Consider the following 482270-nt stretch of genomic DNA (forward strand, 5'->3'; position numbering starts at 1 on the left):
TTGGGTGTAACGCCTGTCAGGCCCCCAGGGTTCACGTCACATTTCTTTGTGGCTCCGCCATGACTGTGAGAGCCCTGATGATGTTCTTAATTATTGTTCAGTTTCTGGTGGTCTCCTAGGGCTCTTGTGGTGGCTGTTGCTACATCTGCAGTTTGATTTAAGCCTTTCTGAGGGTTCCAGTGTGCCACACAAAACTAACAGAAATTTCCTTTTTTTGTTGTTTTTTTAGGAGGGTGCGGACTGTTACTGACTTCAGGAACTCCATCCCCATCATGTTCAATTCATGCCAGTAAGAGGTAGGAGACATACAACCAGTAAGCAAATGGAGGCTGGCACATTGACAGTGGTGGTGCAGCTGCTTTGAATCTCCATGAATTTGTGTTCATTTCCCACCCCAGTCACGGCCTGTGTGAAGTGTGCATGGTCTCCCCGTCTCCATATGCCTTTTCATGGTCTCCATTGTAAATGCCAAGGGGAATGGACTGGCATCCTGTACTGGGATGGATAATGAACTGATATCTGAGCAGGATGGTTGGCGATCCCTACCCCAGTCGTGGTAACATACTAATAGATGAACAGGGCAAATGTGGAAGCCAGAGGTAGTTCATCCCAAACACGATAGGTGGCAGTGTCCCTCCAGGTTGGTCCCAGTTAGGACTTCTGCAAAGATGCACAGGAATCAGAGTTTAGAAGAGCAGCCCCATTGAGGTAACGCAGGAGGGTCCTGTTGGGGTCAGACTGCCCCGGTTTCCATATGACCTGGATGTGCTCTGGATGACCGCTGCTGCAGTCCAAGGTCTGGTTTAAAAAGAACCCAGTCGGAGTCGGGAGGCAGTGGGTGACACTCATCAGGAGGACGGAAGGGCAGAATCTGGGATTAGACTTGTGTGCTATGGCTGGTGCTCATTGGGAAATTCAGTCAGTCAGTCATTCACTAATTATTTTCTGTAATTAAATGTATCTTTATATTTTATAGTATCTATCTATCTATCTATCTATCTATCTATCTATCTATCTATCTATCTATCTATCTATCTATCTATCTATCTTTTATATAGTGCCTTTCATTATATCTATCTATATCTATATATAGTGCCTTTAATTATATGTATCTATACACAGTGCATCCAGAAAGTATTCACAGCACATCACTTTTTCCACATTTTGTTATATTACAGCCTTATTCCAAAATGGATTAAATTCATTTTTTTCCTCAGAATTCTACACACAACACCCCATAATGACAACGTAAAAAAGTTTACTTGAGATTTTTGCAAATTTATTAAAAATAAAAAACTGAGAAAGCACATGTCCATAAGTCGATGCACCTTTGGCAGCAATTCCAGCCTCAAGTCTTTCTGAATATGATGCCACAAGCTTGGCACACCTATCCTTGGCCAGTTTCGCCCATTCCTCTTTGCAGCACCTCTCAAGCTCCATCAGGTTGGCGTCGGTGCACAGCCATTTTAAGATCTCTCCAGAGATGTTCAATCAGATTCAAGTCTGGGCCACTCAAGACATTCACAGAGTTGTCCTGAAGCCACTCCTTTGATATCTTGGCTGTGTCCTTAGGGTCGTTGTCCTGCTGAAAGATGAACCGTCGCCCCAGTCTGAGGTCAAGAGCGCTCTGGAGCAGGTTTTCATCCAGGATGTCTCTGTACATTGCTGCAGTCATCTTTCCCTTTATCCTGACTAGTCTCCCAGTTCCTGATGCTGCCACCACCATGCTTCACTGTAGGGATGGTATTGGCCTGGTGATGAACGGTGCCTGGTTTCCTCCAAACGTGACGCCTGGCATTCACACCAAAGAGTTCAATCTTTGTCTCATCAGACCAGAGAATTTTGTTTCTCATGGTCTGAGAGTCCTTCAGGTGCCTTTTGACAAACTCCAGGCAGGCTGCCATGTGCCTTTTACTAAGGAGTGGCTTCCGTCAGGCCACTCTACCATACAGGCCTGATTGGTGGATTGCTGCAGAGATGGTCGTCCTTCTGGAAGGTTCTCCTCTCTCCACAGAGGACCTCTGGAGCTCTGACAGAGTGACCATCGGGTTCTTGGTCACCTCCCTGACTAAGGCCCTTCTCTCCCGATCGCTCAGTTTAGATGGCCGGCCAGCTCTAGGAAGAGTCCTGGTGGTTTTGAACTTCTTCCACTTACGGATGATGGAGGCCACTGTGCTCGTTGGGACCTTCAAAGCAGCAGAAATTTTTCTGTAACCTTCCCCAGATTTGTGCCTTGAGACAATCCTGTCTCAGAGGTCTACAGACAATTCCTTTGACTTCATGCTTGGTTTGTGCTCTGACATGAACTGTCAACTGTGGGACCTTCTATAGACAGGTGTGTGCCTTTCAAATCATGTCACATCAACTGAATTGACCACAGGTGGACTCCAATTAAACATCTCAAGGATGAACAGGGGAAACAGGATGCACCTGAACTCAATTTGGAGCTTCATGGCAAAGGCTGTGAATACTTATGGACATGGGATTTCTCAGATTTTTATTTTTAATAAATTTGCAAAAATCTCAAGTAAACTTTTTTTATGGGGTGTTGTGTGTAGAATTCTGAGGAAAAAAGTGAATTTAATCCATTTTGGAATAAGGCTGTGACATAACACAATGTGGAGAAAGTGATGAAGCGCTGGGAATACTTTCTGGATGCACTGTATATAGATACATATAATACATCTTTATATTTTATAATGCCTATCTATCTATCTATCTATCTATCTATCTATCTATCTATCTATCTATCTATCTATCTATCTATCTATCTATCTATCTATTATATGGTGCCTTTCACAGCTATCTATCTGAAAAAAAAATGAAATTGTGACACCATAGCTGGTGATGACTGTGGGTGAACAGCTGGGCTCCTTTAATTTCCATGTTTGCATCTTTAACCTTCTGTGTGGACTTTGCATCTTCTCCCCATTGGGTTTCACGTGCACTCTGAAGTTCTGCATATTTATGGAGGAATATTTCTTACAAAATGAAATGATCGTAGAAATAAGTATGACATGTATTGTAAAATGTCCACCAGGACTGCTCTGAATTCCCCACCATCATCATCTCACTTGGGGGGGTTTGCATCTGAAGGGTCTGCTTGTAAACGTGTTGGCTTGGGATTTACGCCCACTCTGCCAACAATCCACCAATCAAGGAGCAGAATTTGATCAAGCCCCCATGACCGTTTCCATTTCCAGTTGCATTTCATGTTGCGTGCCATGTACAGTCAGCACCTTAACGCATGTAATTGATTTTTTTAAAGGTATAAAAAGTCATTTTGCTTTACTTGTGTTTCTCGACACCCCTTGCTACCCAAACTAATAGTTTTCAAATGGGGGACCACGATGAGTAAATCTGTTCCAATTCTTCATATTGCCTAATTTTTAAATAAGCAGGTAACTGAAAATGTTCGTTAATTACTATTTAAACATATTTGAATATCAGTGTAGGTGTACACGAGAGTAGCGCGGTGCACAAATGACTTTCTGGTGGTCCATGAAGACCCAAAATAAAATAAGAGTCAAAAGAGCGTTGGTTACACAGCGGCACGTCCGACCCCCCCAGGTATCCACACTCTGCTGAGCTTCACTTCCATCACTCCTGCTGTGAGGCTCCACTCCTGTATATCCCACCGTCATCCCCAATTCTATGTCCGTGCTCTGTGTAGACCTCACACCATGTTAGAGACTGAAAACCAGGGCATTACCATCAGAGGCAGAGATGGGTCTCTTCCAAATTAAACGCTGTGCATGTTCACGGTAAGTACAGAACAATTGCTGACTCTCAGATCTGCACCTCGCTATGTGCCTTACAATGAGGGGCCGTTTCTTGTGTGCCTTGAAAAATTTCCCATCAGTCAGTTTCTCCTCACTAATCTCATTTTCTGCCTCATTTTAGATGAATAACCTGAGAAAGATCACAAAGATGACGAGCACATTTTGTTTCCTCTTCTTCACATGTCTGGTCACTTGTTGGGCGCAGAGACAAGGTAGGTGGGCTCGAAGGAAACTCATAAGGCACGGGGGCGTCGTTTGAGTTACGATCAATCACGTTTGCAAATGACACAATGCACAGCCACGCCTGGGACTCCTACAAGTTTATGTTCTCAGGCATCCCGTCCACTGCGAATTTTGGGAATTTTATACGGGTAAATTTATGTCTTGTAAATGTCTTTTAATTTGTAAGGCTCAAGTTTTTTATTTACTGTAGTCGTGTGTTTGAATTTTGTACGCTGCAGTGAACTAAAACAAATCAGAAACCGAATAAAGAAGATAAGAAATAAAAACAAATGGGAAACACAACGACAAATCTGGAACGACAAATGTGAATGGAGCAGTGAGAAAAGAAAATGGTGACTGAGCAAACAAATTGGGAAGTGAGAAAAGAAAACAAGAAGTGCAAAACTGAAATTGAAGCTCAAAACAGTGAGGGCTGAAAGTACATCATAATTCAGTCCTGGGCTTTCAACAAGGAGTGCTGTAGTACTGGGGTGTTGTACTGTGTTAGCCATTATGAAGGTAATGAGAAGTCAAGCAAAATGGCACATTTTATTGGCTAACTAAAAAGATTACAAGGCAACTCAGGCCCCTTCTTCAGGCAGAGATGTAATATGGAGACTGGAGTTCCCTGTGTTTATATAGACACCAGGACAAATAACATTGGAAAACCTTTAAGTGAGACATCTTAGATGTAAAAAATGAATATACAGTACCTCTCCAGGCTAAGATTCATTAAGCAAAAGATGAGAACAATGTCTAGTCAAGATCTTTGGATAAAATAACTGTCCAACAAAGTCTTTTGAAGTTTCTGATGTGGGTCTGTAGGCAAGTTGATTGTGTCATTTTGAGAAATGCAAACAATCTTCATATCTGGCCATAAGACCCATGTCTCTATTTAAACCATGTTGTAATGTGTTAAATTTTAGCATGAGTTTCACTTCCCATTCTTAATAATAATAATAATAATAATAATAATAATACATTTTATTTATTTGTAGGCGCCTTTCTAAACACTCAAGGACACCAAACAATAGACAAAACACAGATTATAAACCAAAGTAAAATACAGGCAGAGCAATTGTAATCAAAGATAAAAAGTTGTCTTAAACAAATGAGTTTTAAGTTTAGATTTGAAAAGTGAAAGTGATTCAATATGTCTAAGCTCAGGTGGTGGTGAGTTCCAGAGCCCCCGATGGTGGTAAGATGGACGAAGGGGCCAGTGAAGTGGATGGAGGTAGAGGATCAAAGGGTACGGGAGGGAATGGCAACATGGAGGAGATCAGACAGATATGGAGGGGAGAGGGTGTGGAGAGTCTTAGGAGAATTTTGAATTGAATTCGGAAATGAATTTGAAGCCAATGAAGCTGCTTCAAAATGGGAGTGATATGGTGAACAGAGGGAGTGAATTTCCCCTTGGGATTAATAAAGTATCTATCTATCTATCTATCTATCTATCTATCTATCTATCTATCTATCTATCTATCTATCTATCTATCTATCTAGTTCTAGTAATGATGCGGGTGGGCAGCTGAATTCTGAACCAGCTGAAGCTTAGAAAGAGATTTGCTGTGTTCTGAAGTTCCCTCTCATAGTGCCCATGGCTGCTACAGGCGAGATATGTGGTGTGAGAACTGGTCCAAACACCATCAGACAGACAGCAGCACAAGTACAAAACACACGCCTATTTACAAGTAACCCCACACAACACACAGTGCTTCCAGCACCAAACAACCCCAACCACGGGCCTCTCCAACGTCCGTCGGCCACCTTTCTTCTCCCTGTCACTGGAGCGTCATCCACCTCCAGCTCCCGACTCTCTCTCCTCAACTATAGGAAGACGGCCCCTTTTATATTCACCTGGATGTGCTCCAGGTGCTTGCTGATGACCTTCCAGCGGCACTTCCTGGTGTGTCAGAAGTGCCACGTGAGCACTCCGGGTGTCCCTGGAAGGTTCTTCCTCCACCTGCCCATGTGTGGCGGAAGTACAGATTTCCCTGGCTCCATGATACTCGAGGCGCCCCCTGGCGATGGCCACAGACCCCAATAATAATAATAATAATAATAATGATGCATTTTATTTATATAGCGCCTTTCCCATGCTCAAGGGACTTCACAGAGTTTAAGGAAGAACGGCAGGGTAGACAGTATATAACATTGTACTAAACCAGATAAATAAATAAAGAAGATTAAGATAGTACATTGAGAGAAAAAGCCTAACAGACAACAGAATTGATGGTCTCGCACACACACACACACACACACACACACACAGGTTACATGAGCATCTTGACATGGAGGTAAACTGAGAGAAGGGTAATAAAGTGAGGCAGAGCTAAAAGCCTTCCTGAACAGATGAGTTTTGAGTTGGAGTCAGCTGACCTGATTAATTTCGGTAGGTCATTCCAGAGTCTGGCCACTCGCTGTACAGCTGAAGGCCCTGCTGTCACCCATGGAGTGTAGATTAGTGTGGGGCACAACACAATTACCAGAATCAGAGGACCTTAGTGGGCAGGCAGGCACATAGTGATGGAGAAGGTCCCTGATGTAGTTTGACGCAAGGTCGTTTAAGGCCTTGTAGGTTATTAGTAGGATTTTATATTCGATTCTGTAAGACACAGGGAGCCAGTGATGGCGGAGCAGGATGGGTGTGATGTGCTCGCTGCTGCTGGTCCATGTCAGGACTCTTACAGCTGAGTTTTGAATAAGCTGGAGCTGTGATATGATAAGATTAGAAGGGGAACCTGCCAGTAGGAAATTACAATATTCGATGCGGGATGTGATAAAAGCAGGACAAGTGAAAAGGAGAGGAAGGAGCGAACACGGGGTACATGATGGAGGTGAAAGTAAGAAAGCTTCTCAATGTGATTTACGTGGTCGGAATAAGAAAGGAAGGAATCAAAAATGACACCAAGATTCTTTGCAGTAGAGGCAGGTCTGATTAGATCACCACCAACATGGACTGGGAAGGAGCTCATTTTATTAAGTTTCACTTTAGTCCCAATTTGTAGGAGTTCAGTTTTGTTTTAGTGTCATTTGAAAGAGTTCTGCTCCATCCATGTTTTAATTTCACTTAGGCAGGTTGTGAGCTGAGAAAGCTCTGAAGAAGTTCCACTTTTAACATTGAAATAAAGTTGAGCATCATCTGTATAAAAATGATAATCCAGTCCAAAGCTACGAATAATATGGCCAAGGGGAAGCATATAAATACAGAAGAGAGAGGGCGAGGACAGAGCCCTGATGAGCTCCTTGTGTGACTGGCGCCGAGCTGGATCTGCTGTCACCAAGACTAACAAACTCTTGCCTATCAGTCAGATAGGACTTGAACCACTGGAGGGCAGTGCCAGAGATACCCAGCATGTTCTCCATTCTGGACAGTAGAATGTCATGTCTGACCTGAGTGTTAAATTCTGCATTGACGTCTAACAGAATTGATATGCTGGTTTGTCCAGAGTCTGCTGCCATAAGCAAATCAGTGGTTACCCATAGCAGAGCAGTTTCACAGCTGTGCTGCGCCCTGAAACCCGACTGAAAGGGTTCCATCAAATTATTAGAGGTTAAGTAGTTGGTGAGTTGGGTGGCTACAACACGCTGAAGAACTTTTGACAGAAAAGGTAAATGGGAAATACGCCGAAAATTGTTAAGATCGTCAGTATCAATACCATTGGGGTTACAGAAGCGGTTTTAAAAGTGAAGGGTGTCAAGGGATGAGTTTATTATTGTTGTAACAGTCGGGATTATGGCATGAGGGCAGGATTGAAGAAGTGTGCTGGAGATGAGGTCCAGTATACAAGTAGTCACCCTCATCTTACAAAGCAGATGTGACTGGTGAGAACTTAGAGAAGGAGCTGGATGGAGTGGGAGAACAGGGAGAGATAGAAACAGATGATGTATTTATGTTAGTTGAATTATTTAGGTCTTTAATGTTGTTACGGAAAAAGTGGAGGAGTTCCTCACAGACTTCAGTAGAGGAGGTAGTTGGGCCAGATGCGGGTTCGAGCAGTTTATTAACTACAGAGAACAAAACCCTTGGGTAGTCGTGGCCACTTTCTATTATTCTGCCATAGTGGGTTTTTTTAGCAGCAGTTAGTGCTTCTCTGTAAGCTCGTTGGTGGTCACAGAAAGCCTGGATGTTCAGGGTGAGGCCAGACTTACGTGACATTCTCTCAAGGCGTCGGCCAGCAGCTTTCATAGATCGCAATTCTGAGTTTTACCAAGGAGCCGAACGTTTAAAGGAAACCTCCACATGTTTTAAAGGAGCTGTTTTATCTAATGCTGAATGAAGGGCTGAGTCAACAAGACTATCTAGTGTTAATGGAATATGTGAAGACAGTAAAAGATCAGAAATGGATCCAGAAAGGATAGCGGGACAGATACAGCGTGAGGCAGGAAGGACGGACATTTTTTACAAAATCACAAAATTGTTAATTTTTTCTTACAAAAAAATGTATTAAAAGATTCGAGTTCATATTGAAATAGCATTTGACAATTTGTAGGGATGGAAATGTAGGTCTAAATGCAAAATACGCCTTACCAAACGATTACTGAGGCCAAGTTCAGAAAAATGCTTCCGAGCAGATCAACTTGAACTGCGCAGCAGGGCTACTCGTGCGCTTTCCACATTTTCAGGGTACGTGCCATTCGTGTAGCCCCCGCGGACTTTTTGTTCATTAGTGTACCTCGTGTACGAAGTGCTTGTAACCCAACGTAGGATAGCGTTACGAGCTGGAGCGCTTTATATCTGTGGATATTGAAATGGCAACAAAACTCACGCTGAACTGCGGTAATAGATTGGTTGTTCTTGACAAAACAGTCGCACGCAAAAATGCGGTGTTCTATCATCCACGGCTCCATGGCTTCAACTATAAAGAAAATAAAAAAAATGATAAGGCTTCTCGAACCTAACGCCACCTACCGCACATCTGTCACTCCACCTAGTGGTGAGTTCTAGCCATTTCAAAGACGTCCGTCCTTTCTGCCTCACCCTGTATTTTTAAAGTTTCTGTAAGAAGTTTGTTGTTTACAGGAAATAGGAAGAAGAGATAATGAGACAGCGAAAAGTCCTACTTTATGGTCAGAGAGTCAAATCAGTGCTGTAAATGTTGTCAACAGATAGTCCATATGTGCAGATCAGGTCCAGTATATGACCACCAGAGTGGGTGGGAAAATCGACAAGTTGTGTCAAGTCAGAACAGTCCAGTAAAGATGGGAATTCATTTCTCAGTTTCGATGTGGGGATGTCAATATGGATGTTGAAATCTCCAAGAAGAACGACTCTCTGGGAAAAGGAACTTGAGTGGGTTAAAAGTCAATCAGATCAGATAAGAAGGATGCATTGTATTTTGGAGGAGAATAAAGAACAATGAGTGAGATGAGACCTGATTCCGTTATTAGTTTCAGAGCCAGGCACTCGAAAGACAATCAATTTGATGTGTAAATCCATTCTGATAATTACTGCAAGTCCTCCACTTTGTAGAAAGTGAATCCAGGCAGCGTCGCCTCCGTGAGAGATGTAAATTCGTTCGGTTTTTGCCAAGTCTCCATTAAACACAGGATATTCAGTTTGGTGTCACTGATGAATTCTGACAGCACCAATGCTTTGCCATTGAGAGATCTGGAATTAAACAATGCAATGCTAGTTGATGAGGCTTCTTTTCGCACAGAGCCGTGATCGGAGTTTATTTTCACATACTGTAAATTCGGCACACTGACACTTCTGTTTCCAGGGCTATGAGTAGGACGGCGTATTCCCGAGCAAATGCCAGCTGGTGGTCTTTTCACTTGCAGCCTGGCAGTGGTGGCGACCTGACCCACGATGTACATATTTTGGGCACCTCAAAATACCATTGTCTTTAAGGATATTCCAGTCAGTTTGTCATGAGAGTATTTTAGCAAGATACCGAGCAATACTTATCTGATAGCAGTGGAGAAGCAGCACAGCACAGCGGAGCCGGTAGGACAGGCGGGTCGGTAAAGTAGATGAGCGGTGATAGCAAAGCACCAGAAAGCGTAGCAGGAGGAGGTAGCAGGATTTGGAGGTTCCAACAAACAGCCACAAACAAGTAACGCTGGGTATTACAGGTGTGATCACCCAAGAGCTACAAGCCAGGTGGGTATGAACATCAGATCAGTTCTTAGACCAGCATAGCAAATATAATCAAGGAGACAAACATCCCAGGCTTCCAGATCACCAGGTACAAAGAAATCTTCATAAGTCTTGTCCCATGATCCACAGATTCAGTTGTTCCCAGTCAAAGTAAAGTCCATAAAATCTGCAAAAATTAAACCAAATCCATACAATTCGAGTCAACTGCATCCACGAACTATACGTACAATAAAAGAAATAAAACAAGCATAAGAAAGTGTAGAATTAAAGGCAAATTTTGTGAAAAGTGTTGTTAACAAGGTGGAGCGCCAACAGCATGCATGCACCAGCATCCCCTCCCTATTTCTTCTGATTAGGGTTAGGGTTTGAACCTCCCGGCTCCACCCCCGTGGTTCCCTCATTATCCAAGGCGGTTGCCCCTTTTATTTATATTTTGGTATTTTTTGATATACTGTACTTTGCCAGAAAAAAATAACGTTTGCATAAATTCAAGAAGGGCAGCGCAGTGGCGCAGTGGTAGCGCTGCTGCCTCGCAGTTAGGAGACCCGTCTGGGTTCGCTTCCCGGGTCTTCCCTGAGTGGAGTTTGCATGTTCTCCCCGTGTCTGCATGGGTTTCCTCCCACAGTCCAAAGACATGCAGGTGAGGTGCATTGGCGATCCTATGCTTGGTGTGTGGGTGTGTGTGTGCCCTGTGGTGGGTTGGCGCTCTGCCCGGGGTTTGTTTCCTGCCTTGTGCCCTGTGTTGGCTGGGATTGGCTCCAGCAGACCCCCGTGGCCCTGTCGTTAGGATATAGCAGGTTGGATAATGGATGGATAAATTCAAGAAACTGCCCCACTTGTTTTGCGTGCCGCTCCGTTTCTATGTGTTGCTTCTGATTTGGATTGAAAAAACAATTCTTCTTAGTGACTCGAGTTCAGTTCACTAAAATGATTCAAAACTTTGTATCACTGATTGGTTCACTTCAAAAGCAACAATATTCAGTTTTTTATATCTTTTATTGAATTAATTAAATGCATGTAATGTTCCATACAATCAAGTCAAACTGAACAAAACTAAATTCAATTCAACCCTCGTCCAAGAGAAAGAGAGGAAGGCCAACAGCCTGAGCCTGAAACTTTGAGAGCAGGAAAAGAGGGAAAGAATATTCCAGCTTAAAATCTAGAAAAATGACATCATAACAGTGTAACAACACAAACAATACAAATAGTATAAAAAGCAAGCATCAACATAAGTAACTCACACATCCATTATCCAACCCGCTATAGGGTCACGGGGGTCTGCCGGAGCCAATCCCAGCCAACACAGGGCGCAAGGCAGGAAACAAACTCTGGCCAGGGCGCCAGTCCACCGAAGTAACTCACACATTATAATGATAATAATAATAATAATAATAATAATATTCTTCATTGAAATCTATACTAATAAAAGGCAAAACCCTCACTCACTGACTGACTCACTGACTCACTCATCACTAATTCTCCAACTTCCCGTTTAGGTAGAAGGCTGAAATTTGGCAGGATTATTCCTTACAGCTTATTTACAAACGTTAGGCAGGTTTCATTTGAAAATTCTACACGTAATGATCATAACTGGAAGCTATTTTTCTCCATATACTGTAATGGACGTTAGTTCGATGGCCGTGGGGGACAGAGCTGTGTGTGACATCATCACGCCTCCCACGTAATCACGTGAACTGACTGTGACCGCAGTACGTAGAAAAGAAGGAAGAGCTCCCATGGCGCTGAAGAAAAACGCCGAATACTTTATTCGCGAGATACAAGTTTAATGAGAAGACACGAGGTATAAACGAGACTTTGGATCACTTTGTAACAGAGTTAAAATTACTGTAGCGAGAAACTTTTAAGTGCCGGGTCTTAGCTAACATTAACATCTCAACATCACACAAGAGAGCAGCTCACATGAACTGACTGACCACAGTACGAGTGATCACTTCCATGCATCAAACCTGTTCACAAAACACATTACACAATTGACAAGGTAGAAAAAGAATATGCTCCGAGTTGAGCTCCACAGCTAACGCGGTCTTGTGGAAGCAACTTCGTCACTCTGCCACCAAATACTCACAGAAAAGTTAATGCACACGCTGTCTCCAGAGTTTCTCCACACTCAACTTATTCCTCGCATCCTCTTTACTCCCTCTGATCTCCCATTTCAATTCAGATGCCTCCAATTTCCAGTAAGGCTCTGCTGCGTGATGACAAGTAATAAGTCTCACGGACAGACCCTACAAAATGTTGTCATTTATTTCAGGCAAGATTGCTTTTCTCCTGGACAACTATACGTTGCATTCTCAAGAGTGAGCTCGTGCAGCTTCGTCATATTGCAACCAGAGTGCTAAACTGACAACGTGCTATATAAAGAGAACTATAATAATCGTAATAAATGAACAACAAAACAGCGGAGAACCCGTGGATTAAATAAAAAGGCAGCTTCCTTGGCAAGCAAGGAAAAAGGATAGCTTTATATGTCGTTCATTTATAAAAGAGTGGAGAAGCTGTGTAAAGGCTGCTTCACAAAAAACCAGCGGAGCGCCTTATATGAGCAGGCAGTCAGCTAAAGAAGGGAATCAATAAATATCTATAATCGTAATAAACAAACAAAAAATAGCGTACAAGCTGCAGATTAAATAAAGGAAATGGGTACCTGAACAGTAAAGTAAGTCTCGAATAGCTACACAATAACTATAAGAATCGCAATAAACGAACAATAAAACAGTACAGAACGGTGAAGCAAGGAGAAACGACGGCCTTATATGGCGGTCGTTTATAAAGCAGCGGAGAAGCCGTGTGAAGGCAGCTACACAAAAAAACAGCAGAGCGCCACACTCTGAATGTATTCCTCATTTCATTTATCACCGTTATACCCTCTGATCTCCCATTTCAATTGAAATGCCTCCAATTTCCAGTAAGGCTCTGCTGCGCGATGACAAGTAATAAGTCTCAGGGACACACACTACAAAAGGTTGCCATTGATTTGAGGCATCATTGCTTTCCTCCTGGACAAAACTATACGTTGGATTCTCAAAAGTAATCTCAGTGCACAGCTTGGTCATATTACAACCGGAGTGCTGAACTGACAACGTGGTATACAAAGAGATCCTTAACAGATAATTATTGATAATTTTTCCCTCAGTTTTAAAAGGTTTTCTTTTCTTCTTAGTAAAAATTTAAAAGCATTTCTTCGTCGCTGCGAAGCGCAGGGATTTTGCTATATACAGTATATATATATGTAGATATGTATATATATGTGTATATATATATGTGTGGATATGTATATATATATATATATATGTATGTGTGTGTATATATATGTATATTTATCTGTATGTGTGTATGTATGTATATGTATATGTATATATATGTTGATATGTGTATATATATATGTAGATGTGTATATATATATATATAGATATGTGTAGAAATATGTATATGTAGATATGTTTATATGTGTGTGTGTATATATATATATATATATATATATATATATGACAGCAACACTCATAACAGTGACAAAACAATGACTTTGACAATCATGTTACGTTATTTTTAAAATGTTTCCTTTTCTTTTTCATAACTTCTTTAACACACTACTTCTCCGCTGCGAAGAGCGCGTATTTTGCTAGTTTGACAATAAATAAACTTTCAGCAATAAAAAAGAACAATTGTGCACACATCACAATCAAAGTATGAGAACATTGAAATATACCGCATGTACTCACGTATAAGTCGGGTCTTGAAACCAGAAAAATCGATCATAAAATCAGACCCCGACTTATACGCTCATTCAAAAATGCGACCCTTCATTTACTTTTTACATCTTCTTGCCTCCTCCAATCTCACACCAGTTTCTCAGACCCATTGAATTTTCTTGCAGCAGCGACCTTACCAATTTCTTTTGCCATTTCAGCAATGTTTATTTTCTTCTGATTAGATGCTCCATCGTAGGTAACGGGATGCTTTTACGATAAAGATGTATGAGGGGGTGAGATACCAAAAACACAAAACAGTGCAAACGTCACTTCGGAATAGTTTGGATATTACCGTGTGGTCACGTGGGCACAATACATAGAAAGAAAAAGGCCGTGTGCTCCGTGGTGACTCTCTCAGGTGGGTGTCAGCATATCATAATCCCTTGTACCAAGAGCGGAATTTTTCCACATTTGACTTATACGACCGACATTATAAAATATCAGAAATTATGCGGTCAAATCAAGCCCCGACTTATCCGCAGGAGAAATTAAACGCAAGTATATACGGTAACTAAATAAAATGATTTTCAGTTTTGGATTTCCTTCTTTGATACCCCATCCTTTCTGATGCTGTACTCTAATGACATACTTAAAGTAAATGTGGACATGTGGTGAGGAGAGACAATGAAGAGTGATGGGAATGGAAGAGAAAGTGAAGGAGGCCAAAGGAGAGGTGGATGGATGGATGAAGTTAAAGAAGATCTGAAGAAAAGGGGCTTGACTGGGGAGGACTGAAGTGTTTAGAGAAGATTGATCCAGGACATTGAACCGACATAGAAGTGAGAAATGATGATGATGATGATGATGATGAAGCTCCACGGAGTTTCATTTCTATTAGAAGAGTGTTCTGTAAATCTTTTATCCCATAAAGATTCTCCCAGGCCAGTCTGAACTCGTGATTTTGATCGTTTCCCCCCCTAGTGGGCGTTATTGGAAGTGCTTTTGAAACTTTTCAGACAGATGTGCTTTGAGACTCCATGTTTACAATAGATGTAGGAAGGCAGCTGATCATCTGCCACAGTTCTGTTTGTGCTGCAATCTAATTGATGTTATCTTGGAGTGACTCCATCTCCGTCCTCAGGATGTTTTCACCAAGTGTTCAAAGCATGGCATTGGAATGGAAATCATTTTTGCATTAATTATCAACTGTCCACTCTGACAGTCAAAAAAAAATGTTATTAAAGTCACACTTGAGAACAAAAATAAATCCAAACATTCTCCACTAAGATCTAATCAAAGAGACTAAATAAAATCCATATACATATGATGGAATGAACAAAAAGGAAATAAGCACAATCACGGCACTCCAAAATGACGTTCTGAAGCCCCCTGAAGTCCTGCTCCCCACCACTCTACTTGGTCATTTTGTTTCATGTCTCTGGCTCTTTGGGTGAAGAAAAGCATTCTACTGTCTATACATACAGTAGTAAATGACAAAATGGGATTCAAACCCAGGACTCTGGATCTGTGCCCTAACTGCTGTGCCACTTTGCACCCCCCCAATTGAATATAAACAAAAAAAAATCTGAAATGCCCCCGTATTCTGAGCACTCCAGTGCAGTCCTTCTCTGCTTGCTGTGCTCAGTGGTTACGTTTTGCTTTTTTGTTACTTACTGCCATCAATCTGCATGGTGTGTCAGTGCTGCCCTCTGCTGGAAGCCCCTCTTGTGTTTTATGGGGGTTCCACTAACACACTCGACATCATTTACTGTACACCGATCAGACACAACATTAAAAGCACCTGCCAAGTATTACTTAGGTCCCCCTCATGCCACCATGCCACTATAACAGCTCTGACGCATCGAGGCATGGAATCCACAAGACCAGTGTAGGTGCCCCCTGTGGTATCAGTCACCAAGACGTTAAGTCCTGTAAGTTGCAAAGTCGGACCTCCATGGATCGACTTGTTTATCCAGCACATCCCACACATGCTCGGTCAGACTGAGATTTGGGCATTTTGGAGGCCAAGTCAACACCCTGAACTCTTTGTCATGTTCCTCGGACCGTTTCTGAATCATTTTTGCAGTGTGGCAGGACGGATTACCTGCCTGAGAGAGGCCAGTGCCATCACAGGGAGTACCGTTGGCATGAAGGGATGGGTGTATGTGGTCTGCAAAAATCTTTAGGCAGGTGGTATGTGTACGTAATTTCATTGTGACAATGACAATAACTCTAAATGAGTTTGATTTTTTTGCTCTGTCCAAGTGACATCCACATGAATGCCAAAACCAGTGGTCTCCCAGCAGAACATTACCCAGATCATCACTCTGCCTCCATCGGCTTGCATCCTGCTGCCATTTCCTCCCCAGGTAAACGACACACACACAACCCGCTGTCCACATGATCTAAAACACAATGTCTTTCATTAGACCAGGCCACCTTCTTCCTTTGCTCTGTGGTCAAATTTGGATGCTCACATGTCCACTGTAAGGTTAGGTTTAAGATTCAGGAGATTGAAGCCCAAAAGCAGGCTCTGGCACACTGATCCCGTAAATAAATTTTTATTTAAAATTGTATACACCCAAACCAGTTATCACCTCAAAATACTCTAAAAAGAGTTTCCATTTCTCACTAAAAATAATCTAAAATCTGTCTAAAAAAATCTGTTCATCTGCAATATTAATTCAGGTATAAAGTCAAGGGGGGGTTTCAAAAACAATGCCCCCGAGTGTCCAATATTAAAATTGCAATAAAAACTGATTACTTTAAACTTAAACATTTGCCACATATAAGATCCATCCATTATCCAACCCGCTATATCCTAAGTACAGGGTCACGGGGGTCTGCTGGAGCCAATCCCAGCCAACACAGGGCGCAAGGCAGGAAACAAACCCCGGGCAGGGTGCCAGCGCGCCGCAGCATATGTAAGATGTAAAAGTAATTGAATCAAAATAAATTAGAGTATAAAATTAAAATTATTTTTAAATAAGGTATTTTTACGAAAGAACAAGTTAACAGGGAAGGTAGAAGGGTTAAGATTAGGGCCCCAAAAAAGTATTTTTAAGATAAGGGTCCCAAAAAAGTCATTTTAAAGATCAGGGCCCCAAAACAAATTTTTAAGATTAGGGCTGAAAATTATCGATTTATGGTTCACTGGTGGTCCTCCTTTGGACCACTTGTGGTAGATACTAAATGTTGCACATGACCTGCCACTCTGGAGGTGCTCTGACTCTGCCATTCTGGCATTCCCAATTTGGCCGTTGTCAAAGTCGCTCAGATCCTTATGTCTGCGCACTTTTCCTACTTCCAACACATCATCTTCAAGAACTGACAGTTCACTTGCTGCCAAAGATATGCCACCCCTTGGCAGGCACTGCTGTAACGAGATCACCGATGTTGTTCCCATCACCCGGTAGTGATTTGAATGCTGGGGCTGATTGGTGGGCATGCATAATCTGCTCTGTAGACTGTCGATTGGTGGGCATGCATAATCTGCTCTGTAGACCGTTGATTGGTGGGCATGTATAATCTGCTCTGTAGATCGTCGATTGGTGGGCATGCATAATCTGCTCTGTACATCTCCCAGATGTAGTTGTCATCTGACAGATTTGGTGATCTAACTCATAAAATGCCACAATAAACAGGAGGAGCGCGGCTACAGGCTCTGATGACTGGCAACCAAGTTTTGATCTGTTTATGTCTGAGCTAACTGAGATAATTGAGAGTCAAATGGCTGCACATCTGTCAAAGGGAAAGGACTGGGAAAAAGAAAAGCACATCTGGTTTGTGTTGCAGTTCACAATGTGTTAGATTTCCATTGAAATGGGATGTGAGTTATTCCTGGATTGGCAACGTGGCTCCGTTTAAGGTTCTGACCCTGGAAAATATTTCGCCCCCGGATATATGTTTTTAAATCTATACAGTTGGCTTCATTTCTTGTTGGCCTGGACAACAGATGAAAACCTGGGAATCTTTCCAAAAGGATTAATATGAACATCCTTGGGGATAAAGGCCTTGATTTTAATCTTGTGGCTGTAAACATTTGGTCAGGGGGTTGCAGTGTCGGGGTACTCTTAAAACACAAGGAGAATGAAGTTGACTTATTCCAAAAAAGATCAAATTAGCACCGGTTAAGTTACAGGATTCATCATTTCATTGGCAGATGCTGTGCAGGGACACATTTGGAAGTAAAAGGAGACAACTTGAAATGGCCTGATGGCACAGTGGTTAGCCCTTTTTCCCCCTCAACTTCAGAGTGCTGGGTTCAATTATTAGCCCTGTAATTAAAAACGCAAACAAGCATAAAACGTTGGTGCACCTGCAGGCAAACCTGAATAATTAAAAGCAAATGTGAAGGACTGGGGCAAAGAAAAAAAAAAACATCTTTACAGACACAAGTCTCAAGAGTGACTGCGCGAGATGGCAACACTTCCGGGCCAGGCAGGAAGAGGCGGGTCTAGGAGGACAGACACCGGAATTGAAGTCAGAGCTGGTTAGGCTGTCAATCATCCAGTCTGTAGATAGAAAATGAAGATGCGTTAGTAAACAGCGCCACCCTGTAGATCAATGAGGAATTACCACCGCCAGAGCCTTGAAGCTGTCCCCAAGGCACAAGTGTGTGACAGCCTGTTCCCTGTGTGTAATTTTCCTCTTTGTGTTTTATTCCCAGGTGTTGGGATTTCTGCCTAATTCCAAAGATGCCCAGGTTGCATTTATTGGTGACTCTGCTTAGCCCAGAATGAAGGAACGGAAGTAGCACGGCAATGAATTGACACCAAGGGGTTGGTTCCTGCCTTGTGGCCAGTGCTGCCCTTACAGGCTCCATTCAGTAGGCCCACAGGTCTGCAATGGAATAGGCAGGTTCAGAAAACAAAAGAATTACTTCAAACACTGTCATTAGCCCGATTCGGATCAGATTAGTTTTACCCCAGGTCAGTGCTTGAAGTGTGCCCGTACAAACTGGTATTCTGCAGCAGCATTTCACCGTTTCCCATAATTAGTGCAGGCGCATTGTTGGTATAAGTAGATATCATGGATGTCAGATCAAAGAACGGGTTGCCCTTTATGGTTTCACTAAATTGAACACGTATGTCAAATCGAAGACCGTGTTTCACCCTAATGGCTGGTTTATAGTTCTTCATCAAGCATCACGCATGGGATATCTCCTAAAAAAAAGGTAACTATATGTCACATCAACGTAAATCCTTTGAAGATCTTTATGGCTCTGATTGGCCAGTTTGGTAATTATGTATTTCCTGAAACATGATTCCGTTGGTCTACCAATTTGAAAGTCAGTGAATGCATGAAAACGTGGATAAATCTGAGGGATGAATATGTTTGCCTATGGAAGAAAATGTGTAGTAAGAGGAGCTGTATAATATGTAAAGAAACTCAGAATGCAGTAGCCCAAGTCCGGGGCTGCTGAGATTTGTAATTCATAGCAACATCTTCAAATGCAGTAGCCCAAGTCCAGGGCTGATGGGGTTTGTAGTTCAAAGCAACAACTGAGAATGCAGTAGCCAAGTAGTAGCCCAAGTCCGGGGCTGCTGGGATTGGTAGTTCATAGCAACATGTCAGAATGCAGTAGCCCAAGTATGGAGCTGTTGGAATTTGGAGTTCATAGTAACAGTTTGAACCCAATAGTAGTCCAAGCTCTGGCCCCTGGATATGCAGTCTATAAAAAAGCCGTCTTAAAATGAGAGATGAGACATAGTCATAAAACCAAGCCGAGGTCATAACAGAATCTCTAACCCAGTGGTTCTTAAACTTTCTTTTCTTGCAACTCTTTTCTTCCGCTGTCCCTCATCCCTTTCCCCTTTGGAGAACTCCAACTGCTGTCCCCCTTAAAGACTCGCTATTGAATGGCAACCCAAGGTAAGGCTTCCCTCAAAACGTTCATGACCCTGTCACATTCAATAGGGGTATCAACCCAGTTTTGCCTATTGTATGTCTTTGCAACCCGCTATTGTTGCAGAACAGCCACCAAAGAATCGTGACAATCCCCTATGCCAATCTCTTGTGTGTTTCGAATGGCAACCCATAATAAGGTTTCCCAAAAACCATTTGAGACCCTTTGTCCTTCAATATGGGTCACATCCCATAATTTAAGAAACACTGTTCTGCCCGATTGCACGTCAAGTTTAAAACACGATTCAAAAAGTCAGAAGTCTTGAAAACCAAAGCAAGATGGAATACCAGACGAGAATTAGACACACAGAGAATCGCACACCAACGCTGTTAATATTCTAATCTTAGACACTAAAGTGTAGCAATTGCAAGACACATAAAATGGTGATTTTGGGGACTTCAGGAACCCAACAAGCCTACACCCGACTCGCACACTCATACACAGAGACATGTAAAACAGAAGCACAAATGAACTGATGGTAACAAATACATTAAACAAATAAAGAGGGCAAAAAGCAATTAACAAACAACACTTATGAAAATGCCAACCCCCCAATAACTCCTAACAGTGATAGTTAATTAACTAACACAGAACAAGACCCAACAAAACGCTAAGTCAGGGGCTGCTGGAATTTGTAGTCCATTTAAGTAGCAGTGCTGAAAAAGGGATGTGTGCGTTGAACTTTAAGTGGTGACTCTGGTGACATCACACATGGTGTTCTCCTGGTGCCTTCTGGGAATGATGATCGTCATGGCTAAATAAAAAAAATAAATAAAAAAAAAAAAAACACTTTTCCCAGCAGGCTTTGGCAGATGTCTCTACAATGTCTACAAAAAACTCTTGTTCATAATAGTCACTGCTATAATTATACAATACAATACAATACAGTTTATTTTTGTATAGCCCAAAATCACACAGGAAGTGCCGCAATGGGCTTTAACAGGCCCTGCCTCTTGACAGCCCCCCAGCCTTGACTCTCTGAGAAGACAAGGAAAAACTCCCAATAAAAACCTTGTAGGGAAAAATGGAAGAAACCTCGGGAAAGGCAGTTCAAAGAGAGACCCCTTTCCAGGTAGGTTGGGCGTGCATTAGGTGTCAAGAGAAGGGGGTCAATACAATACAATACACAGAACAGAACAAATCCTTAATACAGCATAAAATAAAATTTTAGAAGTATGGAGCAGAATTTAAACAGTTGATGATATCCCATAATAAGATTTGGATATTTTTAGAGTCCTGGAGACCTCATCCATCAAGCTGCCTCCCCATTTGGCCATTCCACGGCTGTAACATTTCTCGCCAGCCAATCCGATGAAAGGACCCCTCTTTCCCATGATTCCTGTGATCCTCCATCAGGGATGACTTTACCATAGGCAGGCAAACAACTTGGCAGGTGGGCGTGGCACCAATGCCACATTTGAGTACCAGAAGAGAAACAGAATAGGTGAGGGTTAGTATTCAAATTAACTATCATGTTACTTATGTTTTAGTGCTAATGACTAACAACAGAGATGCAGTCTGTACAGTTAATCAGCAGCTCTAGTCAGGATATGCTAAACTGAAGTAGTGAGGATTTAAAGGCTGAGACTGAAGGGGCATCTCTTATAGAAGCAGGAGACCATTCCACAGTTTAGGGGCCCTGTAACTAAAAGCTCGACCTCCCACTGTTATTTTATTAATCCTTGGAATCCTAAGCAGACCGGCATCTTGAGATCTTAATGTGCGCTCAGGTTTGTAAGTCATGATAAGTTCAGACAAGTAAGCGGACCTTGGCCATTTAATGCTTTATATGTTAAAAGGAGGATTTTGAAATCTGCCCTAAACTTAACTGGGAGCCAGTGTAAGGATTTAAGAACTAGAGTTATGTGTTCATATTTTCTTGTTCTTGTAATAATTCTAGCAGTGGCATTTTGGATTAACTGGAGGCTGTATAGAGAACAGTTTGACCAGCCAGTGAACACCGCATTGCAGTAGTCAATCCTACTAGAGATAAATGCATGAATTAATTTCTCAGAATCCTGTTTATTTAGAAAGCGCCTTAATTTCCTAACATTTTTAAGATGGAAGAAACATGTTTTGGACGACTTTGTAATATGCTTTAAATGACATGCTAGAGTCAAAGATAACTCCTAGATTGCGGGCTGATTCAGTAAAATTAATTGGGATTCCAACTGAGTTAAATGATGACAAAATATTGCTGTGATCAGCGTCATTCCCTCAACAATTAACATCTCTGTTTTATCTGTATTTAAAGACAAGTAGTTCTCATTCATCCATTCCTTTAATTCACTAACACAACTAATTAAAGACAACATCGGAGAAACTTCATTTGATTTAAATGAAAGGTATAACTGGGTGTCATCTGCATACAGTGAAAATTAACATTATGTTTCCTAATGAGAGATCCCAGTGGAAGCATGTAAAGTGAAAACAGTAAAGGTCTGAGTACTGAGCCCTGTGGGACACCATATTGAACTTCTGTGTATAATGATGGAGTACTGTCAGCACATTTCTGTACATACTGGAATCGATTTGATAAATAAGAACTGAACCAAGCGAGCACGGGCCTGTAAGCCCAACGTCATTTTCTAGCCTGTGCAGTAAAATCGAATGGTCAATGGTGTCAAATGCTGCACTTAAGTCCAACAACATAATTACAGTGGAGTTTCCTTCATCAGAGGATATCAGAATGTCATTTACAACCCGTGTTAGTGCCGTTTCTGTACTATGACCAGTCGAAACCAGACTGGAATTTCTCAAATAAATTGTATGCATAAGGTGTGACTGAAGCTGACTGGCGACTACTTTTCTAGTATTTTAGAGAGAAATGGTAAATTTGAAATAGGCCTATAATTATTTAGTATGTGTGGGTCTAGGTCTGACTTTTTAAGTAAAGGTTTAATGACTGACACTTTTAGTGCATCAGGTACGGTGCCATGCAGTAATGAACTATTGATAATGGTTAGAATAGGCTGCAAGAACATCCATTGCACTTTTTACTAGTTTTGATGGCACCGGATCAGGGAACAAGTAGTGGGCTTCATTTTAGTAATTAAAGTTAAGACTTCCTGCTCAGTTACAGGATTAAAATTACTAAAGTGCTGAATGCAGTGTGAGACAGGGCCTGCTAAGCTATGTGGCAGTAGGGGGCGCTAGTGCTCCCTTGAACCCTCAGGTATAACTCCAGACAGTAGGTAAAAGTCCAAGACTTTTTATTTTCTTTCACAGTGCACCAAGCACCCTCCACACTACTCATATATTAAATACAATAACAATACTCTTTAACAATCCTCCTCCTCACCCAGACACTTGCTCCTCTACCTCCCAGCTCAGCTCAGTGTCTGGACTGAGGCACCGTCCTTTTATAGCCCCTGACCTGGAGGTGTTCCTGTCCCAGCTGTCCACAGTTCCTTATTCCTTCCGGGTCAGGGAAATCAGTCTTTTACTTCACCCCGGGAACATTCCATTCCTTCCCGTCACATGACCATGACGTACTCCTCAGAGCCCATAAGTCCCCCCACAGCGACTCCTGGTGGTCCCCAAGGTATCCAGCAGGGCTGTGTATAAACACTACAGAGTCCATAAGGCCCTGCTGGACCTCGGGGCACGATCCTGCTGTCGGGAGAGCTCCTCCTGGTGGCCTGGGGGTGTGTACCAGCCTGGGAAGCCGGCAGTCCTCCACAGCTAGTACAGTGGAACCTCGGTTTGCGAGCATAATTCATTCCGGAAACGTGCTCGCAGTCCAAAGCACTCGTATATCAAAGTGACTTTCCCTATAAGAAATAATGGAAACTCTGATGATTCATTCCACAACTCAAAACTATTCATATAAAAATGATTAATACAAAATATAAAGTAAAAATACATAAAACAAATTAACCTGCACTTTACCTTTAAAAAGAATTATGGTTGGTGTGAGTGAGTTTCAAAACTCTTGTGGGATTCCACCCAACGGGACGACACACGGAAGAGCATCCCAAAGTCTCCCAGCGCTGTAGCAGTTCGCCGTATAAGCGCATCCAAAAAATTGCAGACATGCTATAAGCGCCTGCCGTCGATGGGTGATACAAGGAACATTATAAAGATCCTGCTACAATAAATAACAACGCAGTTGCTCTTTCAAGCTGAATAAAGCTGGTGTTGTTAAAGTACTGAGACTCAGCTTCGTGTTTTGGGGAGCAAGATGGGGACTCGCACTTCACAGCACACACACACACACAGTCACACACACACAGTCACAATGCTGTAGTAAGCAGTATACGCTCGTACGGATGTTGACTATATGAGTGAGGCACACAGATTCAGACGGAGAATAGGAAATGATTGCCCTCAAGAGAAGAGAGAGAGGAAGAGAGAGAGAGAGATAAGGAGAGAGAGAGATAAGGAGAGAGAGAGACGTGAGCGAGAGAGAGAGACGCGAGCGAGAGAGAGAGTAGAACCATCATCTCAGTTGTGATCACATGACACTCAGCAAAGTGTATTCATACTACTCGTATTGCAAGACATCGCTCATTTATCAAGTCAAAATGTATTAAAACATTTAGCTCGTCTTGCAAAACACTCGTAAACCAAGTTACTCGTAAACCGAGGTTCCACTGTATTTGGTTTGTACTGTGATGCAGAGATCTAGGATCTCATATTTTTAATTTTCTCATTGAAGAAGTCTGTACTGCTAATATCTGTTGGTATTTTGCGCTGTTGATCTGAATTCCCATTTGTTAATTTAGCCACTGTTCTAAGCAGTACCCGAGGATTTTTATTATTGCTATCTAACCCAGTAACTGAACTGAAAGGCATAGATGATAAGTGGAAATGAAATACACACCACCAAATTTTTTCTTCTGCCAATGCACTTCAGCGTTCTACATTTTTCAAACAGAGCTCATTTTTTGAATATTTTTTTTTTCTTTGTTTCACAACTGACTACTCATTTTGTCCACCGTGATTGTTTTAGTGCGTCACATGGTACACAACAATAACAAAACGAAGCAACATCTTTGAGTGAAAATTGTGATCTGACTGTTTAAACTCGGATCTGATATCCATTTTCTACCGATTACCTGGTCCAGGACGTGGGAGAAGCAATCTAAGAAAAGATACCCAGACGTCATTTGTTTCCATCACTTCTGTGAACTCCTCTGGGGGATACCAAGTTAGTCCCAGGCCAGCTGGGAGATAAAATCTGTCCAAAGTGTCCTAGGTCTGCTTCATGGTTGGACATCCCTGAAACATCTCTGTAGTAGGCGGCCAGGAGCTATCCTAATCACATGCTCAAACTACCTACATTAACTCCTTTCGATATGAAGTGGCAGCAGATCTACCTCTGAGCTCCTCACCATATTGTTAAGGCTGATCCCACACACCCCGCGATGGAAGCTCTTTTCCGCTGTTAGAATCCACAATTGAGTTCTTTCTCTAGTGTAGATCAACCGGAAATTCGAGAGCTTTGCATTTCAACTCCTCAGTAATGCCATGTGGTTTTTGGTTTCTACACGAAAATCTGATATGCAGAAAAATTGGAATCAAGTCATATCAGAGTGGCAGGGGAAAACACAACCAATAAAGTGTATAGTAGGACTCTAAGTCTAAGGTAATGACGCGGTAGGTGCAAGGTGATTGTGTATGGTGTGTGCTGATGATTTCTTCTTATATCTTCCAGATACCAAAGAATGGTTTGGCGATGTGGTGTTCTTGGTGGACGACACCGACAGTATGGGGAGAAGCGATTTCAGCAGAGTGAAGAATTTCCTACAAAATGTGATAAAACAGTTTGATGTTGGGATGGAGAAATACCGAATCGGTGTCTCACAGTTCAGCAGTAAAGCCAAGACAATGATCTTCCTCAACTCTACTAAGACTGTTGAGACCTTAACCAACCAGATCGATAAAGAAATCACTTACAAAGGCGGGGAGGCCAAAACAAGTTTGGCTCTCAAGAATGCCTTTGATGTTCATTTCAACAAGTCCTCGGGAAGCAGGAGGAAAGAAGGAATCCCTCAGCTTCTCGTCGTCATTTCGTCGGAGAACTCTACCGATGAGCTGCAGAAAACGGTCAGGACCATGAAAGATTATGGCGTCAAAATCGTTTCAATTGGACTTAAAAATGCTGACACCATGAAAAATGCTGACACGCATCACTTCTTCAGCTATTCTTTCAACGACTTAAGAGCATCAATCAGAAATGTTTCCAGTTTAATAAAAGATGAAGTTAACAGTCAATTTAGGACCAAACAGCAACCAAGAGGTAAGGACTTTCCTTTCTTAAATTGCTTGAAATGAAGTGGCTACAATGGACGGAAGATTTTCAAGTGAAACTCTGAATCCAATAAAGTAGAGTATAGGTGGTGGATTTGGAAATCCTTCAGTGCCCTTCATTTTTTACCACATTTTGTTATGTTGCATCTTCCTGTCCTCGTCATCTTGCTCTGTTACACCCATCACCTGCATGTCCTCTCTCACCATTAATACCCCAAAATGACAAAGTGAAAAAAATGGAAACCTCCCATTGACAGGTATTCAGATCCTGGATTCAGCTGAAGCCCCATTTGATTCCAGCCTGGAGCTTAAAGTGACAAGCTTCTCACACATGAATTTGAGGGTTTTCTGCCATTCATCTCTGTAGATCTTCTCAAACCCTGTCAGGTTAGATGGAGGCCATCGGTGGACAGCTGTGGTGTGTTCAGGTCTCTCCAGAGATGTTTGTTTGGGTTCCAGTCTGAGCTGTGACCAGGCCACTCAGGAACTTTCACAGAGTTGTCCCTAAGCCACCCTTGTGGTGTCTTCCTGTTGGAAGGGAAACATTTGGTCTAGTCTGAGGTCCAGAGCACTTTTTCATTGAGGGTATTGCTGTTCTTTGCTCTGTTTAGCTTTCCAACAACCTTATATAGTCTCCCAGTCTCTGATGCTGCCACCTCTTGAATGGTATCATGCAGGTGATGAGAGATGACTGGTTTCCTCCAGACATGAGATTAAATTTGGTTTCATCAGACCAGAGAAACCTTTTGGTGCCTCAAAGCAAACTCCTAATGGACTTTAATGTGTCTTTTACTGAGGACAGGCTTCTTTCTGGTCACTCTGTTGTAAAGCTCAGATTAGTGGAGTGTTGCAGTAGTGGTTGCCCTTCTGGAGGTTTCTCCCATCTCCACACAGGTTCTCTGGAGCTCAGCCAAAGTGACCATTGGGTTCTTGGATATCTCTCTTACAAAGGCCCATCTCCCCTAATTGCTCAGTTTGGTCAGTCAGCCAACTCTAGGAAGACTCATGGTTGTCCCAAATGTCTTCTTTCTAAGAAGTATGAAGGCCAAAGTACTATTGGGAACCTTTAACGTTACAGAAGTTTTTTTTTGTAGTCCTGTCTGTAGACAGTTCCTTTGACCTGATACCTTGGTCATTGCCAACTGTTCACCTTCTATAGACAGGTTTGTACCTTTCCTAATCAGTTCAATCAATTGAATTGACCACAGGTGGACTCCAAAACATCTCAATGATGATTAATAGAAGGGGATGCCCCTGAGGCAAATATCATGTGTCATAGCAATGGGTCTGAATGTTTGTGTCAATGTGATATTTCTCTTTTTATTTTTAATAACTTTGTAAAAATTCCTAAAATCCTGTTTTCACTTTCATATGATTCTGAGGTATTGAGTGCTGCTCGATGAAAGAAGGAATGAATTGAAATGAATGTACAGTACAGTAGCAGAAGGCTGTAACTCCACAAAATGTGGAAAAAGTGAAGGGGTCTGAATGTGCATTGAAGGGTCTAGCTTTGTATTTGGCAAATTTAGATAAGCAAGCTAAAAAAAGTGATGTAGTCAGCTGTCCCCAGTTAGATTGCCTTCTATGTTTGGTTCTCATTTATTTTTAGGTTGACTGCAGACTATAAATTGACCCACTGTGTGTAAGTGTGAGAGTGTGCCCTATGATAAACATTCATCCCATCCAATGTTTGGGTGTGCATTGTGCCCTGTAATGTAGCGACAGACTGCACATACTAAGGAAATTTCACTGGAGAACGTGCCTGTGATGGTAATGACAGTGGCACTGTCACCACGTACACAGGGCACTGATGAAATCTTATGAATGGAACCCAAAAGATTTTCATCAGATTCTATAATCAGAGGTGATACAACTCTGTGATGGGCTGTTCAGTTTTCTACACTGTGGTATGCTGGGTTAATAAAATCACTTCAAGAGAGGACCACCAAATCAACAAGCTAATTAAAAGGGGCAGGTTTAGCTATGGGATACACTCTGGACCTGCTGGAGGTTGTAGTGAATCGAAACAGAACTGAGTGCTATTATGAACACATACATTTATATAGTGCCTCACTGGGACTGTCAAGTCAGGGGGGTTTTTTGTTTTCTTTATAATTCTCTATTATATAGTGCCTTTCATATCTATCTATCTATCTATCTATCTATCTATCTATCTATCTATCTATCTATCTATCTATCTATCTATCTATCTATTATATAGTGCCTTTCATATCTATCTATCTATCTATCTATCTATCTATCTATCTATCTATCTATCTATCTATCTATCTATCTATTATATAGTGCCTTTCATATCTATCTATCTATCTATCTATCTATCTATCTATCTATCTATCTATCTATCTATCTATCTAAAGTTCAACACTTATGCACAGCACATGGGAGTGAGATTTAAAATGAGAGAGCAACACCTGTTTTATTTTATTATGGATCTCCCTTGCCAGTTTTTGGGTGATACAGGTCATGTTTTTTTTTTCTTCAAACAGAACTATTTAGACCAGGGCTCTCCAACCCATTTATAAAGCTTGCATGTGCACAAAAAAGAGGCTTGAAATCTACGTAAGGCACTTTCCATGCAAACACCTGGATTTATAAAAGAAAACTTGACAGCTCGTTTGTATATTTATGGCAACTCTGAATTATGTGTATGCAATGCTTCGGAGAAACCGGAAAATAACGTTACCCCCTGATCATGCCAGCCAAGCCAGGTGACTAGAATATAATAATTCATATCACAGCACAGAGCAGTTATTATTATATGACATATTATGACACATTATAATAAGCACATTATAATAAACATATAAAACATTATAATAAACAAACATGTAAAACCTCAGAAGTGATGAATATGATGTACAGTCCATATATAATAATTCCTGTCACTGTGCCATTACTGTAATGTGCGTTGACAGTCATACCTGAAAAGTGATCACTATGACGCACAGCCTGTATTTTAGTTACTTTATAAGAGGACCAATGCTGCGTATTTGCATTCACATTTTTGTAGTTTTTGTCAGTTTATATCAGCTACCTGTTGTCACTTCTCAGCAAACTGGCTGACAGGTCAAGAACATCTTCAGCTAAGTTTCATTCCTTCATGGCCACTGTGGTAGAAGCCTTTGGCTTTACTGGTGAGGCACTACGTTCATTTTTTATATGGTGTGGGTGTACTTATATAAAACCTGACATATTTTTGCCAACATAAAAAGTCAATTTACAGCTGTGTCTGGTTCTCCTAATGTAATCGCAGCAGTTTACTTGACTCACATTGCAATTAGGACGCCTAACAAGAATGATGCTGCTTTTGTTAACCATAGACAGAGACATTCCATTAATGCACTAGTACAATACAATACAATACAATTTAATACAATTTATTTTTGTATAGCCCAAAATCACACAAGAAGTACCGCAATGGGCTTTAACAGGCCCTGCCTTTTGACAGCCCCCCAACCTTGACTCTCTAAGAAGACAAGAAAAAAAAATCCTTGTAGGGAAAAAATGAAAGAAACCTCAGTAAAGGCAGTTCAAAGAGAGACCCCTTTCCAGGTAGGTTGGTCATGCAGTGGGTGTCAAAAAGAAGGGGGTCAATACAATACAATACAATACACAGAACAGAACAAATCCTCAATACAGTATAAAAATAAAAAATTTACAAGAATGGAGCAGAATTTAACAGTAGATGATATCCCATAATATGATTTGGATTTGTTTTGAGTCCTGGAGAACTATTGGCCATTCCACAGCTGAAACAGTGCTGGACCAGCCAAACCGATGAAAAGACCCCTCTACCCCATGATTCCTGGGGGAATATGTGATGCTAAGTTGAGACTGACAAACTCGCGTCTCCATGGCCTGGTCAACCTGAGATTCATTTATTTTTAGGCAAACTCCAGTTTTTCGTATTTTCTATACTATTTTTTGTATGAGTATGTGGCAGGGAATAGTGGCTACCCACTCAGACGCTGGCACCTCATGCCTTTTCCCAGACCCCCAGAACACAGAAGAGAGGCGCTGTAGGTTGACAGATGATCTTGTGTACTCATTTGCGCCGTGCACTTGAACGCAGGTGGGAGGGTCTGGACGTGTCCAGCCAATGAACAAACGTCTGCAGCATTGTGATTGCGAATATATGAAGCTGATTTGCATCGAGTTGCATTCACGTACACACATTTACAAGGTGATTGTCATTTATGAAGGGTAAGTCGCGTAGAAATGTGTATGCCATGTTTTATAAAGCTGATGATTTTTTCTGCATTTTCTTGAATCCACGTGAAGTTTTATAAAAGAGGCCACCCTGACTGGAACTGAAGATGCCTGATTTAGACCAACAGGTGAAGATTTTTACATGAAAGTAGGAGAGTTATGAGATCAGGGTATCATGTTTTACTGTCATCCTAGATATTGATCTCTTTTCCCAAGTGCCTGTTTGTCCCTCCATGTGAAACTGAATCTCAGAGCTCCTCAGGTTTTGGTCCTAAAACACGACTTGACAACATGCAGAGTGATAAATGAGAATCACGTTTGTAATCATCCCATACTCTGAGTAGAACAAAGTAAAAATGATTTGACTTCCTGCCAATCTCTGCCTAACCGTATGTTTTCTCTTTACTTTACAGTGTGTGAGGCCATAACCATGGCGGACATCTTGTTACTTGTCAGCAGCCCAGCCAACATTAAGCAGCTTAACTTCAACCATCTGAAGGCCTTCCTCTACAACGTTGTCGGTGCTTTCAATAACGTTAATGCTACCATCAGGATCGGCATGGTGACCTTCAACGACACACAGAAAGTGGAGTTTTCCCTTCGAGATCACAAAGACATAAGTCATATCCAGGACTACATCAAGAACATTGCGCACTATGAGGGAACACCAGACATAAACACCGGAGCAGCCCTGCGATTTGTGAAAGATCAGTTTACAAGGAGTCATAATGGTCAGACAGGAGTCCAGCAAGTGGCCATTGTGATCACCGACAGGGTCTCCAACGACAGCGTGACCGAGGCTGCGTCTGCTCTCCATAAAGACGGCGTGGCGGTGTTTGCCGTGGGAATCAAGGAAGCCAACGAGGCCCACCTGAATGAAATCGTTTCAGACACTGATGAACATCGGGTATTTGTGGACACTTTTGTGCAGCTGTCGGCGATTGAAGATAAACTGCTGACAACGATCTGCAATGACATCCGCAGAAAAGTCTATCAAATCCCAGAAATAACAAACATCCTGAAAAAAGGTAATCTTCATACTGGGAGAACCAGCAGAGAACCAGTGCTTACACGTAGTGGTGCATGTGGAACGTGGGGGGAAGAAAAATGGTTTAGTGTTAATGTAAGTGCTTATAAAGGTTTAGCTTCTCTTCACAAATTGAGCCATCAGTGAAACATTATAAATATCTCAGTTCTACTGTCAATCGACAACATGGTCTTAATTGTATGAGTCAGTGGAATTATTCGTGTGTGACTGGATTTGTCTTTGAGCGATTAGTAAATGTCAAGTTATACATGCGATTGGACAATTTGACGTCTTTATTAAAAGATGGAACGTGTCCTCTTCTTATTTGCAATGGTGATGGACAGGTTGGCAGATGAGATTAGACAGGAGTATGTATGTGAGAGTGGTACAGAATATGTACGAGAGAAGTGTGACCGTGGTGAGGTCTGCGGTGGGAGTGACGGAGGTGGGATTACATCAGGGATCGGCTCTGAGCCCTTTCTTATTGGCAATGGTGATGGACAGGCTGACAGACGAGATAAGACAGGAGTCCCTGTAGACTATAATGTCTGCTGATGACCTTGTGATCTGTGGAGAGAGTAGGGAGCAGGTCGAGGAGACCCTGCAGAGATGGATATACAGTATGAGAGGAGAGGAGAGGAATGAAGGTCAGTAGGACCACCACATCAGAATACATGTGTGTGAATGAAAGGGAGGTTAGTGGAGTGGTGAGGATGAGGGGAGTAGAGTTGATGAAGGTGGAGGAGTTTAAATACTTGGGATCAGCAGTACAGAGTAACGGGGATTGTGGAAGAGAAGTGAAGAAGAGAGTGCAGGCAGGTTGGAGTGGGTGGAGAAGAGTGTGAGGAGTGATTTGTGACAGACGTGTATCATCAAGAGTGAAAGGGAAGGTCTACAGGATGGTAGTGAGACCAGTTATGGTATATGGGCTGGAGACGGTGGCACAGGAGACAGAGCTGGAGGTGGCAGAGTTAAAGATGTTAAGATTTGCATTGGGTGTGACAAGGATGGACCGGATTAGAAATGAGGACATCAGAGGAACAGCTCAAGTTGGACGGTTGGGAGACAAAGTCAGAGAGGCGAGATTGCGTTGGTTTCGACATGTGCAGAGGAGACATGAGGGGTATAATGAGAGGAGGATAGAAAGGATAGAGCTGCTAGGAAAGAGGAGAAGAGGAAGGCCTAAGAGAAGGTTTATGGATATGGTGAGAGAGGACATGAAGGAAGGTGATGGGTGAGAAAGAACAAGATGACGAGGACAGGAAGAGATGGAAAAAGGTGATTCGCTTTGGCGTCCCCTAACAGGAGCAGCTGGAAGAAGAAGAAGAATTAAAAGATGAAATGTGTATGTGAGATTAGAGTCCATCTTGATGCGAATGAAGTGATGGTCTTTTGAATTCACTCAAACCCAATTATTGGGCGATTTTGGAACATGTTATGGACACAATGGAGGGCCCAAGTATTGTTGTTGTTCTGGCTCTGAAAGAGACAGTAAGAATTTTTGTAAAAGGCTCAGATGAGGAAGGCGAGGTATAAAAGAGAAGCAGAAGTTGTAACTGAAATGCCAGACCGCATTGTTGTTGTTATATTAGCAGCAGCAGCAAAAAAGTGCTGAGATATACGATTCGAAGGAGAGACATAGTCAGAAATCCAAAAAAGGTCAATACCGGAAAGACAGACAAATGGTTAATAAAATAAAAATGCGAGACAAAAATAAAAGTCAAATACCAGGGACTAATCAAATACTCAGAGATTCCAACTGGTATGCTAGTAACACTACAAAAAAAGTTTTGTGACACGATCAGAAGGAGAGAGGTAGTCAGAGAGCCAGAAAAGATCAATATTGGAAAAAACAGACACACAATTACCAAAACCAAAACGTGAGACGAAAACCAAAGTCAAAATACCAGGCACTAATCAAACACTCGGAGAGTCAGATTGTTATGCTAGTCACACCATTAAAAAGAGTTTTGAGGCAAATGGAAGAAGAGACGTAGTCAGAAATCCAGAAAGGGTCAATACCGGAAAGGCAGACGCACAGTTACCAGACTCCAAAAATCAAAAAAAGTCAAATATCAGGGACTGAACAAAAAATCGAAACATTGTATTGTTATGCTATTAACATTACAAAAGAGTTTTGAGACGTGATTGGAAGAAGAGACGGTGACCACCAGGGGGCACCACTAAGCCCCAAACTTCAGACACAATATCACCCAACACAGTCCCACATTCAAATGAAGTATTTTATTACAAATAAATCACCGAATGTGCAAAAGCAACCAAACCACATATGTAAGAGACAAGTACATCTTCTCTTTTCTCTTCTTCTGCTCCTCCAGTTCAGTGTCACCCACTGCCTCCGGACTCCAGGTGAGACAGTGGGCTCCTTTTAAGCTGGACTCGGGTACACTTCCAAAGCCATAGCATGTCCTCTTGGAAGCACTTCCGGGTCATACGGAAATCATGGAGGTTCTCCCCCAACAGCATCCTCCAATGGAACCTAGGGACCCCGACAGGACTGCAGTTCCCATGTACCCCTGCAGATGTCCATACTGGGACACCTCAGTGTGGTGTAGTGAGTCCACAGCTCAAGTCAACAGGGCCACTTTTTAAATAAATAATCGGGACATTCGCAGCTTAGACAGGGGGCATGGTAGTGTGGCCAAAGAGCTTACCAGGTGATTCGTGATGCAGACAGTCCTCGCTTAAGTGCACAGGTGAGGAGTCGTCCACGTCCGTAATTGTTGCCGGGAGCTGCTGATTGCCACACCTGATCCACGTCCCTGTGATATTTAATAGAAGCGCGAGGCGGATGAAAGGAGGAAAAAGAAAAGAAAGAAAATAGAAATGGAGGCGGCAGGAAGGAGAAAGCAGGTGGGTGTGAGAGAAAACGAGTGCTGAGTCGTTGATGTATGCAGGCAGCTGGGAGAGACGAGCCCTAGCTGGGTGTTTGGCCGACACCCAGGTGCCGACGGTAGTGGTCGCTCCTGCTGTCCAGGAGTGACTGGGAGAAGGATGGCTCGCGGCAGCGAAGGCAGCGGGAGTCGATCCATAGTGTGAGCGTCCTGGCCGTTGGGGGAAGCCAAGTCTCAGTCTGGCAGGGGCTGAACGAAATCAGGGATCGGGAGGCCACCAGACCAGTCAAGTGAAGAAGGTCAGCTGCAGGTTGGGTGACTCTCCTGGTGCATAGCCTGGATGGGAGAAGCCGGGGAGTCACCAGTAAAAGAAGGCACCGGGCTTTGTTTTAAAAAACTGCTTCAAGCTATTGTTTTAACCTTGTTGTTTTTAAAGGATTTTTTTTAGGGTGTTTTTAACCTCTCACAATTCACCGTTTTTTTATAGATTATTTATTTATTTATTTATTTATTTATTTTTATTATTCATTAATTTTATTACAATCAATACATAGCAATCAAGTTTTTACAAAAAAAAATTATGCTAAGAACAGATCGATCCCCACCCCTGAGAGAGAGAGCAAGCCAAACGGTGTAAAATTTAAGGCTTGTAAAAATACCTAAATCAACAAATTCTCTGTGCTTTATAAAATCATTTCAAAATATTACTGATTAGATCCTGCCATGTTTTGAAAAAAGTCTGAACGGATCCTCTAACTGAGTATTTGATTTTTTCCAATTTTAAATAATATAACACATCAGTTTCCCACTGACTTAAAAGAGGAGAGTTTGGGTTCTTCCAGTTTATCAGAATGAGTCTGCGTGCCAACATTGTAGTGAATGCCATCACAGTTTGTTTGTCCTTCTCCACTTTAAGACCCTCTGGAAGACCACCAGACACAGCTGTTAATGGGTTAGGAGGGATTGTGAGTCCAAGACTGTCTGAGAGGTAATTAAAAATTTTTGTCCAGAATAATGTTAATTTGGAGCAGGCCCAGAACATGTGACCCAGTGAGGCTGGGGCTTGGTTGCAACGTTCGCAGGTTGGCTCTCGCCCTGGAAACATTTTGGAGAGTTTTAGTCGAGACAGATGTGCTCGATATATAATTTTGAGTTGTATAATTGTATGCTTTGCGCATATGGAGCTCGAGTGAATTCTCTGCATTGCTACTTTCCACTCCTTTTCTGATATATTAATTGAGAGGTCATTTTCCCAGTGTCCTCTTGGATCTTTGAAAGGAAGGGATTAGATTATTTATTTATTAACTTTGAAGCACTGCACTATTTGGACGCTGTTTTTGGTTTGTTGATTTGAATAAAAGCACTTTGCAGTTTTGCACCATCCCCTTTCCTTCATTTTTGTGCCTCACTGTCCAGCTCATCGGTGACATTACCGACGGTGTCCAGAACCAAGATGACAGCGTGAAACAGAACCCACATCGTCACACTCGGGAGGAGCACTGCCACCTGTCATATGGGGGATGGAACTGCACCTGGCCTGGTACTTCTGCTGGTCCATCCTTTATATGCCTCTGGCCAGTCAAGAAGCACTTTCCTCATCCTGCTAACGTGTCCAACTGTCCTCCATGGTAATTACAAGACATAGTCAGAAAGGCAGAAAAAGGTCAATATCGGCGAGACAGCCACACAGTTGCCAGAATCAAAGTGAAAATACCAGCTGCAAATCAAAAAGCAGGAGAGCTGATGAAATGAATAGTTTTGAAAATCAAGAAGGGTGTTTGGAATCCATTAGCTCAGGTGCAGTGAGTGTGCAATCTGATCGGAAAAAGAATTATTGGGATACAGCATCAAGGACACGCTGCCTCAGCCATGCTGTCTGTTGAACTGCTTCTCATACGAGACGCTTCAGAGCCTTTCCTGTTCGGACCTCGCGGTTCACAAACAGTTTCACCTGAAGAACTCTAAACGCACTCAATCAGTCCATCAAGTGCTCCTGGTAGAACTTATAAGTCCAATCACCTCACTGTAAACTTGAGATACAGTTATAATATTGCACAACCTGCGCCACTTTATAAAGCGCATATTTACATATGATGATGATATCATTTTTAAGATAAAATGCAGCAAAATATGTTTATTATACAGATAAAACTTTAATTTCATTTAAATAATCTATATTGTTAATAATTAAACATGTGAGGACACAGTGCTGCAGCACTAGTGAGCTGCTGGCGCCCCATTCAGGGATTGTTCCTGCCTCACGCTGTATTTTTGCTGGTGGTGGCACGACACTGGAAGGACAGATAGATAGAATAATTAAACATGTACTATGAAGATATTTCAATGTTCCTTAAAAGTTTAGAAGAATCGTCGTTCTAAGCTTACAGATGGCTTAACGTCTATTACATAGCATCTTGCGTGAGGCAGGAACAATCACTGGACAGGGTGCCAGCTCATCACTACCACTGCGCCACCATGTCCTCATGTTTAATAATGTGCTTTAATTCCTATCATCATGAAAATGATATCACGTATACATCTCAGTGTTTTAATTATTCAGAGAGCTGTAATATCACGAATGTAATGGATTCTGTGTCCAGTCGGAGGAAGAGAAAGCCGGTTTAAAAAGCACGTAGTGATTCACACACATAGAGCACATAGAAGATCAAATACAAAACAAAGCATTTAACGTGCTGCTTTAGTTACGATGGGATTTGAGAAACTAGTAAATTAAACAACTTTAAGATGAAGTTTATGATGTTCTACTTTAATGACAAATACGTGATTAAAGTGGAAATTTAGAGATTAAAGTTGACATTTCGTGCCTTCTTCCCACTGTGTCCCTATTTTTTTTTTCTTTTCTCTGTACCCTAATAATCTTTCATATGACACTCAAACGGTGGGCTACAATTCGCCTTTTCACGGCGACTTTGATATCTGACAACTTCTTTTTTATTTCGGGCACTGTGCAACTTTGTGAACTTGAGCTTTCCAGTTTCTCCGACACTCTATGTCACTCAATCAACTTCCTTTTGTTGTTTAAACCAACAAATAGTACATTTTTTCTTTGCCACTACTTGGTATTCACTGAAATTCTTCTATTTCCCCCTGTGCTTTTGCTATTGCCTTTTCACTGAACGCTGAGCTTACTGGCTATTTATATTGATTTGCATATTGAAGAGGTGTAATTCTGGGAGAAGTTTGGGTGGGACAGCAGGCGAGTGCACGTGCGTTACTTTACACGTTGACCGGAATTTATGGAGTGAAAGAACGTGGAAGTTGACGAACGCACAGATTTATGCATCTGGATTTTTTTGTGCATACACACATTTCTGCTTTTGTCCGTACGCAGTGTTATAGTGTGAATTCTATGCACGGCGTTATGCATGAGGGCCCTGATCTTCTTAAACGATGGAGAAAAAGAACATAAAAATTAAAAAGTCCAAATTATATGAGAACACTAAGCAAAAGTCAAATACCCAAATACCATTAAAAATGGTTTGTTAACCAAGAAAAGTTTAAATTGGAAAGGAATAATTCAAGAAATACATGTGAAGTACGACGGTTCTTACTCATGTTGTTCCTTCAATGTATTTACAATGTAAACGTATGTGACTATTGGCACAGGCCTAAATGTGACTTTTAGAAAGTAAGAAATTTATTAACTGTATCCACCTTTTCAATTAAAACTTTTTTAATTGTGTTTATTATTTACTCTTTGCTTTTAGGCTGCGTCGAAACAGAAGAAGCAGACATTTTTTTTGTGGTTGACGGCTCATTCAGCATCGACAAGAGTCACTTTACTGAAATTAAGGATTTCCTTGTCGACGTAGTGCAAATGTTTGAAATAGGGCAGAGTAAAGTTCGGGTCGGACTGGTCCAGTATGCAGGGGATCCATCAATCGAGTTTAATATCGATGTTCATAAGACGAAAAACGATGTGCAGAAGGCCATCCAGAACATTCGGCAGAAAACACACACAAGTAATACTGGGAAAGCTTTAAATTACACTATGGAGCTCATCGCAAAAGCAAAGAACATTCGCAGTGTGCCGACATACCTGCTGACACTGACAGATGGAAGGTCGAAGGACGACGTAACCCAAGTAGCAATGGCTTTAAGGAGCAGCAAGGTCAAAACCTTTGCCATTGGTGTGAAAGGTGCGAATGAGACTCAGCTGCAGGAAATTGCAGGATCGAAAGAGGAAGTTTTTTACCTTAACCAATCCACCCAATTTAAGGAAATCAAAAATAAAATTTTCCGTGAAATTTGCACAACGACAGGTAAGATGATGTCATTCTTGGTGTCTCTAACGCACTGTGTCTAAACACTCTAAGCTCAACTCAGGCTTTGTTTCTTCTCCTCTTACCTTTACATCCAAGATGGAGGGCTTTATGAAAGGTGAGAGGTCATGGTAGTTTTCAAAAGGAGGGGGAATTAGGGAGGATTATTTTTTAAGGATTATTTTAACCTCTGGAAGTGGAGCCATGGTTAGAAACAGGCGTAATCAAGATTTCTTCACTCAGGCAGTGCTTCACAACTGGGCTCCCAAGACACAAATTCGGGTCCACACCTTGTGCAGCAACAACTGTTTTGGCCATTCGTGTCGAAGGAGAACTCAATTAGCTCCAGTGACCAGTTGGACTACTAGCTACAAAGATGTCTCTTCTTCACAGCTGATGTGAAGTGCAGGCCTATAAAACGTAAAACAGGCCTGAGTTCTGAAAATTAATCTTTAAAACTCCGACTCGTTCTGGTTTACCTGCCTATCCAAAATCAAAGCAGGCTTCTGTGCCAGTGGTGGACCTTGAGGCTCTGAGCGTGGCAAGAATTACGCCGTACTGACCGCACTGTAGCGGCAGTTTGAGGGAAGAATGAAATCGAAAGAAGGGAAGGGGATGTCTGAACTAGCCAAGGTCAAAAACGGACAATGAAGAATCAAGAAAAACAGGTTTGGGGTGTGAAACCGAAAATTATATTTGGGGAATATAGCAAGAAAAAACTATTAAAGATGCACAAGCTGAGTGTCAGGATGAGGTTGTATTGTTTATGCTACAATTACTAGTAGGAGAGAACAGCGGGACCAGAGGAAGAGACAGAAACAAAATGAGAGCTGAGGTCAAAACCGAGAAACCTAGAGATCTGTTATCGAAACAAAAGCAAAAACTAAGAGTCGTAGTCGAGAAACCAAAAAAACAAAAAGAGTTGTTTATATGCAAGAGTGAAAAAGGGTCTTGGAATCGGGATGTTGGACAAGGAAACACATCCAAAAGTTGGCCTTTTAACCAATGACGTTATGACATCTGAAGGCACACCCCTTCACACAGGATCACACTTTCAAATTGAAGACCTGCCTCTTCAACTCATTTATTGGTCAAGAGTTCTGTCTTCAATTCAAAACTGCGATTCCATGTGAAGGGACTTCCTGTCCACGGACTTCTTTCATTTATATACTGTCTACAGCATATGTGTTTGTATGTGTGTATATTTATTTATTTAACCAGGGGGCTCCGACCCCTCCTCACTTTGCTCACCAATCCCCGGGGGTGGGCACTGGGCACCCATTCTCTTGTGGCTGAGAAACCGTAAAGGCATTAGGGCTCCCCTCTGTTAGAGAAAGCGATTGTTTTTAAAGAGATGGCATACAGAGGAGTTTGAGGGGCGCAGGAGGAAGACGGTTTGGACCTTAGTTATTATAGAGAGAGAATCAGTTACTTGAATATTTCACTAAAACTGTCTATTTTAAATACCAATGAATAATAAAATATAGTAAAAAGTAAAAGTAGAGATAAAAAGTAAAATATAATAAAGCATAATTAAAATTAAATTACATTAACGCCTTGTCAAAAACAATATTGTGAATTACTTTATCCTCTAACTTAACATTCAAGGAATGTTGTTTTTTTGCATTTCTGTTCACATATTGTTTGGGATATTTTTTTCTTTTATGGTTTATTGGACAATTCTCTTTGTTCTTAATTTTATATATACGGAGCTCATTTTTGTTCATTTTCTTTTTTTTGACATTCATTATCGGCTCTTGCCGCTCTTTTTGTATCACAATCTAAAATTTGACGTTCTTGAATAGATAATTTGCTTTTCCATCTTGCCATTATAACTGACTGTGTGGAAGGGCGAGTTAGCAGCACTGAGACTGGCACGGGCTGGTATGGAGAGAGGATGTGTGTAGTAGGAGTAATGATTGGATAAGCAGCGTGGAGGGGCATGGTCAGGGCTGAATAACATGGGCATGACGGAAACCATTTCTAATGTAATAGAGAGAAGAGCATCTATCTATTAATTATATAGTGCCTTTCACATCTATCTATCTATCTATCTATCTATCTATCTATCTATCTATCTATCTATCTATCTATCTATCTATCTATCTATCTATCTAATGTTAAAGAATTCAAAACAGACATATAAAGTGTTGAATATCCCTGAGGAATGTCTGAAATAACCATAAGACAAAAGTAAAATAAAACATGAAAACAGACATGACATGCCAGGTTGAATGTAGTATAGCTTCTCATGCGAGTCCTGAGCTAGACTGACTCCATGATGGTGGCAGCTCTGGTTATGAGGTATGAGACGCAGAATAGACGGGTCCAGGTGTGTGAGAACTGGAAGTGATGTCACTCAGCAGCCCACTCTCAATAACTGGAGATGCATGTAGAATGAGAGGAGAGGCATTAGGTGATGGTGCCAACTCCTGGGAAGGGGTGGTATTATAGGTCGAGAAGCCCTGAAGTTGTCTTCCAAATGTATGTGTGTAATATTATCTATCTATCTATCTATCTATCTATCTATCTATCTATCTATTATATAGTGCCTTTCATGTCTATCTATCTCTCTGTTTATCTGTCTATCTATTATATAGTGCCTTTCATGTCTATCTATCCATCCATCAATTTTCGAACCCGTTGAATCCGAACACAGGGTCACGGAGGTCTGCTGGAGCCAATCCCAGCCAACACAGGGCACAAGGCAGGATGTGTATCTATCTATCTATTATATAGTGCCTTTCACATCTATCTATCTATCTATCTATCTATCTATCTATCTATCTATCTATCTATCTATCTGTCTATCTATTATATAGTGCCTTTCATGTCTATCTATCCATCCATCAATTTTCGAACCCGCTGAATCCGAACACAGGATCACGGAGGTCTGCTGGAGCCAATCCCAGCCAACACAGGGCACAAGGCAGGATGTGTATCTATCTATCTATTATATACTGCCTTTCACATATCTATCTATCTATCTATCTATCTATCTATCTATCTATCTATCTATCTATCTATCTATCTATCTATCTATCTATCTATCTATTATATAGTGCCTTTCAAATCTATCTATCTATCTATCTATCTATCTATCTATCCTGGCATCACTATGGTATGGTATGGTGACAAATCATTGTTGTTACTTCAGTGCCGATTTTGTGTTTCTTTTTCTTTCCTTTGTTTCTTTTAGATTGCACTTCAATGAGAAAAGCTGACGTTTATTTTTTGGCTGACAACTCTGGAAGAATTAGCAAAGATAGTTTTAAGTTGATGCAAGCCTTTCTTCGTGACACCATACAAGCATTTCCACTGGGAGCGAATCAAGTTCAGGTTACAATCGTGATGTACACCGAAAATCCTGTCCTGTTAAGAAGAAGTTCTGAGAAGGATGATGTGCTGAAGCTCATTCAGGGAATGGGACAGCATTTAGGAACAACCAACACTGGAAAAGCATTAAGTTACACCCTTCAACTCGTTGATAAAGCAAAACAAGTCCGGAACGTTCCCACATTCGTGCTGACCCTAACAGATGGAAAATCCATGGATGATGTAGACGTGTCATCTAAGGCCCTAAGAAGTAAAAATGTCAAAACCTTTGCCATTGGAGTGAGTCGCGCCAATGACACTGAACTTCAGGTGATCGCAGGCTCCAATGACACGAGGTTCCACGTCAGCGACTTTAGCAAACTGAAGGATATCAAAAACAACGTTGTCCAAAAAATGTGTCTGCCTGAGGGTAAGAGATTTTACTCCTTTGAATGTGCCTTATCAAGGAATTGTTTGACAATGCATGGTTTAAATTTGTTAATAATTCTTATTTTATGAAACCATGAAATTATTAAATGGTAAGGGTTGTTATTTCAAATATTAAAAATGTTTTTTGTAATCATTCAGAATGACAAGCACAGATAAAATGTTGGGGTCTTTGGCAGAGTCCCCATTTAATTCTTAGTGATTGTATATGGTACAAATGACTGTGTGGTCTGTTTTAAGGATTCTTCAGCCAAGAAGAGTGGCTTCAGGGGACAGAGCTCCATCTCCTTCAGAGGCAGGTTTATAAATGAATGCCAAATGGTGGTGGGCGACACTCTTTCTGATCAATTCTTTTTTATGAATTAATTCATGAGCAGCGACAAATCAATTTAGTGGAGGTCAACGGGAGTGCTAAAGCATAGAGCAGAAATCTTTATCAGGAGGATTAACTAAATAAGCACACACCATTCTTTTGTTATTTTTCTGCAAACTCAGATACAAAAATGGCCATTGAGATGACCTTTGAACCTTTCACCAATTGACATCTCAAAGTCATAACCCCTAAGGCCACACCCCTGGCAACCGGGGCCTGTGTCATGACAATGGGATTCACAAAATGGTGGCACCCAAAGAAAAACAAAACGAGTCCATTGCAGTGTACCTGAAATAATACGCTACTGAAGGGCTGAGGCCCTGAAAGGTGATCCCCAGATACTGGCGTACAAAAAAAAAATAAAATAGCAAGTTGATCACGGAAATACGTCTTCACAGACGGGAGACTCCAAACAGACTCGGGGAAAGATGGCAGTGGCATTGATTCTGAAGTCGATGAGGCGAAGGGGTAGGTCGAGGCACCCCAAACCCAGAAGTGACGTCAGGCACCGTCAGAACGTAATTCTCTGGATCTGCACAGGGAAGGAGAGGAGAAGAGTTTTATTTATATATACAAGCTGATTACTGAGTGCAAGGGAAAAAGTAAAATGTAGTATTTATAAAATAAGTTATTAAGTAGTAAAACATTTTGATAAAAGAATTTGAAGAACATATAAGAAGTGTATAAATTATTAAACAGTAAAACATTAACATTTAAGAAGTAAAGATACATTGAGTACTACTGCAGTGGTTTCGGGTAAACTACCTGCTTGACAACCTTGCACTACGTGCCTGTGATTTAAGAGAAAAATTATTCTGAGAAATGTGGACGCTGCCCTTCCATGCTTAGCGGGCAGAAGGTCCAAACAATTCCCAAGTCCAATACTTCACATGAAGAGGTCGGTACATCTTCTTAGATGTCAACCCTCCATCTTCCTAAAAGAATTCATCACAAAAGCAACCTTGAATGTTGTGGGGTTTTAGTGACCTGAACTCACCTTAAGGGACAGTAAGTAGTCGTGCAGCACAATTTACAAAGAGAGTCACGCATTGATGGCGCCGATCACACTCATTCGCAAAGATTTCCACTCTCCCATGAGCCAATGGGGCACTCGAAGTGTGCGAGAAGAGAGGACGCCGCCCGAAACTGCGAAGCTGTCGACCCGGCAGAGCAGCCCAACATTCCATGCCTTCCAGCATCCACTTTGTTGTCACGACCCCTCGCCGCTGAAGGTGGTCTTCTACAGCTTGGCGCAGTTAAAAAGTAGAAAGACATAAAGTGTTTTACTCATGTCTTCTATTATCAAGTACTGCCAATTAAAAAAAAAAGTTAGAATGTGGCAGTTTTCGCGACAGTCACGTGGATGAATTAATAAAACTTCTCTGTCAGAACGTGCCTGGCAGCGGACAGCTCAGCGCTGGAGTCCAGAGAGGTGGGCTGGGAGAGGGCAACACGGGGTGCACTTCTATGGGATAGATCTGCGTGTTTGTGTTTACTTCTTTTCAATATCAGTAAAATAACTCTCACACAATTTGTAAAGACGATATAAAAATGGCGTCCACAAACGAAGTGATTAGTTCCTGTATTATAATATGTTCTGCGGTCATACGTAATTTCTGTTTCAAACGCGAAAAGAATTATATATATATATAGATATGTATACCAGTAATGGTGCACTGCTGTAATGATAACGTGCAGTGACTCCACTTGACTTGAGCGTTCCTAGTTTTCATCCTCTTTCTCTGTACGTTTATCATTCATTTGCTCAGAGGTTGATGCGCGTCCCGTTTCCTGAGCAGCTCTTCTTTTCTCCACCCTAGCGGCCCGCTTCTTTTCTTCTTTCGTTGGCATCTTTTCTCGTTAAAACTGATTAAGTCAGTGTTTGTGTTGCAATTGCTTAGTACGTTTTCTTTCATTTTTCAATTAAGCTGGCACTTAATTCTGAATGATTTAAGATATGAAGAGGGAGGGGAAGTGACGAGGAAGGTGGTAGGGATGAGAAAGGCGCCCGTATGCATGCACCACATGGCCACCCTGCTGCACACTGCCGAGAGTTGATTCTACAATAAAATAAAATAAAAATAAAAGGAGGAGTAACCTTGGAGGTCAATCATCACCTCGAAAGTGGATAGTAGACGTCACGTAGTATCTGCGTACCAAATTTCAGGTCAAACGGTTTGCGAGCAACAGGTGATTTCAAATCCTGGACAGACAAACAAAACGGCCATGGCAGCGTGTTATAGAAGAAGATAAAGTTTGAAAACCATGTTTTATTAAATGGCAAATGAGTGTTTTTTCATGTCTGTACAGTAATAGTTTGTCTAATCCATGTGGAATTCATCTTGAAACGTGACACACGTACAAAGCCTGGTAGCCTCCTTAGCATTAGCATGTTTTCTCGAAAAAACACGTAAAAAGCATTGCATTTATTGGTTTAAAAAGTGACATATTTATTAAATCCGATCTTTCTTGTGTAAATCATGCAAAACGCTAAAAGTATAAAGTCAGAAGTGTAGAAAGCATAATAATGATACAAATAATAATAATAAATAATAAAAGTAATGCCAATACAGTATATGCTGTTTGTGTGGTATATCGTAAAGCGCGGTGAAATAATAATAATTAATAAATTAGTAATTTTCTCACTACTCAAAGCGCTCAGCAATTGCAGGTTAAGGGCTTTGCTCAATGGCGCAAAAGAGCAGAGTCACTTTTTTGGCATTGACGGGATTCGAACTTGCCAGTGCAGATCCCAAGCCTCAGAGCCACCACTCTGAAATACCCAATCCATCGTCACAGTCGGGACAATAATAGTTTAGTTCCTTGCGGATTTTCTTTTCACACCGATCAGCTTTTGAACAGCACACTGCACACGTGCGATTGACACGAGCATCACTTTCAGATCCTTCAGAATCTCTTCAGATTTTGCTGTCCGTTTCATTTTCACTGCCTGAAGTCACATTCACTTTGTCATCACTGCTCGTTTCTTACAAGACGCCATTATGAGGCTAGACGAAGACGTGCCTGCACTGTTGCCCGGGTATCACTTGATCCTGTCCTTATATCGTTTCCCAAGCAGCGCTCAGCACTTACACAGTTAACACTTTTACAGCCCGAGTAATCCTGAGTTCTAACGCTTACGTGAGACATGTCTATATAGTTGCCTGAGTGACGCCCAGGACTAACGCTTCTAGCTCTGATTTTACAGCCCGAGTGACGATCAGGAAGCTAAGGAAGTTAAAGCTGTTCACTAGGTGGTCTAAGCTGGCATTCCACTTTGTTCCTTTTCTCCAACTCCCAGAAGCCCCCTGCAACCACACTTATTTGCTTGTCCACAGCACTGGGACACACTGCAATGGCAGTGAGCCTGAAAATTTGTCACCTTACAGTAAATACGTTTTAATACCAGATCAACACGTAATCATCCCAAACTCATAGCACACTGCAACTAACATATTGATGTCACGGTGTAGCGGGGCTACATAGTAGTAATAGTGTTTGTGTTCGTACCACGTGCGTCTTGTTTCCATCGTCCCGTTTACTGTTTGTGTATGTCAGTGAATGGATGATGGAAGGAGATCGCAGCCCCATACCTGGAAAACACCGGTTTTCAATTAATCAATTACATTCGTCACAGGACTATAAAAACAATCAAGAGGAGAGGAAGAGGAGAGGAGAGAAGGAGATTTTCGATATACGACCTGCACGAACCACCTGTACCTGCTGTATTTCACATCGCGCATTTCCATCCAGTTTGTTTTTCATTCTGCCGGACTCACTCCAACACCCTCATCATCGAGAGACCCCGGGGTCGGATCATTTTCCACCACCGCCGAGGATACACGGTGAGGCTGTTCCATTTTTTCCGGGAATTACAATCACTTCATATATTGGTTAACCAGTCATCTGCATTCAGGACAATTGTTACTCGGACTCCAGTTCACGACCGTTCATTACCGTATTTCATTCATTCTTTTTTGGTATTTGTGTTGTTTGTTATATGTTACCAGGGCAAGGGAGGGGTAGTTGTATTCATCTAGGGATTTGTCACGGTGTTGCTTTGGTGGAGGGATATTTATAATTTGTTTAGCTTGTCTGTTTCATTTAATACAATTTATTAGTTTTTAAGTTTACATATCTGCTTTTCTTTTGTGCTTTTTTACACCGTCGATTGTGGGGGAAAGGTTTAATTTGTTAAAGGTACGGCTTGATTAAGATTTAACCTCCGCGATTAATCCAGGCCACAGGTCTTGGAGGTGTAGCTGCCGGCCGGGTAAGGGGCGGCCGTTACAACGGAAAATAATGCTAATAAATCACAAGAACCTCAATTTTACTTTACAATTCAGAATTCCTTGAACATTAAAACCCCAGAAAAGACACATAAATCACCAGGATCCATTCAGGAGGAGGTGCAAAAATGAACAAGAGCTGGAAGTCGTAACAACCACCACCTTTATGCTTCACTTCGTTGTATTCTAACGTTGTTATGCATTTTCTGTGAATATTCCTCTTGCGCTAGCGTACGTTTTTTTTACGTTTATTTATTTTTTTTTTCTTTTCCAGTTTGCAAGAAGGCTGAAGCTGATATCATGTTCTTGCTTGATGGCTCTGGAAGCATCGAACCGGAGGATTTCCAAAAAATGCTCAGTTTTGTGGAAAGACTCATGAAGAAGATAAGCGTTAAGAATGGCCACACGAGATTTGGGGCTGTGCAGTACAGTGACGTCCAAAGAGAGCAGTTTCCGTTATCCAAAGACGTGAACAGCCACGTCGCGAGTCTGAAGAACATGCACCAGCTCGGCGGGGGAACCCTGATTGGCAAAGCGCTGACTTCTATAGACTCATATTTTCAAAAATCAAAGAAGGAACGACCCTTCATCGGCAGGTACCTGGTCGTAATCACTGATGGGGAGTCTCAGGATGAAGTCGCCGCTCCAGCGTTGGCTTTGCGGAATATTGACGTTCAGATCTCCTCCATTGGCATTGGCAAGGTTAATTTTAATCAGCTGGTGAATATAAGCGGCTCTCAACACCGAGCATTTTACATCCACAATTTTGATGACCTAAGTAAGACCTTTGAAAACATTCTTTCAACTCTTTGCACAAGTCAAGGGGGTAAGTCCAAGTTAGTGGCATAACATTTTCAGTAAACTATGAAATATGACCTGTAAGTTGCATGAGCGTTTACACAAAACGTCTGTGTTGTGGGTTGTCATGCTTAGAAGAGCTTTTATTTACTCCTTGAGCTTTCAGCATCTAGTATATTTTTGATGGAATAGTTTCAATATGAACTGTATGTGTACATTTATCCAGAAGGCACAATATGGATGGCTCCTTATCTTATAATGGAAGGTCTAGGATGGATTAGCTGCCCGACTGGGTTGAAAGGACCGAGGGGGACTGTCCTCTGTAGAGAGATAAACCCCTGATATACGGGGTGGCTGGTGTTGCTGCCAGTGAGCAACCTGGGGGCTTGTAGTCCTGGTGAGAAACCCTGCTGGAGTACTTGGGGGACCACAAGGTGGCACTGCAGAGGGAGGTCATCTCCTGTTTAAAGAGATCACTCTGTCTATCGACATTGGGGAGATGTTGGGGCACTGGAAGTACTCCCGGGTCCGACACAAATGGAGCCACTCTGCATTCCCCCTTTGATTGGTGTCAGGAGGATGCGGGTGATGGTTGTTGGGTGGGGATGAGAAGAAGAATAAAGGGAGACAAAGAACAGAAGCTTCGTATCTATCTATTGTGTAGAGGCTGTGTAGAGAAGCCCACTCAGAGATCCCTCATTACAAATAAATCCTTATTTGAATCAGGGACTTGGTTCTGTGCAATCGTATCTGGCATCCGGTGTGCTATTACACCCCCTACAGGTCACTACATCTATTTCCTTAGCAGAATCCCTTATCCAAGTAAGCATTAGTCTGGTGGACTATTTGGGAACAAGTGTGACAGGACAAGGTAACAAAAACGGACCATCACAAGTGAAGAGATGAGAACAAAACACAAGCGAGTTGCACTTCCGTGGCTTAGATAGGAAGATGTTTTGCCAAACAAGAGGGTCTTCAAAAGCCTCTTAAACACTTTGAGGAAGTCCACATATCATATAGAAGCGGGCAGCTCATTCCACCAGACAGGAGCAACACATGAAGAGTGTCTGGATTGAGATTTGATGCCTCTGTGGAGGTGACACCACCAGATGCCGTTCAACAGCAGACCTGATTGGGTGAGAAGGAGTAGAGGACCTCACGAGTGTTTCTATATAATCTGTATATATGTAGTACTTACTCTGTAGACAAGGATCTGAACTTGATATGTGCTGCCACAGAGAGTCAATGTGCTGATCTGAAGAGAGGAGTGACATGAGCCCACCTTGACTACTTGAACACCAGACGTGCTGCTGTCCCTTTGACTGTAGTCCAAGACAAGACCAAAGCCTGGACCAGGAGTGGAGCTACATACTCTGTCTGACCTTGTTGATGTCGTATAGCATGGGTCTCCATCTCTGGTCCTGAAGGGCTACAGTGGCTGCAGGTTTTCATTCTAACTATCTTCTTAATTAGTCGCCATTTTTCACTGCTATTTCACTTTTTTCCCCTTCATTTTAACGGACTTGTTTTTTAGGACTCAATCCTCTGAATTGCTTTTTTTTTCCTTACGCGACACCTGAACAGAAATGAGACGTGACGTCAGTGAGCCAACAGATGCCCAGCCAAGTCGGGGCCCCAAACTCCAACCAGTTTCTTATTGAGAAGACGATTCTTGTTGTTAATTTAACCTGTTATTTAAATCCATTACTTGTTGCTGAGCTCATTCCGTCCCAGTAGATGTTTCCAAAACTGTGGATTTTCTTGAAATGAAATTGAAATGTTTTTAGAACCTGAGGAGGTTAACATTATGGAGTCCTTCACCCCTCTTTATCTTTGATACTATGGACACAGGCCAGCTCGTCGTGGGTTGTCTCGTTTTTTTATCTCGTTATTGTTTGATAGTGAGACCAGCTATGTTATATAAGCTGGAGACGATGGCACAGGAGACGGAGCTGAAGGTGGCAGAGTTAAAGATGTTGAAATTTGCATTGGGTGTGACGAGGATGGACAGGATTAGAAATGAGGACATTAGAGGGTCCGCTCAGGTGAGATGGCACTGGTTTGGACATATGCAGAGGAGAGATACTGGGTATATTGGGAGAAGGATGTGTGAAGAAACAAACAAGAGGACCACTGTAAAGTGTTGGGGACTCCAGCAAAACAGAGTGGAGTCTTAATTTGCTTTTCCTTCCGGTGGTCTGTGGAAGAGGGAAAAATAGTGTTAGTGCCGTTCATCAACCCCTGGCTCTGTGCGTTTCTCCCAGTTAAGCCCTTAGACTGCCTCCCAAGCGTACGTGTATGACAGATGCTAAGGATGGAGTTTCCAGCTAAGACGAAAAGAGAAAGATCTAAGAGGAGGTTTATGGATGTGGTGAGAGAAGTCACGCAAGTGGTGGGTGCAATGGATCAAGATGACGAGGACAGGAAGATATGGGGACAGATGATCTGCTGTGATGACCCCTAACAGGAGCAACTGAAAGAAGAAGAAGAAAGGGTCTAAGTCTTAAATAGAAAATCGGTTAAAATGAAGGTGACTAAATAAGAAGATGGTTAGAATGAAAACCTGCAGCCACAGTAGCCCTTCAGGACCAGAGTCGGACACTCCTGATGTAGAGTGTGAGTTCGAAAGTCCAACAGACAGTTGCAGTGTGGTCAGTGGAGGATCTCAAATTGCAAATCCACTGACTCATTCCATTTGGACTTGGACAGCATACAGGCTTGAGCAGATATGTGTCAGATGAAATTTAATGGTAATAAAAGTAAGCTATTACACGGAGGGAATAAAATTGTGAGGCTTGAATGCTCTGAATTAAGGGGGAGGATGAATGCAGACACTGCGTTGGGCTGGCACCCTGCCCAGGGTTTGTTTCCTGCCTTGCTCCCTGTGTTGGCTGGGATTGGCGTGTAGTTAGGATATAGTGGGTTGGAGGATGGATGGATGGATGGATGGATGGATGGATGGATGAATGCAGACAGATGCAGAAATGTCCTTGAAGAAAACCTGCCCCAGAGTGCACGTCACCTCAGATTGGAGTGATGGTTCAAGGACCCAATGCACACATGGAAGGTCTGAAAACTGAAAGTTCACCTCATGAGAAGGGCTTAGGAGTCTTAGTGGATTTGACACGATCATCTGGCAAGACAGTGTTCAGAAGCCATTAAGAAGGCTAACAGAATGCCAGGTTATATAGCGCCTTGTTGTTTGGAGTACAAGTCACAGGAGGTTCTGATCAAGCTTTATAACACACTGGTGAGGCCTCATCTTGGAGTCCCGGGTGCAGTTTTGGGTCCAGCAGACATAGCAGCACTAGAGAAAGTCCAGAGAAAAGCGACTAGGCTGATTCAGGGCTACAGAGGATGAGTTATGAGAAAAGATAAAAGAGCTGAGCCTAATGCTTGCATTTGGTTTAGGTCTTGTTAGGTTTTAATTCACAATTGGAGGTCTGAAAACTGAAATTCCACCTTATAAGCACCTTGACGTGTGGCGTACAAATCACAGGAGGTTCTGCTCAAGCTTTATAACACACTGGTGAGGCCTCATCTGGAGTCCTCGGTGCAGTTTTGGTCACCAGGCTACAAAAGGGACATAACAGCACTAGAGAAAGTCAAGAGAAGAGCGACTAGGCTGATTCCAGGGCTACGGGGGATGAATTATGAGGAAAAATGAAAAGAGCTGAGCCTTTGCAGGAGATGAAGAGGAGACCTGACTGAAGTGTTTAAAATTATGAAGGGAATTAGTCCAGTGGATCGAGACGGTAACTTTTGTGGAAGAAAATTTTAACGGACGCCGCCCACTGGAATGCCCCGGTTTAAACAATGAAACAGGAGAAAGCGTCGGTCATTATTGTTTATCTAAACCTTGCAAGAGGCAACCGCATATCTTAATAGCAAGTTTAACAAAGGAAAAGAGCATCCTCTGCGCTATATTGATACAATTCTTCGATTACCTCACAATTCTATTGAATTCATTATATAATCAGATTGGTTACGCCCAGTTGCTAACGGGACATGACAAACGTTGATACCTTAAATAACCATAATTAACTCGTCCACTGGGTTGATTTGGGAGTTTGCAACTTCTCAAGAGAATTAAAAGTACACTCCGTGCACAGGATGCACGTTCATTTTTATGTTTCCTAAGTTTGCCATCAACAGGAAACTTAACAGATGACAATAGAACAATGATTAGACCTTAAAATATAACATTGTCCTTTTAAGCTTTATATAAAAATAACTAAAATGCATTTATCATCGCGAATAATAAAATAACAACTTCAGCCTTTAAGCGTAAGCTCTGAAGGATATGAGACTCGGCTCATGTTAGGTGCACATTGGACCAGGGTTCAAAATTCAACTCTTACACTTTAAAGTGAGTTCATCAAGACCACGGGGACACAGTTGGAAACTTGTTAAGGGCAAATTTCACACAAACATTAGGAAGAGAACCATAGACACTTGGAATAAGTGACCACATAGTGTGGTGGATGGTAGGATTTTAAGAACATTCAAAACTCAACTTGATGTTGTTTTGGTGGAATTAGGCAGCAGATCGGATTGGCAGACTGCGGTGGGCTGAATGGCCTGTCCACATCAAACATTTTTCTGACATTTCAATTTAACTTGGGTAGTGTTTTCAATTCATTGTTGAGTGACCCTAACTCTTCTGTCTGTTTCTCTCCTAGAATGTTCAAGGCTTGGCATGGCCGACGTCATGTTTGTAGTCGACTCCTCAGGGAGCATCGGGGATGCTAATTATCTTTTGATGAAGAATTTTATGATTTCCTTAGTTAATCACTCAGATATTGGCAGAGATAAGGTGCAGATTGGAGCCATGATATATAGTGCTGAACCTGAGAAAGGCTTCTTATTGAACGAGTATCTGAGTAAGAGTTCTGTCACTAATGCAATCCTCAGTCTGAGACACTTGAAAGATACCACATACACAGCCAAAGCCCTCAACTTCTCCAAAGATTTCCTGGAAGAGTCATTTGGGGGCCGCAGAAATCAAAATGTGAAACAACTTCTCATTACCATCACCGACGGCGAGTCCCACGACAAAGAAAAACTGGAGGACACAGCCAAGTACATCAGAGACCAAGGAATTGACACCTACGCGGTTGGAATAAAGGAGGCAAAGACAGAAGAGCTTAAGATCATCGGAGGCAAAGACGAAAACTGGTTTTATGTGGACAATTTTGATAAGCTGCAAGACCTGCAACAAAAATTTTCTGAAATAGTATGCGGTAACACTCCAACAAGTGAGTATCATGCTGGCTTCAGACGTCATAAGTGACAGCAGGTTATTGCAATACAGTAGAAAGAGAATCTCTGTCATTGTAACAATTTACTTAAAGAATTCAGTCAGCCTTCTTCTTCTTCCTTTTCATTTGTTCCCACTTCTTTGTGAGTTCAATGTGTTTCATCAACCGTCTGTTCGGTCCTGCACCTCATCCCCAGTCAGACTCTTTTCCTTCACATCTTCTTTCACTTTATCCATCCACCTCCACTTTGGCCTCCTTCACTTTCTCTTCCATTCCCATCATCACTCTTTTGACCACATCTACATTCTCTCTCCTCATCACACGTCCACACCACTTCACCCTACGTTCCTGGACTTTCTTACATGCCTCTCCCACTTTTGTTGTATCTATGATTGTCTCATTTCTTATTCTGTCCTTCTTTGTGACTCCACACATCCATCTCCAACTTCTCATTTCTCTCATATCCACCTTCTTCTCCTGCTGTGCCCCCCTGACTGCTCAGGTCTCAGCTCCATCCATTATTGCTGGTCTTACCACTCATTACCTTTAACCAGTCGCCTTAATTCTTCGATCACTCAGTACTCCTGATCCCTTGTTCCATCTAGACTGCACTCTTTGATTTATCTCTGCATCTACTTCATCATCTTGGTCCACCAATGATCCTATATATTTAAACTTCTCAAGTCTTTTCAAGAGCTTCCCCTGCAGGCTAACTTCTGAATCATGACCATCATTAAACCTCAGATTTTCTGTCTTCTTCTTTCTATTTAACTTCCAGAGCTCCTCTCCATTCATCCAACCTCCTCTCCACTTTCACTTTTCTGGTGCTACACAACACAAACCCTGCACCGGGGGATTGGACTTTTATCCCAACACTTACATAATCAGATCAAAGAAATATGGACTTCATGAAGACACCTGTTGCAGACCTCCTCTAACTGGGGTCTTGTATGTTACCCCAACACTGCCTTAAACCCAAGTCCTCACTCCCTCATACGTATCCTGGACAATCCTTTTACACTTTTCTGGTCCTACTTTCTCTCTCATGCACCTCCAGACCCCTTGACATGGCACCTTCTCCAAATCAGTAACCGCCATATGCAGACCTCTGTTTCGCTCGATGCTTCTTTATGAGTTGTCCCAATGCAAAGACTGTATCAGTTGTTCATCTCCCTGGCATTAAACCAAACTGCTCCTCCCATATAGTGGTCTCTTCCCTAAGCCTTCTCTCTATAACCCTTTCCCAAATGTTCATTGTGTGTGACATCAGCTTTATCCCCCTATAGTTTCCACAGTTCTATAAACGTCACCTTTCTCCTTATCAATGGGTCCAATCCCAGTGTTCCTCCACTCCTGTGGTATTCTCTCCTGTTCATAGATCTTCTGTACAACACATCTGCTCCCTCTTCTCCTAAACTCTTGCACAATTCTGCTGGTATTCCATCCAGTCCTGTTGTCTTTCCATTTTTCATTCTTGTCACTGATTCTTTGACTTCCTTCAGTTCATGTTTATTCTGAATAGAAGTCCTAAAACTTCAACTCCCATAGGAGACAACAGTGCCATTCAGTTGTTATGTATTAGGACTTCAGCAGCAGCTGCCAAATTTAAGATAATAAGAAGCAGATCATTAAACACTTGGTAAGTTACAACTGTGCCGTCATGCTTTATTGTTTTATTATCCAATACTTTGAACCACTCTGAAACCGATTAAAGAGACACTTAATATCGAAGACTTGTTTGGCAGGCTCCATGATTTTTTATTTTTTGCTTTTTTTCTTTCAGCTTGCAAAACTGAAGTCGACATCGTGTTTCTTCTTGATGGCTCAGGAAGCATTGCGGAAACTGATTTTAAAAGAATGCAAAATTTCACTAAGGACATCTTGGAAAATTTCCTCTCGGGAAGTAATCAGGTCGGTGTGGCGCAGTTCAGCAGCTCTTATTCCGAGGAGTTTCCACTGACATTTCTGAAAGGCAGAGAAGCCTTCACTAAAATCGATTCGATACATAAGCATGGCGGTGGCACCTTAATAGGCAACGCTCTTCATTCCATCAAACCTCTATTCACCACTGAGAAGGGCAGTCGGAAGAATAAAGGAGTTCAGCAGATTCTGATCGTCATCACAGACGGAGATTCCCAAGATTCGGTGGAGGAACCGGCGAGAGATTTGAGAAATGACAACATTTTCATGTACGCAATAGGAATAGGAGCCGTTAAACAAAAGCAGTTGGACCTCATATCCAGCACACGTGAAACAACGTACAAACTGAACAATTTTATGGAGCTGTCGAATATCAAGAAACGAGTAACTCGTGACATTTGTGACCAGCCAGCCAAACCTTCAAGTGAGTAAAGCCATTTCATTTTAAACGAGTAGTGTGATGTGTAGCGCTGCTGCCTCGCACTTAGGAGACCCGGGTTCACTTCCCGGGTCCTCCCTGCGTGGAGTTTGCATGTTCTCCCCGTGTCTGTGCGGGTCTCCTCCGGGTGCTCCAGTTTCCTCCCACAGTCTAAAGACATGCAGGTTAGGTGCATTGGTGATCCTAAATTGTCCCTAGTATGTGCTTGGTATGTGTGCGTGTGTGCCCTGCGGTGGACTGGCACCCTGCCTGGGGTTTGTCTCCTTGTGCCCTGTGTTGGTTGGGATTGGTTCCAGCAGACCCCCATGACCCTGTAGTTAGGATATAGCGGGTTGGATAATGGATGGATGGGATAGTGTGATGTGTAGATAAAGAACAAATAGGAAGGCGACTTTTTTTTAAATGGAATCAGTAATCCAACTGGAAATAACGAAAATGGAGGATGTGATTAACCAGAGCATTGGACTGACTTACCAAAGAGACCACAGACAGTCTGGCTTTGGCTGAAAGTGGCTCTGTTTCAATTTTTTGTCATATTTGTTTTTTCTGTACTTTATCCAAATCCAGTTCTGTAAGGGTGTTCATGCACAGCAGATTCACAAAGTCTTCAGACCCTTCACTTTCAGCGCACTTCATTCAGGTGTAGATTTAATTTTCAATGGAGACGTTCATCATTTTTGTCCATCAGTCTACACCCAGTGACTCATAATGACAAAGTGAACTCACGTTTATGGAAAGCTTTGCCAATTTATTCAAAATCAAAAATGGAAATCTCTCCTTCTTAGAAGTATTCAGACCCTTCTCTGTAGCTCTCTGGACTGTGGTCAGGTCCATCCAGTTTGCTTTAATTCTGCTTGAGATGTTTCCAGAACTTGCCTGTAGTCCACCTGTGGGAAACCGAAATGACTGGACATCATTTAGAGAAGCATCTGTGGACCTGTGTAGAGCAGGTCCCATAATTCACAGTGATGGTCATGACAAAAACCAGGCCATGAAGTCCAAGGATCTCTCTGTAGTGAGGCAAAGCTCAGGGCAAGGGGGCAAAGCTATTTTAAAATTTCCAGGAGCACAGTGGCCATAACAATTGTGAAATGGAAGAAGTTTACAACCACCAGGATTCTTCCTAGAGTTGGCCAAACTAAGTAAGCTGGTAAGAATGGCCTGGTCAGGGTTAGGGGTAGGGTTAGCTGTAACCAAGAATTTAATGGTGTTATGGCCTACCAAAAGGCCTAGGGATATATAAGTAGGCCACACACAAGTGAGAAAGAGAGGGAGACAAACCATAGAAATAATACTAAACCAGCTAAATGAAAACAGACTCCATTTATTGTGAAAAAGGAAAAAACTCACAATAATGGAGAAAGTTACACAAAACAAAAACAAGGCAGGAGAACAACACTAACTTAGCTATCTAGCTACACAAAGTTTGCACAGCTAGATACACACTGTCAATATTTATCACATAGATGGCTAGCTTACAACATTTACATTTCTTTAATGAGTAACAAGAAACAAAAACCCAAGACCACCCAACCCTAACTCTCCATACCTTGTTCTGTCCTTCTCCTCTAACACTTTCTCTCTCTCTCTCTCTCTCTCTAAACTAAAACCCAAAGAAACTTCTTTTACAAATCTACACCCCACCCACAACCCAGGTGATTTCTTAACAATGGGCAACACAATAGGTGGGTAATTAGGGCAGGACTCAATTACGTCATCCGCACCAAATTAGAGGAGAGTTTAACAAAAAGATCTAAAGTAGGTCGTAACAAATGGTCACTCTAACAGAGCTTCAGGAACCATCTGCAGAGAAGAAAGAACCTGTCAGAAGGAAAACCATCTCAGCAGCACTCCATCAATTAGGCGTTTATGATAGAGGGGGCAGATGGAAGCCATTCTTGAGTTAAAGGCTTGTGACTGCACACTTGGACTCTCAGGGCCTGAGGTAAAAGATTCGCTGGTTTGAAGAGACTCTTTGGGCAGAACTTCATGTTTGGTGAAGACCAGGTACTGATCATCAACCGCCTGATACTGTCCCTACAGTGAAGTATGATGGTGGTAGCATCTTGCCATGAAGTTGCAGGGAGACTGGTCACTAAACCTTCCCAAGAGTGCACGCCACCTTCGACTGGCACAACAGTTCAGTGACCCAAAGCAAACAGCCAAGACAACACTGGAGTGGCTCTGGGACAAGTCACTGACTGTCCATGAGTTACCCAGCTAAAGCCCAAACTTAAACCACAAAGAACATGAGTGGAGAGACCCTAAGATGGCAGATTACCGACACATCACATCCAATCTAATGGAGCTTGAGATGATCTGCTGGGAAGAATGGGATAAAATGAACAAATTCAGGTCTACAAACCTTGAATACTTCTAGGAATGAGAGATTTCAGTTTTTGATTTTCAATAAATTTGCAAACCTTTCTGAATACATTCTCTGCTTGTCATGTTGGGTTATTGAGTGTAGCTCGATGGGCAAAGATGGTGAATTTAACCATTTAAAATGGAATCTATATCATAATAAAGTGTGCAGAAAGTGATGCGATGTGAAGACCTTCTGAACTCTCAGGTCAGGGTGGTAAAAATCCTGAAAAGCAAACCAAGAGCTTTATGTGCTGTGCAACAGGTACACATCCTGGTCTTGTTCTTGATACGTAGACTATTGGAAGTTTGAAGTTCTCACCAGGTATCTGTGTCCATACAGTGTAACATCTCAGCGGAGTCTCACATTCATTTACACATGCTATGAAATTCTCTTTCAGATTGCACTATGGATATCGTAGTTGGCTTTGACCTTACACGCAATGTACAACAAACTTCCCTGTTTGCCAACCAAGATAATCTGAAGGCTCTTCTACCTGAGATTTTAAGAACTATCTCCTCCATTAAAAATCTCAGTTGTATTCCAGGATCTCAGCCAAGAATCAGTTTTGGATTTCAGGTTCCAGATGCACAGCAGGAATACGAGTTTTCATTCAAACTTTATAACGAAGACATGTTTCCAGAATTAGAGAAAATGGTAATCAGTGGCGGAGCCAAATTAAACGTACAGTTCTTAAACACGCTATGGGACAGGTTTGACGAACAAACGGAGACGGTGTCCAAGGTGGGTATGTCAACGAGATCGGGATGGCACATCTATATTTGTGTGTACACATGTCACCACCTAGATGAACCAGGTGGGCTCCTAATATGGCAGAAATTGGAGGGTGGCATTGTTATGAACAATACAACGTTCACTTATGAACACTCAGACTCAATACCACTGTCCGATTACGTTGGCTTATATTATTTCCTTGTATTACTGATGTTTGGTCTTAATGTTTGACAACCTAGATGTGGTCTTCAAAGATCCAAGTTTGCACCATACTCAGCTTCTCTGTGCTTATTAATTTCTAATTTTGTTTTCATGGGCGCCAACATGCCACAAATGTGGGGATGGGGTTTACAACATTGTTAATAATCCAACAATAATACAAACAACAACAACAGGATTAATAATAATAATACGAGGGACATTCAAAACATTTCTGCACTTTTATATTTCCGTTGAAAATGGTGAAGGTGAGAAGAGTAGTGATTGGTCGTGTCTGAGAGTGTCATGTGACTAGTTCTGTCTGACAAGCCGGCTGCCTGTGTGTTTTAGTTATAAGAGTTGTCACCCTGTGGTGAAGATGGCTGGCAAACTTATTAATTGTACCAAAGAGGAAAGACGTTCTCTTGTATGCTTTTTCGTGGGTAGAAGGTGTGCCGGGAGCACAAATTCATCTCTGCATGTGTGCTCAGTATGTGGATAAAGTTCCTTCTCGTAAAGTCGTCTACAAGTGGATTGAAATGGCCATACTAGTGTGAGGGTTGCAGAGCGCTCCGGACGTCCAGCTACAGCCACAACCACGAGGAATACATCCTTTGCATCAGTGGCTACACACTCAACCAAAAACATTTTTTGCTGATGGCATTAAAAAGTTGGAATGACGCTAGGAAAATTGCATCGCAAAGGAAGGTGACGATGTAGAAAAGTAATGTCATTTGTTTTTCAAATTCTCAATACCGTATTTACTCATGTACCACGTGCCCTCGTCTAAGACGTGCACCCTAATGTTTACAAAGAAAATCACGAAAATCATTTTGCCCCGTGTACGACACGCATTGTGATTGTATAGGAAGTGTTTAGAGAGAGAGCGCGAGAGCGAGAAAGAGTGTAAGAGCGTGAGCGAGAGGCGGAGAGAGAGAGCGAGTGGGCGAGCACGTGAGCAAGAGAGAGAGAGAGCGCGAGTGTGCGAGCAAGCGAGAGTGTGAGTACGTGAGCAAGCGAGCGAGAGAGAGCAAGCGAGCCCAAGCAGAAGAAGTAAACATTACAGAATTACATCTCATCGTGTATGACGCACACCTGATTTTCTAATGCTAATTTTTGGGCAAAAATGTGTGCGTGGTACACGCATAAATACGGTAAATATCGTTAATAAATAAAAAGTGTGGAAAGTTTTTGAACATCCCTTGTAATAATAATAATAATAATAATAATAATAATCCTCAAACTGTTGTAGCATAGAAGACACAGACACAGCATAAAGACAAAAACACAATCGAAATGGCCATAGGACTGGAGCTCTTGAGCGCGTTGCTAAAGGCTGATTTAATTCAAGCTTCTCTCATGTAGACTTATAATAAAACTTGGCAAATATCGCTCTCCATTCTCCACCACCATCAATGAGATTTGTACTTGGTACGCTAACAAGGGTTCTTCATAGTGCATGGGTCCCTGAAAAAAACTCTTTGAAGTCGTGCACTGATTGGGTAATTATAGTCTGTTATTTGCATACGTGAGGATTCAGTGAATAAGAATTAAGGGCAAATGTTTATACTTTATCAAACAATGCAAAAACAACTATGCACTAAAACGTTCCCCTTATATTCCCTGGCTCCTGGGTGCCCGCTGACTGCTGCGCTGCTAAAAAGAATTAAATTGTGCGCACTGTGCACTGGCACAGGCTAAAAATGAATTGTGTTAAAGTCAACAAAGCCAGTAAGAGACTAAACAGTTAAAATACCCTCTGGTGGGGTAAGGCAGATGGGGAGAGAAACAAATTGGAATCGCTAAACACACATTTGCTGTTCACTGCTAAGTCGAAACCCCTAAATACTCTCATATCAAAACCCAATATGCTAGCTATAAATCCAGAGTTAAATAAACAGAGCAGACATTCCAGTTCTAAAAACCCAAACTGAAGAATGTGAGAAGTCCCAATACAGAATCCAAAGACAAGACATTTTTCAAAAGGAAAAAGGCAGAAGGTCACAAAAAAAATTCACAAAAAGCACAGCCAAACACAAGTAGCCTCACCACTCCCAGGCATGGTGGAGCCGAACCACCAGGAATTGTGGGAAACCCTCCAGATTTATAGGGCAATGGAGTGTTTCCTGTGGAAGAATGTCAGGTGGCCACAACCCTTGGAGGACCACCCACAAATCAGCCAGCTTATATACATAAAAAAAACATCAAAAACAGAGAAATGCACATAATCAATAAAAACCTAAGATTCTACATCAGTCTGCTCAGATGAGGCTCACCGTAACTCAGCAGAGGCCCAAATACTATCTGCTGGCTTTTAGCAAAACAACTCCAAATGTCCATAAATCTGTCAAAAATCTCCATAAGAGGGAGGATAACTATCAACCTCTGGCTTGTGTACAAAAGATATTTTAGACCATTAGAACACTCTGGACGAGGACAGGCCATTAAGCCCAACAAAGCTCGCCAGTCCTATCCTCTTATTTCTTCCAAGAAAACATCAAGTCGAGTTTTGAAAGTCCCTAACGTCTTACTGTCTACCACACTACTTGGTCGCTTATTCCAAGTGTCTATCATTCTTTGTGTAAAGAAAAACTTCCTAATATTTGTGCGAAATTTACCCTTCACAAGTTTCCAACTGTGTCCCCAGGTTCTTGATGAACTCATTTTAAGATCAACAAGGAATCTTTATAAACCAAATTTAGAAAGTTAGGACACAATAAATAAAAAAAGGCAAAAGGATTTTCCTGAAAGGCAGATCTCAGCAAAAAGAAAGAGAAATGCGTATAATCAACAAAACCTAAGATTCTTCACCAGCCTGCTCAGATGAGGCTCGTCGTAACTCAGCAGAGGCCCAAATACTATCCGCTGGCTTTTAGCAAAACAACTCCAAATGTCCATAAATCTGTCAAAAATCTCCATAAGAGGGAGGATAACTATCAACCCCTGGCTCACGTACAAAAGATCAACAAGGAATCTTAATAAACCGAATTTAGAAAATTAGGACAAAATTAAATGTAAAGAAATGCAAAAGGATATTCCTGAAGGCAGCCCTCAGCAAAAACATCCAAATACACAATCCATAGGCAGAATCCAAGAGAACAAAAAGGCAAGGACTTCACCAAACCCAGTGAGTCCAAGCATAAACGGCAATGTCCATGGGAACTCCACAATAACTGAAATGATCTCCTGCTCCTGAGCCTTCTCCGCCAACTTAAATAGTGAGACGGTGGGCTCAGGAGTGACGACATTAGGGTGGCCCTGCTTCCTGGGGCTCCATCTACAAAAATACAAGAAATATAAAAGGACACGATTTATATATAGAAATGTAATAATATGTAAATAGATTAGTATTACCTTACCAGCACAAAGACATAAAAAGGAACATTAGCAGAGTCCAGGGAACACACCCAGGCTGACATATTCTGTAACACTCGCGACATCACACCTGAGCAACAAGAGACTTTGCAAACAATGGAAGTCCACTCTAAGTTCCAAAGTGACGGCTTCCAAGAAAAACAAAATGGCGGAGTGGGGGAAAAAAAAGAAGTAAAAATATATCAAAACATCAAAATTGAAACAAAGAAGAGAAGAATTAAACATTTCAATTCTGCACATTCCCACACCCCCAGATACTTTGAAAATGACTCAGAAAGATGCAAGACTAAACGTGACACAAAATGAAAATCTTGCGTAGAGTTCCTCGCACCGTAAACGTTTTGGATTTTTGTGCTTCAGTCAGTTTTTCACCCCAACACGCACATCACGTGTTGAACTCCTGTGTGGTTTAGTTGGATCGTTAGCTTCTCTCTTAGAAAGCTTTGTGAAAATCCAGGTAAGTAACGTCGTCTGCATCTCTCTGATCCTACTGTACGTCTTTAGTGCTTCTTCCGGGAGTTCCAGCGTGTTAGTGAAACGCTGCTTTCTTGTGACACACTCACATCTTCTTAATTATTTTTCAGGTGCTCCTGCTTTTCACAGATGGATTGGATGAAGAAATTGAAGCCCTTGAAGATAAAGTCGAGCAGCTCAAGAACAAAGGTACTTGGGGGTTTGGGAGAGGGCTTGGTTGTAGATCAGGGGTGTTGAACTCCGGTCCTGGATGGCCGCATTGGCTGCAGGTTTTCATTCTAACCATCTTCTTCATTGGTGATCAGTTTTTGGCTGCTAATTCACTTAGTTTTAATGAACTTGACTCAGGCCCCTTAGTTGCTTCGTTTTCCTTAATTAGCAGCCAAACAATAATTAGACACAAAACGAGAGCCACACGACCAGCTCACCTGAAAATAGAGAAAGGTGAAGGTCTCAGTAAGGCTGATCTCTCAGGTCACCAAAACTTTTTGATGATGTTCTAAGAAAAAAGGAGAATCAACAGTTTTTGAAATGTCTGCTGTAACAGAATGAGAGCGGCAGCAAGCCATGGAATTACAGTAATCCCTCGCTATATCGTGCTTCGACTTTCGCAGCTTCACACTATCGTGGATTTTATATGTAAGCATATCTAAATAAATATTGCAGAGTTTTCGCTGGCTCATGGATTTCTGTGGACAATGGGTCTTTTTATTTATGGTACATGCTTCCTCAGTCGGTTTGCCTAGTCGACTTCATACAAGGGACGCTATTGACGGATGGCTGAAAAGCTACACAATCAGAGCACGTGGTTAAGTTCCTGAGTACTGATTGACTCAGCGACGGACAGCAGCATTCGATTCCGCTTTGTGTTTGCCAGGAAGATAAGGAATAAGAGGACCCAGCACAGGAAGAAGACGCCAGTCTAACTCTCAAGTGTCTCGCGACCATTCTGCAAATAGCAAAAGATCTCCAGACATCGGTTGAAGAATGAGACCCACAAATGATTCGTTCTTTGCAATTTAGAAATGCTGTTGATGACACCACGGAAGTGTATAAAAACCTCCTTACACAAATGAAAAAGCAGCGCCAGAAACTGCCCATCACGATGTTCCTTACCCGCAAAACACCGCCAAGCACGTCTTCAGTGGAAGAAGAAAATCCAGACAGCGATGGCAGTGCTACACAGTCGCCCGAAGAAGCTCCTTTAGAAGAGCTGTAACGCTTTCCTTTGTTGTGCAGTAACACTTATCTCATCGTTATCGGACAAGTCGTCGTGTCATTGTTGGTGAGTACCCATAAGTAATTTTCTACGCACTTAGTACATATACAGTACAGACCAAAAGTTTGGACACATCTCCTCATTCGATGTGTTTTCTTTATTTTCATGACCATTTTCATTGGTAGATTCTCACTGAAGGCATTAAAACTACAAATGAACACATGTGGAGTTATGTACTTAACAAAAAAAGGGTGAAATAACTGAAAACATGTTTTATATTCTAGTTTCTTCAAAACTCTGATTACTGCTTTGCACACTCTTGGCATTCTCTCGATGAGCTTCAACAGGTAGTCACCTGAAATGGTTTTCACTTCACAGGTGTGCCTTATCAGGGTTATTTAGTGGAATTTCTTGCTTTATCAATGGGGTTGGGACCAGCAGTTGTGTTGTGCAGAAGTCAGGTTACTACACAGCTGACAGCCCTATTGGACAACTGTTAAAATTCATATTATGGCAAGAACCAAGCAGCTATCTAAAGAAAAACGAGTGGCCATTATTACTTTAAGAAATGAAGGTCAGTCAGTCCGGAAAAATGCAAAAACTTTAATTGTGTCCCCAAATGGAGTCGCAAAAACCATCAAGCGCTACAACGAAACTGGCACACATGTGGTCCAACCCAGGAAAGGAAGACCAAGAGTAACCTCTGCTTCTGAAGACAAGTTCATCCGAGTCACCAGCCTCAGAAATCACAAGTTATCAGCAGCTCAGATCAGAGACCAGAAACTGAAGGCACACTGAACCAGCATGGCTACCACAGCATCCTGCAGCGACATGCCATCCCATCCGGTTTGCGTTTAGTTGGACGATCATTTGTTTTTCAACAGGACAGCACCTCCAGGCTTGACCAAGAAGGAGAGTGATGGAGTGCTGCGGCAGATGAGCTGGCCTCCACAGTCACCGGATCTGAACCCAATCGAGATGGTTTGGGGTGAGCTGGACCGCAGAGTGAAGGCAAAGGGGCCAACAAGTGCTAAACACCTCTGGGAACTCCTTCAAGACTGTTGGAAAACCATTTCAGGTGACTTCCTGTTGAAGCTCATCGAGAGAATGCCAAGAGTGTGCAAAGCAGTAATCAGAGTTTTGAAGAAACTAGAATATAAAACACGTTTTCAGTTATTTCACCTTTTTTTGTGAAGTACACAACTCCACATGTGTTCATTCGTAGTTTTGATGCCTTCAGTGAGAGTCTACCAATGGAAATGGTCATAAAAAATAAAGAAAACCCATTGAATGAGGAGGTGTGTCCAAACTTTTGGCCTGTACTGTACGTACATTAAGTGTAACTGTACACACGTTTTATACAATTTTTCTTGCACTGCACGTATTTATTGCTGGTGGCCTGTCTATCGTAATGGCTGTAACATACGTGATATCGGAGACGCTCGATATCTTTAAAATAACATTTCGGTTTTATTTATATTTACATGTTTTTAATTTATTTTTATATTACCTAATCAATTACAATGTGTTTAAAACTGTATTACGTATTAAATAAAACTCCTCAATGATATACGATACGTATGTTTGTGTGCAGTATATAAACAGTGTGTTTACATACATAATTTCAGCGAATCTTACCTAATATCTAAGAGAATACAAAGGGTTTATGCTGTATATCTGTGCGGGAAACGTTTATAAGAGTGTGGGAGAGTTTATAAGGGCTTCAAATATCTAAAAATAACATATAAACATATGGATTTTATTTCACGGATATTCACCTTTCGCAGGGTGGGGGGGTTCCCCGCGATCGAGTAGGGATCACTATAAATGAAGTGGCTTCTCATTATGAGACTGGTTGGAGTGAAATTGGTTGGAACTTGAAGCCCTAATTTACCTGGTCACCTGTCAGCTCATTTCACATTTCATTTCTGTTTGGCTGCCATTTGAAGAAAACGCAAATCAATTCAGAGGACTGAACCCTTAAAAACAGGGCGATTAATCTGAAGGGAAAAGAAGCTAATTAGCAGTGAAACCTGGCTAGGGTTAGAATGAAAACCTGCAGCCACTGCGGCCCTCCAGGCCCGGAGTTTGACGTCCGTGTTGTGAAGTGAAGTACTGCAGTATGACGTATCAGCAGGAGGGCCACCAGGCTGATTAGACAGGTCCATGAGCTACGAGGAGAGACTGACGGAGTTGAACCTTTTCAGTTTAAGCAAATGGAGACTAAGAGTTCAATTCATTGACATTTTAAAATAAGTAAAGGAATTTAGTGCAGCGGGTCTCAGCTGTTACTTCAAAATGAGTTCAAGAAGATCACAGGGACGTATAGTTGGAGACTTGCGAAGGGTGGATTTCACACAAACATTAGGAAACAGAGAACCACAGACACAAGTGTGGTGGTCAGCAGGACTTTAGGGGGTCTTGAAATCTCTCAACGCTTTAGATTTCAAACAGTCTAAGTGTTGTGTGCAGGAGTCAGGAACATGGCAAAAGGGCACGAGACCCCCAAAAAGTACCAGAAGAAGAAGCCCGGGTCCTTCACTGGCCAACCCAGAACAAGCTCACTCAACAAAATGGGGGAAACTAGTTTTCTAAGTTCAAAATGTTCCAGACACTTTTGAAATATCTAAAATGTCAAACAAGAGGGAGAAACTGTGAGAAACTCTGGCTTGTAAAGACAAACGGGTCTCTCTTGAAAGAGACAGAGGAAAGGTTTTAAGTGAAGGACTGGCAGAAAGAGACATGGTCAAAAGTTAATACCTGGGTCTTGACCGATCTGTCGTAAACGCCTAATGCTATCCAAACAATGAAATCGAGGAACAAAGCCGAGAGTCAAAATAACCAGAAAGCACCAAACCAAAATGAAATGTTTCAATCCAACGTTAGAAAAATCGTCCCAAAAGCACACAAGTCTCATAAACACTTCCAGTAATGGCCACTAGAGGGGGGATATACTGTGCTAGATAAACAGACAAACATAAAATCCTTATAAACATAAAGGGCTGCATTCCTTACACAAAGTCTTCCAACCAATATGGAGCTCCGTGGAACACAAAGGCAAAATTGGAATTGCCTAAAACAAAAAAGCAATCCATGCAAACGAGGTCTCAGTACAGAAGTGGGGTCAACAGACAGCGCAAAAGGGGTCAACATCCAATAAGTCATAAAAAGCACAAGTAACACTCACCAACTCCTTAGTGCATTCGAAAAGAACCACCAGGAACTGTGGGAGACCCTCCATATTTAGAGGGCGGAGGGCAGGTCCTCACAGTGATTTTCAGGGGGTCCAATCTGTTGGGGAAACCACCCCCAAAACACAAGGCACATAACACAAAACAGTAACAGCAACACAGATAAATAACAAAAAGAGAAACAGGAAACACGACATGGCTGAAACATGATAAACCGATGATGAAGATTTAAGTACCGTCACACTGATGACACTCCTGGAGGATTATGGGAACATTGCCATAACAACGGAGCACGCTGAAGCTCAAGAACAGAGGCACCCAATGTTAAAGAAAGATTTAGTCCCATAGCAAAGGGAAACATCATCCATCCATCCATCCATTATCCAAACGGCTGTATCCTAACTGCATGGTCACGGGGGTCTGCTGGAGCCAATCCCAAACAACATTGGGCGCAAGGCAGGAACAAATCCCGGGCAGGGTGCCAGCCCACCACAGGGCACACACTAGAGACAATTTAGAATCACCAATGCACCTAACCTGCATGTCTTAATAATTTATTTTATTTATTGGTGCCTTCCAAGGACACCTTACAGAACACATTAATAACAACAGTCACAATATTAAATTAATAAAATATTACAGTACAATAAAACCAGAATAAATACAATAATATGATTACATTTACATTTTTCAACTAAAATTTATATCAAACAGAATAGGTCCGCTTAAAAGGATATGTTTTAATAGATTTATTTTGATTTATTTTTTTTTTTTAATTTATTAATTTTATTACAATCAATACATAGCAATCAAGTTTTTACAAAAAAAAAGAATTATGTTAAGCACAGATCGATCCCCACCCTTGAGAGAGAGAGAGCAAGCCAAACGGTGTAAAATTTAAGGCTTGTAAAAATACCTAAATCAACAAATTCTCTGTGCTTTATAAACTCATTTCAAAATATTACTGATTAGATCCTGCCATGTTTTGAAAAAAGTCTGCACAGATCCTCTAACTGAGTATTTGATTTTTTCCAATTTCAAATAGTATAACACATCAGTTTCCCACTGACTTAAAAGAGGAGAGTTTGGGTTCTTCCAGTTTATCAGAATAAGTCTGCGTGCCAAGAGTGTAGTGAATGCAATCACAATTTGTTTGTCCTTCTCCACTTTAAGACCCTCTGGAAGACCACCAGACACAGCTGTTAATGGGTTAGGAGGGATTGTGAGTCCAAGGCTGTCTGAGAGGTAATATGTTTTAATAGATTTAAAGGTAGGAAGAGAGTTGATATTACAAATACCATATATATTCGCGTATAAGTCGGGTCTTGAAACCCGAAAAATTGGTCATAAAATCAGACGCAGACTTAGACGCATGTTCAAAAATGCAATACATTTTTTTTATCTTGCCTCACATCAGTTTCTCAGACACCTCGAATTTGGTTGCAGCAGCGCAGTTTCCAATTTCTTTCGCCACTACAGGGTCATGGGGGTCTGCTGGAGCCAATCCCAAACAACACAGGGTGCAAGGAAGGAAACAAACCCCGGACAGGGTGCCAGACCACAGCAGCATTTTAAACTAGCTTCATATTTCATTCTGATCAAACACTCCATCGTAGATAAGGGATGCTCTTACGATAAAGGAGTATGAGGGTGTGAGATACAAAAAACACAAGACTTTGGAATAGTTTGGGTATTACCGTCTGGTCATGTAGGCACAAAACAAAGGCTGCATGCTCCATGGTGATTCTCTCAGGTGGAGATTAGCCATGTCATAATCTCTTGGACAAATAGCATGAGTTTTCTACATTCGATTTATACAACCGACATTATAAAATACCAGAAATTATACGGTAAAATCAAGCCTGTGGGAGAACTTAAACGCAAGTATATACGGTATCTTGTGGGAGAGAGTTCCCAAGGCACAGGGCCGCTCAGCTGAAAGTTCTAATCCCTATGGTAGTTAAGCAAGCAGGAGGTATAATATGATTAACTTGGTTAGCGTTAGTCCTGAGCATCACTCGGGGAAACTGTATAGATGCGTCTCGCGTACGCGTTAGACCCAAGGATTACTCGGGCAGTAAAAGTGTTAGTGCCGAGTGTTGCTGGGCAACGGTATAGCCATGTCTTGCATAAATGACAGGCCCAAGTATCACTTGGGCAACGATGCAGACATGTCTTCTCCGAGCCTCATAATGGCGTCTCATAAGAAACATTTTTCAGCAGCACAGGGGCCTCATGCATAACACTGTGCGTAGAATTCACACTAAAACATGGCGTATGGACAAAAGCGGAAATGTGCGTACACACAAAAAAATCAAGATCCAAAAATGTGTGCATACACCAACTTCCATGTTCATCCACTCCATAAATCCTGGTCAGCATGAAAAGTAACGCACGTGCACGCGCCTGCCGCCACTCCCAAACTCCTCCCAGAATTACACCTCTTTGAATATGCAAGTCAATATAAATAGCCCTTAAGCTCAGTGAAAAGCGTTCTGTGAAAAGGCAATGGCAAAAGCACGGGGGGAAATATAAGAATGTCAGCAAATACTAAGTGAAGGCAAAGGAAAACATACTATTTGTTGGTTTAAACAGTGGGATAAACAACTAAAGGAAGTTGATCAAATGACATAGAGTGTCGGAGAAACTCGAAAGCTCACGTTCATAAAGTCGCACAGTGCCCGAAATAAAAAAGAAGTCAGATATCAAAGTCACTGGGAAAAGTCGAGTCGTAGTCCACCGTCTGAGAGTCACATGGAAGCTTATTAGGGTTATTATAAGCTTACTCGCAAAATACCCGCGCTTCGCAGCAGAGAAGTAGTGTGTTAAAGAAGTTATGAAAAAGAAAAGGAAACATTTTGAAAATAACGTAACATGATTGTCAATGTAATTGTGTTGTCATTGTCATGAGTGCTGCTGTCATATATATACACTGTGTGCACAATTATTAGGCAAGTGAGTATTTTGACCATATCATCATTTTTAATGCGTATATTCCAACTCCAAGCTGTATTAACTTGAATGCTTATTGGATTTAAGCACGTCAGGTGATGTGTATTTGTGTAATGAGGGAGGGTGTGGCCTAAGGAGATCAACACCCTATATCAAGGTGTGCAGAATTATTAGGCAGCTAGTTTTCCTCGGGCAAAATGGGCCAAAAAAGAGATTTAACTGACTCTGAAAAGTCAAAAATTGTAAAAAGTCTTTCAGAGGGATGCAGCACTTTTGGAATTGCTAAGATATTGGTGTGTGATCACAGAACCATCAAACATTTTGTTGCAAATAGTCAACAGGGTCGCAAGAAACGTGTTGAGAACAAAAGACGCAAATTAGCTGCCAAAGATTTGAGAAGAATCAAACGTGAAGCTACCAGGAACCCATTATCCTCCAGTACTTTCATATTCCAGAGCTGCAACCTACCTGGAGTGCCCAGAAGTACAAGGTGTTCAGTGCTCAAAGACATGGCCAAGGTAAGGAGGGCTGAAACCCAACCACCACTGAACAAGAAACATAAGTTGAAACGTCAAAACTGGGCCAAGAAATATCTGAAGACAGATTTTTTTCAAAGGTTTTATGAACCGATGAGATGAGAGTGACTCTTGATGGACCAGATGGATGGACCTGTGGATCAGTAATGGGCACAGAGCTCCACTCCAACGTGGAGGTGGGGTACTGGTATGAGCTGGTATTTTTAAAGATGAGCTAGTTGGACCTTTTTGCATTGAAGATGAACTCAAAATCAACTCCCAAACCTACTGCCAGTTTTTCAAGACACTTTCTTCAAACAGTGATACAGGAAGAAGACCATGATTTTTATGCAGGCCAATGCTCCATCACTTGCATCGAAGTTTTCCACTGCGTGGCCAGCCAGTAAAGGCCTTAAAGATGAAGGAATAATGACATGGCCCCTTCCTCATCTGACCTAAACCCTATCGAGAACTTGTGGGCACTTCTTAAACGCTAGATTTACGGGGGAGAAAAACAATACACCTCTCTGAAGAGTGTCTGGGAGGCTGTAGTCACTGCTCCACAAAAGCTGATCATCAACAGATCAAGAAACTGACAGACTCCATGAATGGAAAGGCTTATGACTGTTATTGGAAAGAAGGGGGGCTATATTGGTCATTGATTGATTGATTGATTTGTTTTGAAATGTCAGAGATGTTTATTTGTAAATTTTGAGGTGTTTGTTTATTATTCTCACTATAACAGATGAAAATAAACAAGTGAGATGGGAAAATTTTCATTTTTCCTTTAGTTGCATAATAAATCTGCACACTAATAGTTGCCTAATAATTGTGCGCACATATGTATTCCCCTGATGATGTTCACACTCACATTTCCGTTGTGAAACATTCAGGTTTATTAACATTTTGGATTGACTGATAGCACTGTGTTTGTTCCATATTAAAATTAATCCTCAAAAATACAACTTGCCTAATAATTGTGCACACAGTGTATATATATATATATATATATATACATACACACATACACATATATTGTATATAGATATATATATACGTATATATATACATATACATATATATATACACACACACACACACACATATATATATATATACACATATATATTAAAAAAATTAATCTAATTAATTAGAGGCTGTGTAATAATTAATCTTGATTAATCGTATGTAATCACACATGAAAATTTGCCCCAAATCGCAAATGTTTTTTTTTTAATTTAAAATGGTTTTAGTGGGCGACAGAATCAAATAATAGACATGGACATGAATATTGTAAACTGAAGCTCTTTTAATTTCTGAAAAAAAAATGCATTTAAACTGCATTTCAATTCAAAACAGAAACAAAAATATCATCCCTGGCTGAAATTGGGCAGACTTAAAAATAAAGTGGTATTCTAAGTACTTTAAGTACATTTTCAGAACGGTATTGTCTTTAAATAATAATAACCAAAATTTCAACATAAAGTGCAGTTTTTCTTCTTAAAAAAATAAGTCAGAAACATAAAAGGTAATTTGACCAGCTTCATCTTTAAACTCTGAGTAACCTTAGCCAAAATTATTTTGTACATTAGGCTAAAACAGTGTGATCATTGAACATTTTGTAATTAGATGTAATTAGAATTACTGACGGTCACGGAAGTCCAATGATCCCCAGTAAGAGCCACAAAGTCCGCTTTCTGTAATGCATCTAATTTTGCTTGCTTTTCAATGTCATAAAGCTGTTGAATTTTACTTGAAATACGCTAACTGTAGCACATTTTCTAACCCCCTATCTGCCACCACTGTTAGTGGTCTACAGTCCCAAGCAATCTATTTTGCGAGAGAATTTGTATGTTTGACCGATGTTGACTTCCTAATTTTGGTCCTGAAGCCAGTCATTTCATGAGGTTTGGGCTGCCGACACCTTTTGTTGGTACTCAAACTCGTACTGCTAGTGCTAACAGCATACACAGTTTCTGTGTTCGCTGTAACATGTTTTGCATTTGGATGGAACCGTAAGGTTGAAGTGCCTCGGTGGTATGTAAACTCATTTTTGCACAATTTGCACCAAACCACTATTTTATCAAGGCTTCTGTCGGGTAGTCTTTTGAAATGAAATTTGTAGCTCTGATGTGTGCATCAATGTAATCGATGTACCAGGAAATCATGCACTGACAAAAGTTCCCCTTTGCTTGGAATGCAAAGTGTGATTAAATGCGTTATTTTTTTAACGCGTTATGGAGTACATGCATCGAAGCTTCTCAGCTGTGCTTGTGCTAAGAAAAGGAAACATTTTAAAAATAATGTAACATGATTGTCAATGTAATCAGGTTCGTATTTGGAGGATGTGTTGTGTTCAAGTTATATTCCGTGTTTGTCAACCATTGTAAAGATGACAGGTTTCATTCATCGAAGTATTCACCACCCAAATCGGAACTCGTGAATGTAAGATGTTCAACAGGCATTCCCGGTAGTAAGTTGTGGAAATTGCCTGCAAATATTTAGCGGTAGCGTGTGTATGAACTTAATTTAATCTTTTCCAGTCCTGCAAAGTCAGTTGATGAGAGCCGCTCGGAGTACATGCATCGAAGCATCTCCGCTGTGCTCGTGCATTCTCGTGATGTCCACGGCTTTATTTAATGTTAGCTAAGACCCGGCACTTAAAAGTTTCTTGCCACAGCAATTTTAACTCCGTTACAAAGTGATCCAAAGTCTCATTTATACCTCCTGTCTTCTCATTAAACTTGTATCTCGCGAATACCATATTCGTCGTAGGCATGACAAACGGCAGTGGGAGTGTGTCTATAAACTTAATTTAAACTTACGGTTCACACCGTGTGCTTTGTTTCCGCAGTAGCTGCACTTATTAATATACTTATATTCATCACTCGCTTCCTAATCTTTTGCTGCCTTCTCAATTGTGAAATGGCATTTTTTGTTCAGCACTCTTTAGAGCTCTTCCTTGTTCTTTACGTACTTACGTAGGAGGTGTGATGATGTCAAATGAAACTCCGCCCCCCCACGGCCATCGAGCTCAACTCCATTACAGTATATGGAGAAAAATATGTTCCAGTTATGACCATTACGCTTAGAATTTCGAAATGAAACCTGCCCAGCTTTTGTAAGTAAGCTGTAAGGAATGAGCCTGCCAAATTTCAGCCTTCCACCTACACGGGAACTTGGAGAATTAGTGAGTGAGTCAGTGAGGGCTTTGCCTTTAATTAGTATAGATTATAAAAACAAATCTCAGAATTTCCACTTTAATCACGTATTTGTCCTTAAAGTAGAAAGTCATAAACTTCATCTTTAAATCGTTTAATTTACTAGTTTCTCAAATCCCATCGTAACTAAAGTAGCACGTTAAATGCTTTGTTTTGTATGTGTTCTTCTATGTGCTCTATGTGTGTGAATCACTACTTGCTTCTTAAACCGGCTCTCTTCCTCCAACTGGACACAGAGTCCATTACATTCGTGATATTACAGCTCTCTGAATAATTAAAATACTGAGATGTATACATGATATCATTTTCATGATGACAGGAGTTAAAGTATGTTATTAAACATGGGGACACGGTGGTGCAGTGATTGTTCATGTTTCACGTAAGATGCTTGCTGCGCCATGCGCGACCTTCGATGAAATAATTTATTGCAGCAGTACTGTCTCTTTCAAACGTACTAACCTCCAATTCCTGTCCTTCCTTATCTTTCTCCAAGTAACAAATCACCACACAATCGGCTCTGTAATAGACGTTAAGCCATCTGTAGTCTTAGAACGCCGATTCTTCAAAACTTTTAAGGAACATTGAAATATCTTTGTAGTACATTTTTAATTATTCTATCCATCTATCCTTCCAGTGTCACGCCAGCCCCAGTAAGAATACAGCGCGAGGCAGGAACAATCTGTGAACGGGGCACCAGCTCCTTGCTAGCGCTGCGCCACCGTTTCCTCACATGTTTATTTATTAACGATATAGATTATTTAAATGATGTTAAAATTTTCTCTGTATAATATAATAAACATATTTTGCTGCATTTCATCTTAAAAATGATATTAACTGTAGTGCAAGTTTACAGTGAGGTGATTGGACTAATAAGTACAAACGGTTCTACTGGAGCACTTGATGGACTGATGGAGTGCGTTTAAAGTTCTTGGGATGAAACTCTTTGTCGTATGAGAGCAGTTCAATAGACAGCATGGCTGAGGCAGCGTGTGTTTGATGCCGTATCCTGATAATTCTCTTTCCGATCAGCTGCTCAACTACTGTGATTCACACTCGGATACAGTGATATAAATACTCTGAGTGGTGCAGTGAGAGTAATATGGAAAAAGATGATCCGCTGTGGCAACTACTAATTGGAGCAGCTGAAAGAAGAAGAAGGTGCAGTGAGAGTAACAACGCTAAAGCAGATATGGTATTTATAATAGTTTGACCATTCCATGCACCATTATATTGTTACTGGTTAATTACAATCAGATGCCTTAAGCTAATAAACGATATGCGGTTAATTTCAGTGTATTTATAAAGCCGCGTCAGGAATGTGGATCTAAAAAAGAAAGGGAAACCACAATGGAATAGTAGCACTGCTTTGACGCTGGGTGCTGCCAGTTTGCAAAAACAAGCAGAGAACTTGCGTACACCAGGGATTGAGCTGGCATGAAAATGTGCATAGCTTTATGCCAAGTTTAGATTTTATACATCGCAATGTGAGCGTGGAAATGGGAGTACGCAACATTTTTGTGCGTACGCAGCGTTTATACATGAGGCCCCAGGTGCTTCCTGCTCTTCACGGCGATATGAGTAGTGATGTCAAAGTGAATGTGTCTTCAGGCAGTGAAATTGAAAGGGACATTGAAATCAAAAGTGATTCTGTTGAATTCAAAAGTGACGCTCGTGTCAGTCGCACATGTGCAGTGTGATGTTCAAAAGCCGATCACTCTGGAAAGGAAATCCGCAAAGAATCTCGTTAGCATTGTCTCGACTTTGACGTTGGTTTGTGTATTTCATTGTGATTCAAGATGTACCACACAAACGACACATCCAGACAGAGGAGTAGCTTCAGTGACAGACTTTTGTCACTGTCCTGTTCCACTGACAGACTAAAGAGATCGTTCCTCCCCCACACTATGCGACTCTTCAATTCCACCCAGGGGAGTAAATGCGAACATTAATTTTATTTTAATTCTTTTCATTTTTATTACTATTTAATTTAATATTGTTTCTTTGTATCAGTATACTGCTACTGGATTATGTGAATTTCCCCTTGGGATTAATAAAGTATCTATCTATCTATCTATCTATCTATCTATCTATCTATCTATCTATCTATCTATCTATCTATCTATCTATCTATCTATCTTTCTATTTGGATAGCGTATATGCTATTAGCATTATATTTTTATTATTCTTCATTATTATTATTTGTATCATTATTATATTTCCTACACTTCTGACTTTGTACTTTTAGCGTTTTGCACGTTTTACAGTAGTAAGATCAGATTTAATAAATATGTAGGTTTCCAAGCCAAAAAGTGCAACGCTTTTCCCGTTTTTTCTAGATAAAATGTAATGCTAAGGACTTTAATAGAAGAAAAAGATCTAAGGATAAGGGAAGGAACATAACCGACTTTCACACAGAGAGATCTGAAAATGAAATGATGTCATAAAGAAGCCCCCAAAATCAATCTGAACATCGCCCCAAAAAAATGAGTACAAAACTAACAAAAACTTTTAAATCTTTATAAACTGAAGATTTATTTAACTAGTGTGATGGGACGGCATCGGCTATTACCCGGCCGGGATGCCACCTGGATGGATGGACCAGGGGAGAGAGCATCTGTGAGGCACTACCTCCCCAGGGACGCTAGAAGGCCATGGCACCAAGGATTCCTGCAGGGCACCCCTAGTTTGGTACAGCCCTGTTGGGTTCCATGGGGGCCGTCGGAAGGGCTGCAGAGCCATATGATGGATTTCCACCACACCTGGGAGTGATTCCAGGTAATCCTGATGAACCACCTGACACACTCCCAGGGGCTGAATAAAAGGAGTCACCTCAGTCCATTCAGGGAGCCAGAGTCGAGAGGAGGTGGAAGACAAAGCTTGCTGGGAGAGGAGTAGAGGCAGCAGAGAAAAAGAAGAAGAAGATGATGACAAAGAAGAAAGAAGGAACTGAGCTTTGTGCGCTTGTCTGTATTGAGGTGGGGAGCGAGGGAAAACCGCTGCCCCACGGGAAAAAAAACATGTGTGACTTTGGACTCTGTGCCTGTCTGTGTCCGGGTTTGGGGAGGTACGCCCCCAGTACTCCTCACTAGATAAGAAAAAGAACAAATAATGTTCAAAAGAGCAAAAAGGGAGTTACCTACAAAGCCATCCAAAGGCAAATCCACAGAACAGCCACTAATAAATCACAAAAAAACAGGAAATCCAAAGAAGTGATAATGCTCAATAAACAGATTCCAACTAAACGCAGAGCACCAGGGCCGGAGATGGACTTGAATAGCCAAAGGAGGGGATCTCAAGGGCTCCCTTGAAGAACACGGAGCGCCAAAGCATTGGAAGTGCTCTGAAATTTGGCCACTTTTAAAAAAAAAAAAAGGCAACAGTCCAGTTGAATTAAATGATTATCGTCCGGTGGTCCTTACATCACTCTTGGCCAAATGTGTGCAGCGGCTGCTTCCTGCTCGTCGCACTGTTCAGGTCAGCTCCTCTTTGTGATTGACAGACAGACCGAACGGTTGGTTCAGTGGATGATGCACACCAATTCTACACACTTGGAGGAGCCGCACTCCTTGGTGAGAGTGCTGCTCCTGGACTTTAACTACATGAAGCCTGATATCCTATACAGTTAATTACAGGACTTACAGGTGGACCTCATCTCACTCTCTGGATTATGGACCTTCTCCTTAACAGGGTGCCATTTGTCTATTTCTGCACTCCATCATACATCAATACGAGCTCCACAAGGCATGGCGGTCACCCCTGTACTCTTCTCTAGCTGTACTGACAGCCTGAGAGGATCTGACAGCCATTGTTTAGCTGTTAGGTTTGTAGATAACAGGGCACTGATTGACACCGCGAACAATGGGGCACGTTTTGAAGAAGATGCTGCAGAGGATGAAGATGAGAGGTTGAGCGGCCAGGTACTGCTCATCAACCGCCTAATACCGTCCCTACGATGACGCATGAAGGTTGAGAGAGGATGCCAGGAGCAGAGCCTTCAAATCAATGAGAGGAAGACAAGAGACCTGCTCATTGATTGTAGGAAGAATGCTGAACGAGCACAAGCATTGGTCGTCAGTCGAGGAAAAGCCACGAGTAAAAAGAAGACACCGGGCTTTGTGTTGTGTTTCGGTTTTTAAAGGAGACCGTTTTCCTGCAGTATTTTAACCTCGTTGTTTTTAAGACTTTTTCTATTTATTGGTTTTAACCTCCACTTCACATCTGTTTTAATGGATTATTTATTTAATGACTTTTGAAGCACTGCACTTTAATCGGACACTTTGGTTTTGTTTTAATAAAAGCACTTGACACTTTTGCACCATCCCCTTGCTATGTTGTTGCCTCACCGCTAAGCTCATCAGTAACATTACTGACGGTGACGGGTTCAAGGGCTCCGCAGACAGAAGATGGGAGCATGTAATGAACTCGCATCGTCACAGAGACCGTCAGGATTTATAGGGTGGTGGGCAGTTGGCCTCTTGGGGGACCACCCAAAAAACACGCAGAACGAAACACAGGCAGCTTACGTACATAAACAAAGTCAGAAACAAAGAAAAGTGCAAATAATCAAGAAAAGGAACATTTAACATATTTATGAAATAAAAGGTTTGTTTCTCACAAAATAGTATTCCAATTACACAGAAGCTCCGATCAGGCAAAATGGAGTTGACACTCAAGGCAAACCAAAGAAGACAAATCCAGTGATCCTGAAAACTAGTCATACACTGAGCATGAAAGTCAAAATCCGAATAATTAAAAAAAGCACAAAAAAGGCACAAGAATTCACCAAACTCCCGGAGCGCATCCACAATGAACCGCCTCAGGATTTATAAGGTGGAGAGCGGACCCGGGCGCTGACCGGCAATTCAGAGGCCACCCATAAAACACACAAGACATTAGCTGAGGCAGTGAGACATAAACACAAGTAATGATAAATAAAAACAAAAGAATCCAAAATGAATAAAAGGGACATAAAATATCAATATGATGGATGGAAGGATGGAAGGAACCCTGGCTGAGACATGACAATATGTGAACAAAATGTCAACAGTGCAGCTATTTATTAAGGAGGATGAGGAAGGTGAAGATCCTACAGAGCTATAAAACACGTCGCCTTGAGAGCATACTGACTTTTTCATTGCTGGTCTGCTTTGGGGGTCTGTCTGTGACTAATAAATGCAAATAAATCAAACTGAAAGAAGTGGAGTTCAGGGTGTGGTGCAGAATTTGCTCAGACACAGGAAGCAGAGCCTGATGGTGCAATGAACCTCATCAGAATAGGCTGATATTAAGAGTGGTGTCCAGCAGGGGGCAGTGATAGAGGCCACTGCTATTTGTAGTATAAATATAAATGATTTAGATAGGAATATAAGTAACAAGCTGGTTAACTTTGCAGATGATACCAAGACAGGTGGATTAGCAAATAATCGAGAATCTGTTAAATCATCACAGATGAACTTGGACAGCAGACAGGCTTGGGCAGATTTATGGCAGATGAAATGTAAAGAATTATACATAGGAAGGAAAAATGTGAGGTTTGAATACACAATGGGAGGTCTGAAAATCAAGATTACAACTTAGGAGAAGGATTTAGGAGTCATAGTGGACTCTAAGCTAACAGCTTCCAGACAGAATGTCAGGTTATATAGCGCCTTGATGTGTGGAGTACAAGTCACAGGTTTTTAACACACTGGTGACGCCTCATCTGGAGTCCTGAGTGCAGTTTTGGGCCCACCAGACACATCAGCACTAGAGAAAGTCCAGAGAAGAGCAACTGGGCTGATTCAGGGCTACAGAGGATGAGTTATGAGGAAAGATAAAAAGAGCTGAGCCTTTACAGGAGATGAAGAGGAGACCTGAGTGAAGTGTTTAAAATTATGAAGGGAATCAGTCCAGTGGATCGAGGCGGTGACCAGTGTGATCGCTGTCCAGTTTTGGGACCATCTGTCCGATTTGAATCTTCGGTACCGTTCATAACATTGAGTGCAGACACAAAACACAAGTGTCATAACCAAGGTATAAAAGAAACATAAATACCAACAAATGGAACAAAATTAGTCAAACAAACAAGAAATATAACTTTGAACCCCAGCCAGGGGAGACATGCTGGCTGAAACATGACAGAATGTTCTTTTAATACTAAAATCCTGAAAGAGTCTCTTTGGGTCGTCTTTCGCCTTATCTGCTATATTCCTCTCTGTCTTTTAGCCTCCCTACTGTCCTTTTTATTGGTTGCCGTCATCTTCTCATACATCCAATGATTCACTGTTTGGATTCAGCGGGTTGGAAAATGGATGGATGGATAGTCCTATATGTCTTATTGTCTGTTTCTTCCTTTGCAGCTTCTTTTTTAACTCTTCATCAACCCACTGCAGATTTTTTTAAATTTCCTATTAATTCCAGATGTAGGTGTGTACCTGCCCTTCATTACATGTAAATCATTTTCAAACCTGTTCTACTGCCCCTCGACTGTCTCCACACTTACAAGCTTATCCCAGTCTATCCTTCTTAGACTTTGCCACCTCTGCTCAAAATTTACCCTACCAAAGTTAAACTTAGCAATTTTAGTCTTTGCATCCGCAATCTTACAAAACTCTGAGAACTGTATTATATTATGGTCATGTGACCCTAAGGGTCTTACCATCTCTAAACACTCAATTCTATTCCGATTAATAGAAAATACTACATCCAGACAGGCTTCACCCCACGTTGGTGCTTTAATATATTGAGTTAAAACAGTTAGTGATTACCAGGATCCTGAGCTGTTTCATCGTGCAGGCTCCCCAAACTGACCTGACTCATTACTTCTAAAAACACCTGCTCTTGTGCTTCGCTATTTCCAAGGTTATCCCAGTTAAAATTCAATTAGTTAAAATTCACCATGACTATAATATCCCCATGTAAACTTTCCTTTTTAATATTACCAAAAAGATGTGCATTGAAAATATTGGGTGGCCTATAACACACTCCTAAAATAAGTCCCCTTTCCCTAACGTTTTCTAGTTGAAGCCAGACGTCCTCACTAAGTTGGAACTCGTCGTTCAATTGAAGAAAAATTGAATTTAAATTCTGTCTGACATAAATAGCAACCCCACCTCCTTTTGTGTTCTGTCTATCCTTCCTAATATGTACTCTTCTATGTTATACTCATCCTCATGTTTTTATTTTTATTTTTAACTAGCTTTCCGTTAGTGCCACAATATCATAAGTATCCTCAGCTACATACAACACCAACTCATTGTTTTATTTTTGATACTTCTAGCATTAAGGTTAACTGTTTTGAATGTGCTGCTCATTTTACTTTGGCCCTTAAACTTGAGTTCAATTGACATTACTGTGCATATTTATCTTTACACTTGTGTTTGTTCCTCCATGTGCCATTCTAAACCTGGCCTGTCCTAAACTCCCTGACCCATTCTCTAATTTAAACAATCCTCGACTAGCCTACTCCTACGCCTCTCCAGCACATTGGTGCTCTTCCAGTTAAAACGTAACCCAGCGCGGTGGTCCCATCTCTTCCAAAAGGAGTCCCAAGGCCCCATAAACTGATACCCTTTTACCCTACGCCATGATTTGAGCCACACGTCACCCGTTCTAATCTCCTCAATCTTACCTGGAGTGCCATGTGGTAGAACTTCGGAGATGGCTACCTTGTCAGTTCTGCTCCTCAGCCTGGCACTGAACTCTTTAAATTTGGATTGCAGAACAGACAGACTACCCTTATGTATGGCACTGGTATAACCAGGGGATACTCGCTATAACTTTATCAAATATTTACAAAGTATAACTTCTACTGGGGAAGGACTCTGTCTTTGTCTTGGACTCTCTTTCTTACAATTTCATCACCTCCGTTGTCATCTGTCTGCAGTTATACAATTAATTAATGGACTGATGTTGCTGGGTTCCATTTGCAGTTTCTACTTTGTTTATGCGTGTTTTAACAAATCAGTATCTTTATACAGTATGTGCTAGCTCTGTATTTAGTAATTGGTAATAATCTATTCTTCCATTTTGCCTTTGGAGATGTCGCAGCAGTCTGTGTCGGTAGTTGGTGACAAAAAACACATTCTATCGTATTATTGTATTGTAGTTCTGAGGTGGCCATGACAGATTGACAATCGAGCTCTGAGAAGAGGACTCCATGTTACTTCCTTGTATGCAAAGTAGAGGGAAAGTATTGTAACCATCCAAAAATTCCATTTTGAGATTTTGATGAATCTCGACATTTTAGACCTCCCTGAGTGCGAAAATATCATTTTTGGAATTATGTCTGTGTGTAAACACGATAACTTGACTTTGCTTTCACTTTGGTCAACCAAATTTTGCATACAAGTATTAGGTACAAAACATAGACTTTGGTCAACTATTAGGCTATTTCCATTAACTGGAAATGGTACTTTACCTTTTATTCATGCAGCTGCAGAGTTTGATTTATTCAACTTTACTTTTAAAATAATGGTTGAAAATATTATTCATTTGATTTGATTGTTTGTTGATGGTTCTTTAATGTACATAATATAAAAATCATTGTCTTGTGGTTTACTCCTCGATTATCCATCTGCATATCTGAGTATACGAGAAAGTCGAGGAGAGACCACTCCTAATTTTGTTCTTTTTGATATTTGCTCTGTTTTTTAAGACATTCATTGCACACCCGCACCAGGGCCGTCTCTCTTTGACTTCTTAGAGTCCAGGCGGAGGGGCTGCTGCTTAAACTCGCCTGTTAAGGTCTACTGAGGTGTCCTTTTTGTCATTTTGGGCTATACAAACAATTGTTGTTAAAAGTTGCCCAGGTTTTCTTGAGCCGTGTCTATTTCTTTCACAGTTCTTATGCGTTTTCGTTTGCTTCCACAGGACTCAGTGCTCTTGTTACTGTTGCTCTGGAAGGAGCTTCAAGGATCGACGATATTCATCACCTTGATTTTGGAGGAAGATTTCCATACGTGCCTCAATTAACCATCGACAATCCTTCGATAAGCATCTTATTGAACCGAATACTCGTAAGTATTCCAGGTGTTACGTTTCCGCAAAGTGTATAGGCATATGCGTTTGGCATTTGATTCATAAATTACTACAAATTTCTATTTGATCAAACATTATAATCCTGGCTTTAGTGTTTAACAAAAACAACAACATTTATTTCTATAGAGTGGTCCAGATCTAATAAAGCAATTTTCATTACACTATAACTTATTAAGTTTATTACATAGAAAATCAACCGAAAACTCCTGGACCATCGAAAAGTGTGCGAACTGACGACGTGAAGAATGGTCTTTGCGCCGAACTGGAATCGTCCCCACGTAAATCAAAGTCATCCAGACGATCTGGATCTGCATAATTAGATCTGGGCCACCCTGTATAGCACATCTTCATACAAACAATGGAGCTCAAAGTGCTTTACAGGATGAAGAAAGAGAAACAAGACAAAATAAATAAGAGTTAAAATTATTGAACACTAATTAACATAGAATAAAAGTGAGGTCCGATGGCTAGGGTGGACAGAAAAACCAAAAACAAAAAAATCTACAGGGGGCCATGAGACCACCCAGCCAGCCCCCTCTAGGCATTCTACCTCAAATAAATGACCTCAATCAGTCCTCATTGTGTTCAGGGTTCTCATGGAAGAACTTGATGATGACGGTCATGTGGACTTCTGGCCTTTAATCCATCAATGGAGGGACATCACGGTGCTTTGATCAGGTGGTGGTGGCGCAGGTTATCACCTCAGAAAACCGGAAGAAGGACAACAGAGAAAGTAGGGGTTAGTACAGTTTGTGGAGCCACCATGAATAATCATGATAATTAACTGAATATACAGAGCATCAGGATTTAACTAAGATGAAGCTCTGAGAAAGCCATGTTACAATAATGAATTTTTAGCATTTTTTTAAAGTGCTCTACTGTATCAGCCTGGTGAATTTCTAACAGTAAACTCGTATTCTGGATTTGAGGCTCATAACAGCAGAAGGCCTCCCGCCTCACCACTTCTTTTAAGTTTAGCTCTTGGAATTCTAAGCAGACCCTCATTTGAAGATCTATGATTTGAGTGCAAGATGACAGGCATTCCAAAATATAAGAAGGAGCCGATTATTTAAGGCTTTATAAACTCTAAGCAGTATTTTAAAATCAATTCTAAATGGCACAGGTAACCAGTGTAGTGATGCTAAGACTGGTGTGATGTGCTCGGATTTTCTTTTCCTAGTTAAACCCAGTTTTACCATAATTTTGAGTGGTAATTATTTCTGGATGAGCAGTCATAGTAAATGTGGTGTTTATGAATATAAGCTTCATCTGACAGAGTTGGGGGGAATCACCATCTTTACTGATCGCTGTTAATAAATGAATTAAATAATTTAACACTTATACAGCAAAGAGTCAGGAACTAAGGGATTCTTTTCCATCATTGTTTGCCAGCAGTGTTGACCAAAATAGGCAGGTTTCATTTTGCATTCAGGTGAGATTGGGCAGCCTGCACTGGTACAGCGCCATTGCCACACCCACCACACCATGAAACAGCTCGGGGTCCCGGTTGGTAGCCCACCCCATGCAGACACACAGTCCACTCCCACCCTCGGGAAATGACCCACTATCTGCCACAGCTTGGTGTTACGTGGGCATCCCCTTAGCCTGGTCTAGCCTCTCGGGTCCTCAACAATGAGGATCACCCTCGGGTAATCGTGCCACATGGCCGTAGTGCCGTAACTGACGCTCCTTCAGGTCATGTATCTCATTCAGGACTCCATGAGAAACACAAAGTCAATCCAGTGGCACCCAAGGATTCTCCAAAGAGACACACATGAAGGAGTCCAGTCTTCATCTCAGTAATAGATATGTGGGTTTTTAAAGAAACTGAGTGCATTACCAATTGATTGAACCTTTTACAAAAATGTCTCCCGTTTTGTTTTTTTTAATTGTGGTTACTGTCGTCAAGATGACCGTTTCAAGTCATATAACTTATTTATGCTCAAAGCTATCCTGCAGTCTCATAGTTAACAGACTAGACATAAACTTTCCAGCTTTGATAAGGTTATATTTCAATATGGGGGCAGCTGTTTTTATTAATTTTATTTATGTCTAAGCTACAGGAGACAGCAGGCTAAGTCTGGACAAAAAAAAAAACACATTTTTAAAGGTCATTGGAAACGGCCCGTCGGAGCTTGAAAGTGGAGCCACAGTGAAGAAAAAAATAATCGTTAGCGCTTCAGCTGAATAGACCCCTTAACCCTTCACTCTCAGATATGAAGGTGTCCCCCCAAAGTCCAAAGACATTGGAACAGTTAAACCAGCCCCTAATATGTGTGTGTGTGTGTTCACAATGAAGTGACATGGCGTCCTCTCCAGGTGGTGCTCCTGCTTTGTGCCTGACGCTTGCCAGTATTGGCACCAGCTGCCCTGCAACCCTGCTGGGGATAAGATGGATGGAGGGGTGGATGGTTGGCTTTGCATTACTTTGTGTTATATGGCAGGATATGCACTCCTGCTTCAGAAATAATTGGATGAAGGGCTTCCAAATCCATTACATTGCCTACAGATCAAAAAATAATGCATGAATCAGAGTGTGCGTGAGGTGCATGCTGGTCTAACACAGTGAAACTGGCAACCCCTCGGCAACAGCAGCACTCTTATGCAACAGGCATTAGTCAGGGCCACGGCTTACTGAGACAAACTAAACTAAAATAATTGAGAATATTAAACTAGAGCTAACAAGCACAACACAAGAGCGGATCGACGACTTCTAGTTCAGCACCCTTTTGTTTGTCTGGCACCTCCCAACAAGTGACTGGAGTAGAAATAATGCTGTATAACAGCAGATGGGTATTGAAGGGGCAAAAATACTGGCAGAAGGACGACCTAAGCGAAGTGCTCGATATAAGCAAAAAAGAAGGGCCAAGGGTGGAGCCCAATGAAGACAAAATGAGTGGCTGAGGGTGGAGCACAATGCAGATGAAAGGCGGAGCTAAGAGTGGAGCACAATGCAGGAAAAAAGGAGGGGTTAAGGGCACAACCTACTACAGGAAAAATGGAGGTGGAGCCCAGTTCAAGCAAAAGGAAAGGCTATGGGTGGAACCTGATTTAAACAAAATGTGTGACTGAGGGTGGCGTCCAATGCCAAGCAACGGAGGGAATAAGAGTGGAGCACAATGCAGGAAAAAAGGTGGGGCTAAGGGCAAAACTGAGGGTGGAGCACAATGCAGATGAAAGGCGGGGCTAAGAATGAAGCTCAATGCTAAAAAAATGAGGAGCTAAGGGCACAACCTACTACAGGAAAAATGGAGGTGGAGCCCAGTTCAAGCAAAAGAAAAGGCTATGGGTGGAGCCTGCTTTAGGCAAAAGGAGTGGCTAAGGGTGGAGTCCAATGCCAGCCAATGAAAGTAAAAGGAAGGGCTAAGGGCAGAGCTGAGGGTGGAGCACAATACAGAATTAAAGCAGGGCTGAGTGGCGCTCACTGTTAAACAAAGGAGGGGCTATGGGCACAGCCTACTACAGGGAAATGGAGGTGGAGCCTGATTTAAGCAAAATGAGTGACTAATTGTGGGGTTCAGTGCCGGCCAAAGGAGGGAATAAGGGTGTAGCACAATGCAGGTAGAAGTAGGGGTTATGGACGGAACTTAATGCAGGTAAAAAGAGGGGCAAAGGGCACAGCCTATTGCAGGGACTATGGGATGAGCCCAATTTAGGCAAAATAAGTGGCTAAGGGTCCAATGCCAGCCACAGGAGGGAATGAGTTGGAGCACAATGTAGGCAAATAGGAGGGGCTGAGGGTGGATCAAAATATAGACAAAAGGATGGGCTAAGGGTAGAGCTAATGGTGGAACACAATGCAGGTGAAAGGATGAATAGAGTGGAGCTTAATGTAGAAAAAAAGGTGCTAAGGACACAGCATAATGCAGGGAAAAGAAGAGGCTATGGGTGGAGTCCAGTTTAGGGAAAAGGAGTGGCCTAAGGGTGGAGTCCAATGCCAGCCAAAGTTGGGGATAAGGGTGGAATACAATGCAGGCAAAAGGGCTCAATTCAGGTAAAAGAAGGAGGTAAGGGTGGAGCTAAATATAGAAAAGAGGAAGAAATAAGGGTAGAGCTATATGCAGAAAACAGGCGGGGCTAAGGAATGACCTCAATACAGGTAAAATGAGGGGTTAAGGGCAAAGCACACAAATGGCAGTAGGAGGAGATTAATGGTGGAGCTCAATGTAAAAAAAAGGAGGGATGAATAGTGGAGCTCAAAGCAGACTAAAGGAGGGGCTAAGTGTGGAGCACACTGCAGGCAGTAGGAGAGGCTAAAGGTGGAAACTCGGTACAGGTTAAAGGAGGGGCTAAGGGTAGAGTCCAATGCCAGCCAAAGGGTGTGGTTAAAGGTGGAGCCAAAGGTGGGGCTAAGGGCAGAGCTAAGAGTGTAGCACAAAGCAGGTGAAAGGAGGGGCTAAGGGTGGAGCCCATTGCTAGCCAAAGCTGCGGTTAATGACAGGGAGCGGGCACTGATACAGCGCATTGCCTCACCCACCACATGACAAACCAACTCAGGATCCAGATTAGGACCCGAGTGCAGCCATGCAACGGGCGATACCTCAGCACCACACCAGTTCAGATGGAGTGGAACAGTGTGAGGTTTTATATGGTGACTGGAGTGCCAATTCTGCCACCAACCCCCAAGTTTTTCCCTGCAGGTTGGAGGGCCCATATGTAGGGACGGATGCAGATTAACGTCATCTCCAGGACGATGATAGGCGTCACTTTTATTATCAATTTTTGCTAAAATATAACAGATGTATAAATGATGTGTAATACAAACGGCAAGGAGTTCAAGTCTCAGAGGTGCATGGCTTCAGTCTATTTCACCCATTCTGGTTAACCCCACCTCCATGAAACAGGAGCCATCCTAAAATGAGAAAAGCCATACCATAATTTTACCTTTCGTTTGCCCAAGTATCCCAACATTTGTTTTTAAGTTTCTGCTTTTTTTTTCCACTTTCAGAAATTCCTTGTTCAGGTGGATGTTAATCCATAAATGGTATACGCAGTGATCGGCTTTCATATAATATTTTAGAAATTGTACTAACTGTGCTAGGACTTTAACCCCATCTCTTCCTCAGTGTAACCAGAATGATTTCTCTTTTTAATTCAGCACATTTTCCGGAGCTGATCAATGAGAATTTAACCATCTGCACTGAATTGTCTTCCAGGACACCGTTGCCGAAAGGGCCTGCTGCTGTGCTTTCTGCAAATGTATGGGCACCAGAGGACCCATCGGCCCATACGGACAAGTTGGAGAAAAGGTAAGGGCCGCGAATCTCGTGTAACAGTTCAAAATGAAAAAGTCAAAGCCAAGAGTTGTTTTTCAGAGCTATCTAGGGTCGCGCGTTTCCATTTTATGTGCTCAAGTAGAAAAGAATTCTGCTTGTTTAATCCTTGCTTTTCAGCTTTAATTTCCTGAACATGTGCTTAGTCTTCAATTTAGAAAAGAGGGGAGGCCATGAGAAGATTAACGGTTTGCATAAATTATAAAGGCTCCCTTCAGCCCCTGCGTTTGGGGTCAGCGTGTTGGCACCTTTTTGAGGACTACTTACACGTTTTCTTTTTCTGCTCATGATGGTCCTCTTCCTTGTCTACTCGCTAACGTTGGCAGACTTCAAATGTTATCGCAGATGGTCACCTGTGGCCTGTGAAGTCATGAGACAGAACGCACGAGACTCTCACGTGTCCTAAAATGCACAAAATGTTTCTGAAAATTAAACATATATTATTGTGACTGGTCCAGTGGAGATCTGTGGAGGGAACCCTTTGAGTCCCTTGGAAGGGGCGGCTCCTATGCCAGTGGTGAAGGACAATTTTTACATGATGGCGACCCTAACTGAACAATGCGAGGTGTGTTTCCTGAAAACAATCGATCTTTGTGAATAACGAACAAGATGGCCAACAACATAAAGAATGCAGCAAGTATGTTTTTGTGAAAAGAAAAGGTTTTGTTACTCGACAGTTAATGAACGAGATCAAAGTACTTTGTTGTCCGCCACATTACAAAAAAACAGACTGTCGATAAGGGGATCATCAATCCTACCTTTTTCATTGGTCAAATATGCATTATATGGTCACGGCAGACATGTGCAAATGTTCAAAAAATCAGGTCAGGTTGGGGAACCTGCGCTGCTACAGCACCTACCGCACGACAAAACAGCTCAGGATCTCAGTTGGCAGCCCCCCCGGGTTCAGCCTATCTATCTGCCCACCCATCTATCTGCTGCAGCCAGGTGTTACATGGGCATCCCCTTGGCCTGGTCCAGCCACTCGGGTCCTCAAAAATCAGCCAGATCTCCCTCAGGTAATCGCGCCACATGACCGTAGTGCCATAACCGACACTCCCTCGGGTCATGTGCCTCATTTGGGACTCCGTGAGCAACACAAAGTCAAACCAGCGGCACCCAAGGATTCTCCGAAGAGACACACATGAAGGAGTCCAGTCTTCATCGCAGGTCACTGGATAGCATCCATGCCTCACAAACGTCCTTTTGCTACATGTGACTTGCTGGCTTTCTTGGTAAGGTGACTGGCTGAACCCTCAATGTTTCTTATGGACTGTATTGTCATTTTAACAGCAATCGTGTCATGATATGGGCCAGGTGATAGTGGCTACCCGCTCAAGCACTGGCACGTTACACTCCACACCTTACCCTAGCATGCAGAGGAGAGGCGCTATAAGGCTGCACATGGTGTCATGCCCTCAGTTGTGGAGTACGGCCAGATACTCCAAAAAAATCCTTTATAAAGGCATGAATGAGCTAGGAAGAGAGCATGGTGAATTGAGTGATCCTTTAACCCCAACACTGCATAATGCCAGGGGTCACCCCCACAAACCCCCAGTGACGAGAGAAGCTGCCGTGACAACAGAATTCAACATGGCACCCAGAAATGAGACGAAATTCAAAACAGGCAACAGTTTCTCTCTGAATGACAGTGGGCACCGATCTCTACTGGGCACTCCTGCTGAACTGCAGTCCTCTGGGTAGCAATGCCATACGTTCAGCAGCAGACCAATGGTTTCGCTTTCCCAAAACAGAAAACAGAATAAAAGACACAAACCCTAAAACTGAACAGAATGAATGATTACACTAAGAGACTGTACTTAACAGAGCCAAGATGTCAGTCCAAAAAACGGAAAGTAGGAAGACGAGCTTCATTTCTAAAGCTTGTGTATGCACAAAAAGGGTCTCGATTGTCGGGTGGATACAACTCCCCACGCAAACATCAGGATTTATGGAAGAAAACTTGACGTTTGAACATTCTAGGGTGCAAATGCTGACCTTCCATTTCGTCGTATCGATGAAGTTGACATCTCGACCCTGGTGGCCACGCTCCTAGGAATGTGAAACGTGACCCCAACGATGGATGGTTACACAAAATGCTGCCTAATGTAGAAAAAGTCATAAGACCCTGTGGAACCCAGGGGTGTGTACAGCCGCCCAAACCCCGACACAGATGGGCAGAGACACAAGTGCAACACTCTTTATTTCCAGCTGGGCGGTGCTCTTCCTCGCTCCCCAGAGCACAGCACAATAGACGCACCAAAGTTCAGCTCACAGTCCTTTTCTTCTCTCTTTCTCTCAGCAAGCTGTCATCCACCTCCTCCCGACTCCGGCTCCCCGAGTACTGGAAACTGGCTCCTCTTATAGGACGTCCCGAAGCACTCCAGGTTCCCAATGAGCTTCTTTCAGCAGCGGCAGCACTTCCAGCTGTGGTGGGAGTGCTGCCAAACAGAGTCTTGGCGTGGTGAAACGACGCCTGGTGCCGAAAGAGAAAATAAATCAAAATGGATTAAACACATTTATTGTATTCACAGAGAGAATAAAAAAACATTATTTTGAATTTTATTTATTTACATAAATTACAATATTTGCGATCAAATTAACACAATATATAAAAACAATAAAGATTCAGGACAGATCAAGATTCGGCCTCATCCTTAGCCTCAAAGCCACCACTCCGCCCCGTTTTTATCTGCTAGAACACGATTACCTCACCTATTTCACCTGTTTGAACCCCCTGAACAGAAGAGACGCTCACAAGTCTGATGTTGTGTGTTTTATGTACCACAATAGAATGAAAAAATAAAAAAGGGCGGAGATGGTGGCTGAACCTGCCATACCTGGAAACCCTTCACACAGCACCTGCTCTGTCAGGCAGCACGTCATTGGTGGTCAGAAGAAGTTCAAGCTGGCGGTAGCTTTGTGGATGGGATGCTTTCACGGAGTTGTGTGATTTGTCACGTTGTACTGCTTCTCGTTAACCCGAGTTTAATTCCTTCTTTTTGTAAAGTTTTAGAGCTTGGGGGGGGGGCGCAGACGCAACGTTGATTTGTCAACCGCCTTCCATGAATACTTGAATCCATGGGTTACAGATCTTGTGTAATAGCAATTGTTTTTTAAAAAAAAGCACAAAGTCTGTGACATTGACCAGAGAATTATGGGTGTGTCTGTGTGCTTTCCCCATTACAGAAGAGCACTAAGCGTCTGACTGTGAATGTTTTTTACAGGGACACATAGGACGTGTGGGAAATCAAGGCCACCCTGGTGAAGAAGGCTCTCCGGTAAGAAGGCTCTGCTGATGATTCATTAAGCTCACATTCCACAGATGTGCCTCAATTCTCTTTTGAATGGCGGGAGAGGAGGAAGATGAGGGCCAACATACACAGAAAAGCTCACTTAATATGTGTGGGCACAGTGGCCAGAAATGCTGCTCTATTGGCATAATTAAAGAGACACTTTTCAAAAATCCAAATGTTCTTTTACTTTCAAAAATGAAAGTAATTCAAATGCAGAATATTAATTTCAGTCCTGAACAGACAGCACTTGTTATGTTTGGAAGAACTCGGTCACATAACTCATGGAGTTGAGGGTAAAAATGTAAGACTTACTTTGATTACATTTTTACACCAAACATGATTGAGGAAAAAGTATTGCTTAGTATTTCACATTTCTTCTAGCTATGCCACCTGTTTAAGAATGGGTTGAAATCTAAGTAATCAACGCCAACTTCTGCATATTCAGCATTAACATTTGCTGTGCACCATCCATTGGAATGTATTTCATAATGCACATAGTAATAAAATGCATTGCATTTTTCATTCCAGCAGATGGTGCATCACAAACATTTGTATTAATACAATGCATTGCACATTTCATTCCTACAGATGGTACAAACATTTAAAGTAGCAAAATTAATTGAATTTTTCATTCCAACAGATGGCGCATCACAAACATTTACAGCAATAAAACGCATTCCATTTTTTATAGTAATAGATTATGCATCACAAACATTTGTAATAATAAAGCGCATTGTGTTTTTTTGTTCCAACAGATGGCACATCACAAACATTTGTAGTAATAAAATGCATTGTATTCTTCATTCCAACAGATGGTGCATTAGAAACATTTCTAGTAGTAAAATGAACTTCATAAATGCATTGCATTTTTTCGTTCCAATAGATGGCACATCACAAATAATAACACTACTTTTATGAAACCCATACCAAATGGCACAAAACATAGCAACCGGCCAAACAGTCAGATACGTATTCACACAATATTTATTATGTGGGTTGTTTATTAATTTCACTACCTGACTATGAAAATAAATTCGGATGGTCCAACTCACCTTGATGCAATCCCCTTGACTTTCACACACTTGGTCCAATTTGCCTTTAGTGATTTAACACATTTAGAATAGAAGGATTCATCCTGGTCCTCCAGCCAACCTGGCACCGCCTCCTTGAGGTCATTATCATCGGGAAAATCGCCATACACATAGGATAGTATTAAAAATTGTTTGTGATGTGGCATATGTTGGAATGGCAAATACAATGCACCTTATTAGTATAAATTGTTTGTGATGCACCATCTGTTGGAATGGAAAATGCAACACACTTTATTACTACAGATGTCTGTGATCCGCCATCTGTTGAAATGACAGATGCAATTCATTTTATTACTGCAAGGTACTGCACTAAAACATCTACAGTGAATATAAGGTGGTCTGTGATGATTATTTCGATTTCATCCCATCTTGAATGGGTAGCACAGCTAGTGAAGCGATATTACTGTACTTGAAATCACAAGACACCTAGAATTTAAACTAAAATGACCCACAGGTATGTCCAGTATGCTTAAACACAGGATATCATGGAGGCACCACTAACTGATACGTATTGATCCGTGTCAAAACTAGTTTGTATTTTTTGTAAGTAAAACATGAGATGGATGAAAATTAATTTGAATTCATTTATTGGGGGTTCATCTGATTGTTCATTTCTATGACGATTCTTTAAATTTTTGAATTTTGAAATGACCTCCAGCTTTTTTTTTATCACAAGTTCCTGGTTAAACAGACGTTAGACTCCCACTGTAGTACTCAGAATGTTCCTGCTGATCATATTTGAACGTCTGTCAGATCTTTTATTTTTCTTCTTTTTTTTTTTTGTTTTCCCCCCTGTGCCCACCTTAAATAAAGGGCACAATACAAGGTTGTATTGTTGAATTATAAGCTGCATGTTGTATGATTTAAAGCTAATTTACATATCTTATTCGTGCAGGGAGGAAGGGGTCCGCCTGGTGTGACTGGACTTGCAGGATCTCAAGGATGTAACGGAAGAATTGGACAGAAGGTACGTCAGGCCTCGGCTTCTGATGAATAACTGAAACTTCTTGTGTCTGCTGTGTTTGGCCAGAATATCAAAGTGTCGGAAATGCAAAGAGAGCAAATCGAGAAAGCATTGAAAACGCAAAGAAGTGATATGAATTACACAGCAACAGCCTTAAACTCGGTGACAGTGCGGAGACCAGTTTAATCTCTCCATCAAAAGACGGATCTCAAGAGCCGTTCTTATAAGGGGATGAGGCGGATGAGGCTGTCGTGAACTTGGAGTCCCAAAACACAGACATCCTGTGGCCACGTGCAGCAATGATATGGCACAAAGTGGATGAATAGCTGGGACACCAATTAGGTTGTCCAATTTAATAAGTCCAACAAAAAATATGCGTCTTGGCTTCAATAAGCAGCCCACTTGATGAAAATAAATAATAAAAGCAATTTGTCTCTTTCCCGTGGAAATCAGGGGTCCTGCGCTTTTCTGCGTATTGCAACTGATGCCTCCTTCTGCACAGCCGGGCGCCTTATATGACAAAACCAGAAGGGGCGGGGCCATGTGCCCTCAATGGGCGGTGTCTCGGTGCTGTGGGGAGAGAAGGGGAGGCGAATGTTAGCGACAGCGCCCCCTCTCGCCCTGGCGGGTTTTCACATACCTCGATCGAGACTGTGAGGCGCTCCTCTGATGCGCGTGCGTGACAATCTCAGTAACTTCCAAAGGTGCCCACTGGAGGGCAGCATACTGCTAAACCCCGACTAGATACGAGAAGGGCTTTGTAGAATCTTTATAAAATTAAAAGGTTCATTCTTAGTGAAAATACTCAGACATAATGTGAAACTCCATTGAACGCAAAGACATAAAGGAACTGCAGACAGCAGTAAGGCGATCCTAAGCAAAACAGAATCCAAGCCGTAGTCAAAAATCGGAGCACAGGGTCAAAAATTCAGGAAATCCAATAAATCCAAGAAACGAGAGACAAAGTCAGTAAGTAAACTCACCAACTCCCAAGTGCATTCAAAATGAACCGTCAGGAACTGTGAGAGAGAGAGAGAGAGAGAGAGACCCTCCGGACTGGTAGGGGGAGGGCAGTTCTGGGTGGTGATTGGCATGTGATTGGCAGGTGATTGGCGGGGACCAACCAGCAAACACATGGAACACAACACAGGCAGCTTATAGGCAAGACCAAAAATAAAGAGCAACGCACAGAACCAAGAAAGCAACATGAGCATAAATAAGTGGCACAAAAAAAGACATGAAACAGGACGACAGAGAAATGTCATTTAATAATGGAGTGTATTTAATCAAATGGGCTAGTCAGAGTGGAAGCGAGGATAATAACAATAATGATGCATTTTAATTATATAACGCCTTTACCATACTCAAGGCACTTTAAAACACAAACAAGAACCTCCAAAAGAAATTCTGTCCTTATTTGATAGAACAAAATGGGGACGTTTTCCTCCGAGGACATGGCTCTCGTTTTTATAGAAAAAAAAAAAATTCAACTTAAAATTAAATTAACGAAAATCAAACGGGAAGCACAAGCCTCAGTCAGATGAAACTTTTCAGAATACTCTCAAGTCTGAGCTAACAGTAAATTTGAACTCTGGTCCAAACTTCAAATGAAGTTATCCTCAGCAACTATAAAATAGTGGGGGGATCAGGGAAAAGTACCAGAAATAAGACCGAGACCCCATTAAAACGTGACGGTGACATTCCGGGTTGGCTCCACGTCCTTTGGCAGCCTGCCGATAGTCAGAACTGAGATGAGTCAGGGCAGATGAGGCAGGTGAAAGTGCAGGGGGTCCTCAATCACGGTCCTGCGGGTTTTCATTTAAAAAAATTCTCAGTTAGACCCCATTTATTTACTACTAAGGTAATACACTTCTTGGGATTTTAGCTATCTGGCCTGTTACAATTCAAAACCCTTAATTGCCTATTTTAGTTTTTAGCAGCTGCTTTTAAGTTTTAATTGTTGCCCGTTTAATTACATCGGTCAAAAAGCATTTTGCTACTGGGATTCTTTCACTTGTTCTTTAACAAATTTCACGTGCTGACTGCAAATCTGAAAACTGTTTTCGTCCCGCAGCACGTCTCATTTTTTTAATTATGATGTTCTAGATCTTGGACAACTAGGGTGACTGGACAGTAAAGATGGATAACCATTTTGATTCATACCAGTAATTCTACTAGGGATGCCACACGCTACTAGCAGCTGTGAGTTGTTTACCAGTGGCGTAGCCAGCGTTAGTGCCGCCCGGGGCGGGGCGGGGCTTCAATTTGCCTCCATCCAACATATCTGAATATGTTAACCTATTTAATTAGAAAATTAAAATGATGTATAGAGAAAAATTAAGATACATTTTCTACAGATTTATTCCTATATATAGAGAAACAGCAATGCATTTTCACATATAATAATTTATAAGCATCAACTAGACAAGAATATAGTATAGATGCCCTAATAAGCCGTGTGCAAATTATTAGTTTAATATAATTATGCGGCGAAAACCAGAAACAGTGTAGTGTACAAGTGATAGGAGGGGATGATTTCTGAGCAGAGCAAGAACACATTCGGATTGATAACGAAATGAAATTATAAATTATAAATTAGTCGTTTATCTTCCTAGAAATTCTTAGCGGTGTAATGTTTCTGTTTATTTTTGTGATTGCCTCATAAATTTCAACTGCTGTATCTGATGCCGTCACAGGACAGTCTGAAAATTATTTTAGAAGTATTTGTGGGTAAAAATCTGAGAATTTTAGTTTTTTTCATTTATGATTGATATTTTTTTGAACCCTGCTGCTTACACACGAATTGTACTGAGCCTTTTGGCCAATAATGGCGCCCCCAAAATGTGCCGCCCAGAGCGGACCGCCCCCTCCGCCCGCCCTAGCTTTGCCACTGTTGTTTACCTTGTCATTATTAATTTTATTTAAAAATTATTCATTTTTAATTAGCAGAAAAAATATTTGTTACTGAAGTCCCCCCATGACCCCGTAGTTAGGATATAGCGGGTTGGATAATGGATGGATTACCAAGTCTTATATGACTCTTAAGCATAATGACACAACTCAGACTTGACGCTGCAGTAGGCAGTCAGTTTTACTGTCTCTTTAACATAACACTGCTGTAAGAGGCATTTTCCTAACCCTAACCCTAATTCATGAATATTTTGCTAGATGACAATGCATAATCTATGGGAGGTTCCTATAACCCCTGTAAGTAGAATTGTGTTGGTATATTCCTGCCATTTCTAACAGCTTTGAGTAAATATTATAGTTCAGTTAGTGACAGCCTTGCCATAAGTAAGGTGTGGAAGGCATAAGGTTTTAAACCGTGCCAACCGGCCTACGGGCCTTTTGATTGTGTGTGAAGTAAATATGTAAGACAACAGCACTTCATTTATGCGCTGTGCTGTATGTTTAAAGCATACAGAAGAAGACGCTAAGAATCTTTAAGTGTATAAGAAGTTAAGAATCTTTAAGCAAAGAAGAAGTAAAGAATTTTTAAGTACAGAAATAACTAAAGTTTCTCAAGAAAAGCTACATTTAGAGAAGATATATTTTTCCCTTTTTTTTGCCTTTTATTCTACGTGTGTAACTATTTTTTTTTTTTTATTCTTGTGCGGATTATTTGCTTTTAACTTTCACTAAATATTTTAAAACAAACTTTTGGACTGTGAGATTTCTTTCGACACGCGTTTTACCCGTGCTTGACAACACCTTACGCCTCGGCGGCTACAGCTGCTTTTCAGGACATTTTGTTCGTTAGATTCACCATTACTTTGAAAACTTTGTCAAGGAGATGGACAGAAACGGCGATGCATTTAAGAAATAAGTCTGGTCTCGAGAAAAGTGAAGCCAAAACTAAGGAAGGTGTTTTTGTTGGCCCTGATATCCATGAACTGATGCTTGACGATGAGTTCAAAAGGGAACTGAAGCCCACTGAATCAGCAGCAGTTGTCCAGAATTTTCTTGGCAGTCACAGAGCTTGCGGAGAACCTGCTGGTATCGTCTTCTGGTTTGTTTTCAGAATAAACACATCAAAAAAAGGTTGGTGGGACAGAGTCCAAACTCTAGATATCGTCCTGATATACAGTGGACCCTTGACTTACGAACTCACATCATTCGCGAGGGCTGGTTGTAACTCAAGTTGGTTGTAAGTCAAGACTATTTTTCCCATAAGAAATTATGGAAATACCCATAATGCGCTCCGAACCTCCCACAGCAACACTTACTTAAACTTTTCATAATAAAAAAGGGTTGAATAATGCGCATAATTTACCAAAACACCAATCATTTTTCTAATGTACTAACCAAAAAGTTATAGAAAGTGCCTAGCCTACCAGAAACAACACTTTCATACTGTACTCACCATTTAATTTGACATCTTTGGGCTGCAGGAAGGGAGGAGGAGGAGAAGAATGAAACAGAAGGTGGTTATTGTTTAGAAGGAGCCTCCTTATGCAAATCTTTTCTTTATAAAATTGTCAAGATGGTGGATTTCGACATGCTGTACATATTAACGAGATCGGTCATGAACACCACTCTCATATTTCCGCACAATTTCCTTCTTCGTTTCGATTGTGATCGCTGTTTCTCAAGTTAATAATGACAATAGTCGAGCACTCAGTTCAAAGCTGGTCGTGTTGTGAACTGCTGTAATAATACACTCCAAAGCAAGTCGGTGCTGACTCAGCCTAATGACATCATCATGTGCCGCGCCAGCCCGCTAGCTAACATCCCTTAACAATCGCTTTCTTTACCTTCGTTACCTTCTCTTCCTTCCTTAGCAGTTATGAGTCTTGCTTGCCATGGTCTTAGTGAATTATATATATAGATAAATCACTGCACTGACTGAAATTGCGTCCACAAACACATGTATCTGGGCTCGACTGACGCGCATACAACGCTCTCGGCTGTTTGTTTACAATCGCATTAGCGGGTACACGTGACCGCATTCGGGTCGTAACGCAAGATGTTGGTCGTAAATCAAAACACAAATTTTGGTCATATGTCAAGTTGTTCGGCATGTCAGGCCGGTCGTATGTCAAGGGTCGACTATTAATATTCAAAAGTATCAGAACATCAATGATGTGTATCTCAAAAACCTGACGTGCAGCTTCATTCCAATTTCAAATATGAAATCAGTGTAAAAAAATCTTAATAAAGAGCTGGTCGGAAGTTCCCAGTAGCACACAAAAAATATTTTTTTGTAGACCAGTGTTAACCAGACATTACTTATTAATGAAATTTTATAACCAATAAACCAGCAGCTCTGCAGATAAAGGGCAACCTTTTAAACCACCATCTGGTATCTGAGTTAAAAAAATAAATAAATAAACGAGAGGGGATTTGGAAGGACCGTTAAGTTTAAATCTATTCTAACATTCTCAGAGAAAGAAACACTACGGTGCAATTCAAATTTCCCTTGGATGAACGAACGCACTAACAAGCCAAATAGTTAAATGCCAAGTTTCATTATCAGCAAGGACCGTCTTCTAATTAGGAAATTGGCTGGAAGGAAAAGCTGCAGCCACTGCGGCCCTCCAGGGCCATGATAGGGGACCCCTGGCATAGAACCATCAAACCAGACAGCGTTCAAAAAGTGCAGGGCCTCCTTCTGAATAAATAAATAAATAAATAAATAATCTGTGATAAAACAGGTGATGTGGAGGTTAAAATATCAATAAATAATTAAACCAATAAATATTCCTTTAAAAAGAGGTGAAACACCCAATGTAAACCCCTGGTGCCACCTTCTGTTCTCAGGTCTTCTCAGCAAGAGGCGATGTCCTCCAATATGCACAGTCAGCATCTAAGACCCCCCACCCCCCCTCTGCCTGGCTGCCCCCAAGAAGGGAGCGGCCATACCCCTCCAGTGCCGTACGCCTTCTCCTCTTGGGGCCATGCCATTCCTGACCGCCCGCCTGCCCTCTATGGCGCCAGCCCCACCACTGTCCTGCCTATGCTTTCTTTTCATTGTCTCTTAACCTGCGTGATGTTCTGCTCCACTCCTTTCTCTCAGCTCAAGTCGCACTTATAGTTCTTGGGATGCCGGTTTGCTGGCGCTAATTACGGACCACCAGAGCATTAACGCGGCAATCAACTGAACTGCATGTATCTGCACATGAATGCACGCTCAGCTGATCCCACCAATTCAACCTTGGAGTCTCTCTGCTACACCACCACCACACACACACACACATAATAAGCTCGCCTTTATTTATTTATATATTTACTTCTTAAGTTAAAATATCCAAAACCATGGACTCCTTTCATGACATTTGACCCTTTTGTAAAGGCCTGGGGTCCTTTCAAACGCCCCATATAATGAGAGCGAAGTCAAAAGCAAAGTCCAACAGCAAACACTGGGCACGTGTCACCCACTCACAGGACGCGTTTGCCGGCTTCTCCTCCTGGAGTTGCGTCCTTCTGCGACACGCGTTTGCTTAAAGATAAGAACATCGACGGATGAATACCTGGAAAGATGAAATCACGTTTACAAAGAAAATCTGTAAAGGTATAATTTTCTGAAAATTGTTTGCTTTTTATTTTTCAGGGATCCCGAGGCATCTCAGGTGAAAAGGTAAACTTTTTCTTTGCCGTCTGCTAAGCAGGCTGATGTTATTGGGCTCTTTATTCTCTAGGGACGTGGACTGATATTAATTTGTGTATTCCAGGGACAAAATGGCGAAGATGGCTTGGACGGTATTTCAGGACAGGAGGTTTGGTTAACGTTATTCTCTATTTTTGTTGGTATTTGAACTAGAATTCATAGTAATGATTTCGTCTTCTTCTTATTATTATTTTATTTATTTTTTTCAACTTGTTTTAGGGAGACCAAGGGCATTCTGGGCAAAAAGGAGAAATCGGCCACTTTGGAAAAACGGTAAGTGTCACGATCTACTTGGATCTCCGTCCATTAGGCTTTTCTCCCTTGATTGGTTAGGGATCCCTCACACTCCGTTTATTTCTGAATTATTTCCCTTTATGTAAATGTTGGCACTGAGGAGGCGGAGCCTCTGCTGATCCCTCGCCTCTCAGGTGAGATGCCAAGCGGTTAACACAAGAGGCCGCTGCTCCATCCTCACTTCTGTTTGGTTTGTTTCCATCACAAAACCTGCCTAACACAATACCTTTTCTTTTATTATTTTTACATTATTAAAAAACAACATTATAAATGAAAATGTTAACAGCAAAATATCTAATAATTACAATAACAGTTGAATGAAGTTAGAAACAAATTACCAGAATAGTCCATCATCATGGGGAAAGGCAGCCAAGGCTGAAAGAGAGCAAGAGCTGGAGATGGACTGACACGGGACAGGGACGGGTCAATGAGCTACGAATTACCAAACGAATTCATCCAAAGATCAACACACACAAGAGATCTACAACCCACACTGCACTGCCATCTACAGAAATGTTCAGGTGACTCGTCCATCATAGGCTGCATGATGTGAAATGAGTCGACTCGACACACTTATAAAGATTCGGGGCAGCCACCCGTATGTTATTCCCGGCTGCAGTGGGTTGATTTCAATAGACAAGTGTCTTAGTTGGAGTCCAGACATGAACTGACTCAGGTTTTGAAAGCTGGAGGATTTAAGGAGAAAGACCAGAAGTCAACTTCTTCTGGCGTCATCTCTGGGGCTGGAACCGGAAGTGACCTCGGCTTAGGCACCAGAACCAGAAGTGACGTCGTTCCGGCTGGGTCAGACAGGTTTTCCCATGGCTGGTCTGCTAAGACAAAAGGAGAAGGTTTAGTGGATCCCACCACCCCCTGGCCTGGCGTGGAATTACCTTCACTTGGTCCATACAACATCCTCCAACTTGCACGTGCATGACAATAAATAACGGAGATGAGTCAAAGTACAGGAAGGTTATGGGGGACTGCGTCTTGCAGTGCAGGGAAGACGACCTGCAACTCAACATCAGCAAGACAAAAGAGCTGGAGGTGGACCTTCTGAGGGTCCCCAGAGGGAGGACGTGTAAATGGTGCAGAGCTACAAGGACCAACAAACTTGACTGGTCTGACAACACAAGAAGGCCCAGAACAGATGGGACTTCCTACCAGTCCATATTAGCCAGTGTGGTGGTCTCTGCTGCAGTCTCCTGGGGAAGCAACCTGAGCACAACACCATCACGGGGCGAAACCCCAGACACACTGGAAACCGTTGTGGAAAAAAAGATGGTGGCAAAATTGGATGCCATCATGAAAAATCACCTCCAGGAGGCGCTCTCTCTCTCTCTCTCAATTTTAGCCAGAGGCTCATTCCACCACGGTGTACTAAGAAGTGCTTCTGGGGGTCTTTTCTACCCACCTGTATCAGGCAATTCACCCAAACTACTTGCTAAGTTGATTAATTGATTGATTGATTGGTTGTATTATTTCTCCTGTCAGTCTGTATTCTTGCTTTTTATGCTTCTGCTGCTGTATGCAATTGAATCCCCCAGGAATAATAAAGTCAATCTAATAATCCAAAGCTAATGTCACATTATGTGACTTATGGTTAGAGGGTATGTCACATTTGCCCCCTGCTGTTGTTGATCTCATCGCCGGACCATTTTAATTTAAATAACAAAAAAACATTGGTCATGTCAAATTTAGCAACCGTGAGACGACTTTCCAACGCAGTCGTGCTTGCCCCTTTTTCTGACACCCAATAGCGCGCTGCCTGAGAATATCAAAGGTTAACGGCCACAGCAAATTCAGCTGCAATCTTCTTTTCTTTTCTGCTGTGGTGTGTAAAACATGAGACATCAGACAGACGAGCTTCTCTTCTATTTATGGGGTCCAAAAGAGCCACGTTTCTTATTCCTTGTCACTGCTTGTTATAAGTGGGACTTACCGCTGAGTACTCATTGATTGTCAGCTCTTACAACAACAACAACATTTATTTCTAGAGCGCATTTTCATACAAATTTACAAAATGAAGAAAGACAAACGAAAAACATAAATATAAGACTCGGTAATACTAAGTAACAAAGAATAAAGTAATGTCTGATGGCCGGGAGGACAGAAGAAACAAAACAAAAAAACTTCAGGGGGCTGGAGGAAAAAAAAAAAAAAATCTACAGGGGGGTCCCATGGCCACAAGACCACCCAGCCCCCCCTAACATTAATGATCTCAATCAGTCCTCATGCTTTTCAGGCTTCACATTGAAGAATTAGATGATGTTGGTCATGTGGACCTTCAGTCCCTCAATGTGGGGACAGCATGGTGCCTGATCAGGTGGTGGGGTGAACTGGAAAGAAAACAGCAGAGAAAGTAGGGGATAGTATGGATTGTGGAGCCGTGATAGAAATGATCATTCAATGCATATACAGAATTTCAGGGTTACACTAAAATGAAGCTCTGAAAAAGCCAGTTTATTAAAGTGCTCCACCGTATTAGCCTGGTGAAATTCTGTCAATAAACCCATATTTACGATTTTAAGAGCATAACAGCAGAAAGCTGCTCTTGGAATTCTAAGCAGACCCTCATCTGAAGATCTAAGTTTATGATTTGGCGTGTAAGGTGAGAGGCCTTCTGAGATATATGATGGAGCAGATTATGTAAGGCTTTGTAATCCATCAGCAGGATTTTAAAGTCAATTCTAAACGGCGCAGGTAACCAGTGTAGTGGGTGATGTGCTCGGGTTTACTGTTCCTAGTTAAGATTCTGGCCGCTCAATTCTGCACTCGTTGTAATCGGTTGATGTCTTTTTTGGGTGGTCCTGAGAGAAGTGCGTTACAGTAATCTAGCCAGCTAAAAACAAAAGCGTCAACTCATTATTTAGCATTCAGTATTGACTTCCAAATCCATAAAGAAATATCTGAGGACTGTTACAGTGGGATGCAAAAGTTTGGGCAACCTTGTTAATAGTCATTATTTTCCTGTATAAATCGTTGGTTGTTACGATAAAAAATGTCAGTTAAATATATCATATAGGAGACACACACAGTGATATTTGAGAAGTGAAATGAAGTTTATTGGATTTACAGAAAGTGTGCAATAATTGTTCAAACAAAATCAGGCAGGTGCAGAAATGTGGGCACCACAAAAAAGAAATGAAATTGATATTTAGTAGATCCGCCTTTTGCAGAAATTCCAGCCTCTAAACGCTTCCTGTAGGTTCCAATGAGAGTCTGGATTGTGGTTGAAGGTATTTTGGACCATTCCTCTTTACAAAACATCTCGAGTTCATTCAGGTTTGATGGCTTCCAAGCATGGACAGCTCTCTTTAACTCACACCACAGATTTTCAATTCTATTCAGGTCTGGGGACTGAGATGGCCATTCCAGAACGTTGTACTTGTTCCTCTGCATGAATGCCTTAGTGGATTTTGAGCAGTGTTTCGGTCGTTGTCTTGTTGAAAGATCCAGCCCCAGTGCAGCTTCAGCTTTGTCACTGATTCCTGGACATTGGTCTCCAGAATCTGCTGATACTGAGTGGAATCCATGCGTCCCTCAACTTTGACAAGATTCCCAGTCCCTGCACTGGCCACATAGCCCCACAGCATGATGGAACCACCACCATATTTTAGTGTAGGTAGCAGGTGTTTGTCTTGGAATGCTGTGTTCTTTTTCCTCCATGCATAACGCCCCTTGTTATGCCCAAATAACTCCATTTTAGTTTCATCAGTCCACAGCACCTTATTCCAAAATGAAGCTGGCTTGTCCAAATGTGCTTGAGCAGACCTCAAGCGGCTCTGTTTGTGCTTCCTCTTCATCACTCTCGCATACAGCATCTCCTTGTGTAAAGTGCGCCCAATGGTTGAGCGATGCCCAGTGACTCCATCTGCTGCAAGATGATGTTGTAGGTCTTTGGTGCTGCTCTGTGGGTTGACTCTGACTGTTCTCACCATTCATCACTTCTGTCTGTCTGAAATCTTTCTTGGTCTGCCACTTGGAGCCTTAACTTGAACTGAGCCTGTGGTCTTCCATTTCCTCAATATGTTCCTAACTGTGGAGACAGACAGCTTCAATCTCTGGGACAGCTTTCTGTATCCTTCCCCTAAACCATGATGGTGAACAATCTTTGTCTTCAGGTCATTTGAGAGTTGTTTTGTGACCCCCATGTTGCTACTCTTCAGAGAAAATTAAAGGAGGAGGGAAACTTACAATGGACCCCCTGAAATACTCGGATTCACCTGTGTATGTAGGTCAGGGGTCACTGAGCTTACCAAGCCAATTGGAGTTCCAATAATTAGTTCTAAAAGTCAATAAAATGACAACGGTGCCCACATTTCTGCACCTGCCTGATTTTGTTTGAACAATTATTGCACACGTTCTGTAAATCCAATAAACTTCATTTCACTTCTCAAATATCACTGTGTGTGTCTCCTATATGATATATTTAACTGACATTTTTTATCGTAACAACCAACGATTTATACAGGAAAATAATGACTATTAACAAGGTTGTCCAAACTTTTGCATACCACTGTACACTTGCAATGTACGTTTATCAAAATAAATATGTAATCATGTTGTCTTTTTCTGAATTTTTAGGGAAGTCCTGGTTCAAGAGGAACACCAGGAACTCGAGGAGAACCTGGCCTACGTGGGAATCCAGTAAGTAACAATTCAACCTTCAGTACAGTGAAATATCACACAGTCCACAAAATAAGAGCAGTCCAGTAATGCTGGCAAAGAAGCAAAAATCTCAATAATACAAGGTGTGGTCATCCGAGAGAATGACAGGCTGATACTGCAGTGAATTTTTGGGTGCCAACCCAGCTGTCCCCATTTACTTGTATAATTTAACAAAAATAATGCACAATGGTGTTCAACAAGAAATAAAAAAGGCAGCCCCTTAACATTCAGGCTAGCTCAGTCAACATGGTGACAGCAATTACAAACAGGCTATGGAGCTCCGCGCCTCTCCTCAGGTCACTTCAACCAGAAGTGATGTCTCCTCCTGGGTGGTCTCACTTTCATGGTCAAGAGACCAGAAGGGATGGAGTCAGTTGTCCTCACTGGGTGGTTTCTCTGCACTGTAGAGGAAGAAAGAAGACAAGATAGATAGTGGCAGCACCCCTTTGGGGTGAAGAACTCGACTGGTGACTCTCTGAAGTGCATATGTGACAAGTGACACAGCCTCGTTGATTCATGGAAATGCCTGTTGGGTTTGGTGAAGTGGCTGTTACATTCCAGAACTCGACAGATAGATAAATAGATAAGAAAGGCACTATAAAATGATAGATAGATAGATAGATAGATAGATAGATAGATAGATAGATAGATAGATAGATAAGAAAGGCACTATAAAATGATAGATAGATAGATAGATAGATAGATAGATAGATAGATAGATAGATAGATAGATAGATAGGAAAGGCACTATAAAATGATAGATAGATAGATAGATAGATAGATAGATAGATAGATATATAGATATGAAAGGCACTATATAATAGATAGATAGATAGATAGGAAAGGCACTATAAAATGATAGATAGATAGATAAGAAAGGCACTATAAAATAGATAGATAGATATGAAAGGCACTATATAATAGATAGATAGATAGGAAAGGCACTATAAAATGATAGATAGATAGATAGATAGATAGATAGATAGATAGATAGATAGATAGATAGATAGATATGAAAGGCACTATATAATATATAGATAGATGTGAAGGACACTCTATAATAGATGATAGTTAGGTAGATCCTGCTTTATCTTCATGTATGTCTCAGATCTAAGGGGTCACTTATTTTATGTACTATGTGTGTTTTTTGCTGAATGGACATTTTCAGACATATTCTAATTAAATCGCAGATTCTGCTCTGGTTCACAAACGTTGCAGCGTGTCTGTATACATACAGTATGTCTGGTAATTAGTTACTGAGACAGTAGTAAAGGTCTGGTTTGTTTTATACACACATTAGTGACTCACACACACACACACTTAAAGCTCTTCTGCTTATTTCTGCCGGAGTGTTAATGATTTTTTCTTCCAGTATATCAAGTTACCTAGCAGTGTATTTGAGGGCAGCACCTCAGAGAGCCACAAATCTCAGCCTGACATTATTTTGGACACATTAGATGAAAAGGAAGTGATGATCCGGGCTCGTGGGGGCTGCCTGCTCTTATCAGACCTCTGCGTTGTTTGTGTAAGCGTTCTGGAGATGTTAAGTCCCATCTGGCATGTCAGGAGATGTTCACAGTGGAATGTCACTTGGCCTGAGCAGACAGGACAGCACGTTAGGTTAGAAGATGCAGAGCAGTGCAGATCTTCAGTTATTGTTACGGTGGGTTGTTTCGTTGATTGATGGATGGGTGGGTTTGAAAACAGATGGATGGTGTAAGATGAGTCAGGCTTAGACATGACATGCTTATTGAATGCCACCATTTTAAAGTGACTGAATATTGTATCTATTTGATGTTGCTTCATTCCATAAGCTGTATCAAAGTTCATGCTATACAGCCCACTAATGGAGTCTGCTGTTGTCAAGTCTTTATCTTGCATTACTAACCCTAACCCTGCATATTTATCATGTGTGTTGATCAGTTCCACCCTAATTTTTGTAGTCAATGTATTTCCGCCACTTGCTATGCTTGTCAGGTCACACCACTGTCATATCACATGGGCAGGTGGGATGTCATCATCTTCTGAATCTTTTTCACAAGGCCATCTTTGTGATGTCATTCCTCCCTCTGCATGTCATCGATTTCCAAGTTGTATTGACCTGCACCTCCTGCTTATTCATCAGCGTTATAAAAAGACGGGGGGCAAAAATAGAAGAACAGGAGAACAGAAGAAACTGGAAAGAATATTTGAACACATTGGCTGCCGCAGTTCTTCTTCTTCTTCTTCTTTCACATTGGATTTCCATGCCCGTGTTTCGGTGTCTTCTAGGAAGTCCGCTGTCTGATGTGATTCACCACAATGCCCCCCAGAGCCTTATAAAAAGGGGGGCACCCTCTGGCCAAAGATGGTTTCTCATTGTCCGCAGATGAGGGCAGGTTTGGAGTCGGCACTCAGGGGTCTGATTCTCTGAGCCAATAACGAAAACTGCCAGAGTGTCGATAAAGTGAATGTAAAATCAGGGTGTTAATCAAATATTCTAATTTTGTTCTTGTTATTGAGAAAATCTTATAATAAAAATGATTTTCTCTAATAAAAATCGAATGAGGTGCGTAGAACCAAAAATTCTCACAGTTGTCAGTCAATGCGTTAATTAAATTTAAATGCAAAATCCTTCATTTGGTGAAACTTAGCACGTCAAATTGTTTAAACGCTAGCAAAGAACGCAAACATGTCCTGAAGGAATACTGTAACAATTCGGCCCACCACGCTGACACGAGACGCCCGTTACCCCTAACCTGTCCTGATTGGTGGCAGATAATAAAAAGGACAGGCCAATGTCACACCCTGTAGAGCCAATACACACCTTATTTTAAAATGTTCAGTCACCCCTGATGCCAGGGCATTTATAGTCCAAGTGGTCAATCTCCATAAACACACGAGGTCAACATTACATCACAGAAAAGAAAACCAATCCCTTCCATATGCCCCCCAACCCAAAATAACCCAAAAATATATATCTCTATAGAATACGAATATCACTCCCCAGTCCCCCTTCTGGAGTTCACAAGTAAGTCCACAGTTCCAGCCCCCGTGGGCAGCAGGTGAGATGAAGACTACTAGCAGATGTGGACTTCTAGCAGTGAAAACTCTTCACGGTAAAAGCTATACAGTCAGTCTGTGCCATGATACAGAACAGTAAGGTCATTGAGAAGCTCACACGAGTCCATAGGAAACAGCGGAATGATCAGTTCAACAGTCAAAAAAGAATTCCCGCCTTCCTCCTACCCATCGGGACTTTAGAAGTTGCTGGACTTCATCTCATGGCCCAGGCAGTTGCTAATCTGCTTTGTTCGATTTTCCCCGTCTTCTTCTTGGCTCTCTTCTCTCCCTTTAAATGGCGGGCTTTATGCAAATTGCTCCCCGAAAATGAAAAAAAAAAAAGGAAACAGGAAGTCCCACCTCTGGGCACCGCTGTCAGTCTCAGTCTGTACGTGCGATCCCCACAACACCCAATGGACAGCAGAAAAACTAATTATTTTTACTTTTATGTGGCTTTCTTGTTCTTTATTTTATCTGTTCCTTTTCTTCTGTTCTTGGTATGATGTGAGTACAGAACTCATTTGGTGTTGGAGTCATAAAAGCAGTTTTATCTGCAGTTCAATAAGTGACTGCAAATGTTTGTAATGCGCCATCTGTTGGAATGACAGAGACACAGCATCTGGATGGACACACACATACACAGATATATAGACCATTGGTTCTCAAACTATGGGGCGGGACCCCCTAGGGGGGCACAAAGTAACAAAAAGGGGGGCACGAAGATGTGAAAAAAAGAAAACAAGAATCGAAAATATGAAAAATAGATTTATTGAATCCAAAACAAATTAACTTAAACTACATTCTGATACTAGAAAAATAAATATAGAGTTAGATAAATGTCGATAAAAGTTAAGTAGGTATTATAAAATATGCATCTCTGATATATCATTAATTAAAAAAGAACAAATTGGTATTAGTAGACTCCTTTCAAAAAAACATTAGGAGAGCGCGATTAAAACTGTTATGAAAACTCAGGTTGCAAATACTTAAAGGTTGAGAAACGCTGCTCTAACATTTCAGTAATTGTTTACCGCTCTGATGCTGACCTTTCTGATCTTAAAATAGGTTGAGAAAGATGTCCAAAGACATGCAGCTTAGGTGTGTGGGTGTGTGTGCCCTGTGGGGGGTTGGCGCCCTGCCCAGGGTTTGTTTCCTGCCTTGCGCCCTGTGTTGGTTGGGTTTGGCTCCAGCAGGACCCTGTGACCCTGTAGTTAGGATATAGCGGGTTGGATAATGGATGGATAAAAAGGCGATACCCCTCCCTTAGTGATATGGCAGTAAGAAATCCATCCATCCATCCATCCATTGTCTAACCCGCTGAATCCGAATACAGGGTCACGGGGGTCTGCTGGAGCCAATCCCAGCCAACACAGGGCACAAGGCAGGAACCAATCCTGGGCAGGGTGCCAACCCACCACAGGACACACACAAACACACCAAGCACACACTAGGGCCAAGTTAGAATCGCCAATCCACCTAACCAGCATGTCTCTAGACTGTGGGAGGAAACCGGAGCGCCCGGAGGAAACCCACGCAGACACGGGGAGAACATGCAGACTCCACGCAGGGAAGACCCAGGAAGCGAACCCAGGTCCCCTAACTGCGAGGCAGCAGTGCTACCACTGCGCCACTGTGCTGCCCCAGTAAGAAATCATATAGGAGAAATAACTTTCTTTAATGACGACTTATGCTGCATAACAGACAAAGGAAGCCAATGGCAAGAACCCAGTTTGGGAGTGGGGACCCGATGTGTAGAGTCTGCCATTTTCGCTGTTGCAGTGGAAGGATTTTCAGGATCGGATGACATTATCTCCCATCATTCCATTGGCTTCAAAGGTGAGCCGGGCAATGTTCCAAGGCTTTATTCGCTTTCTTTACATGCAGGCCCCCCACTTTGGTGAATCATGCCATTCCAAACAAGGCACAGAGAGGATACAGTTTCATGCTGAGTTTGACACACAGACATAACATACGATGGTCCTCAGTCTGACTGCTCGGTTCCCAGTTGTCTATCTATAACACTTGCCTAGCTGTTAACCCTTGTGCTACATCTGGCTATGTGTCAACTGTGCACGTGAGCAGTAAAAGGTAAATTTATAAAATATACTTGCACAGAGCACAGTGCCATATTACAAGTATACACTTATTACAGGTGGATAGATAGATTTATCAGTGCCATCTCTCTGCCCACCACTAATATGTTTCTTCTAGGGGGAACACGGGTTGGACTCTATCAGTGACTCATAAGCCCCCTTGCATAAGGGCATCACCCAAATATACAATAATGAATTAATTTATGGCACGGTGGCACAGTGGGTAGCACTGCTGCCTCACAGTTAGGAGAGCTGAGTTTGCTTCCTGGGTCCTACCTGCGTGGAGTTTGCATGTTCTCCCCATGTCTGCGTGGGTTTCCCCCCACAGTCCAAAGACATGCAAGTGAGGTGCATTGGTGATCCTAAATTGTCCCTAATGTGTGCCCTGCAGTGGGCTGGCACCCTGCCCAGGGTTTGTTTCCTGCCTTGCACCCTGTGTTGGCTGGGATTGGCTCCAGCAGACCCCCTGTGACCCTGTAGTTAGGATATAGCGGGTTGGATAATGGATGGATGGATGGATCTGTGAGATGCTCACTACCTGTCCAGGTTTCCGGACCTCCTATGGGGCTTGCCACTTATCGGTACCTTAATTACAAAAATAATAATACAATTTTTCTGTCTCTTTTGTGTTTAATTTTTGATTATTTTCTGTTATTCACTGAGCACTTGACTTCCATTGAAACCATTTCAGTCTGGCATCAGACGTGACTGTACATGGGCTCTTGGCAGCAGACTCAGCAGATTTATTCTGTTAGTGTAACCTTTGATGAAGTTCATCCCAAAATTCCACTGCCCAGAATGGAAAATCTCAGCGTCTTTGCTCTTTCCAGTGGTTCAAATTCTAGCGTGCAGAAATTTGCCAGTCTTGGCATCAGCTGGTCCAGCTCAGTGCCAGTCACCCAGCGATCTGTTCCTTGGCCCTTTGCTGTGCGGGTTTTTACTTTTTGTATCCACGTGCTTTCAATATTGTCTTTCTTCTTTTGTTGGCTCAAGTTGCTCTTCTTATTTAACAGCCAAAGCGTTCATATAATTTTATAACGTCTGCAACGGTTCATCCTCATAAACCAAGAATTTTAATGGAATCCTCCAGCCAAGAATGAGAGTTTTTCTATCTCTCACTCTCCCCTTCTTGTTTGAAGTGATGGCCAAGAAATATTTTTCATCTCATGTTTTAATGGAGAATGGAGATAATTTTTTTTAAACAAATCCTGATATAATGGGGATCCATCCACAAAAAACAGTCTCAGGTTTCCCAAACCAGGTAGTGAGTCCAGTCCAATGGAGTCGTCCCATCTGATTCCTTAGCACCCTCCCTGAGGCATCAGGATCAAATAGAAGTTTGACAGAAAGCTGGTCATCCATAAGACGAAGATAACTGTGACCAAGATGCCAATTATTGACTTCCAGCATGCAGATAATAATCATTCTTTACACTTATATAGCGCCTTTCTCACCACTCAAAGTGCTCTCCACACAGGGAGGACCAGGAAGTGAACCCACATTCTCCTTTCTGCAAAGCACCAGTGTTATCACTGCTCCACCTGCATGACTCTTCCTTTGTCGTCTACTCCATGGACGAACCCCAAACTGTGAAGCTCTTCACCGAGGCTGACAACATCAGGAAAATAAAAGTCTTCTACCGAGATGGCTTTGGCCAAAACACCCCATCTGAAGAAGCTCTGGAAGTCGTTGACCAATGCTACAGTTCTCCGGGTTGTCTTTGCTGTTATTTCCGTTTTGTTTCTTTAATGATAGTTATGATATTTTTGTTTCCCACAGTGCCACTTTGAATTTTCTTGGGCTCAATCATACCAAAATAAGGATTTTTGGTATTTGTGATTCTACGTGTATCACTGAGACACTTTGACAGAACTCAAGGTATGGCCAACATGTCTGATTTTAATCCAAACTACACACGTCTTTACAGGCCCACATCAGTTCATGTCAGTTCATGTTACACGGCGGCCCTTTTTAGTGAAATGTAATCAAATTCCTGCTGAGCCGTTAAACATTGAACTTTATACAGCTGCGTTTACCCTGCTGTCTGTTTATTCAGCTTAACCCAGAAACAGAACAGATTTAACCCGAAGAAAGATTTTAACAAACATATGACAATTTAAGATTTATACTGACATGAAGATCGTACTCTTCAACACCATCACTGGTGACCCGAAGTGGGCACAGCACATTTCAACTTTTGTCACCGACTCCTTACTCTAAGGAAATCTCTGAATTCTCCATTTGTTCTCCCAAACTTGTACGGTTCACATCCTCACTCTCTACATAACATCCTGGTATGGCACCTACACAGCCCAGGGTGGCAGGGCACTACAGAGAGTGGTTGCTGTCTAATGGAGTCATAAACATAGCGAAAGGGTGAGAGGTGCCATGAGAGATCCACAGAGCAGGCCAGGACCTTTTGTGACCTGTCTAGAAATGGCCTTACCCCAGACAGCCAGACCCCAACTACAACAGGCAATCTGTGGCCTACACAGGCCCAAAACACGTGGCACTGGTTTTAAAAGCTTTTTATAAATTAAGAATTTGCTTAAATAAAAGTGAAAACACACAAAAAGTAGCAAAGGCAAATTAAGGGCAAGCAGGATTTGCCTTGAAAGGGCAACCTGAGACAATCAGGTCCTAATACGCAATCCAGAAACTGCAATTGTAAAAACAGAGGCAAAAATACCAAGAAATAGAAAAATCAAAAGAAAGCAATACTTACAAAACTCTCTAAGCAAAACTCAATGACCCACTGCTGGGACCTTCTTTGTGACCTCAATATAAAGACAGAGGGAGGACCAGCAGCAGTGACATCAGAGTGGCTCCACCTACAGAACCCAAGGACTGATGAAACATTTAAAGACATCATTCATAGATAAAAAAAAATTATAAGCAAACATAACCTAACCTAAAAGAAATTACGCAGAAACAAAAAAAGTAACAAATCGAAAATAACAAAAAAAAAATTAAAAAAAATTAAACAGCAGATACACACACAGAAAGCCTTCAGACCCCTTCACTTTATGGACACTTTATTGTGATTAAAATTAAATTGGGTAAACCTGCACTCAATAACCCATCATGACAAGCTGAAGACACGTTTTCAAAAAGGTTTCAAAAGTGTGACCCCAATTTTGAGTGTCTTCACTGAGGTAAAGATGGCCAGCTTGAAATCCTGATCCGGCAGAACCCGCTCTGCTGGTGGAACCACTGAATCAGAATGTTATGATTTGGTGTCATTTCCAATAGTTTTATCACATTTTCTGCATCCCTTATGCTTATTTTGGGTTCTGCTTTTGTTTTCTGTACATTGGAGAAACCAAATCTAACATTCAATTTACTTCTTACCACAACACCATTATTGTTTCCCTAAATCTGTGTCGATTGTGGGACGTGTTTTGTGTCCCATTGTCAGTGTGTGGCTGTGAGGAGATACCCAGCAGTGTACGGCCTGAAAAAACAACAGTCACTTCAGAAAATGGGAGTGAGCCACAGGAGAAAGAACAGAGTCAAGGCAAAGTGAGGGTCAAAATCAAAAGTCAAAAAGAGAGAACACCAGAGCCAAATCATCAACCAAAAATCAGAGCTATTGGCAGAGCTTTGGTTTGAATAAGCAGTAATCAAAAGTAGAGTGAGTCTCTAGGTTTGGTCCAATGTCGGATACAAAATGGCTGTTGAGACAAACTTTTAACTCCTCACTGATTACCCGATGTCATGACTCTAGAGACAATGCCTCTAGCAACCAGGAACAACACCAGGACAACTGATACCACAAAATGGCCGCCGCATAGTTCAAACAAAATGGCATCCAGAAAGATGTTACATCAAAGTCATTTTCAAAACAAAGGCTCCAGACAAGAAAATACCAACAGACTTCAGTTCCCTAAGTGCATAAACCCCAGAAATGACACCTAAATTATATTTATAGCATCAGAAAAGCTATTTTTAAAGAAACTTGATCATAACCAGGAGTGCATGATACATAACGTCTGTATTTTGATGGTATGAAGATCTCCTAGTTATCCAAGATTACGGATTGTACTATTGTACTACTCCTTGGCCTGGATTTTCAGTTCTGACTTTCTGTTAAAGAATATTATGTTACAATTTAACGACTACAATTTCTGTGTACTCTTTACGATCCTGGCAAAAGATAGGCTTGACTTTCAGGTATTGAACCTGGTATCGGTTTTTAGCAACATTTCATCTTCTGCTCTCCTCCTTTTAAAAATCCATCTCTATTTCTGACAATGCCTGACTCATGTCGCCACACAAAAATCCTCTATGTCTGTGAAATTGGGATGGTCAGAGGAAGTCCTTCCAAAAACACCCTGTAGGGCTACCTTACTGTTGTGGCACCACAGGAATATGAAGAGAATTTGCACAAACTCCAGGAAAGGGATATTGGAGACACATCCAGTAGGAATTCTTAAAGCTAACCTATAGTTCTAGCAACCAAAAACAAGGGGAGAATCGGTAAAAAAATCAAACAAACAAAGCAAGGTTGAAGCCAAAAATAAACTTGAGATAACACGCACAGAATTAAAGCTTTTGAGGAATTCATAAGTTGGACAATGTAAATCTCTGGCCTTCATGACAACATAGGGACTTCCAGGGGTCCACCCCTAGCAAAGTCGGATGTGTGTTGCAAACAATTCATAAAATAGTGATGCCCATCCAAAAACAAAATGATCTTTGGTAAATTTGAAAATGAAAGTGTGATTCACTTCAATATTTTGAAAAAAAGGCTCACAACACTTATTTTCAACATGCAAAATGATTCTGCATGTTAGAAAACACAATAGGGAAGCTTTCTTTTTAGATGAAAAAACATATTTCCTTCAGAAAAAAATGAAATAACACTGACATAACTAACATAAATCTAGAGGACATTACTAACAAGTAGATTTATGCCACAGATTTTCTTACATTGTTTTTCACGGTTTTTTAAACAGCTGTTCAGAGACCAATTGTCTTTCTGGCTAGAACATAGAAGGGCACACATTTTTAGGAAGGATAGATGAAGTAAAAAAGGAAGAGGGGTTACCATTTATGTTTAGTAGAATTCAAATGTAGGTCTTCTTCAGTTGAATGATGCTCCCCATCTTAGTGAGGACGTCTGGATTCATCTAAAAAGCTTTAGGGAAAGAGACCTTATTTTAGGAGTATGCTATAGAACCCCCAATGCAGACAGTCATTTCAACACCTATCTTTTTAGAAATATTAAAAAAGCAAGTTTACAGTAGGATATTCTAGTCTTGGGAGACTTTAACTTCCTGAATATTAAAGGGGATAACTATTCAAATAGCAGAGCACAAGAACAGGAGTTTTGAGAAATAATCAGTGACTGTTTTTAACACACCAACACACAGTGAAGCCTGTCTAGATTTAGTATTTTGCAATAATTAGGATGGTATTGAGGGTGTAGAGCTGATTGGACCACTATGGTCACGTGACCCTAATTTAATACAATTCTCAGTGTTTTTGGAGGAGTGGGAATTCTAAGACTCAAACTATTCAGCTTTGGTAGGGCAGATTTTGAGCAGATGTGGCAAAGTCTAAGGAGGATAGACTGGGATAAACTTTTAAGTGGGGAGACAGTCGAGGAGTAATGGAAGAGGTTTAAAAATGTTTTAATATTTTACAACTAGTACATACCTAAATTTGGAAAATTTTAGGAATTTTAAAAAAACTCCACAGTGGGTAAGTAAGGAGTTAAAAAGAAGCTGCAAAGGTAACAAAAATGAATAAGACATAAGACTAATAACTCCAAGGTGAATTGTAGGGCATATGAGGACATGAGGGCAACCATTAAGAAGGATATTAGGGAGGCTAAAAGATAGTTGGAGAGGAAAATAGCAGGTAAGGTGAAAGACGACCCAAAGAGATTCTTTCAGTATCTTAGTAGTAAAAGAACAGTCAAGGAGGAGGTGAAGTGTATCAGGGGAATCAAAAGATAGAGACAGTGAAACAGAAGATGCTCTAAACTTGACATTTTCTGAGGTCTTCTCATGTGAGGAAGTAGATAACCTCCCAGAAGTAACAGGGACTACTCAGGAGAACCTGAAGGATTTGGAAATTGTAGAGGGAGAAGTGCTACTCAGATTAAATAGGCTGAAATCAAACAAATCACCAGGACCAGATGATATTTATCCTCGGGATCTTAAAGTGGTTAGCAAGTACAAATATATATCCTTGATGAATATTTTTAGGAAGTCACTACGTACCGGGGACATTCTGAAGCAATGGAAAATGGAAAATATTATCTCATTATATTAACTGGTCAGATCCAAGCAATTATAGGCCAGTAAGCTTAACATGCATCACAGAAAAATTAATGGATGGAATTATTAAGGATAAGATTGAGCAACACCTGGCAAGGACAGGAGTTATTAGGAACAGTCAGCGTGGGCTCAGAAGAGGGAAGTCCTGTTTTACTAACAGGCTGGAATTCTATGAGGAGAAAACAAAAGGATACGAACAAAGTGGAGCAGATGAGATTATTTATCTGGACTTTCAGAAAACATTTGATGAGGTGCCACATGAGAGGCTGATTGGCTGATCTTAAGAGTGGTGTCCAGCAGGGGACAGTGCTGGGTCCACTGCTATTTATAATATATCCATCCATCCATCCATCATCTTCCGCTTATCCGAGGTCGGGTCGCGGGGGCAGCAGCTTAAGCAGAGAGGCCCAGACTTCCCTCTCCCCGGCCACTTCTTCTAGCTCTTCCGGGAGAATCCCAGAGGGGCTCCCAGGCCAGCCGGGAGACATAGTCCCTCCAGCTGTCCTGGGTCTTCCCTGGGCCTCCTCCCGTTGGACGTGCCCGAACACCTCACCAGGGAGGCGTCCAGAAGGCATCTTGATTAGATGCCGAGCCACCTCATCTGACTCTTCTCGATGCTCTACTCTGAGCCCCTCACGGATGACTTAGCTCCTCACCCTATCTTTAAGGGAAAGCCCAGACACCCTGCGGAGGAAACTCATTTCAGCCGCTTGTATTCGCGATTTCGTTCTTTCGGTCACTACCAATAGCTCATGACCACAGGTGAGGGTAGGAACGTAGATCGACTGGTAAATTGAGAGCTTTGCCTTACGGCTCAGCTCTTTTTTCACCACGACAGACCGATGCAGAGCTAACATCACTGTGGACGCCGCACTGATCCGCCTGTCGATCTCACGCCCATTCTTCCCTCACTCGTGAACAAGACCCGAGATACTTGAACTCCTCCACTTGGGGCAGGATCTCTCCCCAACCCTGAGAGGGCACTCCACCCTTTTCCGCTGAGGACCATGTCTCGGATTTGGAGGTGCTGATTCTCATCCCAGCCGCTTCACACTCAGCTGAACCGATCCAGAGAGAGCTGAAGATCACGGCCTGATGAAGCAAACAGGACAACATCATCTGCAAAAGCAGTGACCCAATCCTGAGTCCACCAAACCGACCCCTTCAACACCCTGGCTGCGCCTAGAAATTCTGTCCATTAAAGTTATGAACAGAATCGGTGACAAAGGGCAGCCCTGGCGGAGTCCAACTCTCACTGGAAACGGGCTCGACTTACTGCCGCAATGCGGACCAAGCTCTGACACCGGTTGTACAGAGACCGAACAGCTCTTATCAGGGGTCCGTACCCCATACTCCCGAGCACCCCCACAGGATTCCCGAGGGACACGGTCAATGCCTTTTCCAAGTCCACAAACACATGTAGACCGGTCGGGCAAACTCCCATGCACCCTCCAGGACCTGCTAAGGGTGAAGAGCTGGTCCACTGTCCACTGTTCCGACCAGGATAAAACCACACTGTTCCTCCTGAATCCGAGGTTCACTATCCGACGGACCCTCCTCTCCAGAACCCCGAATAGACTTTTCCAGGGAGGCTGAGGAGTGTGATCCCTCTATAGTTGGAACACACCCTCCGTCCCCTTTTAAAGAGGGGACCACCACCCCGTCTGCCAATCCAGAGGCACTGTCCCGATGTCCATGCGATGTTGCAGAGACGTGTCAACCAAGACAGTCCTACAACATCCAGAGCCTTAAGGAACTCCGGCGATCTCATCCACCCCGGGCCCTGCCACCAAGGAGTTTTTGACCACCTTCAGTCCCAGAGATGGGAGAGCCCACCTCAGAGTCCCCAGGCTCTGCTTCCTCATTGGAAGGCATGTTAGTGGGATTGAGGAGGTCTTCTAAGTACTCCCCCACCGACCCACAACGCCCGAAGTCGAGGTCAGCAGCGCACCATCCCCACCATATACGGTGTTGACACTGCACTGCTTCCCTCCTGAGACGCCGGACGGTGGACCAGAATCTCCTCGAAGCCGTCCAAAGTCGCTCTCCATGGCCTCTCCAAACTCCTCCCATGCCCGAAGTTTTGCCTCAGCAACAACCGGCCGCATTCCGCTTGGCCTGCCGGTACCTATCAGCTGCCTCCAGAGACCCACAGGACAAAAAGTCCTATAGGACTCTTCTTCAGCTTGACGGCATCCCTCACCGCCGGTGTCCACCAACGGGTTTGGGGATTGCCGCCACGACAGGCACCAACCACCTTACGGCCACAGCTCCGTCAGCCGCCTCAACAATAGAGGCACGGAACATGGCCCATTCGACTCAATGTCCCCACCTCCCTCGGGATGTGGTTGAAGTTCTGCCGAAGGTGGGAGTTGAAGCTACTTCTGACAGGGGACTCTGCCAGCCGTTCCCAGCAGACCCTCACAACACGTTTGGGCCTACCAGGTCTGACCGCATCTTCCCCACCATCGAAGCCAACTCACCACCAGGTGGTGATCAGTTGACAGCTCCGTCCCTCTCTTCACCCGAGTGTCCAAGACATATGGCCGCAAGTCCACGACACACCACAAAGTCGATCATCGACCTGAGGCCTAGGGTGTCCTGGTGCCAAGTGCACATATGAACACCCTTATGCTTGAACATGGTGTTGTTATGGACAATCCGACGAGCACAGAAGTCCAATAACAAAACACCGCTTGGGTTCAGATCAGGGAGGCCATTCCTCCCAATCACGCCCTTCCAGGTCTCACTGTCATTGACCACATGGAGCATTGAAGTCTCCCAGCAAAACGAGGGAATCCCCAGAAGGTATGCTCTCTAGCACCCCCTCTAGAGACTCCAAAAAGGGTGGATACTCCAAACTGCTGCTCAGCGCATACGAGAGGCCACCCTCTCGTCCACCGGGGTAAACCCCAATGCACAGGCTCTAAGTCGGGGGGCAATAAGTATGCCCACACCTGCTTGGCACCTCTCATCGGGGGCAACTCCAGATAGGTAGAGAGTCCAGCCCCTCTCAAGGAGATTGGTTCCAGAGTCCAAGCTGTGCGTCGAGGTGAGTCCGACTATATCTAGCCGAAACCTCTCGATCTCGCACACTAGCTCAGGCTCCTTCCCCTTCAGAGAGGTGACATTCCACATCCCAAGAGCCAGTTTCTGTAGCCGAGGATCAGACCACCAAGGTCCCCGCCTCCGGCCACCACCCAACTCACACTGCACCCGATCTCCTTGGCCCCTCCCATAGGTGGTGAGCCCAATGGGAAGGAGGACCCACGTTACCTCTTCGGGCTGTGCCCGGCCGAGCCCCATGGGTGCTGGCCCGGCCACCAGGTGCTCGCCATCGAGCCCCACCCCAGGTCTGGCTCCAGAGGGGGGCCCCGGTGACCCAGGTCTAGTCAAGGGAAAACGTCGTCCACAGTTTTTATTCTTCATTGGAGGTGTTGAACCGTTGTCTCATCCCTCACCTAGGACCAGTTTGCCTTGGGTGGCCCTACCTGGGGCATAAAGCCCCGGACAACATAGCTCCTAGGATCATTGGGACACACAAACCTGTCCAACACAATAAGGTGACGGCTCAAGGAGGGGTATTTGTAATATATAGAAATGATTTAAATAGGAATATAAGTAACAAGCTGGTGAAGTTTGCAGATGATACCAAGATAGGTGGATTGCCAGATAATTTGGAACCGTTATATCATCACAGAAGGACTTGGATAGCAGACAGGCTTGGGCAGACTTGTAGCAGAGGAAATTTAATGTCAGTAAATGTAAAGAATTACACATAGGAAGGAAATATGTGAGGTTTGAATACACAATGGGCGGTCGGAAAATCGAGAGTACACCTTATGAGAAGGATTTAGGAGTTGACTCTACGCTATCAACTTCCAAACAGTGTTCAGAAGCCATGAAGAAGGCTAACAGAATGTCAGGTTATATAGCGCCTTGATGTGTGCAGTGCAAGTCACAGGAGGTTCTGCTCTAACTTTATAACACACTGGTGAGGCCTCACCTGGAGTCCTGAGTGTAGTTTTGGTCTCCAGACTACAAAAAGCTAAAGCAGCACAAGAAAAAGATCCAGAGAAGAGCAACTAGGATGATTCCAGGGCTACGGGGGGGAGTTCTGAGGAAAGATTAAAAGAGCTGATCCTTTACAGTTTAAACAAAAGAAGATTAAGAGGAGACCTGACTGAAGTGTTTAAAATTATGAAGTGAATTAGTACAGCGGATCGAGACGGTGACTTTAAAATGAGTTCTCAAAAACACGGGGACACAGTTGGAAACTTGTGAAGGGTAAATATCACACCAACATCAGGAAGTTTTTCTTCAGACAGAGAACCACAGACACTTGGAATAAACGGCCAAGTAGTGTGGTGGACAGTAGGACTTTAGGGACTTTCAAAACTCGACTTGATGTTATTTCGGACAAATTAGGTGGATAGGACTGGAGAGCTTTATTGGGCTGAATGGCCTGTTCGTATGTAGATATTTCTAATGTTCTAATGAGGGGGGCTGGCCTAGGTCCTCTCATTCTTTATAGATTAGACTCCTTGGACACCTAAGGCCTAAAGGTTGGACTCCTCAGACATCTACAGTCACCTGTATACCCTTGTTGAGCAGATGTGTTGTTTTGAGCGTTCCCTGAGAGGTGAAAGGTTAAATGGTGACTCAAGGTCACCCTGGTATGAGTGAGGTTCAGTATAAGTCATATGGTGTGCTGGCATTTCCTTAAGACTCAGTCCTCCTGGGATATCCGTGGTTCTCTACAAACCTATGATGGAGTAAGAAAAATGGAAAAATGGAAGGACACATTGATGACTGAGTGAAGGGGCTGAAAAACAGTCACAAGTTGTGTAACCTGTCACGGCGTAACAAAGAGGAGGGCAGCATGGGAGCTGAACGTTTACGAGAAACAGACATAAATATTTCAGAACCACACCAGACATTTGAGTCCTAGCGTAAAGTGAAAATAAGGAGCCAATCCTCAGAAAAGCAAATGAAATAAAAGCTTCTTCAGAAATCTTTTGAAATCCTAGACAGATATAGATCTGTCAATGTGAGTGGACCGGTTCATCGTTCCAAATTTTAGGTGCCTTGAAATCAAAGTATGTTACGACTGGCATTCTATATAACAACACTGGCAAGCACTTTGGTCCAACATCATCTGTCCGATGAATCAGGGATTAGGCCTGTGTTGAAATGGTCATTTGATCTGACGTTCAGTCTAATTCATGTTATTCGTGTACTGCATTCTTGAGTCAATACGCCCTTAGATTTACATTTACAATAGCATAACAGCTCATGACGTTAATACCCATAATCACTCGGATCAAAGAAAGCAAACTATAAGACTGGAATCAATTAAATACTGAGCTCTCCATCTAACATCTGAGACAAAGACATTTTTCATGAATTTGCCCTTCTGCTCCTCAGTTTAAGATTACAAATCAAACAATTCAGACGCAATTAAAGTGCACATGGCAGACTCTCATTTAAGGGGATTTGCAGACATTTCAGTCACAACACGCTTTCTCTACACAGTCTCCCCATTTCAGGGCACCAATTGGCATCACAGGTGCTTGTGATTCCACAGGTGGGTTTCATGGCTTTATAAGTTACCTTAGCCTGCTTCTACCCTTTGGAGTCTGTAGCTGCCATTGTTCAACATGAGGACAAGAGCTGTGCCAATTTAAGTCAAAGAAGCCATTATGAGGCTGAAAAACAAGGATGAAACCATTGGAGACATCATTGACACCTTAGGATGACTGAAATCAACTGTCTGGAATAACATGAAGAAGAAAGAACACACTGGTGAGGGACTGGTAGGCCAAGGAAGACCTCCACTGCTGAGTACAGAAGAATCCTCACTATGGTCAAGACAAAGCCCCAAACGTCTGGGCGACAGACCAGAAACAGTCTTCAGGAGGCAGATGTGTGTGTGTCAGAGACGACTATCAGCAGAAGACTTCATGAACAGAAACACAGAGGACACACTGCAAGATGGAGACCACAAACACAGGCTGGCCAGATTACAGTTTGTGAAAAAGGACGTCAAAGAGCCTGCAGAATTCTGGGTAAACGTTTTGTGGACAGACAAGACAAAGATGAACCTCATCAGAGTGATGGCAAGAGCAAAGTGTCGAGATGACAAGAAACTGCCCAAGATCCAAAGAAGACCACCTCATCTGTTAAACTTGGGAGTGTTATGACTTGGGCATGTATGGCTGCTACAGGTCCTGGCACACTTCTCTTCATTGATGATGGAACTGCTGACAGCCGTGGCACAGTGAATTCTGAGATGTGTAGAAACATCTGATCTGCTTGAGTTCCAGTAAACATCTCCAAACTCACTGGATGGCACTTCATCCTACACAAGATGACGAGCCAAAAACAGACTGCTGAGGACACACAGGAGTTTATCAAAGTTACAAAATGGAAAATTCTTGAATGGCCGAGCCAGTTACCAGATTTCAATCTAACTGGGCATGCCTTCCATATGCTGAATAGAAAACAAGCCCCCTGAAAGAAGCAGTAGCTGAAGATGGCTGCATGAGAGGCTTGGCAGAGCATCACCAGAGAAGACCCTCAGCACCTGCTGATGTCCATGAATGGCAGACTTCAAGCAGTCACTGCATGTGAGGGACATGCGACAAAGAGCTAAATATGACAACGGCTTTAATAGACCTGCCATTGCTGTGTGGAAAAAGGGTTGTGTGACCGAAATGTCTGCAAATCCCCATCAATGAAAGTCTGAAATGTGCACTTGAATCACAAGGTCTGAATTGTTTGATTTGTCATTTTAAACTAGATACATAGATAGATTATTAATCCCAAGGGGAAATTCACAATATGTGAGGTTTAAAGCTCACAAACTGTGGAGCAGAGGGGGAATCAAGGAAAAAATGCGTCTTTGTACTAAAAAATATGGAGGGCGCTGCATACAGAAATTCATCCATCCATCCATCCATTTTCTAACCCGCTGAATCCAAATACAGGGTCACGGGGGTCTGCTGGAGCCAATCCCAGCCAACACAGGGCACAAGAAGCTAATTTAAATTCTCCTTACCAAAGAACTGAGGTCTAGCTCTGTGAACAGAGAACAGGATAACCAGACCTCCATTAACATCACTCTCATGAGTTTTTTAATTGACTTCCTCACTCCTGTGCTGTAACCCGCTTACCTATAAAATATCAGTCACAGATTCTACCAACTGCACAATGCACTGCAACAAAAGAAAATACAAAGACACGTTAGAGCAGCTGGGACGAGGCGCGATCGTTCAGCCCAACAAGCTCGCCAGTCCTGCTTCACTAGATTCTCCAAAGCCTCAGGTGGAGATTTGAAGGTCCTTCTTTCCACCATACGACTTGGTTTTATATTCCATGTGCCTGTGATTCATGAAGAAAAACTTTCTAACATTTATGTGAAATCTTCCCTTTACTTTCCAACCATGTCTCCATGAACTCATCTGAATGTAACAGCCATGATCTACCATACTAACACCCTGCTTGATTTCAAGGTGTTGGGGTCCCCAAGTGGCTGCCCCATTTATTAGCTGATAAAAAAAAACCCAATACGAATGGGTGAATTTTGGTTAAATAGCAGAGCGCTCGTCATTCTGCGGAGCCTGGTGTTGCTGACTTTACTAGTTGGACTGGAAGAGATTGTTTTGGGTCAGTTTTGATCTTCATATTACAAACAAAAGACATAGCAGCACAAGAGACAATCCGACGAGAGCGGGCCAGGCTGAGGCTACGTCCGCAGTCATACATCTTCATGGGAAAACTGCATTTTAAATGAAAACAACATTCATCCACACACATGCATTTTCAAAGCATTTACAAAGGATCTCCATCCACACTAAAATGACCCAAAACACGGATGTGGTTGCTCACCAGAAAAATCCTTGAAGGGATGTCAATGCCACCAGGCACTGGATTTAGTGCAAAAAAATACAAATTCAGGCAAAAATCATATAGTGCCTTTCATATCTATCTATCTATCTATCTATCTATCTATCTATCTATCTATCTATCTATCTATCTATCTATCTATCTAATAGTTATATAGTGCCTTTTAGTATCTATCTATCATATAGTGCCTTTCATATCTATCTACCTATCATGTCTTCCATGACTATCTATTTATTGATTGTTTTTTTGATTTCTCTCCCAGGGTGACCCTGGATCTCATAATGATGTTCCTGGACCAAAAGGGGCGCAAGGCAAACGTGGTCTGCAGGTAAATCCAAACATACAGAGCCATATTATTTCTCGTCCAGGGCTAAATTCACATTTCCTTCAAAGCACTCTGATAATCCTGGGACAATATCTTTGAGCAACCATGAAATCTTCTTTTTTGTCTTTATTTCAGGGACTTATGGTTTTCCTTTTTGGTTTAAAAAGAACTGATGACATATAAATGAGAGGAAATGAGAAAAAAGGCAGAATGTCAGGATGAAAAGAGAGGATAAGCAGCTCAGCTGAAAACTTTTTTTTGGAAGAGCTTTGCATGCTGAGGGATTTGTTGTGGTCATCAGCTTCACATATAGGGAGATGATGATGGAGTGTAAAGAGCTTTAAAAAGACACTCGAGTTTTCTGTGTGACTGAGATGGGAAGAGCTGTGAAGAATCTACCATTTCATTGTCATGCATTGCTGTAATGCTGGGATCTCGATGTACGATCTTAATGTTCCAGTCCAAAATCTGGAGTTGATATATATATTAATATACAGTATATATAGAGAGAAAGAGAGAGATAGGAAAGGCGATAGATAGATAGAAAGATAGATAGATAGATAGATAAAGAAAGGCACTATAAAATGACAGATAGATAGATAGATAGATAAAGAAAGGCACTATAAAATGACAGATAGATAGATAGATAGATAGATAGATAGATAGATAGATAGATAGATAGATAGATAGATAGATAGATAAAGAAAGGCACTATAAAATGATAGATAGATAGATAGATAGATAGATAGATAGATAGATAGATAGATAAAGAAAGGCACTATAAAATGACAGTCTGAAGTTGACGTGATATTCATTAAAATAACTACATGTAGATCTTCGTGTGTATGTCCCTTTTACTTGTACCACCAACCTAAAGATTGCTGCAGATCACGTATACCCTTTCATTCATTGGCGTGGTATTATTCCCTAATGGCCGTGGACTCTTACAGCAGGATACTGTGACCTTCCCCACTGAAGAAAACTGCTCAGGAATGGTTTGAGGAACATGACAAAGAGTTCAAGGTATTGGCTTGGACTCAAAATTCCCAACTGAGCATCTGTGGGGTGTTCTGTGCTGTGGGATGTCGATGGGTAGGAGCTGTGTTGGTGGCATGAGGGAGACCGCCACAGCATTAGGCAGGTGGCTTTAATTTTGTGGCTGGCCGCTGCACTTCTAGCCAGGTGTCCATTGTCAACAGTTGTGAGTGCACTGGTGTGGAGTGTGGAGCCGTCCAGTATAAAGAGCTCTAGTGGCAGAAGGACACGCAGTAGGTGAGGTTCACTCGGGTCGCATGTGTTATGTGGAGCCTCTGAGCATCTCCAGGACACACACACACACACACACACACAAACGTGAAACACCCGTTCAGACACTAGAGATCGTCTAGTGGTCTTTTGCCTTTTGTTCAACTCTTAGGGGAGAAGAGAGCGCAGCGTGGGACAGACCACTGAGTTACTGAGCTTGGTGGGGATGCATTGAAAGAAGTCTTGGGGGACTTTTGAGTGTTGCTTTCATTCTTTTGGAGATGCTAATTTATTACTGTTTATTTTTGATTTTTTCTTTTACTGTGTTGTGTTTTTTGGGATGCTGTTTCTAAATATGTTACAGTTTTATTTTTTTTTTTTTACTTTTATTGTGTCATTGTTTGTGTTAAACTTTTTCTTTTTGGCTCTTGAAGCAATAAAAAATGCAACTGTTTTTGCAGCTTGTTTCACTCATCCCTGTCACTGGACACGTTCGGTCATTAACTACAAGATGACAAGGGCACAATCAGTGCAGGCGCTCCAAAGCACAGGGCATCACCATAGGTGTGAGCCCACTGATGGACTGGCATCCCCTAGAGACGGCCTGTCATTCATGCAGAAGGCGCTGCCCCCCCCCCATGATCCTGTTGTATAGAAATGTGATGAAGTGATAAGTGCTTAAAAGAAGCACTTTTCAATTTAAAACATTTTATGAAGAAAGATTTCACTTTCAATTTTGTAAAACTGAAATGCAACTCCGAGAAGGTAATTGTGACTGAAAAAACAAAACCTTCAGGATAAAGAGGACAGCAAAACGTAATAAATTATGCTCAGTCCAGCAGACGGCATTAAAGCTAACACGATCAATCTTCTGTATTTCCAATAATGTCCAACCTCAGACGGTTACCTCCACGCTCCCCCATTATTAACGATTCATTTGTTCTTATGTTGTGCCTTTAAAAACATTTAAATGCCGCCCTTCTACTGGAAAATAAAAAGCTGTGCGGAAAAAAATACAAAAAAACAAGAATGTGTTATTCAGCTTGGGCGCCAGCTTTGTTCCTCTTCATTGAAAATATAAATTCACATGTCAGCCGAGGGTGTCCAGAACTGGACGGATACTCAGAGCTTTCCTTTTCATTTCTTCAAGGGCGAGTCTGGTATCGATGGGAAGCCTGGTCCGAATGGAGAACCGGGACAGCAGGTAAGGTTTCTATGAATTCTAAGGAGACGGGGACACCCAGTAGCCAGAATAGGCACCAGAGGAGAATGTCATGAGAAGTCAAGCAAAATGACCCCTTTTATTGGTTAAGTAAAAAGGATGACAATAGGCAAGCTTTCAAGTCAACTCAGGCATCTTCTTCTTCTTCATTCCTGTATTGTTCTGGTACTGTATATCCCTCTAATTACTCTTTACCCAGGGGTTAGTGTACTCATCAGGGGCCTCATGTATAAACGGTGCGTACGCACAGAAATGTTGCGTAAGAACTTTTCCACGTTCAAATCGCGATGTATAAAACCTACACTTGGCGTAAAGCCACGCACTTTTCCACAGTACCTCATGCCTTGTCGTACGCAAGTTCTCCGCTCGGTTTTGCAGACTAGCGGCACCCAGCGTCAAAGCAGTGCTACTGTTCCTGTGTGGTTACACCTTATTTTCATGATGCGGCTTTATAAATACACCGAAACTAACCGCATATTGTTTATTAGTGTAATGCATCTGATTGTAATTAACTTGTAACAATAGAATGGTCCAGGGAACAGCCAAAGTATTCCAAATGCCATAACTGCTTTAGCGTTGTTACTCTCACTTCTTCTTCTTCTTCTTCTTCTTCTTTCAGCTGCTCCCGTTAGGAGTTGCCACAGCGGATCATCTTTTTCCATATTCCTCTCACTGCACGACTCGGAGTATTTATATCACTGTATCTGAGTGTGAATCACAGCAGCAGCTGATCGGAAAGAGAATTATCGATATACAGCTTCAAGGACACGCTGTCTCAGCCACTGCAAAATGTTTTAAAGCCTTTCCTGTACGGACCTCGCGGTTCAAAAACAGTTTAATCCCAAGAACTTTAAATGCATTCAATCAAGTGCTCCTTGTAGAACTGTTTGTACTTATAAGTACAATCACCTCACTGTAAACTTATAGCACTACACTTATAATATCTCACAACCTGAGCCACTTTATAAAGCGCGTATTTACATATGATGACGATATCATTTTTAAGGTGAAATGCAGTAAAATATGTTTATTAAATTATACAGATAAAACTTTAACTTCATTTAAATAATCTATATTCTTCACTGGGAGTGTCGTAAAGGACACTTGGGGAAAGAAAAGCACTGACTGCAGTGACGGCTACGCCAATATATATTGAATATAAAACAGAAAGAGAAAATAACAACACAGCAGGAAACGCAGCGACAAATTTCAGCAAAAGTTAAATGCTTGTGTCATGAGCACAAGGCGGCTATGCAGTGTCTGCAACGGACGTGGCCATCCACCGTGCATGACATTGGCGGGCAAAGGAGCCACCGATTCTTCCTCTGCCCAGTGCCACCACAAGCCTAGAGCCACCCCTGAGTACTGCTGCAATAAATTATTTCATCGAAGTGAAACACATGTTTAATAACGTGCTTTAACTCCTTTCATCATGAAAATGACATCACGTATACATCTCAGTATTTTAGTTATTCAGAGAGCTGTAATATCACGAATGTCATGGATTCTGTGTCCAGTTGGAGGAAGAGAGCCGGTTTAAGAAGCAAGTAGTGATTCACACACACAGAGCACATAGAAGATCAAATACAAAACAAAGCATTTAACGTGCTACTTTAATTACGATGTGATTTGAGAAACTGGTTAATTAAACGATTTTAAGATGAAGTTTATGATGTTCTACTAAATGACAAAATAAACTACGTGATTAAAGTGGAAATGTCGAGATTGAAGTTGACATTTCGTGCTTTTTCCCCACCGTGTGCCTTTTTTCTCTGTACCCTAATAAGCTTTCATGTGACACTCAGACAGTGGGCTACAACTCGGCTTTTCACGGCGACTTTGATATGTGACTTCTTTTTATTTCCGGCACTGTGCGATTTTGTGAACGTGAGCTTTCAAGTTTCTCCAACACGCTATGTCACTCGATCAACTTCATTTTGTTGATTATAACACGGTTTATTTGAACAAATAGTATGTTTTTCCTTTGCCTCCACTTGGTATTCGCTGAAATTCTTATATTTTCCCCGTGCTTTTCCCATTGTCTTTTCACAGAAGGCTGAGTTTAAGGGCGATTTATATTATTTTGCATATTCAAAGGGGCGTAATTCTGGGAGGAGTTGGGGCGTTAAATAAAGCGCGTGCACGAGCGTTAGTTTTCACGCTGATCGGGATTTATGTAGCGGAAGAACGTGGAAGTTGGAGTGCGCACAGATTCCTGCATCTGGATTTTTCTGTGCGTAAGCACATTTCGGCTTTTGTGCTTACACCATGTTATAGTGCGAGTTCTACGCAATGTGTTATACGTGAGGCCCCAGATTCGTTACCGGATTACTCTACGATCACGCCCTAAGATTAACACACGCATACATAGCGATATGCATATACACAGAAACTCAACAGTGCCCTACGAATGACAAACACACAGCTGGTTCATCTCTAGCACTTTAAATCACTCAAGTGTCTTGTGAATAACACAACTTGTCACTCTCCTAGGACTTCATGAGATTTACATACTGTATGATATGGCCAGCCATGTACCCCGGCCAATTCCTCTAGGCCACCAGATGGAGCCATCCTTGCAGCGTAGAGGTGCCCCAAATGCCAGCAGGGAATTATGGACAATGGTCTTTAAATGCACAGCCCTACTGGATACCATGGGGGCCACCAGGAGTCACTGCAGGGAGGCCCAGGGACTATTTTCCCTACACTCCAGAAGTACGTCCCACTCACATGGACAGAAGAAATGACGTGCTTCGGGATGAAGAAAAGAGAAGTTTTACCTGACCCGGAAGTGATAGAAAGTCACATGGACTGAGGGACAAACACTTCCGGGTCAAGGAGTATAAAGGACTGTGGGAGATCTCAGACAGACGAGCTGAGTTGGGAGGCAGGGTGGCTAAGCGTCTGGGAGGTTGGAGGATTTGTTATTTGTGATTGTTTATTGTTATTGGAGTATTTGGGAGTGGAGGGTGCTTTGTGCACATTATTATTGTAATAAATATCATTATTGAACTTTTACCTGGTGTCTGACGTGTAGTCTGAGGATACAAGAGTGCGAGCAAGCCCTTAATCTGTCACAATACACACAGACCCTAACCACAACAGTGCCCTATAAATGACAAATACACAGCTGGTTAACCTCCGGCACTTTAAACCACACAAGTGCCTTAAGAATAACACAGCCTGTCACTCTCTCAGCACTTCAAGAGACTTACTTATTATCAGCACGAACAACATAGGATGTTTTAATGATATCCCAGACCTAAGTATTATTTTTGGTCTCCAAGAATACATTTAAACATACAAAGGCTCAGCATCTTTGACTATCGGCTATCTATCAGCCAAGAATGCTTTACTTGACGTCCTGGTCCCTACTATTGGGTGGAGTTCTCACCCTCAGGCTTAATAAACCTCCTAGCACAGAGCGTATGGAAAACCTCCGGCTGCACCAGGTGCTCAAAGAAATCTACCTTATTACTTCAATCACACTAGACATTAAGACAAAGAATAGAAAGTTAAAAGCGGCACAGTATTTATTACAGAAATAATAATACCAGTCAAACAAAGAATAATAGAAAATAGGACTGATAGTAAAGTCTGGATATATATAATCTTTAGAAAAAGCTTACGAAAAGTTAAAGATTACAAGGATGAATGTCACAGGTGGTTTGTGATCTTAGCACTCATAGTTGTTCATGAGATGCTTTTCTGATGATTAGATGGAAACGGCTGCACATTGCTGGCACCATTTTCTGACATCACTCTGTTCCCTTCTACTGTCATCTTCATTCCTCCTTCTTCCTCGCTCTTATATCGCTCCTCAGACAAGGTATATTTATTATAAAATTCTACCCAGGGGGCTTTTGCAAGATGTGATTGTTAGATATTCTGATTGGCTGGCTGTCAATATGATGAATTAATTCACTGTCCGTTTTCGCAAACAATGAAACTGTTTTAATGTTGCCTGAGGTATCGGCATGTCTTCCTTTCCCAGGCTGTAAAATAATTTAGCTACTTTTGTTCCAGATGCCCAGGTTATAAACTAATCAATAGCCTTAGGCACTAGCATGTCTTCCTTTCTTTGTTGGAACAGCTGTTTTAAAAGTGAGGTACAACTGGGAAGAGGATATGCTTTGATGTGTCCTGAATTTTGTTTGTCTGTTGTTTTGTCTTGAACAAAATATAATGGAAATATAAACCAAAGTGTACAGATTTTGTACCCCACAATAATCCCCTTCTTCTACATCTTTCCTGAAGTTGCCTTGAAAGCTTGCATATTGTAATCTCTTCAGTTAGCCAATTAAAGGGGTCCCTTTGCTTGACTTCTCATTACATCCAAAATGGTTAACATGATGCAACACCCTAGTACTACAGGAGAATGCCAGAAAGAGTAACACAGGAGAAATCGAATAAAAGACTAAGCCACCAGGCCTCGATATCCAAAGTAAGGCCATCCGAAGTGACACTTAGGGTGTCCCATGTTCCTTTCTCACTCCTCATCGTGTTTTTCTAATGGCAAATTGCTCTTACTTCTACTTTGTACTACCCTGTATAACCTGACCTGGAAGTACTTTCAGTGCCACGCCTGCACTTGTGGGTTGTCAAGAAGCCCTTAAAGGACCTGAGGCCACCTTACTAGAGTCCACTCCCAGGCTAACCCTTTCACTCTTAAGCTTTACTTTACTGTCACTTGTTTGTCTGGAGGACTGATAGCTGCTTTATCAAATTCCTTCGATGTTCCTTTAATTCAGAAGCGGTGATCCACCTCGAGATAAGCACGTTTGAGTCCAGCCAGTACTTACTTAAATGGAAGACCAACTAGGAAAAGTTGGCCAACAGGGGGTGTTTACCCTATGGCCTGAATGTGGAACCCAATACTCCAAGGCGATGATGGGGGACAACCGTGCTCTAAGTATGGCGGCGTCCTTCAGATGAGACCTAAAACTGAAGTCCTGACTCTCTGTGGTCATAAAAGATCCCTGGGCATCCTCTATAAAGAGAACCATGTTTCCTGATGCCCACCACAGTTTAATCATTCTGTCGCCCTAATCGTCCCCTGTCCCTAAATGGCTGACTATTTCTCTCTATCTTTCTTCATGACCTAATAGCTAATGTGTGGTAAGCATACTGGGAGGAAATGGCTGCCATCACATCATCCAGGTGGATGCTACACGCTGGTGGTGCTTGACATGGTTTCCCACTTTTTACACGATGCTCTTTGAGTAGTGAGAAAAGCACCATACAAATGTAATGTCTTCTCCTCCTCTTCCTCCTCCTACTTCTTCTTCTTCCTTTATTGTGGTGCCCCATTCTAAGAGGTAATGACCCATCTCTTGAACAAGTTTTTTAGAACCACACCCCATGGAATGTCAAGCTAATTTCAATTTCCCACCCTGTCCCACTGTTGTCTGCGATAAGCCTACAGATTAATGGCTACTTCACTTTCACTCATCCCGAAGAGGGTCTTAATGGCAACATGCTGAGCTGGACACACCAGGCCATCTTGTGCATATTGACCTTTACCAGATCATCCTGAGGAATTCCCAAACTGTCCCATGCCATTCGAGAGATACTTTGCTTCAGTGTATCCTGGGTCTCTCCCTCAGTCTTCTGCCCACTGGCCTTGCTTGCTATGCCCTCCTATTGGACACTCATGGACGGCCTATCCAGATACCCAAACCACTTTCGTTGTAGTTTTTGGCATAGTATTTCGTTTTGGTGGCTGTCGTGTCTGCTTTTGAGAGCGCCAAAGTTTTGGTCCCTTTACCTGGGTAGCTTTTCCCATTCTTAGGGGTTGTGTCTCCCGGGGTCATAACCTGTAGGTAACTGCAGTGATTGGTGTAAGAGGTTGCCCATTTCACTACGTTTTTATCTGAGCTGCGGATAATAAAACCTTTGTTAAACTCTCCTTGAAAATTGTTTGCTTCTGAACTGATCTTTTAGTCATCTGCCTTTCACCTCGTTGTTCTGACCTCAGTTTTTTAATCCAGTACTTTGTGTTTGCTGTTAATGTTCTTTGCAATCTCCCGGTTTTGACCTTTTTCTGTCTCACATTTCTCTCCCAGTCTGCCCTTTAAATCTTTTGTCAATTTGCTGGCATTACATTTTCAACTGCCCACTCTTACTATGGAGAATCAGCAGTCTTATTCCGGGTTCCTTCATTCCCCACTTAGGCTGATTGCAGAGAGGACTTGTAGCTTCACTAGACTGAGCCTCACCTATCTGATAAAGAACAACATGGCGGGTTTTACAATTCACATATGCATGTAATATGAATGTACCTTATAATCAACTGATTTATCAATGTCACAAATTTATAGTTATGTCCACCAATTGTAACAATCCTATATTTGATTTTCAGGGGCCGGATGGTCGCAGAGGTCAGCTTGGAATTAAGGTAATGTCTATGGATCCATAAGATTTTCAGACCAACCTCCTTGTTTGTAATGTTTGCTTTCATTTTTGCCCAAATATTCAACAAAATGCACCTTTATAGATACAAATAATGCATCGTAGTGGGAAAACTAAAATTGAAGAGTGGGGTGACAGTAAATCGCAATAGAAGGAGGTAACAATGTAATTGTATGCTGATGTTAAAGATGCAGTATCAAGATTGCATTTCACTGCAGTTATGGAGAAAACCAAGGAGGAATTGAGCAAATAACAAATGAATATTAGAACAATCGGGATGAGAACAGCCCACTCAGCCCAACAAAGCTTGCTGGTTCTCTCCACTTAATTCTTCTAAAAAAAAGCCAAGTTGAGTTTTGAAAGTCCCTAAAGTCTTACTGTCTACCACACTACTTGATGACTTAGTCCAAGTGTCTGTCATTCTCTGTATTAATAAAAACCTCCTTATGTTTGTGTGAAATTTGCGCTTAACAAGCTTCCAACTGTGTCCCTGCGTTCTTGATGAACTTATTTTAAAGTCACAAAGTTCTCGATCACTGGACTAATTTACTTCATGATTTTAAACACTTCAGTCAGGTCTCCTCTTCATCTCCTGTAAAGGCTCAACTCATTGAATCTTTCTTCATCACTCATCCCCTGTAGCCCTGGAATCATCCTAGTCGCTCTTCTCTGGACTTTTCCTGGTGCTGCTATGTCCTTTTTGTAGCCTGGAGACCAAAACTGCACACAGGACTCCAGATGAGGCCTCACCAGTGTGTTATAAAGCCTGAGCAGAACCTCCTGTGACTTGTACTCCACACATCAAGGCGCTATATAACCTGACACTCTGTTAGCCTTCTTCATGGCATCTGAACACTGTCTGGCAGTTGATAGCTTAGAGTCCACAATGATTCTGAAATACTTCTCTTGATTTTCAGCCCCAATTGTGTATTCAAACCTTACATTTTTATTTCCTATGTGTAATTCTTTACATTCAATGACATTAAATTTCATCGTCCACAAATCTGCCTAAGCCTGTCTGCTGTCCAAGTCCCTCTGTGATAATTCAATGGATTCCAAATTATCTCCCAATCCAGCTATTTTAGTATCATCTGCAAACTTAACCAACTTGTTACTTATATTCCTATCCAAATCAGTTTTATATATTAAAAATATTAATGGCCCCAGCACTGACCCCTGCTGGACACCACTCTTAATATCAGCCAGTTCTGATGAGGTTCCTGACACCATCACTCTCTGAGTCTGAGCCAAGTCTGTCCACATCTACACACCACACCCTGAACTGCCACTTCTTTTAGTTTGATGCCCACCCTCTCATTTGGCACCTTATTAAATGCTTTCTGAAAGTCCAGATAAATAATATCATCTGCTCCTCTCTGGTCATATCCTTTTGTTGCCTCCTCGTATAATTCCAGCATGTTAGTAAAACACAACCTCCCTCTTCTGACCCCATGCTGACTATTCAGTTAAACTCCTGTTCTTGCCATGTGCTGCTCAATCTTATCCTTAATAATTCCTTCCATTATTTTTCCTGTGATGCTTACTGGTATATAGTTGCTCAGATTTTACAGGTCCTTCTATTTAATCTAACATTTTCCAGTCCTTCAGAATTCCCTCAGTGTGCAGTGACTTCCTAAAAATATGTGTCAAGGATTTATATCTGTACTCGCTATCTTCCTTAAGAACTTGAGGGTCAATATCATCAGGTTCTGCTGATTTGTTTGATTTCAGCCTATTTAATCTGAGCAGCTCTTCTCCCGCTACAATTTCTAATCCTTTAGTATCACCTTAGTAGTCCCTGTTACTACAGGAGGTTATTCACTTCCTCACTTGTGAAAACTTCAGAAAAAATACAAGTTTTCACTGTCTGTGTTTTTTAATTTCCCTTTTCTATTTTTTCTTCACTTCACCTCCTCCTTGGCTGGTCTTTTACTACTAAAGTACAAACGATTGGTGCAAAATTAGACTAAACAAACCAGAACTATAACTTTCAACCACAGCCAGAGGAGACATGCTGGCTCAAACATGACAGACTCTTTTACCACTAAAATACTGAAAGAATCTCTTAGGGTCATCTCTCGCCTTCTCTGCTCTATTCCTCTCCAACTGTCTCTCTGATATCCTTCTTATTGGTTGCCCTCTTGTTCTCCTACGCCCTACGATTCACAATAGAGTTATTAGTCTTATACAGTATGCCTTATTTGGCTGTTTTTTCCTTTGCAGCTTTTTCTCTAACTGTTTATTAGCCCACTGCGGAGTTTTTCTTTTAATTCCCTACTAATTCCTAATGTAGGTGTGTACCTGCCCTGCATTACATGTTAAACACTTCTAAACCTGTTCCACTGCTCCTCAACTGTCTCCACACTTAAAAGTTTATCCCAATCTATCCTCCTTAAACTTTGCCGCATCTGCTCAAAATTTGCCCTACCAAAGTTGAACAGTTTTAGTCTTAAAATCCGCACTCTTACTAAAACAATGAGAATTGTATTATTTTATGGTCACGTGACCCTAGTGGTCCATCCAATCACCTCAACACCCTCAATTCTATCCTGATTATTACAAAACACTAAATCCAGACAGGCTTCACCCCATGTTGGTGCTTTAACATACTGTGTTAAAAAAACAGTCACTGATTACTTCTAAAACCTCCTGCTCTTGTGCTCCTCCATCTGTAAGGTTATCCCAGTTAATATTTGGTTTGTTAAAGTCCCCCATGACTCTAATATCCCACTGTAAACTTGCCTTTTTAATGTTACTAAAAAGATGTATGTTGAAATTGCAGTCTGTATCGGGGGTCTATAAGACACTCCTAAAATAAGACCTCTTTCATCAACGCTTTCCAGACAACGTCAGACGTCCTCACTAAGATGGGGCTCATCGTCCAATTGAAGAGGACTTGCATTTAAATCCTGTTTGACATGAACAGTAAAATCAGTGAATATGCAGGGATAGTTGAATTGTAGAAGATGAATCATTTACACACTACAGCACAAATCGTAGAAAGCATTGTTGATTTCTACAACATGTTTTCATGTTAAAAGTGCGAATACGTAAGCGTCAATAGAAACTCGGGATAGTCTCTAATAGTCATACAGTAGTCAATGTCCGATTTGACAACTCTCAGATGACCAGGGAGGAGAGGAAAGCAAACACTCCAGTCGACCCCCCTGTTCAACAGTGTAGACCTTCAAATGCTGACAGTCCCATCTGGGCATTCTACAATACTGAAATTTCAAAATTTGTTCATCAATATCAAGAAACTTCTTGTGTCCCAAAACACATAAATCTGAATAAGATCAAAAAAGTCTACTAGAGGAGAATCACACCATGAAACCCCAGCTAGTAATAATCTTTCTAAAATAAAAAATATATATATATATATTTACACTAAATGCTCTTCAATGACAGTTAAGCTCCATGGGGCTCAGGAATCAAGGAAATTTCCCAAAACTACTTAAATAATTCAATGCAGGCAAAGCCCCAAATATTGAAATGTAGTCAAACACGGAGCAATAAGATTCAAAAATCTGAGAGGTTAAAGAAACACAATAAACTCAGCACCCCGAAGGACATTCAAAATGAACTGCCAGGAACTGTTGGAGACCCTCTAGATTTAAAGGGCAGACGCTGGTGATGATTGACGGGGTGTCTACAAACTTTAGACCATACGGTGCATGAAGCAAGTCTGGCAGGAGTATTAGTGGCAGTGTCACAGGTGCAGAGCACAGCGAAATTCTTACTTGCTTGTTCTTCATATTCAAAGTGCTTGAATGACACATGCCTGTCAGATTTTTAAATGATGAAAGCCATCATCAGAATTCTAACATAGAAATGGACAGGAACTTTTGCTTTTAATAAGCTAACTAAATTACTTTCTTTTTTTTGCATTCAGGGTAACAGTGGAAATGTTGGCTTGCAAGGTCCAAAAGGAGAGCAAGGAATGAGAGGCTCCCAGGTACAGTATGAGGCTAATTTTAATATGATTGGCATTCACTGATTTTTCTGTTCACAAATGTTGATTGTGAAGTCACAGCTCAACAATAAAATAAAAAGCAGAACAGACGCTTATTATCTAAGGAGACTGAGCTGCTTTAACGTAAGTAGTGACGTCCTTTACATCTTCTACAACTCCGTGATGGCCAGTGTGGTGTCCTGGGCCGGTGACATCACATCAAGACAGACCCACCAAATCAACAAACTAAGTCAAAGGGCAGGTTCACTTATGGGACACACACCGGACCCCTTGGAGGTTGCAAAGGAGAGAATGAAGTCAAAAGTGTGTGCCATTATGAGCAACACTGCACATCCTCTCGCTGACACAGCAACACTGAGTACTTTCAGCTGACAAATTATTCAGCAGAAGTGAGTCAAGAAACACGGCTGGGGGTCCTTTACAGTTACAGCAATATGTCTGGACAGACCCTTACTGGAACCACTCTCTTATCATTAGCTAAGTTTTATCTATCTATCTATCTATCTATCTATCTATCTATCTATCTATCTATCTATCTATCTATCTATCTATCTGTTATATAGTGCCTTTCATATCTATCTATCTATCTATCTATCTATCTATCTATCTATCTATCTATCTATCTATCTATCTATTTTATAGTGCCTTTCATATCTATCTATCTATCTATCTATCTATCTATCTATCTATCTATCTATCTATCTATCTATCTATCTATCTATCTATCTATTATATAGTGCCTTTCATATCTATCTATCTATCTATCTATCTATCTATCTATCTATCTATCTATCTATCTATCTATCTATCTCTGACTTTGGATCAGAACATTCAGACCATGCATAACTTTTCTGTTGAATGGAGACTTTCCACATCTCATGCTCTTGTCTGAAGCTGGGCGGTGAGTCTGATTTGAGATTTCTTTGAAAGTTAGCTTGTGGCTCACTTCACGTTCACACTGATTAGATATGAAGTACACAAGTTTCCCTCCTTTCACTCCTTTAAACCTCTCACTTGTTCATAGTGTTTCCTAAATGCTAAGGCTCAAATTTAAATTTCATGGTTCACATGGAGGAAAAAGGCAAGTTTGGTGTGTCTGGTGATTTCCATGAACCCAGCTGGTCCAAACCAAGTAAAGGCAGATGATGACGCAGGGTGCTTGCATTTCTCATTCATGTAATTCAGGTAATGTTATTACTTGGAGCATCTTGAATATTTCTAACTTTTCGTTTTTTGCCCCTGGTTTATCATTTCTAAAACTTACTTCAGTTGCTTGTCACCTTTCGTTGGGTAATATTGATGCTGATTGTATGCTTGTATTGCTCATTTTGTATTCATAGATATTTTTCAATTGCTAATTATTAGCTATGACTCTGTTGGGTAGGATTTCAGAAATGTTGTTTAAGACCCTCCAGCGCTAACGCACATCAGTCGATGTCATTGTCACATCACTTGAATCGCAGTCTGCTGTGTATGAAGGCCATTGAGCCACCACAAGCCTCTTTGTGCTCTGTCTTGAACTCCATTGTAAAGCACTGCTATTTAGCAGTTTGAATGTCACCTGCTAACACATTCTGTTATCATTATTACTTCTGACTGCGACTGATTGTTACAAAACTATTTAATAAACAAAAATGTAATCACAGACTTTTGGATGAAGTAAATAAAATCTGAAATGTGTCAACTTTCCTCTCAGTTAACGTAGTGCACCTGAATGTCTCGCCATGCCGACATCATTGTAATGACAAATACTTAATCTAAGAAGTAGCCAACAACTGCATAACTACAAAATAAAGTCAGATAAGAGTAATTAATGGATGACAAAACATCTGCTGAAGGGAACATTATGAAAATTGAGGCCCAACCCAACCCAACGACTGCATGCAGTCAGAATAGTAAACTGGCATACACTCCATAATGCACAAAACTTCAGACGTGAGCATCAGTAGTCTTTGTGCCCCAGGAACTAAGTTAGCCGGACTCTTCTCTAACACAGTGGTTCTCAAACTGTGGGCACGAAGATGTGAAAAAAAGAAAACAAGAATCGAAAATATGAAAAATCCATCTATTGAAACCAAAACAAATGAACATAAACTACATTCTGATACAAGAAAAATAAATAGATTTAGATAAATGTCGATAAAAGTTAAGTAGGTATAATAAAATATGCATCTATGACATATCATTAATTAAAAAAGAACAAATTGGTATTAGTGGGCTCCTTTCAAAAAAACGTTAGGGGGCGCGATTAAAACTGTTATGAAAACTCGGGTCGCAGATACGTAAAGTTTGAGAAACGCTGTTCTAACATTTGAGTAATTGTTTACCGCTCTGATGCTGCCCTTTCTGATCATAAAACAGGTCATTACGATAGCAACTGATGAGAAGAACCCATAATTCTTTGCAGAATTACAGTATATGAGGGTTCCTCTCGAGGGCCCTTTTTCTCTTGGACGATTTGGCTCAAAAAACGAATCCGCACATCGTCATCTCACAGCAGTCTGAAGTTGGGATTTTTCTGTCCCGCACTTTTAGCTCCAGAGCATCCTCAAGAAACTGCAACACACAGACAGACGCACCCATCACTGAGATATCAATGTTTTCGGTATCAGGGGATCCTAAAACATCAAGATCCATTGGAAACTACAGATCGAAATTTTGATAAATCTAAAGCTTTTGCTCCTCCCATATGGACGATAGATAGATTACGGTGAAGGAGGGCACAAAGCCAAAAATCAAAGTCCTTTGTAAAATATGATGTGAACAGGCCAATCAGCCCAGAAAAGCTCATCCTACCCATTCATGTGAATTGTCCAAAATAACAGCAAGTTGAGATTTGAAGGTCCCGGACGTCCTGCTCTCTACCACACTACTTGGTCACTTATTCCATGGGTCTGTGCTTCTTTGCATAAAGAAAAACTTTGTAACGTTTGTGTGAAATCTACCCTTAACAAATCACCAGCTGTGTCCTCCTTTTGCAGAATTTATTGTAATGTAATAACCATGTTATGAACACTAGAAAATCGCAAGAAAACAAGAATACTCATAATGCCTGATAGAGGGAGAAGTTACAGTCAAACCCTGGCTAGTGATGAGGAGGGCCAATGCGGAATCTTTATAAACAAAAGGACAATGCTCTGTCAGAAAAACACGCTTTGAGGAGCTCAAAAGGCTAAGAAGGCAATCCTAGAAAGTCTCAAATAATGAAATTAAAAGCAAGAAAACTGAAGAAACAGATCACAGGTTCAAATCAATCCAGTAAATCACAATAAGCACAGCAGCGATAATCACAAGAAACAACTCGGCACCTCCACGATGAGCGAATACAGAATGAACCACCAGGGCCTGTGGGTTGCCCCGCCTTTATAGGAATGAGGGCAGTCCCTTGACAGCGATGGACTGGTGGCCCCGCCTCTTGGGGGACCACCCACAAAACACATGACACAGAATAAAAGACGCTTCAACATAAAGAAATTAAATAACCATAATGTTAACATAAACAATGAACAAGAGAGACAGAAAGACATCATTTTGAATGTGCTAGCTGGGAGTTTTAGTAAATTCTGCCTTGTGCTCATTGTGATTTATTGGATTTTTTGACCGTCTTTTCACAGAACAGAAAACCAAAAAAGGAGAATTCCATTGGCATGTTGATGTCGGTCAGCAGAAGGGTCAGCACTAGGGTTTTAGTACAAGCCCCTCATTGTGGGCTGGCTTGTGACGACCACAGCTCAGGTTATAATATTACCTGTCAGTGAGTGAGTCAGTCATTTTCTAACCTACTTAGGTCGTGGGGGTCTGCTGGAGCCTATCAAAGCCAAAATAGGGCACAAGGCAGGCACAAATCCTGGGCAGGGCGCCAGTCCATAGTAGGCCACACACACACACACACACACAACACACACGAGCCAATTTAGTCTTTGGGCTGTGGTAGGAAACATGCAAACTTCACACAGACACGACCCACGACGTGAACCCTTACTGTGAGGCAGCAGCACTGTCACTGTGCCACCCTGTTCTAATATTGTGAGATTATTGTCAGTCAGTCAGTCATTATCCAACCTGACATATCCTAACACAGGGTCACGGGGTTCTGCTGGAGCCAATCCCAGCCAGCACAGAGCGCAAGGCAGGACCAAACCTTGAATATCATCGACAATCTATGGGATCATCTGAAGCAGGCTGTCCATCAAATTGAACTGAACTGGAGAGATTTTGTATGAAGAATGGTCAGAAATACCTCCATCAGAGTCCAGACACTCATCACAGGCTATAGGAGGACAGCGTCGAGAGGCTCAAAGGAGCAAAAGGAGGCTCAGCTAAGTATTGACGTCATATCTCTGTTGTGGTGCCCACATTTATGCACCTGTCTAATTTTGTTATGATGCATATTGCATATTTTCTGTTAATCCAATAAACTTCATGTCACTGCTGAAATCCTACTGTGTTCATAAGGCATGTCGTATATTAAAAGGAAGTTCAGCCAATGAGAATCAAAAATCCAAAGAATTAAGAGGGCTTCCCAAACTTTCTCATATGACTGTAAACCCAGCTGTTCTTTCTGTGACTCTGTGAAGCACCTTGAGCATGGGAAAGGCACTATATAAATAAATTGAATTATTATTATTGCACTCCTTGAACAGTCCTTAAGAGCGATGCCATGGAGGAATAATTTTTGGTTCCCAAAAGACCCCTCCACGTGAAGTTTCCAGAAAGAACCTTCATTTAGTTAGACCTGCAACAGGCTTCCTAAATAGCCATGGAGAGAAGGTAACAGATTTGTGAAGTCCCTGATTTTAAAAGGACCCTCGCTGCACACAGAAACTCAGGCTACATTCAGGTTTCAGCGTCCTTCCAGGTAGCCCACCATACATTCAAGTTTTCAGTTTTTTTCCAACACATTAGGAAGTTTTTCAAAGCACAAAGAACCAACTTCATATTCAGGGAACCCTTCCCAGAATGCAATGGCTCGATGAGGAACCACACTGCCCAGCGAAGAACCATAAAGTGCCATTAGAGAAGATTGAACAGTGTAATTGTAAAAGAAACACAAATATACAAGATAAAGCTTTGGGGCTCCAGCCCGTATTTCTGAAGCGTAGTGGCCTTGTCACTGAGTGGTCTATAGAGACGGAGTCGACGCATGACTGTTAGGGAAAGGCAGGTGGTTGTCTTTATAGTTGATGGTGAGGAAGAGGAGGGTCCAATGGGGAAGAGGCGGAAATGAGGTCAGAGGTGGTCTGGAGGTGGAAGTGGGCTTCAGGTGGTTTTCCCCATCAGATGATCTGCAGAGGAGGGAGAGAAGCCATTAGTGCTCTTCATCGGCCCCCCGCCCCTGTGTTTCCCCTTCAAGTTAAGCTCCTTGTGTGACAGACTGAATGTCCTGTTCACCTTCTGTTACGTTTTTGCCTTAATGGTCTGCTCTACAGCACAGCAGCTTTATTTCGTCTACCATCCTAGAGATGAGTAGGCTGCTCTTACGTGTTACTGGCAAGTTCAGGGTTACAGGCCCAGCTGCGCGGTCAGACACCACGTTGGCGTCCCATCACTCGATAAACATCTTAAAAACACACCCATAAGTCAGGTTCTGTCACCAAAGAGTTTGACATTCAAGTTAAGTGATGGTAAATTTATTTTTATTTATTGTTCCCTATAGCTTCAGCTTTTGAATAAATCAGCAATGTACATCAACAGCCACGTCCAAGAAAAATCCGCTTCCTCGAGTTAAAGGTTTTCTGAAAGCCAAACCCGCTGCGTGTTTATCTAAAGGCGCAAGATGCTTTCTGACATGTTTGGCCCTTCCTGCTTGATGGTGTTAGCCTTCCAGTACCGTTCATAGCCGCTCCGTTTTTTCCGTTTATCTCCTAATTGAACAAAAGCATCCGTTTAATTTACAGTGCTTCAGCATGTAAGGGCCGACCCCTTACCCAGACCGGCCACCACACCACCAAGACTATAACTTGGAATACCTCAGGTTTCTTGCTCTAATATCAAGCCGTACTCCTTACAAGATGTCTTATTTTCCTGACATGATGAAAACACAAGAGACAGTAAACGGATATGTCAAATTAAACACAGATATATTGTAAAATGAAAGACAGAAAAACATTCAATAATAAATAAATATGTATAAGTGTAGCTGCCAATGCATAAGGTGAAGTCAGGCAAGGGTAAAATGTGTGTCAAAAAAATCTCAAAGTCCAAAAGTTTGATTTAAAATATTTAGTGAAAGTTAAAAGCAAATAATCCACACAAGAATAAAAGGAAAAATAGTTACACACGTAAAATAAAGGCAAAAAAAAGGAAAAATGTATCTTCTATAAACTTAGCTTTTCTTGAGAAACTTTAGTTATTTCTGTAATTAAACATTTTTTACTTCTTCTTTCTATACTTGAATGTTCTTAATTTCTTCTTCTGTATGCCTTAAGCATTAAGGTTCAACACTTAAATAAGTGCTGTTTTATGAGTTACTTCACACTCAAAAGGCCCGTAGGCCGGTTGGCACATAGGCATGTGCCCAGGCATGGTAACGTGTGCAAGCACGATCACGAACACGGTTAAGAACCATATGCCCGTACACCTCAGTCTGTCAGTGGAGCAGGATGGTGACAGCAGTCCGTCACTGAAGCTACTCCTCTGCCTGGAGGTGAAACTGTTAAGTGGATATAGTGGATTCTCCATGATTGACAGGCGCCTGCTCAGCGCCCGTCGCTCTGCCACAGATGTCAAACTGTCTTCCTAACAAATTTGTCTAGGTGTGAGGCGTCCTTCTTCTTTATGCTGCCTTCCCAGCAGACCACCGTGTAGAAGAGGGCGCTCACCACAACTGTCTGATAGAACATCTACAGCATCTTATTGCAGATGTTGAAGGACGCCAGCCGACTCCTCAGTTCCCCCCCGGGGGGTAAACACTAACATTATTCAAAGTTATTGTCTGTTTTTACCTGCATTTTTATTACTCTTTAATTTAATATTGTTTTTTGTATCAGTATACTGCAGCTGGATTATGTGAATTTCCCCTTGGGATTAATAAAGTATCTATCTATCTATCTATCTATCTATCTATCTATCTATCTATCTATCTATCTATCTATCTATCTATCTATCTATCTATCTATCTATCTATTATATAGTGCCTTTCAAATCTATCTATCTATCTTTCTATCTATCTATCTATCTATCTATCTATCTATCTATCTATCTATCTATCTATCTATCCATTATATAGTGCCTTTCACATATCTATCTATCTATCTATCTATCTATCTATCTATCTATCTATCTATCTATCTATCTATCTATCTATTATATAGTGCCTTTCATTATCTATCTATCTATCTATCTATCTATCTATCTATCTATCTATTATATAGTGCCTTTCATTATCTATCTATCTTTTATATAGTGCCTTTCATTATCTATCTATCTATCTATCTATCTATCTATCTATCTATCTTTTATATAGTGCCTTTCATTATCTATCTATCTATCTATCTATTATATAGTGCCTTTCATTATCTATCTATCTATCTATCTATCTATCTATCTATCTACAGTATCTATCTATCTATCTATTATATCTAGTGCCTTTCTATCTATCTATCTATCTATCTATCTATCTATCTATCTATCTATCTATCTATCTATCTATTATATAGTGCCTTTCATTATCTATCTATCTATCTATCTATCTATCTATCTATCTATCTATCTATCTATTATATAGTGCCTTTCACATATCTATCTATCTATCTATCTATCTATCTATCTATCTATCTATCTATCTATCTATCTATCTATCTATCTATCTATTATATAGTGCCTTTCATTATCTATCTATCTATCTATCTATCTATCTATCTATCTATCTATCTATCTATCTAGTGCCTTTCATTATCTATCTATCTATCTATCTATCTATCTATCTATCTATCTATCTATCTATCTATCTATCTATATAGTGCCTTTCATCTATCTATCTATCTATCTATCTATCTATCTATCTATCTATCTATCTATCTATCTATCTATCTATCTATCTATCTATTTTCATATAGTGCCTTTCATTATCTATCTATCTATCTATCTATCTATCTATCTATCTATCTATCTATTATATAGTGCCTTTCATATCTATCTATCTATCTATCTATCTATCTATCTATCTATCTATCTATCTATCTATTATATAGTGCCTTTCACATATCTATCTATCTATCTATCTATCTATCTATATAGTGCCTTTCATTATCTATCTATCTATCTATCTATCTATCTATCTATCTATCTATCTATCTATCTATCTATCTATCTATCTTTTATATAGTGCCTTTCATTATCTATCTATCTATCTATCTATCTATCTATCTATCTATCTATCTATCTATCTATCTATCTATCTTTTATATAGTGCCTTTCATTATCTATCTATCTATCTATCTATCTATCTATTATATAGTGCCTTTCATTAATCTATCTATCTATTATATAGTGCCTTTCATTATCTATCTATCTATATCTTACACAAGGCAAGGCTGGACACTAACTGATCTTTAATGTTTACTAAAAGCTGTAGAAATGGCAAGAATATACCAATACAGTTCTATTCACGGGGGTTATATGAACCTCCCATAGATTATGCATTATCATCTAGTAATATATTCATGAATCTTATAGAACTAGGAAAATGGCTCTTACAATAAGTGTGCGCAAATTACCACTTATCCCCAAAACACCAGTGACTAATTAATATGTATATTAACACAAATATTTAACAATAAACCCTCCGTTTCCCCCAAACAATTAACAAAAGCACACAACACAAATACAGACATAGATCTGAAAAACACTGCCAGTGAAAATGTGGTGAAACAATGTGTCCCAAAATAAAGTCCGGCGGTATAGAAACTGGTTGTGGTGTTGTGGTGCTTCCTCCCGACAACAAAACAACCTCACCGTAAACGTCCTAGCAGCGGTTGGAATGACTTCAACCCCGGTGGTTTCTCGGCTCTGGCTGTCGTGATGAATGATCAATCGGTAGATGAAAAAGCAAGCAGTGGAAATAAGCAATGAATAGCAGTCTTGAGTTTGTAGATGGTTGGATAAATTAGTGTCTTCATTTCTTTTCCTCTCTACTGACGCCCCTCGCTCCTCTTTTTTTAAATGTCAAATGTCCCGGATGTAACTGGTGTGTAAACAGGAGATTTCCGCCCTGGGGCTGCGGTCTCTCTCCATCATCAGTCCCCTCTGTACTTACGGGGACAATATTCACTGACATACACATAACGGACAGTAAACGGGACGATGAAAACAACACGCACTCAGCACAGACATAGAATATACTATTAATATGTAGCCCCGCTACAAGCAAACTTACAAACCTATGTTAAATTTCCGAATTTAATTTGATTAAAACTTAGGAACAGAATAAAATGACAAGTGTAGTGCAAGTAAAGAAGATTATTAACAGAGTACAGGAGGTGCTCAGAAAAGATTTGATATTGAAAATAAAGAAGAGCAAAGAAGAGCGAATGGTGAAATCTGCCAAGACGAGAGAAGCCCAGTGGACTTCACTTTAGAGCATCAGTTCTAAAAGAAGAAGAAGAAGAAGAAAAAGAAGACACGTTGACAATTCTCCTCTGGCATCAACTAGGAATTTTCACCCACAGATCTGCCGCTCACTGGAAATTTTCCCTTTTTCAGACCATTCTCTGTAAACTCTAATCTGTAATCAGCAGTTTATGAAATACTCAGGCCAGCAGCCATGCCACATTCAAAGTCACTTCAGTCACCTTTCTTCCCCATTTTGATGACCAGTTTGAACTTCCGCAGGTCTTCTTTGTCAAAGTCTACAGGCTGAAATGCATCGAGTTGCTGCCATGTGATTGGCTGATTTAGGTATTTGTGGGAAACACGTGTACCTAATAAAGTGGCCGGTGAGTGTATATTTTACATTACAATGCAAGATATTTCCACAATTTTTGGGGGGTTTATTGAAATATATTTAATTTTCAAGGGGGTATTTTCCTCTAACTACCACATACGCTACCTAAATTGAATGTAAATTCTGTATTTTCGGCTGTCTATTTGTCGGCTCAGCATTACACAGGAACTTAAAATGTCCGCTAAGCTTGGAGGAGCCGCACTAGAGAGGACTTTGGGGTTGCCTAAAGGTTGACATTCGGTTGCCAGGACAACAAAGGAAGTGATCTTCCATTCTATTCGGAATTGTTTTTTATTTTTTTTTAAACAGAGGAGAAGGAGAATCTGAAGAGGCAGAAACCACAGAGGCTAGTAAAGAAAGCAAAGGTGAACTTCACCCAGGGACGTCTGCTATTCTGATGTGGCCAACTTGGAGATTAATGAATGGATGAATAGCCATGGAGAACTGATGGGGGGCTCAGTTGTTCATGGGGTGACCCCACTTAGTGTGTCGAACTTGTTTCCTTTTTTTGGGATGCCACAGAGCCGGCCATATGAATCTGCTGTCCATTCTCTAAGATCAAGTCAACCTCACCTCAGACATTTGACGTTCAATGGACGTTCATTCTTAGACAATCAGGCTGCATTTACAGTCATATGCGAAAGTTTGTGCACCCCTCTCAGCCTCCATAATAATTGACTCGCCTTTCAACAGTAAAGATAACAGTGGTATGTCTTTCATTTCCTAGGAACATCGGAGTACTGCGGTGTTTTCTGAACAAAGATTTTTAGTGACGCATATGAAATTAAATCAAATGTGAAAAACTGGCTGTGCACAAATGTGGGTCCCCTTGTCATTGTGCTGATTTGAATGCCTGTCACTGCTCAATGCTGATTACTTGGTTGGATGAGCTCGTTAAGCCTTGAAATTCATAGACAGGAGTGTCCATCATGAGTGGTCAAAGGTATTTAAGGTGGTCCATCGCAAGTTGTGCTTCCTTCCCTTTGACTCTCCTCTGAAGAGTGACAGACAGCATGGGATCCTCAAAGCAACTCTCCAAAGATCTGAAAACAAAGATTGTTGAGTCTCCTGGTTTAGGGGAAGGCTACAAAAAGCTACCTGAGAGGTTTCAACTGGCAGCTTCAACTGTAAGGAATGGAATCGGGAAATGGAAGGCCACAGGCACAGTTACTGTTAAACCAACCCAGCAGGTCTGGCAGGCCAAGAAAAATACAGGAGTGGCACATGAAGAGGCAGGATTGTGAGAATGGTGACAGACAACCACAGATCACCTCCAAAGACCTGCAAGAACATCTCACTGCAGATGGTGTATCTGTACATCGCTCTACAATTCAGCGCAATTTGCTAAAAGAACATCTGTATGGCAGGGTGATGAGAAAGAAGCCCTTTCTGCACTCATGCCACAAACAGATTCGCTTGTTGTATGCCAATGCTCATTCAGACAAGTCAGATTAATTTTGGAACAAAGTGCTTTGGACTGATGAGACAAAAATGGAGTTATTTGGTCAGAACAAAAAGTGCTTTGCATGGCGGAAGAAGAACACCGCAATCCAAGAAAAACACCTGCTACCTCCTGTCAAATGTGGTGGAGGTCCCATCATGCTGTGGGCTGTGTGGCCAGTTCAGGGACTGGGGCCCTTGTTAAAGTCGAGGGTCGGATGAATTCAACCAAATATCAACAAATTCTTCAGGATAATGTTCAAGGATCAGTCACAAAGTTGAAGTCACTTAAGCAGGGGTTGGATATTCCAACAAGACAATGACCCAAAACACAGTTGGAAATCTACAAAGGCATTCATGCAGAGGGAGAAGTACAACGTTCTGGAATGGCCATCACAGTCCGCTAACTTGAATATCATCGACAATCTATGGGATGATTTGAAGCAGGCTGTCCATCAAATTGAACTGAACTGGAGAGATTTGGTATGAAGAATGGTCAGAAATACCTCCATCCAGAGTCCAGACTCTCATCACAGGCTATAGGAGGACAGCGTCTGGAGGCTCAAAGGAGCAAAAGGAGGCTCAGCTAAGTATTGACGTCATATCTCTGTTGCCCACATTTATGCACCTGTCTAATTTTGTTATGATGCATATTGCACATTTTCTGTTAATCCAATAAACTTAATGTCACTGCTGAAATCCTGCTGTCTCCATAAGGCATGTCAGATATTAAAAGGAATTTGCTACTTTAAAAGCTCAGCCAATGAGAATCAAAAATCCAAAGAATTAAGAGGGGTTCCCAAACTTTTTCATATGACTGTAGTTACTCTTTTGTATCTTCTTGTTTGAATACTTGTGTCAATGTCTGTTTTGGAGCATAGTCTGCATGGTTTTGATTTGGCAGCTCATTCAGGAGGGTGGGCGTCCATTGGGTCAAGGGGTCACAGATCACCTTATTATAAAAGTGTTGTGGCACCGGTCAATATGGTGGATGCTATGTACACACTTTTTGTTCTAACTGACTGCTCTTGCCATCTGAGTTTTGGGACTGGTGGGAGCGAGAAAGGGGTCATGGTCCGATATAGTTCAATGGTTTAGCGAATCGTTTGAACATCATGCATCTCCTTAATGGTCGGTGAAGTGTAGCCATTGCTTCTTTTAGAGGCTGATTGTTACAACTCTACAAAAAGACTTTGTTTCGAATCCAGTGCCTGAATTCCAGAAGCTGAGAGCTACCATCTGGAAGTGATGACTCAAAATATCACATGACCTCGGTGTCAGGTGACTGGTAATCAGTACAGTCACCATAAACATGGTGGCCATGACCACCATCCAATAAACCGGAATACAAAATGCCATTGCTATGATAATGATAAAAAGGACAAAACAAATAAAGGTACCAAAAAGGGGTCTCCAAGACCCATAACTCAGATCACAAAATCGTTTTCAACATCCCTAATAAAAGAATGTGGTTTTGAAACGTAAATTTATTTTTGTTCTAGGGTCCTAAAGGCAACCAGGGGGATCCAGGACCACTTGGAGAGCTGGGACTCAAAGGACCCCAGGTTTGAGTTTTTGATTGTCTTTTGAGTTTTCTTTTATAAACTGTTTTTGTTCTGTGTAAGTAATAATTGAATATTTTTACAGGGTTCACGCGGGCCTGAAGGACCAAATGGCAGTCGAGGTAATGCGGGACAACGAGGACTGAAAGTAAGTTCACGACTAATACGCTCATTTCATCATCGCTTAGTGTGCCCAGTAAGAAAGCCATGTTGAATTATGTGAAGGTTCTGTGGAAAATAACAATGAAGCACACACCCTGCGGTTTTTTACAAAAGCATATCAGGGCCACCTAGACAAGTCAGTCAGTCATCTTCCAACCCGCTATATCCTACCAGAGGGTCACGAGGGTCTGCTGGAGCCAATCCCAGCCAATACAGGGTGCAAGGCAGGAAACAAACCCTGGGCAGGGCGCCAGCCCACCACAGGGCACACCCACACACACCACACTAGGGACAATTTAGAATCGCCAATGCACCAAACCGGCATGTCTTTGGACTGTGCAGACACATGCAAACTCCACGCAGGGAGGACCCGGGAAGTGAACCCAGACGGGTCTCCTTACTGTGAGGCAGCAGCGCTACCCACTGCGCCACCATGCTGCCCCCTCTAGAGAAGTAAAATACAATTTCATTTCAACATTAAACACAAAATGTCATTTTTAAATCTCACATTGAAATTGAAATATTAGTCAAGTTCTGTTAGAGTGAAGTGCTCAGGACTGAAAAAACAATTCATTATAACGGGGGATTTCATTATAATGGAACTGGAACACAGCGCGGTCTTTCAGCACGTACAGTGCAGTTGACAAAGCTGACTGCGGAATGACAAACTCGATGGCAGCACCTTTTCTCCTTATTGCTAGCATCACTGGCTGCGAGAACTTCCAACTTTTTCTGTATAGTAAATTGCTGCCATCAGTGCCAGTCGATGCCCATACAGAGCCCTGGGCAGGGAATGAGGGGTTCCCCCTCATTGTCCAGAGCCTGTGCCACTTGAGTTAGCAAAATGGCAGTCCTTGGTGTCCATATCGTCACGTTTAAGTAGCCTTAAGTTTCATGTCATCTGCCTGTCAGATTCACCCTGTCAGCTGGTTTGTGTGGCTTCAGCAAATACCAATTGTGATGGGACCAGGGGCATCAGTGAGCCCAAACTCCCAACACGATCACGCCAAGGCAGTCCCGGGTTCAAACAAAGGAATTTTTTATTCACCAAATTGCCTCCAAAAGTAACACAAGCACAGGTACAAAACACAGTCTCTCCATCATTCACTCTCGCTACTTTACTGCCCTCCTCCAGTCAAGTGTTGCCTTCCCTCCTCCAGGCTCCAACTCACCTGGATAAGGGAGTGCAGTGCCTTTTATTGAGGACCCAGGGGTACTTCCGGTGCCAGGGCTACCGCCTGATGGAAGTACTTCTAGGTCATTTAGAAGTCCAATGGAGCACATCTCCCTGCAGCGCCCCCTTGCAGCACCCACGGACCCAAGCAGGGTTGTGCTGCCAGACTACAACTTCTGGCATTCCCTGCTAGTTCTAGAATGGGCATCAACACATAGGACTGCCTGGGGGGAATAAACACACCCCAAGAGAGACAGTTCTTCCCCGTCCTTCTCTTTACTCCTATCTAGGGATGGTACCGGAACCACGTCCAGTTGGGATGTCCATCCATCCCTTAGGACAAACTTGACTGGGTGCGAACTCCTTCCTTCTCTTGGCTGGGATGCCTTTCTGTATTCTCAGGGCCTCCCATTCGGGTAAGAAATCTTCCGGACTTCCTGCTGGGATGCCTGTCCACACCATATGCTTCCAATACTGTTTTAAATAAAATAACGTGTATGGAATAACCGTCACAGATCTCAGTGGCACACTCAAGAGCACAGGCTACAGAAACGTTGTATCTTTATACCGATCCCAGGATGATACAATTATAAATATAAATAAATAATAAGGAGAAGGGGCAGCCAGCAGCACTCCTCTACTGACCTCACACCGTACAGACCACTTAACACACTCGAGGTACAAAAGAAATCGATACGATAGCAGTATATGTTTGAGATCCATGAATGAAAATGAAATCAATGACAGTACAACAAACACCCATTGAGTGACGCCCTCCGCGATGCTTAACGCCTACGCAAAGACCCCATAAGTGCAGCAAACCATCCATGAAAACTGAGGAAACTAAAAAAGGAAAAAGTATGGCAAGTCCACAGGGAAGCAAAATTCTTCGAAAATCGTTTGACTGGAGTAGCTGTGTGACGATATCCATAAGGGGTCTGGGGTCTGGGTTAGTGTAGTGGGGCTCAGACGGGAAGAAGAGACAAACCACCAACGGTGGGAAGTCCAATCAGTCAGTTGAACTTAAGAAGTTCTCCTTTGTTCTGACAGCATTAAGCAGTTGCTTTAAACGCTCTATGCAGGGCGTGGACCTCCATGGTCCTCCATGGTGAGGAAGCAATAGAAGCATCTCACCATTGACAGCCAGGTTCTGCAGGGGGCGTGGATGGGGCAAACCCCTTATAAAAAAGCCAGAAGTCCAGTTAGTGAGTTGAGCTTAAGATGCTCCTTTGCTTGAACTGGCTTAGATAGTTGCCTTAAATGTTCTGTGCAGGCATTGACTTGATTGCACCACCATGGAGAGGGAGCAGTAGAAACATCTCACCACATCTCACTATTGACAACCAGGCTATGCAGGGGGCTTGTCTGGGACAAGACCCTCATGAAGGAGCCAGAAGTCCCATCAGTTACATTAGCCTAAGACGTTCTCCTTTGCTTGGACTGGCTTAGACAGATGTTTTAAAACGTTCTACGCAGGTAATGGACCTGAGTGAATGGACCTCCATGGAGAGGGACAAAGGGAACCATCACACCATTGATTACCAAATTTTGCAGGGTGCTCAGATGGGAGAAATCCAATCAGGTCCATGAATTTAAGAAGTTCTCCTTTGCTTGGACTGGCTTAGGCAGTTGCCTTAAATGCTCTGTGCAGGCGTGGACACCTGAGTGCTTCTCTGTGGAGAGGGAGCAACAGTCAGGTTCTACGGGGGTCTTGGAAAGGACGAGCCCCTCATGAAAAAGCCAGAAGTCCAATCAGTGAATTGAGCTTAAGATGTTCTCCTTTGCTTGGACTGGCTTAGGTAGTTGCTTTAAATGCTCTGTGCAGGGATTGACCTGAGTGTGCCACCATGGAGAGGGAGCAGTAGTAACATCTCACCTTTGACAGCCAGGTTCTGCAGGGGGCTCGGATGAGGCAAACCCATCATGAAGAAGCCATGAGTCCAATAGTTACCAGAGCCTAAGAAGTTCTCCTTTGCTTGGACTGGCTTAGGTAGATGATTTAAACATCCTACGCAGTAAAGTCAACCACAGTGAGCCTTAATGGAGAAGGACAAAGAGAAACATATCACCATTCATGACCAAATTTTGCAGGGGTCTCAGATGGGAGAAATCCAATCAGGTCCATGAATTTAAGATGTTCTCCTTTGCTTGGACTTGCTTAGGCAGTTGTTTTAAATATTCTTGTGCTGACATGGACACCTGAATGCTTCTCCATGGAGAGGGAGCAGTAGAAACATCTCACCATTGACAGCCAGGTTCTGCAGGTGGCTCATGACAAACTTATCATGAAAAAGCCAGAAGCCCAATTAGCTACATGAGCTTAAGAAGTTCTGGGGTCTTCCTTCCTGCACAGCGCCACAGTCCCATAATGGAAATATGGAACACTTTGTTCAGCTCGGAGTCATTTCTGTGCTTGCCTTACTGTTAACTTCACAAGTTACTAATTATTTTCTTTAATTTCTGTGGAATAGTCATTTACCCAGAAGAACAGCTGTGGTCACATTTTCCAAAGAACCGCTGCATGGCGTCCAGCTGCCTGTCATTGTTCGTCTAATTTATATAAGTGATTCAAGAGATTCAGCATGACACTTGGCTTGAAAACTGAAGGCATGAAACTCAGGGGAAGACGTTGGAAGTCACTCTGACACTGCTATCTGAACGTCTCACTGACTGATGGGGTGTCCTGATGGTCTGTTAGGCTTCTCAAACACCAGGCGCTGTGTGTAACGTCAGTGGAATGATAACACGTGGCAGACCAGGCGTGAACTGAACAAGGCAAAGAGAAAGCGTGGGTAACGTTCTCAAACGCTCAGTCCAGTTCACAGTCACAGGGCTCAGCCGATGAACTCAATAGGACATCAGAGGACTGGAACACTGGGGGCTGATAATCTTTAGTCCAGACAGCCTCACCACTTCAACGTACCTCAAAAACAAGAAGGTCTCAAGTTAAGGACTCGGAATGTCTTAGCATAAAAGGTGTCACCATAGTGTGGAAGGCATCATCTTAGCAGATGTTGTGGTAACATTCAAACAGGAAGGCCAAAACTGACAAGAGGCTCTCCCAGAAATGGCTACAATGGCTGCCAGGTGGTCCTTAGAACTGGACCACAGGCACATTGAGGCTGACACTGTGAAATGGCCACATCAGTGACCACAGCACCCTGCAGCATCAATGAGGGCCAGGAGTGTCCGTTTAGACAAACAGAGCACCCCTCGGTGGTGGTCTAGGGTGGTCCACAGCAGTGACTTCAGCTTCATAAAAACCTCTGGACTCCATTTACAGCTATTAATAAAGTGTCTATGTATTTGAGACAAAACACCAAGTTAGCTTTAAATTGTTACAATTACTGCATTAGTGTATTACACATCTGTGGTGGGTTGGCACCCTGCCTGGAACTGGTTCCTGCCTTGTGCCCTGTGTTGACTGGGATTGGCTCCAGAAGATCCCCGTGACCCTGTGTTCGGATTCAGTGGGTTGGAAAATGGATGGATGGATGAATGTATTACACATAGTATGAAGGGAGTCATAAAAGTACAGAGATGGGATGATAAGGTAACTCATTTAACTGATCAGTGCTGACCGTACTTAGCATTGCAACAAAGTTAAGGGCACCACAACCTCATTGAAATCTCTGCGCCCTCCATGTTTGTTTCCTAGGGGTGGGTCACTCTTAAAAAATACATAACTGCTGATGAAACTCAGTTTTCTAAGTGGGCATCAACGTGTCCACCTCCTTTGGAAGACATGTTGCTATACTGGCCGTATAAATCACTTGCTGTCTTATCCTCTTTTCTAAAAAGGGTGAACCTGGCATTCCCGGTCTCAAAGGTGCCCCTGGGACAGCTGGACCCCGAGGAATTCAGGTGAGACTTTGTGCTTTCAGTTTTCATTTACTGATTTCACATCTCTGTGTAGATTAAACTAATTGGTTAAAATGTGATAGATAGATAGATAGATAGATAGATAGATAGATAGATAGATAGATAGATAGATAGATAGATAGATAGATAGATAGATAGATAGATAGATAGATAGATAGGTTGGGAAAACACTATATATTCATTATGTATTTATCTATCTCTCTCTATTTGTGATATAGTGCCATATCTATCTATCTATCTATCTATCTATCTATCTATCTATCTATCTATCTATCTATCTATCTATCTATCTATCTATCTCGCTGTATCAATCATATCAGTTTGAGGGGTCCTCATTGTCTCGTGTATTCTATGCCTGCTGGATTTATTTTGATCTGATCCCACACACCATGTAGAAGCCCATGATTCCCACTTAGATATCTTCTTCTAGTGGCCTCAGATGCTTTTCCAAGACAGGACCACCACAGACGGAGCCTGACGGAGCCCCCACAAGCTTTCTTCTCAAAGCTCCTCCTCTCTGCCCTCTATTGGCTGACATACTATAGGAGGTTCTCACTGCCTTTCATTTCACCAGGCATGTAGACCCCCTTAGCACCCGTTGTTGGATACACATGGTGGTCTCTCCTTGCCTTTGTTTTGTATCACATTAGTACAATATGGGAGGTAAAGTCTGCAGTAGAGGCTGGACCTGCCACCTTGTCACTTTTTAGGGTGCTCTCCCCAACCACAGTTACATTGTTGTATTACTGAGATGTGCCCAGGGTCCTGTTTATAGGTTTCACCAGCAGTGTAGTGCAGGGTCTCTGTCACTAGGGGCCACCCACCTTCTCTCTGTTTCATCCATGAATCCTAAGTTTTGTAAAGTGCCCCATCACAGGAGCTTTAAAGAATCAATGGTTGATTCATTTTATTGTGTGCCTTTAAAGTAGATGTGGTTACATTGTTGTGAAGTGTTAAATTTCCTGCTAAAGTTTAATTTTCAAACAATAACTATGAAGGCCATTTTTATGAATAATATGTTAATGTGTCTCACAAAACAGGGTGAAGATGGTTCTGATGGATATGGAGAGAAAGGCATAAAGGGAAAAAAAGTAACTGCTGTTCAAATGGAGCTCTTCTTTTCCTTTTTCTTTTTTTTTACAAGCATTAACACAAGAGAAGGACGATTGACTGACTATGTGCTCTTTGCTCTTTTGTGTTCCTCCGTGGACAGGGAGACCCCGGGTTTCCAGGGCTGCACGGGCTACAGGTGCGTAACGCCTCGTGTGGATCCGTCCGTCTGCTCTGTGCATCTCAGCTGACGTATAATGGATGTGCTTGATGTCTTTTTTAAAGGGAAGTGATGGTGAACCAGGTGATCCAGGAGATAACGGGCCAAAGGGGAATCGAGGAAAGAGGGTGAGATGAGAAGTGTGGCGTGTGAGTGAGAGACGAGCCCGCGGTTAAAGCACCTGGGGGTCCGGTGACCATCCTCAGGGTTTTGTGTCAGCTGGAAATCAACATGTGATGTTATCATCAACTGAAGAGCGGTGGGAGAGTGTAAAGCGGCCTTGAGTCAGAGGCACCCTCTACGGTGGTCCCGCTGCACGAAAATATCCAGACGGGTGCAAAACTCAAAACTTTGATCTGCGTGCTTACAGAACTCAATTCACTTCATTTATTTGTGTCATCTGTAAGCTCTGGCAGGAAAAAAACAGGCGGGTGAAGGGTACTCATTTTGAATTAATCGATAACATGGAATCAAATAATTCAGGCATTATTATACATATATATAATTGACTTATTAAACATAATCGTTCAAATTATATAACATTGTACTCTTTGAAAGCACAAGCAGGACAACCTAGAAAAATGCAGAATGAAAATAAGATGATACATTCGAGATTTATAAGTGAATGCAAATTTTGTGATTCATTCACGAGTAAGCAAAACAAATGGATGAGAATCGAGTGCCTCGTTCTCCAAAAATGATTTGGTTCGCTTATCTAGCGATTGAAATTGTGTGACACGTGTGCGGTGATGACTCGGTACGCAAAACAATTGAACAAGAATTGTGCGACTCGTTAGCAGGTAATAACTCAGTATGTGAAACGAATGAATGAGAATCGTGTGACTCGTTCTCAGGTCATGATTCAGTTACATTTGCATCCCTTTTACTTATTTGGCTGACGCCTTTATCTAAGGTGACGTACAACATTTATGATACAGTTGGTTCCATTTCTTTTGCTTTTCCAATTGGAGCACAGGCAGGTCAGGTGACTTGCTTATAGTCACACAGTGTCAGCAGAAGGATTTGAACCAACAATCTCCGGGTTTGAAGCCCAAAGCTTTATCCATGACACCACACTGCCAGTTCACATATCTAATGAATGAGAATCATGTGACTCATTCTCAGGTAATAATTCATTTACATTACCTTATTTGGCAAACACGTTGATCCAAAGCAACTTATAGCATTTATGATACAATTGGTTGCATTTCTTTTGGTTTTTCCAATTGGAGCACAGACAGGTCAAGTGACGTGTTCAGGGTCACACAGGTATCTGTCGTAGGATTTCAGCCCATAACCTCAGGGTTTGAAACCCAAAGCCTTAACCACGACACCACACTGCCAGTTCACATCTATACTAATAAAAGGCAAAGCCCTCACTCACTCACTCACTCACTCATCACTAATTCTCCAACTTCCCGTGTAGGTAGAAGGCTGAAATTTGGCAGGCTCATTCCTTACAGCTTACTTACAAAAGTTGGACAGGTTTCATTTCGAAATTCTAAGCGTAATGGTCATAACTGGAATCTATTTTCGTCCATATACTGTAATAGCCTGCAGCTCGGTCGCCGTGTGAGGCGGAGTTGCGTCTCACATCATCACGCCTCTCACGTAATTGAGTGCCTGCCCATATAAGGTAAATATTCGCGGGTGAAGGACTGCGCTTAGCATATTCATAAGTGCAGCTACTGCGGAAACCCTCCCTCAGTGAAAGTGCGAGAGAAACTTTTAAGTGCTGGGTCTGAGCTAATATTTAATATAGCCGTGGACATCGCAAGATCGCACGAGATATTCGCGAGATACAAGTTTAATGAGAAGACGCAGGGTTTAAAGACTCGATGCTAAAGACCTGGCGAAGTCACGGAGAACATGGAAGGATGAGTTCATATTATACACAGAACTTGCAATGCCGGAGGCAGAGGAAAACACTAAGGTCAGATTATTTCGTTATCTTATTGGAGAGAGCAGCAGAGAATTGTGTCAGGCGCTGACCGGTGATGTAAGACCTGATGAGTTAACCATGAGCTTGAGTGGTGGGCCGTCAGGACCTGCAAGGCTTTCTCTGCTGGTCTAAAAAAATATCTGAATCATAAACTGAAGTTAATTATATTTTGTCCATGAATACTTATTAAATAATTCCAAATAGTCTGTCCGCTTCCTTTCATAACTTTTCTGATGGTTGTGTGGCTTCCAGACATGCATTTTCGTATTAAAGCATTTAACCAATCACATTTCAGCCATCATTTGTTGCCAGGCAGCGAGGCCTTCACAATCCGGCCCTCTAGCACAGAATAAATGTCGATTAACCTGTTGCTTCAACCAATCAGATTTTGAGTTGGTGTCAGTAGGGCCCTTTAGCAGGCGTATGGCAACGTCACCATATTCAGACCCATTGATTGGATAGAAGCCGATATGAGGAACTCTCCAAGGCCACTGAACGCACCGCAGGCGCTCCGAGCGCAAGATCCTCACGTGCACTACGGCCAACTCCATGGCAGGATTCTGGACAATATTATTTGCCAGACACAGACCAGATTTCAAGACCACAAAAAACTGATGTTTGTCACCCTCATCGACCCCCATAAGTTTTGGGAATACAAGAAAAAATTCCCACATGCAGCCTTCTCCAGTTTACCACAAGAGCTACGGACCGCTTTTTGATCTGTCTCGGCTAAAAACAGAACTGGCTGTAATGTATGCCATGGATGATTTTGCAGGAAAATCTCCGACTGATATCCTTGACTTCCTTCATCGGAAAAATCTGAATGAGAGCATGGGGCGGCTGTTCACATTGGTATGTTTGGCGGTGAGCATTCCCGTGTCCACTGCTTCTGTCGAGCGGACATTTTCAGCCCTAAAGTGAATTAAAACTTATGCCAGAAATACGACAGGGCAGGTTTGACTTTCAGCATTAGCTTTGATGGCGGTAGAAAGGGACTTTTTGATGGAACTGAAGTGCATGGATAATCTGTACGACAGAGTAATTGAGCTGTTTACGAGAAAAGAGAGGAGGATGGATTTTGTTTACAAATAATCCGAACTTTTGGTGAGTAAAATGTTGCGATTTCCCTAAATAATATTGCAAGTTTATGAGTTATTATTGATGTTTTTTATGTGTGTCGCAGCTGTGGTTGCAGTAGAAAGGAACTTGTTCACCCCTGGTTTGTCTATTCAATAAAGGCTTTTATTGTGGCTACAGGAGTTATCTGTCTGCGATGCAGCGGCTCTTTATACTGTATTTCTGCATATTAAGATGGGTTTTATAACCATAAATTAGTTTTTGAGGGGCGGGTTGATTCAGACGGAGCACTACTGAAGGCCTAGGTGTGAGATGCACGGTCCGCCACTGGGATGATATGTAAATTTGATGAACATTACAACCCGAAAATAAAAGAAACTGTAGAGAGGTTCAGATTATACTTCTCCCAGTGCGTCTCTCTAAATCCTCCATGCGGGAACATTATCATAAGGCTTAACAATCCTATTGTTACACCACCTACGTGCACTGAACCGTCCTTATTACGAAGTCTTCCTTGCTTTACCGCTGGCTGCTTCTTTCCATTCACCTTCCTAGCTCTTTATTTAAACACTTTTCCTTCTCACTTTTCCGCTCCTTCGCTGTCTTCTCAGTTTTCATCCAAAATACGCTCATCCTTGCCTTTTTACAGTCAGCTCCCCTTACGTCACACCATGGTACGTTTAGCACAAGTTAATACCGGCAATGCCTGTTAATCATCTTAGATTCACGAGTAGCGATTTGGGTAGTGAACCTGTTATCTTTACAACGGTTGACAAACACGGAATGTAACTTGAACACAACATGTCCTTCAAATACGAACCTGATTGAAAGAAATAATGAGAATCAAATCCTTGATGACAGAAACACTCATAACAGTCACAAAACAATTACATTGACAATCGTGTTACGTTATTTTTAAAATGTTTCCTTTTCTTTTTCATAACTTCTTTAACACACTACTTCTCCGCTGCGAAGCACGGGTATTCTGCTAGTGTCTTATAAATGAGAATCATGTGACTCAATTTCAGGTAATTACTCGGTATGTGAAACAAATGAATGAGGATTGTGTGACTCTTTCTCAGGTAATGATTCAGTTCACATATCTAATGAATAAGAATCGTGCAGCTCGTTTGCAGGTAATGATTCAGTTTGGACTTGATAGAGTTAACGAGTGTAACTGGAGCTCCTCTTTAAACCCCCAGATGCCTGATTAGGTGGTCCTGTCTCAGTTGGCTCTACATAAAGGAGACAGTGCAGATAACAGACAGTTCTGCATTATTTAAAAATAAAAAAGACACCAAAAGAAAATCATAATATTATACAAGCAGAAAATGAAAGCAAAAATAGTAAGATATGTTAAATTAGTTTTTAAAATGACACTCACAAAAAATTATTCTCATAGTGAACAGATATTACTTTGCATTCATGAACACAATAAAAATATAAGTAGAATTTCTCCATCAATTTAAGACAAAATTGAAAAGAAATGAAATTTCATAAACTACACAGTTTATTCATATATAACATAACACTCTAAATCAGTTTCCCATGAGAATATTTAGTCAAAGCCAACAGCAATCCATAGTCCTTAACTTCCAGGGTACTCCTCGAGTTTTTGTCACGTGTTCGCTTTTTATTTGGTGGCCCGTCATTTATCCAGTTTTTCAGGTGCGCCCCTATGAATCGTCCCTAGCAGTAGACCACCGTCATGCCGACATCCCGACGTCTCCAATGACTTCTTTCCATGGCCTTGATATCCCGATGGAGTCTTTCACCCTGCTCACCGCCCGTTACAACATTTATTAATGATAATTTGAAAACAACACATAAAAAATATAACTGGCAGCTAAAGAACGTGTTACCTGATGTTACCTGATAGAGAAAAATGGCTTTCCTTTTTTAATTCAATGCCCAAAAATATCTAAAAACAGCAAGAAATAACAGTTTTTGTCAATGCATTTATAATTAAAAAGGCAACCAAAAGTTTTAATAAACTAAAAATAAACCAAAATCAGGGCAATAAGTGACACCTGACTGGACTTTGGCACTGGGAGGAGAGTCGGGGGGCAGACTCACTGGTGGGAAGAAGGTTGGCAGTGAATGAATGAGAGAGGAGGCATGAGAAGGGGGGCATTCAGTTGTGGGGTATATGGGAAGTGGGCAGGTGGGTGAGCCCCCAAGGCTGATAGGCAGAGGGACCTACCTGTGGGCTAAGGGGTCCGCTTTGCCTTTGCTGTGTTGTGTCTCAGTCGGGGCTCCTCTCCTGGCTGGGGTTCAAATTTATGTTTTGTGTCACTTTTGTTCATTTTGATTGTTTTATTTGTGTTGATTATGTGCATCTTTCTTTATTTCTGACTTTGTGTATATAAACTGCCTTTGTTATTTTTGTGGGTGGTCCCCCAAGAGGTGGGGCCCCCCGCCAATCATCATCAGGAACTGCCCTCCACCCTATAATGACGGTTTGGGGGTTTTAGTGAGTTTTTGAGTTTCTTCTGTTCTTCTTGTGAGTTCTTGGGTGTTCAGCTGGTTTGCTCCGTCTTTTGACCACTCTTTGGATTCGTGTTTGCATCGGAGGGTCTTATTGTTTTAGGCATCTCCATTTTGTGTCTTTGTGCAGTATGGATGTTCATTTGTGTAGAAGAGTATTTTTGTGAGAATAACCCTTTCATTTTTTAAAGATTCTACGCAGCCCTTCTTGTGTCTAGCTGGGGTTTAAGACAGGAATTCCCCCATAGGTGGGCCTTTTTGGAAGTGACTTTTGATCTTACAGTATATGCTTTGTGTTTCTCAGTCATTACACATTTAAATATTTGGGCATTCGTTTCCATTTGGGTTTATGAAGTGTGGTGGTAATGACATTAAGCAAATGTACTTAAGAAGACAAAGATGAGGGTTGTTATAAACACTTTAATAATAAGATAAACTATGGATGGAAGCTTCATTCTTATTTTACACAACATCTGGTGTGGATGTGCACCCCTCAACCCCCCAGTGCTGGACCTCAATGCAGAAATGCCACTCAGCTTAAGTATAAACTCCTTGACTTGTACAACACCACTCATCATAGGCGTTATGTAACCCAACATCTTAACAGCCATTGTGGCCTCCTTAGCGTTTTATTTACCTCAGAAAAACAAGACAAAAATGGGGATTTTTTTTGTTAAATGTAACAGAAACCAAAAAGCAGGAAAGGCCTGTGGAGTGTCCACTGCTACACTGACACAGATTTAGTACCCGTGCTTCATATGCCATGTCACCAACACACAGGCCAGCATCACAACCGGGGCAGTAGATGCCTGTTTCTTTGTGCTCTTTTCTCATTTTAGAGGGTAGAACATCAGTTTCTGATCCACACACCCCTTGTGTCATTGTAGGCCTCCACAGCACCAGGCTTGGTGACTTCCACAGTTCCACTGGCACCTGACGTCTTTCTTCTCCTTCCACTCAATCACAATCATTTTGCCTTTTTGCCATATGGCTTCTTAAATGACAGTGAACCTTCATTTGACTGAATTCACTGGCCATATGACAGCGATTTGGTCGCACAGTGCCGTGTGCATCAGTTTCACTATCCGCGTCAACGTCTGATGAACAATTCATATTGTCATTTGATTCAGCTTTCAGGTTCTTCTAAAACTGACTTTACACCTTCTCGCTTACATGCCTTTATGTGTTTTGGTTGAAGGCTCCACCCACTCATGAATATTGATGACTTACCATAAAGTGGTAGAATTTATTGAGATATTCAAGATTTTCTTGCAACATAATATAATTTTATCCACCAGATGGCAACAGAATACAGTTACGTGATCTTAAAACCCAGGCATAACACGAGAGACCATCGGGCTTAACCATTTTTACACCGAATTCTGAGCCCAAGAGATGCTTGGACTTAACACTAAGGAGGTTAATGGCTTCAACTCACTGCCTGCATATAAAAAGATATTATGATACTTTACTATGCTATACTATACACTCTGTACTATACTATACTATACTATACTATACTATACTATACTATACTATACTGTACTATACTGTACTATACTGTACTATACTATACAGGTATAGGTCCGCCATGTCCTCTTTATGATCTGTTTCTCGTAACCGAGAGGACGTAGCGGATGTTTGCCAACTGGCCAACCAACCACAAGCATTACCTGGTAGGTAACCATCCAAATAATCAGATTGTGATTCAGACCTATGAATGTAATACTCCGATCTTCACCCTGTCAAGTAAACGAACCAGCCACCATGGCACAACGTCAGAGGCTTTGCCTAAGGTGCTGACATCTGAGGTTCAATACCCATAAGGGGAGGCAAAGGTGTGTATACCTGATGAGACCCAATTAGGACAAAAAACGAGTTGTGTACTCTTTGTATTATTTAGCCATACTGTATTATACTATACTATACCCTATGTACTATACTATACACTATGTACTAAGCTATATTATACAATATACTATGTGCTATACTATACATTATGTACTATACTATACAATACTATACAGTATTTGCTATGCTATACAATATTATACAATATTATACTATACTATACACTAAGTACTACACTATACAATACTATAAACTATGTACTACACTATACTATACTATACACTATGTACTATACTATACCATACAATACTATACACTATGTACTATGTTATGCTATACTATACTATACACTATGTACTATACTATACCATACAATACTAAACACTATGTATTATGCTGTACTATACAATACTATACACTATGTACTACACTATACAATACTATACACTATGTACTATGTTATGCTATACTACACAATACTACAGTATACACTATGTACTATATTATACACTATAAACTTCTTCTTCCTCCTCCTCCTGTAGCCGTGACCTTTTCTTTCTGATGCTCCTCACATTCACAGGTCATCTTGTTTACCCCTCAGGAATTTAAACGTTTGGCTGCTCAGCTTGTTTTCCTAATTTTTTAAGTGGGCTATATTAAATACGATGACACGTTTCCTTTAAATATACAAACACTACATTTTTTTGTTTATATGAAACAAATCTCCGACTGAAATGTTCATAAGTGATTGAAGCCAGGCGTTTCCATCCCATTTCTCTCTTGGTGGTTGTGGAAACTTTACTGGAGGTCATTTGCTGACTTGTCCTGCCCGACTCTGTGTACATATTGCTCTGGATTCCGACTATAAATCCATTTTTTTCTTCCCCGGGCGCTCCCTCCATCTCCCTCTCTCTGTTAAGGATGCGTATCCTGTTTCTCCGAGTCCAGCTTATCCACATCAAATAAAGGGCAGTCATGAAACGAGGTTCAGTTCTCAAGATAAAGAAGAGATGGTGAAACTCTGCAGCCATCTCCTGGCATGGTGGGACCTAACAATCTCACATCCAGTCCATCCAATCTATGGTGACAGCAAGATAAACAAGAGCTGGGCACAGGCCAGGAAATGGGTGACAGCACCCCGATGTACCCCAAAGGATCAGGACAGCATGGAGAGGTGCCGTCCCCACTGCCTGTCGGAGCTGTCCTTGTCCTTTAGTCCGAGGACACATATAGTTGTTCTTTTTTCAGTGCAGTGGACAGACTGGCACACAGCATGCCATGTAAGACCTTCTTATTACTTACAGACATCCAAATTTAAAAATGTTATTTTCTAATCAACTTAACCCATTCCAGGGTTGAGAGGTTGGGGGTGGGGAGTTTGGGGTCTGGAGCCAATCCCAACTAGTCTAAGGCACAGAGCAGGAACAGATTATGAACAGGGTGCCGATCCATCGTAGGGCAAACACACACACAGCCACAGACCAAACACACACTCACTCAGGCCCATTCACCTCACCTGCATGTCTTTGGACGGTAGGAGGAAACCCAAACGGACATGGAGAGAACGAGCAAACTCCACATAGGGAGGACAAGAAATAAAATTTTTGACATAAAATGGTTCAGAAGGAAAATCCAGTCCATAATCCCAGGGTGGTGGAATTTATCCAGGCAATCACAGGATGCAAGGCAGGAGCAATCCCCGGACACGACGCTAGCCAATCGCAGGGCAAACACACACACACACACACAGAGAGCCATGTGGGCCAATTTAACATCACCAAGCCACCTAACCTGCCTGTCTTTGAACTGTAGGAGGAAACCAGAGCACCTGGAGGAAGCCCACACGGACATGGGGAGAACATGCAAAATTCACCCAGGGAGGACCTTGTGATGTGAACCTGAGTCTCCTTAGTGTGAGGCAGCAGTGCTACCCACTGCACCACCATGCCACCCAAAAGCATAGTCCATATAATCGAATTGTTATATTGAAACTATTTTTATACAGAATGTGCCAACTTCAGATGTCAGAGTCCCAGAGTGTACTGGCCATTGCAAATGAGGGTCTGGTGAGGGTCAGCGGTACAAATGCCTTAACTGCACACTCCATTACTCGACTCTTGGTGGCCTTTTCCAGGTTGTCATGCCACACTATTGAACTGCCACTCAGCTATCATCGTGCCGCTCACTTCTGCTCCCGCACACCAGGAAGAGGGACTTGGTCGTGACCATCAAACGATATTTCATGGGGGGTCCCTTCCCATACTCGTCATTCACATTTTGGTGCTTCACGGTGTTTCTTAGTCAGTCATTGTCCAACCCGCTATATCCTAACACAGGGTCACAGGGGTCTGCCAATCCCAGCCAACATAGGGCACAAGGCAGGAACAAATCCTGGGCAGGACGCCAGCCCACCACAGGACACACACATACCAAGCACACACTAGGGACAATCTAGCTCTCGTTTATTTGTGTGTGTCAATCAACAGTTATGGTTGATTGAAGAAATCGGTCGTTAAAGAAAAACACAGGTTCGTCTATTACTTAAATATCTGTAAAAAAAAAAATTAGAGGGCACATTGGCCATAAGTACGAATAGCCTCAACTCACTCGGCCATTTATCGGCGCATGACTATACAGATAGTAGTGTTGTAGCGGTGCTACATGAATGGAGACGTCTTAATGTGTTTTATACCGTGTCTCGTCTTTCGTAGCGTTATCCCATTTATACAGGCTATGGTGCGTCTGTGTAAATGTTGTCCCCCTGGAAACAAAGGGGGAAGGAGAACGCCGCAGGACTGTGTAATTTGCCTGTCCACCCATCAAATCCATCCAGTTATTTTTTATTTAAATGAGAGGAGAGATAGATAGAGGGGGAATAAAGGAGAGAAACCACAACACAACACAAAAACACATCACAAGAAACAGAGAAACACTGATCCGGGTTATCACGTACCTTTCCACAGCTTGCTGCTCTCAATGCCAGACCTGTAATGATCGCCCAGTTCTCACAAAACCCCAGGGTTCAGTAGTATCAGGAAACGTCGAGGACCGTATGGTGAGACCGAACAATCAAGTGCCTCCATATCGCAGTTACTGCTGGACAGTATCTTAGCAGTTCAAGTTCATTATCATTCATCACTCTCAGGACGATTTCCTGGACTTTACGTGTGTTACGTGTTTCATGTGCGTCATATTTGTTTTGTGTTCAGTGTAGGGTCCAGGGAGAGTTTACTCAGTGTATTTATTGCTGCACTGTTTATTATGATATTCTGATGTTCACTCGTGAGGTTGTGTGTGTTAGAGGAGGGCGGAGGGGAGTTACTTATACTGTTTGGCATTTTGTTTCACATCTTTTCATCTATCTATCTATCTATCTATCTATCTATCTATCTATCTATCTATCTATCTATCTATCTATACTGTATTTAGTGAATATACCTACTATTTGCTTTTTTTGCCTATATGATCGCCGATTTGGGAAGTAATTGGAAGTCTAACGCCCCTCAGGTTGCCAGACCACAGGTCTCGGTGGTGTAGTTGCTGGTCTGGACTTTGTACTGTATATTTTGTGATTTTTCAACGTTAGGATTCTGTTGTTAGGATTTATTTTTATTTTTGACTGGTTTTACCAAAGCTGATTTGCATTCATGTCTTAATTTTCTTTGTTTTACGCAACACAATTTAGAAGCATCATGTGACTGGGATTGTTGCACCAGTGACGTCATGGAATTGACGCTGTGAATTGTGTTGACGTCTCTGTGAGTTCTCCATTCTGGAGTGATGAAAGTGATGGTGATGAAAGTCCTGAACATGCAGAAATCTCAACTCAATGTTTCCCTCTTGTAGGGCTTAGGCGGCGCACCTGGTGATAGCGGAGCTCCTGGAGAGCCAGGGTACCGGGGACATAAGGTAATGTATTCATTCAGCTTGTTTCAATCCAATAATAATAAAACGAATTAGAACATTAGCTAACAATATCCATAATCTTGGACACTGAGTCTTGTGTAGCGCTGTCTTATAATGTTTATCGTCAAAAGCTTCAGATGGCCATGGCCCACTAGCAGAGACTCTCATCTTAGCATCCTACAAGATGGCAGTACTCATAATGTAGATAGATAGATAGATAGATACTATAAAATATATAGATAAATAGACTGAAATGCACTATATAATAGATAGATAGATAGATAGATAGATAGATAGATAGATAGATAGATAGATAGATAGATAGATAGATAGATAGATAGATACTTTATTAATCCCAAGGGGAAATTCACACAATAAAAAATAAACAAAACAAGGTGTGAATGAGTAGTTCAGAATGACACTGAAGTTAAGAAATCATCACAGAAATGGGCTTTCCATGCTTTAGATCCCTAAGATGGACAACAACCCACATAAAGTAGCAAAGCAAGCAAAAATAAATAAATAAAATAGTGCATAATCATAACATCAAGTGCTGCTGCCCCTTAGGCCGCAGTTACCTGAGAGGACTATAAAAGACCTCAGTCATTTTAGCTGTGACTCTGTTACTACATCAAGCTCTTTAAGGCTCCTTCCTTCATTTTTTTGAAAACCTAAACGCAGGGCTTACCAAACGTTTTCCCATGTCAATCCCGCAAGTTATTCTAAATTTCTGCTTGACACCCCTGTGTGTGAGCTGAGAGAAAAAAAAGCCATGAAAGATTATCCACAATCAGTTACTCACATAGGACTGGGGAGCCTTATAAATTTCTATCATTCCATGTTAAATGTGAAACAAGAGACTGGTGGTCACTAGAGTTGATTATTGAAAATCGTCAAAATCCTGAAGTCTCGATTTTGTCGAAGTGTTAAATTGTTGCCTCTCATGTCCTGACTACATCAAAGCAATCTGCACTCGATGCATTATTCATGGCAAATGCTTAATGAATTACTGTATGGGAAAAGTAGTGTATTACACTTTCGTGTTCACTCGGTACATCTGGGTGCGGATAATTGGGGTTCTACTATATTCAAATTTCAAACAAATATTATATTCCTTTCTAGGGTGTGAAAGGAAAACGTGGAGGACTACCAAGATCTGTATGTATGATCCGCAAATCGAGATTTTTCATTTCCAGGTCTGCTAACGAACTTTACTGACTACATTTTTCTTTTCCTTTCATTGCAGGAATGTGAGACGATCCGCTTCATCCGTGAGCAGTGCTGTGAGTGTCTTGTGTTTGTTTATGACTGAAATGAGACGTGAGGGGTCTGGAGTGGTGTGTGGTCACCGTCAGTGCTTAGAAAACATGGCAAAAGAAACAGAGAAAAATTTGGTCAACAGAGTGATACAACGGAACTGCCACTCACTTTTATGGAGTCGGTGACCCACAATGACATGAGCTGTGGGGTCGAAGTGAAAGAAAGGGACAGTCAGCTTCAGTAGCTTTACAGGGGACAAGAGGGTAACAGGGAGTGGACAAAATGATCTGATCAGGAGAAAGTGGACAGGGACACAGAATAACTGGGCTGATCAATAATCTTTACTCATGTTTCTCTTTTGTTTTTCTTGCAGCTTGTTATCGAGGTAAGATTATCATTTTATTGGGTGTGTTGTCATCGTCCTGTCTGTCTGACCACACGAGACAACTCGGCTCCCACTGGGCCGATTTTGTTGAATTGTGTTAGGATTATTCTTCAATAAATTTTGTTGGGATTGTTCTGTTCTGTCTTGTGGATCTTCAATAGCGTGCGCTATACCAATTTATGGCATTTAGAAATCTGATTTTAAAAGCATTGGAAATTTCTTGAGATTGTCCAACTTGAAAAAGAGAAACACTCTGTGTGAGTTACTGAATTATTTACTTTTCAAGTTTACTTTACTACAAGATTATCTGATCCTGAATATTTTCCTCGTTTATTTCCATGTCAACCTCGTGGAGAGGTTTACTGACCTCGGCAGTGAAATTCATGTCTCTGGTGACTCTTCCTATGAAGTCAGTAGACGGATTGGAAGAGCATAGGGGTGTCAGGAGATCGCTGGAAAGGTGTGTGTGGCCCTGCCGATATCTCTGGAAAAGGACAAAAGTCCAAGTCTTTAGAGTCCTGGTGCTCCCTGTTTGAGAGACATGGCCGCCACCCAGTGACCTGAGACGAAGACTGGACTCCTTCATGTGTGTCTCTACAGAGAATCCTTGGGGGCCGCTGGTTTGACTTTGTGTTGCTCATGGAGTCCTGAATGAGTGACATTACCTTGTGAGAGAGCAGCAGTTACGGCACTAAGGCCTTGTGGTGCGATTACCTGAGGGTGATCAGCTCACAGGACCCTCGTTATTGGAGACCAGAGTGGCTGGCCCAGGCCAAGGGGACACCTATGTAACCACATAACCTCTGGATGCGGCAGATAGTTGGGTGACTGTATGTCTGTCTGTGGGAGTTGCCAACTGAGATCCCAAGCTGTTTCATCATCCGGTGGATGCGGCAACATGCTGTACCACTATATCCTCCCTAACCTGACCTGACCTGATTTCCATTTATTTGCTCATGTAAAGCAACTTACAAAAAAAGTCAACATAATCGAGTGAAAATCTGTCTGGGGGACAGGACAAGGTGATAAAATTGATCATCACAAGAACAAAAAAGTTGGGTCTCCCCTCGACTTTCTTGTGTACTCAGATATGGGGATGGATATTTGAGGAGTAAAATGCAAGACAAGGAGTATATTTTTATATTATGTACATTAAAGAACTATCAACAACAAATCAAATCAAATTAATGATATATTGAACAATTATTATAAAAGTAAAGTTGAATAAATCAGCAGCTGCATGAATAAAAGGTAAAGTACCACTTCTGGTTAGCAGAAATAACTCAAAAGATAGAAATCAACTTTTTGTACCTAAAACTTGCATGCAATTGACCAAAGTGAAAGTGCACTCAAGTTATCGTGTTTACACACACCGACATGATTTTAAAAAAATGTATTTTCGCACTCAGGGAGGTCTAAAATGTTAAGATTGATCAAAATCTAGAAGTTGAATTTTTGGACGATTACAATATACGAGAAAGTAAAAGCAAACCAGTTACAATTCCTAGGTCATAACAATCTCGTGGTTGTTGTATGGAAGTTGACGAAACAAGAGAGTCTTCAAAAGATCTTTTGGGGGGTTAGAATTTGCAATGGAGGGGGGCAGCTTAATCCACCAGCCAGGAGCCACAATTCACATGAGAAGAGTCGGCATTGAGATTAGATGCCTCATAGAGGTGGCATCACCAGACGTTATTCGTCAGCAGACATAAATGGGCAAAAAGGAGAGAGGACCTCACAAGAGACCCCATATATGTGGAGGCGCTGCCCCACTGACTACTCTGTAGGCACAGCTCAAGGGTTTGAACTTAATTTGTGCTGCCACAGGGAGCTAATAAAGTGATCTGAAAAGAGGAGTGATGTGTGCCCGCCTCAACTGGTGGGACACCGGACATGCCACTGTATTTGAAGTCCTCTGCGTTGGCTTTGGTGACACATTCAGGTCCTTCTGCCAGCAGAGAGTTGCAGTTGTCCAGATGTGACCAAGTCCGGACCAGGAGTTATGCTGTATGCTCCATCAGATGTGGTCTGATCTTCTGAATGTTTTAATAGAGTGAATCTGCAAGAAAGATAGACTAGATTATGAGATGGTCAGTGAAGGACAGCTGGTCATTAATCACCATCTGAAAGTTGTGCACTAACTTGGCTGGAAAATGAGCTCAGATGAACAGAAATGGAGTTATGAATAGTTGGATGAGCTGGGATAACAGGAAGGTCCATCTTAGCCAGGTTGAGCTGGAGATGTTGTCTCTTCATCCAGCATAACATGCATGTGGTTTCCATGAGGTCTTCTGGAGGAGATGGCAGATACAGCTGTGTATTGTCAGCATGGCATTAATAGGAGAGTCTGGATGATAGGGTCTGGTAAAGAGGAGTATAGAGAGAAGAGGAGAGGACCCAGCATTGATCCTTGAGGCACTCTAGTGCTTACTTGGTGCACCCATGACATCACTCCACACCAGGACACATGGTGGGATCTGCCCAACAGACATGAGTCAAAGCACCTGAGGGCATCGCAGACTGGGCAACAAGGAAATCTAGTGGGTGAAGGAAGAGGAAACATCTAGAAGGATAAGAACAGATGACATGTTGGTAGGTCTAGCCAGCAGTGACGTGTCGACCATGGTAAGGAATGCCATCCCCGTGGAATGGTCTGTCTTGAACCCTGACTTACTAGGACTGAGCAGTCTGATCCGTAGAAGAATGAAAGCCATAATGTGATGATGACAGAATGTAATGCCATCTCAGTGGAATGGACCCTCTTGAAAGTCAACTGTTCAGAATCAAGCAGCCTGTTCTTACGTTGGTAGAAGCAGAAGCAACTTACAGCCACTCCTAAAACAGATTCTCATACCAGGTAAAAAAAATGCCAGCGTGCAACATAAGTGACACCAATGTATACTAATAATGCGTCTATCGTCATCGGCCAACTGCAAACCATTATCATAGGTGGGCGACATGGACCTCCCGCCACGTGCTGCCCCCTGCACCTCCTATTTTGAAGTTACATTCATATACACCACTGCTGGCTTTTAGTTTAAATTCAAGTTTTCTATGAATTCCCTTGTAATGGCATCTGAATGAATGAAAATATCATACTAACGGCATTGAGGGTCTGCTCTCTGGTACAGGAACTGTGATGTTTCGGACTGGAACACAATCCAGCGGATAGTGAGAGGTGCTGAGAAGACTATTGGTGCGCCCCTGAAAGACATTTACCAAACCCGCTGCCATAACGGAGCCAGTAACATTGTGGGAAATCGTTACGTGGTCTCGTCTCTCTCCTACTGTCTGGAAAATGCTATCGTAGTTTCCGTTCTGGTTCTGCAAGACTGACTAACAGTTTAATGACGTCAGAATTGTGAATGTATAAAAATGGCGGGTTCTTGTCTTAGCAGCGTCTCCCCAGAGTATTCCCTTTCGCACCATACTGTTACTTTGTTGTATCGTCTGTTTGTCTATTTATTGGACTTATTGTCTAATTGTCTCTTTATTGTATTGCTTCTGTCACAACTTGCGCTTTGTAGTATAGATAGATAGATAGATAGATGTGAAAGGCACTATATAATAGATAGATAGATAGATAGATAGATAGATAGATAGATAGATAGATAGATGTGAAAGGCACTATATAATAGATAGATAGATAGATAGATAGATAGATAGATAGATAGATAGATAGATAGATACTTTATTAATCCCAAGGGGAAATTCACAAATTATATTATATATAATAATAATTATATTATATAATATATTCACAAATAGTATGTTGCACTATTTACGTGTACACAGTTCCTCATGACAGCAAAGTAACCTTGACCTTTGTGACAGATGGGGGGCGCCACTGAGCCCCAAACCCTGGACACAACCAACATAAATACAGTCATGCCATCAAAACAGAGGTTTGCACAGTAAAAATGCCTCATAAATGTTTCTCCAGCAGTTGCACCACAGAATTACAACTCCTGTCTTTTCTCTTCGTCCTCCTCCCTCCAGTGTGTGTTGCCTTCCTTCCTTCCTCCCAACTCTGACTCGCCTGGATGAGATTGGACAGCTTCCTGTCATGTCTGACCCGGGAGGACTTCCTGTGCCAGGGCATAGCCCGATGGAAGCACTTCTGGGTGAAGCAGAAGTCCAGAAAACAGGGATCATGAAACCCCGTAGTGCCCAACAGGGTTGATTCACGGTACTACAACTCCCACCATCTTAAACAGGAAATGCATTCCCATAATTCTGCAATTTTGAAGGGAAGATCTGCCTCTCCTCTTCATTTATTGGACAGGAGTTCTGTCTGTGATGTCACGCTGGTCTCACAAAGCATCATGGGTCACTAAGGAAAAAAAGTTTGCATAATCTGGCCATACAGAAATTTTTCAGGGAAGAGTTTGGCCTTACAAGGTTAACGTCAAACCCAAAAAATCTACTTTGAAAAACGCTTTGGTAAATTTCGCCAATCAACACGACTGATTACTGCTGACTGTTATGGTGAGCTGCACTCTTTGCTAGCCACTGCCATGTTGACTTAATGTCGACTGTTCTTCCTCACAACACCATCAGGTGCCACACTCTCATGGTCATCCCAGCATACCAACAATATAGCTGACAGAATGAAATCACAACAGACTTGTGGTGGCCATGAAAATATCAAAGGCAGTGAGTTGCAAAATAACTTTGACATCTGGGAAATAAAAATAAGAAATAAAAATAAATCACGAAACATCCTCAATCTAAAATGAAAACCTAAGTAGAACCAAAACCTGCCACCAACAGTACAGGAAACAATAGGAAAGATAAAAAAAAACATTTATTTAGGATTGGTGGGCATTTGACCCAATGCCCACCTATAACTACAGATGGCAGCCATTGTAACTTAACTTAAACTCGGGGGCTAAGAACGTTTTTCTCATGAAGATCTAAGATGCTGGTTGAGGTTCGATACCGAAAGATGAAAAGGGATCCCAATCTGGTGTTACTTTCTCAGTCTGGTTCCCTTTACCACTTTCAAGAACTGGATAGAAAATCAGGTAACAGAGCTCATTCAAAAATATGGAAATTTGATCCCCCAGTTTTTTCCGCTGATCTCCCTCTGAATCGGATCGTATTAACACGTTGTTTTATCGTTTCTTTTACCTAGGAGAAGATCGCTGCCCAGTGTACCCTACAGAATTGGTGGTGGCCTTTGATATGTCGGACGGAGTCTCCCAAAAGTCGTTCAACACAATGAAGAAGATCACGCAGTCCCTTTTAGAAGACGTAGCCATCAGTGAAAGCAACTGTCCGACCGGGGCGCGTGTGTCTGTTGTGTCTTACGACTCCTCGGCGAGACACTTGATTCACTTTTCCGATTTTCATAGTAAAAAGCTGCTTCTACAACAAATTAGTAATATCACCCTGGAAACATCCAGCAATAAGCGGAATATTGGGGAAGCCATGAGGTTCGTTGGAAGAAACACCTTCAAGCGCGTTCGGAAAGGACTGACGGTGAAAAAGGTGGCATTGTTTTTTGCAGAGAGTTCATCCCTTGATTCAGTTTCCACAAGCACAGCTGCTCTGGAACTGAGCGCTATGGACGTGTACACCTCGGTCCTCGCTTTCACAGACCTGCCAAGGCTCCGAAAGAATTTTGTGGTAAGGAAATTTATGAGATGTTTAATTTTATTGGAATAGTCGGAATTCTATTGTTGTCTGTTCTGAGTGAATGAGGTGGCAGCAGCTTTCAGTGGAATTAGAATCAGGAGATGTCGCTAAGTCAAAAATGTCACGTTGGGAGGGGGACGACACTCCCTTTTTAAGTCTGATTTCTTAGTAGTATGGAAATTTTATTGTCCAGTTTTACTAACAATGGATCGGCGAGCGGGGTCCCAACTGGAGTTCCAAACGTCTACATTTCATATGATTTGACAGGAAGAACGCAGGGAGAAGGATTCCCCACTGGAGGCTCAAGCATCCAGATTTAATACAGTTTAATTGGAGAGCAGAGGGGTCACTCGGGAGCTCCTGTGTTTCGACCCTGGAGAATACAACAAATGTTTGGGAAGGTTACACTCTTGGTAACTCTGGTGTTTCTGGCCCTGAAGCACTCCTGGAATGTCTCAGAAGGTTATACTCTTGGAAGGTCCAGTGTTTCTGGACCCAAAGCACCCCTTGTATAACCTCAGAAGATCCAAGGAGCACACCATGAATGAAAAACTATACATTCAGACACTCCAATGTTTCTGGTCCCAAAGCATCCATGAATGTTTTGGCAGGTTATGACATCAAAAGGCCCGGTGTTTCTGACCCCAGAGCACACCATGTATGTCTCGAAAGGTAATACATTCAGAAGCTCTGGTGTTTCTGAACCTAATCTTTCAGAAGGTGCATTGGAGCACACCATGAATGTCTTAGAAGGTTATACATTCAGAAGCTCTGGTGTTTCTGGGCTCTGGGGCACACCATAAACATCTCCCAAGGTTGTACTCTGAGACGGTCCAGTGTTTCTGGCCCCAGAACACACCATAAATGTCTCAAAACATTAAACATTTAGAAGCTCCGGTGTTTCCGGCCCCCAGACAAGGCCACAAATCTCTCGGTAGGTTACACTCTGCAGTATTCTGGTGTTTCTGGTCCCAGAGCAGGCCAGGAATCTCTCAGAAGGTAATGCTTTCAGAAAGTCCAGTGTTTCTGGCCCCCAAAACCCCTATGAATGTTTCTTCTTCTTCTTCTTTTTCTTCCTCCTCCTCCTCCACCTCCTTCGGCTGCTCCTGCTAGGGGTTGCCACAGTGGATCATCTTTTTCCATCTCTTACTGTCCTCTGCATCTAGCTCTGACCTTCATGAATGTTTCAGAAGGCTATAATCTCAGAAGCTCCGGTGTTTCTGGCCAGAAACATCTCGTAAGGTTATACCCTTGTGACGTTTCTGGCAGCGGAGTACGACACAAAGGTCTCCATACCTTGCTCTGGTGTTTCAATCATGGAGCACACCAACCCTTTGCCTCAAATCTGCTCCGATGTCCTGGCCTCAGAGCACTCCTAGTGGTCCAGGAGTAAACTCCAGCTGTGAGTCCCATCACTTCTGCCACGCAAATACTAGCCTCCTCTTATGATGTGTTCTCCACAGCTTCTGTCTTCCCGGTGACAGCCTGCTTTCAGCTCGTCGTTCCTTTATAAGAAGTCTCCCTTGAAATTTCTGCCCCCCCAAACTTTATAGATGCCATTATTTGCATGAAGTCCTGCCTACAGGCCAGCTCCTCCAATTCCACTGCCGGGATTGTCATGTTGACTGTCTGGTGATTGCAGAGGTGCCGATTTACCGAGACGTCACAGTAATTTGGCTTCTACTAATTTCACCTAAAGGTTTTGACTTTGCTTGTTTGTTACGTCCGTCTTCTGGTTAAGATCACAAAAACTTTACGCTTTAAGTAAAACTGTTCATGGCTGTCAAATGCCTGTCTAAAAAATAAAATCAGAGGATGAGCCAAAGCCCAGAGAGACCCAATGGGCAGAAGGAGCTGCTCGTGGCATTAACGTCAGTCCTCACAATCATAAACAATGAACAGAAATAGCTATCAGATGAGGCTGACAAACAACGACCTGAAGTCTTTGTACGGTTTCTGACCAAATGTTAACTTGTGTAGTTACATCAGACTGTGAAAATAATTCATTTCTTCTTTCTTGTCTGCAGATCGACCCCTCAAGGTTTCAGTTTCTCTCAATTCCCCAGCGTGAAAGTGACATACAGGCGAGATTAAACACCCTCAAAGACTGCCTGCTGTGTTATGGTAGGTTGGCTTTATTAGCAGCGATGCCTCCACATTTTACCAATAGGGGGAGCCACACACAAACATCTAATTAAGGCCTATTGCCCCGTGTACAGTGTGTGGACAATCCAGGCACTTTACTAAATGCAAAGGAGACACAGAATGTACAATATAAGCACCTCGAGTATGGGAAAGGCGCTACATAAGTAAAATGTATTATTATTATTAATATTGCATAATATTGAAAATACAATAAAAGAGCAGAAAGGAGAAATAAACAGGGAGACGTACCAAAACACAAAAGACGACAACCCCTGGGCTGGCTGCATGGGACCTTTTAGACCTCCAGTTACTACACTCTCAAATACCACCAGAGGGACCCCCTCCCATCTCACCAAGGAGCTTTAAATCCCACCTCGGAGTCCCTTCAATTGCTCAGACAGAAGGACCCCAGCCACGAGCCCCTCGCCCCACTGACCCTGCTCTCCTACACTCAGCATAAGTTTGCCTGTCTATTATTATATATTGGCCTTTATATAGTTACCATCCTTAGAAAGTGACTTTCCGAAAAATCAAACACATTGTGACTTTCACGTCTTCCTTTCCTTCCATCTGTCATATAGTGTCTTACAAATCTATCTGGTCACTGTTAATAACTACAGTGCTGACTTAACATTCAGTGACTTACCTGTCTGTCCTTTATAGTGCCTTGAATATTTCTCTATTATACAGTCTCGTTCCTACCTGTCTATTATGTATTGTTTTCACATTATCTATCTATCTGTTATATAGTGCCTTTCATATCTATCTATCTATCTATCTATCTATCTATCTATCTATCTATCTATCTATCATATAGTGCCTTTAATATCTATCTATCTATCTATCATATAGTGCCTTCAGTCGTTTACATAGTGCATTTCATATTTATATTTATTGATCAGTAATATAGTGCCTTTCATTTCTAACTGTCAGTCTGTTTTAATATAGTGGCCTTCCTATCTATCTATCTATCTGTCTACCTATTATACTGTATAGTGCCTTTCACATCTATCTATCTATTATATAGTGCCTTTCCTATCTATCTTTCAATTATATAGTGCCTTTCACATCTATCTATGTATTATATAGTGCCTTTAATTTCTGTCTGTCTTTAATATAGTGGCTTATCTATCTATCTATCTATGCACCATCCAATAATATCCATCCATCCATCCATTATTCAACCCGCTATAACTACAGGGTCACGGGGGTCTGCTGGAGCCAATCCCAGCCAACCCAGGGTGCAAGGTAGGAAACAAACCCCGGGCAGGGTGCCAGCCCACCACAGGGCACACACACCCACACACCAAGGGCAATTTAGGATCGCCAATGCACCTAACCTGCGTGTCTTTGGACTGTGGGTGGAAACCCACACAGACACGGGGAGAACATGCAAACTCCACGCAGGGTGGACCTGGGAAGCGAACTCAGACGGGTCTCCTAACTGCAAAGCAGCAGCGTTACCACTGTGCCACCGTGCTGCCCTCCAATAATATCTCAAGTGCTTATTTCCTTGAATACTTATGCATCTTCATGTTATATACTGTACTATACTGTCTTCCACATCAATCAAGTTACATATGACCTTTAAATTATATGTAAAGTATATAGTGCTTTTCCCTGTTGCCCCGTTAAACCCACCAGACAGATGTTCAAGACACACTTATAAAAAGCACCAAGAAGAATTTGAATGTGTTCTTCAATAAAGTGCACAAAGCACCGCACACTCCACAATTCACAATTCCAATAATCAATAATAAACACAATCCACCACTCCCAGCAGCTCCCTTACACACCCTCCCAATCCCGGCTCTCTTTGCTGGGTCTTGACCAGTCCTTTAAATAGTCCATGACCCGGAAGCACTCCATCTCCAGGTCAAACGCCACATCATCTTTCCTCATGTAGCCCGGAAGTACTGCAGGCTTCCGTCCTCGTGCCTCCTAAGTACTTCCGGGTCGTAATGACAGTAGGAGTCCCCGGGTTCCTTGTCAGCTCCCCCTGGCGGCACCCACGGTACCCAACAGGGCTGAAGAAATGGACTCCATGTCCTGTGTTGCCCCGAGGGAATCTGGGGAACCATTTCCATCCAGGGGAGCTGCCATCTAGCGTCCTGGGGGATGCAATGCCCTGAAAAGGCTGCTCTTCCTTCTTCTTTCTGTTGAGGGACGTCCTGGCCAGATTGAAACGCCAGCCGTCCATCACAATATATACTGTATATATATATGGCTGTTGTATGAGTCTTCCACTGCTCTCTGTCGATATATCACCTGGTTTACTATATTTTGCCTCATATATCTGTCTATCTATTCTCTAGTGTCTTTGCTATCTTATCAATCTATCATATAGTGTCTTTCATATCTACCTATTCTTCATTGTAGCTATCTTCTTATTTTATAGAATCATTTCTGTTTTACAGTCCTGTTTCCTATCTATATGATGAAGGGTTCCTTTCATATCTACTTCTTTTCTTATATAGTGCCTTTCATATATATCATTTCATACATAGGTGTGCATGTAAGTCTATTGACTATTTGGAATCTTTTCTATCCATTTCTTGTCAAACTCTTTATTATACAGTCCCTTTCCGGTTTCTTTCATGTCTGTTTTTTGGTATAGTGTCTTTCTCATCTCCCTTTTTCACGCCTAGCTGTGTTTGTATTTTTACCGTGCAGATCCATGCAGCCCAAATCCCATCTGCACCGACAGGAACACAAAGAGCTCCATTGATCTCGACATGGACGTCGCCTTTCTTGTGGACAGCTCGAGAGCGATGAGAAGCGATGACTATGAACGGTCGAGGCTTTTCCTGCACAGTCTACTCGATGAGATCGATGTGTCAGCCCAGCCCAGGGCGCCAAGCAAAGGGGCACGGGTGGCACTGTACCAGCACACTGCACCAGGCTTCACTCCCAGTAACGCCTCACAAGTTCCAGTCCAAGAGGAATTCAACTTTTTCTCGTACACCGACAAGAACAGGATGAAGGCGCACATCATGGAGTCCATGCGACACGTCCAAAGCTCTTCTGCAGTCGGATACGCCCTCGAACACATCGTCAACAATGTCTTCTCGAAGTTATCAAAAGTCAGGACTACCAAAATTCTGTTTGTCCTCTTGGGTGGAGAGACCAGCCCTTGGGACTTCCAGAAACTGGAGGACATTTCAAGGCAAGCCAAGTGCAAAGGCTTCACAATTTTCACCTTGGCCTTTGGGGAGCACATCAACGACACGCAGGCAGAGCTGCTCGCCAGCATCCCGGCGGCCCACCACTTGTGTCACTCGGGGCGAATTGTCGAGCCGGACATGAGCTACGCCGTGAGGTTTGCTCGAGCCTTCTTCGGCCTCTTTCCCAGTGAGTCTTGTGTTGTATTTTGTGCCGTCTCTCTCGTTGATGTTCACACATTGTGATTGGTTGGAGATCCGTCACACAATTTAATGATTTAACCACTAGGGGGCCACACTGCCTGATTTCTAACAGATTGCTGAATGAGCAGTTTAAATACTTCAATCTTTTATGTTCCTTGCATTTTCAGAAAAAAATGACATATTTGGTATATAGTGCCCGACTTTTTATGAAATTTATTGTAGCCTCCTTAGTGTTACATTTTTTCTCAAAAACACATGTAAAGAGCGTTACATTTTGTGGCTTGAAAAATGACATGTTTATTAAATCTCATCTTTCAACTGTAACAAAGTTTCAAACGCTAAAAGTACAAAGTCAGAAGTATGGAAAGTATAATAATAATAATATGAACAGCACAGTGCACATGTGCGAGTGACGCGAGTGTCACTTTAGGATTCCCAGAATCACTTTTGGTTTTACTTTCGCTGCCTGAAGGCAGATTCACTTCGCCATCACCGCTGATGAGAGACGTTTCTTACGAGACGCCATTATGAGGCTAGGAGATGACGCGTCTACACCGTTGCCCATGTAACACTCGGACCTGAAGCTTACACAAGACATGCCAGCACTGTTGCCTTAATAACACTTGGCACTGATGCTGGTGGCACTTTTACAGCTTGAGTAAACTGCGGGTCTTCCGCATCTATACCATGGCCTGAGTGACACTTGAGACTAACGCTAAGGAGGTTAAAGTCTTCCACACATCACCACTCACGCCTGTTGAATCCCGGAAAATTAGGGATCATTCAGATTACTTAAAGGAAAGGATTACGACTTCCACTTGGACCAAGATTTGCTCTCTTTGTCAGTTGTGAACCTGAGATCTCCATCTCAGAGGCGAGCGCCTTGTGGGGTGAGCTCCATCTGTCAGTCACACAGAGCCCGTGCCAGACCATTGTGAGCGGTGCGCTTCCTGGTGACATCAGGTGGTCTCTCTCTCTCTGTTTCAGCCCCACCTTTGCCACAACACTCGACGTGTCGACAGTGCAAATCCCACCCCTGCTGCCAGTTGTCTCAGTTTGAAAATTTGGTAATGAGTCGTGAACCTGCAATCTCCAGCGCCATGTGGCGTGAGTTAAATAGAGAGCTCCAACCATCAGCCATGCGCAGTCCATCTCAGATAACCGTGAGCGGTGCGCTTCCTGGTGACAATAGCTGGTCTCTTTCTCTGTTTCAGCTCCCACCTTCTCTGCGCAGCACTGCCACTACACTCCACCCGTCCGCAGTGCAAATCCCACCCTTGTCACCAATTGTCTCAGTTTGAAGATCTGTTCTGTGGTGACGTGGAGGTGAGCCTGCAATCTCAGGCTCAGGGCCAAGCGCCATGTGGCATAAGTCAAATAGAGAGCTCCAGCCATCAGCCATGTGGAGTCCACCTCAGATGACCATGAGTGGTGCACTTCCTGGTGACGTTAGCTGGTCTCTTTCTTTGTTTCAGCTCCCACCTTCTCCTCACAGTGTTGCCACTACACTCCACCCGCCCACAGTACAAATCCCACTGTTACCAGCAATTGAATTACTGTGGACTCGCACCATGAAACATCTCAGATCAAAGATTTGCATTGTGTTGCTCTGTGAACCCACAATCTCTGGCTCAGAGGTTAGTGGCTTACAGTGTGAGCTAAATAAAGAGCTCCATCCATCATCTGCGTGGAGTCCATCTCAGATGACCCTGAACGTTCTGCTTCCTTGTGACATCAGTTGGTCTTTGTCTGTTTCAGATCCCACCTTCTCTATGCAGCACTGCCACTACACTCCACCCATCCGCAGTGCAAATCCCACCCTTGTCACCAATTGCCTCAGTTTGAAGATCTGTTCTGTGGTGAACTGGAGGTGAACCTACGATCTCCGGCTCAGGGTCAAGCGCCATGTGGCATAAGTCAAATAGAGAGCTCCAACCATCAGCCATGTGGAGTCCACCTCAGATGACCATGAGCAGTGCGCTTCCTGGTGACATTGGCTGGTCTCTTTCTCTGTTTCAGCCCCCACCTTCTCCTCACAGTGTTGCCACTACTCTCCACCCGTCCAAAGTGCAAATCCCACTGTTACCACCAATTGAATTTCTGTTGACTCGCACCATGAAACATCTCAGTTCAAAGATTTGCATTGTGGTGAGCTGTGAATCCACAATCCCTGGCTCAGAGGTGAGTGGCTTGCAGTGAGAGCTAAATAAAGAGCTCCACCATCCACCAGCCACATGGAGTCCATCTCAGACCACTGTGAGCTTTCTCGTGACGTCACCTGGTCCTTCTCTTTTTCAGCTCCCACCTCCTCTGCGCAGCACTGCCACTACACTCCACCTCAGTTTGAAGATTTCCATTGTTGTGACAGAGAGTCACAAACCCGTGATCTCTGGCTCGGAGGTTAAGCACTTTGAGGTGTGACCTAACTAGAGAGCTCCATTTGCCTGCCACGCGGAGCCCGTCTCTGAACACTGTGCTTCCTGGCGATGTCAGCTGATCTCTCTGTCTGTTGCTAAGTTGAAAACTGAATTTTGGAGCTGGGAATGATGTCACAACCGAGTTGACCGTGTTCCAGTAAAACATTTGGAAAGCCAAGATGGACGCCTACAGGAAAACCATTGTTCTGCTTGCTGTTTCTAGAATACAGACGACTACTGAACAACACATTACACTGTATATCCAGACACAACAGCAACATATCTACAGATAGACGTCGGACTGTACTGTGTGTATAACTAATTAAATGAGATACACATCGAGTGCACCACCATTTTGGGTGACATCATAATCTGAAGTCAGACACACTCAGACCTGACAGACCAGCCTTGGGTTTCCGAGTAGGAAATCTGACAGTTGAAAATTCTAACTGGAAACTCAAAAATTCAGACTTCCCGGTTCATTGGAATGTAGTATGTGTCACCTTCTCTGCACAGAGTCTCCACTACACTCCACCCGTCCACAGTGCAACTGGATCGATGGATGGATTAATGTATAAAATCAGATGACCAGTTGCAGTACTGGTGACCTGCTGGTGTGCTGGCCAGCCTTCAAACATGGGCACTACGCCTAGGGCTCATCTATGACAGTCACTGAGACAACTTTTAAGATCATTGATCACTAATTGAGATCTTTTGTTTTATAGAAAAAATTAACACGTACCCCACAAAGGTCTTTGAGAAGAAGCACTGTGGAAAAGAACAGCAAGACGACGGGTCCCAGGTCTCATCACTGGAAAGGTAGGCGAAGGGTTGATTTTCAGACATCGTCGTTGGGCGTGCAGGTCATTTCTGTGGGGGTTAACCCACTTTCATGACTTTAGGTGTTTGGACAAAGAAAATAATAAAACAAACAAAAGACGTTTGATGGGATCATCTGAGCGTTCAGCAGGAGAGACACACAGGCCTGGTCAGTCCCACCACTTTACTGATAGGCCTCACTGTTAGTATTTTTCTTAGCGTTTAGAATCCTCATGTCTTACTGTGATGTTGCGTTTTATTACGAGTGCCGACCTTTGGTGGGAGTTCAGTTGGTGGCTGTTGAGGTCGCGTTATCCAGGAATGCGGCAATTTACTTCTGGGCCGAGACTGCAGATACAACTCCTAAAAGTGTTTTTATCCTTTAGAACATTAGAACAATCTGAACGAGAACAGGCCATTCAGCCCAACAAAGCTCGCCAGTCGTGTCCACTAATTTCTCTCTATTATAATAAAAAATCTTGGGAAGAGAGACGAGACGTGACTTTCTCAGAGAGACACTTTCATGTCCTGCAAGTCGAGACTTTGTGCCAAGAGATTTAACTGCGCCCGGGGCTGGAAATAAAAAACAAAGAGTAGATGACAAAGTAGAATGTCGTAAAGAATTCAAACACATTGGTACGGTACACATGCAGCGCAGTTTAGAGATAATGAAAGTAAGAAAATTCGAAAGTCTCAAAAAATGATAGTAAAGATCGCATTAGCACAAACAAACGGAAATTATTACTCGGGGAAATAACAGAACAGCGAAAAGAGATTGAATATATTGTTCGGAGACTTTTAGATTGTCTAATTTGTTTTGCCATCAGGGAAAAGTAGTGTTTCTTCCCAATGAAGAGGCCTATCTGCAAGAATTAAAAGATTTGTTGTTTGGTTAAAGTGAAATCCCGCGAGAGAAACTTTCAAGCCCAGCGAGACAAGACTTTATGCAAAGAGATTTAGAAAAGTCCCGCCCACAACTAAAGCATTTAGAACCACGCACACGGTTCAATCATTTCTTATTTGTGTGAATGCTATTGTCAGACACAGTTTGTGTAGAGAGAAAGAATCGATATTCACTCACGGGCAGTTCTACTTTGCGTTGTCACAATGTTATTCCAAACACGGAATCAAAATTCAATGCGATATTGACGAAAAGGTAAAAGCGAAAAGAGATTGAATATATGGACAGAGGTGATATGACAGAAGTATGGAGAGATTGTTTGGATTTAAACTTTAAGTCGGGGACTTGTAGATCGTCTAATTCATGTCGCCATCAGGGAAAAAAAAGTAGTGTTTCTTCCTAATGATAAGGCGTATCCACGAGAATTGAAAGATTTGCTATTTGGTGAAAGTGAAATCCACATACAATACAGTTTTGAAAGTCCCTAAAGTTTTACTGTCTACCACACAACTTGGTCACTTATTCCGTGTCTGTTGTTGTTTGGAGCTCCAGACCGAGGGCGATTGACGGTCATTTTAGATTTCTTCTATTTCTGTATAATCGCACCAACAGTTGTCACCTTCTCACCAAGCTTCTTGCTGATGGTCTTGTCGCCCCTTCCAAGTCTTGTCCCTGACGTCCTTTGACATCTCTTGCCCCAGGTGGTGAAGACGTTGGAATGGAAGACAAGACATTGATTTTTTGGACAGGTGGGCTTTATACACAACAACAACAACATTTATTTCTGTCGCACATTTTCATACAAATAATGGAGCTCAAAGTGCTTTACATGATGAAGAAAGAGAAAAGAGACAAAGTAAGAATTAAAATAAGAGAACACTAAATAACATAGAATAAAAGTAAGGTCCGATGGCCAGGGAGGACAGAAAAAAAAAAAACTCCAGACGGCTGGAGAGAAAAAAATAAAATCTGCAGGGGGTCAGAGGCCACGAGACCACCTGACCAGCCCCGTCTAGGCATGTAACTAACATCAATGATCAGTCGTAATTGTATTCAGGGTTCTCTTGGAAGGACTTGATGATGACGGTCATGTGGACTTCTAGCCTTTAATCTATCAATGTAGGGACATCACGGTGCTTTGATTACACATAACGAGTTGAGATCAGGAGTTTCTGGAATTGATCGATCGATTGATTGATTGTAATCTGTGTGTGCCAGTCTGTGGGAGCCAGACTTCTAGCTAGGTTTTAGGGGATCAAATCCTTCTTTCCCTCAATGACATGCAAATCAATGTACAGTGGAACCTCGGTTCACGACCATAATTCGTTCCAAAGCTCTGGTTGTAACCCGATTTGGTCGTGAACCGAAGTAATTTCCCCCATAGGATTATATGTAAATACAATTAATCTGTTCCAGACCATACAAATTGTATGTAAATATATATTTTTAAGGATTTTTAAGTACAAATATAGTTAATCATACCATAGAATGCACAGCGCAATAGTAAACTAAATGTAATAACAGAGAAAACCTTGAACAGAGAAAACTAACATTGCAGGAGTTTGCACTATAGCGCTATGAACCGCTCGCTAAAAATATTTTTTTGATGAGTTTTAAGCACAGGGAAAAAATTAACATTTGAAAAATCCATAATTTAATAAACCACCAAGAAAAGTAACATTGCAACAATGCACGCTAGGAACCAATTGCTGTAAACAGAAGTGAAGTGGAGGTTAAAATCCAATAGAAAAAAGTCTTCATTAAATGCAATGAGGTTAAAACAATGCTCGAAGCAGTCTCTTTAAAAACAAGCCTGGTGCCTTCTTTAACTGCCTTCTCGGCCTTATGTGTCCAGCCGTCTCTCTCGTGTGTGTGTGTGTGTGTGTCGCTCTTTCTCTCCTCTTGCTCGCTGAACAGGGAATGCGCAGGGAGCGACTGAACGCGTGCAAATGATTGGTGCGCACAAACCGAAAGGGAAACTGGCTTGTTTGTACACCGAGTGTGTGGCCGTGAACAGTTTGGCAAACTTTTTGGTCGTAAACCGATTTGTACGTGTTCCGAGACGTTCGTGAACCGAGGTTCCACTGTATAACTTTTCTGTCATTTGGTTTTTCTGGATTTTTGGTTGATATTCTGTCTCTCTCCATTAAAATGAAACTACCATAAAAATGAGAGACTAGTCATTTCTTTGTCAGCGAGCAAACTTACAAATTCAGCAGGGGATCAAATCCTTATTTCCCCTGCTGTACAGTGGCAGTCAATGCATACATTTTACTCTGATTGGCTCGTTGGATTACACCCAAATCACTTCTTAAAAATAAAAGTCTCTTATATTACATTCTGGTTCTTCTTATACCTTCTGAGCTGAGCCACCACCCTTGAGATTTCTGCTTATTTCACAAGTGTCCATTCTGGGTGTTTTACAGAACATCTGCTGACTTCTTAGTCATCTTTCAGAACACTTTGCTGTTCACTTGACCTTCATCTGATTTCCTGGTATGTCTGAAAAACGTTTCTGTCATTTATTAACCTGTTATGCTATTTCTTTAAGACGAATAAATTTATTCTTCCACACTGGTAATGCGAGGTCTGTCCAAAAAAGAAACCAAATCTTTAAAAAAAAAAAAAAAAAACTATGTTTGCCACGTAACCAAATGTGTCTCCTTCATAGAGTTCCCCTCCTCTATTTATGCGCCGCTCTCACTGGTTTTCCGGCTTGTGGAATGCACCTTGGAACTCGTTTTTCAGAATGTCGTGTTGATCCCGTGAGGAATTGTCTATCGCTTGAAATTGACGACCTTTCAGGGTGGATTTCAACTCGCCGGACCATAAAAAAGCCCATATGGGCCGTACGCCCGCGTTTCGTCCCCAGTTACGACACGTTTTCATCAGCGCTCACACAACCTAACAGCTCCTAACTGACTGTCACACACTTCGCCTTTTGCTCCTCAGTCAAGAGATGCGGCATAAATTATGCAGCCAAACGATGCGTCTGCAGGTTTTTCCAATCAGTTGTGTGACACAAACTTCTACTGATGCCAGCGTCTTCAGCCACTTTACAGACAGTTAGGCGACGCTTATCACAAGTCAAAGCGTGCACTTTGCCAATGTGATTGTCGTCAAGTTTTGAGGTTGTCTGCCTGCTTTGAGACGTCAGTAACATTCACAATATCGATGTGCGGCTTGAATGATCCTCTCCTTAATCCTGCTGCATCATCTGAATAGTCTCGGTAAAAGGATTTGACCAAATGCATGAAGAATTTCACAGAAACACATTGTCCTTCAAGATCCTTCCTACTTCAACTTCACGCTACTGCAGGTACTCGATGGCTCGTGCTATGATTGAGCAAAGAGGGATTTTAAAGGCCAGGGTCACCGTTATATGTGGAGTCATATCACAAGTCTGCTATATCACAGAAACACGTCACTCTTCAAGATCCTTCGTGTTTCAACTTGTAAAAAAAAAAAAAGGCACAGGAGGCGAGTTCACTCTGCTGCACGTGCTCGGTAACTATTTGAAGTGTCGCGATTGAGCAGGTAGGTATTTTAAAGGCCAATTTCACTGCTGCACACCGCTGCTATCACAAGTCTGCTACGTTGACTTGTTGGCGCCCCATTTAGGAGGTTCGGTTTTTTTATAGACAGACCTCGTTCTTTCATTTCCTTTCATCATTGCAGCACTATAATGGTCATGTACATTATAACTTGTGCATGGGAAAGGTGCTATATAAATAACATTTATTATTATTACGTGGACCTTAAGTGTAAATGATCCTACAGTTGTTAATGATGTCACCAAACATCGCGGAGTTGGAAAAGCCATAATGATGGCCCAAAAACCCACCACTACGTGGTAATTGTGAGACGTGTGCCGATTCTGCTGAGGGATCACTCAGAGTGTTAAGCAGCTCCACTCCCTGAGGTGATATGGCTGCGGTGTGTATCAAGTGTAAAACAAGAAGCAGACATGGGAAAAAGGTTAAGGCACATCCGTGACCCCCACACAATGAAAATGAATCAAAAAGGGAAAGGATCTTTTAACGAAGATAAGGTTGATGTCTTTTCAGACGAGAGTTCGATGTTGAACTGACTCAACGATGGCTGAACTGATGGCCATGTGGGGTTTAGGCAGGAAGAGGCGGGTCCAAAAGGGTGGACAACAGAAATGGTGAAACAGCCATTCTGCAGGGGGAGGAAGAGAGAAGGCACAAACAAATAGCGCCACCCCCTGGCTCGGCGGGTAACTGGCATCACCAGAGTGCACGCGTGTGACAATAGGATGCAGTGGTTTTGACTACGCTGCTGATTGAGCTGCTAGCGAGTGGCAAGAATGGTGACAAAGTCTGCACTGTACTGGACTCGGCTTCATGGTTAGTGACGGCTGCTAGTTTGCTTTGTTCCTGAGTAAAAAAGGGAAATCGACAAATAAAAATGAATTGAAATTCAGATGAAAAGAAACACTTTGGGCTTGATGTGCTCCTTTCCATCTGCAGAATTGTCGTAACTTAAGAACCGCCATGTTGTAAGTTCTGAGTTGTGTTCCCTTCACTGCCCACAGAATGTCGTCTTCTGAAGATCAGCATGTCCAATTACCAAAGATGGACCCCCCAGGTGTAATGAATGACCAAGCGCAGGAGTCAAAGGAGCAGCCGGCAGCAGAGCAGCCGAACATCGAGCAGACGACTGAAAAGGAAGATCCGAAGGGCAAAGCGGCCACGATAAGTAAGAGCCAACTTCTCTGAACGGTGTGTTTAATGTGGTGTGACATGACGTGACGGGACGAGGGGTAGGGTACAAGTCATCTGCACACACGGAAAGGGGGGCACAAGCAGGTGGAGTGGCTTTTTAATCAGGTGTGAGCTGAGTGTATTGAGGTTAGGGGTAGGGTAGGGTAGGGTAGGGGACAATGACATAAAGGGACGCTCTGGCACACTTAGTTTCATTATAAGAATTTATCTTAGACCTCAGTGTCATAGGCAGTTGTATAAATATACTTTAATCCCTAAAATTTATTAAATAAATAAATAGATGAATAAAACCCTAAAAAGTCCCTCCTCTGGAGAATAAAATGCTTTAATAATTTCTAAAAATGCTGTTCTTAAAAGATCTGTTAACTTAAAAAACCATTAAAACTATTCAGATCATAAAAAACATTAAATTAATTAATTAAAGGCTCTCCCGCTCTCCTAAATTGGAACAATCCAGTATCAACACATCCATTTTATTCTATTTACTGTAAGGCGCTATATACAAGATTTTTTTCAAAATATTATTTTAGGGTTCTAGGGTTAGTTAACATTAGGATTATTTAAGATCAGGGCCAGGGTTACTGATGTTAAGTATAAAAAAATAAAATAGATAAAAAACATTAATTAACATCAGGATCTCCCATCAAAATGTTAACATCAGGGACTTCTTTCATGGGCCTCAAGATTAGAATACGGGTAGGGGCAGTTTGTCTAAAAGACCTATAATCCAGTCCTATAATTAGCTACTACTGGCCCCGGGTTCAAATCTTAACATCAGGGCCACATTTAGAATTTGAACTCCAGGGCTGGTATAACAGTCTTTAACATCAGGGAGTAGAAACAGACCATAATGAATATCTTAAAGGCAGGCATTTTAGGTGGGACTCTAATTATACAATCCTTACTATATTAGATTTGCCTGCATCAGCCATGAGTGGACCACCCCTTGGGCCGAATATCTATCTATTATATAGTGCCTTTCATCTATCTATCTATTATATAGTGCCTTTCATCTATCTATCTATCTCTCTATCTATCATATAGTGCCTTTCATATCTATCTATCTATCTATCTATCTATCTATCTATCTATCTATCTATCTATCTATCTATCTATTATATAGTGCCTTTCATCTATCTATCTATCTATCTATCTATCTATCTATCTATCTATCTATCTATCTATCTATCTATTTATTATATAGTGCCTTTCATCTATCTATCTATCTATCTATCTATCTATCTATCTATCTATTTATTATATAGTGCCTTTCATATCTATCTATCTATTTATCTATTTTATTTCTTTCTTTCTTTCTAAAGCTCTTTAAAAATAACATCAAGGCTGACCAAAGTGCTGTACAATAAAAGCCCAACATATGAGACAAACAAAACCAAACGATAAATGAAATACATGAGAGCTGAAGAGATTCCTAATAAAAAGTACCCAGATAGTCAACATCTCACACTCGGTTAAAAGCCAGAGAGTCAACGTGTGTTTTTAATAAGATTTAAAGACAGCGAGTGAAGTTTCTGCCTAACATGCAACGGCACATCATTCCCGAGTTTTGGAGCTGCAACTGAAGAAGTCCGATCACCTCGGAGTTGGCATCGTGTCTCAGGAACACGTAAAAGAATCTGGTCTGCTGACCTGAGAGGGTGAGGTGGGACATAAGGGGGCAGCAGTTCCAACAAATAAAATGGATTTAAAAACAAATACAAGGATCTTAAAATGGATTCGAAAACAAACTGGAAGCCAGTGAAGGGAAGCCACAATCGGGGTAACGTGTTCATGCTTTCTTGTGCCAGTTAAAAATGGAGCAGCAGTGTTTTGCACCAGCTGTAGGTGAGCGATGGCAGCCTGGCTCATTCCAAAAAGAAGTGCATTGCAGTCATCAAGACGAGAGACGTTATAAAAGCAGGTCTCACCGTTTCAAGGTTGTGTTTAGACAACACAGGCTTGATTTTTGACAGCCGCCTCAACTGGAAGAAGCGAGATTTTCCCACTGCATTCACAAGACTATCGAGTTTTAAAGTGGAATCCAATTTCACACCTAAATTTGTGATCATGAATTTCTCAGATTGAGCCACAGTGGAAAGGTCGATGTAGGGGGTCCCGCTGGTGCTATTGGGTCTAAATAGCATGACTTCTGTCTTGTTCTCATTCAAATTTAGAAAATGTAATGCCATCCAACTCCTCATGTCAATAAAGCAATCACGCAGGGGCTGGACAGAACATGGAGCAGGGTGCTTCAGAGGGAAATAAACCTGACAGTCGTCTGCATAAAGATGAAAGGAAATACGGTGTTTACGAAAAATAGCGGCGAGTGGCAGCAGGTTCAAGGAGAACAGAAGAGGTCCCAGGATGGAGCCCTGTGGTACCCGCCAGGGAAGGGCAGCAGAGGTGGAAGTAAAATCATCAATGCTGACACAGAAACTTCTATCTGAGAGATACGACCTAAACTATCAGAAAGCTGAACCTCTGATGCCCACCCACTGCTCCAGCCTGGAGATGAGGATCTCATGGTCTATCGTGTCCAAGGCAGCTGTTAAATCCAGAAGCACGAGTAGTAGACAGTCACCTGAGTCCATGTTGAGAGGGCCATTTAATAAAATCTTTACACCCTCAGAGCCTAACTTTAACAAATGTTGATTATAAATGTGGGTTCTGAAGAATTACGCCCTCTCTGGGACGGCATGGCCTGGGCACACTAACTGTCAAAATAAACTCTTAGCTAAGGCGTCAGTAACCTACTCCTCCATTACTCAAAGTCTAAAAGTGCTCTTTAAAAATCCATGAATAACAAGCTGTAATAAGTCTCTCAAAAACCATAAATCTACACTCACAGTACATACAGTTTAAAACACCCATCCATCCATCATCCAACCCGCTATATCCTAACTACAGGGTCACGGGGGTCTACTGGAGCCAACACAGGGCGCAAGGCAGGAAACAACACCACAGTGTTTAAAATATCTGCTTCTAAAATAGTTTAAAAGTGCAGACCCTAAAAAAATTGAACAAACTGCTTTTAGAAAAAGGTTAACTAAGAATCTAAAAGGCATCTAAGAACCTGATTTTAATAAAAGAAGCCCAATAAATATTTTTTAAAAAGGTGCCTTAAACTTACCATAATAAAGGAAGGATTTGTTAGGGTTAGTGTGACCTCGAGGAGTAACTGTTAACCTCAGGGCCCTAAATAAGATTTTAAGGTTAGGGTTGTTGTATATACTCATGGATAAGTCGAGATTTTATCGTATAATTTCTGCTATTTTATAATGTCGGTCGTATAACTCGAATGTGGAAAACTCACACTGTTGGTCCAGGAGATTCTGATATGCTAACGCCCACCTGAGAGAGTCGCCACGGGGCACACGGCCTTTTTTTGGATGTGGCAATGCTCTGTATCAGCGGGTGCTCCTAATCTCGCTCGCTCGCTCTCTCTCTCTCTCTGTTGTGCCAACGTGACCACACAGTAATACCCGCACTATTCCAAAGCGACGTTTGCACTGTTTTGTGTTTTTCGTATCTCACACCCTCATACACCGTTATTGTAAGAGCTTCCCTTATCTTCGATGGAGCGTTCGATCAGAAGAAGATATGAAGTTGGTTTTAAATGAAAAAATGTTTGAAGTGGCAAATGAAATCGGTAAGTGCGCTGCTGCAACAAAATTCAATGCATCTGAGAAACTGGCGTGAGATTGGAGGAGGCGAGAAGATGTAAAAAATAAATAAATAAGTGTTGCATTTTTGAACGGGTGTACAAGTCGGTGAAGGGTTGAGGAGGTTTACTGACCTCGGCAGTGACATTCATGTCTCTGGTGACTCTTCCTATGAAGTCAGTAGACGGATTGGGAGCAGGCCCGGTTCTTATAACACCTTCACTCGTCTAAACACTGAAAACTACAAAAACTTTTGATTGATGAGCTTCTGTACTTGAGCTGCCACAATTCATGTGTTGTGAGTTGCCCATTCTCATTGAAGTAAGTTACCGACCCCGCGCCGAGCCTGCGTTATGTTCAGCCGCCTTCGTGTATACACGCTTTGCACGACCAGCAGACCCAGGCCTGATTGGGAGTGCATTGGGGGTCATGAGGTCGCTGTATGTGGGGTGTGTGGCGCTACTGATATCTGCAAAAGGGTGAAGGGCCAAGTCTTTAGAGTCCTGGTGCTCAGTGTTTGTGAGACATGGACGCCGTCCACTGACCTGAGATGAAGACTGGACTCCTTCTTGTGTGTCACTTCAGAGAAACCTTATGTACCGTTGGTTTGACTTTGTGTTGCTCACGGAGTCCTGAATGAGGCACACGACCTGCAATGTGAGGGAGCGTCACTTACGGCACTACGGTCATGTGGCACGATTACCCAAGGGTGATCCGGATCATAAGATCCTCATTGTTGGGGACCCGAGTGGTTGGACCTGGTTGCGGCAGATAGAGGGTCCTTTCTGTAGGATGGGACTGGACCGTGTGTCTGCGTGGGGGGGTTGCTAACCGGGATCCCAAATTGTTTCGTCGTGTGGTGGGTGCAGCAACGTGTGCTGTACCAGTGCAGGCTCCCCACCTTGAGATGACTTGAACAAGTTAGGGTCTGATTTTATGATCGATTTTTTAGGTTTCAAGACCCGACTTATACATGAGTATATACGGTAGTTAAAAAGGATTTTAACATAAGAGAAGGGTAAGAAACATTAGGATTAGGGTTGGAAAAGAGGAGACAGCCCAGCAACCGTGAGGTTAAGTTAAGGGTGAAGGGATCGGAAGGACAGTCTGAAAAGAATCTCTCTGTGAAGCTGTACATTAGTAAGTGATTACATTTAACCAAATAACACAATTCCCTTGAAAGGTGTGAACTGATAGAAAATCCAATTCCAAAAATCTGGAATATTTAACAAACACAGAACGGCACTTGGAATGTGTGACAAATACGGCACGGCAGACGGAAAGCATTTTTTTGGGACTTTCAGCAGGGGAATAAAATGGAAATGGCGTCCAAAGTCAACGTCGGCTCAGCATTGCAGTGTGGACGGGTGAACAACAACAACAATATTTATTTCTGTCGCACATTTTCATACAAATAATGGAGCTCAAAGTGCTTTACATGATGAAGAAAAGAGAAATTAAAGACAAACTAAATAAAAATTAGAATAAGGGAACACCAATTAACATAGGAAAAAAGTAAGGTTATTAAGGTTATGATGGCCAGGGAGGACAGAAAAAACAAACAAAACTCCAGACGGCTGGAGAGAAAAAATAAAATCTGCAGGGGGCCATGAGACCACCTGACCAGCCCCGTCTAGGCATTCTACCTCACATAAATGACCAGCCCTCTTTGTATTTAGGGTTCTCTTGGAAGGACTTGATGATGATGGTCACAAAGACTTCTGGTTTTTAATGTAGGGCATCACGGTGCTTTGAGTAGGTGGTGGTGGCGCAGACCACCACAAAGAAACTATTAAAAGAAACAGAAGAGAGAGTAGGGGTCAGTACGGATTTTAGAGCCACTATGAATAGTTATTATGATGAACTGAACATACAGAGTATCAGGATTAAACGAAGGTGAAGTTATGAGAAGGCCATGTTACAGTAGCGTGTTTCCACCGTATCAGCCTGGCGAATTCCTATTGGCAGGCTATTCCAGATGTGAGGTCCATAGCAGCAGAAGGCCGCCTGCCCGCCTCACCACTTCTTTTAAGTTTAGCTCTTGGAATTCTAAGGAGACACTCATTTGAGGAGCTGAGGTTACGATTTGGAATATAAGGTGTCAGACATTCTGATATATAAAATGGAGCAGATTATTTAAGGCTTTATAAACCATAAGCAGAATTTTAAAGTCAATTCTGAATGACACAGGTGACCAGTGTAGTGACATCAAAACTCGAGAGATGTGCTCGGATTTTCTTTTCCCAGTTAGGATTCCAGCAGCTCCATTCTGCACTTGTTGTCACTGATTTATGTCCTTTTTGGGTGGTCCTGAGAGGAGTGCGTTACAGTAATCTAGTCGACTGAAAACAAACGCGTGAACTAATTTCTCAGCATCTTTCAGTGATATAAGAGGTCTAACTTTACTTATGTTTCTTAAGTGAAAAAATGCTGTCCTAGTGATCTGATGAATATGTGATTTAAAATTCAGATTACAGTCAACAATCACCCCTAAGCTTTTTACCTCCGTCTTGACTTTTAATCCTAATGTATCCAGTTTATTTCTAATAGCCTCATTGTCTCCATTATTTCCAATCACTAAGATTTCAGTTTTCTCTTTATTTAACTTGAGAAAGTTACTACTCATCCATTCTGAGATACAAGTCAGACATTGTGTTAGTGAATCAAGAGAGTCAGGGTCATCAGGTGCTATTGATAAGTACAGCTGTGTGTCATCAGCATAGCTCTGGTAGCTCACGTTGTAATCTGAGATAATCTGACCTAACGGAGGCATGTAAATCAAAAAGAGCAGCAGACCAGGATAGAGCCTTGTGGACCACCATATCGGATATCATGTGTCTTCGAGTTGTAATTCCCACAACTAACAAAATATTTTCTCCCTGCCAGGTAGGATTCAAACTAATTTAAGACCCTGCTAGAGAGGCCCACCCATTGACTAAGGCGATTTCTAAGAATATTGTGATCAATGGTGTCAATTGCAGCACTCAGATCTAAGAGGATGATGAGAACAGATAAATGGCCTCTGTCTGCATTTACCCGCAAGTCATTTACTACTTTAATGAGTGCAGTTTCTGTGCTGTGATTTGTTCTAAAACCCGACTGAAATTTATCAAGAATGGCAGGTTTATTGAGGTGGTCATTTAACTGCATAATGACGGCCTTCTCCAGAACTTTACTTAACCTCCTGACTACCAGGAAAAAAAATATTGTCCAATCACATTTTTTTTTAAATTCTCTAATCTTTGTAGGGTAATTAGAATACTGAAAACATTTTTTTTCAAAAAAAAGTTTTTATTTTCCAGATATCATGTGTCCACAACAGTGGACATCGGAACGCCATACATGTGAAACTGAATCTTGATGGCAATCAGTTAGTGCCAAAGAAAATACAAAAAAGTCAACATAAGAATGAGTTTAACATCCATAACTGTCAATCATAACTTTTGTTTGTCTGTTTTATTTTGCTTTGTTGTGCTTATTTGGTATGATACTTCAAAAAGCAATTCCCCTTCTTGGAAACACAAAGGAATACTTTGCACTTCGTGCACATCACATATGTTTTGCTCTTGCAGCCAGATCTGCGACACCTTGATGCATGTGTTTCGTCCACCATCTCTGGAAGATGGATGGCGCCATAGTGTCTCAGAGCTGCATTTGGCTGCCGTTTCCACTTTTGACGTGGGGGAGTGTAGTCATCTTCGCTGTCACTTGCGATTCCTGCTTGAGCCCGGGTAATCAACTCCTCACCAAGGAGCAGTTTGAAGTCAAGGAACTTCAGTGGTTTCTTCCCCAGAAACTGGCAGTCACTCTTATACTGAAGCCACGAGTTGGTGATTGCCAAGTCAAAAAAGTGGAATACTGCACGCACTGTCCATTTCCGAGTGCGAGAGGCCATCCTGTAGAAACTCAACATTCGGTCAACCAAGTCCACACCACCCATGTTGGTGTTGTACTCAGCAATTGCCAGTGGCCTTGACACCTGGACAAACCTTTGTCTTTCTTGGACCATCTTCTGCGTGTGTCCTGAGGTTCAATGCCATAGGCAGAGGATGCCATGACAACTGGCTTGTTGTCCAACCACTTTATGACAGCAAGTTCAGGAGGGTTTCGTCTAACTACCATCTCTGATGTCCCTCTTCCTTTCTTTTGAAGGGCTTATCCCTATGATCTTGCACTCCTTTGGAACCCTGTTATTCATGAGGGTTCCAGTTCCTGTCAGCCCTTTTGTCATCAGGGTGTCGAGGAGGTTGACCGTTGTAAAGAACCTGTCAAAGAACAGGTGGGTTCCTTAGGGAACAGACTCTGCCAAATGAAGAACAGCTTGTTCTCCAATGCCTTTTCCTCCTGTATCTCTGAAAGTAGTCTTGCCTTGGTAGACTACAAAATCCAAGACCAGACCATTTGGTGCAGCCAAGACAAACACCTTCAGTCCAGTTGGGTATGGTTTGCCCGGTACATACTGGCGCACTGGGCAGCGACCAGTAAATGGAACCATTTGCTCATCAATGCACAATTTTCCTGTTCTAGGCAGATTTAGACATCCTTGCCTTACTTTGGTCAAGAGGGGCCTGATTCTCCACAAGAGATCACTTCTTTTTTCATCGTCTGGAACATCAAGGTCGTTGACGATCTTAATGGAATTTCTCAGCTTGTAAAACCGATTTCTGGTCATGGATTCTGCCACAATTTGAACTCTGGTATTTGAGGCCCAATACATTTGAATGTTTGGATCTCCTAGACAGCCCATGTAAATAGAATTTCCAAAGAATGTCTTAAGTTCTTCAGGAGTGGTATTTAGTGTTGCTCCAGACACAAGGACTTCACGCTGATTTGTACACAGGGCCATTCCTTCAAACACGGACTCATCGATGTACTGCTTAAAATAATCCATTGGGGTCCAGTTTTGGCGTGTCATGGCATCATTACTCTGAATAATGGGAGGATCATCGAGTTGGAATTTGAATCTTAAAAGTAATAAAGGGAGAAAAACACAATTAAAATGAGTCTCAACTGTAAGAGAAAATAAGTTATTTTTTTATAAAACCAACTCAAGGTGTACTTTGGATTCTTGCTCCACAGTGGACGCCGACTGGACTCAGATGTGGACTGTTCTGCTTTGTCTGACTCCTCTGCATCTGCTTGCCCTGCCTGAATTTCATCCTCAGAACTCTCTGAATCATTTTCCTCTGCTTCTGCCTCAAACACTGCATCTTGATCTTCTTCATCAGACAACTCAATATCTGAGTCTCCATCAACAATTCGCAGTAAAATTCTCTCGGCTTCTGAGAATGAATCCCTTTCTTGTCATTTAAAAAAACAGAACAAAGTGGAGGAAATAACTACAAATGTCCACTACAGAGGACATTTTTTTAACACATAAATACTACACTAAAATACAGTTAAAATTATTCAGACAATGTTTAAATGTGTTGTTAAAAGACTTACATTAAATATGCCACCAACATTTCAAGCCAGAATTTGCTCAATAAAAAGTACAATGCACTTACTTTTCCTCTTCCCATAAAATGTGCCTGCAGTGATGGACGCCATTTTCCTTAATGAAAAAGAGAAAGGTACCAAAGCCCCACCCCTTCACATTTGGCATCATTGAAAAGCCCTAAATGTCCTCAGTAGATGGCAAAAGGAGTTAATTCAGTAGTATGCAGTGGGTTGGAGATATTCAGGTTTACATATTACTTAAGAAAGGCAGGTTAAAGATGGGGCTCAAAACAAAAACGAAGAGTTTAGAAAACGCAGACTCTAATCGCACTCGGATGGCTTCGTGCGTATCACATGGCCCTTTCTCGATAAGATCCTGCTCGTTACAACATCACATGACCTAATGGGTCCTCCCCTCCATTTCAACATGGCGGCCAAAAGGGAGTTGCTTTCTATTGCTTTTGTCGTGCGGTTTACTTTTAGGCACCTAAATTGCGTTTTGTACCTTTTGAATGCTGCATCTGCGGTGGGTTGGCAGCCTGCCCAGGATTGGTTCCCGCCTTGTGCCCTGTGTTGGCTAGGATTGGCTCCAGCAGACCCCCGTGACCCTGTGTTCGGATTCAGCGGGTTGGAAAATGGATGAATGGATGGATGGATGGATGCTGCATACACACACAAAAAGATGACAAATTTACAAGTCGCCAGAGTTCTGCGATAAACGCTTTGGCCAGCCGCGTAACCACCGCTTCATGGAGGACACGTTCTCTTCCCATTTCTGTCAATGTGCGCATGCCCAGTGTTGGCAAATCGCTGCATCACATGATTTTTCGGTTGTTTCACTATGGATTGAGATACTTTTATAAACAATTTAAAAACGTTAGCGCGGACGGAGATCGTTGTTTAAAAACGCTGCTTTTAAATGAATACGTAGTAGCGTGGAAGTATCTGAACTGTGCGTATGTCATTCTGCAATTTAGTGTTTAAATAAAATAAAACAAAAAAGACAAAGTCATTTCCTGTTGTGTGTGTTTATTTTGTTGAGCCATAAGACGCATCTGGTGGTTGGTCTGATAATGCGATGCCCACTTTGCCAGTTATGATGACATTGCTGGCAATTGCAATCCTAAAATAAGCCTTGGAGATGGACCCAATACTCAGGCACACTGACGGACTGGCACCATGTCTGGAGCTGCTGGGACAGACCATCAGGACACTGAATTGGGTCAAGCAGGATTCAAGACCGCTTAAGAACGTTGACAAGGTGCCTGGCTTGGTTTATTTTTAACTCTTTTGTAACTAAGGCTTTTAAAAATAAGAGGCCGCTGTTTTTGTTATTCAGGCCAGGGGTTTTAACGTCATCCTCTTGCACTAGTTGTTGGGCCTGTGCTGGCCTGAGGCCTGCTATTAGAGTTTGGACTCATTTTGCACACGGGACCCTCTGAAACACGCCTTTTCCTTGAGTTTAGGCCTTCATTTGAGTTTTGTGAGCCAGCAGGACTTTGTAATAATTAGGAGATGAAAGCATCAGGGGATCAAAGCCAGAAAGTGAAACGAAAGTGCGTCAAAACTCAAAATGTCAACCAAAACCTAAGTCTGAAAAATCTATGCGAGAAGCGTTCAGAATGCATCCATGACCTTGGACAATGAATTGTGATGCCAACTTCAATATCATCATGCCAATGACATTCTGGGGGCGTGTCCTTGGCAACGGGTACACAAAAGGTGGCACCCACAGCCAAAACAAACAGACATCACACAAATCTCAAAATATGTTACAATTGCAGTGTGCTCAGCAACGTTCAAAACTTTAGAAAATGAGGAATCCTCCAAAAAATATTCAGAAACAAATCATAAAGAATAAGGACCATAACAATAGTGAGGAAAGGGAAAAAAATAATTCAATAAATAAACAAACCAAAAAATAACCAATCAAGGGACTGGCAGAAAAAATAAAAACAACAAAAACATGAACCTAACGCACTCATTCTTTTACAGATCCCTGTTTGTTGCCAAAGGTTGCTGGGACTCCCTGCAAAGGACAACTTAAAGTCCAGTGGTATTTCAACAAAAGCTCTCAGACGTGCATCCCTTTCTGGTACAGAGGCTGTGGTGGCAACGCAAATCAATTTGAGGCCAAATCCCGGTGCCTCGAGGTGTGCGCCATCTTAGGTAAGCTGCTCGCTGTGCGGGATCGTCCGATATGTGACGATCAAGAAACACGAAAGTGACACGTCAGGGGTAGGGACATTCTCAGTCATCCTCACTAGGGGGCAGTGCTCACCACCAAATCTTTTGAATTCGTGAGTATTTATTGAGACGCGTATTGCTTGTTTCTTAGTCAGGAGGTAAACTGGAGAAGAAACCTGAAAACCTAATAGTAACTCTGTTTACAAAGTACTAAGAACGGCCCACTGGATCCAGCATCCAGTGTTTGACTCTCACGCCCTGCGCGCTCCGCTCACTTCTCGTCTCGTCTGCTAGGCTGCTTTCTCCTCCAGCCCTAAAGATGTACAAGTTTGGTAAGCTGACCGCTCTAAATGGGCGCTCTGTCAAAATCAGTGTATGCGAGCGAGCGGGCACAGTGATGGACTGGCACCCCGTCCAGTGCTGCTGGGATAAACCCCGGGACCCCGAAACAGGATCAAGCAAGCTGGAAAATGACGGAACAAAACTAAACAGCTTAAGAACATTGACAGGTGGCCAGAAGACATTCGGTCCACGCGAGGCTCACCACCTGCACTAAGTTGTCCCAACACTTCATTGGTACCTTTTTGTTTTTTTAAAAAAGGTTTGTGCCCCCTGGCGTCCATCTACATCTCCGTGGTCTCCACTCAGGGCCCTCAAGTATGTGAGCTGCTTAGTCCAGAGTCCGTTTTAGTGACACCTCGGAGAATTCTGGGCATCTCTATGTCACCCATCTCTGGTCACAGGAGAGTAGGACCTTCTCTCCAAGGACAGACTTGGATGCCAGGCAGTAGAAACGAGGATCTGCAGCAGAAGTTACTGTTTCATTAAGAAAATAAATGCATTTTTATTAATATAATAAAATAGATAATATGAAAGGTACCTTATATGAGAGGCAGAGTGTTAAGAAAGGCACTATAAAACAAACAGACAGAATGAAAGACACATTACACTAGATAGAAAAGAAAGGTACTATATAATTAAAGTGAAATGCACTACATAATAGAAAGATAAAAGTGAAAAGCACTATAGAATATGTAGGAAGGGCAACAGATAGATATGAAAGGCACTATAAAATAGATATGAAAGGCACTATATAATAGATAGATAGATAGATAGATAGATAGATAGATAGATAGATAGATAGATAGATAGATAGATAGATAGATAGATAGATATGAAAAGCACTATATAACAGATTGATAGATATAAAGGCACTATATATTAAAAAGATAGATAGACATGAAAGGCACTATATAATAGATAGATAGAACTATATAATAGATAGATAGATATGAAAGGCACTATATAATAGATAGATATAAAGGCACTATATATTAAAAAGATAGATAGATATGAAAGGCACTATATAATAGATAGATAGAAAGGCACTATATAATAGATAGATAGATAGATAGATAGATATGAAAGGCACTATATAATAGATAGATAGATAGATAGATAAGAAAGGCACTATATAATAGATAGATAGATAGATAGATAGATAGATAGATAGATAGATAAGAAAGGCACTATATAATAGATAGATAAGAAAGGCACTATATAATAGATAGATAGATATGAAAGACACCATATCAAATATAGATATGCACTATATGACCTTCCTGTCCTCACACTATAAAAATGATAGATTATCACATTTATAATTCACGACTCACTACACAAAGGCGCTATATAATGTAAAGCTCGTGTTCAATGTATTTATTATATCATCCCTTGATGAGAACTGATGTTCAAATGAAGACAATTCCATTCACTTTTTTATTACACAAACTCAAGAGCTTTGCTTTGCTTTCCTTTCCTTTCCCTTCAGGTCAGCTCTCCCTTAAGAGTACAGCGGCCTGATGAGAAGCGTTTCGATTCACGGACCAAGCCTGTGTGGCCCACTGCCTGCCTGGATTTGATGCCACTGTCACCCTGCATGTTGCCAGCTGCTCTCTGTTTGCCCACTGGTGGGCTTGATAAGGACGCGGTGTGGACGATGACCTTTAGTTCCATGGACACAGACGGTGGGTGACTTTCAAGGGGCTCCTTCTGATTCCTTTTTTTTTTTTTGGACTATAATGAGCACCATACTAGACGTCCCCTCTCATACAGTCATAATAAATACCGTGGACTGCCATCAAGTGGACACCTGTGTGCCTTTCATGCTAATTTAAACCAAAATGTTTTCTCGGCTGTTACTCGGGTTTTTGAAGCGCAGAATATTCCACGTTTGTCTGCACCAGAAAGTTTCTATCCATGGTACATTGTGTTTTCTAAAGGATTTGTGTTTTGTTATATGTCTTTAATTAAAACAAAGAAATATATTGAATTTAAAATGTTTAAATGTCTTGACTTTGAGCTAATCAAAACTGTATATTTTTTATTAAAAACGGTCCATAGTAAATGTTTTATCCATGCCATTGTCTGCAGAAAGAGCGAAGCCCGGCCAGGAGTACACAGAGAGTGCTGCGGGAAGGACTCCGGGCGCGGAGACTCCGAGTGCCACGGCGTAGCGGATCAGAAGATCAGAACTCAGTCGGACACTCGTGCCGGGGTCGTAACCAAAGCCGAGGGCTCGTTGAGTTTAAAACGAAAGACAAAATAAAAGAAAGAAAGCAATTCAAATATCGATAAGCCTTTTAACGAGGATTCGAGCAGTAAAACCAAACGGGCTTTGATCCAATACTCGGATACAAAAAGGACGCAAGCAGCGCTCTTCAAACGGAGTTCCCCGGTACTGACGTCACGCATTCGCGGGTGGTTCTGGGATAGTTCACTATGGCAACAGCCGACGCGATGACTCTCCAACTGATACCGTTCATAAAAAAACGAATGAGGCCTTATATAATTTCAACTTTTTAAGCTTTAGCATAAAATAATAAAACAATGTCATAATTGTAATCCTTGTTCAAAATCCTTATGTAGGCGAATCCTTATTGAAATTCCATCCAGGAAAGGCTAAAAAAAAATTAACAAAGACTGTTAACTATAACAGCCAGTTGGTAGTATTCAATAACATAAAAAATATGGAGATGGATATTTGAGGAGTAAACCGCAAGACAATTATAATATTTTTATATTATGTACATTCAAGAACCATCAACAACAAATCAAATTAATATTTAACAATTATTATAAAAATAAAGTTTAATAAATGAGACTGCAGACACATGAATAAAAAGAGCACCACTTTCAGTTAGCGAAAATAGCTCAACAGTTGATAGACGTTTGGTACCCAATACTTGTATTCAAAATTTGGTTGACCAAAGTGAAAGGCTACTCAGGTTATCGTGTTTACACACACACACAATCGAAAAATGGTATTCACAGACTCAGGGAGGTCTAACACGGACTCTTGAGGTCGACATCTTGGACGATTACAATACTTTGTATGCGAGAAGGAAACAGGACTCGGAGTCCATTCATTCAACGTTGATTTCAAATTGCTACAAATCACGATGCTTCATGTTTTGACTTGAATTCGTTTTTTTTGGCCCGTGTTTCTTACATTTACTTATTTGGCTGACGCCTTTGACTTATCAACCTTTATGATACAATTGGCTTCCGTTTCTTTTTGGTTTTCCATTTGGAGCACTAAGGTCAAGCGACTCGCTCAGGGTCACACTGGAGTCCGTAGTGGGATTTGAACCCACAACCTCAGGGTTTGAAGTCCAAATAGATGTGAAAGGCATTATATAATAATAATAATAATAATAATAATAATAATAATAATATATATAATAATATAATATAATAATATATATAATAATAATAATAGATTGATCGATCAATAGATAGATATAAAAGGCACTTTACAATAGACAGTCACACAGTCAGTCAGATAGATACTGTATGTAAGGCACTATATAATATATTTACAGTGCATCCAGAAAGTATTCACAGCGCCTCATCACTTTCTCCACATTGTGTTATGTTACTGCCTTATTTCAAAATGGATTAAATTCATTTTTTTCCTCAGAATTCTACACACAACACCCCATAATGACAACGTGAAAAAAGTTTACTTGAGGTTTTTGCAAATTTATTAAAAATAAAAATCTGAGAAATCCCATGTCCATAAGTATTCACAGCCTTTGCCATGAAGCTCCAAATTGAGCTCAGGTTCCTCCTGTTTCCCCTGATCATCCTTGAGATGTTTCATTGGAGTCCACCTGTGGTCAATTCAGTTGATGTGACATGATGTGGAAAGGCACACACCTGTCTATAGAAGGTCCCACAGTTGACAGTTCATGTCAGAGCACAAACCAAGCATGAAGTCAAAGGAATTGTCTGTAGACCTCCGACACAGGATTTTCTCGAGGCACAAATCTGGGGAAGGTTACAGAAAAATGTCTGCTGCTTTGAAGGTCCCAATGAGCACAGTGGCCTCCATCATCCGTAAGTGGAAGAAGTTCAAAACCACCAGGACTCTTCCTAGAGCTGACCAGCCATCTAAACTGAGCGATTGGGGTAGAAGGGCCTTAGTCAGGGAGGTGACCAAGAACCCGATGGTCACTCTGTCAGAGCTCCAGATGTCCTCTGTGGAGAGAGGAGAACCTTCCAGAAGGACAACCATCTCTGCAGCAATCCACCAATCAGGCCTGTATGGTAGAGTGGCCAGACGGAAGCCACTCCTTAGTAAAAGGCACATGGCAGCCCACCTGGAGTTTACTAAAAGGCACCTGAAGGACTCTCAAACCATGAGAAACAAAATGATGAGACAAAGATTGAACTCTTTGGTGTGAATGCCAGGCATCACGTTTGGAGGAAACCAGGCACCGCTCATCACCAGGCCAATACCATCCCTACAGTGAAGCATGGTGGTGGCAGCATCAGGAACTGGGAGACTAGTCAGGATAAAGGGAAAGATGACTGCAGCAATGTACAGAGACATCCTGGATGAAAACCTGCTCCAGAGCGCTCTTGACCTCAGACTGGGACGACGGTTCATCTTTCAGCAGGACAACGACCCTAAGCACACAGCCAAGATATCAAAGGAGTGGCTTCAGGACAACTCTGTGAATGTCCTCGAGTGGCCCAGACTTGAATCTGACTGAACATCTCTGGAGATATTAAAATGGCTGTGCACCGACGCTTCCCATTCAACCTGATGGAGCTTGAGAGGTGCTGCAAAGAGGAATGGGCGAAACTGGCCAAGGATAGGTGTGCCAAGCTTGTGGCATCATATTCAAAAAGACTTGAGGCTGGAATTGCTGCCAAAGGGGCATCGACAAAGTATTGAGCAAAGACTGTGAATACTTATGGACATGGGATTTCTCAGTTTTTTTATTTTTAATAAATTTGCAAAAACCTCAAGTAAACTTTTTTCACGTTGTCATTATGGGATGTTGTGTGAAGAATTCTGAGGAAAAAAATGAATTTAATCCATTTTGGAATAAGGCTGTAACATCACAAAATGTGGAAACAGTGATGAAGCGCTGTGAATACTTTCCGGATGCAGTGTGTAGATAGAACATTAGAACAATCTAGACGAGAACTGGCCATTCAGCCCAACAAAGCTCGCCAGTCCTATCCACTTGTTTCCTCCAAGAAAACATCAAGTCGAGTTTTGAAAGTCCCTAACGTCTTGCTGTCTACCACACTACTTGGTCGCTTATTCCAAGTGTTTGTCGTTCTTTATGTAAAGAAAAACTTCCTAATGTTTGTATGAAATTCACCCTTCACAAGTTTCCAACTGTGTCCCCGTGTTCTTGTTGAGCTCATTTTAAAATACAAGTCTCAATCCACTGCACTAATTCCCTTCAGAATTTTAAACACTTCAATCATGTCACCTCTTAATCTTCTTTTGTTTAAACTGTAAAGGCTCAGCTCTTTTAATCTTTCTTGATAATTCATCCCCTGTAGCCCTGAATCAGCCTAGTCGCTCTTCTGTGGACCTTTTCTAGTGCTGCTATGTCCTTTTTGTAGCCTGGAGACCAAAACTGCACACAGGACTCCAGATGAGGCCTCACCAGTGTGTGATAAAGGTTGAGTAGAACCTCCTGTGACTTGTACTCCACACGTCAAGGCGCTATATAACCTGACATTCTGTTAGCTTTCTTAATGGCTTCACTGTCGGAAAGTCGATAGCTTAGAGTCCACTATGACTCCTAAATCCTTCTCATAAGGTGGCCTCTCGATTTTCTGACCGCCCATTGTGTATTCAAACCTAATATTTTTACTTCCTATGTGTAATTCTTTACATTTACTGACATTAAATTTCATCTGCCACAAATCTGCCCAAGCCTGTATGCTATCCAAGTCCTTCTGTAATGATATAATGGATTCCAAATTTTCTACTAATCCACCTATCTTGGTATCATCTGCAAACTTAACCAGCTTGTTACTTATATTCCTATCTAAATCATTTATATATATCAAAAATAGCAGCGGCCCTAGCACTGCCCCCTGCTGGTCACCACTCTTAACATCGGCCAGTTCTGATGAGGTTCCTCGCACCATCACCCTCTGCTTCCTGTGTCTGAGCCAATTCTGCACCCATCTAAAAACATCACCCTGAACTGCCACTTCTTTTAACTTGATGCCCAACCTCTCATATGGCACCTCATCAAATGCTTTCTGAAAGTCCAGATAAATAATATCATAAGATAGATAGCTAGATAGATAGAAAAGGCACTTTACAATTGACTGACTGACTGGCTGTCTGACAGACAGACAGATAGATATGAAAGGTACTATATAATAGATAGATATATCTATCGATCTTCAAGGTGAATTCTGAGTGTATAGAGAAGCTTAATAAATAAATAATATTACAGCAGACCCCTGCGAAGTCGCGGTTCAGAGTTTGCGGACTCAGTCGTTCGTGGATTTTTCCTTAGAACCTAACTAATAATTGTTAGTGGAAACCGCAAATATCCTCCTCAATTTTTTAGGACTTTTTTCGTGGCAACACAAAGCAACCGTAGAGGGCAAGGCAGCTCGGGATGTTGAAAGTAGCCAATCTGAGAGCGTTATTCATTTCTCCTTGCTGCTGATTGGCTGCGCACCTGTGACCCATCACCATGACAGATGCAGCCCAGCATTCCAGCATCATAACAGTTTAGCGCGTGTCGCTCCCTCGAGTGGTTCGCTGAGCATTCTTGTGTTTTTCATTTTGTTCTTCTTCAAGCCCTAAGATGACGTCCAAACGCCCTGCACCTTCTAAGGCTTCTGGCAATGAAGCAAAGCGCCAGAAGAAGTTTAAGACACTCCAGGAGAAGGTTGAACTACTGGATTTGCTCCCAGAACTAAAAAGTTATGCTGCAACTTCCCATCACAATGTTCAGCAAACCTATCAAGAAAAGCCAGCACGAAACTCCACCAGAAGAAGACCCGTCAGAAGATACGACTCCTCCTGAAACGCCTGAAGAAGAGGCTCACTTGCATGAATTCCAGTACATATAGGGGTCACATCGGTATTTTACATTCTAGCACTGCGGAGACATAGCAGTACAGAACTGTACAGTAGACAGGTTTACTTTTATATTCCTTTTTTAGGTTAATGTATTAAGCCGAGTTTGAAATGAAATTAAAGTGTTTTGGGGGCATATTTAGGATTTCAATTATAAAAATAGGCATTTTTTTTGACCACATCCAAAATTTGCGGTTTTTCACAATTCACGGGTGCTCTAGGTATGTAACCCTCACGAATTTCAGGGGTCGTCTGTATTATAATATTTTGACAAACCACAAACCCCTCTGAAATACACCCAAGGATATCAAAAAACAAAATAGGAAAGCGTCTGACTTGGCAGTCCCAGTCCCTGTAAGGCACTATACTGGCACACTGCCACTGGTATGAAGGAGCCCCAATTGTGTTTCTTGGGACACGTCTGTTGGCTGAAAGTCCTCAATGCTCTTGTGTCAGAGAGAGGATGGTTGGCATTGTTCATAATGACCATCTGTTGCGTCTTCATTCTCTCCTCCTTTGCTACCTCTAGCGGGTCCAGAGAGTGTCTCATAACTGAGCCAGCCTTCTTAACCAGCTTGTTGATTTGGTGGGCTTGTCTTAAACTGAAGTTACCAGCCCAGTTCACTATACTGGCCACCACAGAAATATAAAACTTGTAAAGGATGTTACACCCCATATTAACGGAACTACAGCATTGTTAATATTGACCATCACTTTTAAATCGATTCTTTGCTACCTCCAGCAGATCCAAAAGGCATCCCATAACTGAACCTGCATTCTTATACAGCTTATTTATTTGGTGGGCTGCTCTTGAAGTGATGCTACCAGCAGAGCACATCACCCTGACCATCTCAGAGTTGAAGACAATCTCACTATCCACATGAAAGGAGTGCAGTCTCCTAAGAAACAAAGAGTCTGCGCTGCCATTTCTTATTTAGCTCTCTCTGTGTTACAAAATTCAAAGGCAGTGGTGTAAAGTGTGCTCGTGTTAATCAGTGTTCAAAATGTCACCCCTCTCCCGCACCAAGATTAGTAAACATATAAAACTTATCTTGAGATGTATCTTCTAAATCAGACAAAAACTCAAAATGTTGCTGTGTCTGAACATTAGGAAAACTGGACGAGGACAGGACATTTAGGGCAACAAAACTTGACAGTCCTGTCCACTTAATTCTTCTCAAATAACATGAAGTTGAGTTCTAAAAGTCCCTAAGGTCCTCCTGTCTACCACACAACATGGTTGCTTATCCCAAGTGTCTGTTGTCCTCTGTGTGAAGAAAAACTTCCTAACGTTTGTGTGAAATTTAGCCTTCAAAAGTTTCCAACCGTGTCCCCGTGTTCTTGATGACATCATTTTAAAGTCACCGTCTTGATCCACTGGACTAATTCCCTTCATAATGTTAAACACTTCAGTCCGGTCTCCTCTTCATCTCCTGTAAAGGCTCAGCTCTTTTAATCTTTCCTCATCACTCATCCCCTGTAGCCCTGAATCAGCCTAGTCGCTCTTCTCTAGACCTTCTCTTGTGCTGTTATGTCTGGTGGGCCCAAAACTGCACCCAGGACTCCAGCTGAGGCCTCACCAGTGTGTTATAAAACCTGAGCAGAACCTCCTGTGACTTGTACTCCACACGTCAAGGCGCTATATAACCTGACATTCTGTTAGCCTTCTTAATGGCTTTTGAACACCGTCTGGAAGTCGATAGCTTAGAGTCCACTACGACTCCTAAATCCTGCTGACACACTGTGCACACGTGTCCGAACTCGGCCATGCCAAACTGTACTTCCCCTTCAATTTCTCAGCTGCTCTCCAGTCAACAGACAATGACAGATAAATAAGTCAAAGGTAAAGGTTAAGCAAATGTAAAATGAATATATTGGTAAAGATGAAATGTTACACACACATCATCAGGTGAAGGTAAATATCTACAGTGATAAGAGAAAAAAAAAGCATGTTCCAGGCCCGACCTTCCTTTCATCTTAACTAGGAAACACAAATAATTACAAAACGAAGAACAAACATCCACAAAGATCACGTACAAAGTCCAAAATGAAAACACTGTAACCACAGACATTAAAAAACTGATGGACGCCGGCAAAAATCCAAACAATGAAATGACAGTAGAGACGCGGCTCAAATGAGTTTATTCTGAAATGTGATAGGACCGGGGAGTCCACATAACAATCTGACAGCAGCGGGCAGAGGATGTGGAGGAGACCAACACACCTCACTACTGGAGAAAAGAGTGGCGATCTGTGGCGACTTTCAGGGACATGATAGCAGCGTGTGTTCTGTTACATCCCAGTCGGCCTCCTTTTCTCCCCCAAACTTTGAAATGTACAGTGGGTGTAGAAAAGAATCCCCCCTTCAAAATATTCCCATTTTTATTGCTTTACAGCCTTAAATGAAAACACATACAGAAAATATTTCTTCCCAGCTTTACTTACTCAATGCCACCTCTAACATCCAAGTGAAAGACATCACAGCTACAGTTCAGAAGAATTCTAACAAATCAAAAACAAGACCTCCTCAGATTAATAAAGGATCTGCCCCCCATGTCATTGTCATTTTGGTGACCCCCCTTTTGCTTTAATGACAGCCTCAAGTCTGTTGATTCTTCTCTCTCAGCTTTGCACATCTGGACTGTGTGATATTTGCCCCCCAGTTTAACTGTTCAAGTTCGGTCACATTGGATGGTGAGTGTTGGTGGTCTGCTATCTTCAGATCTTTCCACAGATTTTCACTGTGATTTCGGTCTGGGCTCTCTGACTGGCCACACCAGGACATTCACTTTTTTCTCCTTCAGCCACCGTGTGCTCAGTTTCGCTGTGTGCTTCGGGTCGTTTGTCGTGTTGAAAGGTGAACATTCTGCCCGTCTTCAACTTCCTGGCAGAGGGTAGCAGGTTTTCCTCTAGTATTTTGCCCCCTCCATTTGTCCTTCTACCCTAACGAGAGCCCCAGGCCCCCCACAACAGGATTCTGCCCCTCCATGCTTTACTGTAGGTATGGTGTGTTGTGGATGGTGAGCTGCATTGGTGTACCGTTTGGTATCGAGGCCAGATACTTAGATTTTGGTCTCATCTGACCATAAGACCTTCTTCCACTTGGCATCAGAATCTTCAAGGTGCATTCTGGGAAAGCTCCAACAAGCTTTTTTCTTGCCTCCCTCCCAAACAAGCAACAATTGTGGAGCACTTGTTAAATTGTTGTCACCTGGAAACCATTAATGACCACTCTTTGCCATCAAATCCTGTAACTCCTTCAAAGTGGCCATTGTCCTCTCGGTAGCCTCTCTTACCAGTTTCCTCCTTGCACTTCCATCCAGTTTGGAGGGTCCTATCGTACCAAACACTTCTTTATGATGGCCTTTACTGAGCTCCTTGGGATCGATGAAGCCTTTGAGATGTTTTGGTCTCCATCTCCTGCCTTATGTCTGTCCACAACTCTATCCTGAGATCTTCTGAAAGTGACCTGCCACCCATAGTCCGTTGTTTGCTGTCAGTTGCTCTACCAAGCAAGGGAATGAATGGACCAGGAACAGCTTCACTAATCACACCAATTACAACTGAGCACAGGTGGGAAGAAGCCAGTAACCGCAATGGAAATGGTGGGCACTGACACCAGAGTGAGTTAAGGGGGGCGGTGAGCTTTTATTCATCTCAGGATTTCTTGTTTCTGATTTTTTATAATTTTTCTGAACTGTAGCTGTGATGTCGTTCACGTGGATGTTAGAGATTACATTGAGTAAGTAAAGCTGGAAAGAAATATTAGTGTGTGTGTGTTTTCATTTAAGGCTGTAAAGCAAACAAATGGGAATATTTCAAAGGGGGGGATTCTTTCCTATACCGACTGTATCCCCCACCCGCAAAAATAAAAAAAAAAGGTCAAGCATTGTAATGGCGGATTGTCCTAGTGGATTGCAGAGGGAAACTCTTCTTCAGGTATGTTTTAAATATACGAGAAAAAGGTCAAACAAACTCAAAACGTATAATCATTGAGTAAACACAGTCGACATTATTTTATGTAGCCCCGCTAAAATGTACTTTCAAGTTTCAGACCTCCCATTGTGTATTCAAACCTCAAATTTTTAATTCCTACGTGTGATATTTTACATTTACTGACAGTAAATTTCATCGTCTTCAATTCTCCCCAAGCCTGTCTGCTGTCAAGGTCCCTGTGTGAGGATTCAAGGGATTCTCGATTATCTGCCAGTCCACCTCGGTATCATCTGCAAACTTAACCAGCTGGTTATTTATATTCTTATCCAAATCACACATATATAAAAAATTAAAAAAAAAAAAATAGTAGGGGCTGCAACACTGACCCCTGCTGGACACCACTCTTAACGTCACCCGATTCTGATGAGGGTCCTCGCGCCATCACCCTCTGCTTCCTGTGTTTCAGTGGACTCTGCACCCGTCTACACCCTCAACTCCCATTTCTTTAAGTCTGACGTCCACCTCATCAAAAGCTTTCTGAAAGTCACGACCTCGTAAGCATCACTCCGATCAGATCCCTTTCTTGCTCCCTCATACATTTCAGGTACAGAACTCCGAATAAATCCCGGTGACACAAATGCAATTCTCTTCTCTGTTAGCACGAATTCCCACAGTTTCTTGTAATATATTCACAACTCCAGTGCCAGGTTCCAGTGCCACATGAATTCATCATCCACGTCTCCATTCTCTGCCCACAGACTGTAAGCTAATCAAATATTTCAGCTCAAATGACTACAAAAAAAATACACAAATAATAAAACAATTCATTTCCTTTGGTGCGACTCCAGCGGACAGTACTGGCGTTCATTACAATGTTTTTATTGGCCTCTCACATTACATTCAATTTTTATTTGCTCAAACTGTGAATATCTGCCAGTGTTTTTATTATGGCAGGCAGGCAGGCAGGATATGAAGAGACCTAATCTTGTTCATATTTTCGTTAAATAAGACGCGGATACTGGCATACGAGAGTAAAGACTAAGCCAAAAATGTAAACATGGCAGACGACGGCACATTCAGACGGCGCTCCATCTGTCAGAGTGGCACATCAGAGCTAAATACATTGTGACGCTGAGGAGTATCCAAAGAGACACGAGCCTGTGGAACGACAGGGAGAGTTTTACGAGAGCCTCCTGATTTACTTTTACAAGATTACTCGGTGATTTGAAAAAGTATTTGCCTCCTTCCTGTTACCTCGTCCCATTGGACGGCTTCAGATCTTTAGACAAAATGTAGCATCGGGGAAAGGGAAGCTGAGGAAACATAGAACATCACTTCGAAATTGCCGCTCAATACGTGTAACACAACCGCTCAAACGTTTTAGAACACCTTGGTTTTTTTCAGAAATGCACGAAGTTTAATGTTTTAACGTTTCATGAAATCAAGGCATAGAATAAATAAGCAATGGCAAATAAATAATAAGTCAAGGAATCATAAAGTGTACAATTTTTACTCAACTTTTTGATTCGTCCAAGTAGCCTGCACCTTTTGCTGATTTAACAGCCAAACTGTGGAACACCCCTTTGATTCAGAATGCCAGTCACTCTGTGCAAGTCACCAACTCTGCCACCAAGAAAAGAAGCCCAGACCATCACATGCCCTCCCGGTGTCACACACTGAGGAGCCATCCTGTCATCTACTTGACGGCATACAGACACCATGTGTAATAAACTGAAGATTTCAAGTTTTGATCCATCCAGTGCTCCAGTCTGCAGTAGCCCAGAGCTGGTATTTTAAAGTCCTACTTTGTCCTTGAAGGAATGGCTTCTTCCTGCCACTCGGCCTGTCAAACCTGCAGCACAAAGTCCCCTCGTTACAGTACAAACTGACACTCACTTTCGTCGACCTGCACTGTTAAGCTGTGCTTGAAGCTCTTGTGCTGTGATGACGTCAGCTGGTGACCCCCAGAAACTTGTCTTCTGATTGGCTGGTGACATTGGCTCTGCCAGATCTCCTCCTATCAGAGTTTCTTCCAGTTTCCAATTGCCTTTGGATTGTGAAGGACACCACTGGACTTTATCCAACCCGCTATATCCTAACACAGGGTCATGGGGGTCTGCTGGAGCCAATCCCAGGGCGCAAGGCAGGAACAAAGCCCAGGCAGGGTGCCAGCCAGCACACACACCCACACTACGGACAGTTTAGGATCGCCCATGCACCTAACCTGCATGTCTTTGGACTGTGGGAGGAAACCCACCCAGACACGGGGGAGAACATGCAAACTCCACACAGGAAGGACCCGGGAAGCGAACCTGGGTCTCCTTATTGCGAGTCAGCAGTGCTAACCACTGCGCCACCATGCCGCCCTGAATGTTTGTTTCTCCTAAAGGCAATAATGCATTTCATTTGTTAATTGCTGTTTTCTTGCCATTATCATTGGACTGTTGTCCAAGCAGAACTTCAGAGGGTGTCCTAACACAATCTGCTTTAAGACAAATGGAGAATTTGTAAGTAATCAACAGAAGTCGGGACACCAGTACAAATTGTTTGCTTCAACTTTCGAGGCTTCATTTACCTTAATTGCTGTAGGTTGTCACCTATTAGTTGTTCTCTTTCAGAGGACCATTTGTAATATTCTGAAATTTCCTTTTCAGTTTTTGCTAAACTAAACTTTAAATTTAAACCTCAGGTAGTTTACTGCTTACCTTTTCACCATTTTAGGTAATTCATTGCATTTCAACTAAATCAATTTGAAGATAAAGTGGAAAAGCTGAGGTGTTCTAAAACTTTTGACAAGTACAGCAAGTGCTAGTGGAACATGGGAAGAGACAACGTATGGACGGCCGTGTCCTGGTGGATTATCAACAGAGGCTCACATTGATACACGAGATAAGGAGCTGTTGAAATGTCTGATGTGCTCTGAAGAGTTTCTCGTTTCAGACTCTGTCGAAGTTATAATGTCCTTTTATAGTTCTGGTGGTTCATGTTGGGCACGGTGAACATTTCCAAAAATGTAGCACTAAACAATCACATCACTGATCCAACTTTCCTAAGTAAGTAAGTAGTCAACCAGACCTTGAAGGATGTAAAGGCCATGTACGCATATGGGCAGAAGTTGTATTTTGTTGGTATACATTTCTCTGTCGTTCTTGCCTTCTGTATCGTGGATTATGTTTGGCGTGTCGATGCGCCATAGTAATATCTAGCTCTTCAGTAGCCCTATATTCAGGCTTGCCTCTTGCTTTGCTAAATTCTCTTTGTCCTATTGTTTGTGATTTTTTGTCACAGTTGTCACTTCCTGTGTTTGGCCTGACACTCAAGAGATGTCACCAGTCAAGCCATCGTGGTGTGTAGTAGTGCATTTTGCAATCATAACGATCACTTTGGAGTGAGGATACGAGCACAGGTCTGTCTTTGTCGCATGTGCATTCTGCTTATCATAGATGACACTCAGCAGATGGTGCTGCTGTTCTTCTTCCTATGAGCAGCCTCAGCAATGCGCTTCATGCTCACCAGATGTCCCCACTGCTTGTTCCCTTTCTGTTATGTCATCGTCTCCAGCAGTTTACCATAAAAATTGACAAACATGAATAACTTTGTGGAGGTTGCTGCTGCCAAGAGGTATTAATTACTTCACCAGCCTGTATTACATCATACGCTACCAATTAAGACCAAGATCAAGGTTCTGGCTCGAACGGATCGAGAACAACATTAGAACACAGCAGTTGTATATTAAATGGTTTATTAAAGCATCGTATTTAAGACTTTGTCACATATCCCTTGCATGCAATAACTGCGTGAGGGCTGTGATTCATCGACATTACAAGGTGCTGAGGATCTTCTTTGGTGATGTTCTGCCAAGCCTCTCATGCAGCCATCTTCAGCTCCTGCATATGAAAGGCCTGCACAACTGGATTTAAACCGGGTGTTTGGCTTGGCCATTCAGGAATTTCCCATGTGTTGTCTCAGCAGTATGTTTGTGATCCTTATCTTGTTGTAGGATGAAGCGCTGCTTTACTGGATCTTGAGCAGATTCAGGTGCTCCTAAACACTTCAGAATTCACTGTGCCACTCCCGTCAGCAGTTCTATCATCAATGAAGAGAAGTGTGCCAGGACCTGTGGCAGCCATACATGCCCCAGCACCACCATGTTTAACAGATGAGGTGGTCTGCTTTGAATCTTGGGCAGTTCCTCTTTATCTCCACACTTTGCTCTTGCCATCACTCTTATGAGCTTTGTCTTTGTCTCGTCTGTCCACAAGACATTTTCCCAGTATTCTGCAGGCTCTTTCAAGACCAATCTGGTCATCCTGTTTTTTTGTGGTTTACATCTTGCAGTGTGTCCTCTGTATTTCTGCCCATGGAGTCTTCTGCGGGCAGTCATCTCTGACATGTCCACATCTGCCTCCTGAAGACTGTCTCTGGTCTGTCGCACAGGCGTTTTTACCATATCAAGGATTCTTCTGTCATCACCAGTGTGTTCTGTCTTCTTGATGATATTCCAGACAGTTGATTTGGGACATACTATGGTTTTATCGATGTCTCAAATGGTTTTATTCTTGTTTTTCAGCATCATAATGGCTTCTTAAACTTTCATTAGCACAGCTCTTGTCCTCATATTGAACAATGGCAACTACAGACTCTAAAAGGGTAGAAGCAAGCTGAGGAGTTTTATGAAGCAATAAAAACCTACCTGAAGAAACCCAAACATCAGTGATACCAATTATTCCAAACATGACTGGGGTGGGATACTGTGTAGAAAAAGTGTTGTCATTGCTACATGGGGTGACCAAAATGTATGCAAATACCCGCAAATGAAAGTCTGTAATACACACTTTAATCATGTCTGAGTTGCTTGATTTGGTATTTTAAACTGCAAAGCGGTGGGTTTTATGGGCTAAATCAAGGAAAAATTGTGGTAGGCAGGTATATTTTATTTTAAATTATTAGGCCCCCTTATGAAATTAGGCAACACTCCTGATTCCAATATGAAAATGACCATTAACAACAAATGTTTGTTTTTTAAAGCGTATCTGTGTCCAAAATAACAAGGTCCACTAATTGTAGTTTGGATATTTTATTGACACACTGAGTGGAAACAAGAAAGGGCAAAAATGAGACATCCAAAATTATTAGCCCCATGCCCATTAACAGTCAATACTGTACCCTTCTTGAGCCACAACTGACAACAGTCTATTAGAGTAGGTCTTTACTAGATTAGCACAGGTCTCCTGAGGGATTTTGGTCCATTCCTCCATTGCCAATTGTTCTAGCTGGTCCAAATTGCGTGGTTTCCGAGCATAGACATTCACTTTGAGCACTCGCCACAGATTCTCAATGGGATTGAGGTCTGGGCTCTGTGCGGGCCACTCCAAGATCTTGGTTTTGGTATCCTTGAAAAACTGTTGAACTAATTTTGATGTATGCTTTGGGTCATTGTCTTGTTGGAAGACCCAGCGACGACCTAAGCCTAGACTACGAGCAGATTTCTGCATATTCTCCCTCAGAATGTCAACATCATTTTCTTTTTTCATGATGCCATGCACCCGAACAAGGCTCCCTGTGCCTGAGGCTGCAAAACAGCCCCACAGCATGATGCTCCCAGCACCATGTTTAACTGTGTTCCTAGGGTTGAAGGCCTGTCCCTTTCTTCGCCAAACATAAGCAACATCCATGTGCCCAAACAGTTCCAGTTTAGTCTCATCAGACCAAAGCACAGACTTCCAAAAATCATCTTTACATTTCAAATGTTCACGGGCAAACCTCAGTCGGGCTGTGATGTGCGCTCTTTGAGTAAAGGGGTTCTTCTGGGACGATGGCCGTGAAGCCCACCACGGTGAAGAGCCCTCACAACTGTGTTCCTTGAAACATCAACTCCAGAAGAGGCCAGGTCAGCAACAATCATCTTGGCAGATGTCCGGGGTTCCTTGCTGACATCTCTGACTATTTTTCTCCCCAGAGTTCTTGAAATCTTGTGCTTACGGCCACGGCCAGGTTTGTTTCTAACAGAATTTGTCCCCTTGTACTTGGCAATGATGCAACGTACAGCAGTTCTAGACACTGTGAATCGCTTGGAAATGGCAGGGTAGCCTCTACTGTCTTCTTTCTGAGCTCCAGACTGATTTCCTTTGTCTTTGGCATGGTCAGTAACAGTAGTCCTTCTCATGTGTTCAAAAGTCCTGTGCCTTGGGAGTCTTGATGCTGATTGAGTGTTTTTCGGAAGCCAATTGATTGCCCAGGTGTGGTTTCAAAGCTGATTGGTTAATTAGTGTTGGTGTGTTTTGAAAGCAAACATTAACATGGGGCTAATATTTTTGACCACCCCATTTTTTACTATATTTGATATAAAGCAAGACTAAAGATATATTTTATATTACAAAATGTATCAAAAGCTAGTAAATAGCACTGGTGGATGTTTGATTATATCAAGTTTCATCAATGTTGCAAACTTTGGGAAGAAGTTTAGGAAAATGTTCCATGATTCCAGGGGGGCTAATAATTTTGGCCTCAACCGTATATATAGGGTGGTTCAGATCTAATTATGCAATTTTCATTACGCTATAACTTATTAAGTTTATTACATAGAAAATCACCCAAAAAATCCTGGACCATCGAAAAAAGTGCTAACTGACGATATGAAGAATTGTCTTCACGCCGAACTGGAATCGTCCCCGCATAAATCAAAGTCATCCAGACGATCTGGATCTGCATAATTAGATCTGGACCACCCAGTATATATACAATAGGTATTCTATTGCCTGTGAGAAAAAGTAATTGGCCCAGTTATTCCTCACTCAAACAGAAGATCAAAAAGTTTATTGATAATTAGACTCCCCAAACCTGATGGCAGCCGGCCATGTTAATTTATGCTTTACCAAATAGTGACCCTCGCCATAATATCGATGTCATCATTATAAGGTTTCTACAAGAACAAAGGAAATTCCAGATGAAATGAGGAAGATAGTTGTTGAAACTTACCAATCACAAAACGAAACAGTGACAAAGCCATTTCTGCTGCTTTGGTACTCCACCACACTATAGTGATAGCTCTTAACTCCAAATGGGGACATCCGGAACAATGGAAAATCTTACCAGAAAAGGCCGGCCTTTTGATGGCAGTGTAAATGATACGTTCAAGATGTCACAGAGGATCACATAAGAATATCTAAAGATATGCAATGCTTCTCTCTGGCACCACCAAAGGTTCAAGACTTCATAATATGAAGGAGAGGGAGGAGGAAAAATTGGATTCATGGGAAAGTAGCAAGGAGGAAACATCTGCTGCCCAAGAAGAACCTCAGTGTCCATCTCGCAAAAAGGATAGAAAAAAAAAATACAATTGTCAGATCAGCCATGGGTGCAAACAACACTGAACGTCAAAGGGCAGCAATGACATCGCTGGCATTTCACTTGTCTACTCATGGGTAGGGACATTTCTTAATGAGCCGACAAGTGAATGTGGCACTGCAGGCATTGCTCCCCTTTAGTCTTCAGTGTTACCAGCAAGTTTGCAGCAAGGAGTAAATTAAAAAGAAAATGGCAAAAGAAATGTAAGCATTTCAAGTTCTGGCAAAAATATACATAGAATGAAAAAATGACAGCTCTCTAAACAGAGATCATATAAAAGTAAGAATGAGGCACTAAAATGCCAAAAACCACTGATTTGGAACACAGCAGACATGACACTTAAGACAAAAGGATTACATCAGAAGTATCTAAACCCCCCCTCCCTAGCCATCGTGTTTTGGCACCTGCACCAAACCCTAAAGTCATCCACATCTGATGCTGTTTGACATGGCCACCCAAAGAACATCACGGCTGCATATTTTATCACAAAAAACAGCTGGAAAACCGAATAAAACTCAAATAACTGTTTATTGCACAATTATTGTGTGCGCCACATAAACAGTGGCTTCATACTTCAAATTGGTAGAGCAGCAAAACAGCACATTTGTGCTTCCTCATAATTATGCATGGGACAGTAGACATTGTGCTAAAATAATTCAAACTTTACTTACTGCACTGCAAAAAATATTTTTGCTAGTGTGGTATTCTTTCTATGTGGCGGTGGTACAATTAAGATATGAAACCCTTAAATGCTCTATTTATATTATTTTAGCTTTAAATAGCAGGGATTATATATACACACGTTTCTTTTTTTTTTTTTTCCTTTTTCTTTAAGTGCTTATTTCCATACTTTTACAATACCGTCTCTAGAGGCAGTCACAATAAACCCCTGAGTAGTTTGAAAAGTTGCTATATCTGTTATGATATCATGATGGCCAACCGGCAGAGACTCCGGCACTCGTCGAGGAACATCTTCTGTTGAGCCACTCTTCTGTTTGCTGTGAATCTCCTAGAAATGTGGGAAAATAATAAAAAAAAAATTCATTCACTGACGCCTGTATCACTTTCAGGCAGGACCATATCAAGTAAAACAATTTCAGTTAAATTACAAGCATAAAGATTGCTGGCGAACACCACTCAGGACATCAGTCAAATAAAAAGACAAAAAGCAGACCACAAAATGAAACATAATTAACTACTTAACTTTCTTCTTAAGAATATAAAAAAATCTTTCATATTTGGCACCAAAGTTTGATTTTCTTAAATATAAACGTCTACGCGTGGAAGTGTGTGTGTCTGTCCGGCCCAGGAGTGAGAGGTGGAGTCGGGGTAAGGGATCCTGCCTCTGAGGAAAACTCGCTTAGCCGCTAATAACACGAGCGAGGTCAACACATCAGCAAAACTGACACCTCTGAAGAAAGACAAAGTCACTTGGCCGCTAACATCGGCAAAACGGCATCCCTTTTACTTTTCCTCCCGCCGCTAATGCACAAACGATGCAAGCATGTTGGCAAAACGATTCCTCTTAGGAAAGAAATGCCCAGAGTAGTTCCTTCCCATTAGCTGACATCTCTACATTTCAATTTTTGTTCTGATGATTTCAATAGTTTCTAGGACCCCGGGCTTTTTACTGCACAGGCTTACACAGCTAGTTAAAATATAAAAGGCCAAAGTTCACAAAACATGCCAAATCTACTGGAGTGAAATTTCCCCAAATCAACAGGCTTCTAGCATATTATAAGATCCTTATTGTCACACGGAGAGGGGCCAATGAAATTCTTACTTGCATGTACTGATCAACATGTCGCCGCTCTCTGGTACTAAGATTAGTGAGTAGAACTACCTAACCGTGAAACTTTGGTTCTCTTCTTCAAAATAAGTCTTTATGGCCCCTAAAGTCTTCTGGTCTACCTCAGAGCTTGGTCACTTATTCCATGTGCGGAGGGCTCTTTGTGTAAGGAAGCGAATGACTGAGCCATGTTTCATACGGACTGAATGATTTAAATATCCACATACTTACACAATGACACTGTGACAGTCAATGCATATTCAGGGATACCTAAAATGAGTAATTCTGACCCTGGCACAATATTTTTCATACTGTTATAATTTTCCTTAAAATCAAAATAGTTCTAGCATTTTCCAGTGCAAATGACTCAGCCAGGTTCTATTTCTTTATGCGTGATCAGGTCTACAGGCCTATCTCCTGACACACTGATGGACTTCACTCCAAACGTGATCAGACCGTATACAGCGACGTGTAAATTTGATGAAAATTTGAAAATCATCATTTTAAACCAGTATACTCTCTCAAACACACATACCAGCTCAAACGATACATCCTGTATAGCTGGAGAAAGTAAGTAAAGTCAAGGCTATCATCTAATTTAAGGGTATAGAATCATGTAAAGTAGGAGTCGGCCTAATGGCTTAAAATCCCTAGATGCCAATATAGTGCTTTTGTATCTATTTTTCAGACTGAAATGTACTTTTTAACAAAACAGCAAATATATTATTGACTAATGTAATGATTAATGCAACTAGTACAGATGCAACTATTATACATGAACTCTCTTAATCCAGTAAAAGAACAACTTCACTCTCGCTCGGTCAATCGCTCAATTGCTCATTCACACCGCTGCCACCAAGCAAACGCGGCACAAAACATGGCTTCTTTCTGCCCTGCCTTCCTAACTGCACTGACTTACCAGGCTGAACCGCACAGCACCCTGGACATTTCTCTTAAAGAGGAAGGCTCTCTTATTACACACAGTTTACATGCAAGTCCGTTCACGTGATGTTTATAGACTTGCATAAAACCACACTTCCTGTTTCCTTTCAAATGCAAGTTGTGTTTAATGAATAATCATTTTCACAGGTTTTTCACTAATTATTAGCATTTTTTTTTCAAAATCCATACCAGAAGAATAATTTCATCTAGCATATGGAAACTGAAGCACACCAAGCTCTTTTGTTCTGATATTTTTCAGGTAGGGATGTCAGACGTTTCGAGGTACGGCAGTTATATTTACCAACCATTGAGCTGGAAAGCATTGACATGTTGCTTGTTGATTAACACATGCAAGGATGAATTTCACCGAGTACTGCCCACGTGAGAATGATGACTCAATAAACCTGCATTTTGTTATGAGGATACAATTTATTTGTTTTGGATTTTGTTATTTATTTATCCATTAATTGACAACTTCTTCCCGGATTAGCCAAACACATTTATATACCAGCAGCCATAAGCTAAGCATGTTTGGGCCGACCAGAACTAGGAAGGGAGAACATCTAGGAAAAGCTTGGGTTGGTGACGCCTGCAGTCTGAATGTGGATCCCAATGCCCCATTGCAGTGGTGGGGACACTGTGATGTAAAAATGGTGCCGTTCTTCGAATGAGACGTAAAACTGAGGTCCTGACTCTCTGTGGTCATAGAAGATCCCTTGGCATCCTTCATAAAGGGTAGGGTGTATCCCGATGTCCAGCCAAAACTGCCCACCACAGCCTAGTTGATCTGATCCCTTAATCATCCTGTCTCTAATTGGCTGTTACCCCTCAACTCTGCACCTTCTAACAGCTAATGTGTGGTGAGCGTACTGACATAAAAATGGCTGCCATTGAATCATCCAAGTGGGTGCTACATATTATTGATGGTTTAAGTAGCTCCCCACTCAATGAAGAGCTTTGAGTAGTGAGAAAAGCACTATATAAATGTAAAGAATTATCATTATGATCAGTTTACAAACCACAAAACCTTCCTTAAGGCTCCCAGTCAACCAAGGGATTTTGTGCTTATACACTGTGAGAATGGCATTGTGGGATATGTATGTAGGTAAAGCTCTTGCAAAGCAGCTGACCCAAATGGAGTTTTAGCTCACATGCTTGAAACCTTTGCAGATCAGCTAACGTCTGACTTTACTGCTGTAATCTTTTATACTTTGTGCATATAAACCCACAGCAATACTGAACTACTGCTGCCTAGTGAGGTTCACCTTTGCGCTACTGAAATGCTTGAATGCCTAGTCATGACTAATTTTGTGGTCTCCAGATACACTCAGGGTGAAGCTGATCTTTATGAGTACACAATGAAATAAAATTCTTACTTGCATGTCTCCCAACAATACCAACAACAGATATGGGAACATAAGAAATTTGACAAACGAGAAGGGAATACTCAGTTCATCAAGCTCATTTGTTTAGCTAATAGTTAAGCTGTCCAAGTCACTGAATACAAACAAAGACAGCAATTATAAGATAAAACCTTAAGTATAACATCAGCTGAGACATCCAAGAACCCAGTACAAGAGGTTACGGAGGAGCCTTATGACCAGGGAGTAAAGGCCATTCCTCAATCAGGTGGTGCAGGTGAATGGAGGAGTGAAAAATGTGACTATGCAGGATGGTTGAGGTCTGACAGTAAACTTGAAAAGTTAGTGGATGATGCCTACTGGCTAAAATACCAAGGTTAGGATGTTATAGATGACATCTCAACCTAAAGCACAATTATTCAGAAATTTAGAGGTCAAGGCCTATAAAACTCTCTGTAGAGGGGGACAACAGGGGGAGACTATTGGCATCAAATCCCCAAACACACAGACTCTTGTCAAGGCAGCTACTGGGGTTTACTCATGTTCACCCATGACTATATAGCAAAACGTAATTGTCACTGTCAAGTGTGTAAATGATACCACCGTGATAAGGCTGATCAGGAAGCATTTTGTGAAAGTATTTAACAGATGACAGGGTAGTTTTGACAAAATGGGTGCTGCAACCTTGTGTCTCGTAAAGTGCCAAAAGAATTCTTTATTCTTTATTGACTATGAGGATGTAGAGATTTCAATCAGGATCATGGGTACAACTGAAAACTGTCTGTTGCTTTCAGTTCTTTAGATTACAAGGCAACCAATCACCTGAGATGGACCCACATCATCAGGCTAATTCTGATAAAAAGGCCCAAGAGTGCATGTACTTCACGTGATATCTGAGGAAATGTTTAATGAACAGAAAGAAATTCAAACATTTGATCTCTGCCTAAAACAGAGTGTACTGACATGGCTGACATGATGTCCTGAAAAAAACAAAAATATAAAGCCTGAGCCAGTTTAAAGGATCCCAATCAGACAAAGTAAACACTTTTTTTTACTGCCAGCCTTGTAGATGGTACTGTACCAACAAAGCCCAAAACATCAGGATCAACAGCAGGTCTTTGTTTAATCAAAAAAATAAATAAATACATAAATAAAACTACAATACCTGCACCACTTCTGTTCCTTCAATAATTCTACGATTATAAAAAACTGATGGACAATGAAGAGAATCATTTGCGCCGCCTGCAACAATGTAGGATCTTTCAGGGTAGACAAGGTCCCAAAACCTATGAAAGAAGGTGGTCACTACTGAGATTTGAACATGTCAAGACACAAATATACAGCACTCATCAATTCATACATAGATGTATAACTGAATAATGAATTACATGAAGAAACAAAAATAGGGCAAGTTAAACCTAGCTTTGTATTGGTGATGTAGCAATGAGGTGGTATAATGGTATAGTGAGAAGCTTCTCTGTCTTACAGCACTTTGGACCCCACTGGTGTAAAGTCTGCATATGCACACCCAACGTTCACATATCTGATGGGGCATCTGCATGTTCTTCTGGTGTTTATGTGGATTTAACCCTGGGGGGCCGAGTCCCTAGTATTCTTCTATAGTCCTAAAACTTATGGACAAACAAATTGGTGACTGTAAATGTACTCTGATGCAGACTGGGAGGATTCTTGCCTCATACCTTTTAGTGATGTGACTAACTCCAGCACCCCGCATTTTGATCCTGAGCAGGGCAAACGTTCAGTTTAGAACAGCGGTTCGCAGCCTGTGGGTCGCAACCCCGTCGGGGGTCGAATGACGATTTGCCAGGGGTCACTTAAGACCATTAAAACTATGGGTTTTGTCTATTCTAATGTGTAAAACTTGTTATTGTACACATTTTTTCCTTTGGTAGTTACTAGTTTTTACTGTAATTGTCATTCGAGGATAGATGTTGCAGGCAATTGAATCAGAATAATTTCAAACGTTTTAATTGTCGTAACCTTATTATTTTTAACTGTTTACATTACTGTACATCGAACGTCGTGACGTTACGTAATGTCACGCTGTTGCGGAGATTTACGCACTTCTTCCATTTCCATCAACATATCTTTGCGGTACAGGATTTTCCAGCTTGTTGGTTATCAAGTCTAAATACAGAAGTAGATTTGTTGCACAAGATGATCTTCGTTGTGCTCTTGTAAAGACTGCCCCGAGAATTTCTGATCTGGTGAGAAAGAAGCAGCCTCAACCTTTGCACTGATGTTGGCTTTTTAAGCGTACTGTCGCAACAATTTTGTAGCAATGTAGTTTACTGTTGTTATATTAAGACTGTTACCCACACTACGCCATGCTTTTCACATTTTCACATAAGTATACAACATGAATGTGGTGAATACAGTTCAATACACAATGAAGAAAAACAAATAAACGTAAGTCATAATGACAACATTTCATTTATATGTAATTAGAAACAAATATTTCACAATATATAATTACATATTGTCTTTGTTATTAATCACTATGCTTTAATTATGTTCAATTTGTAACAATGAAAATACATCCTGCATATCAGATATTTATATTACGATTCATAACAGTAGCAAAATTACAGTTATGAAGTATCAATGAAAATGATTTTACGGTTGAGGTCGCCACAGCATGGGAAATTATATTAAAGGGTCGCGGCACTAGAAAGGTTAAGAACCGCTGGTTTAAAAACTGGACGTTGAACTCACAATTAAAAAATATAAACTAATTTTATGACAACAAATAATTTAATGCTGATGGTGTTGTAAATGTGCTTGCAGCTTCCTATCCAAAAAAGGTAATGAGTTATTTATGTGAAACTTGGAAGTTTACAGATTTTATTGTGGTACAACCTTGAGTTACAGTGGACTTCATTCGTCTTTTTTGACACTGACCAACAGAAAAGGTCAATTTATTGTCAAAGTGAAAGCTGATCTCTGCAAAGTGGTCTAAATGAATTAATTACCTTATTCTCGTATCCGATCCAGCAGTCAGTAGCAACGGGTTTCCATCAGCAGGGCTGCAGTATATCCCATGGACACTATGAGGAGAGGGCTGGCAAAAATGGAAAGTAAGAAAAAGAAAAGTCTACATTAGCAGGAATAGAAAGTTTATAAATGCCAAAGGATTGCAAGAAATTCCTTTACTCAGATGAACTAACAGATCCTAATGTCGGACTGCTAATCCTGGAGGTACATCAATACCAGACTTGTACTTTATAGTAATTAAACACTTCAAACCTGAGGAATTAACAAATCAAGACTAAGCACTTGCTCTAAGAATAGTGCTAAATCATGTTCTTACTTCGAAAGGTCATTTCATTTTGGAATCTCATGGTCCATGTCAGAGAAGGGCTGTGTGGCCTTAAGAGCCATCATTGCCGTACGGGCATCAGCATCCCTAATCATTCTTTTAGCGCATGCTTTTAGCTTACTTTTCTTTTCCTATATACATTAAAAGTTTTTACTTGTAAATGTGCACAAATGTTTAAAGTCTGAACCTTGACACAACAGGATGAAAACTCAGATTAGCTTTATATACCACACTGCCTGCTTATTCTGAAATTTTGAATAAAATGCGAATGTATGAGATGATGTCCTGTGCCTTCTACAAGGATTACTTAAATACAGGGTGGTGCAGGAAAACAGGTGTTGGCAACCCTAGGGTGTCAGCAGTTGTTTGGGCCCAATGTGACCTCGTTTCAAACCCCTTGCCATTAGTTATAATGGAGCAATGGAGTGGTGCGCAACGAGCGTTCGCCTTTTATAAGAATGGTGACAGTGTAACTGCCGCGCAAAGGGAATTTCGGCGTCATTACCAGTTAGGACATCATAATCGTGTCCCTTCTGCTCATGCAATTATAACATCACTGCTTGTGATTTTTTTCGGTGGGGACATCTTAAAAGGCAAGTGTACCGCACAAATCCTGCAACCACTGCCGAACTAAAGAGGAGGATTGAAGAGGAAATCGCTGGCATTCCTCTTGACGTGTTACGTTGAGCAGTGCAGAATTTCCATAACAGGCTGTCAGAATGTGTACGGAGAAATGGACAACACCTTCATGAGGTTTTCTTCAAAACATAAAATGAATATCGAATAAATTATTTATTACCAGGATAACTGCACATCCTGTAAAATACATTTCATCATTAAATTTTGAGTGGTGGCTCTGAGGCTAGAGATCTGCACTGGCAATTGGAAGGTTACCGATTCGAATCTCGTAAATGCCAAAAGGGACTCTGCTCTGCTGGGCCCTTGAGCAAGGCCCTTAACCTGCAATTGCTGAGCGCTTTGAGTAGTGAGAAAAGCGCTATATAAATGCAAAGAATTATTATTATTATTAAATGTATTTTGTAAGGTGTTTATTGGTGCATTGAACATCAATTAAAAATGTCCCGTTTCCCTGTGCTACCCTGTATTGTAGTATTTGTGTTGTATGACTGCCCAATGTACACTGTCATCCCAGAACATGAAAAGCAACGAACAATGTTTTTATTTAAAAATGCAGACATCAGCCTCCATTTTTGTCTTTTGTATACACTACCTAGGCGTTTTTAACCCAGAAAATGGAGACTATTGGACACTCTCTCTCCAGAGCAGAATATACTTCTGAAAATGCAGGCTTAGTGTTGCAGTATGGATGGGTGAAAACGAAGAGCTTTGAAAATGTTGACTCTAATCACGCTCTGATCAGTTTGTGTTTATTACTTTGTCTCATTCCCTGACAGGTTATCATTCATGGAAGAAAACCATATTATGCAGCAGACATAGTGGAGTTGCTATCCATGATGCTTGAAGAGTTGCATAGCTGTACACATCTAAATTACGTTTTGTAAAATTTGGATTCTGCACATATATGCAAAAGGCAAATAATTTACCGGTCACTACAGCTGTGAGATAAATCCCATGGCTGGTGGTGTAAACATTCCTTTAAGGATTTTCCCACCAATGTGTGCATGTCCAGTGTAGGTGAGCAGCTACATCACATGCATTTTCGGTTATTTTAGTGGGCAGGGATAGAAGAGAAATTTATTGTTATTGTAAAAAAAAACTACAACAAAATTCTGAGCGCCACTCCACATGGGTACAAAAAAGCAAACAACACTACTTTTACGGAAGAAAAAAAAAGATATAAATGATGTGAAATTGAGATTGTTTTCATTTAAATACAGCTTTAAAATGAAAACACAGTAGTTTGGAAGTAGCCTATCGGTTCTCATCTGGCTACCTGTCCAGTATTGGATTCTATTCAAAACTCCTCTTGTGATTTACGCCCCAGATTACTTATTTCTTTATTTTTTTTAATCATACCATCCTGGTAGAAAAGTGAGATCCTCCAGCCTACCCAATTCCAAAGACCCATCTTGGAACTCCTGGTGCAGCTCTGTGGCGTCTGTTCCCTGGACGTCTCTCTCCCTAGGTCTGTTTGCGATGCTCCATCATTAGAAGTTAAAGGCTCGCCTCGTCTCTCTTACATTTCAGTATACTCTTACTTCACTCTTTAATAGCAACTATATTAATCATAATTCAACCATACTGCTCTTAAGCCGGTTATCTAATGCACTCTATTATTTAGCAATTCCTTATTAATGGACACTTTACTTTTACAATTTTACTGAAGGTTATTGCATTGACCATTTATTTTGGAATATGTCACTATTTGCTTTGTAATGTATCTTGTAAAAGTACTTTATAAAATAAAGACTGATTGACTGAAGATTATTTGACCATCCTGCTTCTTTTTGCCTCTGTGTTTGTGTATGGTGGAAAAATGCACTTATGTACTCTTCCTGCTAATAAAGAAATGGTTTAAGGTGGTCAGAAATGTCTTTATTAAATTTTCCCAAACACTGCATTGTGCTATAATTACTTCCTTTGTAATTTTTGCATTCATTATGTGATATGTTTCTTTTCATTTATCTGTTCTTTGCCCTTTTCCATGGTAATGGACAAATGGTTTCTCCAAGTGTATTTTACCTTTTTCAGAGTGCTCATTAAAATATTCACCCCTTTGAAAGTTTTCACATTTTATTGTTTTACAACATTGAATGACAGTGGATTTAATTTGGCTTTTTTGACACTAATCAACAGAAAAAGACTCATTAATGTTAACATGAAAACAGATCTCTGCACACTTAGACTTAATTAAAAAAAAAAAAAAAAAAAAGAAAACAATTGGTTGTCTAAGTGTTCACTTCCTTTAATATGACACAGCTAAATCGTCACTGGAGCAGCCAATTGGTTTTAAAAGTCACAGAGTTAGATCAATGGAGATCAAATGTCTGGGGTTTCACTTGAATATATCTGGAGAATCCAACTTGTAGCGAGTCAGTATGGTGGCCTAATCTACACAATGAACAAAAAAAGGAACATGGCAAGCAACTCTGTGAAATGCTTAAGTTAGGGGAGGGAGACAAGAAAATATCCCCGTCACTGAATGTCCCTTGGAGTCCAGTTAAACTAATCATGAAGAAATGGAAAGAGAATGGCATTGTGGTAAATTTACCTAGAGCGGGCCGGCCACAAAAATGAAGTGATTGTGTATGACGAGAACTAGTGAGGGAGGTCACCATAAGACTCCTGAAGGAGTTAAAAACTACAGTAGATAACAACAGCGAGACTATATGTGCAAACAACTGCTGCTCAGGTGCTTCATTAGTTGCACTTTTATGGGAGAGTGGCAAAGAAATTAAAAGCACAGGACATTTTGGCTACAGTTTGCCAGAGGGCACATAGGAGACTCGAAGTTAGGTGGATGAAGGTTCTATAGTCCGATGAGACCAAAATGGTGCTTTTTGGGCCTTAGACTAAATGCCATATTTGAACACTGCACAGAATCACAAACACACCATCTCCATCGTGAAGCATGGTGGCGGAAACATCAGACTGTGGGGATGCTTCTCTGCCGCAGGCCTTAAAATGATTCTGAGTGGTAAATAAATGCAGCAAAATAAGGGGATATCCTGGATGGAAGCCTAATGCAGACTGCAAGACACCTGTGCTTTGGCAGATTTGGTTTTCCAGCAAGACAACACGCCCAAGCATAAAGCCAATGCTACACAGGAACAGCTTTGAAACCAACAATGTTCATATCCTTGATTGGTCGAGTCAGAGTCCACACCTCAAAATCCAACTGAGAAGTACTGGCTGGACTTGACAAAGGCTGTTAACTCACGATTTCCATGCAACTTGACAGAACTTGAGCAGTTTTGTGAAGAAGAATGAGGAAAATGACAGAGCTGATCGACAGAGACCTATGCACACAGACTCATGGCTGCCACCTGCTAGCTACTGGCTTGATGTGGGTGAATACTTATGAGATCATTCATTTTGTGCTTCATACTTGTAAATAATCTAGAACACCTTGCAGAGATCTGAGAATCCTCTTTTGTGGATCACTGTCAAAAAAAGCCAAATTAAATCCATAATTGTATAATAATAATGTGAAAACCTCCAAGGGGAGGCACTGTGTGTTTATATATCTGATTAACAAAAATTACAAAACTGTATTTAAAAAATGTATTTTTTTCAGTTTCTTTTTATTAAAAAAAATCAATAAATAAAATTATGAACAATATGCATGGGATATAGCGATTTAGATCCTCATGTTTTAAATACAGAAAAATAACTTTATTTAACGATAATCTGTTGTGTTTTAACGTGCTGAGATTGAAATACATCCTTGAGCAGTATTCCAAAAAGTATGTATTAAAAAAGACTAACATAAAAATTAATGTATTTAATTAAGTTAACTGACTAGGTTTGTTGTCACTCAGATTACTTTGTTAATGCATTCAACACATCATGTGATGTGTATAAGCCAGAAGGCATTGAAAATGTTAAATTTGTTAATGAAAAAGCAAAGAAATGAGTGGGGAAAAATATCTGACTAAAACACAAAACATCATCTCTATCTATAATCTCCATTTGGGTCTTGATCTTTGTTTGTCCGCGAATTAATTAGAAGAAGCACTAGATGGCAGTAGAGAGACAGCTAAAACATAGGCATTGCATTAAGAATCTGCTCCCGGCTTATACTACTGAAGACTGCAGTACGCCAGTCACACCTCAAAACACAGACATTCAAACTAAACAAATTGTTGTGCTTTAAATTAACTAAAGAGATCTTCATTTAGATCTTGATCTTTGTTAGTCCGCGAATTCCACGCATGCGTAGACCACCTTCCAGTTTAGTACGTTGTTGTTACTCACGGATGTCAACAATGTGCCGGAATAAAGAAAGGGGTGGTGGACAGTGTTACGCTGGTTAGCTCCTGAGGCCTGGTTAGAGAATGAGATTGCCGAAGATAAAAGGTACATGCCTACGTAACATATGAGTGAAAGAAAGACAGTGGGGTAAAATGAATGACAACATAACAGTACATTCCGGAAATTATTATTGTTATGTTGTAGCCGGTGAGTGCTGCGCGTCTCACAGTTGTACCGTGGCTTGCTCACATGTCAGTGAATTGATCTCTATTTATGCTTTAAAGAGCCTGGATACCTATGTGTCCCCCTTTAATAACTATTGCTCCGTGTATATTGCCTTACTCTTTGGATTGCCACAAAGCAACCTGCGAGATTGGAGAAAGTTTGAGAAGAGATCGTGAGACGGACTGTGAACAGACAGAAACAGAAATGCTCCTACACCACCACATAATTACGATTCGGACAGTGATTCCGAGTGGGCCGTTCCTATCGAATCAATATCCAAGGGTTTTCTTTTTTAATTTTGTTTCCCTTATAAAAAATCATAATGCTATGCGACGAAGGGCACAGTTCACGACTGGCAGCCGCGTTTAAACAGGTAGCCCTTCACAGACAACTTTAACACGCGCAACGTAGTTGGGCGCACATGGCTAGTTATTAATAATAGTAAATTGTCACAAACAAACCTGCATTTCAGAGAGTGGAGGAGCTGAACTTGCCCACAATGTGAGCTTCCTATCTCCCGTTTCCATGTCCCACATTGACACCTCATTGTTTCCTTGGACAGCTAGTTAAAAGACAAAGAGTAAAAGATGCAGATAATACTTTAAAATCCATTTACACAAATCGTCTTTTCACAATAAAAATGTCTATTGCGTGGTTTATGTTGGAATCAAAAGATTATGATGCTCACACCTGTCTTAAGCCCATGTCACATTCGATGCCTTTTCAGTCTCGGCTTTCATTTACATTATCTTAGCCAGTCGGTGGTTGGCCGTGCACTTCCAAAAAGGTAAACATCTAATTTGACACCCCAAGACTGAAGCCAACTAGACTGTGACCTGCTACAATACAATCAAACAGTTTGGATTTTCTCTTTTGATGGAAGGGTGGGTTCTTTGCATGACAGAGTTGAAGGCCAGTGAGTGTTCAGCTGGCAGTAAAATCCATAGAATGTAGTGACGAGTAATAAGGGACATTCATGTTTTGAACCTCACAAACAGAATAGAAACTTATGTGCTTGATGTCTCATGTTTTATGCTCTACGACAGAATGGGATATAAAGAATAAAGTGCCGAGACTGTGGCTGATCACAGCTGAGCTATTAACCCTTCACACATCACCAATACATTGCTGGCTCTGTCCTCACCAACAGAAGTGAAGTTTGTCTGTCTGATGTCTCGTATTTTACATACTGTAACAGAATGGAAAAAATAAAGTGCAAAGACTTCTGCTGTACTCTCTGCAGCTTTTAACCCTTCATACATCACTGGCTTGGCCAGGCAGCACCCTACTAGATGTCAGAAAAAGGGGGTGAACACAACTGTTCTGGGTAACTGGTGCTCAGATGGTGAATTTGACATTGGCTGTGATTTTTAATTGTGCTGTGCTGTGACGAGATAGGCAACTGTGAGCTGCAAATCTGACATAACCCACAATGAAAAGATGTGTAACGTGACATCGGCTTTAGTTGCTGCAGACAAAAGGAGTATGGAAAACTAATTACGTCATGCAAAAGAGAATTCAACAAGAAAACAGACAACGTGCAACACAATTACCTGCAATTACTGATGACTGATACAGGGGATGCATAAGAAGTCGTCTAATGCGAGCTCTTGCAGGATGAGAATGGTTGGAAATTGGGAGCTGAAATCTCATATCCCAACATGCCATAGTGCCATTGCAGGTACCTACATAAAAAGAAAAATGACACATGGAAAATAAATCATTACAATTAACATTTGTCTTTGTTTATGAAATTCTCAAGGTAATCAAATTGAAGATGTTTTTCATGTATATTTGTCTGTACTGCTGCTCCTGACCGCCAAGGACCCGGTTCAATTGTTTGACTGGTTACTGTCTGTGTGAAGCTTATATGTGGGTTGTCTCAAAGGGCTCTCATTTTATCTCAAAAGAAGTGTATCTGAAATTAACCAGCAAGTATCAGGTAGCCCAGTACAAATAAGGGCATATGCCCTGTAAGATGGTGGCTTTCCATTCAGAGTAGGCCTCTGCCTTAAGCACTATGCTGCAGTTATAGACTTTATGCATATGGGCTCTGTAAAATAAAAAGCACAATCAGAAAATAAATGCATTTTTAAAGATTAATAAGAAGCTAGAAGAAATACCGGCAAGTGCGACTACTTACTTGACATCTGAAGATTTTCCAGCTAATGATGTGTGTGTAGACGATAACGTAAAGAAGATTCCACTTGTTCAGAAGAGAACTCATGCAAGAGTTACTACATTTTTAAGGGTAGGAGAAATAAGTAAATATTGGTGGAGCTGAACCATTTCATCTTGAACATACTCAGATTAAGTAGTGAACTGACAGAAATGGTTGAAATCATATGGAGGATGAAAGAAAAAAATATATATATATATATATATATATATATATATATCAATACACATACAAGTATATATATACATACATGCATACAGTGGCACCTCGGGTCACGAATGTCTCTGAACACGTACAAATCGGATTACGACCAAAAAGTTCGCCAAACTTTTGCATCAGTCCACGTTCCACACACGACCAGGTGACGAACAAGCCAGTTTCTCTTCCTTCCGGTTCGTACGCGCCAATGATTTCCGCATATGTTCAGTCTCTCCCTGTGCATTCGCTGTGAACTCTTTGTGCTCTATTTCATTTCCCTTCCAGTTCGTACACACCGATGATTTCTGCACGTGTTCAGTCTCTCCCTGTACTGTACATTGTTCTCGGTGCATCACGCAGAGGGACTCTCCCTCAAAACTGTAACCTCCTCTCAACCCAGCTTCCTCCTGTGGTATAGCGGGTCCACAGCACCCGTCAAAAAGGCCAGTTTTAATAAATAATCACCACACTTGCGGCTTAGGTATGGTGGTGTGTGGCTGAAGCAGTTCCTGAGGAGTTAGTGATGTGGGCGTTTCCCACCTAAGTGCACAGGTGAGAAGCTACGCATCCGTAATTGTTCCCAGAAGCTGCTGACTGCCACGACTACCACGTCCTCTTCACAAATAGAAGTGCGAGTCAGCTAAAGTTAAAAAGAAGAGAACAGAAAAGAACGGGAGGCTGCAGGAGAGAGAGCGAGAGCGAGTGCGAGAAAGAGAGCGAGAGAGAGCAAGCGCAGGCTCGCGTGCAGCTGAGCAGGGAGCCTGGGTGTTTGTCTCAGTGTTAGTCAATGTTTTTACATTTAGTTTATTATTACACTGTGCATTCTATGGTATAATTAACTATTTTTGTACTTAAAAATCTTAAAAAATATATATATTTACATACAGTTCGTACGGTCTAGAACGGATTAATTGTATTTACATACTGCACAATCTTATGGGGGAAATTACTTCGGGTCACGATCGAATCAGGTTACGACCAGAGTTATTACAGTCGTGACCCGAGGTTCCACTGTGTGTGTGTGTGTGTGTATATATATATGTATATATATATATATATATATATATATATTGTAAGCTGGAAGGGTGATCGCACCCCAAGAGGACACAGACGCCCCCTGGGAATACCTCTGAAGCACAGTCTACCTTCACATTGCTCCTTACCCTTCTCACTTGCGCTATAACGTGCAGTAATCTGCTTACTTAAAAGCCTTGTGCAGCGCCTGTCAGTTTTGGAATTGATTGTTTTGCTTTTATCTCTCTCTCTAGCGGAACTGTCATCTCTGACTTGTCATGGAGCACATTAAAGCTTTTGAAAAAGAAACAAATGTTTGTTTGCAGTGTTTGAATAAAATTCCTGTTTTTTACAACCTCCTGTGTCTCTGTGCAAATCTGTGGCCCAAGCGTGACAGCTGCTGATTGCCACGACTACCACATCCTCTTCATAAATAGATATATACATAAAAAATACTTTTTAAAAAACCACGCTTCTATTAAGTTACAAAGTGTAATCTTGTACAGGTGAAGTTAAAATAAGTTAAAATAAGTGTGGTAATAAAAAAACAGCACATATGATGGATGGCAGATGATACTTGAGCAAAAACAGAAGGGGGCAGGAAGTCGGCTAAGGAGAGTGTCATCTAAATGTTCAAAATATTTATTTATGCACTGAACTGAAAGTAAATGGAATTAAATTAATTATCCAGTAGTGTGAGTGAGAGTAACACATTTGAGACAAACAGATCTCAGTGTGACCAGACTGTAAATACAGCAGATCAACAGAAACTGACCATCTGAGTTAGGTCAGATAGGCAACTTATCAAAACTGTTCTCATGCAATTAGGAAAGACAACAAAAAAATCTTACTATAAATGAGTTTTATTGTGTTATGACGCTGCCCAGCACAATTTAATAATGGTGTGTCGGATGGCCAGTTAGCTGAGGACTCCAGAACTGTGACCATGTTTCACTCATTCTGTTACAACCGACTATGGACAATGCAGAGGTTTATTTTTACCTTGGATGTTACTGCTGGGTATTTTGATTTTCTTCTCTTGCTTGGTCAATTGGCCATACCCCAATGGTAATATGCTATAATCCATTTATGTTAGTTTGTGTGAAATTGCATTGTTTTACTCTCGTTTAACCTAAACTGTATTTGTGTGTGGGTACCTTATATAATTTGAATTTGCCTGCAACCTTCTTACCATGATTTGAGCCTACAGTATATTCAGTGAAGAACGCTATAAAATTGTGAACTAAATTAATGTCATGCAGATGTATGTAGGAATAAGCAGGCACTGACAAATGCACCTGAATGGTAAATGTGGTTTGGTAATTTAGGGGATAGTGTTGAAAAATCGCTACACTCGTTCACCATTAGGATTATACGTGAATATTTAAATATTTACCTGATTTTGCAGAAAAATACGTATGCTTATTTTATAAGCTGATATTAAGTGGTAGTCTTGGACCTTTGCATTTGCCATGCCCACCCTAATTTATGGCATTTCAATGAAGTACAAACAAATAATGACATGGGTAGACATCTGAATTTCTCTGGTAGTTAAAGGCTTTCATTGAATTGGTTCTTAGAATAGCCAGATTGTAAAGATTCTGGTGTATCATCTGCACACAATCTAACACACTGATCCATTTCAACTCGTGCCAGATTTGTTGGAAGTCATTTAAAAGATGTTGTGCTACAGACCCAGTTCTTTGATTCTTTGACACCACTTCTGACGGCCAAAACAAACATCTGACTTCTTGAAGTGGGAATAACTTCAGAAGGACTTCAAATACAGCATACAGATTTCAAGTTGAATGTTACTTTTATATCTTGATACAAAAAATAAAAATAAAACCTAATGCACATTTCCTTTTAGGTCTGATGATCAAAAGCATAACACTTTAAAAAGGTTCAGGTCAGAAGTACATGAAATTGTAGATCTACAGTCCCACGTGCAGTCTCTTCCCACCAATACCCAAACCAGATGCTGCTGCTCTTTCTGTTCCGTTCGCTAGCTCTTCTCACAGTAAGCCTAATATAGCTGAGAAACATCCATAGATTTGAACTACAGACTGTGACATTTAAAATCTACCATTCCCTTTGTCATTTTTGCTTTTTATCCTCCTTCACTATAACCTATCGTCTAAGGGGGAGGAGTGAAAGCTTTAGATTCGTTAAAAATTTCGATCTCCGGTTTTCAACGGACCTTGACGTTTTAGGGTCTTCTGATACTGAAAGCCTTGATATCTTGATGATGGGTGTGTGTTTGTCTGTGTGTTGCAGTTTCTTGAGGATGGTTTACAGGTAAAATGGCTGGACGGAAAAATACCAAACTCAAAACCTAAGCCTGTTATGAGATGCCAATGTGCTGATTCGTTTTTCAGCCTAATCATGCAAGAGAAGAGGCACTCTAGAGGAACCCTCAAATATCGTAATTTTGCAATTAATTATGAATTCTTCTTGTCAATTTCTATCGTAATGAACCATTTTATGATCAGAAAGATCAGCATCAGAGTGGTAAATAATTACTGAAATGTTAGACAATAGTTCGGGTAACTTGGTTCCTAAGGTGCAAAGCCTACCGACGCTCACATCCAAATTTTTTATAGAACACCTGCATGTGAATGGTGGTAAAAAGACAACTAGAAGTTTCTATAGTTTCTGATAATTGTAACTTATAGTTTCAAACTCTTCAAATGTGTTCGTATATGTATTGTCTAAGAAACTCTTTGTTCCTATAAAACAGTGGCATTTCAGGGGGCAACAAAGAGAAAGGCCGAGTTACGATTTGCTGAAACTGAGTGGGGAGAGTTGTCCGACTTTACTGTGGTGTGCCGTCATTTTTAGGTCATTTATTAGTTGGTGCTCAAGTTCTGTGAGATGAAAAGACTCCAGCATTGCACATGCGCGATTGCCAACTAAGAATGAGCCGCAGAAATGTTTGTTCTTGAGAGTTCCTTGCTGCAGGTAGAATGTTTGTAAAGGTGAATTAACTTTTTAAATTTGTTTTTTTAGGAGAACGGAATTTGGACATTGCAATGATTGAAGAGAATTCCGAGGTCCGGTATTGATTTTTGTGCAAACCCTAATTAGGAAGCATCACTGATTTGGAGGTGTGATTGACATTTTTGCCTGTGGGGGACAAGGACGACTGAAGTGGATGCAACACCTGCTGCTTCCACTCAGGCCATCGCTCCTCCTGGCAGTCCTGACAGTAGCACAGCAGGTGTTATTGGGGGACAAAGGTCATCGACTGTGTTTCATTGCTTAGCGGTGCACCAGGACATGTTGCTTCACAGGGGGTGTCCAATCTCCTAAACACCTCGATCGCTGATTCATTGCAGCACTTGATGCTTCACGTGATACCCCAACTACCACTACCAGATAATCAACTAAATGTCTAAGCTTCACAGTGGACACATTTACAAGATTATTGAGATTTATGAAGGTAGATCTCTCAATTTATATTTCAACTGTATGTAATTATTTTTTTGAGTCTAACTTGTTTAACCACAGTACTGTATGCGGTTTGAAATTTGAGATTTCACTTCATCTTCAAAATGTGATATTACATTTGTAGAGGGTGCAAACATAAATCAAACATTTTCTAGGGGTATAGAGGCATTGGAAATGCAGGAAACCACTGCTATAAAACAAAGATTCTGATACTTTTAGCAAGATACATACCACTGGTCTACAAAAAAATATTCTTTGTTTGCCTCTGGGAACTTCACAGCAGCTCTTTATTAAGTTTTTTACACTGATTTCATATATGAAATCGGAATTAAGCTAGCATGTCAGGTTTTTGAAATACACATCATTGACGTTTTGACACTTTTGAATATCAACATATCAACACAATATCTGGAGTTTGGACTGTGTCCCACCAAAATTGTTTTAATGCGTTTATTCTGAAAACAAACCAGAAGACGATACCAGAGACACGTTAAAGTATATTTATGTCAATATAACAGTGAGGTCAGCGTGCCTAAAAATGTAGGAGGCACTCGCTTTTACGCTTGTACTGCACATCCGTCTCTCTTTGCAAGAACCAACAGTAGTCTCCCATCATGCTCGGAGTGAATTTTTCCTGATATCAGTTTTCCATCACCTTTTTATCTTGATGAAATCTTTCCCCATGATCATCTCTGACATCGCTTAGATTTGGTGGAAAAAAGGCGAGATGAGAATATAAAAAATGCGTCTTCAGTGACATTTGGGCTCCCGTAAGCTAATACGCTTTCAGCAGGTTCTCCACAAGCTCAGTATAACTCTCTGCTCTGTGACTGTTGAGAAAATTCTGGACAACCTGCACAAATAAGGGTGCTGATTCAGTGGGCTTCAGTCTCCTTTTGAACTCCTCGTCAAGCATCAGTTCACAGATTTCAGGGCCACCAAAAACACCTTCCTTAATTTTGGCTTCACTTTTCTCGAGACCAAACTTATTTCTTAAATGCTGAAACGCATCGTCTTTACAATACAATAAAATACAGTTTATTTTTGTATAGCCCAAAATCACACAGGAAGTGCCGCAATGGGCTTTAACAGGCCCTGCCTCTTGACAGCCCCCCAGCCTTGACTCTCTGAGAAGACAAGGAAAAACTCCCAATAAAAACCTTGTAGGGAAAAATGGAAGAAACCTCGGGAAAGGCAGTTCAAAGAGAGACCCCTTTCCAGGTAGGTTGGGCATGCAGTGGGTGTCAAAAGTAGGGGGTCAATACAATACAATAAAATACACAGAACAGAACAAATCCTTAATACAGCATAATAATAAAAATGTTAGAAGTACGGAGCAGAATTTAACAGTACTTTACTGTCCAGTCACCCTAGTTGTCCAAAACCTGGAACATCATAACTAAAAAAAATGGGACGTGCAGGACGAAAACAGTTTTCAGATTTGGAGTCAGCAAGTGAAATTTGTTAAAGTACAGGTGAAAGAATCCCAGTAGCAAAATGCTTGTTGACCAGTGTAAGAGTAGTTTATATTACTGAGGTGTTGAGGTGTAAGCCTTTGAATACAAGGTGATGATGATATTGAGGGACTCACTCTCTGCATCACAGGCTATATTAACTTCTGCCTGGAGACAACTGTACTCTCAATACCTGTGTGCTACTTTCCAAATTACAAGCTCTGGATTACTAAGGAGCTAAAAAGACTCCTGAATGAGAAGGAGAGAGCATTCAAATCTGTTGACAAAGAGACTATGAAAGGGCATACAGCAAGTGCTGAAGAAAAAGTTGATTGAAGCAACAGAAGCTTAAAGAGCTAAAATAGAAATCAAACTGACTCAGAATAACATGACGGGTGTTTGGAGTGGACTGTGCATAATTACTGAACTGAAGCAATCCAGGGCTCAGGCGCTACAAAGGAATGGGGATTAATAGATTTTCCCCTTCTTCCATCACCACCACCTCCCAATGACAAGTTCCCTCACACTATTCTTAATACACCAGCAACTCCAATCCACAGCCGATAACCAAATGAGGAGACAACTGAGGCAGCTGCACACAGGAAAAGCCTGTGGGACCAAATGGAGTCAGTCCTTGAGATCATAAGGCTCATGTTGACCAACTCTGTGGTCTCCTCTGTCACCTGAACAGTTTGTGTCTAAGGCGGCAAAAAGTGGAAAGCATCTTGCACTGTTCCAGTTCCAAAAAAAGGCTGTCCCCTCTTCACCTAATGACTATAGACCAGTGGCCCTTAAATCCCACATCATGAAGACCTTTGAGAAGCTGGTTGTGAACTGCATGAGTCCTCTGGTGAAAGACCACATGGAGCCACTGCAGTTTTCCTATAAGACTGAAGTAAAGGATGCTAATTTCTAACAACTCAGTTCCCACCTTGACAAAGCTGGCAGCACTGCAAAGATTCTTGTTTTTTTGATTTCTCCAGCGCCTTCAGTACCATCCAGCCATGCCGGTTTAAGGGGTATGATCAAAGATACACAGGTGGAAGAGTCTTTGGTGCACCGGATAATGGACTATATGTTGCGCAGGCCCCAGTTTGTGAGGCTCAAGGATTGTCTCTCCGGAGTGATGTGAGCAACACTGGAGCACAACAAGAAACAGTCCAGTCTCCTTTTCATTCCACTCTGTACACCTCGGATTAGAAATATAACACTTGGTCATGTCACTTGTAGAAATTCTTTATTCATTTTTGGTTCTCTCTCTCTCTTTACTTTTTAATTCTCTATATATCTTTATATATAGTACGCTGCCGTGGCTGTTCGTTTGTCTGTCTAGGATTTTAAATCACCTGTGGCTCGCAAACCATTTGTCCTATTGACCTGAAATTTGGTACATATATACTGCATGACGTGTACAGTCCACTTCCAGGGTGATGATTGACCTCCACGGTTATTCCTCTTTTTATTTTATTTTATTGTAGAATCAACTCTCGGCAGCGGGCAGCAGGGTGGCCATGTGGCTCATGCGCATGGGCGCCACTTTCATCCCTACCACCTTCACCGCTGCTTTCATCCCTACCACCTTCGCCATCACTTCCCCTACCTCTTCATATCTTAAATCATTCTTGAGGCAGATTGAAGACTTACGTGCCAGTTAAGTGAAAAACGTACTTAGTAATTGCAACACAAACACTGACTTAATGAGTTTTAACACAAAAAGATGGTCGACAGAAGAAGAGAAGAAGGGGGCCGCTATGGTGGAGAAAAGAAGAGCGCATCAATCTCTGAGCAAACGAATGCTAAACGTACAGAGAAAGAGAATGAAAACTAGAAATGCTCAAGTCAAGTGTATTCACTGCACGGCACTGTTACTGAATCACTCTATGTGGGGTCTGCATACATGCTGAACAGGTACTCCAGTTTCAAGCCACATTACTGATTGGTAACGACACATGTTCCTTATATTAGAGTAAGATATATCAAAAATAAATGTACCCTTTTGTAGACTAGAGTTCTGAAAGTACAGTATGTGCACATGATGTTGTTGAAACTGGGGCAGCATTTGAATAAGCTGGTATATTCAAACTGGAACAATGATTAAATTCAAACACAGACAGATACTGGGATTGAGTTCAAACCTGGTATGTCTGAAGCTGTGAAGCTACAATGCTAATTACAGGGGCCCCATTCTGCTGCCACTGGAAAGATTCAAAAAGTGAATATGGCAGACACCCAGACATCTGGATTTAGGTGAATTTGCATTCATTTATTTGGCCCATGACTTTAGTCAATGTGATTTGGAAATTAAACTCTACTTAAAGCTGTTTAAAGCTGATCCTCCAGCTAGGACATTGGATATCTCTGGTTCCGCAGTTTTTGAGGCTGATCCTCCAATTAGCTGTGACTCATCCAGTCTCACTGAGATTGCAGAGGGGGTGAACCAGCTGAGAGTAGGGAAGGCTGCAGGGTTCTGTGATATCCAGGGTGAACTTCTCCAGGATGGTGGTAAGACTGTCCTCCTGGCATTTCAAGAAATGTTTTCATCCATCTGGGAAACGGGTGTCATCCCAACTGACTTGTCGTCCCTATCTGGAAAGGGAAGGGTGATCGCCTAGATTGCAGCAACTAAAGGGGGAGAACACTGCTCTTGGTGCCGGGTAAGGTTTTTGCTAGGGTCATCCTCAATAGGACCCATGATCACTTACTCATCTAGCAGCGACCCGAGGAGTCTAATTTTACACCTAAGAGGTCTACCATTGACCACATTGTGGCACTGAGTGTTCTCATGGAGAGCACTTGCAAATATCGGCAAAGTTTCTTTGCAGCCTTTGTCGATTTTCGTAAAGCGTTCGACTTAGTTGACTGAGCTGCCCTGTGGGACATCCTGAGACTTCACAGGATCCCTTCAAGGTTGCTGGATATCATGGCCGGCCTGTACACTGGTACTGTGAGTGCTGTGCAGAGTGTAGGCAGACACTCTGTGTTTTTCCCAGTTGATTCTGAGGTTCGTCAGCAGTGTGTTCTGCTCCTACTCTGTTCAATGAGTGTATGAACTGGGTGTTGGACAAGAGTGTCGGGTCCAGCGGCTGTGAGGCATCTGTAGGTTAGGAAAGATTCACTGATCTTGACTTTGCTGACGATACTGTGATCTTCGCGGAGTCAATGGAGGCTCTGATCCGGGTCCTTGAGAGACTGAGTGAGGAGTCTGAGTGTCTGGGCTTGCGAGTGTCCTGATAAAAAACAAATCCAGGCCTTTAATGACCTGTTGGGCATGGCCATCAGCAGTGTGTCCATCTAAAGAGAGAGTCTCCACCTCGTTGAGAGGTTTACTTACCTCAGCAGTCACATTCATGTCTCTGGTGACTTCTCCTGTGAAGTAGGTAGATGGGATTGGGACAGCACTGGGGGTCATGAGGTCACTGGAAAGGGGTGTGTGGCGCTCCCGATATCTGTGCAAAAGGATGAAAGTCCAAGGCTTTAGAGTCCTAGTGCTTTCTGTTTGGCTATATGGTTGTGAGACATGGACACTCTCCAGTGACCTGAGATGAAGACTGGACTCCTTCAGTTCTGTGTCTCTTTTGACAATCCTTGGGTATCGCTGGTTTGACTTTGTGTTGCTCACAAAGTGCCGAATGAGGCATATTACCTGCATTGTGAGGAAGCATCAGTTTCGATACTACGGCCATGTGGTGGGATTCCCCGAGGGTGATCCGACTCGCAGGATCCTCATTGTTGAGGACCCTTATTGGCTGGACCAAGCCAAGGGGACGCCCACGTTACACTTGGCTGTGGCAGATAGTCATTTCAGGAGGGTGGGACCAAACGGCATGTCTACCTGGGGGGTTGCCAACCAGGATCCGGAGCGGTTTTGTCGTATGGTGGGTGTGCCAACACGCTGTACCAGTGCATACTTCGCAATCTGACCTGACCTGATATCCCTGCTTATGGCTGACTCCTTGTGACAAGTTTTTCACGGGTAGGCTTTGGCCTACAATTAACAAGTAGTACGTTATGCTATGTTCCTATATTTAAGTAATGTTAGCAGTCGCTAACAAAGTGGAATTTCTCAAGATGTCTAAAGGACTAGGCGTTGGATATGAAACCTTATGTTTCACAGTCTAGTGCTCTACCCACTTCTCCATATTGCTTCAATATTTCTTTACATTAATCTTAATATGTTTCATTCTGGCATCAGCAAATGTGCCCACATTACCCTAGTTCCTATTTTTTGCTTGTGTTCTTAAGCACAGATAATGTACATGCCACAATTCCATCAACAGTACCTATAATTTTGAATATATTTTTAAGTAATAAAAATAGGAATTCCCTACCTACACATAACCAGCATTGATGAATATCAACAGCAAATGAAGTAATGAGGCCCAGTCTAAGGTCATGCTTCAGCGTCCATGCATTGGTGGAAGATCTCAGATCCCAGCCAACTAAGGAACCATAAGCTGTTGCATAGGCCAACACAGACTGTGACCCAGAGTTAAAATGGTGCATGTCCACTACACATCCATCATCCTTCTGGTCCAAGAACCTGCAACGATACACATAATATTTGAAATTCAGGCTACTACCTAGAAGAATGGGCAGTAACACCAGTGACAGAAGTTTATGATTGGTGCTACAAGCCATGTTTTAAAGTCACTCATTAGTAATACATTAAAGGGACCCTTTGGGTTTACCAGTTCATTATTTTGAAGTTTTATTTTAATAACAGTTTGAAAAAGAGCTTGGTAATGTATATTTTGGAGAAATACATCACTCTGATGCACTATAAAAGCACAAATTAAATAACTACACATTCAAAAACTAATATATTAATGATCATACATCACATAAAAGTATAAATGACCAGCTATGAATGATATTGCACAGATTCTTCCTGCTGAGCCTGGCACCAAGCCTCTTGCTTAAGGTGTGCAACACTTTTTATAATAACGGTATTTAAGCAAAAATGCATTAATCAGTCTGAGTATCTTTGTCCAACAATCATAAATCTGTACAACATGCCAGAATAGTGATGGAAAAAGCAGTACCTTGTTTGAAATGGATGAACCTTTGGAGACTTGGGTGGCTTACTTGCTTCAATGCCCAGCAGCTGGATTGATCCATTATCAGCAGCAATGGCTAAATAATGTGACCCCTGGCAGAAAGTAAGTGTTTTGACGTGTCCCCCGATGCGAGAATAAGTTAAAACTGACCTGGAATTCAAGGAAAAAAATAAAAATAAGTAAACTTTAAAACTGTACATTAAATCAAATAGTAAGATTCACAGATTGCTTTGAAGCCAAAAAGGAAACTATGTTTTCAACTTTTTTCAAGAAGCATGTAAATGATGACAAGAAAATCTAATTTAAGCTTGTATAAAAACTTTGGCAGGCAAGGGCCGTACCCTGCCTTCCATATTACTAACTGGAAAATGTTGCTCAGAAAATAAAGAGTATAGCTAGTTAAACTGGCATACTTAATTATGGTACCTTAAGGAACATAATGTGGAAGATTGGACATTTTCTAATTTGATTCTAGACTGTAACGGAATATATAACCTTCTCAGAATCCACAACATTTTATATTTTTTTTGGTTTTGTAACTTTTCTTTAACTTTAATTAATGGGACTGGGCGGTCTCATGGTCTGGAATCCCTACAGATTTTATTTTTTCTCCATCCGTCTGGAGTTTTTTTGTTTTTTCTGTCCCCCCTGGCCATTGAACCTTACTCTTATTCGATGTTAATGTTGATTTATTTTGTTTTATAATTGTGTCTTTCATTTTTCTATTCTTTAATATGTAAAGCACTTTGAGCTACTGTTTGTATGAAAATGTGCTATATAAATAAATGTTGTTGTTGTTGTTGTTGTTAATAAAATCAAACTGTTTCTGCTCAATGGGTTGCAATGTACATACAGTATGTAGATATATACTGTATATATTTATTTTTATAGATATTAATTGGATCTGGTAGTTCTATTGTCTGCCTTAATGTATAAATATTTTAATTAGAAAACCTTTGCTTTGCACTTTAGTGGTTGAATTTTGCTTAATAGAACCTGGTTGATTCTGTATTTAGTACACTTACATTTATTAGAAATGATCATAGTATTAATTAATGATAATAATCCAAGAAAATGGGGTAAATCTTTGTTTTTGTTGATTAATCTGTGGAAAGCATCTTGAGTTGCATGTGAATGTATGATAAGGTGCTATGTAAAAAAAGTTATTATTATTAATATTATTAATAATAATAATCTACTCTCTCTATTACATACTGCTCACAAAAATTAAAGGAACACTTTAAAGAAACACATTAGATACATCAGATCTCAGTATGAAGTTGGATATCTATACAAATAACGACAGGGCAATGTCTTAGGAACAAAAGGATGCCAAGTCTTTTAATGGAAATAAAAGTTTTCTGCCTACAGAGGGCTCAATTGTGTAGACACCCTAAAATCAGAGTGAAATGAAGATGTGGCAGGCTAGTCCATTTTTTCAAAAACTTAATTTCTGCTCCTCAAAATGCTTTTCAGTATCTTGTGTGGCCCCACGAGCTTGTTTTCATGCTTGACAACGTCGGGTCATGCTCCTAATGAGACGACGGATGGTGTCTTGTGGCATTTCCTCCCAGATCTGTATGAGGGCATCCCTGAGCTGTTGTACAGTCTGAGGAGCAACCTGGCGGCGCCTAATGGACCGAAACATAATGTCCCACAGATGTTCTATTGGGTTTAAGTCAGGGGATCGTGAAGGCCATTCAATTGTTTCAATTCCTTCATCCTCCAGGTACTGCCTGCATACTCTTGCCACATGAGGCCGGGCATTGTCGTGCATTAGGAGGAAACCAGGACCTACTGCACCAGCGTAGGGTCTGACAATGGGTTCAAGGATTTCATCTCGATACCTTATGGCAGTCAGAGCACCATTTCCTACGCAGTAGATGTCTGTGCGTCCCTCCATGGATATGCCTCCCCAGACCATCACTGACCCACCACCAAACCTGTCATGTTGAACGCGTTGCAGGCAGCATATCGTTCTCCTTGTCTTCTCCAGACTCTTTCACGTCTATCACAGCTGCTCAGGGTGAACCTGCTCTCGTCTGTAAAAGTACAGGGCGCCAGTGGCGGACTTGCCAATTCTGGTGTTCTTGAGCAAATGCCAGTCGAGCTCCACGGTGCTGGGCAGTGAGCACAGGGCCCACTACAGGACGTCGGGCCCTCAGGCCATCTTCATGAAGTCTGTTCCTGATTGTTTGGGTAGAGACATTCACACCAGTGGCCCTCTGGAGGTCATTCTGTAGGGCACGAGCAGTGCTCAGCCTGTTCCGCCTTGCACAAAGGAGCAGGTATCGGTCCTGCTGATGGGTTGAGGACCTTCTACGGCCCTGTCCAGCTCTCCGAGAATAACAGCCAGTCTCCTGAAATCTCCTCCATGTTCTGGAGATTGTGCTGGGAGACACATTAAACCTTCTTGCTGCAGCACGTGTGGATGTGCCATCCTGGAGAAGTTGGACAACCTGTGCAACTTCTGTAGGGTTAAGGAATCGCCTCATACTGCCAGTAGAGATGATTACTCAAGCCAAAACTAGCACGAGTGGAAAACCAGCCAAAAAAGATCAAGAGGGAGAAACTTGAAATGACCTCCACATGTAAAACCAGTCCTGTTTTGAGGGTTTTCTAATTGTTGCCACTTTAGTGCACCTGTCGTTAAGTCCATGAACACCAATACAGCTGAAAGTGATTAACAATGACCTCAGCTGCTTAACCAACCAGAAAATAATCAGACAGGTTTAATTGATTTCATGCCAGGCCCAATAAAAAAAGTGTTCCTTTAATTTTTGTGAGCAGTGTACATACATATATACATATATATACATACATATATTATCGATACTAATAAAAGGCAAAGCCCTCACTGACTCACTCACTGACTTATCACTAATTCTCCAACTTCCCGTGTGGGTGGAAGGCTGAAATTTGGCAGGTTCATTCCTTACAGCTTCCTTAAAAAAGTTAAGCAGGTTTCATTTCGAAATTTTATGCGTAATGGTCATAACTGGAAGCTATTTTTCTCCATTTACTGTAATGGAGTTGAGCTCGAAAGCCGTGGGGGCGGAGTTTTGTGTGACATCATCACACCTCCCACGTAATCACGCAGTGCATAGAAAACCAGGAAGAGCTCCAAAAAGCTCTGAAGAAAACATGCATTATGTAATTGAGAAGGCAGCGAAACAATAAGAAGCGAGCGAGTGACATATACTACCATATTCATGAGTGCGGCTACTTCAGAAACAAAGCACGGTGTAAACCTAAAGTTTAAATTAAGTTCATAGACAGGCTGCCGCTGGCGTTTGTAATTTAGTACCTGCCCATATAAGGCCATCCGTCAGCAGCAATCCAATAGAAACACTGCCGCTAAATATTCACAGGTGAAGGACTGTGCTTATGCAGAGGAAGATGAGATGGTCAGGGTGGTGTTTGGCACAAACTCAGCGAAACTGCGAGAGAAAGTTTTAAGTGCTGGGTCTTAGCTAACATTTAATACAGCCGTGGACATAGCACGACATGGCACCAGCACAGCTGGGAAACTTTGATGCATGTACACCGAGCGGCTCACGTGAACTGGCGCGGTGCACAGACAAAAGCAACAGTTCCAAAGAGCTGAACAAAACCGAATTACACAATTGAGAAGGCAGCAAAAAATATGAAGCGTCTGATACATACAAGCGTATTCATAAGTGCAGCTACTGCGGAAACAAAGCAGACGGTGGAAAAAGTCAATTTCCCGCTAAAGGAAGACAGTGTAAAAAAAACCCGTGCATGCAGTGTGTCAGGTCTCAGATAAAGAGGAAGGCGAGCTGTTTATTGATGCAGTAAGCGAATCGATGAATGAAACCTGTTATCTTTACAACGATTGACAAACACGGAATGTAACTTGAACACAACACATCCTCCAAATACGAACCTGATTGAAAGAAATAATGAGAATCAAATCCTTGATGACAGCAACAGTCAATAACACTCACAAAACAGTTACTGTATATTGACAATCATGTTACGTTATTTTTAAAATGTTCCCTTTTCTTTTTCATAACTTCTTTAACACACTACTTCTCCGCTGCGATACGCTGGTATATTATATATATATATATATATATATATATATATATATACACACTCACCTAAAAGATTATTAGGAACACCTGTTCAATTTCTCATTAATGCAATTATCTAATCAATCAATCACATGGCAGTTGCTTCAATGCATTTAGGGCTGTGGTCCTGGTCAAGACAATCTCCTGAACTCCAAACTGAATGTCAGAATGGCACAGAAAGGTGATTTAAGCAATTTGGAGCGTGGCATGGTTGTTGGTGCCAGGCGGGCGGTCTGAGTATTTCACAATCTGCTCAGTTACTGGGATTTTCACGCACAACCATTTCTAGGGTTTACAAAGAATGGTGTGAAAAGGGAAAAACATCCAGTATCGGCAGTCCTGTGGCGAAAATGCCTTGTTGATGCTAGAGGTCAGAGGAGAATGAATGGGCCGACTGATTCAAGCTGATAGAAGAGCAACTTTGACTGAAATAACCACTCGTTACAACCGAGGTATGCAGCAAAGCATTTGTGAAGCCACAACACGCACAACCTTGAGGCGGATGGGCTACAACAGCAGAAGACCCCACCGGGTACCACTCATCTCCACTACAAATAGGAAAAAGAGGCTACAATTTGCACAAGCTCACCAAAATTGGACAGTTGAAGACTGCAAAAATGTTGCCTGGTCTGATGAGTCTCGATTTCTGTTGAGACATTCAAATGGTAGAGTCAGAATTTGGAGTAAACAGAATGAGAACATGGATCCATCATGCCTTGTTACCACTGTGCAGGCTGCTGGTGGTGGTGTAATGGTGTGGGGGATGTTTTCTTGGCACACTTTAAGCCCCTTAGTGCCAATTGGGCATCGTTTAAATGCCACGGGCTACCTGAGCATTGTTTCTGACCATGTCCATCCCTTCATGACCACCATGTACCCATCCTCTGATGGCTACTTCCAGCAGGATAATGCACCATGTCACAAAGCTCGAATTATTTCAAATTGGTTTCTTGAACATGACAATGAGTTCACTGTACTAAAATGGCCCCACAGTCACCAGATCTCAACCCAATAGAGCATCTTTGGGATGTGGTGGAGCGGGAGCTTCGTGCCCTGGATGTGCATCCCACAAATCTCCATCAAATGCAAGATGCTATCCTATCAATATGGGCCAACATTTCTAAAGAATGCTTTCAGCACCTTGTTGAATCAATGCCACGTAGAATTAAGGCAGTTCTGAAGGCGAAAGGGGGCCAAACACCGTATTAGTATGGGGTACCTAATAATCCTTTAGGTGAGTGTAAATTAAAACAAAACAAAATTGAAAATGTTTAAATTCACATCACTATGCCTACATGACAATATTTTGGAAATCTCTGCCTCCAATCAGGTTACACCAAGGCCTGACCGAATATTTTAATTGTTTAATATGTTTGGGAGGGAGGGTTAAGGTTAAAGACATACAAAACCCTAAAAAGCAGCTAAAAAGCAGACAATTATGACAGTAAATGGTTTTCTAGTGATTGATGAATTTTGTAAACACTGTACTCCTGATTCCAGCCTTCAGGCTATATGAATTATGTATATCATAAATCTGGCTCAGAACTAAACATTTACTTCAAGTGAGCACCATCCAAAAACTGTTATAATTTCCAGTCTGATTTTCATGCCAGAAGTGTGACAAGCTGAGTGAATCAAAATGATGTAAGGTTTGAACACTTGGACAAGAAAATTCTGAAGGTAACATTTTCCTTTGCCATTCTATGGAATTTCCTGATCACACAAAGAATTCAAATTGCAAGAAGTAAGCAGGCAGACATGCATTTCCAGGAGTCCAAACTGGCGATGACATACTATAGGTTGTGAAAGGCAAACAGTAAAAATATGATAAAAAAGATTATATTAGGACAGTCTTGGGCCTAGCAACCCTGAACTAGATGAAGTGGGTTTCAGAATGTCGTTTAACACTAGAATTACCAGAGCCTATGAGAAAACTCGTAAATCCGGTGCACCTTAAATCCATTCTCACCTCTCCGTCAGCATCTTTTGTCCTGTGAATGTGTCGATAAGCAGCAAGCAGCCTGGTATCCCATCCCCCCGCTCATCGCCGCAATTCAATTTGCAAAGAAATTTCTCAGTGCTCAGTGTTTATCTTTGAGAGAAGTGCTGGAGCTTTATAGGGTAAAATAGTACATCGTCATTTGGAATACATACATTTCATGTGTGTTCAGTGTCATCAACAATCTATGTAAAAACGTCATTAACACTGAAACGTTTTTCATGTTTTAGTAATAATTGACGAAATGTAGACATGTAATGTATAATGTGTGAAGCCTGAAATACAAATATGAAATAAACACTTTCACAAAAGGTACAAGTATAACAAAACAAGGGCACTTTTATTCAAGAATTTAACTGAAGAAAAAAGAAAGCAGGCTACCGTAGGCGGTTGATATGACAGCGTTCCTGGTACAATGCTAAGAACTGCTGCCTTCCAATCAAGAGGTCGCGGTTTCAATATCAGCTGGGTTTTTTTTTCTTCAGTTTTATTCTCTCACTCACGTTCAAGCTCCCACACCCACCCCTGATCTGACGCTGTTTTCAAGACATGGTATAACAAACAAACTTGTTTTGTTACACCCCCTCTTTATTTGAAAACCATGTCAGATCTTGTGTGCGAACGAGACTGGGACCGGGAAAACTGTGGATGAGGATGTGAGTGGTGTGCGTGACTGAGAATGACTGTGGATGTCAATTTTTTTTTATTCAGTTTTATTCTTGAGTGTTCCTGCTCACACTGAATTAGTATGCACCTTCTGATCCATGATTTCACTGACAAAAAAAGAGAGACTTAGGTATATATGACATTTGGAATAATTCATTTTATGACCTGTATTGTACATTTCAGAAAACGTTGCTGAACTAATGCAACATTATATTCATTTGCATACCTTCATGCGGTTGTAGTCAGTGACCACGTTTGTTTTCTTTTTTCTCGATCTTGGCCAGTGTCCACATGTTCCTGCGTGGTGGTGTTTCTTTTGAACTCCAGGAGGTGCAGAGGACAGAATTGTACAGAGAGGTCAGTTCCACGCTATATACAATCATCAGATTCAAATGTTAACAGTTCCCACACACACCCAAGGACCATCCTTCCTACATTTACGACATGTGTATAAAGTGTGAAGCCTGAAGTCCAAATATGAAATAAACACTTTCACAAAAGGTACAAGTATAACAAAACAAGTGCACTTTTATTGAAGAATATAACCGAAGAAAAAAGAAAGTGGGTTACGGTAGGCGGTTGATAGGACAGCTTGTGTGATGCAATGCTAAGAACTGCTGACTCAATCAAGAGCTTCTGGGTTTGATGCTGGCAGCGTCTCAAGTTTACCATTTTGAGTAAGAGAACTGCTCTTATTGTACAGTAATTCCCAGTTATGTGCACCACTCACACCCATGCCTACAACCATACAGAATTGATTCCACATAAGAGAATTTCCAGTTCCATTGTCTCAAAACACTACTGACACTGCGAATGTGAGTGGTGTTTTGAGATTATGGATCTTGAAATTACAGGGAATTCTCATTTACAATTATTCCCGGTCAAGTACATGTCTTTATCTGAAAACAGCATCAGATCAGGGGTTTGGGGTGGGCAGGCAGATGTTGTGGGAGCGTGAACGTGAGTGAGAGAATAAAACTAAAAAAAAAAAAAACAATCAAATGTATATTTTTATTGTATAATATTAACAATAAGAGCAGTTCTCTACTCAAAATGGTAAATTTGTGACGCTGCCAGCATCAAACCCAGAAGCTCTTGATTGAGTCAGCAGTTCTTAGCATTGCATCACACAAGCTGGCGTTTCAACCGTCTACCGTAACCTGCTTTCTTTATTCTTCGGTTAAATTCTTGAATAAAAGTGCACTTGTTTTGTTATACTTGTACCTTTTGTGAAAGTGTTTATTTGATAGTTGGACTTCAGGCTTCACACTTTACACACATGTCGTAAATGTAGGAAGGATGGTCCTTGGGTGTGTGTGGGAACTGTTAACATTTGAATCTGATGATTGTATATAGTGTGGTACTGACCTCTCTGTACTATTCTGTCCTCTGCATCTCCTGGAGTTGAAAAGAAACACCACCACGCAGGAACATGTGGACACTGGCCAAGATTGAGGAAAAAAAAAAAACGAACGCGGCCACTGTCTACAACCGCATGAAGGTATGCAAATGAATATAATGTTGCATTAGTTCAGCGACGTTTTCCAAAATGTACTATACAGGTCAATAATTAATGAATTATTCCAAATGTCATATGTACCTAAGTCTCTCTTTTATTGTCAGTGACATCATGGATCAGAAGGTGCATACTAATTCAGTGTGAGCAGGAACACTGAAGAGTAAAACTGAATAAAAAAAATTCACATCCACAGTCATTCTCAGTCACGCACATCCACGTCCACAGTTTTCCCAGGCTCGTTCGCGCACAAGATCTGACATGGTTTTCAAATAAAGAGGGGGTGTAACAAAACAAGTTTGTTTGTTATACCATGTCTTGAAAACAGCGTCAGATCGGCGGTGGGTGTGAGAGCTTGAATGTGAGTGAGAGAATAAAACTGAAAAGAAAAAAAACCCGCTAACTTTGACAAGTACTATAAATTTACAGACGCAAATCAAATGTATGTGTTCTTAGCATTGCACCATGAACGCTGTCGTATCAACTGCCTACCGTAACCTGATTTCTTTATTCTTCGGTTAAAATCTTGAATAAAAGTGCCCTTGTTTTGTTATACTTGTACCTTTTGTGAAAGTGTTTATTTTATATTTGTATTTCAGGCCTCAAAAATTATACACTTCTACATTTTGTCAATTATTACTAAAACATGAAAAACGTTTCTGTGTTAACGATGTTTTTACAGAGATTGTTGATGATACTGAAAACACATGAAATGTATATATTCCAAATGACGATGTACTTTTTTTACCCTATAATGCTCCAGCACTCGAAGATAAACACTCAGCACCGAGAAACTTCTTTATGAATTGAACTGCGGCGATGAGACGGGGGATGGGATACCAGGCTGCTTATCGACACATTTACAGGACAAAAGACGCTGATGGACAGGTGAGAAAGGATTTAAGGTGGGCCGGATTTACGAGTATTTTCGTAGGCTCTGGTAATCTAGTGTTAATAACAGCCAAATATGCTTCAAATGACATATACTGCAAAAACCTTTCAATAAAATAACAGCCCTCCTAGAGATCTATTTCACAATTTGATACAATTATGGAGAGGCATTGATGATATATTTAAACTTCACATATTAGCTATGATATTAGCTTAATCATCACTATTTTGCCGTTTTGCTAATTTAACCAACTGTTTAATAATTTTGGGGGACACAATAATTCCAGGAATTGGTCAGTTGTACAGGAGTAGAGTGTAGTTATCAAATGTCAAATGCCTACAGTCTGCTTAATACAGTATGTCTGCCGAGTGGGTTTTTTTTTAAACTGAGCCATAATGGCAGATTTTCAAAAGGCAATAATGCTTATATTTCTTGAAATTGATGAACTTGTTCATAAAGAGTTTTTACCCGTAAACAGACTGATAATCGGCGACATTACATTGAACTACTTAAGCGTCTATTGGAAAGCATCAGGAAAAAATTTCTGGAGGAGTGGTGCACCCAAAACTGGAGTTTGCACATTGACAAATGCACACTGCATTGCTAGAAGAAGAGTTACTGACCAAAAATCAATGTGGTTGTTGGTTTGCTTTCTCTGTATTCTCCAGATCTTACTCTGTGTCGTTTTTTTTTTTTTTTTTTTCTAAAAATAAAATTGTTGCTGATTTGCTACTGTGGAAGAAATGCAGGAAAAAAAAGTAACAGCCAGCTTTAGGCAGAGTAACAAATGATGAGTACAGGAAATGTTAAAATAACTGCAAGAAGTTCTCGGACAAATGTATTACGCCTTAAGGAGAGTACCTTAAAGGTGAATAAGAGGGGATTGATCTAAGCTTTAAAATAAAGTCTCCAAGCACAACACATGTCCGAACCTTCATGTACATTACAAACAAAATCCCTGCCTTGTGTGGTTTAATGACGAGCACCAACTAAATGCTCCACTACAAAGAATTTTATGTTTGCTTCTTAATTAATCTCCATGGTTAATGAACTTGTCATCATTTATAAGCACTTCGATTAATCTGTCTATGAATCACTGATAACTTAACTGACCTACTGTCAGCATGGTAGGCTCAACATTTCTCTTAGAATGGTATCATGTATTGAAGGAAAAAAAAAATAAAATTATATATATATATATATATATATATATATATATATATATATATATATATATATATATATATATATATATATATATATATATATATATATCTTGGGAGGGAGACTAGGGAGACAAGACGTGATCTTCTTGGAAGACAATTTGACATCCCATGGGACAACATTTAAAACAAGTTTACAGACATCTAACCTAGCAATTGTTGGAATGCTTTTGGCAGACACACTTCATGTGCTCCCAGCAGAACATGCAGCTCATCAGCAGCAGCAAGCCAGTAGATGATCCGACTGCTTCTCCTTAGTGTGCGTTCAGCCCCCCAAACGTGAGAAGCAGAGACAAGCAGTGGTAAAAGGACAGCTGCTGAACAAGGTTTTTAAATGATCAACGCGCAGCGCGACAAGCAGCACAAGCAGCTTGCCAGCAGATGATCCGTCCGCTTCTCCTTAACATGCGTTCAGCTGCCCCCCCCCTTCACAATACGAGCGGCGCTATATGTCCTGCGAGAAAGAGATTTAACCAGGCCTGGGGCCAGAAATAAAGGACAAGTATTGTTTTTACAAAAGTTTTAAAAAGTAAAAGTGAAAATAATGCATATGTAACTAGGGCTGGGCGATTTGGCCTAAAATCAAAATCTCGATTAATTGAACATTTTAACTCAATTACGATTAATGAATGATTATTTTATTTTTTTTTTTGCCCTCATAGTTCACTGACAAGTTTTGTACAGTAAATATGCTCACATATTACTAATGAGAGATTTTTGAATGAAGGGTGCATTACTTGATTTTAAAATAATTGAAGGAAACACACTATCTACTATCTGTGATTATTTATTGAACATCAATGTTGAACAACTGAAATTAAAGCACACATTGCCTAAAACGAACAGTCACTTATAAAAAAAGTAAAAATAAATAACTTGCACTTTTGGAAACAAAATAAATTATTTTCAATGTTTTTCTTATTAAAAGTAGAAAATAAGCAGTATCTCTTCTAAATAAAATAACTCTTATATATCCTGTAAATAATATTTTAAACAGTGCATTTCTTGCATCTTCTGTAAACAAATATTTGAATGTGCAATGTATCAATGTAAACAACAGATTGTTGTAATGAAAATCGAACTCTCTAAGCACTGTTGCATGAGGTGATCTTAGCGATCTTGTCATGTCACTATATGAACATGAATTTACTCTAAGTTCTTACTAAGAAACACGAGCATGTTAACCTTTTCAGGTTTCAGGCAGGACCTGAGGCATGTAACAATGTTTCCGCCTGAACTGAAAACCCGCTCTGATGGGGAGCTAGTAACTGGTATGCAGAGATACTTTTTTGCCACCTTACTTAGAGTGGGAATGTGTACATGATGCTTCCTCTACCAGTCCAGTGGATTTGCCTCACTATCCAGCATGGGGGACACTAAACAGCTGCTCATCTCTGCACCGTTGTCTGTCGTAATGGCTGAAAGTTTTTCTTCCGTGAGGTCCCATTCAGAAAGCAGATCTTTCAGACCTTGCGCAATCATATCTGCCGTGTGATTGGCTGGAAAATATGCCGTCTCAAGGCATCTCTGGCGCAGCTTCCAATCGTCGTCAATGTAGTGCAAAGTAAGGCTCAAGAATGGGTCCATCGTCCTACTTGACCAGAGATCAGATGTGGCTGCAAAGTGTTGAACATTTTTCAGTTCAGCAACTACATTTTTACAACATGTCTTGTACACGTCTGGCAGCACAGTTTTAGAAAAATGTGATTGCGATGGCACAGTGTATCTTCTGTCGAGAGTTTTAACGAGGTGTTTAAACCTGCTTCGCTCCACTGTAGCCAAGGGAGTCATATCCTTTGCGATGTAATAACAAATAGCGTCAGTTATTTCTTTCCATCTTCTTGAACTCTTCTCATACTGTGTGGCATTTGTGAACGCTTGTGTTATCGACATCTGCTTTGCGGAGGCACTTGTTGCTGGGCGCTTGTCAGTCTTTTTTTGAGCCATGCACTGTTCATATTCAGTAACGTGATTGTGCTTCAAGTGTTGAAACAAATTGGTGGTGTTACCTTTGGGCGTCGAGACTGTTTTTCTACATTGTCTACATCTGACTTCATTTTGTTCGATGGCATGCTTACTGAAGCCAAAATGTGTCCAAATGACGAAGACTGTGTTTTTGTTTGGTACAAGCTGCTCTTGTTGCTCAGTTGTGCCAGTGTTTAAGCTCTCCATGCTCGACATGTTGGCGGAATAACGTAATGTACCGGAGCGGGGTCGCGTGACTCCACACGCGGTAGTGTTTTTAAAGGGAAAGTAATCGAAATAATCAACCTGGAAAAATTTGATCGATTATAGGTTGTGAATGTTGATTTCGATTACTTTTCGATTAATCACCCAGCCCTATATGTAACAATTCCCATGAAAATAACAATTCCTTTAAATAACCAAACACACACACACACAATATTTAGAAATAGCCTCAAAGTCTATAAAGCATTTAAAAGTAACATGCATTTGAAGTGTAAACGTGTCTGTAGTCTGCACTGTGCTTTATCTCACTTCCTGTACTGCCTGAACCCACAATTCCAAAATGTTACAGAGAGATCACAGCCTACAAAGAGACACGGATGATGAATGATCCATAGCTAACGTGCATTAGTTTGGCTGCCAAACTGTGTTCTTAATGGTTTAATTTTCAGTGTAGACCTTCACTCTTCTTTGGCACCAGAATTGTGTATGCATCCCAGTGTAACCCCTTCAGAAATGCCTATACCTACATACCTAGTTGTTGTTGTCTTTCCTTCCACTTTCTGGCTGTCCCAGATTTTCACAGTTCCATCATTTGAACATGTTGCAAAAATGGAATGCTCATCAGATACCCGAATGCGATTCACAGATGATTTGTGTTCATGAAGATGTGCAACAAGCAGACCCTTGGGATGCCATCCTAAACAAAAAAGAAGGAGTATTACTGAATTGACCAACTGACTGATGGGAAAAAAAAAACAAAACATTTTTAAGTAAAAAGTGAGTTCATTAAAGAAAACCTAACACCAAGTGTTTAGTCACTTTCAAAAGAGTTACAGGTCTGCCTGTTCCCTGCCAATGTGGAGCTGGTATAGCAGAGGTGTGAATTTTCTCAGGGGTAACTCCCTCTCTTCCCAAATCCCAAAGACACACAAACTAAATGAATGGGCCACACTAAGTTAGCACAGCATGACTCTGTGTGCTTGTGAACGCACCCCATGCCTGTTTGGCATCTACTCCTTCCACGATGGGCTCTGATCTCCTGTAGCTCTATAATGGAAGAAGGAACTTCACAAAATTGATGTACTATACCAGAAAAAAAAATTAAAAACAAAGTATTTCCCAATATTCAATTACATTTTCAACAAGATTTGTTTTAGAAAAGGATATTGTCTTCCTATCATGTGTATGCATATCATGTATGAGTCAGGTGGAGAAATTTGTTTCTGTTGGTGCAAAGAGAATTAGCTGCACCTTAACATCAGCAAAAAAAACAAGGAACGGCTTATAGACTTTCACTGCACGAAAGATCGTCTATGTCTGGTCACTTCTCAGGGAGTGGATGTAGAGGTGGAGTACTGCTACACGTAATTAGGGGTCCACATTAATGACATGTTGGACTGGTCTTGGAACACACAGGAAGAAGAGAAGAAAGGGCTGAGCAGGCACGTTTTTTTAAGAGACTGTGTTTCTTTAATGTGTGAAGTGACAACCTTCACATCTTCCATAACTCCATAATGCGATGACCAGTGTGATTTTCTGCACTGTGGTGTGCTGCGCAGGTCACTTCAATTGAGGCCGACTGAATCAACATGCTAATTAAAAGGGTAGGCTCAGTCATAGGATGCACTCTGGCCCCCATGGAGGTAGCAGAAAAGGAGAGGGCTAAAACAAAGGTGAGTGTCATTATGAACAATGCCGCACATCCTCCTTGTGACACATCAACAGTGAGGACTTTAATCAACTAATGAATCATGCAGCTGAAATGTGTCAGGAAACGCGACAGGGCTCCTTTATACCAACAGCAATACCCCTGTATAGTGTCTCACTGGGACTGGGACTGACAAGTCAGATGTCAGTCAGTCATTCTCCATCCCACTATATCGTAACACAGAGTCACGGGGTCTGCTGGAGCCAATTCTCAGCCAGCACAGGGCACAAGGCAGGACCAAACCCCAGGCAGGGTGTCAGCCATACGCAGGTCACACACACACACCAAGCACACACTCGGGACAATTTAGGATCGCCAATGCACCTAACTTGCAAGTCTTTGGACAGTGGGAGGAAACACAAGCAGACACGGGGAGAACATGCAAACTCCACGCAGGGAGGACCCGGGAAGCGAACCCGATTCTCCTAACTGCAAGGCAGCAGCGCTACCACTGCGCCACCGTGCTACCCCACAAAGTCAGACGTTTTCTTTCCTTTTAAATTTTCTTCCTTTTCACCTAAGCTGGTGTGTATTTATGCAATATTGTGTGCCTTACATTGCAATATCCATCAATCCATTATCCAACCCTGCTATATCCTAACTACAGGGTCACGGGGGTCTGCTGGAGCCAATCCCAGCCAACACAGGGTGCAAGGCAGAAAACAAACCCTGGGCAGGGCGCCAGCCCACTGCAGTACATTGCAATATTATATTTTTAAATTCAAAAAAGAATAATCTTTCAGTTTCAAATTTTTAAGAATTCTGAGGAGTTGAGAAGTGGAAATGAAACAAAACAATGATAAATGCCCAAACAGTAAAGTAATACTAATCTTTTTTTATGCATTTACTGTACAGGGCAGACTCTGAAAAAGGTTAGCTAAATAGTATTTTGCCTTGTAAGATTTCCAGTTTTCTTTTTGGAAATAAAACAAAAAAAATGATAAATGTCCAAATGGTAAAACAATGTTAATCTTTTTTACGGATATGTTATATACAGTAGAGCAGACTTTCAACAGATTAGCTGAAATGCCTGTTGTGCTTGTATGATTTCCAGTTTTCTTTCATCACTCAATAACAGCAAACCAAAAAGTCTGGACGTCAATAGATTTCTATTAATTAATAAATTACATAATTACAGAAATACCACTATTCTAACAAAGGGCTTCTCCCAACATTGTAACGTCATTCCACAAGCTTAACGATGAAGGAAGACGACACTTCTGATTTCACAGATTTGAATCTTGCACGTATACTCTTAAGCAGCTTACAGAATGAAGTTACGTAACATCAGGAAAATGCAGTGCTCATGTACAGCAGTGGTCCTCAATCACAGTCCTGGAGGGCCGCAGTGGCTATGGGCTTTCATTCAGGCCAATGTCCTTATTAGATCTCAGTCCTTGCTGATAATGATAGTTGGTGTTTAGTGTTTAACTCTATGCCTTGTTAGTGCTTTCATTCATCAAATACCAATTTTACTTACTTTGTAGATCAGAGGTCCTCAGTTACAATCCTGGAGGTCTGCTGTGGCTGCAATATTTCACTTTAAACAATTTCTTAATTAGAAATTCCTTTATTTACTACTAAACCAATACGTTTTTGGGCCTTCATTTTAGTTCTCTTGCCTGTTGCCACTCAGAACCCTTAATGGCTTATTTTAGATTTTAGTAGCTACATTTAACTTTTAATTGTTGCCTGTTTTCTTAATCAGACATTAGTTAATAATGAGATGCAGATAACCAATAAACCAGCAGTTCTCCAGCTCACATGCTTACCATAAAGTATCTGTGATAAAAATGTTTAGGAATGAATGGGATGGGAATTAGAAGGACCATTACGTTTAAATCTATTCTGGTCCACAAAACACAGAAGTGAACTCTACAGTGCAAACAGAATTGCTCTTGGGTGAAGGCAAGCATTAACAAGCCAAACAGTTCAATACCAAGTTTCATTATCAGCATGGACTGCTTTCTAATTAGAAAACTAGTTGGAATAAAAACCTGCAGCCAGGACCGTGATTGAGGACCCCTGATGTAGAGAGTAATACACACACACACACACACACACACACACACACACACACACACACACACACACCAGAAAGTCCAGTTTGGTCAATCCACTTAAAGAATACACATTTGAAGCCTGATGAAGAGGTGCCTGTTTATAACTGTACTAGCAGCAGCACCTAGCGCTGCTCAGATAAGTAATTTTAAGCTTTGGTCCTTTATCTGCTACTCAGCATTCAGTCTGTTTTGGTGTTTCACTTCCTTTGAGCTATGTTGTCCGGGGCTTTATGCCCCTGGTAGGGCCACCCAAGGCAAACTGGTCCTAGGTGAGGGATGAGACAAAGAGCGGTTCAACAAACCTCCGATGAAGAGCAAAAACTTTGGACAACGTTTTCCCTTGCCCGGACGCGGGTCACCGGGGCCCCCCTCTGGAGCCAGGCCTGGAGGTGGGGCTCGATGGCGGCGCCTGGTGGCGGGCCTGCACCCATGGGGCTCGGCCGGGCACAGCCCAAGAGGTAACGTGGGTCCTCCTCCCATGGGCTCACCACCTATGGGAGGGGCCAAGGAGGTTGGGTGCAGTGTGAGTTGGGTGGTGGCCGAAGGCGGGGACCTTGGCGGTCTGATCCTCGGCTACAGAAACTGGCTCTTGGGACGTGGAATGTCACCTCTCTGAAGGGGAAGGAGCCTGAGCTAGTGCGCGAGGTCGAGAGGTTCCGGCTAGATATAGTCGGACTCACCTCGACGCACAGCTTGGACTCTGGAACCAATCTCCTTGAGAGGGGCTGGACTCTCTACCACTCTGGAGTTGCCCCCGGTGAGAGGCGCCGAGCAGGTGTGGGCATACTTATTGCCCCCCGACTCGGAGCCTGTGCATTGGGGTTTACCCCGGTGGACGAGAGGGTGGCCTCCCTCCACCTTCGGGTGGGGGGAAGGGTCCTGACTGTTGTTTGTGCGTATGCGCCAAACAGCAGTTTGGAGTATCCACCCTTTTTGGAGTCTCTGGAGGGGTTGCTAGAGGGCATACCTTCTGGGGATTCCCTCGGTTTCCTGGGAGACTTCACTGCTCACGGGCAATGACAGTGAGACCTGGAAGGGGCGTGATTGGGAGGAATGGCCCCGATCTGAACCCGAGCGGTGTTTTGTTATTGGACTTCTGTGCTCGTCACGGATTGTCCATAACGAACACCATGTTCAAGCATAAGGGTGTTCATATGTGCACTTGGCACCAGGACACCCTAGGCCTCAGGTCGATGATCGACTTTGTGGTCGTGTCGTCGGACTTGCGCCATATGTCTTGGACACTCGGGTGAAGAGAGGGGCGGAGCTGTCAACTGATCACCACCTGGTGGTGAGTTGGCTTCGATTGTGGGGGAAGATGCCGGTCAGACCTGGTAGGCCCAAACGTGTTGTGAGGGTCTGCTGGGAACGGCTGGCAGAGTCCCCTGTCAGAAGTAGCTTCAACTCCCACCTCCGGCAGAACTTCAACCACGTCCCGAGGGAGGTGGGGGACATTGAGTCAGAATGGGCCATGTTCCGTGCCTCTATTGTTGAGGCGGCTGACCGGAGCTGTGGCCGCAAGGTGAGAGTGAGAGTTTGACTCCGCCAGGGCTGCCCTTTGTCACCGATTCTGTTAATAACTTTCATGGACAGAATTTCTAGGCGCAGCCAGGGTGTTGAAGGGGTCCAGTTTGGTGGACTCAGGATTGGGTCACTGCTTTTTGCAGATGATGTTGTCCTGTTTGCTTCATCAGGCCGTGATCTTCAGCTCTCTGGATCGGTTCGCAGCTGAGTGTGAAGCGGCTGGGATGAGAATCAGCACCTCCAAATCCGAGCATGGTCCTCAGCCGGAAAAGGGTGGAGTGCCCTCTCAGGGTTGGGGGAGAGATCCTGCCCCAAGTGGAGGAGTTCAAATATCTCGGGGTCTTGTTCACGAGTGAGGGAAGAATGGAGCGTGAGATCGACAGGCGGATCGGTGCGGCATCCACAATGATACGGGCTCTGCATCGGTCTGTCGTGGTGAAAAAGGAGCTGAGCCGTAAGGCAAAGCTCTCAATTTACCAGTCGATCTACGCTCCTACCCTCACCTATGGTCATGAGCTATGGGTAGTGACCGAAAGAACGAGATCGCGAATACAAGCGGCTGAAATGAGTTTCCTCCGCAGGGTGTCTGGGCTTTCTCTTAAAGATAAGGTGAGGAGCTCAGAGTAGAGCCACTGCTCCTCCGCATCAAGAGGAGTCAGATGAGGTGGCTCGGGCATCTGATCAGGATGCCTCCTGGACGCCTCCTGGTGAGGTGTTGGGCACGTCCAACCGGGAGGAGGCCCCGGGGAAGACCCAGGACACGCTGGAGGGACTATGTCTCCCGGCTGGCCTGGGAACGCCTTGGAATTCTCCCGGAAGAGCTGGAAGAAGTGGCCGGGGAGAGGGAAGTCTGGGCCTCTCTGCTTAAGCTGCTGCCCCCGCGACCCGACCTCGGATAAGCGGAAGAGGATGGATGGATGGATGGATGGATGGATGGACTTCCTTTGAGCCACCAGATGGCACTGCACTGTAATTAAAATTCACCATAGTAAATAGGAAAAAAGAAAAAACCCTCAGGGGTCCCAAAGCTGTTTATGGTCTCTTACCGCCAAAGTGGGACAAGTATGCAAAATGTGTGACAAAAGGTGTGTATTGTAAATTGTACTTTTAATTTGGTTTTCTTTTAACTATTTCTTTGACATCTTGACAAGCATTTTCAACTACAACAGCAACATTTATTACTATAGCATGTTTTCATACAAATGATGTAGCTCAAAGTGCTTTACAAGATGAACAAAAAAGAAAAATATAAAATAAGATTAGGCAATCCTAAGTAACAAAGAATGAAGTAAGGTCCGATGGCCAGTAGGACAGAAAAAACAAAAAAAAAAAAAAAAATCCTTGGGTGGTGGAGAGAAAACTAAACAACAAATCTGCAGGGATACCAAGGCCATGAGACCGCCCAGCCCCCCTAACATTAATGATCTCAATCAGTCCTCATGGTTTACAGGTGAATTAAATGATGACAGTCATCTGGCCTTCAATCCATCAATGTAGGGACTGCATGGTGCCCAGATCAGGTAGTGATGGTGCAGATCAGCACCATAGAGAACCGGATAAAGAGCAGCAGAGAAAAGTAGGAGTTAGTACGGCTTGTGGAGGTATGATAATTCAATGCATATACAGAGTATCAGGGTTACACTAAAATGAAGCTATGAGAAAGCCAGGGTTAACATAATGAGTTTTTAGCAGTTTTTTAAAGTGCTCCACCATATTAGCCTGGTGAATTTCTATCGGTAAACTCGTATTCCAGATTTCAGGTGCATAACAGCAGATGGCTGCCTCACCACTTCTTTTAAGTTTAGCTCTTGGAGTGATAAGCAGACCCTCATTTGAAGATCTAAGGTACGATTTGGAGTGTAAAGTGAGAGGCATTCTGAAATACAGGATGGACTGAGATGATTGAAGGCTTTGTAAACCATAAACAATATTTTAAAGTTAATTCTAAATGACACAGGTAACAAGTGTAGTGACGCTCAGACCGGTGTGATGTGATCGGATTTTGTTTTCTTAGTTAAGATTCTGGCAGCTCCATTCTGTACTCGCTGTAACTTACTGATGTCTTTCTTCGCTGGTCCTGAGAGGAGTGCGTTACACTAATCTAGTTGACTAAAAACAAAAGAATGAACTCCTTTTTCAGCATCTTGAAGTTATAAGGGATTTAACTTTTGCTATATTTCTTAAATGAAAAAATGCTGTCTTGGTAATCTGATTAATATGTGATTTAAAATTTAAGTCACAGTCAATAATTATCCCTAAATTCTTTAACTCTGTCTTGACTTTCAAGCCTAATGGATCAAGTTTATTTCTAACACCCTCATTATATTAATTTTTGCCAATCACTAATATTTCTGTTTTCTCCATATTTAGTTTAAGAAAATGACTACTCATCCACTCAGAAACACAAGTAACACATTGGGGTCAGTGAACCAAGAGAGTCGGGGTCATCAGGCGTTATTGATAAATACAGTTGAGTGTTGTCAGCAGAGCTGTGGTAGCTCACGTTATGCCTTGAGATAATCGGACCTCATGTAAGCATGGAGATCAAAAAGAGCAGCGGGTCCAGGAGAGACCCCTGTGTACCACCATATAGAATATCATGTTTCGTTGAAGTATAATCACCACAACTAACAAAGAATTTTCTACCTGTTAAGTAAGACTCAGACCAATTTAAGACCCTGCGGAACAGGCCCACCCACTGACTAAGGTAATTTCTAAGAATATTGTGATCAATGGTATCAAACGCGGCACTCATATCTAAGATGATGAGAACAGATACACAGCCTCTCTCTGCATTGACCCGCAAGTCATTTACTACTTTAACAAGTGCAGTTTCTGTACTGAGATTTGTTCTAAAACCTGACTGAAAGTTATCAAGAATAGCATGGCTATTACGGTGATCATTTAGCTATGTAATGATGGCCTTTTCTAGGATTTTACTTAAGAAAGTCAGGTTAGAAATTGATCTAAAATTGTCAAAACTTGAGGAGTCGAGATTATTTTTCTTGAGCAGGGATTTAACAACAGCAGTCATAAGACAGTCTGGGAAGACCCCCGTATCTTGATGAATTTACGCGCTGGATACTTCTTTGAAAAAACTTGTTGGTATTGGGACAAGGATGCAGGTGGAGAGTCTCAGTTGAGAAATGATTCTATATCCATCCATCCATCCATCCATTTTCTAACCCGCTGAATCCGAATAGGGTCACGGGGGTCTGCTGGAGCCAATCCCAGCCAACACAGGGCACAAGATAGAACCAATCCTGGGCAGGGTGCCAACCCACCGCAGGACACACACAAACACACCCACACACCAAGCACACACTAGGGCCAATTTAGCATCACCAATCCACCTAACCGGCATGTCTTTGGACTGTGGGAGGAAACCGGAGCGCCCGGAGGAAACCCACGCAGACACGGGGAGAACATGCAAACTCCACGCAGGGAGGACCCGGGAAGTGAACCCGGGTCTCCTAACTGCGAGGCAGCAGCGCTACCACTGCGCCACCGTGCCGCCCATGATTCTATATAAATTGGGTAAATCTATCTTGGTTAAAGAATTTAATTTGCTTAAAATGGAATACCGGGATTTAATAGGATGGGTTTTGGGGGGGATGTACTATATTATTTCTAATATCATTAATTTTGTGATTAAAAAATAAAGCAAAACCCTGAAAAGTTTCACTGGAGGCATTTCTTTGGGAGACATGGGTTTACCAAACGATCAATATACATTCTATATATAAAAATGTGCCATAAAATAAATTCTGTAAATGTTAATATTTAAATGAAGATCTTGATATGTCCACAATGAGACATTTTATAGGGTGGACTTACTTTTTCACACGGCTGGGTATAACTGAATGTTCTTGAATATGTTCCTTCACATACTAAAAAACTACCAATAAGAAGATAAAGCAAGCATAGTTTAGTGAAAGAAAGAATTTCTAAAGATGATTTACACAGTGAGACTCAAAGCCTTTCAGAGGAGAAGAAGTGAAAAAAGTGTCGACTGAAGGAATACCCACGATATTTTAAGAACAGAGTTGACTATCAGGTTAAAACATACATACATATATATATATATATATATATATATATATATATATATATATATATATATATATATATATATATATAATGTGCTGGTGATGTCATATGGATAATAGTGAGCACTGTACAATGGGTACAGTTTGGAACTGTCGGGAAACAATCCTTTGATGAGACCACAGGGGCCTAATGACAACAGCACACCACCAACACTTAGTGGAAAACCTAAGAATGTGGGAGTGATTATGCTTACAATAACTTTTCTTCGGCTGAAAGCTTATCTAGATTACACAAAAATATGTGGGACAAAAATGTAATCTATTAGTTTTAATAGCCTCATTAGCTAAAGAAAAAACTTTAAATATTCCATTTATTTTATGGCATGTTTCTGAAAGGGTGCCATGAAGCCCTTTCTCTGATAATGAGGCCTCCTACAACAGCACTTTCAGGCAATGACAACACAAATCCTAATAAAATATCTGTTGTTTTTTTCTTTCTCTAATGAATGTTGATAAAAGAAACCAGTTCAAATTAAAGGTAACAGGAAGTGGAAAATGAGGCCTAACCCTTTCCAAACTTGTGTTCTTCTTAAATGGGCCAGTAAAATCACATCCAACTATTGAGATTTTTGGTACTCATTTAAATCTAACAGAGGGATAATGGGGTCAAAGATTATTCAGCTGAAAATACAAAAGCAAAAATGAGAAGATTTCAGCTTATTGGCAAGATAAACAATGGCAAAATACTTCTGAGCAACCACAAAAATCTAATTGTTATGTTGCGTCCTGAAAACTGAGCCAAATTCAATTGCAGACCAATAAATCTATTTAAAGGCACTCACTTTAGAAACTATAGTAAGATTTTAGATTTAAATATTTGTCTAATAGGGAATGCATGTTAATACTGTGGTTCGACCCAGTGCCTCAAGAATCCTGCACCCATTCACCGTGGGTGTAGAGCTTGCATGTTGTCCACATGTCCACATGGAATTTTCTCCAGGCACTTCAGCTGTCCTCACAAAGGTGACATTTAAATGGAAGTAGGAGTTGCTGTTAGTGTGTGGATGGTTGTGTCCTGTGAAGGGCTGGTTGTTCCAGATGCTGCTGGGATGGTCTCTAGCCTTAGTAATCTCAAACTGAACTGGTGTAGCATACAGTTGAGGCCAAAGGTTTCCATTAACCTCAAGTAAAAGACTTTCAAACGCCATGTCTCACAACTCCATCAATAACAAGAATCTGCGTTTTTCTACCCTTCCTACCGGTTTCAAATTACAGTCGACCCTCGATATACGACCGGCCTGACATGCGAACAACTTGATTTACGAGCAAAATTTTTGTTTTGAATTACGAGCAAAATTTTTGTTTTGAATTACGAGCAAAATTTTTGTTTTGAATTACGACCAACGTCTTGCATTACTACCTGAATGTGGTCACGTGTATCCACTTGTACGATTGTAAACAAACAGCTAAGAGTGTTTGTAAGCGTCAGTCAGAGCCCATATACGTGCGTTTGTGGACGTAATTTCGGTCAGTGCAGTGATTTATATAATTTATTTCGATAATTGCTATCAAAATGGCCCCAAAAAAGCTAGAAAAGAAGCTAAAGAAGGAAGAGAAGGTGACAAAGGTAAAGAAATCGATCACAATCGAAACGAAGAGGGAAATTGTGCGGAAATATGAGAGTGGTGTTTGTGTGACTGATCTCGCTAATATGTACAGCATGTAGAAATCCACCATCTCGACAATTATACAAAGAAAAGATTTGTATAAGGAAGCTCATTCCAAACAATAACCATCTTCCATTTCATTCTCCTCCTCCTCCCTTCCTGCAAGCCAAAGATATCAACTTAAATGCTGAATACAGTGTGAAATTGTTGTTTCTGGTAGGCTAGGCACTTTTTATAACTTTTTGGTTAGTACATTAGAAACATTGTTGGTGTTTTTGGTAAATTATGCACATTATACAACCCTTTTTTTATTATGAAAAGGTTAATAAGTAAGTGTTGCTGTGGAATGCAGGTTCGGAATGCATTATGGGCATTTCCATTATTTCTTATGGTAAAAATACTCTTGAGTTACAACCAGCCCTCGCAAACGAATTGAGTTAGTAAGCCAAGGGTTCACTGTACTGGTATAAAACACACATGCAGTACAGTTGTGGGCAAAAGTTTTGAGAATAACACAAGTGTTGGTTTTCACAAAGTTTGCTGCTTCAGTGTTTTTAGGTCTTTTTGTCAGATGTTTCTATGGTAGACTGAAGTAGAATTACTAGCACTACATAAGTTTCAAAGGCTTTTATTGACAATGACAAGAAGTTTATGCAAAGAGTCAATATTTGCAATGTTTTCTTTTTCAAGTCCTCTGCAATTCGCCCTGGCAGGCTGTCAATGAACTTCTGGACCAAATCCAATGATGGCAGCCCATTCTTACATAATCAATGCTTGGAGTTTGCCAGAATTTGGGTTTTTTTGTTTGTCCAGCTGCCTCTTGAGGATTGACCAGACCACAAGTTCTCACTGGGATTAAGGTCTGGACAGTTTCCTGGCCATGGACCTAAAACTTTGATGTTTTGTTCCCTGAGCCAGTTAGCTATCATTTTTGCTTTATGGTGCGGTGCTCCATCATGCTGGAGAAGGCATTGTTGGTCACCAAACTATTCTTGGATAGTTGGGAGAAGTTGCTCTCAGAGGATGTTTTGGTCCCATTCTTTATTCGTGTCCAAACTTTTGAATGCCAGTGTACATACAATACCAGTCAAACATTTTAGAACACCTCCATTTTTCTTCAAATTTAATCTGTTGAATCTGCAATGAATGTCATAAAATGGTGAAAAAAATAAGCTAAAGTAAACTGCCAGAAGTTGCACATTGAAGTTTAGGTTATCAAAAACTGAAAAAAGGAAATTTCAGAGTAATACAAATGTTCCTTTTTAAGGTAACACCTAAGCAAGGCTAAATTTACTTTAATTGTTACAGTAAATCTGTATTATTTATAATATTCTGATATTTCCATTATTTTCAGTTTCTGCTAACCTAAACTTTAAACTGAAACCTCTGGCAGTTTACTGCTTGCATTTTCGCTATTTTAGGTCATTCACTGCATTTCAGTTGATTACATTTGAAGAGTGTAACAGCGATGATTATCCTTCTGTAAGTTTCTCCCATCTCCACAAAGGTTCCCTGAAGCTCAGCCAGAGTGACCATCAGGCTCATAATCGCTTCTCCTACCGAGGCCCTTCTCTCCCCTGATTGCTTGGTTTGTCCAGGTGGTCAGCTCTAGGATGTGTTGTAATTGTTCCAGTTTCTTCTGTTTAAGAATTATGGAAGTCACCATGATCTTGGGAACCTTCAGTGCTCCAGAAGTTGCTTATAGCCTTTCCCAGATATGTGACTCGACAAAATCTCATCTCTATACTCTGCAGGCAATTCTTTCAACCTCAACTCTGGGACTTTCTACAGCCAAGTAAGTGGATTTTCTAACCAGTCCAATCAACTCAAATTACGACAGGTGGACTCTAAATACCTCAATGATGATCAATAGATTGCAATGCACCCGAGGCAAATTTCAAAGTGTCATAGAAAAGGTTCTGAATACAGGATGAGTCAAAATTATGTTAACATTTGAATGGCGGAAACAATTTATTCACAAAACATAATTCATGTGTGAAAGATGATTTACAGGAATGTCTCAACCTGTTCGCTATCATGTTCAACGCATGTACTATATGTGGCACATAAATTGTCCACAAAAATCGTATACAGTGGAACCTCAGTTTACGAGCATAATTCGTTCCGGAAACGTGCTTGTAATCCAAAGCACTCATATATCAAAGCGAATTTCCCCATAAGAAATTATGAAAACTCAGATAATTTGTTTCACAACCCACAAATATTTATATAAAAATGATTAATACAAAATATAAATTAAAAATGCGTAAAACAAATTAACCTGCACTTTACCTTTGAGAAGATTTGTTGATAGTGTGAGGGAGACGAGAGAGAGGAAGAGGAGGAGGGTTATTGTGTAGGACGAATTTCACACAAATTAACAGAATCCCTGCTATCTGCTGGCTCACTGAAATCTTTTTGTTTTTTTTGTGACTTTAACAAGGAAAGCTAACCAATGACAGCTGCTTTTGCCTGAACAGTCACTATAATTGGACACAAAATTTAAAAAAATGCTTTACGCACCGTAAGGTTTCTAAACTCTTTTAGGATTCCCCCCCAGCGGGACAACACACAGAAGAGCATCCCGAAGCAACCATAGGCTCCCAGCGCTGTAGCAGTTCACTGTAAAAGTGAATCATAAAAGATCGCGGTCAAGCTATTAGCGCCTGCCGTCAATGGGCGATACAAGGAAGATTATAAATGCAAGAGCACAGTACTACTCAGCCACTAACCTGGTCACGACCCTTCCTGATTGCTGTGTCTCTGTATAGAAGATCCCACTACAATAAATTACTGTGCTGTTCCTGTTTCAAGCAGAATAAACGCTGGTTTTGCTAAAGTACTAAGACTCAGCCTCGTGTTTTGGGGTGCATGACAGGGACTCACACAGTCACCATGCTATAGTAAACAGTACACGCTCGTACGGAAGTTGACTATATGAGTGGAGCACGCCGACTGAGAACGAACATGGGAGACGATTACCCACAATCCCCAAGTGATGCTCAGCGGACAAAGCATATACGTTGCAAGACCTAGCTCATTTATCAAGTTAAAATTTATTAAAACATTTTAGCCTGTCTTGCAAAACACTCGCAGATCAAGTTACTTGCAATCCAAGGTTTTACTGTACAAGTCTATACATAGCAGTACCATTAGTGTTAACATAATTGTGACTCACCCTGTACTTGTGTCAATGTGTTGATATCCGATATGGTGTTCCACAAGGCTCTATCCTGGGTCCGCTGCTCTTCTCAATCTACATGCTTCCGTTGGGTCAGATTATCTCAGGTTACAACGTGAGCTACCACAGCTATGCTGATGACACACAGCTGTACTTATCAATAGCACCTGATGACTCCGACTCTCTCGATTCACTAACACAATGTCTTACTGGTATTTCTGAATGGATGAATAGTAATTTTCTCAAACTAAATAAAGAGAAAACTGAAATTTTAGTAATTGGCAATAATGGATTCAGTGAGGTTATCAGAAATAAACTTGATGCACTAGGATTACAAGTTAAGACGGAAGTAAAAAATTTAGGGGTAACCGTTGACTGTAATCTGAATTTTAAATCGCATATTCATCAGACCACTAGGACAGCATTTTTTCACTTAAGAAACAAAAGTAAAGTTAGGCCTCTTATATCATTGAAAGATGCTGAGAAATTAATTCACGCGTTTGTTTTCAGTCGACTAGATTACTGTAATGCACTCCTCTCAGGACCACCCAAGAAAGACATAAATCATTTGCAACGAGTGCAGAATGCAGCTGCTAGAATCCTAACTGGTAAAAGAAAATCCGAACACATTTCTCCAGTTTTGATGTCACTACACTGGTTGCCTGTGTCATTCAGGATTGACTTTAAAATACTGCTTATGGTTTATAAAGCCTTAAATAATCTCGCGCCATTTTATATATCGGAATGCCTGACACGTTATATTCCAAATCGTAACCTTAGATCTTCAAATGAGTGTCTCCTTATAATTCCAAAAGCTAAACTTAAAAGAAGTGGTGAGGCGGCCTTCTGCTGTTATGCACCTAAAATCTGAAATAGCCTGCCAATAGGAATTCGCCAGGCAAATACAGTAGAGCACTTTAAAACACTGCTGAAAACATATTACTTTAACATGGCCTTTTTATAACTTCACTTTAACTTAATCCTGATACTCTGTATGTTCAATTCATCACAATAATTATTCACAGTGGCTCCAAAATCCGTACTGACCCCAACTCTCTCTTCTGTTTCTTTTTCCGGTTTCTTTGTGGTGGCGACCTGTGCCACCACCACCTACTCAAAGCATCCTGATGCACCAACATTGATGGACTGAAAGCCAGAAGTCTACCTGACCATCATCATCAGGTCCTTCCATGAAAACCCTAAATACAAAGAGGACTGTTTGTCTAATGTTAGGTAGATTGCCCAGAGGGGACTGGGCGGTCTCTTGGTCTGGAACCCCTACAGATTTTATTTTTTTCTCCAGCCTTTGGAGTTTTTTGTTTTTTCTGTCCACCCTGGCCATCGGACCTTACTCTTATTCTATGTTAATTAATGTTGACTTATGTTTATTTTTTATTGTGTCTTCTATTTCTCTATTCATTTTGTAAAGCACTTTGAGCTACATTTTTTTTGTATGAATATGTGCTATATAAATAAATGTTGATTGACTGATTGATTGATGTGTTATTTGACTTTTTTATTTTAAATAAGTCAACAATAATTTCTAAAATCCTATTTTTGCATTTTTTTTATTCTGGGGCATTGACTGTTGTTTGATGGAGGGAAAAATACATTCAATTGATTTTAGCAACATAACAAAATGTGAAAAAAGGAAAGGGGTCTGAATATCTGAATCAATGGTATGTTGCCAAACCTGTTTAATCCAATGCAGAGTTGTGAGGGGCGGAAATCAGCATCAACTTATCAATCAGGTTAAAAGGCACATTAGTCTGAGCGAATTCTTCAAAGGTATTGGCTCACCTACTGTATTACACACAGTTAGCACTGCCACTGGCACTTCACTGTCAAAATGCCTATGAGATAAAGGGGATTATCAGAGAAGGACTTGAACAGAAAATCTCTCTATACGCAGATGATATGGTACTGTATATATCAGATCACAAAATACTGAGCCTGCAGTCCTAACAGCACTAACAGAATTTCAAAAGATTTCTGGACTCAGAATTAATTTAACTAAAAGTGTTCTCTTACCAGTGAATTCTCAAGCACAAAATATTAGATTGGACACCATCCCTTTTATCATTACAGGTCAGTTTAAATGCCTAGGGGTAAACATCACAAGTAAACGTAAAGATCTTTATCAACAAAAGTTTGCATTCTGTATGGAAAAAATAAGCAAGATTTGCATAGATGGTCTACCCTTCATCTCACTTTAGCTGGAAGAATTAACATTGTTAAGATGAATATCCTTCCTAAGCTTCTTTTTCTATTTCAGAACATTCCAATATACATCAATAAATCATTTTTTAAGAAATTAGATTCAACTATAACCTCATTTATTTGGAATTCAAAACATCCACATATCCAAAGGGAGACCCTACAAAGACCTAAGGCAGAACGTGGCATGGCTCTACCTAACTATCAATTTTATTACTGGGCGGTGAATATATAAACTATAAAAACCTGGACATGGACACAAATAGATGAATAGACACAGGCTTGGTCTGCAATAGAAATAAAATCCTGCAGCATTTCTTTATATACCTTGCTTTGTACCCCAATAAGTACAAGTTATCGCCAATATATTAACAACCCAATTGTGCTTCACTCACTCAGAATATGAACCAATGTAGGAAGTATTTTAAGAATGTGAAGCTTTTATCTGTGGCACCTCTGCATGAGAGCCACCTTTTTCCAACCTCTGAAACTTATGCAGTTTTTAATATCTGGAAAACATTCAGGATTAAATCACTTAGAGATCCTTACAAAGACAACAACACTCCAAGTTTAACTTTCCATAAACACATTTCTTTCACTACCTTCAAACCAGAAACTTTGTTAAAAAATACCTGTCCAATTTTCCTCACCTCCCACCTACCTCTATGCCAGAAAAAATATTGATCAGTCTTGAGGATTTAGACAGCATATCCGTAATATGTAAAAACATTTTACAGTTCCTCCCTTTCAAAGATCCAACAGCACAGTGGGAAAAGGATCTCACTCAACATCTCTGGAAAGGAGCGGAAGGTAGCAATGCACAGAATTCACTTGAGCTCCGTATGTGTAAAGCATACAATTATTCAAGTAAAAATTATATATCGAGTGCATTTGTCTTGTTTAAAATTGTCCAAAATGTTTCTAGGGCAAGATCCAACCTGCGAACGTTGCAATCAAGTTCCAGCCTCATTGGGCCACATGTTTTGGGCCTGCACCAAAATAACAACATTCTGGACCAAAATCTTTAAATGCCTATCAGATAGCCTTGGAGTCACAATCCCTCCTAATCTACTAACAGCTGTGTTTGGTGGGCTCAAAGTGGAGAAGGACAAATGAACTGTGATTGCTTTTACTTCACTATTAGCACATAGACTTATTTTGCTCAACTAGAAGAATTCTAATCCACCCCTCTTAACTCAGTGGGTAACTGATGTTCTATACTATTTGAAATTGGAAAAAATCAAATTATCACTTAGAGGATCTGAACAAAACTTTTCCAAAACCTGTCAGGATCTAATCAATAACATTTTAGAAAAAGCATTTAAATTGAGGAATCAGATTATCTCCCTTCTTTTTTATTCATTTATTCATTTATCTTCTTCTTCTTTCGGCTGTTCCTGTCAGGGGTTGCCACAGTGGATCATCTTCTTCCATCTCTTCCTGTCCTCTGCATCTTGTTCTGTCACACCCATCACCTGCGTGTCCTCTCTCACCACATCCGTAAACCTACTCTTAGGCCTTCCTCTTTTCCTCTAACCTGGCAGCTCTATCCTTAGCTCCCTTCTACCAATATACCCAACATCTCTCCTCTGTACATGTCCATACCAACGCTATGTTGCCCCTCTGACTTTGTCTCCCAACTGTCCAACTTGAGCTGACCCTCTAATGTACTCATTTCTTAACCTATCCATCCTCGTCACACCCAATGCAAATCTTAACATCTTTAACTCTGCCACCGTCTCCAGCCCATATAACACAGCTGGTCTCACTACCATTCTGTAGACCTTCCCCTTTCACTCTCGCTGATACCCGTCTGTCACAAATCACTCCTGACGCTCTTCTCCACCTATTCCACTCTGCCTGCACTCTCTTCTTCACCACTCTTCACAATCCTTATTACTCTGTACTGCTCATCCCAAGTATTTAAACTCATCTACCTTCACCAGCTCTACTTACTCATCCTCACCACTCCACTGACCCCCCTCTCATTCACGCACATGTATTCTGTCTTGGTGGTCCTCCTGTCCTTCATTCCTCTCCTCTCATATCTCCACCTCTTCAGGGTCTCCTCAACCTGCTCCCTACTATCGCTACTGATCACAATGTCATCAGCAAACATCACAGTCCACAGGGACTCCTGTCTAATCTCGTATCTATTTACTTATTTTTACTAGTTTAAAGTTCTACTCTGCTGGCCTAGCTCTCTTTCACATGGGTGAGGGCTAATGTGTTTTGAACCTAGTTTTGCTAAACTTGATGTGCTTGTATGGATTTTAATAAAATGCAAAAAAAAAACGGACAGAGAAAAAATCACATATCCTTTTGCCTTCGTAGATTTGCATGTTTTGTGACAGAACACGTTTCACATGTAAATGTGTTTGCAGGTATTATTCTAATTTCCAGCATGCTGGAAAAGCATTTTTATAAAATTCCAAATCACAAGAAGGATTTGATCAGGTGTACCGGATCAACCAGCTCATCGTCTGCTCCTATTTGAAAGTAGACTTAGTATTTGAATAGAAGTTCAGATGGAACAAAACTAGCAGGCATTAAATCTTTCCAGAAGAAAATTCCTGATTGAAAGAGGTGCCAAATGGGAGGCAAAAAAAAGTATATATATGTATACGTATCAATATACTAATTACACGTGTGACGAGTTACCTGGAGGAGGTGGTTTTGTCTCCCATTCAGCATTCTCCATCATTTGCTTTGCCATCCTTTCTGCGTTACACTGCTCTCTTTTCTGTTGCACTAGCTGCTGAAACTCCGTTTTACAAGTAGTGATTCGCCTTTGATAAGCCGACGGGCCACTCACAGGAACGACTGCAGGTACCGAAACTGTTGTTTTTCTTGTCTGAACATTGGAACCATCAGTAACCTGCAATAGAATGAGACAATCTGTGACATTAAACTCTGATTCATCAGTAAATTCATAATCATATTCAAGTTAATAATGGCAACAAACACTGTGGTATTGGCCTTTCAGTTTGGTGTGGAACAGTATTTCTAGAAGGAAATTAAAGCTGGAGAAGAAAGGGACAGCAAGTTTTTTTGAAAATAACAATGATAAAAATCAAAAAACAATGACTTTACTAAATGTATCAGTGAAATTCATGATTAAACTGTTATGCAATGTGTTTTTGGGTCATTTTCTGCTCTTGTATTGGCCGTAATTATGTCCAAGGAAATTCTTTCTTTAGGGTTTTTAGGTCATTTATCTTATAGATTCATGCTGCAGCACATAGTTTAGATTTTGTAATTTCATTCTGAACCATTTCTGCTGCCATTTTGTATATTACTGTGAGGGACGCTGTTGCGGCGGAGGTCACGACTCTAATTTTTTGTTGGCTTAAAAGGTCATCTGTCACGACACTTCTCTGTCCGAATTCAGAGATAAAACTTATGTGCCTTTGTGTTTAAACTCCAAATCCTTTTTTTCTGCTTCTAATTATGACTTTGATCTTTCCAATTTTTAATTTCTTTCTTACTTAATGTCTTGATTTTGTCTCCTAATTTTGTCCTGGTTTATAACTTTTTGCTACGTCCTGACCTTGACTTTTCTCCCAATCAACATCATTATATATTCTCCACAAGAACACACTGCTTTAACACGAGTGTCAAACTCCAGACCTCAACGGCCGCGGTGGCTGCAGGTTTTCATTCTAACTCTTTTCCTATCAGTGACCAGGTTTCAAAGCTAATGAAGTTCTTTTTCTTCATTTTAATAGCCCTGCTTTTAAGTATTCTGTCCTCTCAATTGATTCTTTTCGTCATTAAATGGCAGCCAAACAGAAACGAGACGTGAAACGAGATGACAGATGACCAGCTAAATTGGGACTTCAAACTCCAACCAGTTTCTTAATGAGAAGCCAATTTTTGCTGGTAAATAAACCTGTTATTTAATTCCACAGCTTGTTGTTACTCTCATTGTGCCACAGCCGACATTTCCAAAACTGCTGATTTTTCTGTATTTTTCTAAGAGCACTGTCAAACTTTTTAGCTGAGCTGTGAGATCAACTTTACTGAGACCTTCACCTTTCTTTATTTTCAGATATTGTGTGATGGGCACAGGTAAGCTGGTCAAAAAGGTCCATAGAGGATGCTCTCCATTCAGCCCTCACCCACCTGGACTCAAAGAACTCCTATGTGCGAATGTTGTTCTTAGATTTTAGATCAGCATTCAACACAATCATTCCCCAGCAGCTAATACAAAAACTCAGCCATTTGGGACTCAAGGCCTCTCTCTGCAACTGGCTGTTGTACTTTCTTACTGGGAGGCCACAAAATGTGCGAGTTGGCAATAACACCTCTAAGACCATCACGTTGAGGACAGGGGCCCCACAAGGGTGTGTGCTCAGCCCGCTGCTCTTCACCCTGCTGACCCATGACTGTGTACCAATCTACAGTTCCAATCACTTTGTCAAGTTTGCAGACAATACAACCGTGGTCGGCCTCATCACCAACAATGACGAAGCCAACCACAGGAACGAGGTGAGCCAACTGGTCCAGTGGCGTAAAGGCTACAATCTCTTCCTGAATGTGGGAAAGACCAAAGAGATTATGGTCGATTTCAGGAGAGGTCATTCACAGCAACACCCACTGACCATTGATGGTGTAGCTGTGGAAAGGGTGAGTAGCACCAAGTTCCTGAGGACGTACATCTCAGAGGACCTCTCCTGGTCAGATAATACCACATCACTGGCTAAGAAAGCTCAAAACTGCCTCTACTTTCAACGCAAACTGAGGAGAGCACAAGTTCCACCCCTGATCATGTGCTCTTTCTTCACTAACTGCATCTCAGTGTGGTATGAAAGCTGCACTGCCTTCTGTAGAAAGTCCCTGCAACGCATAGTGGATGCGGCCAATAAGATCACTGGTGCCCCACTGCCCTCCCTCAAGGACATTTTCCACACCCGTCGAGCCGCCAGCATTGCTGGTGACTCCTCCCACCCCTTTCACTCCCTTTTTAGCCTCCTACCCTCAGGGAAAAGGTACCGGAGCTTCCGGGCCCGCTGCACAATACTGTCTAACAGCTTTATCTACCAAGCTGTCAGGATGCTGAACTCTGTCCACTACCTTAACCCCCTGCCCCCTGCCCCTGGACCGTAACAAGAGTCACTATCTACCAAGTACAATAGAGTAGAATGAAAAACTGCAGCCACTGCGGCCCTCCAAGACCAGAGTTCAACAACCCCCAGCTTTAACAGCATAAATTAGGTTTTGATTAAAAAATCAGTTTGACCAAAACCTGCATCCACTGGGGTACTCAAGGAAATGAGTTTAAGATCCATGGCTTTTGTGTAATTAGTAGGTTTAAAACTCTAATATTTTCATTTCCAACCATTTAACTGACAACTTTCTCTAGTCGGTCTTAACAATCATAAAAGCAAGCCATTGAGATAAAATTATATTGCATTTTACTTATCGTTTGGTGTAGTTTAACTGTTCTGTTTCATTATTTATTTTAGACCACTCATAGAAATAAATACCATCAGACAAAAGAACTGGATTTCTAAGAAATAGGCAATAAAAGGATTAGATACACGGTCATTCTTTGTGTTCTATTCTGGGACTCTCTGAGTCAGAAAAATAAGTTATATATGCAAACACATAATGTGGAACCATTAAAAATGATATAAATCATAAAAAAATATATACAACATGTACATGTGTTACAGTCTGTGACTTGGGAGATAGTGAATGAAGAGCTTTGTCTTTCTTTATATGAAGCAGTCAAACAGAGAGAGACAGAGAGAGAAAGCAGTGATTAGGCAATACTTACAATGGAAACTCAAAAATACGCAGAGGAAATATAAAATAAAAATGGTTGGAAAACACAAGCTATTTGAGATGTTTCTTTGAGGCTAGTCATGAATTTGCTGCAATTTGGGGAAAATAGTTTTCTTTACTAATATTTCATATTATTAATGTAAGAAAATATACCAGGTTAATGGTATATACTGTATGGTGTTGATCTTCATCAATAAGGTGTTTTGAGAATCTACCAAGATACCTTGAATATTACATTTTTGTTCAAAAATAACTGAAATATTAATTTAAGCTCATATCGCACAGCCGTGTCCCCACACCCCTCCCGTCCCTGATCTACAATGTGATATACGTACAATGATGTGAAGCTTCAAATGCTATTTAAAAAGTGTGTGCAATTTACAACGCATCGCTAGGAAGACAAAGTACAAGCCCAAAAGAGTGAAAACGATAAAAGTAACCACCTTTATTTGAGGGCTGGCGGTTCTGTGTATTTCCTGGTATATATTAAAAGCATAAATCAGAATTTAAAACTTAAAAGATTTAGTGGTGCCTATATATATATATATATATATATATATATATATATAAGAACACAAGCGAGTGCAAACCAAGAGATGCAAGAGAATGCTTGGGGTGAATTATGTACGGGTGGGTGAGTGCATTTGTGTTCATCTGGGCTCTGTGCATTTTCACTTTTTTATTTTTCTTGCTTTATAGTCATTCCAGTGTGTGATCAGACCAAAGTGTGTGTGTATATTTATTGATTTGCTTATCTATCTATCTATCTATCTATCTATCTATCTATCTATTATATAGTGCCTTTCATATCTATCTATCTATCTATCTATCTATCTATCTATCTATTCATTGATCTTCTGTAAAAAGCCACATTTTTCCCATGGGACCAATAAAGTTCTCTTTCTTTCTTTCTTTCTTTCTTTCTTTCTTTCTTTCTTTCTTTCAGGATTAGCAAAGTGTGTGTGTGTATATTTATTGATTTGCTTATCTATCTATCTATGTATTTATTATTCATTGACCTTCTGTAAAAAGCCAAATTTCACTCATGGGACAAATGTTGTTTTTTTGTTTGTTCTTTCTTTCTTTCTAGCTATCTAAAAAGATTAGCAAACATCATAAACAGGCAAAAGGCTCCTCCTCATAGTTTAATTGTTTAACTATTACAGAATTCATTTGGCAGAACGTTCAAACATGCTGAAAACATACAAGAATTATTAATGTTTTTTGTTATTTGGTGCTTAGCTTAACCAAGACCTTGTGAAAATTATATTTGTGAAAGTTATGCACCAACCTTCCCATTAAATAAGTCCTAACCATAAATCAGTAAAAAAATTGGATATACAAAAGTAAAAGTTCCAAATATTTCAGATTTTACTGTTTGATGCCAACTTAAGAGAACATTAACTGGAAATGGTTTATTTTTGTACTTAGTTATTTGTTTAAAGTTGAGGAATTTTCTTTATTAATTCAAGAGTATTTATGCAGAAACCCCAGCTCTTCCACAAAAAATGACCACAAGGAGATAAAGAACACAAAGTTTTTAGTCCTGAGTGCAGGTCCCAGTCCATTGGGCCCTTGAGCAAGGCCCCTAACCTGATCATTGTTCCAGGGACACTGTACAATGGCAGACACTGCGCTCAGCCCCCCAAACGTCATCCAAAAAGACAATTTCCCCTTGGGGATTAAAAAGTTATATCATCGTCATCAGGATCAGCATAATGTGCTTTATGTTTCTTGTCAAAATGTGGGGACACTGGAGGTTAACAAGCACGGCAGAAAACAGAAGAGTAAGTTTCAAGCTGTAATTCTCTGTTTTTGAAAGCCAAAAAGGGAGTTTGCCAAAAAAAAGAGTTTACAGACCGTCTGTGTTGTGTTGGAGGGTTCCAAAGAGCCAAACATACTTTTCCATTCTTCATTCATGTTGGAGTCTTGCTTTGTATGTTTTCTTGCTGGAAAAAAAAATAAAAGGCAATTAACACTGGTGCGTAATTCAACATAATAAAATCTTTTCAATACATTTGAGACAGCATTTTGAAAATGTTCAAATGATCCATTTAGCCTGTAGTTCACTTTACAGGTAAATAAATGCTTCATCTAATCAGAAAATGTTATTAGAACGCAGTCAGTTCAATCATATGGCCTATTAAGAGCCTTTACAAGATACAATGAAAATTTATCTAAAAAAGCAAACAAAGAAATTATTGTCAGTGAACAGGGGAAGTGAACTGTGTCACTGAAACTTGCAGCTGCTTCTTGTATTCAGCCAGTTTAAGAATTCCCAACTTTAATCCGATAGAGTTCTGCAGTAAGCTGGTGAAATGTAACAGTTTAGATGGCATTCATGTGCAGTGATCTGATAGTGGCCATGGTGATTACTACATAATCTTGTCTGTGCTTTGCCTCTTTAATACTAACGACTCTTCGTAACAAAAACTATACCATGCAATAATCAGGTGTCATATAAATGCTATCTAGAGTAATTTCAAAATGTTCAGTCAATATGGTTAAAGGGAAATTCCGTGTTTGATTACAAAATTAATGTACATTTCCTGCAACAGTGATGGAGCTTATTGAGCACCCTGACACATAACACTAGATAAATTTGGTGACACAGATGAACAAGAACACAAAATAATCAAAAATGTTAACAAAATACATACTGTGCCGAACTTTGACTCAATGTTAGAGATAGCTGATGCACACTTTTTATATACATACATACATATACATACATATATTTATATATACATACATATATACATATATACATATATATATACATATACACATATACATATACATATACATATATATACATACATATATACATACATATATATATATATACTCAGCAAAAAAAGAAACGTCCCTTTTTCAGGACTGTGTATTTCAACAATAATGTTTTAAAAACATTAACATTCCATGCATGTTCAATTAACCATAATCAATTAATTAACATGCACCTGTGGAATGGTCGTTAAGACCTTAACAGCTTACAGAAAGTAGACATTTAAGGTGACAGTTCTAAAAACGCAGGACACTAAAGAGACTTGTCTACCGACTGACTGTGAAAAACACCCAAAGAAAGATGCCCAGGGTCCCTGCTCATCTGCGTGAACGTGCATTAGGCATGCTGCAGGGAGGCATGAGGACTGCTGATTTGGCTAGGGCAATAAATTGCCATGTCCGCACTGTGAGACGCCTAAGACAGCGCTACAGGGAGACAGGAAGGACAGCTTATCATCCTCACAGTGGAAGACCACGTGTAACAACACCTGCACAGGATCGGTACATCCGAATATCACACCTGCGTGACAGGTACAGGATGGCCACAACAACTGCCCGAGTCACACCAGGAACACACAATCCCTCCATCAGTGCTCAGACTGTCCGCAATAGGCTGAGAGAGGCTGGACTGAGGGCTTGTAGGCCTGTTGTAAGGCAGGTCCTTACCAGACATCACCAGCAACAACGCCGCCTATGGGCACAAACCCACCTTCGCTGGACCAGACAGGAGTGGCAAAAAGTGCTCTTCACTGATGAGTCACGGTTTTGTCTCACCAGGGGTGATGGACGGATTTGTGTTTATCATCGAAGGAATTGAGCACGTCTGGGACCTGTTGGATCGCAGGGTGAGGGCTAGGGCCATTCCCCCCACAAATGTCCAGGAACTTGCAGGTGCTTTGGTGGAAGAGTGGGGTAACATCTCACAGCAAGAACTGACAAATCTGGTCCAGTCCATGAGGAGGAGATGCACTGCAGTACTTCAAGCAGCTGGTGGCCACACCACATACTGACTGGTACTTTTGATTTTGAGCCTCCCTTCATTCAGGGACACATTGTGAAACATTTTTAGTTTATGTCTTATGGTGTTGACTCTTTTAGTGTTCATACAAATATTTACTCATTAAGTTTACTGAAAGTACAAACAGTTGAAAGTCAGAGGACGTTTCTTTTTTTGCTGAGTATATATACATACATATATATACAGTAATCCCTCGCTATATCGCGCTTCGACGGATTATAAATGTAAGCACATCTAAATATATATCATGGATTTTTCACTGGTTCACAGATTTCTGCGGACAATGGGTCTTTTAATTTAGGTTACATGCTTCCTCAGTTTGATTGCCCAGTTGATTTCATACAAGGGACGCTATTGGCGGAAGGCTTAGAAGCTACCCAATCAGAGCATGTATTACATATTAACTAAAACTCCTCAATGATATAAGATATGCTTCCTCATGTGCTTGTTTGCTTCTCTCTATCTTTCTCACTCTCTCTGCCTGACGGAGGGGGTGTGAGCAGAGGGGCTGTTTGCACAGAGGACACGGACGCTCCTCTACAAAATGCCGCTTTATCGCGGTGCTTCTGTATACTTAAAAGCACGTGTTGATTTTTTGATTGTTTGCTTTTTCTTAGCGAGCCTTCTCTGACATTCTCTGCTCCTGATGGCGCTCTTTTGAAGATAAGATATGTTTGCATTATTTTAATTGTGAGAAAGAACTGTCATCTCTGTCTTGTCATGGAGCACAGTTTAAACGTTTGGCTAAAGGGTGTTATTTCATGTCTAGAGGGCTCTAATAATGTTAACAGGGTGGGAGAGTTTATAAGGGCTTAAAATATATAAAAATAACCACACAAACATATGGTTTCTACTTCGCGGATTTTCACCTATCGCGGGGGGGTCTGGAACACAACCCCCGCGATCGAGGAAGGATTACTGTATACAGTAATCCCTCGCTATATCGCGCTTCGACTTTCAAGCTTCACTCTATCGCTGGATTTTAAATGTAAGCATATCTAAATATATATCACGGATTTTCGCTGGTTCATGGATTTCTGGACAATGGGTCTTTTAATTTAGGTTACATGCTTCCTCAGTTTGTTTTCCCAGTTGATTTCATACAAGGGACGCTATTGGCAGATGGCTGAGAAGCTACCCAATCAGAGCATGTATTACATATTAACTAAAACTCCTCAATGATATACGATATGCTTCCCAGAGCGGATTGTTTGCTTTTCTCTGTCTTTCTCTGACATTCTCTGCGCCTGACGGAGGGGGTGTGAGCAGAGGGGCTGTTTGCCTAGAGGATATGGACGCTCCTCTAAGAAATGAAAGCACACATTGATTTTTTGATTGTTTGCTTAATTTCGCGCGCTCTCTCTCTGACGTTCTCTGCGCCTGACGGAGGGGCTGTTTGCACAGAGGCTGTTTGTTTAGAAGATACGGAGGCTACTCTAAAAAATGCTGAAAGACTTACCTTCACATTGCTCCCTTCTTTGCGGCTGCTTTATCGCGGTGTGCATAATTAAAAGCCCAACAGCACGTATTGATTTTTTGATTGTTTGTTTTTCTGTCACGCTCTCTCTCTCTGACATTCTCTGCTCCTGACGGCGCTCGTTTGAAAAGAAGATACGTTTGCATTCTTTTAATTGTGAGAAAGAACTGCCATCTCTGTCTTGTCATGAAGCACAGTTTAAACTTTTGACTAAAGGGTGTTATTTCATGTCTAGAGGGCTCTAATAATGTTAACAGTGTGGGTGAGTTTACAAGGGCTTAAAATATATAAAAATAACCATACAAACATATGGTTTCTACTTCGATTTTCATCTATCGTGGGGTTCTGGAACGCAACCCCACATTGAGGAGGGATTACTGTATATATATATATATATATATATATATATATATATATATATATATATATATATATATATATATATACACACACATACATACATATATATATATATACATACACATATATATTTATATATATATATATATATATATAAATATTCATAAATATATATATACTGCTCAGAAAAATTAAAGGAACACATTTTAATCAGAGTATAGCATAAAGTCAATGAAACTTATTGGATATTAATCTGGTCAGTTAAGTAGCAGAGGGGGTTGTTAATCAGTTTCAGCTGCTGTGGTGTTAATGAAATTAACAACAGATGCACTAGAGGGGCAACAATGAGATGACCCCCAAAACAGGAATGGTTTAACAGGTGGAGGCTTCACTAGTTTTGCATTTGGCTACAGTCAGTGTCACTACTGGTAGCATGAGGCGATACCTGGACCCTACAGAGGCTGCACAGGTAGTCCAACTTCTCCAAGATGGCACATCAATACGTGTTATTGCCAGAAGGTTTGCTGTGTCTCCCTGCACAGTCTCAAGGGCATGGAGGAGATTCTAGGAGACATGCAGTTACTCTAGGAGAGCTGGAGAGGGCCATAGAAGGTCCATAACCCATCAGCAGGACCAGTATCTACTCCTTTGGGCAAGGAGGAACAGGATGAGCACTGCCAGAGCCCTACAAAATGACCTCCAGCAGGCCACTGGTGTGAATGTCTCTGACCAAACAACCAGAAAGACTTCATGAGGGTGACCCAAGGGCCCCATGTCCTCTAATGGGCCCTGAGCTCACTGCCCAGCAGCATGCAGCTCGATTGGCATTCGCCATAGAATACCAGAATTGGCAGATGCACCACTGGTGCCCTGTGCTTTTTACAGATGAGAGCATGTTCACCCTGAGCACGTGACAGAAGTGAAAGGGTCTGGAGAAGCCATGGAGAACATTATGCTGCCTGTAACATCATTCAGCATGAGCAGTTTGGTGGTGGGTTAATGATTGTCTGGGGAGGCATATCCATGGAGGGTCACACAGACCACTACAGGCTTGACAAAGGCACCTTGGCTGCCATTAGGTATCAGGATGAAATCCTTGGACCCATTGTCAGACCCTATGCTGGTACAGTGGCTCCTGGTGCACGACAATTCCTGGCCTTATGTGGTGAGAGTATGCAGGCAATTCCTGGAGGATGAAGGAATTGATACCATTGACTGGCCACCACACTTTCCTGACCTAAATCCAATAGAACACCTCTGGGACATTATGTTTTGGTCCATCCAATGCCACCAGGTTGCACCTCAGACTGTTCAGGAGCTCAGTGATGCCCTGGTCCAGATCTGGGAGGAGATCCCCCACAACACCATCTGTCATCTCATTAGAAGTATGCACCGATGTTGTCAGGCATGTATACAAGAACACAGGGCCATACAAAGTGCTGCATAATTTGGAGTTGCTGCAATTCAATTTTGGCAAAATGGACTAGCCTGCCACATAATTTTTTCACTCTGATTTTTGGGGCGCCTTTGAATTCGGGCTCTGTAGGTTGATCATTTTCATTTCCATCAAACGATGTGGCATCCTTTCGTTCCTAACACATTACCCAGTCTATATCAGTATAGATATCCAGGAGGATTTCTTTTTCCCATTGAGATCTGATGTGTTTTCAAAGTGTTCCTTTAATTTTTTGAGCAGTTTATATACATATATATATATATATATATACATATATACACATATATATATATACATATACATATATACATATATATATACATATATATATATACATATATATATACATATATATATATACATATACATATATACATATACATATATACATATATATACATATATATATATATATATATATATATATATATATATATATATATATATATATACATACATACATATACAGTGGTGTGAAAAACTATTTGCCCCCTTCCTGATTTCTTATTCTTTTGCATGTTTGTCACACAAAATGTTTCTGATCATCAAACACATTTAACCATTAGTCAAATATAACACAAGTAAACACAAAATGCAGTTTTTAAATGATGGTTTTATTATTTAGGGGAAAAAATCCAAACCTACATGGCCCTGTGTGAAAAGTAATTGCCCCTTGTTAAAAATAACCTAACTGTGGTGTATCACACCTGAGTTCAATTTCCGTAGCCACCCCCAGGCCTGATTACTGCCACACCTGTTTCAATCAAGAAATCACTTAAATAGGAGCTGCCTGACACAGAGAAGTAGACCAAAAGCACCTCAAAAGCTAGACATCATGCCAAGATCCAAAGAAATTCAGGAACAAATGAGAACAGAAGTAATTGAGATCTATCAGTCTGGTAAAGGTTATAAAGCCATTTCTAAAGCTTTGGGACTCCAGTGAACTACAGTGAGAGTCATTATCCACAAATGACAAAAACATGGAACAGTGGTGAACCTTCCCAGGAGTGGCTGGCGACCAAAATTACCCCTCTAGAGCGCAGAGACGACTCATCCGAGAGGTCACAAAAGACCCCAGGACAACGCCTAAAGAACTGCAGGCCTCACTTGCCTCAATTAAGGTCAGTGTTCACGACTCCACCATAAGAAAGAGACTGGGCAAAATGGCCTGCATGGCAGATTTCCAAGACGCAAAACCACTGTTAAGCAAAAGAACATTAGGGCTCATCTCAATTTTGCTAAGAAACATCTCAATGATTGCCAAGACTTTTGGGAAAATACCTTGTGGACTGATGAGACAAAAGTTGAACTTTTTGGAAGGCAAATGTCCCGCTACATCTGGCGAAAAGGAACACAGCATTTCAGAAAAAGAACATCATACCAACAGTAAAATATGGTGGTGGTAGTGTGATGGTCTGGGGTTGTTTTGCTGCTTCAGGACCTGGAAGGCTTGCTGTGATAGATGGAACCATGAATTCTACTGTCTACCAAAAATCCTGAAGGAGAATGTCCGGCCATCTGTTCGTCAACTCAAGCTGAAGCGATCTTGGGTGCTGCAACAGGACAATGACCCAAAACACACCAGCAAATCCACCTCTGAATGGCTGAAGAAAAACAAAATGAAGACTTTGGAGTGGCCTAGTCAAAGTCCTGACCTGAATCCAATTGAGATGCTATGGCATGACCTTAAAAAGGCGGTTCATGCTAGAAAACCCTCAAATAAAGCTGAATTACAACAATTCTGCAAAGATGAGTGGGCCAAAATTCCTCCAGAGCGCTGTAAAAGACTCATTGCAAGTTATCGCAAATGCTTGATTGCAGTTATTGCTGCTAAGGGTGGCCCAACCATTTATTAGGTTCAGGGGGCAATTACTTTTTCACATAGGGCCATGTAGGTTTGGATTTTTTTTCTCCTTAAATAATAAAAACCATCATTTAAAAACTGCATTTTGTGTTTACTTGTGTTATATTTGACTAATGGTTAAATGTGTTTGATGATCAGAAACATTTTGTGTGACAAACATGCAAAAGAATAAGAAATCAGGAAGGGGGCAAATAGTTTTTCACACCACTGTATATACATACATATATATATATACATACATATATATATACATACATACATATATCTATGGGTTGGGTTTAAAAGTGAACCCTCCATATCCATCCATTTCTTTAAAATAAAAACATTCTATGACTAGACTCAGACTGGTTGTGCCATTCTTTTACTTTGATGCCCAACCTCTCATGTGGCACCTTATTAAATTCTTTCTGAAAGTCAAGATAAATAATATCATATGCTCCACTTTGATCATATCTTTTTGTTGATACCTCATAGAGTTCCAAAACGTTAATAAAACTCTTCCTCTCTTATCTAACCTCATGCTGTTTCAGTAAACCTCTTGTTCTTGCCATGTGTTGTTCAATGTTTTCCTTAACAATTCATTCCATTAATTAACCTGAGATGCACATTAAGGCCTATAGCTGCTAGGATCTGCCCGATTACTCTTTCTACATAGCGGAACAATATTTTCCATTTTCCAGTCCTTCAGAATTTACCCACTAACTTCCTAAATATACGAGTCAAGGGTTTATATATGGCCTTGCTCACCTTCTTAAGCACTCAAGGATAAATATTACCTGACTCTGGTGATTTGTTTGATTTCAGCCTATTTAATCTATGCAGTACGTCTCCATCAACAATTTCCAGATCACTCAGTGCCTGATACTGCTGGGAGGTAATCCATTTCCTCACATGTGAAGACTTCAGAAAAATGCAAGTTTGGAGCATTCGCTATTTCAAGGGCTGTATATTTTAACTCCCCTTTACTATTCTTGACACTCTTCAACTCTTCCTTGACTATTCTTTTGCTATAAAAATACATAAAGAATCTCTTTGAGTCATCTATCGCCCTATCGTCTAAGCTCTTCTCTAACTGCCTTTTAGCCTCCCTAATGTCCTTCTTAGTGGCTGCTTTAATACTCTCATTCAATTCACACTGGAGTTATCAGTCTTATACGCCATATTCATCTTTTTTTCCCTTTGTATCCTCTTATTAACCCACTACTGAGTATTTTTCTTTTTTTAACTTCCTACTAATTCTAAATTTTGGGATGAACCTTTCATGCAAATATTTAAATGGTTAGACAGTATGAATTTACCTCGTTTGTCTTCAGCCTCTTGCTTAGGTTTCACAAGGTCAACTTGTCGCCCAGTAATTCCCAAAGTTCCAAGGTCAATCACTCCATTTTGAGTGCTATCATGGGAATGGCTCTGATCCACAATATTAGCCTTGGCTTTGTGGGATTTGAGCATGAAATCCTTTAATGCCAACAATTTGTCTTCTTCTGATTCGGTCATTCCCTTAAAAAGAAAATAAATGTGCCGTGAATTATGACTATCATCACTGATCATGACAGAAGCAATTTTTTTACCTTCAAAAAACATAGTAGATCCAAAAATTATAAAAACAGAAATTTGCATGGAGGCAGAAAGTATGATCCTTCTGTCTCCAAAACACTTATTTCTTTGGAATGAAAAAAAAAAAACCCTAGAAGTCACATTGAATCCCTTTGATATAGGAGATGGTTTAGTATTTCAAAATTACACTTCCACAGCTCAGGAGAAACGATAAGTGAGAATATGTACATGTCTAGAAAAGTATAGTTTTTAAAAACTATATAATGAGCTTATGATCCAGTGTCAACAAATACTACATTGTTCATATGAATATTTTTTTTATTTTAAAACCTCGATAAACAGATTATATGTACAGCAAGTTGTGTCTCATTTTTTATCATCCATTTTCTTAACTTGCTTTTCCGAGGCAGGATCATGGGTAAGCTGGAGCCTATCCCAGCAATAATGGGGCTCAAGACATGGAGGACACCGGGACAGGGTGCACATACATCCACACACACACACACACACTGTGGGGCTAATTTAGGAACACCAATCCACCATATCTGCATGTGTTTGGATTGTGGGGAAAAAACCTGGAACATCTGGAGGAAACCCATGTAGACATGGCGGAGGGAAAGCAAGCTACACACAGAGAACACTCGGGACAAGAACCCCAGTCTCCTTAATAATAATAATAATAATACATTTTATTTAATACAGTAAGTGCCTATCTTAGCACTCAAGGTCACCTTACAATAAAATTAAACAGCATTAGTAAAATAAAAACAAGAGAATGATAAGTCACAAAATAATAATTAGCATACAAACCAAGATAACTGGCAGTAACAGTGCAAAATTCACAATTGGTATGCCAGTTTGAAAGGATAAGTTTTGAGGACAGATTTAAAACGTGATATTGAATCGAGCTGACGAATATGAGAGGGAAGAGAATTCAAGAATTGAGGAGCACCAGGAGAGACGCTCGAGTCTGACGTGCGGTACAGAAAGAGGATCTGAGTGAGCGAGAGGAGTGTCAGGCTGGAGGAGATCAGTGAGGTTGTGGAGATCTTTAAATATTCAGAGCGGTATTTAGTATTGTATTCTGTAGTGAACAGGGAGCCTGTGAAGTTGACACAGAATCGGTGTGAGACGTTCAGTGGATTTAGAACAGCAGGTTATTATCCTGGCAGCAGAATTTTGAAGAAGTTTGTGTTTATGGATACGTTTTTGTGGGATGCCAGATAGAACAGCATTACAGTAATCTATACGTGAGGTGACTCGGGCATCAACCGATACTTCAGTACTGTGTTGGGTAAGAGCAGAACGTCTAGAAATGTTTCGGAAATGGAAGAGGGCAGTCCAAGAAATGTTACTTATATGGGAGGAATTATTTAGTAATAATAATAATAATTATTATTATTTAATAATTGCCATTATTAGTGTATAAATGGATATAAATAATTGCATGTAAACGATTCACCAAAATCTGTTGTATGTAATGATACTGTTTAATACGTTATTGTTTTTTCATCAGAAACCCGGTTTCCACGTCTACCTGTATTAGTTTAAATGGCACTTTTGCCACTCGCAATGTGGCGGATGCGCTGACGTATCGTGTCGACTGGGCAACACAGTGAATGCGGCGTCTAACCTATATATGTCTATGATGGTGGCATAGCGGCACAAACTCTTCACAGACAGCGGTCAGGGAAAGAAAGAATACATGAAAAATGAGAGCCAACTCCTGCTGAGACTTAACCATCACTTCTCCGGGTGAAGAACAAGCACCTTTTAACCAAACATGCACAGACACAGACTGTCAAGGTAAAGTGAGACTTCTTGTACGTGGACAAGCTGCCTTGTTCTGATGTTATTTTTTATCAGCTGTGCTATTTGGAGGGCAAGTGAATATGCAGTATCATACTGTCAGTGTACAGGATATCTTGTCACTGTAAGTAGTTTGCAATGTTCAGACATACATGTCACCTACTGTAGGTATTGGCATCAAAAGCTTTGTTGTGAAAAACTGAGATTTGGAGCTTTGTGTCATTTGTGCTTCTTTATTTTGTAAATGTTATTTATTTTTACTCATTTTTTATTTTATTATTTGGAAATAGCAGAATTTGCACATTATTTTATATTTTTGTCTGTCTTATTACAACATTTCTAAAAAATAAATCATTTATCATGATCAAACAGTAACTCAGTACTTGAGTAGTCTTTTCACCAAATATTTTTTTTTTACTCTTACTTGAGTAATTTTGTGGATGACTACTTTTTACTTCTGCTTGAGTAATATTATTTTGAAGTAAAGCTACTCTTACTTGAGTACAATTTTTGGCTACTCTACCCACCTCTGTGTATAATACCAACAACAGGTAATGGAACATAAGAAATTTGACAAACAAGAGGGGAACACTCAGTTCATCAAGCTCATTTGTTTCACTAATAGTTAAGCTGTCCAAGACACTGAATACAAACAAAGACAACAATTATAAGATAAAACTTTAAGTATAACATCAGCTGAGACATCCAAGAACCCAGTACAAGAGGTTACGGAGGAGCCTTATGACCAGGGAGTAAAGGTCATTCCTCAATCAGGTGGTGCAGGTGAATGGAGGAGGGGAAAAATGTGACTATGCAGGATGGTTGAGGTCTAACAGTAAACTTAAAAAAAGTTAGTGGATGATGCCTACTGGCTAAAATACCAAGGTTAGGATGTTATTGATGACATCTCAACCTAAAGCACAATTACTCGGAAATTTAGATATAATTATTTATTACATATAACTATTTATTAATTACAGTCATATGTAAAAGTTTGCGAACCCCTCTTAATTTTTTGGATTTTTGTTTCTCATTGGCTGAACTTCCTTTTAATATACAACATGCCTTATGGACACAGAAGGATTTCAGCAGTGACATTAAGTTTATTGGATTAACAAAAAATATGAAATATGCATCATAACAAAATTAGACAGGTGTATAAATGTGGGCACCTCAACAGAGATATGACGTCAATACTTAGTTGAGCCTCCTTTTGCTCCTTTGAGCCTCCAGACGCTGTCCTCCTATAGCCTGTGATGAGTATCTGGATTCTGGATGGAGGTATTTCTGACCATTCTTCATACAAAATCTCTCCAGTTCAGTTCAATTTGATGGACAGCCTGCTTCAGATGATCCCATAGATTTTCGATGATATTCAAGTCAGGGGACTGTGACGGCCATTCCAGAACATTGGACTTCTCCCTCTGCATGAATGCCTTTGTAGATTTCCAACTGTATTTTGGGTCATTGTCTTGTTGGAATATCCAACCTCTGCATAACTTCAACTTTGTTACTGATGCTTGAACATTATCTTGAAGAATCTGTTAGTATTGGGTTGAATTCATCCGAACCTCAACTTTAGTAAGAGTCCCAGTCCCTGAACAAGCCCCACAGCATGATGGAATTCTGTAGGTAACAGGGAGCCAGTGAAGTTGAGAGAGAATCGTTGTGATATGTTCAGCGGATTTAGAACAGCAGGTTATTATCCTGGCAGCAGAATTTTGAAGAAGTCTGTAAGCGATGGATACGTTTTCTGTGGGATGCCAGATAGAATAGCATTACAGTAATCTATACGCGGGGTGACTCGGGCATTAACCGATACTTCAGTGCAGTGTTGCGTAAGAACAGGACAACGTCTAGAAATGTTTTGGAGATGGAAGAAGGCAGTCCGAGAAATGTTACTTATATGGGAAGAAAAAGAGAGAGTAGTGTCAAGAATGACACCCAGGCTCTTAACTTGGGAAGAGATGTTTGTGTTAATATTGTTAATTAAAATAGAAGAATGGTTAACCTTGGCAGCAGCTCTACAGCAGCACCACCATGGCATCCTTTCTGGAACATAATTATATTAATATCGGCTAGCATAAACGTGGCACGATGGTCATTAAGGGTGCTCATACTTACTGGGATACTGTCAGAAGAGGTTTATTTTTATATATTCAGAATCAACTAGATGACCTTATTAAATCTTGCCTATGAATTAGCATTGCATAGGTTTACCAACTGTAATTCAGTATTCCACAATTTTCACTCACTCATCCAAAAGATGTACAGTATGGGTTAGCATTAATGGTGACTTTTACTCGACTCCATATGAGTAAGTGTGGATGTCTGAACAAGTGCAGTGGACTCACTTCCTGTCTATAGTTGCTTCTTGCCTTGTGCCAAATAACGTCTGGTAAGTTCTGGCCTCTTGTGACACTGAAAAGCTGGTTTAAAATTGAACGGCTGGAGGTCTGAAATAGCACAATCAAACTGCGTGAATTGTTATTTTACTATCCAGTCTACATCCTCACTTCAGAGATCCTGGGCTCTGTATCATAATGACTCTAAAAAATTGGACATTTCTAATATTAACTGAATAATTAAAGTAAAATACTGATTAAAATACATGCTGCCTACAAAAAGCCTTCCCCCTGGATGGACGTTTTCATATTTTATTGTTATACGACATTGAATCTCAGTGAATTTAATTTGCCTTGTTTGACATTGATCAACAGAAAAAAAAGACTCTTTAAATGTCAAAGTAAAAACATATCTCTATAAAGTTGTCAGAGTTTATTACAAATATGAAACACAAAATAATTGACTGCATAATTTTATAGTTTTTTTTTGCTTTTTCTGTCTTCCCTGGCCATCGGACCTTACTTTTATTCTATGTTAATTAGTATTGCCTAATTTTATTTTTTATATTTTCTCTTTCTTAATCTTGTAAAGCACTTTGACCTACATCATTTGCATGAAAATGTGCTATAGAAATAAATGTTGACGTTGTATAAGTGTTCATTATTTAGGAGATGGCGGCCATGCTAGCCTTGAGTCTGTGTGAGTGGGTGTCTCTCTCTCTATAAGCTCTGCCATCTTTTCCTCATTCTTCTTTGCAAAACGGCTCATGCGCAGTTAGGTTGCATTGGAATTATGATCAGCCTTTGTCAAGTTCAGACACAAATTCTCCACTAGACCAAGATATGGATTCTTACTCAGCCCCTCAAAAAAATTAACATAGTTGATATTAAGCCATTCCTGTGTAGCTCTGGTTTTATGCTCGAGCTTACTGCTCTCTTGTTGGAAACCAAATCCTCGCAGAGGTTTCTTACAGATTTTATCAGGTTAAAAGCATTTTGCTACATGACATTCCCTCGCTACCCTCACAACACTTCCAGGGCATGCGGCACAGCAGAGAAGAATCCCGGCAGCCTGATGCTGCCACCACCACCATCATGTTTCACAGCATTTAGTCTGAAGCTCAATTTAAGGTCTCACCAGACCACAGAACCTTCCTCCAGCTGACTTGAGAGTCGACCTGCCAAGGTGTCCTGTACGTTTTTTCTTTTGACCCCTCTCCCATAAATCTGCGACTGGTGAAGCACTCAGACAACAGTTGTCATCTGCATAGTCTTGCCAATCTCAATGACACTTGCCTGTAACTCCTTCATAGTTCTCAGAGGTCTCTTAGTGGCCTCCCTCATTAATCTTCTTCAGTTTGTCGTGGATGGCCTGCTCTAGGCAGATTTATAGTTGTACCATGTTCTTTCCATTTTTATCATGATTGATTTAACTGCTTATTCAGTGTCTTATATTTTTTGTTGCCGCCATCCCCTGGAATTGCTTGGTGTTTTCTTTTGTTTTTATTGTGTAGGTCAGTCTACCATTCTGATTGGGGCACAAACGGGACCTCCCACCTACAGGAGCATTTAGGTTACAATAAAGGTGAAAAACAAGACAGGTGATCTCCTCTGAACTAATGATGTGACTTCTAAAGCCAACTGGCTGCCCCAGAGATGATTTAGGTGTGTCACATGGAAGGGAGCGAATATTTATGCCATCAAATGTATTGTGTGTAATATATGTAATTAAGTTAGACCACTTTGCAGAGATCTGTTTTTGCTTGTCTTGTTCATCAGTGTCGAAAAATCCAAATTAAATCCATTGTGATTCAATGTTATAGAAAAAGATGATCCGCTCTGGCAACCCCTAATGGCGGTAGAAGAAGAAGAAGGAGAACGAGAAGAAGGAGAAAGAGAAGAAGAAGGAGGAGGAGAAGCAGAAGGAGAAGGAGAAGCAGAAGGAGAAGGAGAAAGAGAAGAATAAGGAGAAAGAGAAGGAGAAGAAAAGGAAGAAAAGGAAGAAGAAGGAGAGGAAGGAGAAAGAGAGGAAAGAGAAAGAAAAAGAAAGAGGAGAAAGAGAAGAAGAAAAAGAAGATGAAGGAGAAGAAAAAGAAACAGAAGAAGTGATTCAGTGTTTTAAATCAATAAAATATTCTTAAAAGGCCCTGTACATTTTCAATATTACAGTTATGACTCTACTTCCAGTATCTTAATAGCAACATTAATTAAATATGGTTCTTTAAATGAAAGAAAAAAATCCTTTTTTGACTTGAATAAAAGCCAAGAGATATACACATCTGCTTCTTTGAATTATCCATAAATTATACTTGAAGTGCTACAAAGCTTAGAGAGATAACATTAATATTAGTGCTTTATTATTCCATGAACCCTGCTAATCTCTTTTTCAACAACCTCATTTATAACGTCTGCAAGCTGTTATGCTGTAACCTCTTCGGACACGCACAGTACAAACAACAAGCACTAATCCTCCAGCATGCTAAATGATTTTGAAATGAAACATGCAGTCTGTCACTCTGACTTGTTAAACAAGTAAATGCGCACAAGGCCACAAGTCTGGACAGCATGGCTGTTCATGCGTAGACCAGCTGGATGCACTCTTTATGGACAGCTTTAAAAACTTACCTTACTTTAGTCTGCTCTAATATTCTACTTTAAGGAAATGAGAAATATTTTTAGTGCCCATGAAATATAGGATGATATAATTTACAATCTGCTGCTCAGTGGCACTTGCACCAGCTACAGTGAAGTACTTTCAGGGGTTGGTGATGGCATACATTGGCTCCAACTGTGGGAGTATTTAATCTCAGTTATTTGTTATTTATGTATGTGGAAGCATTGATGTAAATAGTAAATTGTAGTTGACTTGAGCTGCACTAAGCTAACTAAAATCTAACCAGCTGAAATATGAGATCCCTGATGTTCAAATCTCTGTTTCGACTGCAAAACCTTGAAATCGAATTACTTCTGTGCCTTCTGTAGAGAAGCAATGGGAAAATAAAGTAAAAATCAGATGCTGCAGGTTATTTTGTTTTGTAAGGAAGGGCCTTACCCACCCACTCCTTGGTAAGGATATACTACTCAAGGTTTAATGGTGTAGATGGTGCAAGATCAGCAAATGAAAAAAAAATTATTTAAAAGGGCAACATAGGCCCATTGGAGTTAATATCTGCAGCTAGTATCTTAAAAGAAAAAAAGTCAAACAGATTAAGGCCACAAACAATGACTTTATGACTTAGTTCAATCTTTTTTGGAATGTACTGTATATTATAAATGGCAGAAAAATAAAATCTCTCCGGCCACTTTATTAGGTACACTTTGCTAGTACTGCGTTGAACCTCCTTTTGCCCTCAGAACTGCTGTACAGGTGCTTTGAACATTCATCAGGGATTTTGGTCCATATTGAGATGACAGCCTCACACAGTTGCTGCAGGTTTGTCAAACCATGATGCGAATCTCCTGTTTCACCACATCCCAAAGATGCTCTACTGGACGAGATCTGGTGACTGTGGAGGCCATTTGAGTAGAGTGAACTCATTGTCATGTTCAAGAATCCAGTTTGAGATGATCTGAGCTTTGTGACATGGCGAGTTATACTGCTGGAAGGAGCCATCAGAAAATGGCGGTCATAAAGAGATGAACATGGACAGCAACAATAATCCGGTAGGCTATGGAATTTAAATAATGCTAAAGTGGTCCTAAGGGGCCCAAAGTGTGGCAAGAAAATATCTCCCACACCATTACACAACCAGCAAAAGCCTGAAACATTGATACAAGGTAGAATGGATCCATGCTTTCGTGCTGTTGGCCCTACCATCAGAATCCCACAGCAGAAGTCGAGACTCATCAGACCAGGCAAAGTTTTTCCAATCTTATATTGTCCAATTCTGGTGAGCCCGTGTGAGTTGTAGACTCAGTTGCCTGTTCTTAGCTGACAGGAGTGTCACTCAGTGTGGTCTCTTGCTGCTGTAGCCCACCTGGTTCAAGGTTTGACATGTTGTGCATTCACATATGCTCTTCTGCATACCTCGGTTGTAACAAGTGATTATTTCTGAAATACTCACACCAGCCCATCTGGCACCAACAACCATGCCACGTTCAAAGTCACTTAAATCCCCTTTCCTCCCCATTCTGATGCTCGGTTTGAACTTCAGCAGGTCATTTTGACAACGTCTACCTGCCGAAATCCACTGAGTTGCTGCCATGTGATTGGTGGATTAGATCTTTGCGTTAACAAGAAGTTGAACAGGTGTACCTAATAAATAGGCCGGTGAGTCTAGACTTCACCACTTGTTTTTTATTAAATTCAAAACAGCCTTTGCATAAAATAAAACACACGTGATATACCTGAGAAAGCAGCTTTTTTAACAGCTGGGCAATAGCCGGGTCTTCTGGATGAGGGCATTCTGGTATTGTCCCTATTCGCTTCTTCTGCCGCAAGTGCAAATGTCTGAAAAGGCTGGTAATATCCTTTGACCTCAGAACATAGTCAAAAATGGACCGGCTGACTGGTTCCTTAAGGACACTCAGTAGAACAATTTCTTTGTCAATCTAAAGAACAGAACAAATAGTTGTAGAAGTTATCTGAAATATTCACAGTAACATCATAAACATACAAACAGCAAAGAAAAATTTATACGGGGTAACAAGGAAAATATACTGTGAAGTGCAAATGAAAAAAAAATTGATGCATCATTAAGACCAACTATCACAATCAGAAGTTACATTAATTCAAATGAAATCACAAAACATAAAAACCAAAACCTATTTGAAAATAAATGCAACAGAGGGAAGCAGATAATAATATTGATGTATGGCATTCTGAGACTTGGCTAGTGGGTTTAGAAGCTGGAACATGTTTAACTTTTCTAGTCACTGCATCAACAAGTTTGTTATCACAATTTTGTTTACTACATATTTTTGTAACAGTGACTCCTATTCAAAAGTAACAGTGTTAATAGAATGTAAATTACATACATTAACACTACAATCCTTAAGCCTATGAAAAAAGTTGTAATCCTGGGCGACCTTAAATTTCTTCGCACCTCTCCTTTAGCATCTTTTGTTTTGCAAATGTGTCATTCAGCACAAGCAGCACTCAGCCTGCTATCTCATCCCCACCGACGCAACTCAAGTCGGACAAAAAGTTCTCCCAGCTCAAGTCTGTTTATGTGGGTGTGAGGTGCCTGTAGTTGTACAGGGTAAATAATATATTGTTATTTGGAATACATGCATTTCATGTGTGTTCTGTGTCTACAACGACCTGTGTAAATGTAGGATGAAATGCAAGGCAGGAATTGTTGAACATATAACTAAAAAAGAAACGTTTTTCATATTTTAGTAATAATTGACAAAATGTAGACATGAAGTATATAATGCATGAAGACCGAAGTCCAAATATCAAATAAACAGTTTCGTACAAGGTACAAGTATAACAAAACAAGTGCGTTTTTATTTAAGAACATAACCGAAGAAAAGGAAATCAGGTTAGGGGAAGATGCTGACACGACCACTTGGCTGGTGCAGAGGTAAGAACTGCTTACTCATAACCAAGAGGTTGCAGGTTTTATTCCAGGTTCTTTTAAGATTTACCATTTTGAGTAGTGAGCTGCTCTTATTGTTACTATTATAGAGTAAAAACATACATTTGAGACTATAACCATCGTGGTAAATGTATGGAACTTGTAAAGGTTAGCGTTTTCTTTATTTAAGTTTTATTCTCTCAGTCACATTCACGCTCCCCTCTGACCTGACGCTGCTGTTTTCAAATAAAGACGTGCTATAACAGAGATGAACTCAGAAGACCTCAGGACGAGGGTTGTACATCGGAGAAAGAGAACAAAAGCCCTCCCCGCAAGAAATGTCCACTCACGCATAAGAACAACGCAGCTGCACAGCCGTAAAGGTGAAAGACGGCACCGTTTGGATGCAGCAAGAGGTCAGGCGTCACCCTGCCTGTGAATCTGCCACATGCATGTCCTTCAAAGAAACAGCAGGGCCCTAGAGAGCTTGCCAATGTATCGTGCAAATTTCCGTTTGCGATTATGTTTTTTGATGGTCTTTATATGAAAAACATTTATATATTACTTATATAAAAGTAAGATCGAATGTTATTTACCTTGATTTATTTACTTATCTTCCTACAGCGTAAAGTAAAAGTAGACTGCACAGCTTCCTGTGTTTCATCGACACGGGCATTCTCACTAAGTACATGTGCAATGCCACTCCTTACTCAGGAAAAGATCAATTACGTAAAGTGTGCCGACCGCTTCCACCTGCAGCTATAGACACCTCAGTACGCAAGCAATGGTACAGAGAATGCAGTCAGACTTCTTCTTTTTGGGCACATACACTGTCAGCATGGCACTACCAGATCTAAACACTAGCGTGGAGAGTGACTTTAGCTGCAGGTGGAAGCTGCTATCTACAAAGACATGGCTATCTCTGTAGGTGCTTTTGACATTATGAATACATCTAAAGATAAACCTATAAAAGTATAATAATGTATCGACATAATAATACGGGACAAATGATTATTAGCGATTTATTTTGCAAACCTGTTTTTGTTAGAACCAAGCACAAGTCAGAAATAAAATCCATGCAGGACAGCAGCCCATCACAGACCATGCAAACTCAATCAGTAAAAACTTAGAGTCTCCAATTAACGCAACACAAAAGTTTTCATTATGCAGGTGTTTATTCAAAGAAAGCAGAAAGTAGGAGAAAGTGCAGACTCCAATAAGAAAGGGACTGACATGGCAACCAAAGCCAGGTTCTAGGCCCTTAGAGGCTGCAATCTGAGTTTACAATACTCACAATTATACAGATGTCATAAATAAAATGAATACAATATTAATAATAAAATTACATAACAGATTTTTGTTTAACACTCACGCTAACCTCTAGGAACCAATTAAAGGTGTTAACTGAAGTACTAGACCCATCTCTAACTTGCCCTTCTTAAGTAAAGTTCTAGAGAAGGCAGTCATTATGCAGTTAAATGACCACCTAAATAAACCTGCTATTCTTGATAAATTTCAGTCAGGTTTTAGAACAAATCACAGCACAGAAACTGCACTCGTTAAAGTAGTAAATGACTTGCGGGTAAATGCAGACAGAGGCCATTTATCTGTTCTCATCCTCTTAGATCTGAGTGCTGCATTTGACACCATTGATCACAACATTCTTAGAAATCGCCTTAGTCAATGGGTGGGCCTCTCTGGCAGTGTCTTAAATTGGTTTGAATCCTACCTGACAGGGAGAAAATATTTTGTTAGTTGTGGGAATTACAACTCGAAGACACATGATATCCAATATGGTGTTCCACAAGGCTCTATCCTGGGTCCGCTGTTATTCTCAATCTACATGCTTCCGTTAGGTCAGATTATCTCAGGGCACAACGTGAGCTACCACAGCTATGCTGATGACACACAGCTGTACTTATCAATAGCACCTGATGACCCCGATTCTATTGATTCACTAACACAATGTCTGACTAGTATCTCAGAATGGATGAATAGTAATTTTCTCAAGTTAAATAAAGAGAAAACTGAAATTTTAGTGATCAGCAATAATGGATACAATGAGGCTATTAGAAATAAACTGGATACATTAGGATTAAAAGTCAAGACGGAGGTAAAAAGCTTAGGGGTGATTGTTGACTGTAATCTGAATTTTAAATCACATATTAATCAGATCATTAGGACAGCATTTTTCACTTAAGAAACATAAGTATAGTTAGACCTCTTATATCACTGAAAGATGCTGAGAAATTAGTTCACGCGTTTGTTTTCAGTCGACTAGATTACTGTAACGCACTCCTCTCAGGACTACCCAAAAAGATATAAATCGTTTGCAACTAGTGCAGAATGCAGCTGCTAGAATCCTAACTAGGAAAAGAAAATCAGAACATATTACTCCAGTTTTGATGTCACTACACTGGTTACCTGTGTCATTCAGGATTGACTTTAAAATTCTGCTTATGGTTTATAAAGCCTTAAATAATCTGCTCCATCTTATATATCGGAATGTCTGACACCTTATATTCCAAATCGTAACCTCAGATCCTCAAATGAGTGTCTCCTTAGAATTCCAAGAACAAAACTTAAAAGAAGTGGTGAGGCGGCCTTCTGCTGTTATGCACCTAAAATCTGGAATAGCCTGCCAATAGGAATTCGCCAGGCTGATACAGTAGAGCACTTTAAAACACTGCTGAAAACACATTACTTTAACATGGCCTTTTATAACTTCATTTTAATCGTAATTTAACTTAATCCTGATACTCTGTATGTTCAATTCATCATAACAACTATTCATGGTGGCTCTAAAATCGGTACTGACCCCTACTCTCTTTTCTGTTTCTTTTTCCGGTTTCTTTGTGGTGGTGGCCTGCGCCACCTCCACCTACTCAAAGCTTCATGATGCTCCAACAATGATGGACGGATTAAAAGGAAGAAGTCTACGTGACCATCATCATCATCAAGCCCTTCCGTGAGAATCCTAAAGCCAAAGAGGACTGTTTCATTTATGTTAGGTAGAATGCCCAGAGGGGACTGGGCGGTATCATGGTCTGGAATCCCTACAGATTTTATTTTTCTCCAGCCGCCTGGAGTTTTTGTTTTTCTGTCCCCCCTGGCCATTGAACCTTACTCTTATTCGATGTTAATGTTGATTTATTTTTTTATAATTTTATCTTTCATTTTTCTATTCTTTAATATGTAAAGCACTTTGAGCTACTGTTTGTATGAAAATGTGCTATATAAATAAATGTTGTTGTTGTTGTAAAATAGGAAATTTTGACAAGTCTGAGAAATGGATGTCATATTGAATCTGGGTTTCAATCTGCAAGGCAGTAAAGCTAATCACTAAACTATGCTGTCACAAATAATGAATAAATGCATTATTTAAATCTATATTTACAAAATTATATTAAACTAGCTGTTCCCCGCGGCTCCTGCATAGACAGTGAGGAGGGACCCGCCTGGCTCCCCACTCCTGACGTCACGCTTTCCCTCCCCTCAGTCCGCTGTGTCTCTCACGGATTAGTGTGAATATATCACTCCTGCAAGTGAACTAGGATTCTTAGCGTGACGAGAGAAGTCGCAAAATCAAACGGAATGTTGAAGCAAATTATAGAGAAAAACCCAATCTAAATCCATTAAGTAGATCTCTCATGAAAAGTCGACAGACAGAGATTGGATTTTTATATATATATACACTCACCTAAAGGATTATTAGGAGCACCATACTAATATGGTGTTTGACCTTCTTTTGCCTTCAGAACTGCCTTAATTCTATGTGGCATTGATTCAACAAGGTGCTGAAAGCATTCCTTTGAAATGTTGGCCCATATTGATAGGATAGCATCTTGCAGTTGATGGAGATTTGTGGGATGCACATCCAGGGCACGAAGCTCCCATTCCACCACATCCCAAAGATGCTTTATTGGGTTGAGATCTGGTGACTGTGGGGGCCATTTTAGTCCAGTGAACTCATTGTCACGTTCAAGAAACCAATTTGAAATGATTCGAGCTTTGTGACATGGTGCATTATCCTGCTGGAAGTAGCCATCAGAGGATGCGTACATGGTGGTTATGAAGGGATGGACATGGTCAGAAAAATGCTCAGGTAGCCCGTGGCATTTAAACGATGCCCAATTGGCACTAAGGGGCCAAATTCTGACTCTACCATTTGAATGTCTCAACAGAAATCGAGACTCATCAGACCAGGCAACATTTTTCCAGTCTTCAACTGTCCAATTTTGGTGAGCTTGTGCAAATTGTAGCCTCTTTTTCCTATTTGTAGTGGAGATGAGTGGGGTCTTCTGCTGTTGTAGCCCATCCGCCTCAAGGTTGTGCGTGTTGTGGCTTCACAAATGCTTTGCTGCATACCTCGGTTGTAACGAGTGGTTATTTCAGTCAAAATTGCTCTTCTATCAGCTTGAATCAGTCGGCCCATTCATTCTCCTCTGACCTCTAGCATCAACAAGGCATTTTCGCCCACAGGACTGCCGCATACTGGATGTTTTTCCCTTTTCACACCAGTCTTTGTAAACCCTAGAAATGGTTGTGCATGAAAATCCCAGTAACTGAGCAGATTGTGAAATACTCAGACCGGCCCATCTGGCACCAACAACCATGCCACGCTCCAAATTGCTTCAATCACCTTTCTTTGCCATTCTGACATTCAGTTTGGAGTTCAGGAGATTGTCTTGACCAGGACCACACCCCTAAATACATTGAAGCAACTGCCATGTGATTGGTTGATTAGATAATTGCATTAATGAGACATTGAACAGGTGTTCCTAATAATCCTTTAGGTGAGTGTATTATATATACATATATATATACACATATATACATATATATATACACATATACACATATATACATATATATATATACACATTATATATATACACATATATACATATATATATATACACATATATACATATATATATATACACATTATATATATATATATATATATATATATATATATATATAGAGAGAGAGAGAGAGAGAGATTACTCATTAAAAATTAGTATAACACATAAGTGTTTTCAGATAGAGATAGATAGATAGATAGATAGATAGATAGATAGATAGATAGATAGATAGATAGATAGATAGATAGATAGATACTTTATTAATCCCGAGGGGAAATTCACATAATCCAGCAGCAGTATACTGATACAAAAACAATATTAAATTAAAGAGTAATAAAAATGCATGTAAAAACAGACAATAACTTTGAATAATGTTAGCATTTACTCCCCCGGGTGGAATTGAAGAGTCGCACAGAGGGGGAGGAACGATCTCCTCAGTCTGTCAACATCTGGAAAACTTCTAACTCTTGATAATGCAACATATAACTGACTGTGGCTGAATACTGGTTCTGGTAAGTAAATGCCAACTTTTTCTAAGGTTTGCTCTTCGGAGTCTTTCTCTTTTAGCGTTTTTTTGACGCTCATTTTCTTTTTCTTCAATCAATCTATTTGCTTGTATTTTTCTTTGTCTTTCAGCCTCTTTTGTTGATGTTTACTTGTTGAGCTGACGCGCGGCGCAGCCCCGCTCATGCGCACTTCACCAGAAGACACACACACACACACACACACACGGACACCTGGACGCACACAGGGGTTTTATTAAAGAGGATGTATTTTACCTGAATTATAGGCTGCGTAATAAATGGATCCAAATATGGCATCAGTTTGCAGTAAACATCGGCTATATTTAGGTGAACAGCAACCACGGTAATAAATCCCACAGCTCCATAACGAATCCAGAGGTTGGGATGACAAAGAAAAGGAGCTAAAAGATGTATTAAAAATAAATTAATATCTAGTCTTTAATTTTGCTTTAACAAAGCAATAACAGCAGTGATCTGCTGAATAAGTGTAAGGATCACCAAGCTCATAACGCATTTCATTACTACACTTATTTTACTCTGAATTCTAAATTCAAATTAAAAGCACACATACCGATATCGCTGACAAATTCATAAATGTGTGGCTTTTGTAGTAGTCCCAGCTGACACATACAGGTTAGGGCATTAAGGGCTTTGTAGATGACAAATTCTTCGGCATCGCTTAAACCTTGCTGCAGGAGAGGTTTCAAGATGGAAGAGCTCTGCCAACCAACATATGCTGCAACACCTAAATGGCAAGATACACAACTTAGGTTGAACATGACTTTAAATTCTCCTGTGCTCAATCCCACAATGCAAAGTTAGAATCACCCTAACATGGATCTCTTTGAGAATGTTTAACAGGGAGGAACAGTGCAAGCTCCACACTGAAAATGACCAGGTCCAGGACCAGGACACAAACCCTGGATCCATGAGGTCAGAGGGTTAGCCATAAGATACAATGCAAAGCATTTTGCCTCTAGTTGTATGGGCACTGCTTTCTGCTAAATATATGTAATACTAGGGTGTTGATCCATGTTGGCCATTATGAAGGTAGTGAAAGCCAAGCAAAATGACACCTTTTATTGGCTAACTAAAAAGATTACAATATGCAAGCTTTCGAGGCAACTCAGGCCCCTGATTACATCTCGCCTGAAGAAGGGGCCTGAGTTGCCTCGAAAGCTTGCATATTGTAATCTTTTTAGTTAGCCAATAAAAGGTGTCATTTTGCTTGGCTTTTCTCTGCTAAATATATGAAAAGCTAACAAAAAAAATAAAAAACGGCTGTATATAGTATAATCCCCAAATCAGAAAAAGCTGGGACAGTATGGAAAAGTAAATAAAAAAAATGCAGTGTTCTTAAATTTACTTTGACTTTTATTTCAAAGCAGACAGTACAAACCCAAAATAGTTCATGTTCTGTCTGGTCAACTTCATTTCATTTGTTAATATACATTGTGGTGGACGGCCAGGACACCCCGACCAAGGAAGGCCAAGGGGAAGAAGCATTTCTGGAGCATTACCTTCCCCCAGGGCACTAGATGGCAGCCCCCTCTTTTGGGGCCTATGGCCACCACAAGGGGGCGCCTGGAGAACTGTTGAGTGCTTTGATGCAGCACTACCGCCACACCCAGAAGTAGGTGAACGAGCACCTGGAGCAGTTCTGGGTGTCTTATAAAAGGAGCCAGCAGCTGCTGTTCTGAGAGCCAGAGCTGGGTGGGAGAAGATGAAGCTCGTCAGGAAGAGTGGAGTGGACTGGTGAGGAGAGAAAGAGAAGAAGAAGAGGTTGTGTGCTGAACTGTGCTATACCCATGGGAAACGGGTGATGACATTTCCCATGGGAAGAAAAAGGAAAATAAACACTGTTTATTGTGTTTGCACTGGTGTCTGGCATCTGTCTGTGTCAGGTTAGGGTGGCTGGAGCCACCCGGTATTCCATAACATTCCTACCCTAACTATTCCAAGAAATGGAAGAATGGGGGAAAGCAGCTTCTTTAGGGCACTGACTCCTCCAGAATGCTAGATGGCAACTTTCCCAGGGGGCAGCAGTGACCCAGATTTCCACAGGGCACCTAGGGAATTGAAGTTTTTTTTTTTATCTCAGCACTGTTGGGTGCCATGGGTGCTGCAAGGACTGAGAAGCCCTGTGGCATAGGGTTTCCACCTCACCCAGAAGCACTGGCAGACCATATTGGCGGATGTTTGGAAGCATTTCCAGGGTGGCTAAAATAAAAAGGGTATTGACTGCTTCACATGGACAAGCCAGATTTGGGTGGAAGGTGGATGAAGCTTGCGAGGAGGAATGGAGGAGAAAGTGACCACGAGAGAAAAAAGAGAAATTGTGCCAAGACTTGTACTTAGTTCATACTTGTACTGTTGTGTTGTGAAGCGCCTAGGGGGGTTCTTGAACTCTAGTAGGCGCTATATCAAATACAGGCCATTTATTTACCATTTGTGGCCGTGGTGGGAAACGCTTGGGGAAGAGTATCCCATGAATAAAAGACTCATTGCCCTTTTAAACTGTGTCCATGCCTGTTTGTGTTGGGTGTTTGGGAAGTTGGAGTGCCCCCTACTGTCCACAATATTATATATTGGGTACAAGGTAGAAACCATTTTTGAGCAGGGTCCACTCATAAGAACACCAACATCTGGCCAATTTACAGTCACCAATATGCTCAACAAGCACGTCTTTATGATGTGGGAGCAAAACCGGAGCACTAGAGAAAAACCCATTCAGACATGGGAAGAATATGCTAAATTTACACAGATGACAACCATACCTTGAATGAATTATAAATAATCTACTGAAAAAAAATACTTTCACAGCTGGAATGCAACAAACACTTGGCAAGAAGTATCTTGATTGATTTAATTACCGACTATGCTATCAAAGAAGGCTCCTCGGAGATGCCAATCATTCTTGTCATTGAGGAAGGTGATCATGTGAGAAAGCAGCACGTCATTCGCCTTCTGTCTCCCGAAGAATACACACAGCCTGGTGATGCCGTTCTCCATCAAGGTCTGCTTCACAATATTCTCAGGGTCACTAAGTAGTGTCACCACTTTCTGCTGCACCATTTCATGCAGGGCCTGCAGTTCTGTACAAAGACAAAGAAACCTTAGAGTTACACCACAGCACATTTTTATCGCCCTGTTTTTAACCGATCTTGAGTTAGGCAACATCTACCATAATTAGAAAACAATGGTTTGCTTTTCTTTCAAGGATGTCTTCTTCAGAAAAGGCATTCATTGAACAGAAGCACCATAAAAGGCAGCTTTTAAAACTAATAATGAAAAGAAACAAAATTTAACTTACTGCTTAATATTTTTCGTTTTTTTCTTAAAAACTCACCCTCTCAAATGTGGACTTTTTATCTGCTGTCTATATGCCTTCCTTTAATGGCCGATTCTTTTGTATGTATTCTGCAAATACTCTGCAGTGCTGTCAAATCATTTTCATTGAATTTCGACTTCACTGTACCGACTTGAAGTAAGATGAAGACTCTTTGCAGAGTATTAACATGACATCTCTGTTATTACTGACTCAGGCGGCGCTGCAGTCCTTGTCCTCCTTGACCTGTCTATTGCCTTTGACACTATTGACCATGAGATATTGCTGTTGCGGCTTGAACGTCTTGTTGGGCTTAAAGGCGCTGCTCTTAACTGGTTCAGGTCATATCTAATTGGTAGACACTTACTTTGAATTCCTCTTATTCATCTATGGCTCCTCTTAAATGTGGTGTTCCTCAGGGATCCATTTTAGGTCCTATTTTATTCTCTATATACCTTCACCCTATTGGAGCTCTTTTTAGGAAATCTAACATTACTTTTCACTACTATGCTGATGATACTCAGGTTTATATTCCTGTCTGCAACTCTTCAATGAATCAACAGCACAACTGTCTTTTTGAACTAAGATGCTGGATGGCTAATACTTTTCTTGATCTGAATCAAAATAAAATGGAGGTGCTTATAGTGGATCCATCAGCTAAAACCAAAATTGGACTTGGACTTCTTGGCTCTTTCTCTGTCTTTTGCAAACCTCAAGTTCGCAATCTTGGTGTTATTTTTGACAGTAACCTCTCTTTGGAAGAACAGATTAATTCTGTTGTTAAGAATTGTGTTTTCCAGCTTAGTCTCTTAGGTAAGATCAAGCCTTTTATATCTTCTAAGGATCTTGAGAAAGCTACTCCTGCTTTTATCTTTTCACGCCTTGATTACGGCAACTCGCAAATCCCTGATACGCAGGTTACAGTTGGTCCAGAATGCTGCCGCTCGCTTTCTGGTTGGGGCAAGAAAGTCTGACTCTGTTTCTCCAATATTTGCTTCTTTACACTGGCTGTCTGTCAGTTTTCAAATTGAGCTTAAAATCTTGTTGCTAGTTTTTAAATCGTTACATGGGCTCACTCCTGGCCTATTTATCTGAATTGTGTGTTTTACACCAGCCATCTAGAGTGCTTAGATCTTCTGGTCAGTTGTCTCTTGTTGACCCTCGTACCGAGTGTCACACTAAGCGGGACAGACAGGGCTTGTGCTGCTGCTGCTCCTTGCCTATGGAACTCTTTACCTCGTCACATAAAGGAGTCGTCTACAATTGAACTGTTCAAAACGAGATTAAAGACTCATTTCTATTCTCTTGCTTTCCATGATCTTCAGAAATACTGATGGTTTCCTCATTGTGATTATGTAATCTTACTTCAATTTATTATTCATTTTATTTATGTTCATTTATTTTACTTCTATTGATGTTAATTGTATGTTTTTTCTCCTTTTATTGTAAAGCACTGTGGCCACAGCATTCTTATGTTGTTTTAAATGTGCTATATAAATAAGCTGACATTGACATTTCTCTATGATTTATCTTATTATTTGACTTCTTTTTGAATTCTACCCTACAATCTCATGTCAACTTGTATCATATCTTTGTAAGCTTTGTAAATTCTCTTGAGATGGCAGCGTGCTTGAAAGACACCACTCAAAACCTCTTCTGACTGACTGTTTAATACAGTAACACACAATATGAAAGTACTTTGTAGTGCAAATCAAATGCTCAGGTGCATCTATGCGCATTCTGTTTCCATTCACAAAAACTTTTAGAAAATGGTTTATTTAGCATTATTTTAGTAAAATACATGTATTTTGGATATTGTGAGTAAGAAACTGGATAAAAGAACACTTTTATATCAGAAATTGGGATATCTCTTTTCTGCATAATAACATGAGAATAACATTTTTTCCTACCCAGCATTACAAACTACATGGGTTAAGTAACATGTAAAAATATCTTCTTGGGTGGAGTTTTCCTTAAAGTACATTTTAAATGACTAGGGGGCTCAGCCACCTGCTCACTTCACTCAACATTTTAAATGACTAGGGGGCTCAGCCCCCTGCTCACTTCACTCACCCACCCCTGTGTCTGGTTTACTGGATATACAATTTAAAGAGATTGTGATTTTCATGGGAATTGTTACATATGCATTATTTTCACTATTACTTTTAAAACTTTTCTAAAAACAATACTGGTCACATCTCTTGCTCGCAGGACGTGGGGGGGGGGTGGGGCTGAACGCACGCCAAGGTGATGCCGTGGGATCATCTGCTGTCTTTCTGCTGCTGGCGAGCTGCCTGTTCTGCTTGTCGCATGTCGTCGTTTTAAGAGCTGGGAGCACATGATGCTTGTCTTCCAACAGCAATCCAACAACTGCTAAGTTAGATGTCCGTGGACTTGTTTTAAATGATATCTCACTGCCTTTTCTCGCAGGACGTTGTAAAAACAATGCTTCATGTTTTGCTTGTCACTTGACGTTGTTTTAAGAGCTGGGAGCAAGTTAAAGTGTCTCTCCTGGGACTTCAAATTGTCTTCTGAGAAAGATCACATCTCATCTCCCTAGTCTGCCTCCCCAAGATTTTTTTTTTTTTTTATAATAGATAGATAAATATGAACTAATGTTTAAATGTTCCCTTACATTCCCATTCGCTGTCTTTGGCTTACTTTATATTTTTAAAACTTAGCATAAAGTAACTGCTGCTGTTATGCACTACAAATCAATAATGGTAGCATGTCTGGCTAATACCATGGAACATAATGAAACAAAAATCCTAAAAAACGAACTTTGTAATTGGTGTGTTTTAAGACCAGTTTAATAGATTACATCTGTACTGCAATAACATATACTTTAAAGATCTGCACTCATGACTAATCTCTTCTATTCTCTGTTTTCTGCGGTGGTATCTTGCCCTGCTGCTGCCGGATCAAAGTCCTCTGCAACTGCTTGTGATGTTTTTAGGGATGTGGAGGTTCCAACTTTAGATGAACCCTGCTACAGCTAAGCTTCTAAGATCATACATTAAAATAATAATGACCTTTGGTAGAATGTCCAGTGCATGCTGAACTGTCGTTTGGCTTTGAACCCCTGCAAGTGTCTTTTCTTCAGCATCTCATCTCAGCTGCACAGTAGCACAGAAGAAAGAGCTCCACAGGCTGATTAAGGTCGTCCAGCAGATAGTACGCTGTCCTCTCCCCTCACTAGAAGAACTACATAGTTCCTGCGGTCTCAGGAACGTCAAGAAAATTCTTCAGGACCCACCACACCCAGGACATGCATTGTTTGAACGCCTGCCTGTTTCAGATCCATAAAGACTAAGACAAATAGACTGAGAAACAGTTTCTATCACCATGCTGAATGCTGCTAAGTGGTCAATCTGATCGAGTGCACCTTCATTCTAAGTTAACGTTCGATAAGGGACAAGTGCAATATAATGTATGTATGTATGTATGAGTGGAAAACATTGTTCTGCTGTTATGAACAATTTTGGATACTTATTCCCTTATTTTAGTTGAAATTTGAGTAATTGTGTTTTGTTTTTATTTTTATTTTATTTGCACTGGAAAATTGCACCTAGAAATTTTGTTCTACAGTACAATGTCTCACTGCTACAATGACAATAAAGATTTTGATTTTTGATTTTGATCTCACCGGCTGGAGATTTTACATTTCTTTCCTCCCTGGCCAGGCCATCTGATCATTTAATCCATTATTAAGAACCATTTCTTTTACATATTTATTTATCTGTGTTGTGCAAGTTCATATTTAATGTTTATCGTTTTCATTTAATTTTTGTTATTCATTTATATCATACTGTTTATATCTATATACTAGCAAAATACCCGCGCTTCGCAGCGGCGAAGTACTGCCTTAAAATTTGTATTAAGAAGAAAATTAAACCTTTTTAAACTGAGGGGAAATATACCAATAATTATTTGTTAAGGATCTCTTTGTATACCACATTGTGAGTTCGGCCCTCCGGTTGTAATACGACCAAGCTGTGTGCTGAGCTTACTCTTGAGCATACAACGTACAGTCGGCCATGTGAACAGTAATCTTGTTTCAAATCTCACAGCTTGGACTGCTGCTGTCATAATCGGTTTGAGTTTCATGGTTTGTTTCAATTACAACAGTATTTGTAGGACTTGTGTTGAAGTGACATTCGGCATCTGTCAAGCGTTGTAAGAGTACAACCAGTGTCATCGATCCCTTCACATTCAGCTTTTGAGAGTTTAAACATTCATAAACATCAAAGTGTCCACCATTCAAATCGTCACCTGTGAATCTAAGATGTTTAAGAGGCATTGGCGGTTGTCGAAAGGTGTAAAATATTTGGCCATTTCGGTACACTTGAAAGCGACAACCGAACAATTCAGCGGCAGCCATCAACTCACATGCAGATCCACAGGTGAAGGGCTTAAGCATTCCACTCTTCTAGTGCTCCTGTGTAGTCTAATTATCTCCTGTACCGTCATCAGTCCACACCTTGAACCTGTCCCAGTCATTCAATACATAAGACACAATGTTCCTCCGGATATCAAGAGTGAGCCTGATATGGCTGTGCAATATGTAACACAGAGAATGGAAAAGGTAGGTGCCATCTCCGGGCATGGAAACCACTCGGTAAGTGACAGTTCTTTGATCGATGGTGATCACCTCGATAGACATGTTAATGGGGGTTGAAATGATAAAGGAAATGGGTATCTGAACAATGTAAAGAAAGTCTAAAATACCTACACAATAACTATAATCATAATAAATGAACAATAAAACAACTGAGAAGCCGTGGATTAAATAAAAAGGCTGTAGTTATCAGCAGGGAGACATGAATCCCGTGGCGAACCAAGGAAGGGAATGTAGAGACTGGAGCGACAGACAGCCTTATATAGGCAGGCAGCCAACAACATGGTAGGCGTTAGGATGGGGGACCCAACGCCGCCTCACACAGTGACCGAGCTGCAGGCTATGGACGTATATATGTACGTAAGGAGGATTCAGTTAGCGTTGGGAACCCGCATACCAAATTTCTTGAAGATGGGCCCATAAGTAACAAAGACCGTTGAAAAGTTCAATATGGCGGCCCACAGTGGCATCATACCACCGAAATAAGTACCAAATTTCAGCCTTCTACCTACACGGGAAGTTGGAGAATCAGTGACATTGGAAACTTCAATATGGCGGCCGACAGTGGCGTCATACCACTGAAATAAGTACGTACATCGATTTTGGTTAGCGCAGGGAAGCCACCTACTAAATTTTGTGAAGATGGGGCCATAAATAAGAAAATTCAACATGGCGGACGTTGTCGACCTTTATGACCGTTACGTGTAGAATTTCGAAATGAAACCTGCTTAACGTTTGTAAGTAAGCTGTAAGGAATGAGCCTGCCAAATTTCAGCCTTCTACCTACGCGGGAAGTTGGAGAATTAGTGATGAGTCAGTGAGTCAGTCAGTCAGTGAGGGCTTTGCCTTTTATTAGTATATATACACACTCACCTAAAGGATTATTAGGTACCCCATACTAATACGGTGTTTGACCCCCTTTCGCCTTCAGAACTGCCTTAATTCTACGTGGCATTGATTCAACAAGGTGCTGAAAGCATTCTTTACAAATGTTTGCCCATATTGATAGGATAGCATCTTGCAGTTGATGGAGATTTGTGGGATGCACATCCAGGGCACGAAGCTCCCGTTCCACCACATCCCAAAGATGCTCTATTGGGTTGAGATCTGGTGACTGTGGGGGCCATTTTAGTACAGTGAACTCATTGTCATGTTCATTGTCAATTTGAAATGATTCGAGCTTTGTGACATGGTGCATTATCCTGCTGGAAGTAGCCATCAGAGGATGGGTACATGGTGGTCATGAAGGGATGGACATGGTCAGAAACAATGCTCAGGTAGCCCGTGGCATTTAAACAAAGCCCAATTGGCACTAAGGGGCCTAAAGTGTGCCAAGAAAACATCCCCCACACCATTACACCACCACCAGCCTGCAAAGTGGTAACAAGGCATGATGGATCCATGTTCTCATTCTGTTTACGCCAAATTCTGACTCTACCATTTGAATGTCTCAACAGAAATCGAGACTCATCAGACCAGGCAACATTTTTTCAGTCTTCAACTGTCCAATTTTGGTGAGCTTGTGCAAATTGTAGCCTCTTTTTCCAATTTGTAGTGGAGATGAGTGGTACCCGGTGGGGTCTTCTGCTGTTGTAGCTCATCCGCCTCAAGGTTGTGCGTGTTGTGGCTTCACAAATGCTTTGCTGCATACCTCGGTTGTAACGAGTGGTTATTTCAGTCAAAGTTGCTCTTCTATCAGCTTGAATCAGTCGGCCCATTCATTCTCCTCTGACCTCTAGCATCAACATGGCATTTTCGCCCACAGGACTGCCGCATACTGGATGTTTTTCCCTTTTCACACCATTCTTTGTAAACCCTAGAAATGGTTGTGCGTGAAAATCCCAGTAACTGAGCAGATTGTGAAATACTCAGACCGGCCCGTCTGGCACCAACAACCATGCCACGTTCCAAATTGCTTAAATCACCTTTCTATTAGTACCTATTGTAGGCACTTTCGGCGGTGGAAAGGGTCAGCATGGGCATGCTGACTGGTCAGCAGCTACACAGCAAGCTGTGATACATGCTGTGTCCTGACACTTTTCTCTAATGGCCAGCATTAAGTCTTCCATTAATTTGTACTCCGGTAGCTTTTCTGTGATTTGGACCAGACGGGCTAGCCTTCGTTCCTCACACGTATTAATGAACCTTGGACAACCATGACCCTGTTGCCGGTTCACCGGTTGTCCTTCCTTGGACCACTTTTGACCTGCCATTTTGAAGATTCTCTGACCAGGTCATCTAGTCATCACAATTTGTCCCTTGTCAAAGTCGCGCAGATCGTTACACTTGTCCATTTTTCATGCTCCCAACAAATCATCTTCCAGAACTGACTATTCACTTGCTGTATAAGAAATCCAACTCTTTGATAGGTGCCACTGTAACAAGATAATCAACACTATTCACTTCACCTAGCCATGGTTTTAATGTTGTAGCTGATCGGTGTACTTTTTTTTATCTTTGTAATTTTTATTATTTAACTTCTTGTGAAGCACTTTGAGCTACAAGATTTAAATGAACATTTGCTATAGAAAGAGATGGGGTTGTATTCATGATTAGTTTCTATTTCAGCTTTTCTAAGAGCACATAGAAGGGCAATCACAAACACACACACAATTTATGAAAATGTGTACACGGTAATCGACCGTAAAGGACCTTACTCAGTATTCTATTCAGTTGAAAAGGAACTGCTGGTCATCACTTCTCATATTGTTTGTGTTTTACTGGCCTCTTCAGGAATACTCAGGAAATGCTCACCAAGTGCACATCTCAATATTAAAAATCCATTTCTGATATCTGGGCAATAATACCTTCACAAAGATTAATAATTAGAAAAAATATGTATCATCTTAAATATGCAACAAAAGCATAATTTGTTACCTTTAATGCTACCTTCATTTTTTTTTTTATATAATTTCTATAAAGCGTCTGATGATGCACACACTCACTGCACCCCCTCTCGAGAATCGAACCTTGGACGTCAGCGCTAGAGGCGAAGCCTCTTCGCGTATGCGCCACGGCGTGTGGTTCGTTTATTTGACAGTATGTGGATCGGGGTAATTACATTCAAGGCATTCGTAATCTGTCAAATAATACAAAGAGTACGCCACACGTAACGCAGACGTCTGAGGTTCGATTCCCGAGAGAGGGTGCAGTGAGTGTGAACGTCTGATGAGCCCAGAATTAGGGTGAAACACGTGTCTCGTACTCTATGCATTATTTGACAGTAAAACTATAAAAAAAAATATTAAGTTTTGTATTTTTGAACGGACGTATAAATCGGGGTCTGGTTTTATAATCGATTTTTCGGGTTTCAAGACTTATACACAAGTATATACGGTATATATATATATATTATATACGGTATATATAATATATAAAAATAATAATATATATTGTGGCATGGATTTTGGACTATCTTACAGACAGACCTCAATAGGTGCGTTTTGGGAACTGCAGGTCTGACATTGTGTGCAGCAATACAGGGGCGCCGCAGGGGACTGTACTTTCTCCGGTCCTGTTCAGCCAACATACATCAGACTTCCAATATGACTCGGAGTCCTGCCACGTGCAAAAGTTCGCTGATGACACTGCTATTGTGGGCTGCATCAGGAGTGGGCAGGAGGAGGAGTACAGAAAGTTAATCAAAGACTTTGTTAAATGGGGCGACTCAAACCACTTACACCTTAACACCAGCAAGACCAAGGAGCTGGTGGTGGATTTTAGGAGGCCTAGGCCCCTCATGGACCCTGTGATCATCAGAGGTGACTGTGTGCAAAGGGTGCAGACCTTTAAATATCTGGGAGTGCAGCTGGATGACAAATTGGACTGGACTGCCAATACTGATGCTCTATGTAAGAAAGGTCAGAGCAGAATATACTTTCTGAGAAGGTTGGCATCCTTCAACATCTGCAGTAAGATGCTGCAGATGTTCTACCAGACGGTTGTGGCGAGTGCCCTCTTCTATGCGGTGGTGTGCTGGGGTGGCAGCATAAAGATGAAAGACGCCTCACGCCTGGACAAACTTGTTAAGAAGGCAGGCTCTATTGTAGGAGTAAAGTTGGACAGTTTAACAGTTTAACATCTGTGGCAGAGCGACGGGCATTAAGCAAACTCCTCTCAATGATGAAGAATCCACTGCATCCACTTAACAGTGTCATCTCCAGACAGAGGAGTAGCTTCAGTGACAGACTTTTGTCACTGTCCTGCTCCACTGACAGACTGAGGAGATCGTTCCTCCCCCACACTATGTGACTCTTCAATTCTACTCGGGGGAGTAAATGCGAACATTAATTTTATTTTAATTCTTTTCATTTTTATTACTATTTAATTTAATATTGTTTCTTTGTATCAGTATACTGCTGCTGGATTATGTGAATTTCCCCTTGGGATTAATAAAGTATCTATCTATATATATTAATGTAATAACAAATAAACACTAACCACCCCCCCACCCCCAAACAAATGCAAGTACTTCTAACAGAGAGCTGCTGCTATCAATAACAGGCTTGTAGGTAGCAGTAAGATGGTCAGATCTGCCGAGATATAAAACAAGTTTGCACTTAAAGTCAAATGTCTCTGCATACAGCAGGTCCAGCTTGTATAAAATAAATAAATAACATTGGGTACGTTGATATGAAACATTGTCTGCTGTATATTTATTTACATTTTCACCATAAAATACCTGAGTCATAGTTTTCATTGAGATGTAATGCTTCCTCGGTTTCTTCATTATTTAAATCTTGCTCCATATTTAGGTGGTTCTCCTGCACTAATTCCAGAAACCGAAGTGCTGTTTCAGCAAGAAGGGCTATGTTTTCTGCAAAAAGAATAAATGATCATGTTTCAATTCTACAAATAAGATAATAAAAAAAAAATCAAGTCATCAGGACAATATTATAGAGCAAATGAATGAATAAAGTAAAAAAGGACAAAACAATTTATTACTTATAAAAAAACACTATCTGTAATGTTCATGGCGAGGTAGGCAGTCCCCCTTTAATCTAGCATGTATATCAGAGTGGAGATGATCAAAGACAATGGTGTCTCACCGCCATTATAAACAACAGCAACTTGTGATCCACCAGAGGCAGCTCATGAACCAAAAGTGGGCCACAACACAGTGGGTGAAAAACACTGACTTCCATGACAAGGCTTTAAAGAAGTTGATTGATTTTAAATTCAAGACCCTAAAAGGAATACACCACCCTAAACTTCTATATTTTTTATATGCTACCCCATGTGTTTTGTAGCGATAAGTGAAAAACAAAATTGTAATCTCATGTTGTCATGGAGAACAAAGATAAACAAGATTATGATACAATACAAGCTAATGGTGTCAAAACAGCAAACGTTATGAAAAACTTCCGTGGGAGAAAAAAAAAATCTCATGTTCCTAATGTCTTATAATCCATGTAATTTATCCAATTGATTGCTCACAACATGCGAAACAAATGCCTTTTTGCTAAAATATTATAAAATAAATATTAAATGAAAAAATCAGTGCATGTCATAAACTGGAAACACACTCCCATAACACCAAGTTTCTGACTGATCATCAGCCTCTCCCCCTCATTCACAGATCGAGAGTCCCGTCTTCATTTAAAAAGCTCAGTAATATGGGAATGTGTTCCCTCTTTATACTGTACGCTGATTTTTCTGGGAGTTTCTATTTATAATATTTTAGCGAACAAAAAAGGTTGAGTTCTGCATGTTCTGAGCAAACGATTGGATAATGGACATGTGGAGTATGTGGCACAAACAACATGAATTTTACTTTTTTTATATCGTTTGCTGTTGCATAGCAGTGGTCACCTTTGGTTTCAATTTTATCGCAAACATTTATATCTTTGTTCTCCATGAGACCAAGAGGTGAAACATTTTTCTTGACCATTATTACAAAACACATGGGGCACGTAAGTAACAAATAAAATAACTTTATTTTTGGGGAGAGTATTACTTAAAAGGGTATGCCCGGATTTTTGACCTCTTGCCGCGCAGTAAAATATGCCATACTTGGTGGCCTGGGTGCACAATGTGTACTCCTTATTGTTTGTACAAGGAGACCAGAGTATAACGAGTTTAAAATCACACTACTGTAACATCCAGAAATGTCCACCAAATGCCAAAATCCACCCAAACAAACATCTAAACACACCACACACCTACTGCTGCTGAAATACAGTCATGTCATGTTCTAACCTGCATAACCCAGAGCAGGGTTTGCATGTAGCAGTACAGTAGCTCAGGTAAATCAAAATGTCAGGACAATTTTTTGTCATAAACTATTGAATGTATTTCAAAATTATGTTACTTTCATCTCTTACATATATATATTGTGGACACATATAGCTCCCCAAACCCTGGACACAACAGAAGCACAAGTGCTAGTACAACACTGGGACTTTCAGTGGGAAAATGCTTTTCCCTCACTCGCCACAGCACCAGTAAACCCCAAACACAGAGTCCCTTTCTTCTCTCGTCTCTTCTGCCTCCATTTCTCCCTCAAGCTTCGTCCCCCACCTCCCGACTTGGCTACCCAAGTGGAGTGAGGCGGCCCCTTTTAAAGAGTACTCGGAAGTACTCCAAGTGTTCCAGTCTCCTATCGGCTGTACTTCCGGGTGTGGCAGCAGCCCCGCAGATCAGGGGTCAACTATTCTTCATGCGCCACCCTGGCTTCAGCAGGGTTGAGCACTCATGCTCCAAACCAGTGGCCCTGTAGCAAGCCAGGGGGCTGCCCTCTGTTGTTCCGGGGGAGGCATTGCCGCATGCAAGCTCCTTTCCCTGGTCCTTCCGTTATGGAGGTGTATATATATATATATCGTGTCACGCATGCGCGAGTAGGAAGCCGCGGACGAACCTTGCATCGCTTCGAAAGACGTTCGCCGGTAGGGAGTGGCGGGGTACTAACCTTTCTCCTTTGTCTTCCAGAAAAAAAGACGCTCCGCCATTGTAACCTTCCCGCAGTACGTCCACTTCCGCCCTTCCTCCGCCATCTTCCTTGACGTCAGCAGTCCCATCCTCCCTCACGGTTCCTTCCCAGCATTCCTCCACTTCCGGCTCCTCCCTATAAAATGGCCGTCGACGCCTCAGAACGGCGTCGCGCATATGAACTGTTTTGTTTATATCATTGACCTTTTGTTTGTTTATTGTGGAGTGTCCGCAATATACGGGGCCGGAAAAACCCCAACCCTTTATACTGTCTCTGCTTTCTTTTTACTATATATATATATATATATATATATATAAACTATCTCACAAAAGTGAGTACATCCCTCCCCATTTTTGTAAATATTTTATTATATCTTTTCATGGGACAATACTGAAGATATGACACTTTCATACAATATAAAGTAGTCAGTGCACATCTTGTATAACAGTGTAAATCTGCTGTCCCCACAAAATAACTCAACACACAGCCATTAATGTCTAAACCGCTGGCAACAAAAGTGAGTACACCCCTAAGTGAAAAATGTCCAAATTGTGCCCAATTAGCCATTTCCCTCCCCAGTGTCATGTGACTTTTTAGTGTTATAAGGTCTTAGATGTGAATGGGGAGCAGGTGTGTTAAATTTGGTGTTATCGCTCTCACACTCTTTCATACTGGTCACTGGAAGTTCATCGTGGCACCTCATGGCAAAGAACTCTCTGAGGATCTGAACAAAAGAATTGTTGCTCTACATAAAGATGGCCGAGGCTATGAGAAGATTGCCAACACCCTGAAACTGAGCTGCAGCATAGTGGCCAAGACCATACAGTGGTTGAACAGGAAAGGTTCCACTCAGAACAGGCCTCGTCATGGTCGACCAAAGAAGTTGAGTGCACGTGCTCAGCGTCATATCCAGAAGTTGTCTTTTGAAAACAGGCATATAAATGCTGCCAGCATTGCTGCAGAGATCAGCCATTCAGTGCTCAGACCATACGCCACACACTACATCAAATTGGTCTGCATGGCTGCCGTCCCAGAAGAAAGCCTCTTCTAAAGATGATGCACAAGAAAGCCCGCAAACAGTTTGCTGAAGACAAGCAGACTAAGGACATGGATTACTGGAGCCATGTCCTGTGGTCTAATGAGACTAAGATCAACTTATTTGGTTCAGATGGTGTCAAGCGTGTTTGGCGGCAACCAGGTGAGGAGTACAAAGACAAGTGAGTCTTGCCTACAGTCAAGCATGGTGGTGGGACGCATGAGTGCTGCCATCACTGAGGAGTTACAGTTCATTGAGGGAACCATGAATGCCAACATGTACTGTGACATACTAAAGCACTTCTGTTCTGTGTATTGTATTGTATTGACCCCCTACTTTTGACCCCCACTGCACGCCCAACCTACCTGGAAAGGGGTCTCTCTTTGAACTGCCTTTCCCGAGGTTTCTTCCATTTTTCCCTACAAGGTTTTTATTGGGAGTTTTTCCTTGTCTTCTCAGAGAGTCAAGGCTGGGGGGCTGTCAAGAGGCACGGCCTGTTAAAGCCCATTGAGGCACTTCCTGTGTGATTTTGGGCTATACAACAAATAAATTGTATTGTATTGTAAAGCAGAGCACGATTCCCTCTCTTCAGAAACATGATTACGATCCCAAACACACCTGAGGGTAAAGGTGCTGGACTGGCCAAGCAGGTCTCCAGACCGAAACCTTGTTGAGCATCTGTAAGGTATCCTCAAACAGAAGGTGGAGGAGCGCAAGGTCTCTAACATCCAGCAGCTCCGTGATGTCGTCATGGAGGAGTGAAAGAGGATTCCATTGGCAACCTGTGAAGCTCATGTGAACTCCATGTCCAAGAGAGTTAAGGCAGTGCTGGAAAATAATGGTGGGCGGGCAAACAAAATACTGACACTTTGGGCACACTTTGGACATTTTTCACTTAGGGGTGGACTCACTTTTGTTGCCAGAGGTTTAGACATTAATGGCTGTGTGTTGAGTTATTTTGAGGAGACAACAGATTTACACTGTGATACAATCTGTACACGGACTACTTGACATTGGATCAAAGTGTCATATCTTTAGTGTTGTACAATAAAAAGATATAATAAAATATTTATAAAAATGTGAGAGGTGTACACACTTTTGTGAGATATTGTGTGTGTGTGTATATATATATATATATATATATATATATATATATATATATATATATATATATATATATATATATATATATATATATATATATATATATATATATATATATATAAATATATACAAACCGGATTCCAAAAAAGTTGGGACACTATACAAATCGTGAATAAAAACTGAATGCAATGATGTGGAGGTGCCAACTTCTAATATTTTATTCAGAATAGAACATAAATCACGGAACAAAAGTTTAAACTGAGAAAATGTATCATTTTAAGGGAAAAATATGTTGATTCAGAATTTCATGGTGTCAACAAATCCCAAAAAGTTGGGACAAGGCCATTTTCACCACTGTGTGGCATCTCCCCTTCTTCTTACAACACTCAACAGACGTCTGGGGACCGAGGAGACCAGTTTCTCAAGTTTAGAAATAGGAATGCTCTCCCATTCTTGTCTAATACAGGCCTCTAACTGTTCAATCGTCTTGGGCCTTCTTTGTGCACCTTCCTCTTTATGATGCGCCAAATGTTCTCTATAGGTGAAAGATCTGGACTGCAGACTGGCCATTTCAGTACCCGGATCCTTCTCCACGCAGCCATGATGTTGTGATTGATGCAGAATGTGGTCTGGCATTATCTTGTTGAAAAATGCAGGGTCTTCCCTGAAAGAGATGACGCCTGGATGGGAGCATATGTTGTTCTAGAACCTGAATATATTTTTCTGCATTGATGGTGCCTTTCCAGACATGCAAGCTGCCCATGCCACACGCACTCATGCAACCCCATACCATCAGAGATGCAGGCTTCTGAACTGAGCGTTGATAACAACTTGGGTTGTCCTTGTCCTCTTTGGTCCGGATGACATGGCGTCCCAGATTTCCAAAAGAACTTGAATCGTGACTCGCCTGACCACAGAACAGTCTTCCATTTTGCCACACTCCATTTTAAATGATCCCTGGCCCAGTGACAACGCCTGAGCTTGTGGATCTTGCTTAGAAATGGCTTCTTCTTTGCACTGTAGAGTTTCAGCTGGCAACGGGGGATGGCACGGTGGATTGTGTTCACTGACAATGGTTTCTGGAAGTATTCCTGAGCCCATTCTGTGATTTCCTTTACAGTAGCATTCCTGTTTGTGGTGCAGTGTCGCTTAAGGGCCGGAGATCACGGGCATCCAGTATGGTTTTACGGCCTTGACCCTTACGCACAGAGATTGTTCCAGATTCTCTGAATCTTCGGATGATGTTATGCACAGTTGATGATGATAGATGCAAAGTCTTTGCAATTTTTCGCTGGGTAACACCTTTCTGATATTGCTCCACTATCTTTCTGCAACATTGTGGGAATTGGTGATCCTCTACCCATCTTGGCTTCTGAGAGACACTGCCACTCTGAGAAGCTCTTTTATACCCAATCATGTTGCCAATTGACCTAATTAGTGTTTATTGGTCTTCCAGCTCTTCGTTATGCTCAAATTTACTTTTTCCAGCCTCTTATTGCTACTTGTCCCAACTTTTTTAGGATTTGTTGACACCGTGAAATTTTGAATCAACATATTTTTCCTTTAAAATGATACATTTACTCGGATTAAACGTTTGATCTGTCATCTACGTTCTATTACAAATAAAATATTGACATTTGCCATTTGCCATATAGTGTGTATATGTATATATATATATATATATATATATATATATATATATATATATATATATATGTGTGTATATGTTTGTGAGTATATGTATATACTGTATGTGTGTATATGTATATATGTATACACACACACACACACACACACACACATATATATATATATTGTCATGCATGTGCATCCAAGGAACATCTCAGGGGCTCTGTCACCGATTATAAGGAATCTAGGCTCCCGGGAGGTGATGTCATTTGGACAATGGTCTACCAGTGAAACAGAGTTCCTGAAGCACTGACTGAATTACCCTTTTTTTTTTTTTCATCTCTCTTTCTTTTGGCTCACAAGCCCCAGTGCAATTACGTCAAGATGGGCATAACCTTTAATTATTTATCCTGATATTAAGCAGGATAACCTAGTTGGCTCCCCAAATATTAATCAAGTTATTGGTCATCCCTGCACCTGACCAAAATCTACACATATTGTATTAATACAAACATTTATACACACACCACATACACACACACACACATTTTATATATATATATATATATATATACAGTATTATAGTTACCTGCATATGCTAATCTCACTATGGTAGCTTCATCTTGTGTTAAATGAGCAATTCCTGGAAGAATGTACTCTGGGTAGATATTGATGTCATTTCGAGGAACTTCCTTGACAAGGGCGAGAACTTTAGTTAGTGTTCTAACAGCTTCTGCCCTTACTCTGGGCACTGGGTCATTGCAGAAATGCAACAGGTATGGCGTGATGCGATCCAGCAAGATTTCCACCGACAACCTCCCTGCGAGATGCAGAATGAGCTCCAGAGCCGCCAGCTTGGAATCACAGTAACAGAGGGTCTGAAGGCAGGAGGTAATGACAGATACTAGAATCACCAGGCCATGTTCCTTGGTTTCACCTTCAGTCTTTTCCGTTTGGTCACAACCACATAGATTGTGGATGATGTTGTCAAGATCTTTGCGGATCACAAGAATACGTTCATCAGCAGACTGGAAAGTCTCCTTGGCAAACTGAGCCATGTATGGCTGCAAGAACGTATAAAAAATATCAGGAAAAGCTTTGTTCCTCTGTTGTTTAAGATACTCCTCTGCCATTAAGCGCTTTTCTGGCTCCCTCTGGATCATCTGAGCAACCTGTTAGAGTGCAAAGTTGAGAGGAGTTAGCTTACTATACAATTAAAGGAGCACTATATATTGTATACTCCCCTCATTTACTGAAACAGCCGTAAGAAATAAGTCACTCACTTATCATTATGTAAACTTACGAGATGTTTATAAGGAGTAAGAAGACAAACATGTATGCTGTTTGAAAAACAGGAATATGCCTCTCGTTTGTGTCTACTGTCTTGTAGATTTATTTAATGATTCCTTGAGCGTTGAAACGTTACGTTTACAGTAGGGCTATCCACTAATAATCTGTACATACTTCACCTACTCTATAATACAACACTAAGGTGTGCATGTGTCCGGCCCATAGGAGCTATCTGATTGGTCAATTCAGCTTTGGTGATGTGATTGGAAGAGAAAGTACAATTGTGAGTCACATGAGGAGGAGTAAAAGTAATTGAGGCCTGCCAAGAGTCACTTTCAAGTCAAGTCAAGTTGGGGAGCATGCACTGATACAGTACGTTGCCGCACCCATTACACAGCGGAACAACTCAGGATCCCGGTTTGCAACCCCCCACACGGTCCAGTCCTACCCTCTGGAAATGACCCTCCATCTGCTGCAGCCAGGTGTTACGTCAAGCCATTTGGGTCCCCAACAATGAGGATCTTATGAGCTGGATCATCCTCAGGGAAACGCTCCACATGGCCGTAGTGCCGTAACTTACGCTCCCTCCATGAGCAACCGCTCATTTGATATGAAGTCAAACCAACAGTACCAAAGGAGTTCAGTCTTCATCTCAGGTCACTGGATAGCGTCCATGTCTCACAACCATATAGCAAGACAGGAAGCACCAGGACTTTAGACTTAGACCTTCGTCCTTTTGCACAGATATCAGGAGCGCCACACACCCCTTTCCAGCGACCTCATGACCGCCCCATGCTCTCCCAATCCGTCTACTGACTTCACAAGAAGAGTCACCAGAGACATGAATGTCACTGCCGAGGTAAGTGAACCTCTCGACGAGGTCGCCACTCTCTCCACAAACAGACAGACACACCGCTGATGGCCGTGCCCAAGAGGTCATTAAAAGCCTGGCTCTTGGTTTTTATCAGGACACTCGCAAGCCCAGACACTCAGACTCCTCGCTCAGTCTCTCTAGCACCCCGATCAGAGCCTCCATTGACTCCGCGAAGATCACAGCATCATCAGCAAAGTCAAGATCTGTGAATCTTTCTTCACCAACAGATGCTCCACAGACGCTGAACCCCACGACCTTGCCCAACACCCAGTCCATACAAGCATTGAACAGAGTAGGAGCAGAACACACCGCTGACGGACCCCAGAATCAACTGGGAAAAATGCAGAGGTCCCGTCTCCACTCTGCACAGCACTCACAGTACCAGTGTACAGGCTGGCCATGACATCCAGCAACCTCAAGGGGATCTCGTGAACCCTCAGGATGTCCCACAGGGCAGCTCGATCAACCGAGTCGAATGCTTTGCGAAAATCGACAAAGGCTGCAAAGAATCTCTGCCGATATTCACATTTGCGCTCTATGGGAACCCTCAGTGCCAGGATGCGGGAATTAAATATTTGGTCTGGATGCAAGCAAGGCACCTTGAAAAGACAGAGTACGTGAAGTAGGCTTTAGAGCACAGGTGGGAAAATTCAGTCCTGGGGGGCCACAGTGGTTGCAGGTTTTTGTTCCAACCCAGTTGCTTAATTAAAAACCAATCCTTGTCAATTATTTAATTTCATGGCTTGTTAGTGCTTTAAGTCTGCCATGTCAAGTCATTCTCATATCCTAGATTTTTTTTCCTTTCTATTGATATCATCCAAATGATTTGAAGTCTAAAACAGACAAGTTATTATCAGTGCATCACTTTTTTCTCTTCACTTTCCTTCCAAGTATTTAATTAAACCAAACAGTGCACGATGAATACACACTGGTGTAAATGGAAACAAGCTCAATGGAGAAATGCTGGTTTCTTTTGTTATTTGCATCTTATTGATAGATAGATAGATAGATAGATAGATAGATAGATAGATAGATAGATAGATAGATATAGATTTGAAAGGCACTATATAATAGATAGATAGATAGATAGATAGATAGATAGATAGATAGATAGATAGATAGATAGATAGATAGATACTTTATTAATCCCAAGGGGAAATTCACATAATCCAGCAGCAGTATACTGATACAAAGAAACAATATTAAATTAAATAGTAATAAAAATAAAAAAATGAAAAAAATTAAAATTAATGATAGCATTTACTTCCCCGGGTGGAATTGAAGAGTCGCATAGTGTGGGGGAGGAACGATCTCTTTAGTCTGTCAGTGGAGCAGGACGGTGACAAAAGTCTGTCACTGAAGCTACTCCTCTGTCTGGAAATGACACTGTTAAGTGGATGCAGTGGATAATGCTAATAAGGAGCTATTAAAAACCAAGACTACAGCTGTTTAAGACTACAATAAGTAATAAAGGTTCAAAATCTTAACGAGCGAGACAACTAAAGTGAAGCAGAAGTGTTACTTGAGCAATAAGTGCTTCTTACGAAGTAATTGGGTTGGAGCAAAAAACCTGCAGCCACTGCGGCCCTCCAAGACTGAATCTGCCCACCCCTGCTTTACAGGAACAATGCCGAAAAGAGGGAGCGCCAGTCATGGGAGGGTGAGGATACCCAGGAGAGTGGCTGAAGGTACACAGAGGGCAAGAACTATCAGTTACTAGTCACGATTCCTGTCGAAGAATGATAATACAATCATTTTAAAATATTTGCTCTCTTTTGTCCTGTGTGTACCTTCAGAGCCTCTCCTCTGTATCTGTGTGTGTCTGAAGCTCTCTTCACAGGCGCTCCCTTTCTCAAGCATGTTCTTGTAAAGCCTGCTTCTCAGACTCTGTCATTATTTTTAAGTCACCTTTCTCAACCTCTTGTCTAGTTTTATAGCTTTCATTTTTGAAGGTGACTCTCTCAGCGAGTGTCTTTACTTCTTCCTCGTGCGTCTCACACTCACACTTCCTCTTTCATTGCATCACCAAAGTCAAAATCACGTTGTTCTGAGGGATGAGGGACTGGACACACAGACTTTAGTGTTTAATTATATAGTAGATTTTAAAATGTATTATATTACATCATTTGGCTAGTATTCTAATAATTCTATCCAAATAAGCTGGGTCAAAGGATTATGTATGGAGAAGGTCAAGGGACAGTGGAGCAGATTTAACAGTGCTTGACACACAAGACGGCACAAATTTATGTCAAAATTTAGAAACATTAAGAAATTAAAGAGAACCCTAAGATAAAAAAAAGAGTTCAAAAACAATAAAAATAATTACAAAGGAAAAATAGCTGTATGATGTGTACATGATTAGGGTTTATAGGCGCATCAGAGGAATGTATAAAGGGGGTATGAGGAAAGCTAAAAAGCAATTTGGAAATACGGCAGGAAATTCTCCTAATCTTTCCCTCCATATTTAGATTTGTTCCAAAATTGAGTTCAAAATTGACATGTTAAGAATATTATTATTTCCAGACTTTGCCCGTGGACTTTGATGTTTGCTGATGACATTGTGATCTGTAGTTATAGTAGGGAGCAGGATGAGGAGACCCTGGAGAGGTGGAGATATGAGAGGAGAGGAGTGAAGGTCAGTAGGACCACCACGACAGAATACATGTGTGTGAATTAGAGGGAGGTCAGTGGAATGGTGAGGATGAAGGGAGTGGAGTTGATGAAGGTGGAGGAGTTTAATTACTTGGGATCAACAGTACAGAGTAACGCTGAGTGTGAAATAGAAGTGAAAAAGAGAGTGCAGGCAGGCTGGAGTGGGTGGAGAAGAGTGTCAGGAGCGATTTGTGACAGACGAGTATCAGCAAGAGTGACAGGGAAGGTCTACAGGACGGCAGTGAGACCAGCTTTGCTGTATGGGTAGGAGACGGTGGCACTGAGCAGAAAGCAGGAGACAGAGCTGGAGGTGGCCGAGTTAAAGATGCTAAGATTTGCATTGGGTGTGATGGGGATGGACAGGATTAGAAATGAGGACATTAGAGGGTCAGCTCAAGTTGGAAGACAAAGTTAAAGAGGCGAGATGGCATTGGTTTGGACATGTACAGAGGAGAGATGCTGAGTATATTGGGAGAAGGGTGCTAAGGATGGAGCTGCCAGGTTAAAGGAAAAGAGGAAGGCCTAAGAGAAGGTTTATGGATGTGGTGAGAAAGGACATGCAGGTGATGGGTGTTACAGAACAAGATGATGAGGACAGAAAGATATGAAAGAAGATGATCTGCTGTGGCAACCCCTAACGGGAGCAGCCAAAAGAAGAAGAAGAAGCTATTGTTTAAGCCCATGTACTAATACAGAATGTCAACTATCAAAAATGGACTCCAAGTGTAATAATCATTCTTAACTGGAGAATGGATCTTGTTTACGCCTGTTCCATTCAGACATATGAGATATGTGCTCACTACAGCCATGGCAAAAGGTTTTGAGAATGACGCAAATATTAATTTTCACATAGTCTGCTGCTTCAGTGTTTTTAAATCTTTTTGTCAGATGTTTCTGTGGTATACTGAAGTAGAATTACAAGCATTTCCGAAATGTCATAAGTACATTGGCCATATTTTAGTTATGATAAAAAAAACATTGCTTTTTCTTCAAAAGCTCAATGTATGATAAATTTAATTTAATTTGATTTTAAGTCTAACTTACACAACAAAGATGATAACATTACATGTAAACAAGTTGAAACAAAATGGAATTCAAACCCCCACCAAGACAGAGCAGAGCCAACAGCAAAAGCAAATCTTCAAAAACAACAAAGAAGGGAGAATGTCCTTTTCTGTGATATGAATGCTTATTCTAAGATTTGATTAACTACATCTTGACATATTTTAAGAAAAGTTTTAAACAGATCCTCTAAGGGAGAGTTTGATTTTCTTCTAATTTCAAACAGACTTATAACAGGTAGGTTGTGACACTGCAAGTCTATGCGCTAATAGTATGGTACAGACAATTACAATCAATTTGGCTTCCTACACTTTAAGCCCATCTGGCAGTGCACCAAACACCGATGTTAATGGATTAGAAGTGAATTTGATACCAAGGCTATCTGACAGGCATTCAAAGATTTTTGTTCAAAATTATGTTACTCAGGTCCACTTCCAAAAGATGTGGCCCAGTGAAGCTGGAGCTTGACTGTAACGTTCACAGGTATAATGTCTCCCTGGATACATTTTCCAATGAACTCTCTAGCACACAATACAGTAATCCCTCGCTATATCGTGCTTCGACTTTCGCGGATTCACTCTATCGCAGATTTTAAATGTAAGCACATCTAAATATATATCACGGATTTTCCGCTTGTTCGCGGATTTCTGCAGACAATGGGTCTTTTAATTTATGGTACACGCTTCCTCAGTTTGTTTGCCCTGTTGATTTCATACAAGGGACGCTATTGGCGGATGGCTTAGAAGCTACCCAATCAGAGCACGTATTACATATTAACTAAAACTCCTCAATGCTATAAGATATGCATACCGCGCAGAGCCTGATTGTTTGCTCGTCTCTGCCTCTCTCACCCTCTCTGACATTCTCTGCGCCTGACGGAGGGGCTGTGAGCAGAGGGGCTGTTTGCACAGAAGCTGTTTGCCTAGTGGATACGGACGCACCTCTAAGAAATGCCGCTGCTTTCGGCATATTTAAAAGCACACGTATTGATTTTTTGATTGTTTGCTTTAATCTCTCTCTCTCTCTGACGTTCTCTGCGCCTGACGGAGGAGATGTGAGCAGAGGGGCTGTTTGCTTAGAAGATACTGACGCTCCTCTAAAAAATGCCGCGGCAAACTTAAAAGCACACGTATTGATTTTTTGATTGTTTGCTTTTCTTTGTGAGCGCTCTCTCTCTCTCTCTCTCTCTCTGAAATACTCTGCTCCTGAAGAGAAGATCTATTTGCATTCTTTTACTTGTGAGAAAGAACTGTCATCTCTGTCTTGTCATGGAGCACAGTTTAAACATTTGACTAAAGGGTGTTATTTCATGTCTTGAGGGCTATAATAATGTTAACAGTGTGGGAGAATTTATAAGGGCTTAAAATATATAAAAATAACTACACAAACATATGGTTTCTACTTCGCGGATTTTCACCTATCGCGGGGGGGTCTGGAACGCAACCCCCGCGATCGAGGAGGGATTACTGTACTAGACAACAGGACACCTACCTATTTAATTTATCAGATTGGTTTAAATAGTTAGGGGTAAACATCTCAAGTAAATATAAAGATTTTGTTCAACAAAATTTTGCTATCAGCATGGAAAAAATCCATCTCACATTATCAGGGAGAGTAAATACTGTCAAGAACATCCTTCACAAGCTTCTTTTTCAATTTCACAGGACCCCCATATACATTAACAAATCATTTTTAAGAAATTCTAACCTCATTTATTTGGAATTGGGGGCGTCTATGCATTCTAAAGTGCGATTCTACAAAGACCTAAGGCAGAAGGTGTCATGGCACTACCTAACTTTCAATTTGATTACTTGGCGAAAAATATAAAGACTAAAGACCTGGGCATTGACAACTATACACAAGCCTGGTGTTCAATAGAAATAAAATCCTTCTATGCTTCTTTATATGCCCTGTCCCCAAAAATACAAATTATCATCAATATACCAATAATTGTCCATCAATCACTCAGAATATGGAACCAATACAGGAAGCACTTTAAGGCAGAGAAGCTTTTATCTGTTGCATTTCTACATCATAATCACCTTTCTCTAACCTCTCAAAACTACACATTATTTAAGGTTTGGAAAACATCCAGGATTAAAACACTTAAGATAATTATACATAGATTAGCTGTGTAAGCCCATGCTGTAAAAAGCCCAGGGTCCTAGAATCTATTGAAATTGTCAGAAAAAAATTGAAATGTTGCCCTGTGGTGGATTGGCGTCCTGCTCGGGGTTTGTTTCCTGCCTTGCGCTCTGTGTTGGCTGGGATTGGCTCCAGCAGACCCCCATGACGCTGTAGTTAGGATAGAGTGGGCTGGATAATGGATGGAAATTGAAATGTAGAGATGCCAGGTAATTGAAAGGAACTACTCTGGGCATCTCTCTCCTCGGAGGATTTGTTTTGCTGATGTGCTCGCCTCGCTTGTATATTAGCAGCAGGAGGAAAAGGATAACATAATTTTTGTACATGAAGTGTTATGGTGTGCATTTCTTTTAGAAATGGCATGACGAGCCTTATGAAATGGTAGGGTAATTGGGTACAACAGATAAACTGCCCTAGGTGGTAAGACTTGACAGTTGTCAAGTACACAAGAATTTAATAAAAGAAGGGTAACTGCTCAAGTTCAGAAATGTTTGAGAAGGAGGAAAAGAATGTAGTGTAAAGAGATTTTGAGTAAGATGGCTATGCTCTCTGCTAAAAACATCTTAAGTCTTTTAACCAATCATAATAAATGTCAGGTGATACGTAAGCATTGATTCAGCACTGTTATGTAAATTCAATTGTTTATAAATATGGGACTGTAACTTTGCTCCGTGTCCATTCTGTGGCACCTCTGCATGGGGAACCATCCCTTAGTAGACTGTTGTAACGGAGTGTTTTCCTCTTCATGAAGAGAAATTAAAGACGTAAGAAGAAGCTTCCTCCTGCCTGGTTTCTGACTCAAAGAGGTTCTAGGGGAACAATTTTCTTTCTTTAATATATTTACAATTTCATTTCTTTCACAAAGATGAAATGACTGGAACTGATATTTGACTGGTCACATTATTTCACTCTAGAAGCATTCACAAACTGTTTATATTTATTTCTTAACCAGGTGCATAATGGGATAAAAGTGGGAACCATGAAATATTTTTTGTCTTGAAAGCACAGCAGGATTTTGCCATTTTATTAAAAAATATAGGATTTTGAAACAATAATAGATAATCATAAAAAAATAGGTAATAATCTTTTATATAAACGTCAACGTGTGTGTGTCTATCCGGCCCGGAAGTGGTAGGTGGAGTCAGGGTAATGGCTCCACCTCCGAGGAAACAGACAGGGCCAGCATGTCAGCAAAACGAAACCTCAGAAGAAAGGCAAAGTCGCTTATCCGCTAACATCGGATATCCCTTTTATTTTCCTCTTGCCGCTACTACACAAGCGAGGCGAGTACGTTGGCAAAACGAATCCTCTGAAGAAAGACAGTCGCTTAGCCGCTACTACACAAGCGAAGCCGGCACATCAGCAAAACGAATCCTCTGAGGAGAGATGTCCAGAGTAGTTCCTTTCAATTACCTGACATCGCTACATTTCAATTTTTTTTCTGATGATTTCAAAAGTTTCTAGGACCCCAGGCTTACACAGCTAGTTAAATGTTTAATAACAGGTTCACATGCCAAGTTTACGATGGATTCAAAATGCCCCTATTAAATTCAATTTTGTAGAAAGATTTAAAAATATAGACTCATTTTTGTATCCAACGCAAGAGGAATAATCCAAAGTTGTACTGCCTACAGATCCTGTGTGGAAAGGCAGATGTCTGAACACAGTACGCCTTTTCTTTTTTTTCCTCACCCACAAACAAAATGAGGTAAATAAAATGAACTCACCATTTACATTTTAGATCTGAACAACAAATACTCAAACATTGATGAGGAATTTACAAGTAAACAGACATTGCTATCAAAATAACTGGAAGTACAAACCAGGTGACGGATGTTCCTGTCCTCAATTTTGGTGAGCACCTGTTCAGGTTGAAAATGTCCTTTTCGATAGGCCAGCAGCTGAGAAAGGTCAAATAACGGTACTCCTTCTGTAAAGAGTTCTGCTATGACACAACCTAAAAAAAAAACACATCAACAGATAAATAAAGATATACAAACACAATCAGAAAAGGAAAACTGAACAAGTTAGAAACATCTGTGACATAACTGATTAAAATGTACAAAACTGTCCCTTTGCTATTCAGTCCCCTGTCGTACAACACACACTGTCCAACCTCTGACACACTTTTGTACTCTTAAATGGCTTTGTCTGATTGGAGAAGCTCTCCATGTAATGCTACCGTGTAACAGCTGTCAGAAAACACCAACAACTACATAACACAGCCTTGAAGGGATTTGCTTTCTAAGGCCAGGTTTATACTTCACGCGACTCAACGCCTGCTCCAGCGGACGCTCCTGCTACGCAAGCGTTGTACTGTTTATAGTTGCGCGTGTAAATCTGGAAGAATCCACCAGGTGGCAGTGCGAGATATCGTTACGGTGACAACAGGTTTGGCTTTGCTGTGTTGTGAATTGCCTGGAACAGCCATTAAATTCCGATGACACCTTACCGCAATATCTCCGAAAAGGATGTTTAATGATTAAACCCATCAATCTAGGTATGTGTCCATTCCAGTTCGCACTGGGCACGAAACTGAAACAATCCCTGAACGAGGCATCAGCTCATCGCAAGGTGAATACAAGAACTCACATACACTGGAGTCATTTTAATGTCACCAATTCTGCACATCTTTGGAAGGAAATCGGAGCCCACTGTGGAAACCCAGCAGGAAAACATGCAAAGTCCAGGCAGGGAATACCAGTGACGTGACTCCCTGCGAGACAGAAGTGCTACCGGTCCACCACCGTGTCACCCCCATGTGTTTAATGATTAACAGTATTCATTATTTAAACGAAATTAACGATTTATCTGTAAAATGCAATATACCGGTACATACTTTAATGCATTTCATGATGCAAGTGATATCAAGTATAAATCTAAGGATTCTAAATGTGCAGAGAGTTGGCATATCATGAATGCAATGTGTTCTGTGTGGAGATTACTGCTGTCAGGTCAGAAGGAAGCCCCAGAAAAAAAAAAAAAAAAGACGGCACAAAAGATGGTACATGAGACTTTTAAAATGTATCGTGTCATTACGATGGGGAATATGTGACGCTTGAATATAAAAGCACCACGAATGCATTTGTATCTCGGCATTTTGCTTCACCTCATCGAACCGTTCATCAAACATCGAAGCGCGCACATCGATCCCGTAGGATCCTCGAAGCAGTATTTCTGTCACATGGAGATAGTAAAGAGAGACTCTGACGTCACACCAACTTTAATAACACTGCACCTCCCAAATTTTTGCTGGCACTGCAACCCGCACACGCGTCGCGTTAATTTCTGAGGGCCTGCTCAGAGGACGCGTCAAATGAATGCTGGGAACGCGTGGCAGCCGTGATGAGTGTGTACGCGTTCTAAGCATGAAGTATAAATGAGCCCTAATAGCAATGATGCCCAGCTTTACTGACTGGAATAGTGCCGCCTGTGCCCCTTCTTCTTGAACGACTACGTCTAGCGCTGCCAAGTTAGCTATGACTCGCCTTTACATCTTGGTTTACAATACATATAGACTAACTAAACTGTGACTAGTGTTCAGTTCTCTCCAATTGTTTCAACGATGCACATCTTGCAGCATTTCTTCAGTGGCGGCTAACTGTAAGCCAGGCTCCAGTATAGGCCATGTTTGGGAGGTATTTTGAAATAATGACAGTAGAGAAAACTTTCCAATGATTTCTACAGCTCTTGACTGAGCGTTTGAATTGAACTTTGACTCTTGACCAAAGATCGAGGGGTAGAGGTGGATCTTTAATTCAAACGCTTAGTCACATGTGCAGTCTCTGTTATGTTGTGCATCAATTTTTCTTTTTCTTTAAGCAAAAGCCTGTTGCAAGCCAAGAACTGGATAGCCGACATGTGGATTATGTGGCACAAGTAATGGCAGATTTTTTTTTTTCCTCTATGGGCGTTTTTCATATCATTTGCCATTATACAGCTTTGGTCTCCATCTCCATTGGCTTGTATTATATCATGAGACATTTTTGTCTTTGTTCTACATGAAACTTTGAAATGAAACATTTTTCTCAGTCATCACTGCAAAAAAAAACTTACAGATGTGTGTCATGGCTTCATAAGACACCTCGGCTTGCTTCTACACTTTGTAGTCTGCATTTGCCATTGTCTAACAAGAGGTCAAGAGCTGTGCCCATGAAAGTCAATGAAGCCATTCTACTTCTTCTTCTTTCTGCTGATAGGGGTCACCACAGCGGATCATCTTCTTCCATGTCTTCCTGTCCTCGTCATCTTGTTCAGTCACCCCCATCACCTGCATGTCCTCTCTCACCACCTCCATAAACCTTCTCTTAGGCCTTTCTCTTCTCCTCTTGCCTGGCAGCTCTATCCTTAGTACCCTTCTCCCAATATACCCAGCATCTCTCCTCTGCACATGTCCAAACCAACGCCATCTCGCCTCTCTGACTTTGTTTCTCAACCGTCCAACTTGAGCTGACCTTCCGATGTCCTCATTTCTAATCCTGTCTATCCTTGTCACACCCAATGCAAGTCTTAGCATCTTTAACTCGGCCACCTCCATCTCTTTCTCCTGTGCCGCTGTCTCTAGCCCATGACACAGCTGCTCTCACTACCATCTTGAAGAGCTTCCCTTTCTCTCTTGACGACACCCGTCTATGAGGCTGAAACCTATCAATAAAACCAATTGAGGGCTCTGTAAAACCTTAGGATGGCCTAAATCAACTGTCTGTAATATCATGAAGAAGAAACACTGGTGAGCTCAGTAATTGGAAAGAGACTGCTAGGCCAAAGAAGACCTCCACTGGTGACGACAGTAGAATCCTCACTATGGTAAGGAAAAAGCTCCAAATGCCTCTCTGATAGATCAGAAACAGTCTTTAAGAGGCAGATGTAGACATGTCAGAGAAGACTATCTGCTGAAGACTTCATGATCAGAAATACACGACACACTGCAAGATGCAACCACTAGTTAGCCGTAAAAACAGGATGGCCAGATTACTTATTTGCCAAAAAAAACGAGTCTGCAGAATTCTGGAAAATGGTCTTGTAGACGGATGAGACAAAGATGAACCTGCTGTATCACAATGACGGCAACAGCCAAAGTGTGGAGATGACAAGGAACTCCCCCTTGATCCAAAGCAGACCACCTCATCTGTTAAACATGGCGGTGCTGGGGGTGTTATTGCTTGGGCATGTATGGCTGCCACAGGTCCTGGTACACTTCACTTAATTGATGATGGAACTGCTGACAGCAGTTGCACAATGAATTCTGAAGTGTGTAGAAACATCTGATCTGCTCAAATTCTTGTCAATGCCTCCAAACATTGGACATCACTTTATCCTACAGCAAGATCATGCTGCTAAATTGTTCAAAGCTAAGTAATTGAAAACTCTTGAATGACCAAACCAGTCACCTGATTCCATATGTTGAAGAGAACACTAAGGTGGCAAGCTCCTGAAACAAGCAGGAGCTGAAGATGGCTGCATTAGAGGCTTGGCAGAGCATCACCAGAGAAGATCCTCAGCCCCTGGCGATGTTGATGAATGGCAGACTTCAAGCAGCTATTGCATGCAAGGGATACGCACCTCTGATGGCTTTAATATACCAACCATTGCTATGTCCCAAATATTATGATGTCCCCCATGAAACTTGGGGAAACCTGTAGAAAGTGTTGATCATTTCTGCATGTTGTGACCGAAATATACTGCTCAACAAAATGAAAGGAACCTTTTTTAATGAGAGTATAGCATCAAGTCCATAACACTTGTGGGCTGTTGATCTGGTCAGTTAAGTTGCAGAAGGGCTTGTCAATCAGTTTCAGCTGCTTTAGTGCACTGGAGGGGGGCAACAATGAGATGACCTCCAAAACAGGAATGAATGGTTTAACAGGTGGAGGGAGGCCACTGACATTTTTCCCCTCCTCATCTGTTTTGTCACTCGTTTTGCATTTGTCTACGGTCAGTGTCACTGCTGGTAGGTAGCATGAGGCCATACCTGGACCCTACAGAGCTGGCACAGGTTGTCCAACGTCTCCAGGATGGCACATTAATATGTGCCTGCCATTGCCAGAAGGTTTACTGTGTCTCCCAGCAAGTGTCTCAATGGCATGGAGGAGATTTCAGGAGACAGACGGGCAGTTCCTCTAGGGCAGCTGGACAGGGTCCCTCGTAGAAGGTCCTTAACCCATCAGCAGGACCCACCGGTATCTGCTCCTTTGTGCAAGGAGGAACAGGATGAGCATTGGCAGAGCCTACAAAATAACCTCCAGCAGGCAGGCAGGCAGGCCACTGGTGTGAATGTCTCTGAGCAAACAATCAGAAACAGACTTCATGAGGGGGGCCTGAAGGCCCGATAATGTCCTCTAATGGGCACCGTGGAGCTCGATTGGCATTTGCCATAGAATACCAGAATTGGCAGCTCCGCCACGGGAGCCCTGTGCTTTTCTCAGAGGAGAGCAACAATGAGACGACCCTGAGCACATGTGACAAGACGTGAAAGCGTCTGGAGAAGCCGTGGAGAACGTTCTGCTGCCTGTAACATCGTTCAGCATGACCAGTTTGGTGGTGGTTCAGTGATGGTCTAGGGAGGCATCCATGGAAGGACACACAGACCTCTACAGGCTAGACAATGGCACCACAGGACTGCCATTAGATATCGGGATGAAATCCTTGGACCCATTCTCAGACCTTATGCTGGTTCCTCCTGGTGCATGACAATGCCCAGCCTCATGTGGAGAGAGGATGAAAGAATCGATACTATTGACATCCCCAACAACCCCCACTCACTCGCCTGACCTCAATCCAATAGAACACCTCTGGGTGGGACATTATGTTTCGGTCCATCCACCACCTCAGCCTGTCTAGGAGCTCAGTGATGCCCTGGTCCAGATCTGGAAGGAGATCCCCCAGGACACCATCCGTCGTCTCATTAGGACGTTGTCAGGCACGTTGGAGGTGGGCATACAAACTACCGAGTATGATTTGGAGTTGCTGCAATGAAATTTCGGCCAAATAGACTCACCTGCCTGCCTGCCGCCTCATTTTTTCACTTTGATTTTCGGGGTGTCTTTGAATTGAGCCCTCTCTGTCAGTTGATCCTTTTCATTTCCATCCTTTCATTCCTCACACATCACCATATCAGTCCATAGCAGTAGAAAGAGTCAGCAGGAGTTTTTTTCCCTATTGAGATCTGATGTGTTTTCAAAGTGTTCCTTTCATTTTTTTGAGCAGTTTATAACAGATCTGAAAATTGTTTTAAGGAGGAGTGGGCACAACATCGCCACGTTCAGATGTGCCAAACTGACAGACTCTTACCGAAAAAGACTGAGTGCTTTAATAAAATCAGATTTAGATTGCAGTTTTGCAGTAAAGGTCAGGTCATTTCTGACAGGATTACTCTTGTTTTCATTATTTTTTTATTTATTTATTTTTTTAAATCAGACCTGCCAATATTGGCGTGTAGACTTTTCATGTGGTGAGGCGGTTGGCCTTCTGCTGTTATGCACCTAAAATCTGAAATAGCCTGTGTCACACACGTGTGCATGGGAGGCAGCTGAAGGGCTTAGAGAGGACTGATGATACAGCTGCCCCTCGGGCGGGGTACGCTAACGCTCTTTCTGAGTTCTCTACCGGTCTTTCCCGGGAAATTCCACCAGGAGCCGACACCTCGAAGCGAGACACATCACTTCCGGTCCCGGCCCCGGGGACGACCTCACTTCCAGGTCCGGCACAGAGGACGACATCACTTCCGCCCTCCGTCCTATAAAGACTCCTGCTTTTGCTCTGGCAGGCAGTTCTGTTTTGGACTCTGTTGAGTAAACTTGACTCTGAATGAATCAATTACGTTTGCAGCCAGGAAACCGGATTAAACGGGTGGCTGCCCCAAACCTTGCCACGCCTCAAGTCTCTTCTTTCTACACCTGTCAATAGGAATTCGCCAGGCTGATACGGTGGAGCACTTTAAAAAAACTGCTGAAAACACATTACTGTAACATGGCTTTCTGATAACTTCACCTTCATTTAATCCTGATACTCTGTATTTTCAATTCATTATAATAACTATTCATGGTGGCTCTAAAATCCGTACTGACCCCTATTCTCCCTTCTGTTTCTTTTCCCGGTTTTCTGTGGTGGAGATCTGCACCATCACCACCTGATCAAAGCACCGTGATATCCTACATTGATGGATTAAAAGCCAGAAGTCTGCATGATCATCATCAAGTCCTTCTATGAGAACCCTAAATACAAAGGGGACTGTTTCATTTATGTTAGGTAGAATGCCCAGAGGGGGCTGGCAGTGTTGTGATGTGAGATTTTGCATTTAACTTGATAAATATTTTGTATGCCTTTATTTGTAATTTAGGCAAAGCAATGTAATTTAGCGTTTACCCCACCTTTGCGACTGCGTCTCTTTGCATTTTACGACAGGATTTGGGGGATGTGTCTTAAACCAGTTTGATGAGTATTTCTCTGCTAAAGTCTTTCAACACCCGCAAGGAAGCCAGGTTACGTTAACATATGGTTTGGGGGATGGCAGATGTTAAGATGTTCTATTTCACCCATTGGTCTGAGGTATGACTGTTAAAATTTGGCTTGTCTCAGAGGCCTCCAAGTACCATGATGTCCTATTGGCTCTAGGGGTTGGACAGAACATCTATAAATGTACATGCTTAACGTCACAATCTCTCTCTTGCTAACAACTGATGAAGACTATCACACCATGAACTGACAAGAGCAGCACAATGAAGAGCAAGGCTCAGCAGACATATTGAACAGGCTTGTGGCCTGTTCTGAAGAAAGCTGAGCACCAATGATACCTTAACTAGAGACATTTTAAGTAACTATAACTCTGTGTGCTATCTGAATTACACATCATTTTATCAGGTTGTATGGTTGCCAATATTCAAATGTACTTTGCATTTTGTTATTATTTATGAATATTATCAGTAATACATTATTTTATGTGTAACTTAACTCCTGTTTGTCTTTTTACTACATCTAATTGCCTGAGGTTATAGATATAGAAGGGAAGGTGGGGATAAGTTATATAGAATAATACCTTATAAACAGTGGTAAGTCTGTGAGATTAGGCATTCTAAGGCTACATATTAATAATACAATAGGGAAAAGTAGAGCAAAATATATATATATATATATACATATATATATATTAATCTACCAAGATAAAACAGAGGTCTTGTGGCCTAGAACCCCTGCAGATTTAATTTTTTTTCTCTCCAGTCATCTGGAGATTTTTGGTTTTTTTTCTGTCCTTCCTGGCCATCGGACCTTACTCTTATTCTATGTTAATTAGTGTAGTCTTATTCTAATTCTTACTTTGTCTTTTATTTCTCTTTTCTTCATCATGTGGAGCACTTTGAGCTACAAACCGGATTCCAAAAAAGTTGGGACACTATACAAATCGTGAATAAAAACTGAATGCAATGATGTGGAGGTGCCAACTTCTAATATTTTATTCAGAATAGAACATAAATCACGGAACAAAAGTTTAAACTGAGAAAATGTATCATTTTAAGGGAAAAATATGTTGATTCAGAATTTCATGGTGTCAACAAATCCCAAAAAGTTGGGACAAGGCCATTTTCACCACTGTGTGGCATCTCCCCTTCTTCTTACAACACTCAACAGACGTCTGGGGACCGAGGAGACCAGTTTCTCAAGTTTAGAAATAGGAATGCTCTCCCATTCTTGTCTAATACAGGCCTCTAACTGTTCAATCGTCTTGGGCCTTCTTTGTTGCACCTATTTATGATGCGCCAAATGTTCTCTATAGGTGAAAGATCTGGACTGCAGACTGGCCATTTCAGTACCCGGATCCTTCTCCTACGCAGCCATGATGTTGTGATTGATGCAGAATGTGGTCTGGCATTATCTTGTTGAAAAATGCAGGGTCTTCCCTGAAAGAGATGACGTCTGGATGGGAGCATATGTTGTTCTAGAACCTGAATATATTTTTCTGCATTGATGGTGCCTTTCCAGACATGCAAGCTGCCCATGCCACACGCACTCATGCAACCCCATACCATCAGAGATGCAGGCTTCTGAACTGAGCGTTGATAACAACTTGGGTTGTCCTTGTCCTCTTTGGTCCGGATGACATGGCGTCCCAGATTTCCAAAAGAACTTGAATCGTGACTCGTCTGACCACAGAACAGTCTTCCATTTTGCCACACTCCATTTTAAATGATCCCTGGCCCAGTGACAACGCCTGAGCTTGTGGATCTTGCTTAGAAATGGCTTCTTCTTTGCACTGTAGAGTTTCAGCTGGCAACGGCGGATGGCACAGTGGATTGTGTTCACTGACAATGGTTTCTGGAAGTATTCCTGAGCCCATTCTGTGATTTCCTTTACAGTAGCATTCCTGTTTGTGGTGCAGTGTCGTTTAAGGGCCCGGAGATCACGGGCATCCAGTATGGTTTTACGGCCTTGACCCTTACGCACAGAGATTGTTCCAGATTCTCTGAATCTTCGGATGATGTTATGCACAGTTGATGATGATAGATGCAAAGTCTTTGCAATTTTTCGCTGGGTAACACCTTTCTGATATTGCTCCACTATCTTTCTGCGTAACATTGTGGGAATTGGTGATCCTCTACCCATCTTGGCTTCTGAGAGACACTGCCACTCTGAGAAGCTTTTTATACCCAATCATGTTGCCAATTGACCTAATTAGTGTTTATTGGTCTTCCAGCTCTTCGTTATGCTCAAATTTACTTTTTCCAGCCTCTTATTGCTACTTGTCCCAACTTTTTTGGGATTTGTTGACACTGTGAAATTTTGAATCAACATATTTTTCCTTTAAAATGATACATTTACTCGGATTAAACGTTTGATCTGTCATCTACGTTCTATTACAAATAAAATATTGACATTTGCCATCTCCACATCATTGCATTCAGTTTTTATTCACAATTTGTTTAGTGTCCCAACTTTTTTGGAATCCGGTTTGTATATTATCTGTATGAAAATGTGCTATAGAAGTAAACGTTGTTGTTGTTGTCCACTGCATGCTAAAGCTATACCTAAACAAACTGAAGCATTTTGTACAATGATAATAGCAAACAATGATGTAACAGACAAAATCATTTAAGAATTAGGGTTCCAAAGACTATTAATACAACCTGCTGAGAAAATATCCATGGCTTGCTTGAGCTCCCCTCGTGTGCGCTGACTGGTGCTCGCGAGGTCCACAAGCGGAGTTGTCTGGTCGCTGTCTGTCGCAAACATATTGCCATCCACAAATCGCTCAGGGGCAATATAGCAAGTTCTCCTCCGGGAGGTGTCAAAAAAATAATTAAAATCTGCCGGATTATCTTCGGGGATGTAGGTTGGTTTAAAGCTGGCAAAGTCGGCCAAGAGAACCCAGTTCCAACTTGTCACCATAATATTTTCCGTTTTTATGTCTCCATGTCGGACTCCTGATTTATGAGACTGGTCCACTGCATTCAAGATCTGGAAGGCAATCCACTTCTTTTCAATGTTGTTAAGGAAGGGTCGGGTGCTGATCCTGTCATACAGGTTATCCCTCACATACTGCCGGAATAATATGGCGGCCTTTTCATTTAAGGTGGCCTTTTGGAAAGGGAGGCAATTTTGGGATGAGTGCAGTCTTATCTTCAGTTCTTCAAGCTCTTGCTTGTAACTGGTCAAAGGTAACGTCGGGTCCTGGATGGCAAACACTTTGACTACCACTAAACCTTCTCTGTGCTTGGCTCTAGCCACTTTAAAGAACCTTGTGCTACCGAGGCTCTTGTCGTACTCATAATCGTGAATGTCGGAGAAGTAACTGTCGACAGAAAGAATCTGAGAAGGGGCAATGCCAGCCAGCTGATTTCCCATGATGCTCTCACAGTCCAATTCAGTTATTTCCTGCAAAGAGAAATGTTTCGAATTAGTAATTATAGTGTCAAACCTATTCTCAATCCCATGTAGTACACAATGGCCATAGCCCATTCCACTAGGTCATTAGTGGCACACAAGGACTGTTAAGACAGCAAATTTAAAAGGGTGCAGGAACTCAGCAACACTCCCGGTCTGTATTTCTGAGAGAATGGATAAACTGCAGCTTGAACCAAAACTTTGGTCAGCACTGTTCTTTATCTGAGAGCAAAGCTGTGCAGAGGATCCTTCAGAAAAAAGGGCTCCCAAATGGACGTTCATTTTAGGCCTGTAACCGCTAACTGCATTCTGGCAGGATATGATGGACAAAATAAGGCACTGGATCTGGATCTGCATAAGCCTGTTGCTGTAGAAGATATTTGTGCTAAATAAAAGTGTCTTTGCCGAGACCTGAACTGGTGCTTGGTGCAGTTGAATCGAGAATTTAAGGTACAAGGTGCATGAGCAGAGTAACAGGAAAGCTACAGTCTAACCCAGCAAGCAACAGGCAGGGACAGAAAAATCCCCAAGACAAGAACGCCAGTTCATCACAGGGTGAACACATACCAACATCAGCAGCCAATAGGGCATCACCGCTTCACCTAACCAACATGTCTTTGGAGGAGACCCACATGGCCACAGGGAGACCATGCAAACTCCACACAGGAAGGACCAAATATAAATATAGTAGGTTAAAATAACATTTATTTATATATAAATAAATATATGTAGTGTGGCAGTAGGGGGCGCGAGTGCTCCCTTGAACGCTCAGGGATGACTCCAAACACCAGGTAAAAGTCCAAGACTTTTTATTATTATTCTTCAGAGTGCACCAAGCACCTTCCACACTACTCATAAACCAATAAACTACTTTACTCACAAAAACACTAACCACTCCTCCTCGCCCAGACACTTTGCTCCTCTCCCACCCAGCACAGCTCAGTGTCTGGACTGAGCCTTCGTCCTTTTATAGCCCCTGACCCGGAGGTGTTCCTGTCCCAGCAGTCCACAGTTCCTTATTCCTTCCGGGTCAAGGCAATCAATCCACCACTTCAACCCAGGAGCACGACATTTCTTCCCGTCACGTGACCGTGACGTACTCCCGGGTCATACGGCATCACAGAGCCCATAAGCCCCCCCACAGTGACTCCTAGTGGTCCCCAAGGTATCCAGCAGGGCTGTGTATAAACACTACAAAGTCCATAAGGCCCTGCTGGACCTCGGGGCACGATCCTGCTGTCGGGAGAGCTCCTCCTGGCGACCTGGGGGTGAGGACCGGCATGGGAAGCCGGCAGTCCTCCACAGTATACACACACACACAGTCATATGAAAAAGTTTGTGCACCCCTCTCAGCCTGCATAATAATCGACTCTCCTTTCAACAGTAAAGATAACAGTGGTATGTCTGTCATTTCCTAGGAGTACTCGGGTGTTTTCTGAACAAAGATTTTCAGTGACGCAGTATTTAGTTGTATGAAATTAAATCAAATGTGAAAAACTGGCTGTGCACAAATGTGGGTCCCCTTGTCATTGTGCTGATTTGAATGCCTGTCACTGCTCAATGCTGATTACTGGTTGGATGAGCTCGTTAAGCCTTGAACTTCACAGACAGGAGTGTCCAGTCATGAGTGGTCAAAGGTATTTAAGGTGGTCAACTGCAAGTTGGGCTTCCTTCCCTTTGACTCTCCTCTGAAGAGTGACAGACAGCATGGGATCCTCAAAGCAACTCTCCAAAGATCTGAAAACAAAGATTGTTGAGTCTCCTGGTTTAGGGGAAGGCTACAAAAAGCTACCTGAGAGGTTTCAACTGTCAGCTTCAACTGTAAGGAATGGAATCAGGAAATGTGTTCTGTTCTGTGTATTGTATTGCATTGACCCTTTTTTTTGACACCCACTGCACGCGCAACCTACCTGGAAAGGGGTCTCTCTTTGAATTGCTTTTCCAGAAATTTCTTCCATTTTTTTCCCTAAAAGGCCTTTTTTTTGGAGTTTTTTCTTGTCTTCTTAGAGAGGCAAGGCTGGGGGGCTGTCAAAAGATAGAACCCATTGCGGCACACCTTGTGTGATTTTGGGCTACACAAAAATAAATTGTAGTGTACTGTAAGGTAAATTATACTATGTTTTTGAAAAAATTTATTTAACATTATATCTTAACATGAGGGCGGCACGGTGGCGCAGTGGTAGTGCTGCTGCCTCGCAGTTAGGAGACCCGGGTTTGCTTCCCGGGTCCTCCCTGCGTGGAGTTTGCATGTTCTCCCGTGTCTGTGTGGGTTTCCTCCGGGCACTCCGGTTTCCTCCCACAATCCAAAGACATGCAGGTTAGGTGGATTGGCGATTCTAAATTGTCCCGTGTGTGGGTGTGTTTGTGTGTGTCCTGCGGTGGGTTGGCACCCTGCCCAGGATTGGTTCCTGCCTTGTGCCCTGTGTTGGCTGGGATTGGCTCATGCAGACCCCCGTGACCCTGTATTCGGATTCAGCGGGTTGGAAAATGGATGGATGGATGGATGGATATCTTAACATTATACAAAGTTATTGTCTGTTATATCTGCATTTTTATCACTCTAAAATAAAGACCTGCAACATGTCTTTTCTCAGGCTTAGACATTTTACTGGGCTTTATTTTTCCCTTACATTGTCAGAATACCATGGGTATTGATAATCTAAAATAGTTGTTCCACTGTGGGCTTAATTTGCATTCATTTTACTCATTTATTAGCTCTAGGACTTTAATTTATCCTGTATTTATTTAAACCATAATTTTTTGCACATTTCCGGTGTATATGGAACTTTGAAACATCTTTTACATTGGAAAGGCACTATATGAGAGAGAGAGATTCAGAGAGAGAGAGAGATAGATAGATAGATAGATAGATAGATAGATAGATAGATAGATACTAAAAGGCACTATATAACTATTAGATAGATATGAAAGGCATTGTATAATAGATAGATAGATAGATAGATAGATAGATAGATAGATAGATAGATAGATATTAAAACATGAGTACAGTGCCTGTTCTACAAGAGTAAAATAGAAAGGCTGTGCCTACTGGGAAAAGTTCAGGGCACTACTCATTCCAAAATAGCAGCCTTATATCAGGTCCTTGGAATAGCAGGAGTTTAAAGTATTTTAATTGTGAAAACTACTGTATAGTTATATCAAGAATTTGAAAAAAATAAGAAAAAAAAAACAGGTAAGGGTATGAACAGAAGTACAGCTCTAACAGAAAATGTCTCAAAATAATATTTATTTATATTAATTAATATATATATATTTTTTTTTTTTGCTTATCTTATAACCTATCGTCTATGGGGGAGGAGCGAGAGCTTTGGATTCGTCTAAAATTTCGATCTCCAGTTTTCGACGGATCTCAACGTTTTAGGGTCCCCTGATACCAAAAACACTGATATCTCGATGATGTGTCTGTTTTCTTGATGACAGTTAAGAGCTAAAACGGCTGGACAGAAAAATACCAAACTCAAAACCTAAGCCTGTTATGAGATGACGATGTGCTGATTAGTTTTTAAAGAGAACGAGGCCCTTGAAAGGAACCCTCAAATGCCGTAATTCTGCAATTAATTCTGAATTCTTTTCGCCAATTGCTCATCATAATGACCTATTTTAAGATCAGAAAGATCAGCATCAGAGTGGTAAATAACTGAAATGAGTTCAGATAACTTGGTTCCTAAGGTGCAAAGCCTACTGACGCTCACATCCAAATTTTTTCTTCAGGATTTGAATTCCTGGAGTTCTTGCTTTCCACTATGGACATGAGTTGAACATTTCATTCATTGAGATCCAATGTGTGCTTTAATTGTTCCCTTCATATTTTTTGAGCAGTGTATGCATGCACACAGACACAGTATCTGATGCTAATCAGTAATGTATAAAATGTTCTACAAAAGCAGTACACGATTCTGAGGATGGTATTATAGAAGGCTGACAATGCAGTGGCGCGCTCTGTGTGGAGTCCGCATGTGCTCCCAGTGTTCCCATAGATTTTCCTTCCTAAGAAAGCAATCGACTCAGCATTGTGTCTCGTAATTACCAAGCTGCCGATTAAGGAAAAAAAAAACAAAATACGACAGAATTAATGGTTCTGATTTTTTAAAAGTAAGTCAATTAAAAGTTATATAGAAGAAGTGTGTTCTATTAGCAGGAACTCGTTACTATGTATTTAAAATAAACAGAACACAAACCTGCTGCCATTGCTGCCCTGCAGGATGAATTTGACATCATTGGGGGAAACCAGAAATGAAACGCACATTTGGACACCGTGACGAGAGCAACGTTAAATAAGGATGGACAGCACAGCCACGAAAATAAATATGAAGCAATTCATTTCAACTCCTGCATTATAATACACATTCTGCGATTATGACATTTAGTTAAAGTGTTAAAGATAGCGACACATTTTCAGCTCTATTCTTGGCATTGCAGTCCCTTTCTTTTTTTAAAAGGCAATTCACTCTTCTTCTTGTTCTTGTTCTTCTTCCAGCTGCTCCCGTTGGGGGACTTCATAGTGGATCATCTTTTTCCATATCTTCCTGTCCTCATCATTTTGCTCTGTCACACCCCCCACCTTCATGTCCCCTCTCACTACATCCATAACCCTCCCTCTTTTCTTCCTTCCTGACAGCTCCATCCTTAGCATCCTTTTTGCTACATATATTTTCATATTTACACGGGAAAAAAAGGGAAATGGCAGGTTGTTACATTTACAAAAATGTATTTACTTTATATTACACTAGGGGGCTTCGTTCGTCAACCACTTCCCCCCACCAGCCAGCCAGCGCTACGTGCCGCTGTGAAGCGGGGGGCTGAATGCACCCCAAGGAGAGGCTCTTCTGAAACCCCCCTTAAATGGTGACACAATGGGAAACAAATAACAGTTGTTTGTTTTACCTCCTCTTTGTTCAATCAGCTGCTGGTTTGCTGCTCCCGTGCCGGGTGATCTGCATTTTGTGCGCTGCTTCAAACGTTTAAAAGCCTGTACAGCACCTGTCCTTTTGTCTCTCTTCTCCCCCGGACATCCTCAAACACTATTCAATCTCTTTTCGCTGTTCCGTTATGTCACCGAGTAATATTTTCCATTTGTTTGCGCTAATGTGATCTTTACTCTCATTTTTGTGAGACTTTTGAATTTTCCTACTTCCGTTATCTCTAACCTGCTCTGCGCGTGTATCGCGCCAACGTTTTTGAATTCTTTGCGATGTTCTACTTTGTCTTTTTCCATCCCCGGGTGTGGTGAAATCTCTTGGCACCAAGTCAAAAATCTGCTCCTTGCCTTTTCTCACTGTTCCATCGAGAGTGGGCTCACGTGCGGACTGTGTGTGTGGGACAGCAGATAGGAAAACGCACCACAGAGTCGTCAGGACAGCAGAGAGAACACCTGGCTGTAGCCTCCCCACTTTGGAACAAATCTACACATGCCGATGACACATTAAAGCAATAGACGTTTCACAGGATGCTAAACATCCCAGTCGTTGCCTCTTCCAGCTTTTGACATCGGGCAAGAAATACAGAAAAATGAAAACCAGGAGAAACTGCCTTAAAGATAGTTTTTATCCAAAAGCAATCATGGCCCTGAACTCAGAATAAAACGGCTTCATATCATTCTCTAAATGTGCAATATAGACCCTTAAGTCAACCAGAGCAATTTGAATATAAATTATCACAAGTGTAATTTGTATATATATATATATATATATATTTGTAATGTACTTTTATTACTATTCATTTTCTTGTTTTTTAATTCTTATGCCTCACATTGAGTCGACAGCACCTTCAATTACAGTGTTCATTTGTAAAAGTGACAATGACAATAAAGATTCATCATCATCTTCTTCTTCTAGTGTTGCGGGATGGGTTGATTATTACTTTCCTTATTTTCAGAATTTGCACATAGACTATTTTTGTTCTTTTTTGCTTTCTTTTCTCTGCAACGCATTTGGGTCTCTTTTTGACGTGCTGCTCTTTCTTCTTCGCTTAGTTACTGACGTGTCATCTAGAGCTTATAAAATTTTTTAAGAGCTGAGAGCACAGGAAGTGTGTCTGCCAAAAGCATTCCAACAACTGAGAGGTTAGATGCCCGTGGTCTTGTTTGAAAATGGTTGTAAGTAGGGCGCGACTTGCAAAAGTCACCGTCTCATGTGACTTGACAGGTCTTGCGGGATGTGAAAGTGTCTCTCTTCAAAAGATCCCGTCTCGTTGCATGAAAAAAAAAGTCTTGTCTCGTCCTAAGATTACATCAATCCATTATCCAACTTGCTGTATCCTAACTACAGGATCACGGGGGTCTGCTGGAGCCAATCTCAGCCAACACAGGGTGCAAGGCAGGAAACAAACCCTGGGCAGGGCGCCAGCCCACCGCAGGGCACACACACACACACCAAACACACACACACACACGGGACAATTTAGGATCGCCAATTCATCTAACCTGCATGTCTTTGGACTGTGGGAGGAAACCCATGCAGACTCCACGCAGGGAGGACCCGGGAAGCGAACCCGAGTCTCCTTACTGTGAGGCAGCAGCGCTACCACTGCACCACTGTGCCGCCCTCGTCCTAAGATTTTCATTTATAATAGACAGATTATTGCTTATGTTCCACTTTTGAACATAATTCGATCAGGTTTAATTCATTGAATCTTGTGGGATGTACAATATACTCATTTCAGTAATTTAGGCAGAAGTCAAAATAGTTCTATTTAGTCCTTGCTGGAAATTAAGAAGCACCGAGCGGATTCATTGTCCACGGAGGTTGGATAATTTGAAAGTCACGTGACTTTACCGCCAAAGAAGCAACAGGTTGTGGGTCTGAGTTATTGTCGCCAGTTAAGAGCAAAAAGGTTAGTGAAATAACAGTTAGAAAAAAGACGGAAAAAGACACACACGCACACGAGAGAAATATTCAGATGTTCATTTAAAACACAGACTAACGTGACTCAGTTTTGCATTTTTCCTTCTATTCTCTTTTAATGTTTTACGGTATTAAACTGTGCTCGCTAACTCCCGTCACAAGTCAGTAAATGTCCTATTAAGGTGTCTAGATTTACTCGCTTAGTGCAGGTACGTTTATGTACTTAAAAAAAAAAAAAAAAGTTCTGGTTTTCATTACGATCAGCTACTTTGAGTTTTTCTGTTCATTAGTATTATGATAACATTGCAAAAGCAGATAAATACTATTAATACAGACAATTAAATACAATACAATGCAGTTGCCAGATTTGCTTGTTTGAAAATAAAAATTTTGTGAAAGAAGGTGCCAAGCAATGTTTGCACTTTATATTTTACCAACATTTAACATTTATTTTATAATACAGTGCTTCCCATACTCAGTCCTGGGGACCCCCTGTGGCTGCAGGTTTTTGTTCCTACCAACTTCCATTTTTCATTGGACTCTTTGTCTAATTAAGGGAATCATTATTTCCCAGTTTCTGTGTTTTGGAGTCGATGTAAAAATTACAAACTAAGTTTGGTAGATTTTTCTTAAAATGTAATAAGCAGTTATATGGGGAATATGTAGGTTTTTTTTTTAAGTCGTTAACTGTATTTTTCATCCTAATTTTCATTCTGATTTTCCAGGTGTACTGGTTACATAATTGAGTACAGTGATCCTTCTCTATATCGCGCTTCGACTTTCGCGGCTTCACTACATCGCGGATTTTAAATGTAAGCATATCTAAATATATATCACGGATTTTTCGCTGGTTCGCGGATTTCTGCGGACAATGGGTCTTTTAATTTATGGTACATGCTTCCTCAGTTTGTTTGCCCAGTTGATTTCATACAAGGGACGCTATTGGCAGAATGCTCAGAAGCTACCCAATCAGAGCACGTATTACGTATTAAGTAAGACTCCTCAATGATATACGATATGCTTCCCACGTGGTGCTTCGCACACTTTAAAGCTCCAACAGCCCGTATTGATTTTTCATTGTTTGCTTTTCTCACTCTCTCTGACATTCTCTGTGCCTGAAGAGGGTGTGAGCAGAGGGGCTGTTTGCTTAGAAGATACGGACGCTACTCTAAAAAAATGCTGAAAGACTACCTTCACATTGCTCCCTTCTTTGTGGCCGCTTTATCGCGGTGCTTCGCATACTTAAAAGCCCAACAGCACGTATTGATTTTTGATTGTTTGCTGTTCTCTCTCTCTGACATTCTCTGCTCCTGACGGCGCTCCTTTGAAGAGAAGATATGTTTGCATTCTTTTAATTGTGAGAAAGAACTGTCATCTCTGCCTTGTCATGGAGCACAGTTTAAACTTTTGACTAAAGGGTGGTATTTCATGTCTAGAGGGCTCTAATAATGTTAACAGTGTGGGAGAGTTTATAAGGGCTTAAAGTATATAAAAATAACCATACAGACATATGATTTCTACTTCGCGGATTTTCACCTATCGCGGGGGGTTCTGGAACGCAACCCCCGCAATCGAGGAGGGATTACTGTATTTACTAATCAGTGGGACTCACTCAGAAGTTGTTGCAGCTTTCATCATCCTGGGTGTCAGCTCTGCTGGTTGTTAATGGTGACTATTAGGGTTAAATGAAGGGAGCAAACTACACAGGAAAAGTGGAAAATAATAGGAAAACAAACAAAAGAGAGTTAAGAATTTATAGCTTTAGAAAAAAAAATTGAAATATTTCTAAATGTCATATAAATGTAAAAACCATACTGTTGTGTTTTTTTCTGAATGCAGAATAAGAGAAGAGATACAAAAAGACCAGCTAATTAAATGAGATCAGTTGTTATCAATTATTATCACCGATTGTGAATCTCATTGGAACAAAAACCTGCAGCCACAGTTTGGGAACCACTGCTATAATATATACAGTTAAAAAAATATAAATACAGTAAATGTATTTTATAATATAACACTTGTGGCAAGCGGCTGGGGGTGCTACCCACCCGGGACGCCCAGAAGGACCGGAGGAGGGATTACGCCTCCTCCAGACCCAGAGGGGGCGACTGCCCTGGTGGCTTTTGGGACCACGGGAACAGAGATTAGAAGCTCAACCTTGTAGGGGCCCGTGGTCGTCCAGATGTCTGAGGAACACTGGCCCTCGGCACTTACGCCACACCCGGAAGTGTTGCCAGGAAGAAGACCAGGGACACCCAGAGTGCTTCCGGGTGCACAGCCGGCACTTTCGCCACACTAGGGAGTGCCGGCAGTCGCTCATTGGGAGGCACCTGGAGCACGCCCGGGTGGGTTTAAAAGGGGCTCGGAGGAGAGAAGAGGAGTGGAGGTGGACCTGAAGAGAGGTAGGCATAGTGACAGGCCTGGACTTTGGGGGTGAAAGTGGGTTGTGTGCTGCATTTCCTTGTAAATAATTGTGTCAATAAACGTGTGTGGTGCATTTAAACAATGTCTACCTGTCTGTGTCCGGACTGTTCCCCACACACTCTATCCAAGGCACATTCTGTGTTCATATTTAGTTATACATTGGTCATGAAATGCTGGCACAGCCAAAGAAGCAATGTTCTTGTATAACTGTTCTACGATTCAGCTTTTGAATACTAATCTTTTGTATTTTCTACTGGTTTGTACTGTTTTTACCAAATAAAACTAGTTTTGGTATAAGCAAACCTGAATACTTCTTATTAATAACTTAGAACATGAACTATAAAATGATACTGAAACAAGGATAATTCAGTCAGTCAGTCATCTTCCAACCCACTAAATTCTAACATAGGGTCACAGGGGCCTGTTGAAGCCAATCCCAGCCAGCACAGGGCACAAGGCAGGAAAAAATCTCCAGGCAGGGTGCCAGCCCACCACAGGGCACACAAGGATAATTGAGAACCTAAAAAGGTTATAGCTAAGTAACTCGGTGAGGTGCATTTTTTAAAAAGTTTGTAAAACAACTGCTAAAATATTTTGCCTTATTGACATGTTCATTTAACACAATATAATTAATTTAACAGAGAATGAAAAGGTTTCATTTTGTGTATTAAATGGACAGCACTTCCTACCCATTCTAGTGTTGGGCTCCGTGGGAGAGGCGCCCCCGTTGCTTAATTTTTGGAGCTTAAATTATCAGACTGACCCACCCCAACCACAAATACTAACCTTAAAGTTAGTGGGGTGGAACAGAGTTGCAATAGCTCCCTAATGTTAATGTCCCCTTTGGGTGCCTAATGATAGAAAACGAAAATCCAAATTGTGTCACAATAACAGAAAAAGGTTCTAGCCATCCGTGCTGTCTGTTTAGTACAGAAGTACCGTGTCATTCATTTTATATAAAAAAAAAATCATATTGTTTAAGGATATACAGGGAGTGCGGAATTATTAGGCAAATGAGTATTTTGTCCACATCATCCTCTTTATGCATGTTGTCTTACTCCAAGCTGTATAGGCTCGAAAGCTTACTACCAATTAAGCATATTAGGTGATGTGCATCTCTGTAATGAGAAGGGGTGTGGTCTAATGACATCAACACCCTATATCAGGTGTGCATAATTATTAGGCAACTTCCTTTCCTTTGGCAAAATGGGTCAAAAGAAGGACTTGACAGGCTCAGAAAAGTCAAAAACAGTAAGATATCTTGCAGAGGGATGCAGCACTCTTAAAATTGCAAAGCTTCTGAAGCGTGATCATCGAACAATCAAGCGTTTCATTCAAAATAGTCAACAGGGTCGCAAGAAGCGTGTGGAAAAACCAAGGCACAAAATAACTGCCCATGAACTGAGAAAAGTCAAGCGTGCAGCTGCCAAGATGCCACTTGCCACCAGTTTGGCCATATTTCAGAGCTGCAACATCACTGGAGTGCCCAAAAGCACAAGGTGTGCAATACTCAGAGACATGGCCAAGGTAAGAAAGGCTGAAAGACGACCACCACTGAACAAGACACACAAGCTGAAACGTCAAGACTGGGCCAAGAAATATCTCAAGACTGATTTTTCTAAGGTTTTATGGACTGATGAGATGAGAGTGAGTCTTGATGGGCCCGTGGCTGGATTGGTAAAGGGCAGAGAGCTCCAGTCCGACTCAGACGCCAGCAAGGTGGAGGTGGAGTACTGGTTTGGGCTGGTATCATCAAAGATGAGCTTGTGGGGCCTTTTCGGGTTGAGGATGGAGTCAAGCTCAACTCCCAGTCCTACTGCCAGTTTCTGGAAGACACCTTCTTCAAGCAGTGGTACAGGAAGAAGTCTGCATCCTTCAAGAAAAACATGATTTTCATGCAGGACAATGCTCCATCACACGCATCCAAGTACTCCACAGCGTGGCTGGCAAGAAAGGGTATAAAAGAAGAAAAACTAATGACATGGCCTCCTTGTTCACCTGATCTGAACCCCATTGAGAACCTGTGGTCCATCATCAAATGTGAGATTTACAAGGAAGGAAAACAGTACACCTCTCTGAACAGTGTCTGGGAGGCTGTGGTTGCTGCTGCACGCAATGTTGATGGTGAACAGATCAAAACACTGACAGAATCCATGGATGGCAGGCTTTTGAGTGTCCTTGCAAAGAAAGGTGACTATATTGGTCACTGATTTGTTTTTGTATGTCAGAAATGGTATATTTGTGAATGTGGAGATGTTATATTGGTTTCACTGGTAAAAATAAACAATTGAAATGGGTATATATTTGTTTTTTGTTAAGTTGCCTAATAATTATGCACAGTAATAGTCACCTGCACACACAGATATCCCCCTAAAATAGCTAAAACTAAAAACAAACTAAAAACTACTTCCAAAAATATTCAGCTTTGATATTAATGAGTTTTTTGGGTTCATTGAGAACATGGTTGTTGTTCAATAATAAAATTATTCCTCAAAAATACAACTTGCCTAATAATTCTGCACTCCCTGTATTAATTTAGTGCATTAAGCAAAATGTAATTATTTTTGATAAAAACAATTTTATTATGTGCAACCAACATATTTTTGTTTTATTTTAATGAGACATGCCATTTTTTTTTTGCAGTGCTCGTACATTGCACCTTTGGTCCTGGATGACATTATTTCATCTTACAGTGTGCCTTAACGTACATGGTTGAGAGGACAATACAGCTATACTTGACTTCTCCCAGTATACCCAGCAGCTCTCCTCTGCACATGTCCAAACCAATGCCATCTCGCCCCTCTGACTTTGTTTCCCAACTGTCCCACCTGAGCTGACCCTCTAAGGTCCTCATTTCTAATCCTGTCCATCCTCGTCACACTCAATGCTCATCTTAACATCTTTAACTCTGCCACCTCCAGCTCTGTCTCCTGTGCCAGCGTCTCCAGCCCATATAACACAGCTGGTCTCACTACCGTCCTGTAGTCCTTCCCTTTCACTCTTGCTGATACCCGTCTGTCACAAATCACTCCTGACACTCTTCTCCACCCTGCCTGCACTCTCTTCTTCACTTCTCTTCCACACTCCCCATTACTCTGTACTGTTGATCCCAAGTATTTAAACTCCTTCACCTTCGCCAGCTCCACTCCTTGTATCCTCACTGACCTCCCTCTCATTCACACACATGTATTGTGTCTTGGTGGTCCTACTGACCTTCATTCCTCGGCTCTGCTCTCTAGAGCAGACCTCCACCTCTCCAGGGTCTCCTCGAGCTGCTCCCTACTCTCGCTACATAAAACGCAATTCTCTGATACGCTTGATTAATTCAGACATTCACACCACACCAACACGTTCTCCATAAACTCGTGCAAAATAAAGCGAATGAGTAGCGACGGCAAAAAACGGCATCTGCTAGGCAACACACATCAGAAAAGTAAACGGTGCAATAACAGACATCATTTACCTTTTCTCTTTCGTTGTCAGTTTACTTGTAGTGCATCAGATTGTGCTTTCCATCCTGCGGTTATTTTCTCTGTCTTCAGATGCGCGCCGCTATACAATTATACTCCTTGTGTGGACTGATCTTTATGTGCTCCGATACTGATCTCTATTCATCTGTATTTGGTACGTTTTACTATTTATGATGTGTGCTACAATCCACAATTCATTTTCTTTTCTCTGCGCACTGTTGTGTTGTTTATCTCATTTCGCCGGGATTCCGCATCCGGGTCAAAGAGCGCGCGTCATTCGGCGGCCCGGAAGTGGCTGACTCCCGGAGATGGGAGTCGCTTGATCGGAGAAGAGCGTTTTTTTTTAAATTACAATTTATACATTATATTATCACAATGCATATAACAAAACATATACGAGGGTGAGTCAAAGGTGATCTGAACTCCGGTTATATTCAAACGTGTGTTGGCAGCACTGGCTTTCCATACGAGGTCCCTGACACCCCAGTCACTGCCGTGCAGGTGTGAACGTATGACGTCAGGTCATTTGTAACTGCGGTGCGAGAAGCGATGGCTACCCCGATTGTTATTTGCACGAAAGAAGAGCAACGTGCAGTGATTCGTTGTTTGTGGTCTGAGGGTGTGCCCGGCGCCGATATTTATCGAAGACTGTGTGCACAGTACGGAGAAAGTGTTTTATCGCGAAGAACTGTATATGAATGGATAGAGAAGTTCAAGGAAGGTCGCACGAGTGTTTGCCACGAAGAAAGAGCCGGACGCCCGTCCACGTCCACGACTAATGACAACATCGAGCGCGCCCGTGAAATGATTCTGTGGAACAGGCGATTGACGGTAGACGATGTGGCAAATCACTTGCACATCAGCCGTGGCTCTGCCTACGCAATAATCCACGACAGACTTGGATTTCGAAACGTTGGTGCCAGATGGGTACCGAGAGAACTCCCAGAAGAGCAGAAACAGAAGCGCTTGGAGATCTGCAGACAGCATTTGGACCGATACTCTAAGGAAGGGGAACATTTCTTAAAAAGAATCATTACCGGTGATAAGACATGGATTCATCACTACGAGCCCGAGAGTAAACGGCAGTGTATGGAATGGACGCCTTCTCAACCGCCGACCAAGAAAAAGTTCAAAAGTCGGCCATCGGCTGCAAAATTGATGCTGACAATTTTCTGGGATTATCAGGGTCCAATATTGGAACATTATCAGGAAAAAGGTTTGACAGCCAACAGTGCTCGTTACAGTGAGATGCTCACCGAGGAGCTAGAGCCCGCACTTCGGACGAGACGGCGAGGACTGTCATCCGAGGGCATCGTGTTCTTGCCTGACAATGCGCGTGCGCACACCGCGGGTAACGCTATTGACACTCTGCAGAAACTTCGTTTCGAGGTGTTAAAGAATCCTCCCCATAGTCCCGATCTCGCCCCATCGAACTATTACCTGTTCGGTCCCCTGAAAGAAGCCCTACGGGGACGAAGATTCACGTCTGATGAAGAGGTGAAGACAGCGGTGCACTCGTGGCTCGCGGCTCAGCCTGAAACATTTTTTAATGAAGGAATACGACAGCTTGTTGGCCGGTGGACAGAGTGTATTGAAAAGCAGGGAGATTATGTCGAAAAATGAAAAGTTGATTCAAGTAAATTCTACAGCCGGATAAAGACAAAATGTTCAAATGAATAACATGATGCCAGGGGAATTTTGTCATGTATAACATTTTCAAACGGTGTATGTACATATTAAATACATTAATATTTGCATAACCAATGTAATGCTTTAACTGCCTTACTGTTTTTAATATTTTTGATAAGAGTATATAAAAGAATTAAGGTCATCCATAAATAAATCATAGTTTGGAAGTCAGTTACTAACTCATTTTATGGATAAATGTATTTGCAAGTTGTACGCAGAGATTTTTTACATAATTACATTCTTTGTTATTTTGTATAACAATAGAATATCACCATTCTCTATATTTATTGTACAATTGTGGGCAAATGTTTTGAGAACGACCCAAGTGTTGGTTTTCACAAAGTTTGCTGCTTCGTTGTTTTTAGATCTTTTTGTCAGATGTTTTTATGGCACACTGAAGTAGAATGACAAGCATTTCATAACTTTCAAAGGTTTTTACTAGCAATGACATTAAGTTTACTCAAAGAGTCAATATTTGCAGTGTTGGCCCTTCTTTCTTTTTCAAGACCTCTGCAATTCGCCCTGGCATGCTGTCTGACAATCAACTTCTGGGCAGGGCTGTGGAGTCAGTAGATAAATGCTCCGACTCCTCAGTTTCTAAATCTCCCGACTCCGACTCCTTTGTATGTATATACTATGCTAATGTATTTTCTACATCCATTGAAGGAAAGGAAGGCAACATACATGTCATTTCACCACAGAACTACTGGCTAGGAAGCCAACACTCTACTATAATGCCAGATTAAAGACAAACACAATTGATTGGCGGCCGCAGATTGCGGGTGTCCACATGGACGGCAGATCCAGCTTGCCGAAAATCTCGACCACCGCCCCCATCCGAAGTAACGTGATGCCTCTGTCTGCTGCAGTGGCCGTCTCCTCTGTCAGCCAGCCGGAAGTTTAGTGCATTGTGTCAGTCACCGGCCAGCTGATCAGCAGGACGAGCCTCTGCTGGAGACAGGTAGGGAGATCTGTGTTCTCGGCTCCTTCGGCCCCTCTCACTAGCGCGTAGCGAAGGGGAGCCGACGGAGCTGAGAACACACCAGATGATTTTTCAGGCGTTTGACGCGTGATGACTCGTTGAACGGCCGAAAAATCGGCAGTGCATCTGTAAATGTATGGGGGGCTTTAGGCTAGGTTCACAGTTCCCTGTAACAGTGGAACACGACACAATGGAAAGCGGTGCCGCACCTTACCTGTGCATTACATCCCATATAGTGACGCATACAGTCAATGAAAAGCATGCTTCATGGTTACTTGACATGTTCGTTTTGTGGTAACATTATGCACTGCATGCATTGGGCTTTATTCTTACAGCAGAGAAGTAGTTCATTATGACTGTTTGTGAATTGGGACATTTCAACTTACTTTTTTAATTGACATTTAAATTTAGTAGGAGTCGGAGTCGGTTAACTTTTTGCCGACTCCGACTCCAGGTACCCAAAATTGTCTCCGACTCCGACTCCACAGCCCTGCTTCTGGGCCCATTCCTGACTGATGGCAGCCCACTCTTGGAGTTTGTCAGAATTGGTGGGTTTTTGTTTGTTGCCCAACCATCTCTTGACCACAAGTTCTCAATGGGGATTAAGGTCTGGGGAGTTTCCTGGCCAAGGACCCAAAATTTAGATGTTTTGTTCCCTGAGTCACTAAGTTGTCACTTTTGCCTTCTGGCCCGGTACACCATCATGTTGGTCACCAAACTGTTCTTGGATGGTTGGGAGAAGTTTCTCTCGGAGGATGTTTTGGTGCCACTCTTTATTCATGGCTCAGGATCAGGGGGGGCACCACCAGTGCAGAGCTTGCTCAGGAATGAATGGCAGCAGGCAGGTTTGAGTGAGGGGAGGACTTTTGGAGGTTGGGCCTGGTGGGTGTCAAGAAGGACAAGAAAGAAGCCAAGAAAAAAACTTAAGGGACAGACTGATATTCATTTTTTTTTGTTCTTTATTTTGCCTTATACAATTTCTTATATTAGAAATTTGTTAGTTTTCACATACCCCTTAGGGTCAGAGCGCAGGGTCAGCCATTGTACAGCGCACCTGGAGCAATTACAGGTTAAGGGTCTTGCTCAAGGGCCCAGCAGAGTAGGATCTCTTTTGGCAGTGACGGTGATTCGAACCAGCAACCTTGTGGATACCAGCGCAGATCCTTAGCCTCAGATTGGAGTAAAGGGATTGGACTGCTGGGGTCAAGTCATTTTCTGGGATAAATCCCTTTTCCGATTGTTTTGGGGCATCTGGAAAAAAGAAAAGGTGACCGGCGCTTCCTTTGGTCCTGTCCAGCCAACAGTAAAGCATCCTGAGACCATTCGTATCACGTGGGGTTGCTTCTCACTCACAATTTTATTTTGCCTAAGAACACAGCCAGGAATAAAAAATGGGAGCAAAACCTCCTCCGTGAGCAACTTCTTCCAACCATCCAAGAACAGATTGGGGACCAGCATGATGGCGCACCGGGCCATAAGGCAAAAGTGAGAACTAAGGGGCTCGTGGAACAGCGCGTGCTGTTATTTTATGAATTGTTGGAATTATAAGCAGGCCAGCACCTTGAGGCCTCAATCTGTGCTCAGGTTTATAAGTAATGATAAGTTCAGATAAGTAAGCAGGGCTTCAGCCATTCAAGGCTTTCTAAGTTAAAAGGAGGATTTTGAAATCAGCCCCAAATCAAACTGGGAGCCAGTTTGAGGAATGGGAGTTAAGGAACTGGAGTTACGTGCTCATAATTTCTGGTTCCTGTAATAATTCTTGAAGCGGCAGACTTGCATGTGCTAATCAACAAACAACACTTCAGTATTCTCAGGTACCAATGTCCACCTCCTTGACTTTAAATAACTGTCTTAACCTTCTTCATCTTTTCCAAGATGTTGCCTTATTTTTAAAAAAGACATAAAATATCAGCCTGGGTGGTATTTACAAGATGCCATTGTGGCTTGGCCTGCATAAACAAACCAGAGGCCGACACGGTTCATCTGCTCAGTGTTCTGATGCTGAAGGCCAATTAACGTGTGTGCGGCAGAGTTGGCTGTATTTAAAGACTCAGTTGAAAGGTGTGAGGCCTGGGCAGTGCCACGTTACTATTTAGTACCAACATATAAAGTAAGACGGTGACATGTCCGACTGCTTACATTATGTTTCAAAGTGTCCCATTAAATTCATCGTTTTTACAATCAATGGGGTCTTCTCTGATGTACGCAGCTGTCTGCAGCTTTGCCTCGGATGTTAAGATTTCTGTTGTGTTAAAAAAAAAAGCTTTAATATTAAAACAGGACTATATTTCTGTGTTTACCTTTATTGTTATAATGCAAAAGAAATGTAAACCCTGCGGTTGTCTGAAAAGTTTGCTGAGGCGTTGAATATAAACAAAGGTTTCAATTTGTCAACATTTTTTACTTAGAAAAATGAATAAAGATTAATTTCATATGAAGATGTGTTGATTAAAGATCTAAAAGAATTAAGCTGTACGGTTGCTTCAAACATTTATAAAACATTAGTCTTGTTTTTTTTTTTCATCAAGATGGCGGGTGAATATTAGCAGCTAAAGAACTAACTAAAATTAATTTCTTATTAATGAATGAAAAGGAATGTGAAGAAAAATTAAGCAGGGGAAAAAAGGTGGAGAATACCAAAGTAAAACATTCAGAGATGGAAATAGAGGACCACCAAGAAAGATAGACAGATGGATGTGAAAGGCACTATATGATAGACAGACAGACAGATACTGTGGATGCGAAAGGCACTATAAAGCAGATAGAAAGATTAAAACATTACAACAGTGCTTCTCAAGCTCGGTCCTGGGGGCCTCCTGTGGCTGCAGGTTTTTGTTCCAACCAACTTTCATTTTTCATTGGACTTGTAGCCTAACAATCTCGGTATCATCTGCAAACCTAACCAGCTTCTTATTTATCCATCCATTTTCTAACCCGCTGAATCCGAATACAGGATCACGGGGGTCTGCTAGAGCCAATCCCAGCCAACACAGGGCACAAGGCAGGAACCAATCCTGGGCAGGGTGCCAACCCACCACAGGCTTCTTATTTATATTCCTCTTCAAATAGTTTATATATATATATATATATATTGTGGACGCGGCCCGGACACAGACAGGCGGACATGTTGTACATCAAACCACCACACGTTTATTTACACAAATATATACAAATAAATGGTCACTCAGACCCAGTCCAAAGTAGTGCACAAACCCCAACACAGTCCTGGCCACTCAAATGCCTTTCTTCGGGCCGCCTCCACTCTCTTCTGCCTTGTCCTCCTTCCACCCGACTCTAGCGCTGAATGAATGGAGACGGCCCCTTTTAATCAGTCCCCGGATGAGCCCCAGGTGTTCACGGCATTCCTCCTCTGGTCACGCCCCAGCATGGCGGAAGTGCCAGCTGTCCTCCCGGCAGCTCTCCGGGCGCCGTCCTAATTCTTCCCCAAGGGGCATTGTGGCGCCTCCTGGCGGTGACCACGGGCCCCTACAGGGTGGAGCTTCCATGCCCTGTACCCATGGCCCCCAAAGCAACCAGGAAGGCAGCCCACATGTGATCCCAGATGGGCACACGCCCACTTCCGGTCCTCCAAGGCGTCCCGGCCGGGTCGTCGCCCCTGGCATCCGCGACAATATGTATATTAAAAAAAGCAGCAGCCCTAGCACTGAACCCTGCTGGACACCACGACTGATGTGAAAGGCGCAATATAACAGAGGGATTGAAAGGTGTGATATAATGCATGAATAGATGTGAAAGGCACTATATAACAGATAGTGTGATGGACGGCCGGCAGGCAGCTCAACCCGGCCAGGATCAATCAATCGATCAATCAACATTTATTTATATAGCGCATATTCATACAAAAAAAAATGTAGCTCAAAGTGCTTTACAAAATGAATAGAGAAATAGAAGACACAATAAAAGATAAACATAAGTCAACATTAATTAACATAGAATAAGAGTAAGGTCCGATGGCCAGGGTGGACAGAAAAAACAAAAAAAAACTCCAAAGGCTGGAGAAAAAAAATAAAATCTGTAGGGGTTCCAGACCAAGAGACCGCCCAGTCCCCTCTGGGCAATCTACCTAACATTAGACAAACAGTCCTCTTTGTATTTAGGGTTTTCATGGAAGGACCTGATGATGATGGTCACGTAGACTTCTGGCTTTCAGTCCATCAATGTTGGAGCGTCAGGATGCTTTGAGTAGGTGGAGGTGACACAGGTCGCCACCACAAAGAAACCGGAAAAAGAAACAGAAGAGAGAGTTGGGGTCAGTACGGATTTTAGAGCCACTATGAATAGTTATTGTGATGAATTGAACATACAGAGTATCAGGATTAATGGGGGAAGGCAGCGACTTGCCGACACTGCTTCCCCCAAGATGCTAGATGGCAGCTTCCCTGGAGTGCAGTGGTACCTCGGATTCCCGCAGGTAAGGCTGAACAATTGTTTTGGTTATATTTGGCCATTAGAAAATCCCGTTTTATAATCTTAACTTTAGCTACGCCAATCTAGGCTAGCAAAGCTATGCATTTATGTGCTCAAGTGAGCCTCCGAACAATGTTTTGGATAAACGTATTTAGTCACCGACTATGTAGATTCTTGTTGATGTGTGTTGCCGTCCTGTGATGTGTGCCGTGCTAGTTTGGTAACAGACGCTGTACCGGCATCATATGATCAAAGCTACCACTCGCTCACATTAAAAAACAAAGGAGGTTTGGTGATTCCTTCTGAAGGTCCAGTCAAGGTGGTCAAAGTAGCTGAGCGTGTTATCCGACAGTCGACATTAGGGCAAGACATCAGTGTATCTTTGATCAATCAGTTCGTTTGGGCTGAGATTGGTTCGGATGATGTGTTTTTTTCTCAAGCAGCACATTACGGAAACACAGTTTGAAATTGACAACCATCATTTTATATTCATGCCTTTAGTTGTGTCAGTCTCCCACAAACTAAGGCTGCACCAAATATCCAGACTGAATACTCTCAAATTACAGGATCTGAGTGAGCGAGAGGAGTGCCAGTCTGTAGGAGATCAGTGAGGTTGTGGAGAGCTTTAAATGTTAAGAGCGGTATTTTGTATTGTATTCTATAGATAGACAGATAGATAGATACTTTATTTACCCATCCATCCATCCATTTTCCAACCCGCTGAATCCGAACACAGGGTCACGGGGGTCTGCTGGAGCCAATCCCAGCCAACACAGGGCACAAGGCAGGAACCAATCCTGGGCAGGGTGCCAACCCACCGTAGGACACACACATACACACCAAGCACACACTAGGGCCAATTTAGAATCGCCAATCCACCTAACCTGCTGTAATGGAAGGATTTTTCTAAAGAGAGGGGGGGATCAAGAGAGCAGATGGGCGTTGGTCGCTCAGCGCAAAAACCAGCTTCAAGAAGGAAAAGTACTGGGAATATGGCCAGAGGGTTATGCTGACTTGTTTTTCACTTCGAGGGCTTCACTATTTTTGTGTGCCTTTTGGTACCAGACGCTGTCTCCGTCAGGATAAAGGGGCACGCTGACTTGTTTTTCACTTCAAGGGGCTTCATTTTTGTGTGCCTCCTGGTACCAGGTGTCGTCATCATCAGGACCAAGTGCAAAACAACACCGCGTCCCGTGGAAGGGTGTGTGTGCTGAAACTAATCACTTCTGTATACACTGCTTACACGTAAGCCGCTTTGGGCAAGGACGCTCAATTAGTATATAAGGGAAGGTTTCGCCCTCAGTTTCTTTGGAGGCTCAACCGTGGGGACAGCGGCACCGCCCGGTAAATGAAAGGCAAAATGGGTTGGTCCTTTGACAAGACTGACAAGCGGGCCCCCTCAGTCTACTGGTCTGGGATGATGGCTCTATGTCTTTTTATATGTCTGTAAGTATTGTTTTGTTTTGTATGTCTGCATTATATGTGTTTGATTATTATAGTTGATTAAGTAAATAAAATAGAAGTATTGGACCTCTTCTCTCTGATTCTTTGCCTACTTATGTTCTAATCCCTGGAACCATTTTCCCGTAACAAAACACCTGCATATCTTTGGACTGTGGGAGGAAACCCACGCAGACACGGGGAGAACATGCAAACTCCATACAGGGAGGACCTGGAAAGAGAACCTGGGTCTCCTAACTGCGAGGCAGCAGTGCTACCACTGCGCCACCGTGCCGCCCTACTTTATTAATCCCAAGGGGAAATTTACATAATCCAGCAGCAGCATACTGATACAAAAAACAATATTAAATTAAAGAGTAATAAAAATGCAGGTAAAGACAGACAATAACTTTGAATAATGTTAACGTTTACCCCCATAGTGTGGGGTCTCCTCAGCCTGTCAGTGGAGCAGGACGGTCTGTCGCTGAAGCTGCTCCTCTGCCTGGAGATGACACTGTAGTTAACAGGGAGCCTGTGACGTTGAGACAGAATCGGTGTGATGTGTTCAGTGGATTTACAACAGCAGGTTATCATCCTAGCAGCAGAATTTGGAAGACGTTGTAAGCGATGGATACGTTTTTGTGGGATGCCAGATAGAAAAGCATTACAGTAATCTATACGTGAGGTGACTCGGGCATCAACCGATACTTCAGTACTGTGTTGGGTAAGAACAAGACGACGTCTAGAAATGTTTCGGAGATGGAAGAAGGCAGTCCGAGAAATGTTACTTATATGGGAGGAATTATTTAATAATAATAATAGTTATTATTTAATAATTGCCATTATTAGTGTATAAATGGATATAAATAATTTCATTTAAACGATTCGCCAAAATCTGTTGTATGTAAACGATACTGTTTTAAGCGTTATTGTTTCTTCATCAGAAAACCCGGTTTCCACGTCAACCTGTATTAGTTTAAATGGCACTTTGCCACTCGCAATGTGGCGGATGCGCTGACGTATCGTGTCGAGTGGGCAACACAGTGAATGCGGCGTCTATCTATATATGTCTATGGAAAAGACCCCCAAGGGGTGCTTCTTATCGTGGAATGAGCCTGGGGCTAAAAATACTCCAAGAGAGCGCCCCCTGCAGGGCATTTTTCATGATGACATCTAATATTACCATCCTTATCTTTTCCACAACAACCTCCAACATGTCCAGGGGTTCCCCTTATGAGGGATCTTGCATCGGGCATCTTTTGAGCTCAGGTTGCTTCCCTAGGGGACTGCAGCGTAAAACGCCACACTGGCAGCTTTTCTACACTACCATTTAATTTACTGCAGTTGTTAAGATTTTTACGAAGGCTCATATTGTATCGTGCAATGTAGTTTGCAGTTTTGGCCCTAACACTAAATCCCAACATGTCGCCAATTAAAGATAAATAGTAATGTGCAAAAATACACTCAAAATATTATAAAACAACCTCGGTGAGCAGAACGAGACACACGCAACAAACAAACAGATCACCAACAAGACTTATAAAATTTTTTTGAACGTGCTGAAACTTGCACTTAGCGTACGTCTTCCTCTTAGACATAATCGATTAATGATTGTTCATACCTAGATATTAGTAAATTTAATGCCCTGCTACGCTGTCGTTGAATATTCAGAAACATGTTTTAGCAAACAAATCTGTACTTTAACATATTGTAATCGCTAATCTTTATGCACTCGCGCCCCAGGTTCATACACCATATAACTCCTTTGGCACAGCAATGCGTGCGTCCCTTATCTAATACGCCACAGGTTAACTCCGCCTTCACCCTTTCCCCTCAACGTCCCCAGCATATGTGCGTCACGCTTAAGCCCCGCCCATTTACGGTGCTGCCGCTTCCTTGCGTGTTGACCTCAGCGGCGTCAGTCGGATCCGTGGGAGCGTACGGAAGATGCAGAAGAGCAGGCAAAAGCTGGTGAGTTTGAATGTTACGACGGCGCTCAGATGATTTTTTTGCCCCCTTTACTGCATATTTTGAAAGCGTGTTTTTTGACGTTGTCTGCTCGAGACGTCATTCAAGTAAACATTTGAAAAGTAATGCAGAGCGCGGCTCGGTACGCGGTCCACCAAGCGCGCAGCATTCGGTTCCCTTTATTTATCTTTTGAGAATTCGCTTTGCCGTGCATCGTATAGTGGACAAAGTAGGCCGTTCGCAAGCCGGTAGTGAAGTTGCTTTAGCGGGGTTCTTGAACGAGTAACTCCTGCGATGTCCGCAGCTTTTATCAGCAGAGTGATTTGCGAAGTTTTGGGATGTCGCTACCTGCGGCTTGTGTTTTGCAGAAGAGACACCTCCCGAGCGGGCACCGCGCAGCACTGGCATTGGGTCGAGATGGGCTGCGCAGGGCAGGGCATGGCATGGCATAGGAGCTAACTGGAATCGCGAAGGACGTGCCTTCGAGGTGTCTCGTTTATGTTCAAACAGCCACACTCACGGTAGTGTTTACACAGAGATTATCATTGGACTCGTACGAGGAAGCGCATCAGTGTGTCGTGTTGATAGTCTAGCGTGCCTCGCCTTTTGTGAGCTTTGCTGGCCGGATTTTACGTCCTTGTTAGACTTTTTACATTTGGCTTTTCTTTATTATTTCCTTGCCACATGTAATTACTCCGTGTCCTGTCAATCATTTTTTATGCCTTGTCCCATTCATTTCATGTTGTGATTTTTGTTGTGTTTGTAATCCCTGTGTAAATAGTTTACCCCACAGCCATATTAATATAAATAAAATATATTGTTAGTAAAGTTAAAGATGCTTTATTAATTCCACGAGGTAATTGCAGCAAACATCTCTGAGCTGAGAGTGCAGTTGTCAAGCTCTGTGGATGATTGTGAGTGAGCAGCCTTTGTCAGGTTCAGCCACACATTCTCCACTATACTGAGATCCAGACTCTGATTTTCACATTTTTGTTGTTTTTAAGCCGTCCTCATGTATCTTTGACTCGATGTTTTTATGGCAAATAAATAATCTCCCATGGTGTAGGTTTCCTGTGGACTTGCATCATAGTTTCTTCCAGGATTTCCTTGTATTTTGCCACATTCATTTTCCCCTCACAAGCCTTCTGGGGGCCTGCTACAGAAGATAGATAGATAGATACTTTATTAATCCCAAGGGGAAATTCACATAATCCAGCAGCAGTATACTGATACAAAAAACAATATTAAAGAGTAATAAAAATGCATGTAAAAGCAGACAATAACTTTGAATAATGTTAGCATTTACTTCCCCGGGTAGAATTGAAGAGTCGCATAGTGTGGAAGAGGAACGTTCTCCTCAGTCTGTCAGTGGAGCAGGGAAAAGTCGGCCACTGAGGTTGCAGTTCAGTTGCAGTTGGATGCAGTGGATTCTGCATGATTGACAGGAGTTTGCTGTGCGCCCGAGGCCCTGAGTTCAACTTTACTCCTACAATAGAGCCTGCCTTCCTCACCAGTTTGTCCAGGCGTGAGGCGTCCTTCATCTTTATGCTGCCTCCCCAGCACACCACCGTGTAGAAGAGGGCACTCGCCACAACCGTCTGATAGAACATCTGCAGTATCTTATTGCAGATGTTGAAGGACGCCAGCCTTCTAATAAAGTATAGTCGGCTCTGTCCTCTCTTGCACAGAGCATCAGTATTGGCTGTCCAGTCCAGTTTATCATCCAGCTGCACTCCCAGGTATTTATAGGTCTGCACCCTCTGCACAGTCACCTCTGATGATCACGGGGTCCATGAGGGGCCTGGGCCTCCAAAAATCCACCACCAGTTCCTTGGTCTTGCTGGTGTTCAGGTGTAAGCGGTTTGAGTCACACCATTTAAGAAAGTCTTTGATTAGCTTCCTGTCCACTCCTGATGCAGCCCACAATAGCAGTGTCATCAGCGAACGTTTGCACGTGGCAGGACTCCTAGTCGTATTGGAAATCTGATGTATGTTGGCTGAACAGGACCGGAGAAAGTCCAGTCCCCTGCGGCGCTTCTGTGTTGCTGACCACAATGTCAGACCTGCATTTCCCAAGACGTTCCCAGAGCCTGATGCTGCCACCACCGTGTTTCATCGTTGTAATTGTGTTGCACAGGCGATGAGCGATTTCTGGTTTGCTACAAACACTATGCTTTTAATCTTGGTTTTATGAGACCAGAGAATCTTGTTTCTCACAGTCTGAGAGTTCTTTAAGTGCCTTTTAGCAAACTCCAAGCAGATTTCCCCATGTCTTTCACTAAGGAGAGGCTTCTGTCTGGCCTTTCTGCCATAAATCCCAGATTGGTGGATGTTGCAGTGGTGGTTGTCCTTCTGGTAGTTCTTCTCATCTCCACACATGTCTTCTGAAGCAGGGGTCGCCAAGTACAGTCCTGGAGGACCACCGTGGCTGCAAGTTTTCATTCTAACCCTTTTTTTAACGAGTGTCCTGTTTGTGCTGCAAGTGAACTTCTTGTGAATTCATTTTAATTGACTTGTTTTTTAAGGTTTGCTCCCCTGAATTTCTTCATAGTTCCTCCGAGTTGCTTCATTTCTTTCCTTTAATGGCACCCAGACAGAAATTAAATGTGAAGCGAAGGAGCCAACAGAAGACCAGGGCCTCAAACTCCAACCAATTTCACTCCAACTAGCTGCCTAATGATGTGCCAATTCTTGTTAATTAAACCCTTTCTTTAATTTTGTGACTTTGTTGCTGCTCTCGTGGTGCATTGACAGAGATTTCAGAAATTGTCGAATTTCTCTTTCTAAGATCTCTGATAAAATGTTTTGGGGACTTGAGCAGATCGACATTCCTGAGACCTTCATCTTTCTTTATTTTCAGACTAGACCTTAAGCCCGTTACAATAACGGGCGCTAGAACAGTAGTGCATAAACATTAGTAGAACAGCCGATATTAAATGGCAAGGGACCTTGTATGTGGCTGTAATATGCGTCACTGTATTGTGTGCCTTTAACTTTCTCTCTCAGTAATACTGGTTTGTATTTCCGTAAAATGCCTGTAATTTTGTCTGACAGTAATACAGTAATTTCCCCAATTGGATTATATGTAAATACAATTAATCCGTTCCAGACCGTATGAACTGTATGTAAATATATATTTTTTTAAGATTTTTAAGCACAAATATAGCTAATTATACCATTGAATGCACAGCATAATAGTAAACGAAATGTAAAAACATTGAGCTAACACTAAGAAAACCTTGAACAACAGAGAAAACTAACACTGCAAGAGTTCGCGCTATAGCCTTACGACCCGCTTGCTAAAAACACCTTTTTTAATGAGTTTTAAGCACAGGGGAAAAAAATGAACATTTGAAAGATCCGTAATTTAATAAACAACCAAGAAAAATAACATTGCAACAATGCACGTGTGTGTGTATCTGTCTCTGTCACAGGCCTGTGTGTGTGTGTGCGTGCGTGCGGGCGTGTCTGTCTTTGTTGCGGGTGTGCGTGTGTGCGCGTGTCTGTCTCTGTCGCGGGTGTGCGTGTCTGTCTCTGTGGCGTGCGTGTGCGTGTCTGTCTCTGTCGCGAGTGTGCGTGTCTGTCTCTGTGGCGTGCGTGCGTGTGTGTGTCTGTCCCCCATGCGGGCCTGCCTGTGTGTGTGAGTGTGTCTCTTGCGCAGGCCTGTCTGCGTGCGTGCGTGCATGCATGTCTGTCTCTCGCACGCACACACCTGTGTGTGTCTCTCTCTCTCTCTCTCTCTGCACACACAGGGAATGCACAGGAAGAGACTGAACACGTGCCGTGATGCCATGCGCACTTCACCAGAAGACACACACACACGGACACGTGGACGCACACAGGGGTTTTATTAAAGGGGATGATACAGTGGTACCTCGGTATACGTCTGCTTTGCAATAAGTCCAACTTGGTATACGTCCTGTTTGGACGTGAAAAATTTTGCCTGGTATGCAACCTTTGTGTGGAATACGACTCGCATGCTAGAACACCGTGCGCTACCCTTGTTTACCTCTCTCGAGACAAAGCCACGACTGGCCACGAGCGTCTGTACGCGATATAACTCTCTGTAAATTTTGACGTGATTTTGTGCTTTTTCGCATAAAGTTTAGTTGATTGTTGAAAAGTATGAAGGTGGCATGCGTATCTGGGACTTGGCTGCTGCATACTGTATGCCGAGAACGATGGTATCTACGATTGTGAAAAACAAGGACGTTATTAAAAAGTAAAGTGAGATTAAATTTTCATTTATTACATCTAATTACTTTTGCATTTATGTATTTTAGTATTAAGCAGTGTTTAAATTATTTTATACAACCCCATCAATGTATAATATGCCAATAACAATAGGATTTTTTTTTCCATGGAAATGGATTAATCATTTTCCCTTTATTTCGTATGGGAAAAATTCATTTGGTATACGTCCTGTTTGGTATAAGTTAAAGGATCTGGAACAGATTAAGGACGTATATACCGAGGTGCCACTGTATTGTACTTCAAACACCAGTTGTTTTGGCTCATTTTGTATCTCATCATTGTTTGGCTTCTAATTAAGGAAAAAGAAACAATTAAGGGGTCTGAGTCTCAAAAACAAGTCAATTAAAATTAGTTCAAAAGAAGTTAATTAGCAGCAAAAACAGGTCACTAATTAAGAAAAGGATTAGAATGAAAACGTGTAGCCACGGTGGTCCTCCAGGACCCCTGCTCTGAAGCTAAACTGAAGTGACCATCGGGTTCACCTTTCCTACCAGGTCCCTTCTCCCACAATCACTCCGTTTGGCCAGGTTGTCAGCTCTAGGAAGAGAAACATTTTAAGGAGTATGGAGGTCACAGAGCTCTTCAGTAGTGCAGGATATCTTTGCAGCCCTTCCCCAGTTCTACACCTTGACACAATCCTGTCTCAAAGCTCTGCATGTATTCCCTATGACTTCATTAGTGCTGAACGTCACTATTCAAATACAATTCAGATTTATGTAGAAGAGGTCTCATTCGATTGTCAAAGAACGGCTGTTTGTTTTACCCGCAGTAATCCTGGCGTTGTGTTGCTCCGGACGCGCTATGCAAAGCTGCAGTATTTTGCTAATGTGTTTTTGCATTTCACTTCCACAATCGGCCTTTTGGTAATTTTGAATGGTAAGCTTGTTATCTTCTTTAGTAAAACTTAAAGCCAGACCCCTTCACAGTGCACTGTTTTTAAATTCCCATCATTTTGCACTACAAGTGAGCAAACTGCAGTTTTTCCAAATGCTTCTCCTCTGCCCTAAAAGTATCATTTTTGTATCTGATTGTGTCCCATTCACACTTAAACCGGAGGTCCCTGACTGTTTAATGCTAAGCAAATTTAAAATAACTGATGTAAAAGGAAAATGAGAATTATGACAACATTGTAAACCCTCCTCTCTGTAAAGAACCCTGGCAGTTGACGTGCTCTGTCCCTCAGTTAGTCTTCGTCTTACTTGGCTGCTAGTTTGACACATGATGCCTAAAACAATGGACTGTAATTAAAAATATTTAGGCCCCCTTTATTAAAATACTGCTTCAGCTGTAATGGAGAAACAAAGTAGACAGATTGTGCAGACCCTGACTTGATACTGTGACAGTCGTGGTTTTCTGGGCAAGTCCACTTTTGCCAACCAGCTTTTTTTCTGAATGGCTTGATATAAATGGTATACTGCCGCTGCCCAGAGTAATAAAACATGTCCGCTTGCCTCTTGTCTGCTCTTTTACTTTGCTTGCTGTTGTCACCACTCTGCCACTGTCCTGTTTGGTATGAATCAAACTGCCTCCCACCCGTGTCACCAGGGCTGTGCAGCTGGTACACAAAATCTCCAACTCAAAATCTGACTCCTCTATTTGTAATTTAAGCCGATATATACAGTACCAATCGAAAGTTTGGTGTCACCAGAAATTTTCATGTTTTTGATAGAAATTGAAACCTTTTTGTTTAGGCACCATTTTAATTTGATTTAAATATGTAGCCAAGCCATTCCTAGAATTTATGTCTATTACTGCTTGACATGACTGATTTTTAATTTATTCTTCAAACATGGCTGCAAAGCCCCATTTTCAGCAGCAATCCTTTCAATGTCCCAATGGTAAACTCCCTTAGCAAGTCAGTCAAGTCAAGTTGGGGAGCATACACTGGTACAGTGCTCTGCAGCACACACGACACAATGAAACAGCTCGGGATCAGGTTGGTATAGGGCAGACACGCGGTCAAGTCCCACCCTCCCGAAATGACCCTCTATCTGTCGCAGCCAGGTGTTACGTGGGCAACCCCTTAGCCTGGTCCAGCCACTCGGGTCCCCAAGAATGTGGATCCTACGAGCCGGATCACCCTCGGGGAAACACGCCACAAAACTCCGTTAGCTTATCCTTATTTAGTCAGATGTTAATGCTGATTGGTTAAGCACACTTTTAATGTCTTAGCTGTATTTCCAAATCAATTTAATGGTATTTCTCTATTGTATTTCAAAAGTTTTCAGCCTTGAACACTCGGCTCACCCAGTCATTAGTCCTACTGCGCACGTCCTCTCTCTGTCCCGCCCCGTGACACTCCCAGTGCTAACTCGCCCTTCAACGCAGTCGGTTTTTAATGGCAGAGCAGTAAAGCAAGAGCTGATAATGAATGTCGAAAAACGAAAATGAACAAAAAAAAAGCGTTCCGTATAAAAAAGAAATCAAGAACAGAGAGAGTCTTCCAATAAATGAGACAGAGAAAAATTTTCCAAACAATAGGCAAACAGAAATGCAAAAAGGCAAAGTTTATAGAATGTAAGTTAGAGGATAAAGTAATTCATTATATTGTTTTTGACGAGACGTTAATGTAATTGAATTTTTTATTTACTTTTTATTACATTTTACTTTTTTACTTGAAATTTTACTTTACTAAGTTTTATTATTCATTGGTATTTAAAATAGACAGCTGTAGTGAAATACTCAAGTAACAAATTTTCTATCTGTAATAACTAAGGATCAAACCGTCTTCCTCCCACACCCCACATGCTCTTCTATATACCAACTCTTTAAATACAATCACTTTCTCTAACAGAGGGGCACCCTGATGCCCGTTGAGTGGCTCAGCCATGAGAGAGCAGGTGCCGGCGAGTGCAGGATGGAACCCCTAGTCTAGATAAAAAGGTGTATATGTGTGTGTGTGTGTATATATATATATATATATATATATATATATATATAAAATATAGGGGGCGCTGTCGTCCCCTTGAACCCTCAGACAATATGCCAGACACTAGGTAAAAGTCCAAGAAATTATTTTATTTGGACAATAACGTGCACGAAGCACCTCCACTATACTTTCAATAAACACAATAATAAATTAATACAACAATAATCACAATTAATAATTCCTCCACACCTCCCAGCAGCTCAGTCACCCTTCCTTCCAACTCGGCTTCCGGCTGGGATCTCCCACAGTACTTTTAAAGTCTTTGACCTGGAAGTGTTTCTGTCCCTTAATCCATGTGACTTTATAACACTTCCGGTTTAGGTGAACACTCCTTTTCTTCAGCCCAGAAGTACATCATTCTTTCCATCCCCTCGACTGGGAAGTACTTCCAGGCTATAAGGAAAATACAACTCCCTGGGCCTCCCTGCAACATCCCCTGGAGGCCCCCATGTTATCCAGCAGGGCTTTGATGAAAAACTCCAAGTTCCATGATGCCCTGCTGGAATTCGGGGCCCCTCCATGTTGCAGGGATGGCTCCATCCGGCGGCTTGGGGATATTGGCCGAGATTAGCTGCCTTCCATATTCCACAATATCTTATATATTTATATATATTTTTCCTGTGACGAGACATGATCTTTTGAAGAGAGACACTTTCATGTCCCGCGAGACGGTCAAGTCACGTCATACTTACAGCCTTTGGAAGCAAGTCCCGTGATTCACATGCAGAGCAAGTTAGAGACAATGGAAGTAGGAAAATTCAAAAGTCTCACAAAAATGAGAGTAAAGATCACATTAGCACAAACAAATGGAAAATATTACTCGGTGACATAACGGAACAGTAAAAAGAGATTGAATAGTGTTTGAGGATGTCTGGGGGAGAAGAGACAAGGCAGTGAGACAACAGGACAGCTGCTGTACAGGCTTTTAATCATTTGAAGCACAGCACAAAATTCAGATCACGCGGCACAGCAGCAGCAAACCAGCAGCTGATCGAGCAAAGAGGAGGTAAAAAAGTGTATTTGTTTCCCATTGTATCACCGTTTAAGAGGGGGTTTCAGAGGAGCGACCGTGTCTCCTTGGGGTGTATTCAGCCCCCCGTCTTGACAACAGCGTGTATTGCTGACAGGGTGAGAAGGGGGTGGTGAGCGAAGCGAGCAGGGGGTAAAGCCCCCTAGTGTATATCTATATATACATGTGCGTATATAAATCTATGTGTGTGTGTGTGTGTATATATATATATATATATACACTGTGGCTCATAAGGATTTTAGCTTCTTTTGTGGCAGCTTTTATGTCTCCCTGTCCCAAGGTGGACTTGTGCATCCAGCCGTCAGTGCTAGAGTGAAAGAAATATGGCAGACGGCGTTGATGCTAGGGATTTTGATGGCTCTTATATTTAATTCTTTCAGGGCAGATGTCGACTTTTGTCGAAATTCAGGGATAGAGGATGGTAATCAGCTGAAAATGGGAACAAAACTCGCCATTACGTTTTAGTTTGACTCTCTTTGCTAGATGGGAAGTTAGCTTTATTGATTTGACTTTGATTCCCTGCGTGTGCATGAGTAGCAAAGAACAAACAACCTCTAAAATGGCATCAACATCTGGCGAGAGACCGAAGTGAGTGAATGCACGAAGCAAAATACTCCGTGGACGACGTTTGGCTTATAATTGCTGAATCAGACTGTGACTTGTCGAACTCTGATTTTGATGCATGTGATCTGGAGATGAAGATCGAAAACAAAAGTGAGGTACCATCATCAGCTGATCAGTCCCCAGCTGATCGTGGTGCTGAACACGTTCGTGTAGCTGATGCCCCTATGGCAGTGTTTGCCTGGGAAGACAGCCACTTACGATAACAAGAGGTGCAAACCAGATTGTGTTGCAGTGCTACTGCCATCGTAGCGTGAAGACAGCCAGGCAGCCGGCCCACCGCGCATTCCTGTTGCCAGAAATGGCTAACAGGAGCCGACAGCAGCCATGAGTTTTTTGGAAAAAATAGTCAGCCCTCAAAGAGTTAGTAAGAGCTTAACAGGTTACCACTGCGGCCATTAACATAATAAAGTATAAAAAACAAGCACTTAGAAATGTACGTGTAACGTCCAGAACCATTAACCTAAGATATATCTGAACATTTGTTTATTTTAATTGAAATATTCAAATCTTATTTTTTGGCTACTGTATATACTCACATTTAAGTTCTCCCACAGATAAGTCAGGGCTTGATTTTACCATATAATTTACGGTATTTTATAATGTCGGTCATATAAATTAAATGTGGAAAAGTCACACTATTGGTCCAAGAGATTATGATATGCTAACGCCCACCTGAGAGAGTAACCACGGAGCACACAGCCTTTTTTTTCTATGTATTGTGCCTACGTGACCAGACGGTAATACCCGAACTGTTCTGAAGTGACATTTGCACTGATTTGTGTTTTTTTTTGTATCTCACACCCTCATACACCTTTATCGTAACAGCGAAACAGCTTTATCGTAACATCCCTTATCTACGATGGAGCGTTTGATCAGAAGAAAATATGAAGCTGGTTTTAAATTAAAAGTCGTGGAACTGGCAAAAGAAATTGGTAGCTGCGCTGCTGCAACAAAATTCGACGTGTCTGAGAAACTGGTGTGAGATTGGAGGAAGCAAGAAGATGTAAAAAAAAAAAAATAAATAATAAGTGTTGCATTTTTGAACAGGCGTATAAGTCGGGGTCTCATGGTTTGGCTTTTGCTCAGCTGTCGGGCCTTCTATAGACAGGTGTGTGCCTTTCCTGATCAGTCCAGTCCATTGAATTGGTGACAGTTGGACTCCAAACAAGGTGTAGAAACATCTCAGTGATGATCAATCGGAGCCAAATTTAAAGCGTCCATAGCAAAGGTATATTTCAGTTTTTTATTTTTAATAAATTTGCAAAACCTCCTAAAATCCTGTTTCCACTTTATCATTCTGGAGTTATTGAGTGTTGCTTGATGAGGGGAAAAAATGAATTGAAATGATTTTAGCACAAACAGTGCAACATTACAAATGTGATAAAAGAGAAAGGTGCCGTGTTATTACCATAACTCTTTTTGAGTCAAGTAGATGCTCAGTGTAAGGCTGGGAATTTCCGAATGCCTCCACATATAAACAAGTGTGTGAACATGCCATGCATACCCAGTAAATGCTAGGGCCCTCCCACATGGTAAAACTAATTGCTAAGAGTGCATTTGGATCATTCAGGAAATGGTCTGTGGTTAAGTAAATTTACATTAATAAAAGAAGTCGGGAGTGCTTATGAAAGATTACTGAAGAGCAATTGTGCTGTTAGCCTAAGTTGTGAGATCAGTTATTGAACAATTACCATATCTTCAGGATTTGTCTCAGACCAGCTCCAAGGTTGCTGAATTGTTATTGAATTAAATTAGTGTAATACAATTTTCCGGTAAACTCTTAAAATATTTCCTTACAGCCATTTTAGTTTAGAGCATTTTGCTGTGATCTGTTATTCCGGGCCTGTGGAGGAGCAAGGCATTTCATCAGGCAGCGGGTCGGAAATTATAGGTTTAGGGGAGCTTGTTAGTGGGACACACGTCCCACCTCACCCAGCATATAACACACTCATATTCCAGGGATTTAGAATACGATCAGGGGTGAGCGTCTGAAGCTGCATGGATCATTGAATTTGTTTTCTTGAGTTAAGTCTGAACAAGGGTGCAAAGTTAGCGTGGTCATCACTGGTAAATTGGGATTGGCTGCTGATGCTATCGTTTTCTTCACTTGCTGCATGTCTATCTTTCTAATAGCTTTTTAATAGTTTTTCTTCTGTATCTGTGTTCTTTATTTTCTGTGTTAGTTTAGCAGTTACTTTCTTCTTTGGATGATTTTTCTCCAGAGCTGTGGAGTCAGAAGCAATTATTGGGTTACAGTAGTCGGAGTTCCAAATTTGCTCTTGAATACTTGTAAATTGTAACATAATGTGTTAAGATTTCCAATTTCACATATACTGATTCAATTAAACTATTTTTTTCTTCTTCTAGACTTATGATAAAAAGAGAGCTGCTTTTTTACTTTCTCGTATACAAAGTTTACTGATGTCGAGATTTTGATGTATCTCGACAGTTTAGACCTCCCCTGACTTTCTCATATATGAAGTGTAGGGAAAGTATTGGAATCCTCCAAAAATTCCATTTTGAGATTTTGGTGAATCTTGATGTTTTAGACCTCCCTGAGTCTGAAAATACCATTTTTAGAATTACGTCTCTGTGTGTATGTAAACACGATAACTTGAGTTTGCTTCCACTTAGGTCAACCAAATTTTGTATACAAGTATTAGGTACAAAATGTAGATTTCTATCAACTTTTGGCCTATTTCCACTTACTGAAAGTGGTACTTTACCTTTTGTTCATGCAGCTGCAGAGTCCGATTTATTCAACTTTACGTTTATAGTAATTGTTCACTAGATTATTAATTTGATTTGTTGTTGATGGTTCTTTAATGTACATAATGTAAAAATGTAATCATTGTCTTGCAGTTTACTCCTAAAATATCCATCCTCATATCTGAGTATACGAGAAAGTCTGGGGGAGACTACTCCTGATTTTTAATTTTGCAAGTCTTATGTTTAATGTTACTTGATGGTTGTTAGCCCTAACAACCTCTCTTCAGCCTTAAAACCCGAACTTTAACAGGTTTATGCTAAAACGTAGCCTGATAGAAGTCAAAGGTATTGTATTCCAATACATAAAAACGTTTTAAGTGCTGGACTGGTGGATTGAAGGCTTTGCATTGGTTGTAACTGACTGGCCAGCTAGCCTGAAGGAATACAGGTGTGTATGATGAAATGACATGAACAGGCCAGAGCTGGACTGCGCTGACTCTGCCTGAGCACAGTCAGTGAGAACTACGCACCCACTCATTCAAGAGGTGTGTCAAGAAGCCGTAGGATTCCTTTAAATGGTAAATGGCCTGTATTTGATATAGCGCCTAACTAGAGTTCAAGAACCCCCCTAGGCGCTTTACAACACAACACACATTCATACGCTGGTGATGATAAGCTACTATGTAGCCACAGCTGCCCTGGGGCACACTGACAGAAGTGAGGCTGCCGAACACTGGCGCCACCAATCCTTCCGACCACCACCAGCAGGCAAGGTAGGTTAAGTGTCTTGCCCAAGGACACAACAGCTGCATTCTCATGCCGGGAGCCAGGATCGAACCTGCGACCATCCGATTGCTGGACCACCCGCTCTACCGACTGAGCTACTGCTGCCCTAATTAAGGCTGATACCAGCCAAGTCTCTCTGCTGTTCTCTGAGGAGAACTCTTGTCTTGCCTCCCATATTTAGACATGCCTGCTCTTGCTACTCCATTCAGAGGTTCCATATCAACATAATTATCAACATAATAAATATAGGAGTCTAATTACAAATAGAGGAGTCAGAGTCAGAATTGGTGTCACAATCTGAGTCGAAGGTGTACCGACTCCACAGCTCTGTGTGTGTCTCTCTCTGCGCCACGTCACTTTGCTCTTCTTCATGCACTTTGTCATTCCAGCTTCTCCCAGGTGTGGTTATCCATTGGCTTGAAGTAAATACATGTGGGACTGGAATCGGAGTTGAAGTAAAGAGAGCTCCCGGTCACTGTGTTTGTTGTGAGCTCACTGGGGATGCTTTTTTTTTTTTCAGGCCGATACCAATCATGGTTTCATGTTATTAGACTTGGCTGATTCTGATACTGAGTCCAGTTTGTTTTACTTTATCCTTTTAAAACATTTTTATTTATTTATTATTTAGTATTAAGCTTGGGTATAATTAGCCGTGTGGAAGCCTTGTGTTTTATACTAAAGTGGTATTTTTACAATTAAGCTGCAATCCCACAGGTTATGCCTGTTAATTCTTTATTAATAACTAGGGGGCTCTGCCCCCAGCTCGCTTCGCTCACCCACCCCGGGTTTGGTTAACTGGATATACATTTTATTTATTAAGAGATTTTTTTTTTCCATGGGAGTCGTTACATAATGATAAATATACACCTGACCGAATTGTGGTTTATTCGAAATTAAACTTGTAGCTTTAATTGTTGCTGGACCACAAATTCTCCTACCTTATGGTCCATTATTGTGTAAATCTACGTTTTGAGCATCGAATGATGCGAACGCGAAAAAGTTATTGTAGACTGGAATATTTTGCCTGTAGTGTTTGTGGATTTCACTTTCACCAAACAACAAATCTTTTAATTCTCGCAGATACGCCTCTTCATTGGGGAGCAACACGAATTAGACGATCTACAAGTCTCCAACTTAAACTTTAAAGCCTTACAATGTCTGCATACTTCTGAGATATCACTTATGTTCATATATTCGATCTGTTTTTGCTGTTCCGTTGTTTCACCGAGTAATAATTTCCATTTGTTTGTGCTAATGTGATCTTTACTTTCTTTTCTTTTTTTGATACTTGATAATTTTACTACATTTATATTCTTTAACCTGCTCTTCGTGTATTGCGCCAATGTTTTTGAATGTCTTTATGAAGTCTTTTATTTCTGACCCCAATTGGATCTACGATGTTTTCAATTCCACTTGGTCCGGGCTGATTATTACTTTCCTTATTTTCAGAATTTTTCCCATAGAGTATTATTTGTTTTTTGCTTTCTTTTTTTGCCGCCTTTTCTCTCCAACGCTTTTGGGTCTCTTTTCAACGCACTGCTCTTTCTTCTTCGCTTAGTCGTTGACGTGCCGTCTACAACGTATACAGTTTTTAAGAGCTGAGAGCACATGAAGTGTGTCTGCCAAAAGCATTCCAACAACTGAGAAGTTAGATGCCCGTGATCTTGTTTAAAATTGGTTGTAAGTAGGGCGTGACTAGCAAATTTCAACGTCTAACGGGACTTGATTCCAAAGGTTGTAAAGTCTAGTCTCGCTGGACGTCAAAGTGTCTTTCTGAGAAGGTCATGTCTCGGCCCAAAATTTTTTTATATAATAGAGAGAAATGAACTTATGTAGGCTTATTCTTCAGTGAACATAAAGAATTATAAACTAAATGAAATCCTCTTAAAATCCGTACTTATTTGAACTACACAGCCTGTGAAGTAGTGTTGCATCGGTACTAAAATGTATGCTTTGGTATCGATAAACAGCTTTCGAACCTCAATACCAGTATACCAAATCAGTTCTGATGTAAATAACAGATAACTCCAACATCGCCACATCTTACTCCGGCCTCCCTGTTGCACCTCGCCATCACATTACATTTTAAGCAAGGCGGGGGACCCCATGAAGTCACAAATGTGTCAAGCATTGGGGTTGGGGTATGAATTCCCGATTGTGCCACACTTTGCGTTACATCACTTTTCATAGCTGCCACCCTGTTGTGCTATGACATGCACCGCACTGAAGCGATAAATTCCTGTAAAGTATAAACAATAAGGGAGCGGGGTCCCCCGTGAGGTCCAGGCTGCTTCGAAGCAATATACAATAAGGTGAGGGAAGGCTTGTCCCCCATGATCTCCGATTTGTGACTCGCTTCATGCTACATCAATCTTCATAGTTACCTCCACAGTGCACAGTGATATGCAGCACACTGAAGCAATAAGAGGGAGGGGTCTCCATGATGTTCTGAGCGCCTTAAAGCAAAACAAATTGGGGTACTTCCAATTGCACCACAGTTCACACCACATCACTCTTCATAGCCACCTCCCAGGTGTGCCATGCCATCGCACCACACTAAACACTGCATTAAAGCAATAAGGGAGCAGGGCCGTGAAGTCCTGAGCACTTGGAAGTAGCAAATTTGAGTTAACCGAAAGCCTGATGTTTGCTCTTGGTCCCATACCTTTTTAATTTTGTGTTTTACCGTACTGTTCCAGTACTGGTATACCACACAACTCTCGTGTTTGGCCTAAGTGTGGCCATTCAGTCCTCTTTACCTTTACCACAAATCAAAGGTGGAAAGTCCAAATGAGTCCTTCTGGCGAAGCTTGCTGTCTTTACAGTTCTTCATCAGACCTCACTTTGTCCTCTTCATCAGTCGCAGCATGTGGGTGGATCCATCAGGGCGTGCAAGTACTCTGGGCGAGTGCAGAGATGTGATTCAGGATAATTAATTGTAGATTTTTGTTGTTGAGGAGCAGTAGGACAGGTTTTGTGATCTCACGTGGAAACATCCTTGACAGAAAACTGTTACAAAACCTTTGCATACACCCTGAAGAAACGTAGCATTCATCAAGACTGCCAGGGGTGCAGACGTATTAGCTGACAACAGCAGGTAAAGCAGAGTTATAGGGAAATTCAGAGACTGCATTTACCAGTTTGGCCTCTTTCAGCAGAGGAGTCGTTAAAATGTGTGCGTTACTGTTTAATGTGGAAAGATCTAACACCCTTTACCTTTTTAATTAAATGAGTATAAGCCTCTGTTGAGCGATTGACAGCTCTAATGTCTGACCTGTAGTTGTTTACACTCACCGGCCACTTTATTAGGTACACCTGTTCAACTGCTTGTTAATGCGAATATTTGATCAGCCAATCATACGGCAGCAAATCAATGCATTTCGGCCTGTAGACATTTTCAAGACGACCGGCTGGAGTTCAAACTGAGCATCAGAATGGGGGAAGAAAGGTGATTGAACGTGGCATGGCTGTTAATGCCAGACGGGCTGGTCTGAGTATTTTAGAAACTGCTGGGATTTTCACACACAACCATCTCTATGGATTACAGAGAATGGTCCGAAAAAGGGAAAATATCAGTGAGGGGCAGTTCTCTGGGCGACAATGCCTTGTTGATGTCAGAGGAGAATGGCCAGACTGGTTTTAGCTAATAGAAAGGCAACAAGAACTCAAATAAGCACTTGTTAACACCGAGGTATGCAGAAGAGCATCTCTGAACGCACAACATGTTGAACCTTGAAGCAGGTGGGCTACAGCAGCAGGAAACCACACCAGGTGACACTCCTGTCAACTAAGAATGAGCAACTGAGGCTACAAGTCACACAGGCTCAACAAAAGTGGACGATAGAAGATCGGAAAAAGTTGGGTGGTCTGATGAATCTCGATTTCTGCTGCGACATTTGGATGGTACGGTCAACAACATTAGAACATTCGAACACTCGGATGAGAACAGGCCATTCAGCCCAACAAAGCTCGCCAGTCCTCTTCACTTATTTCTTCCAAAAAAACATCAAGTCTAGTTTTGAAAGTCCCTAAAGTCTTACTGTCTACCACACTACTTGGTCGCTTATTCAAAGTGTCTGTCGTTCTTTGTGTAAAGAAAAACTTCCTAATGTTTGTGCAAAATGTACCCTTCACAAGTTTCCAACTGTGTCCCCTTGTTCTTGATGAACTCATTTTAAAGTCACCGTCTCGATCCTCTTCCTCTGGACTAATTCACTTCATAATTTTAAACACAACTCCTCTTAATCTTCTTTTCTTTAAACTGTGAAGGCTCAGCTCTTTGAATCTTTCCTCATAACTCATTCCCTGTAGCCCTGAATCAGCCCAGTCGCTCTTCTCTGGACCTTCTCTAGTGCTGCTATGTCTGGTGGGCACAAAACTACACCCAGGACTCCAGATGAGGCCTCACCAGTGTGTTATAAAGCCTGAGCAGAACCTCCTGTGACTTGTACTCCGCACGTCAAGGCGCTATATAACCTGACATTCTGTTAGCTTTCTTAATGGCTTCACTGTCGGAAAGTCGATAGCTTAGAGTCCACTATGACTCCTAAATCCTTCTCATAAGGTGGCCTCTCGATTTTCCGACCGCCCATTGTGTATTCAAACCTTACATTTTTCCTTCCTATGTGTAATTCTTTTCATTTACTGACAATAAATTTCATCTGCCACAAATCTGCTATCCGAGTCCAACATGAAAGCAGGGATCCATCCTGCCTTGTATCAGTGGTTCAGGGTGCTGGTGGTGATGGTGTAATGGTGTGGGGGATATTTTCTTGGCAAACTTTGGGCCCCTTAGTACCAATTGAGCATCGTTTAAATGCCACAGCCTACCTGAATATTGTTGCTGAACTTGTCCTTCCCTTTATGACCGCACAGTGCCCATGTTCTGATGGCTCCTTCCAGCAGGATAACGCACCATGTCACAGAGCTCAAATCGTCACTAACTGGTTTCTTGAACATGACAAGGAGTTCACTGCACTCGAATGGCCTCCACAATCAACAGATCTCAATCCAGTAGAGCAGCTTTGGAATGTGGAGGAACGAGAGATTCATATCATGGATGTGCAGCCAGTGTGTGATGCTATCATGTTACTACGGACCAAAATCACTGAAGAATATTTCCAGCACCTTGTTGAATGTGTGCCATGAAGAATTATGGCAGTGATGAAGGCAAAAGGGGGTCCAACCCGGGACTAGCAAGGTGTACCTAATAAAGTGGCCCGTGAGTGTATATTAAGGAGTACATGCCACAATCCTCATTTCCTCAGTGGTGGATGATTTCAGTGTAATGGCTAACTGGCCGTGTGTGAGTAGATGCCCACTAAGATTTGAAGCAAAGATACCTTTTAATACGAGTTTCATGCAGGTAGCTGCAGAAGATGTCCCCACAATTTGAGAGGCAGAGGTTTGCCGATGAAGGATTGCTCTCGAAAGGAGAAAAAAAAAAAAATGAAACATGGACACAAAGCGCTTGAAATGAAAAATAAAAAGCAAGTAATTTTAATAAGAGCAGCAGGACAGCCAGTTGAATGACTTCTAACAGACAGTAAACAAGGGGATCAGCTTTGTACAGCGACTGCAGTCATGTTAGTTTAAACGCAGCCCATTTCTGTCTTCCTCGTGCTTGAACAAAAATGCCTGCTGTGACAAGAAAGACAAAAGGTTTGGGACAGCCACCCATATATTGTGCCATGACTGCAAAAGGTTAATTTTGGTGAGTTGTGTTCAGGTTCAAGTGCAAAACAGAACTGACATTGGTTTGATAAGATGGCGGCTTTAAAGGCCTTGACAGGAAGTGATGTCATTCGGACCGGAAGTGACATCATGCATGGTGCCGGATGTGATGTCATCAATAGCTCCACCACCGGAAGTGACATCATCCATGGAGCTGGTGCCGGAAGTAGCGTCATCTATAGCGCACACACACATACAGCCACCCAGATCTGGCGTTGTCCTACCATTATTTAGGCCCACTATCTGCCTCCCACTCACACGTGTGTGCCACTGCTTAACAAGGAAGTGTTTCTCATAAAGTTACATTGAAACCAAGCCTATTGTTTCAGAGCATTTTACACATGTGCACACACTCATGATATATAAACCAGAACACACGGTGTCTTGCTAAAGTATTTAACTCGTTGTTTGTTCCGTTTTGTCCCATTACAACCTGGAATTAAAATGGATTTTTTTGGGGGATCACCATTTGAATTACACAGTTTGTCTGACTTTTTGAAGATGCAAAGTATTGTTTATTGACACAAACAATAATGAAGACAAAGAAACAGAAATCCTGAGTTTGAATAGGTATTGACCCCCAAACGTTGATACTTTATAGAGCCCACCCTTATTGCAGTTCCAGCATACAAGTCTCTTATTGAATGCCTTCATTAGCCTTTAGCACATCTCGCCAGTGGCAATTTTGCTCCATTCTTCAAGGCCAATGCATTGCGTTGGTGTCCAGAAATCTTCAACTCATGCCACAGATTTTGCATTGGATTGAAGTCTGGGCTTTGACTCGGCCATTCTGGGATATTTCCATGTTTCCCTTTAAACCACTCCTGCGTCGTTTTAGCAGTCTGTTTAGTGTCATTTATTGTCCTGCTGGAAGGTGAACCTTCACCCCAGTGTCAACTTTCTGGCAGACTGAAACAGGTTTTTTCCAAGTACTTCCCTGTATTTAGTGTCATCCATCTTTCCTGTCATTGTAACCAGTTGTCCTATCTCCCCACAGCGTGATGTAGTCACCACCGTGCTTCACTGTGGCAGTGGTGTTCATCAGGATGATGGGAAATGTTGAGTTTGTGTCACACACACACACACACACACGTGTTTCCCATGATGGCCAAAAAGTTCAATTTTAGTTCCATCTGACCAGAGAAACTTCTTCCATGAGTTTGGGGAGTCCACCACATGCTATCGGGCAAACTCCCAAACACATTTTCTTATTTTTTGTTTTCTTTAGTTAATGGCCTTTTGTGGTTATTCATCCATGAAGCCCCACTCTATGGAGTGTACTTCCTCCATGTTGTGGATCTTTGCAGCTCCTTCACTGTTCTCTTGGTGTCTTTGTTGCATCTCAGATTAATGCCCAGTGTGTGAGTTTTGGTGGGTGACCTTCTCTTGTCAGGTTTGTAGTGGTGTCATGCTCTTTCCATTTTCTTTTAATGGATTTAATGGTGCTGTGGGAGATATGCAAAGTTTGGGATATTAGCACTGATCTCTACTTCTCCACAACTGTTGGGTGAGCTCCTTGGTCTTCATGGTGCTTGTTTGGTGGTATCGCAGAGTCGGGGGGCCTTTCAGACATCATGTGACAGGTCATGTGACTCCACACAGGCAGACCCTAATCAGCTAATTACTGGATGTGACTTCTGAAGTTACTTGGTTGGACCAAATCTTATTTAGCGGTCTCATAGCAAAGGGGACAAATACATACGCACTCACAAAGTTTCAGTTTTTACTGTTGTGTTTTGTTTTTGTTTTTTTTTTTATATACTATATATACAAGGTATTTTATTTTCATTCCACTTCAACAGTGTAGATAGACTGTGCTATTAAGTCCATTGCATAAAATCCAAATGAAAATCCACTTTAATTCCAGGCAGTAATGTGACAAAACAGGACAAACACCAAGACAGATGAATACTTTTGCAAGGCACTGTACAAAGCAATGAAGTAGAGTAAGAGATGATAAAGCAGAATAAAATACAAAAATTAGAATACTAGAAGAAAACCCTGAAAAAATATCATCATTTGTGCTACAACACACATCTTCCTGGGCGTCTGGACAGACAGGGTAAACTGAAAGAAGGCTCAGAAAGTTCAAATCAGTTTGGTGCCTTCCTGAACAAATGACTTTGACTTTATTCAGCTGATCTCATCAATTTCATCAGGCTGTTCCAAAGTCTGGGCGCTATATAGAGCTGAAGGTTCTGTCACCACTGGAGCGCAGGGTTAATCTGAGACACGACGACATAACCAGAATCTGTGGACCTTAGCGGGCGTACAGAAGCATAGTGAAGCAGGAGTTTACTGGTGTAGTCCGCTGTATGGCCATTTAAACCTTTATACGTTATTAGCAAAATACCCGCGCTTCGCAGCGGCGAATTACTGCCTTAAAATTTTTATTAAGAAGAAAATGAAACCTTTTTAAACTGAGGGAAAATATACCAAAAATTATTTGTTAAGGATCTCTTTGTATGCCACATCGTGAGTTCGGCCCTCCGGTTGTAATATGACCAAGCTGTGTGCTGAGCTTACTCTTGAGCATGCAACGTACAGTTGGCCATGTGAAATGGGTACCTGAACAGTGTAAAGTAAGTCTAAAATACCCACACAATAACTGTAATCGTAATAAATGAACAATAAAACAGCAGAGAAGCCGTGGATTAAATAAAAAGGCTGTAGTTATCAGCAGGGAGACGTGAATCCCATGGCAAAGCAAGGAAGGGAATGTAGAGATCGGAGCGACGGACGGCCTTATATAGGCAGGCAGCCAACAACGTGGGAGGCACTGGGATGGGGGACCCAACGCCGCCTCACACGGTGACCGAGCTGCAGGCTATGGACATATATATGTACGTAAGTAGGATTTAGTTAGCGTTAGGAACCCGGGTACCAAATTTCTTGAAGATGGGCCCATAAGTAACAAAGACTGTTGAAAAGTTCAATATGGCGGCCGACAGTGGCATCATACCACCGAAATAAGTACGTACATCAGTTTCAGTTAGCGCAGGGATGCCACCTACCAAATTTCGTGAAGATGGGGCCATAAATACAGTGGTGTGAAAAACTATTTGCCCCTTCCTGATTTCTTATTCTTTTGTATGTTTGTCACACAAAATGTTTCTGATCATCAAACACATTTAACCACTAGTCAAATATAACACAAGTAAACAAGTTTTTAAATGATGGTTTTTATTATTTAGGGAGAAAAAAAATCCAAACCTACATGGCCCTGTGTGAAAAAGTAATTGCCCCCTGAACCTAATAACTGGTTGTGCCACCCTTAGCAGCAATAACTGCAATCAAGCGTTTGCGATAACTTGCAATGAGTCTTTTACAGCGCTCTGGAGGAATTTTGGCCCACTCATCTTTGCAGAATTGTTGTAATTCAGCTTTATTTGAGGGTTTTCTAGCATGAACCGCCTTTTTAAGGTCATGCCATAGCATCTCAATTGGATTCAGGTCAGTACTTTGACTAGGCCACTCCAAAGTCTTCATTTTGTTTTTCTTCAGCCATTCAGAGGTGGATTTGCTGGTGTGTTTTGGGTCATTGTCCTGTTGCAGCACCCAAGATCGCTTCAGCTTGAGTTGACGAACAGATGGCCGGACATTCTCCTTCAGGATTTTTTGGTAGACAGTAGAATTCATGGATCCATCTATCACAGCAAGCCTTCCAGGTCCTGAAGCAGCAGGGGACAATTACTTTTTCACACAGGGCCATGTAGGTTTGGATTTTTTTTCTCCCTAAATAATAAAAACCATCATTTAAAAACTGCATTTTGTGTTTAGTTGTGTTATATTTGACTAATGGTTAAATGTGTTTGATGATCAGAAACATTTTGTGTGACAAACATGCAAAAGAATAAGAAATCAGGAAGGGGGCAAATAGTTTTTCACACCACTGTAAGAAAGTTCAACATGGCGGACGTTGTCGACCGTTATGACCGCTACGTGTAGAATTTCGAAATGAAACCTGCCCAACTTTTGTAAGTAAGCTGTAAGGAATGAGCCTGCCAAATTTCAGTCTTCTACCTACTCGGGAAGTTGGAGAATTAGTGATGAGTCAGTGAGTCAGTGAGGGCTTTGCCTTTTATTAGTATAGATTAGCTGTGCTACCCGCCTAAGACGAGTTGAAGTTTAAATCATCAACGTGGATATCAGCATTAACACTTGCAGTGCACCATACAATGCATATGTCTCTGTTATGTGCCATTTGGTAAGACATCTGTAAAAGAAGCGTTAATGTTTGTGATGCGCCGTCTATTGGAATGACAAAAGCAATACATTTTATCACTACAGATATTTATGATGCACTATCTTTTGGAATGGCAGAGACATAACCAGACGAACCCACGGACACTTATTCTTTTATTAAGGTGGATTAACAGAGTTTTATGCCCTCTCCTGTAAGACAGAGGGAGCCAGTGAAGACAGAGCAGGTCGCGGGTCAGGGTAAGGACTCCTGCAGCAGAGTTCTGAAGCAAGTGGAGTTGTGACAACAGATTACAAGGGACACTTGCCAATAGGGAGTTACAGTAGTTGATGCAGGATGTCATTAAGTGCATTACAAATGTCTGTGATGCGCCACCTTTTTGAACAACAAAAGCAATGCATAGGTCTGTTATAAGCCATTTGGAATAGGATTTGTAAAAGCAGTGTTAATAGGTTGTGATGCACCATCTGTTGGAATGACATACAATGCATGTGCCTCTGTTATAAGCCATTTTGTATGGGATTTGTAAAAGCAGTGTTAATGTTTGTGATGTACATGACACATTGGAATGACATATGATGCATATACCTGTTGTATGCCATTTGGTATGGGATGTCTAAAAGCAGTGTTAATGTTTAGAAGAATATGCCATCTGTTGGAATAACAAATTCCGTGCATACATCTCTGTTACATGCCAGTTGGTATGGGATTCATACAAATGTTTTAATGTTTGTCATGTGCCATTTCTTGGAATGACAAATGTGAGGCATACTGCATGTCTCTCTTGTATGAGATTTGGAAAAGCAGTGTTAATATTTGTGATGCGCCATCTGTTGGAATGACACAATGCATTTTATTACTACAAATGTTTGAGGCGCCATTTGTTGGAATTACAGAGACATAGTAATCTTTTATTAAGGTGGATTACATTTTGTCTACTGATTTGAAGCCATTCATTGTAATAAAAATAGAGGATATTGGGAAGGGGGCAAATACCTTTTCACAGCTCTGTGAGACAAACTTTTTTGTTATTTGCAGGCATCATTTTTCTATCACAACATTACACACATGCTTTATTTCTGGACTGCGAGGTGTTCAGCACATGTCAGTACTTTTTAAATGTCTTCCTGTGGCACAGATAATATCCTCGGGCGTGTTCATTGTAATTCAGCTTGGTGCTCAGCTAAACCACATTAAATTAATAATAAAGCATTTGCATATGCTTAACAAGAGAGGCAAAGAAAAAAAAGTACATATATCAGATTAAGTTTGTTTAAATTACATTCAGTAACAGCCCCCGGCAATGGATTGAACCGCTGAGGATGTTTTAAGCACACAGTTCGGGGCGATTTTTGAGTTTGACTTATTGAAGAATAAACGTGCCCTCATCGTGAGGCGAGCGTCAGTTTAACTTTGAAGGCTTCAGCAGCTGTACTGCTCTTCTTGATTTGTGTCTAAATATTGAACTACAGTTGTAGCTAACCCTGATGGTGTCATTGGAACATTTTGTTGTGGTCTACTTAATAAAGAGTAACAATAGGGTCACCCTCGGACTCTGCCACATAAAAAGCTAGGGGGAAAATCTTAAAACTCAAGTGAAAAAATACAAAATTATCCCCATGTAACATACGTAAAGGCTTTCTAATAAAAATGTACTAAACTTAGTTTTATTAGGCCATAGAAACGGGGAAATAACTGCTGGCTTATTTAGGCCAGGAGTCCAACTAAAACAGAAGTTGGCTGAAACAAAGAAACATTTTGAGTCGGTGTGATTCGCTAAGTAAGTGAATTCAGTTTTATTCCACAATACAAGGTAGCTGTGTATGTTTTATTATGCGTTAAGATTTATAAATTCTGCAACCACTTGATCTTGTGAGGAATTAATTGGGTGAGAATCTACAGGGGACTTGGAGCCAATGTGACGGGGTGGCATAAAAGAGTTGTGCTTAACGTCATATTGTAGGTTAGACTGGAAAAGAATGGGAAGGCAGATGTTAAGGAAGCAGAACTCGGGAAGGTCGTCTCTCTCTAGAGGCAAAAAGTGGGAAATAGACCTGGCAACCAGGAGATAAGCAACATCATTTATTTCTAGAGCACATTTTCATACAAATGATGAGGCTCAAAGTGTTTATATGATGAAGAAAGAAAGAGAAAAAAAGACAAAATAAATAAGAATTAAAATAAGGGAACACTAATTAACATAGAATAAAAGTCAGGTCCAATGGCCAGGGTGGACAGAAAAAAACAAAAAAAAACTCCAGATGGCTGGAGAAAACAAAATAAAATCTGCAGGGGGTCACGAGACCACCTGACCAGCCCCCTCTAGGCATTGTACCTAACATAAATGACCTCAATCAGTCCTCATGGTATTCAGGGTTCTCATGGAAGAACTTGATAATGATGGTCATTAGTTCTGGGCGGTATGACCCAAATTCTATATCACGGTATTTTTCAAAATTATACCGGTTTCACGGTATTCAACGGTATTTTTTTCACAAGGGGATAAAGTTGATGAGCCACAGCATGAAGTTATGGGAAAGAGTAGTGGAAGCTCAGTTAAGAAAGTGAGGTGATGATTAGTGAGCAGCAGGATGGTTTCATGCCAAGAAAGAGCACCACAGATGAGATGTTTGCTCTGAGGCTATTGGAGAAGTTTAGAGAAGACCAGAAGGAATTGCATTACGTCTTTGTGGACCTGGAGAAAGCAAATGGCAGGGTGACTGAGAGGAGTTGTGGTATTGTATGAGGAAGTACGTAAGAGTGGTACAGGATATGCATGAGGGAAGTGTGACTGTGGCGAGGTCTGCAGTAGGAGTGACGGAGGTGGGATTACATCAGGGATCGGCTCTGAGCCCTTTCTTATTTACAATGGTGATGGACAGGCTGACAGACAAGATTAGGCAGGAGTCCCCATGGACTGTGATGTTTGATGATGACGTTGTGATCTGTAGCGAGAGCAGGGAGCAGGTTAAGGAGACACTGGAGAGGTGGAGATATGAGAGGAGAGGAATGAAGGTCAGTAGGACCACCAAGACAGAATACGTGTGTGTGAATGAGAGGGAGGTCAGCTCCTTTTTTCAGGAAAAGTTCTTCTGTGTCATCATGTTCAACTGTATCGTCTGCTACAGCTTCAGTTTTGGAATGTTCTCTGTCCATTTTCACCGCTCAGTACCTCCACTAACGCATGTACTCTGTTGCATGCATGTTTAGCGGTGTAGCAGTGAAAAAGGTCCCCCCTTAAACAGTTTCCCGCTGCGCCACATTCCGAACATTGCTTAGGCTATTTAAACTGGTATTGCGTTATAAGGAAAAATCCATATTCTAACAAAAATTAAAAATGGTTTTCAGTATGAACCGGTATACCTCAACAACAGCAACATTTATTTCTATAGCACATTTTCATACAAATAATTCAACTCAAAGTGCTTTACGTGATAAAGAAAGAGAAAAAAGACAAAATTAATAAAAATTAGAATAAGGGAACATTAACATAGAAAAAAAGTAAGGTCAGATGGCCATGGAGGACAGAAAAAAAACAAAAAAAAACTCTAGATGGCTGGAGAAAAAAATAAAATCTGCAGGGGGCCACGAGACCACCCAGCCTCCTCTAGGCTTTCTACCTCACATAAATGACCTCAATCAGTCCTCATGGTATTCAGGGTTCTCATGGAAGAACTTGATGATGACGGTTATGTCGACTTCTGGCCTTTAATCCATCAGTGTGGGGACATCACGGTGCTTTGATCAGGTGGTGGTGGCGCAGATCGTCACCCCAGAAAACCGGAAAAAGAACAGAAGAGAGAGTAGGGGTTGGTACGGATTGTGGAGCCACCATGAATAGTAATGATAATTAATTGAATATACAGAGCATTAGGATTAAACTAATTTGTTTTCATGGTGAGCTGCCGGAGCAACTGATATGATATTTTCCACAGACGCGGCAATCTCGCTTCGGGAGATTGGTTTGGTTGTCCCAAAAATCCCCAAAATCCCATTATTATCCCATATTCTATGATGTTGCTGCCTTAAATTCATTTTTTCCTCTCATCACACATCAAGCAATCATTCAGTACAACAGAACGACAAAGGGGAAGCAAGATTTTAGTAACTTATTTAAATGTAGTAAAAAATATTCCTTGGACATGGGTATTCAGACCCATTACTCAGTACTTAGTTGAAGCCCCTTTGGCAACGATTCCAGCCCAGAGTCTTCATGAGTTTAATGCAGCAAGCTTTACACACCAGGACTAAAAGGATGTTCTACCAAAGATCTCTGCAGATCCTCTCCAGCTCTGTCCAGTTGAATGGAGACCATCGGTGAGTAGCTATTTTCAGATCTCTTCAGAAATACTCAACTTCAGGCTCTGGCTGGACCACTCAAGAACATTCACAGAGTCACCCCAAGCCACTCTGTTGCTCTCTTTGATTTGTCCTGTTGGAAGGTGAACCATGGGCCCAGCCTAAGGTCCAGAGCTCTCTGAAGCACATTTTCATTACGGATATCTCTGTACGTTCATCAGTTCATCTTTCCCTCAACCCTGACTAGTCTTTCAGTCCAAAATGCCACACCATGATGCTGCCATCTCCATATTTCACTGTTAGAAGAATAGAACAGTCTAGACGAGAATAGGCCATTCAGCCCAACAAAGCTCACCAGTCCTGTCCACTTAATTTTCCAAACAGGTTCTCTGAAGCTTAGCCAAAAGGACCGTTGGGTTCTTCGTAAATAATCTTACCAAGACCCTTCTTCCCTGATTGTTCAAGTTGGCCCTAGTGGCCAGCTTCAGGAAGATTTATGGTTGTGTCAGCCTTTTTTCCATTTAGGAATCATGGAGGCCACTCAGCCCTTAGAAGCCTTCAATGCTGCAGATTAGAATTGGGTATTAGCAGTGATGTCCCGTTCAATTCAATTTCAATTTCATCTTGACTGAATTAGCGTGCACTCATATATTTGACATGCTGGCTTTTTGTTTTTTTTTTTTTTTTATTATTATAGAGATTTCTTAACCGTGCATAAACAACAAATTTCAGTAACACTTTATTTGAAGGGTGTCTGCATAGTGATTTCATAACATATGCATAAGCATGGAATGACATTTATGAAGAAATGCTTGATTAGTAATGAACAGATAACATTAGTACCAGTATTTGCAAGATGTGGAAAAAAATGTTGCGCAAAAAAAAAAAATTTTTCACAGCATGTAATAAGTTTATATGTTTAATATGTCACTGTGCTCTGTACAATAAATGTTTTATAAATCTGCTTCTTCTCACATGTACAGCTAACACAAAGCCAGGTTTAGCACACAGGGGCTCATCATTTAGAACTGGTAGGCAAACATTAGAACAGGGGTGCCCAATGCGTTGATCGCGATCGACCGGCAGATCGGAAAGGGAGTGCAGGTAGATCGCGTTGCATTCAAAAAACATTTTTTTAAATGTTGATCTATCATATATCCTCCCTATGGCACTTGCCACTTGATTGACGTACAGGGCGGCCAGTCTGAGATCTCTTTTCTTCTAATACACTGGTCATCCCGCACGCACGATCAAACGTGTGAGCTACTGCAAAACTCCAGCGATCTAAGTGATCTAGTTAGCCTTCCAATTCATATCGACTAAAGAAGGGATAAAAACAAATGTGGTGTTTATGTGCTGGATGTGGAGTTGGAAGAGGATTTTTTCTCTCTCACAATATCACAATCAAAGTGCGTTTCTCTGATCTGTCAATCTATCATTGCTATTCCAAAGGAAAATGTAGAAAGGCACTTTCAAACTGTTCATAAAAACTACAAAACCGACTTCCTTCCGAAAAGCGATCTGAGAAAGAGAAAGGAGAGGGAACTAAAATTGCAGTTAATCGGAGAGCCGTCATTTGTCACTCGACTGAATTCAAAAGCAAAGGCAGACACACCAAAGCGGCGTTCTGGGTGAGCCACTCGATCATTAAGCATAAGAAGTCCTTCCAAGATGGAGAGATAATAATAGATGCCTTCATTGAGGCGGATCGCTAGGGAGAAATTCCTGCTGAGATTTCAAGACCCCTGTCCAGAGAAAAAGGAGTTTCTCCTTGTCATGAAACATGCAGAATACAAGCAACTTAATAACGATCGATGGCTGTTAGATTTGGTATTTTCTTCCGATCTGACCAACATGTTGAATGAGCTTAATTTACAGCTGCAAGGAAAAGAGAACTCCATGGACAATATGATTAGCTCAGTTAATGCTTTCAAACGGAAAATGCAACATCTGTCCTCAAAGCTGCAGCGCCTGATTTGGGGAACATCCAAAACCTCGTGTCAGAGCTGGAGACGCAATGCAAGGTGTGTGTGTGTATAAATAAATATATATATATATATAGATAGATAGATAGATAGATAGATAGATAGATAGATAGATAGATAGATAGATAGATAGAGATAGAGAGAGAGAGAGAGAGAGAGAGAGAGAGAGAGAGAGAGAGAGATAGAGAGAGAGAGAGAGAGAGAGAGAGAGAGAGAGAGAGAGAGAGAGGTCTCATTTTTAATGTAGGTAGATCATTTTGACCTGGACATTGTAAAAGTAGCTCACAAGCCAAAAAAGTGTGGGCACCCCTGCATTAGAAGACAAGAAAGGGACAACTACACCTTTGAAACCAACGGACGGATGGGAGATACCGTCATCCAATCCTGAAAATCCTTCCAGCACAGCGACGAACATGGCAGACTGTCCACATTGAGATCCCACTTTGGTGAAAAGTCTTGCTATGGCTTCCTTCGTCTGTAATGCAGCGTAAATCGTCAATAAAGAAAGCTATGTGTTTTCTCCTATGTGATTTCTTATCGACATATCACTAAGGGAGGGGTATCGCCTTTTAATATTATATCTATATAGTTTCGGGTTACTTAAGACGCCGCAATTACAAAATGAACGTATTTCCAGGGAGCTAGTGCCCCCTAGATGAAAACACAGCACTGCACTCATTCAAAATTCACCATCATTTAACTAACATATTGCCACATTAGAGTCCATACACATTATGGGGGCTCCTTGTTTAAATACAATACAATGGCATCTCTTTATAAAACATCTATTTTATCTTGCAAATTATTATAAAATAATGAAATATTGCTTCTTAGATAATAAATGTTATTCAATAACCTATTTGTGTGTTATGAATGTCCATGTAGACACCCTTCACCTAAACCAGAGGTATCCAATCCCGGTCCTGGTGGGCTTGCTGTGGCTGCAGGTTTTCACTCTAACCATCTTCTTAATTAGTGAGCCGTTTTTGCTGCTGATTAACTTGTTCTGCCTTCGTTTTAATTGACGTGACTAGGACCCCTTAGTTGTTTCTTTTTCCTTAATGAGCAGCCAAACAATAAAGAGAAAAAAACAAGCCGCCACATGACCAGCTAACCTGAAAATTAAGAAAGGTGAAGGTCTCGGCCATGTTGGTCTGCTCAGGTCACCAAAACAACTATGACGGTTTGTCTTAGAAAAACAGAATATCAGCAGTCTGCTGTGGCAAAATGAAAGCAGCAACAAGTCCTGATATTAACTAATGGCTTTAATTAACAGCAAGAATTGGCTTCTCATTAAGAAACTGGTTGGAGTGAAATTGGTTGCAGTTTGACGTTCCAGTTTAGCTAGTCATCTGTTGGCTCTTTCACATCTCATTTCTATTTGGCTTACATTTAATGAAAAAACGAATCAATTCAGAGGACTGAATCCTTAAAAACAGAGCTATTAAGATGAAGGGTAAAGGAGTGAATTAACAGTGAAAACTGTTCACTGATTAGGAGAAGGGTTAGAATGAAAACCTGCAGGCTCTGCGACCCACAAGGACTGGAGTCGGACACCCCTGACCTAAACTGTTCTCCAAATGTATTCACTTATTGGACATTTAAAGTAATCTTTATAATTAGTCAAAATGAAAGATTCATCGGGAAGACTCATGTCTTGGTACGATTCTCCAAGTTACACATATCTTCATTTGCTCACTTGTAGCAGTCACATTAGTCAGTCTCGAAAATGTGTCCTCACAGTTCCTCCTCAGTGTTTTAAAATGAAGATCTAGAGCTAATGCTTGTTGACAGTGGCATTGGATGAATGGAAAATCAAAGAAAAAGAACCATCCATCATGACTAATGCCGCCGCTAATGTGATCCGTGCTGTACACACACGCTCAGTTTCTGCTCTGAAAATTCCAACAATTGCCCGCTCCTTTGCCGGTTGAGGCGCGTAGCAAACTTTTTTCCATCGTAGCACTGCAGCTAGCTGCGTGCTTAAAGAGAAGCAACGTTTATTGGACTTGCCAACATGCAAACTTGTGATTGGTGTGATCTTACAGTGGAACAGTGCGTTGGAAATGCTAGAAAGGTTTTTGAAACAACAACCCGCCATCTCAGAAATTCTGCATATTAGCAGCAAGGTTGCTCCCGGTGTGACTGGCATGCAGCACACTTGTTTGCAAAACAACCACCACACGTGTCCAATCATTTTTAATGTAATAGTGACATGTGATTGTCACGTAGGAATCTGCTGCCCTGGGTGCCTGGCTGTCACAAGTTACTGCTATTCTCTCCGCTGACCTGAGAGACATGACAATGGTTTGCTTAAGATCTTCATAAAGCCCCAGTACAATAACATCACACATTTGAGTTTGGGTTGGTATAGATAGCATACCGCAGTTCAAAAATCTGTATCAATTGTTGAAAGCCGTTGTTCTCCACAACAGTGTAGGGTTTTGTATATTTACAGATTGAAAAACTGCTATAGATTGTTATTTTTTGGGACAAGGCGAATTGAATGGAATTGTGGAGCTGTCCACTGCCTCTGGTGTTTAGGCTGTACTTGTTCAGATGCCGACTGAGATTACGTTTATGGATGACGTCAGGATAAATGATTTCCCAAATTTGTTGTGTTACAGTAATACTTCTAAGTTGCACAGCTTACACACGGCTTTGCTTTTATCCAGTTGTTCTTTTCCGACATACCAGCTGAATCCGTACCAAGTCCACACATCTGATTTAAATGTCGAAGGTGCTTTTTTCCATAGAAAGCCTTAACAAGCATTAACAGGACTGGATGCTAAAAACGAAGATAGGCAAAAATCTACAGATATTAATTGAGTAGGCTAGAAACTCACAAGGGCGATCTTGAGACTTTAAGAATCCATATTGAATTGTTGAAACGAAAAATAACTATTCATCAGAAATTCAATATTTTTACCCAGGCCTACGGCAGATACTTTTTGAAGCCTCAACACAAACCCGTCTATAAGCTCTGCAGGCAGTTCCTTTGACCTCACGGCAGCTATGGGATCTTATTATATTGAATTGACCACAGGTGGACTCCAAACTAGGTGGTTCTTGGTCACACTTCTTCCTTGGCCAGGTGGAGATCATAGTTGTTCCATACTTTTCCGTTTAAGAATTATGGAGGCCACTGCTGTCTTGGGAACCTTCAATGGTGAAAAATTGTTTTTTTGCAGCCTTCATGATATCTGTGTCACAACACAATCCGATCTCTAAGATTTGCAGGTAATTTGCGTCCATCTTCAGCCTAGCCAGTTATGACAGACACATGCACAGGAAACCAATTTGTTTAGCTCTTTATACATCAGTCAATTAATAATTTAATATTACTAGAGGGCTCTGCCCCCATGCTTGCTTCACTCGCCAACCCCTGTGTTTGGTTAATCGAATATACAATTTTAAAAGCTTTTTTTTCTTTGGAATAGTTTCAATTTCATTATTTGCACTTTTACATTAAGAACAATATTTGGAATTACCTTTTCTTCAAGATCGCATTGAATTTTGATTCCATTTTTGGAGACACATTGTGACAATGCAACGTGTAACTGCCCGTGAGTGAACATTTGTTTCTGTTTCTCTAATAAATAATCCGACTTTTTTTAAGACGCAACAAGTCCCTGTGATTTGTTAATTGTCATAGCAAAAGCTATTCTCACGGGAAACTGTAAACATTTTAATACGAATAGCATATCAAGATCTCCTTTGGTGTCTAATGTTATTCGTGGAATTTATTTATTTATTTATTTATTTATTTATTTATTTATTTATTAAGCACTTTAAAAACAACATCAAGGCAGACCAAAGTGCTGTACAATAAAATCCCAACATATCAGACACACAAAACCAAACGGTAAATGAAACAGAAACACGAAAGTGAAGGAGTCCGCTGTATCTCTTTACTTTGTATGTCTCGTGTGTGTGGCGCTGTGCGTGTTGCACTTCTGTGTCGGTTCTGAGCTTTGTCTGAGTGCGTTTTATCGTCTGTCTGCCCCTCTGTTGGTGTCTTTCATATCTCTCCGTTGATCAATTGATTGAGTTGTGGTAATCTTGTGAGAAAGCCTCAGACTTCCTGAAATCTTGTAATGGAAAAACGGGCTTAGAAAATCCACAGATTGACTTTGCTTAATGCAGCACTGGCCGGTTTTATAGGCTGCTGGAATTAGTCTCTGAAATGAAAGGGAATGTGCATGCAGAGCTGCGTTATCGTCTTTTCCTTTCGTATATATGTAATCTTAAGGATCCTGTTCAAAGAAAAGTGTAATGAGATATGCAGTAATAAAGAGAAGTAAGCTTGCAGACCTAGCCCACGTCTTAGCAGGGCACAAAGGCCTTCTAAGCTTTCTTGACTCGAGCCCACATTTTTTCTTTACAGGTAACCAAGCAACTCTTGTTTGGCCATTTTTTCTTGTTTCAAGTTACTCCCTCAATGCAGTGAGCATCGACACGTGTGTTACGGACTCCGGCTGCAGATTATTTCTTGTATACCCTCAGCTAGCTCGAGCGTCGTTCCTGGAAGATCAAGTGCATGCTCTCTGCTGGTTGTATGAAATCCTTTGTTTTACATTTTCGTCCAGTTTTGTGTTAAGAGTTTCCTCGGTTGTTTGGGGCATGTGGTAAGATGTGTAGTGTGTATACAATATGAAGTGAATTAGAATAGGCTGTTTTCTAGTTTACGTCTTGATTTAGTTTTTCAATTATTCACTCTATGACACTCGGCAGTTAATCAGTGTCTTGTGCTCTCGTTTTCAATTTTTCTTCCAGCTTAATGAAGAACTTTCCGACAATGACAATGAGACCATGATTCCAGTTTTGGTGTCAAAGAAAGCAAGTGAACTACCAGTAAACGAAGTAGCCTGCATTTTACAGGTAATACAGCAGCAGCACAACATGTTGACCGTTTCTCCAAACTGTAGTTGTGAATAATGTGACAGTTTAGTTCATTTTTAGATCGGGGTCTCCAACTCCAGTCCTGGAGAGCTACTGTGGCTGCAAGATTTCATTTTCTTAAATTCACTTTTTTCTTAATGAACCAGTGACCAGTTTTTGCTGCTAGTATCCGCTCACTCACTCACTCACCTACCAGCGACCGGAACAGTCTGGCTTTACGCCTAAGAAGTCTACCATCGAATGCATCCTGGCACTGAGGGTTCTCATGGAGCACAAACACAAATATCGGCAGAGTTTCTTTGCAGTCTTTATCGATTTTCAGAAAGTGTTCGACTCAGTTGATCGAGCTGCCCTGTGGGACAGCCTGAGGGTTCGCAGGATCCCCTGAAGGTTGCTGGATATCATGGCCAGCCTGTACACTGGTACTGTGAGTGATGTGCAGAGTGGAGGCAGATCCTCTGTGTTTTTTCCAGTTGATTCTGGGGGTTTTTCAACGGTGTGTTCTGCTCCTACTCTGTTTAATGCTTGTATGGAATGGGTGTTGGGTAGGCTCATGGGGTCCAGCGGCTGTGGGGCATCTGTTGGTGAAGAAAGAGTCACGGATCTTGACTTTGCTGACGATGCGGTGATCTTCAGTGAGTCAATGGAGGCTCTGATCGGGGCTCTCGAGAGACTGAGTGAGCAGTCTGAGTGTCTGGGCTTGCAAGTGTCCTGATAAAAACCAACATCCAGGTCTTTAATGACCTCTTGGCCACAGCCATCAGCAGTGTGTCTGTCTGCAGAGAGAGTGTCGACCTTGTCGAGAGGTTTTCTTACCTTGGCAGTGACATTCATGTCTCTGGTGACTCTTCCTATGAAGTCAGTAGACGGACTGGGAGAGCATGGGGGAGTCGTGAAGTCACTGGAAAGTGGTGTGTGGCACTCCCAATATCAACAAAAGGACAAAGGTTCAAGTCTTTAGAGTCCAAGTGCTCTTTGTTTGTGAGACATGGATGCTCTCCAGTGACCTGAGGTGAAGACTGGACTCCTTTGGTATTGTGTCTCTCCGGAAAATCCTTGGGTACCATTGGTTTGACTTTGTGTTGCTGATGGAGCCCCGAATGAGGCACTTGACCTGTATTGTGAGGGAGCATTATCTACAGCTCTACGGCCATGTGGCGCGTTTCCCTGAGGGTGATCCAGCTCGTAAGATCCTCATTGTTGGGGACCCGAGTGGCTGGACACCTGGCTGCGGCAGATAGAGGGTCATTTCCAGAGGGTAGGACTGGACCGTGTGTCTGCCTATGGGGTTGCCAACTGGCAAGTTGTTTCATTGTGTAGTGGGGTGCGACAACACACTGTACCAGTGCATGCTGCAACTTGACTTGACTTTTACTGCTAATTTACTATTTCCCTTTATTTTAATTGACTTTTCTTGAGACTCTGACTGCTGAATTGATTCTTTTTTCCTTAAACAGAACCTCAATATAAATTTGATGTGAAGTGAGCAAACAGAAAACCAACTAAGTAGGGCCCTCAAACTCCAACCTTCATTCAGTTTCTTAATTTGATGTCAATTCTCGTTGCTAATTAAACCCATTATTTAATTCCATGGCACTCATTCTGCCATTGGCAGACATTTCCAGAACTGTCGATTTTCTTTTTTAAGAGCGCTGGCTGTCAAAATGTCTTATGGACATGAGCAGATCAACATTACTGAGGCCTTCAATTTTCTTTATTTGCAGTTATTGTGTGATGGACACAGGTTGTTGTTTATTTGTTGGTTCATTTTGTGTCTTAATATTGTTTGGTTGCTAAGTAAGGAAAAAAAGAAACAATTAAGGGGGCCTGAGTCTTAAGATGTGCATCAATTAAAATTAAGGCAAAGAGTTAATTAGCATCAAAATCTTGTCACTAATTACAAAAAAAGGATTACAACGAAAACCTGCAGCCACAGTAGCTCTCCAGGACTGGAGTTGGAGACTCCTGATCTATAGTGAGTGTTTTTCTTTAACACATCCAAACAGAAGTGAAATGTTCTAAACAAAATTCTAAACAGTATGTCTTTATAAAGCCCACAGTACTAGTAGATAGCTTATAATTAAAATCAAGTACAATATTCTTAAAACAGTGGGCAACAGAACATTTTGCTCCCTGAACACTTGTTGTTGCATGGATTTTGGCCTGCTGATCACATAAATCACATACAGTTTTATTGCAGTCGCTGCCTTTTTGATTTCTTTTTATACTATAAGTATGCCTTTTAGTACAGCCAACTGTACCTGGAACATTAGATTAGATCAAATGAAACTTTATTAATCTCATGAGGAAAATCAAATGAATACAGCAGCAGACGTATAAAAAACAAGGAGACATATTTGCAATACAAATAATACAGCCAATCAATCAGTTGTTTAGTAAGTGTGTTAATAAAAATAAATGAGTACATTGGATGGAAGCATTGAATTGCCTGATGGCAGTGGGCAGAAAAGACCCCCAGAGACTCTTCTTAGCACACTGTAGTGTAATGAGCCAGTGGCTAAACGTATTCCAAGAGAGCACCTCCTGGAGGGGATTTTTCATGATAGCATCCAATTTTGCCATCATCCTTTTTTCCACAACAGCTTTCAGTGTGCCCAAGCTTCACCCTGTGATGGAGCAGGTTTTTCTGACAGGTTTGTTCAGGCATTGTGTGTCTTTTAAAGCTCAAGTTGCTTCCCCCGGAGACCACAGAGTAGAACAATACACTGACTAATATGGACTGGCAGAACATTTCCAGCAGCTTGTGGAGTCTCCTTAGCAAGTACAGTCTGCTCTGGCCTATGGTGGTCTAAAACTAGTGGCGCTGCAGCTTGCATATACTATTGGGAATGGGACAACCATACTAAAAATTCTCATTACATTAAAAAGGACTCTCTGCTGTATAAGCAAGGCAAAAACAAGTATGGCACATAAACCACTTGTTGACCCAAGAAAGATATTGTTGCCCCCACTTCACATAAAACTAGGACTGATGAAAATTTTCGTGAACATTTAAGGTGATGGATTTCAATATTTGTGACAGATGTTTCCATGAATGAATGAACTGATACCAATATTAAGAATGGCATTTTTGTTGGTCCACAAATCAGACAAGTCATCAGTGAGAAGCTGTTCAAAGTTTTTTTTAGTGGGGCTGGAGGGAAATCAAATGTAAGGCACTGGAGGATGGTGTTGGCAAATATAGAACACCAAACTATGTCCAGATGGTGGATGGCATGCCTCAAGCATACAAAACGTTAGATAGATAGATAGATAGATAGATAGATAGGGCCTTGTAAGAAAGAAAGAACTTTGGCCTTTTACAGAAGCTTTCTAAATAAACATATATACAGTATATATATTGTGTGTGTGTATGTATATACAGTGGGGGAAATAAGTATTTGATCCCCTGCTGAATTTGTAAGTTTGCTCACTTACAAAGAAATTAACAGTTTCTAATTTTATGGTAGTTTCATTTTAACGAAGAGAGACAGAATATCAACAAAAAATCCAGAAAAAAACACATTACAGAAAAGTTACAAATTGATTTGCATGTCATTGAGTGAAATAAGGATTTGATCCCCTACAAACCAGCCAGAATTCTGGCTCCAACAGATTGGCTGTGTCCCCAAGTGGCACACAGATTACAATCAATCAATTACAGATACTCTCAACTCATTATGTGTATGAAGCACACCCATCCACAGAATCAATGTCTTCCAACCTCTCCACCACCATGGGCTGTCAAAGGACGTCAGGGACAAGGCTGGAATGGGCTACAAAGGATGGACGGATTAAAAGGAAGAAGTCTACGTGACCATCATCATCATCAAGCCCTTCCGTGAGAACCCTAAATCCAAAGAGGACTGTTTCATTTATGTTAGGTAGAATGCCCAGAGGGGACTGGGCGGTCTCATGGTCTGGAATCCCTACAGATTTTATTTTTCTCCAGCCGTCTGGAGTTTTTTTTGTTTTTTCTGTCCCCCCTGGCCATTGAACCTTACTCTTATTCGATGTTAATGTTGATTTATTTTTTTATAATTATGTCTTTCATTTTTCTATTCTTTAATATGTAAAGCACTTTGAGCTACTGTTTGTATGAAAATGTGCTATATAAATAAATGTTGTTGTACAAGACCACCAGCAAGAAGCTTGGTGAGAAGGTGATAACTGTTGAAGCGATTATTTGGAAATGGAAGAAATATAAAATGACCATCAGTCCACCCTTGGTCCGTAGCTCCATGCAAGATCTTGCCTCATGGGGTGGTGAGGATGATTATGAGAAAGGTGTGCTTTATACACATGAGTTCAGATTGATTGATTGATTGTAATTTGTGTGCCACATGGGCACACAGCCAATCTGTCGGAGCCAGAATTCTGGCTGGTTTGTAGGGGGTTAAATCCTTATTTCACTCAATGACATGCGAATCAATTTATAACTTTTGTGTAATGTGTTTTTTTTTTTTGGATTTTCAGTTGATATTCTGTCTCTCTCCGTTAAAATGAAACTATCATAAAAATGAGAGACTGTTCATTTCTTTGTAAGTGAACAAATTTACATATTCAGCAGGGGATCAAATGCTTATTTCCCTCATTGTATGTATGTACAGTATGTATGTAAATATATATGTATGTATATATGTGTATGTATATATATATACTGTATATATATATATATATATATGTGAATGTACTGTATATATATGTATACATACATACCGTGGGAGAAAATAAGACAACGTTTTTAAATTTAAGAAATGGAGGTCTTTAGTAGCATTAATGCTGATCCAGAACTTTACATTACAATTCCAGCTTCTTATAGATTGGAAATCCTCCCCACCCACTTGCCATTCCATCAATCAGTGTCAACCCTGAATAAACACATAAATCCACATAAATACAATACAGACTTAGCATATGTTCTTCCACAATACATACACAGAATGCGGCCTAAACACACCGTTGGTTTGAAGGAGCCCCAGTCGCATTTCTTGACACAATTCTACTGAGTACTTCATTGGATGAAATTCCTCGGTGTTAGTGAGTCAGAAAGAGGATGTGCTGCATTGTTACTCCAAGAAGTCCAGAATGTGTCCCATAATTGAGCCTGCCATTTTAGTTAGCTTGTTGGTTTGGTGGTCTTCTCTTGAAGTGATGTTACTGACCCAGCACACCACACCACACTGGCCATCACAGAGTTGTAGAGGATGTGAATGATGTCACTACCCATTTTACAGGAACGCAGCCTCCTAGCAAAAAAAGAGGCTGCTCTGCCCTTTCTTCTCTAGTTCCTGTGTGTCTCAGGACCATCCAACCTGCCATTGATGTGGACTCCCAAGTACTTGCAGGAATGCATGAGGTTCATTTCAGAATTCACACTTGGATTTCTTCCTTGCTAACATTGATGCAGTCGGTGACAAACATTGTGATCAGTTTCACCAGGATGGTGTAGCGATGGAGAAGTGGAACCCATTAATGATGGCTGACAATTGTTGGAGCCTGAGATGAGAAGAATCGAATATGGAGTACAAATGAGCATCAGCAGTTAAACATTTTGAACTCAGTGGAACATCATGAAGTGACACTGAATTTAGTAAACACTCATTTCATGTTTCTCCAACATGATGCCGTCAATCTGAAATTATAATTGTGTTCAGCTTGAAGCTGTCTGTCACAATCATCATCATTTTTCAGGAAGCAAAACTTCTGAAAACAAAAACCCTTATCCTTTGATTTACAGCCACTTACATGTTGCTTACATATGCAGCTTATAAACCCTTACACATATTGCATTTGGTTTTGCCAGGTTTGGTGTGGTTAGCGTAGGACAATAACAGGAAGTGAAGTCGGTTTACTTTATATGGTTGTTTTTTCTCATTATGTTTCTGAATTTAGTAACATGGCAGTACTGCCAGATAAGAATGCCAGGATCATCTGTTCTTAAGTGGTTATTTCCTGTTGTATGTTTGTTTGAGAGTGAAAAAAAGGTTTTTTTGGTCTTAGTAAGGGAAGCATGGGAAATGTCTTGCTCTTGTTGTTTGGCTCATTTGAGTGTTTGTACGTGAAAATGTTTGCGAATGGCACTTTAATCACCAAAGGTTCTTTTTTTTTTATTGGTGGACATGTTAATCCTGGAAATGCCTAAATTATTGGCTTTATTTTAAATCTACGCCCCACAGTACTTTTCTTCTGATATCCAAAGTAAAACTGTGAAATACCTCAGAAAAGGCCAGAAGCCTATATCCGTTAGCTCCTGCTGGGTTTACCAATATACTTCAGGTCCCAGGTCACTGTCTCTGGAAGAGCTGCCTCAGAATACTTTTGCAAAGCCACAAGCCTATGCGGAACTCGGCCTGCTCCCAGATCGCTGCGTTTGGGAGGATTTTAAACAATTATGTTTAGCAGGGACTGGCTACCCTGAAATGACTTGCAAGAAATAATTTACTAGAGGCCAGGAGAGCCAGCTTCGTTCGGCCTGCGTTTAGAACATGGCCTACTCCCAGATTACTAACTTGGATGACAAGCAGTTTCTGTTATCTTTACATAAGGCAGTTTCAGTTTGATAATACCCGCACTTCCTTTTATTGTAAGCATGTATTTATTTGCATACAAACCAGGCATTTCAAATACAAGAAGTCAAAACTGAAGAAAACACAACCGGAACAATTCAAATCAACATCCATACAGCAAGCTTTGCGTCAATAAAACCAAAAGACGTGTTTGTGTAAATTCAGAGTTTTTACTTTGTAATCAAGCTAAGGTGCTCTTTTAAAGTACAAGCCATTGCATCGGCTTTTTGCAGCTAATGCTTGTCTTGGTGGCTCAGTACTTTCTTCTTCTGACAGCCTGATGCTTTGTTGCGTCTCTCTCACATGTCTCCTACTCGCTGTTTCTGGTATGCCAAACACTGTGTTCTCACCTCTGTCTCTTGTCAAAAGCTGTGTGTCATAAAGTACTCTCAAAACCTTTTACTTCATACATTACATTGGTAGCTGATTTTGCGAGATTTAATTACATTAGCCCAAATTGGACAACTGATAATTTATCGTGGTCTGGTAACTTGTCATTTAAGTTTCACTATGAAAAAACATGTTGACTACAAAGTCCCAAGCCACTTTTTCTTGTCGTCTTACAAGCATTCACACAGGTTAGTTTATCTGAGCTTAAACATATACATAGATATAATAATAACACCCATTTTAGTTTTTGCTTGTTGCATTGTGATTTGTAACGAGAGTAGGGAGTGTTTTGAGGAGACGCTGGAGAGGTGGAAATATGAGAGGAGAGGAATGAAGGTCAGTAGGACCACCAAGACAGAATACATGTGAGGTCAGTGACATGGTGAGGACGAGGGAGTAGAGTTGGCGAAGGTGGATGAGTTTAAATACTTGGGATCAACAGCACAGAGTAACAGTGATTGTGGAGGAGAGATGAAGAAGAGAGTGCAGGCAGGGTGGAGAAGAGTGTCAGGAGTGATTTGTGACAGACGAGTATCAGCAAGAGTGACAGGGAAGGTCTAGAAAACAGTAGTGAGACCAGCTATGTTATATGGGCTGGAGACGGTGGCACAGGAGACTAAGCTGGAGGTGGCAGAGTTAAAGATGCTAAGTTTTGCATTGGAGATGACAAGGATGGACAGGATTAGAAATGAGGACATCAGAGGGTCAGGTCAGGTTGGATGGTTTGGAGACAAAGTCAGAGAGGTGAGATTGCCTTGGTTTGGACATGTGCAGAGGAGAGATGCTGAGTATATTGGGATGACAAGGATGGAGCTGCCAGGTAAGAGGCAAGCCTAAGAGAAGATTTACGGTTGTGGTGAGAGAGGACTTGCAGATGATGGGTGCGACGGATCAAGATGCAGAGGACAGGAAGATATGGATAAAGATGAACCGCTGTGGCGACCCCTAACAGGAGCAGCCGAGGGAAGAAGACGATGACATTTGCATATCTCCCAGTATTCTTCCATCTAGTTTGCATAACTCCCAGAATTCTTTGCCTCTTGAAAATCATTCCTATCAATCATTGTCATGTTGACCAAACCTTCTGTCCCAAAGTCCAACATCCTCGTTGGTTCAACAACAACAACATTTATTTATATAGCACATTTTCATACAAAAAAATGTAGCTCAAAGTGCTTTATACATTAAAGAATAGAAGAATAAAAGACATAGTAAGAAAATAAAATAAGTCAACATTAATTAACATAGAATTAAAGTAAGGTCCGATGGCCAGGGTGGACAGAAAAAAAAACTCCAGACGGCTGGAGAAAAAATAAAATCTGTAGGGATTCCAGACCATGAGACCGCCCAGTTAATTAGGATCATTGTTCTGACATGCTCAATGTTGTCCTCGGTAATGGACTTGGACAAGTGTCCTTCTTGTTCTTTGTGCTTAACACTTGTCTAGCCATCTTTGAATGTCTTGGTCCATTATGTAAAGACTCTGCTATGGTAAAACACTTTAAATATTGTGAAGCCACCTGTGGATTTTGGCCCCCAGTACCTCTTCATCCCATAAAAAACAAATCAATGCTTAATCCTTTTCTTTGGTACAAACAGGGAACAGAGCAGCCATGTTTACTGATAATAAACAACAAGAGAAACTTTACCACTGTGACCACAGACACAATGTGTTTCCACATGAGTGTGGAGAAGGCTCTATAGCAAACTCCAAACAGAATGATCACAAAAGTTAGATAATTATGACTTACCCTTGTAAAATGTTCATAAGATGTTTATCAAGAAGATACAAGGCTAACATATTTAACAAATAGCTAAAAAAAAAAAACTACTCTTTACAAAGCAATGAGGGAAAATCCTTCTTTATCTGTTGGTTTTGTAGTTAAACAGTGAGCTGCAGTTTTAAACACAAGCTCGCTCACCATCCATACTCGGACAGGGAGTATCCATTTTAATTACAGGACAAATCGAAAAGGTGGGCACTTATCTTCTCTTTAAGCTTCTGCAAAAAACGCAGCTCTCTTCCATTTGAAGTTTAACTGGACAACACAAACACGTGCCACTCCACTCCATACACAGTACGACTCCTCTGATTCCCTGCTCTCCGTTTATTGCTCCATTATTTTAGTGTACAAGCTAATATTCCAGTCTTCTCTCTCTTTAAACGCCTGCCTGGCTGTTCTTTATTTCCATGAAGTCACGTCTGCAGAACAACACACACACTTCCTCAGCTACGCTAATACACTGCATAATGGAGCACTTCAACTAAATTACTGAAAAACCGATAGTGAAAAAATCATTTGTTATTCTTGTCATTATGATGGAATTTTAACTTTATTTCCTGGTCCTATCCTGTATTGCTCAAATACAAGCCTGATGTACAGGGTGGTGCAGGGAAATGAGAAATTTTCAATTGACTTTCAGTGCACGAACAAATACATTACAAAAATACATTTAATGATGAAATGTATAGTACAGGATATGCAATTAATGATGGTAATCAATATTCATTCAATATTCATTTTATTTTTTAAAGAAAACATCATGAAGGTGTTGTCCATTTCTCCGTTCACATTCTGACAGCCTGTTGTGGATATTCTGGATTGCTTGACGTAACCCGTTAAGAGGAATGCCAGTGATTTCCTCTTCAATCCTTCTTTTTAGTTCAGCAATGGTTGTATGACGTGTGCGGTACACTTGACTCGTTAAGATGTCCCTACAGAAAAAAACCACAAACAATGAGATCTGGGAATCTCTGAGGCCTTGGAATGTCACCGTTGCATGAAATGACATGCCTTCCAAACAATCGTCAAATAGCTGCCATTGACTGTCGGACAGTATATGAAGTAGCTCCACCTGGGGACTTCTTTTATAAGGCTGAACCTGTTTTATCGAAATTACTCACCCATGTTTTAATCGCATGAGCTGACGGGAAACAATTATGACGTCGTATCTGGTAATGACGCCGAAATTCCCTTTGCGCAATAGTCACACTATCCCCATTCTTGTTAAAGGCTTTCTCAGCGAACGCTCGTTTCGCAACACTCCACTGCTCCATTATATCTAATGGCAAGGGGTTCTAAACGAGGTCACATTGGTTCCAAACAACTGCCAACGCCCCAGGGTCTCCAACACCTAGTTCCAAAATTTCCAGTTTCCCTGCGCCACTCTGTACTTAAGTAATTTTTGAAGAAGGCACAGGGCATCATCACAGACGTAACTTTCCCACTTTATTCAAAAGTTCAGAATAGGCAGGCAGTGTGGTGTGGTGAGGTGTGGTGGTTAAGGCTTTGAACTTCAAACCCTGAGGTTGTGGGTTCAAATCCCACTACTGACACTATGTGACCATGAGCAAGTCACTTGACCTGCCGGTGCTCTAATTGTGAAAACCAAAAATAATGTAACCAATTGTGTCATAAATGTTGTAAGTCGCTTTGGATAAAGGCGTCCGCCAAATAAGTAAATGTGAAAGTGTAAGAATAAAACCCTACATCTCCAAATACTCCTTCGTCCCAACTAGGGCTGTAGAATCGGAAGCAATTATTGAGTTACTGGAGTTGATGCCGGTAAAAGTGTGGCAAATATGACTCCAGCTAAATGTAAATTGTAATATAACGTGTTAAAACTTAAAATTTCACTCAAAGTAAGTTATTTAAACTTTATTATTTAATAAGTAATATACAAAAGCCACAGCATTATTGATGCAACCTTGAAACCCAAAGTTTACAGGTGAGTGTGTTAAAAAGTAGCCTGATAATGTGTGATGGCGGTGATGAAATGCTTTGTAACTTGTGTGTTGTGCGGTTTCAATCACCATAGTAAACATACAGTGCCCTCCGTAATGACAGATTTTTCCTTTATTTACAGTTTAAAATGACAAATCAAACAACTCATATGTGATTCAAGTGCACTTTGCAGACTTACATTTAATGGGGTATCTGCCTACATTTCTAACAAAACATGTCGAAATGACAACACTTTTATAAATGGACCCCACCTTAATCTTTGCTCGTCTTTCCACAAGACCCTTTCCCAGAACGTTGAAGGCTGTTTTCAGCGTTTTTTTTTTTGCCTACTGTAATTTGTCCACGCTTTTTTATGGCTAACTAGTGGTTTGTGTCATGCAGTCTGTCCTCTGCATTTCTGTTCATGAAGTCTTCTGCAGATAGCCGTCTCTGACACACACATATCGCCCTCTTGAAGACTGTTTCTGATCTGTCAGACAGGCAGTTGGGGGCTTTTTCTTCACCATAGTGAGGATTCTTCTGTCATCAGCACAGTTGAGGTCTTCCTCAGCCTATCATTCCCTTTGCGTTTACTGAGCCCACCAGTGCATTCTTTTTCCTTTGTGATATTCCAGACAGTTGGTTTAAGTCATTCTAAGGTTTTACTGATGTCTCAGTTGGTTTTATTCTTAGTTGTAGCCTCATAATGGCTTCTTTTACGTCCACTGGCACAGCTCTTACCCTCATGTTGAACAATTGTAACAATTCGTCCTGCACACTGCACGAGACGATTGCTACCACTAATCTGACCTAGGTGACGGCAGATGATAAAAGGATAGGCCAATATCAAACCCTAATAAATTTCCCGTATACTCTTTATTCTACTCAGTCCAGTCCCTTAATGCCTATACATTTATAGCCCACAAAAACTAATACTCGATATCAATCATCGCATAACGAAATATTACATAAAATGAACAAAGAATACAATCCGTTAACACATGCACCCCCTTTCACCTTAAATAACCCTTATATTGTAGCGCCACATATATATACATATCTATATTCACAATAACAATATTCCTTCCCCAATTCCCCATCCAGATATGGTAAATAAATCCACAGTTGTCCACAATTCTGCCCCGCTAATGCCGTCAGGCAAAACGAGGAGTTCTGGCAATTGCGGACTCCTAGCTGTAATCCCCTGTTTGTCATAAAAGACATACAGTCAGTCTTGCCCCATGACACAATACTATAAGTCATTTGAAAATAGCTCACCCAAGTCCATAGGAATTAGTAGAACGTTCAATTCCCCGATCAAAAGAATCACTTCCACTTTCGGACACGACTATAGGAGCTCCTGGACTTCTTACATGGCCCGTGCAGTAGCTGATCTGCTTTTTACCCTCCTCTTCTCCCTTCTCTCCTTAAAACGGCACTCTTTATGCAAATGACTCCCCGAAAGAAAACAGTAAAACCGGAAGTGCCACCTCTGGGGCACCGCTGTCAATCTCCGGATGTAAGAATCATCCCCACAACACCCAATCGACAGCAGAAAGTATATTATATTTATGTGGCAGCGCTACACAATGGCAACTACAGTCTCCAAAGGGTAGAAGCAAGTCGAGGTATCTTATGAAGTATTAAAACCCACCTGAGGAATCGCAACCACCTGTGACGCCAGTTGTCACAAATCTTAAGGTGCCCTCAAATGGAAAGAACATGTAGAAAAGTGACCAAAATGTAAGCAAATCCCCTTAAATGAAAGTCTGCAATATGCACTTTAATTATGATGTCTGAATTGTCTGTTTGTAATTTTAAACTGTGGAGCAGAGGGGCTAAATCAAGGAAAAATGTGACTTTGCTCCAAGCATTTTGCAGGGCACTGTATTAGTCTAATTACAAAGAGAGGAGTCAGAGTCAGTGGTCCCATAAATTGAGAAGTTGGAGACAAAGGTTTTGTGTACCGACTCCACAGCCCTGATGCCATCTGCTATCAATCAAGTTTCAGTACTAACAAATGTCAAAACTTCCAGAATAGAAGAAGCAGTCTAATGGGGTGATACAAAGAAACCACATCCTTGACTTCCTTCTTGCTTGTGCAGCATTGTGCTCCTTCTATTCTTTTCAGATTCACACCCTTTTGTGCAGAACAGCAGATAAAGTATGTCGGACTGAGTCTGCGCCTCACAAAGAGCTACTAATGTGTGTGATTCCTGAAAAGACTACAGGTGATAAAAGACGTTGCCGGGTGGCAGTCAGAACTTAGCATCTGTGGCAGTTGTAGTTGTTGACTTTTGGAGGATCCACATGCAAATCTGGAAAGTCTTTCTGAGAATGGAAAGAGCAAGCAGTGCACAGTTGTTAGTCAACTTAGGCTTGTTGTTTACCCATCTAACTATATAATAAGTATATTCATATGAATACAGACTATAAGGTGATGACAACGGGGAAGCTGCTGCTGGGTCTGTTATCACTAGAGTCCCTGAGGGGATGGGGGTGCGGGGGGGGTCCCCACATCGAAACATGCATGCAGTTTACAGTTCGCTAAAGTTGAAAGGGGAAGACAGAAAAGCTGAGCACAATTTGATGATTAACATTTGGTTCTGGTACTGAAAATGCTGGTACCATAATATTTTTAAAAATTGAGGTTTTTAGTACTTTTCCAGTGCTGGTTTACCACACAACCCTTCACTGAGGACCGTTATATTTCCACAGCCCTCTTCTGATGTCAGTTAACGACTCTGTTAAAGACTTTGTTATTGATCAGCCAGTTAGGTTCCATTTAAAAGGGAACTCCCTGATCATTCATTTTTTGGCAAAAAACTTAAATCATTTTCCTAAACGATATAGGAAGACTTCCCGTTTATTTTTCCTAAAAGACTATTCATGACTGTGGTATGCAAATGTGTCTATTTTAAGGTGTCATTAAAAAAAGGGAAGGAGTTTCTGTTTGTGACACACAGGACTTCTTTTATGGCTAGAAATGTTTACTTTTCCATATAGCTGTAAGCAAAGGGTTATTATTGATTGTTATTCATAAACTGATATACCATTTTTTGGTCTTATGTGTACTTAGAAAAAAAAACTAAGTGTGAAATGATATGTTTTAGTCCTGCAGGCTGATCGGGTAACTTTACTTGTCGTATTGCCTTATGACAGTGTTTATTAATCACATTTATTTCAGCCTATTGTCATTTTTAGTGTGTTTCCTTAGTGTCCGTGTTTGTGATGATTTTCAATGCACTGCTGTTAAAGGCATCATTTTCATTTAATGCTGGCTTTTCTTTACCAGGCTGACCTACAGTACGGTTTGAGCCAAAGTGAAGTGTCCCATCGACGTGCCTACCATGGCTGGAATGAGTTTGATATCAGTGAAGATGAGCCTTTGTGGAAAAAATACATTTCACAGGTATCATGTCACAGTGTGCATTTAAAGTATAATGCTATCATGAAATCTGTAACAAAGGACTTTTATTTTGTTTTTTTCCAGAATTTACCATCTTCCTATGTTTTGAGTAACTTTTCATGATTTTTTTTGACTTATCATTATCTAGTATATTACAATTCAGTAGTAAGAGGCCTATTTATGTTTGTTTTAGCATTGAATCTGTAAATGAAGAACAGAACACAGATAAAGATTTGGGGCACCCTTAGGCAATCCCCGTATAATTTCAAGTCAAAATAATAAACACTATTTAATATATGTAATAAATAACGTCTTGACAGATGATACTCTTTTACTAGATTCAAAGCAAGATGACGGTGGAGCTAGTAAAGTGGCGGGCTCATGGGACGATGCACAGAAGGAATGTCGCTTGCCTTCCTGTTGCCGATTGTCAGTTCTGTAAAAGAAGGGAGAGGAGAGGCATTAGGCAACAGGGCCAACCCTTGATTTTGGTCGAATTACCACTAGATGGCCCAGAGGTTGACTCCCAAGTGCATTTGTGTGACAAGTCATATTAAATGTATTAGAATATCACAAAATTAAAACGTTTACAAAAATTAATTCCTGTCACGTCTGGACATGAAGCCTGTTGAGCTGATGTTTTAAAATACCATTAAACAGGTTTGCCCCAAAATGTGTTATCACAGGGTGCTGCACAAGAGCCGTGTAGAATGACTTCATGGTCTGCCGCTGTGATGAGCAACGAAACAGCGGTCTGTAGAGTTGTTGCGACGCAGCACAGTCTCATTTACCAGACTTGAGTATTATATAAAATTACAAATGCATAAAAAAAGATATACACAAGTTAACAGCAGATGTGTGTGTGTATATTTTGTGCAGACATTTATATATTAGGGCATTTGTATGTATACACACTGTGTGTGCGCATTTGTGTGTATAAATAAAATATGTACATGTTGTAGTCAGATGTGGAGTCTGAGTATACACATTAATACATTGAAATTCTCATTAGCAAGTCAGTCAGTCAGTCTTTTTCCAACCCGCTATATCCTAACACAGGGTCATGGGGGTCCGCTGGAGCCAATCTCAACCAGCACAGGGTGCAAGGCAGGAACAAAACCCAGGCAGGGCGCCAGCCCGCCGCAGGGAATCATAAGTCTCAGTTGGTAAATGCTGTGGTGCCAACCTGGTCGTCCATGTTTACTTCAAACAAAAATAAATGCAAAAGTACAAATGCAAGCAAAAGTAGCCAAAAATCAGGCTTCAGGTTTCCTATTCACTCAAGTCGGTCAATCGAGCAGGACCTCGATTCTTTCCTTTAACCCTGTGACTTATAGGCAGGGGACCAGAAGGGGCACGGAGTCAGGTGCACTCACTTGGGCGTCTTCTCCACGCTGTAGAAGGAATAGGAGAGGGCATGATTAGCGACAGCTCCCCACTCGACCCAGGATGCTGTCACTTACCTCACAGGCGCATGTGTGACAATGTGTATGTCAGTCTATCTTTCTGTCTATCTCTGTAACTCTCTCACTATCCATCTATATATGTATTTGAGTGTGTGTGTGAATATACTGGAACTGGCAGTCCAATTGTGTAGTGCTGCTACAAGACTCTAACTAAAAATTTAAATACATCTTTTTCTAATTTCAGGTTTATTTTCTCTGTCCATTTCCTCACTTTGAAATGGTCATGTATATTGTTTTTCTGTTGGTGTTGTAATATTTTAAAACAATGTCTCAGTAAATAGACGTGTAGGCTAACTGTGATGAATAAGTCTTTTCCCAGAGTAATGTGTGGGTCATGAACCAGTCTTGATTGGTATTTAGATGTTTATAGCTGAAGAGGAGATCCCGCAGTGGGACTCTCACTAGTCTACAGGACTACAACTTGCCTGAAGAAGGGGCCTGCACATTGTAATCTGTTCAGTTAGCCCATAAAAGGTTCCATTTTGCTTCACTTCTCATTGCATCCATAATGACTAACACGGTACGGGTACATCACCCTACTACTGATGAAAAATAGGAGAGACACACATTAATACATTGAAATTCTCGTTAGCAATGTTGCAGCGATGGATTCTCTGTGATTCTGAACTAAAAAAGGCTCTTATCAGATGCACTAGTGTTAGAAGAATTTGAAAGCCGCCATTATCCTCCCTGCATTTTCATAGCTTATCTTAGATTTTGATGCCAAGACAGTCAATAGTGTTATCAGGGATTTATTCATGAGTCTCTGCATCTGAACATTTCTCTTTAGAAAATAAAAGTGAGAATCTTCTATTTGTCTGGTTGTTATCTTTAGTGAGATTATAAAAAGGAGCAGCATCTTCACTGTAGCATTCATCAACTTACTGTAGATTCCATTTATGCATAAAGCTGAAAGATACTGAATAAACTGCTAAATTCATAGATTGTCTCTTTTACATAAAAATAATTAAATAAACTTTACCTGCATGAACTCCCTTGAACAGATTTGCTCTGCATTTTCCCTTTCCGTCCCTTTAAAGTCTGTGATTCATTGTAGAGCTGATGCTTTTAAGAGCTGGCTATGTAATCTGAGCCATACCAACATCTGCCTAACATTCTGAATTGCTTTCTTCCAGTTTAAAAACCCACTCATTATGCTCCTTCTGGCATCCGCTGTTATCAGCGTCTTAATGCATCAGTTTGATGATGCCGTCAGCATCACTGTGGTAAGAGATGCATTGAAACTTATTAGTCCTTATTAGCCTTAAAACGTTGTAATGTGAGACTAGTTGACTGAAGTGTTTTTCTTACTTTTCTTACCATTTTAGGCAATCATTATCGTCGTCACTGTTGCTTTTGTACAGGTGAGTGTTTAATTTTTATTTACATTATAGCTGTGCCACCCGCTGCACTCTGTCCCAGTTTAGGTGGTTCGTCGTGTAGTGGGTGCATCCTCCAAGCCTTTATATTCTGTGGCTACTGGTGTGTAAATATGCCTTTCCTAGATGTTTCTTTTTTCAAAACTTTTTAATGTATTGTCAGGCAGTGTGGTGTAATGGTTAAGGTTTCAGACTGGACTTGGTGTGTTCCTGTCCTTTTGCTGACACTGTGTGACCACAAGCAAGTCACTTCACATTTTGAAAACCAAAAGAAATGTAACCAAATAAATAAATCAGCCACATAATAAATAATAATTGTAATCTATTAGATAGATAGATACTTTATTAATCCCCAATGGGAAATTCACATACTCCAGCAGCAGCATACTGATAAAAAAACAATATTAAATTAAAGAGTGATAACAATGAAGGTATAACAGACAATAACTTTGTATTATGTTAACGTTTACCCGGGTGGAATTGAAGAGTCGCATAGTGTGGGGTCTCCTCAGTCTGTCAGCGGAGCAGGATGGTGACAGCAGTCTGTCGGTGAAGCTGCTCCTCTGTCTGGAGATCATCCTGTTCAGTGGATTCTCCATGATTGACAGGAGTCTGCTCAGCGCCCGTCGCTCTGCCATGGATGTCAAACTGTCCAGCTCCGTGCCTACAATAGAGCCTGCCTTCCTCACCAGTTTGTCCAGGTGTGAGGCATCCCTCTTCTTTATGTTGCCTTCCCAGCACACTACCACGTAGAAGAGGGCGCTCACCACAACTGTCTGACAGAACATCTTATTGCAGATGTTGAAGGACGCCAGCCTTCTAATGAAGTATAGTCTGCTCTGTCCTCTCTTGCACAGACCATCAGTATTGGCAGTCCAGTCCAATTTATCATCCAGCTGCACTCCCAGGTATTTATAGGTCTGCACCCTCTGCACAGTCACCTCTGATGATCACGGGGTCCATGAGGGGCCTGGGCCTCCTAAAATCCACCGCCAGCTCCTTGGTTTTGCTGGTGTTCTGTTGTAGGTGGTTTGAGTCGCACTATTTAACAAAGTCCTTGATTAGGTTCCAATACTCCTCCTCCTGCCCACTCCTGATGCAGCCCACCATAGCAGTGTCGTCGGCAAACTTTTGCACGTGGCAGGACTCCGAGTTGTATTGGAAGTCTGATGTATGTTGGCTGAACTGGACCCGCAAAAGTACAGTCACCTGCGGCGCTCCTGTGCTGCTGTCCACAATGTCAGACCTGCAGTTCCCCGAGACCCACATACTGAGGTCTGTCTGTAAGATAGTCCACGATCCATGCCACCAGGTGTGAATCTACTCCCACCTCTGTCAGCTTGTCCCTGAGGAGCAAAGGTTGGATGGTGTTGAAGGCGCTAGAGAAGTCCAGAAACATAATTCTTTCATCACCACTGCCTCTGTCCAAGTGGGAGAGTGATCGGTGTAGCATATAGATGATGGTATCCTCCACTTTCACCTTCTTCTGGTATGCGAATTGCAGAGGGTCGAGGGTGCGGTGGACCTGTGGCCTCAGGTGGTGAAGCAGTAGCCGCTCCATAGTCTTCATCACATGTGATGTCAGAGCAATAGGCCTGAAGTCATTCAGCTCACTAGGACGTGGTACCTTTGGGACTGGGGTGATGCAAGATGTTTTCCAAAGCTTCTGGACTCTCCCCTGTTCCAGGTTCAGGTTGAACATGCGCTGTAGAGGATTCCCCAGCTCCAGTGCACAGACCTTCAGCAGTCGTGGCGATACTCCATCTGGACCTGTTGCTTTGCTGGCACGAAGTCTACTCAGCTCTCTGCTCACCTGCGCTGCTGTAATTGTGGGTGGTTATGTCTCTCCTATGCTGGTATCAGCAGAGGGATGGTTGGAGGCTGCAGTACTCCGAGATGAGCGTAGGTTAGGGTGGTCAAACCTGTTAATGAAGATGTTCATCTGGTTTGCTCTCTCCACGTCTCTCTCGATGGCGGCACCCCGCTTTGAGTTGCAGCCAGTGATGATCTTAATCCCGACCTACACTTCCTTCATGCTGTTATTCTGCAACTTCTACGCCAGCTTTCTCCTGTACTGCTCCTTTGCCGCCCTGAGCTGGACTCGGAGTTCCTTCTGCACGCGCTTGAGCTCATGCTGATCACCGCCTTTAAAAGCCCTTTTCTTCTGGTTCAAAAGGCTCTTGATGTCACTTGTAATCCATGGCTTGTTGTTAGCATAGCAGCGTACAGTTCTTACTGGAACGACAATGTCCATACAGAAGTTGATGTAGTCAGTAGTGCAGTCAACAACCTCCCTAATGTTCTCACTATATGATCCCTTCAGGATGTCCCAGTCCATAGTTCCAGTCTCTCAGAGCCTACTCTGCCTCAGGGGACCACTTCCTGAATGAGCGTGAGGTTGTAGGTTGCTCCCTCACTCTTGGTTTGTAGTGAGGCTGAAGCAGAACCAGGTTATGATCTGCTTTCCCAAGTGCAGGCAGCGGGGTGGCGCTGTATGCGTCTTTAACGTTTGCATACAGTAGGTCGATAGTCCTGTTTCCCCGGGTGTTACAATCCACATACTGAGAGAAGGCAGGTAATGTTTTGTCCAGCGTCACTTGGTTAAAGTCTCCAGAGATTAGCACAAGTGCCTCAGGGTGCTGTGTTTGTAATTTAGCAACAGCGGAATGGATGATGTCACTCGCTGTCTCCACGTCCACCCGAGGAGGGATGTATACAATAACAACAATCACGTGTCAAAACTCTCTGGGCAAGTAATAAGGATGAAAACTTAACAGCCAACAGTTCGATGTCCCTGCAGCAAGTGGAGATTTTAATGTTTACATGTCCAGAGTTGCACCACCTTGTGTTCACATAGAGAGCGAGTCCTCCTCTTTTCCGCTTCCCGCTGGTATTTGCGTCTCTGTCCACTCTAACTGTGCTAAACCCAGGTAGCTCCACGTTAGCATCTGAGATGCTAGTTGTTAGCCACGTTTCACTAAAACACAACAAACTGCATTCTCTGTAGGTTCTGACATTTTTTATCAGCATGGCCAGTTCGTCGATCTTATTTGGTAGTGAGTTCACATTTCCCAGAATCACAGAAGGCACCGAAGGCTTGTATCGCCACTTCCTCGCTAGCCGATTAGCGCTAGCTCTGCTACCACGATACCACCTTCTTACCTCATCAGGTAAATAGGGAACCACACCAGCACGGGCTTTTGTTCTTAGTGCTAGAAGTTGACTAATTGAATAGACGAGTCTTGGCGTGTAAAAATCCATGTCCAAGTAGTAAAAAGTGTCCAGGGAACGAGTCCACATAAAAGAAAGTGGTAGGAATGATCAGTGAAATTGAGAAAAAAGTAGAAATAAAGTCGTACACGGAGCTGATGGAAAGCCTGCCACTCACGGCGGCGCCAAAAAAAGAATTAGGTTTTAGATTGCTTTGTGATTAAATATTGCTTTAGAGAAAGCATTCAGAAATAGCAGCCTAATGTAAAAAGACTGACATATAGACTGGTGACTTTAAATCACCAATATCTGTAATGGTAATAAAGTCTTTTATTGTAGAGAAGTAATTTAATGGTGTTAATGTTGTAAATGTTGTAACAATGTACATCTGTACTGATAATTATAGTAAGGTTCCTAACTCCTTATCTGTTAGGAGAGGCAGGTGTGTTTCCAGAAGTTGTCAATTTTATGGGTTCTGGAACAGTTTGAGCCTGTTGTTTTGCATGGGTGCAGTCATCAGGCTACTCTGTGGGTATTCTGCTGAGCTTCTGCAGGTTCAGGTAACAAGATGCCCTGCAGGTGTGCATACGTGTGTCTAATAAGGGGGTGTATGTTCCCTGGGGAGATATTATTTTGTAGAAGTGTGTGAAAAGATCAGACTCGACACACTTAAAAAGGTTTGGGGCAGCCACTCATATATTATCTCTGGCTGCAATGGGTTTTGAAATTGAGACTGAAATGTCTCTGATGGAGTCCAAACAAGAGCTGAGGATGGTTGAAGAAGATTGCTGTTTTAAATGTCCACACAGGAAGTGACTTAGAGGAACCGGAAGTGATTGTTTCTGACAACATTACCGGAAGTGATGTTCATCTGGGTGTTGGAACCGAAAATTACATCTCCAGGCAGGTTAATTCAGGCAGGTTTTCCTATTTTTGGTCTGCAAAGACAACAGAAGAAGGTTATCTCTATATATATATATATATATATATATATATATAACCCTTCAATAACCATGATGGAAATATTAAGACAAGAGAAATATGGTACAAAATGATATAGAGTACAATACAATTTATTTTTTGTATAGTAGCCCAAAATCACACAAGAGGTGCCGCAATGGACTTTAACAGGCCCTGCCTCTTGACAGCCCCCCAGCCTTGACTCTCTAAGAAGACAAGGAAAAACTCCCAAAAGAAAAAACCCTTGTAGGGAAAAAAATGGAAGAAACCTCGGGAAAGGCATTGAAAGAGAGATCATGCAGTGGGTGTCAAAAAAAAAGGGGTCAACACAATACACAGAACAGAACACAAGTAATCCTCAATACAATATAATAGTGCAATAGAAATATTACAAGTACAGAGCAGAATTCAACAGTAGATGAACTGTGCCTGTGATTTCGGGCAAAGGGGCGCCCTCTTGTGATTACAGTGTATACACAGCATATGTTTATATATATATATATATATATATATATATATATATATATATATATATATATATATATATATATATATAGTTGATCAATGTCTCTTCCTGGTCTGGCGTCTGCTTTGTCCTCCTTTTTTCCCCATACTGATGCAATTGCAAATGAAATTAGGCTGAGATTAGGTTCTAATCAAATTTTCCTGTGGAGAGCAGCAGCTGCTTGTATTTTACATAAATAATCCAACGCTGAGTGTTTGATGTTTCACCATAATCCACCAAGGATAATGGTTCAGTCCCTGTCTCTTAACTCGCTTTGTGAATGTGAACAACTTTATCATACTGTTGAATTCTTTTGGATGGAGCTTACCATCAAAATGAACCATATGTTTTTTTGTTTTTTTAATTAGGAATATCGTTCTGAAAAGTCACTGGAAGAACTGGGAAAGCTGATGCCTCCAGAATGTCACTGGTAAGACAAGTCTGAGGCAGTGCATGAGCGGTCATCACCAAACCATTGTTAACAAGGCCAGGCCTCTACAGAAATTACAAAATAAAACCAATTACAATCTCTATATGTAAATTATAGTAAATATGTTTAATCACCTGTTTTTCCCCATCAAACCTCTAGCTTAGTTGTTGTTTCTAAAACAAAGATTATGATTTGAGATGTTTACTAGGCTTTCTGTTATATTCTGGGGTCACATAATGTGTTTTAATTTAACATCGATCTAATAATGCATTTTCTTTGTTGTTTTTTTGTTTTAATTGGACAAAAGATCATTTGCTTTGAATGAGTTTATGTACATTGCATAATGAATCAGTGACATTTATCAATGGTGACTGAAACACTCCTTTTTTTATTAGAATATCTATAAAATACTAGCCTAGCAGCAAAGTACCCTCCAGGACAATCTGAATATTTAAATATTTATTAATGACATATATAGTACTGTGTTAAAGCTCTAGGCACTTTAGATAGTTCACTAAAATCGTTCTTTGATGATAATTTGATGTCTTCTGGATTACTGTGTCAGTAGCAAAGACTTTTAGAATTCCTTGTTTTTTATCTTTTATTAAATTTACTAAAAGCATGTAACATTCCATACAATCAAGTCAAACTTAAAAACTTGACAGAACAATTCAATTCAACCCCCACCCATGAGAAAGAGGGGAAGGCCAACAGCCAAAGTAAAACCTTTTAGAGTAGTAAAGAGAGAGGAGTCTTTCTCTCCAATATAAATGCTTAACCTAAAATGTTATTGATGAGATCCTGCCAGGTTTTTAAAAAAGTTTTGTCTAGATCCTCTAAATGAGAATTTATTTTTTTTACAATTTCAAGTAGAATGTAACATCAGTTACCCACTGACTTAAGAGAGGTGGGTTTGAATTCTTCCAGTTGAGCAAGACAATTATATGTGCTAATAGTGAAGTAAAGGCCATTACAGTTTGTTTGTTCTTCTCCACTTTAAGCCCCTCTGTGAGCCCACCAAACAAAAATGGATTAGCAGTGATTGTGACACCAAGGCTGTCTAATAGGCATTTCAAAATGGTCCGAATTATGTTCATTTGGTAGGTGCCCAAAACATGTGGCCAGTGAGGCTGGAGCTCGATTGCAATGTTTGCAGGTTGGATCTCGTCCTGGAAACATTTTGAATAATTTTAAAAAAAGAAAGATTTGCTCGATGAAGGATTTTAAGTTGATTAATTGAATGCTTTGTGCATATGGAGCTCGAATGAATTCTATGCCTGGCTGCCTTCCACTTCTTTCTCTGAAATGTTGAGTAAGAGATCCTTTTCCCACTGAACTTAAAAGGAAGGAAGGGATTGGTTTTATATATCATAGAAATGCTGTCTGAGTGCTCAAGACTGAGTAATATCTCTTCTGGAATAGAAATATGTGGGAGATGAGGAAAACTGGGCAGATTTAATTTAGCAAAGTTTCGAATTTGGAGGTAGTGGAAAAATTGTGTTGATGGGAAACTAAATTTGGAGTGTAATTAATAATAATAATTCTTTGCATTTATATGGTGCTTTTCTCACTACTCAAAGCGCTCAGCAGTTGTAGGTTAAGGGCCCAACAGAGCAGAGTCCTTATTACGGGATTCGAATTGCCAGTGCAGATCCCTAGCCTCAGAGCCACCACTCCGCCAACTTGCCAATCTAATTGTCCATAGGATGCAAAGACATTATTTATATACAATTCTCTTAATGATTTAATCCCATACATTTTCCAAACATTAAAAACTGTATAAGTTTGAGAGGTTGGAAAAAGGTGGTTATCATGTAGAGGTGCCACAGATAAAATATCACTAACGTGAAGTGCTTCCTACATTGGTTTCATATTCTGAGTGAATGAAATATAATTGGGTTGTTAGTATATTTGAATTCCAAACATTTGTTTTGCCAAAAGTGAAGAAGTACAAAAAGATATTTGGTTATCCTTAAAGAATGAAACTAATACAGTAATTACAGCATTCTTAAGTAAAAATAAATAAACAAAATGTGTCACCTGTGTTGGCGGTGGCATATGGCGCAGTGTTTGATTTAAGTGGTGATGAACAATGACATCACGTGCAGATTTATCCAAAGTGTTGAACTGAAACAGAAACAGCCATGCAGAGGGAATAAAACTGGGTAGCCAGACTGAGAAGGTGAGGTTGCGGTCGATGTGGCAGTTCAATACACAAATCTTTTGCCACAGCATAGCAACAAGGCACAAAATGCTCATCCTGCATTGTTGATGCCTCTTCCAAGTAGACCAGTGAATCCAGATGTGCTGTCTGAGCTCTTCTCAGAAGCACCAGCAAACCGGCAAGGCTGAGGGCTGGAAACACAGGGGTCAGCCACAGAAACGGGAGTGCAGTTCACAAGAAATACATCAAGCTTACTTCCCTTCAAAATCAGGAGACTTACAGCACCTGGCGGAAACCACAGGGAGCATGGTGTGTATCATCAATACAGTCCAGAGAAGTCGTATCACAGGTGGTCTTCATGGAAGAGTGACCGAAAAGTCATTCCTCTGAGATGGAAATAAAGCCAAACGACTAATCTGCACATGAAAGCACACACACAATTTTAAACTTTTAGCTCAAGCAGAAGGCAGTTTGTAGACAGAAGTGCTGGAGAACGGTACATGGGTGAATGTCTGCAGGTAACAGTGACGCATGGTGGAGATTCCCTTCAGGTAGGGGGAGCTGCATTTCCACAAATGGAATTGTCTCATCCCCTCCAACCCCCCTCACTGCTAAGAACCACATGCAGATTTTTGTCCATCATGCAGTGCCAACTGGGAGACATCTGATCGTTCCCAACTTCATTCTGCAGCATGACAATGATAAATACATAGCCAGCTTCAGGGAATCTATCAACAGATGGTATGGCTGACCTCATAGCCCTGATCTCCACATCATCAAGCCAGTCTGGGATTACAAGTTAGACAGGAAAAGTCAGCAGCAGAACTGGGGCAAGTGAACCAGAGGCATTCAAACACCTTGGGGGAAAAAAAAAATCTTCAAGGCAAAGAAGGCACTCCAGATACTGAGTGCATTGAGGTTTTTTTTTTCGTTTACTGCACTTTCTAGAAAATGTATTGTTTAGTAAAAGCTATCCATGTACATTACTGTTGAAAGTATTTCTACTTCACAGCATTTCTTGTGCGTTACTTTATGTGGTTTCAGTTTTACACCGTCTTGTTTTCTTTTTCTCATACTACAGGGTGTCCCACTCGGGAATACAACTTTAAAAATGCGAATTACTTGCGAACGCGTGAACGTAAAGGCGAGCTGTAAGAACTGAACATACCTGTATTTAGTGGAAAACAAGTCCACATTACAAAAGGTGCTGAAATTGTCCTCCCCCAACGTCCGCGCACAAGGAAACGCGGCACTCCATATTTGAGAATGTCCTCTGCAACATGTCACTGTCGATGGCAGCAATTTCACGCTCAATGTTTGCTTTCAGTTGTTCGATGGTCCTGGGTTTGCTTGCAGAAACCTTGCCCTTTAAATATCCCCATAGAAAAAAATCTGGGGGAGTTAAATCGGGCAATCGAGGTGGCCACAAACCTTTCGAGATCACCCTGTCTCCAAAAAACGATCGGATCTCTTCCATACTGGCATGAGAGGTATGGCACATTGCCACGTCCTGTTGGAAGTAACCTCCTTGAAGTTCGTAGTCGTCCAGTTGTTTCACAAATTCGTCAAATATGGACAAGTATTGCATGCTTGCTTTCGCCACTCTGCAGGGTTGGTGACTGGGGCTATAGGCCGGCTGCTGCCACATCCGGGGCCGCCGTAGTGGCGCCCACTATAGTGCCCGCCTCTTTATGACACAGAATCAATTCTTCATTAAATAACATGCACGCGTTGCAGAGTAATTCGCATTTTTAAAGTTGTACTCCTGAGTGGGACAAACTGTAGAAGGTTATTTTTGTTTGATTATGTTAGCTATTAATCTTTTTGTTTTTTTTGATCCAGTGTGCGAGAAGGAAGATTGGAGCATTTACTTGCAAGAGAACTAGTTCCTGGCGACACAGTATGTCTGTCTGTTGGTGAAAGAGTTCCTGCTGATTTACGACTGTTTGAGGTAGAGCAGATGTTTCTGTGGGGAGAGGCTAATGTTGGGCTTGTCTATTCTCTTAATGTTGACTATGTCAGCATTTCTAATTTTATTTGTTGTATCTGTGTGTTATCTGCATTTTTTTTATTTCAAACCTAATGAGGTAAACACCAAAAATAAAATAATTTTCATATACTGCTATTGGCTACACTACAGGTCAAACGTTTTAGAGCACCTCACAGTTTAATGTCTTAATGTTTCATGAAATCAAGAACAAATAAACAATAGAAAAGAAAAATAAGTCAAGGAATCATTAAGTGTAAAACAATTGTGTTCAAATTTTTTGATTCATCAAAGTAGCCTGCACCTTTCTCTGATCTAACTGCTAAACTGTGGTTACCCTTTTGATTCAGAATGCCAGTCACTCTGTGCAAGTCACCAACTATGCGTCTAGCAGAAGAAGCCCAGACCATCACACGTCATCCTCCTTGTTTGGCGGCTGGTGTCACGTACTGATGATCCATCACCACCTCGAAGGCTTACAAACACCTTGCGTCATGAACTGAAGATTTCAAATTTTAATTCATTGGGCCTCAAGGCTTTTCTTCACAGTCTGCAGTAGTCCACAGCCGGTATTTCAGGGCCCTGTTTTGACCTTGAAGGAATGGCTTTCTTCCTGCCACTCGGCCTGTCAAACCTGCAGCACAGAGTCTCCTCTTCACAGTCCAAACTGACACTTGCTTTTGTCGACCTGCACTGTTAAGCTGTGCTTGAAGCTGTTGAACTGTGAGGCTGCTGTGATCACGCATGCTGGTGATCCTCAGAAACTTGTCTTTTGATTGGGTTGTGACTTTGGGTCTGCCAGATCACTTCCTATCATAGTTCTAGTTTTCAGTTGCTCTTGCATTGTGTAGTACACCGTACTCACGGAGACTTTGATTTTCTTTTGCAATTTCGCTAACGAAAGGCCTACACTTCTAATGGTAGTAATGCTCTGTCTCATTTCATTTGTTAATTGCCATTTTCACTGGAATATTGTCCAAGTAGTACTTCAGAGGGTGTATTAACATGGTATGTTCCAACTCTGCTTTAAGACAGATGGAGAGTTTTTAAGTAATCCGCAGAAGTTGGGACACCTGTGCAAATTGTTTGGTTCAACGTGCAAGGCTTCATTTACTTGAATTGCTGCAGAACATCTGTAGGTTGTAACATGTTATTCCCTAACGAAAGCCCATTTGTAATATTCTGAAATTTCCTTTTTTTCAGTTTTTGCTAACTCAAACTTAAAATGTAAACCTCTGGCAGTTTACTGCTTACCTTTTCACTATTTTAGGTCATTCATTGCATTTCAACTGATAAATTTTGAAGAAAAACTGAGGTGTTCTAAAACTTTTGACCCAGTAGTGTGGTGACCTCACAACAAGGAGCAACTTTACTTTTCATGGGAGATCCCAGCTTGTTAAGATCATAGCAGCAAACTGTCCAAAGAATGCAGTAAGGATTGGGACCAATCAAAATGAGTGTAGATGGAGGTCCCAGTTTAGACAGAGAGATGAAACAGTAAAAAGAAAAATCGTCATTTTAAAGTGTTTAAGTAATGACGGAATTTCAGTGTTTGGTGCAAAGCCGTCAAATGCTTGAAGAACTTGCTGCAGGCTGGGGCACCATGAGCGAGCTGACCAAGGTGGCTCTCACAATATGCAGTCACCGTGAAAGCATCCAGATCACTGATGTTGTTCAACTTAAAAACCTAAGAAATATATTAATTGTATTTAATTTCTGGCCCATCATTTCTTGACTGGAATTGTCAGTCAGTCATTTTAACCCGCTATATCCCAACACAGGGTCACAGGGGTCTGCTGGAGCCAATCCCAGCCAGCACAGGGTGCAAGACAGGAACAAATCCCACCGCAGGACACACACACACTAGGGACAATTTAGGATCGTCAGTGCACCTAACCTGCATGTCTTTGGATTGTGGGAGGAAACTGGAGCACCCGGAGGAAACCCACGCAGACATGGGGAGAACATGCAGGCTCCACGCAGGGAGGACCTGGGAAGTGAACCCAGGTCTCCTCACTGCGAGGCAGCAGCACTACCACTGTGCCACCGTGCTGCCCAACTGAAATTGTACTAATTATTAATGTAAGTTGCTAAAATCAGCTTTTTCTTTCCAGTATATTGTGGCCAGTAGGTGGCGCTACTGAGCCCCAAACTTCAAAGTCAAGTGCACCAAAGACACTTCCGTGTTCAAAGCACGCATTGTTTTATTCAAGATATACCTTGTGAGACTTTCCAAGACACCACCAGTCGGAAACCACATCTTTATAAAAGCACACGTTTATTAAGCACCAATAAACAGTCCCAAACCACAAACACAATGCACTCAGCACTAATCACCACTCTTTAGACTTCTCTTTTTCAGTCCTTGGCCGCCTTTCTTCTCCTCCTGGGAGCTTTGTCCTGCTCCCACTCCTGACACTAGCTCCTCCATTGTAGGAAGGCGGCCCCTTTTATTCCCGCCTGGATGTGCTCCAGGTGGCTGATGACGTTTGTCCGGCAGCACTTCCTGGTGTGGCGGAAGTTCTGCCCTTTGCACCAGAAGCACTCCGGGCGTCCCTGGAATTCTCATCCGCCATCTTGCCGGGTGTGGCGGAAGTAATTGTTTCCCGGGTTCTCTGAGGCTTAAGGCGCCCCCTGGCGGTGGCCACGGGTCCCACTGGGTTGGAATGTCCTTGTTCCTTTCCCATGGTCCTCTTCTAACCCTGGTCGGTTGCCCCCTCGTGACCCGGAAGATATAAATTCCACGTTCCGGTCCTTCCAGGCGTCCCGGCTGGGAAAGGGTCCCAGGAATCTGTGACAACCTATGAATAGCTTCTCTTCAGTGGACACAATATGGTACTGAATTCTTACTCCTTACACTCTTCCTTTCTCCCATGCAGCCTTGTCCACCTCCAGCCAACTCTGACTGACTCCCTAGGTGGAGCAGCTTATTTAGAGGGCCCTGCTGGTGTCCATACTGAGACTATGCCAGAGGAACACTGCCATCCATCATATTGGGGGAGGAGCTAGTCTTCCCCCAACCATCCAATATTCATTCAACCTGAGTGGGATTTTAACAAAGAGGCATCCCAGGCGGGTTATATCTCCATGTATAATGTCATCCATCCATTTGGGCCTCCTGGTCGGGCCAGGATTCATCTCTCATCCAAGCCAGTCCAGCCGACAGGACATCTACAATATACATGATATTTATTTTTTTATGGGCTTTACGTTTCTGATAGTATTTCATTATTTGTCCTTCAGCAGTAGCAAAATTGGGTCAGGGCAATTAATCTTAATGTCATTTACTGGATTGAAATCGCTAAGGGCTACTGCTGCTAATTAATACAAGCTTTTGAATTACTTCACCACAAATCAGAACTTTTACATTAACCTTAAATTTGCTTATTTTGCGATGTACCTTTGATTAGGCTGTTGACCTGTCAGTGGATGAGTCGAGTCTCACTGGGGAAACAACACCGTGTGCAAAGTCTACAGCTCCTCAGCCTGCTGCGAACAATGGTGACCTCACATCAAGGAGCAACATTGCTTTCATGGGAACACTGGTTAGATGTGGAAAAGCTAAGGTAATGTTCAAGCTGTTCTCGACCTATTTAATTAGTATATTGCAATTCACATTTGTGCTGCTTCTTCCATTTCCTGCAAACTGGCTAATAAACCAATGCGTAAAAGGAAATTGTAGTCATACAAGGCATGAAATAATATAGCATGTTAAAAACAATACGGTATACAGCAAGTCCAATAAAATGCAAAATTTCTGTATTGAATCTTCATTTTGGTACATAAAGGAGCTGTTAATTTCTGTTTTGGACATTCTGTAACATTTTTAGGTATTTTTTCTTTTGTCATTATAGTTGCGCCATCATGATTGGGTTTTCACTGCAGTTATGACATTTCTGTGGTGTTCGCTTCAATAATAGCAACCATTTTGTTTACGGCAATGGAGTCTTTTTACTAGAAGCAAGATTGGACATCATCACAGCCAGTAAATTCTGAAAAATATAAAAAAAAAAAATAAGATTATTAGGGACAGTTAGGAGTAAAGCAACCAAGTTAGTGTGAGAACCTTTTGCTTATTTTATTTTGACTTTGGTTTTGGGCTTCCACAGTCTGCTTTGGTTTGCTTCTTAATGTTTTCTGACCCCAGCCTGTCGTCATCGTTATACACTTCAAGCATTCTATTCCCAGTCAACCGGGGTGAGCCTTTACCATGAATCTGTCCCCTCCAGTCACTTCTATCTTGCACATCACTCTTTTTCATGCCTTTTAATTTACTACCTCCTTCCATGTTTTCTTTGGCTTGCCTTTGGTCCTGCTTTCCGCTAACTTGTAAGGCTATGACTTTCTTGATCCACACATCTTCATCTTCCCTTTGCAAGTGTGCAAACCAGCGTAAATGGCTGTTTCCTCCTTTTTTCTGTCACATCTTCCACATCAAACAGACTTTGAATTCCACAACATGTTCAGTACTCAGTCAGTGACACACCAGCCATCCTCATCTCTGTTCACAAAGTCATATTAAGATTATGCATTTTATAGGTCTTCTTGCTGCCTCTATTTCCCAGTCATACTATTTGGCCACTTAAAAGATAATATCATCTTGAACACATTTCTTTGACTGGTGTTCATAACAATTCCAGTAAAAGAGTTACTTGCCACTTGTCTCAGTGTAAGTAGATAGCAGGCATACAATTGAGGGCTTTTTAATTAATCCAGCTTTAAAATAATAAAAAAAAAAAGTAAACCTGGTTTAAGTTTTGGGGCTGTGGTACTGTCTACCACATGATACAGATAAAAACATCTTGAGTCATGTTTTGTAATTTTTTAATTGTCTTTTTTATATACAAAATTATAATCAATCCCCAATAAATTACAGTAAAAATGAAACATAATACAGTGGAACCTCGGTTTGCGAGCATAATTCGTTCCGGAAATGTACTTTTAATCCAAAGCACTCGTATATCAAAGTGAATTTCACCATAGGAAATAATGGAAACTCAGATGATTCGTTCCACAATCCAAAACTATTCATATAAAAATAATGAATACAAAATATAAAGTAGAAATACATAAAACAAATTAACCTGCACTTCACCTTTAAAAAGAATCATGGCTGGTGTGAGTGAGTTTCTAAACTCTTTTGGGGTTCTACCCAATGGGATGACACACGGAAGAGCATCCCGAAGCAACTGCAGGCTCCCAGCGCTGTAGCAGTTCGCCGTAAAAGTGAATCCAAAAAGATCGCGGACATGCTATAAGCGCCTGCTGTTGATGGGTGATACAAGGAACATTTATAAATGCAGAGCACAGTATTACTTGGCCGCTAACCTGGCCCCGACCCTGCCTGACTGCTGTGTCTGTGTATAGGAGAATGGCAGATCCCGCTACAATAAATAATCACGCTGTTCCTGTTTCAAGCTTCATAAAGCTGGTGTTGCCAAAGTACTGAGACTCAGCTTCATGTTTTGGGGTGCAAGACAGAGACTCACACGTTACAACACACACACACACACACGTGGTCACAATGCTATAGTAAACAGACGCTCGTAATGTAGCACCCACTACTGTAGACCCTGAGTTAAGGGCCATGGTCTAAAAACGACTCCTAATCAGCAGCAGTCACTTGAAATAAGAGCGATGCCTGTCAAGGTTAATCATGTGACCTTAGTTGGCCGAGAAAGCCCATCCTTGAGCCAGTGATCATGCGGTAAGCAGTTGTGTCTTAAAGAGGCTTTAACAAATCTGGGTTCTCATCTCTGTCCCTACCTCATCATCCTTTGCCTGACTTATCAGAGAGGTAGTCCGCCTCTTTCGTCAATACAGAATGTTTTCAAGCTCATTAGTGATGTTGACCTGGTGTTTTGTAGGCACCTTTAATGGAATACTTCACTACAAAATTCTATATACAGTAGTCAACAATCCTCTTTTTCGTCTTGTCCACATTAAGAGACAGATGATTGCACTTGCACCATTTGGTCTATCGTCGTATTTCCATTCTGTAAGCTGACTCATCCCTAATGCTGATTAGTCCCCCATTGTGTCATCCGCAAACTTAATAATGGAGTTGTATGCAGCCATAGAATTCAGCAGAGGGAGCAGAAGTGGCTGTGGGCTGAGTACACCACCCTGGGGGACACTACTGCTCAGCACGGTGGCACTGAAGATGGCGTTTCCTATGTGGATTGTCTGTGGGGGGTATTGAGTTGCATAGAGAAGTGTTGTAGACTAGGAAACTCAACTTGTATGTGTCTTTTACTGAGAAGAGGCTTCCTGTCTGGCCATGCTGCCATAAAGCCTTGATCAGCCTGTCATAATCACCAAAAGTTTCCTATTTTGCATTAACAAACACAAAATCCTTTCAATTTGTAAATTTTTTAAATAGTGTATAAAGCTGAACAAGCCCTGTCTTTCAATGTTACTGAGCAGGCTTTGTCTTCTTTTCTAAATGAAAATGATCTTGAAGATAGCCTTGACCTTGATGCACCCACTTATACAGCACTGTTGTTTGGAATTGTGTGCTTGTGTTTATTACCTATAATTGATAAAATTTTGTTTATTCCACCTCTTAATATTCACACAGTGCATTTACCTAACAGGTGAGTTCTTGGGTTGCGCTGTTTTCATCAAGTTGTTATTCGTGATGCACATAACAGCCTCCATTATGCTTTAGGTATGCGACAATGCAGTTTATCAAGCAACGTGAAGCACTGATGTGATGCCGTAAAAGAGGATGCAGTACACTTGTAAAATCTCTTTCCAACCCCACCCTTACCAAGGGTATTGTGTCACCATTCCACGAGTGGGCAGTGTGGCATAGCAGTTAAGGCTTTGGACCTCAGACCCTGAGGTTGTGGGTTCAAATCCCACTGCAGGCGCCGTATGACCATGAGCAAGTCACTTCACCAGGCTGTGCTCCAAATGGAAAACAAAAGAAGTGTTATTAATTGTATCTCAAATGTTTTAAATTGGCATGGACAAAGGCATGAGTTAAATAAGTAAATGTAACTGTCATCATGCATATATAAATGTAACTATTCTTACAAGCAAGAGGTCCCAGTTTTGTACTGCCTGGCAGTAAGCCCCCTTCTTAAAAGAAACTGGAAGTCTGTCAGAGCTCTTTGCAGCGTGCTGAGGAAAGATAACACAGCAGCTGATAAATGAAGCCATTAAAGAAGTACTTAGCCAAAAATAGAGGCTAATCAGCATTGGTCTTCCCATTTTTAATTTTTGCTTTCTCTGTCATTAATAGTATTTTTCTGTTGCTGCCCTTTCAAGGCCTGGGACCTGCCTTGCTCCTGCAAGCCTTACCTGGATTAGGGTGGTTCAGTAATAGGTGGATACATTAATGGAGTGCTGGCACTGCTGCCGTTTGAATGTCTGAGTGTGCAGGCACAAATGGTATGAGCGGATTTTCATCACCAGGCAGCAGTAGACAATAACAGGGCCGTCCACAGAAAAGTCATTCTGATAAATGAAGTGTGGTTTCTTCTAGAGGGCATTTGCAGTGATGACATTTCTCAAAGTTCACACTCAAGTTAGTCACATGTGTCTGGTGAATGAAAATGAATTTTAATAGGATGCATTTTATTTTCTGCTGCCATTCCTAAATATAAGTTTGAATTGATCTACAGTGTTGAGGATGTGGTGCTATGTCACAGCTAATCTGTAATATTTATCTTATGTAGCGATGAGATTTCGTTGATGATGACTGCACTTGCATTCTCGTGGTAGATGATGCATGACCGCTTACAGGCCCTGCCACATACACACACACACACACACACTTAATCAGGGCTCTCAGATTTCTGTTTTGGATTTTCTTTTTATTCCTCTTTGCTCTGCTGATAGTCTTCTCACATTCATACTTGGATATTTTTGTACACTTGTCCTGCAGCAGATTGAACACAACAGCCTTTGTTTAGAATGGTGTTATTTATTCATTTCACCACCAAAGTTTATGATTTGAATATACAGTAGCTTATTGTTCCTAGCTATGGGTATTTAACTATTTCATTTAAACTTTTGGTCCTCCCTGCGTGGAGTTTGCATGTTCTCCCCGTGTCTGCGTGGGTTTCCTCCGGGCGCTCCGGTTTCCTCCCACAATCCAAAGACATGCAGGTTAGGTGGATTGGCGATTCTAAATTGTCCCTAGTGTGTGCTGTTTGTGTGTGTCCTGTGGTGGGTTGGCACCCTGCCCAGGATTGGTTCCTGCCTTGTGCCCTGTGTTGGCTGGGATTGGCTCCAGCAGACCCCCGTGACCCTGTATTCGGATTCAGCGGGTTAGAAAATGGATGGATGGATGGATTTAAACTTTTACAAAACTGTGTCCCTTGAAGAGTCATAAGATATTTCCCAGTCAGCCATTTTAGTATATTAATAATAATAATAATAAGGGTACATTTTAATTATAGGCACCTTGAGCATGGTAAAAGAACTATATAAATAAAATGTATTATTATTGTTAGTATAGTCAATAAGCTGTTGCTCAGCAATGTCTGAGTGGTTAGCCAGTTTATAAAGTGGATGGGATATTCTTTAAGTGTTCGCAGATGTGTGGTTAGAGTTACCTTTGTTCTCCTTTCAGGGTCAGGCATACTTTTACAGTGCACAGAAAAAAATTGGATTTACCAACGGAATTGGATGTTTGAAGCTGCTACACTGCAAAAGTGGTACAACAGGAATAGGAAGGCTTCAGGCTACAGTCCAGTGCGTAACACCATACACTAAAGAAAAAAGTGCTCAGTCTTAACAGTTAGTGTGTTCACATGCATTTCAAATGCCCAGTTGTTCACAGAAACCTAATTTCTAAAAACAAATAAACTCATTCCGATTAAAGAAATTGGGTTATTGGCCTCTGAGAAACCTGATTAATAGAGGTAGAGTTCTCTGCAAATAATACTATTATGTGGCCATGTAAACCATTAAATGGGTGACTGTTAAGGATTTTGTTATCTGCGCATGTCCGTTGCAGTCTGTCAGCCTGCGCATGTATCTGCTTCACACACACACTTTCAACAGCCACAGGTAGGAGCGTCCACAAAATACATTTCTACAAATGTTCATGCGATCACATTATTCCTTCTCCTGGCTGAAATAATTGGTCTAAAAATCACAAAATTTGTGTTGATGAGCTGAACCTACAGTGCTAAGCTCAGCAGCACAATCTCAAGAGCAGCAGGGTAACATGTTAAAAGTAACGTGCGGCACGTATAGGGCTCGGTATTGGGCTGGGCACTGATATCCCGATTCAATTCAATTTCGATTTCATCTTGATTGAATTTGCTTGTATTGACATATTTATTTGAAGTGGTAGCTTTTTTAGAGATTACTTATCCATGCATAGAGAACATGATGATGATACTAAGTACTGTCATTGTAGGGTGCCCAAACATTTGCAAATGCCACATTTATTCTTTTTAATACATATTGTTCAATCATAACTGTACATTAACAATTTTGTAATAAAAGGCACTGTTTAAATTTGTTTGTTGTCAACACTGTTACTTCAGGTGGGCTCTGTCCTGGGGCCCCTCCTTTTCATTATTGACCTCCTTCCCCTTGCCAATATCTTTCGTAAATATAACATTAGCTTCCACGGTTATGCTGTTGACACCCAGCTCTATCTCACTAGCAAACCTACTGCTTCCTTTCTACCCACTTCACTTATTGATTGCATAGCAGAAATCAAATCCTGGTTTTCTTCAAATTTTCTTAAATTAAATAGTGAGAAAACTGAGGTTCTCCTCATTGGTACAAAATCAACATTATCCAAAACTGATCACTTTTCATTTGTTATTGATAATTCCCCACAGGTGTCATCCTTGACAGTACTTTATCCTTTCGGTCCCACATCAGTAACATCTCCCCGTCTACATATTTCCACTTGCATAACGTTAATCGTATTCACCCGTCCTTCACTCCTCACACCACTGCTATCCTTGTTCATAGCCTTGTCACTTCTTGTCTGGATTATTGCAATTCCCTTTCTTTGGTCTTTCTCGCAAATCTCTTTCTAAGCTTCAACTGGTCCAGAACTCACCTTTCATCATTACTAGAACCCCTTCTATTCACCACATCACTCCCATCTTGCAGCAGCTTCATTGGCTTCCAGTTCAGCTCTGAATTCAATTCAAAATTCTCCTACTAGTTACTTTTAAGGCTCTCCACAACCTCGCCCCTCCATATTTGTCTGACCTCCTCCATGTTGCCATTCCTTCCCATACCCTTATATCCTCTTCCTCCATCCACTTGACTGTCCCCTTTGTCCATCTTACCACTATGGGGAGCACAGCATTCAGTTGCTCTGCTCTCCAGTTTGGAACTCACTACCATCTGAGCTGAGAAATACTGAATCACTTTCACTTTTCAAATCTAAACTTAAAACTCATTTGATTAAGACGACTTTTTCTCTTTGATTGCAATTGCTCTGTCTGATTTGAACTTTTGTATTTTACTTTTGTTTATAATCTGCGTTTTGTCAATTGTCCGGTGTCCTTGAGTGTTTAGAAAGGCGCCTACAAATAAATAAAATGTATTATTATTATTAAAATATTGTTATCACTTTAGATTAGGTCTCCCTAATTATGCTGGAAGTACCATGTAATTACCTCTGTAATTACAGAATAACTTATTACCTTGCATTTACTGTGTAACACAATGTAATGCTGTGGTTAAGCACTCTATTTAATTGTTATTCTACAGTTTATGTACATACGTATGTTTAAAAAGTGTGGACTAACAATTACAATTGAGTAAGAGTAATTAATTCTAGCGTTACACTGTATTACACAGTAAGTACAAGGTAATATAACACCTAGTTACTGTGTAATTAAGTAATTACATGGCAAGTACAGTGTATTAGGGACGCCTAATCTAAAGTGATACCAAAATATCTTACTTGGCCAGGGTTGTCCAAACATTTGCATATAACTGCTGCATATATACTTGAAAATTATAAGTGTTCTCTGTAACTGTTTTATAATGGTTATTTTGGGTGAATAAATGTGAAATGTTTAATTACAACCAGAAAAGATGCTATTATGGCCTTGGCCTACTGGTAATTTACTGTACATTGCAGTTTTATTGCTGTTGCTATTTTCATGTAGCATTTTAATGTCAAGAACCTTGTTTACAAATAACGTGTGTTCCTTTAATAATACAGAAATGAGCGTTGCATCTTTTTGTTTAACCATTAGATAACCTCTTATTCAAGAGGATTGTCTTTCTACGTGTTGCTTTGAAGGTGCACTCACCATTTTGTTTTTTTCCACAGGGTATTGTCATTGGCACAGGGGAAAATTCAGAATTTGGTGAAGTTTTCAAGATGATGCAGGCAGAGGAGGTAACCAAGTAAACTCACAGGAACTAAAGCAGCAAAAGGAATCCATTTTAAGTTCTTCTTTCGTAAGGTGACGTGTTTTTTTTTTTTTTAGGCTCCAAAAACTCCTTTGCAGAAAAGTATGGACCTTCTTGGAAAACAGTTGTCTTTATATTCTTTTGGCATCATAGGTAATTGCTTATGTATTTTATATCCCTTTTTAATCCCAGCCTGTAACAATTTGTGCTTGCATTTTTAAAGCCATTCTTACACTGTCAATGGTTGTCACTCCCTTGCACTAACATACTTTATTACAGCACGACAGTGTTGCCAGGTAAATGTGCCCCCATATTTAAACAGTTGTAATGTTTCTTCATCTTGTCAATCGCTTTAGATAAATTACAAATTCAAACTTTTTATTGTCCAAAAGGGAATTTCATATCTTTTTAAAATACAGTACCGTACACAATACTGTTATTGTACCTTTGGCTAGTAAGAATACATTAGTTAGTTATCTTTATCTTTGCATTGATTGTATGATAAAAACATTTGAGAAACCACCACCTTTCCTTTAGTGCTTTTTACTAATAAATATAATGAAAAGGAAAAGTATTTTGCTTGTATGCAACTAATTCATGTTTGGCCCACCTTATCCGCAGGTTTGTGGTTCCAGGACCACCTAAATACCAGATGCACTGAACTTATATAAAAGCATTTTGCACATACAAACCAATCACATTGGACTGATACAGCAGGGTCGAGGGTTACCTGGGCTTGGGTACGTCGTGCCTCAGCAGCATTGGCCTTCGCTTGTTGTTTCATGTGTGTACTTATGCCAAACCCGCGAATAAGGTGGGCCAACTGTAGTGCATTTTTAACATTTTATTTTAACGTGCCTGTCCTTTATAAAAGAAGTACTAGACAAATGCAAACACCACTATCAAATAAGAGTCTGTCCTTTCATATATTAGGTGTCATAATGCTTGTTGGTTGGCTGCAAGGAAAGCATCTACTGGATATGTTTACCATTGGAGTGAGGTAAGTCACTTTTATTAAAATGTTGGTTAAACACAATTTAAAGCCAAAGCATTGACTATAAAATGACGATGATGGTCTAGTTTTAATAATTCAGATGTTAAAAGAAGATTGGTTAGGATGAGCCTCATTCATGTCTTCCTTTCTATTTAAAGGCTATTAAAGTAGTGTCTCATGGTGACTGTTTACTGTCTTTTGATGTAGGCGACCTCATGGCTGAAAATGAAATAATAGACAGATACTTTATTAATCCCAAGGGGAAATTCACATACTCCAGCAGCAGCATACTGATAAAGAACAATATTAAATTAAAGAGTGATAACAATGCAGGTAAAACAGACAATAACTTTATATGATGTTAATGTTCCCCGCCCCCGGGTGGAACTGAAGAGTCGCATAGTGTGGGGTCATCCTCAGTCTGTCAGTGGAGCAGGATGGTGACAGCAGTCTGTCGCTGAAGCTGCTCCTCTGTCTGGAGATGATCCTGTTCAGTGGATGCAGTGGATTCTCCATGATTGACAGAAGTCTGCTCAGCGCCCGTCGCTCTGCCACGGATGTCAAACTGTCCAGCTCCATGCCTACAATAGAGCCTGCCTTCCTCACCAGTTTGTCCAGGCGTGAGGCGTCCTTCTTCTTTATGCTGCCTCCCCAGCACTCCACCGTGTAGAAGAGGGCACTCACCACAACCATCTGATAGAACATCTGCAGCATCTTATTGTATATGTTGAAGAGAAGTCCAGAAACATAATTCTTACAACACCGCTGCCACTGTCCAAGTGGGAGAGGGATCGGTGTAGCATATAGGTGATGGCATCCCCTGCTCCCACCTTCTCCTGGTATGCGAACTGCAGAGGGTCGAGGGCGTAATAGGTATGGAATGGTCCATACAGTACTTGATTGTAACTTTAGTGTTACTGCAGGAAATCACTCAACCAAAGATCCTATAATACAATATAACTGACTGTGTGCCTAAATAGAGAATAAAACAAACAAGGAATTGAATCATGAGAACAACTTCAGTCATATTTAATTTGAAACTAAATACATTGGGTCTGATGAAGTAATGAAGCTTCATAGATGGACAGTTTGGTACACGGTGACTTAATGCCTTTTTGCACGTCGCTGTGCATAGATTAATTGTGGTGAGTGTGCATGTTTGTGTGTGTTCATCTCTTTCTCTTCCTCATCCAACGTGGACTGTTGTAGGGCAAAGAAGATGTTAGTTATTGTCACTTATACATTTTTGTGTGTGTGCACGCCTGTGCTTGTATGCTCAAGCTTTTGTGTGCCGCTATAAGTGCATCAATTTATGTTTAAATAAATTATACTTCTCGAACACTACCAGTGGAAAAATTCTGCATCTCAGTAGGCCTGTTCCTTTGAATGCAAAAATCTCAGTTAAATTGAACAATTCCTATGACAGTTATTTTTGCATGTAGGCCACACTGTTGTTCCAGGGTAATGGGACAAACTGAAACTGGACCAAAACAATAGGCCTGGGTCATGTAAAAAAAAAGGCAAACACGATGTGACTTGCTTGAAGAAGAGGTCTGTTTTTATTGGAAGTTATAGGTCTCAGCATCCAGGGTGGATATCTGGGAGTGTTTAAAAATGCTCTCTCTTTTTTCTGGGATGTTGCCATCTAAGAGCTCTATACAACGAAAACCACAATTTTCCAGCGAAAATTGCTGTATAAAGATGTGAAAGTTAGTTTTGATTTTCAACCGATACAGAAATGCACACAGATGCACATGCTAAAAGTCACCTTTTCTTGATGTTTTGAGCATCGTAGAATCAGAATCTGAGCTTAATCCGATGGCAAATTTTTGACACAATTACCAAACTTTTATTCACATGGAAGTAAAAATGATACAGTGGGTTAAGTATTCCATGTGGACAGATTGTGAGGCCTTTGGTAGAGTACTTATTAACATTATTAACATTTGTGCTTTTTCTGTAAAAATGTGTAAAATGTATATACTTATATACTACTTGTGCAAAGTATGTTCACATTGTGCTTATCATAACAGGTCTTTTATTAATTCATTTTTTTTTTTGTTTTCTTTTTTTTGTAAATATAAACAAAAAATATCAATGCACCCATTTTCTGTTTAAAAATCTTAATCCCTAAAATCCCAACATTGAAATGTTCATACTAATGCACGTCATTCTGAAATGTAGAGCGTCAAAACAAATGTCCACTTTCCAGTTCTTTTGTTGTTATGTATCCGCCCTACCAATGCAGTTTTATAAAGAGCGTTTTGTTTTCCTCTTTCTAGTTTGGCCGTTGCAGCTATTCCTGAAGGTCTGCCCATTGTTGTTACAGTAACATTAGCTCTGGGAGTGATGAGAATGGTGAAGAAACGTGCCATTGTGAAAAAGCTGCCTATTGTTGAAACCCTGGGTATGGCCGCTAATGTATCTTTGCTATGAATGAATAGAAGTTTGTGCAATTGTAGTTTTTATTGTTGGTTTAATTTTAAACTGAGGGCATTTTCATGCTTTGTAATAAACCAGGTATGAATATCTAAAAGTATAACTTAACACAGCTGGAGGGAAGAAAATTCAGTCAGTTACCTTAATTATACATTTAAAATGCATGAAGAAATAGTTAATAACCACAGTCCTTATCCTCATTAATTGAATTAAAAATTTAGCATTGCACATCTTCAGAGACCGCCAACCCAAAGTCAAGAAGTACCCAAAAATGAAAGCACTGGTTCATTATGTTGCTTCATTATATGTAGATTTTGTGCTTGAGTGTGATAATTAACTATTGTACTTTACTGGTTTAACCGCCATTGTGTTGGACTTCCACTCTTTTGGGTGGGACATGTATTTTTAATATTATCCAATACCATCCTCAATCACGTGTTCTGTAGACCTAATCACTTCCATCTCCATCTTGGTACACCTCCTCACCCAGTCATCCCCTGCCTTTTGCTCCACTTGGCCAAACCTCTGCAGTCTGTTTCTCCTTCCTACAACACTTATTGCCTCCACACCCAAAACTTTCTCTTGACTCAGCATTCGTGTCCTTCTCCCTCCGCACATCGTTCCTTCTCCTCTCTGTTTCTCCAGTCTTGCTTCATGTTATGACTTTATCAGGCATGTCTCACTCTCATAGGACTTTGATAAACTTTTTTTTTCTTTAGGCCCCTTGAGAACCCAGAATGGTATACAGCTCCTGGAATTTCTCTCCATGTGCTCAAGTGTGATGCAGCATCCTAATATTCAAAATTGTTGGTTTTGAAAAGAAGATGCTGAAAGAAACTACATCTAGAGTGGGGGAAATAAGTATTTGATCCCCTACTGATTTTGTAAGTTTGCTCACTTACAAAGAAATGAACAGTTTTATGGTAGTTTCATTTTGATGGAGACAGACAGACTGTTAACGAAAAATCCAGACAAAAAACACATTACATCATAGATTTACACTGATGTGCATGCCACTGAGTGAAATAAGAATTTGATCCCCTACAACCCAGACAGAATTCTGGCTCCCACAGAATGGCGATTATAATCAATCAATCCCAGATACTCCTGATCTCAACTCATTATATGTATAAAGCACACCTGTCCACAGAATCAATGTCTTCCATTCCAACCTCTCCTCCACCATAGGTGAGACCAAAGAGCTGTCAAAGGACATCAGGGACAAGATTGTAGATCTGCACGAGGCTGCAATGGGCTCCAAGACCATCAGCAAGAAGCTTGGTGAGAAGATGGCAACTGTTAGCACGAATATTCGGAAATAGAAATCTAAAATGTCCATCAATAGCCCTCAGTCTGGAGCTCCATGCTCGTGGAGTGGTGAGGATGATCATGAGAAAGGTGAGGGATTGTCCCAAAACTACATGGGAGGAGCTTGTTAATGATCTGAAAGTAGTTGGGATCACCACAGAAATCTTGCAGCACCCTCAAGTTACCCCTGCTCAAGAAGGCACATGTACAGGCCCGTCTTAAGTTTGCTAGTGAACATCTAAACGATTCATTAAACGAGAAGGCTTGAGAGAAAGGGCTATGGTCAGATGAAACCAAAATCGAGGTCTTTTGCATCAACTCGACTCACCGTGTTTGGAAGAAGAAAAATGCTGAGTTTGACCCAAACAGCACAGTCCCCACAGTCAAGCACAGAGGTTATAACATTATGCTTTGGGGCTGTTTTTCTGCTAAGGATACAGGACAACTTCACCGCATCGAGGGGCCAATGGATGCGGCCATGTACCGTAAAATCTTGGATGAGAACCATCTTCCCTTAGCCACAATGAAGATAGGTCTTAGATGGGTCTTCCTGCATGATGATGACCCAAAACATACCACCATGGCAACAAAGGAGTAGCTAAAGAAGAAGCACATTAAGGTCATGGAGTGGCCTCCTAGCCAGTCTCCAGAACTCAATCCTGTAGAAAATCTGTAGAGGGAGCTGAAGCTTTCAGTTGCCAAGCGACAGCCAAGGAACCTAAAGGATTTAGAGAGTTTCTGTAAAGAGGAGTGGGCCAGAATCCCTCAGGAGATGTGTGCAAACCCGATGACCAACTACAAGAAACATCTTACCGCTGTGCTTGCCAACATGGGCTTCTCCACCAAGTACTAAGTCATGTTTTGCTTGGGGATCAAATCCTTATTTCTCTCAATGACATGCAAATCAATTTAACTTTTATGTAATGTGTTTTTTCTGCATTTTTGGTTGATATTCTGTGTCTCTCCATTAAAATAAAGAGGAAACTATATAAAAATTAGAGACTGTTAATTTCTTTGTGAGCAAACTTACAAATTCATCAGGTTGGATCCAATACAATTGGAATCAATGGAGGCTCTGATTGGGGGGTCTCGAGAGACTGAGTGAGGAGTCTGAGTGTCTGGGCTTGTGAGTGTCCTGATAAAAACCAACAGCCAGGCCTTTAATGACCTCTTGGGCACAGTCATCAGCAGTGTGTCTGTTTACGGGGTGATTGTCGACTTCGTCAAGAGGTTTACTTACCATCGCAGTGACATTCATGTCTCTGGTGACTCTTCCTATGAAGTCAGTAGACGGATTGGGAGAGTACGGGGGGTTCATGAGGTCGCTGGAAAAGGGTGTGTGGCGCTCCTGATAACTGCAAAAGGACAAACGTCCAAGTCTTTAGAGTCCTGGTGCTTCCTGTCTTGCTATATGGTTGCGAGTCATGGATGCTATCCAGTGACCTGAGATGAAGACTGGACTCCTGTGTCTCTCCGGAAAATCCTTGGGTACCGTTGGTTTGACAATGCATATTAGGCACACTGCTTTACTTTCAACATTTGTTTAAGAAAAAATGCATGTCCATTGCTTGTTAAAAACACAGAATTCATCTTCAATTTTACATTTTTTCACAGTAGCACTCATTGATAGGGTTAACAAAATTTGTAATATAATACAGCACTCGGACGACAGCCAAATTGCTCAGAGTGATCCAAACACAGTGCAAGAATGCATGTGCTTACATAGCAACCGGTCTTCTGACTACGTACAATCGAAACGTCAGTGTGGACATTTTGTTACATGCAGAACAAAGTCCACTTCCGTAAACGCGAGCTTCTGCTTGTACACGTGACATTATAAATGATCTTGCTCATTTGTTTGCATGTTCTAAAACACTCACAGCTTATGTACAGTAGAGTCTCGCTTATCCTACCTTCGCTTATTCAACATTCCGTATTATCCGATGTCTCACCGAAAAAAAAAAAAAGCAAAAAAAAAAACCACATCAATCGGCAACAAGAACTGCAAGTTGCGAGCATGAGCGTAGTCTATTTTTTGTTGCTCCCGACTCTACCGCAGCTAATTACAGTGGAACCTCGGTTTGTGAGCATAATTCATTCTGGAAATGTGCTCGCAGTCCAAAGCACTCGTACAGTATCCATCCATCCATCCATCCTCTTCCGCTTATCCGAGGTCGGGTCGCGGGGGTAGCAGCTTAAGCAGAGAAGCCCAGACTTCCCTCTCCCTGGCCACTTCTTCCAGCCCAAGGCGTTCCCAGGCCAGCCGGGAGACATAGTCCCTCCAGCGTGTCCTGGGTCTTCCCCGGGGCCTCCTCCTGGTTGGACGTGCCCGGAACACCTCACCAGGGAGGCATCCTGATCAGATGCCCGAGCCACCTCATCTGACTCCTCTCGATGCAAATTTCCCCATAAGAAATAATGGAAACTCGGATGATTCATTCCACAACCCAAAACTATTCATGTAAAAGTGATTAATACAAAATATAAAGTAAAATTGCATAAAGTAAATTAGCCTGCACTTTACCTTTGAAAAGAATCATGGCTGGTGTGAGTGAGTTTCTAAACTCTTGTGGGATTCCACCCAACGGGATGACACGCGGAAGAGCGTCCCAAAGCAATCGCAGTCTCCCAGCACTGTAGCAGTTCGCCATAAAAACCAATCCGAAAAGATCGTGGACATGCTATAAGTGCCTACCATCGATGGGTGATACAAGGAACATTATAAATGCGCTGGGCTCAGTATTACAACCCAAAACCTAAACCCCGAACCTGCCTGACTGCTGTGTCTGTGTATATGAGAATGGCAGATCCCGCTACAATAAATAACCACACTGTTGCTGTTTCAAGCTTAATAAAGCTGGTGTTGCTAAAAGTACTGAGACTCAGCTTCGAGTTTTCGGGTGCAAGACTGGGACTCGCACGTCACAGCACAAACACACACACACACACGCGCAGTCACAATGCTATAGTAAACAGTATACGCTCGTATGGATGTTGACTATATAAGTGTTGGAATTAAGGCTCTAGAAACTGCAATTAATTACATTGAGCAACAAGAAGAAGCTACAGGAATCGACATAATGATGCTGCTAAGATGGCGAGACTTAATAGCGAAGTAACGGCACTCGTCAGGAAAGCAGACTACGATCAAAAATGTCTTTAAATCATCACAGGACTGAACTTTTTAAGTACAGTACATACTGTATTTAACTTCAGACAATTCTGTAACTGTAAGTTAATTTTTTCAGTTAATTTATTCTGTTGGTTTGTTGTAAAACATGATTATTAGGTTCGTAATGTGTAAAATTCTAACATAGTTTGACTTTTAATAGGCTTTAATAGGCTTTTTCTTAACGCCTGCCATTCTCCAACATTTTCGCTTATCCGACGTTCGGCCGGCCTGTTTATATCGGATAAGCGAGACTCTACTGTATTTAATTTGTCATTTTTGTTAATAAAATCATGAAAGTTTTAAACTTGTGTGTGGGCTGCTCATATTGACATTGCTATCATTTTTATTAACAAAATCACAAAGGTTATAAATTTGTATGCAGACCACACAAATTGAAATTGCAGGCCGCATGCGCCCCGTGGGCTGTAGTTTGCTACCCTTGGTGTAGGGGGAATTACGCCATTTTTTTTTTCTTTCTTTCTTTCTTATACACTTGCATAAAATGGGCTGGTACTCTGTGTTTTACTGTTTGGCGCAGTGGAACTCTTTCTGTGTGTATCGTAAATCATGAAGTTTCCCTTCCATTCATTGTCGATAAACTCTTTCAAAACAATTCTGTCCCATCAGTTTTTTCTGTACTATGGGTGAATATTTAGGGTCTGTAAAGGTGGATGTGGAGATTGTTAGGTTTTAACTTCAGTGGGGTTCTGCAGGTCAGCATGGAGCAAAGAAAATTAATTGGCTTTAAGTAAAAATTGTAATTTCTTTGATATGATGACCGAGCAAAGATGCGCAGCAAAGAACCTCCAATGAATCTGTATTCTTATGACACAAATATAAAGTTCATACAATTTAACCAGCTGGGTGAACAGAGCTGCTAGAAGAAAGATGTGCCATTTGGCAGACTGCTATCTGGGAATCAGACAGCAGCAACTGATGAAAAAGAAAAGTCTAAGCTTATCTCAGGGCCATGCTGGAAAGGAATGTGGTGCTCCAGACATAGTGCCCACTGTCATGCCAGCTGTCAAACACATAGAAGCCAGTTCAGCATGGTTAAAAAAAAACATTCACATAATGGGCTTAAATTTGGGAGCATACAACAGTTTAGTCAAAGTCAGCTGCCTCCAAGTGTAGACTAAATTGATGGACTTTTTAAAAATTGTTTGCTTTCGTGGCTTTCAACAGCACACACAGGCATACATAATGCTGTACCGTGTACAATTCTTCAAATTATCTAAAGAAAACAATAGAATCAGTTCAAACATTCAGTACTTTTTCTTTTAATCTTTTTAAAACGGCATGAATGTCCAGGATCGTTAACTTGATTATGTGCATTTTGGTTATAGTGATTTTTATTTGGTTCATGACAGGGACCTGCTGTTTGTCATATATGGAAGATTTCAAGTTGCTTAACTTGGTTCCTGTTTGCTTTCTGCTTTATGCAGTAGCTTTTAGGTGTGACCGTCTCAACAGTTTAAATCTTCAGCATTGTGTTTAAAATGTTTGGTGTTATTTTTGACACATCTCCATGTCTTTAATGTTATTTTACGCATCCCTCCCCAGGCTGCTGCAATGTAATCTGTTCAGACAAAACAGGAACCTTAACAAAGAATGAAATGACCGTCACTCACATATTTACATCTGATGGACTTCATGCAGAGGTAAAAGCAGCTATTGGTATATGCCAGAACTTACTTGCAGTGAAATCTGATTTATATGATACCTTTATTTCAGAGTTTTTGAAGTTTTAATGAAAAGTGATTAAATTACTACCATTCTATTTATGCAAAAGTGGAGTGTGACTGATGCTGTTGTTTGGTAGCAATTTGGTGGTAATTTTGAGACCAGCCACCTTTCTGGCAAGGTGGACACTGGCAGTCTGGTCAAAGAGAGGCCACTCATAAAGAAACTTATGAAAGAAAGAAGAACGGAGACAGGTTAGTCAGTGACAGAAGGACACAGAGAAGACCCCAGAGTTGCAGATGAACTCTGTACCATCCACTGTCCCACGGTCTGTTGATTGAGAACTGGACCCCTCAACCGTCTATTATAGAATCACACAAATAACTTTAAAAGGCATCTTATTCTGAGTAGCAGCTGAAAAACGTGTGAAAGATTAACAACCTCCAGCTGTGCTCTTCAACATTTTTCCGATGTTTTTTCTTATAAAAAAGTTTAACACAACAGCCTTTACAATGTTTAAATTTGATACTTTTTAGTTCTTTGTCTTGTAACAGTAAAATGCCCTGTATGTGCAGAGCTCTGCCTGTATTTAATTTCTTGACTTATAAAATGTTGGAGCTGATGCTGTTTTCCTTTCTCTCTTTTTTTTTTTTGTTGTTTTCATTATGTCGAACAAAATCACTATTTTATATAGTTTACTGTTCTAATATGTCACAGTGACTTCTTATCAGTTAGCTTGCCTAAAATGGTTGGATAGGTGCACAGTTTTTCTCTATCATGCCACCACTTTATTTTATTGTGTAACATAACCTAAAGATGTCTCCAAGAAAATGTAATGCAGGACAAAATATTGTTAAAGAAAAAGATCTTTTTTATGTTACGTACCCCATGTACTTTCTAGTGATGGCTGAGAAAAAAATTTTATTTCATGTTTTCATGCAGAATGGAGAGAAAATGTTTATGTATATAATAAAAGACAAGAGAAGAATCTTTGTCTACAATTGGCACTTTAATTTTTGGAGTTGTGACTTCAGAATTAAAAAATTCATAATATTTTCGTTCAGAACCATAAAGGTGTCTGACGCCTCATCTGACAAACCCACCTTTCCAAAATGGCGGCCATTTGAAAAGTCACATTTTTTGTCCTGTTTCAGTGCATAACTTCTGAGCATGCAAAGATTAGGGGATGAAGTCTAACGGGCTCATAATCTGGCACTTGCTGAATCAATTAAGGGTAGCCGCAATTCCCTAGCCCTTATCAGAGATAATTTTTTTTATTTTGGTCAGAACCATAAAGGCGTCTTCCCACATATATTCACAATAATTAATTTCTTTCCAAGAAAACGCATCATTTTACTTCATTTTACTCATACTCTTTTTCCATCAATATTTGGCAATATCTCTATTATATAAAAAAAATTCTTCGACGAGACAAGACTTTTTCAGAGAGATAATTTCAGGTCCCATGAGACGAGACTTTGTGCCAAGACAAAGAGTAGATGACAAAGTAGAACGTCATAAAGGGGTTAAGAAACGTTGGCACGGTACACATGCATAGCAGGTTAGAGATAATGAAAGTACTAAAATTCGAAAGTCTCAAAAAAGTGATAGTAAAGATCTCATTAGTGCAAATTATTACACTGTGAAATAACGGAACAACAAAGAGGGATTGAATATATGGACATAGGCGATATGATGTATTGTTGGGCTATAAAGTTTAAGTTGAAGACTTGTAGGCCATCTAATTGGTGTTGCCATCAGGGAAAAATAATGTTTCTTCCCAATCAAGAGGCCTATTCGTGAGAATTAAAGATATGTTGTTTGGTGAAAGTGAAATCCACATACGCGAGCGGCAGAGATGCGAAGTGGCTGGCGCGTAGCACAGGCTGGGGGTGGTTGGCAGCAAAGCGAGCACGGGGTCAAGCCCCCTAGTCTTTTTCTTAATATAGAAAAAATATAGGCAAAAAGACTGGGTTACTACTTATCAGACTGACAAAAAATATGGAATGGTACGAATATCAAGTACCTATAGTAATGCATTTGTACACAAAGTAAAACTTTCCTTTGTCAACCAGCTCATAAATCAGAAAAGCTGAAGTGACCCTATTTTTTTCCGGTGAGAGCATATAAATCTAATAAAAACTGTGATTGTATATAAATCTAATAAAAACTCGTTTATTTACATGCTTTAAAAAAATGTGATAAGTGAATGTATTAAACTTGGCAACATTTAAGGTAAATAATATTTGCATTTAGTTACAGAATAAAATGCCAGCAAAGAAAAGTCAAGGGTATCTTTTAAGTATGGAAAGGCCCTCTATAAATAAAATGTATTAGTTTTTGAATGTAAGTTCAAATTGAGAAAACCGATTCAAGTAAAACTAATATCAAGGAGCTCCAACGTTTTTACTCAAAATGTTATTTGATCCTTAAGTTTTGTAACGTTTGAAATTCTTTATAAAGAAATATATACCTGATTTCATTTTTTTCTATTTCTTATTACCTAATAAGATGACGGGTGGTTGGTTTGGGAATACCTGCAGGTGGGCTGGCGCCCTGCCCGGGATTTGTTCCTGCCTTACACCCTGTGTTGTCTGAGATTGGCTCCAGCAGACCCCCGTGACCCTGTGTTAGGATATAGCAGGTTAGATAATGGATGGATGGTTTGGGAATATGTCTAGTAGGTTTAAAATAAAAACTCCAAGTTTAGTGCGGAGTAAATACTAGTGACGTAATAAAAGCCAGTAGCGACCAATATGCTGTACAATGGCAAACAAAATGATAAATGTTCGTGCGGAAAAAAGAAAAATTAAAATCGTACATAACGCACATGTCAGTTGTGCAATTGTATGCTTAAAGCATGCAAAACACAGTTTTTTTTGCTACACTAGAATAGATACCTACAGGAAAATCCAGGCACATCATAAACAGGAAACTAATACCTCATGGGATGGAGTTTTTGAATGGGGTACGTAAAATGTTCTATTTCTGATTCAGGCAAATAGCAATCTGTGTTCTGTGGCAACAAAACAAAATGAGGCCATTGGATTTGGTCTCATTTTTATAGGATTGTGTATCTTCATGCAGTAAATTAAAGTCATTTTCCTATCAAATTTTTGCCAGTGTGTTTTGTTTTATAAATAGTATTTTTATTCTTTTTGGAATTTTAAAACTAACCATTTTTTATGAATTTTTGTCATTTTGATCAATATTTTGTCGTCATCTGCTGTACGCTTGCATTCACATTATTTTTAGGCAGCATACTTTATATTATTTTTTTGTTTATGCTGTGTAATGTCTGCAGGATTTTAAAAGGAGAGAAGGGCACAACATCAACCTAATGTGCCCAGTATTAAAATGTTATCTCGGCGGTCATATTGTTTTACTTCACAGTCACTCTACTCATTTATTTACTTACAATATTTACTTATTCATTTCATTTTTTTTTTTTTTGCTCCAGGTTACTGGTGTTGGATACAATAACTCAGGAGAGGTAATCCTGGATGGTGAGGTGATACATGGATTTTCTGTGTCATCAATAAGTAAAATAGTAGAGGTAATTAAATTAAGCAATTATAAATTACTTAAAAATAAAAATACAAATTTCATGAGCCTTTAATTTTCATTTTTCCATAGGCTGGTTGTGTTTGTAATGATGCAGTTATCAGAAATAATACTTTAATGGGAAGACCTACTGAAGGAGCTTTAATTGCTTTGGCGATGAAGGTACGTCTTAACAGATATGGTTCTGGTTTTGAGAGCACATTAGTAAAATGTTATTAAGTGTACGTGACAATCTTTAAACTATTGTATCTCATCATTTTTGTAGAATGTTGGTAGGTTTGTGATTAACAGACGGCAGCTACTTCAAGTTTATTCAAGTTGTCACACGTGGCTTTGATTTACTGTAAAGCAAGTTAACTATAAAAAACTATAAAAGAGATTTATAGTACCTTCCATAATGTTTGGGACAAAAATACATTTTCATTCATTAATCTCTCTGATCCACAGCTTAAAATTACAAATCAAGCGATTCAGATGTGATTAAAGTGCACATTGCAGACTTAACATTTAAGGGGGTTGCATACGTTTTGATCACATCATGTAGATATGACTGCACTTTTTCTACACTGTCCCCCACATTTCAGGCACCATCATGTTTGGCACAAAGCAATGGCAGGTCTATTAAAGGACTTTGTCTCATTCATAGACATCACCGGGTGCCGAGGATCTTTCAGCCATCTTCAGCTCCTGATTGTTTTCTCTTTAACATATGGATGGACTTCTCAGTTGGATTGAAATTACATGACTGGCTTGGCCATTCTAGAATCTTCCATGTTTTTGCTTTGACAAACTCCTGTGTTGTCTTTGCAGTATGTTTAGATCATTATCTTGTTGTAGAATGAATCGCCAACCAATGAGTTTAGAGGCACTTACTGGAACTTGAGCAGATGAGATGCTTCTACACACCTCAGAATTCATTGTGCAACTGTCGTCAGTGGAGAAGTGTGCCAGGCGGTGGCAGCCATAACTGATTAGGTGGTATGCTTTGGATCTTGGGCAGTTCCTTGTCGTCTCCATACTTTGCTCTTGTTATCACTGTGATGAGGTTCATCTTTATCTTGTTTGTCCACAGGACCTTTTCCCAGAATTCTACAGGCTCTTTTCAGCACTTTTCCACAAACTGTTGTCTGGCCATTCTGTTTTTGTGTTGTTCATCTTGCAGTGTGTCCTCTGTATTTCTGTTCCTGAAGTCCTCTGCTGATAGTCATTTCTGATGCACACACATCTGCCTACTGAAGACTGTGTCTGATCTGTCAGACAGGCATTGGAGCTTTTTCTTGACCATAGTGAGGATTCTTCTGTCATCAGCAGTGGAGATCTTCCTTGGCCTACCAGTCCCTTTGTGATTTCTGAGCTCACCATTGTGTTCAATGGTTTTATTCTTGCCTTTTAGCATCATGATGGCTTCTTTGACTTGCACAGCTCTTGTCCTTTGAGCAATGGTATCTACCGACTCCAAAGGGTAGAAGCAAGCTGAGGTATCTTACACCTGCACTAACAAAGCATTGAAACACACCTGAGGCATCACAAACACCTGTGACATCCTAAAATGGGGGGACCGTGCATAAAAAATGTAATTTCTACATGGTTTGACTGAAATGTGTGCAGATTCCCTTAACTCTTTCAGGGCTTATGTTGACTTTTGTCGAAATTCAGGGGGAGAGGAAGGAAATCAGCTGTAAACTGCGACAAAATTCACCCTTACTTTTTAGTTCGACATTCTTTGCTTAAAGGAAAGTTACGAAGCTTTGTTGATTTGACCTCGTGAGTAGTGAAGAGGTCACTAACCCTCTGAAATGGCATCAGCATCTGGTGAGACTAAAGCAAATGTACAGAGCAAAATACTCCATGGACGTTTTACGTATTATCGCTGAATCACACTCTGACTTTCGGACTCTGAGTTTGATGCAAGTGATCTGGAGATGGATATCGAAAACAAAAGTGAGGTACCAGCATCAGCCTATTGGTCCCCAGCTGATCGTGGTGCTGAACATGTTCACAGCAGCGTTCACCTAGGAGGACCACAAATTATGATGACAATAAGTACAAACCATATTGTGTCACACTGTCACTGCCACCATAGCCCACCTGCTGTGTGAAGGCAGAGACAAGCCACCCCTGCTCAGTCACTGTTGCCAGAGTTGCTGAACAGGGGCCAACAGCAGCCACGGCATATAGAAACAGACATTTTATGTTGATTTATGTGTGAAACCAGTGCATTGTGTGCTTTTCAGAAAACTAAGTTTTTTAAAAAAATATTCAGCCCTCAAAGAGTTAAATGAAAGTCTACAATGTGCACTTTAATTACATCTGAATGATTTGATTTGTAATTTTAAACTGTGAAGCAGAGTGGAAAATCAAGAAAAATATGTCTTTGTCCCAAACATTCCGGAGGGCACTGTAATTGATTATTTTAAACCAAATAAGCAGCACAAATGTTAAGGTATTGTGTCTTCTTTCTTTTTTAAGATGGGTTTAGAAAGTCTTCATCATGAATATATTAGGAGAACTGAACATCCCTTTAGCTCTGACCAGAAGTGGATGGCAGTCAAGTGTGTCCATCGAACTCAACAGGTAACACTGCATTTCTGAAATGAAATCCGATTGATTAATAAATATTTTAGTGGGTTTAGAGGTATTTTTTTTAAATGTGCAGTGTGTTTCAGTGTCACATCCTGACATTTTCTGTATTATTTATAGTGCTTGCTTTATGCTATTGAAAAATCGATGGTGCTCAGGTCAATATCTTTATTGAGGTCTTACGATACTCCTAAGAGATAATATCAGACGTACAAGTTGCCTTTTGTGTTACAAAGCTTGAGAGACACACTGTACTGTGGAAAAGCCTTAGACCCCCAAACTAATTTTATATATAAATTGTGTCTTAGATGTTTCTTGGATTCTTCTATTTTTCATCTGCATTAGTGATTCAATTTCAGATTTCTAGTTATTTCCAATAAAATAAATGTTACAGAGAAATTTGTGCATTTTGCTCAAGGAAGTTACATTTTGAATATTAGACTGCTTTTCAGAGGAAAATTTGTCAGGCTTGTAGCACAATAGTTGTGGTGTTATTTGTATAGCAAACTTGATTTGTTAATGCTTTTATTTCTAGGATAAACCAGAAGTCTACTTTATGAAGGGTGCTTATGAACAAGTCATACGTTGCTGCAGTCATTACAACAGCAAAGGTTTAGCTCTGCCACTCACACAACAACAAAAAGAGCTCTACCAGCAAGAAAAGACTTACATGGGTACTGCAGGCCTTCGAGGTAAGCCATTCATTGTAGTTACAGCGACTTGAAATTCCCATTTCAGATATTGATAGTCTAGTTGTGGGTCTGCTTTTAATGTTTCCTAATGCATTCTTGCCTGATATTCACTCAGATCCATATTGATCCTCAGCTGGGCTCCCTAAAGGGTGTTGTGCTCAGTTGCTCTTACTGACCACATTTCTTGTATATATCACCTGAGGTCTGTGTCTGTATTCACTGTCTGTTGCTGGATTTGTACTGTGGTCACTAGCGCTAGTCTATCAAATACTTGTAAGTGACAATGTGCACATGACAGTAAACTGGAGCTTGAACTTCAATGTTGAATGGATTCATTGCAGGCTTTTCATAGGTCTGTGCCAATCGTGTTCCAATCCTTAAAGTTTTTAAGATTTTGCTTAAGTTTTATAAAAGCTTGTATAGACTTATGAAAAAACTCCGCGTTTTGCCAGTTTTTATTGAAATGAATATGAATGTGCAACATCATAAGTAAACAAGCTCAGTCTTATTTAACAATGTTTGCCTTATGGAGGTAAATGATTATTAAGAAAGTTTTTTTGATTTCTAATTTTGCTCATTATAGTTCTTGCTTTTGCCTCTGGCTCTGAGCTTGGACAGCTCACTTTCCTGGGCCTGGTGGGAATCATCGATCCTCCGAGGACAGGCGTAAAGGAAGCAGTGGCAGCACTCATCAACTCTGGGGTGGCCATAAAAATGGTTACTGGAGATTCACAAGAGACTGCAGTGTCTATAGGTAATAAAAGGCTGTTTTTCTATGCATTTACCTTGTCCATTTTCATTTGTGCTCTAACTTAACGATGTTATGAACTTGGACTTCAGAACAGTAAGCAGAGGTTCTTAAATGTTTTTTTTTTTTTCCTTGTGACTATATTTTGCCTTTTTTAATGTTGTCGAGACCCAGAATCGCTGCCGACTGTCATCTTTCCCCCTTGGAGAATCACCTCTGGTAGTCATCCAATTGGGTCCCCTTTGGAGAATCGCTGCTGATAGTTATCCTTTTCCTCCTTTGAGAATCACCGACGCAGGTCGTTGTGGACCAGTGGTGTTTGCTTAAACTGCACAAGGAGACCCATTGCAAGACACTCCGTAAACTGCATACAACACCTTCGCATTGAGTACTATAGTGAATCACGACTCTGCGTGACCCAAATTTAGACAACACCATGACCTATGGTTTAGGAACCTATGCACTAAAAAGTTCCTAAAACACTTCCAAAAAATGCCCACTGGGGGTAGAGATACTGTCGAACCCCAGCTAGATATAAGGGCAAATGCAGAACCTTTACAAAATACAGTGAAATATGTTTAACGTGAAAACGCTTAAGACGAAATATCGGTTAACACGAAATAATACAACGGTCCCGACAAACTACTATGTATTTTAATGCATTTTTTTCTCTTAACACGAAACCAAAATCGCTTAACACGAAAAGATTTCCCTACTGGGAATGAACAAAATACGGAAAACACCAGCCACGCAGGCGAGATTTAAGAGGGGTGTGAAATGATAGATAGGTGGTTTCACATGTTTCGTAGAAAGGAGGCTAACTTGGCTTTGAAATACCCTCGGAATAGCCTGTGACACGAGCCAATTTTGTTTATCTAAGCTACTTTCACCCTCCACCCCTACAAACGCCACACAAAAACATCTCATCTCTCATCAGTTGGCTTTGGAATTCGGTGACGAGTGCATCGCAGTATGAGTAAAAATCAGTGAGATTGGTTCGCTTTTTTTTTTCTATTTTAGAAGAATTTTTTTACGAGCACTATGGCAAAGAGCTCAGGGGGAAAGCAAACTGCTATTTCGCTTAAAATGAAGATAGAGCTTCTTAAGGCTGTTGATCAAAAACAGAAGACGAAAACGGAAATCTGTAAAGATTTTGATATTGCTAACTGTACATTATCAACAATAATTAAAAAAAGAGATCAAATTACGGAAATGTTTGAATGGAATAAGTTTGAGCCAGAGCGAAAACGGATGAGAATGGCCAAGCACGAGGATTTGGTTCAAACAAGCGAGATCTCAGAATGCTCCCATATGCCATATTTTGTAATATCCTTTAACACGACATTCTTTTAACATGAAAAAATATTTCAGTCCCCTCAGTTTTGTGTTAAAACGATTTTCACTGTAGATTTATTTTACAAAAAGGCTCTGTCTCACACATTGTGAAGCGCCAAAGAATACAGAAGTCATGCAATCCCTGCAAAAACCAAATCCTAAAGTAACAATGTCCTGATATTTCGCCTAACTGCTCTTTATAACCCGTGATACAGTACATATTTCAGATTTAATTTCCAGGTATTTTTTTTTATTTATTTTTTATAAAGCACACTTCTGCTTTTATACTTAGTGCACTGCACATACTGACAATCGGTGCTTTATATACTGTTTTCTTTTACCAATTAGATTACGATCTTGTGTCAGTTAACCAAATGTTACAGTGCATATCAAAATTTCTTCACACCATAGTAAAAATGGAAGGCCTTTATGATGTGAAAGGGAAACCAAGCTCAGTCAGGTCAGACTTCTTTCCACCTGTATTTTGAAATTGCAGCCTATGCAAAGAAGGTAAGAAACAACACGGGAACTGTTTACAGACCAAAAAAAACTTTCAAAAACTCGATTGCACAAGTGCCCACACCTTACTGTAATTAAATATGTGGCAGTATTCAGAATCATCCAGTCACATTCAGACTCATGTTAAATAGTAATTAGTGTATACCCCACCATCAATTAAAGTCACATAGGTTCCCTCCAATTCAAGGTCAGCCATGCCTGTAGGACTATCCTGACATCTTCTTGGCTGCATCCTACTGCAAAGGCCGTGGCCCACAAAGAGATCTTAAAACATGAGTGGGATCACATTGTTGAAAGTTATCAATCAGAAGAGGAGTACAAAAAATGTATATAACTAAATAATAATGATTCATAATTTTTGCTTTTTGTTTTTACCAGCCAGCCGACTGGGTTTGTTTTCCAAAGGTTCTCAGTCACTTTCTGGAGAAGAGTTAGATAACATGGATATTCAGCATCTCTCTCAGATAGTTCCAAGGGTATGTATTTTCAGAAGGACCTTTCCTTTTTTTTTAATTGAAAGATTTCAGGGGAAGGCACCAGGTGTACAGATTAGGGAAAGAACTGTTGTCTCATTTTGATAAGTTTTAGCAAGTTTAAAGGAACAGAAGCACAACAAGATTAAAACGTTTTGAACCTGACCCTGAAAGTGGTATTCTGTGCTGAATTTAACTGGTCTAACATTAGCTTCTCTGTACTGAAATATGTGAATTATACTTTCTAACGTTTGTGATTTACAGTCAACATATATTTTAAATACGTCAGAATAAAGTAATATGTTCCTGGCCAAGGCCAGCAATAGCATAGAGAGCCCTGATACCCATTTATGCCACTTACTGTATCTGGATGAAGCAGCACTAAATTGCTTGTGTTCTACAATTGGATTAATTGTTGGCACTGGTAACCTTATAGGCTGATAATTATTTCAGAGTTGGCCTGCCAGAAGGCACATAAAAATTTTAGGGGATCAAGTTTTTGAAAGTACATCAGGCACCACACTCAGATGATGTTCATGACATGAGAATCCTGAACTTTGGTTTCACTTTTATTGTTCTGTTGTTGAAAATTGTACATGCTATACATTCATACCTGACATTTATAAGTGTCATTTTATACTGTTAAGTAGATATTGCCATTGTTTATTATCATTGTGCTCTTGTGTATCAGCTGACTCTCTTGTGATGCTACTTAGTAAACTACTCTATTTCTTTTTTTTATTTCCCCTTATCCATCTTTATCTATGCCCTGTTGTTTCTTGCTTAAAGATCTTATTTTAAAGTAACACATCCACAATAGTAATTGTATAATTTCACCTCATGGACTTTGCTTCAACTGAAAAGATTCAGCACCTTTAATCAGTCCTCATTGCCCATACCCCACAATCCTGGAATAGATGTAGCTGGTAATCTCTGTACTTTAAAGATCATAGATAGATAGAACTCTGTATTATCCCTGAGGTAAATTCGGCCTTTTAGAGAAGCTCTTTAAATAAATAAATGGATATATGAATACCACTGTATATACACATAGTCTGAGCGCATACACGAATGACTAAAAAGAAGGAAAAACTTCTGACATGGCAGTCCCAATCCCAGTGATGTGCTATACATACATATATAGATGTATTGTCGTTGGCATGAAGGAGCCCCAAGTTGCATTTCTTGATTTCTCCCTAGGGGTCATTTATCTTTTTACAGAGCTTTTTAAATAAATAAAGACATGTAGTTTGATAAAAATAAATATGTATATGCATATAATACTTCCATCTACACCCTGTGAAGTAAGCAAACCAACCGCCATGGTGCAAAATCTGAGGCTTTGCCTGGAGCGCTGGTGTCTGAAGTTCGATCCTCGCAAGGGGAAGCAAAAGTGTGTACACTGATGAGCCCCAAATAAGACGAACCATGTGTCTTATGTCTCTCTCTCTCTGTATAATTTGTGTATGTATGTATGTGTATATATATATATATATATATATATATATATATATATATATATATATATATAAAAGATGGTTGAAATAGTTTTACTGTCAAATAATGCAAAGAGTACGCGACACGTGTTTCACCCTAATTCTGGGCTCATCAGGCATACACACTCACTGCACCCCCTCTCGGCAATCGAACCTCAGACGCCACCGCTAGAGGCGAAGCCTCTTGTGTTGCACCACGGCGTTTGGTTCGTTTATTTGACAGTATGTAGATCGGGGTAATTCCATTCAAGGCATTCGTAATCTGAATCATAATCTGACTGTATGGGTGATTACCTACCAGGTAACGCTTGTGGTTGGTCAGTAAATCTGCTCTAGCGCTGACGTCCGAGGTTTGATTTCCGAGAGGGGGTGCAGTGAGTGTGTACGCCTGATGAGCCCAGAATTAGGGTGAAACACGTGTCGTGTACTCTTTGCATTATTTGTAAAACTATTTCAACCATTCTATGATCTGCTTCTCGCAACTGAAAGAGGGCACCGTGGCGGATGTTAGCCGACTTGCTGACCAACCACAAGTGTTACCTGGTAGGTAACCACCCATACAGTCAGATTGTGATTCAGATTATGAATGCCTTGAATATATATATATATATATATATATATATATATATATATATATATATATATATATATATATATATATATATATATATGTGTGTATATATGTATATGTGTGTGTATATATATATATATATATGTGTGTGTGTGTGTAGACAGTGTATACAAGGTGGGACTACTGAGTGAACCGTTATGCATTAATGCTTTGAAAAGTGTGTGTTAGTATTTAACTGATGAAAAATTAATATCCTGTTACTATACACAAAACACAAACTGGAGAGATCCTGCTGTTTGCACGAGGTGGCCATTTTAATACAGTCAATTAAATAAGTCAATTAAAGTTAAAAATAACTCATATTATGGGTTATACAATGGACTCCTTCAATTTCTGCACACGTTGTTGTGTTGTGCCTGTAGTTTTAAATTGATGAATTGCCATTTTTCTCCATCAGTCCATACTCAAGAACCCATCATGACAAAAGTGAAGACCTGTTTTCAGAAAGGTTTGCAACTGTATTAAAATTCATATACTGAAATCTTTGCTTCCTAAGAAGTATTCAGACCCTTTGGTGAAGCTCTCCAAATTGTGCTCAGGTGCATCCCCTTTGCTTTAATTGTCCTTGAGGTGTTTCTAGAACTTGAATGGAACCCACCTGTGACAAACTGTATTGATTTGTCATCATTTAGAAAGGGCACACCTCAGTATAGGAGGTCCCACAATTCACACTGCATATCAGAACAAAAACCAATTTGTGAAGTCGAAAGGATCTCTCTGTAGGTCTCTGCTTGCTCTACAAGGGTACAAAACCATTTGTAAAGCTTTGAGTGTTCCCTGTTGCACAGCTGCTTCAATAGCTGTGAATTGCTAGAAGTTTGGAACCACCTGAACTGTTCCTAGTGTTGGCCATTCAGCCAGTATGAGTAAACGGGGTAAGAAGACCATCTCAATAGCACTCCATTGATCAGGCATTTATGGCAGATTGGCTAGACAAGCCACTTTTGAGTAAAAGCTGTTCAAAGGACCCTGAAAGGAAGAGTAGAAAGATTCTCTGGTCTGAAGAGACAAAATTGAACTCTTTGGGAAGAACTCCAAGCACTGTGTTTGGTGGAGACAAGGAAGCGGTCATCACCCACCTATCCCTATGTTTAAGCATGGTTGTGCCAGCATCATGTTTTAGGGGTGCATGGACAAGAAGACTGGTCAGAATTGAGGGAAGGATGAATGCAGCCAAACACAGAGAGAGGTTCTTGAAGCAGACCTACTCCAAAGTGTACACCACCTCTAACTGGGATGACAATTTCATCATGACAGTGACTCAAAGCCTGCAGCCAAGACAATTCTGGAGTGGCTTCTGGAAAAGTCTCAATTGCCTTGAGTAACTTAGCCAATGCCCAAACTTAAACCCTCTGAATATATATGGAGAGACCCAAAGATGTCAGTTTATAGACGCCTCCCATCCAGTCTAACAGCTTGAGAGGGTCTGCTAGGATGAACAGGATTCACTGCCCAAATCCAGTTGTGCAGAGCTTGTAGAAACTTACCCAAGAAGATCCAAAGAGACTTGTAGAAAGTACTGAATGAAGGGTCTGATACTTCTATAAAGGAGATGTTTCAATTTTTTATTTTTAATACATTTGTAAACCTTTCTGAAAACATGTTTGCACTTTGTCATGATGGATTTTTGAGTGTTGAATGTTGGGCAAAAATGTCAAATGTATCTATTTAAAATGAAAATGTACAGCACAATAAATTGTTCAGAAAGTGAAGGTGCCTGAAAACTTTTTATTTGGTTTATTTTCACACAATGCATTCTACCAGAATGCCACTAGTAGGATTTACCCTTCAGTCAAACTTAGTTAATGTATCTTGTCAATGGTGCTGTAAGTTATTAAGGAAGAAATTCTTACACATTCTTTTCTTTGGACAGGTAGCCGTCTTTTACAGAGCCAGCCCAAGGCACAAATTGAAAATTGTTAAGGTAAATAGCATTAAGTTTCTCTTTCAGTAATTTATGGTGTTGCCCTCAACAACAGTATTCTTAGGTTTTTCATCTTTTACTTTCTTCTTAAACAGTACAACATCATTAAAATATAGTAAATGGTAATGTCATTTATTTATGAATAAATTTTCATACTTTGAATTAGTTCTCAAAGTTGTTTACAATAATATCAACTAACATGAGTTACAAAAAGAATGCGTAATACTACAGAGCAGTTATTTATCAATGGTTATGTAAGACAGTTTAAGGGAATACTCCACTCAAACATTACATTTTTTTTATTTGTTACAGTAAGGATGACCAAGAAAAATGTTAAATGTCATGTTCTCATGAGGAGCGGAGGTGAAAAAAGTTTGTTACAATAAAAGCCATTGGTGACCATGGCTATATATCGGCAAACAATGTGAAAATATCCATGGAAAAAAAGAGAATCACGCAGTACTAATGATGTATAATCCACATGTCAGTTATCCTTTTGTATGCTCAAAATATAAAAAAACATTCTGGCTAAAATATTGTCAAATAGATACCTCTGGAAAAATGATCGCACTTCATAAAGCAGCGCAAGTCAAACAGGATCGCCTTTTTGAATTGAAGATCTGCCTCTCCACCTCATTCATTGGTTAAGAGTCCCGTCTTCAGTTGAAATGTCCATCCAATATGACTTACTTTTCCTGTTTATGATGTACGTTGATTTTTGCAGAATATGCAATTATCGATATTTTAGCAAAAATGCATATGTTTGACACATTTTAACCATAGAACTAGATAAATGACATGTGGACTACACAACATGAGATATCTTTATTTTCTCTGTAGACGTTTTTCACATTGTTTGCTGTTGTGTAATGTTGGAAACTGTTGGTTTATGTTATATCTGCATTCAACATGCAAACATTACATTAACATTTTTTCTCTGCCATGACTGCAAACTACATGGAGAATTAACTTATTAAAAAAAAGAGATTTTTAGGTGGGAGTATTCCTTTAGCAAATAAATTCTACAGTCAGATGGCCAGCGAGCAGAAGAAAACAAATAAACTGCAGCTGCCTGGCACTGGAGAAAATAAATCTCTAGGGGTTTCAAGGCCAGAAGACCACCCAGCCCCATTGAACCTTGTACAGGACATAAATGTGTCACCACTTTGCGGAGCTTTCTTCAGGTGGCTGTACTTTGTCCAAATGGCAGTGGTGCATAAAATACCAAAAAAAAACAAAACACACACAGAAATAATGATTAGTGGCCAGTCAAACAAAAAATAAAACTACATTTTATGATAAGAGATAATCACCACCTCCCCCTATTACAATAGTTACAAAAAGAAAATAAAAATGCAAATTAATAACTTGGGTTTTTTGAAATGTTTGAATGTACTGACCGGGCATATCTGTAACAGTAAAGTGCTCCAGATATTTGGTGCATAGAAACAAAATGCCTCCTGACTTGTTCTTGTAAGCTTTACTTTTGGAATTCTAAGCAAGCAGGTATTTAGAGGATCTAAGATTACAATTAGGGATGTAGGTGGACCCCCGCTCCAAAACATATAGTAAGAAGGTGCAAGATTGTGTAGAATATTATGTGCAGTTTAACTTTTTTGAAGCCAATCCAAAAAGACACAGGCGACCAGCAGTTACTTTGTGTAATGATGTGTATCCAGCTGACAGAAGACGGTTGAGCGTATGTGTTCAGCTAATTAATACAATGCACGTCAACATTTGCTCATCCTCATTTTTTCTTAAATAATACCGTTCATCTTTTGTAAAAGTCTTTGCAGAACATTGGAGCAGTTGTTGCCATGACAGGTGATGGAGTGAATGATGCAGTGGCACTGAAGGCTGCAGATATCGGTGTTGCCATGGGCCAGACGGGCACTGATGTATGCAAAGAAGCGGCCGACATGATTCTGGTGGACGATGACTTTCAAACAATCATGTAAGTTGTGTCTAATGCAGATGTTCTTACGTTAATGTGAACTAGGTCTCAATGACCAAAAGGATAGTGATTAAACATCAGAAAACATTCTCATGCTGTCTTAGTCCAAGGTAGCATGAAGCCAGAGCCTATCCCCAACAGCCTTTGGGGCAAGGCAGGACCTACTGACATTCACAACTACACTTTAAAACTGCCAGTTACTGTAAAGTGCAGGCCTTTGACGTTAGTGTTTATCAGAGAAATTTGACAAAGAATTTTTTGTAGCAAATAAGCTTGGTTCACCAGTGGCCTTGTTCGCCAAGTTTTTCCATTAAATTTGCTGTGTGTTTGTCAAGTTTTTCCCTTAAAGTTCACTATCCAAGTTCAGCATGACATTAGAGTTGTAGCAGCCAATGTTGGATGATGACTGCATCTCATATACTCAGAACTTTTATGCATGTATACTATAAGCATACTATACCTCTCACGTCACGGCTCTGCCCAATCTGTGTTCTGCACAGTTGGATAATTTATGGTGTTTATATCCATGCAGGATGTCACAACGCAATTGATAATCTGACTGGATTTGCAATTTACATAAATGTTGTTAAAAAAAAAATAAATTTACAGTATTTTCATTTGAAGCATACATTACTTGACCATAGTGAGAATATTATGAAAATACAGGTGGAGCACGTGGACCTCCAGTCCGCAAATAAATGGGAATGGAAAACAGTCGGATCGACACGAGGGCTTAAAATGATATGGGGTCAAGATTTATATTGTTTGGAGTAAATGACAAAATCTGTTTCTGATGGTGTTTGCCCGTTGTTTGTAGTGAAGATGGCAGCCATAGCATTTGATGTTGGAACATTATAATGTCATCAGGCTTATGTAAAAATCAGTTTGGAAGAACATATTTAATTCTTGAGCATCATATATGCTCTCTCTCCCTCTCTCTCTGTCTCTGTAGTTTGGGCTTTTCTTCTTCTTGAACTTGTGTTATATTTATTAATGTTTGGAGTGTAAGAATTCTTAGCGTGAATTAAGTCGTGTATGTTTTGAAGCACATAAGGAGAGATGTGCTTATTTTCAGGCCTTGAAAGTCATTATCTAAACAATTTGTTAGAACATGAGAACATTCTAGTGGAGAACAGGCCATTCAGCCCAGCAATGCTCACCATTCCATCCATCCATCCATTCTGCTCCACTTAATTCTTTCAAAATAACATCAAGATGTGTTTTGAAGGTCCCAAAAGTATTCCTGTCTACCACACTACTTGGTCACTTATTCCACGTTGTTTATAGTTCTTTGTGTAAAGAAAACATCCTAATGTTAGTATCTATAATGTAAAGACGAGGTAGTCTGGAGGCTGGTCTTTGTAAGGTCTACCAATATAATGATAAAATTCATTATGAATTCTGAACATGTAGGCACCATGTCCTGGAGGATTATCAGCAGAGACTTCCATGGATGGAAACAATTAGGAGCTGTTGATATTGCATATGTGTTGCAAAGAGTGATGTCTTGCCCTTATTCTGGGGGTTTTAATGTCTTTTAGCTTCATCCTGTCTGTTGTCTGTCTATGCTTGTACTTCTTCATGTTCAACTTGCCTTATGTTCCTTAAAGGCCTGGGCATAAGTGTTCATTAGATTAGATTATACTTTTTTTGTCCCCAAGGTGAAATTAAAATTGAAATTTTACAGAAGCTCCAATAAATAAATAAATATGATAAAAACAAAAAGCATGTATAAAAACTTCTGGATTGGATAACAAAGCTCAATACAGGCTTGCAGGTGGCAGCAAGAAGAAGTCAGACCATCTTGGATTGTGCCACTGGTTTATATTTAAAGGCATTAATATTTGGATCCAGCTGTGTCCACAAAAAGAACAGGCCTTGATTCCTTTTTTGAAGTCACCAGCATTAAGAATGATTCATCAAAAAGACATTGGCACAGAGTGAATCATTTCTGTTGCTGAGTCAGCCAGGCATATGGCATAACTTACTCTCCCAGCACTGACTAGGGCGGGTTCAGTCCGCAGTTCAATGTCTCAATCACACATTTAGTTTTCATTATACTGTGCTCTCTTTTTCATCACTGTAAATTCACAAAAACATCCAGTCCTCCTCCTGCTTTTTCCACGCAATTTGATGAAACCCGTCCAGCATTAAAATCGTGTCTGCAATTAGAGGTATAAGCCGGTTCTCTGCAGTACCAAAATATCACAGTATCTGAGCTCACCATAACTCACCTACTTTAATCCTCGCTCCAGATCTTCGCCTCTTTCCCTATTGCCATCAATGCATTTCGCTGAGTTCGCCCAAATTCCTGAACATTTATACATTTTTGCTGAAGTCGAGGTGAAGCAAATTCAGTGGTGTACGCTACTCACTGTTTGGCAAGATGGAAGAGCAGGACTAAATGTAGTAGGGTAGAGTGAAGAATTATTATTGTATAAATGTGAATACCGTATATGCTCCAATAAACGGCGAGTCTCTTATTGTTGCCGGTCACTAATATGCGCCGGGCTTCTGAGGGGACACAGCCAAATAATAGCCAGTCTCTAACAGTAGCCGGGTCTTTGATATTTGCCTACTAGCGTACATTGTAAGCGTCTGTATCTTTATAGACGTGTGTAATGCGTGTGCATGTCAGCACGTTGAATATATAAGAAATACGGATATACCAGTTTCTAAAACTGCTTCATTTTCGTGCCGGGTTGACCAAAATACAAACAAACCTGGAAGAAGAGGAAGACGATAGTGAACTGGACAACAATGAAGCTGTCATTGCAGATTCAGATGACGAATAGCAGCGAAAGGTACAGAAAGACATTGCCATTTATCTTTAACAGTTTTATGCAGCATGTAAAATTCAAATAAAGTAGCTGTTTGTAATATTAGATATTACATATTAGATTAGATATTTTTGTGTACCAACTGTACCGATACATGCGAAAAAAATACTGCGTTCTGAAGGTTTTTGTTAATAATGGCCGGTCTCTAACAGCAGCCGGTCTCTATTAAGCGCCAGGAGCCGAGGCTAGTTTTGTAAGTAAACACCGGGGGCCTCTATTGGAGCATATACGATAATAGTAATAACAATTATTATTATTATTATTGATGTTTGATGAAAAATCAGATAGGCACGGAGCAAGTGTGCAAAATACCAGAGAGACGGTGAGTGAGTAAGAAACTGAACCTGGGGATCTACAGCTGTGAGACAATGAAATACTAACCGCCATTTTCATAGAAATCAGAGGATTCAAAGAAGCACACAGCCTTATACCTAATAATAATATTAAGAATTCTGTACTGTTTTTGCTATAAAAGGAAAATCGCACAACTTCACATTTAGTTATAGTTATAACCCTTATGCTGCTCCTCTCATAGAAACATCTTTCACTGTCTTCTTGAGCCAGAATTGGCTCCGCTCCCATGATTCAATGATTGTTGATTTTACTGACATTTACATTGCTCTGTGTATTTAACAGCATATTTGCCTGTACTCGTAAGATTTGCATGCTTGCCATAAAGCCTGCGTTTCTGTTGCTTGGTAACATGTTTTATTTATTTAAATGCTCAAGTTATCTGATGCCTCATTCATATATCTGTTTATTTTAGGTATGCAATTGAAGAAGGTAAAGGAATTTACAACAACATCAAGAACTTTGTTAGATTTCAGCTTAGTACGTAAGTAACTCGCATGTCCTCACATATTAACCTTTTTTTTCACTGAAAGCATCACAATATATTTTTATCATTTATCATATTTACCATGTTCCATTCAAGAATTGTAACCTTGGCATGCTGGGAGATGGGATTGGGGATATACGTAGTTGTGGTGATTGTGTTCCTAAGTGATCCTTGGAGGTACAGTATGTTGTCTAGTGATGATAGTGTTCTGAGTAAATTAAACAAGACCTCACTCAGAAGAGTTACGCCAGGAGTACTAGGAGTAGGATGTGCCATAGTCAGGGTCAACCACAAAAAAAACAAAGACGCTTTGTGGACAAATCACCGACAAGATGAGAAGTTTTGGTCCAGTGTACAGCCAGTCGGGTTGTAGGCATGAGTGGGATGGCCCCAGGCATGTTATACTTTGGCTTTGAAACTGGTTCTTGGAATGTGGTACAGACCTTCTCTGGTGGGTGGGAACTTGTTCAGGAGGTAAAAAATGCAGGCTAATTCTAGTTAGTTTCAATTTCATGCACACTGTCAGCTCTGGAACCAGACCTCTATGATAAAAGGGTTGTCATTATTTAACTTTTGAGTTGCCTCGTGGGACAGTCCCGGGCAAGTTGATTGTTGTTTGTATGTGTATCAAACAACTATTAAGGATATTTGACCTTTTCACAGATATTGGATTCAGTGCTTGAAAGAATTCCATTTACTGACTCCACAGTCCTACTGGGAGATGTCAATGTTCTAGTGAGGAATGGAACAGCCTGCTCATTATGATTCAAACTGGTGAATTGTTACTGGATTTCTGTGCTAGTCATGAATAGTCCATACACTTACGCCTCATATCATGAAGAAGTTCTGAACCATATGAATCCTCTTGTGGTAGACCACCTGGAGCTACTGTTGTTTGGGTATCGGACTAAGAATGGAATGGAGGATGCAATTGTCTGTCTGCTCCACAAGGTTTATTCTCACCTGGACAAACAAAAACAGCCCTGCAGGAGGTTGAGGCATCACTGCTGGCTAGGAAGGCTGCCACCAAGCGTCCCGTGGAGGGATTGAGCTGCCCCTGGTTGCTCCCCCGGAACATATGCAGCAGGGGTGTCCTGGCCGCCCACCACATTAACAAACATATATATATATATATATATATATATATATATATATATATATATATATATATATATTCATGGCATTTGTAGTCTGAATCACAATCTGATTGTATAGGTGGTTACCTACTAGGTAACGCTTGTGGTTGGCCTCAAGCCGGCAAACATCTGCCACGGTGCCCTCTTTCAGTTACGAGAAGCAGATCTTAGAATGTTAAAGTTTTTTTTTGTTTTTTTTTTTTACTGTCAAATAATGCAAAGAGTACGCGACATGTGTTTCTGGGCTCATCAGGCGTACACACTCAGTGCACCCCCTCTCGGGGAATCGAACCTTGGGCGTCAGTGCTAGAGTCGAAGCCTCTTACGTTGCGCCACGGCGTGTGGTTCGTTTATTTGACAGCATGTAGATCAGGGTAATTACATTCATGGCATTCGTAGTCTGAATCACAATCTAATTGTATGGGTGGTTACCTACCAGGTAATGCTTGTGGTTGGTCTGCAAGCTGGCAAAAACTTTGTTTTATATGCGTGGGGTACCCAAAATTAAGCAGAATTTAAAAAATATATATATATATGTTTTAATAATACTTACTGAAATTTTAGTCTCCTTCAAAGTCCTCTCCATGTGAATGAATGCCAAATGGTTTTTCCAATGGTGGAAACATTTTTGGAAGCGTTGAAGAGGATTGTTGTCCAAGGCCTGCAGCGATTTTTCTTTGACTTCCTCCACGGTACAAAAACACGTTCCCGCATACGAAAAAAGATCTCAAAGGAAAAAGAAAAAGTTACACGTAGCAAAGATCAGGCAAGTAGGGAAGGTGGCAAGAACTCCAAGACACACAAGTCAATTCAGAAATCTCTTCAATAGTCTGATGACGATCTTTGTAAATTGCATTGCAGACTTTTTAAAGATTTTCGTCATTCCTAATTGTAGACGGTCAGCCAGATCTTGGTTGGTCTTCATGTGACATTTCCCCTCGTTTGAAACGTGAAAACCACTCGTAGCCCTGTGTTTTACTTAAAGCTTCCTCTTTAAAAGCAGTTTCAAGCATCACTAGAAAGCAAAATTTAATGTAGATTCGCTGTTCTTTATGATCACCCATCACAAAAATCACAAAACACATTTAATAAGCACCAAAAAAACTGACAAGGAATGGCGTATGAACAATATAGAGCAACGCCACTTGGCAGACTGCCGCAGAATACTGTAAGTGTGCTACATCTGGCTGCGAATTTCACAACTAAGTCAAGATTGCGCACCAGGTACAGATTCTGGTGATTTTTGGCTACCCCCTCGTATATATATTGTTACATATTTAAAACGCGTATGTGTATGTAAATTGTCTTCCCCGTGAACTACATTGAAAACACTACCAACATGGGTGTTTAACCTCATGAATTTTATTTTATTTTTTTTTTTTTTAATATACACTCATGTCAAATCTGAAGACGGCCACACACTCTTAAAAAAGAAAAGTGTTTGGACAGTTGAGTGTTGAGCACTGTGTCACACACTTAATTAAGCATTGGCACTGAAGATACAAGTTGATAAAGTTTATCAAGCAGAAATTTCCCCAGTTCATCCATTATGCAGGTCTTCAAGTTTTTTCGTATTTTTCACTTCATAATGCGCCACACAGGTCAGGACTTTGGATGAGCGAATCGAGTACCCGCACTCTACGCTTATACGGCTGTGCACTTGTTATCCAGGCAGAATGTGGTTTGCCGTTGTTCTTTTAGAACAGGCAGGGTCATCCTTGGAAAAGATGTCGTCTGGATGGCAATCTATGGTGCTTCAAAACTTGTACATACCCTAATAATTATAATGGTGCCCTCACACATTGGCACTGACATTGACTTTTGGACCTGACACTGATAACAGTTTAGATGGTCCTTTTCCTCTTTGGTGACAGCTGTTTTGTTTTTTCCAAAAACTATTTGAAATTTTGCCTCATCAGACCACAAAATGATCAGCTGTGCTTCTGGACAGCATTGATGTGTGGATTCTGCTTTGCATAGTAAAGCCTTAACTTGCATCTGTGGGGTGTTCAGTTCAGTTTTACTGAAGTTTGCTGAGCCTGTGTCCTGATATCCATTACAAACGCACAACAGTTTTCAAGCTAGTGCCGTCTGAGGGATCAGAGATCATGCACATTCACAAGTGCTATGCCCTTTACGCTCTGAGATTTGACCGGATTCCTTGAATCTTTTGTTAATATCCTGCACTACAAAGGGTGCAATGCACCAAATCCTACTGATATGTCTTTGGGGATGCGTTGTTCTCAAAGTGCCGGATTTTCGCTCTTGGCAAACTGGTGAGCCTCAACCCATCCTTGCTGTTGGACTAGGCCTTTTTTTGGGCTCCTTATATACTAGAACACGATTGCCCCGCCTGTTTCATATCACCTTCTTATTTCGTCCGGTCACATCGTGCATAGTCACAACATTTTGGGAATGTGTTGCAGGCATCAATTTTCAGAATAAATATTGCATATCTTTATATCAAAAATGCTGTTAATTAGGCAAAACATTACATACGTTGTCTTTATACTGTTATTGTTTGAATACAAGTCAAAGTAACTTTACACATCACTCCCTTTTTTGCATTTTTTATTGTTTTCCATATTATCCCAACTTTTTTGGAATTGGAGCTGTATATACAGTAACTATTTATGCTGCTATTCTTTGGCCACTTTATTAGGGCAGATTGCTTGCATGAACGATCAAATATTTTAGAAGGTGTTCAGACCAAATTTTAGATGGCCAAAAATACACAATGTAAGCAACTTTGATCCTGACGTGGTTGATGGTGCCAGACCCGATGGCTTTAGCTCCCCTCCTGGAGTTTTCAATTGCTATGTTCCCTGGAGCTTAAAGAGAATGAGGTGATAAACACATCCAGAGAGTGATCAAAAACCCCGTGTTAATTTTCGGCTTCAGAGAGGAATGTCCAGGCTTGTTAAAGTTAACAGAAAGGCCACTAAAACTCCACTAAGTAGCTGTGTACTACAACAATGGCATAAAGAACCTCTCCAACCACACAACATTTTGGGCCTTGAAGTAGACTGGCTTACTATAGCAGAACATTAGGCCACAGTGAGCACATGATCATCTAAAATGGACAATTGGAGAATAAAAAATTGTCTTCCTAATCTCAATTTCTGGTCTGACATGCAGATGTTTGGGCCAGAACTTGATATAAATGACGAGTCCTCCAATTCATCCCACCTTGTTGTCAACAGTTTTGATAATCTAATGGCGCAGGGAGTGTGTCCATGTTACACATTAAGACTCTTAATACCAAATGAGCATCCTTGGAGTGCTACCACTAACCTAGGCATCCTTATTGACTGTGTGCATTACTGTCTGGCCTCAACACATAAATATAAAAAACATGATAGGCCTGTCGTCTTATTGAATATTTTAGAATATGATAATCTTGTATGCAAAGTAATGCAAAATAAGGGACTTCACATCAAGGGCTCTCCAGTGTGGTCTTAGTTTTCTTTATGTTTTCATTACAACCAAAATCTTAACTTTGATTTAAATTCTCACTTGAAATTTAAGCAAGTACTTTGGGCCCTACCTACTTTTTAATTATAGTAGCATTACAATAAATTTCTGTTATACAACTTTGTCAAAACGTTTTTGACAAAGAAGATTGCTTCAAATTTAATACTTGGCTGACAGTTTTTGAGGTGCAAAGCCAATTGATTTCAGTTTCTAGAATCACACTGACTTTGGGCAGGCACGTCAGAGAGTGTTCTTAAACTCACGTCATCTTTACTTATATACCTTACAAAAGCCAAATTATACACTACAGGGTTATTAGGACCCCTTGTACCACACTAAGATTCTAATGAAGAAAGGCAACTCCTCATTAAGGAAGAAATTGACGGTGGCTGTAAATCTGGTGACTTTGACCCCACGTAAATCTGCCTCATCCATGATTAGGATGAAGATATTAAATCTGGTCAGTCGGGATGTCTTCCTCGCTTGCACATTCTGTGTATTTCTAAGGATAAGTGATATTTTATTTACTATAAGTTATACTTGGCTTATGAGAGTGTGTCTGTTAATATTCTCTTTGACAAATTAATTTTCTTGAATTTCTTTTCCCCCCACAGGAGTATTGCTGCCTTGACGTTAATCTCTTTAGCTACATTAATGAATTTCCCTAATCCTCTGAATGCAATGCAGATTCTTTGGATTAACATCATTATGGATGGGCCACCTGCTCAGAGGTAATATTTCATATTCCAAATACTGTAATTTTAATGTGCTATCAATCAATAAGTGAACAATAAACAAGCAGATTGTGTTTGCCTTTGTTTTTACACCTGAGATAAGACTGGACTAACTGGTTGGATTCTGGACATTTACCCCTGCATGTCTTTAATCAAGTGGGGTTCCTTTTTTAAATGAGCATCTATGCAGTTACATATCTTGTAAGTAATTCATAAAAATAATTTGGCAGCAGCTGCTCAGTGCTCGATACAGTCAATGTGTGAAGGGTTTATAGTCCATCAGTAATGGCTGTCTCTGGTTTTGCAGTGATGTTTGAATTGGATAATCCTTGACCATACCTTAGTTCTTAAAGACATACCAGAGCAGCAATCTGGCAACGTCCTCAGTTTATATCATTTACATTTGAAACTCTAATCCCAGTCAAGGGGTCTTGAAAAGGTCCGTAACTACTAATGTTGGACCGGTACTAAAATTTTGACTTCGATATTAATACCAACTTTTGTATTTTTAGTACATATTTAAAAAAAAAAAAAAGCCCACCCAAAGCAAATAGCGGATGACTCCGAACCCCACTGTCTTCCTCCAGCCACCCTGGTGCTCCATACTGCACAACACTTCCCTCTTTATAGCTTTGAGTCCCAATTCGGTCAAGGCAATATTCCCTGGCAAAGCCAGACCATGTCACTGCAATTTGGGAGGAATCCACATAAAGTTTCATTTTATAAAGTGTTAGGACAGGGAATTGAGAGATAAGCTGATGTCTACTTCTGGTACCAAAACTCCAGAAATGCTAGTACCATACCGCATTAAAATTTGGGTTTTTCAGTACCTGTGTACCTCACAATCCTAATAACTACTGATATCAAGTGTTTTGTTCTGTTTTGTTCGCTTGCCCAAGAGAAAATACATTTGGTGATTGGCAATTGTAAAGGTGCACTGTCTTCGGGAAGTAAGTTCTGCTTACCTAGCATGACTAGTCATAGTTACAGGTTACAAGGTTTGACACATCTTGCCTTACTTAAGAAACACTGGACATGCCAGAATCTGCCCAAGCATAATTATTTGGTATGTACTGCAGTCTTCTGGCTCGTTCACCACCATAGATGAAGCTCTTTGTCTCGCACGGTCACATCTGCAGCAGGCCATACTGCCAAGACGCATAATTGGCTAAGCTAATGGCCTTCTATTGCCTGAGTAGCCATAATTGCCATTATCTGTGGGATGAGATTTGGTATTTGTTGTGTTGCACATCCCAGTTACGGTACGAGGTTTAGCCTCAGAGGTGAAAACAAAATAGCATGTAAGCAATATACTGTATATAGTCACACCTTGACAGTTTATTCATGTAAACTTTTCCCATGTAAAACTGAAGAAATAATGAATTTGGCTTCCATACCACTTACTGGTGATTATCTTCTTTAGTTCAGCCAGATAGGTCATGCGTACGTCCAGTTTTCTTTGAGCACAAGAGAATAGATGTGAACCTGATTGTGGTGTTAGCTGTGGTGGGCTTTAAGTTCTCAATTCCAGATAAACTACTGAAGGTTACATTTTTACCAGAAAGTATGTGATGGTAGACAGCCACACGTATGACTTTGTTGCTCCCTTTAATAAATCACTAGGGTTACGCAAAAGTATAGAAATTTCAACCATCTTGACAGTGCCATTTAAAATCATTGTGATTCACCGTGTTATCGGTTGTTGCTTGCATGCCCTGGTTTGTGCCCTGTACACATTTTGGTGGCTGCAGCTAGCGGTAGGTGCATTATATGTAACCAGTAACGGCGGACTGCACGATAATGTGCAGTGAATACTCTTTATCTGTACATTTAGCATTCGTTTGCTCAGAGGTTGATGTGCTTGCTGCTTCGTGAGCAGCTCTTGTTTTCACCACCCTAGCAGCCGGCTTCTTCTCTTCTTCCGTTGGCATCTTTTCGTGTTAAAACTGATTAAATCAGTTGTTTGTGTTGCAATTACAGTACTTAGTATGTTTTTCTTAATTTTTCACTTGAGCTGGCACTTAAGCCTTCAATCTGCCTCAGGAGTGATTTAAGATATGAAGAGGTAGAGGTAGTGATGGCGAAGGTGGTAGGGAGGAGAATGGCGCCCATGCGCAGCAAGGGCCGCCCTGCTGGTTGCTGCCAAAAGTTGATTCTGCAATAAAATAAAATGAAAAGAGGTATAAGCTTGGAGGTCACCCCAAAAGCAGACAGTAGGGGTCATGCAGCATATGTGTACCAAATTTCAGTTCAATAGGTCAAACGGTTTTCAAGCTACAGGTGATTTAAAATCCTGGACAGACAAATGGACAGCCATGGTAGCGCATTGTATAAGAAGATACGCCAAAAAGGTTATCGTTCACTGCCAGGTTTAATTTTTTTTTTTTGTTTTTTATTTCGCCTTATACAATTTCTTGTATTAGGAATTTGTTAGTTTTCGCATACCCCTTGGATTCAGAGCGTAGGGTCAGCCATTGTACAGCGCCCATTGAGCAATTGCAGGTTAAGGGTCTAACTCAAGGGCCCAGCAGAGTAGGATCTCTTTTGGCAGTGACAAGGATTTGAACCGGCAACCTTCAGGATACCAGCACAGATCCTTAGCCTCAGAGCCACCACTCCACCCTAATTTATGATGGAAACAACTGGGCCATGACAATTATAAGACGGTGTATTAGTCAGTTTGTAAAAGAGCTTTGTTCCACCATGTTGCCATTTTTCTAGCACTATATGCAGCACTCATGTCTACTTTTCTGCTTTTTGACTTTCTTGTTTAACACACTGACTGCAAGACCCTTTATTACTGCAGTACGTGTCTACACATATATGATAAATAATGACCTCTGTCAAAACTTGTACAAATGTAAAGAGATTTATTAGAAAGCTAAACTTTTATTATCAACAGTAACTCTGTTAAAAATATAAAGAAACTGTTAATTCTTTTATTTTTTACCAGCAACATAACTAAAAGTCTGCATTTGAGTGAGAGTCCTAGAAGCATGGCACCTCACAAACATAGTGCATTTCATTGTGCTGTCCACGCTTGTTGCACACAACACATGTGGTAGTTGATGACTGTTTGTGTGCAGTGGGCAGCAGAATGTCGATATAGCGCTGTCCTGACAGACGTGACAAGTCCAAACGCCTTGTGATGAAGAACCGGGGCACTGATCCGCAGCAGTACCAGAGTCTACGGGTTCCACATCATCAAATTGATTGTCACAAATACTGACTGTCATCAAAATATTCAGCAATAAGTCTAGTTGTTTCATAACATTAGCAGGTTTATATGACAACATAACTACTGACTGGCTATTTATAATATTTTTCTCTGTAAGCTGTTGTCTCCAAAAAAAAAGAAAATTCTATGGTTATCCAGTAGATGACAGCGATAGATGGATAGACACAAGGTACTGTATTGTAGATAGACAGATAGATACAGTAGATAAATATAACTTTATTTGTAACTGAGATGCCAGTGTAGAGACTGCCAGCAGGCCGGTTGTGTCTACAGGATCTGTACACTGAAGTAGGAGTTTTCTTATATGTCGCATCTTGACAGGTTTAGTGAGATATGAGAGATTAAACTGGACATCATACATTGTGTTCAAAGTGTTAAATCTACTTTCTTTCCATCTGCTGGGTGAGAAAGTGCGCATTTACTGGTATGCAGAACAACGTCAAAACACTCAACTAGTGTAAGTGAGGAGTACCAGGCTACCCGTGACAGAGATAAGAGGTGGCAGCTTCATTAACGGATTTTCTGGTCTTAATCAGCGATGTGCAGCGTTTCTTTAAATAAACGTTTCTCAGTGGTGTTAGATGATGCCTTCTTTGTTTGATCAGCATTTGTACTTTCTCTCTCATTTTCACATGTAAGTTCACAGATTTTTCATAATAAGTGTAGCCTGACTTGATCCATGAGTCTTTTTGGAGTGATAGCTTATGGTTTTGGCAAAATATGAAGACAGGCAGATTTTTGAATCTCAAATGCAAATATAAATAACCTGTTAATGCTGAAGTCTGAAACTGTCAGAAAATGAACCACACTAGGTACCTATTTGGGCAAACTTTTCCTTGTTTCGTTTATTTGTTCATTTGTTCTTTCTTTCTCAAGACAGCTTAGAAAAAATGGGAATTGTTTAAAACAAATCAGTTATGTTTTGACTGGTGGAAGCTTGGGAAAGAAAAGAGAAGTAATATAAACAAATCCCCTCCAATGCCTTTATTTGCGATGCTAGACAATGTTGGTAGCACCACTGTGGCTCACAGATTCCGAATCCCAAGTTCTGATCCCATGCCTGGACATTGTCTGTGTAGGTTTTTCTACCACATCCCTAGACATGTTAGGCTGATGTGTGATTCCCAATTGTCCCCTGTGTGAGTGCAGGGCCGTGCATAAGTGGTCCTCGTCCACAGCTGTTTCCTGCTTGGCCTTCTGTGCTGTCAGTATAGGCTCCAGCCACACACAGCCCTGAACTGGACTAAACAGGTTGGGGAATATGATTTTATGCTACTTGATATTATCATTTGTTGGCGATACTTTAATATTCAGATTAATTTTAGAAGGCATACTTTTTCATTTACTTTAATTATTCTTTTCTTTGTCAGCTTGGGGGTTGAACCTGTTGATAAGGACGTCATAAGGAAACCTCCCAGAAATGTTAAAGACAGCATTCTCACTAAGAATTTGATTGTGAAGATCTTGGTTTCATCGCTCATCATTGTTTGTGGCACACTGTTTGTCTTCTGGAGAGAGGTATGGAGCGTAGAATGAAAATACATTTGTTTCATTTAACTGGCTCTACAGTGGCAGTGTTTCCAAAATTAATCATTTTTTGTTTCAAATAGAAGATTTTCATGGTGCTTTTGTGTGTAAAGGATTAAGGAGTGCTTATTTAAAATACGAATTTGTTTAAATGTACCTATTAAGAGTTTTTTGTTCGTTTTTAATATTAAAAGTTACTCAAGTAATTTGTTGTACTTCTTTCCCACAGCTACGTGACAATGTCATCACTCCAAGAGACACAACAATGACCTTCACTTGTTTTGTATTTTTTGACATGTTCAATGCATTAAGTTCAAGGTCACAGGTGAGGAGTTCTGATTTCACACCAGCTGTGTTGATTATTTTAATTATTTAAGACGTTTCCAGTGTTCATCACCTGCAGCATATCTATGCCTTGCCTGGCCTGTCTACCTGATTCTTCCTCAGGTTGCAGTCCATGAGAGTTTCCGTCTTACATTACGAATGTGTTCTGAACCCAGATAGAGTAACATGATCTGGTTAATCCTGTCCGTGTCAGTTTTAGATGTAGACAACACACCTTCCCATGTCTTAAGCTCTGCGAACATAAGAGTACACTAATATAAAACTGCAAGTGCATTAAGGGGGCTTTGTTTAAGGGCCTTTTTATCATCACTCATATCTGCAATTTCAAACTCACAAACTTTGGGGATTGTAAAGAACATTTTCAACACTGACATAATGATGGATTTATGTTAATAATCCTTTGTTTTTCTCCACAGACTAGATACGTATTTGAGATTGGATTGTGTAGCAACAAAATGTTTTGTTATGCGGTGCTGGGATCCATCATGGGGCAGCTGCTTGTAGTTTACTTTCCACCGCTGCAGAAAGTATTCCAGACAGAAAGCCTCAGCATATTTGGTAAGCCTTCTTTTTTGCAGAGCACGGAGATCCATTCCTCTAATATTTAACAGTGTTTATTATCTCTTTTAGTAAGTACAGAAGACATGCAAACATTATTAATCACTAATTGCTATATTGCTGTATTATTTTGTTTTGCACAAACCAATAGCTTTGTTCATTCATTTTTCTTTCTGGATGCATATTGTGTGTAAAAATGTTATTATGGCTTTGCTACTTGGGTTATAAATATTTAACCACAGAAAAAGAGGTGGAAGTTGTAATTAACGTTCTCACTAATATAGACAAGAAAACATGACCTGTTACAGATTACTTTTAAGTAAACGTTCTCAAGTGTTTCTGGAAAGGGTTTAATGTGTATATATATATATATATATATATATATATATATATATATATATATATATATATATATATATATATATATATATACCGGGTGATGCACGAAAAACCTAACCATCTCCGACTCTAATGTTGATGTTCGTTTCTTAGCCCATACACGAAATGAAAGATATGCAATACAAAAATCTGTACCTACTGGGTAGAGGAGTTACTGGAAATGATTTCCTTGAGCGTCAATACACTTTTCTGCACGCCACACCATATTGTCATAAATGCACCGCAGCTCAACCGCTTCAATTTTTCCAGTTTCACTCTGTATAGTGTCCTTCAGTAATGTTTTTGGATTACTGACATACACTTTTTCCCTTCATATTGCCTCAAAGGTAAAAGTCACAAGTAGATAGGTCCGGTGATCTTGATGGCCACAAACCTTTGCTGACAGGTCGTTCTTCTGTGAAGATGTTGTGAATTCGAGAAAGTGACTCGCGAGAAGTGTGACATGTCGTTCCATCCTGTTGAAAGACGGTAGACACATACGCTTCCACTATTCTAATCCTCCGTTGCAGAGAATACATGTTCCGGATCTCTTTCACGCATGTCTTTACCCACTGGCTCACAGCTTGATTTCCTGTAGGTGATCCAGCTCACAGGACACTCATTGTTGAGGACCCGAGCGACTGGACCAGGCCAAGGGGACGCCCACCTAACACCTAATTGCAACAGAGATAGGGTCATTTCTGGAGGGTGGGACTGGACCGTGTGTCTGCCCTTTGGGGTCACCAATCGGGATCCTGAGCTGTTTCATCGCGTGGTGGGTGCGGCAACGCACCGTACCAGCGCATGCTCCCCAACTTGACTTAGAGTTGCTTGGTATACTGGTACTGGAAAAGAACCAAAAAAATAATTTCAAAACAGTACATAATCCGTATTTCAGGATTTTCACTACCCAAAGTAAATGTCAGCTTTCCTCTTAATCCCCATTTCACTCCACCCTCATTTTTTTTTTCATTTTGTTGAAAAACGTCTGTCTGTTGACATCATTAAATGAATCTACATGTTTTGACACAGTTGGAACTTCAAGGGGTAAGCATTTTGGTGTCGGTACTGAAGTCCAAAAGCTGGAATTGATAGAAAATTGAGTGTATGTGTGCCATTTTGTAGGGTAGATGAGTTCACATTACAGTCTGACACAGGTCACTTGTATATGATCCATCAAGACAAACACCTGGGAATTGAGCAATGAGGCTTGTAAAGCGAATATAGAACTTGAGGTGACCAGGGATCATACACAGAAAGAACAGATGAAAGAGATTTGGCCACATAGGACCATAGAGCAGCAAATGGAGGACGTGCCTTATACATTTAAGGAGGAGAGTTGACAAAGTGAATATTTACATGGATATTATGGAGGGTTGGATGTAATCCGTGTATAATTTTGAACTCTGACTGTGCTGGTGATTGGCGATTTTAACATTTGTGCATACAGAATTTCAGCACACTGTTGAGTAAGAAGCAAGATTGCAAGACTGGTCACTGGAAAACAAGATAGCTTTGTGTAGCAAGGAGTAGAAAGAGGAGTCAGGCTTGTATTTATGGGATAAGTAGAGCGCAAAATTGTAAAGTGTGTTTTTCTATTGATTTCTTTATGAAACTCTTATGATTTATATTCTAAAAAATTTTTTCTCCATGTGTTTTTTTTTTTTTTCGTTTTTCTAACCTTGAGTCTATTTCTGTTATTAACTAATTAAAAATGATTTGCGCCATCCTACCACACCATTTTCCTTTTCCTAGGCATCACCATTTTGTGCAGGTTTGTTACGGCAGTTACTAGGGTCTTACAATGGGTGATACCCCGGAGCAGACTGCATTAAATAATGTCTGGGGTTAAAGTTATTAAGGGCGAGACTTCTGTATTGTCCAAGTTTGCGGATAAAACCAAACAGTAAAAAATATCTGCTAGTGTATTTAAATTCACTGTATTTAGTAATTAATAAAATCTGTACTTGTATTTTAGCCCAGAATTGTTCACAGTGCTCTATGCCTGCACTCATACACAAAATAAGTTCTTATTGTATTGTTTGTGTGTTTCAAACCTCACTGACCAGTTCCTGTTCTCTTCGACTTTGATTTAGTTATAGTGAGTTAGTGAGTTTACGACTCTTCTTATCTCGAGACCTGTATGTCATCCTTTGTGGTATGCCGCTTCCCTTTCGAGGCACATCAGAATTGGATGTCCTTCATGTGATGACTGTATATTTTATTAGGCTGTTGGTTTCTGTTGATTGTTCCATTGTTTTATGTCTTCATTTTCCTTTGTTTTCCTCTTTCAGATTTAATTTTTCTGCTTGGATTAACCTCTTCAGTTTGCATTGTATCTGAGATCATAAAGAAGATACAAAAAGGAAGGGATCGAATCCAAAAAGAAAATGTCCCCTTTCATGAAGTATGATGCATATTGCATCTTATGTACAATTTAGCTGTTATCTCAAGATGATCAAGGACTGGAGAAAGCCCCGAGGATTTGGCTGTAATTATTATTTTGTATTAAGACTTGTATTTCAAATTCTTAGTAGCGCATCCACACCTTGAACTCTACAAGGAAGGCACTTGCTGAACTACAGGTGATGTAGGCCACACCGTTTTTTCCTTGAAGATTTGATTTGCTGCTTTTGTTACAGTATCCTTGTTTAGAGGTATCTATTAAAAAAAAACAATATTTATGTCACTTTTACTCCTATAATTTTTAGAGCTTTTATTGGTACCGTATGTATTTTTTTAATTTTTAAGTTTTTCTTTTTCCTTATACAATATGGTGATGGATATTGAAAGTGTGGTTTGGATGTTACATTGAGGCATTCCATTTGATGACTAAGTGATAAAAGATTATTTTAATTTATGATTATGTTTATGAACAAATTCTGGGAGACCCTTGTGCTATCGTTTTGTATACAGATGACTTAACAGGTGATGACCACTATAAATTCATGTCTTTTTGTGACTGACAAACCTTTTTATACATAAAAAAAGAACATTTTATGTTTGTATTTTTATGGAGAAAGCGTGAACTGAATTATGTGTGACCTGGTATTGAGTGAAAC

At 41.1% G+C, this 482270-nt stretch overlaps 3 protein-coding genes across 3 annotated transcripts; 2 read left to right on the forward strand and 1 right to left on the reverse strand.

Moving 5' to 3' along the window:
- The first annotated feature begins 223 nt into the window (after nt 1-223).
- On the forward strand, nt 224-203185 carry LOC120516009 (collagen alpha-6(VI) chain-like). The gene is made up of 40 exons (XM_039737435.1): nt 224-296; nt 3904-3994; nt 25385-25969; nt 30624-31238; nt 37821-38375; nt 41575-42120; nt 47074-47625; nt 52280-52855; nt 54642-55202; nt 57983-58326; nt 62475-62553; nt 82313-82458; nt 87637-87729; nt 90981-91034; nt 93036-93107; nt 99655-99681; nt 99776-99820; nt 99931-99984; nt 104593-104655; nt 124269-124334; nt 126727-126780; nt 133160-133195; nt 137102-137164; nt 150068-150130; nt 150213-150275; nt 155265-155327; nt 156386-156436; nt 156559-156594; nt 156681-156743; nt 167819-167881; nt 169001-169036; nt 169125-169161; nt 169512-169523; nt 174661-175154; nt 177191-177287; nt 179982-180659; nt 183816-183909; nt 189369-189532; nt 200655-200828; nt 202678-203185. The coding sequence occupies exons 2-40, from the start codon at nt 3904-3906 to the stop codon at nt 202707-202709; spliced, it is 7497 nt and encodes a 2498-aa protein (XP_039593369.1). The 5' UTR covers nt 224-296; the 3' UTR covers nt 202710-203185.
- Nucleotides 203186-220055: 16870 nt separating this feature from the next.
- pik3r4 (phosphoinositide-3-kinase, regulatory subunit 4) lies at nt 220056-357363 on the reverse strand. The gene is made up of 20 exons (XM_039737397.1): nt 357111-357363; nt 343604-344351; nt 334310-334443; nt 325053-325635; nt 318448-318582; nt 308694-308915; nt 306392-306565; nt 306076-306221; nt 299254-299457; nt 290494-290695; nt 282094-282182; nt 277105-277321; nt 258566-258731; nt 245437-245601; nt 244723-244934; nt 233653-233784; nt 232561-232661; nt 226632-226720; nt 224804-224924; nt 220056-220555 (listed from the first exon to the last, which is right to left on the reverse strand). Exons 2-20 carry the CDS (start codon nt 344319-344321, stop codon nt 220385-220387), a joined length of 3981 nt encoding a protein of 1326 aa, XP_039593331.1. The 5' UTR covers nt 344322-344351; nt 357111-357363; the 3' UTR covers nt 220056-220384.
- A 10175-nt stretch (nt 357364-367538) lies between these two features.
- On the forward strand, nt 367539-481883 carry atp2c1 (ATPase secretory pathway Ca2+ transporting 1). The gene is made up of 27 exons (XM_039737476.1): nt 367539-367627; nt 400954-401058; nt 415059-415175; nt 417775-417864; nt 417967-418002; nt 423061-423122; nt 427129-427237; nt 430684-430839; nt 438546-438614; nt 438706-438781; nt 439562-439628; nt 441905-442029; nt 448105-448202; nt 451685-451780; nt 451861-451950; nt 454258-454362; nt 454904-455060; nt 455644-455814; nt 458041-458138; nt 462136-462186; nt 463974-464140; nt 467747-467815; nt 473043-473159; nt 477771-477918; nt 478157-478252; nt 478689-478830; nt 481503-481883. Exons 1-27 carry the CDS (start codon nt 367604-367606, stop codon nt 481619-481621), a joined length of 2760 nt encoding a protein of 919 aa, XP_039593410.1. The 5' UTR covers nt 367539-367603; the 3' UTR covers nt 481622-481883.
- The last annotated feature ends 387 nt before the right edge of the window (nt 481884-482270 follow it).

The sequence above is a fragment of the Polypterus senegalus genome, chromosome 15 (genome assembly GCF_016835505.1).
Source record: "Polypterus senegalus isolate Bchr_013 chromosome 15, ASM1683550v1, whole genome shotgun sequence".
Taxonomy (NCBI): domain Eukaryota; kingdom Metazoa; phylum Chordata; class Cladistia; order Polypteriformes; family Polypteridae; genus Polypterus; species Polypterus senegalus.

Excerpts from the sequence above, each read along its gene's own strand:
- pik3r4 (XM_039737397.1), bottom strand. The coding sequence starts at position 344,321 with ATGGGAAATCAGCTGGCTGGCATTGCCCCTTCTCAGATTCTTTCTGTC. Across the intron at positions 308,916-318,447 it reads CAATGAAAACTATGACTCAG|AACTGCAGGCCCTGCATGAA; the intron begins GTATTTTATGGT and ends GTCTTTGTACAG. Across the intron at positions 282,183-290,493 it reads AGAGGCTGAAGACAAACGAG|CAAGAAAACATACAAAGCAA; the intron begins GTAAATTCATAC and ends TTTTTTTTCCAG.
- LOC120516009 (XM_039737435.1), top strand. The coding sequence starts at position 3,904 with ATGAATAACCTGAGAAAGATCACAAAGATGACGAGCACATTTTGTTTC. Across the intron at positions 99,821-99,930 it reads ACGGTATTTCAGGACAGGAG|GGAGACCAAGGGCATTCTGG; the intron begins GTTTGGTTAACG and ends AACTTGTTTTAG. Across the intron at positions 150,131-150,212 it reads TGGGACTCAAAGGACCCCAG|GGTTCACGCGGGCCTGAAGG; the intron begins GTTTGAGTTTTT and ends ATATTTTTACAG.
- atp2c1 (XM_039737476.1), top strand. The coding sequence starts at position 367,604 with ATGCAGAAGAGCAGGCAAAAGCTG. Across the intron at positions 423,123-427,128 it reads ATGCCTCCAGAATGTCACTG|TGTGCGAGAAGGAAGATTGG; the intron begins GTAAGACAAGTC and ends TTTTTGATCCAG. Across the intron at positions 473,160-477,770 it reads GATGGGCCACCTGCTCAGAG|CTTGGGGGTTGAACCTGTTG; the intron begins GTAATATTTCAT and ends TTTCTTTGTCAG.